The sequence below is a fragment of the Polistes fuscatus genome, unplaced genomic scaffold, assembly GCF_010416935.1.
Source record: "Polistes fuscatus isolate 324 unplaced genomic scaffold, CU_Pfus_HIC Scaffold7, whole genome shotgun sequence".
Lineage (NCBI taxonomy): Eukaryota > Metazoa > Arthropoda > Insecta > Hymenoptera > Vespidae > Polistes > Polistes fuscatus.
Window position 1 is genome coordinate 5363100 of NW_025113151.1, and position 451350 is coordinate 5814449.

General features: G+C 31.6%; 8 protein-coding genes and 6 long non-coding RNA genes across 22 annotated transcripts; 13 read left to right on the forward strand and 1 right to left on the reverse strand.

Annotated features, from left to right (window-relative positions):
- The first annotated feature begins 14564 nt into the window (after positions 1–14564).
- Positions 14565–263641, forward strand: LOC122524179 (glutamate receptor ionotropic, kainate 2). Of its 8 annotated transcripts, none has more exons than XM_043646283.1 (19): positions 14565–14911; positions 15114–15410; positions 115602–115897; positions 119458–119613; positions 167295–167479; positions 183234–183391; positions 221793–221934; positions 233145–233312; positions 241464–241484; positions 242679–242831; positions 244296–244517; positions 248896–249187; positions 249510–249648; positions 251374–251511; positions 253870–254068; positions 255376–255607; positions 256724–256839; positions 257734–257889; positions 262303–263641. In XM_043646283.1, exons 3-19 carry the CDS (start codon positions 115825–115827, stop codon positions 262492–262494), a joined length of 2742 nt encoding a protein of 913 aa, XP_043502218.1. In that variant the 5' UTR covers positions 14565–14911; positions 15114–15410; positions 115602–115824; the 3' UTR covers positions 262495–263641. The 8 variants fall into 8 exon arrangements, with proteins under 8 accessions (XP_043502218.1, XP_043502217.1, XP_043502216.1 ...); XM_043646282.1 differs by having other exon boundaries at positions 14565–14906; XM_043646281.1 differs by having other exon boundaries at positions 14565–14869; positions 15058–15410.
- On the forward strand, positions 233998–235113 carry LOC122524181. Its single transcript, XR_006305492.1, has 2 exons — positions 233998–234734; positions 234983–235113. It is a non-coding gene; the product is annotated as an uncharacterized LOC122524181 (long non-coding RNA).
- A 1513-nt stretch (positions 263642–265154) lies between the features above and the next one.
- LOC122524263 lies at positions 265155–281390 on the forward strand. Its single transcript, XM_043646409.1, has 31 exons — positions 265155–265649; positions 267226–267307; positions 267516–267659; positions 267735–267916; positions 268107–268261; positions 268351–268492; positions 268586–268888; positions 269138–269362; positions 269433–269639; positions 269786–269870; positions 269968–270244; positions 270509–270707; positions 271502–271742; positions 271804–271919; positions 271988–272137; positions 272220–272404; positions 272655–272674; positions 273513–273623; positions 273708–273860; positions 274036–274217; positions 274306–274463; positions 274547–274991; positions 275085–275300; positions 275523–275729; positions 275987–276071; positions 276152–276428; positions 277384–277582; positions 278051–278276; positions 279638–279753; positions 279964–280110; positions 280277–281390. The coding sequence occupies exons 2-31, from the start codon at positions 267238–267240 to the stop codon at positions 280406–280408; spliced, it is 5355 nt and encodes a 1784-aa protein (XP_043502344.1). The 5' UTR covers positions 265155–265649; positions 267226–267237; the 3' UTR covers positions 280409–281390.
- Positions 281391–284345: 2955 nt separating this feature from the next.
- On the forward strand, positions 284346–285549 carry LOC122524152. The gene is made up of 3 exons (XR_006305479.1): positions 284346–284433; positions 284531–284760; positions 285316–285549. It is a non-coding gene; the product is annotated as an uncharacterized LOC122524152 (long non-coding RNA).
- A 31174-nt stretch (positions 285550–316723) lies between these two features.
- LOC122524325 lies at positions 316724–330741 on the reverse strand. Its single transcript, XR_006305514.1, has 3 exons — positions 330640–330741; positions 320900–321252; positions 316724–317071 (listed from the first exon to the last, which is right to left on the reverse strand). It is a non-coding gene; the product is annotated as an uncharacterized LOC122524325 (long non-coding RNA).
- Positions 330742–338996: 8255 nt separating this feature from the next.
- On the forward strand, positions 338997–346446 carry LOC122524034. Of its 2 annotated transcripts, XM_043646073.1 has the most exons (4): positions 338997–339532; positions 339649–340091; positions 343691–343997; positions 344941–346446. In XM_043646073.1, the coding sequence occupies exons 2-4, from the start codon at positions 339830–339832 to the stop codon at positions 346052–346054; spliced, it is 1683 nt and encodes a 560-aa protein (XP_043502008.1). In that variant the 5' UTR covers positions 338997–339532; positions 339649–339829; the 3' UTR covers positions 346055–346446. The 2 variants fall into 2 exon arrangements, with proteins under 2 accessions (XP_043502008.1, XP_043502007.1); XM_043646072.1 differs by having other exon boundaries at positions 338997–340091.
- A 4817-nt stretch (positions 346447–351263) lies between these two features.
- Positions 351264–363382, forward strand: LOC122524264. Its single transcript, XM_043646410.1, has 3 exons — positions 351264–351285; positions 351469–352566; positions 363122–363382. The coding sequence occupies exons 1-3, from the start codon at positions 351264–351266 to the stop codon at positions 363154–363156; spliced, it is 1155 nt and encodes a 384-aa protein (XP_043502345.1). The 3' UTR covers positions 363157–363382.
- Positions 354420–356188, forward strand: LOC122524142. The gene is made up of 2 exons (XM_043646239.1): positions 354420–355534; positions 356065–356188. Exons 1-2 carry the CDS (start codon positions 354433–354435, stop codon positions 356175–356177), a joined length of 1215 nt encoding a protein of 404 aa, XP_043502174.1. The 5' UTR covers positions 354420–354432; the 3' UTR covers positions 356178–356188.
- Positions 363383–374406: 11024 nt separating the features above from the next.
- Positions 374407–404526, forward strand: LOC122524141. The gene is made up of 8 exons (XM_043646237.1): positions 374407–376594; positions 401428–401613; positions 401841–401988; positions 402114–402390; positions 402480–402723; positions 403034–403171; positions 403480–403767; positions 404007–404526. The coding sequence occupies exons 1-8, from the start codon at positions 375298–375300 to the stop codon at positions 404441–404443; spliced, it is 3015 nt and encodes a 1004-aa protein (XP_043502172.1). The 5' UTR covers positions 374407–375297; the 3' UTR covers positions 404444–404526.
- Positions 404527–404532: 6 nt separating this feature from the next.
- LOC122524143 lies at positions 404533–404916 on the forward strand. Its single transcript, XR_006305475.1, has 2 exons — positions 404533–404654; positions 404878–404916. It is a non-coding gene; the product is annotated as an uncharacterized LOC122524143 (long non-coding RNA).
- Positions 404917–408711: 3795 nt separating this feature from the next.
- Positions 408712–409945, forward strand: LOC122524324. Its single transcript, XM_043646493.1, has 5 exons — positions 408712–408787; positions 408868–409097; positions 409423–409561; positions 409632–409789; positions 409867–409945. Exons 1-5 carry the CDS (start codon positions 408766–408768, stop codon positions 409891–409893), a joined length of 576 nt encoding a protein of 191 aa, XP_043502428.1. The 5' UTR covers positions 408712–408765; the 3' UTR covers positions 409894–409945.
- Positions 409946–413842: 3897 nt separating this feature from the next.
- Positions 413843–418160, forward strand: LOC122523884 (DNA damage-regulated autophagy modulator protein 1-like). Its single transcript, XM_043645831.1, has 8 exons — positions 413843–414063; positions 415336–415510; positions 415692–416070; positions 416635–416756; positions 416887–417113; positions 417258–417396; positions 417508–417659; positions 417837–418160. The coding sequence occupies exons 3-8, from the start codon at positions 415988–415990 to the stop codon at positions 417936–417938; spliced, it is 825 nt and encodes a 274-aa protein (XP_043501766.1). The 5' UTR covers positions 413843–414063; positions 415336–415510; positions 415692–415987; the 3' UTR covers positions 417939–418160.
- An 8147-nt stretch (positions 418161–426307) lies between these two features.
- Positions 426308–440596, forward strand: LOC122523885. Its single transcript, XR_006305401.1, has 3 exons — positions 426308–426964; positions 440078–440155; positions 440403–440596. It is a non-coding gene; the product is annotated as an uncharacterized LOC122523885 (long non-coding RNA).
- Positions 440597–445826: 5230 nt separating this feature from the next.
- Positions 445827–446960, forward strand: LOC122524117. The gene is made up of 2 exons (XR_006305462.1): positions 445827–445916; positions 446297–446960. It is a non-coding gene; the product is annotated as an uncharacterized LOC122524117 (long non-coding RNA).
- The last annotated feature ends 4390 nt before the right edge of the window (positions 446961–451350 follow it).

Consider the following 451350-nt stretch of genomic DNA (forward strand, 5'->3'; position numbering starts at 1 on the left):
CAATCCAAATATAGTGAAATATTTATTCATTTTTTTTTCTAAATATATTAGATATTAAAGATTAATCAATTTTTTTTTATAGTAATTCTCTTTTATGTTTAGTTAAATACATAGTTATAAGACTGACAAGGAAGACTTTGTTTTTTATAGTTTAATTTCTGTTGTACGTTAAATTTACTTTATATTAACGGAATATACGGAAGGGAGGGAAACATGTGCGTGTGTATAGGTTCGAATGTGTGTGTGTGTGTGTTTGAATGAGAGAAGAGGAATACCTTTGCACGCGAGATTACACCAAGATACGAGCTTTTCCTTAGGATTATACGGTGAATCTTCTTACATGCGTCTCGTTCAAAGTGGAAGCTCAACGTGTTATCCGATCAAAACTTCCAACATATTTACATTTTACAAACCTATAGGTCACCTACTTTCAGAATGAGAGGGTTCTTGTAAATCGTGGGATTATTAGACATATTCCCTAATATGATTTAAAAAGAAAAAAAAGAACAAGATTTTTTTCAGCTATTAAAGAAGATTATTGGCTAATTTCTTTTTAAATGAACGACCGAAGTTGGTTTTCTTTGCTAACGTATATTACGCAAGCTACCATTGGTTCTAGCGATCTTTAAAAGATGAACGATGATGGGGGTTGAAAGAGAAAAAGAAAGAAAATAAAAGAAGTGGTGGAAGTTAAAATTTTATCGGTTTGCGAGCTCTCGAACAGCTGCTGGAGCAATGCGTTCTACGATCAGCCAGGTTTCTGCAATTTATGAGAGATATAAATGTTATACGGTGTCGCGAAATACATAGAAAGCCTATAGTCGCTAAGTGAGCTTTAAGCTTCAATAAAGCATGACATTCGAATATTTTTCTTCTCACGTCTTTCTTTCTTTCCTTTTTTTCCTTTCCTCTCCTTGCTTCCTTTATTTATTTCGATTAAAATAAATACAGTAATTTTATTTCACTTATACTACTGTGTTATATTAGGGTGAATGATAAAAAATATCGGAATATTTGTAGTATAGTTTAATACTTTTTATTTAAATAGGTATTACATAACTGTTCGATTGTGTATTAAAAATATTTTTCTTATTTCGTACGTAAATAATAATGTTATTAATATTTTTTATTGAAAATATGATATTTGATATTTTTCTACATTATCTTTTTAATTATTCATTGTATTACTTTAATAATTGATATATAAATAAATAATTGGAATCCTATAACTGAAATTAAATAAGTAGTCGGAATTTTAAATGAAAAAACATTTTCTATATTAATAATATTATATTACATTAATGTTTTTTAATTTAATAGGTTTACTATTTATATAGAAGAAGAAGAAGAAGATTAATGTTTTTTAATTTAATAGGTTTACTATTTTACGTAATATTTTCTTAATTAGTTATTGGATAATTCAATATTTTAAGCCATAATCAATAAGACTGTTTTTTTTTTTTTTAATTTATTTTTTCTTCGTAAAGAAAATTAATCGACGATACTTTCGAATATTTGTATTAAAATAAAAACTATTTCTTATAGTATAGGATTCGTGAAAAAATTGGGCCGTTGGACTGACTGGACCGGGGGACTCGAACCACAGATTTTTCGCTTTTCGGGCGACTGCTCTTTACCATTGAGCTATTAAGTATTTGGCATGGAGACGCTCGTCCCACATATAGAATTAATATTGGTAATGATAATATAAGACTAAATTGCATATATTTAACATAACGAAATGATATCTTTTATTGATTAAAAAAAACCACGCCTAGGTTCCATTTAAAAGAGTCAGTTCTTACGTCATCACCTGCGAACACGACGACATCGTTAATCATTTCCTCTAATTACCTCCGACCATTCATTTTCATCGAATTGAAATACTCACGGCTTCGCGTGTCGTTCTAATTATTACGTTCATCTTTTTATAATTAATACATGGTGTTTAACTAATTGTAGAAAAAAAAGGAAAAGAAAAATTAAAGATAAATTCTATAAGAAAAAATATATATATATATACACAAAAATTTTCGTAAGAACTGTTGTATTTAACTTCAATTAATGAAAACAGGTGTTAACGAAGATCACTGTTTAAAAATTACGACAAATATTACAAATCCCATCGTTGTACTTAATTTATCAAAAATATTTCTTAACAAATTTAAAGACACTAAATTCGTTATTTATTCTTATTCTTTTTTTCTTTTTTCTTTTAAATTATCCTTAAATACAAATATACGTTCGTTAATTATTAATTAATATTTCATGAGAAATTTATTATTACCGGATATTGGTGTCGTCATTTTAAAAAATAATTTCGTTTTGATATAAGAAAACGATACGATCGGAGTTCATCATTCTCTTCGTCGTAGACATTTTTCATATCGCGAAAATTTCAAAACTACGCTATAGCTCTCTTTTTACTATATCCCTTTCCTCGTAAAACATATCTTTCGTTGAGAAGGTTCGACAAACTCGTCGAAAATCCTCTCGTCGAGTTAGAGCTTTCTTCGCGAGCGTGTCGCGATCTCGAAACAACGATTTTCTTTCTCTCTCTCTCTCTCTCTCTCTCTCTCTCTCTCTTCCTTCCTTTCTCTCTCTCTCCCTCTCTCTCTCACTTTCTGTTTCTTTCTCTCGTTTTAGATTCGAACTTCTTTCCTTCGGTTTTCTCACTCCTAGAAGATTTATGAAGCGCGATAACATCGTAGATAGAAAGAGAGAGAGAGAGAGAGAGAACATTGGATACGAACGGATCCAGTGCAATAGAATCTTCAGTACCCTTCTTACTCACCACGAAAGAGGATCTTTCGTTCTTTTTTTTCTTCTTTTGCTACGAGAAATGGAAAGAACCACTTCCTCTTTCTCTTTCTTTTTCTTTTTCAAAGCTAACGAGTTACTGGATGATCGTCAAAGTGACTTTAGAGTTGGCTTGATGTTTCTCGTTTCAACGAAAAATGTATCTCACAGAGAATAACTTATAGATGTATTAATTTTTTTTTTATATATATAAAATAATAATATAATAAAAAATTTAATAACGATAATAGCAAGTAGTAGTAGTAGTAGTATTTATAATAATAATTTTAGTTTTGATTAAATATAATGTTATAGCATTAACCGTTGATAAAATTTATAATATTAAAAATAGTATAATAGTTATGCGAATAAATAATGTTTTGTTTGTTATAACAAAGATTTTAACACTTAACAAAAAATATAATAATGACAATACGATACTGTTAGTAGTATTAGTAATAATAATAATAATATTGACAAAAATCAGTAAAATAATCTTATTTTCGAATAAATAATTTATTAGTAATCATACAGTTTTTATTCCCCCTTGATAAAAAATAATTAAAAAGGCACTGGTAATTATTGAAAAGAAGAGTTTTTGGTCAATGCAATCCTTTAGTTTGTTCGAAATACTTAATTTTTCTCTCTCTCTTCTTTTTTTCTAAACGTTATTATATTGTTTGTTCATCTCGGTCTTGGTTTTGATCGTGGTTGTCGTCATATCGAATAACTAAGAAGTTCTATGAGAATCAACGAGGATTCTTCTTCGAATGACCTAATTTAAAAAGTTGACTTACGATAGACAATTTTTGGTCTGGTAAGCTTCATAAAGTGTAATTAGCGTAGAAGCAACTTGGTAAATTTGGAAAGTCAAGAAAAAGAGAAAGAAAAAGAGAAAGAAAGGTACGTTTTCAAGAGAGAAGGAAAAAACTTTATAAACGCGAATTTAAATCTTTAATTTATACTTCAATTTTTTACATCGACCAATCCGGTCTTTTTACATTTTTTGTTCACATTTATCGATTAATATAAGAAAAATCGTAATCAAGATTGTTACCGTGAAATATCTCTATAACTTTTCCATGCATTTTTTTAATACTCTGTTTTCTTTTTCCTTGTTTTTTTTTTAAATATTATTTCGATTAATTGTCGAAATGAAAACGCGTATTTCGAGAAACGCAATAAATATGTTTCCCACAGTGGGTGGTTGGAGAAGGAGGTATTTTTGTAGCCAAATTCAAAAGCATAAAATGGATACAACTGGATGCATTTATCACGTAAATACGAAACCATACGTACCAACCTATACATAGATATATATATATATATATGTATTTATTATGTATGTGTATACGTATGTTCAGAAAAAGAACCAAGCGCGTCTGAATAGAAAGTAGCGTTCGTTTGCAGTTTTTACAATTTATTTCGGAATTAAATATACGTCGACAAAAATATATGCATAGAAAGCTTACGTTTCTGTACTTGTGTATGCGTGTGTGTGTGTAGTAGTATGGCTGTACGGGAATTATTCGTTCGTTAAGAGAATGATAAAGCATCGAAAAAGAGTCGATTCGTGTAACCATTAATGTTTAATTGTAAAAAGTGGAGCAAAAATTTGACTAAATAATATTAATCTCGAAAAATTTAATTGAACAATTGAGCCATTTATTTTGAAAATGGCCTAGAGGGGGATGAGTGATTGTTACAAATTTTACGACAAATTTAGTTGTTAAGTTTGCAAATGGCTTAAGTCTATTCTTGGTAAGAAGACACATATTATTCACTTAACTCCATTCTTAGTAAGGACACATGTTATTCACTTAAGTTCATTCTTGGTAAAAAGACTCATAGTATTCACTTAATGATTGGTATTATTTTAATACGAATGATAAATTTAACTCTCTTAAATGCATTTAAGGAGTGTGAATGCATTGATATCCTATACGTATAATTTGTAATTTCATTGAAATGCAAACTCTTAAATATCTCAATTTAAATATAATTGAAATTAGGTCATTTAAAAAAAAAAAACAGCTCAAATGTTCGTCTTGTAAAAATTTTGTAATTCGTTTATTATAATTTAATTTGTAAATAACATAATATAATAAATAAATAAGAGTAAATAAAAAATATATAAGAAATATTATAAATGAGATTAAATATTGGAGATAAAGTAATAGTATAATATTTATTTTATTACTTTGTAGTTATCGATGAAATTCTTAAAAAATATCGACGTTCCGATTACGTAGACTCGAGCGAGAAAGAGGATAAAGAGCGTGGATGCAGGTTGAGTGCAACGATGCGAGAAACTCGTAGAGCCACTTTTAAAAGTACAGAAACTTTACTAGAGAAGAAGAAGAAGAAGAAGAAGTAGTAGAAGAAGAAGAAGAAGAAGAAGTAGTAGAAGAAGAAGAAGAAGTAGTAGTAGAAGAAGAAGAAGAAGAAGAAGAAGGAGAAGGAGAAAAAGTATAAGAGGAAAAAGGTAGAAAAAAAGGGATAGTTAGTTCTAGAAAGGTGGGGGGTTCTGGAAAGAAACATAAAAAAAGATACAGAAAAAGGAAGTAACATTTGAAGATTTGACCGCGAAGGAAAAGATTAAGAGATCGATCGATTCGAGTAGTATGTACGATATTTCAGTTCTAGCGATTGAAACTTTTGGTTTAGTATAACGGAAGGAAGGAAGGAAGGAAGGAAGGAAAGAAAGAGGGAGGGAAATAAGGAAGGGTGGTTGAATAGATCGAAGGGAGAAGTATCTAACCTTTGAAAAAGGAAACAGATAGAGATAGATAGACAGTGAAAGAGAGAGAGAGAGAGAGAGAGATTAAGTGAATGAGTGAGAGAGAGAAAGAGAGATTCAGTGGGTGAACGAGAAAGCGAGAAAGAGTAAGAGGGGGAGGATAGAAGCAAGGATTGGGATAGGAAGGTACGTGGCTTACCGTTCTCATCAGGATCTATTTCTATCTATTTCTCTTTCTATCTATCCGAATCCGTACTTTTTTTTTTTTTAAGCTATGGTGGTGCCCTCGTTTTATGGCAATCTACGAGTTGAATTTCTTTTCGTCTATGAAGCCGGATTGTCGAAATACCTTCGGGAAACTCGGATACGGGAATTCCGTTAGATCTCTCACGATTTGTCCGTTCGATATAATTCTTTATCGAATGAGAATTCAACTTATAAAGGAAGAAAGCCAAGAGTTGACGGGAAAACGATTTTTTTTCTTACTTTTGTTAATTCTATACATTTGTACAAGGTTCATCGGAATTATTATACATCGCGCAAGTAGTAAGACTTAATAATTTAACCGCTTTGAAGAAAACGAAATAGAACAATTTCAAAGATCTCTTTTTGTTAATTGAAGTCATTTCTTCTCATATTCTTTCATGTTGTTTATTTATTTTATTTTTATATTTTTTTGGCTTTCATTTCTTCATCATTTGTTTCGATAAATTTAATATTTAACCTTTCTATTACTAAGGACTCATTTACGTCGTCCCGATAAATTTTATTGATAAATTTTAATGATCGAAAAGAAAACTTTCATCGAACTGTTAGCAGCTTTTTTTTTGTTTATTCGTTCGTACAGAAATGAAAATGTTTATACTCCCTCTAAATGATGGTTAATTTTATATTTCCTTTTTTTTCTCGCTTAAACACACATCTCTATTTCTTTTTCTTTTTTGTTTATCATTCCCATAGCGTAGTAAAGAATTTCATATGCTTGTATAAATTTGTATTTTGGTCATAACCCGTGATATTATGTTTTACTGACTATGATAATATAAAAGACAGAGACAGACAGACCATACAGATTGATAATGAGATAGAGGATGAAAGAGGTGTGTAGTTGATGAATCCTAATATCCGGTGTGCATAATAACGTTCGAACAAAGTGGGACACGTGTTTCACACTGCGCTTGCACAAGAGATCTGGTTCTCTTTTGTTTTCTTTCTTTCTTTATTTTTATACTTTGAACGAGGTTAATTCATCTTAATCGTTTTGTCGCCTTGTAACAGCGCGTGCTCGTTGAGTTAGAAAAAGAACATGAAAGAGGGGGAGAGAGAAAGAATGAGAGAGGGAAAGAATGGGGTCCACGATTCTCCCCCATAGTTTCCGTTTTCTCGTCCTTCAATTACCTCGATCGTTGTCGCGTTTGTCAACCTGCCTCTACCGGTTTTCGACCTTTTCTTCTCGTTAGTTTCGTCCGTAAGAAGTACACGTTTCATCCCTTAGGCTATTTCGAAGGATCTCATGGGGATGTGGGGAACGATACTGTAAATAAATTGTTAGTTGGAATGTTAGACGCTATTTAAACATTAAAATTCTTGTTAACGATACTTTATATTTATATATAGTTTTAGTATCGTTTGAAAGAAAAATAAAAGGAACGCATTTATAATAAAGAATATGATTTAAATTAAACGCATTAGTTTGTTTTGTATCGTAACTTTTTTGTTTTTTTTTTGTTTTTTAATTAGTTAGATTTATTTATTATGTGTTGCAAACGTGTTGAAAAAAAGTAAGAAAATAAAATTAGGATAACGGGGAAAATATAATTAATCATGAGTTGACATGAATTTTTATACCACCCCTTTGCACGTCATATGATCCTGTTAGAAAATTCAATGTTTTTGAAAAACTTTTTTCGTTTCGTTCGTAATTCTTAATTCCCAACAGGTGAAAATAAAATACGCGACGTTCGATGAATTTTTGATACATGAAATTATAACGTATATATAAAAAATCATAGTAAAATGTCAAACTTGAAAACAGAAACTTGAATATTTTCTCACGCGTCATTAACACTCCAGAACATAGTTCCGTGACAGTTACATATACTTTTTTTCTTTTAATTTTGCCTTCTCTATTTAATAACTTTTGTAATCCTTTAAAACTCGTACTCATAATTAGTTTTGCGTTGATTGTATTTATTGCAAAGTAAAAAAACAACAAAAAATCCGAAAAAAAAGAGGGAAAATAGAATAAACAACAAAATACAACGAAGAAGAAGAAGTAGAAGAAGAAGAAAAAGATAAAAAAAATATGTAGAAAAAAAATTTACACGTACGAATGAGCTCGAACGGTAGAGGTCGAGTTAACGAAGTTTTAATTTCTGCCTTACGAAAAGCCGCGTATTTTCCTCCCCTTTCCCTTTCACTCTCCCTACCTTCTCTGCCCTCCTCCCGTTCCTTCCGTCTCGCTTACCCTCCGCCAATCCTTTTTTGTTAATTTTTTTCACCACCCACCTCCTCTTTTATTCGTGCAATCAACGCTGGTAATTTTCTACACGCTGGAAACGAGTAATTTTCTGTTCTGCATAGCATATCAGGACGTACGGGATCTCTTCAATTAACGTGATTGGAAGAAAGACGGGTTCGGTGTTGCTTCGTTCATTCATTCATTCATTTGGTCATTCGTTTGTTCGACGAATAGAAATTTACCTGTTTAGCCCGAATAAGGTACCACGTGTACAGGTTTTAATCGAGTATACAATATTTGATGTGTTATACCTAAAGAAAATTATTAAGGAGAATGATACATATACACACATGTAGGTACAGAAGATACACGTATAGGTGTATAAAGTGTTTATTTGCTGTCTCGTTATTTTTCGAATCATAGGATTATTATTGAACATTTGATATTATAGAAAACTATTTTAAACAGTTTGACTGGTTGTCTACATTGATTACTACCTATCTTTTCTAATATTTATTGTGAGAGAAATTTGAATATTATTAGAATTAATTATATTAGGAAAATTAGTTTATAATATTACTTTTCTTTTTTATTTATCTATTAAATTATTCGAGAAATTATTAAAGAGCTTGACTCGTTTTTGTCAACGACGATTACTTTTTTCGTTAATGTTTCTAACATAAGAGAAAATTTTTAATTATTAAAGAGATAATAAATTATATTAATTAAATTTAATAAACAAATATATTATTTTCTAGTATTAATACTAACTTTTCTAATACATAGAAAAAAATTACATTTTATTTCTCTTCGTAGTCGTAATTTTCATAAAAATGAAAATTAATTATTTGACATGTTACATAATTTTATCGAAAATATCAATACGTATCATTGTTTTTTTCGATACGAGAGAATATATAAAAACGTCTTCTTGTAGAAATATAATCGAAATTAAATGATCGAGATGAACGAAACAAAATCTTGATTAGTTTCAATTGGATGATACTTTCGCGTAAAGAAGATACCTAATTAGATGAAACTATGTCCTTGGAGAAAATTCGATCGAATTAAATAGAATGAGACGGGAAACAAAGATATAAAAATAAAAGGATAATTAATGTTTCATGGTAGTGATGTCGCGAAATAAATTGGATCGGCGAATCTTTTCCTTAGCTACAGTTTTAGACTTCAATTAAATTGGACACTTTGTTCTACCCATTTGTTTCCTTACCTAGTTGCTTTGTGACGGATGCGAAGACGAACGTAAATCCTTTCCTCTTTTCTTTCCTTTCTTCCTTCTTTCTTTCTTTCTTTCTTTCTTTCTGTGTCTCTTTCCTATTTGATTAACGTCAGCTATTATACCTATATATGCGAATATATAAATCTTACCCTAATCCAAATGAAATCTCATTCTTTCTCTCTCTCTCTCTTTTCCTTTTTTTATTCCCAATCGTTTATTTAATTCATGCAATTATTTGAAGATTGATCTAATTGAATGATAAAATGCCAATAGAAAATGTAGATAATGTCTTCCTATTAGTTTTTGAAAATAAATATATCAATAATAAAAATTTGTTCAAATGTCTATAATGATTCATTAAAAAATGGGTAGATAAATTGAGATTTATGAAATATTTAAAAAATTTTTTATTTTTTAAATAGAAAATAGAAATATGAAGAGGATCGTTAAGGGTTGTCACAAAGAAGTAAATCAGCAAGTGTCCTCAATATCGAAACGCCGGACTTTCGGCGATAAACCACTATCGAAACTCCTACGAACCGTCGAAACTCTTAGACGAACTTATGCGAGAGAACGTGTCCCTTTTCCTCTGTCTGTTACCAGTAACTGAACTTCCTTCTAACAGAATTTCACTGGTCTCTGGACGAGTTCTCATAGAAACTTCGAAATACCCTTTCTGCTTCGGTACTATCGATATGTTCATCTCGAATCGAATATCCTAAATTTGATAAAAACCTTTAAGGATCAAATTCTGTCCTTCATTTTCGTCTATTTAATAATTTATTAAAGCACCAATCGATAGATCAAAATCTTATTTGCAATTGTACAAATTAGTCGAGTATAATGACGCGTATGGTTTATCGATTAATAAATAAATTATTGTAATTACTGTACAAATTTGTAAATAACGTTATGTTTATCGATCAATCAAAAAAGAGTTTCTTTTTTATTATACAAAATTGTATACCGTTTTACAATGAAGTCACGTTTATATTGATTTATCCATCATTATAATAAATAAAATAAAATGTAAAGAAAGTTGGAAAATAAATTAGGATACTATCTAAAATCGAAGTAGGATTATCAGATGAAGATCTTCGTTAGCCTTACCCGAAAGCGTAGTGATCCGTAGTCTTAAGAAGTTAGGAAAGGCTCACTCTAAGAGATAGAGGTTCAGGGCTGGATACCTGAAATGCTATGCGTTTAGAATCCCGAAGGAGATTTCTGCCTCGAATCAAATTCCTGAGAATAGGCCCAAGTATTTCCCAGTGATCTCCATCCTGCTTCTTACAACTATCCACGGCCATCGAACTTTCCACTTGTCTGCGTTATACTCGAACGAGATTCCCTTCCATAGACCCTTTATATCTCTCTCTTATTCTCTCTCTCTCTCTTGCATGATCTCTTTTCTTTTTCTTCTGCGTTCATTCATCCATTTTTTTTTAACTTCTCTTTCTTTTTTAGGTTTCACCCCGTCTTTTTTCTTATTCATTTACTTTCTAGTTTTCTTTCTTTTTTTCTTTTTTGTTTATTCTCCCTCTCTTTTTATCTCTTTTGTTTTACCCCTTTCTTCGAGTTAGTTTTTTATCATTCTTTTTGCCTCCTTCGTTTTTTTGTCTGTCTCTTTTTGGCAAACACATAGAATCCAAGTCGTAGAAAACGTTTGGCCATTTTCTCCTGGCAGCTACTACACTCCTGTCACATTCCAATACCAACATTCGGAACTTTCCCAGTACGTGGAATTGAATCGTCGCAAAATCGGTTTCGTCCAAGCAACCCACCACCCGGCAAGGAAATCTTCGAGCTTCGTGGTTAGCACGAAAGAAGAAGGAACCATCGGAGGAATCTTTGGTGGTTCCGTTTCCGCTAACTTTTCGTTTCGACGTTGTTCGAACTTTGACGTTCGCTTGGAAACGAATCGAACATGCCAACGACTCTTCTTTCTTCTTCTTCTTCTTCTTCTTCTTTTTCTTTCTCTCTCACTCTCTGTTCCTCTTCATTTTCTTTTCCTTAATTCGATTTGTTTCACTAGTAACGAAACGGGTTTTTAACGTTTCTGGTGAAAATAATCTCAAGGACAAGTAAACCAGGATAGACCAAATTTTCATTCTTTTTTTTCTTTTTACCTTTTTTTCTCTTACCTAAACTAACAACAATAAGTAAAACGATACATTTCTTATTTTATTTTCTTAATGTAAGTTGAAGACCTGTGAATTTTAAAAATACGACTAGTAGTAGTAGTAGTAAGTACTGTCTGACTGCTAAGGAAACCAGACAATGCACTACTTCGTTTGATAAACGTATTTTTATCCAATCCGTGTTTCTAATATTTATGTAAGTATGATTGTCGTTCTCCTATTGTTAGATTCTATATACGTTCCTTTTCGTACGCTTAAAATCTTCCTTTATTTCCTTGGAATTTATTTTTTTTAATTTTACCTATATTAGAACGGTTCATTGTTATTATTACTTTTACCTCTTTTGCATATATTGCATAATAATAATAATAATAATAATAATAATAATAATAATAATAATAATAATAATAACAACGAAATTAAAAGGTACGAGTTTTTGACAGTGACAAAATGCATTATCAGGGAAATATGGAAAGTAATAATAAATGTAAATGATAATCTTTAACAAAGAGATATTTTATTCAAAATTTATTAGTAAAATCCTCCAAACAAACGCGAATCATACGTAATCGTTAATTTTTATAAAAATAATTCTACAAATTAATATTATTATTATTGCAAATATGAATTCTTTTTCTTTCATAATTTGTTAATATATTTAGGCAAGCTGTTAAATATCATAAGCAAAAGTAATCTAACTGAGTACTCGAAAGTTTTCTTGTTGTTTAGATCTATTGTTTTGAAAAAATCGAAAGTTCGTTTGACTGAAAAAGTTAGGAAAAGAAGAAAAGTATCGGTATTACGAAAAGGTTAAAGGATTATACGTTGAGTCACGGATAACTTTGAAAGTCAAGAAACAATCCTTTCCTCTCGCGAATGTTTTCTCCTCTTTACCCTAACTCTTTATTTTTCTCTCTTCTTCTTTTTCTTCTTTTGCTTTCTTCTTCTTTTGGTCTATAGAAGATCGCAATAAGAGGATGCTTTTATCCTTCTACCTTTAAGCACAGACGTAGGGTGACACGGATAGAGGTCTGATTTAAGTAGTGCCACGTTTCAATCGCGCGAGTGCATCGTCGGTAAAACGGCGAAAGGTCACGTAGCCTGAAAGAGAAATGAAATCAAGAAATAGTCTTTTCTTTTTTTTCTCTCTTCTCTTTTGTTTCCCTCTTATTTTTTTCCCCATTTTCCTTTCCTCTTTTTTTTTTTTTAATATTTGATTCTTTTTATTTTCTCACCCAAAAATTTAATCTCGATCTTTTCATGAAAATAAAAAAAAAAACTGGTGTGTGTACTTATGTACGCACGTAAGAAGTTATACTTCTTTGCCGTACCAAAACGAATATAACCTCAATAACCTCAAAAATAACTTCAAAAAACAACTTCAAAGAAAAAAAATAACTTAAAAAAGAAAAATAATAATTATTATATATATATAAGAAAGAATAAAAAAAAGAAAAAGAAAATATCAAAATATAGATATCAGTCCACACTAAATATAAGAGAGATATATCGAATTACTTCACGCGTCAACAGTCATGGCGCAGTTACAGCATTAGTTCTCGTTTCGATCATTTAAGTAAAGCAGCGCTGAGTACGATTAGTATTTGGATGGGTGACCCGCTTGAGAAAAAAAGGGGGGAAGAAGAAGAGAAGACAACTTCATGCCGTATACTTGAAATCTCTTTGCCGCTCGTCGTTAAATACCGACAAACTTCATGGTGTCGTTTTTCCAGACGCTGGGAACAAAATCACTCCCCATTACATTTTCCCCAAAGCGCCAAAAGAAGTATAACTTCAAAAAAACAAGGAATCGAACGAAAATTAAGATATATTTACGAATCCTTAAATAATCATTTCTATCGATGAATTAATTTATTTATGACAAAAAAAAAGATTCGATTAGTTAATCTGTTAAACTATTGGAAATTATTAACCGTAACGGAAATTGAAACTAAGCCACGATTTTCTCAACATTTCGATCGTTCGAGATCTTATCCAATATTTCAAGAGAACAACTCCTCTAATTTGGGGAAAGGATCGGGCAAAATAAAAAAGAATAAAACAAAGCGAAGCGAATGAAAGTAAGAAAGAAAGAAAGAAAGAAAAGGATGAGAAAACTCCTCTAACACAGAGGTTGCGAATTTTCTTCTACTTCTTTCTCTTCTTCTTCTCTTTTTCAAGCGAACCTCGGCCAACATCGACCATTTTCAATGGTCGAATTTGGTGGCGAAGAGAGGAGGTCTAATACGGTCTGGAAGAATTTCGAGTCGCCTACTAGCCAGTAGTGGAGACTCCTTTCTAGTACGAGTTAGAAAGAGAGAGAGAGAGAGAGAGAGAAAGAGAGCGTACGATAGTAGCGTAGCCTCCTCTGGTAAATGGAACGCACCGGAGAGAGGAGAGACTTTCCCGGAGGATCGATAGAGGGGGAAGGGGGTAAGAGGGGGGGGAGTGTTACTCTGGGTGGGTGCGAGAGAAACGACGATTGGGAACGGTCGTGGGAGGTGAACGGTGGAGTAAAGCAGATAGATATAGTAGTATGTGTAAAACAGAAAGAGAGAGAGAGAGAGAGAGAGAGTGAAGGATAGATAAATAACTAGGTGGATAGATAAAGAGAGACAGAGAGATCATGAGATGGATAGAAAGAGGATGGACAGATAGATGGATAGAGAGAAACACTGAGAAAGAGCAAAGAGAGAAAGAGAGATAGATAGTAAGATTATGAGGTAGAGAGAAAGAGAAGGACGAATAGATAGCAAGATGAATAGAAAGAAACACAGAGAGAGTGTATGAGAGAGAGAGAGAGATAGTTATACACATATACATAAAATATGAACACCCATGCATGCATAAACTCATATATATATTTATCCACATGCATGCTCTCTCCATAGATGTATGTGTGCGTGTGTTTGTATGCGTATAGAAAGAGTAGAGTGAATAAGTTAGAAGAGAAAGTAAGAAAAAGATATGAAAGAGAAGAAATAGTAAGAAAGGTGGGAAAGGTGCATCCCTTGAAAGTGAAAGAGAGAGAGAGGTTGTGGGTGTGAGGGGGTGAAAGGGTAGGTAGATATGAGAGGGCGCCACGTAGGACGGTTCCGCGTCGTTCCACGGTTGCTACGAGCGGCGTCGGCGTCGGCGTCGGCGTCGGCGTCGGCGTCGTTGTTCGTCGTCGTCGTCGTCGTCGTCGTCGTCGTCATCGTCATCGTTGTCGTCGTTGCCGTCGTCAGCGTCGTCGTCGTCAGCGTCGTCGTTATCGTCGGCGTCAGAGCGAACACGCAGCTGCCAAGGGCAGTCTCCGGTTCTCGGTCCAGTCTGCCATACGCCGTCGTTTCGTACGCACGAACGTCGAGCGCGCGCGCGTGAAATTCTATACGACACGGAGAGAAAAAGATAGAAAAAAAGAGATAAGAGAGAAAGAGAAAGAGAGAAAGAGAGATTAAGAGACTAACGGACAAACGCAAAACACCGAGGATTTATTTAATATTTTTTTTGTATGAAATTTCTCGCCCCTTTCGAGTTTTTATCTTCGTATAGTATTTATTTTTGTTATCTTTCTATATAGCTTGCACATTTTTTCTCTGTTTGTTTGAATTTATATCTTTTTTCTTTTTTTATGATAATTCTTTCTATCTTTCTTTTTTGTATTATTATTATTGTTTTATTATTACAACGTGGAAAGATCTCGTCGACGTATGTAACGCGTGTGGTTTTTCGTGAGATAAGTTTTTGGTTTAGCATGTTTGACAGATTAGAGGGTTCTTTTTTGAGATAGGAGTATAAACACGGTGATATATTATGATGATTGTGACTTATGTTAGTTAGAGTTAAGCATCTTAGTAAAAACTAACATGTGTTTATTTTTGTCGGGGTTTATTTTTTTGTGACATTTGAAGAAAAGAAGGAATGTGCTATCAATTGAGCTCGATTTATGTACCCGGCTGCTGAAAGCATTTGTCAATCGTGTTTCATATTTTCCTCGTGGAAGATAAGGATCGACCTTGTAATGCTGCTTTAAGAAAGAAGATTTCCAAGGTATGGAAATTATTGTTTTATTTTTTACTGCTTCTTGTATTCTTAAAGTGTGACGATATCTTTGAAAAAGTGCGCCGAGAGTCGAGACGCGAGTTTTGTGAGTTTTTATTTATGGAACTCGTATTATGGGGGTTGACGATTCTTCCCGAAGATTCCCACGAAATTTGAATATATTTCTTTTCGGTGGAGTTTTAAAAAGAAACGTGCTTAGATATTTATATTCGATTTAAATTAAATTTTTCTGATCTTTCAAGTGTTTTTATTTATCTTAAATAAAAATCAAAATATTCGAACGCGCGTGCATAAGTGAAATTTCGATCCCGTTTCGTCAACGTCATAGCGAATAATCGTAGAATTATTAAATTTGATTGAAGTGTCATTGAGTTTAAAAGATGAGTATGCTTCGGTAGATTATTTTTAAATTTAGAAACGATCAAATATGAAAGATATTTAAATACACGTTACATCAATGTCAGTTTAGATTTAAAATCACTCTTCGCGTGGTAAATTTTTGTTTGATGAATGAATATTAATTTTCATTCATAATTTTGAATCTCAGCGTTTCTCACTAATCGAAGATTCAAAGTGCATGCTGGCAGATAGACGATGCATTTTGAAAATGATCGGTTAACTCACTTCCCTTACGAGTTGCCATAGCCGCGAAATTTGAATCGTTTCGTTTCTTCAGGTCAGATTAGATTTCTCTCGTGTGTGTATTCGCGTGAATGTAAACGAGACGTTATCATAGTTCGATTAGTTGAAACTCGAGTTCTCTTAGAAGAGCAAAGTTTCAACGTAGCTTTCGATGACATTGATAGTGAGATAGATCCCAGGGTTGATTCAACTCTCCGAATCTAATGATTCGAGTTTCGTAGTAATTAGTGCATCTGCGTTTCGTATCTAAGAACTTTCTATATCGTCTGATTGATCTTCTCTTTTGTGATAAATAATTAATTGAGATTATCAGCAAATATTTATTGAGAATTTCGTATCATAACTTGTATAACAAATTTGTATATCAACTTGTATATCTACAGCTTAGATAGATAAGCAGAATCTTGGAATTTAAATAAGCTGCTTATCAGTAAACTTAAGTTAAAATTTTATGAGATTTAGATATCGTATAGTCCATAGTAATTTTCTTTTTTTAACCACCAACGATCACATTTGGTTTTATGATAATCTTGAATTTAAATCTACAAATTTATTTTATTAAGCAAATTTAAATATTGACTTACACAAAAATGTTTGTTTCGAATGATATGAAATCAAGTTCAAATTTAAACTCGAAGGACTCAATTTTTCATACATTTCACGAAACACAAACACACACACACATACATATATACATACACACAAACAGCAGACATATAAAGTAAATCTGTGGTAGATCGAGGTAGACCGTTCACTCTCGATCTTTACTCAAGTAAATAAATTTGGCGGTCCCATCGAGAGTACCCAGCTCCAAGACGAATTTCATTAGAGTTTTCCCAAAGAGATAAAGAAAGAAAGAAAGAAAGAAAATTTTATTTCTTTACCAGTAGGAAGCCCAAAGACGGTGATTCCAAGAGACTGAATCGTTTTCTCTTGGTCGTTTGAGACTTTGCAAAACGTTTAGAAAATTTCCATTTTCCTTGTGGTATTGCCGGACGTCGAAGAAGGTAAAAGAGAGGTAGGTTAAAGATGGAATAAAACTGTAGAGAAAGGAAGACAGTATATCTATATATCTAGCAAGGTGGATTTGCCGTTTTACAGAATCGCTTTGCATTCCAATGAATATTAATTGAATGCAATTATTAAATGTAAATTCGAACTCGAACGGTCACCATTTCGTCCTCCTTATTCTTCTCCAAGCCTCTCATTCTAACTTTATGAAATAGTTAGGTGGCCTAAACTTTCGCTAACTTTATATATAACACGTTCATATACGTATGTACATATTTACATGTAATATACATAAAGGGGTAGGTCATTCAATTTAGAACAACAAAATATCCACGTTGTTTGGAGTTTTATAAACAAATTATTTAGAACAAATGGAAAGTAGTTTTAAATTTTTATCAACATAATATTTTATCAGATAATTTAAGTAACTAGTGGATTTACGTTTCGTCCTTACTAATTTTAAGCGTCATCTAATAAATATTATCTTTTGTAAGATAAAACGAATTTTTGAATTTAGATAATCGCAGTAACACGTTATACATCAAAATAATATATTGTTGTTAAATTTTGTTAATATCTTCGTTTAATGTTAAAAAATTCAATTGCTTCTTGTCCGAAGAATCTTAGATTTCTTAATCGAAAACTCTTTGGTTTTCGTTTGACGATTCGTAGTTTCTTGATTGAAGTTTCGTACGAGTTTTACTCGGTAAGTCTACTTGCCACTTTCAGAAATCTTCCTTGTTCGAAGGTTGAATGAGAACGATCTGCAGTACGAATGCAGGATCACTAATGAATATGGAAGAAGACAAGTTAAATCTTCCCTTAAAACTATACTTGAATAAGAACGATTCTCTATCGGTCGTAGATGTGTATAGTTGAGTTTTTTGTACAGATACTTAAAAATAGATGAACACGATTTCCCTTCGTCTGAAGTGTGTCTTTTTACTCTCCCTCTTACGGGTATGAGTTACCTTACCCTTATTCAACATTACCAAAGAGGTCGCGGTTTTTTACCACATCTTTACTGTCAACAGCACACGGTTTTTGGTTTTCCGAGCGGGTCTCCCATCTATTTTACTAATTGTGCATACGTTGTTTGTCTTTAGATATCTGACGACAACTAGTAATCCAACATTACTAGTTCGTTGATTTCCTTCGCCTGAAATGACTATACCAAGAAAAAGATATCGCAAATAAAATTTAATAAACCTTTGCCGGATTTTATTCAAGTATCATCATCGTATTATTGTCAGCTCGGTATTATTTCGAACGTTATCTGCTCAGTTATAAACCAAAAAATGTGAAATATTATAATAGTTTTTCTCAATTTATGATCTTATTTAATTTAAGCGAAATTTTATCACGTTCTAAAGACAGAATATTTAACATTTAAAAACCAGATGAGGATATGTTATCAGAGAAAGAGAATCTTAAAAATAGACAAGAAACGAAGCAAGTGTATTTCAATATTAATGTTTGTTGAAATTTTGTAAAATTGTTCATTTGTTTATTGCTTAATAATTATAATTAATGTTTAATAAATTTAATAATATATTTTTTGTGTGGGTGTCAACATTTATAAAAATGTACTAATCGTAAAAATTGTATTAAGGAAATAGTGATAGTAAGAAAGTAACGGGTTCTTTTTTATAATATTATGTATATATACGTAGTACATAGGTATGTACATATATTCGATCGATGTCAACGTATAAACTGGCTTGTGGAAACTCCGTCAAAGTGCACTTTCTGATGGAAGTACTTCAACTGGATTCTGGTCTCGTAGGGATTTTCTAGATCGAACGTCGAACCTTGGATAGTCTCTATTGCCCTTTTGCGTCAAAAAAGAAATCTAGAGTATTTCTTACAGATCCACATAGAAGTGGATTATTTATTTCTAAGTCTTTTTCAACTTAATCAAATCGAAAATACACTTCTCGTTATTTTCTATCTTTCATTATACTTTCTTTTTTGTCTTTATATTTTTGTTTTTTAGATTTTCAATTATTCTGTCGATTCACAAAGTTTACAAATTTATACTGAAGATTGTTATAAATTGAATTGATGAATATATAATAATGATTAAAATTAATATAAAACGTTTCCAAGGTATTTTACATTTTCTTATCTTACATTGTTAAGAACTATTTCTGAAGTGGTCATTCATCCGAACATTTTCTCATTATTTCGTTCATTGAAACGTTTAACAAAGTACAAGAGAAGACATTGCTTTTTCTTTTAGAAATTATTATTCCTTGCACGCATTGATATAATGATAATAATACATATAATAATAATTATTATTATTATACATAATTATTATATGTTGCTTCATTTTAATCATTTATGTTTATTCATCGATGCATACATTATTCTTGTTGATATAAAACAAATGTACCTATAAATAAATGTTTAAATAAAAAAAAAAAAATAAAAAAAAGACTGGAAGAAGAAAATGGTTCGTATCGAAACAATTACTTTTTTATACAATTTATCGCATTGTTTTGATGAAGCGATTTAAGTAAGAAAAAAAAAGAAAAATAGAGTATAAAGTAAATCTACGAGTACCCCCTAGGCTTTCCTACGTTTTTCTCATTTCATTGCTTTTAAGAAATGAAAAGAAGCAAAGAGTATGGTAGGCTGTATCCACGTCGAGTTAAAACGTAAAGAATGTACAAGTTTACGTACGAGTTACGAATTAAAAGCGTACTTGTTTTTTGCCCCATTTAGTTAATTGAACATTTTCTTCCTCGTTCTCTGTTATATCATTCGACTAAAGAGATACGGACAATCGCAGTAATTTTTTTTTTTTGAACGGTTATTAATTTTTTTTTTATTTCTTATATAACAATTTTAATAATGCAAATAATCACAATCATCGATAATAGGGTTGTACACCATATATATTATTATTTTATTGTATTACGATGTATGTTTTGTTTGTTTTTCTTTTTTCTTTTTTAATAATTAAAAAGATAATTAGATTATTCATATTTATTAATTAATTAATTTATTTATTTATTAATGCATAATAGTATATTTGCGTAATATGATGATTGATAATGTATTATATTATTATGATTATTTTCCCATTGAATAATTAGACTATTAATAATGCAATCATTGAAAAGCAAAGGATTATTATTAATTATCGATAATAGATAGTCAAATTTAATTTTTTATTCATTCTTCTGACATATTATATAAATATATATAAATTGTTTATTTATTTGCCATGGAAAAATACAATTATAATATTTTTCGAACAACAATCTTAATTAATTATCGTTAGTCATTGTATCATGAAATAATGAATTCGATGTAATATATTATATAATAAATAATTAATTAAAGGATTAAAAGTTTTTGCAAATGTTAGAAGTTAAGACGATTATATTAAGAAAGTTAAAGTAATATTTAATATACGCATGAACGAAGGAATCCTTAAGTAAACGAAGAAGACCCATATCCAGTTATCACATAGTCGATCTAACGGACAATATATCTCTTTGCTTAACGTAAACTTGCAAGGATGCACTACAGACTACTAGTCTAGTAGAATAACTTCAGTTAACTAACTCGATAATTCTCTGCGGAAGACGATGGAACATTAAGCCAGTTTTGCGCCTGGAGATAGGCAACAATCTACTTGGATCTTAAACGGTTGATCTTAATGATCGATAAATTGTATTCTTCATGTTAAACAAATAACGATTAAATATATTATCGAATTAATAATATGACATTGTATTATTTTAAAAAATTTACGTTATGGGTTATTCTATCTTATTTTATCTATCTTATCGTTATGAGATATCTATCGTCGATGAGTTATTCGTAAGTAATTTACCGAAATTCACAACGATCAGATTAAATGTTAATTTAAATTCGTGTATTTATTTAATTTATTTCGAAGATAAATTTTTGATTCGATTCGGTAGATTTCACCTACCGTTTTTTTCTTCTTCTCTCGTTTAGATTTATCTTATTTTTAGAGAAGAGTAAAAAAAAAAAAAAAAACGTTGGCGTGTACAGAGTAGTATCTGTTGTCGTTGAATTTGACGATGTTACCGTGCTACGAATATTCGACAACAAGAACTTGTAGCGTAAGAGATCCCAGACCATACAATATTCGATCGTACGAGCAACTGTGTCCATATTGTAACTATAGTTCGTAGCAATTTGCCGAGATTGCTATGTTCGATCGGAAATAGTGAGAGAAAAAAGTTGGTCCAGGTGGATAGATAGATAGATAGATAGATAGATAGAAAGATAGATATTATGACAGATGCTATGGTGGTAGTCATCGGTTAAGTGAAACAGAAAAGGAGAATACGAAAATGATAGAGATGGAAATGAAAATTGAAATTTTATAGGAATAACGATGATGTTGGTAGCTGACAATAATGATAAATTGATAAACTATTGACAGTAATTAAGAATAGTTTACAGTTAAAGAAATTTTTCTAATGTCTCGAATATCGAATACTAGAAATGATTCGTTCCATCCATTAAATTCTTCTACAATACTTGCATAACATTTTATTAATTATGTATTTTATATTTAATTATTTCTTTAGCCTAAAAATGCATACATAAATCTTCCATAGGAAGACACTTTATGTACGACCTGACCAATATAAAAAAAGAGAAATTAGAAAAATATGTAATATATTGGAAAAAGAAAAACATAAAGAATTAAACAAAGATATTTGTGTTTAAGATACTTTATAGAATACGATAAGAATATCGTAGAAATTTGAAAATAATGTTTTAATATTTCAAATTTTCTTCAATTTTTCTTCTATTTTTATTCGACTTATTTCTTGTCGACGCGTTTAACGAGAACCCATTTTAATTTTCTCCCATTGTCTCAGCCATTCAACAAGAGTCAAAGATAATTTCATTTCGACGATTGACGTGCACGGATTTACGTCGTCAATGTCACCAGCAAGAACGATTCTCAATTGGATGAATGAGCTTCGAAAATGTTCTCTTCGATATTTCTTATCGAAATATTTGATTTTTGCGTTATTATCTTAAAATATATATGTAGTATATTACGTTATTCGATTCAACTGATCTAATTTTATCCATTGCATTACTCGAGTCTAATCGTTCGACAGTATATTTCATCTAAAAAATGAAACGAACATAAAAAAAAGGAAAACAAAATATTCCACGCAGGACATAAATCGCGTTTAAACGAACATTATCAAAAAAAAAATTCGTGTAATTTTACGTGTTACAAGCAAGAACGAACAAAAGGTCCAGACCCTTTTTATCCCTAACTTTTAAACCTAGGAACGAAAATCGTTTAACGCGTCGTTTAACCTTCTTTTTCCCTCCCAAAGGGAAAGAAAGGAAGATAGGAGAATAAAAAAAAATATAAAAATCGGAAAAAGATGAAACAAAGGCAAAAAAAAAAAAGAAAGAAACAAGAAAAAGAGTAAAGCATCGTTTCGAAAGGGCGGGAAGTCATCCTTTTGTTTTATTTTATTATTATTATTGTTTTCTTTTTCTTTTTTTTATTTTATTGTGCGTACAGCATGCGTGCGTGTAGTACATGTTGAGTAAGCGGACTTTTCTCTCTCATTTATTTTCTTTTTTAACCTTTTCCTGGGTTATGCCCATTTCTATATCCCTAGCAGGCTCTACCCCCTACCTCCCTCCCTCTTGCCTCATTTACTTCTCTTCTCTGCAGCCCTCTTTCCCTGTCTCCACCACCACCACCACCACCACCACCCTCTGTCTCATACCCGCCAAAAGAGCTTAATTGAATTTCTCTTAATTAACTACCTTCGTGGCGCTACGATAATTGCCATGCACGAACTCACCCATTATCGTAATTGTGGGTCTAATTAATGTTGCTTGGATGTTATTCGTGCGTACGCCCTGACTCCATGGCAGATTAAATCTTTTTTTTTTTCGTTTTTCTTTTTCTCTGTCTTTCGTTTTTTACATTTGTTTTCCTTTTTCTTTCACTATTTTACAATATATTATTTTTATAATTTTTAATTTTTCTCCTCTTCCATCTCTTTCATCCTTATCCTTATCCTTATCCTCATCCTCGTCATTTTTACCCCTGTAAATTTTTTCGAATACTTTTTTGAACGTTTTCTACCTTTGAAAACGATTAAGCAACGATTGGTATAATTTGGGAAGTAATAATTCACGTTGATTACAAAGATTTTTTAATCTTAGTTATTATTGCTTTTTTTTTGTATTTAGATTTATGTTAAATTTCATTTTTCGAATGATGCTCGATTTGTTATTTTATTTATGATAGAAAATCGCGGAGTTATTCGAACTATTCGATTGTCTACATAATTTTCGGAGGCACGGAAATGAAGCTAAAAATAATGAATGGATTATCTCTCGTCAAGAATTTATCGGGAATAAAACAAAATTTCTAATAAAACGTTAATAACATTTCATAAACTTCGAGATAGACTTTGATATTATCTATATATATAATATTAAATCGAGAATTTTCATGAAAAATAACAGTGAAAACATTCCTCTCCGAGTCAAAAGAAAAGCAAGATCAAATAAGATACCTACTAGTGATTTCTAGTGGGTAAAAAGAAACTTGAGAGGCTTACTATCCTTCTCTCACCCCCGTCCGTTATAAATATATATTTATATCGTTTTACTTTAGTAGCCGATAAAGGAAACGGAAAGAAAATAAAATGAAATAAAAAAAGAGAATAAAAAAAGAGAAAAAAGAAAGAACGAAAATATAATAGAATGAAGGAAAGAAATAAAAATAAAATAGAATAAAATACAGAAGAAGAAAAAAGAAAAGGAGGGTAAGAAGGAAGAAGCTCGGAACGTTACTTTAAGTGTTCGAACGGGTTACACATACACTCATACGTACAGGAAAGAGTTAGATGCACCTTCAGGATAGAACAAATAGTGAAAACGACGAGGTTCGACGAGTGCCTAGAAAGTAATGGACGATTACATGTGAGCGAGTGAACCAGAGAGAAAGAGAGAGACAGGGTGCATTGGGAGAAGTAGAGGCAGTGAATGGGGGTAGGTGGGTGGGTGGTTTGGGAGAGGTGGTGTTCAGAGCCAGACGGAGAAAGAGGAAGAGGGAAGAGATTTATGAGACCGCAGGAATTGTGCAGCACGTAACTGGAACGAAAAAAGAACTCGAAACTATTCTCGCTACGTCGTGGTTCGCCCGTTTGCAGAAACATCGATTATATACGACGAGAGTGAGGTACAAGGGGGGTTGGGGGAGTTGGGAGGATTGGATGGTCGGTGGGAGTCAGGTAGGGAGGTAGGCAACAGAGTATGGGAGATTCGATGAAACCTATGGTTGGGAGAATCCGGTTGACCGAGTTAAATTGTGCAACCAAATTTTTACGAATTTACATTCGTACGGTAGGAGTTCTTTTTTTTTTCAAAATGTGTCACATTTTGTTTCATTTTCTTTTTTTGATTTTTTTATCTCGAGGCCAAAGGGAAGAGGAAAGGGGACGAAGATTCTCTTTCAAAACAAACGAATTCCAATAAAAAAGATTTATAATTTTCTCGTCGTAAAATAGACAACTCATTTATTTTTTTATTTTAAATTTTCTTTTTCTGATTTAATTTTATTTTTCGAATTATTATCAAAAAAGAATGGAAAGAAAGAGAGAAAGAGAGAGAGAGAGAGAGAGAGGGAGAGAGGGAGAGGGGAGCTAAAATATGACGATGAATTATGCGATTTAATTTTTCACGATTCGAAGAAATAATCGAGTGAAGATTTACCGAGAGAATGGAACGGATGCAAATATTTGGACGACGGTTTAAAAGAGTATCCGATTCGTTCGGTGAATAATGTTTTTTCTACTTCTTTTTTTCTTCTTTTCTTTTCTTTTCCTTAGTTCCTTCTTATCTACTTTCTGCTCGATAAGTGGATTCCTCTTTCTTGTCTACGCGATTTCCGTTTGATTTTCCATTAATCTTCGGAATGCTCAAAGAGAAGTGGTAGTACACGTTACTGAATTGTTGTATTTCGTCCAGTTTATCTCAAATCGTATTCATTTTTCTTTCTTTTCTTAGTAAACGAATTTGAACAGACTCATGCAATTTTATATATTTTAATCTTCGTTCCTTGAAAAATATTATATTTATAAATATTATACTTATAATATTATTATTTATTATATATATGTGTGTATTTAAAAAAACTGGTATGCGTACTTATGTACGCACGTAAGAAGTTATACTTCTTTGCCGTAACAAAACGAATATAACCTCAAAAATAACTTCAAAAAAAAAACTTCAAAGAAAAAAAATAACTCAAAAAAGAAAAATAATTATTATTATATATATTTGGGGGCTCAGCCGGGATTGAGAAAAAAGTAAGCCGTGAGTGAGTGTAATTTTTGTAATTGCTGGTGTTGTATTTTCGTGTCGCGCGAAATAGTGTGTAGCACCCTCGTGTAAGTTATACAGCGTTGGTTAAGTCTGTATTAAAGATCGAGGTTGGACACAGTTTTTGGTTTGTCGGTTCGTTGAAAAGATTTATAAGATGTCGAAGTCACAGAATAACACTACGATTGCTGAACTCAAGGAGAAGTGCAAAGAATTAGGATGTAGCACTTCAGGATCGAAAACCGAATTAATACAACGGTTGAGAGAAGTTGATCCGTCGGAAGCGTGGGCTCAGAAGAACGTAACAAATACAGCTCCACGCGTTGTGTGTGAAGAAGTAAGATTCCCTGATGCTGAAGATGTAGGAAGATTTTTGAATGATAATTGCGAAAAAGAAGTTAGAAGAAATGATAAGTATTTACTGGAGGAAGAATTGAAACTCGTACGACGTGAGTTAGAATTGGTTAGAAGTCTTCGCGGTGCAAGTATTAGTACAGAGCGACGACAATTGGTTGAAACGCAAGAACAAAGTTACAGTAATCCAGATTTTAGAGAAAGGGTTGATATAAGGCTTGTTGCTGACCTTTGAATGTTTTAAGGGAGAAATGAGTGAATGCGTGGGGAAAAAGAGAGAGATACATTCGAGGACGAATGAACGTGCAGAATGGCCGAGTGTGGGATTGAAAAAATATAAATAAGAAGCTTGAAGATTCGAATGTTCAAGAACGATCGTGGTTAAATTTATACGCATTTCAAACAAAAGTAAAAGTCGTTCGTCGTTCATATAGAGTTAGAAAAAGTGTAAACAGAAACATTAAGATTCGAATATTCAAGAACGACAGTTGCTAAGTATATACGCAGTTCTAGCTTTTGTTGAATATGAATATTCGAGAGGGACCGAGAAGTTTCTAGAATGATAAAAGAGTATAAAAGAGAAGCGTTTCAGTTCGGACGGGGTCAGTGTAAGTCCAGCTACGGTATAGTCAAGTGTTAGTGTTATATTTTTGTCGACTTAATAAATTGTTACTTCTGATTACAATCACACTCCTCACTTTTTTTACCATATCCATATATAATTTAAACATCCTACATATATATAAGAAAGAATAAAAAAAAGAAAAAGAAAATATCAAATATAGATATCAGTCCACACTAAATATAAGAGAGATATATTGAATTACTTGACGCGTCAACAGCCATGGCGCGGTTACAGCATTAGTTTTCGCTCGATCATTTAAGTAAAGCAGCGCTGAGTACGATTAGTATTTGGATGGGTGACCCGCTTGAGAAAAAAAGGGGAAGAAGAAAAGAAGACAACTTCATGCCGTATACTTGAAATCGCTTTGCCGCGCGTCGTAAATACTGACAAACTTCATGGTGTCGTTTTTCCAGACGCTCGGAACAAAATCACTCCCCATTACATTTTCTCCAACGCGCCAAAAGAAGTATAACTTCAAAAATTGTAATTATTGTACCGTCCTTTATCGGAACATATAAAGAATTCGTAGCAGAAAAAATCTTCGGATGTTTGACCAACGATAAAATGTATTATATAAGAATAGGTTTTAAAGAAAAGAAAGGATATTTACTTAGTTTAAAACGAGATACTTTTCCGTCGACAAACCTCTAAAGATTATCGTTATTTATATAGCTATCGCATTCAGCATTTTATCTCGATTGCTAGAATTTGGAGAGTGGTATTTTTTGTTAGCTACCCCACTTCAAGGTCATACCGGTGCCCTTGATTGGAAAAAATTTATAAGTAGAGGGGAAGACCGCTACACCTCAGTTGATTCAGTTGATTCAGTTTTTTCATACTTGTTAGGCGGGCTCATATTCAGTTGATCCGCACATAATCAATTCATTACAGAAGTTCAGCTAGTTAGTATAAATCAGAGGTTATTGCTAGTAAGAAACAACAAGATTAGGGCAAATAATGATAAAAGGGCCGAGCACCACACTGATCTTCTGTATAACGAGATTAAAATATATCTTCGATTTATTACAATTGAAGTATGTTTTTTCTGGATCAACTCCTTCAGCCCTTACAACGTGGAAGTAGAAAAGGGTATCATTCCTTTTTCGAGCAGAGTGAGAAATCGCGTGCACGAGAGCGTTCACAGTACGGATGTGAAAACTAGCCTATGACCGTACAACCACACAATTATTATTTTTTTATCTTAATTATACCTTTTCAAAGATTATACTATTTATTTTTAAGTAATTTCTTTTTAACCTTTGATAATTATTTATACGAAATTACGTTATAATCTAATATATGTACGAGGGTTGATTAAAAAGTCTTGGACCTTTATCTTTTTTTAAAGTTTTGAGACTATGTCAAAAAGCAAAAGCGAGTTTGAGAGAATAGAAATTGTTTTTATTTATGTCAGGCTCAAAACATTTCAATCCACCCACATATGATATAAATTTTCTTTTTTATTATTTAACAATCAATTAAAATTTAAAAATAATATAAAATAATAATAAAATTATATATATATATATCTGTGATAACTTGTAAAGGTTAAATATAGCTCGTTGGATAATTACCATCATTGACGATTCAAAATTTCATGATATTTTAAGGATCTTGTTAACAATCATTGATTCGATTTCTTTAATTAATGATATTCGATAATATTCTCGTGTTTGACCGATACAACCAGTAAATTTAATTAATTTTTAATCACTATATTCTTTCAGTATTTCTCTCTCTCTCTCTCTCTCTCTCTTACTCTTTCATACACTCTTTTATTTTTGCGCATGAAAATCTCTATAAGGTTTTTATTTGGAATTTAACTTATCAAGTTAATCATTATCAAGCCTTACACGCGCGTCCGGGTATTTTTATCTCAATCATATTAATATCATAATAATTATAACATAAATGAGGATTAATTTATTGTAAGACGTTTAAGATTAACTATATGGTAAATTGTTTTACAAAGAATTACAGGAACATCGAACATCATTGTAATGTTATGAGTTATTATTATTATTAACAATGCAGATTATTAGTTGAGTTTCTCATTAAGTATAATTAGTATTACACGTTTCAATTGTTAATACAAACATGATGGGATTTCATACATTGGCATAATGGAAAATCAAACGAAAGATTACTGTTGTTGAATCGAAAGAGAGAGAAATAAGAAGATTTAAAAACGAACGAATACTACATAATAAACTCTGATGATATATTTTTATCTTCGTTTATACGCTAACATATTAAATATTTGTATATGTGCTATAATACCAGTAATATTCGATGTAAGTGAAAAGGAGAACGTGAAAAATATTTTGCACGAATTCACTAAAAACTTAATCCGATTCGAGCGTCGAAAAATACAAAAAATACAACAAAAATAAAAAATAAAATAAAAATGATTGACGTAGTTACGGGTTCCGTTCGTTGTTTCTTTTTTTAATTCGAAAGTTACACAGCTGATTTAACGTTTTAGTTACGGGATTGGTTAAAGATTAAAATATACGTACGCATATGTATTTTTGTGTACGTATAAATGTATGCATAATTAACGCATATGTGTGTGGGTGCATATATTTGTGTAACAAAACGACTTCGGAGTGAAATGTTTAAGTTATTTATTTAACGTAGGTCAAATGTAGACGTAAATAAAATTTACCTTAGCGATTGCCATTTTCCGGACGTTTAAATATGTAAATTATTGACAAGCTATAATTTCGTCAGCGGTTGACATCGTCGAACGTTGTCGTTGTCGTTGTCGTTGTTTTCTAGTCGTTCGATCGGATTAGAAAAATGAAGAACGTGCCGAAGGTTTTAAAGCTTTCCATGTACAACGTTGAGCAACGGCTCTGAATAAAAATAAATAAAAAAAAATAAAAATATATATATATATATATAAAGGGAAGAGAAGACAGATACGCGAAAAAAGAGAAGGATAGATTAACGGATATATAAAGAGACAGACACAGAGATAGAGAGAGAGAGAGAAGACAGTAAATTCTAATTGAAATTCCATTCGGAATTCTCAAAGAAAACGAAAAAGAAAGAAGATGAGTAAAAATCAGAAGAAGAAAAAGAAGGAGAAGAAAATGAAGGGACTTAAAAAGAAGAAGAGTGAAAGGAAAATATAAGCTGCGTAGAAACGTGGATGAAATGAAATATTTTATAAAAGCGTACTAATTTCTTGACTAATTAGAAAAACGTTTTGCGTACAAAATGTAGCGAAAAGTAGTAGTTGGCTAAAACAAGTTGCATCATGATGATGAGAAGACATGCTAAAACCACCGGTAGCATCAGTAGCAGTAACTGAGTAATAAGAGCAGCAGCAACTATATCAACCGACTTGTTTGAGTTAGTGCTTTTGCTTTTTACAGGAGATCTTGTCAAAGAGAAGAAAATTCTTTCGCTTTCATGCTGGTCACCGACCAGCTTTTATATTTTTAAATTATCCTTTTCTTTTTCTTCTTCATTTCTCGTGGAGAAGGAAAAGAATTTTCACATGCGTGGAAAAGTAGAATGTTCTTTTTTTTCTGTTATTTAGTTTTTACTTACTATTATTATTCTTTTTTTTGTTTTAATTTTTATACTGATGCGTATATTTCTTTCATATTTTCTGTTTCTCTTATTAATACTAAATCTACCGTAAGTTTATCTATACTTATTTATAATGTGACAAACCTGTAACCCTTTAAGGATGATTTTTATGAACGACTGATTTATATAGGCGAACAATACAAAAATAAATTAGAAATTTTAAAGTATAGTTAAATGAAAAGAAAAACAAAAGAACAAGTAATGTTATTGAACGTAGAATTTTCATTTCAAAAAGAAAAACTGATCGTATATGAACGATCATGATAAGTTTAATATTAAATCGTCTGTTTTGTTATCGACTTAAACGTGTTAGTGTTCTTATTTCTTTAAGATATATTTTTCGTCAGACTATACTTTCTTTCTCTTGAGTTTCCAGTTATTTCCTTGTCGAAGAGTGGTAGTAAGAACTCGTCAAAAATTTACTTGCAATTTCCGACCGGCGTTTGCAATTTCTCTCTCCCCGAGCCAGTTTCCGACTTTTCGATAAAGCGAGCGTGGGTCAGTTGCTTTCACGTGTGTAACATAACGTTGCTTTTGTACTTATCCCATGTTTGTGTTGGTTTCTCTGTATTTATTTATGTCTATGTGTGTTTATGTGTGTGTGTGTGTGTGGAAATAATATAATGTATTATAAACTAGAGAAGTAGAAGCAGCAGACGAGTGTAGTCACGATTTATCAAATTTCAATCTTTCGATCGTTCGAAACAAATTGAACTTTTTCAATCATCGAACGCCGAGTTTGACACTTATTTTTCTCTCTACCCTCTCTCGGTCTCGCTTAACGCCTACACTCGGCCACTTCTCGCAGCGCTGACGTCATAATTCATTCCGGACGTAACGAAACGTTCGTTCTCCTTACTTCATTTCACCAGCTTTCTCCCCGGTATCCATCGCTCCCTCTTTCTCTTCCGACGTAATCTCCCCTCTCTCTCTCTCTATCGCGCCGCGCGCGCCGCGCGCCAGCTTTTCTTTTTAATCCCATTTTATGTTGCTTCTCGTCCTCGGTTACACCACAATTTGACCCTCCCTGCCCGCCTCACTTTTTGCTGTCTTCCCTTTCGCCCCTTTCTCTTCTCCGTGCCCTCTTCTTCGTCTTTTTTGGGCCCCCCTCCCCTCTTCTCTTCCCGCGTGCCGCCCCTCTCTCCCCCTCCCTTTCCCCCCTTCTTGCCCCCCTGCTCCCCCCTTTTCCCCTCTTCCCCCCCCTTCTTCCTCTCCCCCCTTCCCTTTCTCTTGCCCCGTTCCTCCTCCTTTCCTTCGCACCATCTCTTTTCTTTCCCCTCTTTCTTCTCCTTTCCTCCGTCCTCGCTCTCGCCTTTTGACGATACCGCAATAATTGAATACACATAAACATAAACAAAATCAGAGTTAAATAAAAGGGTAGTAAGCCATAAACACAAATTACAGAGAGAAATCGCTTCGTAACGTCCATTAATGTCGTCCGTTCATCGACGTCGAAAACTTTGTTTCTAGCGACCTTTAAAAATGATGTCAAAGAGAACAAAAAAAAAGAGAGAAAATAACTAAATACAAAAAGGAATGGGGAGCATAAACAAAACAAAACAAAACAAAACAAAAAAAGGAAAGAACGAGCGAAAGAAAAGATGGTCCCCAGCTCGCACAATGCGACGTCACATATTCGCGTAAACTAGCAACAATAAGTCGACGTCGGGCCATCTGGGTCGGCTGTAAAATAATACATCTCGGGGCACACGCAGGTTGGGTTAAAAAAGGACGGGGGAGCGGGCCGGGAGTTTGTTGGTTGGTGGGGCCAAAGGGACGAAAAAGTGGAAAAAAGTGGAAAAAAGTGGGAGGGAGGTACAAAATGTTGGTCTGGGGGGAGTGATGGTAGCCAAGCTACGGGCACAAGCTCCCGTCGAGAATTGCATTATTCTCTGGGTAAAGGTCTTTTCATTTTTTGCCTTCTCATTATTTTATTTCAGGTGACTGCATGCAGTAAAACGTCTCATGTCTCATCGTTCCCTCTTTCCTTTTCCAGTTCTAGCTTCTTTTTTCTCTCTATCTCTCTCTCTCTCTTCTCCTATCCTATCTCCTGTACATCTCTGCCTCTTTCTCTGTTTCTATCTCTTTCTTTCATCCCCTTTTCAAACCTCCCTTAACCAAACTCGACTTTCACCAACAACTAAGTTTGAATCGCTTGAAGGTTTCTTTTTTTCTTGTGATCCACCTTGTTCACTGAATTGTGATTCCTAAATGTTAGAAACGCTATAAAAAAAAAAAAGAAAAAAATCGCTAGGATTTTTCTATCTTTCTCTCTTTCTCTTGTTCTTTACTTTGTTCTTTTTTTTTCTTTTTTGTTTCTCTCCAGGTAAAAGAATTCACCTGGTCTTTGTCAACTTAAAACTCCCATGGGATTATATTTTTAGATCACTTTTGATATTCTTCTTTTCGAAAGACGTGACAGGTTTAAGTCCCTTCTTTATAATTCTTTCGCATTTCTACGAATTAATTTTTGTGAAAAACAGTTTCGAATTGTGGGATGATAAGGAACTTTAAGATTATACGTTTTTACTTTGAGTATAATATATTTTTTTAATTCTTTTCTACTTATTTTTTATGATTTTTATTAGAATTTAATTATCGTCTTTTTTTCTGTTAATTACTAAAAACGTTATCAAACAATGAAGTTGATTTTGATAAATCTTAAATAAAACTTCATATGAGTAATTTATCTTTGCAACATCAAAATGGGATTTTATATTTGGTAAAAGATAAATAAAACATAAGTTTATCACGCGATAAAAATGCGGGAACGTTTCACATGCGTCGTTAAGTTATGAGACTGAAAAAGATAACAAAGAGGTTATACTAGAGAAGGAAGAGAAGAAGAAGGGGGAGAGGGAGGGAGAAAGAGAGGGAAAGAAAAATGCGAAAGTAAGTAGGATTTCGGTGGTAAAACGAGGAGTTAAACTTTTTCGTGAAGGGTCAACAACTAGTTCGTTCATTCGTTAAAAACGAATGAAAACTTCTTCTCTCATTTGTATAACAGCCATTTTGCAGCATTATAAAAATATACTAAATATAATACTTGAAGAAACATTTACATATTTTTGAAAAATCTTTTCTCAATTGTATCTCATTATAAAAATTGTTAGTTTATTTAAAAAAAAAAATCAATAGTCTTGTTAAATATTTTAAATTCGTTTTATGCATTCTGTATAATTTAAATAATTTTCTATACAATAATATACAAAATTATTGTATATTATAAGAATAAAATTGAAGTTAAGATTTTTTCCTTATTAGGTACGAAAAAAATGAAATTTTATAAAGGATTTAATTAAACCGATCATTGACTGAATAAGAAGAATTTTTAAAAATATATGAGCCGTTATATTTGTGTTTATTTTATGTTTATTATATGATTATTTTTTATTTGTTATTTTTAACATCACCAAACTACACTTGAGAAAAAAAACTCTTCACCTAAAATATTAATTTTAAATTCTGAATGTCTTTTTTTTCAAATTTATATTTATATTTTTCAATATGTTTCCGTTTGGTTAAATTCAACATCTTTAGTTTTACTTATAAATTTGAAATGTCCAGAATCTCAAGAAAGGAAAATAAATTTATTACAGGCTACCAATATTTTCCAAAATATTTTAGAACGCAAAAGCTTAAATATTATATTTAGAAATGAAGAAATGTGGACTTAAACCACTTTCAAATATAACAGTCCATTCATATACATATATATATAAAAGAATAGAGTAAAAGCAGACAATTTTATAATGATCATTATATTCTTCTAGAACTTAAGAGAGTTAACGTTTCCTTAAACTCTTTTTCTACATAATACTTCATCGTTAGAAGTAATTACGGTCGCAGCTCGTTTCTATCTTTTTATGTTTCCTCTTTTGCATTCAACACTTGAGACGAGAAAGGGTGGCTGACTCCTTTTCTATTTAAGGATACTTTTATCGAGCTTTACTCAACGAAGCTGCTCTCTTGCTCTCTCACTCTCTCTTTCTCTTTCTTTCTTTTTCTCTCCTATCTTTCTCTCTCTTTTGTAAAAATCTTGAAGTTTGGTTATCCTGTAATTAGTAGATACCAGGTCGTACTCTAGTATTAGTAATACTTTCCACAAATTACTTTCTTTCTTTCTTTCATGGATGGATAAACGGTCAGCACCGAGGAAAAGAAAGTTTCTATGAAAGCAAAGAAAAAGATAAAAAAAAAAACAGAATGACCTAAAGTCAAATTAAAAACATGATAGGTTAATAACAATAATAATCTATCGTATTGAGATACTCCAATTATTACTATTAAAATACACGTTTAACAATCCCACACATGTACATATTATACACAATAAATTTATTGAAACATTACACGTTATCTAACACGTTACACATATTAAAGATAAAAATCTACCGCCAATGATACAAATAGAATTAATTCAATAAAATAGAAAGACGAGTGTGTGTGTGTGTGTATGTGTGTTTTGGTTTGAAAGAAAGATTAAACCTCCCGATTGAGTAATTCGATTTGCTCGATTAACTTTCGATCTATCGATTAGTTTACTAAATAACATCTCAGGTGTGTAGAGAATCAAGCAAAGTCCGATAGCTGTGAACTTCTCTTCATGTATGTGCCAATATTTGTGAATGTAAATATATATATGTATGTATGTATGTATGATGTATATATGTATGTATGTATGTATCTATGTATATGTATTTGTAGGTATCCATCGAAAGCGAAGAGAAGTGTACCGCGACAAGCAACTACGGAAGTACGTACTCGAAGTTACGAGCTTTCTACAGTACCGGACGGCCCTTGTAACTTGCCACGTTCCTTTCTCAGTTCGCCCGAGTACCTTGAGTAAACCCTTTTGCCCTTTGCCTTTTGCCCTTCAAAGTTCGTCTCTCTATTTGCTTCGAGTCTATGACGAGTCTGTTCTTCTTCTTTTTCTTCTCCCTCCTCTCATTGTCAAAAGCTTATCTTTATTATCACACTCTTTTACACTTCATCTTCTCTTTCTATTATTTTTCAAACTTCCAAAAACAATGAACGAAGAATTTAGAGTGTAAGGTTTTTATAAAATTAAACAAATCAATTTTTTTGTAATAATTCTGATTATACCGAAATGAGTCAAGATTTGTTAGATTGTTTTAAAAATAAATTACTTGTTATTAGTCCTTTTCTAAGTTTGTTGTTAAGTTCGTAGTTATTAAATTATGGACATGCAGTATTAAACATTCAATAATTATTTAGAAAAGTTTCGAAAAACCGTTATTGATTTTATAAATAAACCAAAAAAGATTTCACCAGTAAATCGATTATCGATTGATTCGGTCAAAGTACGGAATAGAAAAGAAAACAATGAAAACAAAAAAAACATTTATATTTCTTGTTGACCGGAAAAAGTCTTTATGGGAAAATCGTCCATTACGTGTTAAATCCTCTAACAACTATTATGCTCCTCTTCGTTAATGCTTTCGATGATACACGCACGAGTTATTTCAACGAGTAATAGCACTCTCTCTCTAGAATCGACGATTTAACTAATTCCAAACGTCATCGCATACGTGTATATATACATACATATATCTATCTTTCTATATATCTACATATCTATCTATCTTTATATCTATCTATCTATCAGTGATAACGTTACACGAATGTGAGAATATTTTGAGTCAGTTTTTATGTCGAGTGTCCGGCACGTCGAGTATAACTCTCATGTTCTGCGTACGGTAAATCGAAATTCCCGGACGGAATAACGTGAATAGTGTGGTAAAATAAAATTATAAAAAGAGAGAAAAAAAGAAAAAAAAAGGAAGAAAAAAACAAAAAAAGAACGCGAGAGAACACGTAATAACGTGAACGAGCTAGCGAAATGCGGAACATTGTTAGAAGAATACTATAGCCTATTTTCATTTATACTTTTTTTTTTTGTTTTTTGCTCTAGTGCAAGAGTATTTGAGGGCCAACGAAACGTGCTCGAAATGTAAATTTTCTAATTACTTTCTAACTGGCTTGTTTACAGCCGGTGAAATATTTATTCCACGAAAGATACGAATTTCTCCCTCTTTTCTCCCCTTTATGCGTTTTTTCATTTTTCTTTCGATTTTATTCCAGATACCAAAATGAGAAAGGTTGAGAGAGAGAGAGAGAGAGAGAGGGGGGGAATGTTTGCATTCGTAAGGTCTTTTTTTTATGGTATTTTTTTTCAGACTCACAAACGAAAGAAATATTCTCTCTCTCTCTCTCTCTCGTTTATTTCCCATATGAAATTACGTATTTCTTTTTATAAATATTATATTATTTGTTATATTTACAATGCATACACGCTACCGGGCCGTGCGAAATTACAACATTTACATTTTTTTAAAATATCAAACGTACATTAAATGCTCTAAATAAATCTGTTCCTGTATTTTCTGCGATATTAATTCTTTCTAAGGGAAAATTTGTATTTCATTTAACACATTATAAATGTGCGTGACATATTTCTATTATATATAGCTTAGGTGTAATAATATATTTTTCGAAAAATATAAAATTACATTATTACACATGCGCCAACCATACTTTCTACGACGGTGAAATAACGTTTACTTTATTTTCTTTTTTATTTTTTAACGAGAATCCGTTATTTTTATTCTACAATTGCGATCGCTAATAGAAATGTTTTTTTCTTCCTTTTCTTTTTTTCTTTTTTTAAATTTAATTCATTCAATTGGATTTTTTTTTACCTGTCAATGGACACGAACAAACATTTGTTCGAGTCAGAAGGAACGTTAGCGATTCTAGGGATCGTGAGAGTTTCATTTGATTTCGACTACGGGTACTAGTTCTTCCACCGCCCTCGCATCTACCACTCGCCACCCCTTTTCACTCGCCCCCCTTTGCAAGCCTTGCATAATTTACGAAGCGAAGCTAGCGCGTGACGAATAATAGGAACAACGAGAAATACGATCGGTACGTTCCGGGTTCGATACGTTTTCGTTTGTCAATTGAACGAGGATTGGTCAAAGAATGGTTGAATCGATTATGAACATTCGTGCGAAATTCTACGTGTCGGTGAGAATGATAGTTGATAAAACGATAAGAAATTCCGTTAAAAGAAATTCCACGTCTTGAGGAAGCTGTCTGACTCAATACGGACTTTTACTACTGAATTTTACTACTGAAGATATATCAAGTGATACGAGACTAGTAAATGTCACACGATTGATATCAAATATGATTTATTATTTCATTTTGTTTATGTTTAAGTGTTCTTTTATTATACGAAGTATTATTAATTATGCGTAATTTGAATGTAACAATTAATTAATCGAAGGTATTTGAAAGTTGTAGTTAAAATTGGTCTAATTTGATTTGTACTACTGATGCATTTGTAGAATATGTTTTACGTATTTCGATATTTTATGGACATGTGATAAATGACAATTGGAACGATAAAAATTTTTATATCTACGCTGTGTCTGACATAACCCGGGAAAAACGAATCATATATGACCATGTATGAATACCTCATGTATGGCCATATATGGTCGTGTCAAAAAATTAGCCATTCATGAACATATATAAATAATATAATATTGTATAATTATATATATAATAATAATATTATATAATTATATATAAAACATTTATTTTAAAAATATATTTTTTCTCTTATGTAACTCTATAATTTCATATATGCTGGACATAGATGTCCAGCTATGAACATACATGAACATATATGCTCTTATGTATGACCATACATGCACATATACACAGCATGTATGATCATATATACATCATGTAGGCCCATATCTGTTCATGTATGATTCTTTTTTCACGGGAATTCAAGTTTCCTCTACTCTTATCTTGTTTTTTCAATTTAAAAAATTTAAAAATATATTCATATTGAAAAGAAAAAGAATTTCGGTTCAATTTACAATAGTATAATAGTACTATAATTTTATCAAAATTTACAATTAAAAAAATATATGTAAATTAATGAAGAAAAAATATATAAGAAGAAGAGATTTGATAATCTCGTAAGGGTTTGACCTAATGCGAATTTATATTACTATCATCCTCACACGTCGTTCTGCTTTCCGAAGATATAAAAGACGAAATGGCGAACATCGGCAAAGAAACGTTCTTTGATGTCCTTATACTTCGAAATATCCTTCGTGTTGAAACGAGGTCGAGACAAGACGCCAGAAAATCGTCTCGTGTATAGTAACGACAATCCCAACCGTGATATTCTTCTCTTCTTTTTCTTCACTATGTGGTATATAGATCGATAAGTTCGGTTCGATCGAAAATGCCAACTCGTTCTATCCTTCGTTTTCCACAAATTTTCTCTTCAAGACTACTCTTTCAAATTGACGAACATTTCTCGAAAATCCCTGACACCTAAAAACCTTTTTTTTTCTCTTTCTCTCTCTCTCTCTCTCTCTCTTTCTCTTACTCTCTTACACACACATTCGTTAATTCTACAATTACGTATACTCTAGTATTAAAACGATTAACTTGCCTACCATCATCAGCAGAATGATTTTAATTCTCTTCAAATATTCTATCTATTCTTATTCTTCTTTTTTTCTCTTTTTTATTCAATTGCTGAATTAAATTTCGTTAGATCAAATTTGTAGACGATCCATGCAATTTATTTTCATTCAATTACTTAAATTAATTGTACTAATAATTATAATTAACTAAAAATAAATTTTAATAAAAATACCATTCAATTTAGACGAATAAACAATCGTTTATTTATACAAATTTCTATTGAATGATAAAAAAAAATGGCATTGCTACTAATTGAAATGAATAAACCTATTTAAACAAGAAATATATATGATTAAAAATGAATCCATTTTATGATTGTCAATAAAAACTCAATGAATACATTGATTCCCCATGCGATTTTCTCGTTAATAGCGAACAGTGTAGTATCACATAAAAAAAAGCGATACAATGTTTATCACCGATTGCAAACCCGATGAGAGACTGCATTTTTTAACGGTATCCGTTTGACGGGCTATTTTCAAAAAGTTGTTCAATTATCCGGTAGAAATCCCATAGGAAAGTATATAGAGGAAATAGGAATTTTTCTGGGACGTTAAATAAACTAACAAAATCAGTATATTTGAAAGAAAAATATTCCCAAATCCCAAAGATTCTATTTAAAACTAATATAAAAACGTGAAAAATAAAAATAACCTTTTTTTTTTATTTTGTAATTAAAAGAAAGAAAAAAGAAAATACAAGAAAAAAAGAAAAAAAGTTAAAACAAATCAAAGTACTTAAAGTGTAACATCTCATCATCTCTAAGGTTATTTCAAAGGTTAGTTTAGTACAACACGACAGTTAAAGCTGCTTTATGATCATAATGCAGCTGTTGGAGTAGGTTGCTTGAATACGCTTATGGATGGCTTAAAAGGGATTACGTACTTATCGTGGTTTGTGTGGCTAGGTGTTTCCCAGTCTGGGGGTTAAGAGGAGGAAGGAAGGAAGGAAGGAAGGAAGGAAGGAAGGAAGGAAGGAAGGAAGGAAGGAAGGAAGGAAGGAAGGAAGGAAGGAAGGAAGATGGTGCGTTGCTGAACGTCGATAGACGTTGCTGTGAGATTGGTCAAGAGTAGTAGGAGGGGAAGGAGGAGGAGAAGTCAGAGAATAGGAAGAAAAGGGAAGGGGGAGGGTGGTAAAGTGAGGGTGAGGAAAGCCTGAACGGAACTGGTGAACTGGAGGAGGGTTAGGAGGTCAGGAAGTAGCGTGATTACGTATTGAATTGGGTAATTATTCAACGGATTGCCAAGCTTCGTGGTATGTGTGTATGTGTGTATATACACAGTAACGTCTAGTCATTTCTCTCTCTCTCTCTCTCTCTCTCTCTTGCACGCACATATACAAACATACGCATCGTCTCATTCTATAGGACTCCTAGTACGAGGCTCTGGTCTCTATCGTAGGCCTCCATGGCCGTTTAAGTGTCCCCAACGGGCTTTGATTCATGACCGACGTTGCCATGAAATTGGCCTGCCATCGTGTCACAAGCTGATCGCGTACACACACGTTAGTATGTAGATGTAGTACATTCATAGATGTTGAGCGAGAGAGAGAGAGATTGGTGAGAGTGTATCGTACGGTCGTTTGAGCAATTCGACGGAAATGTGGTACCCTTCCTACTACTATTCGCTCGTTTAGGTGTCTACTAGCATTATGCGTTCGTACCTTTGAATATATATATGTATCTATCTATCTATCTCAGTTGTACTTCAGACTACAACGTCGAATGGAATCCTTTTAACACTGCACGAATTAGAGCTCAGAGTAGTTTCCAAGCTTAGTAGCCATGAGCTTCCAACTTTGACAAGGTTTGACGCTATCCAACGATATTAACGTGTTCTCTAGGTGTCACTGATATACATGTTACAATCTTTGCTATCATTAGTCACCATAGATACGAATAGTATATTGGTATACATTTAGTCATATATGTATGATAGATGCAACCTTTCTCTATCTCTCTCTCTTTCTTTCTGTCTATCTCACTGGTAGTTTAACGAATGTTCATTTTATCTCTTCCTCCAACACGAGCGAACGATTTCGCTGTCTATAATTCATGTTACTATATAGATGATCGTGCATAATTTAAACGGAGACAAACGTCCCTTGGATTCAACGCTCGTATAAAATGTCAAAGATAGATAGATAGAGAGAGAGAGAGAGAGAGAGAGAGAGAGAGAGAGAGTTTGGTAACATAAAATCACGTATATTTATATCTGCAAATGATATAGAATCCATGGGAAAATTGGCCGTATATTTTGTTATCTGCAGAGTCGTAAAATTGAAATTAAGTTAACGATTATTGTTCGCGTAGTTCGAAAGAAAATTATTTTTTATCTTGCAACGATTATAAAAATTTAATTGACGATAATATTTTGTCCGCATTATTTTTGTGTATTTCAACTTGAAACATGAATCGCGTCGCTAGAAAGATACTAAGGATTGTTAAAGAAAATATCAAAGTTTAATTTAAGTGAAGTACTTTTTTTTGTTCTTCGAAATCCCTAAAGATCACTAAATTTTATTCTATCGCTAACTTGGCTACAAGTTACTTTAATTCCTAGTCGCTCGATCGAAACTTCGACGTTTAATCGATAAAATTGGACGATAAAAACCGAGAAAAGAAAAAAAAGGATAGAATAAGAAGAAGAGACCTGTTTCTGAATTCGTCTACGCGATTCGCGTTTAAGGAAAGAAGTCACCAAGGGACTTTGGATTTACGCTGGCAAATAATTTATTCAAATCCTACCTCGATCTGACGGGAGTACCAACTAAAAGAGAAAGAGAAAAGGAAATGTATTTGTGTGAGTGTGTGTGTGTGTGTGTGACCGAGAGAAACAGAGAGTTTTCCGCAGGTTTCTCGGTTTTTCCGGAAAACTCGAAACCGTATCTCATTGACTCTTCGTTCCGAGAGAGCAGTGGAGCTGCAAACAAGTGGACGGACGTGAGAAGCATCGAAATCGGAAATCTTCTCCGTAGCCGGTATAAGACTCCTTGTTTTCATCCCCGAAAAGATAAATTTGATCGTATAAAAGGTGGTTGCCTTTTCGGAAACTTTACGACCCTGACAAAACCACCCTTCGACCATTACTTTTATATAACTCGTTAGCATTTTTATAACCGTAAATTACGATTATAATCGTCATTTGTCTTCTGTCTATATTTCATCTTCGATTATATCGATAGAAGAAAATCAATGATCGATAAATTCGATTAACGTTAACGTTACAATTATAATGATAATAATAAAGAAATACAAAATTATTTTCCTAAAATGTGAACATCAAACAATGTATCGTTTGTAATGAAATATTCAATGTGGTAACGTAATCCATGTAACGTAACATTTAATCACGAATTACGAGGATATTCTTGGTAGTGCAAAAAAGAAAAAAAAACACGTATAGTGCTAATACAATAAAAATAATAATCAAAATAAAAATAAAACTAAACATAAATAAGGATTACTTATTTTCCTCGTGTCTTGGAAACAAATCATTATTTACTCACCCTATATACGAGAAACAAGAAAATCCGCAGTTATTACCTAAACGTAAGGATAGGAAAAAAGAAAATAAGCCAGTAGATTATAGTAACAACCCTTTTGCTATTTTTTTGTACAACGAAATCTTTTTGGGAAAAGGGTGAAGGCGAAGGTTGGAGAGAGGAAGGGTGTAAAAGGGGTGGATGGTAGATGAGGTTTGTTGGACGCAACGATATAAACGTTAAAAGCATCGTTTCCCTGTGAAATCTTTCCGTTCGAATAAGCTCGTAAACGGTCCTTGGAATTTTTTGTTACCGTTCCGCAATAGGAAATAAGAAAATGAAAAGCAAAAAAGAAAAAAGAAGAAGAAGAAGAAGGAGAAGAAAGTTAAGGCGATTGGCCATTTTTTTTTGGTACGTCCTTCCAGTTATTTTTCCTTTTTCTTATTCCACCAATTTTTTTTGCGGTAGGAATACTCGATCTTCGGGTCAGGTAACTCGTTAAGCGCATTTAAACGTTCCCACGAGGATTCCGCAGCTTACGCAGGAAGGACAATGGCGACATTCGCCCTTAGTGTGTTACTCTACTCTCCTCTCCTCTCCTTCACCTCTTCCCCCTGCTGTCTTTCTCTCTCTCTCTCTCACTTACTCACAGCAGACACTCTCGGCATAATCGAAACGGATTGGAAGGGATCGAACTCTCGTGTTTCCGACGTACATACTCACATCCCGTTTACCCTGCTTACCCTTTCGCAAACTCAAGCCTATGGCATAGTAACTCTCTTCGATCTGTTGTCGATCAGGAGCTTGTACCTGTATTCTCTTGCACTTACGGGATACATTAGAATGCGTCACTCTGTAAGCTTCTCAACCCTGAAACATAGTGTCCAATGTACAGTCACTGCGGAATGAATTTTGAGACGTTTTAAAAATACGTATTTTGATATAAAGTGTAATCTATTTACATTTTTGTTTGTTTAAAGCTCTGGTTCGCGTACTGTATATTAATTATTTTCGTCATTTTACCATGTAGTTTAAATTAGACAATTGTAAGAAGCAAACATATACAGGATGATTCATTAACTCTTGCCACCAAGATAGCTCCGAAAGTATAATAATAACAGAAAAGTTTATACAACGAAAGTTACATGAAAAATTAGAGAGTATAATATAAAGTCAGATTTTTTTTGCTAGATCTAGTTGTTTCTGAGATTTAAAAAGTTCAAGTTTGTTTTTTTAAATAGAATGCTATGTTCTAGTACTTATTTTCTGATAGCAGCTGTCATGGTGAATCCATCAATGTGCAACATTAAGGTATTTGAAGGTCAACGAAGCTCAAGTCTGGTCAACCAGCCAGCCACGATACAGCTCCTCCTCGTCGTGCTTGCGTCGTGCATGAGTCAGAGTTGCGTTATCCCTTGGGTGTCCGACAATGGACGGAACAGATATCGTCCGAATAGGGTTTATTTGTTATTGTCAGGTTTTGTATTTAATGTTGCATATCGTTGGATTCGCCACGACAGCCGCTATCAGAAAATAAGTACTAAAACATAGCATTCTATTAAAAAAAAACAAACTCTTGACCTTTAAATCTTCGAAGCGACTAAACCTAGCAAAAAAAACTAACGTCATATTATACTCCCGAAATTTTCATGCAACTTTCGTTTTATACATTTTTCTGCTACTATCATACTTTCGGAGCTATCTTGGTGGCAAGAGTTAATAAATCACCCTGTATAATTCTAAGTTTATATAAATAGCTCATAATAGTTCTATGGTGAAAATGTGTTAAGAAATTTATTATCAAAATAATTTATTAAAATAGAAGCTAATAGGTATGAAAATAATTTAACACTATACGTAACGATTTTTTATATATACCAATTTCTATCACAGCAGATTAAATGAAGTCTTCATAAAGTCATATATTTTATGATATATGTATAACAAAAATTATATTATTTATCTAATAAGAATATATATATGTATTCATTTTATATAATTTGTAACACTTTCCCTGCTAAGTTGTATTTGACTAATTGCAATTTTCATTACCACGTCATGTATATTTAAAACAATACAAACTTTAAGGTTTAATTTATCTATAAAATTTGCTTCTTTTATTTCTATCTGTACTGGAAATGTATTTTTTGATGTTTGTAATTATTAACAAAAATAATTTGCTCGATACAGCAAACATTTAAATTTATATAGATGAATTTGTATTGAAAACTGTACGCATACCAAGGAACATATTAAAAATAAATTTAATAATTAAATAAACAAGTTTACAATATAATACAAAATTTGTTTGAAGTATTTATAATTTGGTTCTGATGTCAGATGATGAAAAAAATGTTGTGGTTTTGTAGGTAACCATTTCCGCAAAGGTTCATATCAAAGATGAGGGATCAGAGATAAGAGTAGAACTGAAAGTAGGGTAAAATAAATGTACTTTCAAGACGTTGGCTTGAAAGCTTTCCAGTATCTGACCGCTGTATTTAGCAGTCAATTCATCTCACTCCGATTTATCCTTCTTCCAATTAAGGGGCTAAATCTCCGAACGTGACTCCCCTTATACTACTCGCGCTAGCTTTCAACATGCATTCACTCTGTTTCTAACGGCTAAGAGGAACCTGTCAAGTAACTATAGTGCTGAGAATATCGATCGACTTACACGTTACCCAATAAACCAAGATTAATTTCTGTCCAGTCAAAGTGTCTACTGTATGTCATTCAACCATTTAAATCGATTAAAACGATTTAATATGAATTATTATTAGAATGAAAGATCTATCGAATAATGAATAAACACGAATGCACGAATGAACAACATTCATTTTGTTTAAAAAAAATCATTTAATTTAATTTAAATAAATATATCATCTGATATATAAGAACAAATTTAAATTCGTTCAATCAAATTGAATGAATTGTATTACTTTTTTATCTAATTAGTTATATAATTTTAATTTTAAATCCATATAAACAAACTTTCTTTTGTATAAATGTTTCAATAATTATTTAGAAGTTTGAAATATATATTTTTTTATTGATTTAAGATTTTTGATAAATCTATTGACGAATGTGATATAATAATAATATGATTCATATTATTTGAAAACGAAACCTAACGAGATCTCTTAAAGTTCTCCTTGTAAACGTTAGAAAAGGAAGGCATAAAGTTTGTTGAAGTAAAATTACGAGACAGACAGAGAAATGCAATGACGCCTTGAGCAATGAGACAAAACATTTTCGAGATAAGGCGAACGAGCATCGTAGAAAGTGAAAATTGACGATCTCCTACGAACTTTTGAAAGGTTTTAAATATAATATTTCAAAAGTAACAATCGTGCTATATTGTTTCTTGTACTTACATTTATATTATTCGTGAATATATTTCTGGATAAAACCGTAAGTCATATTTCAAAGAAAGAAAGAGAGAGAATGAATATGTATTCATGTAAGTATGTGAAATATAGAGAGGAAGAGAGGAAATACGTGTATTTGTGTGTGTGTGTGTGTGTGTGTAGGAGAGAAGAGAAATGAAATTAGTTTTTGTCTTACGTTAGAATTAGAATGTAGCTTTAATCTTTGAGATACCACTTTATACCTATTTATCTTTCTCTCTGTCTCTTTCTATGTCTATGTATATCTGTCTGTCTGTCTGTCTGTCAGTTGTGTAATTTCGTGTGATTAAACCAGGGACAAAAAAAGTACGAAATGTCTAATTTAAACTTCAAGAAAGGATTTCAACGTCTTTTGCGTAACTCGCGTCTGTTAATATCGCGAGATAAACTTTTAAATTGCTATTATATTCGTTCGTATATAATATAAATCATAAAAGAGTAAGAAAAAAGTTCGTAAATGCAACATCGTACAAGTATTGTTAAAATTAAAATAAAGGAGTATAACATTTGTGTGTTAAAATATCGTTTAACTTCTTCCAATTTTCATTTTTTTTGGTTTCCTTATTATTACATCGATATTCTAATATTCCAAATAAATTCTATATATTATTAATACGATTTAAAGTAAAAAAGATCAAAAAAAATATTTATAGTCCAATGTTGAACAAATCTTGTCATTATATTTTATTAATAGATACGTAAAATAAGCGTATTTAAATGATAAACATTAAAAAAAAAAAAAAATATTTGAAGAATGTAGGTAGGATAAATGTTCGTTGAGAAATAAATATTTATTAGCGTTTTTTTCTTTTTTATTTTTTTTTAGGAAGATTTAGATCGTTCTTTTTGTTAATGTCCTTACAAAATTGGTTTTCGCGAAAACTTTTCTCGTCTCGTTTTTGAAAGCTTCTCTTTTTCTTTAACATATATGTTATACGATTCGTTTTACTTCCATGGATTTCGTTTTCGGTATTACTACGACTGGCACGACCTGCTTACGTCGAGGACAAGTACAAAGTGTTTGCCGTTAAGACGCAATCCAGTCGGTGACAGCTCTTAGAATCCCTGCAGGAAAGTCTACTATTTTCTCTCTCTCTTCCCCTCTCTCTCTCTCTTTTAAACATACAGAACTATTTGTTTTCTTTGTTACGAAGCAAGCTTATCGACCATACGAACGTGTTACGATTACTTGTATAAAAATTTCATGAAAATTTTATCTGAAAAGCTTATATCGATAATTAAAAATTTATCTATAAATTTGTATGAATTTATTAATATATTATTATTATCGCTATTTGAATATTTCTACGTTTATAAAAGTACCAGAGAAACATTCAAATTGAAAATTACGAACGAATACTATTTGGTTCAACGATTAAAAATTCATTCTAATGAAAATAACTTTATACGAATCAATACGAAAAATATTAAATATTATAATTATCATTGAAGTGTGTGTGCGTGCGTGTGTGTTTGGAAGTTTCTGAATTAAACAAAAAATATATATATATATATATATTTAATTGAACTCGTTCTCAATAAATTTCCTATGCAAAGAGTGAAAAGAAACGAGTATGCGATATCGAATTTTCGAGTTACGAGTTTTGCGTGGTAGATAATATGATATATTATTTTAATATAATGTTGAATTTGTTGAATTTGTTAAATTTGTTGAATTGTTAAATAAAGTAAGTTATCTGAACATATGTTGCACAAAATTCGATGTTTCATATATTAAATATAACATTTCACAAAACTTTAACTGCAAAAATTTATGTATCTTTTCTCTTTCATGATCAAAGTTATACAAATTCATAGTGTAATCGGTGAATCGGTATCGAAATAATCGTCGAAAGGTAGAAACATTTTTTACGGTCCTTTATTTTTCAGGATAAAGGACAAAAAACACGAAATCGAATAGAATTTCGATAGAAATGTTCATCGCATACGTGCGTTCATTCCTACCGACAGATATGAAACTTTCGTGTTCTCACGCAGAAACAGAAAAGGTATTTTATAACAACAAAAAAATACCTTGTCTGGTTTTGCAGTTAACATTTTTCAGAATGACCGAATAAAGTATCGGTTTGTGCATTTGTTCAGCACGAAAACTATAATCCCAGATAGAAAAAAAAGAAAGAAGAAAAAAAGAAGAGAAGAACAAAACATTAAATCGAATGAATGAACTTTGCGATCTCATATCGAGGCTGCATCCGATGATATCAAATACATTAATTGTTAGATTTGAATTTTTATTGATATTTAATCGGTTTCAAATGAAAACAAAACACAATGAAAGTTTAAATAATTATTTAAAAAACTGTTAATAACCCCCATCCTCTATCCGGTTTCTCTGACTTTTAATTTAAATTTAAATTAAGTAATTTATTTTTAAATTTGCTTTACAATTATAATGTCTAACAAAAATATAATATTATATATAACCTTAGTATTATTCATATTAATTATAATGACAATATACTTAAATAGAGATTTTGAATCAAAATTAACGATAAATAAAAATAAAATAAAATTGTTGAAAATATTTCAAAAAACAAGAATACGTGTTTTTAAAATATTTATAATTCATTATAGAGGATTAAATTATAACAAAAAGAGAGACTACACGCATATATGGATATTAGAATATAATACTATGCTTTCATTAAAATCTCAAGTCTTTCTAGATTGATATTGTACGCAAATGCATTCTAAAGTTATAATGCCGAATCCTCTCGTATGCCAATGAAGGAGATTACCAAAGAGCACAAATCGAACTCTCTCCTCCTAATTTATGGACTCTGCAAACCATGCACGTTTATCGGCTTATCGAAGACGGTACGGAATCGAACGTGAAATTATTCAAGAACGAATGACCGAATTGCGTAACACGCACGCGCGCATGCACGGAACAAGTGATATCGTTTGTAACACGCTTACATTGCATCTATCTTGATATCGATCACTCGCAAACCTACCTCATTTATCTCCATTCATGATATATTATTGTTCGATATAGTTACTCTATAATCATTTATCTTTCTCATCGTTTTAAATATTTCAATCATTTTAATAATCATACAAATTTTATCTGAAAACTTACTTTTCTTTCTTTAATTTCAAATCAACAATTTCAATGATCTATTAAATAATGTGAATTATAATCTTAAACAATAATGTTAATCTTGAAAATAATTGGAATTATTTTATCATATTAATATTCTTTAATGTTTAATGAAATATTTCAAATTTATTGACTAATACGAGAAGGACTACAGAGAATGTTAGGACGGGACTCGTTTCTCATACTTATTAAGTTCTTGGTTGTATAATCTTTTCGGAAAGGGGAATTAAAAATAGGGGGAGATAAAAAGAAAAAAAAAGAGAAGATCGTAATACAATGGTTCGTTTCCGGATTAATTTTGAGATTAAACTCGTCGTGAGGGAATAACGGCACAGTTACGTGGCAAAGAGAAGCAGAGAACGTAGAAGATCGAACGCTGAGACTAATCTCGTTCGAAATTAAGCTGCTTATCTTTTCTCGATGTAACGTGCAACTGAAGATACGAATTAGAACTTTGCCCTCCTTGCTTTTACTGATAACATTTTTCTTTTTTTTTTTTTTATATTTATTTTTATTACTGATAATATATGAACAGATTACCTTAATTCATTTTTTTATCATGTATATTTTAATTTTTATTAGAAACTTATTTAAATTGTACGTTGATTTTTTATAATTTTTTTTTATTGACAATTAGATGAAATCGATGATTTGGATAAAAAAATAATTGTTTCTATGATTTCATTAGAGACATGTTACTTTAATAATAACTATAGCGTATCTTAAAATAAAATTACACATGTGTGCTCTTATATGTATGTGCGAATGAATTTTGAGTAAATTCGAGATAGTTCCGAGTTATTTCGAGGAAAAATCAATACAAGCAGAGATTCTCCAAAGATTTGTATTATTATGAAACGTAGCAGAGATCTCGTCAAATAACGTTCCAAATGTTCATCATTTGTGGTGAATAATCGCTCGAAGGGAATACTGATACAGACCTTGAGAAATGTCGGTATAATCATTCACATAATTAATCTGTCGCAAGCACGTAAGACCGAGCAATTATTTGTAGAATGAAATGCGCCGTTCTCATATATATTTACTCATACACATGCATATACATATATACATATATACATATATACATATATCTATACACGAATATGTACGCATATTCATTTAATAAGATGATGTAGTGTGAAAAAGATGAAAGAAACTTATAGAACGATATTATACAAGAAATTTATCGTTAAAGTTAAGATGGCTTTTAATGAAAGCACTACCTTGGACACTTTTGATCGTCGATTAATCATCTTCTTAAAAGATGAATTTAACCAAACGTAAGATTAATACTTATATAAAGATCACGTATATATTATATATTATTGCAGTCAATTTTTAACTAACTACAATTTTTTATCGATATTAACGAAACGTCGAATAAAATGAAATTGATGTATTTACAATTTTTATTTATATAAATATAACTTTTCCTTTTATAAATCGTTTGAGAAATTAAATGAAAAACACAAAGATAAAATTAAGACAAATTAGTCTTTCTCTCTCTCTCTCTCTCTCTCCCTCTCTATCTCCCTGTCTGTCTTATTTTTATTTTGTATTAAAGGTAATCCACGTTTCCTTATCGACTTTTCCAAACGGCGTTCACGGTACGATGATTTCTCAAACGTACACGTTGCTATAATTACTTATTATCTGTCTCAATTATCTCCAGAGTCTTTGGTACTGTAATCAGTGAGTGTTCTTCCTCTTTGCATTTCCATCGTAAACTCAAATATCTTCGAAACTCGTCATATCGTCTAAAAGAGGAACTTGCAACTTCTATCTGCCTGCTACGGTTACTACTTGTCCTTACATATACGATGAGCAGCATCCTGGAAACGTGTAAAACTTTTGTTTCCTCAGACTCACCGGTTATGCAACTTCAAACTCCTATAAAATAGATGTATATATAAATACAATATCAAGCAATAAAATCCATGGATATCATCTATATTTAACTCCAGTCACGTTCAAGATCGAATCCATTCTCTTTCTTTTCCTGTTTATTCCTCACCCCTAACTTGATTCATCATCTGTTTAATTCCATCTTTTTTATCCTGAAAGCTAGAATCATGTAATACCTAAATCCCAATTAAACATTTGTGCAGGAACACTTATAGGATTATAAAGTGAGCACAGTAATTGAACGATGACTTGTTCGAAAAATCCTTAATCCTGTTTCCTAACATTACTGATTCATTATATTTTTTTTTTACATAAAAAAGAAGGAATATTAAAATAAAAAAGTCTAGAGTACTGAAATAAAATAAAAATAAGAAAAATATAAAATTGATTGCAAATTTGTTACAATAAAAAATGCTCTACGATGAGTATAATAATATAATAAAATATTAATCCTATTTCATGACATATTACTAATTCATTGTTTCTTCTTTTCTACAAAAAAATAAGGAAAACAAGAAAATCTGATCTCGAGTATCTGAAATATATATATATATAATAAAAGAACAAAAAATTAGTTAAAAAAAGATGGTAGAATACTTCTGGTAGAATAGAATTAATGATAAAAGGTCAGGAAAACTAACGAGAAACTAACGAGTAAAGAATATCGTAGAACGTAGGACATCATCAATGCTCTCTGTTGTTCGAACCGGAAGACGATGAATAATTCGAGCTCTAGAACGCTCTGTAGAGCATGATGTATCTATAGGTGTCGGAACGATATATTGTATCGAACGTTCTCTGACATTTTACGTATTTGCTTCGTTGGATCGTATATAATTTGATTGCACGGTTCGTACAACGAATTGGTGCTGCTGCTGCTGTTACTGGTGGTGATGGTGGTAGAAGTAGTGGTAGTGGTTTGCTGGTTTGAGAAGGAGGAGAGGGAGAGGGATGGGTGGGTTAGTGGGTGGTCCGAGGGTGTCCTGTGTGCGTACATTGAATTACACCACTCGAGGGATTGTTTGCGTAGGTCGACTGGAAGGACACCGATACATCCAGTTCTCATGTATAGAAAGCACAGATGTGTACGTTTAATCTTTCACCATATAGTTATACTATATTTGATCATGTCACTTTAATCACATCTCTTAAAATTTCAATCATTTGTCAATAATATCGTCATTGTCGTTATATAATATGTAAGATGGCTCAGCAAGGTCTATTGTTAAAAAGAATTTTAATCCTTCAGCGGAATTTTTCTCAATGCGCAATCGATAAGTTTCAGCAGTCGATGGCTGAATGATCGACGACCACCATCGTGTCTATTTTTACCTACCCTAATTTCCTGTTGCTACAAGTTTTTATCTGAAAATGTGTTACAAGGTTTCTAAGTACGATGGTAGGAATTGATCGATTGGAATGATTAACTTTTTAGTCATCTTTGTTATATTATTTAGATATCGATAATATTATATTGAATGAAAGTTTCATTTTTATTTGTACCTTTAATTTATCATTGTTAATTATTCGATCGGGAGGATATTTATTTTTAGGAGTTATTTTCTTTTCTTACGAAACGAGATATTTAGTAAAATATTATTGAGATGAGATGACAAACGATGTTTTATGGGAAATGATATTTATTATTACATTAACGTTGATAAAGTGTACGTGAAAGATTAAGAGAGAAAGAGAAAGAGAAAGATAAGGATACTTGTGTTTGTTCCTCTCGTTTGCCAATGAAAATAATTTCAGTTAGAACACGACAAGATTAAAAGCACGGATTGTACTTGCGATGCAATACGTATAGGTTTTTGTCCTATTCCATTTATCTACTCGACCCTTTTCTCTATTTCGTTTCTCCAACCTTTATACTGTTTCTCTTGAAAGATTGAATCAAATAACATTCTTGATCTCTCTAACAGTTTCGTATTTTCGTGTACTTTATACTTACAGCGAATTGTCATATAAGCACTAGAATAAACCGATGATATTTCAAACATTTTCATCTCTCCTACAAAGAAAATTATTTTCATTACTGGCGAATGTAACAAGATCCTTTGAAATTTGTATCTGTAAATTTTATCCGAAAAAATAAACTCGGTAAAAAAATATTAATTTTTTTATGATAAGAAAATTAAAAAATAATGACTAATTATTTTTAATCCTTATTTAAACGATTTATTAAAAGACCCTATGTATCTTATTTTCTGTTATATATTTTAACATACGATCAAAAAATAAATATTACAAGAAAATATATATTATTATATAAATTTGTTACAACACGCAATTAATGATTACTTCATATTAAATATTGTTAATGTTTGTTAAATGCGTATATATAAGCGTTATTAATGCAATTTGTAATTTAAACAAAAAAATATAGGTTGTATAATGCTTTATTGTCAACGAGTATTATCGTTTATCACGATTTGTAGAAAATTGTCGATAGAAAGTAACAAAACAAACGACTGTAACAAATATGTCAAATCTTTTTAGCCAACTGTATCATCATTTCCGAGCTTCAAGTTTGTCGTTACTCTCTCTCTCTCTCTATATATATATATATATATATATCTTACTTAAATTTATACACTGTTTTATTTGTTGTACGATATATTGAACTCATTCGTTTTCGGTGAACTCGCGAGAGAGAAAGTCCATTCGACTTGCCAGAAAGACGAAGATTGGTCCAGCAACGTGTTGTCTTCTTTTTATTTACTCTAAACACACTCACTCACATACTCATTTATATATACATATATACATATATATATATATATACGTAGAAACGAGTTACGTTTCGCGATTTTCCTTGACAACGGTAACAAATGATCGTCGTAAAAGAACAGGCGCCAAACGAAATACGAAGCAGGAACGTTCATTTTTGCGAAAGAAAGAAATAAAGAGAAAGATAAAGAGAAAGAGAGTTTTGGACGTTGGTGCGATTTGAATAGTTTACCGTAGAACTGCCAAGCTTTTGTACTATTCTCCCGAGTACGGTTTCTTGCGAAATAGAAACGACCGTAGCTTCTTTCGAACTTTTTCTATCGACTCCGACGACTACGTGTTCGAAATGGACGGTTACTTTTTTAAAAATGTCAGGAAATTTACGAATTATAAATAATATCTAGAAAGATAAAAATAAATATTTATATTCCAAAACTAAATTGTTATCTAAAAGAAAACATTTGAAAATCTACGAAAATATATATGTAGGATTCAATACAAAGATGAATAGAATGTTTCCATGTAAATACAATAATAGCTGTTTGCTTCTTAAAGGCGAATGACTAATACGATGACTAACTTACATAGCAACGTACTCACTCATACCATCTCATTTCCCTCACACCATCACAATAAAGGGCGATTTTCTTATGTCTTTTCACTTATTCGAATATTTAGTAACGATCGTTCTCGAACATTCATACTGAACAACAACTTTTTTCTTACTCTAAAGGCGTATATATTTAGCAACGATCGTTCCCCAATATTCCTATCTTAACGTTTCTTCTTAAATTTTTTCTATCCCTTCCTAACTGACAAACAACTTTGTTTTTCCTTGAAATACGGATATGTTTAGCAATGATCGTTCTCGAATATTCATATCTTAATTCATAGCCCCTTTGTCTAATTTCCCTTCCCACATATATATATCTACGATACAATTTTATTTATACTTACACTTACAACTTTATACTTAAAAAAAGAAATATAAACAAGAAATAAAATCTTTGAAAAATGTCACGTTTAAAAGAAAAGAAAAAAGAAATAATCGTATAAAAAGAAAATGATAAAAATGAATTTCGATCTACCGTCACCGAAGGTCGACCTTAATGAGTAAGAAACCGACCGAGTTTGTTGAAACTTTGAATTGAATGCATCTCGAAATTATTATACAACGATGAATAATAATAATAATAATAATAATAATAATAATAATAATAAAAATTTTTTAAGGATGTACGTTGTTCGAGTATTTCAAAGACAACGTTTTAATGAAGGAGTTTGACGGAAAGAATGGGATAGCAAACAATCGCGTTGAACATATCAAATTCTCGAGTAGATACTTGAGAAGTAAGTTGCAGTGAGAGAAAGAGAGAGATAGTGAGAGAAAAGGAGTCAGAGAGATGGTAGGACCACAGGGCAAGTTTATTCATAGTTTAGAGGAAGTAATGTAATATCTAAGTAGATAAGTAGAAGATAATATGCAAGGGCCGTTCACCACGATTAATTTCACTTCACCGATGAGACACATAACAAAAGGTCTACAAATTAAACTCCCTTAACTTCTCCATGGAAAATTACTACGTTCGTCCTATAGTGGCTGTTAGAACCTTCAGAATGTCAGGAACCGCTGACGTTGTTGCTGTTTCCCAACGATTCTCGTTGTTTGCTCCTCATACTGTTTTCATCTTACTCTACCTATCTATCTATCTATCTTTCAGTTCACCCTTTACACATGTGTACCAGGGAAGTTTGATCTAGAATGTGGAATGGGTTGAGTTCACCTGTTGTGTCATGTAGTTGTCAACGATTAAAGTGAAGCATGACAATGTCCTCAACCCACCAAAAACTAAGAGAGACAAAGATAGAGATAGATAGATAGAGAGAGAGAGAGAGAGAGAGAGAAAGTATCTTGTTTTCGAAGTACAAGATACACAAGTACCTCGAAAAAGATAGAATGTTAAAGATAGTTTCTCTTTGTATGTGTCCATGATAAAGTAATAAACGTTATTCAGTTGGTAGAATTTGGATAACAAAGTTGTTCGTGAAACAAATTTATGGCAAATTCAAACGATTGTCGAAACTTAGGTCAACTACTAAACGTTTTCTTTTGAATCTACAGTATTAGCAAGCCAAGTCTTCTCTCTCTCTCTCTCTCTCTCTCTCTCTCTCTCTTTTTGACCATTGCCATGAAGAAACTATGTTGCTTTTAGTACAATGAAAATAATCTCTTAGTTAAATCTACCACAGAGCTCTATTGTATGTCCTCGTTTGTGAATCGTTATAACGTTTATTATGACGCCTTTTTTTTCGTTATATAACGTCATGTTATCATCGTTATTAGTTTCTCAGTTAATCTTTATCAAATTCTTTTTTGTTTTTTACTGAAAGAGAATAAAAAAGAAAGACGTATGTAGGTGTACGTAAAGAAATATTCGAAATTGGAATTCTAACAAAAATTAAAAATTGTAAAGTTTGATAATATATATATTTAATAGCATAAGTAATAGTATAGTATTATTTTAATGCAATGTACAGTTGAAAGAAACAATCATTTTTGAAACGTTTCTTAAAAGGATTTACTGAAAGTTAAATGAATGAACGAAGAGAATTGTCTTTTGCTTACTATGAAATTTCTACGAAATTTGTTTCAATGTAAGAAGGGAAGAGATAGTACGAGAAATAAATTGTAAAAGTATAAGAGAGTACGAGTGACAGATTGTAAGATAGTAAGAAAGTTAAAGAGAGTAAGAGAATAAGAAAGAAAATGAGAGTAAGAAACAAAGATAGAGAAAGAGAGAGAGAGAGAGAAATAGAAAAGGATATTAAGAAAGTGGGAAAGTAAGAGTGTGAGAGAGTAAATAAGAGAGAAAGAGAGAGAGAAAGTAAGAGAATGAGAGAGTAAATAAGATAGAAAGAGAGGAAAAGAGAAAGAGAGAGATAGTAAGAAAGTAAGAGAGTAAGAGAAAAGAGAGAGAGAGATGGCAACAATAGCAACGAAATTCAACCACTCTCGAAAGGATCAGGCGGAACATCTTCTCAACGAGTGCTGTTTGTTGTTTCACGTTTTCCATTAGTAACAGTATATCCTTTTAAATATGCATATTGCTGTATTTGCAATTGAGAAAAGAGAAGGAAATATAAAGAGCAAAACGAAGATAGAAATATAAAAAGATAGGCAGAGAGAAAGAGAGGGAGAGATAGGGGTTGGTAATTTTAACCGGCTGCTACGAGTCACCCTGTCTCTCTTTTTCTCTGATAAAGGAAAATTTAACCGTGACTTGAGTACGTACATACACTAAAATACATATATATATATATATAACTTACTCACATGCACAAAGCTCAAAAATGAGCTTCGTTTACGTTGTCCGCTACAACGAGCCGTCGAAAGCTTAACTCGCGGTGATCATATATCATGCCCACCCCTAGTTTCTCACCATGCTCGTAACTCAACTCTACTCCCTCATATACCACTACCATCACCACTACCACCGCCACCACCATCCCCTAACCCCGCATAATCTTTTCCTTCTTCTCCTTTTCTTTTTTTTCTTTTATAAAAACTTTATGAGCCACGATATTAGATACGAGAATAACCACTATTTTTGTTTTTTTTTTTTCTATCTTCGTGTATTTCTATTTTTTGTTCTCTCTCCCTCTTTTATTTAATTTTAATCTTATTTTTATTTTCTTATTATATTTGATTCGAACATATCTAGCCAGCACACGTTTATATAACACAAGTTTACTATCTTTTTACAAGCCCTCGAAAACCTTGTCCTTTTGTCCTCTCCCGCATTTGATTCCATTCGAGCACGTGTTAGATATAACGAAACGATTAATTACACTCGTTATTTTTCAATCGCGAGCGTGTACCTAATTCGGGAAAATTGAAAATCAAACGAGGTCACGAGAGCTCTCTCTTGTATTATGTTACGAACATTTCGGATTTCAGGAATAGTTGTTAATTGGTAATTCGGTAATTGGTAATATGATTAAGGATGACCGTTGAATGCACGCTATACTTCGAAATACCTACTTTACAATTTTTAGTATTCTACGTTTCAATTGTTAACGATCGATAAAGAAAAAGATCATTCTAATTAAATGACTATAACGATTTTTTATTTTTCGAAAACGAATAATGGGAAAAACGAGAAAATAAAAATATTCGTGCTAATAATATTAAAAAAAAAAAGAAAAGAAAAAAGTAATACAGATCGATTATAAATCTAAACGATTTAATAAAAATTTAAAGGAATGTTAAAGAGACCAAAGCGATTAAAACAAATCGAAGAAGCGGATAACGAATTTAAGATTTCAACGTTTGACGTTGGGACGAACGACGTTTGATTTCGATTTTTTTTCTCGTCCTTTTACGCGATTTTGAAAATTCTCTTTTGGTGAGCCTTTTATCGAGCTACAGTAACGATATTCACGATTTAAATTTCATTCGTGCATATAACGACAAAAACTGCATCCGAGAAATCCCATTGGATGCGTTATTCGCAAATTGAAAACGACAAAAGCCCTCTGCAATCAGCGTTCCAGCGACCTAAAACTGGACAATGTAAATTAGTTTTGTTCTATTTCCCTCTTCGATTGTACTAAAATAAAAAATAAAAAATAAAAAATAAAAACTAAAACAAAAAATAAAACTGTAAAAATAAAAACAATTAAAAATAAAATAAAAAAAGCTTTTATACATATAGATTAAAAAATAGGAATGAAATTATAATTTTGTTATCAACGTATCGTTATAAATAAATAATAATAATAATAATAATAATAATAACAATGAAATCTAAATACTATAAAGTAATCAAACATTTCATTTCATTTTTATTTGATTGATCCTTTTGTACATAGAAACAAAAAGGAAAAAAGGAAATAAATTAAAACGACTTCGTAGAAAAATATCGAGTTGGGTTTCTTTTCTCGAGGATAATTCGGTTTAATTGTTATAGCTTTCAAAAATAATAACTTCCGTAAGAGTTTTGTCTCTAATTGATATTGATTTCGATTCGAAAAGGGATATAGCGAAATATAGGGCGGAAATTGACATACGACTATAACAAAGAACATATTTTCTTGTTCATTCGAATTACTCTTGGAGATTCTCTCTCTCTCTCTCTCTCCCCTCTCTTTCCCCCCTCTTTCTCTCTCCATCTCTCTGTCTCTGTGTCTATATCTCGTTAACGTGCTTAGAACATTAATAAGGTAATTGGTTAGTGGTACTACACTGTTGGGATATATTTCGATATTACAATTTATACTCCTATTATTTGTATGTATTTTACCCAGACATTAAATTCAAACGATAGGTTAGATATTTAATTTTAATATACATAATATGTTCGTGCGTATGCCTATAAATAAATATGTAAATAATTAAAATACGCTGTAACATTTGTTCTCCTCTTTTTTTACTATCAATACTTCAATAAAAAATATAATTTTTATATACTTACGTACAAAAATATACAAATATTAATAATTACAATAATAATATTTGTTAAATATGTAGAAAAAAATATTTAAAATATATATAAAAAATATATAAATAATATACAAAATATATATATATATCATATATATACAATGTATAGAAGTTATTGGAGTTGTACTGAAGTTATTATAAGTGAGGGTGAGGTTAGCAACCTACCCTAGGTAAAAACAATAAATCGCTCCTAGAAATAGCAATAAAAAAAGCTATTATAACAGGACAAAGTCCTAATAAAAAAAGGAAGAAGAAGAAGAAGTATAGAAATTAAATAAAAAAAAAACAAATAGATTCTAAAATATATATTACATAGAAATAAGAGCGTAATGACGAAGCAGTTTGCATTCAGATGCTTTCTCAATTTTATTTGTATTTTTCTCTCTTCCAATTCATTTTTCCTTTTTTGTTTCGAGCGAATCGGTAGTAGGAACAACGAGTACAAATTTATTTTGCAATAACCAGGTATATATATATATATATACGTATAAATAAATATTCATAGCACGCTTTATCCTCGGGAAAAGGGGTACATGCTAGCTCTATAACGCACTCTGCGAAAACCGTATTTGCGTTACACGCCCCGGAGATAATGGACCTGGCGCGTTATAACCACCTCTATTCTTGGCTACGTGCAATGCGATTTATATGAATCATAAATAGGTGCGTCATGTTCCCTCGTTTTTCCACGAACAAGATTTGTGCTTTGCTTCTAACACCCAACCCTTTGTATTTGATGCTTCAAACTCTTCCGAAGAGTTCAACGTTCCTGCAAGAAGAAACGATTTAAACAAATTTTGGAATAATATCTACAAACCCCCAAATTACATTCTTCCGTTTATATTTCGTTTCCTTGTAATTTTTAAAATTATGAGAAAAATTACTTTTTTTCTGTTTACGTTTACCTTGGTATACGTGCATTGTTCGAATATTAGTTTTATTAGAAATTATTAAATATACAAGATGATTCATTAACTCTTATCACCAAGATAGCTCCGAAAGTATGATAGTACAGAAATAGCAGAAAAGATTATAGAACAAAAATTGCATAAAAAATTCGGGAATATAATATGACGTCAGATATTTTTACTAGGTTTAGTCACTTTTGAGATTTAAAGATCAAATTTGTTTTTTTAAATGGAATGCTACGTTTTAGTACCTATTTTCTGATAGCAGCTGTCATGGCGAATTCATCAATGTGCAACATTAAGGTATTTGAAGATTAACGAAGCTCAAGTCTGGTCAACCAGCCAGCCACGATACAGCTCCTCCGCGTCGTGCTTGCGTCGTGCGTGCGTCAGAATTGCGTCATCCCTTGGGTGTCCGATAATGGACGGAACAGATATCGTCCGAATAGGGTTTATTTGTTATTGTCAGGTTTTGTATTTAATGTTGCATATCGTTGGATTCGTCACGACAGCCGCTATCAGAAAATAAGTACTAATACATAGCATTCTATTTAAAAAAAACAAACTCTTGACCTTTAAATCTTCGAAGCGACTAAACCTAGGAAAAAAAACTAACGTCATATTATACTCCCGAATTTTTCATGCAACTTTCGTTTTATAAATTTTTCTGCTACTATCATACTTTCGGAGCTATCTTGGTAACAAGAGTTAGTAAATCATCCTGTATATAAATGTTTTAATTGAATGTTAATATTTAACGTTACTTTACCGATTAATTTTTGTGAAACAATTTTATAACTCTGTATTGGAAGAGGATAAATGATTCACCTACCAGTAAGACGAGCACTTGAACTCAACCGAAACTTCGATCTTTTAAGACACAAAGGAATGTTTACTGAAACGTATTATTCCTTCTATAGATAAGGTAACCTATATTTACTCACTGTACTCTCTAGCACATGTGTGTGTGTATGTGTGTGTGTGTGTGTACATTAACCTACTAAATTCTAAATGTAAATAAATGCTCGAGTGATTATATCAGATACGTGTTTTATCTTGAATGTTGACGTTGTTTTTTTATTTTCTTTTCTTATTACCGAAAGGAGAGAGAAAAATGTAAGTTTAAAATTAAAGAATATATATATATAGTAAACTCGTATGAATGATGAATACAAAAATTAGTTCAGGCTCGACGCTTTTCAGAATCTATCGTCTATAAAAGATTCCTCCATTGTCTCCTTCAGGCTTTCACCGAAGACGAGAAGGAAGCTTTTGTATTTGTTGCAAGCTCGTTCTTTTTCTCTTTCCTTTTTTTTTTATTTTTCGATACCTTGAATAGAAGAAAGAAAGGGAGTAAGTGTGAATACCGATTTTTTTTTCTTCTTTTGCTTTTATTCTTTTCTAATGTCTGAAAATTTATTAAAAATTAATTGCCAATGGAACGATTTTGAAACGAAATCGTTAACGAAATTTTTTAACAATAAAATTAAATTAAATTTGAAAAAAAAAAACATAAAAAACGAATATTTTTTTGATTTTATTTTAAAAATATGTAGGAAAAAAATAACGCGAGCTGCGTTTAATGGGAAATCGTTCATTAGATCGTTTCAAATTGATCGGTAATGAATCGTAAAGGACGATTTATTACTCAGATATCTGTATTAGAACTGATTCAACGACACGTTGTTGCCTTGGGAATCGAACGAACAATTTTTCTCAAATGTCGCGTAAATTGCTTTCCGAAGCATCTAACGTCTCCTGGGATCTTGCGGAAACGGAAACGGAAACGGATACGAAACCACACCTACCTCGACGAATCTTTCGATCATTGCCCCGAACTATTTCCACAAAATGTTTATATTCCTTTTCTATTTGTCGATGTGTTGTGCATGTATTTCTTGATAAAACTGATTAGATGGTTGATAATTTTTATTTGATTATTATTTACCGTAATACTGTACACGCGGCAGGGAAGATGTTAATGAAGAAAAATCTATTTATATAAAATGTCTGTAAGTAAATGGTGAACGAAGAAGCATGAATATGAATGAATATTTTTTAGCTAACTTTTACCATATTTATTATATCGAAATATTTTATTTATAAATTTAACACAAATGAACTCTTTTAAAAGCTATCGAACGTGCTCTCACAAACTTATTAAACCCCACCGGTATACTTTTCGAGAACCCTTTTCCGAAGGAATTACTATTCGTAAATATTTCATGCGAATTCGGGTTACTTATGGCAACTAAGGGAAAACGATTAAAAGCGTAACTTTTTCCTCGAAAGTTTTTTACCAAGTCGAAGTTGGGTACATACACTAAGATAATGGTAACGAACAAGAAATTTTCCCTTTTAATGAAGCTGGGTATTAAAAGCGAAGCTTTTTTTACTTTTCATTGTTTCATGAACGTTGGAAAGAGAAAGAAGGAGAAGAAAAGTTTTCTATCTTTTTCTTCTTATTTTCATTTAAACTTCAATTTAAGTTTTTTTTTGTGTTAGACAAAAATGAACAGAATATGCCTACGTACTCGAACATCGAACGACGATTTATTTTGTAAATATTGAAGAAAGGAAAATGAAAGAAGAAAGTGTTTAGAATAAAAATTACTCGAAGAAATAATTAATTATTATAAAAAAGAAAGAAAAAAGAAGTGTTATTTTCGGAGACGATAAGATTTCTAATTTTGAAAGATAGAAATATATTTTCTTGCTAAGAAATTTATTATTTTCTTTCTTCATTATTTTAACAATAAAATAATAATAATAGTAATAATAAAATAATAATAATAATAATAATAATAATAAAATAATAATAATAAATAGAAAGCAAATAAATTTGAACTTACGTTTATACACGTATAACGTTTATGAAATATTTATTAAACAAATAAGAAAATTTATACGCGCATTTATATTAAAAATATAAAAGAAATTCGTTGTATTTTTATTTAAAGTTGAAATTTCATAGGTAAATTTTCGGGAAACTATTGTTCAGTGAGTTTAAACAAACTGCATATTCAAATCGCGATTCTAAAACGATTCTATCATGTGTATACCACATGACAGAATAAACAATTTCACAATTCTTTGATTCGTATGAAATCTTCGTTTTGAAATACTTTTCTTTGGTAAAATAATGGATGCACGTATATACACACACACACGCATACATATACAAACATTTACAGCAAATAAAAACATGAATGCATGATAAGAGAAATTTAAATAGGTATATATAATGCATAGAAATATTTAAACGCGAATATCGACGTTTAAGAAAATCCTTGAAATATTTGAACATTCACCACGAATTGTTTCAATTTTAAATATCAAAAATTAAAATGACTAATTCATAATATAATTCATGAATTAACGCAAATTAATACGAACAATTTAAATGAAATTCATTTAATTTTATTATTGTCATAAGTTATTATAATTCGTACTCACGAATAATGAAGTGAAAGAAAAGGAAATAGGAGTGTTGGGCAAACATTGCAAAGCAATAATTTGCTAAACTGAATTCATATAAACATCTAGTGGTCTCTCTTCATTTATGTTAAAACGTATGCATGAGCATTATGCACTCGAGCTTGGACAGCGTGAAACACATCTCTCATCTCTCCTGTCTCTTTGAGGTAGAAACGTTCGCGTCGTATTCATTGCATTTAACAAACTGACGAAGAAAGTGAGAAAGAGAAAGTGTAAGATAGAGAGAGAAAGAGAAAGTCTAAGGTAGAGAGAAATAGAGATAGAAATTGAAATAGAATAAATATTTTAATAACTTTCGAAAAATTATTATAATTTACTTAAATAGAAAATATAAAAATAAGAAAAATATTAATCCGATTTTAATTGTACATTTTTTAAATTATAATTTTTTTAACACGTATGAACAAAAAAATGTAAAAGAAAAGAAAAAGAAATGGAGAAGGAAGAATAGAAAATAAAAGAAGAAAAGAATAGAAAATATGTTGAGCACTAATAAAATAAACAAATAATCTACGTACTAACATAATATTGTAAAATAAGTATTACTTTATTCATTATGCGCATGAAGGATTTTAAATGAAAAGGGAAAGAAAAGAAGAAGAATATTATAAAACGAATGAAAATTAAGGATGAAAAGTTTAAAACAGTATTAACCGATTAAATAATGCCACCGATAATTGTTGAAATGGATGGCAAAGTGGGTTTTCAAAAATCATTAATAATTGCCAAAATAATAAATTTCAACGTATTTATTATTTTGTGAAGCAAAAGAATGTATGATAAAGAGTTAGAGAGTGTGAGAGAGAAAGAGAGAGAGAGAAAAAAAAACAAGAGAAAGAGAATGGATTAACAGATTAATCGAATATACTTTATGGTCTCGTTTTTCTCGAACATTGTTACGTGAGTCCATTGGCTTTTGAACGATTTATAAAAGCTCACCAATTTTGAAGTTTTGTATCGGGTTGTATAGTCGAACGAATTAATGAACGTTGATAGAAAAGTCTCGAAGCTTTTTGAAAGAATTAGTTAAACTGTCAGAAAAAAAATTACTCGCGTGTTGTTCGTTAGCTTCTGTTTGTATATTTTTTTAAATGTTTTATTGAAAAAAAAAATACAAAGAGAGAGAGAGAGAGAGAGAGAAAAAGAGAAACAACGTTTTTAAATAAATGGTGTATTTCTATTCCACTCGTAGATAATACGGTTAAGATACTTCAAGGTTGAACAAATTTCTCGTGATTAGTATTTTTCTACGTCTAAAATGATGTTAACACACAATGGTAGGAAAAAATTAGATTAGACAAATAAAGGATAAAGTATATAAAAATATATATATATATAAAACGAATACTTGCACCTATTTTCAATTTCCAAATACAGATATCGTATACGTACTTAGTTGGTGAACGAGAGTGCAAATTAAATTGCAGTTGGCTCATGAAAGGAGAAAGGAAGGAAGGAAGGAAGGAAGGAAGAAAGGATAGGTGAGAGAGAAAGAGAGAGTGAGAGTAAAGGGGAAGGGGAGGGACAGAGAGGTGTAACGAACTGCAGTTTACGTTAAACTGCGTGCTTGCAAGCTCCGGTTCTCTTCTATGTAGAGATGGACAGGAAGGGCGCGAAATGTGTGAAAATCTCACCGTATCTTGTAGAAATAAATCCCAGTGAGAGAATTCAATGAGAGAAAGAGAGGAAAAACTAGAGAGTTTAAATGAGAAAGAGAAAAAAACGGAAAGTGAAAAAGAGATAAAGATTCAACAGAAAATCTATAGATAGAGAAAGAAAGAGAGTGTGAGTGAAGATTGAACAGAAAATTTAAAGAAAAAGAGAGAAAAAAAATTGACGAAGGAAAAAGACTGAGAGAGAAACAGAGATGAATCAGCAAATGTAGAAATAGTGACGATTTTCACTTAATTCTCGGATATTACAAATGAATTATAAGTAAAATTTCTTTCACTCTTTTTATCATGAATTTTTTTTTTAAAAGCCTATACCAATTTAGAAAATCGCACATTTATACCTTGTCCTTGGGTTCCTATCTGACAAATGTTATAAATATATATTACCCTTCGAAATCAGAACGCACTAATGTCTCTTGGTCATTATCCTGAAAGATTCAATAATTATCAGGCAACGATTAAAAGTGAATTTAGTTAACAACGAATACGACGTCTCTTCGATACTTTCTCGATAGAAAATCTTCTAATATCTTTTTTTTCTTCTTTTTTCTAAAAAAAGACAGACGGTGCTCGTAAAAATCCATTACAGCGGACGACACTCACAGAAAGAGTCGTACAGATTTGTATGGTGATAACGATTACGAGTTAGGTGTTCTCGTGAAAGTGTAGAGGAAAGAAAAGGAAGAAAAAGAAAAAGAAAAAGAAAAAGAAGAAGAAGAAGAAGAAGAAGAAAAAACGATTGTTGTTGAAAAAGTTGAAAAGAAATAGAGCTGTATGTATTTAGGAAGAAGAGACAAGTCAGTCTATTCGTGGGACGAAATATTTCTCGGGAGATTCTACCGGCTGGCTTTTGTCTTCACATAGTTTACTCCTTTCTCTCTTCGCGATTGCACTTGAGACAGACAGTAGTATATTCCTCTCTTTTTTCCTTTCCTGTTACTGATTATCTCTCTTTTCCTCTCTCTCTCTCTCTCTTTCTGCAATCTTATCTTATGTACAAGAGAAAAACAGAGAGAAAGTACAAAATAGGTGGCGATGTCATTCGTGGAAGATTAATTTTGGCAGAATGGTTACGCCTTGAAGATTCATCAGGTGCATTTAGACTCAAAGATCTTCCTTTTTCGTTACAAAGCTGAAACTTCTCTCCTCTATCTCCTTTCCTTTCTCCTCCTACTGCTACAGTTGCTGCTGCTGTTGCTCTTGCTGTTGTTGTTTCTGTTGATGCTGCTACTAGTACTGCTGTGTTGATGCTGATGGTGCCGTCATCATGGTGAAGCTTCTAAGCGAGACAAAGAAGAGTAAGCTTGGTGTATGGTGTTCTTTGAATATGTGCTTTTCATTTCACTCTATTCGGAAGAGAATGAGATAAAGAAAGAGAGAGAAAGAGAGAGAGAGAGAGAGAGTGGGAGAGGGAGAGAGTGAGTGTGTGTGTGTAAGAGAGATAAAAGAAAGTTCAACGAGAGAGTTCATGACTGCCTTTCAAATGTAGAAGCAGATAGATGATATAGACTACACTCACTTATCTTATTAGCCCAATGAAATTTTGCCAGAATACCTTAATTTTTTCCATAGTGCTGCAAACTTGATATAAGGGTAATTTGACGACGCTGAATCGAATGGTGCTATTTTTTTTGCAATTTGACTTCAGCGTCATAAAAAAAAACGTAAAAAATAGCCTTATCTTAGAATCTAGGCATTTAATCGAGAAAAGCTTCAAACAAAAGTTGTAGAGAATTAAAAAATACTAAAAAAATGTTCTAAGGATTATCTTCGTATTTGCAAAAATAAGCGAGAAAGAGTGGTAAAAGTAATTGTAAGAGTAGGGGAAAGCAAGTCTTACCCCTCTGTCGGTTTTTACACGCGAGTGCGCTAGTATGCTAGTGTGCGTGCGAGCGTCCGTGTGTACTAATCATAAACGAAGGATCTTCGGCAATCTTCGGGACTCTCGGTCTTGAATGCAAGTGCGACTGAAAGAAGAAACCGATATTTCTCCCCTTCTATTTGTTTAGGCGATAGCGAGTATTTCTTTTCCTGGCCATCGATAGTTGAGCGTTCTGTATAGGATTTTTTCTTTCGGTAGCAAGCATTTTTCGTTTTGGCTGTCGAGTGTCGAGCGTTTTGTATATCTATATATATCGGCGTATAAGCGCGGCGTTTTTAAATCGAATCTTGATGCTTATGGCACGCTGTTTCTTTATTTATTGTCAAAAATAATGAACCTTGAATAAAAAAAAAACAATAATTCTTTCTAATTTTCTTAATAAAATTTATATTAAAATTTTTTCTTTCTTTTTAATTTTTTTTTCCTAATAAATTTTTCGTAATAAAATTTATATTAAATTTTTCTTTCTTTTTAATTTTTTCCTAATAAATTTTTCTTAATAAAATTTATATCGTAAGCCAAAAATAAATTCGCACTGCTTATAATACAAATGCATTTTAATAAAATTTGAAAAAAAAATTTATTAAGCTTACTTTACAATAACGAAAAATAGAAATAAGAAAGCAAAGAAAAAGAACGAAGAGAAAAAGAAAGAAAGAAAGGTAAACATACTTGTTAGCGCTGTCAAGATAAAATATAGGTATCGGCGACGTGAAAAACATACACACACTGTAGCTACTGTAGCCACAACACTACTACAGTCAAAAGAATAGGTTAATAAATTTTTTTTCTATTTTTTCAATAGTATTTTATAATAATTTTATAGAAAATATAATTAAAAAAAAATGCATTTGTATTATAAGCAGTGCGAATTTATTTTTGGCTTACGATATAAATTTTATTAAGAAAAATTTATTAGGAAAAAATTAAAAAGAAAGAAAAATTTAATATAAATTTTATTACGAAAAATTCATTAGGAAAAAAAAATTAAAAAGAAAGAAAAAATTTTAATATAAATTTTATTAAGAAAATTAGAAAGAATTATTGTTTTTTTTTTATTCAAGGTTCATTATTTTTGACAATAAATAAAGGAACAGCGTGCCATAAGCATCAAGATTCGATTTAAAAACGCCGCGCTTATACGCCGATATATAGATATACAAAACGCTCGACACTCGACAGCCAAAACGAAAAATGCTTGCTACCGAAAGAAAAATCCTATACAGAACGCTCAACTATCGATGGCCAGGAAAAGAAATACTCGCTATCGCCTAAACAAATAGAAGGGGAGAAATATCGGTTTCTTCTTTCAGTCGCACTTGCATTCAAGACCGAGAGTCCCGAAGATTGCCGAAGATCCTTCGTTTATGATTAGTACACACGGACGCTCGCACGCACACTAGCATACTAGCGCACTCGCGTGTAAAAACCGACAGAGGGGTAAGACTTGCTATCTCCTACTCTTACAATTACTTTTACCACTCTTTCTCGCTTATTTTTGCAAATACGAAGATAATCCTTAGAACATTTTTTTAGTATTTTTCAATTCTCTACAACTTTTGTTTGAAGCTTTTCTCGATTAAATGCCTAGATTCTAAGATAAGGCTATTTTTTACGTTTTTTTTATGACGCTGAAGTCAAACTGCAAAAAAAATAGCACCATTCGATTCAGCGTGGTCAAATTACCCTTATATCAAGTTTGCAGCACTATGGAAAAAATTATGGCATTCTGGCAAAATTTCATTGGGCTATATGTTAGATTAAAGGTCGGGGTGAATAACAGTTGAGACGAAGTAGTACAGAATATGGATTATATATTTTAACAAAAACACAAGAAAACACAACAAAAAATACAAACTCCCTGCCTTATACTTATAGCAAGAAAACTCTTATATCTTTTACTTTTTAAAATGGGAATCTGAATCTCTGGTCTGATGTCTTAGTCTACTCAACTCGGGCCATCTCCTTCGAATCTCAGGGAATTTGGTGGAAACTTGATATAAGGGTAAATAGACGACGCTGAATCGAATGGTGCTAATTTTTTTGAGGTGGAAAGTGCCGTTTTTGAGAAAAAGGGTAAAAAAGGGTCAAAAATAACTTTATCTTAGAATCTAGGCATTTAATCGAAAAAAGTTTCAAACAAAAGTTGTAGAGAATTGAAAAATACTAAAAAAATGTTCTATGAGTTATCTTCGTATTTTCAAAAATAAGCGCATAGAATTGGATTGAAGATGGGAAAAAAATTGTAAGAGTGGGAGAAAGCAAGCTTATCCCTCCGTCGCGTTTTACACGCGAGCGAGCTAGTGTGCGTGCGAGCGTCCGTGTGCACTAATACACAAACGAAGGATCTTCGGCAATCTTCGGGACTCTCGGTCTTGAATGCAAGTGAGAGTGAGAGAAGAAACCGATATTTCCCTTTTCTATTTGTTTAGGCGATAACGAGTATTATCGTCCTTGGGAGCGTTCTAATATTTCTCTTTTTATATATTTTCTTTCGGTAGCAAGAATTTTACGTCTTGGCCATCGAGCGTCGTGCGTTTTGTATACGAGTGCGAGTGAGAAAGAAAACCGATATTTCTCTCTTTCTATTTTTTCTTTCGGTAGCGAGAATTTTTCGTTTTGGCCATCGTGCGTCGAGCGTTCTATATATCTATATATCGGCGTATAAGCGCGGCACTTTTAAATCGATCTTGATGCTTATGGCACGCCGTTTCTTTATTTATTGTCAAAAATAATGAACCTTGAGTAAAAAAAAAATAATTCATTTTAACAGAAACTATTATTATTTAGTTGAGAGTAAAAATAATGAATTAATTTTGTGTCTCGCCATAAAATTAATTAGAATAATAATTGATATAAATTCTTTGCCTCACAAAAATTTATTTCTATATCAAATTGAATACGTATTCTCTTTAAGACGAAATTTAAAATTTAAATATTTTTCCTATTAAATTATGTATTTTATAAAATTTTAAATTACTGACTTTTTGTCTCGTAAAAATTTATTAGTGTATCAAATTAAATACATATTTGAAAAAGAAGAATTTTATATCCACACATAAAATTAATTCAAGATATATATGAAAGGATATTCTAAAAACGTGGAATTTATTTTTTGTCTATACATAATTTTAATTCATTTTTATTATGTTATAAGAAAACAGTAATGCATTCCGATTCATCTTCGAAGTCTTAAGAATTGTACGAAAAAATTGAGCAATTATCAATTGGTGCGTTAGCGTAAGTAGTAACGTCTTCGCTTCTCGCGCTGGTTTATTAACGTTCGATTCTTCGTGGGGGAATTATTTTTTTTATAAGTTTTTTATTCTTAGGTTATATAAATTATTTTTACATTTCCTAATTTCTAATTATATATAGAAAAAAATTAAAATTATTACAAAAAAGTTCAAAGCAATAAATTTTTTTACATCCTGCACAAATAAACGAAGTTTATTACTTAAATTACAAATTCATCCTGTAAATATCATCCTAAAAAATGTATCGTTTCGGCACGTTAAAAATTAATTTTTGTTATTTATTGGATATTATTTTATTTATAATTGGTAATTTTATTACTCGCGTAATAATGTTGATTTCTTAATAAAATTTATATCGTTAGTGCAAAATTTGAAAAAAATCTGAGGTGAGACTCACTGATCGTCTCCTTGTTAAGGATAGAAAAACTTATAAAAAAAATAATTCCCCCGCGAAGAATCGAACGTTAATAAACCAGCGCGAGAAGCGAAGACGTTACTACTTACGCTAACGCACCAATTGGATAATTGCTCAATATTTTTCGTACAATTCTTAAGACTTCGAAGATGAATCGGAATGCATTACTGTTTTCTTATAACATAATAAAAATGAATTAAAATTATGTATAGACAAAAAATAAATTCCACGTTTTTAGAATATCCTTTCATATATATCTTGAATTAATTTTATGTGTGGATATAAAATTCTTCTTTTTCAAATATGTATTTAATTTGATACACTAATAAATTTTTACGAGACAAAAAGTCAGTAATTTAAAATTTTATAAAATACATAATTTAATAGGAAAAATATTTAAATTTTAAATTTCGTCTTAAAGAGAATACGTATTCAATTTGATATAGAAATAAATTTTTGTGAGGCAAAGAATTTATATCAATTATTTATTCTAATTAATTTTATGGCGAGACACAAAATTAATTCATTATTTTTACTCTCAACTAAATAATAATAGTTTCTGTTAAAATGAATTATTTTTTTTTACTCAAGGTTCATTATTTTTGACAATAAATAAAGAAACGGCGTGCCATAAGCATCAAGATACGATTTAAAAGTGCCGCGCTTATACGCCGATATATAGATATATAGAACGCTCGACGCACGATGGCCAAAACGAAAAATTCTCGCTACCGAAAGAAAAAATAGAAAGAGAGAAATATCGGTTTTCTTTCTCACTCGCACTCGTATACAAAACGCACGACGCTCGATGGCCAAGACGTAAAATTCTTGCTACCGAAAGAAAATATATAAAAAGAGAAATATTAGAACGCTCCCAAGGACGATAATACTCGTTATCGCCTAAACAAATAGAAAAGGGAAATATCGGTTTCTTCTCTCACTCTCACTTGCATTCAAGACCGAGAGTCCCGAAGATTGCCGAAGATCCTTCGTTTGTGTATTAGTGCACACGGACGCTCGCACGCACACTAGCTCGCTCGCGTGTAAAACGCGACGGAGGGATAAGCTTGCTTTCTCCCACTCTTACAATTTTTTTCCCATCTTCAATCCAATTCTATGCGCTTATTTTTGAAAATACGAAGATAACTCATAGAACATTTTTTTAGTATTTTTCAATTCTCTACAACTTTTGTTTGAAACTTTTTTCGATTAAATGCCTAGATTCTAAGATAAAGTTATTTTTGACCCTTTTTTACCCTTTTTCTCAAAAACGGCACTTTCCACCTCAAAAAAATTAGCACCATTCGATTCAGCGTCGTCTATTTACCCTTATATCAAGTTTCCACCAAATTCCCTGAGATTCGAAGGAGATGGCCCGAGTTGAGTAGACTATCTGTCTTTATAGCCCGTATATAGCGGGAAGGGAAGGACTCTCTTTATTCTATAGGACGTTACTTATTAAATCACAGATTCCTTATTGGTCATAGATAGGTCTTTCTTTACCGCATGTAACGCATTAGAGAGGGAGTATATTCCACGGTTCCCAGAATTTTCCCGTCCAAACCTGCACGTGTAAACAAAAAGGGGGACATACACCAGACCCTTCCTTTTGAGGAGACCGAATCTCTTAGAATTATTTCTATCGTCTGTAACCTGAAATCGAATAAATATTACATATTTATTTTAGATTATCAACACTTTTAGAATTCTTTATCTCCATAGAATTACTATACCAATAGTTTTCTTATGCGGTGGGCTGCACGGTTCAGCGTAATGTAACACCCTATGATGAGTTAGAAGAAGAAGACGAATAAGAAGTTGACTGATACTCTGGGAAACTAAATACTTCTCTCTTTCCTCTCTGACTCTCTCTTTGTTTCACACACACACTCTCTCTCTCTCTCTCTCTTTCTCTTCTGTTTGTTAGGATCGTCGATGTGAAATACTTGAAGAAAATACTTTGCTATCTTGTGACAAAATGATTATGAGAGCCTGTTGCTTTCACGAAACAATAGATATCTTCTTTGTTTCATTGATAAATCTTTTCCCCCTCCCCCTTCTTATCTCTATTTGTCTCTTTTTCGAGCATTTCTTTATCTTCTTGCTAATTAAATTCGTTAAATGTAGATATTTAATTTGTATATATTGTATTTATATAATATCTACTTAACTTAAGAAGATACAAATAGTCTGCCTAATTTGTTTTTTTATTTATAAGCGAAGTTGTTCGAGAAGAAGTAATTTTGCCGAAATATTGCCGAATAAATAATGAAAGTAAATTTTAATTATTTTTCAGAGAAATATTTTTGTAACGCAATTTGTATATCCAAATATTTTGTTGATCGTCGAGTGATCTTTTTGGAATAATAAAAAATACGATTATTAAAGTGTAATGAATTCTTCTTGACGAATACTTTCTTTTTTTTTATTTTCTTCTTTTCTTCTATTTGTTTTTTATTATTATTCGCTCTTTTAATCATCTCGACGAGAGATGAGAATTCGCCGACGTTGTAAAATATGTCAAGTATTCGTCAATCTTTTAACTTCGTTATTGTTGAAGGATTTTGTTGGTTTCTTTTTTTTTTCTTTCTTTTTTTTCTTCTTTATTTTTATTATTTTCTAATCTTTTTATTTTATTTCACGACAGAAACGAAAATGAATTGAGCACGAAAGAACTCACCTCCGGCCATTTAGATCATTTCGTTTAGCTTCGTTTCGTTTAGTTTCGTTTGGCTTCGTTTGGTTTCATTTGGTTTCGTTTTGCAAACGAGAGAGAGGAAAAATCTTTCAACACAGCTGGCTTGAACGTCGCTTGCAGATACGTTAACTCTTTCTCTTATAAAACTCTAGCATATTCCGTCATAGACAAACAAGTTCCGACGATGTGCACTCCTATGATTTTACGTGCGAACCTTTGCGTCAGCGCGTAAAAAAACATGGAAGAAGGAAGAGGAGGAGGACGCGATGAGAAGAGATTTATCGTTGGTGACGTTGCACATACTAATGCATTGTTTCATACATGTACATGTATTTTCGTATTACATTCTATACATGTATGTACCGTTTTTTATTACATGTTGCTTTATATCACTGAAAATTATTTCTTCGGATAAATATTTTTACATATTTGAAGAAAATTTTTTACCATTTTTTGAATATATGACGAAAGAAATGTATAATAATTCGCCGTGGAAATTAAATGAAAGAGTATTGAATAAATTGTAAGGAGAAATAAAAATGAATTATCAAATTGATTGGTGGATAATAATTAAACCAGGCAAAGAAATATTTAGGATAAGGCATAATTTGCGAGGACATTTGTAATAACAGAAAAGAGCAATTCTTCAGTTTTCTTCCTACTTAAGTAATTAACGAAAAGTAGAATGAAAAATCGAAACAAGAAAAAAGATTTATTGATTATTAAATATTGATAATATCGGACAAAAGAAAATGTCGCGATAAGTTGGGACGACATTTTCTAACAAAATTATTTGTAAACAAAAAGTTGAATAACATGACACGTTAGTGGAAACGATTGAATGAGAAATTCTTTCTGAAATATGTAGATCAACGTTGAATGAGAATTTTGTAGTCATACATTTTTGATCTATAAATTTCTTTCCTAACGAGAAACGTGAAATACTTTGAAAGCGGTTTAATATTAGATATATATTCACGTTCTGTCTCCCTTTCCCCTCTTTGTCATTCCCCTTCTCTATCTTTCTCTGTTACGAATAAGTCTTATAATCGAGCTCTCATTGTATCACGATGAATACGAGTCCGCGGTTAACATTTAACAATTCTCTCATAGTTCATACTTTTCTATAATCTCCTAACGAGTATACATATATACATATATATATATATATACATATCATACATATACATTTAAAGTTATCTGATAAGCAGTACATTCGTTTCGACAAAGCATATTTTACTACCTATGTATTTTTATACTTGAAAAAAAAAAAAATGTTACATAATTGCTACTCTTTTTCCAATTATTATTTATTAGCATTCCCGTGCTGTTCCATAAAAAGTACTTTTCAGAGAATATTTTAACATTCCAACGAATATAAGTTCACGTATATCGGTGCCATTAAACGCAGGCACATTATTATACTTAAACTATTCAAAATTACTACAAGGCAACAAAAATTATTTTCTTGTAATTTTAACTGAAACTTTTTATCGTTATTAACAATATTCTTTATTAACCCAAAATTAGAAGAAGATTTAATTTCCCTCTAGCGAGCATTTTATCGTACGGAGTGGAAATTACACGATGGAACTGAAAACACCAAAATAAAAAAATTAAACAATAGCCTAAGAGCAAATAGAGTTACTTCTAATTACATACTTAATTTTATGATGAATATTTACGTATGTGTGTGTGTGTTTTTTCTTTTTTTAAAATGTTTAATAAATAATTCTAATATGTAACAATTTGGATTCGATTATTCGACAATAGAAATAAGTCACTTGCAAATGTGTACATTTTCTTATATAAATATAGAATAATAAAATAAAAGAATATAGTTAAAAAATTCACTAGTCTTTAATTAAACAACAAACCCAATGACAAAATGACAAAATATCTAGCCAGATATGTGAACATTTTTATACTTGAATAATCTAGGCCAGGTGTAATAAATATTCGTTTCTTTTCTCCATTTCTCTCTCTCTCTCTCTTGCTCTCTTATTTTCTTTCTATCGTAGCATGGAAAAAGGGAGAGTTAGTGTGCGTAAAAAAGTCGCATTCATTTTTACCATAGAACCAGCACGTGCCGTTCGTTCTCGTAGAGAGAAAGCGTTGGCGCCGGAATCGACGTGAAAGAACACAGCTAGAGGTGGATAAGAGGTGACATATTGCGGTGTCGCGACTCATGCGCACTGTTTCTTTCACTGTGTGAACTATCTCTCTAACTCTTATTTTCTTTTCTCGCTATCATGGAAAACGATGCCACCACATTCCGGTCCACGTTCATATCTCTCTACGTTGGAATATTTAAGAATAAATCTTCCTAGTCGTAATAGAAAGCCGACGTCGACGGATTATTCGCGTTTTTCGTTACCGCGCAAATATTTCACTATCTTGTCGCTACCCACTCTCCCCTCCCCCAACCCACTCTTCACAACCTCCTCCTTTTATTTTTTTTAATTTTATTTTTTTTCATTCGGAATTATGTAGATCATTCGTCATTAGTCGAATTATCTCAAATTTCGTGTTCGAATTTATTCGGTAATAAAAATAGCAATTTATTTATTAAAAGGTTACATAATTATTTTTTTTTGTAGTAATAAATCAACGTAATTTTATAAAAGATAACCAAAAATTTGTAATCGAAAAACGATACAAATGTTAGTTAGAGGACTGATTGTATTTGTGACGTCAAAAGATTTTGGAAAAAATTTAACCTAATTTAAAATATGATCATTCTTTCATTTGAAACATTATTTTTTGGATAATTAATTAATTCGTTGATCAAATTACGTTTTTTTATATGTATTTTTGTATTTTTTTTTAAATAATGATTATGCGATTGAAAGTTAAATCGAGGAAAATGTTTCGACTAACAGATCGATGTTGGAGCTCGTCTGACTCTATTCGAGATGTATCTACTTAAAAAGTGAAAGAGTCTTCTTGCTAGGGTTATAGTCAGACTGAGATTTATCGATATACGTATGTAGGACTTTTTTTATTATTATTTGATAAATGATTGATTTTGGATTTAAATAGATATAATTACTTATTAGTTTAAAAAATACATATTAATAAATACAATAAGAGATAGAATGGTGAATATTCATAAATTAACAGAAAAATGCACCGTAGCGAGATATTTGGTGCTACTCGCCACGCAACCCGAAAACCCAACCGTCGGAACTAGTGAAAAATACGTCACGCACGATCCTTCGTCACTTATCGCCACTTCTCGTATTTAACTATCGCTTTCCGTCGTCTCTCGTTTTCCCCCGCTCTCATTACACGCTAACTCTCACCATACATATAATCCACTATACCAATAAAGCAAAAAGGCCCTGCCTGCATTTTTCGTCGCCTATATATAGCTATTATCCCTTCTCTATCACTCTTCGTTAATTTCTGCCGTTGCGTTCGAATATTTCGGCTACTTCCATTTCTGAGGATTCTAGAACCTTCCTTTACCTTGTTTCGAGAGTGTTTGAGAGATTTCGATGCATTTGAATAAGAAGCGTTACGCGAAACCACGTCATAATTACCGACACGTATTTCCGCTTACAAAGACGCTTGATCGCTTCTTCAAATAGACAACAGACGCACACACGCTTACGTTCGTACCCATACTCATATACATGCTACACACACATGCAGTAGACAAAGTATAACGTCCTTTTCATTTCACATTTGAAGAAACTGCCAAACGATCTTTTAAGAAGACTTGGCGTAGCAGTCTCTCAATTTTCTCCCATCTTACACGAATTACACTGGCAGATTTGTTTAGTAGGATAGTTAATAAATTACAGAACGATATCAAAGTTTAAACCTGGGTATTGCCGCGAGTAAGATATTTAACTTAAATTCGTATACTCTTCGAACATCGAATTATATATACGATTAATCGTTCCTGGTTAGATATATACATATATATACCATACGCGCGCGTAAATGCATGCATACGTAGTAACACAGTTACGTTTAAATCTATTACTCTATCGTGTACTTCCCGGAAACACAGATAATCAATACGAACTATTAATGATACCGTTATCAGTGCAAATTATATTTCTGAGAAAACTACTCCCGTCGGAAATTGCAATCGGAATGAATATAAAGTATCATGAGTTACTCTAACTAAATCATATCAAATTTAAACGAAATGTAAACTTAACTTTAGAAAAATCAATTAATTTTATTTCAAAAATAACTAACGAAATAATAAGTACATTCATAATTGACGGTAATATTTCTTTCCTACGAATTTCTAAACAAACAAATCGTACGTTTAAGTAATAATTAAATCAACTAATTATTCAACCCAAAAACCGATACAATAATTAGTAAAATCGTTGTAAGTAAAAGGAGCATAAAAAGAAAAAAACAAACGATATTACCATTTATAATTAAGCAGATATTTTAATCGATCGTTAATCAAGATGTTTTATGAATATCCAAAAAAAAAGAAAAAATAAAGAAGAACTCCTAACTTTCATCATCATTACTTTTAATATATAGAACAAAAAAAAGAAAAAGAAAAAAAGGAAACTAAAACCCGATTACGCTCTATAGAACGATCTTTCTTTCTTTCTTTCTTTCTTTATTTCTTTCCTTCTTACGAAATGAACATTTTTTTCTTCGGTGATGTTTTTTTTCTTCGAATTATCCTCGGAACTTCCCTCCTAGTTAGAAGAGTATAACTTCTGACTTGACGTACTTTTTGTCCCCCACCTCTTTCATCTCCCACCCTCCTTTTTTCTCTCTTCACAATCTCGTCATCGTCTTTTTCAAGGAATTTTCTCGTTCAGGTAGCCCCACATCGGTTTTTTATCAGTCTGAACTAGCCTTATCTTTTCTCTTTGCTCTTTTAGGAAGTTTAAACCGTGTTACGTGGGTAACGGTGAACAGAATGAATGAGAGAGGGACGAGGAGGAAGAGAAAGTGGAAGGATGAAGGGGAGTATGAGGGTGTGGAGTTTAAGGGGAGAACCTATATGCAGACGCAAACCAAAGTGAGTGAATCCTTTTCAGTCTCTCGTCTGGCAAGCTTCCCGTCATTCACTTTGCCGCTTGTAATTAATGAAGGGATACTTTAGCTACTTCCTGGCTCCTATGTTAAAACCATTATGTAAATGTGGTGACGGTGATGGTGGGGATAAAGATCGAGTGAGAAATCAGAGAGCTCCTACCTTGATATCAAAAAGAAATTACTCGTTTGAATTGATCCTTTCAACGCGTTGATTAGTGCCTACGATTAATTTTGCATTTTGCATTTTTTTCAAGAAGACGAGCGCTTCTATTTATTTTTTATTTTTTTATTTTTTTTTAAATAAAAACTAAAAGTAAACGGAAGAGAATGAATACGAGTGTGTGCTAACGAGGGTATTTAAATTATGTAAGTATCAACTTGACCGTTCTTAATCGTTATTATGTATTCTCGTTTTAGTAATTCTGATTAACGAGTAATTCGATCGAATTGCGTAATCGTGAGAGCAAACCAATCGTGTTCCATGATTAGGCAAATAAGTTATTGTAATTACAGTTAACTAGAAAGAGAGAGAGAGAGAGAGAGAGAGAGAGAGATAGTTGGAGATAGATTGAGGATATCTACGTTTCTGAAACGAGATAGAATTCTCATCGATAAATCGTTGAAGCATTTCGGCAATTGACGAGGCGAGAAACGAAGTGATTCCTACCGAATGGTTAATCCAATTAAAAGTTTCCGATAGCCGTACGATGTTAATCGTTGGAATTGAGACTCCTTGAAACTCGTTCAATGAAAGTTATTTTCTCCGAACTACAACGATTAAATGTATCGAATACGAAGATTAAGCTTAACACGAGAACAGGGAAGTTGGAATAATTAAGTACTATGATATATAATACAACTATTGAATATTTAATGCTTTGGTTATAAACGAATATATAATACAATAAACTTATGTCGAAATTTCAAACAAAATTTAAATTTCAATCAAACTTATCGTTGAATAAAATCTTTCATTTTTTATATTAATTTTAATATTAAACAAAATGTATTTATTCGTGAGATTGTATTTTTTTTATAATTGAAATAAATAATCAATCGTTAAGTTAATAATTATTTATTATTACGATACTTATATAACCCAATTTAAAAACAATTAGAAAATTTCTATTATTTAATTTATTTCCATTCGAGAAGATTCCACGTCGATTTAATCCTTAATTCCAATAACCGAGAATGAAATTGGTATTTTTGCTAATTAGAAAACGAATTTAAAGAAAATAAGAAAAATGAGAAGAAAAAGTAAGTGGGAGAGATATAGAAAAATAAATTCGTTGGATTCGTTCTTAGTGAAGTATCCGAAAATACAGAAAATGCAGTTGCTATTATCCATTAGCGGGGATTCTCTAGGCAATTTTGTTGCGACTGCGTGAGAATGAGACCGATATAGATGAAGAGAAGCGGAAAAGGGAGAAGAGTAAGAAGGTGGGGAAAAAGGTGGCTGACTGGAAAGCGGATGCCATTCGGAAATTGGAAAATATATCTTCCTCCCCAGTGGCAAAAAGGTCAACTCTAATGTATGTAAGTATAGCTCACTGGGTATGAGTTGATGCTAGTGGTGGATGGGTGGAGGGAGGGGGGATGGTTGGCCATGGGATTTTGAGAAGGGTAGAAGGGAGAGGGTGGTAAGGGATGAGGGATATCGTGGGTGAAATTTTTCTCCTTGAAGTTGCTTACAAGCATTACAACTGATTTATCGTGGGGTTATGCTTTGCTGCCTTTTCCCACTTACAAACTGGCAAAGTTAAGTATTGTCTTGTTATGAAAATCTTCTACATTTTGTACCGATATACGAGCACGTAAATACACGTTATATTTCCCTCTACGAATAATCCCTGAAAATGAATTCTAATTAAATTCATCGAGTTTTCATCACATTTCCAAATGATATTAATTATTGTCGTATGAAAAATTAATGGACAATAATTTTCTTTGTTTCATTATCGATGAATCACGTTGTCGAGATTTTTTTTATCTCACTTATGATTTTGATTGATTTTCATTTATAAATGATAAATGTTAATTATTAATATAATTAAATGATTAAATGATTGTGTGTGTATACTTTATTGATTTTATCGAATGGACTGATTCTTGTTGAGCGTTAATAAAAATAGAATCGAGATTCATAATGAAATATTGATGTATCGTTTGTTTAAATGAAATATTGCGAAGTACAGTGTCTGTTTCGCAAAAGGATCGAAAAGGAGAAGCTTTCTTGTCAATGGCGTTGTTCTTTTTTCTCTTTTGAGGGTGTAAACAGCAAAGCCATTAAAGTTTCAGGTACATTTTTCCTTGTTACACGGGCTGTTTCCAAGGTTTTTCGTTTGATCGTTTTCCTACCATTTCCTTTCTATTTTTTTTTTCTTTTGTTTTCCTTTTCTCTACATTTTATGGTTGCTGATTTAGTTTGTCTTTTCTTTTCTTTCTTCTGAAGATCCTAACGTCGAAATTAAATTTCTTTTCCTTACAAAATATTCACTGTCATCTTTTAAAATATATATAGTAAACGTAATTTTTTTTACAAGGTCGTGAAATAATTGGAAATTTTGTAGAATCCTTTTAGCGAATCTCGCTGAAGGCAATCGTTTAGACGATCTACAAAGAAACAACAATTTCGTTTGGTTTATCGAATTTTCACGTAGATGCGATCAAACGCATTGTTACGAATAAATTATAAAATTCTCTTTCAGTTCACCGATTCGTTACGATAAACACACAAGAATTAATTGATTATATTACTAAATACACGCTCGTTAGAATTACGCATTATCAATAATAAGAACGAATAATCTCGATATCGTTTATACATATCAAGTTACTTTATATGCTAACCAAAATATATGTTAAATTAATGGATAATGATTTTCCAAAAACATTTTAGTAATTGCTTTGTACTTTTACTCTCTCATTCTCTCTCTTTCTCTTGCCATTTTCCAAGTATCGGTGCGGTCGTTTAATTAATGTGTAATATCCGTCAGTTACAAGATGGTCAAATGTGATTAGGGAATAACGAGAAATCTATAATTATCTTCTGAAACTTGAACAATTAAATCTACACACATACACATACACATATATATACAATACCTGACAAAAACATGGATTCACTTGCTTTCGTAAAAAACGAATACATCGATAAATATTCGAATGATCTGTTGTTAATATTATGTTTGTAAAAGATTTCAGCATTTTCTTAGAACTATAATGCTTTTGTATAATTTCTACATTCAATATTAAGGCAATGGCTTGAAATGTGCTTTCCTCCTGGGATATATTTGACAACTTTTGCAAGAAGTATGAAAAAATATTCACCCACGAGAAAACAATTTATTCGGATGCCTAAAATATATTAGGCTATTATTAAAAATCAAAACGATATATTTTTTATTTAGATAAAAATCCTAGAAGAAAAAATAATTCGTTAGTTGATAAAACGAAATGATACAAAGTGTCATTAATTTTATTGACAAACAAATCTATCTCTCTATTATTCTAAAATGCATACAATATTTAATAATCTCATAATCATTCTGTTTTTGAGAATAAAACGGTAGCGATTGGAAAATCTGACGAAATTAAAATATAACTCACCGATGTGAATGTTTAATTATTCATCTTTAATTGGACATAAAATCTTGAAAGATAAGGAAAGTTAGACTCGGTAATTCTCTAAAGAGAATATAACGATAAGGAGTCGAATACAACGATATGTGCTTATCGATGGAACAAAGACAATTCTACGAAGTGTCGTCAACAAGTCCCGAAATGGGTAAGCTTAGAAATCGGATCTACGAACCACGAAGGAGCCACGTTATTCACAAAGATCGTCTCAGTAGTCGGGTCAGATAACAGAACGTTATCCAGCATTTGTGGAAAGGATCTTACAGGATGCGTTCTCGTGTTCTAACTGAACATCCGGGAATCGTAGTAGGAACCACCAGTCTTTTCTAGAAACTGGAGCTCGTCCAATAAATTATCTCTAACTCATCTCTTTCTATCTCTCTATATTTCTATCTTTTTTTCTTCTTCTTCTCCTCCTTTTTACTTCTTCTTTTGAAGGATTAATCCGAAAGTAGGTTAAGTCATAACTCGGCTTACGCGAATATTCCTAAATCTTACTAAATTAATCATTTTCTTATTTGCATTTCTTACTATTTATTTCTTCTTTTTTTGTTGACGTATTTTATTTCTTTTTTTAACCATTTCTAGTGTCGTACTATTTTTTTTTCTTTTTTAAATTTTATTTTATTTATTTATTGTATAGTTCGAATTCCCAGGATCAGTTTCTATTTACTTTTCGTTACAATTTTTACGTTGATTTATCTCTTTATTTCTTTGCATAACTTCTTCTATTCTTTTTTCTATGTTTAATAAATAAAACAAATAATTGCATATCGAACAAATCCTTTTCCATTCGTTGTTCCATCACCAACACATTTTCTAAATAATATTCAGATAAATAACACGCGGTAAGAGGAATCTTTTAGAAATTATATTCATTGCTATAAATAACACCATATCACACGAGATAGGTATTTAAAATCTAAATGAGATTTACGGAAATTCATCCTTCTTTTTTTTTCTTTCTTTCTTTCATTCATTCTTGGTGTATCTCCAGAAAGAAATCGTCCTATCTATTCGTACCTTTTTCTACCCCCGAAGCTAAGGTATCTCTTCTATGGGAAAAAAGGGAAAGAATGAAAAAGAAAGAAAGAGAGAGAGAGAGAGAGAGAGAGAGAGAAGAAGAAGAAGAAGAGTAAAGGAAAAGAGGATCCAATCTTTGAAGAAGGGAAGAAAATTCTTCTAGAGTAATCCCACCCCTTCCAATCGAAGGGGCAGAAGATCGCACCCGTTGCAATATGTTGGCAAAGTAATTTCAGGCTGATGTTGGAACAAAATAAGCTCGAGCTTGTAAGCATTTTCTCTCTCCCTCTCTCTCTCTCTCTCTTTCTTCTTTTCTTTCTTTCTGCCTCACACACACATACAAACACAACAAGCATACATACGTGTACGATGTTTGTATGCATTCTACGTACAACGAGTATTTTCTTGAATGGAATATCGTCCTTTTTTGTATACACTCACACACACGTACATATATATATATCGATAAACGTATATATACTTAGATACATTTTTTTCTTATACACACGTGATACTATATATAACGAATATCATTTTCGATGGAATATCAGCCTATCCTTCTACGTATTTGTTTCCATGCAAACACACACATATACTCAATGTACGTACAAACATAGATATATATGTGTGTGTGTTTGCTCATAGACATGTATCTGTCTATTTCTGGGTTTACCGGTGCATGTATGTTCTTTACCATGGAATTTCATTTGGCCCTTCCGGCCGATGTAAAATACATGATTAAATTGCGCACGCAACCATGGGGACGGACGTACAGTTAACATTTCGAGGGCGTCCTTCATCCTGGAAACGGTTTCGCTGAACGCGCTGAATTGATGCACGCAGTTCGATGCTCAATGACGCATTACCTCACGCCTGATCTGATTTAGTACCCTCCATCTGTACTGTTTACGTTAATTGCTTGGCATTTGATTAGATCGCCTTCGATCGAATTAAACTACTACTATGCTTAAATTAATACGTGATTGATTTTATGGTCTAACTCCTTTTTCCCCATCTTCCTACGCTACTATTGTTTCTCTCACCCTTTTCTTCTTTTTTTTTTTTTTGATTCATCATTAATATTATCTTATAATTACAATGTTTGTTATACAATAATTATTATTTTTGTATAAATTTATGTAGGGACCTTCGATGATGTTGTAAAATGTGTTCATTATTCTAGAATAAAAGATAACGGTGTGTTAATTGTATATGAATGAATAAAATTAAACGCGATAGTTAAGCAACTGAATTATGTTTATATAAATTCGACAAAGTTGGGGTTCCGCAGGGAAGTATCCTCGGACTAATCCTCTACACCTTCTATACAGCAGACATGCAAATAAACGCAAACTGCATAATCTTAACATTTGCAGATGACACAGCTATGCTTACCACAAACAAGGACCCGCAACAAATAATTCAATCATTACAAAAACAAATATCAATTCTCAATCAAAGAATGGTTATGTAATAGGAAGATCAAGATAAACTCTACAAATATATCACGTTTACACTGAGGAAAAACCAAATACCGAAACTAAAATTATATAATACAGAAATTCCGCAAGTAACGACGGTCAAATATTTGGGACTACATCTAGATTCCAAACTAAAATAAAAAAAGCATATAAATGCCAAAATTGAAAAAATTCGTCTAAAAAGGAGACAAATGGCTTGGCTAACTGGTAAAAAGTCTAAACTAAGCATAAAGAACAAACTAATAATCTAAAATACAATAATAAAACCAATCTGGACATATGGAATACCGCTATGGAGTATAGCAGCAAAAAGTCACATAGCCAAGCTCGAAACTCAACAATCCATAATCCTACGTACAATCGTGAATGTCCACGTGCTATCTTTTTTCACTTATATGACAATTTACCAAATGTCTACGGACAAATTTTAAAGAAGTATGGAGTTAATAAAAAAAAAAAGAAAATATATATAGTCTTCCCGATTGTTTTCTTCCATTAGGTTTTTTATCAATGATTAATAATGTACTATGATTACAAATATTGTTAAATCTTAAATATACTTGCTTGATAAATTATGTTTGCTTTGATTCGTGCGATGATATGAATTAATTGTATATAATGAAAAAAGAAAAATTACGCGTTAATAGTATGAATTAAAAATGAAACGCTAGAATGAAATTATTTTAATCGCGAAAAATAAATGTGCGTTTGAATAATTTGTTTTCTTTTTTTTTCCTTTTATTCTTTGAAAATAAAAATGTGATCGTAAATTAAAATATTTACGAATAGACGAAAAGAAGATTAAAATAGAAATTGCGTTTGTCACCTTTTCCGCAGGTATATAGGGACTCATGAATTCTAGTGAATTTTAGAGCGAGAGAGCTAAAATACCGGAGGGTTAGAGCTTATGTGTGTGTAGATCTGGCTGGTCGCCAACTTTGAAATCCTAGACCGACAAGCGAGCAAATCACCGAGCGTATAAACGCTTTTCTCCAACTCTCTTTCTCTTTCCAAGCTTACAACGTTTTGACGTAGTAATGGTCAAGTGGTTTAAACAATGGGTACTAGAATTCAAATTATTCCATGAATTAATTTGTACGTAACTCATGCCTTAATCGATTGTAATGACACATGTTTTATAGAAGAAAAAAAGAAAATGTGCTACGAACCAAAAAGAAAAAGTAAAATTAAATAAAATAAATCAATAAATAACGTAATTCGTTGACAATATTCAATAATAGTTACGATTCAATGAGGCAAAACAAAATCATTAGATTTTACGAATTTTATGAGATTTCTGTTTGTTTGTACGTGCATAAATTTTAATTGGAAATTAAAATAAATGGAAAATAACATAAAACGTGTCATCGAAATCTTGGAATCGGTGAATAATAGGTTCGTTGTATCTTTTTTTTTTCTTTTTTGTGTTCGAACAAGTTGAAAATCTTTACATTTGAAAAAGAATGGAGGTAATTTTGGCTTATCGTTTCATAAAATTCATTAAGATGGAAGTAGTAAAAATGAACGTGGTAACTATCATGTCGTTGTGTATTCTATTCCATGATTCATAATCGTCGATAGTAGTTTCCTGTTATTATATTTGCATAAGGATAGAGATAAAGAGAGAAAGATACAGAGAGAGAGAGAGAGAGAGAGAAGGGGGAAAGGAAAGAGCAATGATTAATTTTAGAAAGAGAACGACGACTATTAATCATTGTAGCTTCGTATAAGCCAGTATTTTGTGCAGAATTATGATCAAATAATTCTCTCGTTTCACGAAACTTCAGAAAACTAACTGTTAAGTGTCAATTAAGAAAATATTCCGATCCTTTATACTTTTTGTCTAATTATGTTGTCATAGAAAAGAAAATTAATTAGATTCATCGTTCTCGTATGTTTTTATATGATTCTTCTTTTTTTTTTTTTTTTTAAATAAATTGTATTATACGATAAAATTTTAGATACGTTAAAATGAATTATACGCATTGAAGTAATGCAGAATTAAATTTTTGAAATACCGATCAACTATGTATGTATTATATTTCGCTGAATGAATAAAATATAAATGAACGGGTATATAAACGAGTACGCGTAGAACGTATTCTCAGCTATTTTCGTTAGAATTTAATTTACTTCCATAATGAATTATTTATATTATCAGGATCTACCTTTTGAATTAACAAATGTGCTAATTAAAATGCTAAATGCGAAAATAGTGATTTATGTTGATGAAAATGATATAAAATACTAATAGCTATATTTGAAAATAAATAAAAGGTGTAAAAATTTGTTTGCGCGATCGCTAACGCACGAATTATTTTTTTAATTCCAAAAAAAAGAAACTAGATTTAGGAAAGACCGTCGGAACCCAGGTAACACGGGTTTACTCGCATTTGACTATCTAAACGAACGAAAAATCATTTTCGGCGAGTAAAAAGAAGTGAAGAAGAAAAAAAAATGGTAAAAATTCAGTCGGTCGAAAAAATGGTTGGGCACTATCGCGAGAATTGTATTTTCGGGGGCTTGAATTTTGACCAAAGGAAAAACACGAAGCTAGCTTTGCTAACGGAAAAGGGTGGGAAGGATAGTAGAAGCAACGCCGAGATGAGCCTAGCATATTCGTACGCTCGAGCGAGCATCTTCATTCCGCTTGGCTTCAATATTTATGCGTGGCTCGGAATAAACCCATCTACTCTTTCCCCCTTACTCCTAACCCTCCCTATCCTTCTCCTCCCCATTCACCTCCTCTTTCCCTTCCTCCTACTCCTCTTTTTCCTTCCAACTACCAACTGCAAACTCGAAGCCACTGCTCGAGTGCACTTTCCTGCTGAAATATAAGGAAATTTCTATGTGTGTGTGTGTGTGTGTATATCTGTCTGTGTATGCATGTATATGTATGTGTATGTATGTATATATGCATGCCTGTATGTATGTGTGTATAATATAAAATAGAATAGAAAAAGAAATGAAAAAAGGGAAGGAAGAAAAAAATACGTGTAGGATGTACCGAGTTTTCTAAATCAAAATTTTTAGGCATTGTAGAGAAGCGTTTTAATTAGCAAGTTTAATAATTAAATATTATTTTAAAATTATTATTATTATTATTATTATTATTATTATTATTATTATTATTATTATTATTATTTTTATTGTTGTTGTTGTTATTATTATTAATAGATTAAATGTGAATAGAAAATTTGGTTCTATTAAGAAATATAAAATGAAAAACATATTATACTTGTGGCTAGACGTGTTCTGTTAAAAATAAAAAGTTAGAGAACGTCGGAAAACGTTATAACTTGTTTTAAATAGAATATTCATTTCAAAGATTTATTATTATTTAATATACGAAATATGGGGCAAAAATAATTTCGGTTTCGAGATTAGCTACAGTATCGTTTTGTTTCCTTTCCTTGAAATTTAAAATTTAAAATATGTAGGAGTAAAAGAAGAGAAATGAAAATATCTTCATTCGATATTAATTCGTTATTATTAATTAAAAGGAATAAGAATTACTCGGACGTTTCTCCGAATTTTAATCTCTTATTTAAAATTTTATATATTTAAATTCTTGAAAAAAAAAAAAAAACTCGAAGAAAACGTTTGGACGATCTGTTTGATTAATTAAAAATTAAAAAGAAATATGAAAGATAATTTTTTGCAATTATGTATATTAAATATAAGCTGATTCCTCGAAAATAATAATCATTTTTATCCCGTATCAATTTAGAAGATATTTTAAATGTATGATTAATGATTACCCGGAGACAAAAAAGAAAATGAGACGAGAAAAGGAGACAAAGAGAAAAACAAAAAGAAAATAAGGAAGGAAGAAGGAAGGAAGGAAGAAAGGAATGGGAAAGGACTTCACTATGAAATTCCTTTCTTTCTTTTAAGCTATTGTGATGCTTAGCACACGTTCTATCTATCACTGGAAGATCGATGAAGATTCTTCTCACCCCTTACGTCCCCTCTTCAAGCACGTAGAATGGTCCATTAATTAAGAGAACAGCTTACCGTTGTCCTTATTTTTCGACTTTATTTACTTCTCCTTTTCCTGATAAATAACAGATAAAAAGGGGAAATAAATAAACCAGATAAAAAGAATGAAAGAATGAAAAAAAGTTAAAGAGAGAGAGAGAGAGAGAGAGAAGATGTGACATTTCATCGTTAAACACAGCATTTTTTTCATTATGTAAATATATATATATATATATATATAATAAAAATATAAAAATATTTTTATATTATTATATATATTATATATATTTTTTTTAAATCAAAACGTAAGATGAAATATATATTTTTAGCTTCTTAAATAATTTTCTGAATAAATTTGATCAATGAAACGCTTGTCATACTCTATCGTACGTCGTCGTCATATTTTCTATATTCGAAGTAAAGAATTGTTATAGTTATGGTATATGGTGTGTAAATAATCGAATGGCTTCAGTACTCCCTTTTACTTTTGTCGAGAAATCTCCGAGGATTTTTCGTCCATGAAGGATTCAATAGTTTGATACTTCTACTTATCCTATTCTCTTTCTTTCTTTCTTTCTTTCTTTCTTTCTTTCTTTTTTTCTTCTTCTTTCTTTCCTGAGGATATCAGCTATAAAAGGACTCGAAGTGATAGAATAAGATGAGGAAAAAAATGGAAAGAGATTTTCGAAAGAAATGTAATTTAGATTTTTCTTTTCAATTTTTAATTCTTCTATTTTATCAATCATGACGGTGATGATGATCTTTTCGATATTTAATCATACGTTAAATAAAAAACCGGAAGTTCTTAATTAATCTTTGAAACAAAATGTAGATAATGTTATAAGAAAGTTGACTTTGTAGATTTGTGATTCGTGTTTCATGAGAATAATTGAACAAAGAATGGTTGAATGACGTAAAGACCATTAGTATGAACTATCAGTATGAACTGGTCAGGAGTATTCTACATAAGGCTATTATCATATCCAAAATGTTGCTCACGTAATCCAGTCTTCAACGAGCTTAAACCATAGTAATCTCAGGGATGCAAGATAGTGCCCATAGATAGTACGGAGATGAATAGCCTTACTCGACGTTGTGAGGACGATTTCCTCTACACCAACACAAATGACATTATACACACAAAGGTTAGACCTCGACGACTTTGCTGTGTATCACGTGTGTTCTCTAATCAAAGCTTAGGAATTCTACAATGGTCTACGAACAGAATGCTTACCAAGTTTATCTATTATTATGGAAATATTGACGGGTGACAAGAGTAGTAGGAGAATTTCCGTGTCTCAATGATGTTTACCATATTCAAATAATTTAAACGATAATTAAATTTCAATTAAAAAATTTAATCTCTATTAAGAAACAAAATAAACGAATATCATTTAGAATGAAAAAATTAAATTTCTAATACGTTCAATTCTCCAAAGATTAATGATTAAATATATATTAGAATATAATCAAATTTTATAAATCAATGTATGACAAATAATGCGTTTAAAATTTTCCAGTACGAAACGTCCCAATAATTAATTATTCAATCGAATTACGTAATCATAAAAACTAACAAAAAAATATTCCGCCCTATTTTCAAACGAATCGAATTTCAAACTCGTCCAAATTCCTGTAGGATTGTACAATTCAATTAGAAAATAAAAAGAAGAAATAGGAAAAAAAAAGAAAATTGATTACGTTTCCATGTCGGTGATAAAATTCTTTCGGGTAGAAAATACGAGAAGGATTCCCCATTATTTGTGAATCCTCGTTAATTATTAAGACGTAGCTGAAGAAATCGTGGTGGTATTTGGATTTAGGGTGTCTTCGATAGGGTGTCCGATACCCTCTTAATCTTCTTCTTCTTCTTCTTCTTATTCGTCTTCTTCTTTATTTCACGTCTGAATCGATGTACCGTTTGGTATTGGGTGATAGGGTGATGGTGGTGATGGGGGAAGGGGTGAGAGGGGTGTTTGAGCTCAAAACGAGACTACTCGGCTTTCTCGAAATAGGTCGCACGGGTCGTTACTTCGCGACTCCTACACGCAAAAGTGGGGAACACTTTCGAGTGGGTTGAGGATGCTGTGTGCTGGCGAGAGGGGTGGATGCCCTCAGGAGAAAAAGAAGTCCCGACGCGATATTAATGGCACGATGGGTGAAGTGGAATGCAGGAAGACATTTATACGAGTCGCCGTACTACGGGGAATGGCGGACAATGCTGAGGCAATAAAGTTGGCACAGAAAAGGGTTAGGTAAAATTGCTCTCCATATAAAAAGGCGTCTGCGAATGATTTCTTGTCGGCTGGATTAACGGAGTCCTCCAGTAGCCATAAGAATTTACTTATGGAGGGGGAGGGGTTAGCGGAAATGGGGATGGGTAATCCAGATTTGACGAACAATACCGAATCCTTCTGCAACAAAAAGATATTTTCTATTGTTAAATAAAATGTGTTCGAAAATTTATAGTTTTCATGGAACATATTTTATGTAATTTATAATTAGATAAATATTATATTTGCAAATGATTTCTTGTCGGTTGGATTATTAGAGTACTCTAATGGCTATTTGAATCCACTGATGATTTTCATCCAAATTATTTTTGTTAATCGTATGTTCAAGAAAAAATACATTTTTTAGTATAAATTATAATTATAAGTATATACAATTCTATGCTGGTTGAATCTAAATATATTAATCAAAAAGTTTTAGCATAATTTACTCGATTTTATTTTCAGTAAGTTCGAGGAGTCGTTCGTTGAAATTTTAGTACGTGAATAAATAAATATAAAAAAACAAAATAAGAAAGAAAAATTTAATTGTAAAGCATTTCTATCTTTTTTTTTTTTTCATTTTAATCGCGAAGCAGCGTGATGAAAGATGACGGAGAACAAAAAAATATAAATGGGTCAAATTTTTGTTCATGGGTATTTAAAAAAAGGTGCCGGGAGTTTTTGACTTTTTATACAAAGGAATTCATTAAAAGTTAGATTCGTCCTGTGAACGTTATAACCAAGTTAGCTAGCTCACAGCTCACCGTTTCTTATAATCCTCTTATCACGAGCGTAATGATGTCGTATCCATTTCAAAATCCCGTTCTCATTATTCGATGAACTTTTAATTACTTCGGTATACAAGCCGACTAAGATGTTCCCCTTGGTGGATATTCGGTTTAAGATACGTCGATACGAGTAAACTATTCGAATGCATCGTTGCATTACCAAGAGATTCTTAATGAAATGCAAATTTTGAGACCCTATCTAGTCTTCTCGGAATTTGAAATTATATATAAGTATCAGTGTATATAGATATTACCACTCTAAAATTAAAGATACTTTATTTACATATGTGCTTCTTAATCATTAAAGGTGACTAAACTCTATTTCTAAATCTTATTCATTTTTATAGACAAATTTATCCGAATGCATTCTTTTCTTTTTCTTTTCTTTTTCAATCATAAATATGTATCACAATTGTTCATATTTTACTTGATAATAAGAACAATTAATTAGTGTAATTTTTATTAGACTCGAGAAGTAACAAACTTGTGGAGCGTATGTTTAATATATTTTTTTTTTTTTTTCATTATGATATTAATAAAAAGGATCGAACATTATTTATATAAAATCTATTTCTACTTGTTGTTCTTATCCTTTTCTCTCTTTCTCTCTTACTCTTTACAAGTTTTATTTCATTCCTACAGGTTTCCTGTAGACACGTTTATTACGTTGAACTTACAGTTCAACCCTTTAAGAGTAATAACAAATTTTTTCTTTATTTTTTATCGTTATACGAACGATCCAATTTAGAATTTATCGAATACTCCTCTCGTACGATTTTTCACGATACAAATATCGTTGAAAATTGTATATTTATTAACTTTGTCGTGAGGTGCAATTTGTACGAGACTGGGCATATATCGAATATCGATATTGAGAGAGAGAGAAAGAGAAAGAGAGAGATAAAGAATTATAAAAAAAAAGGCGTAAAGGTAAAAGTCAGGTGAGTACGTTTGAACGAAGAACCTAGCACATGTTCCGGACGTTGATCTGACGAGTAAGATGAAAAAACGTGCCATTTTAGTTTACACTTTCTGTCTATCTGTCTGTATGTTTCTTCTCTCTCTCTCTCTCTCTCTCTCGTTTTTTTATATTTTTTTTCTCTATCTTTATCGCTCTCGACTTTTCACGAACCGTGACAAAACGTTATCCATAATTGAATCGCAGATATTTCAGGTGAGAAACGCGATTGCTTTCTCTTTTCTTCCTTTTAAGGAAAATAAAAGGAAGAAGAAGAAGAAGAACAAGAGAGAAAGAAATGAAAGATTTTTCAGTCTCTCGATAGATAGAAAGGATTGTTTCACTCGAATGAAATCATCGAATACATACTCGGTTTTATCGGTGGTTTTTACTATGAAAATGAATGACGTGAAAAGAAAAAGAAATTTATTGAAAATATTACCTAAAGGACGCGTGTGTTATTAGTTCCATAATTTGAAAAAGGAATTAGAGATCAGTACCGTGGTTACCAATACATTTATACGATTCCTATATATGAATTTATGTTTCTAAGAAATAATACGAATGATTTACATTTTGATCTATGATTAATATTTCATATTTTATTATATATATATACTGTAAACGAATAATATCTCATTGTTAAATTATATTAATTATTTATAAGAACATAAAAATGTGTATTTTAAAAATAAAAAATATGAAAATTATATAAGCGCTCTGATTTAAAATATAAATTTTTGTCTTACAAATTTTGTCCAAAAAAGAAATTCATAAGAACTCGCGTTCGCTGCATATATTATTTCGTTTTGTCAAAAATGTTAGAGAAGAATAGTAGACAGTATTTCTTTATTTTTCATCGATTCGCTTTTTATTTTCTTGGATTTTGGCGAAGGTGCAGAAATCTTTCACAGGAGACGCGTAAAGTGCAGCTTCCCGTCCGGTGTCCTGTGTGTTTCCGATGCTTTCGATATTTCATATGCCACTTGTTTCCACTAGAAATGCTACAATATATATGTATATATATATACACACACATAGAAATACATTGATATATACAATCGTACATACATAAGTATATATGTGTGTATATGTATATATAAAGTCCGAGTCGTCCTTTGGGAGTGATCTTGCGGCTATGGCAAAAGCTGTCACCACTTTTTCTCCATATTTTCCACGTCGTATACCCCTTCCACCATTTGTACGCTCGATCGCACATTTTTGTTCCACCGATTGGACATACAAATTCGCGATAACATACCGTGTACTTTCAGTTTTCATCGATATCATCGATTAAACAACAACAATTTTTTTGTCGATATCAATCCCCATCTAGGTTATACATATATTTTTGCATAGAGTATATATTATTTTTCTTCTGTCGTGTATACGTAATATTAAAAATAATAAAATTTAAGATTTTTACTTAAGTACGTTATAAATACGATTAAAATCATTATTATTAGGTTTTTCTATTATATTTTTTCTATTATATTTTTGAAATTATTTATCCTAAACTTTATCTGCTAATTTGATTAATTAAAAACAATATATTTTGTATATATTCTTTGTGTGTACAAATAATATAAAAAAATATACTAAATTTTAGTATATAAAATTATTCTAAATTTTTCGTTACTTTTCGTACAATCGTTCATTTTTCAAAATTCTAATTTTACTAATTTATTAAATTAAATTAAATTAAATTATATATAGACAATAAAAAAGTAAAAATGATTACATATATATTTTTTGGATTCGATTTTAATGAAAAAAAAGAAAAAAAAGAAAAAAGGAGAAAAAAGCAAATAAGATAAAAATTAGAAGGAAAACATAGATAGTGAACTAAAGAAGCATGGTTACATACTTGCATAGTAAAAGCACGAACTTTGCCAATAGTTCATGCAACACCAGCATACCAACATAGTAAAGCCTTTGTCGAGCTTTCCCCTCTAAGGTAATTAATGTCACTTCGTCCGAAGGCTATTTCCACTAGAGCATTTATCCGTTTATATATGCTAGAAGAAAAGAGGAGAGGAGAGGATAACAAGAGGAACTAGGAAGGAGGAACGAGAGAAGGGGGTGTGAACTAAACAATGACGGTACCTACATCATTTGCTTGGACGAGTTTGACATTCTGATGAAAATTATCCGTCGTGAAACGAGTTGAATTCATGGTAGAAAAGACCAGGAAAAAGCAAAAAAAAAAAAGAAGGGGAACGGTGGGTGAGAGTGAGATAACGAGGAGGCTTTATAGTCGTTATTGGCTGTCGAGGAAGATAAATACTGTGTCACGTTTTACTACCAATTATCTTTGAATCGAGTACACGGTTGATAGAGAATCACCATACAAAAGAAGAAAAAGAGAAAAAAAATGAAAGAAAAAAAAGAAGAGTGTGAATAGTTCGAAGAATAATAAACGAAAAAGGAGGGACAAATTTTAATATATCATTGTTGATTAGAATCATTATAAAATGTTCGCGAACAGGTGCGAACCCTGTTAGTTGAAAAAGCAATTGATAAAATAACGCGTAGGAAAATCAAATGCTGCATTTCTATTTTTTGCGTTCACGCATGTGATATACAATTTCTCTATATAATAATACACATGTTATATGTTTTTAGGTCAGTCCTATATGTGCACACTTACGCACGTATGTATGTATATATGTATAAATGTATATAGGTAGTTTCGTAGTCATGAAAAGCAGTGAATAGTTGATAAACGTTTCAAAGGGAATGAATTTGCACAACACGAGGTTGAAAACGTGTTACTATTACCTTTCATGAGAGTTTCGTGATTATTAAAATCGTTTATCGCTAGAGGCATTATCGTTTACATGCATTTACTTCGTTTGTCGGATCGATGGTATCCGCTAGTCGTTGGTTCGTTCATTCGTTGGTTCGTTCATTTGTTGGTCCGTTCACTGGTCCATTCGTAGTTGGTAATACCGAAGTGGCTTCCGTGGGGTTATTGTACCGATCTAAATCCTACTGACAGGGATAATCCGAATGACGATGACGAGGTATCGTGGATAATAAGGGATTAATGAGTAAACCAAGTACAAAGAGAAACGAATGATTGTAAAAGTGTTCATTGACATTTCCTTGATATCCCATTTCGTTTCTGTTATACACATATATACATACATACACGTGCATACATAAGTGCATACCAACACATATATTATATATCTACTCATTCGAATCTCATTAATCGTCGATAACAAATAAAGCCGTAGCATTTGACAAACATTCTCTGGTTAGGCCAATCAATTGCAAAGTAAATGTGTCTATCTATATGTCTATGTACGTACCTACTTTGTATACAGTATCGGTCAAATTTTTAATTCCAATAAACGTTAAAGTAATTTTGACGATTCGTATAATATATATACGAATAAGAAGAATATATATTCGTATACTATAATATATAACGAATAATATATTTTTACGAATGATAGAAATAAACATTTTTTTTTATTTGATAATTGATATTTTATTGAATGCGGTCAAATCTCGCGTGGAAATTTAATTTCATATTAAACATCGATGGTGATGACGATTATTATTATTATTGTTATTATTATTATTATTATTATTATTATTATTATATATTAAATAAAATAATATATCGGGATATTTTTACCACAAGGAGTTATTTTTTTATCGCGTTAACGATGGTAGATGAAAAAAAAGAGAGAAGTAAACGAGCAACGAATGAGGCGTAGCTTTGGTGTTAGGTAGCTAAAAAGGTACAACAAGGGAAAAGAAAAGAAAAAAAAATGGAAGAAAAGATTTTTTCGCATACTTCTTCGCACCTTTTTCTCACGTCTACTATTCTTTATCCTAAGGGAGTCCTTGAACCGAGCCACGTAATGAAGTATTCCACGAAAATGCTTATACTATAATATATAGTAAAGTATATACGTTGGGTGATGCTTTTTCCAGTCCTCGTTCGTTGTTGCAATTCTTTCGCGTTAAGCAAGCAGTACGAATAAAATTGCATGGTCCAACTCGAGGAAAGAGAATAGTTGTTCTCTCTCTCTTTCTTTCTCTGTGTATGTATGTGTGTGTATGTATGTGTGTGTAATCTGCAATTGTAGCCAGTTTGCACCGACCTGGACTATGAGAGAAAAAGAGAAAGAGAGAAGAAGAAGAAGAAATGCATTCCTAGCATACGTAACGAACGACGCTAACGAGCTTGAGCTTTTGTGACTCTTGAAAAATCGGATTAGTACTTTATGAGCGTCGTTCGTTTCACTGTATACGACGCGTCCTATGGAAATTTTATGATAATCACGCAGTGAGATGATAACAAAGAAATTGAAAGAGATAGAAACTAAAAGAGAGTGAGAGAGAGAGAGAGAGAGAGAGAGAGAGAGAAATAAAGAGAAAGGTAAAGGAAGAATTTGTTACAAATTTTATATTTGATTTACGTCAAATCCTTTCGGTCTCGATTTTTGTTTTTCAAATATATTTTGATTTTTATTTTATTTTACAATGTTGTATCGTTGATATATATTTTTTCTTTTTCTTCTTGTTAAAAATTCATCAACGTTTCTCATCAACGTCAAATTATTTCTAATTTCAATTCTTTTTTTAGAACGCTTTTATATTTTACTTCGTACTCTTTTATTATTATTATTATTTTTATTTTCGTTATTTTCTTTTTTAATTTTAGAAAATTTTTTTACCATCTTTTCCTTAATCGTTAAAAAGTAAGTAATGCTACCGATTAACTTCAATTAGAAAAGTAATCTCGAGAGTAATAGTTATAGTTGCAACGAGAATGCTAAGGAAATGCAATTTTCAACGCATCAAAGTTTTCTAATAAAGAGAGAGAGAGAGAGAGAGAGAAAAGCGTAACACCAACCTAGGAAAGCATTTAAAGCTCTCATCTACATCTGCTCTCATGAACGCTACCGATACATTATTCTAATGATATAGTATTTAATGACAAAGAACGTTAGTGTTGAGTGTATACGATCAATGATGTGTTTCCCTACTGATTATTATTTAAAAAGATAAAAATTTATCCTAAATGTAAAATGCTCATTAAAAAAGAAAAAAGAACCAACAATATGTTAACATGATTTTTTAAAAAAAGTTTTTATCAATATTTAAATAAAAATGATCGTTGATAATAATAATTGTGGTGTTTTGAATTGGTGAAATAAATAATGTCAATATTCTTAATATTTTGTATTCGAAAAAACTATCCTTTAATTTTTATATTGTTTTACAATAAATTCTGACATTTATTCACCAAAATAATAAAAATAATAATAAAAACAATAATAATTGTGTTGTCTTTTTAATAACTTCACTTTAATAATAAAATTTATAAATCAAATGAAATTAAATTTCTCCGTTTTCGAACTTAGCAAGTTTATTTCAAAACGAACTCTTTCGGAAACCCTATTGAACGACCTTTTTATCAATGATCAGCAAATAGAAGTAACTTTCTTTCGTTTCTTACGTTTCTTCAATGTTTTGGTTCATTTAACTTCGAACCCTTCTTTCCTCTCTCAAAATCAGAAGAATCATTAATCTTTCACAATAGATTGACGTTAACAATAAACTCTTTACCCTCACAATAATAATAATAATAATAATAATAATAATAATAATAATAATAATAATAATAATAATAATAATAATAATAATAATAATAATAATAATAATAATAATAATAATCGGAAAAAAGTTGCCATAAGCCGTGAGCATTCAATAAGAAAATATATTAACGTCTTTATTACCATAAAACTATTATCAACGAGACCTAATCGATTATTGTAGTAGACAGTTTTTTTCACATGATAGTAAAATATGAAATAATAAAACATTTCGAATAAAAAATAAGAACGAAAAAAAGGAGTATTTATTTTATTATAAAGTGAATGAACTCATTTGAACGTTTTAATTTTTTCCCATCGGATAAGACAATCAGGTGCAATTGTTTTAGGAAGTAACGAACTTGCATAATTGCATGAGTCCTTTCCTGCTAAAGTAAGTAATACCGCGTGCCACGTATAAATAAGATTTTCACGAAGAAATCAGGAGAGAGTCCTTGGCTTTCGTGGAAAAGCATCCAAGTGACTCTCTCTCTCTCTCTCTCTCTCTCTTTCTCTCAAAAAGAGCTAGGCCACTCAGCTTAATTTCACTGAAAATACTTGAGACAAGAAAGTCGAGTGATTTTTTTTCCTTCTTTCTTTCTTTTTCCCCCTTTTTTTTCATTTTTTTTGCTTTTACTTATTTTTAACACTTACACGTTTCCGGATAAACTAAAAGGTATCTCTCTTCTTTCTTTACTTTTTTATTGTTTCCTTTTGTTTCTCTCATTTCTACGTGTTTTCTCAATCGTGAACAATTTTACAAATTTAAGCAACCAAGTGGAAAAGAACGAATATAAAGATAAGTGGATAGAAAACGAACTGCCGGAGAAAAAGATACTGAAAAAGGAAGAAGAATTGAAAGATGGCGACGTAGACACATACACACACACATACACACACACACACATATCTATATGTATACATGGATAGAAATTATATATCAGAAGTAGTAGCACGTTCATATACATAGACCCGAAACTCGGCCACTAGAGGATTTTAAGATACGTGCGATGATTCAAGCGTATTTAAGCTGTTATAAAAGCACATTTATTTGGAAAAAGGGGATGAAAACTAGTCGGGGGAAATGCACGTACATACTTTGGAAACTCCGTTAATACTTCTGATGCATTTTCACCATGAAAACACGTACGTATGTATACTTAACACGTTGTATATATGAAAGTATATACATTGTAACATAGTTTGGACAATAATTGTCTAACTGTTTTTATCTTTATGGCTTAGGCGCACACATACACATGGGAAAGAAGTTTTAACTTATATCGTCCTCTGAAGTTTCACCTTACATTATTGCTAACTTATTGGCATACGTACTTAAAATATATCTTCTCTTCTTCTTCTTCTTTATTTAGAACTGTGTCCTGTTATCTTTTATTTTACAGCCTTCTTTAAGGCGGTTGTTGTTCTTGGGATATCGATGTCCAGCTCTCATGCCATCGTTTTGGCGGTCTTCCTGGAGGTCTCGTTGTTTCGATTTTCCCTCTTGCGTGTCTTCATTTCTGTGGTTCTCAGGATGCGTTTTGTTATCGTGAACTCTACCCTTGTCTCTGCCGCGTAGGTCGTAATCGGCCTAATGCAAGTTTTATATATGCGTGTCTTACTTTTGATGTTCATTTGCTTATTTCTCCATATGATATCCCCAAGGTATCCGGAGATTATGAAGGCTTTGGTTGCTCGGTCTCTTACCTCCTCCTTTAGGTTTCTGTTGCTCGTGATGTTTACTCCTACATATTTGAATCGCATAACTTGGTTTACACTTTTGTTATATACAGCTAACTTGCATCGTCTGGGCTCTTTGGAGATGGTAAGTAATTCGGTCTTCTGTACCGAAACAGTCATGTTAAGTTTGCTTGCCGTCTTTTCGAATTTGTATAGCTTCCTTTGTAAGTCATCTTCGTCTTTCGACATCGTCGGCGTAGCATATTATTTTTCTTTTTTCTTTTCCTAACTTGACTCCTTCTCCAGATGTTTTTACCTCCTTTATTATATCGTCCATGATCAGGTTGAAAAGGATCAGGCTTAGAACTGTCTCCCTGTCTGATTCCATTTGTTATCGGGATCTTCTTCGTTGTCATATTTCCAGTCCTTATCCTAGTTGTGTTGTTGGTATTAAATTCCTTTATTATTTGTCTTATGCCATTGTTTACTCCTCTGGCTCTCAGGATCTGTAGTACGTCCCCAAGCTTCACTTTGTCAAATGCTTGCTGGAGATCAACGAAGCACATGTATATTGGTTTGTCGAATTCTATGGCTTTTTCAGCTATTTGTCATAATATGAATATTGCATCCACCGTCGATCTATTTTGTCTGAAGCTCTGTTGTTCTTCGCTTATTCCTGTCCGTTCTACTACCTTCGCCAAGATTTTCGTTATCTCCTTCTGCACTGCACTTAGGAGACTGATTCTGCGGTAATTCTTCGGTTCTGTCTTGGTTCCTTTTTTAAATATGGGAACTATAATGCTTTCCTTCCATTGAGCTGGCACTTTTTAGTGTTTAATATTTTATTGAATAGGGTACTTAGTTCCTCTGTTAGTGATCTTCCTACGTATTTTATTAGTTCGTTCATCTATTCTTGGTGTCTTATGGATTTTTAGTTTGTTTATTGTTCTTTGAACCTCTTCAGACGAGATGGTATAATCGCTTAGTGCCTCTTCTTCTTCTTCTTCCTCGCATATATTGTAAGTCTCCTTCGTTCTGTCTTTATACAGCTCCATGAAATGTTTTTCCCATTCATCCGTTGTGTGATTTTGGCGGTCTGCACGAATTCGTTTACATGTTTTCTTCGGTTTCGTAGCATGTTCCATACTTTTTTCTGTGCTCCGTATAGGTAGTGTTCCATGTCAGTTGAGAATTTTTCCCAATAATTCCGTTTGATTTGTCTAATTGCCTCGTTTACCTTGTCTCTAGTTCATCGGTAATCGTCGTATGTTATTGTTTTACTTCGGTACTGTAGGTGGGCGTACCTTTTTTCTTCTACTAGGGTCCTTACTTCTACTTTGAACCAGGGAATATTATTTGATTTTGCATTGGTTTAATATTTCCTTTTTCCTAGGGCTTTTTCAGCTGCTCCTATGATGTTTGTTTTTATCTTTTACCATGCCGTCTCGACATTGTCTATTTCTAGAATTTTGTTTCCTGCTATTTTTTACTCTAGTCATCTTTGGTATAGTTTTTTTGTCGATTCATCGCTTAACAATTCTATATTTAATTTTTCTGTTGTTGTTTGTTTTCCTTTTGGTTTCGTTTGGTGTTTATCTTACTTTTGATAGTACCAGGTTGTGATTAGTGCCTGTGTTTACTGAACTCAGCACTCTGACGTCCAGTATTTTTATGGGATGTATATTCCTATTTGTTATTATGTAGTCTATTATCGATTTTTGTCCTCTGGGATTTTCGAAGGTGAATTTATGTTGTGGTTTAAGTGGGTGGAATGTATTGTTAATCCGTAGTTCATTCATGGCGCAGAAGTTAATCAGCATGTCCCCGTTGTCATTCAAGGTGTCCTCATTGAAACGATTTTTAATCCCATTTATTACCTTATTACCGATCCTTGCATTGAAGTCCCCGAGTATTACAGTCTCGTCTTGCCTAGGTATGTTGTCTAGGTGCGTTTGCAGCAGTTCGTAGAATTCTTCTTTCTCTCTTTGTGGTTTGGTGATATCTGGAGCATATACACTAATCATATTTAGTGTTACTTATAGAATCCTATCAATGATGTACTTTGTGTCTTAGATTGTGTTTTCGTGTTTCTCATGTATTAACGGGCCCACCCCTGAGGTGGCTCTTTCATTTTTTTCTTTCCCGTTATAGAATATTATCGGAGGTTACCTTTACCTTTTTTTTGGTCTCCGAGAAAACACATATATCAATCTTGTGTCTTCTTGTTTCTTCAATTACCTCCTCGGCTTTGATGTTAAGTGATGTTCACTGTGTGAATATAATTTCAAGATCCTATTCTTAGCGTCCTTATTTTGTTTCTCCATTTTCGTTTTCCTTTTTGTCTTGCTGTGTCGTCATCAATATGTTCCGTCCTTTCCGAGGCTATATTATTTATACTTGGAGCGTTTTATTTCCTTTCACCGAGGGTAGGTTGCTAGCCTGACCCTCGAACCCTCCTCCTTTTTGTCTGGGCTTGGGACCAGCTAGGTGTTAACTAGGCGGAGTTAAAATATGTAATAGTAAAAACAAAAAATATGCAGTCCTAAAACGATAGATTCTTGATTTTATTTTGCGACGTGTATTTAAAAATTAGTTGTATTTCTTTTTTCTTTTTTATATTTTATTTTGGAAGGTGTACGTGTAGATAAAACAGATTCTAGACCATCGAATTTTTTGTTTTATTTTATCATATAAGTATATTATTTTAAGGAAATTTAATTAAAATTCGATAATCATGACAGTTTTCATCATGGGAATAGTGAGTTTTTTTAATAGTGTAACTTTAGAAATATCGAAAGCTTAATATCATCTGGTAACGATTGTGGTGGTGCTAGTACTAATGAAAAAAAAAATATTCTTGGTAATATTTCTTAATGAGATCGATTCAGATCCTGTAGGCTAGGATACGCCGTTGAGCAGGTATATTGAAAACCCCGAACGAGAATCTCGTACTTCAATTCTAAAAAAAGTTGATTCAACTAGACACTAATTAACGCACCTTTTGCTCGCGAGAGGTTCAAACTATGCGCAAAACTTCGAAGTCGTTGCACGATCGATCTCTCGACCTAGTAAAATTGAAATCGTACATCTTGCTAAATCTCTCTCTCTCTTAATCTTGATTTTTGATTAACGTTTTGATCAACGAAATCGAATTTTCGTATCTTAATAATGATCGATCGTGAAATTCTTTTAAATTCATTATACCATATCTCGTAATATGAATTTAATTTAATATTGGAAATAAAAATCCAATGAAATTTGATGAAATATCATTAAAAATTATTCTCCTGAAATATAATTCGTGGATTTATTATTAATATTTAAATATATTATATGTCACGATATGCGTATAAATATATGCATATAAATTGTCGTCAAACAGAAATAGAGTTAAAGAAATAAATTGAAACGCGTTAATAAAATATTTAAATGTATTTACGTGACGCGAAAGCGAGATCGTAGAAAAAATTTTTCTGAATAAACCATAAAACCTTTGTTAGAGAGAACATTTTATAAAATTGTCAAAAATATCGTGAGATGATCCCTCTTTAAATGTGCCTATTTTGTAAAAATACATATATATGTATATATATAAATTTATATTATATATAAACGCGCGTACATATATAAATATCTATGTGTAAATATTACATATAAATATATAAATATATATTCAATGTCTTGTAAATAGTAGTGCCTAGAAAATAAATCGGGACGCGCGTATACGTTTCATACGACTAGACTGGTGAATGCTTGCCTCTGAAATAGCGCTTCGGGATACAAATCATCGCGAAATAGAATTTCTCAATGCAGTGGATCCTTCAGAGTAACGGCATTGCGGCTTTGCTGGTAACACCAGACACGAAATTCGAAGAAATATTGTGATATCATAATACACCGAATGATACGTAACACGACGAAAATGCGAATTCCAAGTTTGAAGTTTTGAATTTTACCTCGTTCGTATATATCCTTTCACCTTGGTTTCTCTTTTTCAAACATATTATTCTTTCCAATCCGGAATATCTTGATAATGTCACTAGATATTTCTATTATTTATAATAAAATGTAATTTCAACATTTTCAAAATGTTGAAATTTAAAATGTTATTTCTCATTTGAAAAAAAAGAGAAAAATGAAAAAAGAATAATCTTCAATGTACACATGCTACTTTAAATGAATGAAATAAAATAAAATTAATTATAAATAAAATAATGAAAGAAAGACAGAAGAAATTAAGGAGCGCGGGGGAAGTCGGTAGAAGTGGAAGTAGACAGTCTCGGAACTGTTTTAAATTTCTATCAGTAGTATAAACACTTATAAGTCTGACATGTCAAGTCTGTCTTTTCCCTCTTCCTTTCAACTTTCTCTCTCTTTCTCTCTCTCTCTCTCTCACTCTTTTGAAAAGACTCAACTTACTCAAATAGATCACGTCATATTCTACGCTTTGAGACATCTTCATTATTTCCCAGTGGTGGAGTTTAAAAAAAGGAATAAAAAGAAAGAGAATATAAAGAAGAAGGAGAAGAAGAGCGTACCTGAGGGTATAAATATATAAGGTACTACCTAGAGTTACCTACACAAGTTAAACAAAAAAAAAAAAGAAATAATAAAAAGAAAAAATAACCGCACACACGTACACATACAGTAGATACATGTAAAAGTAACCTCGTTTCAGCTTAACCTATATAAATCTTCTATAACCTTTTCTCTTATGACACGAAAAGAGGAGGCACGTAGAATCTTCAAGTATAAGAATAGATAAATAAAAAGATTTTCTTTCTGTCTATTTCTTTTCTTTTCTTTTTTCCAACGATTTTATTCCGAAGAAAAAGTTTCAAACGTATATCGTAAATCTGTGTATCGGGATTTTCTCTTCTTCTAGGCCGGAGACGTTTCTACTCGTTTCGAAATAATCTTTAAACGAACTTGGAAGACGAGCTTGCTTAACTTTGAGATTATTACCGACTTCGTGATAACCTAAGAAAGATTATTTAACAGAAGTTAGACTTAGAAGATGAAACTTCTTGATATCCTCAGATACAACCTATTCGAATTATATTATATATGTATATATCTATATATATATATATTATAAAATTCTGAATTTCTCTCCAATGATTATTCACGTTCGCTTTGACGTTTAATCACCAAATAAACTTTCTACTAGAACTATCAGAATATTCAAAGTAAGCCAATTAAAACGTATTTTAATTTTATCGTGCTTATAATCCATCCAAAAATCATAAGTATCATACTATTTTTACATACGAATGTACATATGTACACACGTACACATGTACATACGTATGCAAAAAGGGACTCCTTTGTGTCAAGGGAATAAGATTAATCGTATGAAAATAGTCTTAGTAAAAAGTTTAACTGCTATGGCTTTTCCAACCCTTCGCTCAACCCCCCTACGAACCTCAAACCCCCGACCACCTCTTACCTTCACCTGGCTGTTGTTGGTAATCCTTTTCTCTCTCCTTCAAAAAGCGAGCAAGTTTTTTCCCCTAACGTTAACGACCTTACCTATTTGTTCTCGAGTAAAGTTTATATCCTGTCTAGGTTCGTACTAGGCCACGAATGCAGGTGGCATGTACTACTATGCAATTCTCATGCATATTCAGGTGGGCTGCTGGAATCTGTGTACACCATCTACACCCCACAATCACCCCCTTTAACCGACCCAACCAAACCCCCTAGTACCGAAATTCAATGTTTTCTATCCCGTTCACCCAACGTTTCGTTACCTTCTACGACCATTCGAACAGTTTCGATTGTAGTTACGACATCGTTTTCACTGTTTCCCTATCGAAACTCGCTAGATCGAAAAGAAATGAAATTTAACCGTGCTAGTTCAACCAGTATCATATTATGTCTATTTTAAATTTTACGATTGTGTCTCTATGTATTATTTATTTCAATATAATCAAGGAATAGGGACTAATTTTAATATATCATTAAAATCATTTAATTAATTTTATTTATAGTTTTCTGCTCAGCTTTGCCTAATTAATAATAATATTTAATTTAACTTTTATGGTACACACCTTCGTTGCGAATCATTAAGTGTACACAGAGTCAATTTGATCACAGACAATATTCAGCTTTAAATATCTCAGCAATTACGAACTTTTTGAAAAAAAGAGGAAGTAGAGATATTTTTTGTAATAAAGTGATTAAACTTTAAACTTATGCACTCAGATTTGCAAAAAGAAAAGATATAACTGTTGGAAAACGTGCTTGAAGTTGACGTTCGTTCCATTAGTACAATTTGAGACTAAATAGATCTTTAATGTACGTTAAGGGTCAAAAATACAAAAGTAAATTATTTATCGTGTCTTTGCATTTTTCTTATTATTTATATTTAAATAAAATTTAATTATTTGTTCAATATAATGTGTTTTATTATTATTATTTTGAACGATTTTAAATGTAAAATTGAAGAATGCTCGTTACTGATAAAAGTAATCTCAGTTATAACATTTACACGTGTTGTATAGATTGCGAAATGGAGCTATTTCTTTGATAAAGATGATTTACTATGAACATTTATATTCAATAATCCTATGAATAGTGATAACGAAGAGCTTAGTTTTACCCGATGAAAACGGGATCACCTTTAATGCTAGTGATATTGATTCGTAGGACTTCTTTTTCTGTATATGTATATGTATATACCTATCTGTACGTATAGAAGAGAGAAAAGCCGAGCTGCTAGTTTGTAAGTACACTCGATAGTCCTTGCTTGTTTTAATCCACAAAAAACGTTCCCTGAAACGAGGCTCGTTGTTCATTGGTAGTAGTATTGTATAAGCACCCATACAAATACTCCAATGAAATTTTCTCTAATAATTATACGAGTTAGTTACGAAGCCGACCGCATTTATAACCGTACCATTCGTTCAAAATTTAATAATATAATCATTAAATATAATCACTTATCCATCGCAAATGTTCGTTAACGAAAATGACGTTTCGAAATGATTGAAGATAATAAATAGATATTATTTCGTGCGCTCAATTATTTCCTCCTCCATATTTTTATTGTCTAAAAATTGCATTGTTATCTATATAATAATACAAAAGATCGAAATGGAATATGAATGAACGAAATTAAAAAATGACTTCATTTGTAATATTATTATAATAATAATAAAATTAGATTTATCGTGTCAAGTTGCGAAAAAAATCTAGGAATTTTGTTTCATAAAATATTACTGAACCTTAATTTTATTTTAAACTTATAAAGAAAGCAAGAACATTTTTTATCCACAAAATAAAGATATTATTACAAAAAAGTTTTTGAAAAGAATTGAAATCTACAAATTAAATTAATATTAATTACCAAAAAATGAAGAATATATAATTACCATAATAATTTGGCCTAATTAATAATAATATTTAATTCAAAAATTCAAAAGTAGAGATTATATAGGAAGCATCCGTTCTTAACAGAAACGCAGAGTACTAAAGTCGAGCAGCATTCGGTTGGTGACAGGCAAGGATTAAGCAAATGCACGCCAGTGAATCCTGCAAATCCCTGAACCGTTTGCCGCTGACGCGCAAACTGAAATCTCTACGTGGAATAGGAGTGTGGGATACGAGCTTGTTGATCCACGTAATTGTTTCCGGGACGTGTACTGGCCGATTGAAAGCTCTGATATTCTTACTAATGGTTCCCCTAACTGATTACGTTCATTGTCGTTTGTCAGTCTAGAAAATTGGAATCTCCCAACCAGCATCCGAAGCTATCGTTCTATTTTATCCTTTCCTTTCTCTTTCCTTCTCTTTCTCTCTTTTTCACTATAAGAGCAAATTAAAAGGAGACTTTGCTAAATTTTGTCCGACTCGGTAAGCTTTTCTCGTTTCCCTTTGAGCTTTACACAAGATGGCTACAAGATAGATAGATAGATAGATAGATAGATAGATAGACAGACATCTCTTTCTCTCTCTCTCCCCCTCTCTTTCTCGTTGGGTAATAAAATTCTGCTACAGTGAACACGAATTGTACGATATTGCGAGTGACTACAAAGAATCCATCGTTATATTCATTGGATATCAGAGAAGAAAAAGGACTCTACCTAATGATCCTTCCTAGTGAGTAATGTAACTTTAAAAAGAAGCACTTTTGAGTAACATTATATCCATTCTCTCTCTCTCTCTCTCTTCTCCCTATCTTTCTCTCTTTTTCTCATTTTCTCTTTTTATATACAGGTGATCCTCTTGTCGATTCTTTATCGAAAGAAAAAAGACGTGCTTTTAGTCTGGCCTCGTTCGATAATCAATGCAAATTTTTCTTCCCCTCGATTTTAGCCTCGGTTGAAAAGCTTCTCTACTCGATGTTCCATCTTCCTTTCACCGGCAATGCAAATAATGGAAATTTTTCAAAGTGCAGCTTGTACCTGCCTCCTTCTCTCCTTGCCACCCTGTTCCTCCCCTCCCCCTCGCCACGATCCCACGTCTACGTTACCAGCCTTGCAACGTATTCTACGATTCGAATCGCATTCAATCCAATCTAATTCGAATCGAATCGAATTTTCGATGACGCGAATTCGTTCCGCGTTTATTAACAACGCTAGTGAGTCTCGCTTATCATCATCACCATCACCATCACCATCACCATCAAAACCATCACCACCATTTCAAATTGACCCGTTGCTTTTGTGCTGACTTACAGAAAGCAAATCGCTGATTCACTTACTTCGTTACTTACATACAAATACCAACTCCGATTCTACTCTTGTTCTATGTCCAGATTCCTTGCTTGTTTTAGTCTTAGTTAATGCTACTTCAGATCGTTCATCTATAATAGAATACTCTTCTTACCATTCGTTGTCGTTAGTTCTTCCAAGTACTCAGTTTTTTCATTCGTTCGACCTTAATACGCTTACGTTCATTATGTTCACTAATCTCCACTGCGAGCTATAATACTTTTTCTCTTTTTCTTTTCTTTTTTCTTCTTACTGTCATTCTCATATAAGATATCTTACGGTTCTTAAATCATACTTCATAAAAATACCTTATCACGTTTTTCTATCATTTTAGATAACTATAAGTATATTCTCTATTACTATCATCTAGCAAAATTTAACGACCCTTCTATGAGAATAATCATCCTGTTCTTTTAAGCTTCATTATTTTTCTCTCCTTAAGATGACGCGGAGAAAATTTTTTCAAAGAAGAATCGCTACAAATTCTATTGGAATGTTTTGATCAAATTTTTTGCGAATATTTTTTCGACATCGCTATGTATTAAGAAATTCTCTGCAAATCTGCACTCGATTTAGTGTCAATTATAATGCCAGGAGTATTTAAAACAATTCATGTTATAAAACTTAATAAATGTGGCATATTTAGCTATAAGTATCTAATTTTTCTGTGTTGGAAATATATTTTGTTAATTGGCACGAATTTTCTGGCTAATTTTAATAATTAAATGAACAAAAAATATTCAAAGATAAGAATGGACAATTTGCGTGTGTAAATACCGATCTCTATTTCTTAGTGTTGTCCACTTCCTTTCATCTGTCATTTACCATTCTCTTTCTCTCTCTTTTTATATATATATATATATATTAAGTTCACCCTATTTCCCTAAGGCGCCTTCTGTCGTCGCAGTTCGTTGCTGAGTGACTATAGAAGGGATTATCGCGGCCACGTTGTCGTCGACTAATACAAGTTTGCTCCAGAGACTCAACCTAAAAGAGAAAAGCCAAAGCAAAGAGAAAGCATGAGAAAGCAATAAAGAGAGAGAGAGAGAGAGAAAGTAAAGGAAAAAGGGGAAGTAGATGACATCGAGAAACACGAACAGCTTTGTACACACATGTGTAACCATCACGGATAGCCAAGCAAGCTGTCGAACGTTTTTCGCGATGCCATTATGTTTTAACTCCCTTGCGAAATCTCCGATTCGCTGTCAGGGACCCTTTGCGTCGTCTTTTACTTAACTTTGAACGACATCGTCTTCTTGATAGAAAGAAAACAAAACTTGTCTTTCTTTATCATGAAAATATAGGTCTCAATATTCTATCTCATTGATTCATTTTATCGATCAATTCTTACTTCATCATCTTGTTGACACTAAAACAAAATATTACTATTAGTAATACTAAACTTGGTCAATTTTGGATTCAAATTTCAATTTTTTAAAAGAAACAACTAGTATAATACTTTATTCATCTTTGCTGATTAAAGTTTCCAATATTTTTGGTATAATTTATTAATAATTGTAATTGGTTCTATCGATGATAACATTTTTATTTATTTATTTTGTACGGAAAAATGTGATTTAGTTTCATATTTATTTATTAATCAAAAATAGAAGTAGCATAGAATATAATAATAGTAATGTAGTATGCAATACTTGTTAGACATTTTTTTAATTAATTTTTAAATTTAAATCCTGACAGAAGAACAAAATGGAATTGCTAAAATTTTGAAAAATAAACATTGTCGAATAAATTCAGTAGAAAAATAATCGTGTCTGACCAAAGGTATGTATTATTTCAGCGTTCAAAATATGCACTACTTTCGCACTAATGGAATTTACTACCTAAGCTTAAAAAGAATAAGCTATTTTAAAATGTTAAAATTTTAAATGTTTATTCTATGGATCAATTAGTTATTTGAAAGAAAATTAAACGTTGTTCCTAATGTTTTAAAAAAAAAAGAAAAGCTGGTTTTTCTTTAGAAAAAAAAATAGGCGGGCAAGAGTAAGAAAAAAAAAAAGAAAGAAGAGAATATCATTGAGTTGGGGAAACGTAACGCGACAACGTAAACGAGGGTTGTAGTTAGGGTAAAGGAAGAAAAAAAAAAGGGCAAAAAAAGCAGAGTGGAAAATGTTACGAATGCTGCCTGTTATTTGAAAATATACTACATCTCTATACGCATACATGCACATATATACTAAACACGCTGAAAACACACGTAAACCTTTGGCCTCACATGAATGCCACCATTCAAAGCGAGTACTTACGCGTGCTTTACGAGTAGGAAAGTGAAGAGGCTTACTCTTTTCTTTCCAGAATCCTAGCCTTTCGTCTTTTCCATTCCTTTTTATTCCTATAAACGGAAATAAGAGAGAAAGAGATAAGAAAAAAAGAAAAAAAAAAAAGAAATCGTGTCTTTTTTCGTAAGACACGAAGGGAGATTTTTACGGGTAGAAAAGAAGATAGAGAAGAAAATAGAGTTGTTATGGTTAAGAAATAGGAAAAGTATATCGTCTGTCGCGAAAAAAATTATTCTCATTTTTTTATCAACGAGAAAAATATCCGAAAGATGGAAACACGTGTCTGCGATAGGGAACGCTATTGGAATCGATATATAATTTGAATTATCGAGAACTACTTTCTCCCTTTTCTTTTCCTTTTTGCATAGGAAATCACATTTTCATGAAAATTGCGTTTCCCTTTTGTATTATCAGATATATTTAGACATCGTCCAAATCTTTTCTTTTTATTAATCATTATCCACGAGTACAAATATATATATTCTTTCTCTATAGTAATTTCTCCTGTCATTATTATTAAACGAATTCATAAAAAATTATATTTATGAATTCTTTATTTTAAATCCATCATGAAAATGTTAAAAATATATATATATATATATATATTATTTCTCGATGTAAAATTTTCCACAAAAAGGGAATTTGAAAATCTCTTTATATTCTCTCTGCGCTTGATTTTCTCGTGAATTCTCGTAAAAAACATTGGTAGAAAAAAAAACCCGTAAAAAAAAATCGTAGGTGTAGATGTAAGTATATGTAAATTCAAGATTCTAATGATATTATTTATTCTTGAAAAAAAAAAAGAAAAAAAGGAAAAGGAAAAAAAGATAAAGGATTCGTTAGATATCGTAGGACGTTTTGAAACATGATATGTAAATTCTGATAGAAATGAGAGAGAAAGAGAGAGAAAAATGATTCGTCTTTTAGGAAAGAATTTCACGCACTCGCACCTTTTCCTCTTGTTGGATATGGGAGAGCAGCTTTGGTAGAATAAAGTTAGTTTTAGGAGTTGAAGGGCTCGAATGGAAGGAAAAAAGAGTGGAATAAGAGAAATAAGAAAAGGAAAAGACAGAGAGAATCGCCAAGCTTAGCGGCGAGAAAAGAGATTCATTAAAATTCAGTTCGCATACCGTAGTGGCGCCGTTTTCCTCTTTTCTTACACACACCTACACATATATAGTCATATACATGCACGAGTTACACAGAGAAAAACAGATAGACATGTACCGAAGCTAACAATTCCCTCTTCCTCATCTTCCTCTATCTTTCCTTCTATCTTCTCTTTTTTTCTTCTTCTTCTTACTTACTTTATCTCTCTCTTCTTACTTTATCTTTGTCTTCCTTTCGTTTTTTCCTCCCCCTTTTTCCTATGTTTGTCTCTTCATCCAACCATATATTTTTATTTCCTCTTCCCTTTTTTCATTAAGCTTTCCAAAATGGTTAAATCCTTATTTTTATACCTTCAACGTAACATGTAATTTTATTTCTTCATTCTTTCTCGTTTATACAAATTTAAAATCATGCTCTAAAAACCTTCATGTTTTATCTCCCCTCCCCCCTCTACCGCCACCCTTTTGTTTAGTTTTTTTTTACGATTATTAAAGAATCTCTATAAGCCTTACTTGTCCAGATCGATTTGGAATAAAATTATGAAACAATACTAATTTGTACGATTACCTAAATATTTTGTATCTACTTTGTATAAATAAATGAACAGATATTTATATCAAAAAATTATACTATTCTTATCTATGAGATAAAACAAAAATTAAAATACAATTAAAAACTTGTAATCAATTAAGCATCAATAAAGGAAAAACACTTATACTTAAAATACCTATCATTTCTATACTAAAGATGATAATGATGAATCGTTAAATGCATCTAATGTACACAAATGCACTTTCGAAGATAATTTTGTATGCTCGTGAAGATCCCGAGCAATGGAAGATTTTGATGGAGATTGTAAGCGAAGAGGAAGTGGATGCCAAATCGATACTATCGTTACCTAAAACATTAGGATTATAGTATTGGCGAAATGTAACATTACGTATACATATATATACATATCCATATACATATACATATACATAAATATACATCAATACATATATATATATATATATATATATATACATATATCTTCTTACCAGGCGGAAGCTTCTCGATACATCGGAAATCTACAGATACACCTACACATACATATATATATATTCCTATTTTCCCATTTATATATATATGTATATGTATTATGTATATATAATAGGAAAATAGGAGAATGAAGAAGAGAAGATATACACTTTGCTTTTCACGTTGGTCACACATGAAAATGATATCGATGAAAAGGAAACGCGAAAGGGAGATGGATGAATCGTACAATGATGTTCATGCTTGAAAATATTGACTACTGATGGGTTGGCAACGATGAGGATGGGGTGGGAGAAATAAAAAGGAATAAAAAGGATTCGTATATTTGAAAAGGAATTGAAACCGCGTGATTGACTACCTTCATTCGAGATCTGTATTATTCTCTTGTTCCTATTCATCTACAACTACTAATACATACACTCGAATTTATAACAAGAGTGAGAGAAGAGGAAACATCAATGTTTCTTACTTACACTTTTCAAGCTTGTTAATCAATTGATGCGAAATTTAATTGATTATACGTACCTGACTGCCTGCTTATATTCACAGTTTCAGTGCTACTTTATTTTTCAAGATGCATATATACATATATGTATACATATGCGCACTTTTAATGAAATATTATAAAACACACATTGATAATCTTCGACCTATACGCGTGCGCGTAGATGTGTTTGTGTATATGTTCATAAGTATAGTGAACGTTCAATTTTCGTATCTTTATTTGTTTTTTTTTTTACTTTTTATTTAGAAATCAATGAAAATGTGCTAATACAGAAACAAACGAAAAATAATCCATTTGTTCAATCGAAAGGAAACAAATGGAGGGGGAATTTATGAAATGTTCCCGAGAATTATTTATTGAACTAACGTAAATAAAATTTGGAGGAGCGTGAACGATTGGATTCTTATTTGCAAAAAAGATATTTGCCTTTAGTTTAAGAAGGGGGGGGAAGGACAAAAAAGAGCAATAATAATTTTATAAATCATTCCGTAAACTCGTAAAAAACCCGATGAAATAAGGAAATTAAGTTTAGTCCCTGCATTTCAAACGTTATTTTATGCACTTCTCATTTTACTTTATCTATTTTTCCTACTTTTTTTACTTTATATTTTTAATTTAACTTCTCCAACGTAATTTCTTTATTATCTATATCTCTTTTTACCTATCCTTCTGTTTTGTACATAAAGCAAAGTATTGTATTCGTAGAGGTTTTTCTCAGCGTACAAATTTCAAGTGTATGATAAAAGAAAGATGTAAAATATAAAATAGTAAAAAGATCAGTACGTGGTTGTACATTTTTTCTACTCCTACAAAAGTCTTTTCCGCGACAACTTTTAATCCGTGTTTGTTTATTTAATTTTTATATTTTCGCTTTGTAATAACGCTGTTACAAAAACAAAACCAAAACAAGAAAATAAAACTGCAAACGCTATTCAAATTTTTTGAATATTATTTCTCTCGAACGTAGGATACGAAAAAATATTATTTTGTGCTTTTTTTATTGAATGAAATTAGAAGAAGTCTGGTTATTAATAATACCATAATTAAAGTGTCAAGTGACGTTAACAAAATTCCTTTACCCCTAGAACGTGTATTGTATTATAAATAGAAAATAAAGTATATTATACCCACTCACACACAAATACACACATATACAACAAATACACGTGTATATACTTATGGATCAGGGTTAGTGTGAAGAAAAGAGGGAAACAAGAGCGTCGAAGGGTTAAACGAGCGGCACTCGAGCTCACAATTACTTCGCCTTACCCTCCTAATGATCGTCTGAAAGCGTTCATTCCAACGACTCATTATCAGGAGATCGTACTAGTATTCGCCTTAACCTTCAAACCAAAAATTGTTTTTCACTTTTTCCCTAGTATAGAATTTTCACTTAAGCGAAAGTTATTATTTATTTCATAACTAAGAGACATTGCGGTAAAACTTGTCTTGAACTTTATTCATAACGGAAAAACAATTAAATATATTTAACTCTAATAAATCTAAACAACAATTTTCATCAGAATTTACAATAATATAATGAAAAATAAAAAAATTATACTAAAGTATTTTTAATTATTATCGTTAATTAAATGTCAAATTACGAAAATCGTTATATTAATTTTCAATAATCTAAACAACAATTTTGATGGTAATTTACGGATAATATATTAAATTATATATTTTATATATTATTATATTATACAGAAATTATATATTATAAAATAATACAAAGATCATAATAATCAAGAAAAGAGTACATTATTTAAGATACTTAAGGCAGTAAAGCAATAAATTTATTCTATCTAGGAATTATTTTAATGAACACGTTGCTTAACATTACTCTTCATTTTACAATACCAAATGTCTCGAACGAAAAATTAAACGTGAGGCGTATACGCTTCACATGACACACGAAACGTATTAAAATATAATTAATTAAATATTAAATTACATTTGTGTGTGTGTGTGTGTGAAAAACTCTTATCGTTAGATTGATCATATAAAAACAATTCAACAATATTGAAAATATTATTTTTTAATTATAACGAGGAGAAAAAACTACCCTGGCAACAATTTTTGTCGTCAATTAACGTCAACCATTTTTAGTGTTTATTTTCCGAGTTTTCTACTTTACAAGAATCTATCTATCTCTTTCTCTCTCTCTTTCTCTCTTTCTTTCTAAACGACGAAAGACTAGGAAAAGAAAAAGACGTCGATCAAGACGACTCGTTGTGGCGCCATCAGAGGAGACGATTCTTGGCTCAAACGTAAAAGATAGATAAAAAGAATAAAAAAGAGAGAACGAGAGAGAAAGAGAGAGAGAGAGAGAGAAGATATTCAGAACGGATGTGAAGTTTTGCGGTGTGCATTTTAATGAACTCGCCAACCCCATCTTGTTTTTTCAGCAGCGTGAATTTCTTCGAGGGAGTTCAAGAGAGAAACTGCAGACGACGACGACGACAAGGATAGTCGTTGAAGAAGAAGGATAGAAGAGGAGGGGTGGTGGTAACGGTAGTAATAGTAGTGGTGGTGCTGGTGGTGCTGGTGGTGCTGGTGTTGGTTGTGGCAGTTGTTACAAGGGTGAGGAAAAGAGAAGAGAAACGGTGGGGAAGAGAACCGGAACCGGAAATGGCTGCGAGGTGGCTCCTACTGGCGCTCCTCGCCGCCCATGCCACGGCTCTTCCTGATATCATTAGGATAGGTGAGTATCTTTTCTAAGTTCCTTTAAACTTTTACGAAAAAAAGGAGGAGGATTCTTTTCCATTCTTCTTCGTATAACCTTTGCCGAAAATCTTTACAACTTTTATCCTCGAATTATAAATCGTTAATTTATTATACAACAATCGCTACCAAACCATCGTTTAAAAATTTTATTTTTAATAATAAACAATTTGATTATTTGATTAGTTTTTTTTTCTTATTTACTAAATAATATTTAATTAAAGGTAACCACGATAAATTTAAAAAGAAATAACAATAATTTTATGCATTAAGAGGATAAATTTTATCTGTTCAAGCTAGATATTTAATTGCGTAATTGTGTAATTGTTTTTAGAAGAAAATTAAGAACGGATAAATTTATTTGTCAAGCTTGTTATTTTATTTTGTGATTATTACATTCAAAGTAATGAAAAATTTTCAAATTTTCTGTTATTGATTAATTATAACACTGATTCTATAAAATCTGTAATTATTTCAATTAATTATTCCTTTAGTAAGGTAACTTTTACGTAATCGTATTTAAATTTTTTTTCCTGTAAATGAGAATTGTGACGACTAAATGTTCTCATTAAATTAAAAGTCTCTCTTTAAATCAGCGTTTCTTTACCATTCTCACGTCCACGTAGAGTTTCTTTTGCTCTGATTACTTTCTCTTTTTCTCAAGTATACACATGTCCTCGTTTATCACATTGTCACATCATCGAGTGGAAAAGGATATGTCGAACAAAGCCGTAGTACTTGCAAAAGTATCTCGATAATTTAACAGCATGCAAGGAAAAAAGAAAGGGTGTAAAAAAAGGAAAAAAAGACCTGTAAAAAGCTCAACGAATTAATTGCATTAAATGAATGCACGTGTTAAATAAATTAATTTGCGCAAATAATAATTGCCAATTAAATGTTTCGATAAAACGTAGTAATAAATAAACGAGTAAGATTAAATAAAACATTTCATCGAACGTTTTTATCAACCATTTTGTTTTTCCTATATTTTACGGGGGAAAATAAAAAAACAACAATAACTTGTTCGATCTTGTTCTTAAGCACGTATTTGAATATTTTATCGTATCACATTAACCCCTGTGCATTTAATTAATGTACATCTGAATTACAATATACAATTACCTCAATATCCTTCTTTATAATACGTTCGAACGTATCGAAAAGCAAAATTCATTTACATTCTCTTTTTTTTCTATTTTTCTTTTCTTTTTTTTTTTTACAACGATGAAAGGATAACCGAGGTTAGTCGAGATCGAAACTAAACTAAACGAAACGAAACAGCAGCAAAAGTCACGTTACGTTCTGCCTGGCTGACCGCTCAACCGGTAGAAAATAATTCATTAAAAATCAATGAATATTCAAGGTTTATTAATTCGAGGGCTTTCTCTCGATAGGAAAAAGCAATCTCTACTCTACGTTCGCGATATACGATGCAACGAATTGAAACGTTCTTCATTTATAAAAAAAAGAAGTAAAGGAAACAAAGAAAAATTCAAATAAATAAAGAAAAAGAATCAAATTAACTTCACTCGTCCTCAACGTCAAAATTCATAAAATATTGTCTCTTATTACTAAATTAATTTAATCGTCTCATCTTTTTTTTGTATATCTATATAAAAAAAAAAATAACACTGAACGTTAAATCATATAATTTTCACGTCACATAAATAGAAGTGTATTTATTTTTATGTGCATTAAATAAATTATTCAATTATTGAATTTAATTATTCTTAACTATTTTATAATAAATTATTCAAAATTATAAATTATTATTATTATCTCACCACAAACGTGATATTAATTTTTGTAATATTAACTAAAATTATATTATTAATTTAATACAATATAAAATTAATTTCACATTAGAAACTAAATCTTCGTCCAGTACAAATTTCACGTTAGATCGATTTTCGTCCGTGTAAAAAATCTTTTTTATTCAAAAACTAAGAAAGAAAAAAAAAAGAAGAGAAAAACTATGAATCATTTTGATGCGATAACGTAGATCATTATTCCTTATCGTTGGTTAGACTTTCTGGTAAATTATATCGCTGACCTAACGAGATTTTAGATCGTCTACGTTAGTCCTCTACCGTCAGCTTGATTACTGCAATTTCGATGCTATCTACCTCGATGGATATTAATTAATTAATAAAACGAAACACTAAGAGAGACAGAGAGAAATAGAGAGAGTGAGAGAGTGAGAAATAGAGCGAAAGAGAAAGGAGAGAGACAAGCAGGTTACCTATCTATCGCGGGTATTCTATAAATCGTATAGGTTCGCGAACTGGCGCAGCTGCTCACGCTCACAGTTACTTTATGACGTACACGAGATTAAAATCAATTTATGGCATAACTCCGCACAAATCCGACGAAATATAACATCGAACCATCCCCCCATCCCCCTCCTACCATTTCTCTTCTCAACGATAAAAGACCAACGTTGTCGTCTTACCTCGTCGTCGTCGAAATAATTTCCAATTTACTCCAAAGCTAAAGAATCTACTTTATCAAGCATTTTGGTCCTCAACTTTGTAAACTTACTTTAGGTTACTTTAGTCCGATCGTTTTGAAATTAACGATCATTTGTTACGATCAAGAGAAAGTATAGAAGTTTAATAGGGAAAAAATTTTTCAAAAACTAGGTCGCCAATAGCATCGTCGTTCAATAGTGGAAACTTTGCAAATATTCCAGTTTCATTATATCGAAGCTGATTCTCGATGATCCGATCTTGTAGTAGAGGAAAGGTCAATAGATTTAGCAAACGTTCCTCTATTTCATTAACGTTTCACTACGATCTAATTTCGATTCAACAAATCTTACGATTATAATTCGACCTTTAACTTTTACTTTTAATACATCCAAAAAATAAAAATAGAAACAAATTATTATAATTATTATTAACTAATAAGTTTCTCATAAAAAAAAATTAATTCTTAAAATTTATTCAATAAGTGTCAAATATTAGATATTGAAATAAAAAATTATTTCTAATGATATTTTAATTTATTTTTTACTGTTCCCCTAACGGGTTCGAGTTATTTCTCTGCTAAAATCTCTTCACGCTATACAATAATTACCAAAGAGAGTATTTTTATTGCCCTTTTGGATACGACGTTGCTCGACTATAATGATCTAAAGGGAACTAGAGTAATCCATCGTGATTAGATCGTTGATTATCTTTACATTTTATTGATATATTTATTTATTTATTTATTGATATTTGATTGTAACACTTGTCTTCGTATTTCTGAAGAATAAGAACAAAAGAAAAAGACAAAAAATATAGATAGGCAAAGAACGTGTAATGAATAAAGTAAAAAATGAGAGAGATAAAGAGAATAGAAATGGTCGAAGAAAAAGGGTCAATTTTGTTAAGGTCAATTGATAGCTCGGTGTAGGTTATGAACAGAGAATAATAAAAGAAGAAGAAGAAGAAGAAAAAAGATAAGACGAATAAGAGAAGTTTTAGTAGGAATTCATCGTCAAAAATATAAAGATAGAGTATCGTGAAGCATTAATATAGTTGTATGATTTCCCAGGTGGGCTGTTTCATCCGTCCGACGACAAACAGGAAGTGGCCTTTCGTTACGCCGTAGAAAAAATCAACGCCAACAGGGACATCCTGCCCAAGTCTCGTCTCAGTGCTCAGATTGAACAGATAAAACCTCAAGACAGTTTTCACGCTTCCAAGAGAGGTGAGTCACTAATAACGAACCCGTATACCTGTGTATCCGAAAAGAAAACTTTCTCGGAAAAGTTTTCCTTTTTTTTTACTCGAACCGATGAAAAGAAAAAAAATTATACAACTTTTCTTTCAAACACTTGCTTGGTGTGAAAATAAAAGTGTGTTAAAGTTTATTGAACGTTCACTTTGAGCGACGTTTAATAGTTCTCAATGTAATCTTATTAAAATCATCTCAGTTAATAACGTGTTAATTAAATAAAATTACTTTTTACGTGTGTATGTGATGGGGATATTTTTTTTTTTGAAGATACAATATCACTTTTCATATAAACGACTATGAACACAACCACGAGTTTATACTAAAATAATCTTAAATCCGATTAGAAAAAGAGACGGGTTTTATTCAAAGTAAATATATATGTGTGTGTATGTGTATGTGTGTGTAATTTTATTTTATTTCTAGTAAAGTTCGTTCTCGTATAATACGTGCTCGAACGGATTGTCGCAAAAAAATTGCTATTACGTACAATGGCTCATACTGTAAAGTTAAAAAGTTCGAGTCATTGCTTTGTATCAAAGCCATCCGAATATCGAGTTTCATATTTTTTATCCTTTTTTTATAATGCATTACGATCGGTATGGAATTATTGAAACGCATCGAGTTTCAGAATATGAAGATAGAAAAAAAACATTTCTCGTTCAATTTCCTTCCCTGTCAAAAAAGATAAAAGATAGAAAAAGAGACAGAGAGGTTATAAATGGAGATACAGAAACAGACAAAAAATAATAATAATAAAGAAGTAAAACAAAAATGCGAAAGATAACAACGATATCTTTCTCACAAAGTGATATTTTACGAACCATTCCGAACAATTTCGTAACCAAACCTGAAACGATATTGAGGTACGTGTACACACAAGCATACACATACTAAGGCACACTTTAAAGGTATACTCAATAAATGTGCTGAGAGTTAAGTCGGTTATATGTTTACTTAGCGAAATCGATTTGAGACAAAGTTTATTATAGGAAATATTTATTCTACGTTTATATTCACGCTAATCCGATAAGAATTTTTATCCATCAAATTTTTTCAACATGACATAGCAATTATTCTTCTTATCATTTTTTGCTGTTATATTTTTTTCTATCTTTCTTTCTTTTTCTTTAAATGTTACTATTCATACTTTTTTGAAAAGTATTTCCGAGCAAACGAAGAGTAACAACTATTTCGAAAGTACGTAACGTCGTTGCCAGCTAGGGGTAGAAAACAAACTGCGTTAGGAATTCGTCCTTCCCACGATGCATTCCGCTTCTTTGCTTTCATCAACGGAACATGGACTGGCTTGATGCTCGCTTGCTTGCTTGCTTGCTTGCTAGCTAGCTAGCTTGCTTCTTCGTAATGGCAAGTCGCGTCGTCGTTTCTCGCGTAAGAAACTTTCTAACGTCCCTATTTCCTAAAGCCATCTCGTGTTTAGCGATGCTCCAAGGTATTTGCTTAGGAGATACAAAATACCGGGATGATTAATTGATTAAATAAAATCCAACGTCATTTTCGTTCAAATATTTGCACTTTCAATAAAATTGTCAAACGTTAAAATACCAAGTTATTTTATGACTAATATTAGGAATAATTAGACATCAAAGAATGGTAATGATAATTTTATTTTTATTTTCTATTTAATTTTTTAGATGGAAAACATTTCATTTCAATATTTGTTCATCGTTGTCAATTTTGAAGAAATTGTCAAGGTATCAATTATTGTTATGCAAATCTTAAAAATAATACGCATAAAAGTTTACTACATCTTTTTTTTATTACTAAAATTATTATTGTCTTATCTCTCTCTCTCTCTGTTGATTTTTTAAAATAATAATAATAATAATAATAATAATAATAATAATAATAATAATAATAATAATAATAATAATAATAATAAGAAAAGAAAAAAAGCGTATTTTTATCTTTATTTCAAGTAATAAAGTTGGAAGAAAACCATGAAGATTCTTACTCGATACTTCGGGTACGAGTTCACGGCAGTAGTAAAAGTTGTGCATTGGTCAGACGTACCCGGTACTACACCCTTTCTCTTGAATTTTACACAGTTTTTCTTATCCGCGAAAGTCCCCCTTCTTTCCGGTTTGTGAGTTTTCTTTCCTATCGGTATGTACCAGTCTATTGTCTAAAAAACGGCAAGTGCTATTGCGTTGTTTTTACGAGCTGAAGAAAAAAATAGAGAGAAAGAAAAAAGAACAAGAAGCTAACGTACCCACTTCTTTGTCCTCTTTTTTCTCTCTCTCTCTCTCTCTCTCTCTCTCTCGATATCTTCGAGCTTGGAAAAGCGTGTAATACGCTTTTATGATTTCCGTTTGGCATCGTTTCAGGATTCTACGTTTCATGTTTTTTATGTGTGTGTTTGTGTAAGTAATATAAATACATGCATTCATATATATTTGCATATTGTGAGCGTTAATCGGAATAAAGCTAGCAGTTAACGTCCCAAGATGGTAATCGATTGTTCCTACTTGCTATTTTTGAAGTAACCTAATCGGAATCATTATTTTTTTGTATAACTCTATCCAGCCAAAGTGTCTCCCGAACAATGTAACGAAAGAGAAAGAAAGAGAGAGAGAGAGAGAAAGAAAACGAAAAATTATATTTGAATGGAATCGACTAAATTATTTTCAATGTAAATTACAATAGAAATATTTCAAATATATATTTTGTGGTCATAAAAATAGAAGAATTGAAAAAAAATGTAAAAAATTTATTAATTCATTTTATTTTTTTCCTCTTATTTTTCTTTTCGCTTTTCATATTCCACTAGCAATAAATTTATTATCGATTTAAATTTATTTCGAATTTTCTAGGACATTGATAAAATTTTTAATATTCATTAATTAACGTTCAAATTATTGCTCAGCGTTAAATATTATGTCACTAAAACGTCATACACGTTGATGATATTTCTTTTCGTACTTCTCTTTCACGTTATCATCTATAATCATTACCCACCAATTTTATCGATCATCTTTATTATTACCCGTTATTCGTAATATTTCTACGAACGCATTTATTTCATATCGAATATTAATCATTTCAAAACTTTCCTCTCTGCTCTCATCGTTTAATGTTGTCTTAATTTAAAGTAAACGTACCGGTTGAGAGGACGTGTCCGACTTGAACTGTATTGAACTACTTGCTCTTGCCATTTAACTTAAATGTAATATTTAAAAAAAAAAAAGAAATAACGCGTTTCTAACGATAGAAAAAAAAGAAATGAAAATAAACAAATAAAATCTGGAAAGAAAATGAAAAACATTTTAAAAAGAGGAAATATAATCATGCTAATGTAACTTTTACGCGTTCATTATAGAACAAAGTTAAATAAAAGAAAATTATTTCCTTCCTTTCGTGCCACAGTCGCAATTCTCACGGATTGTTTGGTCCAGTCGGGGTATGTTTATGCAAATTTGAAAGTCCTGCAAATTTTTGGTATAAAAAAAAAAAGAAAAAGGGAATAGGAACAATTTTCTCTGGTTTGCTTGCTCCTATCAACTGTACTCTTTCCTATTCTCTTCTTTTCCTCTTTCCCCTTCCCTTTTATCCTCTACTATCACCACCACCACCAACACAACTAACTAGCAACGTCCTCTTCATCGTCGTCGTTACGCTCGTTTCACTTTCGCCAAGCCAATTTACTAAAACCACAAGCAAGCGAAAAGTTTTCAGGTAGGAGAGATAGTACGATACTAAGCGGATACTATGACCTGCTGCAACGATCCGCGTCAGAGATAAAAGCGGCCCTCCTAATTTCGTCGTAACTTTTAAAACCCTTTTTCGGGATAGTTCCCGAAATTACGACTGAGAAAGAAAGAAAAAAAATGTATACGCGCGTGTGTGTTTTGACGATAGACTAACTTTTCTTTGACTTCTTGCAGTTTGTTAAGATGATGGAGGAGAGGGTGGAAGGAAAGGGTTAAATTCCATGAGATAAATTCAATATCCGTTCAAAGAAAGTCCAATTAATTTAAATTACTAATTTTGTAATGAGCGATTTAATTACGAGCAGAAAAAGAAAACAAAATTAGACTAATTATTAAACATTGAATTATTAATAATTATTATAATAATTTTATCCTAGTTTGTTTTTTTTTTATCATATGAATGGGTTGTCCGAAAGAAGAACTGCAAGCATGTAACATAAACAACACGAAATTTACATAAAGATCCTCTTATCAGACACTCATTTGCATATAATCAAATTAGATAATTTAATTATTATTAATAATAATTTGTCAAATGAAATACTTCGGAAGATAAGTTAGAGTTATTATCAAATTCGAGGATTTCGATTTTGCACGTAGAACAAACACGGAAATGATTAACTTTGATAGTAGGAGGAACGTGCTCTTCTCATGTTAAAACTCGTCGATTTGTAGGTAAACGATTAAACACAATCCCACAAGCGAGAGTATACGTTCGTACGAAGCAAGCAAAGGGGGTTAGTATGAGCGTACGTCGCGCTCATTAATGAGCATGCAAACACTGCGTGCTGGCCTTTCAGCTTAGCAATTCACCAGGTAGACACGAATGTAATGTACTTTAAACGTAACGATTTGGTTTCATGAAGCTTTTCAATTAAGTATTCCTGCTTTTAGTCAGCCTAAGCTTTGGAACATGTTGTGTCGATGGTTGGAACGAGTGAGCTTGAAAGAGCGAAAGAGTTACGCTAGGTGATGGAACGAGGATAAGGAAAAGGAAAAGGAAAAGAAGGAGGAGAGGGAGAATGAGGAGGAGAAGGGTGACTTGAATCGCAAAGTTACACGATGACACTCCCCATGAATAATGTATGTGCTTTTCGCGATGCTCAAGCGTTTTTTATTCCGTTAGACTCGAACAGGGATGAAAGCTAACGAAAAACAGAAACAAAAAAGAAAAGACGAAAAAGAGAAGAAGAAAAAAGAAACCGAGTAAATGTGGAAGTAGAAACGAACTTTTTTTCTTTTACGCGAAATTAATGAATAAACTGAAGTATTATATTTAAATACAATCGGAGATCCAATTTGTTGTCAATGTTTTTTAACTCGTACGATAATTAAAAGATTTTTTTCTCGCTTATGAACATTAATTAAAAAGAGAGAAAGAAAGAAAAAAAACTTGACAATTTAGGAAAACGTCGTTTAAAGTTTTACGTACAAGTAAGCTTACTACGTTCTCTTACATTTGCGTTAATTTGAACTTCTCTGCAAGTATGGATGCAATTAATGTTACAAATTATAATAACGTACTTGGAAGTTAACGTTACGCTGATAAATTCGTCGATACTTGTTTCAGAGTCACTTCTAATTTCGCACGAGTATTCGTCGAGAAGTATTCAAATAGTAGTCGAGTAGTCATACTCGAGATAATCGCGATGTGCGGTCTACGACCCCATCCGGAGTAACAGTGCAAAAGGGTCAAATTCGAATTACTCTCGTACGACTCGATGTACCAATTTTCGACTGGTTCGTTTCGCCCATATGTAGATATACATATATACATATATACATATATGTCATATACTTATGAGAGTGGGCACCTTAGTTTAAATCTATGAACCTACTACTATTTGCCTACGTTGGCTTTTCATGTAATTGATTCTGATGCCTGAAAGTGAAAATAACGTATACGATCTGGAACGTTCTTAGTTAACGTTTTCTACATATTTTTTTTCTTTCTTTTTTTTCTTAAATTATATCCATATAAGTAAATATATCAAACAAACGTTAATATAAATAACACTCGATAACTTATACCATTTTTGCGAGATATAGAATAAAAAGTCTTGTACAAAAAAATGTTCAAACTATCTCTTAAATGTAAAAGAAAAATTTTATAAAAAGTATTGTAAAAACAAAAACAAAAATGACAATAATAAGACAAGAAAGAAAGAGTTCCCGAAATTTGTCAAAAAATTTGTACTTTTAGATTTGATCCGAAAGAAAGATAAGTAATACCATATCCGTTACGTTATATCGTGAAATATTTCTCGCTTAATCCCGTTTAAGAGAAAATGATAAATATACGTTCGGACTTTTTCGCCACCAAGTGGAGGAGTAGGAGGAGCAGGAGGAGGAGCAGTAGGAGGAGGAGGAGGAGAAGGAGAAATAGGGGGACGACCGTCGCGGTTCTCTCGCGGTATCTCTGAATTGCAAATTTCTACTACGCTTTTGCATACAACATCGCTCTACGTATTGTTTATGTAAACACACAAGCGGACACGAAATTTGTCACGCTCCTGATGTTATCGCGATATCGTTGCGTGTATAATCGTAGATACCTAGAGAGGTGCCTAGTAAAATTCAAAACGCGTGTTACGACGATCCGGAAGATAAGCTGCAAATTGTTGTAAACATTCGTGAGAACTATTGCAGAGAATTTCAATTCATGATGGATATATATACATATATATATATACAGGAATTTAATAATAAAATACCCCCTCCCCCTTCTCTCATCGAATAAAAAATATTATTATATCTGGATGAGAGACGTAAGAAAAATTCAAATTAATTATGCGATTAAATTTCACGAATAATATCTTATAGAAATCGTACGTTTCATTTTATCTATTGTTAAACGAGTCAAATAAGAGAAAGAAAATTATCTCGGATATATCATAATATCAATTATCCCTTTTCTTGAGAATGTACGTAACACAACGATTACACGTAAATGATGATTCTCAAGTAAAATCGAGCTACGCTATAAATAATAATACATAAGATAAACTCCTACTTTCCGAGATAGGGGGAAAGAGAGAGAGAGAGAGAGTACCAAGCGAACTATCTACGTCTGGAGTTTACGAAGTTGAACCACTGTTAAGTTTACCTTTTCGTGAATCCTTCGCAGCAGCATTCATTTTTCCTGCAGCTGAATTTCACGCTGGAATAAATCAGATTGAATTTTGCAAGGAAGTTGGCCGCGTGTCTGGTGCGTACCTCATACTATCTATACTATCTATGCTATATCTACATGGAGAGGGGTGGAGAGAATAACGAGAAACGGAACGAAACGAAAAGAAAGGAAAGAAAAGGAAAAGGAAAAAGAAAAAGAAGGGTTTGCAGATGTTCATAGGACTGTTCTGAGAACTTTACTTGAGGAAATAGAAAAATGGAAACGCGAAATAGAGTAAGTACAACGTTTACGTTTGCTTGCCTGTTTTACTTGCTGGTTCTTTAATCGATGAGAAAGTGGGACAGAGAGAAAGAGAGTTGGGAATGCAATTATACGAAAGAACAAGAATGAAAGAATGTGAGAAAAAGAAAGAAAGAAAGAGAGAGAGAGAGAGAGAGAGAGAGAGAGAAAGTAATTTGACAAAAGAGCCGCAAGTCCTAGTAGACGAGCTCGAAACGAACTTCCACGTTAACGTTAAGTTTCTACGTTTTTCCACTTTTCTCGAAATTCTCCATAAGACTCTTTCTCGTTCGTTCGTTCGAAACCATTCTTTTTAACATTTTTTCCTTTATTTTTATTTCGACTCTGTGTAGGACCGCGACCACGACCACAACTACCACCACCATCACTCCCTTTTCCTTCTTCTCTGCATCCTTTTCTTCAGTTCCAGTAACCAGCTCCCACAAAACTACTCCTATACCTAAGAAATTAAAATAAATTTACGAAACCTGCAAAACTTCTGTCTCTCTAAGTAGGATCTTCTTTATTCACTAATGTTCCGTCATTTTTCGGAACACCTAAAGAATTTATCCCAACGGAAAGTATTCACAGAAGATAAAGATACCCGAGAAAAAGTTTTACGAAAGATATAGGATATTTACTTATATAGTTTACAACGGATACCTTTCCGTCGACAGACCTCCAAAGATTATCGATATTTATCTAGCTATCATATTCGGCATTTTATCTCGATTGCTAGAATTTGAAGAGTGGTATTTTTTGTCAGCTACTTCCACTTCAAGGTCATACCGGTGCCCTTGGTTGGAAAAAGCTTATAAGTAGCTGGAGAAGAACGCTACACCTCAGTTGATTCAGTTGATTCAGGTTTTCCATATTCGTTAGGCGGGCTCATATTCAGTTGATCCGCACATAATCAATTCATTAGACAAGTTCGGCTAGTTAGTATAAATCAGAGGTTACTGTTAGTAAGAAACAACGAGATTAGGGCAGATAGTGATACAGGGTCCAAGCACCACACTGATATGCTGTAGAACGAGTATTAAAATATATCTTCAATTCATCACATTTGGAGTGTATTTTTTCTGGATCAACTCCTTCCGCTCTTACAACGTGGAAGTGCAAAAGGATAACAGTAATTTTTCAAGCAAAGTGAGAAAGCGCGTGCACGAAAACGTGCACAGTACGGAAGTAAGAACCAGCACGACCGTACAATCTCACAACTAAATCCATTTGAAAATCTTCTCTGTGACTCTGGCAACTACCTTCGTAAGAAATCTAAGAAAAAGAGAAAGAGAAAAAGAATTTTATTTTATTTTACATACACGAAATAAATTTGTTGATTCCACATTACCTAATGTAAGAAAACATGGAAAGATATGTTCAATACAAAAAATTATATTTTTTAATATTAATAATACTTCGTAACAATGCTACTGTTTTTATTTATTTAATTATTTTACAAGAAGACGAGATTATTTGGACAAAGTTCGAGCAGTTTCGTTAGAATATTGTCTTTGCTCGACGTTTCTATTTATCTGTCTCTCTCTCTCTCTCTTTTTCTCTCGTTCCCATTTCATGAAGAACATTTCTAAGAGCAACAAACGAGGAGAATACCGTTTCGGACGCTTAAACCTAACGATAGAAAACTTTCGAAACGAACTTGGAGTAATGCGTTGTTTGTAAGCGAGCGTGGAAAACTTTACCTGGTGATTCAAATAAAAGACGATTGTCCGGTACGACTCACAATCAGTGACGAACTAATTGTGACGAACTCGCGAGTAGTCGAGGAAGTTTCAACCAAGGAGAGAATTAGAGAGAGAAAGAGAGTGAGGGGGGGGGAAGATAGCATCCTCCATCTAGTTTTGATTTGTAAAGTTACGTTGTCGTAGTCTTATGAAAGGACTAAAAAACGGATACTACGGAGTGTTAATAATTATAAACTTTTTTACAAATAATAATAATAATAATAATTATCCTTTCTTTCGCGATACAAAGTTACACTCTCTTTCATTCCTCTCTTTCGTCTTACTTAATTAAAATTTACTTGAACAATTTTTAACAAAAAGCAGACGCAAATTTTACGTATTTTATTTCCTAAAATAAAAATAGAATTTTGTTTAAAAATTAGTTAATCATTTGTATTTTCTTATATTTCGTTTTGGAAACGATAATATTATTCGTACAATTTTGAAAGATTAGAGAAAATATTTTATTGATGAAAAAAATAATTAATCGTTCGTTCGAGGAAAATGAACGGAAGCTTATCATTAAGCACGAATGTTGTTGCAAAGCCGATTTATTCACATCTATTCTGCTTTATCTCTTGTTGGAATATTGACCGTTAATGTACAAAAATCAATCGACAGACTTGTACAAGACAATCGCTCCTAAGAAAATAACCGCACGAAAATGACGAATTTGCAGAAGTTTGGAAAATAGCACATAAAAACTATATTAAGAATGATATTTGAAAAATTCAATTGTTTTTTAATAATTACTCAAAATCATAATAATAACATCAGTTTAATCGAATTTAATCGAAAAGTACGGTTTTCCAATAAGGACTACTAAGAAATACTCTTTTGAAAGGCCAAGAAAGACTGAAAAAAAGATTTTTGTCTCGTCGTGTCGATACATGGTGTAACAATAGTATTGTCTAATAAAAATCATGAAAAGAATCCGATTACGGTCCCTAAAAATTATCGCTGAATATATATAGAATTTCTATCTTATCGTTCAAGCGTCTACAGAGCATCGGCACCAACCAGCACAAATTATAACAAAAAGGAAAAACAAACAAAAATTGTTTAATTCCTTTGCAATGAAATTAGACTGCTAATAACATTTTATAAATTTATTTTGAGATAGAGCTGTCTTGCAATGCGAAAACAAAACATCGCATACGCAACGATATTACGTTGTCGGCACTTTTCGCAAGTGATTTTTACGACGATATATCGTCGCACGGCACTAAAAGGGTATCGTTCTTGAAAATACGAAATATTTTATAAACTTATGTTAATATGTTGTTAATATGTCTCGAAAATACGAAATATATTATGAACTTATGTTAATAATGATAATTATTATTATTATTATTATTATTATTATTATTATCTTCTCTTATTTTGAAAGCGAGTACAAAACGTAATAAACTAAATATATTAAAAAATTAGAATTTTATAATAATTTAGAAAATTTCATCGAGTATTTAATATCACTGATCAACGAACCGAAATTTCTATCATTAAAATTCATTCGACTGAATGATCCGATCAAAGTAAAATACGTGTGTGTGTGTGTGTGTTTAAGATGATAGATAAAGATGGAAATTGAAATAGGAAGAGAGAGAGAGAGAGAGAAAGAGGGAAAGGTGAAGATTAGAGAAACTCATTGAACAGTCTCGAAACTTTCAACATCCTGCAGTTGGGTCGTTCAAGATCATCACGGTTTCTAATCTTAAAGAGAATGAGTAAGTGAATGAGAGAGAGAGAGAGAGAGAGAGAAATAAATAGAATTCGATCGGCAATTCGTATTCGTAGTATTTCAAGAGAAGAATTTAGGTTATTTCTGATGCGTTGGTAATCGCTCGATTCGCAGGAACTCCGAGGAAAGGTAATCGATAGATAGCACAATGAGAATCCAAGGGATTTGCTCTCTCGAATCGCTACGATGACCGCAATTAACTGCTACTGCAGATTCGCCTCGTTAAATTGCACTGGAATATGTACTAACGTACATACGTGAGTTGATTCGTATCAAGGAAGGATCGTATGTTTACTCAAACCAAACTTTCAAACGTGTTAAATTGGCTATCTTGTTTTCGAATTCCCGAATGTTGTTACCCCTAACATTCATTATATACGATCGATTAAACTCCTTTCAAATCAAAATTGATAACAAAGCAGAGCATAATTAAAATATTTGATGACGACACATATTTTTTTTTGTTTCTATCTTAACGTGAATATTTTAATAAATATTTTATTATATATATGTATAAGATTTACTTTATTTATTTATTAATTTTATTTATTTATTTAATATTTAATAAGGTTTAATTTGATATAATGAAATGAGATAGAATAAAATGTTAAGTATCTATAGTCAGTTCTCGAGTTACGACCACCTCTACTTACGACGAAAAAAAAAAAAGAAATAAAAGCCATTATATTTGCTTATATGATTGTGGTATCCCACATGTCTATAATTGATTATATTAGTTTTTTTAATTGGTTATTAACTTATATTTAGTTATTCTTTATTTGTTATTAAGTAACTAATTATTTTTTAATTTAAGTTTTAAAAATATAAATATCTAAATATTTTTGTTAATAATGAAAAAAGAAATGAAAAGAGAAATGATAAAAGAAATTCTGAATATAGACAAACCGACAGACTGATACTTCAAAGAGAGGTAATTACAATAAAAATTTTTATTTAAATATTTTAGAGGCGTACTTCCGCTCAGGATACGTCAATAATATATATGTCTATTATATTATATTATTTATTTTTGTATAAAATTCGACTTACGACCATTTCGACTTACGTCCGAAGTTGTGGAACCGAACCCCGTCGTATGTCTAGAACTAACTGTATAATTTAAATTAATAATTAATCAACTCGCTGTGTTAGGTGTTACTTTCAAACGTTCTAATTAACGAAGATACCGTCGTACTTAATTCTTAGCTGTCGTCGTCTTTCGTCTTCTTTCACACACAAACACTCATCATACAAACAATACAATATCAAATGCGCCCCTCTGGTCTTTTTCGTCGTCTATATATATTCATCACCCCCATCCATCGCTTCTCATCATTTCCTTGCATTCTTTCTTAAAATTTCCCGATCATTCCGATTATAACAAATCTGGATTCTTCTTGTACTTTCGAATCGGGAATGTTCAAGAGACTTCGATGTGATCACACAATAAACGATAGGTCCAAGCGGTGTCAGCTTACAAATAAAACATGTACTTCCATCTAGAGAAACGGTTTCTTTCTCTTTCATCCTACAATAAACTCTCACACACTCCTACCCATATCACTACACACACGACAGATAAAGAATAGCATTTCCTTAGTGGTACTTATAAAGAAATCGTCTATCAATAATTCTAGAAAAATCGATGCACATACTTCTTGAATTTTCTGTCATCCTTACATATATAATATTTTAAAAACGAAAACAACAAATATTTTGTAATACTTCTCTGTCAGTGTTAATTTAATAAGACTATTTATACCAGTATAAATATTATAATTAGATCTCGTGGGAATGAACAAATTCGTTTTGGTTTTCTTGCCTTAAGATTTTATCTACACTGTGTATACGTCAGGCACGTTATTTTGGTTATTACAACTAACTACTTACAAACGTGACTACTCTCCCTCGACAAAAGTTCCGAACTTGGAAAATAGTTTTGAAAGCTCTACCTAAAGAACATTTTGCAAATTAAACGATGATAACGTGACAACGTCGGATAAAACTAAACGACTAAACGAAAATTCAACTTTTCGTAAAAAAATTTTTTTTTATTACTCTTTATTCTTTCCTTTCTTCTTTGTTTCTTTTTTGTTTGTTTTAAATGTTTTTCAAATTAAATTGACATGAGACCAAAGAGTGCAAAGTTCAAAACGTCAACAGAAATTTCATCAACCCACACACAATGTACACTTTTAAACGTTCTATTTATTTTCAACTCGTTAAACGCGTAATTTGAGTTCTTTCGTGTACGTTACAGAGTACTAATCAAAACTGTCGTGTTCACGTTTTACAGTTACGTATCCAATTATTCCGTTTTATTAACGATAACTACTGAGTTAGGGGGAGGAAGAGAAGAAGGTTTAAGAGTGGTACGGGACGGGAGGGGCTTGTTATGAATCGAAATAATTAATATTTTCGCAAAACACTATGCAGATAAATGTATCGTTGAAATTTGATTTATTTTTTTTCCTTGATAGAAAAACAAATCGTTCAGACGAGTTGTAAAAAACAATTCGATTATTAATTCAATGCTTGTCGATATTTGCGTTATAATTTATTGTTAAATAATAATTCAATATCTAATTCGATGATCGTCAATATTTGAGCTGCAATCGATCATAATATTCGATATGAAATAATCAATTTAAGGTCAAACGATTCAAATCTATCGATTAGAAATGAGCTACTTAATCATACCTATCACGTTTTCAAATTTTCCCCAACAAAGATTTTCCACCGACAATTACACTCGAAGAGACAAGAAGGAGAAGAGAAAGAAGGGGGAGACGGTGGGATAGTGGGGGATGATGGGGGGAGGAGAAGTGGAAAAGCACGCAGCTGTGTTAGACACGTTCGAGCCGACTTTTGGATAGTTTCTGTCACAAAGTGGTTTTAATCAAGGAACTACCGCTATTAGAAACTCGCCTAGTTTGACGGCATCCAAATTGCCAACGACGGAATGACTTACGTTACTTCTACGACTATCATAATCGTTGTTGAACGAATAAATTTTATATGAAAGAATGAGGGAACGAATAGAACCTTTCACAATTGTTAAAGAGTTTTCATTCGAAAAAAAAACTATAAAAATTATTACCGACGTATCAAAGCATGTAATAATTAACGAAGGGAAAAAAAGGGAAAACAACCACCATAAGAATCCATTAATCGTTCGGTAATAAAATTGTCAGAGAAGTGGTTTAAAGCGATAAACACAAATGATCTCTCTCTCTCTCTCTTTCTCTCTCTATCTTTCTGGGACATTTGTAGAATTCACGATGCAACGACGATGTATAATATTACGCGAAAGTACAATCGTTTGAAGTATGCGCGAATAACGTTCTAGCTTTTAATTAAATTCAATTTAGTATGCGAAAGATAAAATGATCGAGTAGCCCATTGAAATAAACGCTTCGTTCTCGTATCTATCGTCATAGCACGATGAAACTTCTCGGCATCGTCCACTTTAACGATGGTTGAAGAGAATGAGACAGAGAGAAAGAGAGATAGAGAAAGAGGGAGGGTCATTTAATTAAGCATTTGGTGATTTTCGATGGTACAGAGTACTCGTACTCGTTCGGTAAAATGTGCGGCCTTGTTCACGGACAGGCATATTTGCGCATCGATTAGCTGCAATTTTACGTTAATCGAGAGTCGAAATTTGTCGAGAACACTCGTACACCTTTCACCAATCGACACGAATCATTAATTGAGACGACTCGTAAATAATAAATATATATATATATTTTTTTGTGTGTATGTGTGCGGGTTTGCGTTTGTATGCGTGTATGACAAGCGTTGTATATTGTTTCGTTTCAATTGATATTTCGAAATAGAGCAATAAACAAAACCAAGGATATGTGACGTTGATAGAATTACGATATCACGAGGAGTAAACCGTCGAAACTTGAAAAATAAAAAATAGGAAGAAAAGAAAGAAATATACGAGATAGATATGATTTAAAACCTTTCAAACGAACGAACTTTTCGTACGAACGAAAAAATTGAACGACTTCAAAGCACGGCAAATGAAAGGAGTGATTTAATAAATACGGATATGGTTATGATGGTGGCCTCTCGGTATTAAAGAAATTTTATCGAAATTTCTTCCTTTATTTTAATTAGATCGATAGAGACTCGTAATCGTACGAACTTATTGAAAAATACGTACACATTCTAATACATCTGGAACGATTATAAAAAATTATCTTTTGTGGAAAAATAATAAAATAAAATAGAAACAAGAGAAGAAAAGTTCGAATCTTTTAAAAAAAAAAGTGTTACTTTAAATTTGAAATCTTGGTAATCACGCGAATACGTAATTTTATTTCGGAACGTTCAAAAAAAAGAGTAATAGAAAATATAAACATCAAAGAAAATATATCATCAAAAACACATTCGTCGACGTCACGAGGATAATTTCGTATGCATACCAAATGGAATTCCAACTTGTTGTTTCCATCCAATTCTTCTTACATTCCCATCCCACATTTCCAAGCATCCCATCTGTCCCTTCGCTAGACTACGATTCACTGGAATTTTCATCTCATCGAGGATACTCGCTAATTTGTATATTCTCATTATTCGAACGCAAAACGTTGATAAGAAGAAAAGCAATTACTTGGAATTCTCTCTCTCTCTCTCTCTCTTTAATCGAAAAATAGCCATTAGTCTTTCCAAGACGTTTCATAAAATAAAAGAGAAATCTTTTTACTGCCGGATGAGTGAAAGTTCGTTCGAGCTTCCTTCTATCTTGAAATGAGAAAAAAAAAGAAAAAAAAAAAGAAAAATAAAATAATACAAAAATACAACGAGAAGAGAAAGAAAGAAAAGGAAAGAAAAATCCCAAGTAAGTTTAGTGTTCCACGGTGACCAGTTGTAAAAAGTGAATAATAAAATGCAACAATAGTTAGGGAAAATAGGACGAACCGTCGAATAATGTTAAATAAAAAAAAAAGATAACCGAAGAAACTTCAGGAAAATAAGGAGGAATAGAAGAAGGAAGAACAGGAGGAAGAGAACGAGGGGGAAATGGGGGTCGGGGTGTAGGGTTGTAGGAATGTTAGCGAAGAACTAGTAGGCTAATCGGATTGTTAAGAACGAACTTGCCTGAAGTTTCGCAATAAGATTTCCGTTTTCCCGAAGGTGCGAGGATCAAGAAAGTCGGTCGCGTGAAAGCTTGATTAATAAGTAGCAGCCATGACAAATGCCAATATTCGAATGGAAGAGGTCTCTATCTCTCCTTCTCTCTTTCCTCTCTTTTTATTCTCTTCGAACTAACCCCTAACTATCGATTCTCACCACATCGTTATCTTCGATCTGGAACTTTTTCATTCGAATGCTCATCGACACAAAACATTTCTTTCTATATTATTTCTCTTTTTTTTTTCTTTTTTATACTTTACTTTCTTTTATCCATTTTTCTTATTATTTGTCTCATCGTTAATAAGAATTGAATGGCACTAGAAAAACCCATCGAAAATTATATATAATATATAGGAGTTTGAGGAAACGAGTGAAGACTAAAAAAAAAAAAAAGAAAAAAAAATAATGTTTCCTCGTGTAAAAATAAAAAAAAAAAATAAAATCAAAGAAATAAATCGAACGAGTTTCACTCTCTTTCTCTGTCTGTTTGTCTGTCCGTCCGTCTGCCCGTCTATCTCTTTCTATCTCGTTTATCCAGGATCCGAGAACAATGGAGAGATGGTACGAAGCCGTTGAACGCACGTAGATAAATCAACGAAGCTTTACCGATGCGCAGTAAGAGAGAAAGGAAAGAGAGAGGGAGAGTGAGAGAAACATAGGACGGAGCTTTGTTGAAGGAAAGCATGCGTATGAAAAGGGTCAGTAAACTTGGATAATCCACGAGACTATTGAAAGACAAAAGGGATAAATCTCTGGTTGGCCTTCTGGTTCTTTCTACCGTATTTATTTTGACCGATGACACGACACAAAAACATAACTCGAATACTTTATTAACAAGCACTCGATACGTATCCCCAACATGAGTAAGATACATTCACGCAAGTTAATCCGCAATTTTCCGACATGCAAATGATCGGTAGATAGGTAGTTGCACTCGATAGCTACCTACAAGCTAGGATTTTACCCTTTATGGTGAAGAGGAAAGTTAGCTGATGCATTTCCTAACCTTTTCGTATATATCAATGCATAAAAAGCGAGTAAGAGAGAGAAAGAGAGAGAAGAAAGAAAGATGCATATGCATGTGAATTAGCGATCGTGTAAGTGTGTAAATGTATGAGAGAGAGAGAACGAATATATGTAGGTACGTGTTTTTATGTGTGGATTTGAATTAGTGATCGAGTGAGTGTGTTTAGTGTGCGAAAGAAAGAGAAAAGATGAATGACTGTCTGTACGTGTTAGGATGGGAATGAATGAGTGTATGTAAAGTAGAGAGAGAGAAAGTGAATGAAAGAAAGAAAAAGAGGAGAATATATTCGCGAATATTCGTGAAAATACGCATCTCCTATGGCGGCTTTCTCATACAAAGGTGGTATAGTCGACCTATTTTACATTCAGAGACAGAGAGAAAGATCGTGAGAGACAAAGACAGAGACAGGGACAGGAACAGAGACTGAGAGATGTATGTAGATACTCGTCTCCTTTCAGCAACCGTGACTGCTGCGGTTACGTCCGATAGATATGTCCTCCATGAGAATTATCGAAGACAGGAATACGCGTTAAACAATGGTACACGTCGCCTAAATAAGATCTACAATGTTATATAACCAACCTCTAACATTATGCGAATATCAATCTTAGATTTTTATACGATTTTTTAGGAGAACAGGTGAGAGACAGGGGGGTGGTGGAGGATTTAATCAGTCCGTGATTTTGTTATTAACAAATTGAATCTTTTTCAACAAACGTTCTTTGGACACAGATTTTCTTTGTTAAAATTCATGTCTTCTTGTCTAATTGTAAGCAAATTATTTCTTTCTTTTACATCAGATTCTCATTCATTACAGATTTTTATGTACTGGTTTTTAAAAAAAGACATATGCAATTCTTTGTTCGCATTACATTTTCTATTTGCGAAAGTTATTATTTGAAAAAGTATGTTCATTCTTTTTTTTCATTTCAACGAGTATGAAATTTCATTCTAGCATGTTACACATATTAGTTTCTATTATAGAAATTAAACCAATTAAAATGATGTTTTCCCTGGTTGCAAATAACATTTTCGTTTCATATTTCTTATTCTTTTTTTTACTAAAATTGCATCCATGTTTACGTACAAGTGCAAACGTATCTATTTCTCTTTCTCTCTCTCTCTCTCTTTCTCGTTCCCTCTCATTGTCTATTTTATTTTTAATTTACCTTTTTATCCGTAAAAAAACGTAAAATTAAGATTATAGAACGCGGAAACGAATAATGTAACGACGCTAACGCAACATTTCGCGCATCGTCACTCGACGATAACGAAATTCGTATTTCATGCGACTTTATTTCGCCCGTTAAAAATCCCACTGACATAAAAACAAAACAGAACAAAAGAAAAAAGAAAAAGAAAGAGAAACCAACAAACAAAAGAAAAGAAAAGAAATGAAAAGGAAAAAGAATAAAAGGAAACGCGTATGAAAAACTAGCGTGAATGGCATCGCGAAGATGTGTGTTTGTGGGATCTGTGCGCGGTGTGAGGATATGCAGGGGATTGTAGAACTGTGTGTAGGGGTTTGTAGGACTGTGTGTAGGGTTTTGTAGGACTGTGTGTAGGGGTTAGAGAGAGAGAGAGAAAGAGAGAAAGAGAGAAAGAGAGAGAGAGAGAGAGTCAGGCTATTAAAGAAAGAGAAAAAGAGAAAGAAAACGTAACGGTAACTCGAACCCTTCGCGACGTAAAGGGACCTAAAGTTCTCCACCGGGCAAATGCTTTGACCCTGTTAATCTTTCGCGAGATTTCAACGCCCGAGAAATTTACATAGCCGTGGGATTTTTATCGTGCTAAAGGCCATCTACCTCTCAGTCTCATTCTTTCTCTCACTCTTTTCTTTCTCTGTTACTCTCGTGCTAAGCTTCGAAGACTGTTGGCTATCTTTGTCTTTTGTACAGCAGTGAAGAGGACGGTGTTAAAACCCCGAGGTGGAGAGAACGGAGCATCGATTTTTCATTAAGCTTCAACCCTCAACCATCCTCCTACCACCCTCCCCTCTCCTTACTCTTCTTCTCTCCACGCTTCACTTCTCCACACAACCCACAACCTCTCCCTCCCTTCCTCCCTCTCACCATTTCCATCTTTCCCATCCAATCCTCACACCCCTTTTACGCGAAACGTCTCTGCTTTGCATATACGCTACCCCCCCCCTCTTCTTTTACCTTCTAACTTAACCACAAAGTCGTCAATCCTTGTTCACTTTCTAACTTTTTCTTTCTTCGAGTTCTTCCCTGTTTTTTCTTTTTTTATTTCTTCTGTGGGATTATAAGTTTTCAGTCGTATTTACTTTTTTACTCTTTTCCTTGTTTTTTTTTTTTTTTAGTTAGGTCAATACAATTTTGTACCGTGTTTGTTCTTTTCCAGGTCAATGCGATTGCGAAAAATTATCTACTACGACGTTATTGCGTATATCTTCTTTTTTATTTGAAGATCTTTTATTTTATTTAGAAATAGTTAAGAATTGTTTTATTTTCCCGTTCTTATGCCTAATTTTAATTATTAAAACAGATGAATGATTAACTTAATATCCCACAAACGGTGTGAGCATGGTGTATTAAATTTAATTAAATAATAATAAATAATTATTGTCGATGCGTATAATGATTATACGTAACTAATTAATTAACCAATATTTAATCATAAAATATTGCCGATTTGTTTAGCCTAAATTCGGGTATTACTATTGTGTATTGATTTATGTAAATACGATCATCGATTGAACGAACGAATGGAGATACAGAAGAATAAATAAAAGTTTGAAAATAATGCTGAAAGTTTATACGATATGATGATCTTTTACGTCGGTTTTCATATTATACTTTTTTTACCATTCGATTGGATCGAATATTTAAACGTAAATATGTAACGATAGGTTCAATTCTTTCTATTTCTATCACAAATCAGCAACTCTTAAAAAGTTTTCTCCTTCTTTTTTTTCTTTTCTTTTCTTTTCTTTTCTTTTCTTTTCTTTTCTTTTCTTCCTTCTTTACAATTTAATATGAAATCCGCGGCTATGAGATCGTCAAGACGTTGGAAAAATTAACAGACTCGAGGAAGAAGTGTACTTGAGAAAGAATTTCTAAAATATATTCATCCTAACTCTCATATGTACAATGAACCACAAAAGTATTCGAGTGGTATTTCAAATTGAAGAACTTTTTCTATCCCGAAATGCTTCGAATTTTTGACCGAACAACAAAGGAAAAATTAATATCTTACGCGAGAAGTATGTCAAGTAGTTGAAGAAAAAAAAATAGTAATGTGTCTAGAGAACAAATAGAAAATTTTTAAATAGCTTTTTATATATCCTTATGTTTATCATAAAAATCGAACGTCAAGTTTTGTAGAATATAAAAAAAGCAATTGTAATAATCAAATTTATTCACAGTATATTACATTTATTATAATATAACTATTCTTTTCCTAATTCTCATCACATACTTTCTAAAAATAATTAAATAAATAATTAATTAATTAATTTAATGACTATATAATGTTTAAACTGTAAATTATTATAAAGTTATTTATACAAAAAAATTATTCCTCTGATAATAAGTAAATATATTAATATTATAGCATTTTTTTATCTGTTTGAGTGGAATAAAAAATTGATATTATTCCTGATATATAAATCACATATTAATTTAATATGAAACAAAAATATTTCCAATATAAAATATACATTTATTTCTCTATGAAATTTAATTTGATATATAAAAAAAAAGATATTACACTTTTAATAAATATATTAATTTCTCAAATTTTTCGTATATCTTCTACAACAAAATAAATATTTAAATATCTAATTTATTCTAATATAAAAAAAAAATATATTTTTAAACGAAGAATTATTGTAGAATAATTTTTTTAAACGCCAATAGCTTATTTTTACTTATAAAAACATTAAAGTTATCATCATCCTGCACATTTACTACTACCTAACGATGTATATAAATACATAAATATATGAGTATAGGTATGTATGGTATGTCGTCGTTAATACTACGGTCAGACATACGAATTTTTACCGGTCGTCGATACGATACGATAGATTTACGAGCGTAATTTCAGCAGGAAAATTACTCGAGGCTTTTACGGGGATCAATATATCAGAACGAACGCGGCCAAAATGCCGGATAAAGTTTCTCTACGATTTTCTTCGTTTTCTCGAGTGCACCAACCGTGTTCTTTCGATCGTACCAACATTCTGGCACTGTACTGGCTTCCGTTCGACGTAGAATCAACGATACCGTTCCTCTAACGAGATGTTACACACATTTTTACTATTTTTATCGTTTATTTTATCGATCCCTAGAAAGAAATTGATATTTTTGCTTATTTACAAATTTTTCTCACTCAATTTCAGATCATTCAATTGGGTCAAGCAAACTATGAAAAAATTTACCAATTGTCAATTATTCGAAATTCAATTAATTAACTATTTGGTTTTATTATATTTCTCGATGTCGTTGTTTTAAAATACAATATAAATATGATTGAAAATTTTCTACAATTAATTATTAGCCTTAAAAAATGTAATCACAGACATGGTAATATTATTTTTAATAAAAATCATAAGATTATAAAATTTGTGGTGTATGATAAAAATTTGTTACCACTTTGAGTATTGGTATATCCTTTCTATTAAAATTTGTTTAATTTATAACAAATAACGATAGAATATTGTTCTATATAATTTATCAATATCGAAAAACTTTAATCAACTGAAAAAAAAGAAAAATAAAATAAAAAAACTCATCTATAAATGTGAAATGTAATTCATCGATTGCCATGCCCAGTCAAAAGGGCCTGTTGTTCTGACTGTTGATTTCCTGCAACGTCGTCGAAATTGTATGGTCCTTGAGACACCTTTGGATAGTGCAAAGGGCTCGTAGATTTTCTTGCAATACAGTTGGAAAGAAATGTCGAAGGAAAAGGACGAAACCGGTAAATACATGGAATCGAAGCTTCGACCAACGAGACGGTGTTAGCTATCTAAAGAAATGGCAAACTCGGTTTCCATTTCCTCTTTCCTCCAGTACTTTCTCGCTTCTTCCTAGAACGAAAACTCATCCCTATTTCTGCTATTTTTATTCCCTGGACATAGAAAGGTTTCCTCGTGATAACACCACGTACATGAATATAAATTGGAAATCCTTCACTGGACTTTGATCAAGCAGTTTCTTTTACAATTTTATATTTTTTTCTTCTTTACCAACTTCTTCTTTTTCTTCTTCTTCTTCTTTTTATTTTTTTTATTTATTTATTATATTAGTATCCGATCTGTTATAAAAAAAAAATATTTCTCTAATCATTTGGAAAATTCTTTTCCGGACGAAAATTTCTTATTCGTTGTTTTTTAATTTGTATTTTTAATTTTTCTTCTCTTGTTTTCTTTTCTTAATTTTTTAAATTTTATTTGCTCCCTTCGCTTTTTTCTTCACAAAGGAGTCACGTGAACGCTTTAACCCAAGCGAAAGTTTAAATTAAATATCGACGTTTCACGTTTCTGCTCGGTACCTCCCTCTCCTCTCTTTTTTTCTTTTCTAACATCGTATCGTTCGCTATGATGATGTAAAAGAGTGTTAGGAAGTCGCATTTATCACGAATGGAAACAGCTGGACGGTTTAATTTATATAAGTAGCCTGTTCGTGATTCCTTTGACAAATACTATTTCCGAAATTAAAATTTTCCTTACGCATTAATATTTTCGCATTCGTGTTATAATCCCTTTGCTTATGCACAATCGTTAAATTTTATATGAAATAAATTATTACAAAAAAAAAATTTCATTTTACCTATTAAGAAAATAATTAAATCACAAAAATATTTTATTACGATAAAATGAATTCATTTTAAATTATAACGAAACAATTTAATTTTTCAACAAAAAGATATTCTCTCTATTACAATAAAGCGTATTTATTTTAAATTTAAATAAAAGAAAATTAAATTCAAAAAATATTCTATCATTTCTTCGCTATTACATAACAAAATTTAATTGATTGATTTGAAATGTTTGTTGAATTTTTTGAAAGATATAGGAGAAATTAATCGAATTCGTATGTAACTTTAATTCTTATTATTTGATAATAATCTCATAGAATCGATTTTCAAGATATTTTCCAATTCGAATTATCCAATTATCGAATCTTCTGATTATCGATGTACTGTATTAAGCGTAGAACCGGGTGCATAGAACGATTGAATGTTCGAAATTGGATTCATGGGATAGCATACATTTCAGACACTCTACATCTACGATAGATCAAAGGGAAACTAATTAGTTGCGTCTTCGTTTGTAAATAAAATTAATCTCTCCATTTGATTCTCTTTCTCTACATGATTAATTGAGATTGATACTTAAAGAAATATTGCCTATGTTCAGTTAAAAATCATTAACCAACATTTATCTTCATTTGTATTATTGCTCGTCAAACAAATTTTTAATGGGAAAAAATCAGTATACTTTTTGTTAACGCTTTCACACGTTTTTTTAATGAAGTAATATTTAATAAAATTAAAATAGTAATTTTAAAAACAAAACCAATGTAAACTAGATAAATCATTTTCGGTCAAAAGTGTAGTTAATGACGTATCGCTGAAAATAATAGAAGATATTAAGAAATTGAAAATATAACGATACGACTCAAGTAAAAAAAACAAAAAAAAAATGAAATGAAATTTGTTTATAATTGAATTCTCATAAATTGTTGTTACGAACCTATATGTACGAATGCATCATTTTAATTTACACACATACTTTATTATACGAATACAAGCATTCATACATTCAGTCATATCTTATTCGAATCCTAACGTACCGGGGAGACATTGAACGATTCCAATAATACGAAGCATGCTTTCACGGAGAGATCAACGTGACCCTAAGAACGGAAACGTATCTAGGAATTCCAAGACGAAGAAAGAAAGGACGGACGAACGAACGATGGAAGGGAAAGAAAAAGGACGGTTGAAGCATTCCAACGTGCAAGATAATTCGTTTTACGACTATTTCTTCCGCGGGTAAAATATTTAGCTGGCTTGCTTGCTTGCTGTTGCTTGCTAGAAAATACCGATTATCTGTCTTCCATTATAACACAGCATTTTACACGAATCACGAAAAACTAAATCTTATATAAAATACTATTCGAAGTATTATTAAAAATTAAACAAAATTCGTGAAAGATTTCTAATGTATTTCGATGAAATTTATGGAATTCATTTTAAATTTATCAACTTTTTTTTCCTTAGTTATTACAAAAATATCGTTAGACAGATATTTCAAATGATTTTTAATAATCACAAGATCTTTTATCTAATTACACGAGTAAATTCAATCAATCAATATATAATAAAATGAAAAAGAAAAAAATAAAACGATGATATCCTTACGATACTGTCGATAGGTCGTGTTATTTCGATAATTCTACCCATAAAGAGAGAAAGAGAGGAAAAAATGAAAAAAAGGAAGAACCCTCGTCATATAAAAGTGATTATTTTCTCGTTATAAAAATATATGAGATTTAATTAAAAAAACGATGAACAAAAAATGAGATAACGAAAGTCGATCCACGTGATCGTTTTATGATAAAAAGTTCATACATATATGAATAATGATTAATATTATTATTATAATAATTATATTATTAATATTGTTATTACTATTATTATTACCTATATACGTCGATCGATTGGATTATAAATCAAATATTGAGAGACAATTAGAGAATAGGAAGGGACAAGTAGGATAGATCGAAGCGAGTGCTAGATATATTCTTGATGTCTGAGGGGGAACAAAAGTATTGGACTTTGATTGACGGCATTTCGAGGGACAGCAGCAGTTCGTTGATTTGAACGACGACGAGGAGGAACACGAGTTTGCAATCGTTCGATTTAATCGCAAGCTAAACTTTAATTTTTACATGATTTTATTTCTGTTAAATAAGTGCTAAGAAAAAAAGAAGAAGAAAAATAATAGAAAATAAATAAAGAAAATACATTCGAAAATCGTCAAATTATTTTCCACCGAGAGACGCGTACTATAACTTAACTAATAAGAGAAACGATTAATATAATACTGAAGCAAAGATTATTCTCTAAAGAGGATTAAACGTTTCTTGCAAGTTGAATGAGCTTCCGTTAACACCAAATGAACAATAAGTAAAAGCGAGTGAGTAATTAATTAAAATAAATCTTTGAAAAGTTTGTTTTAAAGTACTGTTATATTTCACTTTATTTTCATTTAGTCTCTGTTTATTAATTAGACAGAGAAGAGAGAGAGAGGAAGGGGAAAGAGAGATAAAGAGTATCATTGATCTTTAGAAATTGTATTCGAAGCTAACTGAGAGATCTACTTTAAGTCAAGAATTCTGAATACTATCTAAGCCGTTCCTAAGACGACGACAAGACCGTTGAGATTATCAGAATTTAGTTTACAGAGAGGGCTAATTTCTAACGTGCTATACCCTATAAACACAAACACGTAAACACATGCACGCACGCATGTACACGCATAAACATGCATATACAAATACGCTCACATGGCAAGAAGGAGTGTATAAATAAGCTATTTGCTATACTATCACCATAAATTTTCTCTTCGCTGAAGTATCAATTATTAAACAATCCTTCGACGTTAGTTTTCCTTCTGCTAAACTAAACTTACGTTTTATGCATCGTTAAGATCAAACAAAACGAGCTAATGTACAGCTTTAAGTGAAAGCTACGAGCATGATGAGCAGATAAAATTAAAAAAAAAAGAGAGGAAATCTCGTCGTTCTGATTAACTGCCTTAATGAAATATTTCGCGAACACATTGCGTATCTTTCACGAGATATTCACAATTATGATTAGATGAAATTAACGAGTTATTTTACAAGAAATGTCTGATTCATTCGCAGCTTTCGATATATGTGAAACAAAAAATCTAATATTGCGAACTGCATATTATTTGTTGAGTAATAAACATTTTTGTAAAATAGAAAAAACTTTTTAAAAATTTTTAATCAATTTTGATCAACAGAAAATTAACGTTTACAGGGGTTATAGAAAAATTAAAAGAAGAAATAAATGAGAGAAGGTGTCAAAGCTGCGTATACTTTCGTTGATGATATTTATGCAGGAAAAGTATATACCGTGCTCGATGAACAAAGATCTGTGAGTGGGATTGAAGAGGGGAATGGTAAGTGTAGGATTGATATAAAACCGTCGTACAATCGTTAAACATTTTTCATAATCAATTATAAATAAATAATAAACTTTTTTCCAAAGTATTTATAATAAATTTAGATGAAAAAGAAATTAACGTTTGTGACGTTATAGAAAAATTAGAAGAAGAAGAAGAAATAAATGAGAGAAGGTGTCGAATTTGCGTATACTTTAGTTGGTGATATTTACGTAGAGAAAAGTATAGACCGTGTTCGATGAACGAAAGTGTGGGTGGAATCCGGGGATGTGAATAAGGGTAGGGTGAATATTAACCCACCGTACAAGCGTTGGTCCATGCAGCTACTAACCCACTTTGCTTAGCTCGTATCTATAGACTCGCGCTTAATTAGAACGCGAGGTAACGAGTATGTAGGTCGGTTGGCTCTGACACTACGAAATCGTCGATAGCAGTCGATGAACTTTAGAAACTCTGGTGTGTGCCACTGGTAATAGTACTACTACCACTTTAAACAGTAACAGCAACAGCAACAACATCAGTAGCACATCTCATAGCGTTTCTATCTTCAAAGTACCTTTTACGTGCTACTGAGAGTCGACTTTGTTGGTAAGTTCCGCACGATTAACGAGCCTTCACTCGAACGATGACAATCTTCAAAGGTTATTGCAAATTAAAAATCGCTGCGTCCCTTCGTTCATTACTTTTTTACTACGACGGATTAAAAGAGTCTTATATTAGAGATATACTATATTCTATTCGACTTTTTTCGAAAGGAACTCAACAATTTTTGTTTGTGTTATATTACGTTTTAAATAATAAATATTAATATTTAGCTCCGAGAGACGCTTTACTAAATAATTTTTATAAATGATATTTCAAAACGGTAATTAAACAGTTTCAATTGATAAAACAATACGATCTTCATGTCATTTCAATTAATAAAAATAAACGTCAAAACTACGTAAACAATGGATTAATGTTAATAAATCTATATAAATTATTTCTACTTTAGTTCGTTTCGATAATACACGTAACAAAATTATACGGAAAGATTAAAAATTTGTCTACTTACTAAGTGATAGTAGGTAGGTTCTAAAATACTCGTTTGTGATGTAGGTCGACATCTAGGTAGGTGGACTCCAACATTGGTTGAAATTGAGGTAGGTAGATTCCGACGTTGGTTGAAATTGAGGTAGGTAGAAACATCAACGTAGATTGCAATTCCTGCTAATCCATGCATAGACCATCCTTTCGTTATGCACTGATTTTAATACACTATCATTATTCACTGTTCACTAATTATCACACGTTTCATTTTTTCGCGCACGATTGCAATAATGTTTAAAAAAAAAATTACGTTATTGTAATAAATAATCGTTTAAAACTATTAAAGAAACTTAATAAGCAAATTATTTTGTGATAAATAAAATATTTAATAATAAATAAAATAGATAAGGTATAGAAAGAGAGTGAAAGGATAAGATTATAAGAGGAAAAGAGAAAGCTAATATGGGAGAATGAGAAAGAGAGAGAGAGAGAGAGAGGGAGAGAGGGAGAGTATGAGAGAGGAAGAGAGACAGAGAGAAAGAAAATGAAATATAAAATTTACCGACGTTCACGTAATGTTTACGCGACGAGAAACTTGGTAATACTGAGGAAACGAATCTCATAACCTTGCAAAAAAACGAACATTAAATTGTTTACGTCATCTCGACCGTCGAATAGTGAAATTAATAACACTCTATTTATTTATATTTCGAATGGTATATATCTCTTTTTATTATGCCTCTTTTTCTCTTGACCTTCAAGGACAATTTCTTGTATATTTTTAAATAACCAACAATGATATCTATTGTGTTTGTTGTTGTTGTTTTTTTTGTCTCGTCGGATCTTGCAAAAATGAAAAAACAAGATCGTATTGTTAAAGTAAGAAATATAATTGTGTGCATGTGCGTATGTATGCTTCGAAAATATTTACGTTTATATACGTTGATATATGTATGATCGTATTAATAGAATATATATATATATAATTAATTAAATCGTGTCGTTCAATGTATAAATAATTAAAAATAATAATTTTAACGATAAGAAAATACCGATATTTAAAAATATAATTAAATATTGTAATAATAAAGAACTTTTTATGAAATAGAAAAATGTTATAAATTTAAAAACAAAAACGTATGATTGTATTTATTTTTGTTAGGTATATTAAACGATAGACCAATTTCCTTTTCGATCATTTCGTTTTATTATAAATATATATATATATATAATATTTTTTGATCCATAAATGCAGATATGCAGTTTGTAAATACTTATTTCAAATAATTCCGATTAATCTGAGGTGCAATAATCATTGTTGGATATCTCAGCGAGTCAGCCGAGTGGCTTAACGACAGATTACCCTGAGCTTATAGTAAAGCATAATTTAATGCTCACTATAACGTGAGTTAGCATTGAATCGATCGCTTTCGAACATCGTTCATTGACTTTTCTCACGTTGAGCTCGGCATCGTGCTCTATTCCGCATGAAATATATTCATCCGACCCAAATTCGTTTCCATCGTCATAATTTCCCGCGAGAGATGATAAACGATTAGAGCGTAGCCAGGCTATTATCCATATCCAACAATATATATCGACTGGTTAACGTACGAGTAAATAATCGAACCTCGATCGAGACCTGATCGACCGGAAGTTCAACAAAAAAAGATTACGATTCTCCTATACTTCGTAATTTGTGGCACTTGAATTTATTATTGTAATATTTATCATTTATTTATCGTTTCGTAGTAAACTTGAATGCCATGTATATATGTATTCGAAAATTTTTATTATGGGTTTAAATTATGACAGGAAATTATTGAAAATAAAATCACAATTATTGAATTAGTTTCTAATAATATAATATTTTTAATAAAAATATTTATATCGTTTCGAGACAAATTTTTTATAACAAATTAAAACTATGATATAAAATAATTTTGGGATAATAACAAACGTAAATATTTAATATGTCATATTTCAATTGCCTTTTTTTACTATCAAATCGTATAAAAATTACAATGAAAATATCTTAAAATCGATAACTATTCACCATAAATAATAATACAATACATTGTTCATAAAACGTTCCATTGGATAATCGATTTATAAAAGATAAAATCATTCTTACATAGAATTCACGTACACATATCGGAAAGATAAATTTCAAAGAAAATTCAACTTCGATGGATCACTTTGGTATAATTTCGAATTAGCTTCACGTCCACCGCAGGAACGTAACTTTTATCGTAATAGTTCGAAGAGTAACGGAAGTCCGAGCTTATTTCGAATGTAAAGGGCAAGTTCTCGTTTTAAAACACGAAGAAGAAGGGACTTTCTCTCTCTCTCTCTCTCTCTCTCTCTCTCTCTCTCTCTCTCTCTCAAGAGAGAAATAGCAAAGAGAAAAGTTCTCGCACGTAGAACGTTCTGGTCAACCGGACGTCCGATTTCGCGTGACTGGACGAATCAATCGATAAATCGATTCACATTCTCTTTCTCAGTGTTTCTATCCTGCTCAACCTTTGATCGATCTATAGATAGATCGATCAATAAATCAAACGGAAACGCAATTGATTTCGATTGACTCACGAACGACTATTAAACTTCGCCCTATCGTGAACAAAGGTATCGCATGATTTCTATCTTTGAAGGATCTACACTAAATCAAGTGGTACATGTAAAAATATACCCTTTGGTAACTTCCTAACGACGCATTTCCTCTACCAGATCATTCAATTCATTTTATGAAACATAATTAATACAGCCCGAATCGAATCGATCAAAGATATTCTTTTGTCTCATACATATAATGCGTTTGTTCGAAGTAATTTCTAGAGTTTCTATAACAACTTTCACATTATGTATACATACACCTAAAATTTCTTGAACATAAACTTTGTTACCTTCCTCTCTTTCTCTCTTTCTCTCTCTCTCGCTCTTGTTATTTCTTTAAGATTGACGATCATACTTAATCTTTTTTGTAACTTTCTCTTGGAAACATAATCGATGTAATTTGTAAGCATATAAGTGTACATAAAAGTTGCTGTCATTGGTAAATTTATTATCATTCAAAGACCATGAAAATAATTGTCATTCGATAATGTCGTATTTAATTATAAAATGAAATTTATTTTTCAAATACGCGAAATGTACATTTAAACAAAAAAAGAACTTTCACACTACAGTGATTTGCGAGTAGTTTGTATAACATGTGAATGTGTTTAACCCGAAAAAAGGAAATTGCGAAAAACGACGTCACGGTTAGAGAAAGAAAGAAAGAAAGGAGGAAAAAGAGGGAGGAGAAAAAAAAGAATAGGATAGGAAGTTCTCGTCTCGAAATCTCGAAACGATCGAAAGCTCATTTCGTGACAAAAGGCGTTTGTACGTGTCATCCAACTACTACTATAATACTACTGCTACTACTACTACTGATGCTAGCTAGTGTTGTTGAAGAGAAGGTTCCTAGTGTCGATTGATTTCGATGCTAAGAGAGGAACCAGTGAGATTTATAAGCAGCAATGGAAACGACTTGTCGATGTCGCTTTCTTTTCTACCAACATCAAAATAGATTTCCTTTCCCTACTATTTCATCCTATTTGCAAAAGAAAATGTTTTCAACATATATATATATATATTGAAAAATAATTCGACAGAAATAGGTATTCAATAATAATAATAGATACTATCATTCACAACATTTTTCGCTAAAATTACTTTCATCCGATCGAAATATTTTCTATAACATATTATCATGTTAAAAAAAATATCTAATTTAACATTTCAAAATTATAATTCATCGACAAAAACAATCGAGATAATAAGCTTAGAGATAAAATATTTTTGTAAAATTCATTATAAAACCTATAATTAATAATATGGATGAAAGACAACATACAGCATTAATTTCTAGCTCGTAATCGTCCATTAGCATAAACTAGCTTTGGGTGCTGTAAAACGTTTGTTTACTCCAACAGTATGTATGTATATGTGTATGTATATATGTATGTATATATATATGTATATATGTATGTATATATGTATGTATCTACCTATTTATGTATACACATAACGTGAAGCGAGCAAACAAAATATTCATAATCGTTTGTTTCTCGCGAGGATGATCGCGAACGGAAACGCCTTTGGACAAACGTTGGTTGGCTACTAGTATAAACTTACGTGAACATGGAAAAGCGCGTACGTTCGACCGAAAGAGAGAGATAGAGATAGAAAATGTTCACATGGATAGAACCAAAACCTTTCAAACCTTTCAACGTATGCAAATATACACTGAATGAGAGAGACTTGCAATATTTGCATAGCGCACGCAGATTCAGCTCGTGGAAAACGTTCTTCGATTGACCGCCCTTTGAATAACAGGCTAGGTTTTGAATCTGTTATTTCTTTTTTTCTTTTTTTTCCATCCTTTCATTCTTTTTTTTTTATCATTTACAAAATATTTGACTTCTCTCTATTTGTTACCCAAAAATTCGATGATATTTTGTTTTAGAAATTAGACGGATTGATTGTTAGATCGGACAACATTTGGAAAACTATATTTTTGTAGTATAAATCCTTTTGTTTAATGTCTGTATTTGTTTTTTCATCAAAATTTCTATGCTTCGTATTAGAAAAGTTTGCCTTACGTTTGGATGACTTTTGAAAATACATACTACTATGATTTTATCATACCTTTTTTTATTTCTTTCAATATTTGCCTTTGTATTTTTTTTGATCGAAAAAAAACAAATATTTCGAATTAACAATTTAAGAAATTTGTTTGTTCGTGTGAAGTAATAAATAAATGTTAAGAAATGATAACATTCTAATCCTCGTAATGATGATAATAATAATAATAATTATAATTATAATTCATCGTAATTATCATTAATAATTTTAATAATTAAAATGAATACCTTAGATGTAACATTTGACTTTTTTATTTTGTTTTATTCAGAATAAAATTATGTTCCGCGTACCTGAAAATGTTTTTTGTTTATTTGTACAATAAAACATATTAGAAAACAATTCAATCTTTTTCTTCACGTTCCGCTATTCCAAATTTCAACGCATAAAGCTTTGAACAATCGATGCTAAATCGATGCTTCAATTCGCGATTATCAAAAAATGCCTCGGGTGCTCGATATCCTGTAAATAAAAACACCATTTTCTCCTCTCTCTTTCTCTCTCTCTTTCTATATTTATATTTCTCTCTGATGTTTCATTTCGTGATACACGTTGATTGGGATTTTCTATCTTGAAACGGTGAGTTAATTCGTATAAAACGTTTCCCCGTCGCTAATAGATTTATATATCGTTGGCCAGTTTTTAATTTAACATTCTTTAAATACACGAGATTCATTTTTTCTTTTTTCCCAATATGCATAATGCAATAATTTAAAAAAATTTTTCTATTTAACTTAATATATAATATATCATAATAAAATAAAAAAATTATTAAAACGAACAGAAAATTACAATAAATTTTGTAAATTACTAAGAATATTTATATGTGTGTAGGTGTAAATTATTAAAATTAATTAATCAACTAATATTAGGTATATAAAAAAAATTTGAATACGTCTATTAATAGAAATTAAAAAGACAATATTAAATCGGCAAATGATGATGATTATATTATATAATAACCATATTACAACGCTATTAAACATAAATCCGTGGTAATATATGCTTTAGGTAGATTGTTAATTAGTTTAAAACTAGTTACAATGATGGTATAATTATCGAGCAAGGTAGATGAGTAAGTAGTTAAGTGTGGATATGTTCGGAGGTTTACTAAACTGTAACTTCGACTATTTAACTTTAACAGTCAAATTGGAATATCGTTAACGAGAACGGCTCGACTTGATTTCCGTTAAGCTTTTCAGAAAGCTTTAAACGCCAATGAAAAATCGTTAAAATATTCGAGAAAATTTCTTTAAAGTACGACAATATATACCTTTAGCTTTATTTGTTTCTCTTTCTCTCTGTCTCTCTTTTTTTCCGTCTTTCTCTTTTTCATTCGACGAGCACACTGGGACTATCGAATGTATAAAGTTTCTCCATGGCATAACCCGTGTAACGCTGCGGAACGTTACGAGCACGCGGAATACGAAATTCACGGAGACGAGAAAGTTTGAAATGCGACGTGGCGCCCAGTTACGCGAGTCTCTCTTCCTCTCTCTCTCTCTCTTTCTTTTTTCTTTCTTTTTCTTTCTCTTTCAAAAAAAGAAAAAAAAACTCGAATAAAACGTTAGAGAGACGCAAGTAATGCGAATGGCCGACGCGTGTTACACCAAATTTACGTCTTCCGTAAACGTGACCCACCCGTCCACTATTATTTATTATTTTTATTCTTTTTATTACCTCAATATAATTTTTACGATTTTCTAACTATCGGTTAGAACACTGAGAAACAAATTTTATTGCAACATAAAACGAAATGCAAAAATAATTTTTCAAATGAAATGTTTCTATATTGTATATCCATGTTGTATATATATATTATACAATATATACTAGATATATATATTGTCATTTTACTTAATTGAAATAATTAAGAAGTTGAATTTATCAGATTTATCAATTCCACGATCATTTGAAACGACTTCAATTCGAATTATAAATAAAAGTCGTTTTTTATTTAGCATTGAAAGAATAAATTAACTTGGCAAATAATTTAATAATTAATAATTTAAACATGAACGTAATTTTATATTATTTAAACAGAATCGAGAGAACAAATATAACTTTTGAAACAATTTAAAATAAAATAATTTAACAAACGTTGTAATAAAAAGTAGATGTAACTTTATATTATATAAGCAGAATATTCTCCAATATGTTTACAATGCACTCGACTGTGTCACGCAAATTAACCTGATTATATACTCGTGAATAGGTTATTCCCATGCGATAGTCATTACTAAATATGCCTTTGAACAAAAGATATGACGTTACATAACGTATAAATATGGTCATAAGCGAAAATGTTATGAGTGATGTGCATTCATACCTTTCAAAAACAGTTATTCTTCACATGAATAATGATATTGTAATTAATCATTTAATTTAACAATAAAATCTTCCGTTTATTACAATGTTATAAATTTAAGTTAATATCTCACAATTAACATTTTTATCATGAGATGTCATGTTTCATTTATAAATATTTATTAAAATTGAATAAAACTAAGCCAATTTTATCTGCACTAATTAATAAATCATACATTTTTTATTAAAACATTCATATAAATTCGAACTATTAAATTTGTTATTTTTATTTTCATTTCATTGTTCCAAAAAATTACTCGACAAAAAATAAGTAGAATTTCAATAAAAGATATCCCCCTATTAGGTGGAATGATGGAATGAAACATAACTAATATTATTATACCCCTGCACCACTACATACATCAAAATATTTTTATACCGTTGTTATAAGTTGAGCTTTTATAATCCTTCAAAAAAATAAGGAAAAAAACCAAACGCGAATAAACATAAAAATAAACATATTATCTCTGTGGTATTAAATTAATATTTATTTTTTTCTCAACGCGTATATCATTCGTGGTAATGAAAAATTATTCTATCTATAAAATCACATTGAAAACAATATACAATTTTCAATAAACGTAATTGATTTGGTTGATACGAAAAGTGAGGATAAAAATGTAGGAAAGTTAAGACATTTATCTTTCGTTTTCAACAATATTCGTCGTTAACGACGTGCCCAGTAGTGCCATAAACGCCATGGGAAACGTGGCGTTTTCTTTTTTCTTTTTTTTTGCTTTTCATTGATTTCTCTATCTTTTTTTTTCCGAAGCATACTAAGCTTTATTTCTACTTGCCGAGAGTATCTTGATTTATCGATACGCGATCCGGTAGCATGTGCGTTTCCGTGTATGCGTTTCCGTAGTACGCGTTATTAACCGTCGATGGGCAATTGTGCGAGGAATGTAGGGCGGATAACAGGGCGCGCCCGGCATGTCCATTGGGATTAGTTTCGGAAAATAATGGCGTTCAGGAAATAAGGGCCAACGAACGAACTGCTTTTCAACGCTACCGACATACTTTTTGGTTTATTTTTCTTTCATTTTCAATCGTTTTCGATATTATTCCTCACTGCCCCTCCCTCTCCTATCCCCCACATTTTCGAAATAAAACAAAAAAAAAAACAAACAAAGAAAATCGACATCTATCCCACGTATCACCCGTATTGTCGTTAAATTTTTTTATTTTTCATATTTCCTACTTTTTTCTTCTTTTATTTTGTTTTTTTTTGTTCGACGTTCAACGTAACTCCACGTTTGTCAAAATATTTTTTCAATCTATTTTCTTTTATATTTACATTTTTATAATAATAATAATAATAATAATAATAACAATCGTACGAATTTCTCTATATTGGGATTTTATATGACAACGAAGATAATTCGCTGAGCGAAAGAAAATAATTGAAAATTATTTTTCTTTACCTTTAAAAACTTCGAATGGCGGCAGTATCGAATTTTTGTTTCATTAAATTATTTATTATTGGTACTCAACAACCATACTCTCTTTTCAATATCGAGATCCGATTCGATATCGAGAAATGAGAAAATATTAAACCAACTTATTTGCGTAATTTCATTTTTTTTCTAAAAAAAAAATAAAAAAAAAAGAAAATACATCAGAATTACCTATATTATTTTCCTTCGTACGATATTAATCGTGAGCAGAAAAATAAAAATAAAAAATATACAACAAAATAATAAACGTTGTGATCACAATCATCTATATCGTTTTTCTTATGTATTTATGAACCAATCGAAAAACAAATGGTTAGGAAAGACTTTTTCCGGATTAAACTTTTAAGTTGGAAAAAGAAAAAGAAACAAAGAAGGCAAGGAAGAAAGGTAGGGAGGAAAAGGTAGAGTAAAATAAAAAAAAAATTTAGATATAAATACAACGTCGTAACAGATGCTTGCGACATTATTTTCCTTGGAAACCTATTCTCCCTCTCTCTCTCTCTCTCTCTTTCTTTCTCTTGTAGCACCGATACGATAGGTTAAAGTAGCAGTTGTTGGATGTACTTCGAATCCTGCGGTTTATCCCGGTTTCGCGTGCTAGACTCTCGCTTCTGGCACGACCCAGCCAGCTTTTCCCACTTATTCACGCGGCTGTTAGAGTGAACGTGCATTACGCTAACTCAACGATAAACTCGATTCCCTGGGAAAGCGGTGGTCGAGGTAGAAATAAAGAGACAGCTTTCTCTCCCTCTTTTTCCCAAACCCACCCCCACACCTCTCTCTTTCTCTTTCCCTTTCTTTTGTTGGTGGACTTCGTTCCGCAATGTATGAGTATGTCGTGTGTGTATATGCGTGTGTTTGTTCATGTATGGATACACGCATTCGTTGCTTTTGCTTTTCTACAACAAGGTGAACAATCGACCGTGTCCCCTTTCCGCTATTTGCTTCAACGATTTCTTCTATATCGCGTCGAATTTTCCGTTTAAACTCTCAAATAATAGTTGTTCTGATAATGGGCCACTCTCTCTCTCTCTCTAACGCGTATAATATTATTACGTATCTACATGATTCCAACGATTTCATTTCATACGGGAATACGTCTGATTTAATCTAATTATAAATCTCTTTTCGTATCGATAATTCGACAAATTGTCTTTATCTGTTTTAATTGATTACTTTTTTTTCCTTTTTTTTTTTAATTATATCAACCTGAAATCGTTATTTTATTGCAACATTTGTTTAATCGTATGAAATGGTCTTTCATCTCTTTAATTTTTCTTTTCTTTTTCTAAGCGTTAAATGTTAAATGATTGTATAACAATTATTACGTTATACGATCACGTGTATTTTCTAATTACATCGATGATAAAAATAGTTGGCAAGTATGTTAGTAGAACGTTCAATGCAGTGACATTTGATTTTAAAGAAAATTTTTTGAATGCGAATCGAGAGAAATTTTTGATCCAAGAAAATGGACTTTCAATTTCATCGAGCATTATAATATTTTTCTTTCTCTATAAAAATGATGACGATATAAGATATAAGGAGTAAAAATGTATAAATTGAAATACAAATGTGAGAGAACAAAATTGTAAGATGTCAAAAAAAGAAACGAAATAATACGAACGAACGAGAACGAAAAAACTATCACGAATTTAATTCAAACATGTGTGCGTGATCGCAAGCTTTGAACATTTTCTTTCTCTCTTTTAACAGGTACACGGATTTCAACGATGAAAATTATCTTTGTTCGCAATATAATAGCACAACGAGAGAGAAAGAGAAAGAGAAAGCTGCTCTCGCGTTGATGCATTAAACTAATTTCTAAAGTTTCGAAATGGAAACCATGCCTCGCGCGTTCGTAAAAGTTAGTAGGCCGAGGAGAGCTTTCGAAAAGTTTTTAGTAACGAACAGGATAACGCTGGGTTCTACTTGTATTACGATATTAGCAGCAGTACTATGAGCTCACAATAAGTACGATTGTTCCTCTTAGTGAGAAATAACTAGGTGAATCTGACATTCCTCACCTTTAACTGATTATTTCCACTTACACTAATTCCTTTTCAAATTGTATATATATATATCTTTTTTATTCTTCTTTTATGTCGAAATATTTTCAAATATAAACCAACAATTCATCGCATTTCGATGGAAGAAAGTAAAACAAAAAAAGAAATAAAAATATAAAAAATATTTCAAAAACCGAATAATATAAGTTAAATGAACGAAATTCGAACAGCCATCGGTTTAAAAATTAAACAATAAATAAACGATAAAATTCGTTCATCAACACTTTCTCTACCAAGTCTGTATTCGATTAAAGTGTCATGTGTAGTATCTAACACGTTACACGTGGCAGGAAACACATTAAAAAAAACATATCTGATCATATATAAATGTCCAACCTGTATTATGTTAAATTAACATGTTCGATCTTTAAAAGATATAAAATAATTTCAACGTAAAACGATATGTAATATTATAGAGAATTTGAATGGAAAATTTATTATAAAAGGAGAGAAAATCGTCCGATAGTTTGATGATTTTCAATCGATCGGTAATGCTTTTGAAATGATTGATAATGTCTGTGTCGAGATTGAAGATTATAGACGAAATATCGAGAATCATCTATCCGGAATTACATTGAAAAATGATTCGATCAAATTTCGAACGGTTGGAACGTTCTAAACGATGGTATATAATGTTCCCTTTAATAGCATGTTTTCCCTATCTGGAATGGGCCATTTCTATAATGACATTTCCTCGCGAGCTTTTAAAAGACTTCTCGTAAATTGACGAAGGAAAACGTTTTCCAAACGTTTTAGATTTTTATTTGGCTTATGCGAATGTAATATTGAATACGATGTTTACAACGGTGTTACTACTTGTGTGCTTGCTGTTGTAAGAAACGTAAGAAAGCTGCCTGGAATAAGGATTTCATGAAAATATCGTTGAAAAGTGCTTCTACTTCTTCTTTTTCATTTTCTTTTTCTTTGAACGATAAAGCTTCTTTTGAAAGGAACTTCGACGTTAACGGCCGAGTATTGCCTGATATCCGCTTATTCGAGAACACGGAATAAACAGATTCAAAGTTAATCGAAGAAAATTTAAGGTTTATAAAATGTTTTTCTTTGTCTTATATGTGACTGATAATTTTTCATTTAAAGATTTAATTAAATTCTAATATTACTTTTTAATTAATTTATTAGATTATCAGATAGAGAAATTATATATTTTAAAAAAGTAATGCAAATAATTCAACTCTTTGATGTATAGCAAAGTTAAAATTGTCCTATCTTTTTTCAATATTTAAATAAGCATAGTAATTATTTTTCATAAATATCGTAATAATTAAATAAAATTTTGTTCCTTTATATTATGTGATAATATTCTTATATTGTTAAAATTACATTTATATCTTTTGAATATTAATTATTATAGTATCGATTGTGTAAAATTTGTCTTACGTTATAGAATTAAATGATTTCAAACGTGTAGCTTTAAAATAACATTGATAATAAGATTCCAAGGTTTACCTTGGACGTGAATGGATATGTAGCATAATGACATGTGCCCTTGTCCTATCTCGATCAGTGTTATAGACGAACGCGATAGGTCACGATCCGTGTTAGAGGAATAATAATACTTGTAATGCTTCGTTTGCCGAGCGATGCATTATTCGTTGCCGCTTATCGGAAACCGATCACGAGAAGATTTCCCACCTGAAATCACGTTGAGAAACTTTCCTTGGTGTACGTTATATACATATGGAAGAGAAAGACACCACTTAAAATAAATTTCATTTAACAATACCATCGTATCCAACGTTTCTTACACGAAAAGCACGATCGCCTTTAAAATTTAACATCCATTGCATTCATGCAAGTAAGTACAAAAAGAAAGATCGTTAAAGAACAGTTAATTCACTCTAAAAAAACTAATTAGTAGAAATAATAGAAAAGATTAACACAACAAATGTTGTATTGTACGAATCATTTAGTTGTATCTAACGTGTTAAATAATTTGTCTCTAATTTCAAAGTGGATTAAAATTACTTAAAGTATTTGAAAATGTGTTTACATGTATATAATATATTCCTTAGTTAATTGTTTTCTATCACTCTAATTTATTCTAATTTACTCTCGGTTTTAGAATCTATTCTTGGTAAGGATATCACAAGTAATGGTATTCAGTGGTGCTTTCAATCCTTCCGAAGGAATTAACATAATCCTGTATTTACTGAGCAACGATCCAACCTAACAGTTCTATCTCTATCTCTCCCATTAACGTTTACAATAGAATGCACGTGTGTAAACTTTGAAATAGATCGAAACGTCGAATTCAAAAACGTTTAACGATCGTATCGATCAGTAATAAACGAAGTGTTGAATTTTCTCGAAAATTTGACATTTATTAAAGCAAATATAGTCATTGTGTATATACATGTATGCATCGATGCATGCCTATAGATGTATGAATGTATGTGTGTGTGTGTCTATATATATTTATGTGTGGGAAACTTTGAAAAGTACTTTTCGTGTGTTCACGTTATTTATTATCGTCAGAGAGCATTTACCTGTTATCGTTTAATGAGTTTCGACTAGGATGCTCGCTGGCAAAATGTATCCATGAAATATGACGGCGATGAAGCACCGGTGGCACAGGTGAAAGGGACGCGATAGCGACCTACTACCGTGTTTTATCTGATGAAAGCTCGGTAAATAAATCGACTGGTGAAAATTGTTAATACTTAACGACACAACCAGATCTATATTGCGTTTGTTCAAAGTTTGATTGTATATTTTTATTTTCAACAGAAATTATTTTTTTATTTAGAATATCTATTCGAAAGTTAAAAAGAAAAAAGTGGAGCTTAAAAAGGTGTTGATGCACAAAGAAAAAAAGAAGTAAAAATAAAAAAGAAATAAAGGAAGAGAAAAAAGAAATCATAGAACGATCGATCAAAGTTAACCGAAGCGAGTTACGTAAAAGATACCAGAAGCCCAGCTTAAAACTATATAATCTGTTGGAAAGACGAGTTTAAAGCTACCTGGATTAAATTAAGATTAAGAACTTTTAACTGTGATGCTGCCAACTTGAGAATAATCATGATGGAGAAGTTGCATCGATTTTTTTCCCAACCTGATTATTTTCTATATCCTAATACTTTTTAATCGAACGTTTTTCACATTTGTTTATAGAATAATTACGTTTATTCATACTATTTTTATTTTCTCCGTCTCTCTCTCTCTTGTGTTAATTATCATTATTAAGATTCATTCATTTTAATTATCAAGATTCATTCAATTATAATAATTTTCATGTATAAGTAATATCTCTTTTTCTCTCTCCTTTATGAACATTATTTGACATACAATATATATTTTTATTCGTATTCCATATATCGACCGTTACAGGCGAATAAATGTACGAATCATTAAAATAAACAATATCACTGTATATGCGTATAAAAATACAATAAAATCTCGGGAAAAAATTAAAAATGTACGAAGATATTACATTGGGAAACATTTATTTACAAACGAGAAAAAAAAAAGCGATCGTTGCCGTTGTTGTGCGTCGAAGCGTGGAAATAAGTAAAAAGAGTGTAGAACGGGTAGAAAAAAATTAAATTGAATATGAAAGAGAAAGAGAGAGACAGAGAGAGAGAGAGAGAGAGAGAGAGAGAGAGATAGAAAGAAAGAAAGAGAAAGAGAAAGCGTAGAAGAGAGAAGAACAAAATTAAAACAAAAAGAAAGAAGAAAAAAAGGAGGTGGTGCAACTACCGTGAGATTGGAACGAAATCGACGGGACGAGATTGTAAATACTTTTGCCCCGAAGACACGAGAGGAGACTCTTATCAACGAGATCTAGTTCGAAAGCAAACGATTCGAACGAACGAACGAACGATCGAAAAACGGTAATCGAGCCTGAAAGGATTCTCCGTTATTTCGCGTGTTTCTCGTCGTTGTTGTCGTCGTCGTGGTTGTCGTTGTCGTGGTTGTCGTTGTAGTTGTTGTCGTCGTCGTTGTCGTGGCTGCAACGCTGCTAAAAGTCGACTGGTTGGTTGGTTGGTTGGTGCGCTAGATGCATCGTCGTTTTTCGACTCGTGCGTGAGAATTCAATTCAAGATCGTTCTCCCGTGATACGAAAGAGACCACACGACCGAAAATTCACTCCCATAAAACGTACTACCCCACCACTCCTATTACTACCACTATCGCCGTCCCCTAGCCCTCTTCCTCCAACATTCCCCACCCCCACCCCTTCATCCCTCCCATTAACAACACCGTATCGATAACCGATAAACGCCGAATTCTCTAGACACTCTTTTTATTTTATAGCTTTATCGTTCCTGCCATCGTTATACGTCACGAACGTTAAAGACTTCCGTTTAAAATATCGCAAATTGTAAGGCTTTTTTCTCGTAAAACTACAATAAATGAAAATTTGATCGGGAAAAGACAAAAAAATTATCTTAAAATATGAGCAAGTATTGCGATTAAATTAACAAATTGTTTAGAATATAATAAATAATTTTGTATTTATTATTATTATGTATATATATATATACTAATGTATAGAGCTTTAGGTAAAATTGAAACAGTATTTTTTTATAGAAATTGTTTATAATTATTGCTAATAACAAATTGTTTGTAAGAAAATATTATCCGTAAATACGAGTGTGTATTCGCATATTTAACTTACCTTTATATAGGAAAAATTTTTTTTTATTAATCGCTTTTACAAATGTTTATAACAATTGTTAAAAACAAATTCTTAATTATACATATTATATTTATGAATACATCCGTTACATACAAAAAATTTTTTATTAATTGTTTATAATAATTGTTTATAACAATTAATTTATGAATTGTTATTAATAATATAGAGAAAGCGTTGTCATTTACAACAAGCTTTGAATCGTGTCTCTACGATTATTACTTTCGGAGATATTGTTATTTAAAAAATATGCATTTAAATTTTACTATAATATTTATCTAGTAATTATTTTTGAATGGATATTGACCCAATGACCTACATAGATTCTTGGAATTTACGTTATTATGATCAGCTGTTTGACGAAAACGGTATTATTTACTACGACTCGTACACGTCATCAGTTCATTGAAATTTTTCAATGAAATTTTTAAAAATTTATATCTCCGGAACGAAACATCATAGAGATTTGAAAAATCATCATTTTAAAGATAAAAATCTCTTCTTTTTATCTATCTTCTCAAAAATATTCCGTATGGCAAGATCAAATTAACAAATATTCATTAAAAATTGATTTAGTCGTAATTTACGTACTTATATTCCAATGATTTGAAATAATAATTTGTTTTAGAATAATTCTTGGTAAAAAAAACAACTAAGAATGATAACCTTTAAAAAAATATTTAAAAAAATATAAAAATAACATAAAAATATTATAAAATCTCGGTAAAAGTCAAGAAAAAGAGTAAAAAATAAGATAGAAAAAGATAAACAAAAAGTAGGATTTGAAATAAAATGAACAGAAAGGGGAGGATGTAATGTAAAGTTTCATCGCGAGAGAGAGGAAAAGTAGATTTGTTTATAAATTTACATGGAACGAGCGCACTGTATTCAGAGTCTTGCGAGAAATAAGAATTAAGGACGGATATGCACTGACAGGCTAGTGGAAAAGGAGTGTGGGGGAAGTAGGAGGATCGGATAAGGAGAAAAAGGGGGAAGGAAAGAGAAGGTTAGAGTGGAACCATGGCAAGGAAGAGATAAAAATCTAAGGATAAAGGAGTCAGCTTAGGTGGCCGAGAATGTACTTACACGTACATACTTACATACATATAAGTATATACACACGTAAGTTCATACATGTATATATATACACATACACATATCTGTGGCCACAGACATACTCTCTAATCCTGAATAAGGAAGGAGTATGCCAAGGAAGAGAGACTTTCGTGTTTCAAGAGGACAAGACGAAATATACGGACCATATTCGGTCCACGTACACTCGCACGTACACGTATACACAAACGTACATATTCCTACGTTCGTACATACATACATTGAAAAAGGGAATGAAGTTCGAATAGACAAAGAACATTTCGACCTAAGAATAACGAGTTTTATGCTTGTGCGAGCTTGCATAACCGAGAATGAATCTTTTTCGTGGTCGAACATAGTTTATCCCATACGTATTCCTATCCCTAAATCGATCCGCCAATTTTTCACGTAGAACCGTGTGTCACCATTCTTTAACAATATTAAAAAAAACTCTCCTGACTAATATTCAACGTCGATAGAAAAAAGATTTTTAATCATTCGAAACGTTCTTCTGCTTTCTTTTTTTGTTCCTTTAGTAGGAAAAAAAGGAATAAAAATCTTTGAGGTAGAAACTTAAACGTTGTTGCTTTATGCAAGCAAGTAATATCTGAAGATTTCAGTGGTTATGGTTTTTAATTTGTAGGAGAGTATAAGTTTACGATACGATAAATATTATAGTTTATTACTTTTTTCAGGAAACTAAATTGCGTTTTGACATTCTTATTAAAATTATGTAATGAACAATGTTTAATAAAAGTAAAACAAAGAGTTTAAAATATTAATAAACATCTTGTATGCGTTATTCAGATATTAAGAATTTTCTCGAATATTTGCGTGTATGATTTGGTAGGACAGAATATTAAAGAAGGAAAAAGGAGGAGAAAGAGAGAGAGAGAGAGGAGAGAGGAAGGGGGAATGTGTTATTTAGAAATTCAGAATGAACTCGAATATTTGCGTGAACAATTTTGATTGGAGGAGGAAAAGACAAAGAGAGAATGTATTACTCAGAAATTCAGAATGAACTCGACTATATTTGTATGACATAAGTAATAAACCAAAAAGGTAAGATTAAAGATAAATTAATTAAAAAATTTTCGTCATCGATGATAAAGAAAAAGAGTAAGAGAAAGAGAGAGAGAGAGAGAGAGAGAGAAAGAATGTGTTACTGATTAATTAAGAATGAACTGAAACATCGTTGTGGATAATGAGGAATAATCAGAGAGTGAATAAGTTTAAGCGTTAATTAATAGGAAAATGATCGTCGTTAATGACAAAGGAAATTACATTCTGTAGACTAGAGTATTGAATAGAAAGAGAAAGAGAGTGAGTGAGTAAATGTGAGAGAGAGAGAGAGAGAAAGGACCATAAGGGTTGCCTCAGAAGAGCAAGCAAGCAAGCAATGTCCAAAGTGGAGCATCGGTCGCCAACTGGCTTTGATACATTACCGAGCGATAAACCTATCTCCTTGCAAAGCCAGGATGATACCAACCAACTGCATGCCATCGCGAACTACTGTAGCATATTTCGAATATGCATCCACCTGCCACCGTGTTACAAGCCCTTACCCACTCTCCTAATACGCCAGGTTATCTGATGCACCATCACCTGGTGTTTATCTGCAATACGATTTTTATCCTTTAAGATTATTTTTATCCTTTATTCAATTGATGCAAATAAAATAGAAAAGAAAGATATAAAAAAGAAAGCAGAACAAAGTTAAAAGATATGGGAAAACTTGGCATTTCTTATGAAATATTATTTATAAAATTTTATCCAAACTTTCGTAAGAATGATTTAAATCGCTAAAAAAATGTCTATCTCAAATAATAATAATAAAAAAATAAGTAAATATTTTGTCAACGAACGAATAAACAATTTGTTATCCCTGTTTATTCGTATAAATCGTAGTAAAAGTATTACGATGAGATGTGATCTCCCTTATCGGGTAATAAAACGCAGGCAAAAAAAATGGAGAAATATTGTTGATATTTAAAGAGAGTGAGAGAGAGAGAGAGAGAGGGAATGGTGGGTGAAGGAGGAGGAGGAGGAGAGGGGGCGAAGGTGAAAGTGCTAGTTGGTTGGTTCGCTGGCTGCTTAGGTACAACATTGTCGGTGATGGTGGTACGGCATTGGCCGTGGATGCCGCAGGCTGCCGAAGGAAATTGCATCTGAAATTTCAATATAGCAGTTTGTGCGTTTCATATTTCAACCGCAAAACGGCCCGAGGGTAGGTCGGTATTACTTTGAGCTTGCCACGTAAGCTGACTTTGTCGAAAAATTATAGAGATTTCAGTTCAACTTATCCTATCTTATTATCATATTTAAATATATTATAAATATATATATATATGTATATATTATACGTTGTTTACACTATTAAATGTCGATAATGTTTCCTAGATTATTCAACGTTTTCCGTTTTATATAAATCACTTAGAAAATCTGCAAATAATGTAAAGACAAATTTTTGTCTAATTTTTTCACTTAGCTCTTTTTTTTATAACATATTTTCTTTATTATTTTTTATTAACGATGTTTTTAATCTGTCGAAAGTTTTTAAAATACCATTTGATATTTGAAAAGATATCTGATATCTGAAAGAATCGTAAATCAATTTCTTCGTTCAATTATTAACATTCTAAAATTACAAAATTATCAGAAATGGTTTAAATAATTTACGATATTTAATCTCTCAATTGTGTATATACCTATCTTTTCACAATGAATGAAAGCACATAGTGTAAATGAAAAATCAATCTTTTTTCGATCACTTTTCAGCAAAAATTCTTTCCATTCATATTTTCCCTTTTTTTTGTTCGTTCACGTCGATGGTTCAATTTTTGGTGCAATCGATCATCGTTATTTCAATTTCTATATATATATATATATACATATTTCTTTTTTATTGGTTTTTTTCTTTTTCTATGTTCTATTTTTGAATCATAGACAGACAACGTGCTTCTAACGATGACAAAAGAATCCGATCGTGATTTATCTCGGGATTCGTGGATGTCTGTCCAGTAAGCGCAATCGGTGATTCCGAACAATGGACGCAATTGAAAGCAATGGCACTCGGTGACGCGAAGTTTTATCGTAAGGAAAATTACCTTTTTTTTTCTTTTTTTTTTATTCCTTGCCAATCTCTTTTTCTTCCTGCAATTTGTGGAATAAGAGAAAAAAAGTGAGAAAACGATAGAGAGAGAGAGAGAGAGAGAGAGAGGGAATGGGGAAGTTGGTTCAAGATTCGAAGGATGAGTGTGGTTAGAGAAAGATGAACTGCAGAGTTCATTGCGTTTGCTGTCGGAAAATCCTCGAGCATGATGATTTATTCTTCGGCACGGAGAAAAAACAGAAAGATATAGAGAAAAAAAATCAAAGAAAAAGAGATAGAGAGAGAGAGAGAGAGAGAGGGAGAAAGAAGAATAAGGAAAGAAAGAAAGAAAGAGTTCTATAGCGATCAATGTGAAACTTATGTACCATAAACGAGGTCGAGCAGCCGGTACTATGGTAACGAAAACATTTATTCGCCAAATTAAATCCTGAGCGAATGGAAGTGATTGATCGGAATTTATTTGCTTCTCAAGGAGAAAAGGATATCCTTTCTCTCTCTCTCTCCCTCCCTCTCTCTCTCTCTCTCTCTCTCTCTCTCTCACTTTTTCTCTCCGATTTCTTAGACGTAAAAGAAATTACGTTTCGTCGTTTATCACGCATCTTGCTGACCGTTTCCACTTTGACGATCTTTTCGACAGTATTGAAACGACGTAACTCGGACCATTGAGCTTAGAAAAGATCTTATTTCAGCGAGTTACCATGATTAATTGCACGTGATAGAGAGAGAGAGAGAGAGAGAGAGAGAGAGAGGGAAAGAAAGAGTAAAGTTTTATATAGGATAATATGAAATTCTTTATTCTTCATGGTTGAAATCACTTTGGTCAAAGTTTAATCGGTCAATGGGAAATACAGAGAATAACATTCCAAGTTTTATATGTTAAGGGTTTTTCTGTTATTTGTTACTTTTTTATTACTTATGTAAACATAAAGTTTGATGGAATTGGCTACTTTTAAAAGTACTATTAAAAAAAAAGCGTTAAAAATTTATCTTTAGATATCTAAATAATATTTATGTCTCAAGTACGTAAAAAGAAGAATAAAAAAGAAGGAAAATAAAAAGATAAAAATTGTATGTATATATGAAATGAATATTATTAAAATACTTATTATCTTAGCTTTAGATAATTTAATATAGAAATGTGACGTAATAATAAATACGAGTATAGATATTACCATCATCGATTTCTTATTGCAGTGTGCCATTTGTTGCGGAGTGGCGTAGCTGCAATTTTTGGACCTCAAAGTGCGCACACTGCTTCTCACGTGCAGAGCATCTGCGACACTATGGAAATACCGCACTTGGAGACACGTTGGGATTACAGACTAAGAAGGCAAAGCTGTCTCGTCAATCTTTACCCTCATCCTACCACTCTTTCGAAGGTACGTTTAAACTTTTCTCAAGATAACCCTACCATTTAATCAATTTCTCTATATTTGAAGTTTTCAAATTTCTATTTTTGTATTATTTTATAAGATTTACTTTATTTATATTTATTAATTTTATTTACTTAATATCGTTTAATAATATTTATTAAACGATTTAATAAGGTATAATGAAATATAATGAGATGAGATAGAATAAAATAGTATCTATAATCGTCTAAATTAATAATTAATCAACTCGTTGTGTTATGTGTTACTTTAAACGTCGTAATACGAAGATATCGTTGTATTTAATTCTTCGTTGTCGTCGTCTTTCGTAGTGTTTCGTCTTCTTTCACATACAAACACTCGTCGTACAAACAATACAATATCAAATGCGCCCCTCTGATCTTTTTCGTCGTTTATATATATTCATCACCCCCTCCATCGTTTCTCATCATTTCCTTGCATTCTGGGTTCATTTTCTTCAAATCTGGATTCTTCTTGTACTTCCGTATCGGGAATATTCGAGAGGTTTCGGTGCGACCACATATTAGGCGATAGGTCCAAGCGGTGTCACTTTACAAATAAAACATACGCATTCCTGTCTAGAGAAACGGTCTCTTCTCTTTCATCCTAAGATAAACTCTCACATAGTCATACTCATATTATCACACACATGACAAATAAGGAATTACATTACTTATAGAAAAATCGTCTATCGATATTTCTAAAAATCCCGATGCACACACTTCTAGAATTTTCTCTTACCCTCATAATTTTATTTTATTTTTTTCATTTTTTACACGAATTATTATAATATTACACATCCTTACCCTGCAACCCTGGCGAAGATACGTTGAAACATTTTTAAAGAAATAGTTACTGTTAACAAAATTTTCTATATTTCCAGTTTCAAATCTAAATTTTCGTACATTTCTTTTACAATTTATTTTATTGAAATCATTAAAATATGTTTCTTACTTTTATTTGAATTTAAGAGAATATTGCAATTAAAAATTCGTTGCTGTGTGAAATGAATGATGAATGAAGATTTCTGTTTCAGTTCTATTCATTTTGGTTATCTTTATCCTCTCTAATTAAATAAAAGATTTTCATTGTGTCGAAGTTAATAATAAAAAGGAAATATTACCCTCGAATTAAACGAAACGGAAGAGAATAGTGTAGACTTGTCGTTTAATTGCAAGGTCTTTTTCCAAAAGTTTCAACATCTGTTCGCATACTTAGAACACCTCGTACCTTCTCTCACAGAAGAGTTATCATAAAAGAAGAAAAGGAGTTTTGGAATTTCTCTTTCTCTCTCTCCCTCTCTCTCTCTCTAAATAAGCAGATACTTTCGAGAAGAAAGCAGCGAAAATCTAGCACTTGCAAGCCAAGGTTATACATCTCGAGCTTTCGAGTTAACGAGACTTTACTCCCACTCTCTCTCTCTCTCTCTCTCTCTCTCTCTCTACTTTTCTTTACCTTTCTTTCTCTTTCTTCATCTTCCTGACATTTCACGAGAAACCTCGTAACTCCTTCTCCAATATTTGCCACTCACGAATACTTGTATTCAACGATACTACCTTACTCAATGTCTCTCTCTCTCTCTCTCTCTCTCTTCCTCTCTGAATATTTTGCTATTTAATGATCCTAGCAAGGAACATTAAATTCTCTACATCCTAGGATTACGTCATTGTTATACCTACTCAATTTTTTATTAAATCCGCTTAAGTATTAAACAATAAATAAATAAATGAAAATAATACTTTTTTTACAATGACAATAAGAAAATTTCTGATGTATATCTGTTATATATCAATATTTTCTTCATGATATTGTGAAAGAAAATTCGAGAAGTGAACAGAGAGGTAGTGTTTTCCGTCTCGTACGAACGAAAAAAAACTTAAACGTAAATAACAAAGAGTAGTTAATATTAGAATATATGTATCGATATTTCTATAAATATCGATAGACGATTTTCTTATAAGTACCGCTAAAGAAATGTTATTCTTTATTTGTCGCGTAGTGATATAAGTATGAGTGTGTGAGAATTTTTTGTAGGATAAAAGAGACTGTTGCTCTGGACTGAAGCGCATGTGTTATGTTTGTTACACTTGAGTATTACGTTTGTATTATTTGAGTCTATCGCCTAATGTGTGATCGTACCGAAACCTCTCGAATATTTCATATCAGAAGTAAAGGAATAATATAGATATTTTATGGTCGAGAATGATCGAGAAGTTTCGAGAAAGACAGTACGGGAAATGACGAAAACCGATAGAAGAGAATGATTAGTATATATAGACAACGAAAGGACAGGCCGCAGCACATTTGCATGGTCTTGATTTAGAAATTACGACGAGTGTATTTTACGTGAAAGATTACGACGAAAGACGACGAATAACAAAGAAATAATTACGACGATATCTTTGTTAAGAATGACGACGTTTAAAGTAACATAAAACATGACGAGTATTAATTATTACTTTACACGATTATAGATACTTACGATTTTATCCTATTTCATTATATCTTATTAAGCCTTTTAATAAACAATATTAAATATTAAATAAATAAATTAAAAACTAAATAATAAATCTTAAAACAATTTCTTTTATATGAAAAATTAATTAAACAAATGAAAAAATTCAATATTTGGAATAAAGAAAAAAGTATTTATTGTTCATAAAGTATTTGTTTGATTTGCGATAAATTTTAAAAACAAATGTTTTCGAAAATCTTTATTTGTGTCGATTGATAAACGGAGAATATAACTACGCTCGAAATCGTATGAGCGAGTAAAACAATGAATGAAATACAGTATGAAAAGGTAAAGAGAATCAATGTGTCGGTCTTGTGAGACAAAGAGAAACCAAATTAAAATCTCTCTCTCTCTCTTTCTCTTCGTGTTTTCTCTACAGAGTAAGAATTCCAATTAGAGTGGCCCTAGCATACACACACACACACACACACAAACACACACAATGCACATATTTTCTCTCTTTATACGTATAATCCAATTGTTAAACGACGATAGAAACTAGCTTTGGAAATCGCTAAATCAGAGGATCGAATAAATTCTTCAAATAATCTGCCGCATCTGCTGAATATTTTTGGAAAGCTTTTATACGCTCGAATAAAGCTAACGCGCGTTGTGTCAAACTTTTTCGACAAGTGAATTTTTCCAAAAAATTTTTTCCCGTTTTATTCATCTTCGTTTCTCTTATTTTCCTCAATTTTTTTGCTTAGAGGAAAATTATTTCGAGTATTTGATCATTCTTCTTAGTTTTGCCTTATCGAGAAAATATTTTATCGAATGATGTTAGAATTCAACGAACCGATACGATGTCTTCTAGATCAACCTATTTGGAGGATCAAAGGGTAAAGTAGAAGTTTTCTCTCTCTCTCTCTCTCTCTCTCTCTTCGCAAGAGTTTTAAGGACGATGTGCTTCAATTTCGTTTGCTTTCCAATCTCGAAAAGGAAGAAGAACTTCTTAACCGAAAATTTCTTGTAAAACTAGTAAAGCGGAAACTGATGGTTTGCTATGACGTTCTCTATCTATCCTTGTGTTCCTTTCCTTCATGTTTTTTCTATCTCTCTCTCTCTCTTTCTTTCTTTTAAAGAAGCATGCCATTTAATGGAAGGAAGATATAAAATTCAGGAATAAGAGGAAAAGGATTGAGCGGGTAGTAGAGTAACGGAATGGGAAGGGAGTTTCCTTCTGGTGATTACGAAGCATAGACCAGGAAAAAGATGAGAGCTAGTTTCTACCTTTTTTTTTTTTTTTTTCTTCTTATATTTCTCTCTTCTTTTCTCCAATCGATTTTCTCAAAAGACCAACCGACGACGTCTCTTCGCTTGCCACTAAAATATTTCGATTTGTGGTTGCGCCTCACTCGAGAAAACTAACTAAAGGTTCAAAGGGTATCCTTAGTCCAGCAACTGAAGAGAAAAGGCAAAGCGTGAAAAGCTTTTTCCTTTTTCCTCGTTACTATCAACCACTGAATTCTTCTGATATCCTTGATACTTTATGTGTGTGTGTATATGTGTATTTCGAAAATGTTGATTTATTCAAGCTATATTTTTATGTATGATTTTATATTTTATATTTTTATATTTAAAATGTTTATTAGAAATAAATGCTGTTATTGATCATTTGACTTCGTCAATAATCTTATGTTTTTATATGAATTCATATTTACAATTATAATTGAACGGATGTCTAGTAGAAGGGCGTATGTTACATTCAATATTATACCGAACTCAAATTGGAGTATAAAAAATTGTTTGTAAGTTGCATATAATAATGTATTTTAATTATATTTTACAATAGACTTTTTTTATTTTAAGTGGAAGAAATGGTGTATTTTTACAGCAGCATTTTATACAACATTTTTATTAAAACGAGCAATGAGCAATAAATTGTTTCAATATTTTCCTGAAAAATATTTTCCTTTTTTCTAGATACTCGTTCATTTATCAAACTAATAATAATATTCGATGCAAAATATTAATCATATATCATTTGATTTCAAGCTACGAATAATAACGAAAATAATGAAAAAATAATAATTATTAATAATAAATAATTAATAAAAAATAATAAATAATAAAAAATAATAATTTTTTATTTATTTTTCGTAATGGATCGCAATTATTTCTGTTATTTACTTTCTTTATTCTTTTTTCTTCCGTTTTCAATCCTTTGAGAATGAATTCCCTTGGCTAGGATTGAAGGGTCAAGCTCCGTTTGAAGAAAGCAGCTTACGTGGAAATAATTGACACAAAAGTATTTCAAAGATAATACGAGTCATGAGTACTTAGACTTAGGTTCGTTAATGTCTTCCTAATAATGGGTAGCTTGACTTCTTGTAAGGCCCTTCTTCAACATTCTGGCAACCAATTTCGTCTTGGTCGAAGAGCCTATTCGATGGTCGGTGATATTTTTTGCAAAATCTTTTCATCAAGTGCCCTTTGTTATACGAGTACTCATAATATCGTAATATACCTTCATGTCAAACAAATCTTTTCTATCCGACTATTTTAAGTAGTTTCTCATTCTTTTCTTCTCTCTCTTTTCTTTTCTTTCTGTTTACACAATCTACCTTTAATATTAAATTAATCATTTGTAATTTTTATCATTAAGAAAAACAAATATTCATACGACTGATGAAAATCTATTGTATAGTCTATTAATTATTCTTATTATTTTAAGATGTTATGAATATTATAAAAATTGTGTTTTATTCTAATAATTAAATGGACGCGTGTGAAGAATTTTATTAAAAATTGTAATGAATGAAATAAATAATAAGTAGATTTTGTAAATACGAAGAAAAAAAAATGTTAATAAACGAAATTTATTCATGCGCGAAATATAAATCTTATTATCATATAATATATTTACGATAACTTTATTTTCTTTTGAAGAAAGTTAAGATATCGATATTTAAATAGCGCGAATACTCTTGCTTCGTTGTTGAATTATTAGTTTCATTTTTATTTTTGTGTTGGACAAATACTAATATATACACGAAAAACATTTTTCTTGTAATACATCAAAACATATGAAAACTTTAATACTTTACTTTCAACATCCTATTCACTTACTCGTTCGTTATTATATGCAGGATATCTGGTTTCTCCATTCTCCGATAGGAAAGTTATATTCGTTTCCGCATATTTCTAAGAATAATTTCTGCCCTATTAAAGTTGTGAAAAAGTTAAGCTCGAAGCAGCGGGCATAGTTCGGTGTAAGTTACATTATACGAATCTCAATTTCGTGAAGGAAACCCTTTCGTCAAAGTTTCTAATAAAGTTTCTCTTCTTCGTAATCATAAGAAATCGAGTAAAAGATAATTAATTATTAGAAGAAAAATGAAAGAAAAGATAGGGGAAAAAAAAACAAAAAATATGTTATCTAATAAGATTGGTCGTTGGAATAATTGAATTACCTGTAAGTAATGTCGTTAATTAAAACAAGATAGAAGCCTTTCTTTCGCACTTCCGTTTGATTCTACACGAACACGACTGAAATTCGAAGGCTTCTACGAATGTCTTTTTTTTTTTCATTAAATTTGCTTTACGAAAAAATAATATCAAACATTTCCGTTTACGTGAGATTAAATTAATAACATTTAATAACAAATTAATAACAATTAATTTTAACAAAAATATTTCTAATCGTCGATCAAACCTTTCCATAAAATTAATATCAATATTTACTATCGATGGTACAACGACAACAACAACAACAATAAACAAAAAAGGTAAAAATAAAAGTATTCCTCTTCTACAGTATAGATCATCCAATTACTATATAATAAATAACGATAATCAATATATCAGAGAAACCTATTAATAATAAATTAACCTAGCAAACGCTATGAATATTAAAACACCCTACGATAATCTATAATATTCGTTAGACTAGATAACGCGCGTCACGTTCGCATAAACAATATCTTCTTTATCTAACGCTTTGAACATCGTTCCATTAGTCTGATGTTTGAATTTTATCATCAACCTGATAACGAACAACGAACGTTCCGTAAGATTACCAAATCACGATACGTCGATATGTTGCTCTAATGAAGCGCGAAAGCTGTAATTGCAGGCACGATGGGAATGATTTAACGATGTTCCTTCCCCAGCGCGATAATGGACCAACTCTCCCACGGGATATAAGGTATAGTAGAAAGACAGAGAGAGGGAGAGAGAAAGAGAGAGAGCTTGCGTTGTGATCGTTCGAATCAGCCAATGGTACCTAGCATTGGAATTACCGTTAACGCTGGAATTCGATTTGTAGCGTTTCCTAGTCGAGCCTTTGCTCGTTACGCTTCCACACCCCTAACCTAACCCTCTTTCCAACTTCTACCTCATCCCAATATCCCAATATCCCCCTTCCCTCTATCCCCCATCATCCCTTCTATCTATACAATGACTCAACTACCAACTCGTAACTCGTATTCTCTTACACGGATAAATACTGGATCTTGTTCGTGTAAGCCCTGAGAACCGATCCACCCTCTTTAAAAGCTTACTTCTTTTCTTTCTTCCTATATTTTTCTTTCTCTTTTTTATCTTTTTCTTGATTTCTTTTCTTTTTTTTTACTATCTTTCGTTGTTTCTTTCTTTGGTTTTCTTGAAAAGATTCCTCTCACCTCGGAGAAAGTAAGAAAACGATATACGCTTGGTCTACGAATTCTCGTTTATTTTCTGGAGTAGTTACTAATCAACGCCATTCAATGTACTAAAGGCTAGCGTTATCCTACTCTTCTCTCTCTATTCTATTCTATTCTATTCTATTCTACTCTCCTCTTCTTTTCTTTCTTTCTTTCTTTCTCTTTTTCACTTATCTCCACGGAATCGTGTACCATCGGTCTTACGATTGAAAGCTGATTGAATCGAAGCTACATAAATGTTTGCGGATTAGCTATTTACTTCCCGTAACCTTAACACCTTCATTGTTTTTTTATTTCTATTTGTTTGATCTATTTATTCTTATATATCTGATATAATATAGATTATTTAAAAAAAAAGAAAAACAATTAATCATATTTTTTATTCTAGAACTTAATCAAAGTATTTTTTATTCGTCTGTATTATTCTTTTGTATTTTTTCGAATACGAATTCCAGGATTATTGTTTTTTTCTCCTCGTTGTTGCGCTTTTACGATTAGGTTAAAAAAAAGGCAAAAGATTTGGATTATCGCGAGGATGTTTAGGCGTATGTAAAAACTTTGAGGATCCATTTAACAATATTGCTTTTCAATCTTATTCAATTCGTTTCCAATTGGTCGACACGATAAGTTAAAGTCGTTTCTTCAAATGCATTAGAGAGAGAGAGAGAGAGAAAGAAAAATGGTATGATTTTAATTTTATTCCCCGATATAATTCATCCTTCGTGTCTAATGCACTCGCAAATAATGCATTTTCGTGCTGCAGACTTTGAGTGCCTTTTCTCCGTACCTACTCTTTCTCTTTCTCTCATTTTCCCTCTTCCTATTTCTCTTTTTACTTCCTTTTTTATAGATGTCACTGACGACATTAAAATTATGACTAAAAGCTGTGAAAACGTTGATAAGAACTTACCCGAAACGTCGCTTCCTTTCTATCGAATCAAATTTCGTGTTATTCTACAAAGAATATTTTATCCTTGATAACAATCGTCTGAATTAATACGAGAAATGTACACATACTGCATACTACTACTAGATATTAATACTACATAAGCGTACATGTTTAAGAATATTTAATTTCTCTTAAACACATAGGTAGCATCGAATAAATTACATTTACATTTTATTCTCCATTTTCACATCACGTCTTGGACATATGTTTTTTACTTTAATATTTAATGGATACTAAAGCTTCTCAAAGTAAACGAATATTTTTTATTACTAGAAATTAATTTTAAAGAATGAATAATAACTGTACAATAAAATACAATAGAATTTAGAAAAAGAAAAAACAAAAAAAGGAGACTAAGAAAATGAAGGAAGTAAGAAAACAAATTTGTTAAGACTGTGGGTCTTAAAAAAAAAAAACCAAATAATCCAAATAGTACACGGACAATAGTGGGCTGCTTCGTTGTAAGCTGATTTTCTCTCTCTCGAAGAGAGTAAACAAAGCATCATTTGAGATGAAAATGTAAAACGTCGTATCTTGCAAGTGTACTTACTTATATCCATATACATACATATGTATATGTGTGTGTATGTATTTATGTATATAGACATTGTACAAGGTAGTAGCAGGTAATATGTACGAATTCGTAATAGAGCACATACGCATATGTACATAAAGTATTAGATACATACGTATATATACATACACAAGTGTGAGCGCATAATAATGCATACTATGGTGATACTGGATTTATATAACTTATATGTATGAAATGTAACGAATGCAGAATACGTGCCAGAAAAACGAACGCGCCCGGGGTCACTTAGGAACAAGACGGGGCTCATTTTTTATCTCTAGGGTTCTTGCTAGAAAAGAAAAAGAAAGAAAAAGAAAAAATAGAACAAATAAAAAGAGATAGAGAGAGAGAGAGAGAGAGAGAGAGATAGCTATTATCGTGAAAAGAATGTTAAAGAGAATCGTGACGACAAAAGCTGACAGTTTTCTACGTCACCGTAGATATTTTGCTTCTTCTATTTTTTTATTTTGTTTTGTTAAACTAATTCTCATTAGTTGTTATTATTTATATATCATTTACTTATATGTGAATATGATTTTTCTATTGAAATTGCTTCGAATTGTTGGTAATATATAAATGAAAAAAAAACTTAAAAAAGGGTTAATATATCTTTCATTTTTATATTAATAAATAAACAATCCTATATCTTATTACTTCAAATATATAGATGTATAAAAGATTAAAAAACTAACCGTATAGGACAGTTGACTGCGTGATTTCTCTTCTGTCACACGAATAGTTCCGCAGCCCGTCCTTTGTGGTCGACCATCCTGTTCCTGACTACGCTAACGCCATTCCCCACTCTTCTTTACTCACTAGTTTCTCTTTGTTGACGATCAGTGGTTCGAAGGTTTCACAAGGTCCTAGTGGTAAGGCTGCATGTGTCCTCTGTCCCTATCGGTTTACGGATAGATCTCTTTCATCGTTTAACTTTGTGGTTTTATTTGTTGTGCTGTTGTTATTACAACCTGGACTACAGGATACGAATTCCTATCGAATGGGAATACGAAAGACTAATGAAAACTGTTTTTACTTAGAAGAATAAAGATTTTACATAATAATTATCACATGAACGTATGTATATATTTTTTTAATGATATAAAATATCATATGAGAATTAACGAGGAATAATGTTCGAGAAAATGAATTTTTCAAACTTTATGATTAGTTATTGAATATTTGTGAATTTGGTCTTGTCATATTGAATATTTTTGAGATGATAGATAAAAGAAGGAGATATTTATCTTTAAAATGATGGTTTTTTCAAGTCTCTATGATGTTTCGTTCAGGAGATATAAGTTTTTAAAAATTTCATTGAAAAATTGCAATGAACTGATGACGTGTACGAGTCGTAGTAAATAGTAGTACGTACCGTTTACGTCGAACAGCTGATCATAGTAACGTAAATTCCAAGAATCTATGTAGGTCAGTGAGTCAATATCCATTCAAAAATAATTACTAGATAAATAGTAAAATTTTAATGCATATTATTTAAATTACAATATCTCCGGAACTAATAATCGTAGAGACACGATTCAAAGCTTGTTGTAAATGACAAAGCTTCCTCTATATTATTAATAACAATTCATAAATTAATTGTTATAAACAATTTGTTATAAACAATTTTTATAATCAATCTTTTTAAAATTCTACACTAATTATTTCTCATACGTTTACTTACCTATGCATAGTTAACAAATTATTATAAACAATTGTTATAAACAATTAATATAATAAAAAAAAATTTTTCTGTAATTTTTTATTGAATAATACACGTATATCTCTATGCATATATGCAGGTGATAATTTTTTTAAAATAATTATTATAAACAATTTCCTATAAACCGAAACGACGTAATTAACTTACATCTATATTAGTACATGCACATTTATTAAATAATTATCATAATTAAATCAATACATCTTCATATTTGACAGTTTATAATTTGTACTATTATAAAGTACCCTTGGCGAAATAATTTTTCGTGCGGCGTCGAAACTGTCTATTCCAGTGTGAATTCAAAGCAGAGAGCTTGTATAATGCAAAATAATATAAAGAAGAATATATGTATGAGTAAGATACAGTTAGTGTGAGCAGGATAGCGATAACTCTTTTTCGTTGCACCCTTCATAGGACGAATATTTTTCCCGGAAATTATGTAGGTCAGTATGTCGAACTCTTTTCACGAATAAATTTATGTCAACGTACATGTCTCTATAAATCGATCTCCGTACGAAACAAAAGACATTTTTTATTATTTCTTTTTCTTTTTAAATTAAAAAAAAAAACTGGAATATAGACTTTTGCGATTTTTATGCATAGGTTTACGTAACAAATTTTTCTTCAACTAAACATTTGTAACATTCGTTTTATGGATTGAAATTAAATGTAAATTGTTTTTTGTGGTAAAAATCATCATAATTTTTTATTAAATTGAATGACGAATGTTATTAAAGTTATCATTATTATCACGTTCTTGTGTGATTATAACGACTTCTCATTATTCACCCGAATAAATATGCACACGCAGATCATGGCTATTAAACTGTTATAAATTTACGAAGTGATAACGAAGAAATAGGAAAGCTAGTAGATTCTTCATTCACATTCTCGTCATCTTGCAAGTAGTTGAAATTATCAGAGATATCTCGATGTATGTTATAACACCCGTCGTGTTACATACTTTCTGACGTAGTACGTGTAAAGGTACGTCTACCGGAACTAGACACTATAACGTACTCGATCTTGCGTACGTGCCAGCAATGATAAGTTGGATGCTCGATAGAGAAGTGATAAATTTCTTCTACGATCCAGACTTGAATATCATTCGTTCTTAAATTGAACAAAGAACAAAAAAAAGAAGAACAAAAGAAAATTAGAAAGAAAGAAAGACAGAGAAAAGAAGATAGTAGTTGGAATAAAGTTGTATCTTAAGCGCAAAGTAAGCACAAAAATAAATGCTAAAAATACAAATTTAAAATATGAATGAAATGTAGAATATCAATGAAATTTACTATCATTTAAATAAAATATTTTGTTTATGTATGATATATATTTTTACGATTTGACAATTATTTTGAATATGAATGAAACCCAAAATCAATGAATAATCAAAAATTAATTAAATAACGTACGTATAATAAAATTTTCTTAATTTATTTTCAATACTTAACTAATTATCGATTAAAATAATTGATGTTGTAAATATACGTTATAGTAAATTTAAAAGTGTTTCGATGAATTCGAAAAGTGTTTCCTATACGATTTTTGAATGTTAGTTTCGTGTTTGATCCGATGTTATTTATTTGTGTCAGTTGGTAAAAAACTTTTGTATTCGTACAGTACGTGGATGATCATCCATGGTTGATTTTCGCAAAATGCGCACTAAGGTGGAATTCTGTTATATTGAGGTTCGAGAGAAAGAGACAAAGAAAGAAATAAAGAGAAAGATATAGATAAGGGGGTTAGGAAGAAGATAGTTCGTGAAGCTTCTGAAATATTTCTAACGCAAAGGAAGACCACCGCCATCATACTGCGGTCCCTTATAAGCAGGAGCAGCCATTGTGCCCGTTGAGAATACGTAATGCTTTTGGCTTCCGCACCTTCACATCCTAGAACTTGCACTTCCTCTTCTTCCCACCTCCCATTCTACTCTCTCTCTCTCTCTCTATCTCACGTTAGTTTATCTTTCTATCTCCCTCTCTCTTCCTTTTACAAATTATTGTCCGATCGTTCGGTACCCGCCACTACGATGAGGTTCCATCCCCATTCGATAAAGCGATACGAAAGTGAGACAAGGTACAAAAGGGAATTGAAAAAGAGAGAGAGAGAGTGAGAGAAGGAAGGTAAATTCAAAATTTGAAATTCGGTGCTCGCGTAAAACGGGGCCGCGTTCGTGAAGCATAGTAATAACGGGTTGATAGAAATTTAGAATATGAATGGAATCTTTGATCTAGGAGGAAACTTGTTATCATTTAAATAATTGATACATATATAATACACGATGACATTGTTTCTTTTATACACGGATATCGTTCACTTCGTTTCAATTTCATTTGAAATACATTGCAATCAAACAAAATATTTAAGGTAAAAGAAAAAGGATAAAAAGAAAAAAACAGAGAATTTTATTTCATTTTTATATAATTTGCATATAACGTTATTGACCGAAAAAATAATGTAAAAGGGTCATTAAAAGCATTGGTAATTTGCAGTTAAATATAGAGTACATATATATACGTGTAAATAATTTCAAACATGTAAATGAAATTGTAAATGCAATCGTTTTTAATGGGAAAATTTGTATGTAAAATAATATCGATAAGAGAGTATTCCGCTCTCTCTCTCTTGATTTATATTTTTTGTTGTATTTTTTTCAAATTTATTTGTCCTATAAATTCGTAACGTTCCTGTTTTATAAGCTTATTCTCGATTGCGATGCTACCTTATGATTTATTTCCTCTTTCTCTTGTTTAGTTCTTTTTCTTCTTCTTTTTTTCTTTTTGGTTACATATTCTTTTTTTTTTTTTCTACGGTCGTTTTCTACGGTCACCAGGCAAATCCACGTGAGATTCGGTGGGTAGCTAGCAGGCCTGTTACCAGCATACATTTGCATACGTTTTCGAAGGGTCGCACGGGCTCATTCGTCATTCTGTATCGCGACGATGTAGTTGTGGTTACGATTTACCCGGAACCGTCCTATACCATCAGCGTTATATTCTTTTCTTCTTCTTTTTTTCTTTCTTTTTCTATTTCTCTTTCTCTCCGTCTCTTCGGCTCTCTTGCATTTAGTCTTTTCACCACGCGAGAAATAAACGAAATGGCGTGGAAACCGAAATCGAAGTGATTATTCGTCCGATACGAGAATCCTATTTTAACTTAGCTAATTTAAAAGTTCTTCCAATTTCAGAATTGTCGATACACTTTTATCGTAAAAACAAATACGTCGTCGACCAACAAAAAAAGAAAAAAAACAAAACAAAACAAAATACGAATAATAGTCATATGAATAGAATTATAATCCGAGAAGTTGAGTCCGAAAAATTCATGTAATACTTCTTGTTAAACGCGAAATGTTAATTTAAAAAGTCTTTTAAAATTTTTTACTTTTTTTCTTTTTTTTTTATTTAAAATCTCTCGGTAATTGGGCGAAAGAATTTAAGGTAAATTTTTTCAGATTTTAAAATATCGGATAATAAGAAAAATTCGTGTATTCTTTTTGCTTCTTTTTTTTCTTTACTAAAGAGTTATAAGTTAAAAAGCTTTCTAAGTTTTTCTTCTTATTTACTTCGAAACCTTTATGAAAGTTACGCGAAAGAATGCGAGAAACATTATTGATTGTAAAATATCTGAAAAATAGGGTGAAACAAGTTCACATCCTTATTTATTTATTTTTCTTTTTAAATGAAAAACAGAATATATACATTGCAAAACATTTTTTAAAAATTTCCGAAAAACAAAATAAACAAAGTTTAACCGCTTACCAAAAAAAAAAACAAGTTTATGTATTTTGAGTTTGTACTATTCGATATACTCAAAAATTAAAACTTTGATTTAACGTAAGAGAAGAGAAGAAGTGAGTAATGTTAACTAACAATATTTATCTTTCTCAAAGAAAAACAAAGATAAAATAAAATAAAATAATCCCATGGAATGCAACGAGCCTTATTTAAACTTTTCGCAAGAAGTTTAACGAACAAATAAATAAATAGAAACTATTTAAAGAAATGTAAAGAAAAAAGGGGAAGCAAGGAAAAAAATAAAAAGAAAAAGAAGAAAAGGAAAAAAAAAGAAAAAAGAGAGAGAAGAATGAAGAACAAGTTTGACAAGTTAAACAACTTTCAATAAGAATGACAATCCCTTCGTCGATCGGAAGGGGTACGGTCCACCTTCATTGAGTCCTTTGCAAATTTTTCTTCCTCTCTTCCTCTTTTTTTCTTCTTTCTTCATCTTTTTTTTCCCCGAAGGAACTCGGTTGGGATCCTTATATTCTTGAAAAAGCGACAAAATGGAACACGCGCCGTCGAGACGGCATTGCGGGTACGGTAATACGGTGGAAGAAACTCGGAGGAAAAGGATATAACCTTCATAGAGAGGAATGAAAAGGGCTTTCGAGGGAAAGGTAAAAAGAGGGGGAGGGGAAGGGGAGGGAAAGAAGCAGAGCCAGGGATAGAAGAAGAGAAAAACGTGGACGAGGACGAGGAGGAGGAGGAGGAGGAGGATGAGGTGGCAAAAGAGAGGATGGAAAGAGGGGGAGGGGTGGAGGGTGAATGCACGAAGGTGCTTACCCCGACGAGGAGGGTAGCTACTGCAAAAGTTACTCGCTGGAAAATATACAGCCTGTGCTTTCAGGAAGTTCGGATTATCGGAAAAGCGGCTTGGAAATACGAGTTAGCGCGAAGGCGTATCCTTCTACGGCCACGAACTTCTCTCTCTCGTTTTCTCTCTCGTTTTCTCTCTCTTTTTCTCTTTCTCTCTTTCTCATTCTCCTTTTACTCGTATCGATTGCACGGGAGCAAGAAATGAGAACGTTTCGTTCCTCGAATTAAGTCTTCGATTCGAGTGGCGTGGCCAGTTAAAAGGTTCCTATTATATTCTTGAAATCCTGCCTCGCTTATCGAAACGTTCCAAGAATACAATACCTGGAGAACTTGAGACTTTTATTATTATGTTGTTTTTTTTTTGTATTTTTCTTTAATCAATCCTTTTCCAAACGGACGCGAAAGTAAAATCCCAAAAGTTGAATAATCGAGCATTAATCAATGCCATTGTTGGAAATAATTGAAAAGCAATTGCAATGATCAATATTTTGTCATCGATACGATATGTATACGTACGAATTTTTCAATTGGAAATAAATTGTATTTACTAATAGAGAAATACGTATGTATTTCAAAAAGAAAAAAAAAATAATTAAAATAATCTATCAATCAATTTAATTGTAAGATTTTTTTATCCGAATATTGCGATTACGTTTGTAAGTTTTAGGATTAAAAGAATTTTATTTCTCGTAGAAACGATCGTATCGTACGATAACTCGAATCGTTTTTTAATGTTGCAGGCGTACGTTGACCTTGTAAAGGCATGGGGTTGGAAAAGCTTTACCATCATATACGAGAACAACGAAGGACTGGTGCGATTGCAGGAGCTTTTAAAAGCTCACGGTCCAAGCGAATTCCCCATTACTGTTAGGCAACTCAGTGAGGGCTCGGAATATCGGTGAGTTTTACGCATTTCCCACCCTACCCGTACCATTATACCCGTTCTTTTCTTTTTTTATTTTCTTTTTACCTTCTGCATCCACTCACTTTCCTTTTTAGCAAAACTGAAAAGAATATGAAGAGGACGTATGTACGTTACCCATCGTACGCATCGATCTGTTCTTCCTCATTTTTACTTGTTTTTTCTTTTTTTCTTTTCATAAATCCAACTTTTTAATGACAACCGAAAAAACTATATCCATTATATTTTAATATTTATTTTATTTATTATTTTTTAAATCGTTTACTTTAAAAAAATGAAACTTACGTTTGAATGTTATCGATAGAAAATAACAAAATATGCGAGAGTTATCAAATATTTGCGCGTTAGTTGCTCGTTAACAAACTCGTCTTGAATAATATAAATAAATTACGAATGAAAATTTTTGTGGGTAAATATTTTTTTACATTTCGTTAAACATTGTAATATTTTACAAAATGCTTAATATAGAGGTAATATAATCAACGAAAAGAAAAGAATAGGGGGAGAGGAGTGATATTTTTCCAAGCATTATTATGCAAATTTGAAATCTTTGTGCATGGCGTGCATCCACCGTATGCCCGGAATGATTTTGAATTTTCCAATTTGAAAATGGATATTCTTGAAAGCGATCATTCAATTCGTCAAAGCTAACAATTCCTCTTTCATTAACTCCTTCCTTTCCTCATGCCCCCTCTCTCTCTCTTCCCCTTACCACCTATTTTCAAATGAAATAGAGATCGCATTTCGTAGATTGAATATAGGTTACATATTTGTATGAAACCAGAAATGCGAGTTCGAAATTTCGATTTTCCATGAACGTATTACTTATCGTTTTGCAAAAACGAAGTGGTAATTTACTAGTTTCTTTCTTTTTTTCGTTCTTCTTTCTTTACCCGCTGGAGGCTAAATCGCTTTATGTTCGGGATTTCCTAGATTTCTATGCATAGCCAAGTTATCTTTTTTATTTTTTTTTTCCAATATCACATTTTACGACAAGAAAAAGAGAAAAGAAAAGAAATAGTATCATCATAATCCGTGTCGTGTGAACGTTGGATACCAAAAATCGAATGGTTTTCTTTAAAAATTTTATGCGTAATATTTGTGGCCACGTGTAGCTCGACAGAGGATTGGCGTCCTTTGTAAAATGTATATGAAGGGCGGTTAACAGAGATAAGAAAAAAAGACGATCGCCGACCGCTGGCCGAAAGCAAGGAAAGAACATTCATATTAAAATAAGACTGAAATGTTAGGTTTATTGGTTTTTTTTAACTAAATTTTTCCAATACTACTATTATCTATATTAAAATGCCACAGTGGCACAAACAAACCCTAGAATAGAATATTTGTAAAGATGTGATGTTTATCCTTGTTAAATATTATGATGAGATTTATTATAGCCAATCATAGACTATATATTTTATATGTTAAAGTTTTTTGTAAGATGTTTTTAACTTGTTTTATGTATGTTAAAAAGAGATTGAAATAAAAATATACTTTTTCAAATAAAAAAACTGGTGTGTGTACTTATGTACGCACGTAAGAAGTTATACTTCTTTGCCGTACCAAAACGAACATAACCTCAATAACCTCAAAAATAACTTCAAAATAAACTTCAAAGAAAAAAAATAACTAAAAAAAAAAATAATTATTATATATATAATATATAAGAAAGAATAAAAAAAAGAAAAAGAAAATATGAAAATATAGATATCAGTCCACACTAAATATAAGAGAGATATATCGAATTACTTCACGCGTCAACAGCCATGGCGCGGTTACAGCATTAGTTCTCGCTCGATCATTTAATAGTCTACTTAATTAGAAGTCAAAATCTGGTTTTCAGTTATCATCTTGATTCTTTGATCTAAGGGTAAGTCGACGACGCTGAATCGATTGGTGCTAATTTTTTTGCAATAGTATCTCAAATTTTTGAGAAAAAGGGTAAAAAAGGGAAAAATAGCCTTATCTTAGAATCTAGGCATTTAATTGAAAAAAGTTTCAAACAAAAGTTGTAGAGAATTGAAAAATACATAAAAAATGTTCTAAGGTTTATCTTCGTATTTGCAAAAATAAGCGAGAAAGAGTGATAAAAGTAATTGTAAGAGTGGGGAAGCAAGTCCCGCCTCTCAGTCGACTAAGTAAAGCAGCACTGAGTACGATTAGTATTTGGATGGGTGATCCGCTTGAGAAAAAAAGGGGAAGAAGAAAAGAAGACAACTTTTCATGCCGTATACTTGAAATCGCTTTGCCCGCGCGTCGTAAATACCGACAAACTTCATGGTGTCGTTTTTCCAGAGGCTCGGAACAAAATCATCACTTCCCATTACATTTTCCCCAACGCGTCAAAAGAAGTATAAATTCAAAAAAAAAAGGAAAGAAAATTCGACACTCTCTCCGCGACGATCTGAACGTCAAGATTGAACATTTCTTTTGTATCCTAACCGTTTCTGTATCTCGAATTATAACCATTTATTTTATTCTTCCTCTCTCGTGTTAACGATTTATTTTTGCCCTGTTCTTATGTTTTACGCTTAGTTAAGCATCCCTCCAACCCCGCTTCCAAGTCAGAATGGTTACATATTATTAGACCAGGTCTTACCGATTCGACAAATTTTTTGACGAATTTTATTATATCGAACGGGCTAATAGTTCTGAAAATATTTTTTAATATCAACTGCATACATTATTTTTATTCAATACATCATAGGTTACTTTTTTTAATTTTTAAAGAAGAAAGATTTGAATCATTTATGTATTGGAAATATTTTACCCAACCTGTATTCAAAATGTTTGTCGATAATTATACGAAAATTAATTCGATTAATTTGAATAATATTCATAATAATAATAAATTAAATCGATTTTACGCGGATACTATCCTGTTGTTTAAAATTTATATTTATTTATTGATATTTCCTGATCATCAGTAGAATATTCAATTAATTCAATTGATAAATTGGAGAAACGGAAATAAATACGTTTTTACGAAAAACTCGTCGTTTTACATTTTTAATACTCGTTAAAAAAACTATTAACAAAATAAAAAATAAAAATAAAAATAAAAATAAAAATAAACATAAAAATAAAAATATAAAAAGAGAAGAAAACACCGGAAAATTTTGAAAGGTCTATATATATATATATCGCTGTCGGATATAATTTCAAGACTGGCAGGAAGTTGAACGTCGATCAAATTAACGAGAGTGCACACATCTGATGGGAAATGCGATCGATGTTAGCTCGTATGCGGTACCAACGCACCATTTCAAATTAAACGTCTGGCTCGACGCCTTGTCCGCAGTGATCTTACGTGACCATCGGATCGGTAACACGTTTATTCGATCGGATTACACGTTGACCGAATTTATAGTCTTATATTCGATCAAATAACGTTAGACAAAAAAATTAATAACATTTAAAAAAAAAGAAATAAAATAAAAATATAATTAAATACACTCCCCGCTGACGAATGAGAAATATATACGTGCTCATTTATGCACAATTAAATTAAATTTATTATTACATATTTGAATAATAATTGTATAAGTTATTATTTTATCATTATTGTTATTTACTGCATTTTAATGATATTTATTTAATTTTTATATTTTAATTACAAAAATAAATAAAATTGAAAATAATGACACACTGGAGAGAAAACGAGCATACCTAATAAGAGAACAAATTTTATAATATAGATATTAATTTAAACAATTATGTAAAATTACTAGCATATAGTATCATTAATTATATTTTTTAATATTTATTTAATTTTATTATTTTAATATTTTAGTATATTATTCCAATTGAATAAGTGATAATAATTATTCATATAATTATTGATATGCTTTAATTTTTAATATAAAACATCTGATCGGGCATTTTAAATATCGTTTATTTTTTTTCAAATACGATCGAACATTTATGATAACGTGTTTATTTAATGTTTTACATGTAAGATCTGGGATCAACGACATGTTGGAATATGAATAGGAAATGTAACCTTCTTGCATTTTTATCTCATCTTTTATCAAATATATGTATATATGTATACAAATAGGTAGACATATATGTATACTCTAGTATTTGTATAAAGTATGTTCGTAAAAAGGTGAGGGGTTAGAGAAACGTTTAAAGAAATACATCCGTACATACTTCTTTCCATTCTCGTCGGTTTCGCGCTATCTGCTCGTTGAGGAAAATTCTCTCTTACGTTACATTATTCATAAAGATTCAGGACAGTGACAGTGACTTATCGCGAATGCCCTTCAACTGGAAAGAGAGCAACTACAGGATTTGAATAATTCAGTCACAGATTCGGTAGGACCCATTCGTGTGGTCCTTTTCGTATAATAATTTATGATTTTTTTCAAAAACACATCTAAACCTTCATAAAATCTCTCGAGGAGCTTGTATACTTCTTTTTTTTCTTTTCAAAAATTAAAAAATATTACGTAAGGGTCAGTAGTAAACGATCCTTAATTTTTTTTTATTTTAATATTTAAAAAAATACATTTTTTTGAATGTCATTTCAAAAATATAAATATGTAAACATTTCTGAATGAGAATAAAATTTAACGTAAAGATAAAATTACTTTTATCGTATTTCTTTTTTATCTGAAATCATTTAGGAACAAAAAACTTATATATATATATATAATGATCTTTATTCTTTTACTAATTAAGTAAGACGTAATTCTTATTATATATTCTTATTATATCTACCTACTTATATAGCTACATCTCAGGTGCCCGTCACGACCTCTGATAGGCTTGTCAGTGATGCGGCAAATATAAATTAAAGAAAAGCATTTTGATATGTGTGACGTGGTTTTCTTTAGATATATAGACCAAGTATATTTTTTTAAATAAATCTATTTTCTGTGTCGTAAGAAAAATGTTTTTTTCCTTTTTTATTTTATTTAAATTTGAATGATTCAAATACATTTAAGGGGTGTAAAAAATCCTATAAATGTTAACTTCATATTATGAATCCTTCCAAATGTCTTTTCACGTCCCACTCATAGAATTGAAAATCAGGGAGTTAATATAGAAACTGAAGAAATGACGTGGGATTGAGAGAAATAACAGTGATAGCTATGATATAATGTTAGTTGTGGATACGGAAATAAACCTATTCCTTATTTTTAATGAAAGGAAACGGAAGGAAGCCAACCTAGTTGGCTTAACATTCGGTTCAACAAATAAAAAAGTTTTCACGTTCGTGAATTGTACGAACATGGTTCGTGTGAGTTCACAGTATCATAAAAGATAGAAGCTGTTAGTATCTGTGACAATGCTTCCGATTCTATATATATATATATATATCATATTAATATTAGTGTGACGTCCAGCTACTTTTCATATTACATTTTTCCGCCTTAACACGTTAACTGCCGGCACTTTTTACGTGATTTTTCTACCAAGCCTACACTTTTTTTCTATTTTGCGATGCAAATTTTGTTGAAATTGTAAATTCAAAAAAATTGTAAAAAAATTGTAAATATTGAAAAAAAAACAGTATTGTATAATTGTGTTTTATCTATTTTTTATGGTGAGTTCACTGATGACCGTAGAGTCGATGTAGACCATTTTATGATTATTTGTTTCCTCTAAATACGGATAAAATTGAGAAATTTATAGCAACGAATAATTTCAGACGTGACGATTGATTCTATTTGCAGAAGACATATACAAAGACCAAAGGGACCAAGTTTCACGAAAAAATATATTATATTTACTCATATTATAATAGTAACAAACCCCTTCGAAGAACCTTTAACGGATTTTTTGATATTTTCTTAAAACTTTTCTATTTTAAATTTTCTTCGAAATTTTATCTTTGTTTGCAAGAATCTGAAAATGGATAGTTTTCAACAAGTACTTGTGTGTAAATTCAATTGTGTTATATAAACAAGTAATTCCTAACTAACTTTTCTACTAATAAAAAAATTATGTTTGCATGCTCTGTATGTCATAAGTATTTTCAAACTCTTATAAAAACAATGAAATTAATTAAAAATTTATTAGAATCGATATTTACTCTAATTATGTATTTTTATTAACGGTCGTGTTGAAGTCATCGGTTACTTCACGGCAGTTAACGTGTTAAAGACACTTACGCGCCTGCTGCGTAACCTTTTATTAATTATTCTACTTTTCGTTTTTTTTCCTGATCAGTAGCTGGGATAAAAGACAAGCGAAACTCAATCTGTGAAAGAAATGTTTTCCACTGGGAAATCGATTGAAGTCCTGCAAGGAGAATTAGGTACTCTATTAGACGCATTAGAAAACAAACATCCCAGTAGACCAGCTCTTCTTTTCTCTGAAGTAGAATCTAGAATTACGAAATATTTTATAAGTGGAACTAATTTTTACATAAGACTCGAACTCAAGCAGAAGAATTGCTCATGTCTTCGAGACGCCATAAGTAAAACTACGCGAATAGAAAGGGAACTTAATGAATACTGCGCCAAACTACAACCGCGTTCCCCTTCCACGTCGCGAGGCACCCACCACGAAATTCCCCCTTCAGAACACTGATTGTGAGTCGGTCCAAGGCCCTCCCGAAATTAAGAATACCTCTCCTCCTCTAGATAGAAATATGTGCAATTATTGCAAAAACCCGGGACACACAATTAAAGAATGCAGAAAATTAGCATATAAAAATTCCTCTCTCCAGAACCCAGTAAATGTCGAAGCTACCGAACAAAAATATTTCACAACTAAAAAAGCAAACCTCAAATTACAACCTAACAAATGCGAATTCTTCCAACGTGAAGTCCGAAGCAACGAAGAATTAAGATTCGACCCAGAAAAATTATCAACCGTAAAAGAATTCACAACTCTGAAAAGTCCCAAAAATATAAAACTATTTCCAGGACCCGAAGGATATTATTACCAATTTACTTCAAAGTTTTCTAAAAACCTTTTAAAAAAGGATAAAACTTTTGTGCAAACGAAATTCCAACAACACTCCTTTGAATTTCTCAAAAATTCTTATGCACTCAACCCATCTTCCAGTAACCCGATTTCACACACCCCTTCCCCGTCACCATCGACGTATCCAGATACGCAGTAGGCGGAATCCTTAGTCAAGGAGATATCATAAAAGACCTACCGGTAACCTATACATCACGACTCCTATATCCTACCAAATTAATTAAACAAATTGTCTCATGGGATTCATCTGCAAATATTTTTAAAATAATGAAAAACTTCTGGGTACCACGAAGGAGAAGAACTTGGAAAAAATTCAAATGAAATTCGAGAACTTATTCGTGTTTATACATAAAAGCGTCCACACGGCCCAGTCATAAAAAAGAATAAACCTGACACAGATGATAAGCCTCCCTCGACTCCCACTCCTTCGCCTATACTGTTCTCCATGCAACAGCTGAACTCCCCAAAACCTCCCCAAATACGCACCAGGCACAACCTTCCCCTACAAACTTCTCTGCGTCCTCACTCGGACCATATTTACCTGACTCACTCGATCTTTCTCCTAACTCATTCAACATCTTCACTTTTAAAACAGTCGAATCTATGGACTGTTTATTCAACAAAAAAGATAATATTGTAGTATTTATTTCAACATCTGACCTACCCATAGATAGAGGTGCCATAGAATTAAATAATTATAATAAATTATCAGAATACGAGACGAAATCGTCCTCGAACGAATTAGGGTAACCGAACTTCCAAACTATAAATACATGATAAGCTTTCCGATATAAGAACCGGCTGACAAAACCACTATAATCGAAGCGTTACGATCCCTTTATGATGTAGTGACCGAATTTAAAATTACTTTTATTAGTATCGCCAAAACAGATTATATAAACGACATTCTATGGAAATTCATTATTAACTGAATTAAGGAATTATTCTCAGAAATGAATATCGCTTTTATTATTTGTAACTTCTTAGTTATAATGCCATCACCCGATCAAATTCAAGAAATTTTAAAAGAATATCATGCTTCTGTTATCGGAGGTCATAAAGGAGTAAGCAAAACTTACTATCGCATTCGAAATTACGATTATTAACCAAATATGAAACAAGAAATACGTCGAATACCTTATCGATCTATATGACAAACTAAACAAATTACAAACCAACGCAAAAGCCAATTTAGAAAAATCTTAAGGAAAAAGCTAAACATATTACGATAACAAAATATTCGAACAACTGTTGTCCGAGGGCGATTTGGTTTATTTTCCGGCAGTCAAAAAGGGCAAATTTGATAATATAACGGCCCATTCAAAATACCGAAACTTACAAAAACCAATAATGCATTATTAGATTTAGGAAAAAACAATACTATATTAGTTCATGTAAGTAGGCACAAGCTCTTTAGGGCCGATAAAAAAGAACAAAAAATATCTTACTGTAAACATTACGTAGATTTAAAGTAGTACGTTACACCATCTTGACCTTCGCTACCGTAAGCATCGTGCAGAGGTTTATTAAATTTGATACCGACAATCAATCACGACATCTGAACATTACGTGCACTTGCATCCAACTTCTCCAAGCTGCAGAATACCAGGTCACTCCCTATATCCAATGTGAAGTAATGCATCACACCGGAACTTTCGCATTTGCAAACAGATGAAAATCTCGGAAAAAGTTATATTACGATATACGTGTTAACTTGACTGCCTACACCTAGAGAACGGTTACATATTCTTGAATGTGACATCTTGTATGGGGGCCCACCAAATGAATAATCAACACAGTCATCCAAAGATACTTCCTACATTCTATATACGATGCGGGATCTACCTGCTAGGTGCACAAACACGCCTACTCATCACCATTGCCGACAACTCGATTGATAACTCGGAAGATTAATTTATATAACTTTTGTTATTTGTTATGTGTTTATGTTTCGTGTATCTATACGACAAATATCATTCTGAAAAATGTATCGTTTCGGCATGCTAAAAATTAATTTTTCTTATTTATTGTATATTATTTAATTTATAATTAGTAATTTTATTACTTGCGTAATAATGTTGATTTCTTAATAAAATTTATATCGTTAGCAAAAAATAAATTCACACTTCCTATAATACAAATGCATTTTATTTTAGTTATATTCTCTATAAAATTATTATAAAGTACCCTTAAAAAAATAAAACAAAAATTTATTAAGCTTACTTCACAATAACGAAAAAAAGAAATAAGAAAGCAAAGAAATAAGAAAGCAAGAAAGAAAATAGAAAGAACGAAGAGAAAAAGAAAGAAAAGAAAGGTAAACATACTTGTTAGCCCTGTCAAGATAAGATATAGGTATCGGCGACATCAGCACACACAGTGTTGCTATTGTAGCAACTACATTACTATAGCCAAAAAAAATAAGTATCTATGTGAAATTTCAATCCGCGTTTTTTCGCAAACGGCTGAATATCTACTCCTAGTTTTAAGCAGAATGAATTTTCTCATGGAGTACTACAAGTGTGCAAAATTTGAAAAAAATCTGAAGTGTGGCTCACTGACCGTCTCCTTGTTAAAAATATATATGAGCCGTTTATTTTGAAAGTGGCCTAACTCCATATAACCTTAAATTGAGATATTTAAAGGTTTGCGTTTCAATGCAATTAAAAATATACGTAAAGAATAACAATGAGTTATGTTGCTTAAGTGTATCTAAAGGTGTTAAATTTACAGTTCCTATTAAAATAATGGCAATTATTAAGTGAATAATATGCGTTTTCTTACCAAGAATGGAGTTAGGCCACTTTCAAAATTAACAACCAGATTCGTTATAAAATTTGAAGGAACCGAAGTCCATTCAACATAATTTAAGATGCTTCAAATTGCGAAAAAACAATACTTATTTTATTTTACATATCTTTATAACACTTTAAAAACATAAATTATGCGATTAAAAACATTTTTTACAAACATAAATTACAAAACAATTTTTTATTTTTTTTCATTTTGTTTATGTGAAAGGGGTTTAAAGAAATCATGATGTTCCGGTGGTATATATCGTAATAAGTCAATTATGTCCTTGAATTTTGCGGTTGTAATTTGTCTTATAGTTTTATACAGTCAATACAATATTTTCGAACTTTCTTGTCTACCCCGACGTGGTATTAAATTCAGGACTTTAAATTTTTCGTTCTCATTCATTGATGTCTTATAGAAAATTTTATACGGTTCATTTTTGACAAAACGCATCCAACATATTTAAATGTATCGAAAAAGAACTTTTTATAAACGGTAACTTTTCCGTTTTTAGTATTTAACAAATATCTAAAACTCCAATTTCTTGGCGAGCCTTTTCCGTTCTTTTGACGTCTTCGTTACACAATTTTTCGCTCGATAGCTTCGTAAAGCAATATATTTTGTTTATTAAAATCTCCCAAATTCCAAAACTTCTCAAATATATTCTTTCTTTCTTCTTCTTCGTAAGTATAAATGGAGTTAGGCCACTTTCAAAATAAACGGTTCAGTAATTCAACTAACTCTGAAAACTTATGTGTCCAGAATTACCGTATTTACTCGGAATATAAGAAATCTTAAATGCTTTATTGATAGATAATTTGAAGCTGTACATGTTACCGTGGGTAACTCGAAATAATTGACAAATGGAGTTAGGCCACTTTCAAAATAAACGGCTCATATATATATACGCTCTATAGATCCGTATCGAAAATTTGTCGAGACCACTGGTAGAAATAAAATACATATACAAAACAAAACCCCAATTTATTTTTCAATATAATTACAATAGGACCTAACGACATAAAATCGAGATTAAAAATTAAAAAAGTAATATTACAACAATATCCAATAAGAAGAAATATAAAATTTGGAATAGAAAGGTATTTTTTATTTATATATACGAAAGTGTGAAACATATAAAAAGGAAAAACACGACACGTAGAGATAAGAAAAGAAGGTAGAAAGACGCAGCATAGATTTCACAAGGGAACAATAGTGAATTGGTGAAGAAATGTGAGATAAAGAAGAAAGAAAGGGTAAGGATAGTGAAGAGAGGAGGAGGGGAAAAGGAAGTGGTGGTGGGGGTTGGTGGTTCGAGGGATAGGACACACACATTTCTCTCTTTCTCTCAACACGAACGTCTCACATCAGAGAGAATCGTCTTTTCTTCTCGATACGCAAGTCATTCAATACGCTCGACGAATCGAGAAATCGCGTGTACGCGATTCTTTCTGTTGAGTTGACAGAAGATACGACGAAGAGTTCTTACTCTCTGTTAGGAGTTTTGATAAGAGTTAACGTTGTGTTTCGACGTCAAATTGATTCCCCTTATCTATTTTCTTTCGAGATCAGTTGAACTCTTCTTACGACCTCTGCTTTGCTACTACTCTCAACGAAAAATCCCAATAGAATCTATTTTTCATTAATTTTAATATTATTTTACATTTTCATGGTTAACATTTTACGGAATGTTAGAACTAAAGTAACTTTAAAAAACGAATTTACCTTCAATCTGGAAATTACAATTTTTCTTGATCGACAATGTAAACCAAATATTTATTTTATATTATTAATTTTTTAAATTAATTATCTTTTTATAGAATTTAAAATAGAATATAAATTGTGTCGCGATATTTGTATTAATCCTATGCACTTATATATATATATATATACACACTCAATTCTGTTTTTACACGAACTTCTTTTACACGATTTTGATTTAACACGAATTAGGAAAAGAAATTTAATTATCTTTTTACACGACTTATTTTGATTTAACACGATCAACCTAAATTCTAAGAAGTAAATTTTGCTTTACTTTTATTTTTATAACTGTGACATTGAAGAGGAAAAATTAATTTTGCGTAAAAGTCAATAAATGTTAAGTTATAGTTTTAAAACCTTTGTTTTATTAACCCCTTACTTAGCTTACAATATCGCCTCAGAGACTTTGTTAGTTGGCTGGGCCAAATGTAACTAAAATGTCTCATATTAGAAAGAGTCGGTCAGTGAGGACATTTCAGATTTTTTTCAAATTTTGCACACTCATAGTCCATGAGAATATTCATTGTGCCTTTAAACATGGCGTATATATTCTCAGCCGTTTGCGAAAAAACACGGATTGAAATTTGACAATGATTAAAATCTTTTTATGTGTAACTCACATTATCTTGCCTAATTTTTGTGTTCATGAATTAGTGACATATTTTTTTCCTTTTCAAATGATAGTTTACTTTGTACGATACATGTGCAATCTTTATGAAATAAAATGTTTAAGATCTTCACATAAAAATTCATGGTTTATCGTATTATTTTTGCTGATTTCTTGGGACTGGAACTAATCTTCTATTTTTCCATAGATGCAATATATTTTTTTACACGTATTCTTCGGGAACGTATCTATCGTGTAAAAACAGAATTAGGTGTATATATATATATATTTTTTTCTAATTATTGTGTGTATTAGTATTTATAAAAATATCTATAATGATCAGTTCGTGAGTTTATAATTTTCTATCTGAAACTTGAACTTTTATTAATTCTCTTATCATCGAAGATATTAATATTTGATCAAACTATCTAGATATCGTTAAAATTACATTTTATGTTAGTTATAGATCGGAACTTTATAACAAAAACTTTTCGTCGTACCAGTTTCACATGGATTAAGATTATAATTCAAAGAATCGAAGATATAGAAATCTATTCATAAGGTATTCCGATAAAATAAGAAGAAGAAGAAGAAAAATAAATTAAATTTTATTTGCATCTAACATTTTGAATAATATCGATAGTAGATGATATCATCAAAGAGCTCTTAAACGTATCCAGGAAGTTTGTAGTCTATCGAACTATAGGAAAACTAGCTAGCATAGATAGCACTAACGCTTGCTCTTTTCGAGTTTTCGATCGTGTTTCACTGGACACCGCAGAATCTTACCTCACGTTCCACAAGCCAACATGGGTTTTCCGATTGATCAAAGGAGATCTGGTTATCTATTGGCTATCGCCTACACTTCCTTTTCCTTTCCTCAATTAGCCTGATTGAAATCCCAAGAGGGTAGAACAAAACTTTCTGAAAAGCTTCTACCCTCTTCTACGCATCTAGATAATATAATATATATAGATCTAGATATATGTTAGATTATATTATTATAAATTTAAATTATAATACTTATTTGTTCAGACTATTGTTTCATGTTATTTTTTTATAATCACTTTTGTTTCGAAATAAGAACATTATAAAAAATTTTAATAAAACGTTGAAAGGTATAATTAGATATATAATTTGAAATAAATTAAATATACGTGTACACGTAGATGCAGATAACATTAGTATAATTTTTATTTTCGTTAGAGGTGACAACGTGACTTTAATCAAATTTTTCGGAGAAGATTCTCATGGTGTGTCAGACTTGATCGTTTGAGAATTAATTTGCAAAAATAAATGCTGAATCGTTTAATGTTATTTTCTATTGACATTTAATTTTTTTGTCTGGTAAAGAAAAATATTAGAAAATAAAGAACAAAATATATGTACATTTTGGTATAGATAAGGTTAATACTCTTGTTTTTATCTTTGTCGAACGTGACTTTAATAAAATCTACGAAGAAAACTCTTATGACGTTCGCACGTTCGGTATTTTCGTTACAATTTTACGTTCACCAACACTCTCCTCGATAATCTCTTCCCCGAGGTAATAAAAGGACAATCGAAAATAAAATCGTATTGTGTGTTTGTGAACGAAACTAAACTAGGAATTAGTTTAACTTTTACACTAACTCATTTATCCTTTCAAGAATCTACCGTTATTACAATGATCAAGTAATTAAAGTAGATAATTACATGACTATTTTTGAAGATATTCACCGAGGGTAACGAAGAAACGAATTAAAACCGGCCACGAATTAATTACAATACATTAGAAACGATCATTAAAAATGCATTAGGTAAGTTTACATTTTCAAGCTTTTACCAAAATTATGCTAACCATAAAAAAAAACACACACACAAAAATACGAAAGATAACGAGACGCTTGAAATATTTAAACAAAATATTTCTTCAATAATGAATTGTACGAGTAACAGATACGAATCATTCAAGATTTAAATCTCTGTTTCTTTTTTTGACATCCTCAATAAAATTTCCCCTTTTTGAAATAATCTAATAACGTCAATCATAATCATTCCACAAATCCTTACAAATAACTGATCTCAATTTTCCTCTTAATATAAATCGTATCAATTTCGTTAAAAACACTTGGAGAAAAGGAAATGAAAGGAAAGGAACAAAAATGCGTATCCTACCGTTTTTCAAATGAAAATCCTCTGGGGATATCAACGTCGTCCTTTGCACACGAGAAACTCCTGATAGTCCTGGAAGAGTGCCGACTAGGAAGCGTTATGAATAATCCGAGAAAGAAGCACTGCTGAAAAGGGGTTCCTAAGTAATAGAGAAAGAAAGAAAGAAAGAGAGAGAAAGAAAGAGAGAAAGAGAGAGAAAGAGGGGGTAAAAAAGAGAAAAAAAAAGGAGAGAAGAGAGTGGGGTTGATTCGTGAAGATTATTCCAGTCGGTGCTCGGAAGCAAGTGGCACCTGCAGACTGCCGTTGTAGACGGCAGTCTTTCTCTCTTCCTCTCTTTCTCTCTCACTCCTTCTACGTGGCCCTCTTCTTGCCCTCCAAAGGGTTTAAAAGAGTACGCTCTGGAAAACAAACGAGTATGTTAATTCGAGCGTGAAAGTGGGCACGTTTAACTTCTCGTCGTACCGCACCCGTACCTTCCCTCTCTTTCCCTCTCTCTCCTCTTCTCTTCTTCTTTCCATTTCTCTTTCTCTTTCATAGTTTCTTCCTTTCTATTTTTCTATTTCTCACGGAAAGAAGTTTCCGAGATGAAACAAAAGAAAACGATTAAAACTACTATCCAAATTTGTTCTTCTTATTATTTCCTGACACTGAACAAAATTCATGATTATTTTCGTAGATAACATTTTGTATGTGTGTGTATGTGTGTTTTACAAGGTGTAATTTAAAAATTTGTATTCCCACTTTCTGATATTGCAAAAAATTCATAATTTTTCGTTCGTAATATTTTATATATATATATATGTTTGTATATGTTAATTTACAAATTTTTATCTCAATCTTTATCATTTTCCACTTGATAAATCATTTAAATTATTTAATTAACCTAATACCGAATTGTTCATTCAATCCTAATTTTTTTTTCTTTTTATTATAATTTTTTTCCAGAGCTATGAATGTCCTTTCAAACGAAGAGGAAAAACTTTTTAGAAGGCTCGTAATTTGTTTAACTGGATATCTTGAAAAAAACTTTTCCGAAAGATCGAGTTTCAACGCTCTTGTCCCACCAGTAGGTTGAGAAAGTTACAGAAAGAAAGAGAAAGAGAGAGAAAGAGAAATAAAAAGAGAGAAATAAGAAGTTGGAGCGAACGTTGCTAATTGTTTAATCCTGACGGAAATAATCCGAGAGTTTTTTTTTAACGAATGTAGAAATCATGCCAAAATGGACAAGTATTGTATTCCAAGTATATCTGATTTCTTTTTAAAATGAACATTTCTTCCTTAAGTTTATTGTTGTTTATTTGACAAAATGCAAACTCTTCAAAAATTTTCTAGACGGGTTACAAAAGTTTCTTAAATTATTTTTTAAAGCTAATTATAATTTTTTTAAATGTTCCATACTGACGATTTATTTTTTATGCAGATGTAAAAACTACCCTTTAAATTACTCTAGTCCTTAAGTATAATTTTTGTTAAGGAAATAACATTGTTTTTTTTTTTAAATTTCAAACAATCATCTCACGAATTAAATTTTAATCTTTCAAATGAGCATTCGATTTTCCAAAATAAGATCAATATTGTGACCTCTGTGAATTTCTGAACGTAAATCCTTTTCAAATTTATTAAGAAACTCTTGACATTTAATTTGGAAAAGTATCAATCTGATAGTCAAATTCTTCAATTGTTCAGTTATCGATTTTACTATAGTACAAATAAAGGTTAGAACTATCTTGACCCAGTGCCGAATTCTGTTTGAAAATTACCTCGATGTAATCGAGTTCTCTCATAGATCGATCTTTCCACTTGGAGCGCTTACGAAGTAAACAGTTGAGAGAGAAAGAGCAAAAAGAGAAGTTTCCTAATAGTCCTAAATAGATACAGTTTGCTGAGACAAGTAGGAGAGCAAAGTTCCACTTTCGTGTCCTTCTAAATAACAACCTCTCGCATTTATGGTTGTCAAAGTCGGCCGAACGGAATTACGAGTAGTACAACGGTTCATCACTTTCAGTAGAAATTTTGAACTTCGTTTGAAAGAGAATGAAATTCCAAACTGGACTACGTTAAATTCACTTTCTAGAAAATTTTTAGAAAGAGAAAGAAAGGAAACGATCGATAAACAATAGGCTCTTTTTTTTCGATACCTGTCAACTACGAAGCTTTCCATTATTTTTCGTCATACTATCGTTTAATTATTTTTTTATTTCAGCAATATTTCGCCGAGATTGAGAAGAGAGAGAGAGAAAGAGAAAGAGATGGATAGATAGATAGAATAAATGAATAAAAGCCTGAAAAAAAATGAGTAATCTAAGAGAAAACTTTTTCTCGTTTCTTTTTTCCTTTTTGTTTTATCTAGAATATCACGAATGTTTTCTTATTTCATTTTTTTATCATTCATTTTTCTTACGTAGAAAGTAACGTATAGCAAGATTCATATGTATATATGTATATGTAGGGTTACGATACCTGTGTATAACGAGTACATTATTATATGTGCAAGTATACGTATATATAATAAGACTAACACACAAGCTTCCTTTTCCATTCGTTCAAGATAAAATGAGAAATGGTCTCGAGGGTGAGTGCTGGCAAACATGTAACTAGCAACTCGGCCGACAGTCCGTTGAGTTGAGTTCCTAGTTCGTTCAAATGCTTTATCCTATCTGTGTGTATGAGTTAACCGTGCTCTGACAAGTATCCAAGAACTCGTTGGAATTCTGTTAACGCGTCTCATGAGAACATTTAGTTAGTTACATTCAACTGAACGTGTCACTAATTGATGTAATATCTTTCCTTTCTATCGATAATAAGGAAAAGAGATAAAGAAATAAAATATACAGGCTAGTCCACGTAACTTGGTCGAAATATTCAACCTTATTACACTTGATATTACGTTAAAATAATTTTCAAGAAATAAAGTGAAATAATTACTCGTTAGTTATTTGGTTTAGGGTTAATAAGGGCCAATACTTTTTATACTCAGTATTCGATATTCTTTCATATTTTGATATAAAACATGTAGTATTCTATTTTAAAAAGATAAAAGAACTTTTAAATCTCAGAAACATCTCCATCTATAAAAAAATAAATGCACTCTATAATGTACCCTTTTAAACCATGTAACTTTTGTATACCAAATTTTTCCTTGCAACGCATTATAGAGGTACACAAGTTGCGTGGACAATCCTTTATATATTCTAAGGAATTTTATTCTATGGAATTCAATAATTAGGTAGTTAATCATTTGATCAGGGAACGATCTTAGTATTCATTGAACAGTTTTTTTTCTTTCGAAAATCATCGAATTTTTTCATTTATCCTTCTTTCTTTTTCTAATTTTTTTTCTGTCATCCCACATCTCTCTTCTATTCACCTACTATATTCTTCGATTAATTAGAAAACTTTTCCTTTTAATTTACTTCTTCCATCGAACGAACTTTAAATTACTCTCGACAGATGATGCCGAGCTCGTTGCACGGATTATAGTCAAATAAAATTCTCTACGATCCCGCGTACGGAATTGAAAGTCGAAATAAATTAATTGTAGCTTACTCGAGAGACTAGGAAAAATGAAAAAAAAAGAGAGAGAGAGAGAGGAGTTTGTTGAAAAGAATAAGATAAATAACAGAAAATGAAGCAAAGAAAGAAACTGTATAATCTCAAAAAAATTTTATAAAATTTGTCATCAAGTAAATATTATATTTATCTTTATTTTTTATTCCTTATAAATAACATAAAATAAAACTTTTACTCGTTATAGTTAGGTCATTAAGTGTAAAATATCCGATTTTGTACCATACTTAATACTGAAATAAAAAATTTGGTTTTCGAAAAGAATTAAATATAATTACATGTAAAGAAGAAAAAGATACAAGATAATCAAAATGAAAGAAGAAAAGAAAGATAAATAAATAGACAAAAAAAAACATAAAATAGGTAGGGATGGTGAAAACGCTTAATCACGAATTCGAATATTACACAAGAAGATATTTTTTTCCCTTGCTCAATGTAGCCTTCAGGCAATAGTTCTTAATAATACGAGAGCCCACTAGTCCGAACCATCCTTTTCCTCTCTTTCTATCCCTATAACTATCGTTTCTAACTCTTTTACCAACTCGTTCGAGCGGATATATTCCTACGGGCTACATAAAAAAGAGAGGTAACACGAGGACGTACGGTATCGATCTCTCGAAAGCCGTATATCATCCGTTCGCGTAAAAGCTGCTTTGTCGGGCTTGGTATTGGCTATCGTAACGATGCAGTTCAGTTGGGTACTGAGCTATCGTTGAAAGCTACAGTTTGCCACGTTTCACAACTTCACTTTCAACTTTTTTGGACCTCACGTATTTACCCGTATTATTTAACTATTTCCAATTTATTTTTCTATTTCAAATTACATTCCATACTTCTTTCTTCCCCTTGATTTTTATCTTTTAATTATTCACTTAAATATAAATTTAATTATAAATAATGAATACTTTGTCGGTAGATTGTGTGTGTATACATATAAATATATTTTTTTCTTTTTTTCTTGATAGATGATACAAGTTCTTCAAAAAGAAATAAAAATTGTCAGATTTATATTTCATTCGAATGGTGTATGATAATTTTTTTTTATAGATAGTAGTATAAAAAAAAAATTTGGCAGATTTATATTACATTTCATAAAGGTGGAGAATCTTTGATTTCAAACATAATTATTTCTAAAAAAAATTCAAGTTTGATTTAAACACTTGTATTTGTTTATTAAAATGTGGATAAATTTGAAATAGACAGAAAAAAAATAAAAAGAAGGATTTTTCGTTCGTAATGAAGGTAAGAGCTTTGAGAAAAATATTTCAACTTTACATCATTCAGTTTATACGTAATGTATAAATGTATGTATGTATGTATGTATGTATATATATACGTACGTACGTAGGACACATATAGAACGTATTCGAAATTTCATTAAAGAAATTCTAACGAAAAAACTTTCTATATATTTTAATTAAATTCTTTCCTATGTTTCATTCAACGTGTATGACGCATGTGTTTTTTATTTCTCTCTCTCTTTCTCTCTTTCTTTCTATCTTCAACATTTTGTAGGTCGTACAAAGGGCTATTTCACAGAAAAAGAGAGTCGGATATACAGATTCTCTCTTCTAAACACACATACATAAATATCACACACACACAAACACAACTATTTATATGTAGTCCATCGTGATAAAAGCTGGGAAAAGTCAGTTGGAGTAAAACGACGAGTGTCAAAATGAATATGAGACATTTCTATCTTTGTGCGTGAATTTCGGCTTGCACAGAAGACACTCTTCGTATGTTTCTCTCTCTCTTTCTACGAAACTTGGTTGATATTACAAACATCCATCACATATCCGTGGAATCTTCTCGCGACTTAGAAAGAACGCGCGCTGTGATGCATCGCGTTTCTCATACGATTTCCTTTCCTTTCCTCACCCTCCTCCTCCTCCTTCTCCTCCTTCCCTTTTTCTTCTTTTCCATATTCTTCTTCGGTAAAATAAGAAAAATAATAGGTTGAGGGGAAGGAGGAGGGGGGACACAAAAAGAAAAGCCTCTTTCGTCTCTTTTCTCTATCCATTTCTTTTCTACACCCCTTCCAACAAGAAAAATCCGTACATATACACACATATACATATGTACATTTACATACACTTGCAGTTAAATCTCCGACATTTTCTCAAAGTCGATTTTTCATTGCTACGAAATGGAACTTTTCAACAATCACGAATAGAAATTTGAAATATGTTCTATGAAATATTATCTTTATAAATAATTCTTTATCAGCTAGAGTTCCCGATTTATTATCAAATTTTATATATATGCATATATATTAGCGTTTATGATGATTTTTCTCATGAGTAATTTTTTACGAGCAACGATGATACACTACTCGAATAATTGCAAATAATCAATAGCTAATTATGATACGGTTCAATGGCGTGATGATGAACAAATATTCTTTAATAGGATATTTGTGGTATCCGGAGGTGTTATAATTGCAGTTGAAACATTCGTAATATCCACATTTCGAATGAATTGTCATAGAGTTTATCGATTTGTTCAGAGTTGAGGTTGAACATTTTTAAAACAAGATAATGAAGCTTCGTTTATGCGTTCGCGCTATTAGAATATTCGATTTAAATCGAAAACGAAGTTTCGTTTATGCATGCGAATTATGAGAATGTTCGAATTTGCAAACTAAAAACGTATTATACTAAACTTCAAGTACATGTAAAAAATAAATCCTAAATGAAAATTTGTAAAACAAATTAATGAAAATTTTCTTATGCGTAGGCGTTAATCGAATGTTCAATTAAAACTAAGAATGTATTATACTAATCTTTAAGAGTACATATAAGAATATAAATCTTAAATTGAAATTTGTAAAACACTTTAACGAGGCTTCGTTTATACGTGCGCGTTCTTCTAATGTTCGATAACAACTAAACGCTTAATATATTTGAATATAAAATTTTTTACTTACAAAAAGAGAAAATAAACACAATGCATCGTAGAAAGTAATATGTGTACGTTCTGTATATGAGTATACAGACTTTGTTTTGAAACGATTAAGGTTAAGTAATTGTCCGCATTCGTGTGAATACACGCACGTACTTTGTATATAAACTGACAATGAGATAAAGTAAGATAGAAGACACTAGATAGTCATGTTTGTCTTTTCTATTAAACTTAACATTTTTTTCTATTGGTTATTTAAATTCTTATATATATTATTAATTTATTCTTCTTTAATAATATATATTTTATAATATATATAAATAACATTCGTATGAATAAGTTAAATCGTAAAGATATTAATAATGATATTCAAACTATTATTACTTCGAATAATTAAATAAGAGATATAATTGATTAGTAGTAATTAATTTTATACTTGTTAATCAAACGTTTATTTTTTTATTTGTATCGATACCCAAGTATCGTAAATAAATTTATACGAATTTTTATAAATGTAAACGTAATTATTTATTCGTCTATCATAATCTTAGGAAAACATTTACGAGATGATAATATGATATTCGTCGTTTTAAAATTCGATTAAGGAAATAATAAAAAAACTCGTAGAAGTTAAAACGATGTATGTGATATTCGAGAAAACGATGTCAGGTAGAAAAGAAGAATACGAAAAGTACGAAGAAGAAGAAGAAGAAGAAGAAGAAGAAGTAGTAGGTATAGTTTCTAGGAATACCTTTAGCAATACGACTTCGAAGATGAAACGAACTTGAGAACGAAACTTTATCAGAGCCTTTCCTGATCGCACTAACGCGAGTTTGAGCGGGATTTCCTACTCGGATGTTCAACAGCACCAACAGAAGAAGCAAAGTCGAAGGAGAGGATGAGAAAAGAGGAAGGAAAGTAGAAGGAAATTCGTACTTACACGAGTACAACGACAAGGACGAGAACGAGGACGACTAACTCGAAGGAAATTCGTGAAACGACCAATGGAAACCTCGTTTTCGTGAGAACCTTCTTGAATATACTTGCATCTTTCTTATAAGAAAGAAAAAGATAGAAAAAGAAAAAATAAGAGAGAGAGAGAGAGAGAGAGAGAAAGAGAAAGAGAGGAATAGGAATAACGGATTTTCCTATTCTACTCGCTAAAAAGCGTGAAAAAGTTTCCGTTTTGGCGGGCCAGAAATCGCGTATAAAGTATACCGTTCTTTCGCTTTAGCAGTTTCTTTTCTTCGAAAAAAACAAAGAATATAAAGAGTAGAATAAGAATGGAGTAGGATGGAAATATAGAAATTATGAAGATACTACTAGAGCGTAGAAAGCAGAATCCTTCTCAACTTTTTCCGAACTTTTCGAAGCTCTCTTGGATTTAGAAAGAAAAAGAAAGAAAGAAAGAGACAGAAAGATATAGAGAATATAAACATATATAAGTATATATATATAATATAAAAGTAGGGGAAGATGAAAAGAAAAAGATAACCAAGATGAGAAAAGAGAGAAATTTCTTCGTTTAACTCGTTTTAAGTTTGTATACAAAAGGCACTCGATGTTTTCTAACATCCAAGTAGAACAGTTCTTTCTCTTCCCTTATTCCCTTCTTCTCTGGCCTCCTACCAGCAAACCACCCTTCTTCATCATCTTTTTTCTTTTTAGGAAACGTTGAAAATTTGCCTCGTATTTTTGGCGGATCATGCGGAAGATAGAATGTTTGATGTTCCATTTCTCAACTACGTGTTTGCTTCCTTCTCTCTTCTACGAGAAAACCTACTTTGCTTCTATATATACATACATATATCTCTCTCTTTATCTCTCCCGTTTTCTCCTCTTTCTCTTTCATTTTTCCACTCAATCTCGACTTCCTTCCTATGCTTTTCGTGCAACGCCAGCAAGTCATTTCTATGTTATATCAACGGACCGATAATACCACTCGCATGATTGCACTACCCTGTAATTTTCTATAGTAAAGCAGATATGTTGTATTAGAAAAAGATTCATATCGTTGATAAGTAAATTATCGATATTTATTTGAAAAAAAAAGATAAAAGAAAAATTCTAGAATATTTCAACACGAATAGTAATATTATTTGAAAGGAAGTAACGTTCGTTGAAAATTTTAGATTAAAAAAAAAAACCTAAAAAAAATAATATATAGTAGAAAAAAAAACGAATACATGCGATATTCCGATTATTTTTATATCTTTTTATACTCGATATCTATAATAACGAAATGTCGAAAAATTTATTATAAAATACAAAAATGTTTTACATCAAGAATTTTACTTAAAATAAAAAAAAGAAAAACTATGCGTGCGTTTAAAAAATAAAAATAAAATATATCGTTGTGTAAAATATAACATATTCGAGCGTAGGTATGATGTTTACGAGAATATATGAGTCTATTAATTGTTGATAAAAATACTCGTGGACGTAGAAAATGGAGCTTGAAAACGACTAAATACGATTTAAATTTATTGTATTACACGTGTAAATTCTCTTAACGAGAAATTTGTAACTCGGGCTTATGAAAGGTTAACATTTATTGTAAAATAGTTGATTCGATTTAAACGAATCGGCGATATGACGACTGTCACGTTTTCGGTATCTCGATGGACTGTTTCGTATTGTTAAAAAAAATTCGAATAAATGCTACAATAAGCAATGACTCGGTTGTTAACGATCGCAATAAATATTGTCTTTTCATTAACAATATCGATCGTCGAATGCGATACTCGTAACGAATAATAATAATAAATATAACAAGATTCTTTTCGAACAATATACGATTGGACAATATCATAAATAGAAGGAATATCAAATAAATTTGTTCAGTTGAACAAAATATTTTCATTTGCGATAGATGAACGTTAACATTTAATTCAGTTTTTTGCGTTGAATTAACGAATAAAATATTGATCATTAAACAATCATCGTCGTTCGATCGTATTTTTTCATATTTATTGTTCGTTTTTCCATTTTCTATTCCGTCTACTTTTAATTCGTTACTTTTTTTGTAATGTTTTCGTTGATGTTTAAAAAAAAGTATATATATATAAATGGAAATATGTGCAAGTGTTCATTTATCGAAAACTAAAACAAAAAAAATTACAATAAATGAAAAGTCTATTGTTAAAAGAACGAAAAACGTCAATTTTTTACGCTGGAATTTGCTTTGTAACAACGGGGGAAAAAGAGCTTTGTCCCTTTTTATGAAAGTTGGCAAAGAATTGTTTCGTTTGATGTCGTAACGAAATTTTCAATTTTATTTTTACGAAAATAAAATAATTAAATAGGAAAGTATATTTTTAAAATAAAAATTAAACTAATTCGTTCGTTTCCGTTCCGTTACGTTTAAATCTGTCAAGTTTATTCGTTTAATAATTTATTATTAAGCTTAGCTATAGAAATTTGTATTTTCGTATGTATTTATATTTATATATATACGTGAGTGTGTGTGTGTATGTGTGGATGCGTATACATACAAGCTCTGTGGTTTTCATTATTCCCTTTCTATTCTTCGTTGATTTACACTAATCATGTGCATGTACACATACACACACACACATATGTGTATATATATATATATACATTTGTGAAGAGCCGCATTGTTCTGATTTACAATCCGTATTTATGACGTTTGACTTCCAATGCAACCGTCCAATTTTGATTCATTGTGTACAATCGAGCTTATGTTTATGGTCACTTCACTCAAGCTTCGGCGAAGCTCTTGTACCGACATACGAATCAACGATTCGTTTAATAATCCCTTTGTTTAGAATGAAACAAATCTGTATTACTTGCTTTATACGTGTGCGTATATATGTATATGCTCGTGTATGCATCATTCGTACGGTTAAGTCTAAATGAAATTTGTTTAAAAAAAAGAAGAAAAAGATGGAAAATGAACAAAAGAAATTGTAAACTTATTTTCGTTCATTTCTCTTTTGTTTAGAAACATTTTGAGAACAAAAACAAAAAACGTTTATTATACCGTTAAGTAAAAATACGATAAAAGTGTATATATATAGTAGAACAAGCCAAAAATAAAGATATATATACGAAAAATCTCAGCTGATAGGAATAGTCGCGCATTTTTTTTCGCATTAACGAATATGGCGTGCATTGTTATTTTTCAAAAAATGGAAGAGCCAATGTTCGAATATATACATATTTATCGATGTATTCTGTGCACCAGAAAAAGTTTTGACATTCACGAATATACATACATACATGCATTTATACGTGGATACATGTGACATGTAGAAAAAGGATAATAAATTCTGCTTGTATCTGAATAAAGATTGACGTAAAATTTTGGTATTTGTAGTTTTTACGAACGAAATGAAATATATCGTTAGATAATGTAACGAACCACTTGAAATATCTTAGGAATTTTTTTCTTATCAAATACTTTCTCACGGATAAATTTATGCAAGTTATTAATTAATAAAATAAAATAGAAAAAAGAAAGATGTGTAAAATTTGAATTAGCTTGACTGCATGATTTAAAATTAAAAATTGTATTCTTACTTCTTAATAATGTATGTATTTCGTTTCGTTCAATGTATATTATATCTTAATGCAAAGCTGTATTTTCCTTATAGAATATAACAATATTAAAATTAAAATTCGATGAACGAAGAAATATGTCAAAAAGGTATAAGAAAGGTTCAATCCAACAGTTGTTAGGGATGATGTAAATATTGGAAAAGTAGGAAAAAATATATATATATACCGTTGAATAGTTTAAATCCGATATTGTTCGTACATTCTGTATAATATAGTATTCAGAAGCTTAGGGGTACTAGTTCACTACGTTGCTGTCGTCATGGGCGAAAGATAAGAAGAAAAATTTATCGTCGTACGCGAGGAGACAAAAGAAATAGACATTCGATGGAAGTAGACTCAAGAACACGACTACCACCATTTTCGATACATCCATTAAATTTTCAGTATAGTTCCTACCTAGGAGGACTTAGAATATCGATGGGCCGATATGAAACCTTTTGGGAATTTAAATTCGTGCGCAGGGAGGAAGAAGATCGAGCAGAGAAAACTAGAGGTTCAAATCGAAAGATTAGATTTTATCGTGGAGACGAATAACTTTTACTATGCCATTCGATTTTTGAATAGATAAACGATTGACGAGAAAAATAAGGAAACGCGAGAAATTTTTATCAAATATTCGTAAGACAAAAAAAAAGAAAAAAGGAAAGAACAATTTTTTTTAATTAAAAAATCTGAAATTTTTCTCACCTCAGCCCTTCCACCCCTTTTTCTATTTAGCAAGGGAAAGAATAAGAAAGAACATTTATTTTCAAATTAAACTCTGGATACATGAGAAGCGTGATAGAGGTTAGATCGATTATTAATCGTAAATGATCGGTGGCATAATCAAGCCCACCATTAAATTACCACCTACGAATGCAATTTGCAAGCGATCGTGCATCGACCACTAATTAGGCACGAAGGTAATTGGTACGAACAACTTGATCCGTCGACAAGCTGTATATCCTCGTTTCACCTTCTACAACGTTGGAAAATGATACCGAATGATAATCGTTATTTTCAATTTAACTTCGCTAATTAAATTCTAATGCTAATTATAAAGGATTTAATGGTCAGGGAAACTGGGAGATGTTGATACGTTTTCCCAATTCTCGATATTTATATTATACTATTTATTAGTCAAATAAATATATTCGAATGCTAACCCATCCTTGTTACAAACCGTAAGTTCAATTTTTGAACGAATACGCGTGTTTAATAAATTAGAAAAGTTGTATATATATAAGTTTACCTTAATCTTTCAAAACAAAAAAGAAAGAAAGAAAAGTTTTGACTAGAATAAAATATAATTAATGGGATAATAATTGTAACAAAGTTTACGATTCATGTAAATTGAAGATCCTTCTCTCTTAGGGGAATTTCTAGGGGGATTTCCACAACTGTATTTCATAGACAAGCCTGTATCACTCATGTTTCTGGCTTAGGAGAATGTCCTGTGGGACAAAATACAGTTGCGTAGATTTTCCCTTGACTCTGAAACACATATATCTATTGAGAAATACGTACGTACTCGAATTTCAGAGATTATCTTGATATGATTATGATTTTCGATCATAGAAACAACACGATTGCATTCTAAAGACAATAATCAATCATTATTGACCGAAAATTAATATCTATCTCATATAGGCATTGCATCATTACTTTTTAATACTATGACAGTTTCTTCGAGTCACTACTAACTTGAAACTAACAAAAAAGAAAAGTGTAATTTAAAAAATTTCAATTATCATTATTATTAATTTTCATTCACCCTCCCTTCCCTCCCTTTCTCTTTCTCATATTTCATAAACGAATAAAAAAAATTATATATAAAAATTATATTTTATATAATTTTATCACACAATTTATATATATATATACTATTAAGTAATATATATAATTAATATATTATATATACAATTAAGTAAGAAATATAAAGAAAAAATAGGAAACAAAAAGAGTGTATATAATATAATAAAGAGATAGATAGTAACAATAAGAAATAAAGCGAAACAAAAAAAAAAGAAAAGTTTAGCTAAAGATTTGAAAAGTATTCTTCGAATATAACAGTGGCAATGACTCTTTTCCTTCCTCACTCGAAGAATGAAGAAGAATACGAAGAAAAAAAGAAAGAAAGAAAAAAGAAGAAGAAGAACCACTGGACGAAGGGCTCGAAAAACACTTTTATGTTTCCCTAGAGTTCTTCATGCTCAACTAACACGATCCTTGTCCTCCTCCCACCACTCAACTGTTCAGAGTCCTCTTCTCCAACCTCTTCGCGATATTGAAATTCGTGTCGCGAATAAAACTTGGATATTGAGAAAGAAAGAGAGAAAGAATGTAAGAAAGAAAAAGACCATCTAAGGAAGAACAAAGAAACTCGAAAAGGGATTCAAGTGGAGGGGATAGGGGTTAAGAGAAAGAGAAAGGAGGAGTAGGAGGATATCAAACGAATCTTCGAGAGAAAAGAGAAAGAAATATTTATCTTTCTATCGTGTGTTCTTCTCTTCTATCTCACTTATTTCCTCTTGTAGGAAACTTCAGGATTTGAGATTATACTCTTTCTTTCTCTGTCTCTGTCTCACTTTTCATTCTTATTGCACAATTTCTATGTTTCTTCTTCATCTCTAGTTTTATTTATCTTCTTAAACATTAACTTGTGAAGACAAAACTGTCTGGATAAACAATACTTAAGTACACATGTATTCTAAATTGTAGTTTACCAAAAGGAAATATTTCTTATCCACGTAGTTGGAATCAATAATTTATCTTTATTATTTATCTTATATATCTTTATATATCATATATATGAATTAATTTATTCAATGATTATTAAATATATTAGTTACTATCAATATTCAAAATATTTGTAGCATTAAAATATGTATATTTATTTTCTTCTTTTTTTTCGTAATAATTGGTAATTAAATATTGGTTACTTTCAATTTTCTAAGTATTTGTCTTTATTACTCTCCCTTTTACAGGTTTGAGTCACTTCTTTATTAACACCTTTTCGCAGTATTCAATACTATCAAAGTGGTTGTGTCTGAAGAAGACAGTAGTTGTGTAACTTACATTAGTAATACCACGTGGTTAGTCCATTAATAAAATTTTCGAACTATTCGGATGATTATATTACGTAAATTTTATTTCTTTATGGTATTTTGTATTTTTATTCTCAAGAATTGAAATATGTCATCTCAAGTGAAACAAAGTTTGTATATAGTACGTTTCTCTTTGATTTAAAGATAAAATGTTATATTTCTACGCAAACTTGTGTGTTGCTAACTGTTTGTTGGAAACTAGAGACTCTAGTTACGTGTGAAACATCATCGAACGTGTTTGCTTATAATGATCGTATAATAATAATAATTAAATATTTCTAATTAACTGTATTCTTATTCGTTATATTTATAATCACAATTACAAATTTTTAAATTAATTTTTTTAAGCTTATAAATGTTATAATTTATTTTCCTATTCACTAAAGAATAGTTTTTTTTCTTTTTTTATTTTTAATTAAAATGTTCAGGACAATTTTTCTAATTTGTAAAAATTGTGGTATTAAATTAAAAATCAATTTGTGTCAAAAAAAGTTTTTTGTAATGACTTAATACGATAGGTAATTAGAAATCAAATCCATATCGATTCCCTTTCATGGACAATTTGAAACTGAATGGATAGGTGAAAGGATCAAATTCGAAAGAAAATGATAGAAATAAAAAAAAAAACAATATTATTCCGAGAAAGAGAGAGACTGTGATAGGGTCAAAAAGAATTTTTTATAGGAGGAAAATGATTGGAGGGAAAAGAGAAGAAGATACTAAAAGAAAAGTTCGCAACGTGCTACAGGATGATTCGTCCTTGAGAAGATCCGTGCTAGATTAAGAAGAAAAATGAAGAAAATCGGGATGTGGTAGGAGGGAAAATAAAAAAAAAAGAGACAGACATAGAGAAAGAAAAATAGAGATTGGAAGGAGAGCAACTGTTATTTTATCTTCCTTTCTTGAATCCTTCATTTATCACAAAGCCGATCCATCTCGTCAGCTTGCTTTGGAAAGCCGCTGGTATTAACGTCAGCTGTGAACACCCACGTGATATTGTAACATCGATTAATAAGCATAAGTTAGTAATAATATTAATGAAAATAACGTTTTATACATTGCATTTACATTTTTTTCTCTTTTATCTTTCTTTTCCTTTTTTCTTTTTTTTCTTTTATTTCGTATTATCTGTCTCGTTTTATTTTTCTTTTCGTGTTCGCTCGTTTAATTACAAATCTTAATGACTAGATATGAGTAACATTTACAATACATCTCTCTCTCTCTTCCTCTCTTTGCGTTAAAATCTTAATTAAAATTTATTCCTTTAAAAAAATGTAGTTTTATCCGTGTACGTACACATATATGTTACGTTTATGCGTACAACGAAAAATAAGAGAATAATTTTGAAATCTTTCGTATATATTACTTTTTTAAATTTATTCCCGTACATATTTTTCAAACTTGCAACGGTAGATATACTTGGAAATATTATTTTTTGTCAGAACGATATTGTAAACAATGTTATTGAGTATAACCGGGAATTCCATGTAAACAAGCGTTTATGTAAACAAACTATGAGTATCTACAGTGGAGTATTACAAGGGTCAATGTTTTGTACATCTTTCAGCGAAACGGACGTCGATCAATACTGGTCTCGGCATATTTTTTATCTTCTTTCGAAATTTGTCAGTAGAAATATATATTTTTGAATTTTTATTTTTACACATCGTCTATTTTCCATATCATGTAAAGTTTGCAGATTATTGAATTCGTTTTATTGCACGAATAAATCGTTAACTATGAAAAATGTTCATTCGCAAAATTTTGGTATTCTCAGATTCGTTAGTTCATTTAAATGTTGTTTAAATGGTGCTTTATAGCATAAAAAGTTTCTATTTCGTTGAATTTATTTCATTGTACAGATTTTATTATATCAGTTATAATTAAAAAAGTTTAAAAGATTATTAATTAATAAAACGTTTAATATCTGTAAAGTGTGTAGACATGGTATTTAATAACATATAACTTTTCTAGATTATTGAATATATTTTTTTGCTCAAATTTTTTTAAATATGTAACTGTAAAATATTAATTTGTTAAATTGTCTATTTCTACATTTATCAGTACACGTAAATTTGTTCAACATGCTATTTTATACCGTATAAACTTTCTAAAATATTTTATTTTGCAAGATTACTTAATATTTACATTTGAAAAATTTTTTCCCGTAAGAATACTTTTTTCTATGCTTTACAATTAATAGAAAAATAAAACATAAATTCTAAAAATTTTCATTTAACATTCATCTTAATTGGAAAATCACTATAAATACATTTCAATAACATATCGTAAAATATAATAATTTATGAAATATATTATATTTTCTAACATATTAATTTCCGTTTATCATCACTTACGATCATTATTTCCGGTCTTCGAAGGACCCAATTTAAGCTCTAGGATTGAAACTATTTTGCAAAAGCTTCGTAGAGAATTTCTCGATCTTCCTTCTTCAATTCAAGGATCGGCAATCTATCTTGTCGAATTACATGTTTAACGCGGACAAACCGGAAATTAATTTTCATCGTAAGGGAGTTAGAATTTACTTGTATATATATATATCGAAGTGACAAGAGTTTTGACGTTTAAAAGCAAGATAACACGTTATACGTACACATATATATTAAACATCCTAATCGATTTCATTTCTTTCGATTGAAAATGTTAACAGCTTTGTTTGCTCGTTATAATCCTCTCATGAAAGACCTTTTGTAATATAAGACATAAATCTACCTTTGGACATTAACAACAAGAAGTACATGCAACTCCAATCTCATTTTCACGAAAAGTCAACAAAAAAAACACAATGAAGTAAGATAAAGTAAAAAAGTCAAATTGTTTTCTAACCGAGAACGCAAAAGCAACGGTTAACGTTGCTCGTAATTCGCGTTTGTTCTTTACTAAAGACAAATTTAACCTGTGCATTTACGTACATGTATGAGTTTATGTGCAGGTGTGTGTGTGTACGATTAAATTCTCATTACCAGGAGACAAGCTCCCAGCGATAACGTATATATAGTTCGTCTTTATATAAAATTATCTACTTTGAGGAGAATATAGAAAATAGTAAGTAATAGGCAATTGGAGGATAAGATTTTTAGATGAAAGAAAAAGTTGTTATGATGGAATAGAGGAAAGGTACATGCGTGTATATATGCATGTGTGTGTGTGTGTATGTGTTTGTTTAAATTGATAAAAGAATAAATAAGAAATTAGGAGTACATTTTCGTGTGTATTTTTCTATGGGTCTACGTATATGCGTGTATGTGTGTGTGTGTGGGTGTGAGTGGGTGTGTTAAAAGAAAAAAAGAGAGAAAAAAGGAAAAGGAAAGGAAAAAAGTTTCGTAATCGAGATCTAACGCGAAAATACGAGCTGCAATTTAGTTAGGAAAACGGCGTATACTTTCTATCTCTATTTCTTTATCCCGTTCTTCTTTTAACCGTTTTCTTATAACTGTTCTTCTTTTTCTTTTTCTTCTTCTTCTTTTCGTTTATTATCTTTTTTTTTGTTTTTATTCGAGGTACGGTTAATGACGTTCACAGTGGGAACAGATCGTCCAGCCAATTTCATGAAGATACGGTAAAGAATGGAACCTTTGTGATATTTTATTAGGTCATTTCGTTCTAATTTTGCGACTATGGCAATGCCTCAGATGAACGATAATACTTTAACCTTTCGATATAAGATTTTCTCAAAGCTGTAAGATTCTCTTTCTCTCTCTCTTTCTCTCTTTCTATCTGTCTTTATCTTCTTGATGAAGTACATACTTCAAGTTTATATCTCTTTCCTCGTGTCTCTCTATGATTTCAAAGTTAAGTGAACTCTCTATGGTTTGATTTTTAATGGACTATTTATCTAAAGAACATTTTTCCTTTTTTACGCCATTATTTTTGTTTCTTTTTATATTCAAGAAAAATCCACGTAAGAACGGGATGATATTAAAATACAAAATAAATATAAATATTTATAATATATATAGAGAGAGAGATGTATAGATGGATAAATATTTGTTGATGGATAAATATTTTTTTGAGAAAAAAAATGAACGATTAATATTTGCATCTCTGGAGTGATGAAATATAGACATTTGAAAATGTTAACGTTTATTTTTAGTTGTTTTAACTTTGTTTTAATTAAATTTTATTTTTCAATCTACCTCGAATATTTTTTCAATTATAAGAGAAAAATATAATACATAACAAATCGTGTTAAAAGAAATAGAAATAGACTTTGAATGATTGATAGAATCAATTGATCGTTTTAATACTCGCCAATTATTTCTCGTCTTCTTTCGTGCTTTCACTTAACTTCTATTATTTTGTCTTTCATTTTTTTTTCTTTGTGGGTATAATTCGACAAGAAAGAGAAAATTATATTACTCGACAATTCATACTTTCTTTGTGTCGAAACTTTAAATAGAATATATTAAAAATTAGATAGTTTTAACCTTAGTTAGTAAAAGGTAAAGTTAGATGAGGATAAGATAATTAAAACGTTCATTTTTTAATTTATTATTAAAAATTCAATTGAATTTTTTTAAAGTATAATAATAAAATATAATATTTTTATTAAGAATGTGTGTATGTGTGTGTGTGTGTGTCATCGAATAAAACTAATTAAAGTACGATAGTTGATTAATATTTGTTCAAAAATATTTTCGATTAGAAGAAACTAAAATTTTTTTTTTTATTTTGTATTACCACCTTCAACTTGAATTAACGTTAATCATCGTATCATAAATTTACTGGAAAATAATTGTTTATATTGAATTAGTATGTTAGATGAGCATCGAAGGGTTGGTAGTAAACATTAAATCTACTTCAATTAATCGAATCGTTTCAGACGATGTATTCCAAGAAGTCAGCAAATTTCAAAGGAAAGGGAAACAAGTAAATCTCTGCTTATAAGGATTGGATAGAAAAAAAAGAAGATGATAGGGAAGAAATAGGGAAGGGAAAGAAAGGGAAGAAAAAAAGGGGGAAAGACGATCAAAATGATCCATCGATTCTATCGGCCTTCTTGATAAGCGAGAAAAAGGGAAAAACGCGACGATTTCTTACTCAAGATGGGGAAAATCGAAAGAACGATAGAGAAGAAAATTTTCTTTCTCTCTTTCTCTCTTTTTCTTTTCTTTTCGTTCAAGATAACTCACTGAGAGACTCCATTAAACTTTCAATGCATGATTTATAATCGATAATAACTGGAAAAAATATTCTATTGTCTGTCTCAAACCTAATATTCAAACAGAAATAATTTTACATCATCGTTTATAACGTTTTTATTTTACGTTAAATATCATTATCTTGCAATTTTTTCAATTCAATATACACAGTAATGTTATATTCATTCAAATTCAAAAATAAAAACCTGTCGTATATTTCATATGAAAATATTATAGGACATTGCATTATAATATTTTTATATTAAAAAGTTTCTGAAGTTTTTAAATTTTTAATCCTATTATTTAAATCAAATAAGATAAATAAATGATTATAAATTCTTTCTTTGCAATAAATACAAAATAATCGCGTTTATATACATTTTAACGCGTATGCATATTTAGGTGCAATAATATAATTCCATTTACTCGGAATAAATCTCAAAGTTATATACGAATATATTACATCAATGTATGTTTCATCGTGGAACAGAAGAAAATCTCATATTCCTGGAATTCTCTCGCTTCGTCTGTTTACATCGTCTATGTAATTTTAAGATTCTTTCTCTTCGAATAGGTCCCGATAAATTTTAGTAATATTCAGGTAGAAAATGAGAAAGAAGAAAATAGTACCTAGGAGAAATAAGAAATTTTTCATGTTCTTTTATTCTTCCTTTTTTTACTTTTTCTTTTTTTTTTATTTATTTCCTTCAATGGCGTTGACGCGTCTCCTAGTTGTCTGGGTATAGACGTAAGAGATAAAGAATAATAATAATAATAATAAAAAAAACAAGAATATAAAAAGAAACCAACTGGATTCACATCAGTTGCGAAATTCATTTTTGAAGAAGCTCTTCTTCCATATTTGGTTCGTCTTTTTCTGGGATTAAAAAATTCCACGAGAGAAGCCTTCGTCATTCTTCAACGTCGGGTGTGTGTCTTCCCTTGTTCGAAGCTTATCCTTCGAAGAGGTACGATATCTTGAAAGCTATCTTGAAAGCTATCTGAAACGACGATGAGCCGAGTAAAGTGCCAAGAAGAGATCGCTTGGATTTGTGCTAAGAAAGAAAAAAAAGAAAGAAAATAGTATTGAAAGTAGAAAATTCGATGGACGTTTGCTCGATTCGTTCTTAAATATACCTACACGTATCCACACTTACGCATGTCTATATGCAATATACTTATGGCAAGATACGATAAGGAAGATTAGATTAATAAAAAAGAATAGAACCGAATTTGTGTATATTTCTTGTTTTTTTGTTTTTCTGTACCAACCTTTTCTTAATATATTTTCTTTTATAACGTTCGATCGAACAATAATTACAAATCATCTCGGAAAGAAAAATATATATTATAGTTAACATTTAAGAATATTTGTTATGAAATATAAATAATGTTTGAAACAATAATGGAATAGGATTGGTAGGAAACGAATAATATTTTGTAATCGAATGAGAAGTATTAAATGACTCGTTGCTACGTACGAAGTATAATGCAAGCAATTCGATTAAAGGAAAGTTAAATTTAATCTACTCGACGGTGGTCGAGTTTCTAAAAAAGTCGAGATCTCGGACGTTGAACACATTTGCCGAAGCTAGCGCTAAGTAACTCCTTTATTTAAATTTTTTTATTTTTTTTTTTCCCTATGAAAAAGTAACTTTACTTTTTCGTCGTACACGAACTAGCCAACCAACCAACTCGGCGTTAGATTTTGAATACTTTTTAGAAAAGTTTCTTTCTTTTTCCTACCAAAAAAAAAGAAAAAAAACAAAGAAAAACAGAAAATAAACTATAGAACAATAATTTTGCTTCAGGTTGAAATAATTAAAATATTGACTAAATTATCGTTATCTCTTTTTAAATCATTTCTTTTCTTTTCATTTTTTTTTTTCGTATTGAAATAAGAACAATTTATACTCGATAGATTTTTCTCGAGTAATTTTTGTATCATTTCTTTTTTCTACGGAGAGAAAATATTAAATTATTGATAAAAAAAAATATATATGGAAAATAATTTTGTTTCATTTGTTAACAAACTGTTCGCGTCCTTTCTGTAAATAATTTTTTCCCCCTTTTTATAATAACAAATTATGAATAAATTCAACTCGATATATTTTAATAGAATATTTTTTCCGATTATTTCTTTAATATGGTAAAATAATATTGCCCCATGTGGATCAAAATATTTGATTCTTTTATAAATCATTTTCTTTTTTCCTTTTGTATTTATTCAGTATCCAAATAACAGCAAACGATGCTCGATGAATTTTTGTTTATTCTCTCGAGTATAAATTAGTCAGAAATTATTGAAAAATTTATTGAAGTCGAGTTGATTATTTTTTAAATAATTGCACAGATACTTAATATACATATACGCATACTACAAGAGAATGTTTCCTTACTTCAAACACAAATCGATTTCCAATATACTCCGAGAGTAGAACAGTTTCGAATGGTATTAAATCCAATATCAGAGAGAAGAGTTTGATATCTCTCTTTCTCTCTCTCTCTCTCTCTCTCCCTCGTCCGCTTTCTCTTTAGAACGAATTTAATGACATTAAACGCGACATTTAATGTTACTTATCGAACACTTTCATGAAGTATTCCTTTCAATATTTCACGTTCACGGTGTATTAGATATAAGATTAAGATCTGAGGTAAAGCTTTTAAAGTATAAGTGGAAATTCGTGTTCGCGTTCGTTATTGACATTTCGAGAAAAACGCTGCTGACTTCATTGACTCGTTAGAAAACTCTTAGAAATGTGTAAAAAGGATAGAAAATTTGATATCGAAGAAGAAGTAAGTATTCGTTACAATTTTACTTTGAGGTGGTTGGTGGTTGGTAGGTGTTAGTGAAGAGTTTGTAAGGGAGATGGGTATTTTTGGAACTTATTTATTTACATATTCAAAAGAAATGTATGGTTTTATGAAAGGAAAGTAAAAAATAGAAAAAGGAAAGTAAAAGAAACTTTCTCTCTCTCTTTCTTTTCTTTTCCGAATGCATTTTTTATCATCGAATTTCTCCTTATACAAAGTTCAATCAACGAATACGTACGTTTTCGTTGGTGCTATTTTTTTCTCGAATACACTGTTCACAGTTGTATTGTAAGGATTTCGCGATGTTAGCTTTTAGAAGCAATGTTTTCGCGTAAAATTTGAAGCTTTAGAAAAGAGAAAAGAAATGGATAGGTGGGATAGTGGGGAGGGGTTTGGGGGGGTGTAAAGGAATATACAATATCATCTACGTACGTAAAAAGCGTTTCCTTGTAAATTATATATAAACAAATTCTCATAAAAAATTCTTCGAGTGGATGAGAACGAATAAAGTAAAAGAAAGTAAGAAAGAAAGAAGGAAAAAAACAAACAAACAAAGAAACAAAGAAGGAAATAAATAAAGAAAGAAAGAATAAAATAGAGAAAGGGAAAGAGAGAGAAAAATATTCAGACTCTCATGTCCTGCATAAGGAGATTCGCATTATTGTGCATGTTGAATGAGTGAAAGCAAATGGAAGTCCGAAGGGGTCGAAGAGAACGGAAGAGTCGGAGGGGACGGAGGTTAAGAGGGTAAGACGAGAAGTAATGGTAACGGGGTTGATATGAAAATTTGATTAGAAATGTATGAGGAAAGGTATGTACGTCCGGAATCGGAAGTAACCTTACTCTCATCCCGAGGGATATACTTCACTGAACGACGCAAACGAATTCATCTAAACGTAGTCACGAGCATGTCGAGAACGCGAATTATGTGAATGTTGAAAGAGACAGAATTGATTTTATTAAACATTTTTTTTTCTAATTTCTTTTTTGTAAACTTTTTAATTAAATTCTTCCGTCATTTTGGTGTGCGGATTAATTTCGTAAATTTGATTTTAAAAATATTGAAATGATAAGAAAAAGAAAGAAAGAAAAGGAAATGTTAATTTAAAGATTCGTGATTTTTCTTCTTTTTCATTATTTTGTTTTTCTTTTTTATTTCCTATGAAATTGGATCGCGAAAAGAAAGTTTATTTATTATCTTTCTTAGTTAGTCTATTAATCTAGGGTTTTGTATACATGGTAAATTATCTATCTTAAGTAAATGATTCTGTTATTTTTTTATATACGGTAAATTTCTTATATTTGATTTGTAAAATATAAAACAACATAGGAAATATTGTAAGCTCAAAGATGCGTGATTCCTCGTTTTTTCTTTCTTTTTTTATTTCGAATGAAATTGGATCAGAAATCTAACGTACATTTATTTCTTGGTTTATCCATCCATCTATCTGATTTTATATCTATCCAGATTTAGAGTCTGTAATATTATTATCTATCTTAATCAAATTATTATATCATTTTTAAAATGTAAAAAAAAAAAGATTTGATAAAATTCGTTTGATAAGATTCGTGATTTAATTTTTTTTTATTTATTTCGAATGAAATTGAATCGGAAAACTAGTGTACATTTATTTCGTCGGTTTACCGATCTATCTATTTATCTATCTATCTAGCTTTCTATCTATCCACCTATTTTTCTGTATACGGTACGGGAACAAATACCTCCAAAATCGTAGATAGATAGAGAGAGAGAGAGAGAGAGAGAGAGAGAGAGAGAGAGAGAGAGAGAGAGAGAGAGACGATAGTACAGAAAAGTAAGAAATTTTGTTGGATCAGAAGGAATCTTTGAGTACATAAATCGCAATGTCGCAATGGAGTTGCTCTCGCTTTCTCGTTATTTCAACCAAAAAATATATATCAAAGGAGATTTACGTTTAACCAACGTTAACGGTGGGAAAGAACGTTTCATGTAAGGTTTCTTCGTTTGTTTGTTTCAGACCATTGCTGAAACAGATAAAGAACTCGGCTGAGTCGCATATAGTCCTGGACTGTTCAACCGAAAGGATTTACGACGTGTTGAAGCAGGCTCAACAAATAGGAATGATGAGCGACTATCACAGCTACCTCATCACTTCTTTGGTAGGTACTTTAATTAAATACGGCTTTCTTTTTCGCGTTTACGAGTTTCCATTTCTCTTTCCTTATCTCTCTTTCTCTTTATCTGTTAAATTATTTTTTTGGGAGTATCGACACGATTTTATTCGTAATCTTCACGAAATTGTCGGCCCTATTCATTCGATTTAACTTATGAAATTAATGAAATGAGCCAAGTTACACAGAATATTACTAATTCTAAATTTTTCATCAAATTATTCGAGAATAATTATACTTATTTTCTATTAAATAAGCTATTAACAAAATATAGTAAAATAATATAACGCGAATAACTGAAATAGAAATTAATGTACCGTTTTCTTTTCTTTATAAATAAAAATCATCGATATTAAATTAATTCAATTGTAGATCAATCGAAGATTTGTAACTTTTTGCATAAATTACGACACATTAGCCCAATTATCTCACGAAAGGAAGTTAAAACTCTATGCACAAATGTAAATTTTGTCTTATTCTTTGGAAATTTATCTTATCGATAAAATTGTTTTTTTTTTTTTCTTTATTTCCTTTTAACGCGATCTACATTTACGTATAAAGATAAAAGAAAATCCTGAAAATATACGAAGATTCTAATATATACCAGGAGAATAATTCCTTTTCAAATAAATATCTGTAAAAATCGAGGTCGTCATTCGCAATATTCGAGATGGCGTTGCCTGTGAAATCATCCGTAAGAACACGCTGTGGGATCGATTATCGTGAAAGAGAGAAAGACAGAAAAAGAAACGGAGACAGAGAGAACGAAAGAGAGAGAGAGAGAGAGGGAGAGAATGAAAGAAAGAAATGATGGCTTTATATCCTACGTGCTGATCGAAGATTACAACTCTTCGTTTCTTTTTCTTTTTTTTCCCTAACACCTTTGACATATCGATTATTCGAGTTACAGTTAATCGCACTGAGAGAGTCTCGATGATTCTTCTCGTTTTACTCATCAAAATTAATCGGGCATAAATTTTCTAAACGAGTACACCTTCGCGAAACTATTAATAAAATATTTCTCGTCAATCTAAAGCGAAAGATTTATTCGTTGATGACGATAAAATGTAACAAACAATAAATACAAAGAAAGAGAGAGAGAAAGAGAGATAAAATCGTTCAAATCGTCGAATAGAATCGAACTGATGTTAAACGTTTCAACAATGTTTATATAATTAACTTTGAAATATATATGGCGTGGAAAGTTTCAGACATATCTACACACATGTACATACATGAACGCATCCGAACACACCCGAGCGTGGGTTTATCAATGTTTAATATAATTGAATACGTAATAGAATGATTTCATTTTTCATTTTATTTAGCAAATAGAATTATGATAATTTCATTCGAAAATTATTAATGCTTTCATATTTATTTAATAAATACGTATAGAATAGAATATTTGTTATCCCACAAATGTAGGGAAGAATTAAATTATTTATTTAAAAGTTAACCAAATTCACGTTCAAGTAATATATATATTTTATTTTTGTAACTGTTTAAAAATACGCGTATGTATCGTAAATATTTGCAGTTTATTTGCAATTCTTTTTTTCTCTTTTCATTTTTATCTCTCTCTCTCTCTCTGTCGTTTTCAAACATATTTTATAATCTCTCAAGGTATTCTTTATTTGTTAAACAACGTTGAGAGTATTATCGTCCAAAGGATAAAGAAAAATTTTATTCCGCTTTTCCGGTTTTTCTTCGTGTATCTCGAAGAGAGAGAGAGAGAGAGAGAGAAAGAGAAAAATAAAAAAAAATGTGGATGGTAGGTGATCGTATTATTCACGGAATAGTGAATCACGATGAGTCCGGTAATATTCGCGATAAGGCTCACACCAACTAACGTGATATATGCACTTATGCTTCCTCCGTACTTTAACGAAAGATTCCCGCATACGTTCAAAACGATATTCAACGATCATCACGAACAAAGCATATTTACGATCCTCTTTCCTCACCATCGTTCTAAAACTAAAACCATATTCTTCAAATTTTCAAGCTAATCTGTGAATAAAATAAAGAAAAAAAAAACAATAATATTAATTCGGATTAAATTACTACCGCCGTATAGGAGAGAAAAAAAGAAAAAGAAATATAATAATAACAATAATTCTGTTCGCGTGGTTTATTAAATATAACGAGGTAACTTCATTAATAAATTTTCATGCATCACAAAATCCAAATTTTTTTTTGCGTGCGTGTTGGCTAACATTTCTTTTTTTTTGTTTAACATTTTATTTTACTTCTTTTTAACTCTTTCGAAAAAAAAAGAGAAAAAAGAAGATTTGTGTATTTCAAAGCACGCTGTAACTACTATGTTGAGTATATACATATAATGTTATTTGTGTAACGTAATAGCATTAGTACCAACGATAATCCAGTTGGCTGATGGCAAACGAAATAACCGTTGGATTCCATGTAGGTGCGCTGTAAAAATTTAAAATTTTAAAAAGATAGAAAAAGTAGAGAGTAAAAAAATAGGATGGGAAAGAGAAATAGAGAGAGAGAGAGAGAGAGAGAGACAGAAAGAGAGAAAATACAAAACGATTCCAAAAATATGTAGATGAAAAAAAATAGAGAAAGAGAATGAAACAAGAAGGGAAGAGTGAAAATAAAAATTTACCATGGGTATTCTTTTGTGCCAAACTAAAAAACTAGGAGAAAATTGCAAAAATCGCTTTGAGTCACGTTTTTCGTATTTATGTATATAGGTATGTAATATATTTCATATATTTTATATACATAGATATATATACATGAGGATGCTGGTGTACTTTGTAGCTCCCTTTATTCTAGCCCTCCATCAATTTATTTTCTTTATACTTTGCTAACGATAAGTAGAGAATATATCCGTGAGATGAGAGTACTCATACGTTTTAAGAGAAATAGTAATAAATAAATTCACCCCTCGATTCGCATAAATCTTGATTATTAATATTCGAAATAAATTTAATAAATGTTTAAATATACGTATTTCGTAGAAAAAGAAAAAACATTTACTATTATTCTTCCATATACTAATATAAATATTTGGTAAAATGAGGAAAGATGAATAAAGTATGACAGAGATGAATAATACCAAAGTATGAATATTATACTAATTTCCGCCGTAGTAAGAATATGTAAATTTTTATGTAAAAACAAAAAATAGAAAAAACAGGGCAAGTGAAATAAATTCAGGGATAAATATTGGTTTAATAATTGAATAATAATCAAAGAAAACGAATTTATTAAAAGAAATAATAGAAAAAAAAGAACAAATATATAAACGAAGTGAAACGAGATAAAATGAAAGGAAATAGACAAAGAAGAATGATTGAAGAATCGAAGAAGGGAAAAAAGAAAAAGAGAATAGAAGAGGAATAAGAAGAAGAGGAAGAAGGGAGGAAAAGAAGGAAAAAGGTGGCAGAGAAAAGCTTCGTACGTGTTTCGTGCCAGAATGCTCGATCGAACGATTTTCCCAATATCCTCGGATTCCCTGTGTCTCACGATATCCATTCTTATCGAAATCTTTCTTCTAGCACCGACGCGGAAGAGTCTCTTTGCGATTTTTCTAAGACGTCTACTACCGAGAAATGGAGAAAGAAACACACAGAAAAACTCAAAAAGAAGGGTACATATTTCCTTTCTCGCGGTTTTTCGTTTCATATGAAAAAAAAAGACGATTGTCGGTATTGCAAATTCCTTTCCAACGAAAAACGTCCTTAATATTATTTAAACATATTTTTTTTGTTTTTCGTGAAATTAAATTATAAATACGAAAATAATTTAACGAACGGAAAATAAAACAAGCTTTGCTAAATGTTCATTCGAATTTTGTTTTTCAAATTCAAAGATAAGCAAAATAAATAAAAATAGAAATAAAAAAAAAAAAAACAAGGAAAAATAACCAATGGAAATATCGTTTTGCGTTTAAAGTTTCAGAGCAAATCACCGATGGAATTTCAAGGAGGATTGAGAACGAAACTAGAAAATCGTTCAACATCGAATATTTCGAATCGATTCGTTCTCGAACGATTTGTAACGTTTTAATCTGATGTGAGACTAAACGGCGTGGAAAGCAGTGTGAGGGAGCGTGGGCGGGGGCGAGGGCGGGAGGATGTTCCCGTTTTCTCTCCTTGTTCTCACTTAAAAAAAAAAAAAGAAAAAATGAAAAAAAACAAAAACCAAAACATATAGTTTTAAATAAATTTGTTAATAATATTTTGTAATACGTCAAATTGAAAATATTGTATACTCGAGAATACGTTTAATTCTATTTGCAATGACTTTTGATCGAGTTTATCCTGTAACGAGGATAACGAACGACGATTAAATTCTGAAGTAATTAAAACTGATAATGCTCCCGTGGGAAATACTACGATAAAAGTCAGCGTGCGCGCGCACGAGAGAGAGAGAGAGAGAAAGATAGAAAGAGAAAGGGAGGAATGAAAAGAGGAAAAGAAAGAAAAAAAGAAGAAGATTAAAAATAAAGTAACACCGGTAGAAAAATGGCTACTGTGTCTAATCATACTTCATTTTCGGACCGTACTTTTAAATCGTCGCTAACCAGCTGTTTGTCCAGCAAACTATTCTCACGCTGCGTCGCCAGCACAAAATAATTCTTTTCTTTTTTTTTACAGTCACTCTTTCTCTCCTTTTATTTTATCTCCGAACGTTATTTTCCATGATAATAAAAGATTTATTATCTTTCAGCGTTACGTCTTTAAAAACAAAAAAAATAAAAAAACCCGTTCTTTCGTAATTAATCTTTCGATCAAGAACACCGATATTGTTTTATTACCATTCAAATTTTTATTCGTATATTTTATTTATTTTTTCATTTTGTTTTTTTCTTACAAACGCATCCTACACACACACACACACATACGTTCATCTTTCTATGTTTATCTTGAAAATGAATAAATTGTTCAATAAATATAACAGTCGGTAAATAATACTTAAATAAGTAAAAAATAAAGAGAAAGAAAAGAAAGAAAGAAAGAATTAAAAACAGGAGAGGAAAGGAGGAAAAAATTCAAGACCCGAGCAAGGTATATTTATATTATAATCGTAGCTTGGCAATGTGGAACGATTTATCTCGCGGTTTCCTAGCAGATTTCAATTTAGATCCATTAAAATGTAAATTAGCGAGGGTATTTGTTCAGACGCTAGGACCGGAGGTGTGCTTTCTTCGTAGCTCTTCCTGTTGACTCGACTCTTCCCAACGACCAAACCTACTAGATGTTGGAGAACTAACGAGAATAGGGAAAGGAAAAGGGGATAGTTTACCCCCTTTTCGTAGTGGATCTGACCTACGAACGAATTGTTAAGGGTTGCAGTTACCATGGCACCCACTCAATTGCGGTCTCAACTACGTTTAAATGTGTCTGTAGCCCTTTAAAAGGACGAACTGACGACGAAAGGATTTACTCTAATCCTGATTTTGATCCCCTATCGATTTGGATATATTTCGAACTACTATTATGATGTTTGTTCGAACAAGAAAATGATAGGGATAAATAAATTAATTGATTTTTCTATTGGTGAAGTAAAACTTCACAGGACAATTTTTTTTCTTTTCTTTTTGTATTTTTTTTTATTTTTTACCATTAATTAAGGAAATAAATTTTCGTCAAAATTGTTTTCTTTTTGTTTCTTTATGAGAATCTTATTTCGTTTATTTATATTCGATTATTTGTTTCTTTTTTTTTAACTCATTGTAAATAATATTTTATTTTGTTTCGTTTGATTTAATCGAAAGTTCTGTTAATTTATTTTGATTAATATTGCTATCTAAGAGAGAGGAGAGAGAGAGAGAGAGAGAGAAGGGAGAAAGAGATAATCGAATTTTCGTCAAATAATAAGACGAGATTAGTCGTAATCGTTCTTGAAAAAACTTGACGAGAAATGAAAGGAAATCCGGAATTCAATGAAATGGATTTCGATCAAGATTATGAATGGTGTTATCTTTCAACAGAATGGTCGTAGTAACAACTTATCTCTCTCTCTCTCTCTTTCTCCCGCTCTATCTCTTTTCATTATTACAGAGTATAATTCAACTTAGAAACTTTCTTGTAAAAAAAGAAAACTCGAACTACTACTACTACTACTACTACTTACTTCTTCTTCTTCTTCTTCTTCTTCTACGTTCCATTATAATCATAATCTAAATTCAATTAACAGACTATTATTATTGATTTTATACAAAAAAATTTTTAATTATTCGCATATATTATAATACTAACGTACACTAATGTACAAAACGTAAGATACTTGCACAAATAATTCACATATGTGCCCATAATTATGAAAGTGGTTTAAGTCATGTATTTCTTGTTTCCAGATATTTAAAGAATTACATTTGAACATTAAATGAATTTTATATAATATTGAAATAACAAATTATCTAACTATTCATTTTTGATAATATCATGAAAATTACATTGAATTAATTTAGTTTAAAATAATGTGGTGTAAAATAACTAATAAACTTATTTTTTTTTTAATTTTGACTTAAACCACTTTCATAATTATGGGCACATATATGTATTATAATACCGTATTTCGTTATAAACTTAGATGAAACTTATGTTAATGAAACTTACATTAGTGTAAGGAGGAATTTGACAGGATTTAATCACAAGACATATTTGAAATTTAGCAGAGGCAACGTATTATCGGGGAAAACGGTGCCGGTCATTATGGCTGTTATGCTTGTTACGGTTACGACGATTGTTATCATCGTTATGGCTTTCACCGCCATTAAGGTTCTTATTATACCGCGTCTATCAGACCACGTAATAGCTGCGAGAGTCCAGATACAGGACTTCCCTTCGTTCTAGTTGTGGCTGTTTAATATCGTCGATGTTAGGTATATACAAGGACGATGCTTTTTCATACACGGATTCACGCGTTATTTTGTCATATTTCAAACGACCATTATCATACACGAGTATCTTGCTAAATCGTTCGTTTCTCTCTTAAAATGTGTAGTCCTATCATTTCATTTAAAAGTATAATAGAGATTCGATTATAATCGTAATGCGTTTCTAATCCGTTTCGAGTGAAATTAATTATTATAATTATACGAAAATGAATAAGAAATTATTCGATATGGGTATTAAAAATTTTAATGGAAAAAAAAATTAATTGATACAAACATTAAGTAGGATTTATAATTGATCTATAAATTTGTTTCATACTTCTTATCGATCATATATAACACACGCGTAAAACGAAATAAATTTTGTTTTATAATTAAATCGTTCAATTTCTTCTTCTTCTTCTTCTTCTTCATTCTTTAGTTTAGGCAAGTTGCCTGTTTCGTAACGACGTTTTTCTGCCTATTGCACTGCTAAATTGTCGCACCATCGTTTTCGTGGGCGCCCCGTACTTCTGCGGCCTATCGGTGATTTATCCCGTGCAATTCTGACGATTCTTCTAAAATCTATTTTTTGAAATTCTTCTAAATTCTATCGTTCAATTTAATATACAATATTTTGAGTGCACGAAAAATTGATCTATATTTGTTTTTATTATTTTTTTTATTGATCGTACAGATCGTGCAGGTATATGACGAAATACATTTTCATAACTTTCAATTGTAAAATTAAATTAAATAAATAATTTCCTGAGTAGGTAAAAACTATTAGAAACAAATATCGATCTATATTCTTTTCATACTTTTTGTAGATATATAGATCATGACTTGTTGTTAAGGGGGAAGAGGGTAGGGTATTTAATTTCTTTTTGTCGATTTTTTGAAACTTTTTAAGGCGAAGGTATCATATTTCAGGAATATTTTGTGAAAATTTCAAGACGATCTGAGAAAAATTGACGGAAATAGAGCATTTTTAGTATGCTTTATATTACAAAAAAAGGATTAATCGAGCTGAAATCAAAACTACAGACATAGAAAAGAGCAACAACGTATTCTGGACACCTCTGATGATATTTCATAATGTACAGACCCGGAATTGGCGACTCTAAGAACGTAAAAGAAAAAATACCTCTTTATTTATGATGAATTTTAAAATTTCTCAATGTCAAACTTTATATCGATTTTCCCACAACTTGCGTTTTAAAAGTCGGTGGACACTGTCACTCAAAATCTACTGAACCGATAGATTTGATTTTTTGCACACTCTTTCTACACACATTTAGCGAGGTAACGCTGTCGAGTTTTTTTTGTTTTTTTAATTTTAAGTATTTTTTATAGGGGCTCAACTGTTGGTTTGTTGGTCGAAAATCGGGTTTTTGACTTTAGAATGCCACCAAAAATCCAAAAATTAAAACAAAATTTTTTTCTTGACAGAGCTATCTAGATAAACATATAAACTAAAAGAATAGCTTGGGTTTTTTTGTTTTCGATGATCCAGTCTTGAGTTCTGATGTCCACCGCAAAATGCGTTTTTTCCGCGGCGTCTGACAAAAGTTGCTACCACTGGCTCAAATCTTTATATTTTTTCACGAAAATTTCATAGAGTATTCTTGAAATATGACTTGACAATACTCCATTGAAATAACATCATTTATATTAACCGTTTCTTTAATAAAAATTCATAAAAATATGCCATTTTTCGACCGAATTAACTCTACCTCCCCCCCCCCTTAAGGCAAATAAATGATTTTTTATCCTTTTTTTTAATTGTAGAATTAAATAAAAAATGTTACGGTTAGTAAAATTATTAATATATTTATATTATAGATAAAAAATAAAAGTGACGATTAGAAATCGATTGGATTCGTGTCTTTTAATCTGAATTTTCCTTTCTCTTCACTTTTATCGATCGCATCGATATCGAGAGCGTCTCGAGTGTCGTCGAGGGAAAAACCAAGCTGCGATTGGCCTACTTTTGTTGGTAATCGACGAGAAAAATCGTAAGTCTCCTCGTAAGGCGGAAGTTGCGAACTATTCTTGCCCTCGGAAATATCTCGTGGTATTAAACATAAAAAATTACAAAAATCCGTTTATATAAAATGAAAATAAAAAAAACCAAAACAAAATTTCGCGTCTCCTATTTTAGAGTAAATTTGAACGAATAAAATAGAAAAAAGGTTAAAGTTTTCCTAACGACTGCTGAAAAAAAAAAATGAAGAAGAAGAAGGAAAAAAATTCTCGATTCGGCGTCACGCTTGATATTGCTTCGTCTTTTATTACAAGAAGGAACCAATGTTAAAAACGACAGAGAAAAGAAAAAAGAAAAAGATAAGGAAAGATAAAGATTCGAGACAGTTGGAATGATCGATCACCAATCGATCGTCTTTTGGAAACTTATCGAACAGGTGTTGTCGGACACAAAGGATAATAAATGGCTTCCTCATTCGTTCATCTCATTTCTTCTGATATATTCGAAAAGATTTATGCATCTTTATACATATATTGTACTTATGAATGAACAGAAATGAACGACGAGTTAACATATATTATCTTCGATCATTATCATTAAATTCGATTAGAAAAGAAATTTTACTACTTTTTGAACAAAACGTTTTCTTCATTTTTTAATCTTTTTCTTCTACTATTTTGTTCCCCTTTCTCTTTCTTTCCATCAATTGTGATGACTCTGAAGCTGGCAATTAACCTGAAACTCACGTAGTATCGCTAGAACTTTTTTCATGTTTTTCTTTACTTTTCTTACTTTCTCTCTCTCTCCATTCTTTAATTTTTTTCTTTCTTTCTTTTCTTTTCTCTTTTCTCTTTCTCATAGGAACACGAAACGAGTCACGGATCGATTTGCTATCGGCGAACAAACGGAGTTCGTTAAGTTTAACGTGTACGATCGGTACCATTATTTTCGAGAAGGGTTTATGTCGACTCACGAATCGTATACAAAAAAAAAAAAAAAAAAAAGAAAAAACATTGCCCCTGTGACGATCAACTGGAATGGTGGAAAATGAAAAAAAGAAAACCGAAAAACACAGCAAGGAAGAAATTAAAAAATCTATCAATCACGAGTCGCGAACGTTTTAACAAGTCATTTAACGGATTAAAACTAACTGCAGCAATTCAGTTCATCGATTAGATTATAACTGCAATCAAGACGAACTTTAATTAAAATCCTTTAACTTTTTTTTTTTTTTTGATAAGTTTTGAAGCGAAAGTTTTAATTAAAACAATTCTTATTTATTTTTTTATTTATACTCGATCGAATTTTTTATTTTGTTAAAAAGAAAGAAAAAAAATACGCTCGAATCGATTTTTGCTTAATTATTATATTGACATTACGTATCGCGAACGTATATTGACGAAGTATAAAATAACTCGTAGATTAAAGTCAACGATAGCAAGAAATAGAGAGAGAGAGAGAGAGAGAGAGAGATCAGGAAAACGAGCGAGTTTATTTCAACGTCAAAGTAACGAGCGATTCGTTGGTAAATCTGTCGGTCGTTTCCGTGCTCGACTTTGAAACGAGAATGTAATTATACTTCACCGAGAGTCATTATTCTACGTTAAATCCTAGATTTTACACTACCACTGAGTAAAGTTTGATCGGCCATATCGTTGCCAACTTTTCATAATCCGTTCAATATGCGAGTACTTTGGAAATGAGGCTTTCACAGTGGTCTCTCGAGTAAATCCACGAAATTGAGATCTTAGCTTTGCGTTCTCTGCTCGAGGAAACTTGATAAAGGGAAGGGAGAGATTAACCTCCTTGAATTTAAAAACAAAATGATAAATGATCGGTAATATTCGAAAATGACATTATTGAACCCTTCATTTCACATCTTTTCTTATTATTTTTTTTTTTTATAAAAAGAAAACTAATTTTAATCATTACATTAACACTTTTCCTGCCACATTTACCGTTTTAAATACACGTGACATTTTAATGTCAATTATGTTAATCAAATGCAGCTCAGGAAGAAACATGCTAAGGTTCATATTTATAATTTTGGTTAATTCTATCAAAAAATACGTTTACATTACAAATAACAATATTCTTATGAGATAATGATATATATATATATTAATAGATATTATATTAATAATATTAACAGATAGATAAGTAGATTTTTGTTTATAATACAGCTTAAACATATATATGATTATCGCATCAATTATTAACCATGAAAATATATATATATATATAGAGAGAGAGAGAGAGGGAGAGAGAATTATTACTAATAATAATAATTATAATTATCAGTTGTAAACACGTTAATGAAGTTAAATAAATCAATGAAAATTTCATTTAAACCCACAGGATCTCCATAGCGTCGACCTAGAAGAATTTAAACACGGCGGGACCAATATCACTGCTTTTCGTCTGGTTGATCCAGAGAAACCTGAGATTCAACGAGTTGTACAAGACTGGATTTATGGTGAGAAGCGTTATAATCGTGAACTCGACATGGGCCAGACTTCTAACAAGGTGAGAAAGCCTCTGTTAATTACCAGTTTTCAAATTTATAATTTATTCTACTATATCTTCTTAAATCCTTTTCAAACTTCCAACAGAAAATCGGACTTACGTTAGCGAATTCGAAATTCGTAAACGTGAGCATTGATTTAATCGTATTTCTTCTACCGTATGACTCTAATAGGTTAGACTGGTTTCAATATTGAACCGTTTGAGATTCATTAATTCGACTAATTCGAGCGTAAAACTAATTGACTAACCATTATTCAATAATTATTCATTTTTTCAACGTTTTATTGGAGTTACACAAAATGTATACAATTAATTAGAACATTTTTTTAATAAATTCGAATAAATTAACGAAACTATGAAAATAATATTTACTATCAGATAACTTCATTTTTTTTCTTTCAATAATTCAATTAGCGTTAAACGTACCAATACTTTACGTATATCTATTTCTACCACAACTAGTTCAAAAAATCATTTATTCAATAAGAATTATTGACTCTCCAAATAGTACCGTAATTCGTAAAAAATATTGCCAAAGATTTTACGATCAGTCATGGTACGTTTAGTATTAATACGAAATGATACGATAAACAAATTAATCACTCGAATTAAAATGAATTTCTTTTTCTCAATTGTTAATAAATATTAAAAGAATCACGTCTATATACGATTAACGATATAATTCGTTGAGTGAAAAGTTATCACGTAGATGTGAGATTTAAATTAAAAACGAGATAGAAAGTAGGGTGGGTGGAAATCTCTGTGAGGTGAAGAAAATCTCTTTAGGAAGATATCGTCGATCATTGTGAAATGCAACTGAGGGAGGTCACAATAATTGGACGTAGACGATTGAAAAGTTCACGAGAAAAATTGAATTTTGTATATCGGTAGAAAGAAACAGACGGATAGACAGACGAACTGAGAAATACTGCGAGAGAGAGAGAGAGAGATTGAAAGAAATTGAAAGAGATCGAAAGAGAGAAAGAAAGATGAAAAGGATGCTGCTCATAAGAATGCAAATACCGTGCGGAAGGTAAAGCTGGTGCTGATAATGGTGCAATTGCAACGAGGTTGGTGGTGGTGGTGGTGGTGGTACACGCCTTTTGGGCTAGTAAGCTTGTCGTGCATGTACAAAGCCCATTGGAGAAGGGCTAGATCGAGCGAACTATTTGCCCAGAACTCAAGTGCACAAGGGAAACATAGATGCTAACGTCTCTAATTAAACAGGAATAGCTAGCACAGTGTAGAGTCTCTCTTGCTATGTATGTTACCTAACCCTCGAACTATATGGACGAAAACGTATGAGAGCTCTACTCCATATGCGTACCTTTAATCGTGTCTCTTCTCCCATATTCGAGCGATACAATCTCTTGAAACTGCCGAGAGGAACGTTGGAAGGAACGTAGAAAGGAAGGAAGAAAGGTAGGAAGGAAGAAACAAAAGTTATATCAACTATTACACGAACCTGATATAATTTCTTGATATTAACGTGTTTTATCCTTTAAGATACGACTACTTACATTTTACACTTTAATTAAATAATATTATTTGTTGATTTCATTAAATAAATGTATTTATTATAATTTCTGTCTAAAAAAAACAGGCAACACCTCGTACTCGATACGAAATCTTAAGAAGTAAGATAACATTTTTTTTTTTTCGAATTTTAGAGACACTTTATACCAAGCCATGGAGCACTCGGCAACAGTGATTATCGAGAAATGTATATAGGGAAGACTGTTTTCAGGCGCAATATAGAGCACAGGGATATTCAAGTTGAATCGAGTAATCGCGAGAAGGAGAGAAAGTGGAAAAATAAAACGAGGATTTCTAGTTTCTGTAAAGAGAGATAGACAGAGGGAGAGAGGGAGAGAGAGAGAGAGAGAGACTATATTTATCATCGTCAAAGATCCATATCCAAGATCATTGTGGAGAAATCTTCTTTGCTGGGAACTTGATCGTTTCGAAATGATTTTGTCAGAATGGAAGGAAGTTGACGGGCGTGTTCGGTAGAGAGAATCGGTTTACAAGATAGAACGAGCTTGTCATCTGTCTCACCTTGGAAATAATCTTGATGGATGAAGGAAGAAGATGGAAAAGGTGGAAGGAAAGAGAAAAGAAGGAAATAGGGGGGAAAGGTTTGGAAGGAGAAGAGAAGAAGGGTAGGAAAGGGAGGAGAGGGGAGGGAGTAAAGGAGTTCACACTCGGAGGTTCGTCGAATCGAGAGCGATTAGTCATTTGCTCGCAATTAGCGACTATCGTTGGAGATAGTCATTGCCAAGCCGTAATAAATCGTTCGTTTGGTCTAACGAACACACGATCTGTCTTCGAAAGTGCGACTAGGCTATATACTCCGTCACGTTTAGATCAGATCCGAATGAATTCCAGGACAATGACGCGAAAACGATAAATCTACCCCTCTCGCGAATCCTGCCAGTTTGCGAACGGATTCCTACTCGATCTTCCTCTACGTTAGTACTATCTATGTAGATATACCTATGTATTATATAGACATATAAATCACGTTCGATTCTGGATCATTTCTATCGTTCGGGAGTAGATCCAATTCGATGGAAATGGAAGTAAAAAAATCAGGATTTTGGTGTTGCCTACCATTGTGGTAAGAAAATAGAATGTAAGGAACATCAATTTTTTGTCAGGATCGTAAGGATTTTTGTTTCAAAATTTTTTTTAAATGAAATGTGATTGCGTTAGAATAATATTGACGTATGTGACATGTTAAATGACATAACTTTGGAATTTAGTATTCATTTAGTATTGGACATAACCAATGCATGTTATGCAAGTTGATTATTGCAACGGAATAATTTATAAAAACATTGATTTTAATTAAGAATATAAAGGATATTTAACAGAGACAAATGGAATATGATAAACGAAGTTAATTAGTATTGACATGATAAGTTTAGAATTTAATATTAATTTTCTATTGGATATAATATCAATGCACTTTATGTAAATTTAGTATTGTAACAGAATAATCCAAAAGATTTTAATTAAGGTTATGAAGGATATTAAAAAGATAATTAGAATGTGTTTAAGCAATTCTAATAATATTGACATACATAACACGTGACTTTAGAATTTAGTATTAATTTTATATTAGACATAATGAATGCACATAATGCAAGCTGAATATTGCAACAGAATAATCCATATAGATCCGAACGGTTTGATCGATTAAATGAGTCACATCTCTATTACAAAGCTCATACGTATACATCTATAGAATAACATGTAACCATGTGTATCAGTATACTATCGTTCCCATATAAACCATCAATGATCCTATTCATCGCGATAGAATAGCGTTCGTAAGCTTTCCTGTTTCCATGTGTATCTATAGATTTGTGTCTGTACGTGTGAGTGTGTATCATTAAAACTCGATAAGAGATCGTCATCGTAGATGATCGCATCTTTTTCAATTCTACAGTTTGACAGCATTCGAATTAGGAGATATTGAGAGCTTAGGGATGACGAGTGGGTAATCAATTATATAATCGATTGTATCGACCGATATCGAAGTGACAGTCGAGAATTGTTAACATTTCTGAAAAAAAAAAGTATTTATACTTTTCGTTCGAATATTTAATTTGAAAAAGAATTATTAAAAATATTAAAGCTCGGTGTTTCAAACAAAAAAAAAAAAAGAGGAAGAGAGAATGTCGACAGCTTTTATTAACTAATGCTATTGAATCTCCGTGTTAATGTATATTTAGTTAATTATTTCTAATTATTATTAATTCGAGTGTTGAAGCTTAAATATTAATCATAAGTAAGTTGATGATCATTAGCGTTAATCTAGTCTCTTTCTCTATCTCTAAAAAAAAAAAGAAGTAAAAAAAAAGAAAGAAGATATATAAATTGAAAACTCTTTGGTAGAAGAGTAGTCCCATTGGGAAATGTTAATTGGTAAGTGTAATGAACGAATCTCGTCCCTTAAATGAGTTAACGAAACAAACTCGAGGATACTCCAGTAACATCCGAGGAACGGGAGGAAAGCTAAACAACTCGAGCGTGCAATTAGCGGCGGCCTCGAAGCTGCTACCTTCTCGTTCGATGGCCCACCGAGGAAACAGATTGTGCATCGTATCGTGCATCTGCCACTACGTACTAGAAACAGAAAGAGAGAGAAATACGGAAAAGTTGAGAAAAGCGATAGCCAACGTTTAACCCGTTTTCATAGCGACCTATCCCACCCAGTCAACATCTGCCACCGGTAGCAACACTTTTTCTCCTCCTTAAAAGCTACCGAATTGGAAGGGATCCTAGCCAAGGCAAAGGCCAATAGCACGCGTTTCTAACAACTTACCCGGATAACTTTTTGCCGACGTTGCGTGATAGGTCATTATGACGGTGGTGAAATGGAGAGAGAGAGAGAGAGAGAGAGGGAAGCTTTCAAACCAGCTTTTCAAAACGAACCTGTCTGGCACGTGCGACATTCGGACGACTATCTTGCACGTTGCTTTTAGCTGACGATGTCATATAAATTATACCATACGAATATCGTCGTTGTATCAGTACGATATTTCGATATTTCTTATTTTTCTTTTAAATAATTTTCTAGTATTTAACATCTTTATTTATCATTAACGCTAATATCGATTAATTAGATTTATCGTCAAATTATATGACAAAATGTATCACGTTTATAATACTTTAATGATTAAATACATATTGCATAAATTATGATAATTAAATATGATACGTATGATTACGTGAAGAAATATTTCATTATTTTTATATATATATATATATATACATTAGTTAATAATCATATATTATATTAATCATGATAGCAATCATCATATCTACTTTAATGTTAGAAATCAGAGAAACCGCATTCCTTGCAGACCTATTCCCGGTAGATCTCTATTAAGGTATGATAGGGACATTTTGCCCTTTTTTCTTCCTTCTTTCTCCCCTTTATCCCTTTTTTTTCTTTTCTTTACCTTCCTTTCGTTCCTTGCTTTCCAACGAAAGCCACGTTTGCTCGTTTGATCTCTGACCTGTTCATAACGCGATGAAAACGACTGTGCTTATTGAGGGGTAGAAGATCAAGGTACCTTTTCATATATATATATATATATGTGTGTGTATTTATATATATAATGCTGTTAGTATGTGTGCGTGTACGCGAGTGTGTAGGTAAACGTAAGCTTTGAGATTTTTAGCGATCATGATTTAAAGTTTCTTTCAAATTTACCTTCCGACAAAAAAATATGACTTCTTTCTATTAAGATCCTCGATATTTTCAAAATGAGTGAGCTTCAGTAATTTTTTCTCTATTAATTAGTATAAAGAAATGTTCAAAATAAAGGTTCACGAATATTAAGTAAAATATTGATTATAATAATATGTTACAATTTCATTTGACAGTTTGCATTGGACAGTTGCATTCTACAATAGCGTGTAATTTTTAATTTAAAGCATTTTGTTTTTTTAAGAGATGAAAAAAGGATTCGCTATTCTCGATGAAATTGTTGAAAAATGAAAGGACTCGATAGATGTCCAAAGTGAGAACGAATTTATTCTTGATAACGTATTGACATTGTGATTAAAACATATCTCGTTTTACTTTGGTAGATCAGAGAAATTGTAGCTCGATGGTGTGAATAGAACTTATTACGAACAAACTCGTGGGTGGTAAAAGTTATGGGTTGCTTCCGATAGAAACGAGAGAAGTATAGAACCATCGAACCATCTATCTTTTGGTAAAAGATAAACGTGGATGAAGGCGTTGAACCGATCTCTCTGTCTACGCTCTGAACAGTGGAAATTGCACTTACTATTAAAATCTTTTATCATATTATTTTCCAGTTTCTTCTCACATTTTTTATTCTAAATCGAACTTTTTATTCAATACAAATTTAAACGAAGAAAATATTTTAATTTCAATACATTTGTCTCACGTAACAAAATTTGGATTTATCTGCAAGAAAAAAAAAATATATATGTAAATTTGTCTATACAATTAAAAAAATTCTAATTTCAATTACATAAAATATTTTCGATAAAATCGAGGTTCTTCTTGATCTTCGTTTCGTTGACAGATAAATTTGAAAAGGTGAATAATCTCAGAACAACAAAATCAACTTACAAATCACGATAAATACGTGCTAAATTTTCTTTTAAAATTATCTAAAACAGATATTGTTAAGGAAACATTTTGACATAATAAATTTTGTATTTCACATGCTCCCTCCCTCTCTCTCTCTTTCTCTCTCTCCCTCTCTATCTCTTACGTTTATTATATTCTACATAGTATATATATAAAGATATATATGTCGCAGAGGATATCACGAAAATCGTCTCGAATCACTTGGCACCGGTTCAGATCAATATCGGACGATCGAACGCCATGCGATAATATTTCTCGAACATGGCGCGTCCACGGAAGCACGCGGTACAACGCATCGTGGAATTTATAAGATTATTACGAGAGGATAAAGCATTGCCGTAGAAGTTATGCGCGTACCATATGCGAGAGGGTCTATGGTGAAATAAATCTCAGTTCCTACTTCCTTCATGGCCAACGAGATAATCGATAAAACCAACTTAACGTTGCTACGTAATTTCAATCGATTCGCATAAACTAAGATTTCATTAAAAAAAAAAAATAATTTTCAATAATTTACAATTTTTATTCGTCTAATAAAATTCAATACAAAATATTTTCTACGTTGAATAAAATCATATTAAATTTGATTCTTTAAAATATCCTGCTCATCAATTAATTTTAATTAATATAATATAATTTTATAGAATAACTCATACGTGTGAGTGATACTTTAAAATAATTTGAACGAAATCTACCCAAATTTTACATAATAGTGACAATGAAATGTTCTTAATTTTATTTCAAAAATCTGATTATCAGAAGTCATCTATTAAAATTGTTAAATTTTAAATCAAATGATATTCATTTCTATTCAAAATCGTATTTATTAAATGATTGAAATGGTAATGCCTTTTAGCTTATTGTATCATACAGATAATACAATTTCATATAATTTTACGAAGCTAATTATCGATTACTCAAAAGTCACGTGTTTCTCTTATCATAAAATAATGCATACTATCGAGGCTCTTATTATACGATGTTTTATTATAATTAACTAACGTTAATAAGGATGATCTTTTTCTGGATTTAGATGAACACTTATTTGACGTTCAATTAATTCGAGTGCTTTTCATCTTGAAAGTCTTTAACGTTCCATTTTAGATAAATTAAATGATCGTTCATGATTTTACATTAACCGAAAGATTAATTAAAATGAGATAGTTACTTTTAATTTATCCTTTTTCTTTTTTAAATCAAATTCGTTCTTTTTTTTACAAATCAATGTAATTTAGAGTACGAAAGTTTTATACTATTTATTATCTATCAACTTTACAAACAATTATTTTAAAATTGATTAACGATGGAGCTTACGTGTTTAGTGACATAATTGTCAAAGAGATAGAAAATAAAGGAAATAGAAATAGAAAGAGAAAGATATATAGTAGACAGAGCAAAACTAATTATCTCGATCACATCGTACGAATCACCGATATATTGATTCAATTACGGATGGGAGTTGAGACGAGTCGTTGTTATCGACAGGCTGGAAATATAACCGGGGACAAAATTTTTCGTTACATCGTTTCGTAAGAGGGACACTCACTCCGGAATGTCCAACATGCTTTTTAATTTTTATTCCGAATCTCGTTGGAAATAATTCGACAACGTGTCAATTTCAACGAACTTTATTATCCAATTTTCCGTCAAACTAATCCCGAATTCATTTTTTTTTTTTTTTTTTCCAATCATTAATATCTTCGTAATCGTTAAATTTTTTAATTCAATAAGCTTCCTCAACAATTACAACGACAATTTGAATACAAATTTTATTAAACCGAGAAAATGAACAAAATTCTTTGAACTTTGACTTGTTAAAATTAAATCACTTGTAATTGTACTTAATACTAGGAGTATATTTTTTATTTGACAAAACTCGAATAAATATTTTTTATTGAATATTTTTTCTTCATGAATTTGAGTATAAAAAATTGTACAATATCTTTTCTTTTAATATCAATTTAATAATTATATTTTTCTTTTTTTGATTTCATGTACGGCTATTACAGAACAACCAGACTTGCATAAAGGTAAGAAAATATAAACAACATTTCTTTTTCTTTTTCTTCTTCTTCATCTTTCGATATCCAATAGATCATTGATCATTACGTATAGTACTTGAATATATGTCTAATTGTTTCATTACCAGTGAATTATTAGAGGTTTGAGCGTGTTCGATTTCGACCATCAAACAAGTCGTCCGTTCAAATAGATAATCATGCGGGCACCAATGTGAATGGATATCGAAAGTGTACGTAGACATTCTCATTACTCGATAACATCAAATTGCACGATACGACGATCGTAGATCTACCTTGTTTCTGAATATTGCTTCTAAACGAACATAATCTAACGATTCTATCTATTTTGTCTAGAATAAATCTACATAAAATAATAATGTATAAGAAATCATATTCATCATTCTTAAAAAATGTGTTCATCATTATTGTAGCGTTTACAATCAAAACTAATAAGTATATGATTTAAATAATTAGTTTACTTTTTAATTAAAATTTGTTCTGATGATATATATAATAAGATTGATTTATATAATATTATTATTATATTATATTAATTAATTTTCCGACATATAGTCTAAATTGAAATATATATTAAATTGTAAAACATTATCGCATATGTATAATAACTTGCATCGAAATTGTTGATACTTTAATGAAATATTTTATCGATAAAAATACAACTTCGTCGTCCTGAATAAATTTCGTGAAAAATAAGCGGATATATCAGATGAATTTGTTTGGAGGAAAATTTATATAGATCATAATACGAAGTAGATCGTAGTAGCATGTAAGTTAACGCGTGTTAGTATCCAGTATATCGAGTCAGCTTCGTAAATAGTTCTCATTCTCGTCAACGAGAGCTCGTAAAAGCATGTAAGGATATTGGTTGTCCCGAATGGTTGCTCATATATACGCTAGCACTGACAATATATATATATATATATGTACCTACGAAACGATATCGCTTTTTTACAACACCCAGTAACGTATAATGCGAGTTACGAAATATGATGAACCCAAAGTTGGAAACATCAAGCAGCCGTGAAATTCTATCGAAAAAGAAATAACAGATTTATTTGTTGTCACATAAATACTTAATATTATTTCTCATATATACTTTCATTTATTTCACCAATCAACTATCTTCCTCTTTCATTTATTTTTTATCACCTAATTTAACTCATCTGATTTCGTATTTTTCAGACTGAAACTTCTTTGATGTACGACGCTGTATATCTTTTCGCCAAAGCATTACACGATCTTGATACTTCCCAACAAATCGACATCAAACCACTTTCATGCGAATCCACCGACACCTGGCCACATGGATATTCTTTAATTAATTACATGAAAATCGTAAGTATTTCGATAATATTATACAACAAAAAGTTATATTCTCATTATCATTCAAATAATCATTCTTGTATTATTTAAAAAAAAAAAAAATTGTCATACATAAATAAATGAAATTCGACTTCATTATTTATATGAATAAATATGATATATTTTTCAAATATATCATTTATTTCAAATATTCAATATAGAATACGTATAATAACTAAATATAATTCATTTTCCGAAATTATGGATATTGATCGTTCGATAGTTTCTCTACAATGTAATAAGCCATTATGTATACATGTACAAGGATCTGCCTAATCTGACTCATTAGAGCGTATGTATGTAGGCAATGTATGCCACGTGCGTGATAACTATAATGTGGGCTTGAGTGTGAACACAACAAGGATCTATGCACGTATTACCAACCGACCAACCCTTCTCTCTCTTTTTCTCCTCCTCTCTCTCTCCTCCTCTCTTCCTTTTCACCCTTTATCATACGTCCCTACGCCCTTATTCATTCCCTCTTCCTCTCTCTATTTCTCTCTCCCTCGCTCTCTCTCTTTCTCTCTCCTTGCCTCTCTTTCACTGTACAACAGGAACACGAGCGATTGTTCAACGGAACAATGGAAAGTTACTCCCGTTTAAACGAAGCCGTCGTACTCCCTTGACAAATTGTCGCTTGTGGTTTTGCACCGTTGAAACCTGTCCACAGCCTACAACGCTTATATCAGCAACACCAATTCGAAATCTACCGTTGAGTTTGATCTCTATGGTTTCTACATTCCTAGATCCTATGTAGAAGATAATTTCTGCATCTTTCATTCATCGAAATATTCCATTTAATCGATCGTTATATTGTTGTCGTCTATTGAAATTTAATTCTTTTCGTTATTTTCAACATCTTTTTTATTTCTTTTTTTTTTACCTATAGGATAAACTTTATTTAATATAGATCCTTCTAAGAAAATTTTTTATCTTTTATATTGAAAAAAAAAACATAATCGTTTTATATAATGTTTGATCTGATTTTTATATCATTTTCTAATTGAAACAAATGAAGTATTATTGTATCTACGAATGTTGTGTTACAATTTTTGTGTTATGTAATCTTTTTATAAATCAATTGTTTTATATTAGAAAAAGTTACAATAGGTGTAGTATGCATTATAGGAAGATTATTTAGATATATCTTCTACGTGTCCATATTAACACAAGTAGAATTATTAAACTCTCTCTGGTGGTATTACTTCGAAACGTCCTAGTGGTCAACCGAGTAATATTCACGACTCGACAATTGTAATCAACATGTTCGATAATTAACAACTCACTATCGCGTCTGTCTGTGTTGTGGTTTCTATTGATTACAAAGGTATCCCTAGATGAGTTTTCATTAAATCTTACCTTTACATACATGAACACATGCACACACATCTCTCGTATCATTATAATAATATAAAAATAATAATTATTTATTCGCAGGTTGAAATGACTGGTTTAACTGGGATCATCAAGTTTGATCACCAAGGATTCCGTTCAGATTTTATTCTGGATATTATTGAACTTAATAATAAGGATGGTTTGAAGAAGATTGGCACGTGGAATAGCACGAAGGGTATAAACTTTACCAGAAGTTATGGGGACGTTTATACGCAAATCGTCGAAAATTTACAAAACAAAACTTTCATCGTTACGACCATATTGGTAAGAATTTTTAATATACTTAATATATATTCTTTTTTTATTTTTTCTTTATTTAAGATATCGAATAAAGATTTTCAATATTAATAGGAACAATCGTGGTACCTGGATACCTCATCTCAGTCAGTTATTATACATTGTTTTATAGTTTAGAGTAAATTTTTATACACGGTATATACTATAATAATAATAATTGATACATAGTTCATTTCGTATATTACTTATATTAATTATACGTAGGACGTAATTAAATCCCTGAAAAAGTAGAGGAACGTTGAAGTTAGAAATTTTTTGAGTGAAAAATAGTTACACGTAATTAATACAAATATAAATTTTACTTTAATAATAGAGAAAGCAATTAATCCAAAGTAAATTCTCTCTCTCGGTGTTCTTTCTTTTACGCGTTCTCTCGTTTAATTTGTTTTTTTGAAACTGGTAGAAAATGAAAGATTGAGCAAAGAGGGTATAGCAGAAGAAGGAGGTGGTGGAGGAGTAGGAGGTCGACTTAATTGAAGTTTTCACGAAGCTCTCTAGGTGCATTACTTATTCTCGCGCTAATTGCGGCGACACATAATGTACTCGCTAATGTATTAACCGAGGAGAGTAGAAACTCTCGACGAAATACGGCAAGTTACCACCACGATAGTGCAAAGCCGCGAAGTTTAGTGAGAAAATGCCTTTAGGCTTTCCACTAAACTCGATACCTTCGTCTTGCAATAACATCTGTGTGTGTGCGTATGTGTGCGCGCAACGCAGCACATGGGTAATAAAATCTAATATGAGTAAAAAAATAAAGATTAATAATGGGTAAAAAAATTCATCTTCAACATTTGCCGGATATTAAATATGTTGCCCAAAGTAATTAAATAAAATATTTTAAAAGAAAAAGAAAAAGTAAAGAAAAATAAGAAGAAAATTGGAAATATTTCAACGGATTATTATTTTTAATTAGAACTATCTGACAATGTTATTTGTTTTTATTTTTTTTATTTTTTATCTATCGTTGGAATTTGTTTAAGTTAATTAAAAACTCGATCGAACTTACTAGAAGAGATAAAAACTGGAATGCGATTTTCTTGCGAACGTAATAAAGTTTAGAAGCCTTCCCGTTGTCGGTTGCAAGCTATTTTCTTTCTTTCCTTTTCTTTTTATTTCTCTCTTTGTCTCGCGTAATAGACATACAGATGTTACGTTATATGTTTTTCTTTCTCTTTCTCTTTCTCTCTCGAAGACGTATAACATGGTCGCGTTAGCGAGCACATAAACTATACGATGACTCGGTTTAACTACATTCCAACGTTTCGTCTTTCAAAGCACGCAACAGTAACCGAGTAAAACTGCGAAACAAATTCCTTGGATATTTTATGAAACACTCGTTATATATATATATGTTACCCTCAAAGCCGTAAATCCGCCCTTGCTAGCTGTACCTAGCCACAGCCAGCAATGCAAAGCGCCTTTAAACAAAGTCGGAAATAACACTTTTTACAGACTTTTCCTCAGCTTGAACATAATACTTTGGTATCCTATAGAATATCAAATTACTATTTAAGCAACGTTGAAAAGAATACATTATCGCGCACAGGCATAGACAGACATACGAACCCCCCTTTCCCAAACAACCCATATCTTGCTCCCATACGCACTCAAAAGCAAACATGGTGTGGGTTGTTGAGACTATCGTGTCTCTATACTATGCGTACCTCTATAAACTGAAACTTAGTTAATGTTGGTGTGTTATTATGTAGGGCCCACTGTTACTTATCGTAGGAGAAGATTATATTATGTTTAGACAGATATTCGTAGAGATGTCCACGGAAAATCTGTATCTTTTGTTCCCTATCGTATCGGAAGATAAGCAGGTTTACAACGAAATGTTTTATACCTGCATTCTATTAAAAATAAAATTTGTCTTTTATTATGCTCTTAGAATGATTTTCAATAAAACGTCATTCAAATCTACCATATTGCAACAAGCAGGTTAATTAAAATTTCTTATTTGTATTATGAAAAGTTTATTACCCTTAATAAAAATGTCATACATTTTTTTTTGTACAACTTTCTTCTTTCTTTACGTATTTTGAATAAATATTTTTAATGGCACTCTCACCCAAAAATCATTAGAAGGAGCTCCCCCTTATCGTACTTCCTTTCGACTCACTTCATCAGCCGATTGCTTCTGTGGTTTCTGTATGTGTATGGGAGCGAGGTATGGATTGTTTGGGGGGGGGAGTCCGTATGTCTGTCTGTGCCTGTGCGCAATAATATATCCTTTTCAACGTTGCTTAAATAGTAATTTAATATTCTATAGGATACCAAAGTATTATGTTCAAGCTGAGGAAAAGCTGTAAGAATTCTCCGGTTTCAAACTTTGTCTAAACGCGCTTTGCATTGCTGGCTGTGGCTAGGTACAGCTAGTAAGGGCGGATTTACAGCTTCGACGGTAACATATATATTGAGACGCGTACAAGGGTGGGTCCATATAATAATGTGTTTCGAACTATTCCCTCATTCATATGTTCTTGTCAAATTTTCATTTTATTTGTATCTTATTTTCTTTTTATGTCTGAATTTTATGTTGGAAAAAAAAACAAATAACTAAATTCCTCGTTGATATACGATAGTAAGTAATAATATAAAACTGGATTATTTTTATAGCCTTCAATTAAAGTTATTATTGAGATATCAAAATAAAAGTCGTATACTAGAGATTAGCATAAATATTTGAATATAAATATTTGATAATACTTTGTATGGACCAGCTTGTTGTATGTTTATATATAAATTTCCATCTAAACAAAGAAGGAAAGAAATAGAGAAAGAAAAAATATCCAATGTGGTCGTTTCGTTCCCCCATGTCGATAAAATCACGGTGATCCCTCTTTCAAATTTTTACCCCTACCCATAGGATTTTACGTCTCCGTTATCCATGAAAGTTAAGCTTTTCCCATCTCCACCCCTTTCACTCTCGCATATTCTTATCTTCGACGTACGAGGCACAATTTCGAAGATAAGGAGCATAATTCTTTCTCTCTTTCTGCTTCAAAGTTGCTCGAATATTCTTGATCTTATATTGTTCGTTAATAAATTCTTTTCGGTCGTTTGTGTTTGTAAAATTTAACAATTCTCATGATTTACATTTTAGGTTCAATATCGATCAGAGATGTTTAACTTATATTTAAAATAATTCGTATACTTTATTTATTTTTTGAAATAAAAATATCAAATATATTCCGTATTTTCTATTAAATTGGAATGATTGTATTATTCTATATTGTATATCTATTGCATTATATCGGATTGATTCATAAATATATGCCACTGAATTATAATAAATGTATTATTTATGACTCGATAGAACATACATTTATTCATTGTATGTACTAATAAATAAATTTTAGTAAGTAATAAATCGATAGAATAAAGCACTCGTTTCTTATAAATATATTTTTATTTATAAATCAATAGTTATTATTAAATGATATTAATAAAAAAAATATTAGAATATCTAATTAAATAAACTAAAGTTTTATATAGTAGAATTAAAATAGTATAGAAAATAGAGGAGAGAACTAAATAATTTAATAATCTTTCCTTCACGTTAGATAAATTATAAAAGTACTTGTACATTAATCAACGGAAATTATTAACACTTTCCCTGCTACGTGTACCGTACCTGGTACACGCGGTGTTGTAATAGATTAACATTCGCGATTTTTTGGTAATTTCCACTAAACATTCAATAGCTGCAGTGCGTGTAAGAGAAATAGGACGCGTATGTAACAATCATTTTTGCTTATAATGACGATAAATCATTAATAGACACGGCGGATCAAATGACAATATATTTTAGTTCCATTAGAAAATCTTTTGAAATGCTACAAAAAGTTATCTTTCGAAATTTTACTTAACGCAAGCATTATAAAATGCGTTGGTGTTGTATAATGCAACGAACCGTACTTCAATTTTAATTTTGGAATACAGAAAAAAAACTGTGTCACATGATTACGTAATAGCAATAACCATAACAATAAGATAAACAATGCAAATTAATCGACATCATCGAGTAGAAAATCACATGAATTAAAAAAAAGTGATAGTAATTCAGCAAACAAATATCGTTGCATTTTTCTTGCTATAAAAAAAGATTTAACAAAATTATAATAATAACATTGTACACAACGCTACAAAAAGATTCACAATAATTTGCGATAATTGTCTTAACAAACCATCTAACATATGTGTTTTCTTTGCTTCAACAAAATATAATAAAATTTAAAAAAATTGTTTTTGAAATGAAATAATTGTTATGAAAATAATCTTTCCATTAATGTTAGAGGAATAGAAATAATTGTGATATATATGTTCGTTTAAACTACAGAGTGCTCCGTATTGTATGCGGAAGGATTCGAGTGAGAAGCTTAGCGGAAATGCGCAATTCGAGGGATACAGCGTCGACTTGATTTACGAGATATCGCGAATCCTTGGCTTCAATTATACCTTCAGACTGGTGCCGGATGGCCGTTACGGTTCGTACAATAAGCAGACCAAGGAATGGGATGGGATGATGAAGGAGCTTCTAGATCAAAAGGCCGACCTCGCGATCGCTGATTTAACCATCACTTACGATCGTGAACAGGCAGTAGATTTTACAATGCCTTTCATGAATTTAGGTTAGTTTGATTTATCATCACATTATTCCTATTATTCTAAATATTGTAGAAAATTAACCAAAAGTTTCTTTTCAAAATTCTCAATACATTTTTTTTATTTACTTTTTTCATAACAGTCTTATTAATTATTTTCCCGACATTTACGTGAACGGTAATTGGCAAATTATTATTTATACTTAACAAAATATCTATTACCGACCGATAATTAATTTTACAATATATTATGTTGATAAGCTAATTAAATATTCCTTTGTAAACATATACCATCAAAAATTATTCTCATTATGCACACGCACACTAATATATTATTGTAAATTTTCAGGTATAAGCATATTGTATCGAAAACCGATAAAACAGCCACCAAATCTCTTCTCATTTCTAAGTCCATTAAGCCTCGACGTTTGGATCTACATGGCAACAGCTTACCTGGGGGTATCCGTTTTGCTGTTCATCCTTGCGAGGCAAGTAAAACTTTTGTGTTATCAAATAACGTGTATCAATAATTAATTAAGAGAGAATGTGAGTGAGAGAGAAAAAGTGAAAGAGTCAAAGAGAAATAGAAAGGGAAAGAAAGAGAGAGAGAGAGAGAGAAAGAGAAGCATATATACACATATACATAAGAGTCTTTTTAACGAGACACCAATTAACATGACTTTAATTGGACTTTAATTGGAATCGTAAGAGTTTGTATACACAAGAGCTTAGAAATTCACGTTTGAAGGAGTTTTTAACACGAAATGGTCTTCCTCTTTGGTCAACTACGAGTTTAAATGATCGAAACTATTAGCATCATCTTCGTTGATGGTTGATGCATTTAGATTTACACCGTACGAGTGGTACAATCCTCATCCGTGCAACAAAAACCCGGATCATCTGGAGAATCGATTCAAGCTACTCAACTGCCTCTGGTTCACCATTGGATCGTTAATGCGGCAGGGTTGCGATATTCTGCCAAAGTAAGCTCTCTCATCACAGGTGTCTGTCTGTCAGTCTGTCTGTCTGTCTGTCTGTCTGTCTCCGTATGCATATCTATGCGCGTACGAGTGTGTGTATATATGTGTACATATCTAATAATTCTCGTAATAATCAATTGCTTTTTCGTAGATTCTCTTCTGATTCTATTTATCTTTGATTTTATTATATTTTTTCCCCATCTATTTTTCTATTGAAAACGTAAGGATTATTACATACGAAATTATATTAAACATTTAATTTTTATTGTTGATTTATTGTACGATAGAGGACGAAATTATGCATGCGTGTTGAGGATCGACAAGTCGTTGAGAACGATCAGTCTCTCGTCTCCTTTTATCCAAAAAAGAAAAAACGTTCCAATCGTTTCATTTACAAATTCTTCATTTCATTTTTTCATTCGATTTCAGAGGACTTAGAATAAAATTTATAATATCTATCTCTTTCTCTATCTCTCTCTCTCCCTCTCTTTCTTTATTTTTTATTTGTATACTTTCAAACATGATAGACAAAGATTTTGTTGCAAACCTTACTATTCTTTGTATTTTTTTATTTCCTCAATTCAACCCGAGAAAGTTTCCAAGAGTTTGCCGCTGGCACGAAAATCGAGGGAACTCGATCAGATTTAAAAAAAAAGTTTATCCACCTATGCGCGTTTTCCGTGTGCGAGCGTGTTAAAAGTTGTTCCTTTTCTATTCGAACTTTTTCCTAAACTTCGTTCAAATTCATATCTTTGTCATCGTACGTACGTGATGAAATCAATTACTCGTGAGGAAACCATGCGTCCCATCTTTTTCATTCTAAGTTTTTATTTTAAGAAAATCCAAAGTGAATAAGAGGAAAAAAAAACAATGATATTAGCGTAACGAACACGCACGCGCATGGCAAGATATTAAGAACGCAAATTTAAGCAGCAATATTTAATCCAATATAAAATTAAAAGATTCAAATTATTCCATGGAAAGAAAAACAAATCAGGATTATTGCGAATGTTCGAGGATGCGCAAATAATTAAAAAAAAAAAAGAAAAATAAAATGAAAGAGAGAAAGGTGAAGAATGAAAGAGACAGTAAGAAAGAGAGAGAAAGAGAGAGAGAGAGAGAGAGAAAGTAGGCGAATAAATAAAAAGAGAAAAAAAAAGACTTGCGAATAATTAGAAGAAGAAAGGTTCCATTGATCTAATCCCGTCCCATTTTCCTTTCACGTGTCTGCAGGTTCAGCCCCTACGAGTGGGAGAATCCCCATCCGTGCAACGGGCAGTCCGAGGTCCTCGAGAATGAGTTCACCCTGATGAACTCGCTTTGGTTCACCATAGGCTCGCTCATGCAGCAAGGCTCTGATATAGCGCCGAAGTAAGTCAACGAAGAAGCACGCAAGAAGATTTATGGGGGAAGGAGGGATTATTTTATTTTATTTTTTTTTTTTTTTTTCATTTATTTTCATAGAATAATTACGAGAATTCGTCGATAGAGAAAGAGAAGAGAAAGAGAGAAAGAAAGATGCTGACTTATCCGAAGAACAAGATTTTCTTCAACGAGATTTCCTAATCGTATTATTAACTATAACTCTTTAGAACATCCTATTAACAATTACTAACGTATTTTAGATTACGTATCTATATTTATTTGATTTTATTTATAACAAATACGCGAGATAGTGTATATATGCTATATCGTAGGCTTGCTGCAACACACATATAACATTGAATTTGTTATTAATAGAATGTCTCGAAATTTTCTTTTTTCTTTCTTTTCTTTTTGTCTTTCTTTGTTTTTGTTGCTAACGCTTCAACCGCTGTTTCTCGATCAATCGCTATCTTCTATCTGTTAATCCCTTCTCAAACAATCCTAAAGATCAATCAATTCTAATATTTCGTTTTAACGAATGAAAAGAAACAATCAGACGAAGAATACATTTTCTTTAGTTCGATTTGTTATCTTTTGTCCATCTATCTACTAAAAAAATAAATCGGTAGACCGAATTCTCGAGGGTAGTATGTACTAGAAGAAAGTAGACCAACACTTCTTCTTCTTTTTTTTTTACTTCACGTTGAAATTATTCAGTATTCCTAAGTGTGTACCTTCTTGTCGGAACTGCTAGACCCTCGCTTACATAATAGACGTACTTTTTGCATTTTTCTCTTCGTGCTTTGCGAAAAATAAAAAAAATAAAAGATAAGAGAAAGAGAGAGAGAGAGGGAGGAGTGGGGGAGATAGAAAGGAATCGGGGGGAAAAAAATGAGAGGATTTTAACGTGAAAATTTAACGAGAGCGAAGACAAAAAAATATATAGGGAAACACAAGTTTGATTTTCATGAAAAGTGAATCGTGTCCTTTCGGTAACTCAATTCTCAAGAATGAATATATGTGCGTGTGTGCGTCTATGTATACCTGTGTATATTTGAGAAGAAAAGAAAGAAAGAGAAAGAGAGAGAAAAAGAGAAAGAGAGAGAGAGAGAGAGAATTAAATCTTGTTTATTATCATCCTGTTGTCCGTCCAGAAATCAAAATCGAGAGACGAGGGGACCAATGAGACAACACCGACAGAGATTCGGCATGTGCATGCAAGCGAGAAAGAGTTAAAGGTACCCAGGTATGGAGCCCCCATTAAGAAAACAAAAATTATTTTATTCAGAAGTGCTAGAAAGAGATAATGATGATAATAGGCACGTTCGTAGAATGAAAAGATTTTTTAATAATATATCCAATATAGTCACAGGTCCACATCATATTCGCATTATTAAATAATAATAATTATTATTATTATTATTAACAATGAAAAGATAAGAAAAGATTATTTTGTAAAAAAAACTACCAACGATCATCGTAGTTCGTTTTCGCCTCATTTTTTATACCAACACGCACTATGACCTTGGTACCTTAAATTCATTAAAAATCTTCCTCACTGGTTTCGACAAAAAAAAAAAAAGAATTTGTAGAAACTATACTATTTTCCAAAAGAATGCACGCTCGTAGAAAAAGCATGGGGAATGAGAAGAATAAAAGGAAAATGAAATTATATTAAAAGTATAACGTAACAAAAAAAAGAGAGAGAAATTTTTGTTCGTTTGGTTTAACCCGTGAAATTCGTAGATGGAAAATCATTTATGCATGAAACGTGTCACCTGATATGTAATAACGTATGCATCGATAAGAGTATGGCTTTTTTGTTAGATCTATCTGTATATTTATATACGTATAGAAAAATTTAAAAAAAAAAAAGAGAGAGAGAGAGAGAGAATTTTATTTTAAATCTGAATATTCATACGAAATTCGTGCCAATGTTCTCGGGAAAATAACGATAAAGAAAAAAAATTAAAGTAAAAATTAAAAAAAAAGAATAAATCGAAGAGAAGAAAGAAAAGAAAGAAAGAGAACGTCGGTACTGAAATATGAGATAGTTTTCATAAAAGAAAGGAAAAACCCGTAGAGAAAATTTTATGGGGCTGATACAGCATTTATCGATACACAAATTTTGTTCGCATGTAAATCTTTTTTTGTTTTCCAAAGGCAAGACACGTACGAACGTTTTTTATCATTATTATTATTATTATTATTATCACATATATTTTTTTTCCACTATTTTCCTACTTTTTATTTATTGTATTGTATATTTTCGCAAATAAAATACTAGCCCAATTTTATGTAAAATCAGCAAGCCCCTCTTAGTCGTAAAGTATCTCGATACTCCGTTGAAATTTTGATTCCCAGGGCCGTATCGACTCGCATGGTAGCCGGTATGTGGTGGTTCTTCACTCTGATTATGATATCATCCTACACCGCTAACTTGGCCGCATTTCTTACCGTCGAAAGAATGGATTCGCCAATCGAAAGTGCCGAAGATTTAGCGAAACAAACGAAAATCAAATATGGCGCATTAAAGGGCGGTAGCACCGCTGCCTTTTTTCGGGTAAGTTATCGAAAGAAAAAGAAAAAAAAAAGAAAGAAATTATATAACAAAGAATAAGAGGAAATAAAATTACAAAAATTTCGAAGAATTTTTTCATTAATCCTTTTCAAAGCAAAGTGCTCGCTTCTCTTGACATTTTCCTTTTCGTTTCTTTTAACGTTTCTCGTTAACCAAACGACGAACGTCGACGCATTCGAGCGTTGTCCGATTAATTGGCAATGTCTAGAACGAGAAAAGGCTCGATTGAAATTCCATGGAAATCGTTATCGATGGATGATTAAACGCTTGAAAGTGAGAGAAAGAGAAAGAAAAAAAGGAAGAGAGAAAATGCCGATCGGAAATACGTTACAAAATGAATTCTTCCTTTTATCGAATCGAGAGGGGTAGTTAAAATAGAATGAAAAAAAAAGAAGGAAAAGATTGAATTAGAAAATCGTAGGATTAGAGAGTGAAACGAGAGACAAAGGGGAAGGGAAAGATAAAACGAGGGGAAAAGGTGTTCTTGGATAATTTTCAATTAGGGTGAATACTTTGACAAGATGGAAGGACAAAAAAGAGAATATAAAGTAAGTCTTCTTTGAAATATATTTTAAGATAATGATTTACTTTCGTTTAGTTTTAATTAATCGTTACAAAGAAGTTGATTAATTAATGAAGAAAAATAAAGAATAAAAAATCATCGTTCTTTTGTTACTTTTGGAAGGAGAAAAAATTCATTCAAAAGTGCAAACATTTCTTATCTCCTTTTTTATTCTTCCAGTTCAAAGTATCCAATTAAAAATTTATAATAATAATATTTGTAAAAAAAAACTTTATAATAAATTGAAAAATGTTTATTAAATTGATTTTAGTAAACAATAAAATATAGTAAAATCTCTTTCTCAAAAAAGAACAAATAATTTTATATATATTTATACACAATTTAGGATAAAAACTGTGCACAATTCTTCTGATAATAACGTGCAATTAATGTATTTACTTTAACACAATTCATTTAATATTATTTATAGAAACTTAAATTGTAGGATTATTTGAAAACAGTGCTTAATTAAATTAATCTTTCTGAACAATGCAATAGAATAAAATTTTCAAAATAATTTGTACTATAAATATTTATCTTTACTACTTAGGGATAAAAACTGTGCACAATGATTTCGGTAAAATTTGAAGATACAAATTTTCAAATATAATGTTTCACGATCGATAGGATGTAAAAAATAAAACACAGATCTGTTAGAAACAGTTAACATTGATGAAGATCTAAATGTATACATATACGGTGCTAAATCATGAAATTCCACCGATAGGATTCCAATTTCTCGACGTATCAGCGCATGTGGTCCTTCATGGATTCGGCGAAGCCGACGGTATTTACATCGAGCAACGTCGAGGGCGTAGATCGAGTGATCAAGGGAAAGGGAAGCTACGCATTCCTAATGGAATCCACTTCCATTGAATACGTAATCGAGAGAAACTGCGACCTAACTCAAGTCGGCGGTCTCTTGGACTCGAAAGGATATGGCATAGCCATGCCACCAAGTAAGTGTTAAGTTACTAGCTCTGGGAAATAGCTCGCATACATTTTAACGAACCGACGAGCAAACAGGTGTGCTAGTCGTTTCCTTAGATGCAAAGTAGAACCTGAGATCTAGATAGAGTCGAGAATTTTAGTATAAAAAGAAAAAATCGCTCCAATTTAAATTCGTTCTCTCGTATTATTTTTTTTTTTGTAATTATATTTTGTTATTTATTATTAATCATTCTAATATAAAAATACTTTCTATAGTGATATTTTATTTAAATCTAAATTTAGATTCGATCGAATCAATCTTCTTTTTTCTTTTTTCTTATGATAAAAAAATATATAATTTGATTAACAAATGGTAAAAAAAATTGTTTCTAGTAGAATATTGCCCATTTTCATTATTATTCTTGATCAATATAATTCTCTCTCTAACTATTAAGGAAGATATTATTTAGAGATATGAGCCGTTTGGAAAGGTCGAAACAATTAAAATAAATATAGACAAATATTTTCCTACCAAACAAATATCTCAAACAAATAGATCAAAAATATGAATAAAAATGAAAAATAATATTAAGGTTAAATTAGTATACCGTGCAAGCTGAGTGAGATATCACGTAAAACTTAAAGTCTACACAACGATGATATTTTACCCGGCAGGCGTAAAATACATTCAGAAGTTGTATTAAGGATATAAACGTGTTAGGTAACAGTTAACAGAGAAGGTCGGTTTTACTAGAACGTTAGAAGGATAAAATTATTCCTCTGGCACTCTCTATGACGCTTAATCTACGCGTTGAAATACGGAGTAACAACGAACGAGATAATGATAACGATCTTCAACGTTGAATGCTTATCGAAACGTAACTCGTGAAACGCGGAACGTTCATGAAACCACAAGAAACGAACGATAGACAGCTTGTTAGAAGAAAACGAACGAACGAAGAAACACTTTCACAAACTTTCCTCCTCGTATTATGGGATAAAAGACAAGCCGAGAAAGAGAATCTAGTAGAGAGTTCAGGGTTGTTCGAAGGATAAGAAAAGAGGCGGGAAGAGGGGTGGGTGGGTGTTTGAGGGTTGGAGGATTTGGAACGAGTGAATTCTTTAGAACGACCTTGGAACTTCAGATTCGCCGTACAGGACTGCTATAAGCGGAGCCATATTGAAACTTCAAGAAGAAGGAAAGCTGCACTTACTGAAGACTCGATGGTGGAAGGAGAAACGAGGGGGTGGATCTTGCAGGGTAAGAGAGATACACGTATATGTATATATATACATAGTTATATAGAGAGAAAGAGAAAGGATGAGAAAGGAAATTTGCTTCCTTCCTCTCTTATTTTCATGGAAAACAATTTTCTACACTAATACAGCCAATAAGGAACATAAGCAAACTTCTTACTCGCGATACTTCCGTTCCCTTATCTAGTCACCTTTGTTCCTTCGACATTACTTATCCTTGTTTCTCTCTCTTTCTCTCTCTCTCTCTCTCTCCATCTCTTTCCCTTTCTTTCTTCTCATCTCTATCCTTTAGTTTCTCCAAGACGCTGGAAGAAAGAGAAAGAGATTGCTTTATAAACTTACAAAGTCGTCATTTTACCTTTACCTTCTCGTCTTGTTTCACGCGGTTTCCAGGTATAAGGAAATTTCTCTCGTCTTTGTAAATCTTTCTTCCTAAGTAATCCGTGTATTTTGACGTAGTACAACATACCAAATAATTCATCCAACTTCGTGATAAATATTTATTGATTTAATTTTCTTTTATTTTTATTAACGCGAAGGATATCATAATTCTGTAGATTAAATAATAATAAATAGTGTGTAAGACGCACACATCCCCGGCATGATAAATATATTCAAATATTTGGAAATAATTATTTGAAATCAAGATGATAATGCATTTTTCTTTTTTTTTTTTTTTTTTTTTGAACGGAAGAACACATTTCAAAAGAATCGATTATTAATTATTGAATATAGAGTATAAAGTACGGCATGGATAAAATATTCAAATATTCGAGAATGACGATGATTTTTTTTTTTATTCGACGACACATCAAAAGAGATTATTGATTAATAATTATTGAATGTCGTTATAAAATCTACCACGATTAAAATATTGAAATGGTGGATTTTTATATAGGACGATACATCAAAGAGCAGTTCAGCAGCGAACGAGTTGGGTCTAGCAAATGTTGGTGGCGTATTCGTAGTGCTGATGGGTGGCATGGGCGTTGCCTGTGTAATAGCAGTCTGCGAGTTTGTCTGGAAGAGCAGGAAGGTCGCTATCGAGGAACGGGTGAGTGTCGTCAGATAGCACGTGGAGGAGGGCGCGATCGCGCCGGAAGTCAACTCTGCAAACACGCATCTAGATCCGGACGCGATCTATCCCGACATACCACGCGAATACATCAGTTGATGTTCGCACGATGGTGGAGTTTCTCTTTAATGGTCCCGGTACAACTACAAGACTACTCGGGTCTGATCTGTAACCGGCTATCACATAGTTTTCTTCAAGATTAATAAGAAAGAGAAAGAGAGAGAGAAAGAGAGAGAGAAAGAAACGTGAATATTCGATTGATCGATAAAAGTGGACTCTACGTGTACAAATTTTCGAGAGAAAGGCTACAAAATTATTCACATAATATGATCAATTTTGTCTAAGTAACTTGTCTATGATCATAGTTGCATAGTTTTCATTTAATTTATCAAGTTACTGTGTAAACGTTGATTATCCTTTATACACGTGTTCAGAATATTGCATATTTCTAGGAGTAGTAGACTTCCTTATTTAACTCGATATTCTACCGCTGGATGGCACAGCAATCTGTCGTTGATGTTATACAACGTAGACTGTCTCTTTAAAGGGTTTCTTTAGACAGGTATTTATTTTCATTGTTAATGTAGATTGGCAATTTAGAATTTTTTGATTATATCATAATTGTTTTCAATTTTATTCTCTTTAATATCAAAGCATATTTTAAATATAAAATATATCAGAGGAATTAGAATTGAATAGAATTCAATTGGAGTTTGAAAAGTTTGTGCCATAACTTTAGACCACAATATCATATTATTCGTAATAGAAGCGTTTTCGTAGTATAAAGTCCAGTAGGTTATGAGAATAGAATTAACAAGGTGTAGTTACAAAAGGGCTAACTTGAAGGTACATGAACTCGAATGAAAACTCATGGATGAGTCCGTGGACTGGCGGCGCACGTCTATGATATAGATCCGGGCCAGTCACTGTTTGCGTAGATTCGAGTGGTAAGCAAACAGGCAACTATTTGAGAGCCCGTCCACAAATACGGATATGCAGCTTTGCATCGGTGACCCTGTGCATCCTCAAGAGCAAACAATTCCATAAGTCAACAAACGCAGAGTATTGCTGTGCCCTCTCCAATTTTGTGTCTAGAACCACCTCTTCGAGTAAATCTGCGAGAAATTTCAGTCCTTTCCAAAAGCTGCGGACTCTAATCGGCTTTCTATGTTATTTCTACTAGAAAGGAAACAGTATGAACGTCCGACTACTATACGTTCTATCGCGTTCCTGATTTAACTTATACCAATGATTTTAAGAATAAAAAACATCTTACTTATTTTAATTTAAAAAAAAAAAAACACAAAAGAAATGTGTTTATTCGAGATACGCGTGACCGAGACCTGTTTCGTGCCTTTCTCTCAGTCTCCTTTTAGATTGAAATTAAAATCAAGTTTAATAGCGGCGAAGTATTGAAAATGACACAATTGTTTCTTACACGGGCATTTTGACGTTCTGTTTTAGAAGCAGAAATCATCGGGGAAACCGATCTGCGAAGGTTTTACTGATCTGCACTAGCGAGATATGCTACTCGCCACGCTTCAAAAACAGATTCCTAAGCCCGAGCCGGTACAACTAAGTATATCCGACCCGAGTTCGATGGACCCTAAGGAAGAACTCCATCATGAGTGACCCGAGAATCGTGTAGAAACGGCATACCAATCGAAGAAACAAAAAAAAATAGTCGAGAGAAGAAGCAAGCAGCCTCGACCTTTCCAATTTTTCTAATAATTCATATTTTCAAAGAATCCTGCAATTCCTTTTAAAATAATTGATCGGCCTTCCAAAAAAAGAAAAAGAAAAAAAGAATTGATCGTCTCTCCGTTCGAAAGTGATCGAATTGGAAATGTATAAATAAAAGAAAATTCGGAAGTCTCGATTTAACTTGCTATATCTCTCGACGATTAACCGAACATTTTTTTCTCATATCATTTCGATAATCTAAGGAAAGTTTTCTTTTGAAACACTTTCGAAACTTAATCCGTTCTAAAGTTGAAAGTTTATAATATCGCGTACCCGATCTTTCGAAGTGGGTAAACATTCGAAGGATAATCTCTAAACTATTTCTTCTTGAGAGATAAAAAAAAAAGATAATAATAATATTTAAAGAAAAGAAAAGAAAAGAAAAGAAAAGAAAGAAAGAAAAATGTTTAATTAACGATGGACGATAAAAACAAATCATCGACAAAAATGAAAAGAATGAAAATATAAAACGTTTCTCGAAATTCTTCTCGAAACCTTTTGCAGCTTCGTGGGCTACAGAATTGACACCTTTTTGAGGCTAGCCAACGACAAATCGTTTTCCCACTGGTCAAACAACTGTGTGTTTGCGTGTGTATGACTGGGAGTGCCCTTTTCCCATTGTCGAGGGAAAAGCAAATAGTTGTACTCTCGAGCTTGACCTCGAAAGGGTTAATCGAGTGGAGGGACGCACCGTTGTGCAAACAGGCTGAGGAAGTCGAGTCTCTCGGTTGGTCTCACTTGGAAACGGATAACTCGAAATTGGAAAGGTCAATCGCGTTTGCGTCTCGCTCATATACATTAACGCACGCACAGATCGCATACATGCACACATCGTTCATATCACCAGAAATAATTAAAACAATTTGAAAACAACTAAACAATGAAATACATTCCAAAAACTCAAACATAAACATTTAGAAAATACGTAATTTAAACGAGTCAAAGACTTTGAATGAAAACCTCGCAATGATCGAATCGATTAATTATGCAAATGCGATAGATAAAAAAAAGAATGACGTTTCTCTCTTTAAATTAGAAACGATCAAGAAAGTACGAGGGCAAAGTAGAGAAAACAAAATGGAAAGAGAAAGTAAAAAATATAAAAAAAAAAAATAAATAAATAAAATAAAAAGGAAAAGAAATGAAATAAAGATATTGGAAAATAAATGGAAGGTCATCGTCTCTCGCGCAAAGAATATTATATTATCTCATTTCTGTTTCGATATATTCAATAATTTAATTTCATTATTTTCGAGGACTATTATTAAAGAAACAAACAATCACGATTTTATACCAATTAGATAGTGAATATATAGCGTCAGATTACCGAAGCGTTTTATTGTAAATAACGTGTAGTCATATTACGGGCTTATCGCTGTAATTCGTGGGAGTCCGTCCGCTTCTCATTTTCGGAGTTGGGGGTTGAATGTTAAAATAATTAATACACAAAAAAAGAAGAAAAATAAGAAAGATGCAGGAACAAATGTTTCATTGACAAGTTAGGAGGGGGAGAGGGAGGGGGGATGATGTTAGAGAGGAAGAAGCTCACGGATTCCGAGGAAATCCGTTAATCTATAAAATAGACACTAATTCATGTCTCGAATCTCATAAACACGTTGTATTATACTAATTATTGTAATTAAAAAGTCTAAAGTTGGTATAGCAAACAAAAGTAGATTATTAAGTGTTTGAACGATAAATGATAATGACGATGAGAATAATGGTTAAGTTCACGATTAAGTTTAATGTGAGGAATTAAGGTGATGGTAGTGGTGGTTCGGTGCTAGTGATGGTAATAGTTGTGGCGGGAATAAGACGGAAACTAAACCGTTTGACAATTTAGTATGACATTGTTAGTTGTGTCGCAATGTTTCTTGCCTCCCTCTTTCGTCACGGATTCGCAGGAGGTGAGCCAATTTAAATTCATCTATTACAAAAATATTATCTTTTGTGGGCTGTGTGTCGCTCGCTGTGCATCCATCGATCTTTCTCTTGTATCTCATTTCTCAATCTTCTTTAACATTTCTTTTATCTATTTTTTTTCTTTTTACTTTGAAAAGCAAAAGAAAAAAAAAAAAAAAAAAAGAAAAGACAAACGAATAAAGAAATACGTAAAATATCATTTTTCTCTATCTTTTCAGGAGGATGCTGATTATGTATTTGTAATCATTTCTTTCGTTATGGTTAATTATTGATTTTCATGCATGTACGAAGGTTGTGCTTAGCTTCCCGTTTGCATTTATACTTATCTATAATATAATATTAATTTATTTCTCTTTTATATTTTCTCTTTTTAGCATTTGATTAACAACTATATTGCATCTATTGCGTCTATGTCATTTTAATTCCAGTATTTAATGGCTCTGCACGATATGCGCTGTCTCTTCTTCCTTTACCTGCAAGGATTGAGAATATTCGTTTACTTCTTTCGCGATATATCGATAAATCGATAATCGATTTTATAAATACGTATAAATATATTACTCGATTTTGCATGTATTACGATTATTTAATTATGCCGTTATCTCTCGCACGATTACGAATATTTGTCTCGATGAAATAATTGCGAATGTAATATTATTATTATTTTTTTTTTTTTCAAATTTATAATTCAATAGATTTTAATTCACTTTAACGTCGATTTTACAGAAATCGATGTGCTCCGAAATGGCGACCGAACTACGTTTCGCATTGGATTGCGGCAATGGCAATAAGAAAATATCGAAGAAAACGCAACGGCAACGACAACGTTCGAATCTTTCGATTCTCTCGGAGGAGGAGGGTGGTTATGCCGCATGTAGCAGATACACTCATTTCGTTGGAAAAGCACCTTTAACGTGAACGAAGAAGACAACGATTTCCTACAAAGATGAAGTTTCTTCTCTCTCATTTTCCGTGTGCGTGTATCGTTCATTTGTGTCTGTGGATTTTCGTGGCTGTGTAATTTGTGTGGTAATAATCGGTTGTTTAATCAGAGGCAAGAAGACAAATAATAATAATATTAATAATAATAATAGTATAATAATATTAATATTAATAATAATAATAATACTAAACGAAGTGTCATCATCAAATTTGGATTCAATTATCACTCTCTCTCTCTCTCTTTTTACGTATACGTTTGATTTTTTTATAAATAATTGCCAAAAAGAGAGAGAGAGAGAGAGGGAGAAAGAGAGAAAGAAAGAAAGGAATAGTTCGATACAGATTATAAGAAACGAATATGTTTAAATAGATTCGACTATTTGATCGTTTCGTTTGAATACAGAATAAATGAAACTAATTGATGATTTCAATCATCGACGATGATCGTTGCGTTAAAATGTTTTCAAATTTTATTATAATTTTTGTTTTCTCGTAGTTTAATTGAATCAAAGTTTAATCATTGTTGTTGTAACGAATAATTATTGTATATTGTTAGGAAAAATAACGATAATTTATTTTATCGTAACGTTAACGATGATCGTTGAGATTTAGGACATCACCGTTCTTATTTTTAAGCCGATTAAACAAAAATAAAATATAAATATTATATAGCATCGATTGTTCTCTGTACAAAAGATATTCCGAAAATATTTGAACGATTACGATTTCGATAAGAAGTTTATGATAAAAAGATCGAACATTAAATCTCTTCGTTGTGTTTTACAAGAAAAATACGTTTAATCTTTTTTTATAATCGCAAAATACGATAGTATTCATGCAAAATAATTCGCAAAAATCGCAACGTCAAGCAACGCGAAGAATCACGTGTATCGATCAGGTGGTTCTATATTATAATCATCTGTAGATAACGTTAAAACAAACAACAAAATCAATAACAAACATTTTTGTATATCTCCTATCCTCATTAATCATTCAAATTTGTATAAATTCTCGAATCTATGTGGGCTAAAAGTACGAGTCGTGTCCGCGAGTTGTTTCACAATCTACATTTGTCGTTTACTTCTGACAAGAAAAATAAAAATAAAAAAGACAAAAAAAAAAATAAGCATAAAAATAAAAATAAATATAAAAAACTTTCAACGGCTGGAGACGAGAATAATAAATGTTTTTTTCTTTTCTTTTCCTGTAAAAATGTATAGTCAACATTTGTAAAAATAACTTTTCCGTAATCATTCACATTTTTTCTATTTTATTGAATTTATTATTAATGTAATAAATATTTTGTTCGTTGCACATGCCGATGAGAGTGAAAAGTATCTATAAGAAAAATAAAAAGTAAATAAGTAAATGAATGAAACGGAAAGAAGAAAGAAAAGAAAAAAGGATGGAATGTTTTTCACGTACTGTTCGACAGGAAGAAAAAATATGGTAGTAGGGAAGAAGTATTAAAAATAAAAAAAAAAAATAAAACAAAATGATCACATTCATATAAAGAATTTCATTTAATTTGCGTTTGTCGTAAACGTTTGTACAAAACTTTAACGAACCAAGCAGTATTAATTTCCGTCTTCCGTCATCATCTCGTAGATAGATTTAAAATGCATGTAATTAAATATCACGATAAACTTTTTCGTCAAGCTTATCGAATAAATAATGATTTTTCAATTAAAAAAAAAAAAAAAAAAGAGAGAGAGACAAAGAGATAAAGATAGAAAAAGAAAAGAGAACGAAAATAAATTTCCTGTTACTCGGCTCTTTCTTTCTTTTTTGAAATCTTGCACGCGTGCGTTAACATACACATGACAAAAGAAAAACTGAGAACTACACTATACTTCTTTTTTGATCAATCGTTTGAACTCGGATATATAAAAGCGAGAGAGTCAAGGTTTAAAAATAGAGACTCGTCGTAACACTTTGGAAGACATTTTTAAAAAAGCCTTCATGTCACACCCTTTTTACTTATCTAATCAAATTTACAAGATCTTTCATTAATAAATAAAAAAAAATTCATTATTAAATAAAAAAATAAATAAATCAATCATTCAATCAATCAGTTAACGAGTCGTTTTTATGGACAAAGAAACGAAAGAGAGAAAGAAAGAGAATGAGAGAAATTAAGAAACAAACGACACATGATACACACATACATATACACATTAATATACACATGCATAAGTTTACACTGAATATGCACCTGTAAATATCGTCTGTATTCCGTACTTGTTACAATCGCGTTCGCGTAACGTCGTACAATTTTGTCATGAAGCTATTGATTATATACTTCTTATATAAAAAAAAAAAAAAAGAAAGAAATAAATAAATCATCATCATCAACAACAACAATAACTACAAATTATGTACTACGAAGTAACGTATTAAACGTGAATAAACTATTCGTCTGTATATTCTCATTCGTGACGTTCTCGAAAAAAAAATGAAAGAAAAGAAAAAACAAATCTATGAACACGATTTATTTAAATATGTCTCATTTCATTTATAATTATTATTTTTTTCTTGTGTCTCGTTATTTTTAATGATTTAATTGATGATCGTTATAAGATCTAGAAAATTAATTACTTTATTAATGAAAAGTTTAATTGAAACATTTGTTAAATCGTTTATCCCGCACCTTTACAATCCTATTATGCACGATCCTTCGTGTTGTGTTTTTTTTTACTATTTATTATGCCACACCCTAAATTACTTTGATTATACTTGTCAACGCATTTACGTACGACTTAAACTCGTTAAAAATTCCTAGAAATTTCTCATTAATTGTTCATTCTCGTTTGAATGAACATGACTTGCTAAATAGAAGTTAATTAAAAAGAAAAAAGAAATTTATTAAATGTTCAATAATTTTGTTTAATCAACATTCTAATGTTTGACGTCATTAGAATCGCGTCATCTAGCGTTAAAAAAAGAGACATCATTTTGTTAGAGACAAAACGTATGAAGAAAATCATTGGAAGGGGTTAATATTTAACTGAGCATGCGCTAACTAAAACTCTCGACAAGATACCGTGCGGATTTAGAAGTTTGTAACGCGCGAGCTTCTTCTCTCAAAAGAGCGTCTTTCATAAACTTCATTTTGGTTTATAACACAAAAGGTAAGTGTAGATTTGTTATTCATTTGTTTATTTAATGTTAAATATTTATAGATTTATTAAAGGATCATATATATTTTAACACGATTACAAAGTAATTTTTATTACGTGATAATAAATTAACATTTAAATATGATATTTTGATGAATATCTTTTAGTTTGTATATATTCATAAATAATCTAATTTGAAAGAAAATATTAAGACAGAAAAATGAATGAGATTTTCATAAATAATTTTTAATTATTTGATTGATTGATTGCTAGATTGACTGATGTATTTATTTATTTATTTATTTATATAATTATTTATTTTTTAATTTATTTATTTCGAATGAGCGATAATTTTTTTCAACGTGTCATTTGAAAATCTATGTCAGTTTAATCTTATGCGACAAACTTCTCGATGGCGGCTAAGTTTCTAAATATATCGTGGTCGTCGTGGTGGCATCTAAAAGATTTTCTCCTTAGGTTTACCATCCTTGCGAGTGTTACAACGATTTATTAGCTGAACAAAACGTTGTCGTTGGTACTCATTTTCTTTCATGTTTATTTACTTCAGTGAAGAGGAAAAAACTATGCAAGAGAGGAACAATAATTATTTCATAAACAGTAAACTTATCGTTCTATTCGAGTATAGTAATGTTCTGGCATTCGTAGAAATAAACATGGTGGGGAGAAAGAAAGAATGACCAAAGAATGAGAGCTTTTGGCACCGTGACAGCACGCACGAGTAAAATCTATGAATTAGCACGTTTCGAAGAACACGTTTTCATATTTTTAAAAAGTATTTCGAAGAAAGTATAATTTAAACATAAATTTATGTGGATAATAACTGTGAAATTAATTTAAAAATTTTCTTAATAATTTCACCGAATCTTTATAAAAGAAATATTTTTTATGAATTAACAAATTTGTTTTGTATTTAATTAAAAAAAAAATATGTATGATTTAAATACAAATTTACAACCATTACATATGTGAGTTTATTTAAAATTTTTGTTAATAATTTTATGGAATCATTTGAAAAAAATACTAATATTATGTATAAATTAACCAATTTTTGTTTATCTAATTTTTTAATTGAATATTTTATCTTTTATTTAAACGTCCGCGTTTATGTTTAATTAATCAGCCAATCGCTTAAAATTTGGTCTCATAACTTCACATAACAATTTGATCTCAACATTTCGAAATAAAATAATTGAAAAAAAAGAAATTAAAAGCAAGAAGCAGTGTTATTTTTTAATCTGTCATTTGTTTGTCTGTAAGAAACGAGATGACTGAAAAGAACGATAAATCGATTTATTTCGAAGACAGAGTTTCATTAGGGTTGTAAATTTCGTGTAAATAAGCAGACTGAATATTGGACTCGATAGATATAAATATTTATGTGTGCCGAGCAAGATGCAGTTGCTTGATGCCTTTTCGTTAGTTTACTTAACGTCAAACGATTAAGTGCGCTCTTTCCGTTTGAGTTTTCACATAAGTTAGAAAATCTTGAGCTTTTCAACTCCTCGAACGTATTTTACAAATTCTCAACCACCTATTTTCATTTTATTTGTCTTGTTATTTTTCTTAGAACAATACGAAGATGCAATTATGGTACGTTTTGGTGATATTCCTTACGTGTCTTTTGAATTTTTCAAAACAAGTCGCCATAGGTAAGCCTAACTTTTTAAATTATTTTTTATAAATATACATTCTAATTAATATAAAATATATATAATATATGAAATTGTATTTTTATTTTCTAAATCAAATCGTCAAATGTGAAATGTCATTTGTTGTAATTTTAACAAAAATTATTTTTAATTTTGATTTTCTATATATAATTTTCTTGATTATAATTTTTTATCAAAACTCACACAGGAGGTTTTTTCGATGACGATGAATTGATTCAACGAGCTTTTGAATTATCGATAAGATCGGTTAATCGAGAATATCCAAGTAATATTTATTTGGAACCTAATGTTCAACTAGTAAATAACGATGCATTCGATGTTACCAGTCAAGGTAATTATTATTATTTTTAATGATACAAAAATAATATAACTTGAAATAAAAAAATATAATTCTTCAAATGATTAGTATGCAAAATGGTTAGTACGGGTGTGGCTGGCATATTTGGTCCACAAGATAAAGCCATGGCTGAACATGTGCAGAGCATATGTGACACGATGGAAATGCCACACATCACAGTTAGATGGGACCCACAAGAAACACGCGGGAAAACAGTGAATTTCTATCCACATGCAAATACGTTGTCCTTGGTGCGTTTTCGATTATTTCTTTCCATTATATTCAACAATAAGTTAATGCGACTTGTGATGTTCGTTCATTTAGAAAAATCTCCATGTACTTAATAGAATTTTGCTTACTAAAGAATCAAAAAAATTAATCAAATAACAATTTACATATATATATATATATATATATATATATACATATATAAAATTCTAGGCATATCAAGTATTAATACAAGAACTGAATTGGCAAGAGATGATAATATTATTCGAGAATACCGATAGTTTGCTAAAAATTAAACCACTTTTAGAACTTCGTAATACAGGAATTGACATATTTTTGTTTCAATTAGGAAATGGTCCGAATTACAGGTAAAATTATAGAATGATTATTTTTAACGTAAGCCTTCGAGACAATTAGCATTAACCGATTCTACAGTGTGACGTCGAATCCTGTGCAGGAACGTGATTCAAGAGGTCAAGGAAACTGAAATCGAAAACATCGTGATCGATTGTTCCTTTCTAATTTTAAATGAAGTTCTCAAACAGGCTCAACAAGTTGGTATTATGTCGGACCAACATAGTGTGGTTGTGACATCATTAGTAAGATTTTTATTTATTGTTTTTTTAATTTTTTTTTTTCATCGATCTTTTTATATGCATTTGATCGATGATAAATCTCATGCATATTTTTAGGATCTCCAAACATTGAATTTAGAACCGTACCGTTATTCCGGCGTAAACTTTACTGGTTTTCGTTTAATCAATCCGGAAGATCCAACGGTAATGGAGATTTTCAACAAACACAAACACGAATGGAGCGTATCCGGACCGGATAAACTTCGACTTGAACCAGCTTTAATGTACGACGCCGTTCAGCTTTTCGCTCAAACTTTAAAGCAATTAAATGGCGTTACAAACGACGACGTCAAACAGCTGCCTTGCAATGGTTCGATGAGCTGGGAACATGGGAGCACTTTATTGAATTTTATGCGTGTGGTACGGCGGTCTGTCTACTTCGAATATAAATCTAAAATAATATTTTTTATTTTATTTATATTTTAATTTCAATTGAAATGATTATTTTTTTTTAATAAAATTTATAATAAATTATTAATGCATGATTTACTACGTACATATTATTAGAATATGTTTTGAATTAATTTATTGACTCCCTGGATATTCAATACAAATGATCCACTAATCAGATTGTTGATTAATAGCAATTTAATGACTACTCAATTTCAGACCGAAATGAGAGGATTGACTGGATTAATATGGTTCGATACTGCTGGATTTCGAAGTAATTTTCAATTGGATATTGTTCAACTACAATTAGAAGGATTAACAAAAATAGGAGTTTGGAATAGCACTCGTATGAGTGGAATCGAATGGATGCCAGAGATGAGTTCAACGAAACCTGATTCTGAATTAAGTCTACAGAATAAGACATTTTTAGTATTAATATCCCTGGTAAATTTTTTGTTTATTATCAAACAGATCAAATTTTTCAGTAAACAACGCTAATCGTTTAATGTTACAGACAAAACCGTACGGAATGGTTAAGGAGTCTGCTACGATGTTGTCTGGCAACGAACGTTACGAAGGATTTGGAATCGACATTATTGAAGAGCTTAGCAAATCACTCGGATTCAATTACACTTTCGAAGTTCAAACAGACAGTGTTTATGGTTCATATATAAATAAAACGGGAAAATGGTCCGGCATGTTGGGAAAAATTATTGAAGGGGTAAGCTTTACAAATATGTTCATTTAATAAACCAAACAAATTAACTCTGTCAAAGACAAAAAAAATATATTTATTTAAAAATTAAATTCAATAAATTTAAATATTAAAAAATTATTCAACTAATTAGCAAAGTTGTTTTTTTCTAGCGAGCAGATTTAGCAATTACCGATCTAACGATAACATCCGACCGTGAAAGTGCCGTGGATTTTACGATGCCTTTCATGAACTTAGGTACGATTTTAATGAGAAATAATTTTGCAAGAGATAGTACTTGATAACTAATAAAATTAAATGTTCCTTATTTATATTCTAATGAATCATTATTTAGGTATAAGTATATTGTATCAAAGGCCAACGAAAGCACCGCCCAGTTTCTTCTCGTTTCTTTCGCCATTTTCTAACGACGTTTGGATATGCCTGTTAGGGGCATTTATCTTTGTGTCAGTGTTATTCTCCGTGATCGGAAGATTGTGTCCAGCGGAATGGAACAATCCTTATCCTTGCATCGAAGAACCCGAGGAGTTGGAGAACCAGTTCTCGTTGAAGAATTCCTTTATGTTTACCATAGGAAGTATAATGCAACAAGGTTCCGACGTTGCACCTATGTGAGTCGATCTATCGATCTTTCAACCTCTTCAAGGCCGAATTTTTCATTTGCGATTATAAGAAGAACATTTTTCATTTATTTATTTGATATATTTTCTGATTAGAAAATAGGATTCAAACTAAATATTCACGTTCGTGATAGAAACCTTGAAGGGATTAATGAAATGTCGCTAAAAAAAATAAATACATTTTACTGACAATATCTAATTTTTCTTCTTACTTTTTTTGTTACCGTTTAAAACTATTTCATTTTTATTTTTTAGAGGATTTTCAACAAGAATGATGGCAGGATGCTGGTGGTTCTTTTGTTTGATAATAATATCCTCCTACACAGCTAATTTAACAGCTTGTTTGGCCATAGCTGCTAACATACCACCATTTACCAACGTCGAGGAATTAGCAAAACAGAAAACTATTAAATACGGTGCTAAAGTTGGCGGATCTACGTTCGAATTTTTCAAGGTAAGTTTCTAATCCGATGCTCCTTCCGTTTGTTAGGATATTCAATTAGAAATAATTAAAACAGCGAATCGATTGTACTACTGCGTCTACGATTAAGTGAAACATTACACACTTATTCTATAGCAACCCATAGAGGAATTCATATTACGAGTATAAAAGTAAGACAACGTTCGATACATTAGATGACGAAGATTCTTTGGCTATAAATTAAATATGATTTCACGCTTCCCTCGCTTATTTATCACGTTTTTCAAACCATTGTTTAATTCATTAGAAAAGTATAATATCCCGATAAACAAAAAGCTTCGAAGCTTGTAGAATTAGTTATTGCTCGCCTAATAGTCAATCCGATGTGAGATATAAACAAATTTTGGTATTTAGTTTTCATTTCTAAATAGTAGTATACCCCTACTCTAAAAATATATTTTTTCCCCCCAACAATTAATATATTTTATAATCATTAGTTTAATATGATTTGTTTTTTTTGCATAGTACGAATCACGTAATACCAAACCTCAAAATAAACGAATGAAAATGTTTTTCCTAGACGAACGTAGAAACAAAAAAAACGAAAAAAAGAACGAACAAACAGAAAATATATTTTTTTTCAATCGCTTATTATAATTCTCCGCAGGAAAGAGAAAACATAGCCTCTATCTACCTGTTAAATGCTAAAAATCCTCTGGCCCAAACAATCATCGCTTACTAATTCGTCACAAGATGCCATTACATTCGAGTTAGGTAACAGGCAAATGAAACTTAGAAACGGTCATTCTAATTCAGCTCTTTGAAAGAATTATGCCAATTCCAAGGAGGCCTCCTACCAGACGTACAAGGACATGTACAACTACATGATCAGTACCGAGGATGTCCTGACCAAGGACAACGACGAGGGTTTGAAGAAGGTCCTGAAAGAAAATTATGCTTTCTTAATGGAGTCCAGTTCGATCGAGTACATCATTCAAAGGGAATGCAACGTTACCAAAGTTGGTGGATTGTTGGATCAAAAGGGCTATGGGATTGCTATGAAGAAAAGTAATTATTATCAAATATTACGAATTTATCGAGATTTACAAAAATTGAATTTATTTTCTAGACTCTCTCTATCGTCATCAATTAAATACGGCGATTTTAAAATTACAAGAAAGTGGTCGAGTAACCGAACTCAAAAAAAAATGGTGGACCCAAAAACGCGGTGGTGGTAAATGCGAGGTAAGTTATACCTAAACGTAATTATTGTTTTATTATGTGTATTAAAAAATTATATTTGAATTTTACAGGAAAGTGGTGCACCAAGTTCAGCAGAGGAATTGAATTTGTCTAACGTCGGTGGCGTTTTCTTGGTACTTTTCGTTGGTATAGGATTTTCTTTGATTTACACGATATTTGAGCTCGTTTGGGATGTTGCTATGAAATCAATCAAAGAAAATGTAAGTACAAATTTTCTATCATTATATTTGTAAATATCCGACTTTGTTTCATTAATCAAACCAAATTGATTTTGTTTTTCAGTTATCATTTAAGGAAGAAATGATAGAGGAGTTGAAATTCATAGCCAAGTGTACTACCGAGACTAAACCAGTGAGACATAGGAAAAGTTTATCGCAAAGAAGTGGAAAAGATAGTACAGAAGATTGCAGTCCTCCTTATGGATTCGTACCAACTGTAATCACAACATCACCGGACGATGACAATTGAAAAATCTTTGATTATTATAATACCATCTTCAGTCTACCATTAGTTAGAACGTTGACAGAAATATTCATTACCATTCGTTAAATCAACTGTTTGAGTAAACAGACCATTCACTCGGTCTAAATTCTAACTGAACTCACCCGAAATAGACAAGATTGAAAATAGCATGAGGATAAACCTAATTCTTTAATTAGCAATCGTACAAATTTCAACTTGGAATTAAATCTACGATTTCGTTCTACTTTCGATTAGTGTTGATGCATCTATGTATGGTATACTATTTATATATATATGTGTGAGCGTCTAAGAAGTTTTGAATATCATTGATAAGACTCGTAACCGCGAAATCATGTTTTCTGGCATGAACATGTTCACTCGATATTTCCTATTTCCTGACCTAGACAAGACTCCCTCTAACTGTTGGTCTATGAGAAAATAGTTTGGCAGCAGCCATACGATAGTACGGATGCTGCTCAGTCGATGAAGATTCGTTTTAAGTGCCGTTTATAAATTTTACTCTTCTACGATAATTCATTAAAAATTCGTATCGTGCATTAATGAGATTACATTTATTAATGGATTTTATTTATCCTTAAAAAAAAGGTTTGTGAAAGATTTTTCATTAACAATATCATGAAATTAATCAAATGATTTAAACGTGAAAATATGCTGATAATATTTAATAATAACGATTGTTTATTGTATTTAATGCTTTATTAACACTAAATTATGGTTTTCGTAGAAATAATATAGATTAGATAATATTTGTTAAATTTTTCTAAAAATTAAGATAAAATTAATCCCAAAGATACATTTTTGCAATCACCGAAACTATGTCACGAGCTGTGCCTGTAGTTATACCTCGCTGGTGCGGCTAAAGTTTCTAATTATATCGTATGTACCTAAGTTCGTGTGCCAATGCATTATGTAGTGTGAAAACGTGCAGTGTTTATTAAAAAAAAAAAAAAAAATAACAAAATAATAAAAAAAGAAAAGCAAATATATTTAATCTAGAAATCAAATAAAAAATGAATGAAATCTAAATTTGTTTCTAATATGATTGAATTAAAATTTCAATATGGGGTGGGGCAATAAAAAACAAATAAAAAGAAAATGATCTTATATATCACGTTCACAGAATGGTTAAAAAAATGCTTCTCATATGTATCGTCCTGTTTTTATTACCTTGCATTCAAGGATTTCCAAGAGAAGTTCCAATCGGTAAGTAAAAAAATTTTAAAAAATCTAAAATAAATGACATGTCATAAAAAAAATAAATACGATATATTTTTTAAATAACTATAGGAGTTCTTTTCGATGGGGATGAAATGATTGAAAAAGCGTTCTATTTATCGGTTGAAAATGTTAACAGAAATGCTGAAATATCAAACGATATTAAAGCTTTAATATTAAGATCGGAACAAATTGACAGCGATACCTTCGATGCCGCAGAGAAAAGTAAGCCTAATAAAAATATTTCTAGTCCGATTAGATTTTGTTATCCTATTAAAATACCATTTCGTATTACAAACAAAAGTTAGGCACTACAAAAATATTTCTATTCACAAATTATACAGATAATGTGTTTCTTTTAATTTCGATTCGATCAACCAAATGAAAATTTTGTGCATAGCGTGCAAACTTTTGGAAAAGGGCATAGCTGGTTTTATCGGACCGAAAGACAAATCTGCATCGTATTTTGTTCAAAGTCTGTGCGATGCTATGGATTTGCCATACATTACCACTACATGGGATCCCGAACAAACTCGAGGAAATGCAATTAATTTATATCCTCATCCCGAAGTTCTCTCAATGGTAAAAAAAGAAACCCCCCTCTCCATATAATTTTCACTAACACGTTCGATAAATCTTTATGATTTAATCACAATCTTATTGCGTTTAGGTTTATTACAATTTAATAAAAGATTTCAATTGGAAAGAATATGCAATTTTGTACGACAATACAGAAAGTTTGTTACGTTTGCAACGTGTATTGGAACTTCAAGAAATAGTTGGTTACGAGATTACGATTTATCATCTCGGTAATGGTCCAAATTACAGGTAACAAAAAAAACAAAGCTCATTAATAAAATTTTCTAAATTGAATTCAATAGAAATTAATAACATTTCGATTATAAACTCAGAGATATTTTACGAACCGTCAAAATGTCGGGAGTGATCAACATAGTGATCGATTGCTCGTACGAAACTTTACCTACGGTTCTCGAACAAGCCCAACAAGTTGGTTTAATGTTACAAAAGTATAACATAATCGTAACAAATCTGGACTTCCAAACATTAGATCTGGAACCTTATCAATACTCAGGTGTAAACGTGACGGGTGTGAGAATGATAAATCCAAAAGACCCTTATCTCTTGGATATTTTTAATACTTTTTATCTCGATTGGAACTTAACAGATCCTATGCAATTGAGACTCGAATCAGCATTGGCCTTCGATGCTGTGCAAATTTTTGCTAGAGGCATGGCACTGTTGGAGAACAGTGTTAATGGTAATTTTAAAAAATTAGCTTGCAACGAAACGGATAATTGGGAATTTGGTAATAGTTTGAGCAATTTTATTCGTGCCGTAAGTTCTTTTTCCATGCTTTTTATTTTTTTTTAGAGATATCATACGTTTTAGAAATGTACAAAATTTTTAGTTATTTATTTATTTATTTAGGAAAATATTCATGGGTTAAGTGGACTAGTGAAATTCGACACATCAGGGTACCGAAGTGATTTTAAATTAGAAATCATCAGTCTTAACATAGAAGGATTAAATAAAGTTGGTGATTGGTATAGTACGAATAGTATTCAATGGGTACGAAAATCTGGCCTTCCAGCCAATGAGATTAAAGTATTGCAAGACAAACATTTCATCGTTTTGATATCTCTGGTAAAATTGTTTTTAAAAAAATGATTTAAGGATTGCAATTATGTAATACGTGGCTGGGTTGAAAAGTTCTGAATCCGATATTGAAACATTTTGTTTTTCTCGATCAAATTTATTTTTATTTAAAAAAAAATGAAAACTTTTTGTCAAGATTTAAAACTTTCCAACTAACCCACGTATTAGTAATAAATCAAAATCTTTTTATTTATGAGGAGTTTTTTTTAGACTTATCCATATGGAATGTACAAAGAATCACCTGATTTGAGAACAGGTAATGATCGTTACGAAGGTTTCGCTGTTGACATTATAGACGAAATGAGCAAACTGTTAGGATTTAATTACACCTTTGAAGTACAAGAAGATAACGTTTATGGTTCTTTGCAAAAAGCTACTGGAGAATGGAATGGGATGATTAGAAAAATTAGAGACGGTGTAAGTTTAATAATCAGATGGATTTTTTGTACTAATAATTTGTATTTTTTTCAAAAAAACAAAAAAATTTTTTTAATAAATCAGTATAGTGTGTATAGTCAGTGCTGCTATCTGAATCACTATCGGTAAGGAAGCAATCTTACTCTGCACGTTCTTCCAAGTATCTTACTTTTAGTCGGTACAGAGACTTACTATAATAATTCATTAACATTATTATACGAATATTAATAAATAATTGAAAAATTTGTTTATTGTAGAAAGCAGATCTTGCGATTACAGATTTAACGATCACTTCTGAACGAGAGAGTGCAGTAGATTTTACAACACCCTTTATGAATTTAGGTAATATTAATCTAATTTTTAATAAACAATTAATTGAAATAAAAAAATTAATAAATATATTATATTATTATTATTTTTAGGCATAAGTGTACTTTACAGACAACCGACACAGGCACCACCAAGTTGGACTTCATTCCTTTTACCATTCTCTTATGAAGTGTGGGGTTACATTTTTGGATCATGGATTATCGTGAGCCTCATATTGTATATCAATGGAAGAATGAGTGCAGCCGAATGGACTAATCCGTATCCTTGTATCACCGAGCCAGAAGAATTAGAAACACCTTACACGATGGTCGACACTCCATTTTTCACTATTGCAACTTTACTTAATGGTGCATCTGATTTCGCTCCTGGGTGAGTCGATAATATTAAACGTTGAATTAAATTTTATACTTACAGATAATAATAATAATTATTAAAAGTAATAACATAAATTGCAAAATTTAAATCGAAAATTCTGTCTCGTAAAATTATAATTCGAAAAATTGTAATCATTCGAATAGAAGTTTTGGTGTTGAATAAGAAAAGTATTTTCTCTTATCGTTTCGAATTTATCTGATTGTGAATAAACGTGAAAAGTAACTCATTTATCATTCTCGAAAGGAGAATAAAAGATACAGCAACGTTTTCTACCTAGCATACTTACACACATATATACACAATACTATACATCTTAACTTCTCGATTAATGGTTACCTGCAGGTGACAGAAGTTTTTCGTTTAAAAGAAACAGAGAACGTTCTTTAACCCATTTTTGGCTATTCTGAAAGGAACCAAGTTAAAAGTGCTAATAATTCTTCAATAGTGTCACAGATCGATACGATAAATTTAAGAATGTCAACCTAACTTATCGTTTGATTTATATTAATCATATATATATAGAGAATTAATTTTTTTGTTTATTTTTTATTTGGTCAAAACTAATCGAACAAAAATATTGAAAGTAATTTAAAACGGTCTTTTCAAATTCTTTCACTTTGCGAGCGCACTTTACCCGAGCAAATATTTTTGTGATCCTGAATATATGGTAGACTTTATCGTCTCTTTCACTATAATACACTCACAGACATGCTGTACGTGTAGCGTTACAAAACTGGTTTTGAATTAATTTTCGGTCGTTTCGCGTCAAAAAATTTTTGAATTTTTTTAAATATCAACTACTCCATTTGGGGTCACGAACCACACTTTGAGAACCTTTGGTTTAAAGAATGGACGTGTCAGAGATGATATCTTCATTCGCGTAAGCTAACAGCAGGCATCCGTTCGAGTATGATCGATTAATAACCTTTCGATTTATTTTTTTTCTTAGAGGTATTTCAACGAGAGCATTAGGTACAACATGGTGGTGTTTTAATCTAATAATAAACGCAACTTACACCGCCAATCTAGCAGCAGCTTTATCTACCAGTCCAACAGTATGGCCCTTTACGAAGGCAGACGAGTTACCCTATCAAAACGAAATCAAATACGGGGCGAAGAGAGACGGGTCTACCATCTCGTTTTTCAAGGTAAGAACATTTTCTTACCTACCTTCAGTATTAAATGAAAAAATATGAATACCATGATCGATCGATCGATTATGAATTAATCGTTATAATGCAGACTCAAGAGAAAAATTTATTTCTTTATCTTTAATTATAGATCTCATTCACATGTGCTGAAAGTATCAGTAATTAAAGAAAAAAAATTTTTTTTTAAATGCTATTTACTTGAAAATATTGTTTTATAATTAATTATGTAATTATTACACGAGTGATTTGGTTCTTTTCCGTATTTCGTAGAATACAGTTTATACAATTTTGTTTTTTTAAATTTAATTAATAAGTTTTATCGAATAATGAGAAATTTATTTTATAAACTGAAACTTATTTTGGAAAGTTTCTTAAGAAATCTAGGCTCTTAAAATACAAATGTGATACATGTATGTATTTAAATCAAATATCAATTAATCATAATTTGAAATCTACCATATCGAGACTGCTACTTACGAGCCCTACAAACTTATGTACGACTACATGATGGAACACGCAAGCGAGGTTCTAACGGATAACAACGAAGACGGTCTGAAAAAAGTGCAGCAAGAGAATTATGCATTCTTCATGGAATCTACGTCAATAGAATATTTTACACAAAGGAACTGCAACGTCACCAAAGTTGGTGGTTTGTTGGATCAAAAGGGTTATGGGATTGCTATGAAAAAAGGTATACATTTAAAGTTAGTTATCAATTTTTAACATAACGCATATATAAATATAAACTGTTTCAAGCATATGTTACGTCCTGTGGCGTATTAAAAAGTGTGGTCAGTTTTTAGTCAAGCAATTAAGCATTTACTAGAAAATGACCTAAAGAATTGTGAGTGACTTCACGAGTGATGAGATTTGGATGTGAGAATTGGAGGGGAAGAGAGTAATTAAAGAATGAAATCTCTATTGGGATTCTATTACAAGAGATAGATAGATAATTAAGAATTAAAATAAGATGCTTGCCTTTTTCTGTTGCTGGTGGGATAGGCCTCTGGCTCTGCTTCGATCAACACAAATAGAATAATTCTAGACGCGGGTAATAATAATGCTTTACTAACTCTCAAATTCGTTTATCTTGAAATTTATTCTTTTACATTACCGATCAATCTTATAAATTGTTTCACTGATTTTACAGAACAGAATACGGAATAATTAATTAAAACAGAATACAGACTTGTAAACGAAAACAAAAATCAGACTTATTATTGAAACTGAATACGAACTTACTTGCTAAAACAGAAATACCGGGTTACAAAAAATTATGAATAACAATGATGATTGTCCTTTCTTCCTGATCTTTATAGACTTATTCCTACTCCCACTTCTTAGACCAGTTACTTCGTTGCATCGAATCAGTTTGCAAGATATAAAACTTAGTTCCTTATTGGATAGTTACATTGACGCCTACAAGGTTCATTGGTTTAAAGAATTAACAAAGAATATACTTTCTGGGGGTAAAGTCCAGACGACTTCGCGTCCACGAATTTCTATGAGTCTACGCCTATGGATCAGATATCCGTTCCTTTGTCGAATAGTTCTATTTCCTAAGAACGATAATAAATACGAAATCTCTTGGATGTTTACTTAATATTATGCGTAACTCTTACTCGTGAACAATACCGCACGTGCGTGGGAAATGTTTGTAATCTGTTTCTTTAGTTTATGTAATAAAATTATATCAGGTTACATGATATGAGCCTTCGGCGAGAAAAATATTGATATGAGTGTAGCAGGTAAAAGAAAAAGAAAAAAGCCTAGGACGTAACACATATTTTATGACAAAAATATTAGCCAAATGAAAACTCGCAATTAATTATAACTTTGAACAACAAAATTCATTATCTTCTGTACACGTTCACATCTGTAATATATAAAATATACTTTTAAAATGAAGCTGTTTGGAACAGTCTGTACGCATTCGATTCAAAACTTTTTGAGTTGAAAGGAAAAAAAAAATAAATAAAAAGAAAAGTAAGAAAGAAAGAAAGAAAGAAAGACGATGTAGTAGGGTAGAAGAAATATATGCTGTCCTTGCAGATATATATTATCGGAACCAGCTAAGCGGTGCGATACTGAAGCTGAAGGAGGCTGGCATGATAACCGAACTCCAAGATAAATGGTGGAGGCAAAAAAGGGGTGGGGATAAATGTAGTGTGAGTACTTCGATACCAGTTTCAATATAATTCGATCGTTAATGGCGTCATATGATTTTCTCTTTCTTCCATGTGCCTTGATTAATACTAACTGTTGATAATGATATATTATACTATCTTCCATGATTTTATTTAAAGAAACTCGAGTTACTTAAGTTTACTTAATGGTTTATAATATTTGTTGTAATCGTTAATATCTCATGATTTTAGGAAAAACCACCTGCAATTGCCAATCCATTGAATTATGAAGACGTTAGTGGTGTGTTTATTGCTCTCGGAAGTGGTCTCGCTATATCCTGGATAGGTACAATTTGGTCTTTTGTCTGGCATATACGAAACGTTTCTGTTACCGAAAATGTAAGTTTTAATCATTTAATGTGCATTAGGTTTTGTTATAATATCTCCTATACTTTTCCTATTTTTTTTAATAATACAATAATTTAATTTTTATAATTCTGAAAGAGTCTTAAAACAAAAGGATAGTTAAAAAATTTGTTTTAATTTTAAATTATTATATTGGCAGGTTTCTTTCAAGGAGGAATTGATAAGCGAATTGAAGTTTCTATTAAAATGTGGCGGGACAAAAATAGTTACGAGAAGGAAGAAATCTTCAACCACGTCAACGGAAGAGGATACGAAAAAGCCAAGTAGTTAAATTTGATTGAATAAAAAAGAAACTCGTCGATTAGAAAGAAATCGATTAAGAATTTTCAATCAACCCCGGGGTGTGAATTAGGGTTTTTACGATAGGAAGGATTTAATGACGGAGAAGGAGAAGAAAAAAAGAAAAAAAAATCACTTTTGGAATAAGAAATGATTGTAATGAGTTAGATGGAAGGTATTATTATTATAATAATATTCGATGTTATTCACGCTAGCATAATATCGAGATTAGAGAAGAGTGTTTTTTTTTTTTCTTTCTGTTTCTTGTTTTTGTTTTTTTTATTCAAAATACTTTTAAAAGCTTATAGAATAGGCATAGGAGCACGCGACTAATGGGGGAATCTTTCTCTTTTGAGATCCATATAGACCAGCATGTATCGCAAAAGAATATAACGAAATTAGTGATAATAATGGTGAGCGGCGGTTTAATAAGCATTAGGTGTAACAACCTTCTGTCGTAAAAGGGCCGCCGCCAAAGGGTATCTCTCTCGGTGTAACGAAATTGCTTGCTCGTAAATATATGTTCGATGGACAGGCGAAACACACGATGTGCGTGCGCGAGCGCGCACGTTGACCTTAATGAAGCTACTTTCTGGCATAGAAAAAAAGAAGAGGAATATAAAAAGATAAAAATACAACGAGAAAAGGAAAAAAAAGGATTAGAAGATCGGCGTGGTCCTTCAAAGAACGAGGATGATCGTTCAAAGATCATTTACTTAAATTCAAATGATCTTTCTTACTTTTCTTTTTTTTTTTTTCTTTTGAGATGATTATGAATTCATATTAGAATAATTTATTCATTTTTGATGCGAAGTTAATACACTTGGGCGAATATTTTTTTTCTTTTTTTTTTTCTTTTCATTTTAAATATTACTGCTTTTTTACTTATAAAAATATTGAATGAATGGAATTAGTGGTGTGCTGTAATTTGAAATCTACATTAATACTTGAAAATATATTTATTATTACCGTAATAATGTTAACTGAGATTTGCTTTGGTTTTATATAAGGTATTTTTTTGTTGTTTTTAATCAAATTAAAAGATACGGTTAGAATAGATGATAAATTCAATAAGGCTTTAAAATAATAATATAAGTGATTTGGATCATACGTGATTTTTCATGTATAAAAATAAACTCATTAATTTCTTCATGTTATGTTTATATGTCGATTTTAAAATCAAAATGGGAGAAAAAGGGAAAAAGTCGAAAATTAACGAAGAGAAAAATAAAAATAGAGAAAGAACTCAATAGCGGAAAATTGTACGACGAGTAGTAATAGTCGTAAATGAGGGAATTTAACGAAGCCAGGGCAGTTCACTTTCAACAAGCGATAACTAACTCGATGCGTTCGTGGGAAATAAAAATGAAGGAAGGGTTCGTTAAATTCCTGTCTTTACGATCTTAGGTCGTCATGCGAAATTAAAAAGTCATTCTTGTCTTGTTTAAAAAATAAATAAAAGCAAGCAATGCGTCTTTATCAGTCGAGTTCACCGATTTTTGCTAATGTTTGACGTCGTTACGACGTGACGTTGCCGTAAACGATGCGACGTCATGCAAAATACTCGAAGAAAAGTGAAGAAGAAGAGAAATCACATAAGAAAAAGAACAACATTTCGAAAGATATTATATCGCATGTTTTCTTACGATACACGCGTGCTTTCTTTTTCATTATTTATTTATTTATTAGAAATGAGATTCCTTGCGATCGAGTGCTTCGCATTTTGTAGAAAATATTTTGCGATAACGTATAAACGTGTTCTTCCTCCCATTTCTACTTCTTTTTTTCTTTTTATTTTTTTTCTGATTCTTCTGTCCCATCTTCTAACAAATAATCAAATCGAACGTAACACCTTCCGTTACACTTTAACGTCGCACTTTTACCCGCATCTTGAAGGATCGTAAAATTTTACAGGATGACTTAGAACACGTGCTTGTGTGTGCGGATGTATGCGTATTCCTGTAACGCGTTCAACATGTATCCATTCTTCATAATAAAACACTTGTGGGAGAAGAAAATATTTTCTATCGTTTGTTTTTTATATAATGGAATGCAACTAAATAATTAAATCATAGAAAAAATATTTTATTTTAATTATTATATTTTAATATCTATTTTATAAATGTGTTAGCATGAAGAAAAAAAATATTCTAACAATAAAAAATCAAAAATCAATCTAACGTTCTAATGAAAAGTTAATCCAATAAATAAAATTTACACGATCCCATAGATTTTGTTAAACGTTCAAAGCGCTTCTCAGTCGAATAACATCGTGGGTGGGAAACACATACTTTCTCGAGGTAGTATTAAAAGACCATTAAACGAGGGGACATGACGTATGGCTTTGTGCGTATGCGCGTTCTACGGTGATTCTTGTCTCCAAGCTACTTTACTCAAGAAAGAGAGAGAAAAAGATCAAAAAAAGAATCAGATTCTCTCATGTAGTTGCTACTTATTGTTAACTATGCTTTGGCTTATTTTTACGTATACGCACCTATAAATGATTAATAAAATTATTCGAAATCTTGATTATTTACTATCTTCCATTTATATAAATTAAAAAAAAAACATTACTTAATCATTTATTTCTATAGGATTCGATGTGCAAAACATAAACAAGTTCTTATCAAGTAGAATAAAAAAATATTATTAAAACGGTCAAAGATAAACAAACATAATTACATATTTTCTTGAACAAAATTTTCATTAGATAAATAGTAAAAAAAAAAATAAGACCAAAAAACAGCTAATAAATTTTATTTACAATGTAATTTAAAAGGTATCATCTTATTATTGTTTTAAGAAGAAACTTTTCTTTTTAAAAAGAAAGAAAAGAAAAACTCAGTTGTGAAATTACAAGAGCGTACTAGGCCACGTTAAATTATTTCCAAGCGAAGACATTAACATTGTTGCAACAGGTACTATTTCATCGGACGCGTTCGTTCGAGCTACGATTTATAGTCCCTCGCCCGTTAGAAGTCGGAGCTCGAGCGGTATAGGCTCGAAGATTTAAGACCGGTACACTCGTCCTCGTTCTCAGTGTGCATCGTCGCGACCAAGTCACAATGAATTTCTAGAGACGAGAGAGAGAAAAGATGCTCCCGAAGTACCCGTGTATCATCGTTAAAGGTGATGACAAAGCCGAGAAGGATGTAAAATTAGCACGAGCTTTACTTTACTTAAATCGATTCAACCAAGAAGAAAAAAAAGAAACAATATTCACGATAATTTATATCGCTTTTCTCTCATAATTTTTTCTCATTTTTATAATAAATTTAAACCAGTCGTAACATCGAGACTTCCGCTTTAAGAAATTTAATTTATACAAAAGAGATAATATATATATATATATATTTAAATTTTCTATTTATATATATTTTTTATTTTATTTTAGTTTTAACTTATATAAGAGTTCATTAATTAGCAGGTATATAAATGTAATTGGAATGAGCGCGAGTATGAATGTAAAATAAAATCCTTCAATTACCGATCATATGATAGTTTGAGAAACATTTAAATTGCAATATTGGAAGGAGTAAAAAGTAGTTTATAAGGTGGTTTAATTAAGATTCCTCTGGTAAAGTATTTAACGATATAAATCAATAGAATATAGCAAATCATTATACCATTCTATATAATTTGTCATAAATAGAGAGGGAACTCTTTGAAAGGCTTTGGAGAAAGGAAGGAAAACTTGATTCGGTAATCTTAAAGATTCTCCTTCGTGCGTTCGAAGATGCGGGTAATCACGATTAAAAACAAAAAAGTACAAATAAAATAAAATAAAAGAAAAAAAGAAAAAAAGATCAATGAAAGAGATTGAAGAAGGTAGGTTCGTGTAGTCCTTAAAAGACAGGTAACAAAGTAGTATATCATGAATATGTTAACTCGACAGTAGTTTCTAGCGTGCTCGTGTGTGGTGTCTGAGAATTATCATCGAGAGAGAAAGAGAGATTGGAAAATCGATTAAGAAATTACAGAGTGCTCGATCTTTCCGAACGACTTTTAAATCTCCACGTAAGTAAAGTTTTAAGTAGTATACGATTCAAGTTTGAAGGACAGCTACGAAAGCGAAGATAAAACATAGAACGAACGAAGAAAATTGCATTTCCAGTGATTGGAGGTCGTCGGTTGTCCGTTGGGTAACTCGTTAAACTTATGAGATTACAAGGAATGAGATTTTCTAGGTTAGGGATTGATAAATACGATGCTAATAGCTATTATCGTTTCACGAGCCTATCTCAAAGGTGGCTATTCAAGGTTGGTATGCGAGAAACCAGCATCCCTTCTTTCAAGATGTGCTTCACAAACGTCATAAAATAACTGAGCAAAAGATAACAGCCGGTAGGTACAAAGAAGAATCTTCTTCGTCTTCTTCTTTTTCTTCTTCTTCTTCTTTTAAAGAGGATTGAAAGAAATAAAGACAGAGAAAAGAGAAAGAGAGAAAAAAAGAGAGAGGGGGAGAGAGTATGTTTGTGAATTACGCGAACACAGCAGCCACCTGTCTTCTACCTAAGAAAGATTTGAAACTCTAAAGCGATATTGCGAGCTCTTAAAGTTGCAAGCTCGCTCTCTCTTTCTCTCTTTCTCTCTCGACGTCTAGCTTTACGATCGTTCTTATTCGAGAAAGTAACGACGAAGGAGTTTATGACTCTTTGGTAGTATTCTTCGAGGATGCCAATCGATGATCATGATCATCGTTCATTATCGATTCTATTAGCTTGAACAGTATAGTAGTTAATGGTCTAGACGAGTGAAGAATAAGAAGAACCAAATAATAAAAAACAGCATTTCTATAACTTCCGTGTACGATTTAACCATGGCTTATTTACTGATCAATACTTCTTTCATTTTCTTTGTTTTTCACTTTCATTTTTGTTTTTGTTTTTCTTTTGGTAGAATTCTTTCACGGTACCGAAAGTATTGTAGGAAATCTTTTCTCGAGGAGTTTCTACGAAAAGTAAATAGATATATATATACACACGTTGAAGAGGGAACGTAGATTTCAAAGAGTGACGCGTCAACGCGTCTCGCGAGAGCAAAGCGACAGATCCTGAAAGCTAAAGGAAGATTAAGTGCCGACTACGAACGGACAATGCGACGTGTACGTCGGGAAGCTGTGGAGTAACGCGTTCGAGGACACCTTGTCACGAAAACCTTCTCGTCTCTGTCTTACCCCTTTCGAGGTCGAATAAATCGATCCCTAGGAGAGAAGTAACTGTCCTTTTCTTTTCCATCCTTCTCTGTATCTTCCTTTTTACTCTTTAAAATAGATATTTTATTTCCGTTTACTCGATCGATCAAATAAAATACCTACTGTTCGATTCCGAGTCGTAAGGAGTTCATCCCTAAGAACGAATTCATTCCTGGAAGATAATAAATATAAGGACTACTCTTACGGGTTTATTTATTCGATCAGTTTCATTTTTATTGTTAACATTTTGGCTCAGTATTTTGCTAAATAAATCGTTTGTATATGTAATTATTTGGTTTATCATAAATAATAATTGTTCAATATTTAAAATGCTATCTATAACGAAAGAAGAAAGAACAAAAATTTCAAAAAGAAAAACTAAAATATCAGATTGTTCGGAAAGTAATTTCTGCTTTTCGCAGAAAAATTTCATCCACTTTAATAAATTGTATAAACCATATATTTAATTACCACATAAATTATTGAATGCGTATGCGTTTATCACTAAATATCGTTTCATTTATATAAATTTTCTATTTATGCACACTTTCAGATAAAATGATACAAACCAATTGAATACACTTTGTTGTAAATCTTCGCAAGTAAATCTTACCTAACGAATTTATCGATCTGATACGAATACAGAAATCTATTCTTATCAATGAATACAAGTATTCGCGCGCGTGTACATGTATTCATTAATAACGTATAACGAATCTATTAGGTAGGTTTAGCTTTGAAAAATAAAATAAAAGAAAAATGAATCATCTTTTAAATGGATCTGAGACGTTAACGATTATAAATAGCAGAAGGTAGAAGAATTCGTATAAGGTAAGAGTGTTTTTCGATAAGAGTCCGTGTTCGATAATATTATCATACATTTAAAGTGCATTCAACAGTGAAGATATCCCTGATCATGAGTAGAACTCATGACAGGAGCTATTACTATAGTATTACTTGTACCACGACTTTCACCATCGTCTTCGTCTTCGTCGTCGTCTTCGTCTTCGTCTTCGTTCAGTCATTTTCGTGTGTACGAGAGAAGCCGATACGAAACACGGCTACTACTTTACTTCTTGGCCGTTCTTCCTCTATGTGTACTCCTGTGAGATTAATTTAAAGAGCTCGTTTCTTGGACGCAGACACGAGAAGAGAGGTAAAATTTAATTACGCGTGGTAAAGTCGAACGAGATATTGTGGGAATATACCGACGAGAAACGAGAGAAACCTTTATACACCAATACAATACAAATACGTTTAATCGTAACAGATATATACACACACAAAACCCTCTGTTATTTGATTTTCAAGAAAAAGGGAAACCATACTTTCGATTTGATTATGATGTCCATCATAATGTTATAATATATATCATAATAATGTCGTTAGCTAGTTTCACTTCAGTCGCGTGTAGGTTCCGCGAGCTTCTATTTTTTTTTTTAAGCATGTTTTCTAATTAGATAATTGGATAATTTACGGTAATTTATTTAACATAATTTTGTACTAAATATCTAATCGAACATATTGAAACGTAAATGTATTATTATCGAGATAAATAGTACTTGAACATTAACGATGCATCCTTCATTTTTTTTATACATTTTGTTTTTAATATCAACCTGTAACGCTCGTAAAATTTTAACGAAAAAAAGAACAGTCTGTTAAAATATTCCAACTAGTTCGGAAGTTATTGTATACCAAACTTTATTAATACATTTGAATAATATTACAAAAGTTATTAAAATAAATGAAACGAAACGAATGGGTCTTCATATGCAGTAACCTCCACATGGTGAGACCTGGGCACTCGATATTACTTATCTTTTATTATTCGTTTGTATAAAATTGTAAACAACGGAAGTACTATCGAGCTAATTGGCTGCATAATTTATTATATTTCATTGATACATTTTATTAAATTCAAACTAATAAATATAACATTTCATATTTAATGAGATAAAATTAAGTGCAACGAGAATAATAAATTTATTTGAAAAAGTCATTTCATCGATTTCCCATTATCGTTTGATTAATTATTCTTTCCGTAATTCGAACAGAAGCCGATTTTAACTAGCTGATAAAAGCGTAGGATAGAATATTTCCGAAGAAGGAGATACAAGCTTGTAGCGGCACTCTTAAAAGAAAGAAAGAGAGAGACAGAAAGAGAAAGTAGAAGAAGAAGCTCGGTAGTCGCAAAGCAACGCCATCGAGATAAGACAACCATAATTGACCATAACTCTAGGAAATGAAATAGCGTACGGTACCAAGCATCTATATACTGTCGTCCCTTCAGCGTTAGGATATTTAACCTTTGACCTCGCGAAGACGTTACATTGAACGCATCTTTCCTTTTGCACTTTAGTGTCACGTCAGTTCAGATTTTTTTTTATTTTATTATCTTTTTTGTCATCATCATTCATAGACAATGGGATTCAACTGTACAAGTGTCCAATAAGAATATATACGACGATCGTAATTAATTAGGAGAATAATTTTGTATTAATCATAATTTTTTACGTCGATAGAATTTAACTGTCGGGTCGAGAATTTTGTTCAAAGGACTGAATAGGATTATCTTTTAAAATATTTTCAAATAGCATAAAATATCTGATTTAAAATAATCCGCTATATTATAAAAAGGACATTTTGAAACTATTGTTAAAAATGATATATTAATTTTATTGAATACCCGTTCTAAACTAATCCCAAAACGTGATTCCAGTTCTGAGAAATCTGAATATTTTCGAGCTTCGAGATCTCACCTTATCTCCCCAAAAAATATTCTTGACACATTTTAAAATTCCTGCACACCTCTAATGGCATTTAATAATAATATTATTCTTATATTATTTACATCGTGAAACATAATATTTACGATTAACGATAGATTAAAATATAAAAAAAATGCAGTCGTGAGGAGGGGTAATATCTTGGCAAAATGGAGTCATTCGAACTGATTTGCGTAGCTATTCGCATACTTGCTCGAACTCGTCCTTATTAGTCTTCAAAATGAGATCGAATGAGGAGAAGGAGAAAGATCAGAAAGATCAGAAAGAGAAAGAGAGAGAAAGAGAGAGAAAGAAAGAAAAAAAAGGAGGATATCGATGCTTTTCGCACGGGATTCTTACTCGAGCGCGTCATTTGCGAGCAATCATTTTATTTTTAGATCCATGCCGCATTTGGTATCGGCTCTCTTTTCAAGGAGATGAGATACGATACGATTCAGTGAAGGCTCGTTACGCGTTCTCCTTCTTGCTCGATGACGACGGTAATGCTAATGATAGCGTATAACGGTTTAACTAGCAGATGAAAGATACGTTTTTATGTATCGTCTACCATTGAATTTACAATCGATCTTACGATCTACCCACATTTAATATAACATATCTGCTATAACACTTACACGTATGCGAATGAACAAAAAATTTCGCGTCACTTTTATATAATAATCATTTGTTATATTTATTTATTTTCTATTAGATAATTTTCATGAATTTTGTCAAGATGTTTGTTAAATGAGACATGGAAATGTATGATTGACAAAAATTCATGTTAACAGCTTCTTTTTTCTATAATTATAAACACTTGGTTTTAATAATTTGCGTAGAAATAATTTTTATTAATTTTTCGTAATCCGAAGGGAAAGAGAGATATGGAAATGTCAATGAAAAAAAAATTAAAAGAATTCTCTTCTTCTTTCTTCCTATTCTTATTTTTTTATTTTCCTTCCTTTCTTACCACGCCAGTACGAGATATTAATTCGCTCGAGGCACGAGGAGAACACGAGCATAATTTCACGGAGAGTGCGAGAAACATAAAACTTTACGAAGAAGAAGAAGAACTCGGACCTTTTATCGTTCTCCTTGCAAGCACGAAACGTACACCTTTGAAATCGCTGAGAATAAGAAAGAAAGAAGAAAGAAGAAAGAAGAGAAGAGGGAAGAGAAGCCGGTTTTGCAAAGAAGAGAAAGGATGTTACATCTTTCTCACTCCTTCTCTTCCTTTCTTTTTCTCTCTTTCTTTTTGAATTAAATCACTGATGATTAATATCGGTCAAGATGGGAAACGAAGAAACCAAGAGATTCGCACTGGAACAAGCGTAACACTTAGGATCCGTGCTCTCTTGTATAATAAATGTAGATATTTCAGATTACAAATTGAAACATCCACGTAAGGGCGTCTTTAAATTAGGTCCTTGCAAGGTCGCGCGAGGGAGAGAAAGAGGATCTCCTTCCAGTTGTTGTTCGATTTATCTGACCCTGCGAATCGCGAATCTTTAACTTAACTAGTCTCGTTAAGAAAATACACCCCACATGTAAGCAAATACGTTTCTATGTATCATACATTATACGTGATACATACTTTAATTCTAGTCATTTTTTTAAATTATAAATCAACATGTCGATTTATAATGTTGTTCATTACTCTTTACATTATTTCTACAAAAAATAATCGTATAATTAAATTGCCTGCAAAATTTTTATTCTAAGACTTTAAATAACTTTTTTTCTTTTATTTATGATTATTAATCATTCACAATTGTCGTTTATTACTCTTCACACATTTCTAAGGAATCGTTCGTATAATTGTGATACATTCGTATTCTTGAACAAAAACAACTTGGATAATTTCTTTTCAATGTAGATTTTTTTTAAAATTTTTTAATCATTTGTTTTTAACCATGTCATACAGGACGTCATAATATTTTTACAAGGAGAAACACATTGATTATTGTTATTACCGATAATAACAATTTGATAGATTTCGAAGGAACGACGTAAGATCGAAAAAAAGATCGATAAGTATATTCATAGACTGAAACATCAATGTCACTAGAAACATCTTGCTCGATCACTCACCACCGTTATTATACTTCGAGACGCGCGTATATAATAAGACTATGACAAGAGTCATTATCGCCTGAATATCATCCAGCAGCGTCATTCACCTTCTCCTCTAACTGCCAACGTTTATTAGCAGTTCGTGAATACTTCCTGGTACTAGGGATCGATTATCGAGTTTAAAAGATGGAAAAGTTTTAAGTAGCAAGTTAAAAAAAAAAAAATTAAAAAGAAATAAATAAAACAAAATTGAATCAAATTAGAGCATAGACATGTAGACAAAAATAAAACAACCTAACAGAAAAATAAAGAGAAGGCAAATTAAATCTTCCTCTTTGTCTTTGTCTTTGATTCTTCTCGTTTCGCAATTTTACGACGGCAATCCTTTGGCAATTTTTTGATTGCTTTTTGTTCTATTTCGTTCACTTCGTTCACAAACTCTTTCTTTTCTATTTCGTATGGGGATATAGCTGCCTGTATACCGTCACCATGCGTCTCTTGCATTCCGCACTAATTGCGAGATGCAAGTGGGCTCGAGACGCTGGAAAGTGAATTTACATAGCAGGCCCTAACGTTCCAGTACCAATAGCAGTTACAGCAAGACCACTACCAAGGGCAACTTTCCTCCTTACTCCTACGTCAACTTGCATCAGAAAATACCGCCTTCCTACCTTGTTCTTTTTTTTGTTTTTTTTTTTGAGTTCGTGCTTCAAAATCTTTCAGAAGAACGATTGCAACGATCGTAAGAAAGAATTCACGATTAAAACGTGAAACTTAAAATCCAATAAACGTTTCAATTTGATAAATAAGAAATTGATTAAACATCCGTTTGATTAGAAATCAAATGATCAGCTTCACGTTTTCTTTTATTTTGTTTAATTTTATGAAAAGTGAACGAACGTGGTAATGATGGTAAAAATAAATGGAACGAATCGTAAAGTGAGTAATTTACAGAAATATCGTACGTGACTTTCTATTTTTTGTTAATTCTTAGTTTCTTGCAATTGTCTCGCATAGAAGTTCACAAAAAAGTAGCTTTTACGTAGATACATCTAGGATTGACTTGAACGTTCTCTAGCATCGTCATAGGGAAGCTTCGGTAAATAGCATTCCTCGTCTAATAATATGCAATTAAGAGAAATTAGATAGGGAGTTATAATAACCTTGCCCTTTCATTAACAAACCGCCGGCTAGAGGTATTTTTCTAATTCTATCAGTAAAAAACGGAGCAAGTTTAGCCACAAATCCGTATTTCCTATTTTTCGTTCTACTTTTCTATACGTTTATCTATGAATACGAAATGAGACCTAATTATTTGTTCGATGAATTATTTTTATTTCCAGCCAGGACAAAATTATTATCAACGTATTTTTTACGTGGACATTTTTATAGAAGAATTCTATGTAATTCGGGTCCTTTCGTTTATTTTTATAATCCGTCGTGCACAAAATTACACGCGAAAGGAACGAAATTAAAGCTGAAAATAATTTAACAATCCATTAGTCAAGTTCGAACATATGCAAATAGATGTTAAAACGATGTTGAATCCATTCGAACGAATGAATTAAACGAACGATTGAGAACGTAAACACAGGTGCAAGATAATATCGTACATCTTTTAGAATTCATTTCCAATACTATCCTTGCTAATAATACTTATAAATATCGATAACGTATCGCGTGTTCGAGTTAAATATTTGAGGAAGATCGTAGATCGTAAGAAAAAATTGTTTTGGCAAGTAAAACTTGCAACTTACTTCATCTCGCAAACTTATTGATCATTTAGAACATACATAATACTCGTGTTTTCTGTCTTGAAACTTGATATCCGAGTTATAACTTAAATTACCTGCAGTTAAACATTTTCTTTTTTTTATCTCTTCATAAAATTAAAGCCCATTAGATACCCGGTGGTCTCGTAGTAGTAAGCCGCTAAAGAGTTAACGAGCAATTGGCACAGCCTGCTCGTTAGAAAATACCAAAGATCGGGATAGTTTTAAGACTTACAATTAGATTCGTGTATGTTACGTTTGAAATACTGTTACGAATTTATGTTCTTTTATCTAATAAAAAGAAAATAAAAAATACATTTTGTTTATTCTTGAAATTTTATTTACTGGATTATTAGCAGTAACAAATTTATGATTGATTATTATTTAAAATAGTATCGTATTGAATATTAAAAAAAATATTAGAATGTATTAATAGAAATGATCTAAGCATTTTCTCAAATATATTTTTATTACTCGTATATGCATCAATAATTCCTTGAATTTTTTTTAATTAACAATATTTGTATAGTATATTGATAGAAGGATAATAAAAAGATGAATGGGCCTATTAAGGACACTTGTTCATAAATAAGAAGATCCTTTATATGAATAAAAAAAAAGATGATCAATAGGATAGAAGAAGTTAATAAAAAGAATAATAAGAATAATAAGAAAATAAGAGACTTGTACAAGAGGATTACGTTTCTGAGATCCAGCTTTGGAGGATGTTCGAGACGGCAGGATTCGTCCTCCTGTTCCTCTTGTGTTCCTATCTAAGAATTTCTCTTCTCTCTCTTCCACCCGCTTACCTTCGTTCATACGTTCATACGTTTATTCGTTCGTTCGTTCGTCCCTTCAGAAGAAGAAGAAGAAGAAGAAGAAGAAGTAGAAGAAGAAGAAGAAGAAGAAGAAGAAGAAGAAGAAGAAGAAGAGAAGAAGAAGAAGAAGAAGAAGTAGAAAAAGATGAAGAAGAAGCAGAAGAAAGCGAGCTGGATGGTAGGAGGATTAAAGTGTCCTTGCCCAAGCAGAAAGAGAAGGACTGGCTCACCCGATGGAGAATACGAAAGAATTTCTTTCTCCTTCGAGGACGAGGACAACGACGACTACGAAGAAGAAGAAGAAGAAGAAGAAGAAGAACACGATGCCATGAGATAACGTCGTTCCGGTTCTCGAAAGAGCAGTGAGAAGGAACATGTTCGTCAGCTGGGAATAAAATATTCTAAATCTATGTATTACATATCACATTGGTAAATATATGTTGGGTTTTTAAAAAATTCATGCCGATTTATTCGAGCCTAATGCTGAAGTATAGGATGCCTGGAAAGTTCATCAAAAAAGTATATTAATATATTTATAAATCGGCATAAACTTTGTAGGTAATATCAACATATATATACACATAACATCAGTATTAAATATTTAATATGTTCCCTACCCTGTATATTATTTTCAATACACGCTGTGTGTAATACTCATTTCTACGACAAATGATATTTTTCTCATTAAAATTTCTGACTATATAATGTCGAATGCTACAAGAAGTTAACTTTCAATTATAAAATATATTGCGCAAAATATTTTCTATATCTTTACGAACACCGAAATATACATTTTCAGTACAGAAACAGAAAAACATAGGCATATTTCTTCGATATATTAAATCTTATAGCGTGTACCGTTTTAGGTGTACATGGCACGGCAACGACACTTAGTCAAATGCAGTTTGCCAAGGAATGTGTTAAAATATAGGGAAAAATGAAAACCAACAGCTCTTCGTATTACTCGGAAACCGTTAAGTTCACGAACATTCTCACGATATCTTCCTCGATCGGTTTATAAGTATACTATAGCAAATAATCGTGTAAGTAAACTCCTCTTTTACGAAATAAATGAATATTTGGTAAAAAAAAAAATGTCGAAGATTAGAATTGAGACGCGTTGATAACCCGACAGGATAATGATCAACGGAAGCCAAAGTCTATGACAGGATTCAAGAAAGATCTTTACTTCATGTCCAAAGCTGATCCTCCTATAGCTTTTAAATTACGACTTCATTCTCGCCTCTAGCAAAGTTAGCTCGAGACGATAATTATAGGACGTCTAGCAAATCAAGGTATACTTGTGTGTTGTTATTCCATGAGTACCGTAAGTCTTCTGACCAATCGCTGAGATACTACGTGCTGATCAGTATGATTAGATTAAATGTTTCTAGTGCTAAGGAAGCCATTATAATTTTTTCTCTCTGTGATATGAAAAAAAAATTGTTATTTTAAGAAAATAAAAAAGAATTGATTCCTTCCTTCTTTGTATTTCAAGTACTAGAATATTACAGAAGCTGTCAACTCTTATGTGTAAATGATTAGAAAAAAATATAAATAGAAATTATAATGAAATAATAAAAATAAATTAAGTTTTTCTACTTTTTAAATATTTTCTTTTCATGTTTCTAATGTTGGAAAGATGATTCTTTGTGTTTATAGGTACTAGATACTAGAGAAACAGGTGCAGGTAATCCGTTAATCGGTGTCGTCATAGGTAAGAGCAAAATCTTCTTGGATACTGGATATAAGCGAGTTATTCTGGTAGAAGAGGCAACCTAGTGTAGACTCACGAGGCACACGAAGGAACTTCTTATCCGCGATCTCCAACGAGCTCGTCGCTAACTGTTCATTTGTCGACGAGAGTTAGCTACGTAACAGAGAGAACGACGATCCATCGACCTACTCGTGAAGAAGAAGAAGAAGAAGAAGAAGAAGATCATGCTAACATATCCGACGACTTCCGGAACTAGCGAATCGATCATTTCGCGTATTACACAGACTATCCTTACGACTGATTATCCTAATAAATCATAAAGTTTTTCAATTTACTTAAAGCTACAAGTCACCGTGTCATTGGTATGAGAAATTTCATATTTACAAGCTTGATTAATGAAATTGATCATTTCTTTTTCTTTTGTTATTCCAGAAAATAAGATAGCAATTTGTAAAGAATAATTTCAATAGAATTAATTACATAACTTGGATTTTACGAGGATCATTTGCATCGTATGAAAGATTCTAAAGAATATTTGAAAAATTAGGTCGAGCATATTTATTAATACAATATGAACGGCTAGACTTGACGTGTACGTCTCGGTGCATTCTTTAGCGTCCGAGAGTAGCATGAATTACTCTTTGAAATTGGCACAAGAAAGAGATGAACGTTGAGAAAGCTTTAACGTTATGGATCTACGTATGACTGGACTGACGTCTCTTTTCTAAAGGGCTACGTAGATACATACATAGTTACATACCTACACGTGGTAAGAACATAATTAAGATATCGCTAGCTCGTGTGCCATTATCATTATTAACGGCGATCAGCCTTAATTGACTTCCGCAGGACGATTAACGACTTTTCTTACTTTTATTGCACGATAATGACGCAGTCTACGGTACGAGCGTTAAACGTACATCGAGTTCTTTTTCTATCGATCTTTTTTCACACGCTTTTCTTCCAGACGGAATAATTAGAATAGAGAATAAGGTAAGGAAGGAAATGCGTATTTTTTGTTTCTATATTTCTGATCTAAAATAAAATAATTCACAAAATTTGACATATGAAAGACAACGTTCTGAATCAATTTTGTAAGAAATTTTAATAGAATTTTGTTAACACTAAACGTATGCCTATCCAAAAATGAATCATTATAAATATCAAATGAAAAAAATTAGAAATATTTTGAAAATTATTATTTAAGCTATATGATTATAATCTACAGACGGTTGTAGAAGATAGAAATTAGGGACAAATATCTGACGAAAATTGATCGAAATTTAATATAAAAAAGAACTACGCATACATAAAAGGTAAAAACATAAAGCATAATTCCTTTCTCTGTCCAACTCAGCTAAGAAATAGTTCCCAGCGTTTTGTTCGTGGCTGTCGAACAAGTAGACGGACAGGATCGTTACAAAGATCGACGCGTAGCAAGGACAAAAAGTTCGTAGTACCGTTCTAACGAGTGAAATAACACGGTGTGCTGGTGAGTAGTAAGTACGTGTATGCACGAGCGTGGACATGGAGAAGGACAACCGTTCCACTGCTGGTCGCGTTATTATCCACGTTGCTTGGTGTCCACCGTGTATGCTACGACGAGTAGAAGAATGATGATAGAGAAAGAAAAGCAAAGATAGACAAGAAGTTAGACAAAGAGAGAGAAATAGAGAAAGAAATGCACGTGTGGGTTACGGGTTCGTCGTACGAGAACCCCATAAGAGAAAAAGTATCGAATCCACGTGCACACGAAGTTCACCTTTCCTGTTAAATAAAGAAAGAAAGAAAGAAAGAGAGAGAAAGATTACGTGGAAAGGAAGAAACGACTATGGTTGTACCATTGTCGCGTGCCATTGTCCAACGAACAAACGTACGAGCGATCGTTTTAACGAGCTTCTCTAATGACCCTACACGAAGAATACGAATATCATGCACCGTTCGTTAACGTCGATGGATCGAGTATTCGAAAACACACCCCATACGGATGGTACTACTTTAGAGAAAAAAATTCACTTACACGAACTCCAAACGGTTACTTCTTGTGTATATGGTATTAGAAAATTTATCGAGTTAGAGCTAGATTCAAAAGGATTAATTAAAGATTCTTCTTGAAGTCTGATGACAAAATGGATAATACTTATGATCTAGATTCATTAAAACTGATCAAACTATATATTGTTTCATAATTGGTAATACAGAAAATGTATTAATGATTAGTAATCACGAAAGGATCATCTTCATTACTGTGTTCTTCCTCTGAATCACGCCATCTTGGTTGACCGCAATTGTTTGTTTCTTTTTAGAGGATTTAACAGATTACAAGGATATATATATGGATTATAGTAGTCAGTATCAAAGTGGCATGGATAAATGTACGTGAAATATCGCCATGGTGTGAGCGCGACGAATTAAGAGGGAGAACACCAAAAAAAGTAACCAAAGAAGAAAAAAAAGCAACAACAACAAGAAGCAAAAAGAAAGAAAAAATAATCTCGTTCGGTTTCAGGATTCGTCCGCAAAGCAAAATGCTCTTCGTGACTTCACGTCGGTTCTTCCAAGCAAACAGTCCTGTTCTTTTTCTTTTCGTTCCATTTGAATTAAGATAATCCTCTTATCAGCGAGAAAACGTCACTCTAAAAATCATACACAGTTTCATACACGCGTATACACGTAAGTATATTTATAATGTATTTTAAAAAACAAATGTCTCGAATAAATTATTTCAGAATAAAAATAATCGAATTATATAAATAAGTTCATCTAAATTTATACACTTGAATATAAAATAAAACATGAGAAATATCGTCACGATCATCACCGTCATCGTCATAATTTATCGTTGGCTGTAAATACACGATTAGAATTTTTATCTTTTGCAATTTACACATTTCTTAATTTTCTTTTACGTATTTTCTCACGTTGAAAATAAAGGATCAGTTAAAAGATCCTTCTTATTATTAGCGCAAACTCATTCGACGTTAAATAGATATTAAGTGGAACTATTAAGTTATCGATCTACCGAAGCGTTAACATTATCGTACAGTTTTTATTCAAAGCGAGTCTGACATGACGGAAGTCAGGAACGTCTATTTTAAGATATTATCTCAAACGATGGACCATCGACATCCTGATTATTACGCGAAAGATCTAATTCCAACAACTTCTCTATTTTTATCTCCCTCTCTCTATCTCTCTATTTTTATCTCTTTTTATCCCTCTATTTCTCTCTATCTCTTTTATTAGGTGTACAATTTTGCTTCCTACGTTTCGAATGTTTCAAATGGCATTAAAACGTCTTTTCTATTTCTATCTCTCTCCAAATTTCGATTTTTCGTTCTCTTTGTATTTCTACTTTTACTCACTCTTTCTCTTTCTTTCTGTCTGTTTTTTTCCTTCTTATTTTTTAATCTTACAAATTGTAAAGCAGAAAATGAATATAATAAAAAAAAAGAAAATTGAAAAAATAAAGGTTAATGTTTAATTACAATTTTATTTTAATTATTGAATATCAACAATTGTATGTGTTTATTCATGTAAATTATTATTTCTTTTTTTCTGTTTCTCTCTCTTCGTCTTTATTTGGTTATCTCCGAGTCTTTTGCCCTTTATTTTGTATTTTTGAACATAAAGAAAATTTTCGTTTGGTCATACAGGATACGGATGAGATGATAAAAAATAAAATAATGAAAAAATAAAAGGACAAGAAAGAAAGAGATAAAACGATCGTACGCGATAGAAGTTCATGTTCACGTTTACAATGTCCACGCCCTCGGACGACAGCTGTTCAATTTGCAGTCTCACCAGGGCGCAATAGGAGGCTCTATCTGAACAGACGATAGAATCTTTCGTGCTTCGGGCGACTGAGAACATTGCGTGGCTCGTAAATGTCCTCCTTCCCTTCCTCTCCCTCTATCTTCTCTCTCTCTTTCTTTCTTTCATTCGGAATTTACAAGGATGTACCAAGTGCTTGCGATAACGTTTCATTTGCCATCCAATGAATTGTATGGTAATAATCGAGAAATTTAAAAAGAAGAATCCTTTTCGTTAGACATTTAAATTTTCATTAAATTCATTTTTATAATTATATTTTAATTTTGAAATATAAAACATTATTTATTCACTATTGCAAATTAATGTTTAATAATTTGTGTAATTTTTGAAACAATTGTACTTTTCTTTATATAATTATATTTTGAATATGAGTATTTAATAATTTCGAATTGATATTTTGTTAGATTCAAAGTCGTTTTGTTAATTCAAAGTCGTTACTGTTAGCTACAACAAATATTGTTATGACTTTTACAGTTTCCGAATCAGTGTTCTGTTGAATTTCGACTCGAAAGCATCAGTGATTATAACGAGTGAGTAAAATTTCAAACATTATCATTTAGATTTGAATCTCTAGAAGCCAACATCCTTGCAATGAAAATCCGATATTATTTTCTATTTAATGTGTATCATATTTTATATGTTATGCATTCCATTGCAAGTATTATCGAACTAACGGATACTTAAATAATCTTTAATTAAATTTTAATAAATCTCACACACACTAAAAAGAAATAAGTATACACACTTTGTATAATTAACAAATATTTTTCAAGTGATCAAAGCATTTAAGTTAGCAGATAAATATAATTTATGTTTCAGACTTCTGATTATTTTCATTAATATAAATTTCATTTGATTTTATTAGATTTACGATTGTCTTTCTATTACATCAAATCATTTTCAATTGATTAGATAGAAAGATAAAATACCTATCTACGAAACCGCCTACACTCTAACATAAGATCCTCATTTCCTTGATTTGTCTGCAACAACGCTCGTAAGTATCAATTTTCGCAGTATTTCAAGATCGTTCTCGACGAAGCGTGTCCACACGAAGTTGTTGTACTCTCTCGCCTTGTATTTTGAATCTCTAGACGAGATAGCATTACTTTAACTGTTTCGGAAGGACGTCGAAGGAAACCTATAATAAGATTGGTAATATACGATGATCGTTAATGTCACAGATACCAATGCCCATTTAAAGATCACTATAGGTGGATTTATAAGACTCTCTCTCTATTTCTAAACTTGATCTTATAATCTCGACTAATAGTGATATCCAGAATTTATATTTAGTATCTTTTCAAATAATACATCAAATTTTAAATAATAAATACAAATTATTTATCGTCAAGAATTGATTCGTAAATTTGAATAGTTTTACACATTTTAATATTTAAAAATAAAGTAATTTAAAAAAATAATAAAATAAAATGTGTAATTTCACACACACATTAATTGAAAATTAGATGAATTATATAAATGAATTATGTTACACTGAAGTGTAAAAATACATCTATATGAATGAGTATGACAAATATTGTAGTGTTTTTTCTAGTAATGAAAAAATAGAATTCGTAGAAAATAATAACTAGGTGCACAGTTGTTACGAGTATCTATATATAGCATATTGATACATAGATGTTATACATAGATATGGTTGATCGTGGTCGCATTTCCAGAAGACGCATCAGAAACAATCAGTGCGCAGGGATACGTGAACGTGCTCGGGATACAAATCGAATTGGAATTCAACGAACACAAGTCCAATGTTGCAGTGTTTGAGAAAAGAGGGAGAAAGAGAGAGAATGAGAGAGAGAGAGAGAGAGAGAGAGAGAGAGAGAAAGATAGGTCAAAAGGAGCCTTCTATGGATTTCTGCTTATCATTTGCGTATTTCGAAGGAAGCAAGGAAAAAAGGATCGGTATCGATCGTTTCTACGATCGATCGATTGATCCTCTTGTAACTTGCTTACGTTTTTCTACAAGAAAAAAAAAGTAAATAACATATCTCGTGTTCCATTTTGCAACTATCTTTCTCTCTTTCTTTTCATCTTTTTTTATCTTTTTGATATGCGTTAGAGATGCCATGCAAGGACGAACGACTCGTCCATACGAGATAAGTATAAATATATATACATGTATATCTATAATACATGTAGATAAACACATACACGCACGTATACGTAGTCATACATACCTAGAAAAGAAAGGAAGAAACTTAACAAAAAGATAAGTAATCGTGGAAGACGAATTGGCACGTTGATTGTTCGTCGCGTGTATATGGTAGAACTTTAATGACTTCTCGCCACAGAAGAAGTACCGATGAATACGCATTACGATGTTCTCTCTCTCTCTCTCTCTCTCTTTCTTTTTCTCTCTCCCTTTTTCTTCCTGTCTCTCTAATAGTAAGCCGCATGACGCTCGACTAGCCGGTTAATTGATTTTTCGAGCAATGATACGGTCGTGACTCGATAATGGTTTAATATATGCCGACGTACCACCTCGTCACTCGGCTGCAATTCAAACTTACTTCTCTCTTTATTTATTAACTTGATTTTTATTTTTTGAACGTTGTAAAGAAAGTTACGCTTAATAGCCATTAGTTTCTTGCTGAGAGGAGAAAGAATAAAATTTATAGGACGGTGAATCTTCAGTAACATAGAGAAGATTCGTAAACCGATCAGCAGCCTGTGAGAGTAGAAAATACTAATCGTAATAAGACTCCAATTGCAGCATCCAAGTATAAATACATGTATATGTGTTTGCGTGTGCATGTATAGAAGAAGGAAATTGCGGTCACCACGATTCTCTGAGCGGCTTTCTACGCAAAAGGGGAGAAAGGAAGTGAAGAAGGAAGGCGATCGGTTGGCTTCAGTGGCACGAGCAAAATGCATACACGGATCGGCACTTACTAGCATATACACACATACACGGTCTTCTACATATACACGAAGATGAAGCTTGGCTGCTGCCTCGGTTGCAGACAAATGGACGCGAAATCACCGTTATTATTGCAATTTGCAGTCGGTTCGCAGTCTCTCTTTACACGAAAAAGAAAGAGAAAGAGAGGGAAAGAGAGTACCTACACTAAGAGAAAAGAAAGAAGAGAGTGGTTTAGGGTGTGTAGAGGAGTGCCTCTTGAAAATCTTCCTATCGTAAATCCTCCAAGTTTACTGATCTCTACGTCTACTATGTACACAGAATCCATGTTCTCTCTTTGGACGATCACACATACTCCACCCAGATCGATCCTACCGACTCGATCCTCTCACGTTGAGAAGGACTTTCGAAAGATTTTCTTGAGCTTAGCAATCATTCCTTCGAGTCACGACGAGTATTACAAAATTGTTCTCTTCCTTTAAAGGGAGTTACGATAATTGTTACCTCAAGCTCGTCAATTGTCGACTTTTTTTGTTTATCATCGAACTAAAATAGATCCTTGATTTATCACGTGCACCGAGTGTTGCACACAATAATTTATGACAATTAATTTATATAATAATAATAATAATATTTTTCTTAAGTATTCGAGAAGAATATATTCAAGTTATCTTAAATATCTCTATTTATCTTTTTCTTTCTATCTGTTTCTCACCATCATGAAGTTATTATATATACATTAGCATCCAGGAAACGATCTAACAGTTTCTATAGGAATTCACGTTAATTTTAAGGTTTGCCGCACAACGGCTTTCTAACTTACGATCTCTCCTAAAGATACGATCATCGTAAGTTAGTTGGGCAACGGCACGAAGCAGTAACGTGCGACAAGGTTGATTCACTGTTTAAAGGATAGCAATATACGTGCTTCCGATAGCGCTATGGTCGATTCTAAATCATCGATGAGATTATGTTTGGCTCGTTACAAGTGTCTGATCATTGCATAACTAACATTCGTTCCGACAGACAGAGAAAGACAAAAGGAGAAAGAGAATTCATTGAATAAAGGCTGTTCATCTTATTCAAGAAATTATCGACTTTTTCTACAATTTGTCTTAACCTATGTAACGCGTTAATTAATGTAAGAAAAAGATACGCATATATACATATAACCGTGATCCGTTTAGCTCGTGTTCAGGTGTGTTTTAAAAACGTCTCAAGATATAATTAACATTAAGAGGACGCTTTTTTAGTAGCTAGTCGATCGGAACGTGCCTTACTTACTAAACGAGATATCGAACCAGTTTACTTTCAACTCGAATGTCACTACTTGATGTTATTAACATCGAGGGATCATCATCGTCATTAAAAGATCGATTAAACTTAGTATAATCCATTTGAATTTAAAATGAAAATCCATTTTTACCGCAAAATTAAATTCTTTTTTGTATCCCCTTAATATAATATGCCAGTTAAATAAAACAAATAAATAAATTTTTTCAATAAAACACTTTCGTTATAAAAAAATATTCTCTCTGGCAAGGATTCTATTCCATGGTTTATCGATTTCGTATCTAATTAATCTATATGTTATAATTCCTAATACACAATTTTAGAAGTGATTGGTGACGGTAGTGGGAAATCAGCTCGACTGAGAAGGAAACTATACTATCATGTATCTTGAAAATGGAGCACGACGCTCTTGGGAAGTGTAACGAGACCGTTGGAACGATACTACGAGTACTGAGAGCTAATGGAAAATAATTTATCACCATACCTTCGCGTTCCACTATACCTAAAGATGCATACATATCTACATGCATACCTACTTTCATTGGGGAATAAGGTTAAAATGGAGAGTCACTCTTAAAAAGTTCTTCCTTGAAATTCATTGAACTTTCATTAGTAACCGTTGAAAACGTGTCGGGAACGTTGAAACACGACAAATAGGATAATCCAATGAGTTTCATTGTTTAAGCTAACTTATTCCTTGCACGATCCTTCCTTTCCTTTTATTTTCTCCTCTTACTTTCCTTCATCCCTTTTCATTTTCTTATTCTTATTCTTACTCTTCTTCTTCTTCCTTCTTCGTGAAAGCGAAGCAACCGAATACGGGCACACGAGGATATTATTCAAGGATGCGGACGCATAACGATCGGCATCCTTCCACTGAGCGTAAAATCATGGAATTCCATTGGAGCGCATAATGGTACCGACTTTCAAAGATTCGACACGGCACCCATACCTGAGTTTCGATTTGCGAGACCGCAACAGATCGAACTGATTACGTGTACTGAAGCAATAGCCAACAGCTCTCTCTGTCTCTTTCTTTTCTTAAGGATTTTTTTAATTTATTTAATTTTTTTGTTAGTATAATATAGAGTGTTGACGTAAAAGATGGGGTTTCAAATTAACTTGTAAATCATTTATGTCGCATATATGCATCATCTTTAAAAAATAATTTTTTTTGCAATGTCGCGTATATGCATTATGGTATAAAAACATTTACATTATTTTACTCGTCATTTTAGAAACACTGTATATTATTTTTTTCCATATAATTAAATTATATTAATTACTATGTTATTTTAGAAACACTATATATACTGCATTTATTTTTCTCGCAGTTTATATTAAAGAAATTATTTCAGGATGTTGCATCTCTGATATTCTCATCCAGATACATCAAAGTAGCAAAAGATAAGATTTGTTAATGTAGAAACGCAGGAAGCTTTCTTTATACTTCATCGTAATGTAAATAAAAGGCGAATTGCAAATGCAAAATCTCACGGAAACGAGGTAGCTTTAACGATAATAATCATTTTCACCTTAAGAGCGTTTTACGCTGTTGGAATTCAAAGGAATTGAAATAGGGAAAAGAAAACGAGATCGATTCTTTTTGTAACCGATATAAACGTCAAGAATTTTACAATATTAAAGATTTCTTTTTCAAACCTTGTCTACGTTTAACTACAATCGTTGTAAAAAGAAAATAAAAACAGGAAATAAGTAAAATATAAATAACGACAAAAAGGAAATGGCGTTTATTCGATAAAAGAATGGACTTTATTGCAACGTATCTTCTTTGACGATATAAACAGGAAATAAAGTAAGAAAGTATCAATATAAATCCGTTTATCGTCCTTTTATTACATCCCTACGATGCATCAGGTATACATGCATGGTATATAAAACTATCCGTCGTTTCCATAAAACCTTCTGGCTCATCGATAAGCAACGAAACGAAATAATCTCTCGAGATAATCCTCGCGTGTTTCTCCTCAAGTGCGTGTTTACGTAGGTAATGACGTCAACAATAACTTCCGGCTAGGATAATGGGAAGAGATTGGTGCCAATGGTCGAACTCTAAAGCTCTCTTCGTAAAGTACGATGATGTTTTTGCGTTAGTAAACGACGGCAACGACGACGACAAAGACAACGTTATCGAAAATATTGCGAGACGATAAAAGTTGAAGTGAGTTTGGATACCACTAACCACCACGACCACCATCTTTTCTTATAGAGAGTCATTGGATAAACAACGAAAGTTAGGATACACCAAGGAACCTGAAAGATAATTCCTCAAGTGACCCGGAAGAAGATGTTCGAACGAGATAGCAGCGAAAGAAAAAGAAATAAAGAAAGGAAAACGACTAAGAAAAAGACAAAACCGAAGAAAAGATATACACACTTAGAACAAGACTCAGAACTATCGGTATCTGCTTATAAGGATACACCGATCAACTGGAAAACGACTCGAAGATCGATGTATCTAGGCGGATAGAGGGAAGTAGGCGCTCTCTTGGCTCTTGTGTTATTCCTTTCCTCTTGATCCGGGGTCAGGCTCCCTCACTGCTCTCTACGGAAGGCTAGATATTACCCTCCTCGTGTAGTAGATACGATAGAGAGATGATTGTAGCGTGTTTGTCGGGAGTTTCTTCGCTTCCAACCGACCTTCCAACTGATCCTGTTGCTTCCTTTCGGCGTAAGACGGATGTAACTGGCCACCTTGATTTACGATCGCATTTTTGTTTCTTTTATAATTTTTATTTTTATTTGTATTATTTGACTATAATTTAAATATTTTTTCATTCACAACCAATTATCAGATATATCGTAGATTTCTTTTCTTTCGATCATCATAAATGTAAAATCACTCAAAGTACGACTAAAAAAATAATTATTTAGCAGCGATAGCAAGATGCAGCTAATGTTCTCTGCAGTAAATGGATTAATCTGTTTACGTTTCATTCGATTAACATTACTGCAATTAGTTATTCGAATACTTCTTGTGTTTCGTCCAATCTTGCTAGTCAAATTGAATGATACACATCTACTCGTAAATCTATCTGCAATCTACCTAGGTAGACATTTTTTCCCCTTTTTCTTTGAAGAGAGAGATAAGAAACAAGCTACACACGGAAAAGGATTCGTTTTCACGTTGGGGTCAGGAAAGGAAAGACCGTGGTCAATTTGGCGTGCACGATGTTTCTACGTACTTTATAGATATTTCTCACTGTGCTACACACATTCGCATTTTCTCTATCTCTCTTTCTCTTTCACTGAACAGCTAGCTAGCTTAGCTTAGCTTTAGCTTACCTAGCTAGCCGAGTGTCCTGTGCTGTGACCCGTGTAAAAGACCCTGATGAAATAAAATCTTTCCTGGTGTTGTTAAAGTTCTTACAAGGTGCCGAAAAAATATAATATAAATATTACACGTGTAATTCACGCACTGTAATTCGTAAATTTTTCGAATAAATTCGAGCATAAACGTCTTGAACGAACGGAAAGTCAATTTCTTTAATAGTTTATCGAGCGTACGTTCCTTGGATTGAATCTTTCCAACGTTTCCTTTGGATTTTTATTTTTTCATTTTTTCTGCACGAGCACATACATGAATAAACGGACAGATACATTTTATGCGCTTTCTCTTCGAAGGCGTTACCGAATACTCTTCGAAAAACGAAGACAAGTTTTTCGGCAAGTAGAGCAATACTTACGTCCCGTCTGCATCCGCCTTAATGATGCGTTTATCGACCGACAGCACTCGCGAGATATGTATTTACGCTACCAGCTTCTACCAAAGAGTTTACGTGCAACTCTGATAACCTCGAGGGGCCACTCTCGTCTGTGATTTTTCAACTGCTTCATCTTTTTCCTTACTTTTTTTGTATTTTTATTTTCTTTTTCTATTTTATTTTCTTTTTTTTTTTTATTCCTTTTCTATTTTTATTCACGTTCTTCTTAACCGTACGTCAAGAGAAATTCCATCAATTTTAAATTATTATAGAGGCAACATTTTAAACCTAACCGCAGGGAATGTCTCATGCAATTACAATAGCAAAAAATCTCTCTTCTATATAATTTTGGAGAGAAACGGAATATATTTCAAGTTTACTCGATGTTTTCTGCATCTTTAAATTACAATATCTTATGTATATTTTATATCCTTTGTTTCAATTATTTCTAATCACTGTGTAATGCAATCTCAGGTATTTGTAGAAATAACATTTCTAAATAATCGTATAAATAGACGGGTTAAAAGGTTTTGTGCCAGGTATAGAAACAAATTTTTCAGATAAAATTTACTTCTATTTCTCGAAATAATTACAAAAATATTACACAAAAAAATTTCAAAACATTTAACGACAAAATAACAAAATAACAGAATAAATAAGCTTCGCTTTTAACCCTCCCAATGCTTACTGCCCACTTCTTTGAAACCTGCAATTTATTCCATGTTAGACTTCGAACATTAAACGCACGTAAAAAATAATATCCACGAAAATCATCACGCGAAGAAATACCACACACTATGTCAAGGCGTGACAACAAAAAATCATAGAAATAAGCTAAAAAAGTTACAAAAGTATGTAATTTTATTATGCAAATGATATTACTATTATTATTATCAGAAGAAAATCAAATAAAGATAAAAATACTTGCTGTTGAATTCACCAATTTTGATAAAACATAAATTTGAAGGATATAACTATTATTATTATCCGTATAAAATCCAATATAAATGCATAGAGATTGTAGAACTGAAACGGATAGTAACAAATATTACAAACTTTATTAATAAAAATCTTTAAAATCTCTGATACATTCCACAAGTATTTCAGGTTAGAATAGTTTTCTTTTAATTATTTTTAATATTTATACTTAAAATTGTATATATATTTATGTGTGTGCCTTCAAAAATGCGTTTATACATTTATTTTTAAAAGAAGCCATTTAATAAAAGTCAATCAAAAAGGGTTGATGTTAAATCCAACGATAATCACCTGTAACAAAAAGAGAAGTAAATTACTCATCTACGCTTGTAATAACCACAAAAAATTATTGACGAGTCATATAATAATCAAAAAAGATACAAAATATGACTATGAGCAATTCTCGAAAGGTTCGACCATGCTGGTAAACTTTTAAAAATAACTCAATAGCCAATAGTTGTCCTCTTGAGCCACAGTTAAGTGGGCGCCTCTTCGATATTTAACCTCTTCTTTTCTTCATGTCCTGAAAACTACTGCATTTGGAAATTTTCTAGGTGCAAGCAAGATAAGATCTTTCATACTTTTTTTGCAAATTAGCTCGTATTTTTTTATGCTTCAAATTCTCAATTATAAAAAATTGATTTACATTTACTGTTTACTATTCTAGCTAATGGACTATTAATAAACTTATAATTCAGTGACCGTGCACACATAAACGAGTAAATTTAATCGAATGTCCAAACAGTTATTTTCAAACCGATGACCTAACAGCGCGTCACACTTTTAATGTCAAGTAATAAAATGAAATTGAAATAAATAATACAATAAATGTAATGCATTTTCTCGCAATATTTTCATTTCATTCATTTGTTATATTGAATCATATCAAATATTTATAACAATAAGACGAAATCGCGATTGCGCAAAGTGCTAATCTTATAATACTTAAAACTAAGTATCAAATTCATCAAAGAATATGCTCTGTCTCGTTCGAGATTGAATCGAAATAGAACAAAACGATAAGTTATCAACAATATAATCACAAATCATATCAAATAAAATTGAATAAAATGTAAAGAAAAATAGATACTTACAGTACGTTCCAATGGGATGAAGCTCAATTGCACCATGGCGATGCACCTTGCGTAAATCTAAGAACGCGGTATAAACGAGAATAAGAAACTATAAATGAGTTTCTTATCGCGGACCCGAAATTTTATTATATGACGAACAACACTGACTCTAATTCGCGTATGATTTTAATTTATTATGCGCCCGATCACTGACTCTAGAACTGCTTCCAAAAACTGCTTTGCACACAGTCAATGCAAGTACAAAAATCTTCATTGATGCACTGACTCTAATACGCGAACAGTCTGTGCGACTGTTTAAAGATAAAAATACAACTTTAGAAACTCTAATACAATTACTGCTTTGGTTGCAGTTAATTTAATAAATAAATTTTTAAAAATGTTCGCGAACGCGACGAAATTGAAATTAACGAACGAACGTGCTTCTAATCCGTGGTTTTAATTATATTTAAACGAAACAACGCTCCCGTATATTGCTTCGCACACGATTGCAATCTGAAACAGAAATAAAAAACAATACTATTAATATCATTATTATTACTAAAAACCGTAAAAATGTTTGTGGTATTATAGAATACAAAAATATACACCTCTTCCCACTTCTTCATTCAAACAATGTTTCTAATACAATATTTGCATACTACTGCGCAGCAGATGCGCAGCAGAGGCGACGCAAATGCGACGCGATGTCCATATTGAAAATCTCTTAGCTGTATATGTTCCAGTGTACTTCGTCATCCCGTTTAATTCAGATAATTGAAAAGTATTTTACACCTTTCTATTATATATCAAACGATAGCTACACACAAGATTTTCATACGAGAGTGTTTTCAAAACGAAATATTAAAAAGTTCGGAAGATATATGTGAAAATATAATCATCGCCAAATCTAACCAATGTTACTTAGCAATATTTCTCCTAATTTCCAACTTTTTTTCATGGTATCGATACTTAATATCATCTCTAATGATGCTCTACTTAATTATTTTTCATAATTAGATCTTCAAAGATCGTATTTCGTGTTAAATTCGATTTTTATTACATACACACACATACAGGCATATATATAAACATAAGTATAGGTTGCCTGAACACATATACCTATATATTTGATTTTTCTTATATTGTACTAATGTAATCTTTTTATTTTATTTTTTTATAATTTCCGAGCATTCTTATGCAGTGAGTCAAAAAATTTAAAGTTTCTCCGGTGCTCAATCATGCCGAGGATGAAAGGTCCTAATCGGCACAAGTTACTGGTTGTAATTATTTAAATAAATTATTGACGAGCACATGAGTAGTTTTTTTTTAGGAGTTACTCATGAAAATTGTATGTTCTATTGTATGTTGTATTGTATGGTTTATTAGTTCAGGAAAGGTTTTCTTGTCTCATCGGTTAAATTCGTTTAATTAATAATGCAATTAATAATTACACTTTATTTTTTATAACGTGTTTTGTTCGTGGTTAGTAGTGGTGAAATCGAGCATTAATTTACTCGTTTTCGTCCAGAAAAGCATGTAATAAATGTTTTACATGCATTGCTTCGTATAAAGTTTATTTAATCGCGATTAATTTTAATATATCGATACTTCGATATTATAAATAAATAAGCAAGAAGACAAACTCATTCGCGACGGATAGATTCTAGCATTTAAGTGGTAGCTCAAAGCCCAGTTCTTTTATTAGAACAGCCAACTGAAAGAAAGGAGTCGTCCGAGGTTTTGAAATATATTAAAAGGTATGAAAAAATATTAAAAAATATTAAAAATTATTATTTATCAAATAAATTGTAGAGTTCTTAGCCGCTTAGATGAATTTTTATTAAAATGTTTTTATGTGTTATCTATTTATTTGATTTTAATCATATATTTTAGATCAGGATTTTCAGCTTCTAATACACTAATATGGCGTTTCTCCCGCCTATACTTGCTGCATCCTCATCAATGCGTGTTCCCAGGTGCTACTCGTATTGGTGAGAAACAGTTAGTATAGGTTTAGTTTTAAGTTTTTCCCTTATTGGCGACTGTCATTGAGCTAGTGCTTGCACGATGTATTTTGCACCTGTATGTGCGTATTAGTTAGTGTGTACTGTACATCGTTTCGTGATAGTTTTTAATTAATGCATTATTTAATACTCTGAGTACTACTTGGTATAGCACACCTAGAGTAAGGTGTCATATGAAAAATACACATAGTCGTATTTTTCTATTTATATTAAAGTGTTCTAATTTTTTGTACTAATTGTTTTGAATAGTAGAATCCCCACATTTGTTTGTGGAAATTTAACAATACTTGTATTATACTATTATAGTATGCTGATATATACTAGTATGTACCAGTATTATTAATTTAGTCATATTTGCAATAATTAACCCTTTGCACTCCGCTGTCCCCTCTCAGGGGACATCGTAATTCTAGCATATCACTCGGATGTCCCCTCTCAGGGGACATTCAAGTTTGTTAGTGATTACGGCGTATTGAGTTATTTCCGCGCAACTTTTTGAGACATACATCTTTCCCTGAAGTTTTCTCTTGAAATGGCACAAGCAATCGAATCAGAATATCGTAAAATTACTAACCGATATATACAAGAAATGTCGGCGGGTTTTGTGTTAGTCAAGAACATGAGACGCGCGCTCACGACGGTCCGAGCACTTCTCGAAACCACTTGAGAAGAGCGATAAGGGTAGCAGGTAGAAGAAAGGTCGGTATGCGAAGATAGCATGCACTGTATAGTGTGATTTATATTTATAAATAAACAAGTCTAGATCTGGAGGAAAAGATTTTCAAAGCCGAGCTCAGTCTGGTTTGAAGCTTCGAGCAGTAGACACAGAGTAACGAGTGTGAAAATCGAAAAAGTGATTCTTTCTTAGTGAAAAATTGTTTGGTGAAATTATTATTGTCAATTATTATTGACAATATAATTATTGAAATTATTATTATATATTTATTATATAATTATTATTATATATTATTGACAATATTATTATTGAAATTATTATTGAAATTATTATTGTCAATTATTATTGACATTATTTGGTGAAATTATTATTGTCAAACATGCACCAACCAGCCCGCAATGCATATTGGGGAGTGTTTTAAGATGTATCATACTCTGCAAAATTATAAACAATAAAATATTGATTTTTTTAAAAATAAACATTCCTCGATCTCAGCAAATTGATATCAGTCCAATATCATTATAATACGTTACTTAGTTCTAATATTATAATAAGTTATACGAGGGTTTGTAAATGTTTGTTTCTCCTGTAAAGTGGCGCTGAGTAGCTGATAGCCAACGTCCAAAATCGGGCGGAGTGCAAAGGGTTAAATTGCAATTAGCCTTGGCAGTCGATTTCAGCAAAAAGTACGTATACCCATTAGCATATAAGTTTAGAAAACGTTGTTTAACTAGGGTGTCGGGGATGCCCCGCGGCATGCTCACTAATTTAGGCTTTTGCACCCTGGTGGTATGTGAGAAAATCGTGGAGTGAGTGGTTGGGTATGTATATTTATTCTTTTTAGATATGGGTAATTGGCAGGCAGGTAGCATACTTTTTTGAGCGAATGTGAAAACTTTAATTTCAAGTAGGTAGAATTCAGGAAAGGCACTATGCTTGCTTTTACTCCGGAGTTGAAATTCCGCCTCCTGGTTCATACTGAATTGTTACAAAATTATATCATTTCATTCTATTATTCTTGCTTTGTAAATTTATTTTGTGACTCTTCTGTAATCTTTATTATGCATCATAATTATCGTTGGATTTAATATCAACCCTTTTCAATTGACTTTTATTAAATGGCTTCTTTTAAAAATAAATGTATAAACGCATTTCTGAAGGCACACACATAAATATATATAAAATTTTAAGTATAAATATTTAAAATAATTAAAAGAAACCTTTTCTAACATGAAATACTTGTGGAATGTATCAGAGATTTTGAAGATTTTTATTAATAAAGTTTGTAATATTTGTTACAATCCGTTTCAGTTCTACAATCTCTAAGCATCTATATTGGATTTTATTCATATAATAATAATAGTAATATCACTAAATTTCACTTTTTATTAAATCTGATTAAATACAACAGCAAAAAAAAATCTAGTTTTTTTATATTTATTTTACATTTCTCGTATGTATTATATATTGACTTCTAAATCAATTTTTCATTAATTTGCGTGTGCATGAATTTTTCTTTTCTTTTCTTTCTAATTTATTTATTCATTCATCGATCAAATTAAATCACTTGATAAAGTAATGAATGAAACTAATTTGAAATGCGATTGAAAATCATGTCTCTGTATCTATCCAAGGTTCGTTGATCGTGACGTTATTAATGTTCTCGCTCGTGGATAACATTTCCAGCAAGTAGTTTGTGTTGTTTCTCGTGCGAAATAAATTAATAATTAAATCGGTGTCCGTCGCAGAAGTTGTAATAACAGAGCAGCATACACCTACGTACAAGAACAAGCTTCTTGGTAACTAGTAACCACTTGCCAGGAATTTTTATGGTCGGATCGACGGGTTTTGAGTTCAAATACTTGCACGAAAGCGTTCTCGTATGAATGCTATGAGATAGAAGTTGTAGGAGAACTCGAATAGAATACAACGGAGTTATTCTCTCTTTCTCTCTTTTTTCTCTCTGTTTTTCTTTCTTTCTCTATTTTTTTCTCTTTTTCTCCTTTTTCATCTTGCGTTGTGTTGAACCCACCTACCTAGCGACCCAGCTACCTACCTACGCCTGTTGTACATATAAGCGTGAAACACCGCGTAGATTCTATATATACATATTTAATATATGTACGTGTAGGTGTATGTGTATATATATAAAACTTGCACCAAGAAAGGAACGAAAGAACGATGGAACGAACGAAGCTCGCGGCTCGTACTGTCCATTGGTGGATGGGTTGCGTTCGTTCGTTCATTCGCTCGGTAACTCCGCGATGCACTTTATCTCGAGTTATCTTCACCGGACGAAGAATCGTAAATTCGAACTCGAAGGCGAACTTGTGCGTACATATAATGCTCGCTTGCTTCTTCCTTCATTCGTTCACTCGCTTCACAGATTTATTTCCTCCCTTGCGTCGCACTTTGCGGAAGGCGTATATTGCACGCTTTTCCACGACACCACCCACGCGTTCTTCTAATACAACAAAAGATAATATTTTTTATAAAGGATGCTAATATTATCGTCTATTTTGTTTTAGCTTTCTAATCAATTCTTCAATTTTGATTCTAAATGTCTGATAGAAAATGTCTTCAATTAAATAAAAGCAAAAAATATCTATTATTAGATTATCTTTTGGTATTATAATCTTTTGTCTTTTTTTCTTCTCTCTAAGAGATTCGTTCATTCGTCAAAATCAAAAATGATTTATTATATTTTTTATCTATTGAATGAATATGTCTGTAGTATAATAATCTAAAACTCGTTTGTTCTATTTAAAAAAATGTCTATTCAAAGAGAAAGACAAAGGATTTGGTATTCACAGCGTGCAAGACATCACCATCGCCACAAGACATAGTTCGTCGAATATCGAGTATGCCACTTATGGAGAGCCTTAATACATCACCCACGCAGCTTCGCCACTCGATTCATCCTTCCATCACATTTGACGTTGAAAATTACCAAAGTCATGGCATAGCATTAACACGTACGAACTCGGTTTGAGTGTGTGTATTCATTTAATTTCCGGGCTTGGGTGATAACGTGTGATCTCTCTTACGGAAATAGAATTAAAAGGAGTAAAAGAGAGAAAGAGAGAAAGAAAGAGCACGCGACAAGAATAAAATGAGGAAACTTAAGAAAGTGTAAAGGGAAAAATAAAAATCATTTGAAAGTCTTAATAAGAAGATAAGTTAATTGTTCAATCCATATAGAGTAAGAAGAATTTTCAAGGTAAATAAAATATTAGATAAAAATCAAGCGAGGTTCACGAGAATCGATAGAAAATCTATAATCGTGTTCTCAACATTCCACGAAGTATATTCCATAATCTTATGTTAAAGTAAAGAATGTTGTTAAAAGTAAAAGAAGAACGGTAAGTTGGTACGAGAAGGGAACATTTTACCGGCCGGAATTTCTTCGTTTCTTTCTACCGAACAAGCTCTTGCCATTTTCTTGAAAAACTTTCGAACCGAATGATGGACAGTCCTGTCCATGGACACCTTAAGTAGAAAAATTCTTATCAATGTCTTTAGAAAGATACTATATTATACATATGCGAATTACATAGAAACATAAAAACGCGTAGACAATAATGTTAGAAATTCATCCTTTTTACAAATGATTAGTCGATAGTTAGCTATTACATGAATAGTTCGAGCTCCAATATGAAAGAAAACGAGAGATAAAGAGAAATAAGAGTGTCACATAAGTTGGAACGTTTTGTTTACGTTAAAGGACAAAATCCCACGAATAGGAGGCGCCTAAAGAAGGAGATGAAGAAGAAAAGGAAAGAAGGACAGGAGATCGGATGGTAGGTGATCTTCTATCTTTTTCTTTTAGACAGGAGAAGAATGAGTAAATGAAAGAGAAAGAAAGAAAGAAAGAAATAAAGAGAGAAAGAAGTATACAAGAAGTACAGCCGATTCCACGCGTCGTGAACGTGACTTGCAGACGACGTGGGAAGGAAAAAGGAGAAAATATGAGACGACACTCTCGTGTCGCTCGTATTACGATTAGCTTTGCAAATATTATCTCTTTCTCCTTTTTTCTTTTTCTCCCTTTTACTTACATCCATCTCCTTTTTTTTTTTCTTTTTAACAGATCCTTTTCCCCGAACAAAAGGGCGCACGGAATGCGGGTCGAGCTCCAGGTTCGCATTAACGCCGTTTCAACAAGCGTAAAAATGACAAGGAACAGAGAGAAAGAGAGAGAGAGAGAGAGAATGAAGAGAAACGAAGAGAAGAGAAGAGAAAAGAATACTTAGGTGCATTCAGTTCATTGCCGACTCGCATCCGCACGGTTAAGGCGTTTATTACTCCTTTCAGAAACGATCACCGATTGTTACTTAAGTGAATTCGCTCGATCGATTAACTTTTATCATATTTTTTTTTGTAAAACTGGTTTCTTTAAAATAGAATCATCTCTTATTTTGTGTATAAGCGTGTATAAATAAATAGATTATAATTATTTGTATACTTTCTTTCTTTAATATTGCTAAACAATGAAATTTCTTAAAAATTGTCATAAAAAGCATATTAATTTTGTATTTCGGAATCGAATAAAATAAATGCTAGTCATTAATAGGATCGTTATTTGTTTTTATTGAAATTAAACGGAAAAGAAATATATTTTTCTTTCTTCTTTCTTTATTTCTTAAAACGAGATCTGCTTCATGTTTAATTCTTCGTGTGATAGTTTCTAAAGGATTAACAAAAAGGCTTTAATATTCGAGAAAAACAATCGCCAAATTATTAAAAGTTTTCCGATGTCACGAAAGAAAAAGGAAAGCGATTGCTCAAAGTTTAGCGAGTTAAATTTCCACACACCAGCCTTTTTAATATTAATCGCCGAGAAGTTTACGATCTATCGAAGTTTCGAAAGACCGGCCCTCTCATTATCTTTCTCTCTCTCTCTCTCTCTTTTCCTCTCTTTCTCCGGAAGAAAATTGGGTCGCGCGTGGAAGTTGAAACGGCCGTTACCTCGGTTACATTCATAGCGGAAAGTTCTCTTTATGCTCGCATTAAAACTGATTTAACGCCTTACCGACAAGCTACGTTTTAAACAGGAGACCAAGCGGAAGTTTTATAAAGTGCAAATTGAATGTAAGCTTTTAGGCATCGATCCAAGGATAATAACCTGGAAGCCGAAGATTAAATTGAAGTTTCTTTTTTATTTGTTTTTTTTTTTTTTAATTCTATTTTCTTCCTTTATGGCAACATAGACGCATACACATTTGATATCATATTATTTTTTTTTTTTTTTAATAAAATTTTAATTCAATCCACTAACAATAAAATAATAATGAAAAAGATAGAAGACTTTTATTTTCATCGAGGACAAAAAACTCGTAAATTTTCGTTTCCACAAAGATTGTAAGTAAACAAATATTTGAGATTCGTCAAAGACATCGTAAATTTCTCGAAATTAGTTTTAACAGCAGACTACTGGAAAGTAAGAAACGCGGTAACTGGAAACTCGTGCCAAGAATTTACGATGCGAATCGAATTGCAGTGTAGTAGGAAAATTAAGGTCGTAAGGATATCATCTTGACGCGTCTAACGATTAAATTGTGTCCGTTCATGTTTGATATTTCCACGGTTCGCGCTTTGACGAACGTGACATAACTTCCTGTTCCTTTTCTTTCTGTTTAAATCTCTCGCTCTCTCTCTCTCTCTCTCTCTCTGTCTTTCTTGAAGAAGAAGAAGTTACGAGTACCGAAGCAACCGTAGTTATTTATTAACAGCGCGTCTCTTCCGTAACGGCCGTTTCCTCGTGGCTCTCGTCTACGATGAGACGACGTTTCGTGACATCCTCGAACACATCGCTCGTAAACGTAGAACCTAACGCGAGAATAGAAGAAGAAGAACACCAATAGAATCTTATTCCCTAAGTCTATCTCTTTCTTTCTCTTACTTTTACCTTCGGAACAACACCATGAGAATCTTACGTTTATACAAATGTATGCATATACACATGTACAGTATATGCGAATGACCCTGCAATTTTCTTACCTGACCAACTCTTTCTCTATCTCTATTTCTTGTTTTATCTGGTATTTTTTTTCTTCTATACTATGAAAATAGGAATGAAATCATCGGTAAAGATTTCAATATTTCCATTCGAGACGACAATCTTTCTCGAAGAAACTTCAATTTTGATTTTAATATTCCCGTGAAAACAGGATAACTTCGGGGCATTGGATTAACATAAGTTTATTGAGTCTTCTCGCAAGAATTCACATAGTATCTGTTCGAGCCGCAGGCTGAGTGAATGCTAAGAAAATATCCACGAGGAGATAAAGATCGTGTTAGTTACAGAAAAAAAAATTCAAGAATAAATATTTAAAACAAGACAAAATCAATGAACATTATAAGTGAAAATTAAATTCAAGCTATGATATTTCGAGTAGTTTTCAAGATAATTGAGAGATATAAAATTCACAATAATAATAGATCTTCTCTTTTCGCAGAGCCAATTCATAAGCATTGAGACATGTACACCTTGAATACAACGATATCTTTCTACCTATCTATCTCTTTTTAAATCTTATTCTTTCTTTTTGAACAAAGCACTTCGCGGGTTACCCTCAGGTGTCATAAAGTACTAACATAAGAGAAACTGAAAGCCGCGAATAAGCGTAAAAGGCTTAGACTACCTACCGTCGTTGGTAGTTAAAAAAATAATATAAAAGATAAATAAAGCAAAAAAGAAGAAGAAGAAGAAGAAGAAGAAGATACAAAAAAGATGAGAAAATATTTCTGGCGGTGAGATGCTTGAATCGAAATAATAAAAGCAGCAACCCTAGCCGGTAGATGCACAAAATCGATGCTATTTTATCTTCCAACGAGGCAAAACCGGCACGATGAATATCGTTACGATAAAGAAAGAGAGAGAGAGAGAGAAAGTCAATGATATACAGAAAAATATCGAAACGATTAAAGAGAGAGAGAGAGAGAGAGAAAGAAATAAAAAGATGGTAGCCTGAGGGTGATTTTCTTCGATCTTCGGGATTTGTCTGCTCCTTCTTCTTCTTCTTCTTCTGCTACTTCTTCTTTCACATCTTTTTCTTCTTTTACAACAAGTTGGCGGTATCGAGCCGACGTAGATTAAGCCGAGCATGCTTCCCATATTAATAAACTAGTTTTTGTCGCCGATGATGTTCTCCCCCTTTTTCTCTCTCTCTCTCTCTCTCTTTCTCTCATTCTCTCTGTCCCTCTCTCTTCATCGATAGTTTGCTTATTACCATAGACATAGGGACCAGTGATGCAGGTCAAAAAAGTCGCGAGACACTCGTTGCCACGTGAGATTGTGTATCATGGAAAGAGTAGAGTAGAAAAAAATTAAAAAACATGAGGGAAAAAAAGAATGAAAAAAAAAAAAAATGTAAAAAGACTATAAGCAAGAATGAACTAATTAGATGCCATCGAGGTCAGCAAGGTTAAGGGACCCCCATACTATCTTACTCCTTCTCCTTCTCCTCAACCTCTTCTTTCTCTTCTTCCTTTATTTTTTATGTTATTTAATTTTTTTAGTGTAACTCTTTTTTCATTTACTTCTGATTCCATGCGGTATTCTTGCTGTCATCGGTACGTAAAAACACGATGATAAGTCGTCGCGATTATTATTAATCACGGTGATTAAACTATTTTCCCTTGAAGGCGAGGAAACGAAGAATGAGAAAGAGAGAGAAAGAGAGAATATCTGTGAAGAAGGAAAGGAACTCTCGGTGAAGAGAGAATCGTGACCTGCGGCCAGTAATCCTCCACCTCCTCTTCAGCCTCCCCCTATCTCCTTCCCAATCCCTCTCACCCCCTTTCCCCCTTTCTCCATCCTTTTCTCCACATCATCTAGACCCTTTCCTCTCGGTAGTAATATTAGTAGTGAAGAGAAGGAGAAGACGATTATGGTTTCGAAGGCAGCACCGCGCTGATTAAATCGCGCACACACAATCCACTTGTCCCTTGAATACACACATATACGTGTAACGCGTGTATGCATTGCACGGTATGTATAGGTATGTCAAATGGAATAGAGAAAAGTGGACGATTAACATATTCTCAGCGAGATAAGCCAATAACGTTGAATTGCTATAGCTACTTTGAAACGAATAAATGTACGTCTGATTATGGTATTGTATTTTTGTTCTTTTTCTTGTTTTTTTTTATTATTTATTAATTGCAAATAATTATCGTATATATGAATATTTAATATATTCGATATTTTGATAATCCGTGAATCGATTTAATTTGTCTCTTTTAAATTTTTTTAATATTTAAATCTATTAGTTAATTAGACGATTCCCATTCAAGGTGATCGAGCATTTTTGATAATATTAACAGAAGTAATATTTGCTCAGAGTAGATAGAATTCTAGTTTCGAATCTGTATAATATATTTGGTCATTTATCTTCTTTTTTTTTTTACCTTCGAACGTTTAAACAGCGTGAAAGAGAACATATTATCGTGACACCGAAGGAGATCGTGCGCGATACCGATCTTTCGCGATCTTCCTCCAGGCTCTCGAATGGGAGGCTTGAAAGCTACATAAGTGTATCGCATAACCTCGGTAAAATGAGAGAAATGAAGAAGAAGAAGAAGAAGGAGAAAAAGGAAAGATGAGAAGACTTCCAGACGACGAGATGCAGAAAACGAGGTCGTTTCTCGTTTGGATAAAAAAAGAGAGAAGGAGAGATAAGAAGGAAAAGAAAGAGAGAGAGAGAGAAAGATTCCATAGAGAAGAGTCTGAAATACTCTCTTGAAAATATGCAAATACCCTGATACACACCTCTGATACACGCACAGCAAATACGGCAAGTTCAAAGAGAGAAGAACCCTTTCGTGGAAACTATTAGAAAAATGTCGAAATCTTCGGTCAACAGGCTTAAGCGAGATACGATTTGTTTGTCTTTCTTCTCAACTCATGAAGCTTTACCACCCTCGTCGGTGTCTTTCTCTTTTATATTTTTGTTGTCATTTTGTTTTACTCAACGTTATCTCTTTGAGAAACCCTTTCACGAGTAGCTTCGAATTAACGATCTTCGAAAAAGGCCATTGTTATGCACAACGTGTTCGTCGAATAGTACGTTCTCGCACATAATACGATCGGTAGCTTTACGTGCCACGCTTATGTATGAATTCTAAAGGGAGATTATTTTCTTCGATGAGCGCCATGGCGCCGCTCGTGCAAACGAATTTTCGCACCTTGCAAGCGAATAAGAAAGAATAAGATAGAGGGAATGAGAAAGATAGGGAATACAAATTTTATTACCACTACGAGAGGTGTAATTGTAAAATCTAAAAGTTAGATAAAAAGGAAAATACCTTTGAGAGGATCACGTATAGACAAATACGTGTGTATGTACAAATTTGATATAAAATAGAGAAAGAAAGATATTTGTTACAATATTACGTATACATTTGGGTCGATAATTAGCATAATTAGTTTCACTAATATTATAATTAGTTATTCATACTAATTACGTGAAATGGTAATTTAATTATATTAAAATTAAGTTAAGAGAAAGAGAGGGAATTTTTTGTATTTCATTTTAAAATAATTAAGTACTTAACGGCGAAATAGAAAGAAAAGAAGTAGAAATATTCGTATGGCGAAGTTAGAAGAAAGAAGACCGCCGACATGCTAGAACACGTTTGTTCGTTCTTTCGTACCTGAATAAAAAGAGAGAATAATATAATACGAGAGTATTTCCAGTGAGAATAGTCGTCTGAAATTGCTAAAGTAGGTAGATAGGGAGGATCTCGTAGTTATTTCTCTACCGCAACTACTGCACAGACCAAGTTCAAGACGGTTATCAACAAATGGAAAGTGGATATACGTATATAGACTTGTCTGTCCTTCTTGTCATCCTTCTACTTTCTTCTTGTCATCTTCAACGTACTTGGAATACTTCAGGCAAGTTGCGAAAGAACCTTGATCCTTCCTTCCTTCCTTCCTCGAGATTGATATTTACCTTCGTAATTATTCCATCTTTTCATGAAGCCTCCTTTTTTCTTTGCGAAACCTGTTGAAGAATTCGTAATTAGATTTATTTAATCTATTATCTTCAATTTTCTCGTTTAGGTTTTATTATCAAGAAAAATCAATTTTAATGTCTTTTTTTAGTTATATATTTTTTAAAAACAAAATTTCGATCGTATAGTCGCGTCGAGTTTCAATTAAATTTCAAAGAAAAAGTCAAGATCGTATTTTTTTATTAGATAAATACCTACTCTTTTTTTCTTTTTCGTCATTCAGTTTCTAATGCAGAATGAAACTTTAATTTCAAGTGGATTTCATAGCTAATCGTCTAGTAAGAACATTCGGTAGAGTTTATTACGAGTGTCGTTATTAGTATGAATTTTCTGTTATCCTCTTGACAGGTTAATTACTGCTAGAAATAATGTCGAGACAGTCTTTTCCATTTCGTCGTCTCGCTCATTTGCATTTTACGAGACACCAGAGAAAGAAATCTCACTGTATTTTTTATTTGTTTTTTGTTTGCGTTCACCTCTTGTAGCTCTTATTCGTAAAATGCACTCTTTCGTATATTTTTCGTAAGATAGGAAAAAAGAGAGAGAGAGAGAGAGAAAGAGAAAGAAAAACATCTCATTACTTGTCTTATCTCCATGTCTTCCCTCGCAAATTCATTCGCAATCTTTTACTTTAGAAAAATATAAGAGGAGAAGGAAAAAAAAAGAAACAAAAAAGAAACAGGACTTTCACACTCGAACGAAAGAGTCAGGACGATCTGTTACACCTCGCCAGGAGACCATGCAAGTAGATCTTTTACTACGAAGCTCAGTTTCTTCGTCGATTAAAGAACGGATGTATGTAAGTACATCGGAAATGCATTAGCAAGTTAAGAGAAGAACCTGCGTCCTCCTTGCGTTCACCTTTTCAAACTTTTTGTTTCCTTTACTCACCTCCTTTCCTTAAGTCTTCTAGGGACGAGCTTTGGTACTCAAGAACGATCGATCCTTTACCAAGCTATGATTTATTCTCGTTAGCAAGAATTAAGTGATTTTAGAGAAAATTGGGTTTAACAAAAATTAATAGATTAGATAGCCTTAATATTTTAATATTTATTCAGTTATGATCTTTATAAGAATTGATAAACGTTTTTATTTATTTGGCTAAAATATTTTCATTATATATTTTATTATAAATATTAACCCAGAAACAATTTTAGTATAATACTAGTGTTAGAAGATCGTAACGTAAATCTTAGGAACTTTCTTCGATCAAAATTCTTTCAGAAGCAAACACAGAAGACAGAAATAAAAAGGAGAAGTGTGACGAGTCGTGACAATCCAGAAAATGTATATTCTCTTTCTCTCTTTCTCCCTGAACGCCTAGTACTTGAGTCATAGGCACGAATGACATCGAGTGCATCACTGTCTTCTTGCCTTGTAACACGTAACGTGTCATTACCAATCACCTTGGCCAGCCTGACATAATCGTCGATGACAGCCGGCGAGCGTGTGCTATAGTCAGCAGAGCGTGTAGTCTTCCTTCTTTTCTTCTTGCTCCTTACTTTCTTTTTTTTCCCCATTCACGTCCATTTGTTCCTATCCACTTTTCTACTTCGATAGGTATACAGATATACACAGATATATAGAAGGTATAAAAGTGATCACATCAAAAAGAAAAGGAAAAAATAATAAAAGGGAAAGAAGAAAAACTCGATCGATCCAATTAATTTCGACTAGTGAAACGTAACGATCGAAGAGTCATCATCAGCGAAGCTACGATGTCAGGAAGCGAAACGAATTTCAAGATGGCTGACAAGTCTCTTCTTTCCAACCAAGACCATCGATCATACTTGAAAACTTTTTCTTTTTTCTTCTTTTCTTTATTTTTTCTCGGATGAGTTTGGTCAAGAAATTCTTTGCTCGTAAACTTTATCAATTTGATACTCTCGGAAGCAAAGATTTTCTTTCTTTCTTTCTTTCTTTCTTTCTTTTTTTCTTTAGCAAAAAATGTTTAAAAAGGCCGCTCTGTAAGATCGTAAAGAACAGACTTTGTCGAACGGCCTTTCCTCTTCTTCGAAGTAGTTCGTCTCAGGTTGGCGAGATACGTCCAAGCGTTTCACCTTAAAATTAGCGGAAACGTAGTCGTAAAAACGATAAACTTAACCCGGGTTCCGTTCGTTCCTCTTCTTTTCTTTCTTCTTCTCCTTCTCCTTGTCTTCCTCCTTCTCTTACTCTTCCTTAAGTTTCATACTGACAAGTAAATTGTCCCGTCTAACGTAAGACTTGGAATTTTAAGGAAAGGAAGCGTTTAACGACGCGACCGACATGCTGACTGAGGTTAACGATCTTTATTATTCCAAGTGGTGACCCGACTACAAGAAGAATAGAAATTATTCGTAGCAAAGAGCTATCAACAACATTTTCTATTCTTAGATTGTAACTATCAAAGTTTAAATGCCATCTCTTCCTTTTCTCCTGTTTCGAGGATTTGGTTCTTTTTTTCTTTCTTTTTTAAGCTGATTCATGGAAAAGAAATTTTTTCCATCAAAGTGAGATTTAGATACCTCCTACTTGGTACAGGTCACGATCCTGATTCTAGTCACGATTTGATCTCGAACTCGTACGAACGATAATACGTGCAATTTGTCTTCATCTTTCCATCGACGTTGGATACACCAGCATTATTTCTTTCTCTTCTTACTACCGTTTTACTATTTCTAATTTTAAAAGGTCTTGAAATGTCAAATAGAAATTGCATTATAATCGATAGGAAATTGGATAGATGGAGGTCTATCAAAAAAATATTCCGATCATTCGTGATGTCATTTTTAAGTATTTTTTTTTTTTAATCGAAATTAGATACACGGTATTAGATTTTTTAATTTAATTTAATTTCTTTTTTTTTAGAGATTGACGGCGACCGGAAGATAGTCATTTCAAAAGTCACGGACGTAATAGCCGATAAGCAATCTAATCTTAGAATTCGATTCGATGGGAAAGTAAAAAAAAAATGAAACTCTCGTCCGTTTAAACTAATCCTCGTGACGAAGATCAAGCGAGATTCGAATCGATCTTCCACGCGGATTACCCACGCCTTAATCTCTTTGAATTTTGCGAAAAGAACGAAAGTCCAAGGCCGTAAAATGAACTATAAGTTATATAGGTATACACTCCTCCCTTCCTTTCCTACGCGTGCCCGAACCCTTTCGTAACGTCCACTTTTTCAAATTACGCGCGAGCGAGGCGGCAAAAACCTACGTTGTATTCGTCGAATGATACGCTCGGTTGGGACAAAAACGGTGCCGCGCGCATTTGTTCGGTATATGCGTGCCTTTCATGCTCGCGAATGTGAACGTTCTTACAAAACGAAAAATAAAAAGAGAGAGAGAATAATATTCAAGTGAGTTATACATACGTGTTTTTTTTTCTTTTTTATTTCAATAAAAACAAATCAAAACGAATTAGATAGGAAAACGATATTTTTCATGCGTTAAAAGGAAAAATAAATGGAATAGACGTTTTACATGGGAAAAAGATTTCCACCGGGAATATCCACTTTTTAAACACTTAGTATAAATGAAACTAAAAAATAAAGGATCTAGTTTATCATTCAACGAAAGCATATAGTTATACAATAATTAATAGGTTTTATCAGTATGATGTATTCAATATCGGGTTAAATTCTAATAACGTATATTAGAATGCAAGATGCATTGGTAGATTAAGGGAGAATAATTATTGATTACAATATTAAAACCATTTCTTATTATTAGCGGTATGATAAAGAGAAAGAGAAAGAAAGAGAGAGAGAGAAAGAGAAGAGCAGTTACCGACGTTTAAGAGAAAAAATTTCCAAAAAAAAGGAGAGCACGACACGAATCGATTCGTGCAAGGATCGATACGGATTCAATAACTCTCTCGCTCTCTCCAGTGTTCCGGGTAAACCTTAGTTCCAAGGTATTCCGGTTAAACGTGCGTGGCAACCGATATTTACCCATCTCATTATCGGTTAAATTTATGTTACGATCTCTCTCGCGGTCTCCGCGAAAAAGAAAGAAAGAGAGAAAATTTTCCAACGATCTCGAAGTATCGCTATTAGAGAGGCAGCTATCGCGTTCGCCAATTATGAGAATCATTCTACGACGGACTACTACCAGATTCGTAATCTCCCAAGGGAATAAATAAATGTTCCTATCCAGCTCTTTCCCACTGAACCATGCCACCACCACTACCACCACCACCGCAATTCTCATCGCGAATAAATAAATGATCGAGCGATGCACGAAAGGATTTACATCTCGTTCCAGTTTCCTCGTTCATTCATATTTCTTTCTTTTTCATTCTATCTTTTTCTTATTCTTTATCTTTCTTTCCATCGCTTGCTTCCCTTTCCTCGAGATCGAAGCGAACTCGTTAATCAATAGAAGATTGATACTCATTACGCGTTTGATAAATCAATTTATTCGTTGGAAGCACGCATCGATCTGAGATAGCGACTGTTAACCTTGAATAAAACCAGGATGACCTCCACTAAAGATTTTAATCTTACTGAAGAATCTTCGAAAAGATACTAGAATTCGATAGGGTAATCAGGAGTGATCAGGTACGATGAGATCGTAACGATAAAAGTTTCAGGTAGTCAGAAATTCAATATTATGGGCGTGACGACAGAAAAACGCGAGTTATTTCTAATTGTAACAAAACTCATTCAGGAGGGCAAACGTTCCGACGCACTTTACTACTGTGTTAAAGATCGAGCAGAAAGTAATATCGCTGATAGATCTCGTGTCCTACTCATCCCCCTTTCTCTGCTCGCGAATTCACTTTTTGCCCTTTGCAAAATCGATGAAGAACGTCGACCAGTGCCAACGAGGAATCCTCTCTGCGGTTGGCAGCCACGCCGGTGTTCTTGCTCGATCGCGTTATGCTAGCATCGATCGATATACATCGATCGATCGATCGATCCTTCGTGACACGCTACTCCGTCGCGTCGCCAAGAGAAAAAAAAAGTGATCGAGCGAATCCAATTCAAGTGGCCTACCTGTCTTTTCGGTTTCGTTTTATCGATCAAAAAAATTCGCTCGCGATCGAATAAGAAGAGGTTAAAGAAAAATAAAGAAAGAAGAAGAAGAAGAGAGAGAGAACGTGATCTTTATCTTTAGGGTCGTTGATCCGATCTAAAGAAATAAACTAAGTAACAAAATGAAGCGTTGAAAGATGATGCATTCGCGTGCAACGGATGATAAGTATTCTTACTTAGTAGTTATTATCGATGATTGATCGTTTATTTAGTCTATTGATAATTGCCGTCAAATTGACATTAAAGTTTTCAAGATATCATTGCTATGATATTTCCTTATCCTTCACTTCTACCGGTTCTGCCCACACGTAAGTAAACCAATCATAACGATTATTGAGTATTCTAATAATTAGGTTAATTGATTTAGAAAACTAAAAATCTACTGGTGTTATTTTTTTAATCTCATTTTTTATAATTTTTAGATAATGTATAATATTAATTTAAGAAAAAAAAAATAAATATTATAAATAAACTAATCTACATTGAAAAGTTTTCGAATAATCGTCAAACAATTAGAACAAACTTTAGTATCTTTAAGTTTTTTAGTGACTTTGCGATCAATAACGAAAGGGATCGATAAAAAATGGATCGGTGCAGTCGATAAATAGTAAAAACGATCGTCTCAACACGCTCAAGGCATCGGGATGCTGAAAGCAGGATAAACCGGCGTACGAAGACGAGTCCAACTTTTCTTTTCGTCTTTCTCTCTTTCTTTCAAGCATGATGCCGACTATAAAGTTCTGCGGAGCAAACTTACATATATTATTAGCCCAGCGAGAGAAGGCCGTATAAACGCGTCCGAGGGTGACGTCTTGACATTTCTGTGCTCCAGGCATACATGAACTCTGTACTTTAATGGGCTTGGTTATCTCTCTTTCTCTTTCTTTCTCTTTCTTATTGTCTTTTCTCTTCTCCCTATATCTTTGTCCTTCTCTTTCTCTTCAGTTGGAATTTTACCTATACATTTCTACGCTTCTTACTTTTTTCTTTCGATATATACCTATGCGTATTTCTTTTTCTTTGTGTCCGTTTCATGTTCATATACACACATATACCCATATTTGTATAAATAGAAACGTATACACACACACACACACACAAGTAACAATCTTCCATGCAAATGACACTGACCGTCAGTAAGGTTGTTATCCTCCAATTAATCGAGCACCGCCGTGTATGCCGTCAATCGACTCACCCTTCTTCGATATATCAAGAGGTGCGATGTCTGGGAGGTTCCATCCAACCGATTTTCGTATCATAATGATTCCAGTGTATTAATCTCAATGGATATTGTCGAACGTGTTCCACTGCCGCAATTGGAATTCAATTAAGATCGAACGCAGCACGCAAAAATTCCAATACACAAGGTAAGATGGTTCCCTTTCTTCGATATAAAATAAGTTCGTATATAGGTACATATTGAAACTTGAAGGATAATTTTTCATCGTCCTTGAGAATCTCTTTAGCTTCGGATGAAACATTTTAAATATTCAACCAAGAACTGTTGGAATATTTCGAACGATCCAAAAGAAAAGTAATCGTGTTCATGGTGAATTCGAAGTAGATGTCACTCTCTTTCTTTCACATTGAGATTTTTTTCTGTCTCCTTTTTTTTCTTTTTTGCATCTATGAGAGACGTCAGTTATATCGAAGGATCAGATTACGAGGCAGAAGGATAAAGGGTGATAAAGGGAAAGAAGAGCGTAACTCGCAAGATTCCCTGGTAAAACCCATTTGCGGTGTAAGAAGAGAGCTGGTAGCGAGAATGTGAGATCCTTGCTAAGTATCTCTTTCTCTCTCTTACTCTCTTTCTCTCTCTTACTCTCTCTCTCTCTTTCTCTCTCTTTCTCTCTCTTCGCTGATCTCCGATCTCTCCTATTCGCCATTGGCAAGAAGTCACGTCCCATCGGGACCAGAAATAACGTCGTGACTCGGGCGAAGGTCACGCGAAGAACGTCACGATTCTATCGTGAGTATCGTCGTCATAAAGAGTAGTGTACTTAAATAGAAAGATTCTCTCTCTCTCTCTCTTTTTCTATTTCTTTTCTTATTTCATACTTTCTTGCTTTCTTTCTTCCTTCCTTCCTTCCTTCCTTCCTTCCTCTCATGTGAAAATTACCATAATGATCAGACTCGCATGTATAGGCGACGACCAAGTCAGTACTCTTAATGCTCTTTGAAACCATCTCGAAACTTTAGTAGCAAACACTATGAGATTATCCAGGAAGTAGAAATAGAATATTAGCGGGCTTTATAAATCAAAGGATAAGAAAAGAGAGTATAGATTCTGAGAAAGGAAATCCTTTTAACGTTTGGTGCAACTTCATTCTCTTTTTCTGCTGATTTCTTTTTATCTTTCTTTTCTTTTTTTTTTTGAAGATTATACCACGATGCTATCCGTTTGAAATATCCTTTAACGAAGTTATAACTTCTATTGTGAGACGAATATGGAACGGATTAAATGTAAAATCGAAATTATATGGCCTTCCTTCCGCAAGCTGTTTTATAGAACAAAGAGATAGCAAGAACTATTTCATAGTATTATATTATGATTGAACAAACTTAATCGCTACTCCATTCAATATCTTTTTTTCATTTCATTCGTTTATTCTTTGATACTAATTTTTTACTAATTATCTAGATGGATGCAATGAAATTATTCTTTTTGTCGTATATAGAAAACAAAATAGCATTTCTTGACAAAAAGGTCTTTCGGTAATTTAAATTCCAAAATAGTTTTTATTTCAAGGACACTAAACGATCATCCAGATATATAACACTTACCCATATTTCTACTATGATCAAGTCTCGGTTATGCTTTACATTCAAGCCGATCCTCTCAGCAAGGGAACAGGACAAGCCGATAATTTAGTGGTTTTGTTACTTCTCGAGGTTAGCAGCAGCAACAACCACCGCATGGTCGTTGCATTTTACATGCATTAAAATCCTTACGCGTCAAATATCAGTGGCCTCTAGGAATTCCGAGGTCAGTATTTCTTCCTCAACACTTTCTGTCTTCGCAATTTTGCCTCGTTTCGGTTCCTATTTGTTTTTTTTACTCTTTTCTTTTTTTTTTACATCGCTTTTTCTTTCTCTTTTTACTTTTAACCTTTTCGAGCGGGCAAAAAACTGAGTTCCTGGAACTATGATTTACTGATTTCATTTAAAAATAAAAAAAAAAACTAACACACAAGAATTACTCGAAATTTTCTCTTCTTCTATCTATCTTTCTCTCATTATTTTTGTCTCGTTAAAACGAAGATCATCTTCTTGGTTTGTTGCACTATCCTTTCAAAGATCTCGACTCTCAAAGGTTTACCGTACAGTTCGAAAGAACCATTGGTAATAAAAGAAAATCTCTTCAGCTCCTCGCGTCAATAAAACGAATCCTTTTCGTTTCCGCAAAGATTCCCAAGTAAAAAGAGAACGCACAGGTGACGGTATTTTTTGTCTTTTCTTTTCTTTTCCTTTCTCTTTAAGGGTAGATGTATAAGTTCACATAAAAGGGCTTCCAAAGGTCATCTTAGATAGAACGAATCGACGTAATCGAGTTATAACGATGGGGGCGTGACGGCCCAAATCTTTCCTCTGACTTTCTTGAACAGAAAACGTGGAAGTTCCTTCATTGATCTTTTCAATTTCTTACGGAAGCTTCGATTTTATGAAATCGTAAATTAAAAGAGAAAGTAAATTAAGTATCGATATGATACGATCGAGTTTACTCATCATCGTAAATCCATGAGCACTTTTAAACGATGGATATACTTATTATCTCAATTTTATCCTCCTCTCTCTCTTTCATTTCTTCCTTTTTCGTTTTCATTGTACTTATTCCTTTACTAACAAATGACCCTTACTAATTGATTTCATCTCAAAGTGTAATTAATCTTTCGATGAGTGCGATAACGAATAAATGGGAAACGAACGATCACTCAGTTGAATATTTTTCTTCTAAATTTTCTTCTAATTTTTCTTATCAATTTTCTTACACTGTTACAAAATCGTGTTAATCCATTCATTGTAGGAACTATCGAAAAAAATTACTTAATTGATATGATAAGCATCGTGTAATCACTTTTAAATAGCTTCCTATATTGGAATCATATTTATGTAGCAATTTTCTTCGATAAATAATATAACCACATTATGTCACGTTTAAGTTGAGTTACATCGTTACAAGTGGCAATAATAAAGTTCATTTATAAATTAATATACTCGTACCAAGACGGTCAAAAAAAAAAGAAAGACAAAAAATCTTCTACAAATTGATTATCCAATATCCTTTTTTCTTTTTCGTGTAATAAAATAATAATGATAGATAATTATAAGATTGGATAAAATGATTGATCGATCTTACCAAGGTAAATATTCATCAGAACACATTAGAAAGATTGTAGTGACGATGTTATCAGAAAATAAAACAACTTAGACTACAGCAAGAGGGGTGATCAGTGATGCCTGACTATCTATTTAAAACTGAATGAAATCACTATTGTTTCTATCTTTGTAGACTCGTATGACTATAGCTAGATGTACCTATATGTATATTCTCAACATGTATTCTCCCACGCATGTAATACAACGCATCGCACAGCAGGACTTCTCTCTCTCTTCCCACATCGGACGCTGTCCCTCAGGCTGTCTCACAATCAGTAGTACGGACACCAGTGAGATTTCTTCTTCCTCTTCCTCTTACATAGTCAAAAAAAAACACACGCAAATCCATGACCATCTCCCTAAGGAAAAACCAGTTTCGCGAGAAGTCATTCGCGATCAAAGTCGGACGTGTTTCCGCTTCGTTGATTTTATCTTTCCCATCGTGAATTTCGAATCTAAAGGTAGAATCTATCGATACGAAATCGAATTATCTCGAGACCGTATATTATTTTCAGAAATCATATATACAATATCGGCCAAAAGTTTAGAATTGCTATATAAATTTAGAATAAAATAGGATATTTCGATTACAAGGTAGATTTGTTCGTGAACGAAATTCATGAGTAATATGTTTTACATTTTGTATTATATTGTTTATTTGTAAATATTTTTCTTCGAATAGCCCTTTTCATAAAAAAAAAAGTATTTCTAATAGAATATTTTTCCATGCTTCTTGTAGAAGTTGTCACAGGAAGGAAGTTTATTTTAAACATTGTCTTCAGCAAATTAACGAATGATTACAAACCTCTTTGGTTGATAATATAGGAATTAGGTATTCAAGAAAATTTCTTCCGTTCTCAGTTTTATGGATCGTTTATTTCCATCGATAAGAACGATAATAATTTTCTCAATTATTACCTGATATTAGTAAAAAATATATTCTATAATATAATACCAGGTTATCATAAAAGTGCTATAGCCATTTAAATTGATAGAAATAGTATATATAATTATGATGAGAGAAAGAATAAAATGAACGATTTCCCAGCAATATTGAAATTCATTTCCGTTCGTCCAGTTGAATAGGAATCTAGACAATTACCATGACAATTAGGATAAAGTATAATTTTCATTTACACGCTAGATAAGGATAAAGTAGAAGGTTCTAGAGTAGTCAAAGGGAATGAAAATGGTAAAGAGAGAGGTCTACGTGGGAAAGTAGTGCTTTAAAAAGATTTATCGTTCTACATGGGCTCTCTAGTGTCCCCCTTTAGCCGTAAATATAATGACTACATTTTAATGGTAGAGCATAAGTACGTGGTAACTAGTAGTAGTAATAGTGATAGTAATAGTGATAGTAATAGTAACGATGACGACGATATTACTCTAGTAGTAGTGGTAGGTAATAGTAATAATCTTATTACATAACGTAATAAAACGTCATAAGTAAAGACGTAGTTTTTCTTCGCATTAGTTGCTATTCCTGTGAACGATTCTAAGCCAATGTTCTCTCTCTCTTTCTTGCCGAAGAGGAAGCTTGTTTAGTACACGATCGCATCTTGTATATATGTAAAAAGGTTCTTAGTCGGTTGGCTTCTAGAGTCACCGGCTTACCGGAGAGTACCAGAGAGAGGTACCAGAAAGGGTCACGACGAGTGCTCTCGAGGGCCTCGTAGTAATCTCTATTCGCCGATCGTCGGCTCTTTCCAATAGAGCTTCTGCCATAGAGCAACATACTGTAAAACCACGGGAGTATACTTTCTAAGAAGACGTTCGACATTTTTCTAATATAACTTTCTTCCCTGTTTCATATCTATGTTCCTTTTTCATAAATTCACACATTTCATTTTCTTTCAATTTCTCGTTAAGGAATATTATTTTTATTCATTATTTCTAAATGGTTTAACTACTCGTTAGTGTCGATTATAAGTCTTATTATTTATTAGAAAAAGAATTGTTACCTTTCTTCCCGTGGGAATTCAATTTGTAAGTTTGCATCATAAGGTCACGAATACTTTCTCTCTTTCTTTCTTTCTTTGTTTCTTTCTTTCTCTTAGGATATTTCCTACTCGATGGCAAGGTACGTGAATCACCTCGGCAAGAGATTACATCGCAAATAATCCTATCCACTGTTCGATCGATCGTAGCTCTAACGCGGACCCTCGCGAAGAGGATAGGGGTCGAATCTATATAAGAGAGAAAAAGATAGGGTGGGAAACAATTCCTCGTCGTTCCGACATTGTGCAAGCAAGCATCTACTTCCGCGCGCTTAGTATTATACTATGCTACGCTAGTTCTTCTATCTCTTTGTACTTTATTTTCATACGTTCAATACTAGTATCGTCACTATTATAATTCTGAATAAAAGCTTGCAAAAGTTTTTCGTTACTTTAACAAAAGTCAAACGTTTTTATTCCAACTTATCACCTTTAGAAAATTGAAATGACCTATTAAGAATTATACGACTACTACGATTAATCGAATTTTCTGTCTCAATTTTATTCCCTATATAGTAATAGCATGTAAAAAGTATCTATCAATGATAAAAACGTTGCTATAAGTCGATTACTTTAATCGTGAGAACTCGAGAACGTTTCCTCTTATTTATTTTTCTCTACAATGAAATACTATAAAAAAGTAAAGAACGAGAGGATGAAACAGCCCTGGAAAACAGCTTTAGGAACGAGCTCGCACCCTACCAACATGATAGCTTGCGATGAACGAGCAAGCATATCCCCATCGATTAATCACCCCGAAGATCATCGAACACACACACACATATATATGTTTTATCGAGTAAGACGACGATGGATTCTCGCCATGGGCGGTATAACGGCAGCTACCGAGCTTTCAAACATCGCCTTCTCCAAGCCGATCACATAGGAAACGACCACCACATTCTTGCTCTTTTACTAGCATAAGCTACTCCTAGCTAAGCATAACCTAGCCTAACCTATTCTAACTAAGCCAACCCAAGCCAAGCCATTATGACTCGAGGATAAGAAAATAATTAGCGATGCATAAATCCGCCGATCGGTGGCTGTCCTTCGACCATGCGGAACGGACGGACTCTTCTTCCGAAGAAACAAGTCGCGTTTTGTTTAATTGCTAACTAACTAACCAACCAACCAACTAACCAGGAAATGACTTGCCCACGTGCAAGCACATCTACTTTTCTTACTTCGATCATGTTCCTTATTATCCTTTCATAATCGATTCAGCTTAATTGATTCTGCCTGTTGATATATCTTCATTAATTTAAATTAATATGATGTTAACCTTTCTACAATTTCTTTCCATCAATAGTTTCGTTTTTAATTGAGACGAGAGTTCTTTATTTTGATTTTTTTTATTTAAATAGCTTCGAGGTATTTATTTATAGCTCCGAAATCAAGTCCCTGGCTATTTCAGAATTCAGGAAGTATTCAAATTTTTTTTATAGGTAAAAAAAAAACAGAAAAAGAAAAATAAAAACTGCAGACGAGTTTGCGAAGCAATAGCTTCGGGGCCTTCTCGAACAAATGGAATATATTATTCACCGTCCGGTAGGACTAAACTAAAGGCGCGATACGGTCCGACGAGTCGCACTAAGCCGACCGACCGACTTGCATCGATCTTCTTCGACGAACAATAAATCACTAGGTTGCCTGTACGTGATAATTTCACGGCGGCGCTTAGGTATCTTCGAGTAATAACGCTGTAGAAAAAAAAATCGTATATGAGAAGGGTAGATTGCGAAGGAGGAGGAAGAAGAGGAAGAGGAGGTAGTAGAAAATAAGACAATTTTTTGTTTTCTTTACTTTTTCTCTAACTTAAATACTAGAAAAACCATTAGACAATACACTTAATTACTATTATTATATTATTAACTACCATACGTGTATGTGTTAATGTAGTATCTATCGTTTCTCATCTAACTAAATTTAAATAACATACATTTTCAACCAGAATAAGAAGAACGTAATCTTTAATCCGAAACTGGAATCATTAAAATACCTGCAAGATTTTTTGTATAAATAAATAAAAAAACTAACATCGTTCGATCGATAGTTGAAGAGGATATGAAATAATAGAGATTATTTCTTAAATAGCAGAACGAATTGAAAAATATACCAGTCATTCGTCGTCTATCTACTAAAATTCTTCTTTTCTTTTCTTTTCTATCGATTATTTTTTTGTTGTTGTAATTCTAATGGTGCTTCTCTCAGCTCGTCACGCTAGACTTTAAACGCGATCGATATTAAGAGCGACAGGTGCCCCTCCTTCGAAAGCTTTCGTGTTCCCGCGCTATTAGGATCTTGCAGTGGAGTAGGGTGTGCATGGGACTTGGGTACGTGTAGCTCGTATCTAACTATGTGCACGGTCTTACATTGGCTCGTAACTTACGTACCAAGAGAGACAGCGATGAATCCTCAGCTGAACTCGCACGCTTCCACTCTTATTCCGCGTGCTGTCACGAGCAAGCGCATCATTAGACCATCCGGCATTACAAATGACGTCGAAGGGACTCCATGTGTTCTGTGTCTTCTTCCTTTATTCTACTCTGTAGATGTCGTGTAACACACACACGCACGCACACTTACGTATATATAGAAAGATATAGTATATAGTGTAGTCGTTTCTCTTGAGTTGCTTTCCTCCTGAACGATCCGACAAAACGCGGCCCTTTAAGTGGATCGTTCGGGCGGATCGAAGGAGAAAAAGTCCTTAGACGAGTCATAAGCATTTATGAGTTTCTTACTGCGAAGCTAATAAGTTTAGGAAGATCGCCGTTTGCGACGACAGTAGGGCCCAGTAGGGTTCCCCTAGTCAGCCTTTTCTTATTCCTCTACTTCGAAGAAGAGACCTTCCACCAAAGTCCCTATCATATATGTACGTACGTACCTACGACAGACGACCCTTTTTACTTATTTCTGCCACGTAAATGTGTATATATGTGTATTATATGCAATACATCGTCTTCGATACAAATCGCGGTAAGGTACTTTGTAAGAGCAAATTACGTGACAAAGATCCAAACGAGCTTTCTTCTACGAAACATCAAGCTAAGGATAGTTAGACAATTAGCTAAGTTTAATCATTTATTTACTTAGCGCGAAATCGGAACAATCGGGGTTGAGTCGAGTTGATAAAAGTAAGTGAAATTAAGTGGCTCCTTTTAAGGAATCTGAGTAATGTCATGACAAATGTTAGGGGAAATCGAATGAGCACGTTTGTTGGATTCATCGGATACGTCTCGAGGATTCTTGAAATTCTTTGATGCCATCGTATAGCACTATCTTCTTCTTCTTCTGTTTCTTATACTTCTTTCTTCCTTCCTTTCTTTCTTTCTTCTTACCTTTCTTGAAATAAATCAAAGTGGTAGGAAGGAAGGAAGGAAGGAAGGAAAGAGAAAGGGTCGAAGCATTCATTCAGTATTTCCTACCACGATAAGAAAGAAAGAGATGCGGTTTTCCCTTTCCGTTAGTAACACGTACGATACATACAACAAAATCACGTTTAAAGTAATTTCTGCAAGAAAGTCTCCCTTCGAGAATCCTTCCTGCCTGCCGGTGGGCGAATGGCGTCAGGATGATTTAAATGAAACTGCACCTTTCTCTCTCACTCTCTCTCTCTCTCTCTATTTCTCTCTCTCTCTCTTTCTCTCTTTCTCTCTTTTTCTTTCTTTTTCTCTCTCACTACAACGCTTCTTTCTTCCTCTTTCCTCTAGTCTTCTCTTTCTATATCTTTTTCTTTCTTTATCTTTACCCTTCTTCTTTTTCTACCTCATCGTTCACCAAGCAATCGACTTTGACAGGAACAAGTAGCGCACGCTTCACGGTGGTCGCTTTGAGCCTCAAGAGATAAAAAGATGACTACGATAACGGCCAAAAAGGATGGAAAGAAATTACAAATATACTTCTGTTATTATTTAAAGAAAAAGACAGAGAGAAAGAAAGGAAAAAAGAAATAATCCAAATAAAGTATACTAAAATTTAAGTTAACATAATGTTTTTCAGTCTTCTTCATTTTTATTTATTTAACTTTCACATTAATTATATAAAAAAAAATGACAACAAAAGTTTTGTCATATTCTTTTGATTTTGTTTATACAAAAATTGAATTTATTTATTTATTTATTTATTTATTTTAATTTTCAGACAAAGTAAATTTCACATAAAATTGTATCAACAATTAGGTAAAAAAAATATTTCCTATATTCTTTACGCACATTCTTCTTTATCTTTGTTTATTTATTAAGATATTTTTTCATCCTTGAAAAAAGTTGGAACAAGTTTGACGTTCTTATTAATATATTTGACCTTTTCCGACGAAGAAAATAAAAGTAAGAAGATTAATTCGAGCGCGGACGCGTTCAGAAAGAAAAATAAAGAAAAAGAAAGAAAGAAGAATGAAAGTAGAGAGAATGAAGAGCTAAAGTAGAGTTAATGAAGCAGGCGATTCTATTATCAGTGGGTTAGAGTGAGATCACGAGTCAGTATCGACAACGGTGCTGAGATAATATCGCTTTACGATCTACCTCTCCATCTGGTAAGCACTTAGTCGATCCTAGATACGAACCAGATAGTATCGAATAATCGAGACGAGGAGGTACGAGCAACTCGGATAGGAAATCTCAGGAACTTAGAAAAGCCGGCCGGTGTGATGAATCTCATGAGATCGAAATCATACTGATCTATCGTATATACCTATCTGATAAGATCTTGAAGATATCTTTTTTAGAAAATCGGAGTACACAAAGTGAGCCACGTAACCTGTTACGTGTCAATATTTCACTAACCTATCAATCTAAATCACAGGAATGATGAGTTATTTAAACTACGGTTAATTTCAGATTGAATTTTCGAGATAAATTGCCTTATAACTACTTACCTTCAATTATTTTTTATACTTTGATTGAACTATTTGTATACTAAGATAATAAGCTTGTAATACATTGATCGTGTCCAGGAAGACTGATAATTTTATACCTTTGAAAAAGAGTCATAGAATCATCGTTCAACGATAAAACTTAATCACAAAATAAAAAACTGTGGAAAAGATAAAATTATTGAAGAACAATCTTAAATAAAACATCTTAAATATTCCACGGTAAATTAATTGAATGTTAATCGATGAATTATATTTGTAAAACAAAAATACAACAAATTATACACTCAACAGCCGGACTATTAAAAAATTACGTGTAACATTAGGTAAAAAAAATGAAGATATATATAATAGACAAAGAAATAGAGTATGGTAAAGATCTAAAGGAGTAGTAGGAAAGAAGTTGGAGGTGGTGGTGATGGTGGTGGGGTAATGGAAAGCAAGGGAAGGCAAGGTAAAGGCAAGGTAAAAGCAAGGTAATGCAGAGAGGCGAGTTACGGGGACGAGGATGGCGCAAAGGCGCATTGGCAAAGCATGCTAAGGCAACGGGTCCAAAGTCGTGGAGTCGTGGTAAGGCTCTCTGCTGGCACGTTAACCTCCCGCATGGACGCAGTACGCTCTCGACTCTCGCGCAGGCTAGATTGCACCAATCCCGGTCCTTGATTCGCCGACCACGTGCGACTCGTGCGTCTCTTTATTTACTAACTTATAGTTACCCCTATTGTACTGGAAAACTTTATTCTAATAAGCATTTTTTTTTGTAATTTTTTTAAAGAAATTTTTGTTTAACACTCATCGACTAATTAAACAAATACAGTGAACTTAATGCGATGGACGTTTTAAAGATTGGAATTGTTTAGATTTTTTCGATGGGAGACAACTGTGAGCAATTTTGTTTCTATCGTCATCTTGAAAATGACCAAAGTTCGATTCGACAAATGATCGATAAAAATAGCAATCGGATTTAACTGTTGAACCATCACTGAGGAAGTTTCGGGAAACATCCCGTTAGCCACGAAAGTAATCTACAAAGTTTCTATTCCCACGGATCGAAGAGAGAGGAACGAGCGAGGAAATCGAGAATCGATCTGTAGCTTGTATAATGTTCTCCTAGGAAAGAACGATCGAAAGACACGAAGTAGAATAAGAATAAGAAGTAGAAGAAGAAACTTAGGTGGAGTCGTTCCGGTTTCAGGTGGAGACCAACGATGAAATCGAAGGTACATCGAATAGATTCGAAATGGTCACGCCAGCTTGCGTCTTCGAGCGTGATACCGAGGTACCAGAATAGAAAGAGATGAAGGACCATTGTCCTTTCTCACGACACCTCAAGTTAGAAAAAATTATTTAAAAAAACTTGTGAGTTAGAGAAGAAAAAATACCCAGAAAAATAAAAGATACAACATTTTACATTTGAGTATTACATTTAATGAGGTTAATTAAATTATGTTAAATTAATGAAAACAAAAAATTCGTGAATGAAGAAATAAAGAAGGGATCCAGCTCAAAGACCACCATAAATGGTTCCCGTAGTTACGAAGGTGATAGAGAAAGAGACAGAGAGTCGCGTGGGAGGTCGAGTCTCGAACGAGACCTTTTTTACGAGCAACCAAGAAGACAGATTCTTCGTGCTTGTTCTCATACATAAGAGAGAAGGAGAAAGAGAGAGGAAAGTACGAACGACCGTTTAGGCAAGTAAGATCAGTCGTCTTTACTCGTTACCTCGTCCCTAACCAGGTGTCCTGCGACCCTCCCTTTGCACGAAAAAGGATCACAACGTATTCCAAGAAGAAACCGAGGTCGCGACTCTGAAAAAGCTGTGAGCCTGTTGTGGATCGACGAGAAGACGGGGTGTTTAGGAGGTGACGTTACAACGTTTCTACGTTCTTTCTTACTTTCGCATCATCACCTTCGTTAACTTTGAAATATTCCAGAGAAGTGCAAGACCGAAGTACGTGACGAAGTTTTGTTCCAAGTTCTTGAATTATTTGTTCAAGTTCTTCGTGAGAATCTCTCTCTCTCTCTCTCTCTCTCTCTCTCTCTCTCTCTCTGTCTAATAATAGAAAGTGAATTGAAAATCCTGATAGGAAAGACTTGATATTTGTATTTCTAAATCCAGTCACGTGCTACCACCACTAATTGTGATTACATTCTAAGCTGTCAAACGTGATCGATTTGATCGTTTTATTCGAGAACGAATCAACGTGATTTATGAAAGGTAAAAGAAATGAAGACAACAGAAACTTTTGATTTTCTATGAATAGCATCGTTATTTAGTGATACGGGTTTTATAAAATTAGATGTGGAAAAGATTGAAAGATGGTACGAAAATTTTCGAAATCCTGACGATCGATTATTATCGTCGAACAAAAACAACAACAACCGACGAGTCTAGGAAGACAAGGAAGGAGGGGGAAAATAATAAGATGCTGGTCGCCTGTACGAAGAGAGCGTGCAGAGCTGGCCTGGTTGCAGTCTTGGTCACCGCACTGTGCGTCCTCACTCTTCTCGATTCGCCGCCGCGACTCCCGGATCCTCCGGCAGATCCTCCTCCCACGCCTGGTAAGCAATTTTCTCCCTCACCATGCGCGCTGCGCCTGCCACCACCACCATCACCGACACACCACTAACACTACCACAATCATCACCAACACCACTACACTACAACCATCGTCAACGTCGTCGTCGTCGCGAGCTAGCCGCGAGCTAGTCACGACCTTTGCCCTTTCGTTATCGCCGAACGGGTTCGCAACCTCGGAGAAGTAGCGTACCTTCGGCCCTTAACTCTATTCTCCTAGACTATTCCATTTCTCTTCTTAGGGTCAATGAATTCGAATTATTTACACTTTGTATTGTTTGTTCTTTTTCTTTTCTTCACAATTTGTTTAATTTCGAATGAGTTTACTTTTTTGTTGATTTTCTTTTTTAATAGCTACTACATAGGTTTCATTTATATTCTAATATTGTAATTTAATTTTAATAGTTTTTTCATTTTTTAATGGTCATGGAATTACTATTTCATATTTCTTCGACTTATTAATAATTAATTTTATAATTCTTTCATTTTAAAAAAAAAAGAGAGAAGTATAATTTAACTTGCTAATTTCTTCGAATCATTAATTTTTTATTTTAAAACAGGTTCGGCTAGTTGAAAAAAGGTCATAAATTCGTTTCGATCTATAAATTTAAGAAACACGTTGGAAAAGAAAAAAAAGCAAACGTCCCTCTATTTAAGTGTTCGTTCAGCAGGTAGAAAGATCGTGAGTGTTTCTTACTCGCGAATAGTTTCTCAGGATTCACGACTATCCGGTCGGTAGAAGCAAGTAACTAAGGAAGGAAGAAAGGAAAGGAAAGAAGGAAGGAAGGAAGGAAGGGAAATTTCTCGAGCTTTTTTCCCTACCACTCGGCACGATCCTATCTTCTCTTTCCTTTCGTACGAATGGTTATTGTTCGTTTTCAAGCTTTAAAGTCTCGATCGAAGTTTCCACCTGGGGCGATCATAAATCCCAACGACCAAATTGTCTACAAATGGAAAAGGTGATAAAGACGATTCAAGAGAGGGAAAAAAAAGCACACGCACGCGTGTGCAAGCACAACTAACAAAAAAGAAAATACGCAGAAAAAAAAGAAGCAGAAGAAGAAGAAGAAGAAGAAGGAAGCAAAAATTGTAAGAAAAGAAGTGGAGAAGTTTTTGAAACGAATACAAAGAATGCAAACGCGTATAAATCTCTGGACGAGTCTCGTTTTTCGAAGCAGGCGACTTAATTAGACGAAATAATTTATGACATATTTCTGAGTTATCTCAGTCAGCGTTGGACCGCCCGTCGATACTGTTGTTATTATTCTTGCTAAATTATGAAGAAACGATCTCGCGATGATAATTTTGGCCAGTTTCTTCGAACGAGTCAGAGTACTTACGGAGTACTTCTCGTAGTTAGAGAGTGCCTTCTCGTAAAACCCATACATACTCACAAAACACGTATACTTATACATAAGAGAGGGTACATGTAGCCAGCACGTTCGTACGTACTCAAAGGCACACCTTTACTAGACACGATGCAGCAGAAGGGTAATCGCAAAAGGGCACGACTGAGGATCACACTCTCAGCAGGCAACACGAGCCATAATATACCGTCTCGTTCTTCTCCTTTTCTTACGTTGGGTCAATCGTTGGCCGTAACTTTCTTTTTGTCTTCTTTAAAAAAGAAAAAAAATTAAAAAAAACAAACAAACAAAAAGAAAAATAACAAGTACCGACAAAAAAGAGCTTCGTTTACGTTCGACGAACGAAGTGGAGAGTGTAAAAGAGTAAACGAGTCTGCCAGCGTATGCAAACGTTTGCCATTAACGATCGCGATAACGAAAGCGGATGTAGAAAGAGAGAGAGAGAAAGATAGAAAGAAAAAGTCGATGACATTCACGATCCACATTCCCATCGACGTGAATGTACGATGATCAAGAATGAAAGTAGTTACCAAAGAGAGAGAGAGAGAGAGAGGAAGAGAGAGAAAGAGACCTGTTGCTCGATATCGTCATGGAAATTTATCGATGATCATCGATTTCTCCCTCCTCCACTTTTCTTTCCCTCCCATTCTCATCCCACAGTTATTTCTTTAGCGACGAGAGCGGAAAATTATGACTAGATGTGAAAGATAGGATGGCTCTCTAACACATGAGGGTATCGATTCATTCTCGATTTACAAACGAGTTCAATAAAGAACCGGTGTACAACAACCTATATCGAGAAGAGTGTTCGCAAGACTCATGATGGATAGAGAAACATGAGATAGATTAATAGAGAAAGTAAGAGAGAGTGAGAGTGAGAAAATGAGATAGAATGGAGATGATGAAAAACAAAAAAGAAATAGATTAAAAAAGAATGAGAAAAACGATGAACCTTTTCACCCTTTCATTCTCAATCGAGAGCACGCACGCTATTAAGATTCAATTGGGAGATTAAAGCAATCAGAATTCCATTCAAGCAACGTCATTTCTAATTCGATCAATCTTCATTAATAAAATTTAGGAGACAATCATTGTAATTATCTAGACGTTATTATACTTACTCTTTTTTTTTTTAGGAATAGAATTATATTTGATAAAAGAAAATATATTTTATTAGGTTTTCTATTAATTTATCATAATTATATGAAGCGTATATATTATAAATGGTAAAATAAAATAATAGAAATTGTACGTAAATATAATTATTGATTTATCGAATGATTGTACAATAGATATTTCGAAAATTTATGATCATATAGATTAATACTGTTTTATATTTTAATTTGGAAGTTTGAATAAACTAGAATTTATTCCTAGCGTGTAGGACATATCCGTTGAGTGGTAACACGTCACTTCCGTCCACCCATTGAATCACAATGCTTTCCTCAACGTGTCTAGAAACGTACGTAATCTCTCGCGTGTCCGATAATGGGAAACGTGTGAAGCCGGAACGAACGAGGTGTTTCGCAACAATCTCTCTCTCTCTCTCTGTCTCTCCCATTCTCTTACTATCTTTCTCTCTTATCGTTCAGAGTACTGGTACCATCATCACCATTTCAACGCGTCGGACATTACATCTTTGGCGAGCTTCCAGCGACAAAATTTTTCTAGATAATTACGATTACGAGAAGTCGTATATTCGATTCCTGCAACGATTATTCCAATCGTTTTACGGTTCATAAATGACTAAGTCTAATCAATAAGCCGTGACGTTGCATTAGTATAATGATAATGTTTCTATCGGCTAGTGAACAATAATTGTTTAGGATTAATAAATCAATAGTTATCATCAATCGTCATTACTGAAAACAATTGCAAATGAATAAAAATTATTTATCGAGCAAGCATCCATTGAAAAACCCAATAAACAAATCGTTTATGTTCGATCAAAAATTACTAATTACACTTTCACCTTTTTCGACGAGAAAATAATTTTGTTGGTATTGATTAGCCAATTATAGTCCATAGAAATCATCAATAGTAGTGTATGGAAAAGCATACACATACAAAAATCATACTTTTCCCATTAAATATTTGTTTAACGAGCAATACGTCAAATTAGCATAAATTACAACGTTGGATTGAACATATTAATGTCTCTTTCTTTCTTCCGTTTTTCATTTCCTTATATTAGTTGATTATTTGATATATTTCAGGTGGCGAGCCACCAGGTACAAGAAGCATCGTGGCGTATTCGTGGGCGCGAAGATTGGCACTCGATTACAGAGCTTCGAAGGAGTGCGACGGTGCTAATGGAAGGAATGAAACGACTTTAGAAATGGCGTTGGAAAGGACTTTGGACGCGTTCGAGTTAACCGCTATAAGGTGGCTCGAAACGATCCCTCGACGTCTCTTCCTCTATAGCGGCCACTTGGATCTCAGAGTGGCCGGTTATCCAAGTCTTCGAGTGATCGCCGTCAAGCATGGACCTCTACCGACCTCTTCCCTCTTCTGCACCGTTTGGTGAGCTACTTTTCCTTCGCCAACTTACTACTACTACTACTACTACTACTACTTACTCTACCAGAAAGAGAAAGAAAAGGAAAGAAAAAGATGGCTGACCCTTCTTCATCATCTTCTTCTTCTTCTTCTTCTTCTTATACGTCTTCTTCTTCTTCTTCTTCTTCTTCTTCTTTATCACCTTCTTTCCGTGAGCCGAAGCAATACGAGAAACAAATCGAGAGACTGGAAACTTGAATTTATTTCTTCGATCAAGCCAGTTAATTATTTCATTTACATAATAGCATTGAAATCGATCGATCTTATACGTCCATTTTATAATTTCCTTTTTATTAGATTTCTCGGAAATGATTTTTCAAACGAAAAGTCACGATAGAATAAATATATAATATTGAATTTATTATTCCAGAAGAAATATAAATATATCGGGTTGGGGAACAAGTTTCTTCGTATTTTTATGGAAACGCAGTGAAATAAATTTTTTGCGTCTTTTGTATCGAGCCTTTTTCGCATCAAACGTTTTTTTACCAGCCTGAGTTGCGAACAAATATCGCAATTATTTTTTTTAACATAATTCTACGATACGTCAATTTTTAAATGCATGCAAAAATTCCTGAATCCAATTAACATTACCAGAATTATACGATTCTGAAGTCATTTATACAGAAAATATGAAGTAACTTTTTCCCCGTCTCAATATATATATATATATACCCTTTAGTATAAAAGGTAATTAAATGTAAATGAAATATATTTAATTATTTATCACCGTTGTTAATTTTCTCATTAGACACAACTTATCCAGGTATATCTTGACTAACTTCTCTCTTTCTGTTTATCTCTCTTGTATTATATTATATCTAACCACTAACTTCAACTGTACCGAAGTGGAATGAATGAAGTTTAATCTTGTTTGTTTGTTTGTTTGTTTGTTTGTACGACATAGGTACGAGGAGGAGCAAGGAAGGATACGCAGTTACAGCATGGAGGCTCTAGTTTCGCCGATATGGTTGGAAGAGTGGGGTGAAGAGACAGACAGTTACACAGGAATTCTAGTGTCCTGTCAGTTACCGTCGTTAGAAGGATCAACGGCGTATCCTTTGCGAGTTTACGTCGGTGCTACGTCCTGCTACGAAAATCCTAGTCATAGTTTAGCCATATTTAGAGAAAACGTAACAGATAATAACGATGACGACGACTACGACAACGATAGTTCGACTAATTCCAAGAGATTCACACTATGTATCAAGGGTCTCGATTTCGACGAAGATATTTCGGAAAAATTAGTGGCATTCGTCGAATTGCATAGAATCTTAGGTGCCGGACTATTTTATTTTTACGTTTTTGACGTTCACGAAAACGTGTTAAAGGTATTGAGACTTTACGAAAGATCAAACGTAGTACGGTGGTTCGATCTCACTTTACCAGGTGATTTACCCAAGGATAAAAAGAATAGAAGAGAATTTTTCGATCAGGATATCTGGACCAAGAGAAGAATGGAATTGATACCCTACAATCATTGTTTCTACGAGAACCTACATAGGTCGGAATTTGTGGTACCAATAGACGTGGACGAGGCGATCGTACCAATTAGGAGAAAAAGTTGGCACGGTTTGATCTCAGACGAGCGTAGAAAACTCGGTGAAAGTTTCGAAGAGTTTGCCTCTTATTCCGTTAGAAACGTATACTTTTTTCCCGAGTTGCAGAACAAAAGTAAATCCGTGAGTTTCGTCGATAATCCAGATTATCTGGACACAATTAGGACTTCGAACGTTTCACCGGAAGGTGACTCGGTAAAGAGTTTCGTTTCGACTAGGCGAGCTTTAACCGTGCACAATCATTATGCTTTGAGCACGTTGAATCCAAGTACGAGAAGGGCTCATCACGTGGATCCTAATGATGCCTTGAAGCATCATCATCGTGCATGCGACAGCAGACATCTCGATTGCGATCTTCTTATGGATGACGTTCAAATAGACGTATCTGCTCTGCGTTATGCGAACGAGCTCAAGGCTAGGATGAAAGTCACTTTGAACGACTTGAATGGCCATCTCGATTAATAAATAAATTCGTTCCGGTGATAATATCAAAGATATAACGATCATTCTCCATCCTTATGAATCTGTGATACTTCATTTGAAACTTATAAGCATAAAAAAGAAAAATAGAAAGAAATAGAAATAAGTATAACATCGATCATACCCCATGTGCATGATCGACGTTCTCGACGATCATCTCTTTCACCTATCATTTTTTTGTTCTTTTCTTTTCCTTCCAAGTGTTTTAATAGCAAATGTTACTTCAATTTGTTCACTATTAAGTAAGTAATTATGCTAACCTAAAAAAGAAAATAAGTAGGTTCTATTGACAAAGAACACGCATAAAATAAAGATCGAGCTTTTAAAGATAGAATCAACAGCATCAATCAAATAAAAATCGAGTGGCACCATTACCGACGTTTTTTTTGCCTCTTATCCTTCTCTCTCTCTCTCTCTCTCTCTCTTTCTTTCTTTTCCTCTCTATCATTCTTCGTATAATTTTTTTTTGCGGTCATTTTATTACTTCTTCATTCTCCAACCCTTTCATTATTTCTTCCGTTCACTCGATATGGCTCATCGATTTTCTCGATATATCGTTTATCTTTCCTTACACAGAATTCCCACAAAAGGATAATAAAAATAAGTTAAGAGAAAAGGAGTAACGAAGGGTACGCTCGCGAAAAGTTCGATCCTAACTTTCTACTTGAACTCGATTTCACTATCCTTCTCTCTCCTAAACTTGTCATAAATTTAAAGAAAAGTATGTATGCACGTAGATCCGGAAGGATAAGTTCACTTCGGCCGAAAGATATTCATACTCTCTCCTATAGATACATTTATGTCTACAGGATGTTTCAAAAAATTTCTCTTTAAAAATCACAAATATCTTCTCCTATCTATAAAGAAAAAAATAAATCAAGAAAATTTGCTAACAAATATTGGCGAGTATTTAATCATGAAAAAATTCATGTTAAAACGATATTAATAAAGATGCAATTGTATTTTTAAGAGGCAAATAAAATGGGAGGAAATATTTGAATGGCTGAAATTGGAAAATAAAATGTGTTTATAGATTCACGTTTATAAGAAAACTTTTATTTATTATTTTTATTATGGGATTATAAAACTGGGAGAAGTTAAGTAAAAATCTTTATGGAACATCCTGTATAAAAATATATGTTGATCATCGTGTACACGTGTATGTGTATAAAAGTACGATATCTTTCTCGAGGCGTCGCTTCATCGATTCTTCAACGTCCGGCCATCCAAGTTCTGTATTCGAGTTAAATAGATTCCGCGAGAAGATGCATAGAAAATCTCTTTCCACGAAGATCTATACTATCTTTAGAATATCTATGATGATCTATACGAAATAAAATATACCTACGGTACGTCGAAACAAAAAAAAAGGAAAGATAATGTTCCAAAAGTATACATAAAAGTGATAAAAAAAAGAAACTAGAAAAACAAATAACTAAATTATTCCCGTTCTTTACGTCGAGTTTTTCGTTCTATTTGGATTTCATTTAGATGATTCTTTTTTTCTTTTTTTTTTCTATAATGTGCTAAGAAAGAAGCTGGTTTTGTAATTCAAAGAGGTTCGAGAAGAGGTAAGTTAAGCGATGGCCTCTTTCATAAGGTAGGAACTATTGACCTTTACGCATCAAGATCGTCCTAGTTTCTTACTTCCTTGGTAATAATAATAAGAACGGATAACATATCGTCGTCTAATCGTGGAACGTGTTCAAAGGACAACGAGCTAATCTCTTTCTCTCTTTCTCATTTTCTACATTTTCTTTTTCTTTCGCTAACAATTCCAGTTACACACGCAAACGAATGAACTTAGAAGAGTTTACTTGTGAGACCTGCATGCGGAGACGCAGTTTAGAGTTTTTCACCGAGTTCGCGATACGGTCCGTTCTCAAAGAACCGTTTAGATAAGTGTCTTGATTTGAGAGAGAAAGAGAAAGAAAGAAAGAAAGAAAAAGAGAGGGTCGTGTTCAATGTAGAAAGGTATACTGTGAGTCGTGTGTCAACCCAACAACCGGAAATAATTGAAACGTTCTAGCCCCATTCCTCTTAACGAGAATCTCGTTTTAATTTCTTTCCTGAATCCTTCTATCTTTGATTAGGTATATTACTCTTCAAATTTAGGTCAGAAACCAAATCTAACTCGTGTTACGACTTTTTAATGGTTTTCTTTCGAAATTTATATTCAAACTTTGAAGAAATATAATATATATTTGTTGGATATTCCAAAAAAAGAAAAATATAAGTTATTTGTCAGGATTGTGTAATAAAAATATATTTTATATATTACCTACGATGTATACAAATAATGGACACTGATTTATCATACTTATACGAAGTAGAACACCAAGAAGGTGATGGAAAAATATCGTAAAAAGTAAAGATGTTGTGTTACTAGAACAATATTCTTGGCTAAAGTAGGAAGAAACGTGACCAGAGCTTTTGATCGCGAAAAGTTTCATTCCTTCTTTATTCTTTCTATTTCTTTCTCGTTCTGTTTTGCTCGTCGTTAGCATACGCAACACAAGCCGCGAATAGACCAACGTCAAAGCAACAATTTTTATAGCCCGTTAAACCCAACCGAGCCAAGTCCCGTCGTGAGCTCTCCCTTAATTGGACGACCGGCGCGTCATAGCGAATAACTCGAGATCTTCGTCGTCTCTTTCTTCTTCTTCTTCGTCTTCGTCGTATTCTTCATTTTCCTTCGTTGTTGTGCATCACTGAAGGAGGAGGATGTATTAGCCAAAGGGGAAAAGGAAAGTACCAGACCAGATTATCGTTCTAAATCATCTATGATTTAAGATAGGATACGTTCACTGAATTTATCAGCCATAACATTTTCTCATTTTCTTTCCCTCCTTCTCTCTCTCTCTCTCTCTCTTTTTGTTTGATTTTTTTAAGTCGTTTGTATTTATTTAACTCACTCATCTCATTTCTTCGATTTCTTTTCTCGTTTTTCTTTCTTTTTTTTTTTCTTTTTTATTTATTTTGATCTTTCTGTCATTCTCAAAAAATTATCTTTTTTTATTTTTTCTCTGTTTTCATAGCGTGGATTTAATAGCGAGATAAATAATGTAGAGTTTTTAAAGAGAGAGAGAGGAAGGAACGTCCACTGCATTCTCGGTTGCCTAAATTTACTGCTCGCTTCGGCACCAAGCGGATGCATTTTTTCCACCCGCAAAATCGTTAACACCCGCCCCGTGCGAACTCGCCCTCGTTTCCGCTCGTAACTGTCGACTCTGGAATTCGACTCGAATATTCGTAATAATAATTATGTTGTTTCCCTAATAACGTTTGCCACGTTGACGTACGCCCTCCGTTTCATTTCCCACCTTTCTGGAATTTATTTTACTTTTTTATTTCTTGTCAAAGCAAAATTTCTTGTCAAAGTGATTTAATCACACGAAAGGTGATAAAATTTCCACCCACTATAATACACTCACGTATAATTTGAAATAGAAAAATATTTATCTATAATTTCATTAGGATTATATATTTTTTTTAAATTGATCAATGATTTGATTTAGATTTAATATTTCATTTAATTTAATTATTAATTGAGTATATAGAAAAGAAATTAAATGATACAAAAACATTTATTTTATTGTGAAATTTTCTTATATATTAGTATAAATGGTGTTTACTTTTTCAAGAATGCAAATCGTTCGCACGTGAAAGAATCTAATTTGTTGCCTCGTGGGTTCATTCATAAAAGAAAGGTCCAACCCCTCGAAGGGAAGAAGAACCGTACCTTGTAGAGAAATTCATTGGCCCTTGAAGCGACTCTGGGCTTCTTCGAATCGAAGTACGGTAGGCGGATAATCGGCTTTACGTGACTCGTGTCGTAGGTCAGTTACAGCAGGAGAAATTTCAACGAGTATTTTAACCTTTTTAAATTCGATAGTTTCAAACGAATTATTACAACGTGCTCGTGTTGTGTTACATTAAAAAATATGAATAATAAAATTACAATAATTGACGTGAAAAGTATAAAAAAAAAGATAAACAGGTTTATTATTTTTTAATTGCAAACAATCTTAAACGCAAATAATTCACATTGCATTTAGCTTTAAACAAATACAAATTCTTGTAAATGATATCAAAGAACACGAAGAGACGATCTAAAATCGGCCGAAAGAATCGTGCAAACATTTCTCCGAGGTATTCGTCGCATTTGCAGGGATTATTCCAGACAGCAATAAATCTTATTAGTCTTTACGTGTTTCTCCTGCATTCGAATTTCGAGCCAATTAATTGATGCTAAAATAAATTTCAACGTTAAATCAACACGTTATTTTACGGATAAACAATCTATCGATTTTCAATTTCAATAATCGAAACCGAATGGAAAAAAGGAACTTCGACCGTTACTTTTCTTGTTAGAGCTGAACGAACAATTAATTATTGAATAAAATATATCAAAAATATCAAAATGTGAAGCCTTTTAAAATGAGAGACACGGTGGTAGGTTCTGTAACTTTGTCGAATATTCGTAAGCATGCGCTTACCATCGTCGAATCAGAAAGAGAGAGAGAGAGAGAGAGAAAGAGAGGGGTTGATCGCAAGTGAGCAGCACGTGCGTAGCAGTCATCCTGGCGCACTCGCCAGGACCAGTTCTTCCCTCTGCCAATTCAAGTCAAACTTTCCCTTTTTCTCATTTCCTTTCCTTCTCCCTTCATGCTTTGACCAGATAGTTTCTATCACAAATATTAGGGCAAACATTTGTCTTCTCGCCCTTAGCGTATTTTCTTTTTTTCTTTCTACACCCTCAACATCAATCTCTTTCAAATAGACAACAAATAAAAACTCTAACAACAATAACAACAATAAGAAAAAAAGAACAACAGTGTTGAAAAAGGTGAAAAAAGAAATCAAAATTTGAAATAAAAGAAATCTAAAAACATGTTATCCTCGGAGTGTGCGAGCGTTATCGCGTACGTTTGGAATAAAAAATATGTATTGATAAAGGAATTAAAAGTTGTAAATAGGTTATTTGTACAAACTGTCGTATGGATTCTCACGCGATTAGAAAAGAAGAGACTCTATTGTCGATTTTCAAGATTTTTCACGGGAAAATTGATGATCGAGGAGAAAAGGAAAATAACTACGAGGTCGAAAAAAGAAAAAGGCTCGATGATAATCGATCGAAACGGTCCATAAGATATTTTCGTATTATAGTTGAAAGAGAGGTGTCGGTGAGATGACGGTTCGTCGGGAGGACGGTCAAGGAATGAGACATAGCAATTCTTGGCCGGATAGATCACAAAGGACCGTACGGGTCCGTGTCGACCCTCTTTCGCGAGCTTTTACTATAATTTCGATTAATAGATCGGAAGAAGATGAAGAAGAAGAAGATGAAGAAAATAATCTCGAAAAAAATCGAGATAAAAAAGAAGAAAAAGAAGAAGAAGAAGAAGAAGAAGAAGAAGTAGAAGTAGAAGTAGAAGAAAAATATGAATTGAAGATCTTTGGTAAATCTTTGACACATTGCTCGACGAACAAAGATAAAGTTAAACGCGCAGAAAAAGAAGATAATGTTGATCGGATAGCAGGGATCGATCGAAAATCGAGACGACACAGTGAATTTCAAAGGAAGACGTTACATTCGTCGCTGAGGGCGCTCAATCGGCACCGACTTTACGTCGAGACGTCGGCATTATCCTCGACGATCTCGACAGCCAGCAGGCGAAGAAGAAGTAGCAGCAGCATCAGCAACAGCAACAGCAATAGTAACAGCAGCATCGAACTGAAGATCTTCGACGTGGCTTCGATCGGTTTAAGGGACAATGTTAAGGATAATAAAGAAGGTTCTTCTTTACTGGTCGATACGAGTCAGTTAGCAAGAGAAAAAGAAGAAGAAGAAGAAGAAGAAGAAGAAAAGAAAGGAGAAGAAAAAGATAAAGATGAAGATAAAGATGAAGATAAAAATAAAATAGGAAAGCCTACGGTCGTGCTGACGCCGCATATCGAGATCGTTGACTACGATCGAATCGGCGGCACGAGTTCGCAAAGCGATCGTCATGCTTGCCCCAAGTGCACTTCGGAAGGACAACTAAGATTACAGGTCGATCCCTTTCGATCCCCGATTACGTACGATGCCTCGAACGGTGCTTCGATAAATGGAACACAAACACGAACGCAAAGTATTCTCAATAGAAAAAAGAAAGAGATCGATAGATCTAATATTCCCGGTAGAAGCACTTGGCCCGATGGACGTATCGCATCTTTTGCCACTGGTTATTTAGCTAAAAGAGAATTAAACTTCGCTAGGAAAAAAAGAAATGAATTGTCTGCCGTAAATCAACAAACTTGTCGACCATACGATCTTTGTAAAGAGGCAACGTTAAGGAGACATTATTATCCTGAGGGTGGTTGGGGATATGTCATCGTCACGTGTTCCATGTTAGTACATTTACTTGGTGTAGGATTGCAATTCGCTGCACCCGGAACTTGGCATCGTTCTGCTGAACTTAAATTTGATCATCCGCCTCTTCACAGCGCAGGTATGTCAAGGATTCTTCTGCGGGAACTTTTTTTTATATTCTTTTTTGTTCTATTTTTTTAAAGTAACAAAATCTGGCAAATTCATTTCTTGGTAAATAATTGATAAATTGTCGACGTTCAAATCTCTGTGGTGAAATTGAACTTTATACGTTCTCTAATCCACTACTCATTTATGTCCTAAAAATATATATCTAAACAAATAACCCCATAAACGGGGTAAATACGTAACTGGAAATGCAACGGCGTTGGTTCCTACCTCTCTCTCTCTCTCTCTCTCCCTTTCTATTTCTTTTTTTCTCTCTCGCGGGGTTCAAAATATTACTGGTACGTTCTGGAAAATTTTGTAAACCCACCATGGCAAACTACGGTGGCTTAACTTTTGCGTTATATGAGGCAAAACGTTCGTAGAATATCCTCGAGGAGAATACTGTCTAGGAATAGTTACGAACTCGGCTTCTTCTTCTATCATACACATTTTTACTTCACTATAATATATATAATAATAATAATAATAATAATAATAATAATAAAATTAACGAAGAGACGTGATAAACGTGTCTCGTTCGTGCTAAGAATTTTCAAAAAATCTTAATTGAGTCAACATTTTCTAATTCGAATTTTACACACGTATAAAACAGAGTTTAGCTGACAAATTTTCACAAAACACATATGGCATAAAAATACATGTAACGTTTGTTCTATTTAACGAAGTACCCTTTGGGAGAATAGTAAATTTTCCGTGTAAAAAGAAGCATGTTCGGTTTGAATGATATATAATATTATGTCATCGCGGTTATCAAAGGATCGAAGGTTTGAAAGAGTGAATAAGAAGGGAAAAAACTTGATCGTTCAACGATCCATGGTATAATCCTTCAAATCACCATCGATCACACTCGTATCATCTACTTTAAGTCTCGCTGTCATCTTCGACACTTATGTTTTTCTACAGATGTAAAAAAATAGATCAAATAAAAGGTTAAAAGCAGCCCTTTCCAAAAACATTGGAAATGGTAACTTAAATTTGTTCGAATTAAATGTAAAAAATCATCAAAAGAAATTTATCCCTATTAACATATTACATCAAATTAAAAAAGAATGTTATAGAAAAATGATTAATCCTGATAATTTCAATTGAAAGTGCTCGTGACAGTTTATTTAATGCCGATGAGTAAATATGTGAACAAATTCGTTTTTGATTTTATTTCATTTGACGCACACGAAATGAATAGAAATTTGTAGTAACGTATTTTGACGAAATGGAAATGATATCTATCAAGTTCACTTTCCACACACTAGAGAAATGAAAGTGGCGAAGGTCGTGATTCGAATCAATAGACGAGGTCGGATGGCACGCGTGTGAGAAAAATCAGGACAATCTATCAAGATTCGGGACGGGTTGTGTGTGTCGTGCGGTCTCACGTAGTTTAACATTGCGTGCGAGGCATCACGATGCATCAGAAAAGACGAAGGGAAGGACCAAGCAACGCCTGCGGTATTTTATTATCTTTTTTTTTTCTTTTGCGAGATCATTCAGTATCGATCGAGCAGTGAAATCGAGCGTAATAAACGATCTCAACGTTTCTTAAAACGAAAAAATCTAAATCTACTTGGAAGATCATTCGATAAGCGAATGAGTGATGGAAAAGAAACATCAGTCCGTATCCGGTACATCGGAGGAGAACGTTTATCGCAAACGACGTCATTCATACAGCGAAGCAATGGCCGATGAAAATACGATCGAGTCTAACGATTTGCAACTCGGGGAACATTGTCATTCTCGTATAAGTTTAGGTACGAATTCGTCGTTACGTAGGAAATTAAGATCTCGCGATAATTCGAGTTTGGAGTCGGTTACATGGTCATCGATGAGTTTCGATTCTAAACGCGAGTTAATTCGGACACCTTCGGCAGACACCAATAGATCCTCGAGCGAATTTGAATTATCCGAGGTGTTACGTTCTTATCCTGATTTAGACTCGAAGTTGATCAGATGCAAGTGTTACGTTGTTACGAACAACAAGTGTCAGTGTCGTTATCGTTATCAGTGTTGTCATTGTCAACGTAGAAGGATATCTTCGATCTCTAGAAGAGAATCCTTTGGAAGTTTAAGACGGAAGGACTCGAGTTACTCGGTATCGACCTGCCAAAGTTTCCTTCCACCATCGTCGGTTCGAAATTCTTCTATTGGTAGTGTTTATCGTATCGGTTACTACAACAGAGGAGACTCGTCAAGTGATCAGAACGAGAGGATCGTGAATAAGGAGTTGCCGATTCAAAGGCGGTATTCCGATCAAACGCATTTCGTTCGTCCCTGCCAGATCGAATACGCGGATAGACGGAGGTACTCTGAACAGACACCGAGAGATAACATCGTTGAATGTTCCTCAGCTAGTAGGTGCAATAACCACTTGAGATCGAGACTCTCGTCGAGATTCCTAGCGAAGGCGGGACAGAAAAGATCTTCGCTGTCCTTTAAACCAACGACGAGTTACGACGATGTCCCTGTTAAAGAAGAAGAAGAAGAAGAAGGAAAAGAAAAAGAAAAAGAACACGACGAGACTGACTACGAAAAGGACGGAAACGATTCCGGGATTTCAAGCGTTCCTGACAATCGCAGAAAGAGTAAAGCAACGACATCTGCTCCGACGGTCAATCCTAAAATGTTCAAAAGACGTTTCTCCGAACAACTGATATTAGAAGGTGGACTCAGTGGTCTGCCAGATTTCGATACACTCGTAAGACCTGAACAAGACGACATTGCCGAGGACGATGAAGAATCTTTAACCGGTATCAATGCCAGAAAAAGACTTACTTTGAAAAAACATTACTATCCCGAAGGTGGTTGGGGTAGAACTATTATTCTCGTTGGTGTATTAGTACAATTACTCTCTCATGGTTTGCAACTTGCTGCGGGAGTTATACTAACTCCGATGATCAATCATTTCAAACGTGATGTCAGGGATGCAGGTATGACGTAAATAAATCATTCGAATACTTAGGAATCGTTCCTGATTATTACACAAATTATGTTTATAAATATCAAATTAGGTCTCGTATCATTATAAAATACAAAATAGAAGAAGTTACACTTTATTAATTAAAAGTATAAATGTGATAAATTCGTACGATTACGGTTTTTGTTATATCCAATTTTAATTGTGTATATGCCGCTGTAGAAACTCGCATTTTCACGGATGTAAAGACTCCTCTTTTCTCTCAAACACACACATACACAAATGTACATGCACACACAATTGAAGTCGATCGAGAGCATAGAACGAGCAACGATTGGATGCACCTGCAACAGCTGTCGTCCAAACGAACGGTACTTACCTACCGTAACCTAGCAAGCTCGTGGCTTCAACTATCTCCTCTCTCTCTCTCTCTCTTATTCTCTTTCTATCTATCTATCTATCTATCTCTATCCCTTTCGTTCGGTATCACGTATAATCGTATCCGTACTGTTAACCCACATGTATTTATACGGGAAATTACAGGAATAGACGTCACGTTCAATGGAAAACATCCCGCAGATCCCAATCTTCCACGAATCGTAACACCTACAATCGATTGCGTACGGCCTTTCGAGAATAATTTTCAAAATCAATAAAATTGATATATGTTTCATTTCCTTATCTGATTACTTACAAATTATTTAATTAAACATACGCGTTTACAGTTTAACAGATTGATTTTTAATAATCGTCAGAAAAAAAAATACAAATCAGTTAAGATAAATTAAATTAAAATAAATTAAAATATAAATTTATTATTTAAGAAATTTGATAAAATTTTGTCCGTTTGAAATTATCTACAAATGAAATTGAGATTTTTTCTTTTTTTCTTCTTTTTTTGAAGAAAATCTCTTCTCAAATTAGAGTAAAAAAAAAGAAGAAAAGTAAGAAGAAAAAAGGAAAGAAAGAAATCTTTCCACTTGACGCAATCCCGTCTTATTAACGTAAACTCTCAGCCCTAAGGCTCATCCCGCGAAAGCCTGTTACGCTCATCGTCGCATCTAGGTTGAAGTAGATTAGGGGACGCGCAGAAAATTAAATCCAGACCTAGGAGGAGCAGCAACAGCAGCCACCACGCTTGCAATAACATCGTACCCAGCTGCATCAAGTTAAGGATTGCATGTGCGTCATCGGTGTACGTACGTACGATGTACTAGACTCCTTTTCAAGAGACACGGGAAATCGTTAGATAAAAAACTCGTCGAACCGGACAGATGTATATACGTTATACACGATCGATCTACTGATCGTTTAGGTGAATCCTCGAAGATTAATCCTAACCTAGTTTCACGTTTCTATTACAAAACGAATAGAAACAAAAAAATTGTCTTTTGCTGAGTTGGTCGGTGACAAACTGGCGTTCGAATCAATTGTGAAAGCAACAATTTTGTAAAGTGCTCAAATATCCATATTCATTTTCAAGGATCTTTTATCATTTTTTAATCAATCCGTGTTATATCAGGAAGATGGGTTTGGAGAATGGATTACTCCATCTTCGTCGGATTAGTTAAATTTATTGGCACTTATACAGATATGAAATGTGATACCAAAAGTTAATATGATGTTGATAATTGCAGTAACAAATATAAATGTTTTTCAATCTATAAACCATGGCTCAATATTGGGTCGTGTTTAATTTTCAAATGGCCACGAAATGATAATCAGAAACAAGAAAGTATTTATTTTGTAAAATATTTTCACAAAAATTTAATAGATGTATCTTTTTAAAAGGATATACAATTATTCCAGTAGTGTGTCAGGTTCCCAAAAATTGTATATAACAAATATTTGGACCGCGGTGCTACTATAAATAAAATTATTAAACCAAGCGGAAGACTTGAGAAATCTTGAGAAATCTTGGATCATACGACTGTCAATGAGATCATCCTACTGAATGAAATCATCCCATTACTGTTATTTCAATCATTAATCACATAATTTTCGATCGTAATGGAAGATTTAATGGGACCACGATAACAGATCTGTTATAATCTGATTTATTATCTTTCACGAAAATTAACGGTATTTAAGAAAAAAAAAATGTATACACGCAATCGATTTATAATTCGTGTTCTCTTCATTATTTCTATTTGTTCACAAAGCCTGAGAACAACAACAAAACTCGTGTAATATGCTCGATAATGACATGAATTTATTTCATGGGAATCAATTAATATTCTCTTTCATTCGTTAAATGAAAAATACACAATGCAAAGTGAACAATGATTCGTATGTAAGCGCAGGTTATTAGATTTATCATTAAAAATTCATAAGGGGATAAATAATTCAATAGTAAGCCATTGTATACACTTTGAATATCAATTACTATCGTGAGTCATAACTCTTCCATAGTAAAATTGTAATTTATGAATTTATCATTTAAAAAACTTTGCTATCCTGATCAGTTACCGACAGTATTTTCCTTCGAGTCGGTAAATAGAAGTTCCTTCTTATCACCGAGTGAAAACTTACCGACACTTTTCGAAAAAACTTAGTCGGTATTTTAACATTCTTATGGAAAAGTAAATATGATTCCACGATGTAATTTAAGTGATAAAGTTCGAACGATCTTCTTGATGATATACGAGTAGAGAAGGAAAAAACCGTAAGATTTATGGAATCGTAGAAAGATCAATGGAGTCTCGTCAAATGCATTGAACATTCAAAGGAAAATCCATAAAACACAAGAAAAACAAACAGTATCCAATAGCAAGGAGAGTATAAAACGAATGATAGAATATTTCAACGAATCTTAGGAAGGTACTTTTGATGTCTGAAAACCGATATGAAAAGTCATCAGAAGTAAAGCATGCACAGAGATAAATCCATTGGTTGAAAGTTTGACATCGTAAAAATGAGCGTACCCTCGGCTACTACCCCTTGTACGTCTGTGTTCGTAAAATCCACACGTTCGTGATTTCATCGTTCATATCTTTTCGATGATATAACGTAAGCGTCGATTTTCTTACGTAGCCGTAAAAAAATTTTTATTTCAACAAATCAAATAAAAAAAAAAGGAACGGACAACCAAGCAAGAGAGGGTCAAAAAAGTCGTCACAAATTTCTCGATCATCTTTAATCTCAAAGTCTTTCGATACAAAAAGTAATAAGATAAAAATAGAGAAAGAATTTATCGTTCGATCTAGGATATATTTTTTGGAAAGCTAATACGACAAGATATATCGTGTAAAAATCGTAAAAATATCGTCCATCTAAAAATTCGTGACAGAAGCTTGCAACATTTTTATTGCTTTTAAAATCTGATGTTTGTTTGTTGAGATTTCAAAGAAAATAAAAATAAAAATAAGAAGAGATATAAGTGGTCGCTTTTCTGCGAAGCTAGAAACCGCGTTTTTAAAATCGTAAGAAAAGCACTTTGGACCGAGAACGTAAGAAAACTACAATCAGTGAGTCAACGTAAGCCAATTTCACGCGGGGATGAGATCCTTCGAGTAAGTTTGCGTTATTTGTTTTTCCGATTTCTCGTTATGTCGTTGTAGTTTCCTGTTTTTCTTTTTTTAACCGACGATTTGCCACAGAACGGATCACCATTGGGGCTTTTCAATTCCCACTAGCGATATTCTCGCTAAGAGTTTAATTATAATCTTTCCAACGACTCTATTCTTCTTCTCGATTTGAAATGAACGTTTTGAGGAAAAACACTATTTTAATTAATCAAACGAAACGAATATTTCCATATTATGAATAATCCTTCAAATTAGTAATAAACAATTTTTTCATTTTTAATTTATTCCTTGGATAATAATATATCTTTACACAATCAATATTTTTCTTGGCAATAAATTTCGTTATAATAATTTCCTCCTAAATTTTACCATAGATTATACAAAGAAAAAAAAACTAACTGTGATATAACTTAAAATCACGATTAATCTTATTTTTTTCTTTTTTGTGCTTTTTCCCTTTGTGTGTCTCTTTCTTATCATAAGCAAGGTAAGCGTTAGATAGTTAGAACTGGAAAAGCTGAGGAAAGTGTTCAGTCTGGTAGCTCGTAAGCAAAGAAGAACGTACTGAGGGAGTGAGTTTATGTGGGCCCGTCTAGAAGGTGTGAACCATAAAGATAGGTTTTACGATCGTAGAGCAAGCCATGGTTGTACTCGGACGTCCAAAGACATATCCCATGGTCCCGTTGAGGGAGGAACGTCCCGTGCGTCCTCCTCGTCACCGATGCGTATATACACATATACACATATACACACATATATATATATATATATATATATATATATGTAGATATGTATATGTATATAAAGCGTTGTACGACTCTTCTCTTCCTCTGAAAATCGTCAGAGACTAAAGGAGAAAGTATATACGCGACGACGGGATCGAATGAAGATCAGAATTTTTTCACTGCTCTCCGGGGCGCACTTTTCATCTTCCCGAACGATTCACGAGACTCGATAGTTAATTTTTCTATATTATTTTCGATTCTGTCGAACAATTTTCATAATTTTGATTTGATTCTATAAAAATGGACTCTCTGTCAACGCGTTGACATTTAAATGTGTTCATTGATATTTAAAAATATCTCAGATTCTTTGCATTGTGATAAACTTCAAGCATCTCACACTTTTTGTGTTTTTTATTAATTTAATTTTAAAATAATAATATTTTGTGTTTCTTAAATTCCAATTAATAATATTTCAGGTTTGACATTTCAATAAAGTCTAGGATTTACGGTTTTATTTTGAAAATAATTCTAATTATTGTTATTATTATTCGAAATAATTTTTGAAAGTCGTCTTTAGTTTTCATCATGAGGAAAATAAAATAGAAAATAAATTAATTGAGTAATAACAGAACGACCCGTCTAATAAAAAAATGAAACGTACGTGAAGGATATAAATTAATATCGATTTCGTAATCAGATATATATTTCAAGAAAGGATCATATCTCTCTCTCTCTTCCTCGAATTTAAGTAGATAGATAATAATAGGATAGAAAATATCTTAAAGTGTATATTTTCTTGATACTCCGGTGTTATTTTTCTGTCACTTTCACTTTCGATAAAGATAAAAAACGAAAATGAATTTCTATCTTGGCAGTTAGAAAAATATTTTGCAGTCAATATACCTATGTACTGTACAAATAACGTCGAATCATTTACAAAAAAAAGAAGAAATGCAAGTACGCATGTTATACTTTTCTCTCACTTAGCTGATATTTTTCAATGATAAATTTTAAAGAGTCTCACTATTCGTCTCGCGCATAACTGAGTCACATTCAAACGATGTCCCATTATTTTTATACTTTTTTTCTGTCTCGTAAAACTTTATCGAAGCTATCTTGAATGCGATTGTGTGTTCTCGTCAAATTTACTTGAATTTCGTATACTTTATTCAATTTTATTTTATCAAAAATATATTTCCAACAAATCTGGAGTCACTCAAAAATCAAACTAGAAGCTGAATTATACATATTTCTTATTTATAAATTATTACAAAACCAAAATAATATTAATGCATGCATTAATATTAAAATAACAACATTATTTTGTTCATTTTAAATATATTTTCGTATTGTAAATTTACATTTTAAAAATGACTCACAGATTATAATAATAAAGATAAATACAAATAACCAAATCAATATGATCATCGTAGAAAAGAGAAACGCAGGGATGCATTTATTTTATCCGAAACGAGTCGAGAGAGATTTTGAGGAGGTGAAGGGTCACATCATGTAATTCAAGACTGGACATCGTAGAGTAAAGGTTTTCTTCTTTCCTAAACCTGTTTTCTCCTTCTGTTCTTCTTCCTCCTTTTCCTTTTCATTCTTACAGGACGAAAATTCATTGTGTACGAATGCGAATCGCGGTGCTCTTCTTAATGATCACCATAAACGCATCCGTACGTTGAGACTTTGCAGGATGGCGACGTTCGGCCTGTGTTCGAAATCGTCGAAGAGTCGTCGTCCTCTCTTTCATCTCCTCCACCTCCTTTCTCCTCCTCTTTTTCCTCCTTTCTCCCTCCTCCTCGTCTTCTTCCTCCTCGTTTCGTATCCAGCGAATCGAGTTTTACTTTCATTCGGTGAAAGTGGTAGCCCGAAACTCTGCACGACATTATCAGAGTCATGCACTTTTTCCACTTCCTATCTTCTTTTTTTCCTTTCCTCATTCTTCTCTTCTTCTTCTTCTTCTTCTTCATCTTCTTCATCTTCTTTTCCTTCTTCTGACTTTGAAGTTTCTTCCGAGTCTGAGTCTTCTGATTTTTCTTCTTCTTTCTTAGGCTATCATCTCTATTTTTTTATATTTTTTTTCGAAATGGAATATCCAACAGAAGTTTCAAGTCAACGCACGTTCTCTTCCCACTTCGGAAAAGATCAATGAGATACTTTGGGATGCTCTATGCTCCTCCATGGCGATGCGTTTCTTTCTCCGATCTTATGTTAGACAATCTCGTTCCATTGAGATTCTTTGGGATTTACTACTGTCTGCCTTGCAATAAGACCATCTCTCTCTCTCTCTCTCTCTCTCACCCTTCGAATTACTCACGTAGAAACATACCAGCAAAATTTTTCCCCTCTTCGGAATCTACAATTTTCTTTCCTTCTTTCTTTCTTTTGTCCGATCTGAAACGATAAGATGTTTAGAGCAGATTTATCGTAATGAATTTGTCAAACCTTTTTTCTTCTTTTCTTGACAAATTCGAAGATCCCGCGCGTTGTTGCGTTTACGAGAGAATCGGTTCAACGAGATGTGCATTGAAATTTTTATCTAACTAAATTACGTGTCGTTTTCTTTTGCTTTTTTTCTTTTTTATTTAGAACAGAAAGGCTGAAGTTTGTTTTATTTTGTTTATTTTTGATTTTAAAAGACAAAAATAAACGTTTAGATCGTATCGATGTTAAAAAAAGAAAAATTGTCAGGAAATTGTCAAACCGGAAACGCGCGACCAAAAAGCACGTTCGTTTTCTTTCCCTTTGAACAACTTTAAATACATATCCGGCCATTACGTTTCTCGCGGTTTCGAGGGAGGACGCAAAATTGATCGAACCACATGAGAAAACGCGCCACCCGCAAATCACCAAGCGAAAATATTCTTTATGATTTTTCGCTGAGCTAATCTCTTGTGATTTCATGCACCAATCGCATTTTGCAATCCAGAATAATCCTTATCGGCCTTAACGACCAAATATCGAGAACGATTAAAATATAAAAAATAAAATATTTTTATTTCTTTATACACAAAATAATACCTATCCGCAATATATTACATATAAAAATTTATACTTTAATTAACGAAGTAAAATTTTTAGAAAACATATATACAAAATTTGAAATCATTTATTACCAATCGTATAAATACAAAATGTAAACTAAAAAATATCAAATCAAAAGCAAAAATAATCTAAATAATTTATGCACTAATCCAAAGTATATAATTAAATATAAATAACAGAAATATATAAAAAAAAAAAAATAAAAAAAATAAAAAAAGAATTATAATTCTGACCTTGTTTATAATCACGTATATATAAATATATTTGTATAAACTCATACTGTAGTACGCATTCCAGGGCTGTGGTTAACGATACGAAACCATGCACGGTGACTTTTTACGAGAGGCAATCATCGAGTTGACATACGGTTATACGAAGAAACGATCGCCCTGACGACGACGAAAAGTAACGACGACGGAAAAGAACGGTCCTCTCAACAGGGGTTGGATATAATTATACCGTATAATTTATATAGACGGCTCTTTGCAACAACGTGCCTTGCACGTGGCCTTTGCCTCGTGACTCAGAAAAAGTAAAATCAAAAACAAAATAAAAGAAAAAAAATAAGAAACAAAAATTAAAAATAAAAGGAGAATGGGAAAAGGAAAAAAAATGTTTTCTTTTTTCCTTTTTCATGTCAAAACGAAAAGCGAAATGAAATTGAACATACGAAAATGTCTTTTCCGTTTCTAATATCCAACCCCAATTCTCCCCCTCTTCTTCTCCCAGTTACCTTAAAACTGTGTATTTTGTCTGTTGAAATAAATTTCATGATTTTTTAGAAAACGTCCTCTTAAATTCGTTGAAGTACGAGCATCAAAGCTGACATGCAAAAGACGGTGACGATCTCTTCGTATCCTTTCCCTTCTGTTATTTCTTTTTTTCTTTTCTTCTTATTTTCCTTTTTCTTTCATTCGTATTTTGCAATTTTGTCACGAAGTATTATTTGCTTTTTTAAGAGTACGCCTTTTAAAAGTAGAAGGAAATTTTGATCGTACGCCAGATATTCATCAGTCGAACTGGCGCCGATTTTCTTTCTCCTTGTGTCATCACATTTTTTTTTTTATATATATTATTATTTCTTCCTTTTTTATTTTTTTTTTTATTTTCGAACATTCGCTTATCAAAATCTTGTATATTAATTAGAAATTATTTATCAAATATATTAGAGATATATTGTTTGTAACGAATCTCAAATGATTTGGTTAAAAATCAAAACAATAAACAGCTGTTCCTTTAATGTTAAGAAACGTTTATTTTTATTTCCACATACACACACACACACGCACAAGTACTCGTATGCGTAGAAACTTAATTAAGAACAAGAGTTGATCAGCTGTTAACCGGAAACGTCATCGTACTATCACTTTCGAAATAAACGAGCAGGTGTTGTGATCGCAGGGAATCCAATGATAGAAGTTAGCAGGAATATCTTATTGGTTATAGGAGTGACAGAAGTGTGTTGGTGGTGGTTGTAGAGTAGTGGTAGAGATGTTTCCAAAGGGGGAAGAATAAAAGGGAGGGGAGAATCGGACTGAACAGAGAGTGTCTCTCGTCGAAACCGCATCAGTCGGTGGTACCGCGCGAAACCTTGCGTGTTTCCACGAACTAAACCTCTTGCGGATTATTTTCCGCATAGTTAACTGCCAACAATAACACTGATTACATAAATCTTATCGACTTATGATTAAATCTATCAACAAACGTTCGTTTTAACAATTTTTGTTCTCCTTTATTTTCATTTTTATTTTCTTTTCTTTTATTTTCTGATCGTCGATACAAATTCCCGAACAGAGCAAAATTTTGATTTGCTATTAATAAAACGGTTTGTAAGTAATATAATTTTTTTTTAAATACCCCGAAGAGATGCTTACAAACAATACGTTGGAAAATATTTTGTATTGGTAGCACGAAATTCGTTTAAATTAAATCAAAGAAACAAAAGAAACAAAAATTGAAAAATTGACAGATGCAGGGTTTTAGTGTTTTGACTTGTATTTATTTTTTATTTTTATTCTCGAATCGATAAGATAGAAGAAGCAAAAAATAAAGATAGTTAGTTGAAGTAAAGAACGTGGAATCGTAATCGAGATAAATCGGCAAGATGTTGGTGAGAAAATTATTGAAGAAAGTAAAAGAAGAGGAAGAAGTATCAAGGAAGAGAAGGATTTTAAGGGAGAAATGTTTAAAGATCGAGGACACGGGCACTTAATTATTCATTTGCCGCGATTAAGCAGCAAAGAAGAAGAAGGTGTTGTACCTGTGATGTCGATATCTCGAGCACGATCATGGCCGCTCTTGGACGCTGAGGGAAAACGAAATAATTGTCGAGATGGGGAAGAAAATTGTCAAAATAAAAAAAAACAAATGGAGGAAGATGAGGAAGAAAAAAAAAAGAAATTTAATGGGAATAAGGGAGGAGGAATTAACGAAGGTAGTCCACAAGTTCAAGCAAGACGTCTCATGTGTAGACATTATTATCCGGAGGGTGGTTGGGGGTGGGTTGTTACAGTCGTAGGCACACTTGTTCATCTTCTTGGACCTGGTCTTCAATTGTCTGTACCAGCTACGTTAGCTTTATCTGCTACCGTCAAGTTTTGTCATCAGCCCTTATACACTGCAGGTATTTCTTACTTGAATTTAACTTACTTATGTTCTAATCTCTTCCTGAAGTTCTGTCAACTTATCTTTCTAAAGTTTTTCTTTTAAAATGTAAGTTAAAATGTTTCCTAAATTTCTTTCTTTAGATCTTAAGTAATCTTTCTAGAAAGGTTTTTTTTTATAAATTTATTTAGTTAGTTTAAATACGTATAATGTTACGTTATTTTTTTATGGATAAGTGTAATATTATATTTGTGTATAATAATATATTTAGATATTTTTTAAGTTCTTGAAATATTAAACGTATACATTTTTTAATACATCTTATAATATATGAAGAAGATATAAATATTTTATATAAATTTGTATAATAATTTAGCTTATATTTTATAAAATTTATAATAACTATCTTTCATCTGTAGGAAAAATATTTATATGATATGCAATATATATTTTTACATTATACTATATTTTCATTCTAAATGTATTAAATTATTAATATCATAATATTCAGAAAATTTAAAAAAAATAAGAAAAAATATTATTCATAGCGTTAATAATTTGTAAAAATACCAAAAAAATATTTGACCAACTTAGAAACATTTTAATTCTCCATAAAAATGATTAAAAACTGCATATAATTATTTATGCATTTCCCAATGACGCAAATGGGGTTAACATGTTAGTATACTATTCTAACTAACAAAGGTACTAATTAATATAGAAGTTGATGTACGTTAAAAGAAAAAAAAATTTAAACGATCAGTGTGTTATATGAACGAGGTCTACGATGCCTAACAGGCTAGCTGTGGGCGATTATGAAAGGATTACAAATGATTCATATGCGATTTTATGTTGAAGAAATCCTTCAATTCGTTTGTTTTTCTTAAATGATAACGTAAATTTATGTACTTATTTTTGAAAAATAAAATAAAGGGAGATTTAGCGTTAGATTTGTGCACTCAATTGATTAGATACATCGAAAATGTTAGGATACAAAAAACATCAACGCTATTTCACGCGAGAGGCAAACTCAACGAAGACTCTTTCCAATCGATTCTATATCGAGATATAAACTCGAAAGGTTCACTCGCATGATAAGCGGACATTCGTATGCTGTAGAAAGTAAAAAAAACAAAAAAAAGAAAACAAAAAGAAAAATCCTAAGGAATATATATATCTACAATGTATCCTACAATTCTCACGGGTTGCTTACGAATTCTCTATTCAATGAAAAAAAAAGAAACTATAATACCGGAGTATTGATCCGACGCCTTATTTTTTTTTTCCTCGAAAATTTTTTTCCACGTTAAACGAAGTATTTGTCCTAATATCGATTGGAAATAAGAAAAAAATTATTTCCATTTGCCTCGTTGATAAATCCCATATCAAATATGATACATGAGGTTGGAAATTATTTTTATAGGGGATAAAAAAGGTTGTCATAGGGTCCAAAATTTATTACTAGTTTTAAATATTATTAACTTTAAGAAATATTTTCTTGTTTTTTTTTTTCAATATCATAGTCCATCGTTAAAAACTAAAATAACAAAAAAAAAAGGTACGATGTATAAAACAATATTTTTCCTTGGAAATTTTCGTAAGATGCAAATTAAAAATATAAAATCATTAAGAAAGATTTCGGCAATAAGATTAGACATTTGAATATAATATATTTAAAATAAAATTGGCAAAAATTAGATATAATATATGAAAAAAAAAAAAAAAGAAAAAAAAATACATTGTGTATTTTTCAATTCTTGGGAAGATGTGCAGATGGGTCGGTTAAGCCCTAAATCTATTTCAACCTTCCCATCGCAGATAAAAAAAAGAATAAAAAGAAGAAGAAAAAAGGTAAGATGTATTCCGAAGAGTGAGCGTCGTTGGTGGCATAAATAAGGATCGGAAAGAAGGTCCAACTGCCTACGCGAGTCGAAGTCAATGAGAGTGCAACGTCCGAGTATATGGTAGAGAGAAAGGCGTGGAAAAATCGAGCTCGTAGATCTCCTATTCGAGCGAGCAAGGCACAACTCGCGTCTCAACTTAATTGGTAAAACGAGTTCGATTTAAAACGGGCGTTAAATCGAATCCAGAGATTTCAACCCGAGATTGTCTCATTGCATTTGGAGCAGATTCCTCAGCGCGAACTTTTCGATTACTTCAGTTATCACGAAAAGAAAAGGAGGAAAGAAACGAGGAAAGATATAAACGTTTTCTTCGATACCAACAAATGAAGAACTTTTTTTTTTCTTTCTTTCTTTTTCGCTCTTCTTTTAAATCAGAAAAAGAATGACTTTTATTTATCTCGCGCAATTTTATTTTAAGATCTATTGCAACAACTTTTTTTTTGCAGGAACGATTTATTTATTTTTCTTTTTTTTTCTATTTTTTTGTTCTGCTCAGTTGGAAAACGAATGATTTCATTTGTCTCTGTGTAATTTTATTTTCAGACCGATTACTTCTTTTTTTTTTTAGGTCTAATTTTGTTTTCTTTTTCTTTTATAATTAAAAGAACGGGCCGGTTTAATTTATCGGTCTATAATTTTCTTTTATTTATTTTAAATCGACGTTAATTTATGTATCACGTATATTTAAATTTGACAATACTCCAATTGTATGAAAAAACAACAAAAATAAATGAGATGTCTGTAAATGTGCAGAGGTGCCAATGTATATGAAGATGCTAAATTCGTTCTATCATGCAACCGGAAATTACCGAGTAACCGACATCGCCCAGGATTATCTTGCTTTTCGAGCGTTCTAATCTCTTAAACACATCACAACACGAAAACTTGCTTATTTCGAACTATAATACAAACTCTCTCTCTCTCTTTCTCTCATCGGTGTATGAACGATATTTGAAAACTTGTTACTTATTCATATGAAACAAGATATTTAGTATTGTACATAGAATTTTGTTGGACGCATAAATTGAATCATAAATTTTGTAAGAACAATTAAACATGAATCAATATCAAATGAAATAAATTCAATTGAAGAAAAATATCATTAATTAAAATACCCTGATCAATTTTCGGTTTGCCTTATTTATAAAAATTTTAAGCTCAATCTATTTGAACTGGTGTAAAGATCTTTTAGAGATTCTAAAGAAATATAAAATTTATAATGGATCGTACTTCTTTTAAAAATAAATTTGTCTAACGTGACAAGACTCGATTTCAAAATGGAATTGAAGAATAATAATTTACAGTAAAATCTCGATTTAACGTTTATCATCTTTGAAATCCTTCTGAGCATTGGAATATCAACGAAAATAAGTATTTCTTCGAATCCACCCTTTCCATAATCCCTTCTTTTTCAATCACTTGATCGCATTATGGTTGGGTAACATATGAGGCGAGACTTTTTTGAGAATGGGATCGTCATATCGAAAGTACTTTAACACTTTTATGAAAAATATTCATCATGTTTCCTTAGACAGCTCGATTTTTCTTTTGTTTTCTTTTCTTTCTCTCTATTTTGCTCTTTTCTTTATTTCATTCGATAAATTTATAGTAGATATTCTAAATTTCACGATCGAACAATGACAACGACGATAATCGATCGTTATGAATGAAAAAAATTGTTATATTCATTGGAAGTAACAAATCTGATTTCTTAACTGCAATAAGATAGACAATAAATTGTCAAGTTTGCAATAAAAAATTCTACCACGACAAAATATACGAGTTCTTTCATGTGCAAACTAATTTACGACGCATTCCTGTGATATTTCATATTACTTCGTAAAAAGAAAAACGAATAAAGCTAAGAGTTTACTCGTTAAAATCCTAAATGATCAGTTAAAAAACTCGTAAAATTTATTTTTAATTTTAGGTAAATAACTTTGAGGATTAACGAAGAGAAATGTGTTATTTTTCGACAATCATTAATATCAATTTCAATTTGACAAACTATAATAAACCATTAAATAATAATTCGGTATTAAAAATATTTTTGATAATAAATTCGAAGTAAAATTGACTAATAAAAATTATTTAATAACAAACTGTTAGGAACTCTTCAACAGAGACATCTAATACAAAAAGAACAAAACTGTTATCTTAATTCGTAGATTTTGTAAAAGTTGGTAAAAAAGAAGTTCTACATTATCGACTATCTTCTCACGTGAAAATCAATGAAGATGTTAATTTACCGACCACTCAACTTGAATAAAACTTCGAAGAAACAAGTAGTACAAGATTATATCAAATATAAGTATTCCTTAAATATTTGAATAGAAAATCTATGTTGATATTTTATTATTCCACAGAAATTTCAGATTAATTCAGAAATATATACTCGATATCTATGAATTATACGTCATAGTGAGTCATTCGTACGTAAACGAAACATTGATTCTTATCAATGAAATTCTCCGCGAGCTCAGATTTCAATCAAGCTTCCCCAAATGCAATTGGGATGTCACCAAATTGATATATGCTGATAGAACATGAAGGGTAGCGCAACCCCAGTCATTTGAAGCCTTCCCTTTTCAAAACGAGCTTATCTTAAAAATTGTATTCTTCGATAAATCCAGAAAAAAGTAACTTCGTTATCAACGTAATCATTAAATTCGCCAAAAATAAATGATATTTGAGTGATCGGAAAGAAAAGAAGTGCAAGTAAGACTTTTTTTTTTAAATTTGAGATAAATACATAATTACAAACTAGAAATTGTCTAATATTAGACATTAACAAGCATCCATTCATCAAATGAAATTCTAAATTTACTAAAAAAAAAATCTTTTATTTAACTATAGATATCGTAATTAAATCAATTTAATCAGGAGCTTATTTCGAAATAACTTTTATATATTCGACCAAGTTAAATATATAATATTAATTTAGGAGCCACAAAATATTTAACCTCATAATCAGTTGTAATAAAAGTAATATTTCAATAAAAGATAAAGAGTTTCTTCCCCTAACAGGAAGAATCAAAACTTTCTCGATACATTTGGTAAATATTGTTCGAGTTATCGAAAAATATGACGATATAAAAAAGTTTTAACGCAGTCGGAAAAAGAGAAAATCTGTTAGGCAAACGGAACGTACGAAATCTAAAATCTTGTAAGTCAATCGACGAAATTGAGAGAAAAAAAGAATTAGAAATAAGAAAGAAGAAAAACTAAGAAAAAGAATTTCTTTTCTCTTTAACTTAGACAGTTTCGATCTACAAAGCTTATCTACTTTCTTCTAAACGTCTACTTCGATCTTCTCATAACACAACTTACTATCCTGTAATAAAGCAAGATACGATTAACCCTCCGACATGAAATGGTCGATTCGTTTGCAAGAAAGGGGCCTTTTAAATGTGATTCGAGTTCATTGTTAGTATTGTTATTGAGAAAAATGCATCCATCCAATTTCTTGAATCGTGCATTCACATTAATGGAACTTTCCCTTTTACTTCAATTCATTCAATCTAAGAATTCGTATATACTCGCTCTTTCAATTGCTATGAGTGGATCTATGAATAGAACGATTCAATGATTTGATGTATTTGCGAAGAAATTCGTCAATGATTTGCAGCATGTCTACCAGAATTGTCAGTCAATGAATTTCATTTCAAATAATATCAATTACTGTGTTAAATTTTTCCGAATAAATAATTTTTAAAAAAATTTAACATACTATTTTTATTATTTTTTTTTTCTTATTTTATAGATGATTAATTAATTTTTTCTCGAAATGACTCATGTGCAAGAAGAACAACAAATTTTTATTTGCATATTTTTATAAATTCCTATTTAATTTCAATTTATAGAATAAACAGAATATATATATGCTATAGTAAAGAAAAAGAATAAAACAAAGATTCGATTCAGTTGATCCAGGTCACCAATTTAGCTTTTTCTAAAGAGTTCGAGTTTTAATGAAAAATATACTAATCGAATACGTTTTAAAAACTTTTAAAGAAACCAAGTGCATGCTATAGTCGATGATAGAAATAGAACAAAGGATAAAAATGGAAAAGTTCTCGTTCTATAATTCTCAAATGTTCGATACAACCATTCCGAGATATACTTTTTGTAACGATCGTTTTGGGTGTTGTTAAAAAACGCGAAAGTACGAGAAAACTGATGAAGCTGGCTATCTTCCATGAATTCTCTCGTGGCTAATCGTTATCGATTGACCATTTAACAAGGAAGAAAGAAAGAAAGGAAGGAAGAACGAACTTATTTCTTCGTTTCACTATATTTTACGTATCGTTTATTTATCGTTCTTTTCTTCTCTCTTAAAACTATCTTTCCGATTCATTGTCTTCCTCTTTTTCTTTCATTTCACTATTTGGGGCAATTAAATTATATCTTTTAACATTTACTATGGATGAATTGATAGTTTGTGTTGAAATCATGAGCCTTGACTCGTTAATCTGTTCTTTCAAAATATTAATAACTGTCATGTTGTACGCCATAAGAATAAACCATATAGAAATTATTTTACGTCGATCAGGGGATTAATTTTATATCCTCATCCTAAGAAGTTTAATATTAGATGAGAAAATATACGTCAATGATAAAATTAGAACAGTACTTTTATTTTTTTGATCTAAATATTTATGAGACTATAAATCGAAACTGTTCTAATTATATGCATGAATTAGACCGTATTAGTAGGATTTATATTATTTTGATTTAAATAGATAATTATTGTTGGAATAATAAATTCATAAATATTTTTTAATCAATTGTAATGTTCATTAGAGAATATAATAGGAATTAAAATTCAATTATATCTTTAAGTAATTCGTATATAAAAATTAATAAAATAATTGTAATAGAAAAATATACGAGATTGACGTTAAACGTGAAAATTAGAAAATCTAACTAACCCAAGTGAACGATTAGAATTTGTATATTTCATTCGTTGATAAACTCGGTGAAAATACTCGGGGAAACTTTCAGATATAATTATATAGTATTCTCGAAGGCCTCGTTTTAGAAAAGTGAGATAAGGTCACAGGATTAAAGTTGAAATACTATGGTTTCGAAATTACTCGGTGAGGGAGAATTTGTTTGAACGTTTTCATTTGCTACTCAACCTCTTGTCTTCTTCTTCTTCTCTTCTTCTTCTTCTTCTTCTCTTCTTCTTCTTCTTCTTCTTCATCTTCTTCTTCATCCTCTTCTTTTGAAACCTATCTGTCTCTTCCTTTTAGCTTACAAATTTGTTGGATCTGCAGGCAGATGCGTTGAAGACGAATGGGTCCGATACCTCGAATCCTACTAAACTCTATTTTCTTCTAAGTTTTACTTTCCCAGTCATTCATGGATTTAATTTTCGAACCATATAACTTAATCTTCTGCACAAAACCCTTGTATTCACGAAAACAAAGAGGAAATAAGGAAAAAAAGGAAGCAAGGAAGAAAGAAAGGAAGGAAGAAAGGAAGGAAAGAAAAAATCGAAATTTCTCGCCCTGTTGAAAGTTTCATGAGCTTGGAAATCTTTCTTATTTCTCAAATGATCTGCCTCGACAAAGACCGATATTCAAGAAAATATTAATGTCAGTAACGTTATTCCTTCAATTTTTCTGATATCCTATAATATCAGAAATCTAATCGATTATTTATTGAAATGATCAAAATAATATAGATAAACTTTGTTCTATTACAGCAAAAATGAACATTAAAAATTGTTCGAAATATTTTCTATTTCAAGGTTTTGTTAAAAATATTTAAAATATAATACATATAAAATATATTTTATTTTTTATATATGAACTAATGCAAAATCCATTTTAAAATCGTTCAATTTTTAAGAATAAAATATTAAACATAATAAATAAAGCAAAGTTGCGTATAAACACAAGTTTATTAAATCAATAAATATATCTATCGATATTTAACATAATAATAATAAAAAATATTTAATAATAAAGAGATAGGACAGGGAATTTATACAAGGTAAAAAATCAGAACATTATGTTTTGATCTTGTTGAACGTTTTGTCTTTTTATTGGGACTTCTTCAGGAGCTCGATCATAAATATTCAGAGTCTTTTATGTATTAATAAGACATACATTAGTTTTAATAATAAACCACACTTAGCATATTTAAATCGTAATTAATAAAATCTTTTTTTTGGAGAATCATAAATAATTAATTAAACATGTAATTAAATTGAAAATAACAGAGTATTGTTTAATAACAGATGTTTAATTAATTATTTATGATTTAAAAAAAAAAATTTTTATTAATTACGATATAAATATGTTAAGTGTAGTTTATTATTAAAACTAATGTATGTCTTATTAATACATAAAAGACTCTGAACATTTATGATCGAGTTCCTGAAGAAATCCCAATAAAGGGACGAAACGTTCAACAAGATCAAAACATAATGTTCTAATTTTTTTACCTTGTCCAACTTCTCTATGATATCTATTTATTAATAAATTTTTGGTTTGGACGTAATAAACATTTAATTAACATAAAAAATATTATTTAGTAGTAATATTTAAATACCGATATAAAATTATACTATAATAATTGCAAATCGAATATATATTTTTAAAAATATTAAATAAAATTCATTTGACTATATAGAATCACTTACCAAGAACACCTGAACAATTGTGATCACGTGCCACGCGATTACAGAAAAAAATTAATAAATTTTGCGATCTAGGTAACAACCGTGAGAAAAGTTTGAAATTCAAATACAATTAATTCCATTACAAAACAGTTACAAAAATTGAACATGCAAATAATATAAATTTTGCTATATTAGAAGAAGCACCCACGTGGAAAGTTTGTGTTTGAAAAGAAACGATCGACGAAATACAAAGACAGAAAGGGGGTTAAAAGAGGAGAAGGAGGTGGAGAGAAAAAAAAAGTAGGTGCCAAAGAAGGAAGTAGAGCTCCGTGGGTGTAGAAAGGAGAGACAGAGAGAGAGAGAGAGAGAGAAAGAAAGAAAGAGAGAGATGGATCAACGCTGCTGGATCGAGTTTGCTTCTGGAGTCGAGAGCCACCACAGTCGCGCTGAGTCTCAGCAGTTCGCAATCTGAGCGTGCCGTGCTCAGTCGTATTCATTTTCGTGTCTTATAAGTGTCTCCTCCAATATATCAACCGAACCTTTTCAAACTATCTACGAAATTACATTCATACCCTTGGTCGAACGATTTTGCTGTCATTTGAAAAAAATTTGAGATCCCAAAAAGAAGTTAAAATTAAAATAAAAACTACACGTAAACATACGTGAATTAAATTAATACAATTTAGAACTCAAAAACACTTGGATTCGAATGCAATTTCTGATAAAAACATTATTATTGATGCTAATTAAAAAAAGAAAATAAATTTTTTACATGCAATAACTTGAATTATATTTTGATATAAAATTTGGAACAACAAAAGTGTAGATTAGGATCAAAGTTTAAAAAAACATAAAAGCTACAGGTGAAACATAAATTAAATTAAATATAATTTGGAGCTAAAAAGTATGGATTCAGATGCAATTTCTGATAAACAATGATAAGTAAATAAAATTACTCGTAAAAGACACGAATATTATTTAAAATTATTTAGAGCATAAAAAAAAACAATTGTACTAAATAATAAGTTCGATTTTATTGAATCGATGTTATTGAAAAAAAGATAAATAATAAATTAAAAATATATTCAATCTTTCGATATACGAATAAAAGATCATTATCTTGATCAAAATTCAAGTGATAGATCATCTTTAGATCAAATTTAAAGCTCGTGAAAGTATTCGAAAATAAAAAAGAAAGGAGACACGTAACGTTTTGTTAAAAGGAAATGGAAGATTCCGAGGACGAAGAAGAAGAAGGAGGAGGAGAATGCAAAAGAAAAGGAGTTAAATGATAATAGGATTTAAATTTAAATAAAAAAAAAAATCATCGAAAAATGGCAGGTTCGCGAGTTGATTCGAATTTTGAAAGAGATCGTGAAGGAAGTTTAAATTTCTTAAAAGAAATCAATTACGATGACAATGAAAAGCAATGTAAACGTGATCTTTTTATTGAAAGTAACACCATTAAAACTACCGATAATGATGAAGATAATGATGATGATGATGATGACGACGATGATGATGATAATAATGATGATGACGATGACGGAGAAAAAATTCTATCATCGATTAGAAAAAACTCATTGGAAGGAATTCAAAAAGTTTCAAAAATCGATACCGAGCCGAGGGATGAGAAGTTGGAAATTTCTGATTACGAGAAGTCTAAGGGTGAGGGAAAAAAAGAATTCTCGAGCGAGGACAAATCGAACGATCGAAGATCATCGAAATTCCAACGGCAGGTTCGTGGATTGCGAAAACAGGCAAGAATAATAACGATGGCGACCATCGAGGACAGAAAGATAGACGACAGGACGATCGATAGAAACGATTTAGAAAATAATCTTCCGATTCGGGATAAGAGACCTGAGTGTCCTGTTAAAGATATAAATCTGATCAGAAAGAAAGTGGAGAATCATCATCGAACGTTAAAGGAATCTACTCAAGAAAGGATCAACATAAAAAAAGGATCTTCTTCTTTTTCTTCCGTTTCTTCTTCTTCCTCAACGAGGAATCGAATTTCGTCCGTTAAAAGGTCGAAATCTCAGTTCGATAAAGATATTGAATTTCAGCCACATTTATTTACTAATTCGCCAACTTCTTCTTATTCTTATTTGGACAAGAAAAGTAAGATTAACGAACCCAAGAAATGTTTTAATTGTGGTGAACAACATTTACCTTATACTCGTTATTCTTATCTACAAAAGTATTCGATTCATTTGGGAAATGAATTAAATGGTGTTTACGAAAAACAAGGAACATCCACGAAACTTATCTTAGCTAATGCCAGATCAGTTCGTGATACTGATTCAAGATTAGAGACACCGGTAACATCTTTGCTGTATCGTAGCAGATCACTCCCAAGATTGTCCGTTCATGATAGTGGCGTAGGATGCAGTGCTAATGAACAAACTGTTCCTGGTCCAGGACAACATGGCTCGAAACATCTGGTTACTGATTTGCGACAGTTGCTAACGTTGAAGCAACACTATTATCCGGAAGGTGGTTGGGGTTGGCTTGTCATACTAGTAGGAATGTTCGTTCAAATTTTATCACATGGGACACAAGGAGCTGTTGGTGTATTTATTCAACATGTAGCCACTCGATTTGGTCATCACGTTTATCTTGAGTCAGGTTAGTTACTGAGATGTATGTATACTTCTAATTTAAAAGTTGGAAAACATTGATAGGATAATTAAAATAAAGATTATAAAATGTTCACATTTTTTATTTATTTATGAGTCAACATGGTTTTTTATAAAGTGTCCTTCAAACTGCTAATTGTATTAAAAATTAAAAAACTAGTATAATAAATTTAAGAATTTTTAATTATTTAAAATGAAAATATCATGATAATTATAATGTTTGCCAATATATAATGCATAAATCATTCTAATGTGTTACAATTTAATTAGGTAGTAAAAAGTGAAATAAAATTCTTCTAGGATATTCCATGAAGAATATAAATTTGTGAAGAATTTATGTGGATCTATTTTCCTGTATATTTCGAAGTATTTACGAAACGCATCCAATTTCGTTCTCACTAAGTAGATAGATCGTTATGTGTTTCTGGACGAATTCGATCATGTTACTAGTTACGTAACGTTATCGATAAACGGAACACAATTTTTCAGGCTCGTCAAGCTGCTTTTTCTTCGGGTAGAAAAGAGAACGAAGGTATAATATAATAATTGCGCGATCTTCATTAGATGAATTGATTCACTAGCCTAAATGCCTGGAGCTAAGTGAGATCTTTTTCTTTTTTTTTCTTTTTTAATTTTATTTTATAGCAACGATCAGCGAATATTTTTCGATGATAAAAAAAATTCTTTGTGTCGGTGAAATGAAAAAAAAAAAAAACAGCCGACATCGTGGTGCAAGAGTTTAATATTTTGTTATTGGTTTATTTTTCTTGGCTACTTTGTTACAATTTCGTCAGAAAGAATAAAAGAAAGGAGAGAAACGTTTAATCGTATTTTGGCCGACGGCCAAAAGCCGCTAAAGTCTCACTGACAATGAGTTTTCTTTACATCTGTTCACTATTATTACTAATAAACGTATATTCGAATTAAATTCATTAACACCTGAAATTATTTCTGTAATCTCGTTTCAAAGCAAACGAAACGTTTAATTAAGAAGTATGAAATTATTATGCAGTGTTAATTAAACATTTATTCAAGCAGCACGTTACTTCTCGTTAGTTATTTCATCAATATTTTCTAAAAATAAACAAATAGTTAATATAAATAATAATTAATTAATTTAATTAGGTGATCGGTGTTTCGAACGGATTTCTTCAAGATTCAGATTAAAATACTGATGAAAAATATTTAACAATATTGATCCCATAAATACTCGATAACGAATTTGAAAATTACTTAGAACAATTACAACATTATCAATAAATTGAAAAACAAATAATAAAATTACAAGACTCATAAGGTATTTGTTAAATTAATTTAAATTTATATTATTTAAATATATAACTTTTTTATATTAATTATTATTCTATATATTTAAATTAAATAATAGAACATATTAATTTATTATATATGTTAATTAAATCGTACAAAAATTATTCACTAATCTCAGATTGACTCATTTTATATAATACAGACACATACACATATATACATATAGAAGTATATCGAATTTAATTCCGTCACTTCTTCTCGATTATTATTATCCATTCCAATAAGATGCATTAAAAAAAGTGTGTGTTCTGACAGGTAGAAAATCGCACGATTAATGTTTAGACACAGTTTGTACGATCGAACGAATGTATTAACCTTTTTGTCGATCGTTCAATCGACCCAAGCACTGAATTAAAAAGTGAGATAGATCTATCCTCGTCTTTTTTTTTTAGTTTATTTTTTGATCAACACCGCGCACAATGGGATTAATCGTTCTTTGAAGTTTCGCTTTAAAAAAATGGGAGTACGTTCGATCGACTTAGACGAATATCGAAAATTGCTTTCTCATTGCACGTAGATGAATAAAATAAACAATAAATTTATTCAACGCTACATACATACGTAAAAAAGAAAACTAATTACGACAGATAATTTTATTTTTAATTTTTATTTTTTAATTTTAAACAATAAAAAATATATTTAAAAATATTTATATAATATTAAGACAGAGAGAGAGAGAGAGATTTTATTTTAAATTTATATTATATATAATATTCGTTTGACTTTTTCAAATAATATTAATTATCAATCATGCACAGTGTGTTAAATTATATAATTATTTTCATCTAACTTATCACTATAATAAATAACTTAATTATAATAAAAAAAAATACAAACAATAATACATAAACAAATTATTATTAATTATTAATTTAAATATAATATTTCTTAATGAAGTACGAATAAATTAAGGATATAATATTTCTTAATTATTATATTATAACGAATGATCATGCTAGGTCTTTCTCTCTCTCGCAAGACGTTCTCTTATTTTTTAAAAGTATATGAAAAAAAGGCGAGGAGAATACTCGAATGGAAAGTGTCCATCGTGACGTGTGTGTGTGTGTGTCTAGAAGAGCGAGAAAGAACGTGCTCGTTCACCGTAATAATCCTTTCCTAGAAAGGACATCTTGCTAGAAAGGACAACGCGCATCGTCGCTTCCGTATTTCCCGCCTTTTCGCGTGGCCCAGTTGTCCTTTCGGACGGAAGCCCATGCAAACAATTTTCCAAGCTAAGATAAAATCTTTTTTCTCTTCTTTTTTTGTTGTTGCTTTTAACGAAAAAGAAGCACGAAAGGAGAAACGCTTGAATATTATTTTCCATCCCCAACCAACAAAAATAAAATAAAAGAGAATTTAAAGCAGGAAAATGATTGCAAAAATTTTCTATCCTTCGTATTATTTTATTCGTGATAATATGGATTTTGATTTTTATTAAATAAAATCATCGGTTAAGTAATGCGCGTAAAAGTATGAGAATATTTTATTACCAATAAAATTTGTGCTATTATTTTCGCGTTGAATTTTTTTTTTTTTAATACCCCACTTTAGGTACTTTCTTTTTATTTTAAGAAAAAGTTTGGATAAATTTTCTAAAACTATTTAACGCGTATTATACCCCTCTGAATCTGGACAATTTACAAGGATATAAATTGGGCCGCGTAATGTTCCTTTCAGAACGCGAGTAATTACCCGGGAAACTTTAATGCTGGTTCAACCAGCCCCCCCCCTCACCCTCCTCCTCCTACTCTACCCGTCACCCTTTTTCTTGAAAAATATTTTTGGTCGGTAAAGCGGCTTTAACGGTTAATCCAAAAGAATTACAAACTCATGAGAAACGTTCTAAAACGTTAACCACGAGACGTATTAGTTCTAGTGCTTGATATCTTTCGAATCTTGATTGCTTTAAACGAATACTTTCTCCTTTCAACGACACTTTTCAAGTTAGTATAGAACGTAATATAATGAATTAATGAATTAGCTGACATCGTTAGGTATATGTTATTTCGTTTCGTTTGTACCGACAGGTGTAAGATACTCTATTCTTTTTTTTTTTTAACAAAAATTATATTTTAATTTATTTCAATTTTAAGTATTCATGCTATTTCGATAAATTGATGATTTAATGAATTTTCATTCTCGAATATATATGATAAATATATATACACAATAAATTATAATAATCTTGTTAATATTTGGAAACACAATTAAGAACAAAATTTATTAAAAATTAAAATATTTTATAATACGAAATTCAATTACAATGATCTTTTTAATATAATGAAGTACAATTTATAATATACATAAAAAATTATTTTAAAACATATATAATTAATATTATATATAAATAATAAATAACATACATACATACATACAAATATGCTTATTTTTCTGTATATATACATGTATGTCAATTGCTACTGTATGTATATGTAAATCATTGTCATATATCATAAACGAAATTCAATTTGCGTTAACTACTTTGAAATTCGATCTGATCCGATAAGCCACAATCGACGTGCGAATAAAAATGATTAGAACGAAATATTGACTTCATTATATACGATCTATCATTCTCTAGTACTTAATATACGTTCGATATATCGAAAAGATAGGATATAAAAAACACGTTTCGAAGCATAGCGAGAACATATAAATTCCAGCTTTCGAAATTATCTCTTCGGATCTTCCCTCTCTCTCTCTGTCTCTCCCTTTCATCCTTTTTCTTATTCTTTCTTTGTTATTATTATTATGTTACCTATAAATTTTGATTGTATTAAGAACAGGATGAAAAGATCTCGATTAACTGACTCACAGACTTACAATATAATTTTTATACACACATACATAACACACTATATGAGTCTTTTCTTTCTCTTTCACTCTCCCTCTCTCTCTCTCTCTCTTTCTCTCTCTTTTATTCTATGTCTCTTTCTTATTCTTTTTCTGTGTGTCGGACAATCAACCGTGACCTACATTTACCTAAGTCACAAAGAATCGCGTCACGATGGGTAACTCAGTAACAACTTGCAACATTTCAACCAGTTAGAGACCATTTTTCTCTTAAGAACGTTCGATTTTCTTATTTAGTCTTTTCTTAGAACATCGACGATACTCTTAGTTATTTCTTGAAAGAATTTCTATTGTTATCGTTTACTTTTTAAAACGAATATTAAATACGTACAAACACACACACACACACTCACACAGACAAACGTCTATACATACATGCAAAATAATTGGTTTTATTTTTATTCGTGCAATTTGATGAAAAAATCAAATAATTTTCTTGATTATCAAAAAAATGTTTTTCACAGATTTGATCAAGTCTATTTTGGAATATACATTTGGTTCGGTCTAACCGAATATTATGGAATACAACATTTTATTCTCCGATATTAAAATAAACAAATTTTCGAGCGATGAAATAAAAATAAATTAATCTCGAGGAGCCTCTCTTATCGCGAGACAAAAAATAAAAGAAAAAAGAGAAAAAAAACTAAAGGTAAAATCGCAAACGTCGACCATATTCTCAGAAGATCCAATTTTAAGGGAAAGAAAAAAAGAAGAGAGTAAAAGGATAAAGAGAAAGAGAGAAGGTCTTTCACTAAGCGCTATTCTTTCAAGGGAAAGGCACCGGATAAGAAAATCACGAAACACGCGTGTTGTTATATCTATCCCTTTTTCTCGTGTAAAAATGTAAAAAGGATTACTATGCGTGAAGAAAAAAAAAGAAAAAATAAACAGGAAAATCGCGTACATATGGATCGGAGGAAAAAAAAATCAAGTGAAACGTGTGCCCTGTGAGCCCCCAACCCTTTTATCTAATAAAAACCGCGAATAAGAATTACCGTGCGTAAAAGTAAATTGAAAAAGTAGAAGAAAGAAAAAGAAAAATAAAAATAAAAAGATCCAACCGTAAGAATTGATAGGAGACAGAAGAAATCGCGGAAAAAAAAACGCGCGTTGTGTAGTATGCTTATTCCATTTCAAATAAAAATGCAAAGAAACGAAAAAAAAAAAAAAAAGAAAAAGACTACACTGTGCGTAATGCAAAGAAAAGAAAAAAAAAAGATTGAAAAAGTATAAAAGGGAGGAGAGAAGAAAATTGTCTACGCGTGAAAGAAAATAGCAAACGATATAAGAGAAGAGAAGAGAAGAGAGAGAGAGAGAGAGAAAGGGTTAAATTTGTGAATCCTCCCCGTTGCGAAGGAAAGTCATTTGGGAGTGCTTTTACTGTTAAAGGATTCGCGAAGGACATCGCGAGGAAGAAGGGGGGTTGGAACGTGCAGTTCGGTGTGTCCCTATCGAGTCGACAAGACGCCTCGAAACTTTCTTTCTCCTGACGAGAGGATTATTGTACCGTTGTAGATAAAAAGTAAAGGAACGAAAGTAAAAAAAAAAAATAAGAAAGAAAGAAAAGAAAGAAATGAAAGAAAGAGTGAGGGGGTGGGTTGGGGGTTGAAAGAGGGGGGAAAGGCTTAAAGAAGAAAAGAGATAGCAAGAGGGTTGTTTCAAGTCTTTTTTGCGAGAGAAAGGAAGATTCTCTTAGGTAAGAGGATTGCGGTATCAACGTCGATGGCAACACAGCTGTGTTACGAACGTTAACAACCGGATACCAAGTCGTAGGATCTACTGGAGGAATCTAAAAGTCTTGCAAAGACAACCCTCCTAAAAACAAAAAGACAGACAGATATGATCTTCCTTTTATCACTCGTTTGAATCTAGTTTTTATTTCTTTTTTTTTATTTTTTTTTATTTTTTTCTGCGGATGAAAGGATAATTGTGGATACGATAGAATTTTACGATCTCTATGGTGTTTTTATTAGGAGTGAGTTTAAATCGCCAACGAGATAATTATAATCTAGATTAACAGTTTAATAGTCATATTATATATATATAATAGAATATTTTTAAAAAATTATATATATAGATAAGAATATAAAAAATTTGAAAGAACGTTAAAATTATCTACAAGAAAATGGTAGCTACGTATTAAAATTGAAAGCATAAAATTTCATGAATAAAATAGTTAAAACAAACAAAACATATGCTATTATTTCAAAGAAGTAAATTATCTCATTAATAAAGAGACTGGTATTATAAACTTCACAAGGTTACATAAAATTTAGATTAGAAGGCACTCTTTTTAGATTTAAATCTTCATAAACGTCGCAATAATATTCATTTTAAATCCTTCTCTCTCTCTCTCTCTCTCTCTTTTTCTCTCGTAACTAACAATAAATGAAATTTGATAATAAAATTGCATGCAATATCGTGGCCGTGAACTATTACAGTAATAAAAAAAAAAAGAAAAAAATAGAAATAAACTTACCTGTAAAATAAGAAATAATAAAAGTAAGAGAAAAAATAATAAAAATAATAATAACAACAAGAAAATAGAAAATATGTATAAAGTTCGATATATCTGATACAAAGTTCAATAGTTTAGCAGCTATATCTGGAAAAAGAACGTGTTTACATGGACTCACTTGGCTCTCGTCTCTCCTATAAAATTGTATTCGTTACGACTCGAGTAACAAATACAACTAAAGTAACTTATATGTATGCAGTTATGCACGTGATTGCATCGAAAACTATAGATCTCGCTTTTACATCGTTTATTCTCGACATCGATCTCCCTAATGCTTTTACATCGTATATTTGCGGATACCTAAAAACCATTTCGAAGAATTTTCTTCTCTTAGAAAAATACTCTTAGTTAATAATGTTATTATATTAAATGATCGAACAAATTATCCAAAAAACTTTACTATGTTAATTTACTATTTACTAAAATCATATAATACATCTTGCAAAAATCATATACCTACATCGTCTGTCTCATTAAAAAAAAATACCTCAAATATCTGTATATTATATTTTATATACAGTATGTATATTAACCCATCCTAGTATATATAAAATTATTCGCTAAAATATTAAAAGATAATTTTAATTAGATAAACAATTGAAATTATTAATCTCAAGAGATATTTTTAAATACAAATTTAATTGAGCAAAATCATTAGAAAGGTTAAATAGTCATATTGGTGTTTTTAGAAAAACTCTTAGGTATTATACATTGAAGGATATCATGCTAAGATTAAATGGATTTACGAAAGAATTACTTGGTTGTTTTTTTGATCGTTTATAGTACTGCCGACGATAAATAAAATAAACCAGACTGTTATTGTGTTTCGTTTTAAAAAAAAAAAAAAGAAACAGTTAATAACGTATTCCTCTTTCTTATTTACGATACATCTACGTCTCCTCGATAGGATTACTATTGTTTATTATCATAGATAGAATTATACTGTAAAAAAATAGTCTTTAACGTTTCTCGATGACAATTTCCACGCGTTTCCGGAATTTCATTCGGACATTTGAGCGAGAACGATCGAATAAACTTATCGTGTTTTCTCGTCGTGTCGTTATCGAATTCAACCACGAGTATCATCTCTGGAACTATTCCAAGAACAATTCGTTGACTTTTTTCAAATCTATGGACTGAAGCTAACTGAGATCGTTAACAAAATCGTTTATCATTTTTCCCGAAATTGTTAACTCTTTCGAAAAGTTCAAAAAATTCGTTGGATTCATTTGATTTCATTATGATTATCATAATTTTTCTTTTCACGAACGTACTGATTATTTCAAATTATATGCAAATCTGATTGCAAATTATTTCACGAGTTGATATTTATTACAGATAAATGTTAGGAAAAAAATATTTTAATTTATTTTTTTTTAAAGGATTAAATTGTAATTGAAATATTTTTAAGTGAAATTTTTTAAACGATGATGAAGATAAGATTTTATGAAATGACATGAAAAGACAATAGGAATAGAGAACACGAGATAAAATCACAGTTGATCAACTGTTGAATGAAATTATGGAAATATCTAATGTTTATGTGGTGTGTGTGCGTTTGTTAATGGATGAGATGTGACATACCTTTAAAATACCATAAATGATTGTTAATTAATTGAAAAAAATGTATATTGAAATCTAAAAACACGAATTATAAATTCAATGTACAGTTCTTTTTGAAATTTATCGTTCGACTGTCTCATTGTTCTCTGCGAAAGTCATTTAAATTTCTTTTATTTATTCTTGTTTATATGACTTTCCAAAGTCTGTGTATATGTATAATAAAAATATAATTCGTAATAAATAGAATTTCCTTTTTTGGAAAGTCATATAAACAACATTCAATGAAAGAACTTTCATAAAGGACAATGAATCAGTTTACTGTTGGATTTCGAAGAGAACGGTGCATCGAACTTATACTCCGTGATTTTGGACTGCAGTATACAATATCTTTCTATTAATTATCAATCATTTAAGGTACGTATCACATTCTAATAACAATTTTAATTGTTTAAACTAAAATACATTTATTTTAACATTCCTATCTCTCTGCTCTAACTTTATGTATATATTATATATATTTATTATATATTTTTATTATTTATTATTCATTTAAACTTACTTAAAACGTGTATCCTAAAATATTACAAATCTTTATTTATTTATTTATAGATTTTCCAAACATTATATTATTTACTTTGATTTTTTTTTTATTCTTTATGTTGAAAGTTTATTACATGTTTCTTTTTAAAGTACGTGTCATAAATGGTGGGTGTCGTTCAATAACCGTCCAACTATATTTACCCATTTTATATCTCGAGTATTATAGTATTTCTTTTCTTTCTTGTTGTACCATCAAGAATTCTTATATGAACGACATTGCAAAGAATACTTTCCGTGAGAGGATACCTTCCGAGTCTCCTTAATTTCGTTTAGGTAACACACGCGCGGGTTGTAAGGTACTTCTCATAATTGCGACGCTAATTGATTTCAGGATCCGCCGAGAAAGTAATTACGTTTTATAGGGAATCATATTAACCAGACACGTACCATGTAATTTCACGAAATCGCTAATGTAAAATATAATACAACAACAGCGCTTAACTTGATATTTCGAAATGATTGTAACGAACGTCTTCCGAAAATAAAAAAGATGAAAATTAATTAATTATATTGATAATTAAAGGTTCATTATACCATTTTCTATATTTAGGATAATGATAAATTAATAATAATAATTAAGAACATTCAGGCTTTGATCTTTAATTTCTTAATAATTGCACATAGAGAAAGGAAAATTAAATAAAACTATTTTCAAAACACGCATTATGAATTAATAATATGATAGGTAATATAAATAAAAAAATATTAAAATCTATTTTTATATTAATTAAAATTCATTCGGACGAATATTATTTACAATAGTAATAAATGTAATATGTTTTTTTAATATTAGTAGGGGCACAGCCGAAGGTCTAATAATTTGAAAAAAAAAAAATAAAATTTATCATACAAAAAAATTATTTAAATAATATATTACATATTTGTACTAATTAATAAAAAAAAATAGAAAGATTAAATAGAAAACTATAAATTCGTTATAGTTTAATTAGTAATTTTGACCGGTTATGGTAGTTTCAAACTTAAAAGAAGCCGACGAGGAATAAGAAATAAAAAAAAAACGAAAACAACAAATCGTAGAGGAAAGATTTGCTCAATCGGTTGTAATTTATGAGGAAGGGAGGCACAATGGAGTCAACGAATACTCGAACAAGTTGATGTTGTGTAGTATTTACCAGCTATCGTTTCCAATGATCCAACAACGATCCATGGATCTCGTACAGGTATGCCCATCTCCCGAGGGCAGGAAAGGAAAAAAAACGATTTGTCAAGAGCACAAACGTTAGCTTTGATCATTAGGGCACCATAATCGAGCACCTATGAAAACATTTTTCGTTTCCTCGTGTAGTACCTAATGAAGATTTATTTCTACCTACTGGATATTTTTTTTTCTTATTTTTTTATTCTATATTTCTCTTTTACGGATATCATACTTCGATATTGTGGATGAATAAATCGATATATTTTGTTTTTTTGGTCTTGTATTAATAAGAAATTTTTTTAATGAAATTATTCAATATACATATATATTTAATTGAATAAATCCGTAAAATGTGATAGAACAATTCTGACACGGTATTTAATTTAATAATTTAAAGTGGGATATTTTTAATAACAATTTAAAATAACAATATTAAATATATTTTTAAAAATAATAATAAATTAAATATTAATAACAATATTGTTTCTCATATAATGAGATAATATTGTTTCATATAATGAACATGTATTTTGTTCATGTAATCTTTGTTCATATAATGAAAATATTATTTTATATACTTTAAAAACTCGGTCGGAAATTTGATAAAACAAAACGAATTTTGTTTATTTCTTTCGACAATTTCGAACGTTTTTACATTGTCAGTTAAAGAAAAAAAAATACTTGGTAATGAAAAAAAGCAAAGGAGGATACTTCGAGCAGTCAATTATTCACTCAAAGTGGAATTTCTTCTTGCATATCCTTCGCATTTCCACCATGACTCGTAATTTTCGCATAGTTTGTGCTATTTTCTCGTGTCTTTAAGTACATAACTTTAAATGTAGAAAAAGTTTTCGTGTTTCGGATACCAAACGTCAAACACGATTATCTTGGATCATAAAATATCAACAGGAGAAAGGATTGCCGTCATATTACATTCCTTTTTATTCCTTCTTAGTCCTTTTTTTCCTTTGTATTTTATTTTTCTTTATTGGTCCCCATTATCTTTTTTTATGAAAGAGAAGATATATCGGTAAGAATAAAATTTCAAAGTTCTTGGTGAAAGTCTTTTAACTTCGTGGATAATTTCGATTCAATTTCTATGATTTCATTGACGATAATTATAATCAATCATACTAAATTGATACGATTTTGTTTTTATTTTTTTTTTTATCCACTGTCTTTTTTTTTAAATTACATTATTTGACAAAAAATATTTCTCTAGATTTATTGTTTGTAATTCTAATTAATCAACTTTTCAACTGTAATAATATCTATTTATTTGTAATAATTAAATATGCGAATAAAACTTGTTAACATATTTCTAATTTACAGCAATTTTATCTAAAAGTCGACTAGTCTAGCGTAATCAAAAATCGGATTACTCGCCTAAACCCTCCAGGCATTAGAAACGATAATGCAATCGTGTTCACAAATTTGTTTTTCTATTGATGCTGTGTTAATGTGTTCCACGTTAGAGCAAACTAATCAAAATTTATTTAATACATTTTATTATTTAATCTTCGACACGTATATTAATATAAACTAGAAAAAAACAAATGAAATATTCTTAAATACAGAGAATGTATTCGTATTATTCAATGTCATTCATAAATCATGCAAATCAATTCATAAAAGTGATTTAAATCATAACGACAGTTACAAGAACTTGAAAGCATGAAAGAACTCGTCTCAAGAATTTCTACTTGTGATCATTCACAGTTACATTTTATAAATTTTATGTATAGGCAGTAATTTTTATATATATCGATACCCGTTTGTACCCGTGTACTATGTTCGTTTGATATCAATTTATTTTAAACAATATAAAAATTTAGATCGAAATAACGTTTTGATATCTTTTGTTTTCGTGCACGTTCCCACATTTTATCGATCGCAGCTACGAATTATAACACCGAATTACTTTATAGGTATAACACGAGTAATGGGATCGTTGCCAAAAAATGTATCTCGATTAAGTATTAACAAAAAGTACACGATATTTTATAACTTGGAATCGTTAAAACGATCGGCTCGTTTTATCAAAAAGTTTATTCGCATTTCGTTCAAATGTTTCTATTTTCCTATCGACATTTAATTTATTATTTTTCAATTCGATTTCTAGTAAAAAATAAATTTCAAGATTATAACAATTTTCGAGGTTTGATTATTTATTAGGTTCGTATATTTCAAATATTTTTTATCAAGGTTTCAAATAAATGATAAGCATTTGTGTAATAAAATTGTAATATTTAATATAAATGATCAGTACTTGTGAGAAAATATTTTTAACTATCAAATTTAACCCTTACCCAATTCCGATCCTTTCATATATACTAACCATTTATTTAAAATACTGACAAATTGTTATTTATAAAGAAAAAAAAAATAGAAAAGTATTCCAATATATCGACCATTTATTTCATATAAATGGAAGCAAATTCTTTCCCTCAATCTTTTTTTCAGTAAGTTTAAAAAAAAAGAAAGATACGATATCTTCGATCCCAGAGGGTTCTAAGACGTGAACCCACTTCGTCATCGCAAGTATCAGGCAACGCCTTCTGTCAAAAGCAAAGCACGGTTGTTACCCCTCTAATACTACGAGTGAGAAGAAAAAGTTGGAATAAAAAGGGCCTAACCAAGCGAACGTAAAGATATTTTTGGAAGATAAACTGTCAACTGTATATTCTTTAAGCTTTCTCAATGTCAACGATCAAGGAACACTTATCTCCCTTAAATCTTCCCCTTCTCGTTTTAGTTTGGTATTGTTTAGGAGTAATCAAGCGTATTTTACGATCAGTTACTCTCGTTGTTTCAAAAAGAACAATCCATTAAGACGAACATTAATCTTTGTTTACAAAACTTAATGAATTCAATTTTATTTATCTTTTATCTATGTATATATATATATGTATAGGTTTAGAGTGTCGTGATAAACTTTTCAAAAGATTATATAAAAGAATTTGAAGTTTATTGTTAGAAGATAAAAAATTTTAATCGGGTCTTTAATTTCATTAAAAAACTTTAAAAATTTAATTTCATTACAAAAATTCGCGCGTTAACGTTCGTGAAATTACCGATAAAACATTTGCTTGTTCTTTCTTACCTTGTAAAGATAAGAAATATAATAAAAGGAGATCTTCCTTATCGACGCCGATATTATTAACTTAATAGGTTTTTTAAAAATATAATATCTACTGTCGGTAATTATAATGATCTTTCTTTTTTTTTTTTATTTATGATCAATGTGATCAATGATAACCATCTGAATTATAATCTTTAGGATATTATTGAGAATAAGCGAAAATTCGTCTGAAACGAAAAGATTTCTTATATGGAAAGTAAGAAAAAGAAAAGAAAATAAGAAACACTTTTTGAAGACTAGCAATCTGAAACATAAAGTGACTCACATTCATCCTCGGAAGTTACGAGCACATTTTTCTTTCCCCATTCAACGTGTCTCAAGTACTACGATACTCTCATTTTTGGTTCATCTCGTGAATCAGGAAAAGGTTGAAACTTGTTGCGAAATATTTCAATCTTTTATTGTATCATTTTAATTATCATAAACATCAACAAGACTCATTAAATAGTAATAAAAAAAAAAGATCTTGTCGAAATTAAATTAAAATCTTAGTTGTAAAGATGTTAATTTAATAAAATATTAAAAAAAAAAAGAGGTTTTCTTAAACTCATTAAAAGATGGATCTTCCTCAATCCTAAATTCATGTTAGTCTTCAAGAAAGAATTTTATTTTTTTTCAAATTTGAAATATTCATTGAAACATTTAATTTTGTTCTCGCGTCAAGAGAACTTCGTAGCTTTCGCTTTTCTTTAGTAAAAATGAAACAAGAATGAGATTACGGTCTCGTGTCAGTCATTTACTATGTTCGTGTTAGAAAGTATCAGACGGATGAATTCACCTTTCGAGGTCGTAAAAAAATATAGGACCTTGACACTGCGACTTCTGAATATTAAAGAAGATAGTCACGTTTCCGAATTATATTTTTTGTTTATTTCATTACAGAATTTTGTTCTCGATAAATCAATGATCATTGGAAGACAGGGAAGGGGGACATCGAACGATCTGTATCTGATAATCGTAGAATTTTTGTTCTCTCGGAAATATGGAGAAAGAATTTATCGAATACGAAGAAATTGGTCTATAGGAAAAAGCAAAGACATCGAAATTCGATCGTTCATCAAATCAAACGATATCCTTAGATATCTTTTTTTCTTTAATATTTTCTCTTTCTCTTGCGATCCTTGATTAGAACTGTTCTTCGTATTGTTTGGGGATATATTTCGTAGCAATAAATTTTATTTTTAGGAAGAAAGTTTAAGAAGATAGATAAAACTTGTGATATTATTAGTATAACAATTAAATGGATATTTCAATATTTGAAAAAATATCATTTAATTTTTAATAATACGATTATTAATAAACATATTATATTAAATAGATAGATTTTATTGTAATATTATATAATTATTAATATAAGTATCGTAAAACGTGTGTTAGGGTTTCTCATATAAAAATGTTTGTCAGCAATGTGTCAAGGTAGGAATAATACAAATGTTATATCAATCTTCTTCTTTCATTCAAGATTTTTTTGTTTGGCTCTTCAGTCAGTTAAAATCTACACCGGCTCGACAAAATTTGCGGATTAACCGAGCGAAAGAAACGAGATAGCTCGACCAGAATAGACGTCGCGACGTCGCCCACGACTTCGTGATCAATTTAGGAGGAGTTGGAAATGTTCAAATGAAAAGAAAAGCAATCCTTATGAAAGAGGAAGAAGAAGTAGAAGAAGAAATCAGAAGGAAAGAAAGAGAGAGTGAAACGGAAAAATAAATACAAACGAAACGTACAAGATTTATAATACCTTTTCGATTCGACAGCTGCAACGTACTAAACTGGAAGATAAAAATAATTTCATTCCTTCTATCTCTCATCTCTCTTTCTCTCTCTCCTAACTTAACTTCTTTTCTTTTTTTCCTTTCATTTTTATAGATTATACTCGCTCGCACAACGAGAAACGTAAAGCTTTTGGGCTGATATTTATGCACTTGGGATTTGTCTTGATCCTCCTCCTAAGCTCTCCCTTGTTGTCAGACGATCTTTTCGTAAATGTAGTATGCTGTTTGAAGATATTATTATTGGGATATAAAGAAGAACGTCTATCGGGTGGAAATCGTAATCTTTTTTCATATCGAATTAATGAATTTTTTTCGTATAATATTTCAAAACGCGCGTCGTCTCGTCATTTGTAATATTTATTTGTTGATTTATGCAACGATTTGATAGAATAATTTTATGAAAGAAATTAGTATTTTTTCTTTTTTACAAATTAATCAATTCTACATTAGAGTACGATTTTATTTCGGATTACTTTTTAGAAAATAACTTTTTGTGAATATTTATTCATACGCGTGTCATAGTCAATGCGTATTTTGTGTATTTTATCAATTTTGTTATATTTGTATGTTTGTATATGCAAAAGTTTGATTAATTAATTCAATCAAAATTTATATATAAGAAATTCATTCGATGATAAACTTTCAGTCGATTTATTTATACAACGAATAGAATTTTAATTATTGTTATAATAATTTTATTTATAAACACCTTTACGTTGAGAAAAGTATAACATTTTGGTGAACATTTTACTGCGACCTTATTCGTCTAGGATTATCGATATATGTAGACGGAAATGCTGGTAAAAGACATCGTACATGGCACAAAATCAAGGAAAGTTTTGCCTTGGAGTGGGTGTTCGATATTTCATCGATTCTGTCACCACATTTGTAGGTATCTCTCGGTTCGATTCACCAAGTCATCTTTAAATTATTATCCCTAGCTGAAAATTGTCATCTTTTTGGAGAGAAATTCCTGTTTCCTCGTCCGTTCCTTTCTTTTTTCTTTCTCTCTTTTTGCTTTTTTTCGTGAAATAGCCATCAAATTTGTCATACTTAAGCTTTTCCATTGTAATTACCAATTCGGTTCGGGTAATTTCGCGATCGTTCGTACGAGAATTTACATAATTTTACAAAATACCCGCCGACAGGCAATTTAAATCGCTTATCGCCGTAAAATTTGCCGATTTTTTATTACTTTTCTTGTTTTTCTTTTTTTTTTTCATCCACGATTGCCCGATTATCGCTTCGAACAAGAAGACCGGCACTTAATATCGATTATATTCCCCACATCGTTTCAAACTTAATGTTACAGTTTTTCTTTTCTTTTTAGTATTCTTTTTTTTTTAGAAGCCTTTCGGTAAAAATTCCGTACTGAAAAGTTGGCAACACGTGTAAAGAATCACGAAATTAAGGATAAAAAATAAAATTTATATTCAAGTAATTAAAACGTTCGACGTGTAACGGGGATCTTGATTCGTCGCTATAATAAAAAGGGGATAATAAAATGTAATCAAAAATCCAAGTAGGTTATGCGATTCATTGAACTAAAGGGACGTTGAGGAATTCGAAAGGGGAAGGGTTGCTGATCGTGCATTCCTATTTATTACAAGCTATTAAAATGCACTCGACAAACTACTAATCGTGTAAATTAACCCAAAATAATTCGAAAATATTTCTAAAGTTTACTATAATGTTTCTCCACAAAAATATTCGATATGAAAGTAATTTTTATAAAAAAAAAAAAATTATTTATATATTAACAATGAGGGTAGAAATTTTTCGAAGTGAACAATAAAAAATTAAATAAAATATTTATCTTTAATTACGATATATTATATATATATATGATTAATAAAAGGGAAAAAAAAAGACGAAGTTACATTTTTTTAGGTGAAAATAAATAAGATTGTTAAAAAAAAAGTAAAGAAAGGAAGGAATTAGAAGTTTATTTAGGTTCGTGTATTTTTTTATCTTTCCTTTTGTTTTTTTATCGGGATACCATAATTACACGAAGGATTGACCGTGAAAACACGTGGCGAGGTCAGAGAACGATCGGGATTGGCTCATCGGCTTCCCCTACGCAAGCTCAAACTCCTTCAGCGCGCGTCTCTTCTTTTCTCCGATCCACCTCGATGAAATCCAGTCGACGTTCGGCAACGGGTCTCTCTTCTTGCCTTTCGTGAACCCTTTTTGATCGTACCCGTAGTTAATAAAGTCAAAACTTTTCAAAAGAATCTTACCCGCGAACAAAACGCGACCTCGTGTTATTTTCTTTCCATTTTTTTTCCATTTTTTTTTTTTTGTATTTACTCTGATACCAAGTGCGATCTTCCCAAGGTTTTTTTTCTGTTTCACGTTTATCTTCTCCTCTTCCTCGAGATCATATTTCGATCATTATTTTATTATTGTATTTTATATAGAAATTATTTGGTTGAAATATATATATATGTATATTTAAAAGGTTTAGGTAAACGAACAAAAAAATCTATTTATAGGTTTTAATTTAATGTTTAAGTGATCTTAGGACAGAACGAATGAATAAATTTCTGTCGTTTGCAACAAATTTTGTTTTATTTTATTTTGTATAAATATAGACAATTACAAGATTTTATTAATTATTTCTAATACAGTTGAAATATTGAATAATGGATCAAATTTATTGAAAGATCTATAAATCATGTAATTAATGTTTTCTAGGATGAAACGAGTCAATGATTTTTGTCACCTAGAAATTATATTTTATCTTATCGAAGAATCTATAAATCTATTTATAAATATTATCTATGATAGAACAAGTCAATGATTTTTGTTTAACAATTTGTATAATTACAAAAATTGTATTAATTATTTTTAAATATTCTTCAAATATTGAACAATGAATGAAATTTGTTGAAGGATCTATAAATCATTTGATTAATATTTTCTATAATAAAACGAGTCAATAAAAAATCATTTGAAAATCGCGAATCGATTAAAAATTATTCCCAAAAATATTAGAAATTAAAAAACAAAAAAACAGAAAAATCGATAATTGATGTGCAATCGCACGTAACGTCGATTTAAAAATAAAAATAAAAATAAAAAGAAAAAAAGAAAAAACCAAAGGAAAATAATAAATAGTCCGATAAAGATGGTTGACATAATCTCACGAGACGGGAGATGATCGCGTAAAACGTTTCCCAGTCACGGATCGTTTCCTTCGCAATATTTCGTTGGTAGAGAAAATCAAATACATGGATAAGGGTTGTAAGTAGAAAGAAGAAAACATCTTTTCATTTTCTTGTTTTTTTTTTGTTCATTTCCTAACTTTCTTCCTTCCTTCCTTCTTTCCATTCTTTCTTCCTTTCGTTCTTACTTCTTTTAACGCGCGCAGATCTAAGCGTGTCTCGTCCCTTTTCTGATCCTCCATTTCCTCTCATTCTATTGTTTTCCTTGCTTTTACTAGAATGTATGACCATCCGAGCGGATGAAAACGAGAAACTTGCCACAAAAAATACTATTTCAAGCTATCATAGACTGTAATAACATTTACGTTATTTCCTGAAAACAGAAATAATAAATGAACCTACATTTACTTACTTATTGTTAGTAGCAGTAGTAGCATACACAACTTCCTTATTTCATTTTTATTGGAAATAATATTTTTACATAGAAATAAAATTATTTTATTTTATATATATTAAAATTCTATTCTCTTTCACATGTTTTTTTCGATAATAAATAATTTAATAATAAATTAATAATACACAACTTTTTCTAATACAATTTTATCAACATCAAATATAAACGAACTTCATATTATAGAAATATAATTTTACGAATAAATATATTCATTTCAAAATTATATAACATTTATTATAACAATTAATTTATAAGATATCGAGAGAATAAAAATAATAAATGTTATTAGTCCGTCCTAAATAAATAAATTTCTTTTAGATAAGAACTATATCACGATCACGTGAATGACATAGTGTTTACAAGAAATAAAATATCGTTGAACAAGAGTGATAGTACTGATATAAAATTAGAATATCGGAATAAAAGATCTCGAGGAGGAAATCGAGGTGGAAAAAAAAAACAAAAAATCGGAAAAAAAAGATCGATCGAGTTGGAACAATGTGTCACGAGAAAGAGGATTGTTGTAAGGGATGAAGGCTCGTGGACGTGTTAGAAGGGATGTTGTCGTGCAAAGTCCCGCTTTTGAGGACAGCGGGCTTGCAACTTCCGGTGAACTTGGTGAACAATCTTTTTCAGGAGAGTGCGAGGGCGTTGCGTGTTTGCCAGCTCGCGAGGGGGTCAAAGGGATCGACGGTGACCCTAATCGAGATCCCAGGTTCGATTTAATAGTTGATCCTTATCATTTAATTTCAAACTCGTATCCATTCGCAATAATAGAAATTGAAATCGACCAAAATTAATTCAATTTAAATGAAATAATAATATATATATTATTTTAAAATAAATCAATAGAATTTATTTGTAATAATATAATATTTTTAAATCTTATATCAATAAAGTAGAATGCATAATAAATTGTTTAAAATAATATTATCTTTCGATGTGTTAAATCTCTCTGCAATATATATATATATTTATTTCTTTTTTAAAGAAACATTTAAAATAATGTGTATTTTGTATAAATAATTAAAACAAATACTACATTATTTAATTATACGAATATTATTTTTTAATGTATATTAAATTTCTTTTCCAAGAACTGAACAACACTTTAATTAAAACATCGAATATAACACGCATAATGTATTTGCATACATTTTTTAAAAACACGTTTGGTTTCGTATAAAAATGTTATTCTCGATGTAATACTAATTAAATAAGTATGTAAAATACTATTATTTTATTTGCATTACTTATCGAATAAAAAAAAAGAATCATTGTATAATGACCATCGACGAATGTAATAATACGTCAAAAGTGCCGACAAAAATCTCGTTAGAATTCAAAAGAGGTCCTCGAAACGTGTCGGTCGAGTTTCGAAAGAATTATGTTAATCGCCTAGCACGAGGTTTTGTCCGTAATACGCGTCGTATATTCGCTCTCGTTACGAAGAAAAGAAAGTCACATCGTTATGATAACGAAGCAGTCACGTGTAAACGAGAATTCGCGATGTTTCGTGTTCGTCTTGCGTAAAGATCTTATTTTTTCATCTACTTTTACAAAAGAGAGAGAAATTTTGTTCTTAGAACGTGTACAAATATAAATATATATTATACATATATCACCAGGTATACTATAAAACAACATTACTATCCTGAAAGTGGTTGGGGTTGGGTCATCGTTGTTACCGGTGTAATGGTGCAGATTCTTGCTACGGGAATTCATGGTGCTGTTGGTGCCTGGTTGATTCTTGATGGAACAAAACGATTTCGGCAACCCTTACTTAATGTAGGTATGTTATCCTTGAAAGATCTCATGTATACAAAGTTCAACAAATATTTCCTGAACACTCATACAAATATCTATAAAACCAAAACTATAAATTTGTTAAACTCTTCTTTACAATGTTTCTATATCGGTCTTACAATTAGCAATTCGTATACATTCATCTATTTCTCTTTTATTTCATTCATATTCTAATATATTTGCTATATATATCAGTAATGTTAATACGTTATTAATATCAAGCCTGTAAGAGTACGTAATAATTTATATTTTATTCAATAATTTTAGTTTCAATCATTGTGTATAAGTAATACATTTTAATATGCCCCTGTAATTATATTTCTTATGTTACATGCATTCATACTTAGCCTATCGTAGGGGTATACAAATCACTAATAATATAACACTTTATGCTCCGTCGATAATTATGATAATAATAATTGTTATCATCTATTAATTGCATTTTCCGTGCCCCTACGATAAGCAAAGTATCTATAGATGCATATAATAAAAAGCAATATTATTAAATAATATTGCTAATAATATAAAATATATTGAAATAATAAACCAAATTATTCGATATCTCATACAATAATCAGCAAATAATGAATAAATATTAAAATTAAGTTAAAGAAAAAATAAAAATAAATAAGTTTTAAACAAATATATATTATTACACAGAGACCATTAGACTTTCTCCTAAAGTAAAATATCAAAACTTTCTTACGAAGGTTAAGTTCACAGTTGAAGAAAGTGACGCTAAAAGTCATTGTCCCAAGAAGATTAAACTATTCTCATTCCCTTCCATCCCTCTCTCTCTCTCTCTCTCCCCCTACTCTTTCATGAATACACTTGCCAAAGAGATTCCTTATAAACCCTTAGGAAACTTGGTGTGCATCCTGTTACTCCTAGTTGGCACAAGAAACATTCTTAGAGGATCGGTTCGTTGACCCTCACGTAAAAATTTTCAACTACTCTCCCTCTCATTCGACTAATTGTAAGCTTTAAGCAACCAAACTTAAATGCATATTCCTTTTTCTCCTTTCTTTCTTTCCTTGCAAAAAAAAAAGAGAGAGAGAGAGAGAAGAAAATGAGATGAAACTATTCGAATATACACTGATTATTTTCGATAAAGGATCTCGATTTTTACCAGTGGACAAACAGGAGAAAAAGGAAATAAGAGAGGGGAAGAGTATTTTGTTTTGAACGTTTTCCTGCGAATTCATAAAGCCTAATTCACCCTTCTCCTATACTCTCGGTAACATTTTCCTCCTCCCTTTTATCCTCGGCCCACCCCACCGCCCTAACCCACTAAAGAAACTATTTCTTACTTTACGCGTTATATCTCCGGACAGAATCGAAGTATCAACCGTACAGTTCTTTTTCTTCGTTTCTTTTCTTTTTTTTTTTTCTATTCCTCATGCCTCTCTATCGAGAGGGGTTAGTAGTAAAAAGTGGTGAGTAAAAGAAATGCAAATGCTTCGTGATAAAAGTCCGATAGAATAAAGGAGAACATATTCTCGATATGATATCTTCATGGGTCCGACATGTTTTTCAGTTTCTATTTCCGTCTATCTCTATATCTCTCTGTTATTACTCCTTTGTTTTTATCCTATTTATATGTATATGAATTTTTTGTTTTTCAATTTAGTATAAATTATATTATCATAATTTTTTCCGATTTTTTAGATAAAAAATATCGGAGTATTCATAACTATATCATTTGACTTTAAATTTGAATCTTATAAGATAGTACTGTAATTTCAGTATTTTCAATTTTTTAATAAATTATTTTTAACGTTTCAAATATAATCCTCAAAATATTTGACACTTTATCGTCATATTGTTTAATATTAAATATTATTTAAATGATGTTCCGTGAAAGTATGACAAAATCTTGACGCAACCTTTTAAAAATCACGATAAAAATTTGCACCCCTCTGTATGCTAGACTCAGAACTTTTCAGCCCTCTTACACGTAGAAAAACTACCCTTCTTTTATATATATATATATTAAATATATAAAATATTTTATAAAATATATAAAATATCTTTAAAATAAAAAATCTTTTATATATATATATATATATAAAACACTTGTATGTATTCCATATACGAAATAGAATGACCGATCGTTTTGGCCAATTCATCGACGAAAAATCGAATTCATCTTCACTTGAACTGATTTCTTCATCGTATTTTATACTTATTGGACTAACTTCGAAAATAATATTCCTATTACAACGATTGTCGAGTTCAAACTATCGTCGAAGAAGCTTATATAACAATGCATGTAAATGACGTATTTAAGATTGTTGTTTTGCACTCATATTATTTGTTGATGTGTTAAACCGAGTGATAACAGAAAATAACCTCTCGAGTACAAAGAATTATTACTTTTACAAAAAAACAATAAGAAAATTATAATCGTACAAAATAAATAAAAACAGGTATCTAACAATACACGTGATCGATATTTACGAGTATTATTTAAGATACATAAAAATCATAAATCGCAACACGTTGGCTCTCGATACAAATATTTCCTCTCGATGACCCTTACCCTAACTTTTCTTTCTCTTTCTTCGAAGAAAAGAAAAAGTCAAAGAGAACTGTCCAAGGTTATATAACTAATGTTAATAAAGTACATTAGCTCAGAGAAGAAACATTAATTTTTAACGTTGATCTTCCGTAAAGAAAAAAAGGGAACAAAAAAGATCAAGAAGATTTTCTTTTTTTATTATACCCTTCGTATTATTACTTTATCTTCATACTGCGTTGATTATCTACGGTATTATTAATAAAAGAACTCCCAACCATGAATTTGATCGATGAGCGAGCGACCTCATCATATTGGCGCTTCGAGACGAAAGAGAAAAATTTATTATACCAAACTTGATACCACTTCTCAAATAATCGTCATATAGATTCGTATAATTATATAGGATGAACCGTAGGTATTGCAGGTATTATTAAAAATCAATCATACTTATTCAAAATTCCTAAGACTCGTTTTATTTTGAATTTAAAATTACGAACTCTTGGAACTATCTACTAATCATCCTGTATTTAACTTTTAAATTCGTAACGTTTAAATACGAAAAAAACGTCTCTTTTTTTCTTTTTTATCATTGATAAAACGAAACAGCTTTTCAAATAACCTAATAAAAATTCTACAATTTTATTTCACGATCTATTCGTATTTGAATCGATCCTGCTTCTTACATTAGAACAACTTGACACGTTCGATCTTTACGACCGTTTTGAGAATAAAAAATAAAATCTATTCTCCGTTTGAAAAAAAGATAAGAAAAGAAAAGAAAATATGAATCAAAGGAACCTCCTTGCTATTAAGAACACGAACGCGTAGGTGGACGGATTAGAAATAAGAACAAGAGAAAAAGAATGAGGGAGAGAGAGAGATAACACAATAATCGTTAGACACACCGGCCTCTTAAACTGATACGATATAGTAAATGGGAAAAGTCGAAGCAAGTTGCCAGGAAGTCGTCATAAAAATCGAACTTGTTTCCAATTTCGTGTGTCTATACGCAAGTACGTTGTTGAAACACGTGCTCGTATTGTGAATGGCTGACATTTTTATTGGCATCGTATATTCTACATGTTTTTCTTACACATTTGAATTTTTCATTCACGAGCAACGTAGATCAATTGATCTACTCGATCGTACGTTACGGCGAATTTTCAAATTTGCATTTAGGTTTTTTTCTTTTCTAACTGATTGTGAGAGATAAGTACAAGTAAGTGCGGGCGTGTGTGTGTGTGTGTGTTGTATTTTTTTTTTGTTTTTCATATAAATTTATATCTATGTAGATCGAGGTTGAATTAATTTTGGACTCCCACGTCTAGCTAAGTCTTCAAATATTTTTGAATATATATATATATATTCTCTGATAAATAGATCGACCCAAAGTATATATGTAATATGATGACGGAGAATACTGAAGTAGCTCAGAGTTGAACATCCGAAAGAAATAGCTTTCGATGTGTTTGACATCGAGAAAGTCGAACTTTGTTGAAAAACATACTCGAAAACATCTGTAATTCATCGATTTTTCTAAACTTTCCTATACGGACAAATTTTATATTTCTATTATTTTTATCTTATTAATATTGTAAATTATTTTCCTAAAAATATATATAATTTATCATCACAATTTAAATTTGAAAAATCATCAAATTTTCCAAAATTCTCTACAATTTTATATTTATTTTTTCATTTTATTGGCTTATATAATATATGATTTGAAATTATGTTTAATAATGATCAATTAAAATAACGTTTTCTAGGAATGAAATTTGCAAATCTTGGATTTCTTAAATGTCCTTTGAAAAAAAAACTTTACATAAATTTGTAAATTTTATTTCACGTATTAAAAGTGATTTGTCATGTTTAACGATGAACAAATTTTTAAGAACACGTACTAACGAAATTGCATTTCTTTTTTTTTAGGATGGCTCGGTGCAATGTCCACTGGCGTAGCCTTGCTGGTGTCACCCGTAACGATAGCCTTTTGTAGAAGAAAAAGTACCAGAGTTACGGCCGTTTTGGGTGGCCTCGTTACGGCACTCGGATGCCTCTTCACGTCCTTCGCCTCGCAATTTCATCAATTGTTCTTCAGCTATGGTACCATGGTGGGTGAGTGAGTAAAAGAATCGTATCCTAAACTAGTACAAAAAAAAAAAACAATAAGCCTCCTATTGTAATTTTCCAACGAGTCTATTAAAACAAATGATACGCTTAAGTAATTAAAATATTCAAAACATTTAATTGAAATAATTTCAATCTCAATTTAAAAAAGGAATAGTTCGCAACATTTGTTAAAACCCTCTTTCTTTCTTTTTTTTTTCTTGTTTTTTTAACAGGCATAGGTGTGAGTATGACAAGAGATTGCAGTACACTAATGGTAGCACAATATTTCAAACGAAAAAGAGAACTAGTTGAAATCTTCATCGTTTCTGGAAGTGGTTTGGGTATAGCAGTCATGTCAGCCTTTATAAAAGGCACCATTAGGTGAATTGCTTTTCTTCTTTCTAATACACTTATCTAAATAATAAAAAAATCAGATTAAATAGAAAGCTAGCTAGCTAGATAGATAGATAGATAGATAGATAGATAAATGTTCACGATTGTTACAGCAAAATAGGTTGGCGACTGGGTCTTCAAGCGGTGACAGGTGTTGTCTTCCTTACGTTCATTTTAGGAACATTTTATCGTAGTGCTTCGCTTTATCATCCTCAACGTCGAGCAATATTACATTTGAAGAATCAAAAGAGAAAGATTAAGGATAAAAACAAAACCGACGACAGACCACCGTTCTTTGATTTTAGCACGCTCAAAAGTAAAACCGTGAGAATATTATTGGTCTCAACAGGAATATCAGCTTTCGGGATTAACACGCCGATATTTTATCTGGTTAACATTAATTTTTATAGTTATTGCAAATTCTTCAGGTAAACAAGGTAATAATAATTGGTTCTTATTTCTCTTTTTTTTGTATGTAGGCTCATCAAGCGGAAGAGGAAGGACTCGGTGACACCGTTGTATTACTCCAAGCTTATCTCGGATTGGCTTGGACCCTTGGCTGCGTTGCCTTTGGTCTTTTGGTCGTTCATCGAAACGTCGAGTGCAGAATTGCAAGGCAATACCTTACGCAAGCCGCTGTATTCGTATGCGGGCTTTGCATTCTTGCTCTTACCGCCGTTCAAGGAAATTATCACGGATACGTTATGTTCACATGGATTTACGGTAAATTTCGGAATTCTTAACGTCATCGTTAGAATCTTAAAAATATCGTATAACGGAATACATTTTGAGAATACATTCAATCGTAAACCCAGAAAAATTCATCTTTCGTAATCCTTTTTTGTCGAGTGGAATACTTCACTCGAATGAGCAGTTTTTACAGATCAGTGAATAAAATTCGTTATTATCGTTGATAATCCTTCCATCCTTCCTACCGTCCTCTTCTTACCATCCTTTCTTCCATCTGGTAGCCCTAATAGGGACCACTTGGAATCCATTTACGAGCAATAAAATGGTAATCTTCTTCTTTCAGGCATCTTTTGTGGTGGCTATCATTACAGTCTTAAGATGTATACGTACGAGAGAGTAAGAGCCAGGAATTTTGCCAGAACTTGGGGATTCGTGCAATGTTCTCAGGCTATACCCATTGCTATTGGTGTGCCAATTTCTGGTAATAATCAAAATTAGCTGAAATGTCTAATTTTCTTTATAAAAGATATTTATTATTACACAAATTTAAATACAAAATTGGTTGTGTCCCGAAAAGTTCGTACCTATATTAATAAATATATAAATTCAATGAATATTTTTAAATATAATATAAAAACTTTTCGGATAAGCCAATGCGTTTGCTATTAAATTTCTTGTAGAGTTCGTGACTGGTTTTTATTTGAAATTTTTTTAACAAATTGGTATAAGCTTTTTGAATAACCGCAATACATTTGAATAAAATAACTGTAATCGTTTTCTGTTTTTTAGGATACATAAATGACGGTTGCGGTGGTAAAGCAGGTTATTACTTCAGCTCGACTTGCGTTTTAGTCGGTAGTTTCACTTTATTCTTCATAGATCTTCATAGACGAAATTTATCAAAACACAAGCATACCAGAGCAAATGGTAGCAAGCATTTATGCGTTCTTGGTAATTGTCCTCAACAACGGAGACCGTCATTCAGTCATGAACAAGAAAATGATGGTACGCACGTGGCAGCTGCTGGTGCAGCTGCTGCTGCTCTTGTCCTTGGAGCTGAACTTGGACCGACACCCGGTAAACATGTTAATCAAATTAATCCAAATTAAAAATGTCAAAAATAATATACAAAAGAATCTTTATTAATTAACAAATTATTTGCTATTAATTGATCCAATTTTATACAAAAAGTTATCAACTATCAATGATCTCAAATTGAATAAATTCTTTCTTGAATTTTGTGCTAATAAAAAAAAAACATTTCCAAATTATCGCAAAAACGATTAATTAAACAATTTCAATTACGAAATTATTAGGTGACATGATAGACGCATTGGGAGCAGAAAAACCAGAACTTACGTGTATATCCGAGGAAGGTATAGCCGATATGGATCTGCCGGATAATCTTCTAGAAGATTTAGATTACATCGGTGACTGTATAACCTCGTGCAACAAGGTAGAAAACTACCTCATGCTTTCTGAATTTGAGAACAATCTTATCGCAGAAATGCCGATTATTATGGGCCGGCGAGGTCGCAGGTGGTCCTTGGCACGGTCGAAGGCTGGTCAAACAACAACTGCAACAGCTTGTAGCGGCCAACAACAAGCAACGAGTAGTACTAATGCAGTGGCAGGAAACTCACCAATCCAGGAGGAAGATAGGAACGATACGAACGTCAAGTGGCACCTTGGAAGTCAGCCTACCAACACTAATAGTCGAACGATTACGGTCATCGACGAAGCCAGTACGTAATTTCGACGACTAAAGAATATCGTACGAAACAGAAAAAGAAAAAACAAGAAAAAAAAGAAAAAAAAATAAAATAAAATAAAAAAGAAAAAAGATGAGAAAAAGGAAAAAGAAGAGAAAAAGGAAGAGGAACAAAGAAACGTTATCCTGTAAAGGGAAAAGATAATTTAGTTATAATGACACGGGAACGAATCTTTTGTATAAGATAATTTCGGTTCGTATATATTAATAATAATAATAATAATAATAATAATAATAATAATAATAATAATTAAAGGAATAATCTACTCTAGACGAAAACAGAATATACAAAAAGAGTAGTAGAATTTTGTTATAAACTCAAATTTCAAACAATCTAACCGCAGCACTGCTTTTTCTGATATTTATATACGATAATTCGATAATAGATACTTCTTCTTCTTTTTTTATTTTTTTAGAACACTTTTACTTCTTGAAATTTCATATTAAGCGACAGAGAAAAGATAAAATATTAAAAAAAATAAATCTAATATAAAGTGATCGTCAAAAAATATCGGATCGCGACGAGATGGAATTAACGGCGTAATTTAAAAAGGACAATAACGTCGAGATTATCGACGAAAGGAACCACGGAAACACGCTCCGTCCATCATGGATTCAAAAAATGAAAGAAAAAAAGAAAAATAACACGACTCCTATCGACGTATATTAAAATACATAATTTCAGTTTTTGGAAAGATTGAGGACAATTTGTGAAAACTGATATTTAAAATAGAGAATAGCGCTTTTTAATACGTAGGCACGCTAGCTAAAGATTTTCAAACTAGTCTACGCGATCGAATGATCTACGCGATTATAATATTTATAAAATATAAATAATATATAGTAATATTGATAATATTGTGTTCTATAATAAAACGTGATTATATAAATATTGGGTCGTTCTGAAAATAATTTCGTTTTTCAATCTGAGTTCTCGTTATATCTAACCTAACGATAAATTTCGAAATCATTTTACTTTTAGGCAAGGGACACTTCAGACGTTATTAAAATCATTCTTGTTTCCATACGCCAAGTAGTTTGTTTTTGTCATCATATTAAAAATAAAAAATCAAAGTCAGCATTTTCGTAATATTTTGCTTTTACATTAAAAGGGTAATAATGATTTCTTATGGAAAACAAAATTTGAAGAAGGATGATTTAGTTGTTTTAAGTGAGCGCCAAGGTTAAAATAGCTTTTGGAAATTTCATTCGGAGTCATATTCGACCGTCCATAATCATTCAAAACGCCTTAGATTTTAAATCATAAAAAAATCGTCTTTTTGTTACCATTGAAAAAATGAAATTACTTCCCGGACAACCTAGTATATTATTCAGCAAAATGTAACGTGCACGTTCGCCAACAAATAGAATTGAACAACTCAGAGATGATAATAATTCGTATCTATTTATTTATCGCGATATATTTATAATTATAGTGTAAATATACATATATATATATATATATATACATTATATTAAAATATATACTATACAAATATAGGTGCCATTTATATATGTGTGGACGATTATGTACGTATTCGAATACAATTTAATGTCCAAAGTTGTTTAAATCATACAATTTCATGATTGAAAACAACTAAATAGATGTAGAAAATAAATAATTATATAACATTGTGTGTATGCAGGGTGATTACGCTAAAAATTTGTCCAGTTTTTTAAAATACGCTTACGCTGTAAACAATTTCAACGAAAATACTTAATAAATTAATTAGTTTTTTTAAGGTTTACTTTACAAAATTGTTAACTAAATAATTATTTTTTTTTTTTTATAATGATTATTATCTCTAATTTTTAAAATTTGTAGAAAAGAAGTTTGAAAACATCACGTAATTTCTTGAACATGTTTTCCGATTATCGATAAAACTTTCAGCGTCATCTACCGATAAAACGTACAACTTAAAACATAAATTTGCGCCCCTGATAATAATATCCGTCTACAGAATTTCCATACAAATGATTTTGGTATTTCATATAATCCTTAAACTATTTCAATTTGTTTTCTTTTTTATAATAAAATATGACAACTCGCGTCGAAGAATTGTCATGCAAAATAATTTAAAAAAATAAAATAAATTAATTAGACATTGTATAAATATTTGATTGTATTTAAAAATAAAATATATATATAAAAAAAAAAATTAATCGTAATAGAAAAATCATTCAGAAGCACTGTAAAAACTTTATTACAAATTTATTTGTCACAAAAAAATTTGTTTTCACATTGCAATGAAGATCGTCCCTCACTATTTTTTGTAATTTTCTTAAATATAACATTTGGTACAAGGAAAAAAAATTATAAGAAAAAATTATAAAAAAAAAGTACCGCATTATTTGTTATCGTCTATGCATGTTAATGTAAAATATTATCATATAAGGATTATTTCGAGATAAATTTAATGTATGTTTGACCGCGTAAATAGTTTAAATATTATCATAATTAGATAGTAATTTACGCAACGTGAATACAAGTATGACCTCAAAAATAAATATTATTTGACATTGTCTTTTACGATGACTTTAAAGCATCTACTTCCGTATTAACATTTTTACAAGCTAGACATAAACACAATACAAAAAAATAGTAATAAAAATAATTTAACTAAAAATTACGTAAATGTAAAGATTCGAAAAAGTTGAAAAACGAATTTCAACGGTTAGAAGTATTTTTGCCACATGTGATCATGCCGCGTTAGCGTAATGCAATAACGTTGTCACTAATGCGAATTAGTTCTTTTTAAAGGAAGACGGTTTAACATTGAAATTTTAACTTTCTCGTATTACATAGAAGGCGTTTTAATAATTACCTTCGCTGTTAACCTCGATAGTATTCGGAGAAAAATATAAATAAGAAGAAGAAGAATTACAAATCACGTGATTAACGATGGAAGCGTCAAATTTATCTCCCACACTTAAACAAAGAAGGAAATTCGAACTCATCAAAGAAACTAATACGAACAATCATCAGGACACATCATCCGTTAATAATAATAACTCCGATCTATGTACAATAGGTAAAAGAAGTACTTCTATTAATCAGAAAATTCAGACATTAGTGAACCATTCTAAAGAGTCCATCGACAAGTGTTTCTTGCAAGAAGAAGAAATGGATATTATCGATTTAAACCATACCTCCAGGTTAGATCATTTTCAAACATTTTATTTTTGTGATTTTGCTGTTTTTTTGTTGTTGTTTTTTTTTTGAATATAAGTCTAATTTTATATAAACTGTTTATTTTGTTTTTATTTAATTCTTTTTTTCTTATTCTTATTATATTTTAATATATTTTCTAGCGTTCGAAGAAAAAATAATACTACGATAAATAAAACTATATTGAAGATAATATATATTAATGTGTTGATCTTTACTCTCAGTGCATGTTTCTTACCGTAAGTCAAATATATTCAAAATATATTACGTGGGTTGATATATCGTATGAATATACAGAGTCTTTCACCTAACTTGAGCACCTTAAATATATCGCTTATTTTTTATGATAGAAAAAATGTCAGAAGGAAAAAAATATTCTGTTCGAAGGCTCCAATACGGAGATGGGCCGAAATTATTTCTCAAGGTCGTTTTTTTCCAGATTTTAAGGTCATCATATTTTTTTTAAATGGGACTATATATTTTCACTACGCTAGTCTTACAGCTTATAAAAAACCAAATTCAATGAAGTGCAACATGTTGACCTTCAGATTATCTTTACTGAAAAAATTGTGAAAAGTTTGTCAGGAACTTCAGTACGCGCTCGGAGGACGGTAATGAAGAAACAAATGCAATCAACGTGTAAGACACTCAACAAGCAAAAAATCTTCTCATGTACAAGAGACAATATTTCACAATTTTCTCGATAAAAGTCATCTGAAGGTCAACATGTTGCACATCGTTGGATTTGGTTTTTTATAGGCTGTAAGACTAGCGTAGTGAAAATATGTAGTCCCATTTAAAAAAAATATGATGACCTTGAAATCTCGAAAAAAACGACCTTTTCTATCATAAAAAATAAGCGATATATTTAAGGTGCTCAAGTTAGGTGAAAGACCCTGTATTATAATTATTAATTTTATAACATATTATGATTAATATTATAAATAAAATATATTACGATATATATTATTATAATCTAAGGAAAAAATATATAAAATATACAAAAATTGTACAAGATATTAATTTATATCATAGATTATTCTTTTCAATATACTTGGATCACGCAAAATTAAACTTCATATACATATCTGAGACAGCTTATTATTTTCCTGAGATAAGTATTTTCTGTCAATCTATGAACTTGATCGCCTTTTTTGGTAAGTTTTATATTTAATATCGGGTACATATGAATATTTTTATTTAACTAAAGTAATTTTGTATTTTTGTTTATTATCAGGCTGTCTCGGTTTATATCTGAGAAATCGGATATTAGTTCAATTTATTCAAGATAGAGGAGAAAATATAATTAATAAAAACCTAAAAAATATATCTAATATCTGTAGTGTACTTATAATAATAGATATCAGTATAATTGGAAATTTTCCAGTATTTGGAATCACCAATATAATACACGCTATCGCTGTAGCTTTATATTTATTTAGTGTCACCTGGTATACAATTATTGAGGTTAGTTTTGTGTTTTTAATAAATATTATTTTCAAATTTATTTAATTATGACCTTGAATTTGGTCATTTTCTTTAACGAATTTATAAATAAATTTGACTTTAAATTAAATTTCATTTGGAGAAGTATTTTTTTATATATTCTCCCTAATGTTTTCTGAAAACGAAAAATATTTATCTTTAGATATATTAGAATACTTATTATTTTAATTACTTCTTGAAGAAAGATACTAAAAGCACATGTAGTAAAATTATCTCGTTAAATATTAATTGGCATAAGAGTTACATAAATTATCATGTTTTTCATCTTCTTTTTATCTTTTTACAGACCAAATTTACTCAACAAATGATCGGTACTGTATCCGATATTTATATTTATTACATACGAGTTATCATAAACATAATATTATTAATATGTCTATTTATATTTTTAATACCTGGTTACATTGCAACACTACAATTCGAAGGTTTACAAATAATTTTTTAAAAAATCTTTATTATGCATTACTCGACCATTAAATGATTGTCTTTTTTTAGGTACCGATAAGAGAAATTGGGGCCGAAATGACGGTGGTTGGTTGATGCATACTCTAAGTGTTATTGCAGAATGGTGTCACTCATTATTTTTCGGTATATTCATATTTTCTTTCATTTATGAATTACATGCAATACGTTTCGAGATGCCTGTAATTAAGGTAAACAAATATCTAACTAAACTAACTGCCCTATTAATCGTTAGAATTATTATCAATAAAATCAATTATATTGGCAGATAACTTATTCCGACCAGAAAAAATGAAGAATTTAAATTCTGAAATATTACAAGATACGATTGTTCGATAATAATCGATTTAACGATAATAATAAGATTACATAATTAACATTAGAATTATTGACATTGAATGTAAATATATTTCAATTAAAATCGATCAACATGTATTGTCGTTAATGACATTTATTATGCAAGGATAAAATAACTTTTGTTCAAATTTTTTTTATTTGTTTATTTTAATTCGACATTAATTTAGAAAAAATAAATAAAACATTATTCAAAAAAATAGTAATGATCATTCACTTTACTTTAAACAATACTTTTGATTGATTTTGATAGTTTTAGTGGTTAAATAATATAAAATTATTTATATATACTTCTAACGTGCAATGCAACTAATATATTGTGACGTTCCGCCACGCATATCTTCCTTAAATTTTTAGCAGTAAAGTACAATTAATTATAAGAGACATTATTCTAGTGATTTACGTAAAGGACAACAGAAACCATTTTTAGTAATAAATATAGAAATTGACGGAAACAATTGCAGCAGTAATATAAATAAAAGATTAACTAATTACACCCATTTTACTAATAATGAACGAATAATAATTATTCTTGAAACAAGGTTGATTTCATTAATAAACACATCATTCGAAAATATGAAAGCAATAACAGTATATCACTAGAAGATTACTTAAGAACTCAACAAACTTTACGTGATCCCTGCCCTTAACCATTGTCTGTCAGCACGTGCTAAAATAAAGAAACTGCAGGACATGCGGCTGAGAGGATCGGAGAACGTTGAAATCGGAAGACAAATGGTTCGAGACCGTCAACGTTCTCCTATCGTCACAGAAACATAATTGTGAACCATGAGATCTTGCGAGACATAGGCACCGGAGCGCATTTATTTAATAAAGAATTCTTATTTAAAACCCTCGCCATACGAAAACTTTGAAACCATATGATACCGCCTATGCCGGGTCATTCGAAACCCAACGATAAATTAACGATAGCACTTTAATCCGACCGAGTAATAAGAATTGTTTACCTTCAGGAATATGTCTGTTATATGAGCCTTTCTCAGAACAGAGATGATAAAGTAAACTAACCATCATTCGACCGATAGAATATATTCTAAATAATCTTGACTTAAAAGAAACGCGTAGAATATTCTCGAATGATCTAAAAGGAAATGCGTAAAATGTTCTCGAATAATTTAAATGTGAACTTTCGAAAACTCGAAACAATCAACTAAGAAATACTAAAGAAATTATTATTAATCGTGATTTCTCGACATCTAAGAAAATGCGGGCGACAAAAATTAACCTGAGGGAGGAAATATAAAAATATTATTAAAAAGTAATAAGTTAGGATTCGAATATTGAGGAAGAAAGGGTTATGAATTGTTGTAAGAACGAAATTATAGATTTGTTACAAAAATGAACTAACCAATGCACTATAAAACGTTGTTAAAGGACTACTAATTAGGATTTAGACGTTAAGGGAAAGGAATTATATTAATAACCTATAGAAAAATTAAGGGAAAGTACAAATAATCATGTAATCATATGGAAATCATTTATATTCAAATGTATGCGTGTGTAAGAATATTCTAGGAACGATGATTCATCAGGAAGGCTTGGGCTGGCTTGCATCGAGGAGTGGCGCAAGGACCATCCCCTCCACGAAGAGACCTCCGGTGCATATAAAAACTTGAAAGGCATCGCCCTCGAAGCTTCATTAACTAATTAACTTTTGCTGAAAGTGTTAAGCGTTACAATTGTGCATCAATCTTTTTACATCTTCAAGTATTTAGTTTTTGATTTCTCGTCTTAACATAAATTTGTGCTAACTGGTGGAAGTCTAACCCGTCAACCAGCCCAAACATTCCTGAGGACTATCAATCGCAAACGATTCAACAGGCTTTGTATCTTTTTATAATTTGTAAGTAACTTAGTTCATCATTAAATATTTTGTGAATCAGAGCTCCGGGAATCTACAATCTTCATAAAATCGAATCATTTCCTCATTTTACCTTCATCTTCCTATCCTTTCACATAATTTGCTATCTTTTCTTACTATTTAATCCTTGGAAAAACGAACCTACCTGGTCTCGGCTAAACTCGGTGAAAGCAGAGTGGCTAAAACACAGGCTAAGCACTACTACTTAAATCGTATTCGTCGGTCAAGACGTAACAATATTACGTATACATAGATTTAAGGAATAAATGATTGATAAAATCTACAAAACAATCGTTTCACATCGAGTGAAAAATTCGACATTCGAATTAGCGACATTGAGATATAAATACAAATAAGACTTGACATACGTTCAGTTCAAAAAAAAATATTTACCGCAGAACGGAAGTTCTTACCGGTAGTGTTGACCTTTTCTGATCAGAACCGGATAAGCTTATGATAATAAACTTCAAACGTTAACCAGGGTGATTCACTAACTCTTGCCACCAAGATTGCTCCGAAAGAGTGATAGTAGCAGAAAAGTTTATAGAACAAAAGTTGCATGAAAAATTCGGGAGTATAATATGACGTCAGTTATTTTTGCTAGGTTTAGTCGCTTCCGAGATTTAAAGATCACGTTTGTTTTTTAAATAGAAGGTACTTATTTTCTGATAGCGGCTGTCGTGGTAAATCCAACGATATGCAACATTAAACATAGTAAATATTTATTAAATACAGCGTATTCATCAAACCTGACTATGTCCGACTGTTTCGTCCTTTGTCGGACACCCAAAGGATGACGCAACCCTGACGCACGCACGACGCAAGCACAACGCGGAGAAACTGTACCGTGGCTGACTGGTTCGCTAAACTTGACCTTTATTAACCTTCAAATACCTTAATGTTGCACATCGTTGGATGTGCATATTATACTCCCGAATTTTTCATACAATTTTTGTTGTATTAACTTTTCTGTTACTATCATACTTTCGAAGCTATCTTGGTGGCAAGAGTTAGTGAATCACCCCGTATATTTGCATAAACATTGAGAAAATTATATTGCATATTGTCTCATACGAATAAAATAACGTCCAAATGCAGTCATAAAAGAATGAGCATTAAAATAGAACAAATGAATTTGAACACATTGTTGAACAAAAGTTAATTAAAAATTGAATGACGAACAATAATTTATGGAAGAAAGAAAAAATAAACAAAAATTTCTTTTCTCTTTAATACGACATACCAAAATACGAAATTGAACAAAAATTTAACCATATTGTATTTCAAACGATTAAATATAAATATCCAAAATCGCAAAGTTTACAAAAATGGACAAAAGAAAATATTTAAAAGTCACGACACGAAGCGTGAAATTCAATAATAATAAGAAAATGTAAAATTGATAAAAGTTGCGAAATTTAAACCTTCGCTTACGATATCTTTCTCTCGATACTCGAATAATAACTGCATAGTAAGCAAAAGAAATCGAAAGAAAGATAGAACAGTGATATCGAAGTAGAAAAAACGTACATTTAGTCGTACATAAAAAAACAAAAAATAATAATAAAAGATAAAAAAAAAACCATTTAAAAATGCATTTACCAACGAGCAAGGCAATGTGTGTCGGATTTGAAACGTCTTACAACGGCATTGGCAACGGCATTGACAACAGCATTGACAACAGCATTGAAACGACGTTTGTTTTCCTCACTCACATCAGTGGCGCAGTTGCTATACGAGCGCCCCGTTTCCTTCTCCGACGCATCATCGATCGCTTGGACGCCCATAACCTCAGTGCTGTTTCAAACGTGCACGTCACACGAGCACGATCTCGCGTTTCCTTTTTGTTCCCTAAGTATTTAAAAAAAAAAAATGAAAAAAACCATCCATCTCTTCCCCACCCTACCCGCCCCAACGCACCTTAATTAAATTTAAAATTTCGTCTTCGCAAAAAAATACAAACGACATTTTTTTTGTCATCCCTAATCCTTGCAATTATTGTTTTTCATTACGTGAAAAAAAAGTGACAGGAAGAGAGAGAGAGAGAAAGAGAGAGAGAAAAATTCATAAGCTATTCCTTCAACCCTTTTGACTAACCCCCACCCCGTTTTTTTTCTAATATTTGATCATCGTCGAGAATATTCCCTGCAGTGAAACACAGTGAGGTTTACATATGTCAGTGAAGTACAAACGTTTTTCCGAATATCAACTGCAATACTTTTTTTCAAGGTACATGTATAATAATACTTTTTTTTTAACCATACTTGCGTCTTGAATTTAATTTCCATTACGTTTTGCGTTGTTGTTATTATTTTTTGTTTTTGGCCCTTTTTTTCTTTTTCTTTTTGTTTTTAATAAATAGAATTAAAATGACGGGGGATGTGATGGGTGAGGAAAAACCTCATGGCCTTTTTCCCAAAGGATATTTTGCAATATTGTCCATGGTATCTGGCCAACGCCCCCGTGTGAAAAATTGCACGTTTCCTGCACTGCAGTTTGTTGATGAATTATTTCCTCTCTTATATATATACATGCACGCGCCCACAAACTTAGCTACACATGCACATCCTATATATAAATATATATATACGTATAAATGTAGTTAAATCTCGTGATAATCGCAGGCGCACGTGTAGGAGCCATCATCGATTAGTAAAGTTTTTAAATAATCTTATGGTATATGTATACTTCTCATATATATATATGTATAGATACACTCATGTGTTGTGACGAGACAGTTAGGAATCCCAGAAAGCGCGGTAATACGATAAAGTATATATGGGCAAGTGAGAGGGTCGATGGCTACGTGGGGGATGACGTCGAAGGGTAGAAAACGACGTTTATCACTCACACACATTTACTTCCCTTTTTTTATACCTATATAGATGCATCATCCACCTGTCTTTCTTTATTTTACGCGATACGTGCTACGTTTTAAAAGCAGACGTATTCGTATACATATGACATAAAAGAAAAAGAAATGTATAGATTTTGCAGGAAGGTACAATATTTAATACGTACAAATGTTCATATGATAAACGATGTTCGATTATATTTAAATTAAAAAATAAGTCATTTTTAATGTTATATATGGTGTTTCAAAAATAATTGTATATATATATTATTGTTATATCACATTGATTTATTTATTTATTTTAATAATATTGCTATACTTTTTGGTGGCATAAAGAGGTATATTAAAAAAAAAATTAAAGATTCAGTTAGGATATTAATTTAGAGTACAAAAAAATTGATTGGATATTCAGCAGATGTATTACATAATAAACCTAAAATATAAAATTCCAATGTTTTATAGTCGCTAATTTAATTATTGTTCTACGAGAAAAAAATTACAAACCGGTAACGTGATGATTAATTTATTTTTTATTTTAATTTTTTATTTTTCTTAAATATGTAACTCGCATTTCCATGCACGTGAAATCAAAATTGAACCAACATAGTATATTGATTTACGCTTATCTATTATTTATGCGTTTACAGATGGTAGATAGATAATGTGAAAGTATAAGCTGTTGGAATTGATGCAACGTGTTTTCAACAATCCAATTTATTCCTCCATAATTTCAACATGATCGTTCAGCATACTAGTCGGAAATGACAAGATTATTACTGGCTTAAGAAACTGGCTAAGAAATTGTTAAGTCATAATCTCAAAGTAAGTTGAAATTATTTTAAATTATGCAACACTTTACTTTTCTATACACGCAAATCTAACGTTAGAAATATTTTTATCTCGTTCATATTTCAATATTAACTAAAAAAAAATTTAGATTAATTAATTACCATACAAAACATTAACATAATCACTTGTATTTGTTTCATGTGAAAAAAAAAAGAAGAAAAAAAATAGGAAATGGCAGTAAGATTGGCGTTATGATCATTAGAAAGATCATCAAACGAGTTGAATGATCACTATAAAAACAAGTCTAACGGTGAAGAGAAGTGAAAAGAGGAAAGTGGTGGGGGTAAAGGAAGAAACACGAATGATCTTATCTCGTCGTGAACGAGCGCATTTTCAGCGCACTAATCGACAGAAGATTCGCAAAGAAAATCACAGTGATCGTGGACGTTCAAGGTTATCGATAACAAAAAAAGAATTGACGAATAACTGTGGACCGATACGTTGATAATCATGGATAAAAACGATATCCTGGTTAATCTTCATTATTTACCTATCATACTATTCGTTTCCTTGCCATCGGTATTCATAGTCACGTGAGTTCATTATTTTTAAAATGTTATTATGATAATAATTTATAATTGAAAATCAAAGTAAATAATAAATTTAAAATTAACATAATTTTCTTCAATTTACATTTAAAATTAATTCTTTCTTTTTGTGAATGAGTTGAGAATGAATTCGAGAATGAGTCCGCGCGCCGTTACGCGCGATATAAAAATTATTAATTTATATACCGAAATAAATATATGAAATATTTGTTTATTTTAATATTATCATATTTTTTATGGCTTAATTTTATGTACAAATAATTTCTTTAATATAGAGAATAATTTAATATAAATAATTAATTTTATGAGATAGGTGTGTTATAAGAATAATTTTGTATTATTTTATTATTACTATATTTTTTGTGGCATAATTTGGGGTATAGAAAAAGAAATTACTTTATTTTATAGGAAGACTTTAGAATAAAGAAAAGGTAAGTTAATACCTTTCAGCAGATTATCAAATAAAAACAAAACCAATTTCACACACAATGAAGTTCAGTTTAACGGCAGATTAAACAGAAAATGTAACAAGATATATTTTATTTCTAGGTATATCATAGCTGTATTATCGGATCACGTAGAAGCAGGATTTCCTTACATCTCAGACGTGGCAACCTCAGCACCAGAAAGTTGCATATTCGCTCAGTTTATGAACATGATCGCTGCGCTCAGTAAGTAAACCACATTACTATACTTCGAAAGTGTAGTATGCATGTATTTGTCGTACTAAGAAGAAATAAAAAACTGTATAGATTGTATTATCAAACGGATGTTATCATTCGTCCTGATTTACTTTCATAGTGTGCCTCGTCATCTACATAAGATACTCACAAGTGAAAGAATGTACCAGCGCATTTCGTCTGCAAGCGTCTTTACCAAGATGGAATTATTGGGCCTTGATTCTTGGCCTAACGACTACCCTAGGTGTCTCAATTGTAGCTAACTTTCAAGAAACATCGGTCCTTGTTGTACACATGATCGGTGCATTTTTATGTTTTGGTGGTGGTACCGCATATTTTTGGACACAGGTAATATTAACATAAAAAGTAATTCAAATTAGTATATTAAATTATTGTATAAAAAATCTCATATAATTAAATATGTATAATATTATTATCAATATTAGTATTAAAATTTGTAATAATAAATCCTTTTATTATTTTATTTATTAGGCTGTTTGTTCATTCTATTTGCATCCACTGGGATGTTCATTAAGAATGGCCCATCTACGAACAGCTTTATCAACATTTTGCACAGTCTGCTTCTTCATCATATTCATCACCGGAGTTTTAGCAAGTCTGGCATATAAAGGTCAGCTTGAAACATTTATCAAACTTGTGTTGATGTAAATAGTATAAATTCAATAACAACAGTAAATCATAATGAATAAATCCTCGTTGATAATGAACTACCTCGTTGTAGGTACCAATCCTCAGAAATGGTACAGAGCTGACGGTGGTTGGGAACTTCACGTTGCTAGTACTGTAACCGAATGGATTTGTGCAATCGCATTTTGTTTCTACATTTTGACGTTCACTGATGAATTTCGTGACATTAGGATGAGCCATCCAAAGGTGATATCTCATAAAAATTAAACGAGATTAATTAATTACAAAAATAAATCATAGTCGAGTGAGTATCAACAGCGATATTAATCCCGTCAATAATCAGTTGAATCTCACTCGACTAAAGTGATCCAAAAAATTCAATAAAAACGTTTGATGGCTCATAAAGTTAACATTTCGTTTCAGATCGTATGCAACTTCAACCGATTACGATCAAGCAACGAGGTTTTAAACGAAAGTCAAACTTCTTCGTTGTACCAAAATCAAGGAAGTCCAACAATCACCTGATCCCTTAATGGCAGAGGTACCGGTGTTTATGTAAACCTGCTTTCTCATTCGCCAGTTGATACACCATGTCCTGGATATCGATACCGAGAAAACAGAGATGCATTGTTAGATGATGTCGCACCATTAATGGCTACGACACCACCTAACGAGAGAAAAACTGATGACCTCTGCCCAGTACAAATACACGTGCATGATTCAGCAATCAGAGAACGTCGTCGTCAAGGATTGGAAAAAAGAAAGGAACGTGAAGAAAAAATGAATGTAGCTCAAGAAGACGATTCTCATCGGTGGATCGACTTGGACGATAACGCCCTTGACGGTTATATACTAATCGATGACGGTTGCATCGAATCGGCAGTGATTCATCAAGAAAAGAACTTTCCTGACTTCGACAATGACGTAGATTTCGACGATGACGCTGGTAGTCACGGTAATTATAAGTCAAGTATACTAACTAAACGACCTTGGACCAGACAGGTTGACTCCGATCTTGATGATTCAACCATTTATCCACTCGCTAACAGCCATGGCAATGCTTACCAAGAGTCCAGTAGTCATAACGAATATTCAAGATTATATACCGAACTTTCGGCTAAAAAGGAAGCTGAAGATCGTCGTCGTCGACGTTGTCATCATCAGGAAGATGGCGAATACGCTATAGCGAATAGTCATGGCGATAAAAATATGTTGGGTATTAGAGGACGTACTTGTAGCGAGAGATTAGAATCAGAACGTCTTTCCTTGAGAAATCCTAAAACTGATGTTATTAATTACGAAATAGCTAACAGTCATAGTAATTATCGTGTGTTTTATGATAGCCAGACTCAACATCAGGATATCCAGCCTAATGAATCCTGGAAAGATAAGTTAGACAAAAATCAAGACTCTACTAACAAGGTTGAAGATAAAAATGAAAAATCAACAAATTCTCCTCTCTCGAAAAAATTAGATAACAAATCGGAAGACACTACTTGTGACATAGAACAATGTCTGGTACAAATCGAAGAGAGTTTATTGAACATCGAACAAAATTTACTTCACGTTCAAGATTTAGACTTACCTGAATTAAGAAATCTTCTTTACAAGAGTCCAAGTATCGAGAGAAGTTTATACGAGATGCAGGATCTTCTTTACGCTGATAGTATCGTACCGGTGATAAAAAGAAACAAATCGTTGTCTCTGGAATCTGAGGAAGATGAAGATGAAGATGAAGAAGAGGACGAAGAGGAAGAAGAAGAAGCCTGGGTCGAAGAAAAATTAACCATCAAGGATGACGACGACGAAGACGGTGACGCAAATCCTTGTCCTTCCAATGGTGGTTCCAACGAAGAATCATCGGACACTGCTAATCAAGACGAAAACAATCCTTCCAAATCAATCGACGATCAAACGAGTAACGACTGGGTCAATGAAAACGCTGATCTCAAAAATGAAACCGTCGAATCAAACATACCAATGGATACAGCCAAAGCAGTCAATTTCGTTCTAAACAGTTTAGGAAAGACACCATCGAGACGTACAGTCATTGACGAAAATAAAGAAAATATTAGATTATGTTGGTCAGAACCAGAAGATCCTACGGTCGATTATAATTTAAATAATTCCTGTTTGGAAAAGAAAATTCATTGTCAAGAAAAGTGTCACACCAGGACTAACTCGCTCGATGAAAATTCATCGTTCAAGGATACAGAAGTTATAGACAAGTATACGAAAACTTCATTGCAAAATATATTCTTCGAGCACAAGAGTAATCGATTGTTGAAAGCTTCGGACAAGGCCAAATCCGATGGTACTTTGCAAACTCGTCGAGACAGGTCATCATCTTCCGGTCGAGGTGAACAAGGAAAGAAGAATAAAGAAAGAAGAAGAAGAAGATCTTCGAACGAAAATCGTCTTATTGGTTTTGACGAAAAAACCGAAGATTTTCGTAAGAAGATTGAAAGCATGGTGTCACATCGTAGATCAACTATTTCCACTTTGGATTATCATAGGAAAACAACGAAAACGTCTACGGAATCCATTGACAGAGAAAGATCACGTTCCCGTGATAGATCACCTAACAGATCCTCTAAAAGGATTTCTTCGTCGATGGAAAGAATCCATGAGAAGGATTCCGCTAGTGGTAAAAATTGTGAAAAGAAAAAAAGAAAAAAGGTATCGGGTAGATCGCAAAGTTCATCGGACAATGCTCTCGTCCCAAGCAAGTTGATATCATTGTCCTTGTCTCTGTTATTGGCAGCACTTTTACAAGCAGTGAGATGTCTCACTGATCTCGTTGAAGATGCCTTTAGATCTGTCAGTTATGACAGAAGTGGCCTATTACAATAAGGACTTGTTCGAATTAACATACACTTGTATGGGTTCCATTGTTCTACAAAATCTCACCATCGATATCTCAATATTCCACAATATCTAGTTCCCTTAATTATAATCATTAGAAAATTCCCTAGATTTACTAGAGATTAATCAACGTCATAATCATTATAACTTTCGTTTCACGAAATACATTCGATCGAGTAATCGCAATTTTTGAAGATATTGATGAAAAATGTCTCGATGTTAAAATTGCTATTTCTTACGATACAACGAATAAGGGCTGAAATTGATTCGAGTGATATTTAAAGTACGAGTGAAATTCGATATTCATATTTGCCCTGATCCTCATGAGTAAAAACTATAAAATAATATCATTGCGCCATTTTACAGTGTTCGAGCAATATTTTATTTAATCGACGATTTAATTTTTTATTTACACCAATCACAATTATGTGTTATCAAATATAATTGATTTATATTATTATTAGTTCATTTACAAAATTAAAGTTCTTGTCGTAGTAAAAATTACTATGTTTTGATGAATCATTGACAAATTACTCCATCAAATCATTACTCATCTCACATAACATTTAAATTAATTTGTCAATGATAAAACTTTACCATTAAATTATCTAATAATTAAATAATTTATTTTTACCGTTACATCAAATTTTACAAATAATTAATTAAAAATTAAATCAATAATAAAAAACAAAATATTGTTCAATGCCCTTAACTCTAGTGCACATTTCTGGAACAACGTGTTTACTTTACCATAATAATAATATCAAATCAAGAGCCAAAAATATCATAAAAATATTCGATTCTAATGATATCGAATCCTTCGTAAAAATAAAAAAGTTTCAAGTAATCGACTCGTACACATTCGATGTGACAAATACTTAGATATGCATACCGCCTATTTTTTAGATCATTTTGTTTTTCTTAAATTTCTTCTTTCTTTTTCTTTTTTATTATTTTTCATAATCTACGAGGCAAACTCTACCGTCTATGATCGCAATCGTCCCACAGCTACAGCTGCCTTCTGTGATAAACGCTACGCTTTCGAAATCTACGTAAAGACATTTAAAATAAAAATAAAAATACACATTTTCGGAAATCGAGTATCGAAATTCATCATTGTATGTCGAAGGGGAACGGATGTCTAATTTTTTTCCTTATATATATATATACTTACATATATGTACATAAATATATAAATATATATATGCATGAAAGTAAGTACGTACGTACGTATGTATGTGTGTGTATGCATGCATGTATGATGGTATGGCCTAGATTCGACTTAGAACGTGAGCGAACCAAGTGTATAGAAAAGTTTCGATTGAGCATTCAACGTGACGAGGAATGCTAGAAAGGTGCTAGAAAAAAGAAAAAAAGAATAAAGCCTAAAGTGGCTTTAAAAATGGCGTAATGTGAACAAAATTGCGATTCACTATGTTAAAGGAGAGTGACTTGTCTATTGTAAAACGTGTGAACATTCCTATATTCTTCCTTTTTTCCTACGTTAAGAAGAATAGAAATAAAAAAAGATAAATAAAGTGAGAGAGAGAGAGAGAGAGAGAGTAAGAATGAGAGCGAGAGTGAGAGAGAAAAAAAAGAGAAAGATAGAGACTGTATAAGTCAACGAGAAACGATAAAGAAGGACAATAGAATGATGATGATTTATCGTACGAGCGTGATCAGTGACTATAGTAATTTCACATATTATATATATATATTATGTGTGAGTGTACGTTCAAAAGTGCCTAAATCATCGCGTATAATATACGAGGTGCAGTAACTATACTTAATTATTATAAAGAAAAATAACGAAAACAAAATTCAACGCCTACTTAAGAACATACTTTAAAATTAAGCTCCATTTTTCAAGATGTATCATTGCTGAAAAAATAGAAGAAAAAATAATATAAAAAAAAAATGAAATAAAGGAAAATTGAAAAAAAAAAGATCAAACTCAAGGATAAATAAATAATTAAGCAAATAAATAAATAAATAAATAAACGAATAAAAAAAAATTCTGTCAAGTACTTTTATCAAGTAAGACAGTCAAATATACGAGGAGAATAGAAAGTGTAACTTGAAAGTCATGCATGTCGTGTCATGTAAGTATACAGATAAGATCGGTAGTTCTTTTCTTTTCTTTTCTTTCCTTTCCTTCCCTTTTCGTTTATTTTTACCTCTTCTTCTCGCATAAATTAAATTTAATCAGACAAAATTCGTCTTCTTAAACAAACGCGCCGATAATTATGAAAGTGTTCTAACATAAGTGGGGAAAAAAAAATAGAAAAAAAGGTAATTTTATCATTTACTTTGCTATTAAAATACATTTTAATATAAAATAAATCATAAAATAAATGTATGTACATATCAAATAAATAATAATTATGAAAGTGATCCAAATCAAGTAATATTTTAAACTAATTTTATAATTTATTTTATATTAAAACCACCATTTCTACAATATTATGAAATTAATTTTTATAATATTAACATAAGATTTATATTAGTACATTTTTATAATTCCCTAGCGCGTATATACAAGTATATATACGTTAGTATTAGTATATTAGAAGATATTCGTTTGCACTATCACGAAAGTGACGAGAGATTAGCCCGAGTAACAGCTGATACCTATTACCGTTTAGTACCCAAAGATAGTACCGGTAAATTGCAGTCTCAGAATAAGAGAGAAAGAAGATGAAGGGGATTGAGTAGGGGGAAGAGATAGGATGACAGAAAGAGAGAGAGTGAGAAGGAGAGAGAGATCGTCGAATCTCGATAAGATATGCCATTAGGTTCTATATCTTGTTGGTGTGACCTTGGAATACCAAAGTAAGCTTAAAGCAGGCAAGATAAAAGATAGGAAGAGAGAATGGGAGTGAATGTGAAGGAGCAAGTGGGAAAGAGAATGGAAGGAGTAGTATACCGACAGCAAGACGAACGAGCAAGCCTGGAACTTGCACTAATAGAAAATGGATAATTGATTCCCGGCCCCCGTTGAATAGCGATCGCATATCATCGATTATATGAATATTTCGTGGATAACAAGAAATTCGAACTAGGTTTTGATCATCCTAAACTTTACCATATATGATCAATAATCACGTATATTAAATATATGTAGGTTTAGGTATGTTCGTGTATATGTATAGATATTGGGGAACAGTTGGTAATATCTCTAAAATAATTCCAATGGAATTCGAAGTAGTATGGTTAGCTCGGCTTTAAACACACACATATATAGAGAAACCACGTAACTAAAGAGATATGTATGTACGTATGTTTGTGTATATGGCTAATACAGGCTCGTAAATTATCGTCGATGCTACGTAACTCTTAGTGGAATATATCGAATTTCCTAATACGTGAATTTAACGCACTGGGACCATACGTGTGTGTGTGAATAGGTGGGTGAGTGGATGTTAGGGTTGCTTTAATACATTTCCTAGCCTTTTCATCGTTTAATCATTCTGACAATGAGAGATAATCCAAATTTGATGATATCTATAGGATGACACATATATGTATGTATTTATGTGTTGGTTAGGATCCAAAGTGATTTGATGGTTTAAATAAAGAAAGAGAGAAAATAAATTCAAATCGATTCGGCAGGATTGAAGTGCCTTAAAGGAAAAAGGGATCGAGTGAAGATGCAAGTAAACTCAAAAGTCCTTTTCGTTTTATGCTATATGTACATATGTATATAGATATATGGGAAACAGTAGTTGTACAGCTTACTATGTTGCACTTTGGTATACAGTACTTTCTTACCCTTGAGTTTCCAAGTACTTTGAAAACAGAAAGAGAAAGAAAGAGAGGAAACTTCTCTGAGAAAGTTGCAATTTGCAAAGTACACTTCCAACTCGATTGCTAATTTTCGTAGAATTAAAGTCACGTCTTGTGCATTGAAGATAGTTATTTGTTTTAATCGATATAATAATTACTATTACTTATTAGAATTATTACGTTCTCTAATGAATGTAGTTATTTAAATAAATACTTAATATTATATTTACATTTTATTATGAAATTACAATTTGTTTCTTTTTTTTCGTAGAAGAATTATTTTTCTTTTTGAAAGAAAAAAAAATTAGAAATATTTATTTGATTAAATAGTTGAAAGTAAAGAACAAACATTGATTTACACGTATATAAAGATTTTTCACGCGGTTCGGTACACACGTTTTTTATTTACAGTTTGCAAACATATGACGAAGAAAAAAAACGTTGGTAATGATCCGGTGTAAAATCACTTTAAAATATTGAAAAATAACATACTTTTTAATCTTTTCTGTAAACGTAGATATAATTATTAAAATGAGAGAGAGAGAAAGAGAGAGAGAGAGAGAGAGAGAGAGAGAGAAAGAGAGAGAGTTTTCCAAACGAATGCGACAAATCAATCGAGACTTTTCTCGATCTCTCTTTTTATATATTAGATTTTCAGACCACGCTATTGGCTCGTAATATCGACGGATTTTTCCGTCTCGCGTAAAGTTACGACGGCGATTCAATTTCAAACTTCTTCGCATATTTTACCTTCGACTCCCTCGATTTTCAATATCTTTTCTATCTTTTTCTAATTTAAAAAAACTCAATATTACTCTTTTCTCAAATTATATTAAATATTAACGAACACTCACGTGAACTTTATCTCATTTTAATTACAAAAATGATTTCATTGTTTTAATACGGAATATCGTTCGAAATGTAATACAAAATTAATATTCAAGATTTAAAAATGATGAATACTTTACAAGGTTAATTTTTTATTTGAGTAAAAATAGTATAAACTGGATAAAGCTGTAACGAATATTTTAATTAATTATTATTTGGTTACAATCATTATTTATTATTTACAATACATAATACACAAATAATCCAACCAAGATAAGGTATTAACAAACAGTTTAATTCATTAATTTTACATCGGTATATCTTTATTATTAATTTTAACACAGTATATCTAACGTACCGATATTTACTCAATTTATTAAAAACTATGTTAATTAATAATAATGCATACTCTTAATACCAATTCCTCTTCATCGATTTTGGGTCACTATAACTAGAACCTAGAATCTAAATGAGAACCGATACTGCAAATCATATAAAATAATACATATGCAATAATAAAACAAAATTTCTAACAAATTAAAAAATCTCGTTACTGACACGAGAAGCACGAATAAATTATTAAAAAAAAAGGAACATTTAATACCAACGTACATTCGTAAACACGTTGATGAAAAAAAAGTTTCCGTAGTTCTTACTGAACAATCAACCATAATGAACACGCAAAACTGTCACGCTCTGTTTTAAAACATTAGAAAATATCTAATTAAAAGATTGAAACCATTAAGAGAAGATAGATATATATATATATATAATACAATAGACACACGTCAATCGTTTTTACATATTAAATGAAACCGACGAGACATCACTAAACATTAATTACAAAATCATTCGTATAAACGTTTATTACGATATACAGACTTTATTTCATTCCATGATCATTTATCATCTTTTATTGAATTTACATTCGATCATCTGGATACCATTAATCATATTTTATTAAATTCTATCATTTCGATAGTACATTTCATTCAATTTCACCTACGCCAGATAATTTTCAACGTCAATATTATTATCATTATTATTATTATTATTATTATTATTATTTTTATGTAAGTATGAAATGTTAGGTAGAAAGAAGAAAAAAGGAAAATTCTTAACGAGCAGCAGTGCAAGGAAATCATCAACGTTAAAAATATTTACGATTCGCTTGAAAGGAGCTTTTAATCTTTCACCGTCGTCATTATTTCGATCTGAGAAAAACGTGTATTAACGATTGTTTTATATACATCAAGGCTGTAGATGAGCTCTTTGCTTGCTTTGTTGTTTACTTTTATGACGTCTGCTAGGCGTTTTACGACGACATTTTAACGATAACTGTCAAGAAAATATAAATATCCATATCTTTGTATGTGGGTGTGTATATATATAAGCAAAAAGTAATATTACTGTAATATATAATTAAATATATAAATAAGTATTATAAATATATAATATTAAGCATCCTTGTTACAAAATATATAGCCACAATTTCAGAGATGCCTATAAAGAAATAAGATAAAAAAAAAGCATACAATTATACGCCCGATATGACCTTGTACCCGAATTTGTATTAAAACCACTCCTGAGGTTTTTCTCGCACATTTGAAAACAGCCTGTATACGTAGACATCTATGCAAACAGAAAATAATATATGCTCCAGATTTTTAGACAAGGATGTAACTTTAAAAAAGAGAAAAAAAACAAAAGAAAGGAAGTATCAATCGTTTAAGAATGACAGAGGTCGCAAGTTTACGTGGCCAACCGTAAACTCGTCGTTTCTTCAAGCTTAATACTGAAATACGAGCTAGTTGGAAATAAAATGGGTTGCGAGTAGTAGTTTGCTCGAGGAAGTGAGAGAGGATAGTTCTCGAATAGGTATCAACGTTTTTATTTTTAAGGTCAAACCTCGTTCGTATCGATCCAATACTAAACCAAGTAAAATAATACTTTCATACTATATCTAGGCTCCGAAATTATATGTCAGATATTTTTTGAGGAAACTTTTACAAAAAAAGAACAAAAATGAAAAAAGATAAAAAAATTTCTAGTTGGAATAAATATTGGTGTAGGTAAGTGCACGTTTGTATGTATTTTCGTGTATAGATTTCTTTGAAAATTGCTACCACGCTCGGACAAGCTTTTTAATTTTCGAGATCATGTTCACCGACGTAAAAGAAACGTGAACGCCGAGCTGTATAATGCGTGGTCCAAATATACAAAGCGTAAGATATTTTTTCCTCTGAGCCTGAAGTACAGCTTCCATTTGAAGAGGTACATACATCACATATACATACGTTTATACCTAGAAATACACCTATCTGCGTGTGTATGTGTTTACACGCTCGCAATATCAATGACGACAAAAAGGTAATGCGAAACATTCCTGTCTACTTTTTACTCGTAGTTTTTCTTACTCTTCAACTTTTGTCATCATCCGTGTGTTTTTCCTAATAAGCAAGAGAAATAATAGTATAAATTATTTTATTTTATTAATCTAATTAACATTAATTATTATTTCTATTTTTATTGAATTTTTTTATATTGCATATGTTATAGGAAAAGTGAGACCTCCGACGTTGTGAGCTTTTCCTAGGCATTGCTCACAATACCAGGCGTTTTTAGGCAACGTCAGAAACAGAAGAATTGTTACGGACTAACCGGGCAACAGCACACACACACACAACACAACCCCGCCCCCAACACACACATAAAAGCGAGCATGGAGTAGGTTTTTGTGCGTGGGTTTTAGAGACTGTCGTGCCGCTATACTATGCGCTATACTATACTATGTTGTGTGTGTGATGTGTGTATCTGTTGTCCGATAAGTCCGTAACAATTCTTCTGTTTCCTACGTTGCTTAAAAACGCTTGGCATTGTTGGTAATGCCTCAAAAAACTCACAACGTCGGCTAGTCCCACTTTTCCTATAACACATACTTTCAAGAACTTGACATACTTGTAAAAAAGGTTAACCTGTAGAAGTGCGTTTTAAAAAACGTTTGTCATAAAAAAATCGTAGAAATATTAAAAAAATAAATGTTATAATTAAAATAAATAAGTTTTGAAAGTACAATCGATATACGATATAATTTTTGGAGACTTTAATTGATCATTATTGAATAAAACGAGTTTTAAATTGTACACTTTTATTGGATTCTTTACTCAAGTGTACATGCATGTATTGTACATATCGGTATCGAATTAGAGTTAATTTTAACGGCGGGTTTCGATTGCTATTGTATGAATGGTAAAAAAATAGGATGAATTTTCGTAGCCAAGGATTTTAATCCAATGCGCTCATTAACGTTTGGTCGAGCTCCTGCGAAATAATTTAATTTTCTAACAACCATGTAGTTTTTACCTAAGCACGCTTTCTAACTAACTTTCTCGCGAACAGAGACGATATAATGAATTTTTTTGTTTGACCAAAAAAACTTTTGCAACACTTCGATTAAATTACCTTAATTACGAAAATTCGAAATTGCAAAAATCTAAAGTTTTTATTTGCCAAAAACAATTTTCTATTTCGTCCTTTTAACAAAGTTTAATTACATTTAACTTACACCAAGGAGACAGGTAAATAATAAAATTTACAGTTCGAAACACCCCATTGATTTTACTAAATGATAAAGATAATTTAAACTTGTACGAAAATGACTTACCAGCTCGCATAAGATTAACGTGCTCTAAAGTATCTTGATATACCTCTGACCAAAATTAGATTAGATCTTTACCCTTCGAGGAAACGGTTGTGGGAGGAAGAGGGAAGGGGTGGAGGGATATAAGAGAAAAGTTTGGTCAAACTTTAAACTGGATGATCCTCCAAAACGATTCCATACAATTATACTTTGTGGAAACTTGAGATCGTTCCTAAATGAAATAATATACCCGGCGTTAAATTTAATCCCATAATCTTTCGAATAGAAATAATATGAAGATCTTTTTTTTTTTTGTTATCGTACGTAACAATTTCGTTCAGTAATTCTCGTAAAAATCACATGTTCTTTTCTATCTATTTTCTTTTTTCTTGTCATTTGCATACATATATACGAAATGGATTGCCCGTCTATCAAGGCTTGTCAAATGTTATTATTTCGAATAAATGAAGATGAAAATAAAAAGGAGAACAGGAGAGTAATAAAATCAAAGGTCGCAGTACATCATAGCGAGGGTTTTGACACTGAGTTAGCGAACACGATGGTACTGGGGTAAGTGGATAGAAAAAATTTGTGATATAAACGAACACGAGGAAAAAAGAGAAAGAGATATATATATATATATATTTATATAAAGAGAGAGAAAGATAAAAACTAATATATTTTGCAATATATTACTTCGTCGACTATGACGAGGACGAAACTGACACGATAATACTAGAAGCGAAAAATATTCGTTGATTCTCTTCTTCAGGGAACTTTGATCTCTCTAAGAGAGGAGAGGATTTTCTCGGATCTCCTGTTTCCATTTTTTGGCCTCTTTTCTACTCTTAAAAACAACATAACTTTGTCACTTTATGAAGGATGATCGGTTGGAACACTTATCGTGTTAAATTTGTGTCACGAAATCCATTTTAATCTGGCGAAAGAATAATAAAAAGAGTAGTAGATACTTTAAAATATTCACTCAAGGAAAAAGTTTTTCCATATTTTTCCCAATAGATTGTTTTAATTGTAAGATCGCATAATCGAACAATCGTTGGAATAATCGATTAAATTGTGAAAATAATTAAACAAAACTAGCTCATTAGCAGTTATGATATCGAAAAGAAACTAAACGTTGATCACAAAACAGTTATAAACCGTTCAGGGAAGGTTCAAAAATATTTTGTTATCACATTTGCATAAAAATATAAATAAATTCTTTTCTCAATCACATGTTTTCATACTTTTTATTTTCTTTTTCTTTTTTCATAGATTTTAATCGACTTGTTGTTAAAATATCGTACATGTTCCGTAATTAAATTCATTTTCAAGTATTGCAAAACGATATTTAATAATAGTTCATTATTTATTGCATTACCGACACACAATACACCCTGGCTTATTTCCAAGCAGAGTTCATTGTTGCGTGATTCCGTAATTAGGAGAATTTACGTGTAGATGAGTTTGTCACGTTGAAAATTAGTCATATTATCGAATAATGGGAGAAACAACATTGATGCAAACGAAGCATCATAAACGTGTATCGTATCTTCCAATGCAACTGATAAACAAAATTCGAGAAATGGATATAAAGTGAGAAAGAAAGAGACAGAGATAGAGATAGAGATAGAGATAGAGATAGAAATAGAGAGAGAGAGAGAGAGAGAGAGAGAAGCGAAATTGGTAATTAAAATCCTATTGCTTTAGACAAAAAATCAATACCGAGGTTAACTTTACTTTAACGAAAAACTGGGTAAATAAAAGAACAAAATAATAAAAGAAATGTTGATAAATTAGACTGTTTCATATGACATCGTATTTCCGTGTATAAAAATTATTCATACAAATTATTTTTTTCTTTAGTTTTTGTTAAAAAAGAAAATATTTAAATAATTAGCCAATGTAAAAAATCTTAATTATTTTAATGAATCCTTGATATCGTAAGAAAATGAAGTACAAATTATAATGCGAACTCTTGCAAATCATATCAATATACAGAAAGAAAGTTAAAACGATGAAAAGTAGACACAATTAATTAAGAAGCGTTGGAACAGAAAAGCTTCGTTCTTTCGTAAAATCCTTTCTACGCGTACTTTTCTTACAATAAAATCGAAAAAAGAGAATAAAGAAAATCAGAAGCTTACTTCGTTGATCCTGTTTTACGAGTTGAGAAAACTAGACGAAGAAGAATTGAGAGTTGCCCGAGTTGAAAATGACTGTCCTGCGAAAAATGAGGTACTATGAGAAATATAAAAATTGTGATTGAGAGAGAGAGAGAGAGAAATAAAAAGAAAGAGAGATATAGATACGATAACGTGTGAAATTCGTATAGAAAGAGAAAATGTAAAAGAGAAGGAGAGAGAATGAGTGAAACAAAAAGAGAAAAAGTATTTCACCGAGCAGAACACGAGATTGGAGTACACGAAAAGGAGGACGAGTCATGCCGGAAGCTAAAGGACTCGTTCTTTCTATATATTTTTTTTCTACTTCTTTTCCTTTTTTTTTTCTTTCTATTTTCACTTCTTTTTTCCGTCTCTCCTTCTCTTCCCTTTACTTTTCATTTGGTTTTCCGAAATACCTGTTTCCGCGTTAACTTACTCAACTTGATAAGGTAGAAATACGATTTCTATCTTTCTACAAAGTTAATGTCAGAGGAAGTGTAATTTGTTGCACTTTTACATTCGTTTGACAGTAAAGTGAGTTTATTTTTTAACCTTTTTAGATAAAAATAAAACAGAATTTATTATGTTATAAAAATACTATTTATAATTTAGATGAACTGAACAATTCTATAGACTTAGAAATCGAACGGAATATTAATGTTGCTAAATATTTCATGAAATTAATGAATGATATTAATATAATATTATACAACACAATTCATACTAATAATAAATTAACAGTTCCATAAATAATTAACTAAATGGTATATTTCTGATATCATTTTAGGCCAAATGGTTAAAGTGTAAAATCATGTACGATAAAGGGTTGATATTTATAAAGTATATTAAAAAAAATTGAATAATAGAAACAAAATACTTTATATATATATAGATAATAATAGAAACAAAATACTTTATATATATATATATATATAATTTTTGTTTATTAGAAACAAATACTATAAAAAGCTTAATATTGTAACTTCATAATTATTTTCTTAAAGAAATTAGCTACCAAATTGAACGGAAGGAAACCAAAAAATGTAGCAAACTTTTGGTCAACTATTTTCTTCTATTTTTTTTTTTTATTTTAATCTTCAAACATTATTAAAAGTAGACCGTATAAATTCTTCAATACTTTAATCTAGTTTCGTTCTTATCAAAATTAAAAAACTTTTTTTCTGCATACACATATCTCCCACCTCCATTCTATTCTTTCTTTTCTACAGCAGTTGGTAAAAAAATAAAACAAATTTAGCAACAATAACTAACAAGCATTTAAAAGTTCATGTAAAAAGCTTAAAAATGAACGAATACTTCAAGACCAAATTAAACTTCAACGAAATTCTCCGAATTGTTCGGTAACGAGCTACGAAAAGCTTCGTTTCATAAGAAAGAAGATAATTTTGCTTGAAATACGGTAACGTGCACGATGAAAGAAAAACTTCTCGTAAATGAGTTGTTGAATAGAAGGACAAGAAATTTAAAAAAAATAAATAATAAGAAAGTAAAAAAAAAATAAACATTACAAAAAAGAAAATGAAAAATTAAAAAAACAAAAAAAAAGATAAAAAATAATTATGACAAGGACAGGACGTTTATTTTACGCCTAATGAACTCGCAATTTCTTTTTCTTTATCTTTTCTTCTTGCTTCTTTTTTTAACTTTTTTTTGAACTTTTCCAACATTAGACGACAATTAGCATAGCAAACCGAAAAATTTAGGACTCGTACGTAAAGCTAAAAAGGAAAAGAGAAAAATAACGAGAGAAGCATTGGATTTAATATAAATAATTCATCCAGCCTCGTAACGATCAAACGTATCGATGATACGAATTCCAATTGGGAAGCTTAAAATTTACAGTGCATAACAGAACGTTTGTACGTTCACATCAAAGCATATCCATTGAAATATGCATGCATATGTAAGATGATTACAGTGAATAATAGACGTGTAAGTATTATACAGCACTCACTTATGTATGCATATGTGTATGTGTCCTATGCGTGAACATAAGTGTGTGTGTGTGTGTGTGTGGATAGGTAAAAGAGAATCACGTTATAAATATATCAAACTGGATAAAAGTCATTTTTCATACGATAACGAATAATCAAAGTTAGTATAGAAGTTGTTATACGTATTTCGATATCAATAAATCACACATTTTTCAATTTTTATTCAAACGAATCGATAAAATAAACAAATCATAAGCCGTATAAATTCTATTATCTATACGTTAGCCTTTCCTTTCTTTTTTATTTTTAATTCGACCTAAATTCAAATTTAAGTTATTCGAAATTAGTTAGTTTTCTCGTAAAAGAAGAATAAAAGATAAAGAAATAGGAGAATCCTCATGCCTTTAGTCATTAAATCATGAGACCACCCCATTCTACCTTCCACTCTGGCAGTCACGATAAAGAAATCTTTTGTCGATGAAATGAGTTTATGCTTGAATCGCTAAGTTACTTTCTTTCTCTCTTTCTCATTCTCATTCTTATCTATTGTTCATCCTCGTTAAAGTCGTTCCCTGATTCTATCGAACGAGATAAAATGAATGAAGTCGACAAATGTTCGCTACAATATACGAAATGTAATACTTCAAACTAATGTCTTAAAGATATATTTTCAAAGAACAATTATTAAAACTACGCGAAAAAAAATGTTATAATCAATCAAATCGTATAATAAATTTTTGTATAAAGGACAATTGAAGAGTGAGAACAATTTTCCATGCATAAAATCGAATAAAAACAAGGTATGATTTTAACGATAAAAATATATTGTCGGATTGAACATTCACTACCATTTCAAATACGAATTAGCCTATGCTCTTATGTTTGTTTTGTAAACATTTAATCTCATTTTAATGTTTTATTTTAGTTAAAGAAAAAAAAAAAGAAAAAAGGATAAAGTGAAAAAAGCTATTTTATTCGTTCATCTCTAGAATTCATTGCTAACACTCAGAGAGAAATAGTAAAAGAAAGAAAGAGAGAGAGAGAGAGAGAGAGAGAGAGAGAGGTTTGTGTCACAGTGATATGACAGCAAGAAATCATAGTTATTTTATTTTCCCAAGGATACAGGAAAAACAACGCGAACGTAATTTATCACAGCGGTTTCGTTTACGTCTCTTGTGCGACACACCAGAACAAGTTAGAGCTGACGCTTACATTTCACATTTTATTGTATACGAGTATACTACAAAAGATAGACAGAGAGAAAGAGAAAGAGAGAGAGCGAGACTGCACCAAAAATAAATAAAATGCGAAGAGTAAAAATAAAATAAAAGGAGGAACGCCAAAAAAAATCATCATAAATATGAAAAAATGAATGGATCGGTAGGTGGCAACATTTGGTTATTTAATATTTAAAAAAAACCAATGCATTTTATAATATACGAACGGAAAATAAAAATAAAGAGATAGTGGTAAAGAGGCGGATATAGAATTGGAAATTTAACAAAAGAAAAATAAAATATGGAATAACGAATGGAAATGTGAGTGCCAAAATTCAAGAATATAAAATGTGAAAGGAACTACCGCATTCTATAATATATGAATATACCGTGTGATAGATATAAAAATAAAGAGAGAATAAGAGAGAGAGAGAGAGAAACAGAAGGTAAACAAAAGTAAGAAATATAAAAAAAAAGAAATATAGAATGAATGACCAAACTCGTGCATATAAAATCTAAACAATGCATGCATTTTATTAAATACAAAAATACACCAAAATATAATAGAAAATGATAGAAATATATAATAAATAGAAAAAATAAATAAAATAAAGAGAGAAAGAGAGAGAGAGAGAGAGAAATAAAAATAAAAATAGTAATATAAGTAAAAAGAGAAGTATAAAAAATATAGAAAAACGAATAGACCAAAAGGTGGCCACATTGAGGAATGTAAAATGTAAAAGAAAACCATCTGGTGCATTATTTTGCCATCTCAAGGGAGTTGACTATACTAAAACCTATATTCCTTTTTTCTTTTCCCAGAGTCTCTCTCTCTCTTTCTTTCTCTTCTTCTTCGTTTTCTCCTCCTGTATTCGTCGGACTAACCATCCATTTATTTTCCTTTACCTGCCACGTTTTCTACCAAACATGTATGTGTCTAGTTGCATTCGCTGAAATACTTATTGCCCTCTGTGCCACACACACCCTTCCCCTTCTCCCTCCTACTTCTCCGTCGCTTCCTCGAATCGAGTATATTTCACCAACAACAGTAGAAACTTCACGTATCTATATAAATCGCCAGGGGCGTATCAATTCGTCCTACGTCTTACTACAAAGATCTTTTTTACCTTTATTTAATAGCTAAAAATATCTTGGCTTCGTACTATGCCAGATAAAACATTAAATAGATGTTTGTGAATGTTTATATAATAGATTCCCTAGACCGATATGAAATATGAAAGAAACAGGAAGAGATAGAAGAAAGAAAATGAACGAATAAAGTAAAAACAAGAGGAAATGAAAAGTATGCGAAATATTCGAAAAAATTGAAATTTATAACACTACCAAATTTTCTCTCTCTCTCTCTCTTTCTCCCTCTCTCGTTTACTATCACTTTGTCTCTGTTTAATGTATGAGAAGAGTTGACACTTTAATTGAATTCCCAAGCACCGCCATTTGTTTTTAATTAAGGTTCTAATTAAATACATTCGTCCTAAGTCTTTTATGTCACTCAACTTGGATATTGTTTTACATATGTAAATACCACGTATATTTACGTGCATTACATATCCGCAAATACACTACCGGTCAAAAGTTTCAAATCATTACATTACTTTCCGTGAAACGGGATATATTTGTAAGAAAAATAAATATGAATGCCTTTGGAATTACCGTAGTAGATTTATTGGTCAGCGAAATCTTACAAGTGGTACAGTTTTATATTGCGTATTTTTTTGTTTGTTTAATCAAGGAACGAATATTATTCTTTCATAAAAAAAAAAAAAAATAAATTGCCTTTACTTTTAACGACAGGCCAAACGTGTTCCGGACATCTTGGTGATTATTTTTTCAAGCATTTTCTAATTGAAAATACTTTTCCACTTTCCTTGTAAAAATCGTCGAAAAAATGTGGTCTCGTTAGGAAAATTCATTCCGAGTATTGTCTAGAATGTTATGTAGAAATTATACGAGAATATTATATGAATATAAAAAAAATGTTGAATTCTCTTGAAAAAAAAAGATAATTAAACTTTTGTAATATTTAATATAATAATGATAGATCGATATACAAAATTGATCGGTATATTCGATTTTGATGGAAAATCAGCAAGGGATTACGAACTTTTGGTTGTTATTGTATATTCACATAGACATATATTTTGATTTCAATTTTCCTTCTCTTTAGTTTTCAATGGTTTTCAATGGAGCGTATAGAACGTTTGAAATTAAGGATCGAGCCTCGTGGTAATCTTGCTTGCTGCAGCCGACAAACACATCTACGTAGCACTCTCTTCTATTTGCGCGTCTCACTGAAGAAGAATGATGAAATGCAGAGAAAGAGAAAGAAAGAGAGACAGATATATATATATGTATAAAAGAAATGTAAAAGATAGTAAGAACATGTTTCCAAGGTATCTAAGCGAAATAACAGGGTAAAGCTGTCATCTCTGAAACAGCTGCGAACTGATTTCTAGGTACACGCACACCTGCTATTCTTCTAATACCATCTTCCTTGTATGAAGGATATAATAAAACAAAAAAAGACAAAAATCGTAGAAAATGATAATATATCGATAGAAAATATTTTAATTTTGCAAATAAAAGTGTATCTAATTGCAAGTTATTCGTTCATGACACGCATTGAAATGTTTCCACTTTTGAATTTGGAATATTAGATGGATTTGTCGGTGATTAGGATTTTTCCTTGCAATATTTTTAAATAAACGTATAAAATAAAGATTAACATTGACATATAGTTTATTAGATTTTTAATTTTAGATGACATTACTTTGGTTCGATCCTTGTATCTTTCACATTATCTTCTGAAAATCAAACTTTTATTTTTTTTTTCTTTGTAATTAATCCTCTATAATTTATTACGTTGTTAGGATATTAATTTTGTATGACTTACAAAGTTTTAATTAGTTGCGTTTACCGATAGCTAATTTTACTCTAAACCTAGAAATGATTTAACATTTTAATTAGTTATAAGAGATGACGAGAAAATAAAAGCATTGGTAGATGCTAATTGTAGTATAATAACGCAAAAAATACGTGACATTTATTCACGATCACTTAAAACGTTTCGGACTTTAAATACGAAAAAAAATCGTCTAAGAAAACGAAATTACTTTACGAATGACTTAATAATTTACTTTCATATTTACAAAATATAATATAACTCGTTTATAATTAGGAAGAACAAATTTTCCTATCGCATAAATTAACAAATTATTATTATAACATAAATCAAATACAAATTAATAATTTTAATTTTGAAAAATTGTACTACGCGAGAAGGAATTAATTAAAAAATAAAAATACGTAATTTGTTAAGATCTAAAGTTGAATCGCTAAATAAAATATAAAATAGAAATGGAATGAATAGAAAAGAGGGGAAGAGAAAAAAAACGTATGAGAGGGATCAATTAATAGAAAAGAGAAGGAAGGAGAAAAGAAATCGATCGGAAGCGAGGATAGTACTACTGCATCCACTATTATTTCTCTTCTCTTCTCGGCGTAACTCGGCCCACTTCTTCCAACACCCTTATCCTCACAACCCTCTTCTCCTTCCCGTCAACCAACCCACAGACCAGCCTCCAGTTTCAACCTCTTTCTTCTATCTTCCTATAGTCCTATAAAATCTCACCGAGTTCACTAGAAGGATACCTTGCTCATAGCCGATCACTAACATAAGATAGACTTACTATAAATCTTTTTCTTTCCTATAATGATCGACTATCATTCCTAGCAGATATTTTTAAAAGAAATTCACCTATTCTATTTTTTTATTATCTAACATTTTCTTTTTTTTATATATTATACATTAGAACCTTTCAAATTAATAAATATATTAATAGGCTTTTCAATTTTACTTGGAAAATGTTTATGATTGAAAATTTTGTATTTGAGACGTTTTTTATAAGATCAAATTAATCCAATGTGACTGATTTTTCAATTTTTATTTATAAATTATTTTAATTTATTACTTTGCATTTTTTAAACATTTTCCACGAACATTTTCTAGTTTATTTTATAAATTATTCTAATTTATGATTCAACATTTTTTAAATTTTCGATGATCCAACCGATTAAAGTGACTGAATTATAAATTATATTTTTACAAGATTATTTTCATTTATTATTTAGTATTTCCAAAATTTTCCATATCTTCAATAGCATCGTTCGAAGAATTCGATTTATCAATGTTTTCTCATCTCTTTTCTTTTTCTTTTTTTTTAAAGTTTTATATATAATTAACTTAGATGTACTATTACAACTAGTCATTTTGACTTGTCTGGTAGAAACAGGTTTTCATTAATTAATTATCGGTAGTTCTACACTTAACATTTTCCGATACTTTAACAATTAATCAGGATCTATTTTAAAATTCAGCAATCTCGCGTCATTTGTTATTTTGTTCTATTTTTTTTATTTAAAAACAAATTTATACACGATATCCATCTACTTTCTCTTTCGTTTGCATTTTTGCAATATGCATACATATACGTATTCAGTAAGTGGGTTTCCGTATCGGAAAGGATATAAACGTGTCGGAAGAAGAACATACGTGACACGTTGATTCTCCTAACGTACAAACTCGAATATAGGTTTAATCGAAAATTATGTTTACATGTATGTATATGTTTGTATGTGTGTGTGAGAGAGAAAGAGAGAGAGAGAGAGAGAGAATACGTGCTTGTTTTACTAATCCACGTAAAATCGTTTATGGAAGCAGCCAATAGTTATGATTCGATAGATTAACACTTTGAAGTATAGTCTGTTTCCTCGGAACAATTTAAATAAAAACTTTCAATAATAAGTATAATAATTCAACAGATCTACTCGTCATTTCTATTCCCCAATCGTATTTACGTGCTCCAGAATTTATGAATTATTAATAAAAGTTAACTTTTAATATAAAGTTAGTATCCCTTTAACGGGTTTTACGTGTTGGTTTAAAAAATATCGATCAAGAATTACGTTCAAACGATCGTGTCTATAAAAAAAGACTCGTATTCTCTTTGAGATTCCATTGAAAAAGTGGATCATAGTGCATGCGAAAAGTATATAAAATAGCTGGTGTTGAGAATATAAAAAAAAAGGAAATAGTGAATAAACGGGTCGATAAGATTTTTTAGGGATTTTTCTTTTGATTGATTTTTTTTAATTTAATGCCAAAAATTTGATATTTTTCTCAAACTTTTTATGAAATCATACTTACATTTGATTTTTTATAATAATTAAATTACTTGTACATGTTAGAAAAACTTATATTAATATAACAAAAAATATGTAATATTGAAGATGAAATATTTTTTAAAATTATTAAAAACAATGTTACGTATAAAATTCTAGTATGCATTCAGTTTACAATTTTTTGATTTTATGATGATTGAATTAGGTGAAATTGTTGGGAACCTTTATAGAAATGTATCGTGAAATTATTAAAATTTATTATTAAAAAAAAAAAGAATGTCACGTACGAGTTTCTCATATTCACTCGCAATTAATCGTAATGTTATTTTGAAAAAATATTTAAGAAATAAGAAGAATTAATGTGTCAGATTAGAGCTACCGTTATGATCGATACTCCGTAATAATGAGAAAAAATTATAGAAAAAGAAAAAGAGAAAGGGATAAAAAGAGATAGCAGAAAAAGGCAAAGTATGCTCGTAAATTTAAAAGAAAATTGCTGCTCCCACTTGGCTTCTTCTTCTTCTTCTTTTTCTTCAACGCGCGAACAAAAATACTAATGACGGTTATTTCGTGATAAAAGAAAAGTGAAGGAAAGTAGTAAAACTTGACGACAAGTCAAGCCTTGAGTAATGACAAAACTCTACATTTCTACGATAAACAATACTTTTTTCTTTCTATTCGAACATTTACTTTTTTTTTTCCTAAAATTAATTCGTATTTTTGAAACAAGTGAAGAAGCTTCTTCTTTCAAGTTGAGATATAAATTCAGAAAAATTTTAATTTTCAACCCTTTTAAGAATTACATTCTCGAGTTGTCCTCAAAAATTTCAACATGTCTGATATTTTTTTTTAAATTACTTGATTGTTCGAAAATTGTTTTCCTTATGCAAATATTACATAAATTTACACATGAATGTACAACATGAATATGTACAACTCCATATACCTCAAATCTTAAAATAAAAAAAAAAAAGAAAAATTACAATTTTCTAATCGTTCTTTGTTACAGCTCGTCAACAATCGATAATCAATGTTCCGATAGCTTTGTAGCCATCATCACGAGGCTCGTTTTAATGGAAAAATAAAGGTACAAAAACGAGACACAGTATTTACCTTCGATTTATTTATTTTTTTTTTTTTATTCCATCTTCTCGACCCACAAAATCGACCTTTCGAAGAAATGGCAACGAAGAGAAAAAAAAGTAATATAAAAAATTATTTTTATTTAATATAGAAAAAAATTTTCAGTCTTTAAAACGAAGCTATTTGATTTCGATTCTCTCGATCATATTTTATTTTTTTTTGTCTTCTAATCACATATAATTTTCGTTTAGGTACATCAAGAATTTGGAACGTGCCATATCCGAAATATGTTCGATCTGGTAAAATCAATAAACTTTCGTTCTCCAGTATTTGCAGAAAACACGGAGAACCACGAATGGGATAACACGAGTGGTTTATTTGCATTCTACTTTTTCCTTTTTCTTTTTTCTTTCTTTTTTGTGTCTATAAAAATAAACAATTTTAAATGGTTCTAGTCAAATGCACGTCGTGGGACAAACACGAATCGTTATTTACCTTCATCCTATCTTTTTTTTTTCCTCACTTAACCTAAAAATAAACAGTTTTAAACGGTTTTCAACTTAGAACGAAATACACTTTTAAAACTTCTTTTTCTTTTTCTTTCTTTTTCTGACACTTCCTTAGACTTCGAAATGACTTTCTCTTTGAGAATTGGAAAAATTTTTAAGATAGAAACGTGATGAATAAAATTATCTAAAAAATAGGGAAAATATAAATTAAATATTTGAAATTGTAATTTCGAAGTAAAAATAATGTTGTAAGTTCTATTCTCGTAAGATATTATTCGGTTTTTTCTTATATTTTATTTATGTCGTAAATTTATTATTATATTTACGATTTTTCTAAAAGATTTCGAAAAACTTTTCGATAACTCTTCATGTTAACATTTTTCTCGCCACAATTCTTCTCTCTTTATTCCCTGGTGGCTCGATATCGAAGTTTCCTTACCGAGAATCTTTTATATATATGTAGAATATATTTATATAATGTCAACATCAAAAAGAATAGAACAAAATTAAATTTCGTAGGTTTTTATAATAAAAATAAAAAGAAGCATTCAGAGTATCATAAAGAGAAACAATTTATTTTATCAACATTATTAATCCTCTCATTTCAACCCTCTGTATTTTTAATAAGTAAATTACGCTAATGAATTTTATTTTATTTAAAAAAAAAATAAAATAAAATATAAAAATTCATATAAAGAAGAAAATAATATAAAAATTGTTGAACGTTATAATTTAATTGTTTCATTAAACAATAAATTTTGTTTATATAAATAATATTAAGGTTGCTATGAATTACAATCTGAAGTAAAATAAATTATACCGAAAAGTATTTAATAATTACAAACGCTACATTTGGTATTTAAATAATATATGATGAGATATGAATTATAATTTAAAAAACAATTAGCTTAAAGATTAATTAATAATTAAAATGATCTAACGAATTTTAAGAACTACCCTGTAGAACGAATCTATTTCTTTGTAAGAAAATTGATAGAGTCTTTCGAATAAGAATAGAATAAAAAAAGGTATAAGAGTATAAAAAAAAAGAAGAAAATAGAATAATAGTTGGAGTATAATGGAATAGGTTTGATTGATTCGTAGAACAAGGGGTACCATTCCGTACCGGTAATTTGATATTCCAAGACTCGCGAGAATAGCTATAAGTATAGCACGCAGCAGCAACAGGGAACACTTGGAGGGTTAAAACGAGTATTATCGTTTAATGACACGAGACATCGATACTTCCGAAAATTGTTAAGTATTTTTTTAACGGTACAATTCGATCAAATGGCTGAACAATCTTATTCAATTTTTACGTTTGTGTGTGTGTGTGTATGTGTGTATATGTGTATGTACATCTGAGGGGTGAGTTTTCTTTTCTTTTTTTTGAATTTTCTTTTCCTTTTGAAAAGAAATAATATGCTCGCTAAGATTTCGCAAACGTTGTAAGATAAATGAAGGATCTTTCGTGTATCAAAAGAAGACCAGACACCCCTTACCTTATTTATCATCGTGTACGAGGGTGGTTAACAAATCTTTCACTATAAGATAAGCAACCATGACACGAAAAGAAAAATGTTTAAACGTCTTTTCTTTTCTTATCTTTTCTTTTTCTTCTTCTTCTTCTTCTTCTTCTTCTTTTGATTAAATCCTTTGATCTTTATAAAAATATAATATAAAAATTAAACTTAAAAAACGTTGTCATGGCCATTAATCAAACTTTCAATTTTCTTTCCAACCAGACAAGAATACAAATATAAATAAAATAACTCATATTTACTTTTCAAACGTTAATTACATGCTCTTTCACGTTTGTTTGCTAACCGAAGATGCATGAATTTCCAACTACCTTTCTAAACCTCGTAAATTTTCTCTACAAGCACCATATGCGTGATACATAATTGCATAATTACGGGTATGTATACATACATACATACATTTAAAATAAAGTTTAATATACAATGTTAAAAATAACGCGTATTCTCTCTAATAAGATCTAACAAAAGAAAAAAAAAGTAAATGTCAATATCACTAGGGAGTTTAGATCAAACAACGAATTTTAAAATTTGTTGTCTCTGCAAAAAAACTCGGAGTTTTTTTAATGAAATAATAATGACTACCTTTTATTCTTCTTTCTTTTCTTCCTTTAGTTTCTTTTCGTTTATTATTCCAGTCAACGTAGTACAAACTCTTGTTTTTGAAACTGGAAAAAAAAGACAAATTCGTAACACACGAGGACACAGGTGACCCATTGAATATTTGACTGGGCAAGATTCTGTTTATTATTAAAGAGACATAGAATAGAAGACAGTAGTACTACTTGTTAATAGGAAATCCCTTGAGAGGTCTCTCTCGAATTGTAGCTTGATTAACCAGTAGACCGCGATTGTGTCAAACTCTGGTGGTTCCCTTCGGTCGGCTTAATCAAGGGTGCTACCGAACATCCAGGCTCAATCTATGGGAACAAGCTAATTCAATTGCTAGAGAACATCACGAGATAGGAACGCTGATTTCCAATCAAGTATTCTTCAAATAATACAAATACGCATTTCAACGAATTTCGAATTTGGTAAACGCCTGTGAACAATATTGGATATCTCGTACATCAATTGCAGATTACAAACATATATTCGCAAACTAAATGAAAAAGAGAATGAAGAATTAAACAAAAATAACGTCATTTTCGATACGACGTTTACATTTTACCTAATAAATATTTATTCCGCGAAGATGAATGACAAAAAATATTGAACGTCATCTTCTAAACGTTGTTCACGTCGTAGCTGATAAAAATTAATTTCACGAAGATGAATAACAAAAGATATTGAACATCAAATATTGTTCGAACGGGTTTTCGTGTTATGCCAAAGAAAAATAAATTTGCAAACTGACTGAATGGAACGAAGATGAAGCGTAAAAAAAAGAATTATTGAACGTTGTTTTCGAAAAGGTGTACGCCTTATAGCTACAACAAAAATACATTTCACGAAGATGTATGATGAAAAATATTGATTGCCATTTTCGAAACGATATTCACGTCGTACCTAACACAAAATAAATTCTACGAAGATGAAGCGTAAAAAAAAAATCTATTGAATATTATTTTAGAAACTGTGTACACCCCTTATAGCTAAGAGAAATAAATTTTGCAAACTGAACGAGGATAGAGGATAATAAAGAAAAGAAGAAAAAGAAGCTATTTAACATGATTTTCGAAACGGTGCTCATCTTAATAAAATTTTGCATGAAAAAATCAAATCCCGATAAATCGATGGGAAGAACCACGACGATGACGACGACGACAACCATCTTGAAAGCCATCCGCTTATCTTGAGAGGAGGAAATTAAAAAAAAAAAGAGGAAAATAAAAAAGAGAAAGAGAGAGAGAGAGATATTAAAAGGAAAGGAAAAAGAAAAGAAAAAATAAGAGGGTAAACATCTACGATAAAGTTCATCGTATTCGTGGAAGGGAAGATAAATAAAAGAAAAACAAAGAATGCGTAAAACGTCTTCTATCGTGGAAAAAGAGAAAAAGAGATAGACAGACGGATGAAGAGTGAGAAAGAGAAAAAAAACGAAGAAAGGAATTCTTTTGTTGACTTTGTCTTCCTTTTCGTCAAGACTCACCCTTTGCAAAACAACAGAGGGGGATGAAGAACGCGAGTTGTGACAAAATGGAAACTATGGAAAAAGTTAAAAAATAAAAGAAGAAGAAGAAGAAGAAAAAAAGATATGAACAAATGCCACGAGAAAGGAAACAAGCACAGAAATATTAAATCCTCTTTGTAGTTGCGGTTGTTATTTCTGTTTTAATTATTTTTTATTTTATATTATTATATTTTTATTTTATAATCCTGAGGTAATACTCGTTTTATAAGCGTTCTACTCAACACGTTTACATACCTACACACGCACACATATATATTATGTATTTCTATGATACATAGATAGATAGATGTGTATATTGTATATCCCTTAAGTCGTGACTTTGCTCTTATCAACCCATTAGCTGTTCAAGATGAAAATATAGGTAGGGAAGAAAAGAAAGAAAGAAAGAGAGAGAGAGAGAAGGAGAGAGGAAGCTATTCTAGCAAGGAACTAAGAGACATACTCTCAGGACTACGCCTGCGCGTTAGTTTTATTGATCAAACCGAAACTACCTTCAGTATATTTCGAACCATCGAATCAGCCAGATCGCACACCATGGAATATGAGAGACACACTTATTTTTCACCAATAGTTTGTCCATTAGACGAAAGAAAAGAAGAAGAAGAAAAACAGAACGAAAAATGTTTACTTACCACATCTCTTACCCGTCTCACAATCATCTACTTTCTTTTTTATTTTTTTTATTTTTTCCTCATCCGTCCATCTGACACCACATCTTATCTTTTTATCACAATTATTTGCTCGAATGAAAAAAAAAAAGAAAAGAAAAAAACGTAGGAATGGAAAAGGACGTTAATTAAAATTCTCTTACGGATTTTTAAACATAATTTAACGAGTACAATTTACATGCGTATGTAGGAGTTCAATGTATGAATGTACGTGTAGATAGTTGAAAATGAAGTTCTCTTAATTGGGATCAAAATTTGATGAAATTATTTCTTTTTAGATTCATTAGTAGCTACCATTATTCATTTTGAACGAGACGTACTTTTACATTCGAGTTTTATTTAAAAGAAAAAAAATAATAGATTCGTGTTTCTTTAGCGTAACGACGAGAAAAAAAAGACTGAGGAATCTTCTTCTTCTCTTTTACCTTTTCTTTTTTTTTTTTAATTCATGTTCGGTATAGTCAATTAGTCTAGTTGTTTAAGTAAAGAGTATTGAAAAGCTCGTAGCTTCATTGAATTTAATCGTTTTTATCTAAACACGAGAGATACATGTGCATATACATACACACACATACACGCATTTATACGTTTACATACATATGTATGTATATGTAATAAATCAATGTCCGTTAACTCGAATTGCTTTTCTACTTTTGGAGCTTCATTAGCACGAGCTCTCGTGAACACTACGAATAGCATTCATCACTTCTTTTTTCTTTTTCTTCTTTTTTTCATATTTGTATGTGTGTGTGTGTGTGTGTGTGTACGTCTTTTATCTTTAATTGTAAGTGTAACTACGGAAACTAGTAGTACGTACTTTTAATCTCGAAAATATCTGACAACGAACGCTTTTTGAAAGTTTCAGGTGGTGGTACCTTTGCTTCTGAAAACCACAATGAAGATACGGAAAATTAAGGTATCCGTTTAGTTTTGTTGCTTCTATTTTTGCCTTTCCTTTTCTTTCCTTTTGTTTTTTCTTTTTTGAAACTCGATAGTTTTTACGAGTCGGTTTTTACTGTTAAAGTAAAGTTAGAGCTTCGCCTTGCAAGAAATTTAATCCTTCCCAGTCGTTCGAAGATTATCGTTTATATAAAAGTACCATTTTTACGCTCGAAGAAATTGTGGAGAGAAATAATAATGATAATAAAAATAATAATAATAAATAATAATAAATGACTCGTCTGAAACACTTAAGATAGTTAAAATTGTTTTACGATTGATTAAGATTTCAAATAGGATTTTCACGATTTCGATTATTTTCTTTTTAATTCAAGTTCTCTTTTTTCTATGTTTCAGAGTTTTCTTACGTGTATCTTAAAAAAAATGTAGAAAAATTATGTACGAACTTTAAGTTAAAAAATATCAAATATACATATGTGATAAATTGAAGTGTAAGTGGGATAGAAACAGAGAGGCGTCACATCACGAATAGAGGCACGATTGGCATTGCGTAGGACGAATTTCCGGTATTCCTGAGTCCTGCCAATTACTCGCATTCCCGACAATGTTCTACTCGAGAACGGCCTTCGTGGCATTGTAATTACCAAATTGTATCGATGAATAATGAAGAACAGAGAGACAGAGAGAAAGAGAGAGATAGAAAGAGAGAAAATCAAATAACAGAATCTTTGACAGTAGATACGACAGACAATTATTGATAGAACAATCGATTTTGTATCCTCTTTCTATTATCTTTCTTTTTCTTTCGTTGAAACGAATATAGCTTAGGAAAGTAGAAGAAAAAGGAAAAATTAGGATCAATGTTGAAACCGTTCAAGATCACGACGATAATTGAAATAACTCGAAAAGATATTGAGTACTGATTCGAACCCCGGGAAAAAGAAGAAGAAAAAAAGTAATAGCGATTCAATTCCATTAACTGCGTATTGTAGCTTTTAAAGAGAAAAGATTGATATTGTTAAGTAAAAATCATTATCAATTCAATAAATCCATAACGAAATTGAAAAATAGAGAACTTTATATCGCGAAGATGGAAAAAGAATTAAACGTGAAATAAATCGATATATAGATAAATACAAAAAATTATAAATATATCTCTTTAAAGATAATACCATTAATGATAATCGTAACGATTAGAAAAATTAATTGAACGAATTGGTTAAATTGAATAAGCTCGTTAAAATCAATCATCCGGATGAGTTACACGTAAAGTCGTGTTTTAATTCAAGTCTCACTTCTACTAGTTTATTCCCTTAACAAATATGATTTAGCCGGAAGGAAGATACAAGGTTGCAAGCAGATTGATTATTAATATGGCTGTAATGGACCAAGGGGAAGAGTAAATTGCCATCTGTCGTAACCAAGCGCATAGGAACGTTATTTCATGGTGATATGCCAAAATGAGAAATTCTTTTCGATGCTTTTTTTTCCATCCTTAATAACCCATATTTTTTAATCTCCATGTCACGTTATGCGTGGGGTAGAAAACATTTTTCTTTCAGATCGTACGTACGTTATCTTGGAGATAATCCGATTAATTTTTATGATAAAAATATAAAATTTTATGTGTATACCTATACAGGTACTTTCTTCGAACACGTTCTTATTACCTTTCGTCAGGGACATCTTGTTTTAAATGAGTTTAATGATCTATCTAGGTGGTATCAAAATACTTAGGATCACTGCAAAGATGTATAAAGGGTTGCATAACTACAGGCTCTGATAAAACACTGAGAATACAATCTCATTTGAAAGTATATTTAAAAATGAAATTATATTGATATATATATATATATTTATTTTTAATTAATTTCACGATGAAAAAGATACGAAACAGCAAAAAAGACTTGCAAATTACTTCTAATTATATTCTCTTGGAATATACCCGAGCAACAGATTACTTCCTGCAATTTTAACAAACCAAATGATACGAGACAAGAAAGATTCGTTCGTTGAGAAAAACTAATCGAATTTACTTCCAATCGTTTTCCGAAGACAAGCTTGTTAATCCAGAACCACCCAGACTTTTTAACCAAACTCTCTTCTATGAACATGCATATCCATAGTCAATCACTTTTTATTTCTTTTCTCCAAGTAAAAATACACTCGATTGATAAACTCACTCACCTCGATAAAAATATATCATTTTTATTTTAACGTTGCTTTTTACGATATTGTAATTATCGTTCTTAAGGTCTTTCAGCACGCAGAAGATACACGAGAGCTTTGCTTATATAATCGGTTTAAAAATATAAACGAGCGGAGCCGCCCTACGGCACTCAACCCTTTACGAGCAACAAGCAACTTTACTTCCCCTTACGGTGAAACAAATTAGAAACAGCAGCTGCACGACCTTAAAACTCCTATTACAATTCTCCCTATCATACTATTTTCTTTTGCCTTTTCTTTTTTTGTAATAATTAATTAATTTAAATTTCTTTTTTATCAAGAAAAATGGAAAATGCTTGTTTTATTTATGCTCAATAAAAAAGATCCAGCGAAACTCGATATACCACAAATTTGGAAGAGTCGTTAGATAAAGGATATAAATCATTAGACAAGGAGGACTCTCTTAAGTAGAACACTCCTAGTCCTATATAGTCAAGAGTAGCCTTTTCAACATTTTCTAAAGCCTCGACCTTCTATATTATTTAAAGTGTTTAACTCTTACACTGAGAAACCTACCGTGTCATTAAATGGCCCAATTTCGGTACTCGTTTTCCCTTTGCCTTTGCTCCACATATTTTTGCATTCTTCTACTTGTATTTTTTTGTTGTTACATAAAAGAAAACATACAAAATATACTCACATATTTGAAATTACATGTTCGCATTAGAAAAATAATTTTTCCAAATATTACACACGCGTCGCTAGTGATAAAGATTTATTTTTATATTCTCAATGTTTTCTTTTTTTCCTCTGTTTGTCTGTCTGTCTCTCTCTCTCTCTCTCTCTCTCTCTCTCTCTTTCTTTTTCTGTCTCTCTTAACGAACATCCGAGATTTATCTTCATGAAAAAAGTTTTAATATATATATATATATATATAGCGCAGGGATGACCGTCGTAAACGTGATTTTATCGTCAGATTTACCCAAGAATAGCTCGTAGAGAAAGTTCAGTTATTTGGATAGGAGGACAGATGTGAGGAATATATTCGGAAAAAGTAAGAGAATAAAGAAAGAAATTATCCGAGTAAAAAGTCAGCACACTTTCATTTCACGCACGTACTATCTTTTTTATTTTACTTTTTTTTTTTGTTTTTTATCATTCGATTTTTATGTGTTCGTATATATGTGTATCTGTTTATGTATATATGTATATATATGTATATATAATATATATACGTATACATTTACAATGTTTCAATATTGTCACATAATGTGACAGATTGTTTCTTATATCTTTTGTTGTCTTACGAACTATCTACAACATCTTTTTAAAGTTTTTCTAAAATTCTTTTGATCATTGCGAAAGAAAAGAAATCACTTATAAATATTTTTATAATACAAAATATAATATAATAAATAATTATTAGATAATTTCTCTTAAATATATATTTATAATTCTTTTTGTTGAAAACGAAAATCGTGATGTACCGATCGGTTATTTTTTTTTCTCTGAAAGACTATTTCCTAAAAACCCGACTTCTTTTCTTTTCGCGATGAACGAAAGAGCATTAGAGCATCTAATCTACGAAGTAGAGCCTCTATAACAGACGTAAAAGAACAAGAAAGATAGGAAAGCTCGATAGCATTAAATTTGTACCCCTTCTATCATCTTTTCATCGATGTTTACGAGCTTTCCAAGCTTTACCTAAGAAGTGAACTTTCGATACATAATGGATTATCATTTTCGTTCTCTCTTTTATTTTTTTACATATACATAGAAGTACTATATATATGTAAATTCGCGTGTATGTATGTTTCTCTATGTATGTGTGTGTGTATAGACAGAGCCTACGTGCATATACAATATTTACATGAGTTGAATTTTAATGCATGCTAATTTATAATTGAATGATAATACGACGCGTGTTAAAACATATGTTGATCCTAAATTAGTTCATCCGGATCAATGAGCTTAGTTTAGAAAACTATTTTAATAGACGTATGTTATTGTTATTTTATTTGAAAATGATTTCACTTCAAATATTATAATACGAATAAAAATATATGTAATTTATATTTTATATACGAGGATTAATTGAAAAGTTTTAAGTCTCTTCAAAAAAAATCTTTTATTTCTCTTTTTAAATAAAAGTTATATATAGTTTAATCGGAGAATACATGGTTTCGATGTTAGATTTAAAACTTTTCAACCCAGTCACGTATATGTATGTAGGCTCAAATTTGAAAAAATGTTTTTTGCATATGTCAATTGTATTTTTTTGTTAATAATTTTATTTCAAATATAGTAATACAAATAATAATGTATCTATTATACATATATTTTTATATTTATATGTAGACTGTAAAACAGATTTTTTAATTTGAAGAGAATATGTTTTTCTTATAACCAATATTTAGTAATATTACACGCACGCGCGATAAATTCGATGTTACAACTCCAAGGACATTTTAATTTTAATTTTCCTGTTCTTTCACACTGTGTGAGTTTGTATCTCGTTATAATATGTATATATATATATACATATATATATTCTTACTTTTTATTTATTCGTATCACGTAATAGTGACTATGACGTACGTTCCCACCGAATTGTAAAGGAGAGAATCATTTAGGGATTTTTAAGGATCGAAAAATGTTATGAAGAATGACGATTTTCTTATTTTTTAATTTTTTAATCGATCATTCGTCCGATCATATTCATAGAGACTCGAGTTTCTCCTTTTTTCTTTTTTTGGTTTATTTATTTAATTTTTTTTTGTACGAAGACGAGATTTTAGCACCTTCTACGAGATCAGTTTGACTAATTACAAACTAAAACAACATTTATTAACGTTCTATATTTATTCTACAAAAATGTATAGTTAAAAATAAAAAAAAAAGCGAAAATTAACATATTTATGAAAGTATTGAAAAAAATGACGATATAAGAGAACGGGTTGAAAAATTGTGAACCTTTACAAAAAATTTCCATTTTTATTAAATAAAAATGAGTTTGAACAACAATAAAATTTATTTTCTATGTTAGATTCAAAACTTTTCAACCCAGCAGTTATATTTATTTCTAATATTTTCTTTTCTTTTCATAATAATTTAAATTATTCGATCGCATACATGTTTACGTACTTGCTTACAGATACACCTTAACACCATCATCCCTGTTTTTACATTTTAAAAGGAAATTAAACGGAAAATGACTATCCCACTTATTATATACGATAATAATTAATCTTCATTAATTTTACGAACAATAATATAACTTG

Bases quoted from the DNA above. Each gene is read 5' to 3' on its own strand.
- LOC122524179 (XM_043646280.1), top strand. From the start codon at position 115,825: ATGGCTGCGAGGTGGCTCCTACTGGCGCTCCTCGCCGCCCATGCCACG. The intron at 242,832-244,295 runs GTAAGTATTTCG...ATTTATTCGCAG, and splicing joins TAATTAATTACATGAAAATC to GTTGAAATGACTGGTTTAAC. The intron at 249,188-249,509 runs GTTAGTTTGATT...GTAAATTTTCAG, and splicing joins AATGCCTTTCATGAATTTAG to GTATAAGCATATTGTATCGA.
- LOC122524263 (XM_043646409.1), top strand. From the start codon at position 267,238: ATGCAATTATGGTACGTTTTGGTGATATTCCTTACGTGTCTTTTGAAT. The intron at 267,917-268,106 runs GTGCGTTTTCGA...ATAAAATTCTAG, and splicing joins ATGCAAATACGTTGTCCTTG to GCATATCAAGTATTAATACA. The intron at 273,624-273,707 runs GTAAGTAAAAAA...AAATAACTATAG, and splicing joins TCCAAGAGAAGTTCCAATCG to GAGTTCTTTTCGATGGGGAT.
- LOC122524034 (XM_043646072.1), top strand. From the start codon at position 339,830: ATGTGGAAAAGATTGAAAGATGGTACGAAAATTTTCGAAATCCTGACG. The intron at 340,092-343,690 runs GTAAGCAATTTT...GATATATTTCAG, and splicing joins AGATCCTCCTCCCACGCCTG to GTGGCGAGCCACCAGGTACA. The intron at 343,998-344,940 runs GTGAGCTACTTT...TGTACGACATAG, and splicing joins TCCCTCTTCTGCACCGTTTG to GTACGAGGAGGAGCAAGGAA.
- LOC122524264 (XM_043646410.1), top strand. From the start codon at position 351,264: ATGACGGTTCGTCGGGAGGACG. The intron at 351,286-351,468 runs GTCAAGGAATGA...AAGAAAAAGAAG, and splicing joins GACGGTTCGTCGGGAGGACG to AAGAAGAAGAAGAAGAAGAA. The intron at 352,567-363,121 runs GTATGTCAAGGA...TACGCATTCCAG, and splicing joins TCCGCCTCTTCACAGCGCAG to GGCTGTGGTTAACGATACGA.
- LOC122524142 (XM_043646239.1), top strand. From the start codon at position 354,433: ATGAGTTTCGATTCTAAACGCGAGTTAATTCGGACACCTTCGGCAGAC. The intron at 355,535-356,064 runs GTATGACGTAAA...GGGAAATTACAG, and splicing joins ACGTGATGTCAGGGATGCAG to GAATAGACGTCACGTTCAAT.
- LOC122524141 (XM_043646237.1), top strand. From the start codon at position 375,298: ATGGCAGGTTCGCGAGTTGATTCGAATTTTGAAAGAGATCGTGAAGGA. The intron at 376,595-401,427 runs GTTAGTTACTGA...CTTTTTTTTTAG, and splicing joins TCACGTTTATCTTGAGTCAG to GATGGCTCGGTGCAATGTCC. The intron at 401,989-402,113 runs GTGAATTGCTTT...CGATTGTTACAG, and splicing joins TTTATAAAAGGCACCATTAG to CAAAATAGGTTGGCGACTGG.
- LOC122524324 (XM_043646493.1), top strand. From the start codon at position 408,766: ATGAACTTGATCGCCTTTTTTG. The intron at 408,788-408,867 runs GTAAGTTTTATA...GTTTATTATCAG, and splicing joins GAACTTGATCGCCTTTTTTG to GCTGTCTCGGTTTATATCTG. The intron at 409,098-409,422 runs GTTAGTTTTGTG...ATCTTTTTACAG, and splicing joins CCTGGTATACAATTATTGAG to ACCAAATTTACTCAACAAAT.
- LOC122523884 (XM_043645831.1), top strand. From the start codon at position 415,988: ATGGATAAAAACGATATCCTGGTTAATCTTCATTATTTACCTATCATA. The intron at 416,071-416,634 runs GTGAGTTCATTA...TTTTATTTCTAG, and splicing joins CCATCGGTATTCATAGTCAC to GTATATCATAGCTGTATTAT. The intron at 417,397-417,507 runs GTCAGCTTGAAA...ACCTCGTTGTAG, and splicing joins AGCAAGTCTGGCATATAAAG to GTACCAATCCTCAGAAATGG.